The sequence below is a fragment of the Mastigoproctus giganteus genome, chromosome 7, assembly GCF_048544385.1.
Source record: "Mastigoproctus giganteus isolate SK-2022 chromosome 7, ASM4854438v1, whole genome shotgun sequence".
In the NCBI taxonomy this organism is placed as follows: Eukaryota; Metazoa; Arthropoda; class Arachnida; order Uropygi; family Thelyphonidae; genus Mastigoproctus; species Mastigoproctus giganteus.
Window position 1 is genome coordinate 62,716,343 of NC_143581.1, and position 576,716 is coordinate 63,293,058.

A 576,716-nucleotide genomic window follows, 5' to 3' on the forward strand; every position below is an offset into this window, starting at 1 on the left:
TTAAGTTACTCTGGCAGGTCCTGCCACCTAATTTCCTGAGATTTCAGTGTCTAGGACCTAAAAAAAAAAATTATTGTATTTATATTGCATGCATATATGCGTGCATACAAGCAGATATATACACACATGCACATATGTACAGCATACATGTGCCAACGTCAATCGTGGGGTTGACGTCACTTGAGTTGGGTGCATATATGCGTGCATACAAGTACATACATACACACATGCACATATGTACACACAACGTGCATACACATACCAACGTCAATCGTGGGGTTGACGTCGCTTGAGTTGGGCCCGAACGTGGGTGAAGATATTTTGGATGTATTTAAATTTAGGTGTGTGGGGCTTCGCTAGCGTGAATATAGAGAGGGGGAGGCTGAAGACTGGGGGGAGAAAGACAGAAGTATGGAGCCAATAAGTTATTTTTAAAGTTTTAATAAATTAAATTAAGCTACGCTATTATATTGTGTCAGTTATTTTTAAAAGTTAATAACAGTCCAGAGTTGACTTCTGTCACCGTTATTTTCAAAGTTAATATCGCTTCCACACAATTTCCTCGCCTGAAAACACTGTTCCTCTCAAAGGTTCCTCAAAATTGCATAATTTATTTTTGGCAACAGACAGTAAGATTATTTCTATAGAATATTATAGAATATTTTTGACTTTTTATGTAGGCCAGTATTAATGACAGTACTCGCCTGCCATTCTGTAGGTATTTTGTGTGGTCTTATTATGGAAAGTTTCATTACATTTTCTTTTGGGATGGGGGAATCCTACATTTTATCACTTCCATATCAACATTATCAATTCTGAACTTTTGTTTTTTTTCCCCTTTAGAACTAAATCCAATTTTTACATTCATTCGTGAAGGGGCGTCGAGAGCTAGCACAGACTCGGATGACAAGCCCTCTTGTGTGTGTGTGTGTGTGTGTGTGTGTGTGTGTGTGTGTGTGTGTGTGTGTGTGTGTGTGTGCGTGCGTGCGTGCGTGCGTGTGCGGGCGCGCGCGCGCATATAGATATGAAGGTTAAAAAGAAAAAAGTCAACTTTAGCATACAGTAAATCCATTAAGATAAAAAATATATTTCTATTATTTACGTAATTTTTTTCGCATTATTAAAAAATAAATTTAATCACTCAATATACTACTAAGTTTCCGGCTGGGAACCACCAATAACTGCGAGCGCAGGTACTTTCCCCTCTCGTAGGGTCTGTATTTATATGTTTAAAATGATTACGTATTTCTGATTTTTAGCATTCTTAAATTTTTTAAGCACAGTTCCTACTCTTCGAGTGAATTCTTTCCGACTTAATTATTTCAACATTATAACAAAGGGATTTATTAAAAAAAAAAAACCCAGTAAAATCAAACTTTTTTTTTAAACTGAAAAGGGCACATATATAGTGATAACACATATAACTCTACATACCCATTATATGCAACTTTTTAAAAAAATGTAAAACCGAAAAAACTTAAGTGGACACTTTCATAGCACAAAAAGTCTAAGCACAGAAACTACAGATAGGACTACAGAAACTTCATAACTTTGTTTAGGCTGATGTGAACAAAAATAAGGAAAACGGAATATTCTGAAATGAAAGTTGATATACACGGATCTACACTTTCTGTACTTTCACACTCGGTGTGAAAGTACAGAAAGAAACAGTATTTGTATATAACTCATTGATTTTAACGGAGATAGCAGTGCAATTACAAATTTTATTTCAGAAATAGGCTACAAAACAAAAAGAGAATATCTTACCTGGAACAAACATGAAAGAAAGAAAAACGTAGAACGGTTTAGTAACCTGGAAAAAAATGCAATTGAAAAATGGTGATCTTGATGGCATATAAATGAGAGGGGGAAAAGATGAAACCGATTAAATGAGAGAGAGAGAAGCAACGATATATTGTAATGACAATAAACAAAATCCAAAATATACAAGTCAAAATATTTAATCAAACCTTCAAACTACATAGAAAATGGAAAAATGGAAGAAGACTGAAAAATATCAAGAACGGCGCATTTTTCGCAGCATAAATTAGAACATAAAAAGTAGAAATGAGAAATGTAAAAATTCAGCAAAAAGTTGATGAAGACGAGTAGAACAGGTCTTGCGCCGCGAGAAGATACACGAAAAGAAAGGACTGAAAGGAAAAACTAAAATTTGTGCAAATGATTGAAACAAACAAAAAAATAAATAAATAAACTAAGAAAAAAGTCTCCCTAGGCAATGGTGGAAAGAAGCTGGAAGATATATGAAAGAATGTGAAGAGGGAAAACACACAAGACAGAAAACCCTTGATTTTTAAATGGCAAAAAGGTATCTAACACGGCAATTGCATAATAAACTGTCAGATGCATTGTCGGAAAGGAGAAAACGAAATGTATTATCCCACATTACAATAACTAGAAAAATGATTAATAAAACCGTAATTCCTAAGAAAATGCAAATATTACATCTACATAGCTCGATAAACATGCAATCTTTAAAGGAAATTTCAAAACTGATGTGTAATTTTTGCATCAAAGAGATGGAAAAAATTGAAAGAATTTGGGTTTTAAGATAAAATTTGTGCAATCTTTTGTTACTCGCTGAAGAATTTATGGATAGTACTAATTCAACCAATTCGTCTGCGCCCCGTCTTAACTCTTTTTTTGTTAAACATGAGATTCCATTTTCTTCTGCTCACAACTGCATTTTGCATGTCTATTGTTTTCTCACTTCCATCCAGGAAAGGGAACAATTCAGTGTTCGATTGAGAGACCTTCGTAAATGCAACACTGATAAATTTGGTCTGATTTTTTTTTTTTTTTTTTTTTTTCAATAAGCCATCTGCCTGTTCGTTTCATTCTAGCGGTTTTCTGTCAGCACAATTTCGATATGAGACCATGTATAGTTTCGAGTGAAGATTTATTGGACTGCTATTGTCTCCACTCATGACTCCTGCTGGCTCTCTATCCAGCTTACTGTGTAACTTGTACTACCAACTTCTCTCTTCATCTTCTTGTGAGTTCTTTCGCCTTCTTAACGCCTCGCTATCGATTCTTAATATCACCCATAGATTTCTCATTACCATTTACAAACGGGTTGGATTTTTTTGTTGTTGTCTCATTTCCCTTCTCGCTTTCTTCCCTTAATCTGATTATTGAGTTCCGTTACTTTTCACATGTACACAGAGCTTTAAACACACGACGACAGATGTAGCAGTATATATAAAGGAATGAGATGGACTAAAATAAAGAGGTCATAGAGAGTTTTAGATGACATATTCCGAGGAAATTTAGCTGAAATCTATATGCCAATAATAGTAGGGAATCTAACAATAAGTTGTTAGCGTCTGGAACCATAATAACACTTCCGTTGATTGATCGAAGCATGGTGGAAACAAAATTGAATTCAGATTTATTTTCATCTGAAAGAGTACACACGTACTCGAGAAGATATTTACTCATACATGTACTGCAGGGGACAGAATAATACATTTCGTCCAGGTAACTGGTAAAAGAAATTTCTTTACCGACGAATCCCTTCGATGAAAAGCAACCGATCGTAGCTATTTCATAACTATTTAATCGCTTCTTTTTTTTCCCTTTATTTTAAAAGAAAAAAATATTTAAAAAATGATTGAAGGCCAAACTGTGACTTGGACTTCTTGTTTATTTAACTGCAAGGAATCCAACGTCACAATGGCATTCTTCCTATTACTGAGGAAGAGCCAAATATTGAAACGATTAAATTTTTCCGAATCATTTGTTAAATGTCGCATGAATCAGACTTTTATGACTAATTTTTTTTTTTTTTTCCTGTTTACAGGAAGGCAGTTTGAAAAGTAACGAATGTTTGGGGGAGGGGAAACCGTGCTTTCCCAATATCGAAACTTCGACTGAATAAATCAAGTATGTAATGTTTCTTTTCTTCTTGTTACGGGCGTTACACACCTTTCTCATATTCCTCCCTTCTTGACTCTAAACCCCACACTCTAATTCTACTTTTTTTACTTTGTCTCCGTTCAAAAACTCAGACGACCCTGGCAGAGACCAGCCAGAGTATGATGGGCAGCCTGGCTCATCTCTCAGTGGTGGTAGCGGGCAACGTAGAGTTACACTATGGGCCCTGCGCCCAAGCAGCCAGAGACACATAACAGAACAAAACACAATACTACATACACCTAATACGGCACTTTATCCTGGCTTTTGCAGTTGTTCTTCATTACATCACAGTGTACATACGGCGCAGATGTGGGAAACAACCGGTGGCGCCCGACCCTAAATACTATGCCACTATATACGCCTTTCTTGACAATTAAGCAACTACACCAAAATTTAGTGATGCCTTACTTGATATTTGGAAAAATAAAGTAGTGAGTGAACTGCTGATGTTTCAACAGCTATATCAAAGAAGTCTGTTTTTAAGTGCAATTAGTTCAAACAAAGCCGAATAAGAACCAAAGAGAGCTGTCCTCCTCAACACAAGCACCACAACGTCCATCAAATGCATTGACCAGATTGTCCTTAGGGACAGCCTAGTAAAGATCAGATCCGCCTAAGGGATCTTTTAGACGAGCGTGTTTCCCGCGGAGGATCTTCCGCTGCGTTTTATCCGGTAGCACGGATCCTCTGTGTTAACAAAGTAGTCGAATTAAGGTAAACTAAACGACGTGTTTCACGCCGCGGGCTGTCGAGCTGCCTGGGAAGTCCGCGGATACAACTCAACTGGGCGCGTTAGACCCGCGCACGCGCCTATTTGTTTACAAGATACACGAGGCGGACTACACGCAAGCGGTTGACTCACTTCAGTTTTCCTCCAGTATTCGTTTGAGTTATGTCTCTTTATTTGTATTTTTTTTAATTGACTAATATGTTCGATATTGAAAAATTTATTAGTGAAGTTGAAAAATGACCAGTTCTACGATACGAGATCGAAGGATATATTAATAGGGATGTGAAGGCAGATTTGGGGAGAGAAATTTCCCAAGCCATGTATGAAAACTGGGATGATCTATCCGCAAAAGAAAGAAAAACACTTGTCACCCTAGTCGAAAAGATAGCATGAACCCACCAACGGCGGTATTTTTTTGATTTATTAATTAAATAAATGCAAAGTGTAGATTGTGTCCATTTCTGATGTTCACAGATCAGAAAGACACCTGGAGCCGCTCCTGTGGAATATTGCCTTGGATGAGTTCCTGGCCATGGACCTTGGTTCCAAACCCAAGCTTTTGTCGACGACTTGATCTTGAAAATTGCTGCCGACAGTAGAGCACAGTTGGAGGTAAAAGCAAACCATGCCATCAAGATACTACAGGACTGGCCATCTTACACTGCCTAAAAATCGCACCGACTAAGGCATCTTCAATCTTACTGAAAGGCTCCCTTGACCTGCGCAGGCCGCCTCAAATAAAGGTGAACAACACCACAATTAAACTCCAAAGCCAGCTTAAGTACCTGGGGGTGTTTTAGATTGTAATCTTTCCTTCAAGCAGCATCTCACACATCTAAGGACAAAAATAAGGAAGTATTCTGCACTGTTTGCCCGTGTGGTCCGTCGTGACTGGGGACTTAAACGTCGCATACTCTCCTTATATTATAAAACGACATTCCTACCAGCTATAACATACGCTTCTGCGGTTTGGTATCACAAGGCATCACCCGCCGTAAATAGACGCATAATCGACTCAATCCATAGACCTATCCTGTTAACCATTACCAGAGCCAGCAGCACCACTAGCACTGTTGCACTACAGGCCTTGGCCGGAGCCCTTCCCCTTTACCTGGACATCATACGCACTGGAATAGCCTATTATATAACCAAAGGAATACCTTGCACCCACCTAGACTACACAGTGGATAACAGCGCAACCCACAAGGCTGAAAAGAACAGGCTGCAGAAATACCTAAAACATCGACTCCCACATCTTTGTGCGTTTTGAACACTTGGAACTGAGGAGCCATTCAGTTCAGGCTCCAGCATTGTTGGAAAATGATTTATGCCGATTTCATATGATTGATTTGGAGGTTGAATGCGTTGAGGTAGTCAGCTATGTCCTGTAGTTTCCTGCTGATTTTCTGAGTGGTTTTGGCTGCCGAGTCGGATAGCGATATTCTAGTAAGGACTTGACATCGTCAGCATATGTGAACCAATTGCATTTGTTGGCCACAAAGGGCATTATGATTGCCATAAAGAGAATGCCGGACAGATCCCGCCTTGAGGCACACCAGCAGTTATATGACGCATGAAAGTCTTCGTTTCGATCTTTAGCATAAAGGTCCTTTTGGATTCAAGACCAAAGTATCAAGGTGTATTTGATTAATTGCGGTCTCCAGGGTTTCTCCTATACACCGATGAGCCAAAACATTATGACCACCTACCTAATATGATGTTAGTCCTCCACGTGCAGCCAAAACAGCTCGTAGCCGGCGAAGCATGGACGCTACAAGATTTCTAAATGTGTCTTGTGGTATCTGGTACCAACACGTAACCAGCGGATCCTTTAACTGCTGTAAGGTCCGCGATTGAGAAGCCGCAGATCAGAGTTGCTGTTCCAACACAAACCACAGATGCTCGATGGGATTGATGTCTGTAGAATTTGGAGGCCAGGGCAATACCTGGAAGTTTTCCTCATATTCCGCGCACCAGTCTCGAACAATCCGGGCGGTACGGCATGGCGCATTATCCTGCTGAAAGACGGCACTGCCAGAGGGGGAGCCCATTGCCATGAAAGGGTGTACCCAGTCAGAAATGATGTTTAGGTAGGCGGTAAACGTCAGAGTGCCCAGCACATGGATGACTGGACCCAAGGTACCCCAGCAGAACATCGCCCAAAGCATCACATCGCCACCACCGGCTTGTATTCGTCCCACGGTGCATACAGGCGCCATCACTTCCCCAGGTAAACGACGCACACGTACCCGGTCGTCCACATAGTGCAACAGGAAACGTGATTCATCGGACTAGACAAATTTCTTCCAATCACTCAAGGTCCAGTTTCGATGCTCGCGTGCCCATTGTAGGCGGTGTCGCCGGTGAACCGTGGTTAACATGGGCACGGAGCGGCCTGCGACTATGCAGCCCCATTTTCAGCAAGTTTCGATGTACTGCGTGTTGTGACACCTTACTCCCGTCACCAGCATTCCAATTACCGGCGAGTTGCGCCACTGTCGCCTTTCTGTTGCCACGTACCATCCGGCAGAGCCTTCGCTCACCTCAAGTATCGATGAGCTGTGGTCATCCAACACCTCGCCACGGTTCGTGGGTTCCCCTCTTCGGACCACTTTCGGTAGGTAATAACCACGGCTGACCATCCTACCAGCCGTGCCGTTTCGGATATGCTCTGACCCAGTCGTCTGGTCATTACAATTTGGCCTTTGTCAAACTCGCTTAATTCCGCTGCCTTTCCCATCTGAAGAACAAGAGTAACACTGATTAACGGAGCTCAGTATCAGTGTTTCTTATACCGTGTCCCGACCAGCGTACGCGCCTAGTTCACCTGCAGTTGCTTCTATTTGCATTATGACTCGCTGGTCATAATGTTTTGGCTCATCGGTGTATACCGCTGTAGCTATTAGCAGCTCAGGATGAAACATGAATAACAGTTTGTCTCTAAGTGGACATAAGACGATTAACACATCGTCTTATGTCCACTTAGAGACAAAAACCATTAGTAAATTGAACGGAGATGGTAGATATGGAGAGAGCAAGAGGAGGGCTGAGGACAGGAATACAGTATATGGATAATGAGTTAAACTGTTATAAGCTGTGAGATTCGTACAATTTTCTATTAATACTATTTCTATCACTATTCGTAAAGGGGTACATCTAGCATATAGGGTACCTCAGATACAGAAGCCGAGACACAGGCCTACAAACTGTCTGTATTAAATGACATCCATTTCCTTCCTGTATCATGGTAAATTATCAATCGAAGCTGATTTAGAAAAAACAAGTTTTGTGATTTCTTGCTGCGAGTAGGTGATTCTAATGATAAATAAGTGAAAACAATGTTATTACTGTCAATATGGTGACAGTATGGTGACAGTAACAGGTATGGTGAAATCTATTTCTTTAACTTCCTTATTTCAATAATGATATTTTAACTCCTATTTTCAATGCATTGATGAAATTTGTGATTAATAAAAGAACATTACTCGTGTGTGAGAGGAGGAAGATATATATACGCAAAGATCATTATGCCCTGAAGAGGAGGAGAAGACCTGGCTATACCACAACAATATGGGGTCTTCTTTCTTTTCTTCTCAGATGTTCCTGAACGCAAAAGGAAAAGCGAGCAAGTTCGAACTGTTGTTCCAAGATAAAGTAGCTTACAATCAAATTGTGCAAAGGCCTTCCAAGTGCATAATAACAAATACTTTTTTCTCCAGTTTAATTGAAGTTATGATATTTTCATCCTGCATGTCAGTCTCTCATCGGTTTATTATTAGTACTATATTCAAAACTAGAGAATTCGTGTATGTTTATGACTATAAATTATAAAAATTTCAGTCTGCGAAAGATGTTTATGCATATTGGTTACATTATCATATAGGTATTGCAATATGGCAAATTTCATAAATGCACTGAAATTAAACAATTATTGTTCTTGAAAAACGGTTTTACTGTAATCAGTTATCGTATACTGTATAGTGGACAGCACGAATGAGGCCAGCCATGTGTAGACGAAGTTAACGGTGACAGTGTTTAAAATAACTGAAAGTTTGCAAGCTATTATACATGACAAAACTGTATTGATTTTTGCAAATGTGATACATCGACTATTTGAAGACATAAGTCGGTAATCTGATATAGGTTTTCATCATTAAAACTACTGGCACTGCTACAAGACACACAAAAATATACGCTGGTGACGTACTTTCAACTTATCTTAACCACCTCCTGATGACAGCCATAATTCCAACACTGTCGTTCGACCATCGGTTTTAACTTCAAAGATATAACGTGGCCTGCATTGAAAGCACGAACAGTCGTGACTCAGTTGCATTAAGAGTTTATAAAATATTAGTGTGAGCTTTGGTGAATGGTCTCTGTATTGATTATCAATAGGTATATCAATAACGGATATCGAACGGCTACAGCTGTAGAATATGCTGGCCAACGATAGAGTAGAGGCAAAAGAGAAACGACGAGAACCGGCCCTTTATTGCTTACTGTGTGGTCATTAGACAGTTTTCTGTTGTGTGCAGAGGCGGATGAATCCGATATTTTTCTGACGGCGAGAACATTAAATCTAACTGCAGAACCGTGGAGAGAAAGGACAGAGGAAGGGGTGGAGCGTGAAAATGGCAAGTGAAAAGTTATTTTGTATTCCACAACATTTATGGTACTGCTTCGTAAAATACTCTACTCAAAGTAAACGCAAATAAAAAGAGATCAACATTTTTAGAATATTATCATTACATTCGTGAAAAAATTCCATTTTATTGAGAAAGAATTACTAGGGATGCAAACTATAAATTGAATGGGTTACTTTATGTACACCTTACGAATTAGTCAAGATGGGAGGAATTTTTATGGGCTCTTTTTCACGTGCACGAGTTATCAGAATTGGGTGAGATTTGCATATTATATCCTCACCTCCTAGAAACTCGGGTTTCCTAGGAGGTGAGGATATAATATGCGAATCTCGCCCAAACTGACCTTCCTTTCAATACACGCAATTTACAGACACAACAGATAACTGATTAATTAATATAATATTGATAACTAATTGAAAACAGATACTTGATTTATTTTAATTAAAAGCTTGCGGAATGCAAGCTTTTCATTAAATATCGAATTAATACCATTCGCGACAGTTATTCCCTAATAATTTCAGTTCCGTCTGAGTTTCCGTTTACACCTGACTTTTTTCCCTCATTTTACCTTCTATATCAAAAAAGAAACAGAGCTTTTAAGGTGCAACTGATACTCTGAAAAGCATGTATTCTAGGTGGGTTGGATATGTGAGAAGAAAAAACCGAGTTTTTTACATCTATCCCTTACGCTTCAGCCTGGAATTTGCTAGCTACAGCTCTAAATGAAGAAAACCTTTATAGAGATTTCTTACGGTCTGCGATGAAATTGAACTTAGATGTTTTTCTCCTACTGGCGGCAAGGTCGGTGTCTCGCATTCAGTAGGTTGCCGTGGAAGCCAAGGTGAATTTTTAAGAACTTCGTTATAACTAAATGGAAAAACTACTTAAAGGTACTAGCTCCAGCAGTTGAATGGTTATATTTCTTATCTTTCTGAGAAATGTTATACTGCTTTAATGTTCTGTGAACATATCTGTATTGAAAAGAAAGTGATGCACAACGCTGCACATAAAACTGCTTCAGCTTGGCTTCTTTTCAGTATAAAATGAGGTAAACACTAAGTAGATTCTGTGGAAAGATTCACTGTTGTTGAGAGCGTCAGAAGGACCGCCAGGTGGCCGGTAGTACAAGTTGATGGTAAATTGTGCTCTCTAAAGTAACTTAAATTTAGTAAAAAATCTAGGTTATTACCCAATATGATAGTTATCATTTTATAGTGAACGCCAAATGCTTTCCAATCATACGGGTCATGGAGGCACTGGACTTACAGCAGATAAGTAACTTTTAATTTTAATTTGTGTTTGAACAATTTTGTTAAAGCTGAAGCAAACTACTGCCATTGTCTGACCGGCTGAAGGTCATTGCTGTGAAGATAGCTTTTTGATCGCTATATTGCCTTCGGCAGTAGTTAACTGCCGAAGGCAATAGTTAACTACTAATAGTTAACTATTAGTGGCAATAGTTAAATTGGCAGTAGTTAACTGCCAATAGACTTAAACGCTATTGTTCTTCCTCCAACTCTACTGCAGAATAGTAAACTGGCAACCCTTCCCCAATTAATGCTTGATTTGGCATCTGCTGCTTATAGCTCTGCATGATGGCTGGAAAAGGAAATGCACAGCGTAGAGCTTCACTGCGCTCCTGCAGACAACCGCACAAGTCCTCGGGGGAAGAAAACTCGGAGGGGTTCCCTCCTCGATCGCGATGACTAGAAACAAAATTCGGACCACGAAACAACAGGCTTCCGCGGCAAATGAACACGGCATACCTGCCGCGAACAACTCTCCCGGCGGCGACGATGCCGATCGCCGATGCCGACGATGCGAACAACTCTCCCGGCAGCGATTGTGCTCCCGCAGCATCCACAAAGAGACTTCCTCCCCTCAAGAAAAAGGTTCTCAAAAGACCCGAAGCATCTGGTTTACTTCCCCCCCCCCCTAAACAATGGGAGGATGAAGAGGAATTGGATGAAATGCCGAATTTATTCAGCAAAGATTTTCCCAACCTGAAAATTATACACAAACTGAGGCGCAAAATGGAATGCTGCCTCCGTAGCAAAAACAGCAACGTCACCAGGGCCGTATCATTACAAATTTCGCGCTGCTGGGGCTCTTTAGCGAAGTTATATGAGGTCATTATAGAAAATGAACAGCTGAAGGCCACCAATGCCCAACTCCAACAAACTAATAAAACCCTATCTAAAGTAACCAAAAATCCAACTATAGCAGCTCTGAATACCGGGATACCCTCCAATCAAGCTTTTGATGAAGATACTCGGCACCAGTTGTCTTATGCTGCCACGCTCAAACGACCTCAGATCCCCCACCACAGAGAACAAGCATATGCTGATTATAAAAGCTAGAGAAGGGTGCGACATCCCAGATAGCGATGGAGTGAAGGACACCGTCCTAAAGAAGATAAAACCAAAATTAGACAATCTCCAAAGCATTCGCAAAATTCGCGACAAAGGGATAATATTGGAAGCAGCCACTAAGTCAGATCTAGAACAGATCAAGTCTTGCGGCACAGCTGAAGATCTAACTCTTACCTTTGAAACCCCTAAACTCAGGGGGCCAAGTTTAATTGTGTTTGATGTAGATGGCTCAATCCAAAAAGATGGCCTACTGGAGGAAGTGTATAACAGAAATCTCTTTGAATCCATGAGCAAAAAAGAAGGCATTAAGGAGATGAAAATTCTATTTTCCACCCAGTACAAGAAACTTCTAATCATGAAATTGAAAATTGAGGCCAGCCCTGCCGACGCCGCTCCGTGATTCTCCATTGTGACGATCCTGGACTCTTTGATTTGAACTTTACCTGTTCTCTTCTTCCTACCCACAGTCCTTCTCCAGGACTTCCACAACTGCACCTAGCACTCTTCCTGCTCCTTTTCGCCTGGAAGGATACCTACACTCTGTCATCCCCCGCTATCTTGCCTGTCTTCCACTTTCCAGTCTTTTCTCTGCTCTTTCCTTGGCCCTCCCCACTCTCGCTCCTGCAAGAGTGTGTACGACCCGCCAGATGTCTTTTACTCCCTGGTCCGGCTCCTCGTGCCAGTGGACGGATGCTGGGATCGCGCCTCCCAGTAACGAATGAGGCCAGTCAAACAACACCAACAACACCACTACTCACACATAACCCACATTGACTCGCTGTGTGTTAACAGAGTACTTAACGCGGATTTGTGGGAAACCACAGGAATCGCATAACAATAACACTATGTCCACTATGTTGTTGAGAGCCTCACAAGGATGAATCATCCGAAAAATCTAACCTTCAAATTTAAAAGTTAAATTCACTCTGCCCATAGGTGAATTTAACGAGATCCTAAGAGATTCTAACCGTCTTCCGTAGCCGAGTGTTCAGGAGCCGGAGTGCAGCAGCACACGCTCTTTGAGTAGACAGAGATTCAAGCCCCTGACTGCTAAATACGGTCGATCTGCCAACCCGCACTGGACCAGCGTGGCAGATTATGGTTCATTTCCCTCAGCATGAATTGTTGAGGAGGCTTCCATCCTGCAGTGGGTTGATAATGGCTGCATTTACCTTTTTAACAGAAGACTGGATCTCATGAAGTTCACCTGTGAATAGTGGGTTGTCGAACATTGGAATAAGTTGCCCCTCCCAAAAACAGCGAGTCTAACCAAATTTAAAGAAGTGGATGATTACCTTGTGACAAAGGTAATACTATGAATATTCTGTTTTATCTGAATTTTTTATTTTATTATTAATTTATCCATCTATTTTTGGCTGATGCAGAAAAGTTCGCTCCCTTGCATCACTGCTTTGGCTTTACTAACACTAAATCTAATCTTCACATAATGGACTAAATAAGGAAATAAGATGTACCTATCATGGTTGTACAGCCTGATCAAAATTTGAATTTCGAGCTATGGTAATCAAATAGTGATTTATATTCGTAATTTGATTATAATTTTCTCCCAAACGATCAAATCCTATTTCGCAACAGACGCTATTAAATTAATATAATGTTCATTTGTTAAAAGTTGCTTACACATGCGTTCTCAAACTTTTTTATAATGCGATCGACCTAAAAATCTTTTTAAATAATTTTAGAAGTTATATTCAGACATAGAAATCACTGCTTTGGTTTCAATCAGTTTTTCATATTCCAAAGTATAAATATAATTAACACAAAAGCATTTTATCCATTAACAGACTTTATATTTTATTTATTCATTCAATTTCCCGTATACAATTATAAATTATAAATATAATTACTTAATTATAAAATATAAATATAATTACAAAATTTACAATATTATAAATATAATTTACAAAAAAGTATTGCCATTATTACATATTTTATTTGTATTTTATCTTATTTTTAATATGATTCTCAAGCTTTTTCAAAAATTTCACACGGCCTAGTTTTCTGCAGCCAATAGGTCGGTTGCAGTCCACAAACGGAGAAAAACTGACTTACACAACTTGGCATCTCTTTTCTTCCAATTTCAATGTCGATGGTGTCAAAAACGTTGAAGAAACTGGAACTTAAAGGAAATTAGCAAATGTCGTCTTACCACCAGCGAAAATCAACTGAATCTCTGTAAATATTTTCCAACAGTAGAAATTACCCTCTTTGATGCATATTTTTAAATGCCCTTACACCAACCGTATTCAGCAATAACAGAAGCTGCTCCAAGTATACACGGATACACAATTTACAATGACGGTCACACAAGTTCAAGAATACCCAACGTGTTCCAAATCGAATTACAATCTTCTTGAATGCAGAAATACACGAGTTTTGTACAGCGGGATCTTCAGGTGTATCTAAAAAAAGCAATTCAATGGTTTTAGGTCAGTGGTCGACACGTGCCATAGCATTATACCGCTATTCGAATGTAATTATCCTGATATCGTAGTGAGATAGACGTACCACCAGGTTTTAATGGTTCCAGTGAATAATTGGAGAAATATAGTTCAATACTTCAGACAGGGTTCGATTTAAAAAATTGCGATACACACATCTCCTATCACAACACAACCGGGAAAGAAGTTTGAACATGGTCAATGATAGCATCGACCAAGTTCAAACTGTCTTTCTACAAAATCGAATATCCCCTTCGTCTGTTTTGAACGATGCATATTTACCTCCAAAGGGCTGGAAACACCTGTTACTTGCAAAATCAGAATGATGCGGCTGTTGTCGCTTTGGGAACTGTTCTTGGTGCAATTTTGGCTGCTTACCCGCTACCTCGTGCAGAACGATACACGAGATACATATTACTCAACTCAGCAATGGGTATTGGTTCAGCAAACACTGACTAGAGTTGGCCTGGTACTTAAAGAAACTAGCACTGGAAGTGTTCACTGAAGAACACTTGTCGAAGGACTAAAGGAGATACGATGCAGACTAGTACGAATGACATACTGCTCTTGCTGCTGTTTTCATATAAAGAGTGTTCTGACACGCGTTTCATAATCTACGCATAACTCCCTACTATCCTTTTAGGTTTGTCAGTTAGAATTTATCATCAATTTGAGGATGTTTTCGCCGATCATTTAAAACTAAAAAAAAGACGCTATAACTTGAAAAGGAAGTTTTTCTGAATATATCTTTATATAAACTCTTTTTTGCTTATATTGGTATGCGTACAGCTATTCCTAAAATTTTGTCGGTAAAATGCTTCACTACATCAAGAGCAAAAAGTTGTTAAACTACTTCTATGATACTTTGGTATCTACTGTCACGACGTAGCAGTGAGCATCTGAATTGCACAACTTTCAAGCCGAGTGATTATTCAATTACATAATTTCGTAATGTCTAACAGATTCAAAACGCTTGGATTACTTGATAATGGGCGCACAGGTAACCTATCAACGGTTGAAGATAACCCCTGGCTTGTAGCCATGAAGAGTGTTCTATACGCCATGTGCTTTTGTATACAATAAAGAGTTCTTCTACAATAGGCGCGTACCCACTTCCAACCTGCCTATAAGCAGGATCGGTTGAATACTTTTAATATAAATTGATAAAAATATTCTTTGCTTTTTATATTATTTTCTAAATTTCTGCATTCATCTTTTCTAAGTAGGCAAAATTTCTTTTAGTTTCTCAGGCCTTTTACTTTACTTTCTTAATTTCTGGTCTTTATGTGATACACCAAATTGTTCTCGTATACCGAACTGTCGCATGCACCAAATTGTCATGTTACCGAACTGTGTTACACCCAATCGATATGATCCCCTGTTTACTGTCCGAACTATTGTCAGGAACCTGGTCCCTTGTGCAACGCAATTTATTTATTTTCATGGAATTTTCTGTTTTTTCTTTTGGTTTCCTTCCCCCTGAGTTTAGGCACCTGGTGCACTGCATCCCATGCACCACTGGATGATACGCCACTGATCAGAATAGCATGACCACTGGCTTAAAAGCAGGGGCTGAGTTTTAATAACATTATGCAAGACGAATACAACTCAGACAACTAGGATAAAGTCTTCAGACTAGCTTAAAGAGGTGTCATGGATTCCTGAACTGCCTATTTATCATGATGAGTGAGTTAAAATTACACAAAATAATGTGTTTTTATAAATATTATACAGAATTAAGTTTCGCAAAATTAATACCATTAAATACTTTACTTACACTTAAGGAGGCAGGTATTTTATAGAATTTCATAGAAAGAAGGGTGATGAATAAATATCAAATATTCTATAAATATTCTTTCTTTCTTGGAATGATCACCTTAATGACCCATTAATTTAAATTAATTAACTATTAATTAATTTTTCTAATTAAAAAGTTAAACGAAAAGATATATCCCTAGGATGAATAAATAGTATAAGAGGTCCGTTCGTTTAGACAACATTTAGATTTCAGAAAAGTAATCCTCCGCTAACATTAATTACTGCTCAGTCAACAAACTAATGGAAAGCCAATAACTCGATTAAACTTCGAAGAAAACTTTCTAGCATCCAGGCTTTTGTTTTCTTACCTGAGAAGGAGCTAACAGTTCGGATGAACTATCTTTTTTATCACTAAATGTCTGGATGCCTGTGTTTAATTTTAATTAAATTTGTCAGGATACCGAAGAGTGTCCCACAACTAAGACATATAGACAATTATTGTTAGGAATTCGAGGGTAAAGGTCTGTCGAGTGATGCTTGGAAACAAAAATTCTTGTGTACACTGAGTATTGATCCAGAGAAATGTGAAATGATCATGTTCTTAAACAACACGGCTGAAGGGTGCTGTATTTTTTGGCTGAATTCACTATTCATTCTTTCCATGTTACATCTCTCAGAAAATTAAAAATATACACCTTTCTCTGCCACAACTGTCAACACAATGATATGAACGAATTGAAATATGGATTTATAAATAAACAGTAAAAGAGAATTAATATCTTATTAAATTCGCAGTTCTATTTTGGACGTTTCGCCACTTGTGGCTCGTTTGGAGAAGTATGGGTTCGATTCCAGTCTATGATTAGAAGAATTCCTAAGGTCCTCTTTAATCGAGACTGTAGTCAGCCAATCTCAGGGGTAGGGAGTAATGTTCTCTAGTGAGTTATTCCAGGTTTTTCAGTCTGCACAGTGTGCAAATCGGTCCGTCAACACTTCTAGAGCGTTATTATACACAGTGACACAAATCTGCCCAAATCGCTGATGAACCTAAAATCCTACAACAAGAAGGTTCAGATTAATGGTCAGTGGTTAGCGTTTTTAATTTTTTTTATTTATACAGTCTTATTTATATCACTTCGTTTAATTTTCCTGGCAAAGCAATCAACTGAGGGAGGGGGGAACGAGAGAGAGAGAGAGAGAGAGAGAGAGAGAGAGAGAGAGAGACACATCTAAATTTGAATAATAAGCATGAAACTGTCTCATCCATTATACTACTACTATGTCAACTGATGCACTGTTATCGTGGTACTTATAATATCTTGATTTATAATGTTATTTAGTCATTTGCGCAAAGGTATTAATTATTTAATTTCCTATTTAAACATTGTCATTAAATTCAGGTTAATATCATAAACTCGATTCCTTGTTGGGAATTTTCGAATGATATATGAAATAAAGGTTTTGATAATGTATAACATAACATTAGACTACTGCACTAATATATTTTACTTTCGATGGTTTTATAGACAGACGAGTATTTTCTCTCTCTCCCTGCTTTTATCAGTTTTGTTAGCAAAGAATGAGGATGACCATCATTAACTGTTCTTTGAAGGGCTGTTGATAAGGGAAAGACGAAGAGTGTTAAATACGTCAAGACTACCTAGTGTTAATTAGTTAACATGCAACTTGTTAACTAATATATAAGTTAACAAGTTGTATGTAATAACAAAAGCCACAGCATCTCTACCAGCTAGGTCTATAAAACTGAGGATAAATTGAGTTCCGAACAATAAAATCACTAATAAAAGATATGTAATTGTTGAAAAAGTCCAGTTTCAAAGAAAGAAAGAAAATGAAAAAAAAAATTGATCCAAAGAAGGCCAAAACGGAGAGATTCTAGCGTAACAATCTTTGATAAGGAATATTAGAGCAAACATGCACAAGTACAGTACTTGTGCATGTGTCTGCTCTAAGGTGGGGATGTACCACCTTGAAGAGGGAAGAGTCATGGAGCAAACGAATTATTAAGATAAATGACTAGTGTGGTCGACGAAACCGATTAATGGGATTTTTTCAAAAAAGTAAATGGGGGTGGACAGATTGGAGACAGATATGGACATCACTCAGATTGCACCTGATACAACGTGTATTTGTGAAATGAATTAGGAAGGTTAGCAAAATTTCTTTGTTACATTGATCATTCTTGTTTTGATATAGAGTAAAACTTGGAGAGAAACATGTTGTGGACACTGTGTTTCTTAGGCGGTTCCTGTGGTACCCACAAATCCGCTTTAAGTACTCTGTGATGCTGCACAACTTTGCAAAACCAGTTAGTGTTGGTAATGTAAGTAGTGTGTTGTTTGACTGGTCACTTAGTTACTGGGGGGCACGATCACTAGGAAGGGACCTCCCAGCATCCGTCCACGGTACGGGAAGCCGGGCCACGGACAGTAGAAAACGCCTGTCGGGCTACCTGCACTCTTGCAATAGCGAGAGTGAAGGGAGCCAGATGAAAGAAGCATTTTAGAGAAAAGATGAAGCCAAGGAGGGCATAGGGAAGCAGCAGAGTGGAAGGCGACCCCAGAGCGAAAACAGAGTCAAAGAAAATGCTTAGTGCAAGATGGGGATGCCCCTAGAGAAGGGCGTGGGGTGGGAAGGAAAGAGCAAAAGCATGAGTAAAAGTTCTGCCTGCTGCGAGGAGTCATCTGGAAGATTGAAGTATCGGTTGAAATTGACTATATAAGAGTTGATTCACTGGTGCTGGAGACTTATCTGATGGAATAATCGGGATTGTGCAGCAGAGCACACAGAGGTAGACTGTCAGAAGGGCCGTTAACGTCATACTCACTTCCACCTGGAAGTGAGTATGACGGCGCTTTCAGATCAGTGCCGTCATTCCCACGAGGAGGATGTCCAATTGGGTGTTTATTCAGTGCTGGTTGTGTCTGGTAATGAGGGAAGAGTAGGTGGAGGAGAAGCATGTTGTCATTTTGTCATTTGAGTGAGCTTCCATCCTAAGTCGCCACCTGGGTTCTCACCGATATGCAACTTAGTTCTCATACGTATTTCTTCAACTACCAGTCTGGTAAGTTATGTGAACCACAAAGACCAACTGGTCAACTTTTTTTTTTTTTTTTTTTTTTTTTTGATTTGGTAGTTGTTGGCGTATCGGCTTCTGTGGCCATATTGCACCTCCCAAGGTTTTTGCAGTACTTTGATCCAAGCCCGAGGCGGGAATCGAACCCGCGACCTTTGGGTTGCCGGGCAGGTACTTTACCCACTCGGCTAGCCCGGTCGGCAACTGGTCAACTCAAAAATAAAAAAAAAAAACAAGTTAATTTATCGACCATTTGGCCTCGCAGCGGGAACGGGCCAATCACGCCCCCACCACAAGTTACCGTCTCCACTGCGAGGAGGTAGGTCTCTACTTCTAACTAGGCATCGCCTTACTTCTAAAATATGCAACTTTAACAAATTGCAAAAAGTACCCAAAACTATTTCTATCATTAAACAATTCCTTTAAATTATGTTCAGTATGTCCAATTGGTTGTTCATTCAGTGCTGGTTGTGGTTGGTAATGAGGAAAGAGTAAGTGCGAGGAGAAGCATGTTGTGTAAGTAAGTGTAAGTGTGTGTTGTTGTCTTACGGCACCAGGGGTTTCCCCCATCTCCGCGTTGCTTTCATTGTGGTGAACCAGTTCACTGGGAAATGCCAGAGATTTAAAAGTGTGTGGGAATTGTTCATGTGTTGTGTTCTGTACCGTTGTTCATCTGGTCATTTAGCCGTTGGACCCCTATTGAGGCCCAACGTTGTCCCACTTACGCCCCGTGGAGGCAGACCAGGAACCCAGTAGCTGTAGATTCACTCTGGCAGGTCCTGCCGCTTAATTTCCTGGGATTTCGGCGGCTAGGACCTTAAAAAAAAAAATAAATAAATAAAAAATTAAAAAAAATAATAATAAAAAAATAAATAAATAAAAGAAAAGAAAAAAAAAGAGAAAAAAAAATAATAAAATAAAATAAAATAAATAAATAAATAAAAAAATAATAATAATAAAAAATAATGTTGTATGAATTTATGAAATTTGTAGATATTTCGTAACTCAAACAGCCCGGCCACTTTATTAGGGCCATGGACTAATAATGTGTCGGACCGCCAAATCACTATACCGAAAAGACGCCCATGCGGATTCACAATGGCTATAATCAACGTCTCCCATGAAGATGAAGACATTGAAAAGTCTTGAGTTTTAATCCTGTCAATGAAGCAAGGAACTTTTATGGACTTTTTTCATACTGTGGCCAAGTCTCGGGCAGCATAGTTTTTTGTTTCCTCCCGGAAACTCGAGTTTTCCGTCCAGAAAAATTATAACTCGAACAAAAAGGACATGAAATTTAAAGACAAAAATATACAAGATTGTATGATTACAGCTGAGGAAATTCGTAAGTTGAAAATATTTCCATAAAACGTGGCATGGAGTCAACAGCGTTGCAAAGTGAAATGAGGAACAGTGGACCATTCATGAAACAAAATATGTCTTCAGCACCCCTTTCCAATTCATTCCACAGATGCTCAATTAGATTAGGATCCCAAGATTCTGATGGCCATAGCAGACGTTTGAAGTGTTTCTCAAACCACTCTGGTGCGTGGATAGCTGCATTGTCATCTAGAAAGTACCTGTTTCTATGCAGTAAACATACAAAATTACCGAGTATACTTGATTCGCAACGATTTTCAGAGAGGTACTGAATTCGGAGATTAAGGACATGGACATCCGTTTACTGTCGGCACGGAACAGGATCGTTCCAGTGTGTGTTTTCCTCCAGAAGTGAGCACTTCCATCGGTATTGAAAAGCACAAATCAGTACGGATCGGATCAAATGGTTTACTGCTAGTATTCCCAAGTCCATCCTTTGTGTAACTGTGTTTTCCAATAGATGTCCTGGATATGTGACTTCCGTGAAGGAGTCTTGCAGCTGAAGAACTCTACATCCTATGTAGAGTTCTTCACATGGTGCGAGTAATAACGCCTTGTGATGTTTTTCTCATTAAATGCATAGGTTCATTGCCCATCGTTTGGCGAGAGTCACACTTCATAATTCGCTCCATATTACACTTGATAATCGATCGAGCACTTCGTTCCCCGTCACCTTACATTTTCGGCCGTAGTTAAGTCTAGCATATGTTCACGGATGTTTTTTCGGACTTTTTTTTCCGTTACAGACTCGCGTGACACTAGCCTTTCAACTGAAGTGCATGTCTTCTCTTATATAATGTCTGCTAAACGCACACCAACAACCATATTTCTCTGCAAATTCGTGAGATATTTTCTGTTTCCCATTTCTGGGAACAGATTTGGACGCTAGTCGAGTCACGCGGGAGGCAGCAGAGTGGAAGGTACCATCAAAGCGAAAACAGAGTCGGAGAAAATGCTTAGTGAAAGATGGGGATGTCCCTAGAGAAGGGCGTGGGGAATGTGACGCACTATGTGATCTCTCCTTCATCTTTAATACCCCTATCCCCGGCGGGGGGGGAGTAAACGGTCTTAGTGTCTTCTCCCCTCCTCGCCGCTCCCACTTTCCCTTCTGGTGGGGCATGGACATGCCCCACTGTGACTTGGGGTCGCCTCCTCTCTCGACTCCATACATCTGTCTTTTTCTCCCCAGACTTCAGTCTCCCACCCACTCTACCTGCACTATACGCAAGCGAATGCCCTACACATCGGAATTGATTTAATCATCTCCAAATTAAGTTTTTCACCCATACACTCAGAAATTTAGCGTTATCCTCATCGAATTACCAAAAAAAAAATATATATATATATATTTTTTTCTTTCTCTCCTATTTTTTTTTTTTTTTTAGGTCCTAACCGCCGAAATCCCAGGAAATTAAGCGGCAGGACCTGCCAGAGTAAATATTAGTCTACTGGTGTTTCCTGATCTGCCTCTACGGGGCGAAAATGGGGCAACGTTGGGCCTCAGCAGCGTCCAGCGGCTAAACGACCAGATGAACAACGGTACAAGACATCACACAAATACAATATCCATATACTGTACTTTTAAATCTCTGGCATTTCCCAGCGAACTAGTTCACCAACAATGAAAACAACGCTGAGATGGGGGAAACCCCTGGTGCCGTTTTACCTTAAACGCACTTTACGATATGTGATCTCTACATATTTTTGCATATAGCCCAATCCTCCGTGGTCCTATTAAAGTGGCCCGGCAATGTATAAACAGCTCATAATGTAAGGTGGTCACTGTGCCTCACGCATGCCGTCGGATTTCATCCAGTCACAACTGGTAGAGGCATGCCATTGTTGATCGAATGCAAGCTATAAGTATTATCAGTTGGTTTGATACGGTGAACAATCCAGCGGACGGAAAAACTGCCTCATAGCTGTATCATCGAAATGTAAGTAATATTAGATGTTGCCGTGGAGTCTGTCATAACCTCGAAAGACAGAACTCATGTTGCATGATAGAACAGATGGAGAGATGCCAGAGCTTTGTTTTTCAACTTTGAAAAACATGGTTTTTCAACTTCAAGCCTTCATTAAGCAAAGTCGTGTATTGAAACTCGTGATGAGAGTCATCTATCACCTAGCAATGCCTAGTGTTACAGGGGGTTGGCCATTCCTCTGTGTGCTGCGCAAGGTACGCCTCGCCATCCGCTTATGTTGCTTCACTCCTCGGTGGTAAACATTCATATTTTAAGATCTTGCTGAGAGTTACTAAAGTGTCACTAGCATAAAGGGCAAGCAGATAACTTGGATGTTGCAAAACAGCCGAACCGAAATTTGACGCAAATGACTTACAAATGGGATCTCAATATCCAAAGGTGCTTTAGATACCACAGGATTTCCCTTAACTAGAGTTACTGGAAAAATGTTCACGACAAACAGTAAGGACCAATAAATATGCCTTCGTGGGTAGCACAGTTGGTAGAAACGCCGTCCTCCCCCACACCGGGTGGAAAAGACCTTAGTCTGAATCCCGTCGATGACGTGAGAAATGTTTATGGGCCTTTATCACAACATGGCTGAGTTAGTCAGTCTCAGGCGAGGACAGCATGGTTTTTCTCACGGAAACTGATGTTTTTCATCAGATAAAAGAACTAATCGACCACAGAACACACGCAATTTACAGACAATATATAAGGGGTAATATGGACTAAGTGGCTGATGCGCCTAAACCCTACGGCAGCAACCAGTAACTTTCTTAAAAACTTTTAAATTATGAAAATAAAAAAAGCAAAATACTGAAATGCTAAATCTAACGAAATAAATATATTAATGATAATTAGAAAAGCCGTTAGGATTTTCAAAGTTGCAGCATACCTTCAGGTTCTTACCTGAATTAGTCTACTGATTGTGTTCTGGATGTGGTCATACATCGGTATGCATATTGCGAAACAGTAGGCTATAGAGCAGTGCAGATAATGTAGATTCTATTTAAAATGACCAAAATACGCGATGAAAAAATTCTCCATCCGATAAGAAGTACAAGATGTGGTCTGACCATTGCCTTATACAATGGGATAATCGCAACCTTATCCCTACTAATAAAATTCCTCTATATTATATACAAAACGCCATGACCTGACAGCCTGTCTCCACTGCTCAGAAAACTTCATCATATCTGACTGCACAATTACCCCACCAAGGCCTTTTTCATTTTTCACTACCCTAAGTATAGTATAACAACAGTTGGTACGTTCATCTGGGGTTACTACTACCCATCCGCAGTACTTTGCATTTCTCAATATTACACTTTAACTGCTATTTCTCAGCTCATCTGCCTAACTTTCTAGATCTTGCTCAGTAGATGCCGTCATTAACCACCCTGACAACCTTTGTATCATCTGTAAACTTGGACATTAAGCCTGATATGACTTCACCAATATCACTGACAAATATTATCAATGATATAGCTGATATAAAGAAAAAAATATTTATATCAATGATATAAATAATATTGATTTTTGTTTTATTAATCCTTAATATTTTCATTTGTTATTTCTTGATTAAATCTATCTGGAACTTAAAAATTAAGAATAAATCTATCTGAAGTTGAAAATTGAATAAAATATTCTAAAATAATTTATGCAAGCAATGACTTTATTATCTCTTTTTTTTTGTATTTATATTATTTCGAACTTTTTAATCAGATAAGGTGAGATTTTATAGTTAGAGTAGACCGAATTTATATTGGCTTTTAATGTTTTAGAAAATGAAATTGTAACTGATTTTAGTCGTTTTATTAACTATTATTAAAAAGTACATCTTGTCACAGTACAACTTGTCATTCAGCTTTCTGTAATGGCTATGACAGAATGCACCGAAATTAATTTATTATTTATTTAATCAGGTAAAGAAAAGTTACAACCACCCCTTGACAGCAATCAAATGCTAATTATAAAAATGAATACAATATCAATATTGGGTAAAATAAAATATACAGAGATCAACTCAATAATTAATTACAGAACTTAAGACAGATTAGGTTCGACATAATACTTTAAATACATTCAGCGTCTGTCCAGAAGAGTGCGGGGATGCCAGGAAGATGCTGCAAACTGTCAGGAACAGGAGAAGGAGTGCATATCATCCTCCAACACAGTAGCCATGTAAAGCGATGGCGACATAAAAGATCTAAAATTGCAGGTCTCTGTAGGTATCAGCTAAAACTTTTGATCTGTAGGCTTTTTCGACGCAAATCATCTCTGGGTTGATATTCAGGTCGTTGAGGAGTCCAATCGTGTTTGCTGGGAACATATGGCTGAGCCAGCTGATTTGGTTGAGGGCAGGTCTGATCAAAGATGTTTGCCGGTTAGTTATTCTGGTGTTCTTCGTGGGCAGGATGATAAGGCTATCGATGTTGGGAGCATCCAATCTACCCGAAATGAGTTGAGAGGGTAATTATGTTGCGAGTGGTGATTATTTGTTTCCATGCAGCGAATGTAGTATACTCCTAGAGATAGTAAGGGGATGTCCGGAAGTCCTACTGAGGGATCGCAGAAGCCAATACTCAATCCCCAAGAACTGTCGCAGGTAGGTTGGAGGGTCAGAGGACCAGATTTCGGATGTGTAGAGTGCCACTGGTACCACACAAGTTCGGACAAACCTAGTCATTAGTTTCTTATTGCCGTAACCAACCAGTTCCTGTCGAGCAGACCAAAGGGCTGCGAAGAATTTGTTTCTTGCTTCCTTGAAATGCTCTAGAAAAGACAGGTTCGAATCCCAGACCAAACCTAGGTTCTTGTGAGAATTGACAAGTTTAATTTGTTGTCCATTTATAGAGATATGAATTGCATTTATTCTTCTCCTCTTTGTAAACGTCAACTGGGCAGAATTTTCGGCATTTAGCCCAAGACCAATGTATTGAAGAAATGTGCTTATCTGAGAGATTTGTTTTGTTGAAGCTCTTTGGACAGCGAGCGCTTGCTCCGGCTGATCTGAATGAATGAAGAGCTTCAGATCGTCAGCGTACGATATTATGTTTTGGAAATTTGCTAAGAGAGGTTCCAAAGCCGCTGCGAACAGCGCTGCTGACAAAACGCCACGCTGTGGAACCCCTCTGAAGACAGTAAAGGATCGTGAGAGACCATTGTGCTCAACAAGGAACCGTCTTTCCTGCAAAATTTTTTTTGAGTACAGTGAGGAGGTTATCGGAGATCCTGAAGTAGTTCTTCAAGATGTTAAGCAAAGATGTAATGGAAATCCTATCATATGCAGATTTAACGTCAAGAAAAATTATGTCGAGAATTCAAAGCTTCCTGTATGCGAAACAGCGTTTGAAGGAGATTGGTGGTATTAGATCTCCCATGGACAACGTTGTGAAGGTGACATGGTTTGTGCTGAAAACAGTGCTCAATAAGTTGCGCTATGATTGTCTTTTCAAAAACTTTTACTTGTATGTATATATAGAAAAAAAAATTGTTCCTACCTGGCAATAACAGAAAAAAGAGATAACAACACGCGGGTAGTTTTATCAAAGTAAACAGAAATTTGATACATTTCTACTGTTATTACAATAAAGACGTGCCAGATAGAGAGTGTAAAATGTAGTGTTTTCGGGTCAACGGCACCAGGGGGTTCCCCCATCTCCGCGTAGTATGCATTGTCATGTGTTACAGTACACTGTAAAGGCCAGAGATTTAAAAGTGTAAGGATATTGTGATGGATAATGTTTTGTACCGTTGTTCATCTGGCATTTTAGCCGTTGCACCCCTAATGGGACCCGCCGTTGCCCACACTTGGCCCCGTGGAAGCAAACCCAGTATAGTTATATTTACTCTGGCAGGTCCTGCAACCTAATTTCTGAGACTTCAGTGGCTAGGACTTAAAAAATTACTACAATTTACGCTGAAATGGGGTAGGCCGAATGGTAATAGGGTTGTTGCATGGTTGACTTAAGTTTTTGAGTGTGTGTTTGGAATAATTTTGGTTTCATTAGACGAGGTCGCAAAGTTAGAGAGAGGGTGGGGAGACTGAAGACAGAGGTGGGGTAAGACAGAGGTGGTGTCAATAGAGAAGGCGACCCGAGATGGTCAGTGAGGCATGCCCTACCAGAGGGGAAAAATGGGGTTGCGAGGAGACAATAGACTTCTCCTCCCCCACCCAGAAAGTAAGAAAAAAGTACCGTGCAAGAGTACACTGGTATGGGTAAGCCATGGCCTTGGCAGCAAGCTGCAGCAATAGTCATGTCCATTGAGTTTGTCTCAGAGGTCACAGCCGCTGGTGTCAGGTTCAGGATATGTGTAGAGCCAAGTCTGACCTGATTTGGTGATCACTGGTGTCTTCCGCCGCAGAGGTATCTTCAGACAGGTGAGCTTCTGCATCCATTCCGTGTCCGGTCCTGTTGCAGAAGGTGCTTAGTGTGGTTAGCTGAATATTTCCGTTTGAATGCTTCTGCTCAATTAGGTTGAGTTGTTTCATTCATTTACTGGCTGTAGTTGTGATGAATAGCAATAAGTGTTCTCCGCCTAGAAAACACCTCTTGCGCAAACTTCGTGAAGGCCAGGAACTCCTCCCTCGAGTCTAGAAGGTGATGCTCCCGTCCTGCTGGTAGACATGTCAGTTCCGTCATAAGTCGACAGCGGAGATCCTCATAATGGTCGCGGCTGTACATAATGTGAGACCATGTTTCTGTCTCTCCACATGCGCAGAGGGGGGTCTTCCGTTATTCGAAAATAGGATAACGTGGCGTTGAAGACACCATGGCCCGTCAGGAGAAACGTTTAAATAGACCTGGGTGGAACCAGGAGGGGGGGGGGGCTCTAGGATACATGCATTCAACTGTAGGCAGGAAATTCCTGGTAATTTCCCCTTTTGTTGAAGCAGACCACCTTTCCTGCCATGCCTGCTGCACATGATTCTCAAGTCTGGTTCTTTCATCTCTTCTATTCCCTGCTAGGTTGATGGTGCATTCCCCCAGAGCGTAGGGTAATCCTTTGGTCAGGTGGTACGTCTTTCCACAGCGTATAACTTCTAGGTCGAGGGGCAGAACCTCCGCCAGGACTTAGAGGGCATGCGTACTAACAGTACGGCAGGTACGGGTGATGACCAGAAGAATTGAGCGTTGTATGGTGTCCAAGATCTTTTTGTTAACCACCGTTGTGGCTCTATGGAACCACGAGGGTAGAAGCGAACGTAATCGTCGAGGTGAAGAAGGCTTTATAGTACAGTGTTAGCGTGCGTTTTTTGAGCCCCCAGTCCTTTCTTGTTATTCTGGCTATTAATACATATCTTCTTATTTTTTCTCTCAAGTATTTGAGATGAGGGTGGAAGGACAGGGTGGTGTCTAGAATGATAACCAGATGCTTCAGTTCGGCGGCTAGTTTGATTGTCTGCAATGGATTTTAATTTGTGCGTGTCTTCTTAAAGTTTAGGCTGCCTTTCAACAGTACAGATTTACTTTTTGTAGTTGATATTTTTAAGAAATTATTTTTAAGAAATGGACAGTGGATAGTAGAGAGAGAGAGAGAGAGAGAGAGAGAGAGAGATAAAAATCTATATTTCCCTAATCACATGAAGATTTATTGTGTATGAACACTGTAAAGCAGCGGCTCCCAAACTGTGCGCCGCGGCGCCCTAGCACACCGCAGAGAACTCACAGAGGAGCTGCGGGATATTTTATATTTTCGAGGGAAAACACAGTGATACTCGACATCTGTCGGACCGCGCGCGAACTACTAGCTCTAGGTAGTTCACAGTTTCAACATTACTTATTAAGTTGTTTGGACCTGACTACTTAATAAACGGAATTGTTAGGTATTTATTTTGGACTAGGGGCGCCGTGAAAAAAATTATTGAGACACTAAGGGAACCGTGAACCGAGAAAGTTTGGGAACCTCTACTGTAAAGTATTTCATGAAAAAAAGAATTTTTATTAAAAATAGGGGATTGTATGCGAGGAATAATTTTTAATACTGATGTCTGTTGATTATTTGAACTTGAACTAAAAAGTGAGTGGTTTATTTTAATAAAATGTACATTTTTAAGAAGTGGAGATTTTTTTCGGAGAGGTGATTTTTTCAAAATTCGTGTTTTTAATTATTTCAGCCAACATCTACATTGTCTACACTGCTCCGCAGGTTGTGAAAAAATGCACGGTACATTTTTAACTACTGTGCCAGTATACATGCTGCAATAAAGCAATTACTATGAAGATGTAAACTCTCCCTGGCCATTTAAAACATAAACGGAAATGTATTTTATTTATTTAGAATTTAACTATTGTGATGTATTATAATTTCTCATAATAAACATTACGCCAGTTTATTCATACAAAAAAGGCTATTATTGTTATAATCAAAACAGCCTTAACAAAATCCACAAAAGAACAAATCAAACAGTTATTAAAGACAACAACAAAAGTTTAATGAACAGAGAATTGCCATAAACCTGTCGTGCCTGTGCTATTACACCTCCCCCCCCTCTCCCCTCCTTTTGCTGATGATGCTTAGCAATATAGATTTTAACGAGAAAGGAGATCCACTGTTGCATCGAAAAAAAAAAAAAAAAATCAGCAGACTGATCTGCCACGCGGTCCATACGTTATTCAATCAATACAATTGCAGAGGTAGAATATAAAGTGGAAATTGCATATTTATGAGGTCACATTAGTTGCGGCAAGTCTGACCACTTTATCTTAATGGACTTAAGAACATGATCTTGCATCGCGAGATAGGCGCCCGCGCGAGCAAATTACCTGCAATATTACACATTATCACGGCGGTTCTCTATCAGGAATCTCCTTATCAATTCTTATGCCGTTGAGAAACGGATTACTCCGCATCCTCTTTCTCCCTGTAGGATAATAAAAAAGGTAAATCACGCGTTTAAAATGGTCGTCAAATACTATCCGATTCCGATGAGAAATCTGAATTTGCACGCAACGAAGTGAGTTTCAGTCTCCGGGGTACTGGGTCTACTATTCCCGATAAAGTAGAAAATGAGATATAAAACAGAAACCACGTCTCATTTCACTTGCTACTTAGAAGCTTTAAAGGAGGTTCTTATATGCAAGATGGCGAGGAGACTTCATTCCCAAGCTAGTCATGACATTGCTATAAAAACTGGACTGCATGGATACTAAGCGTGTGTATATATATATATATATATATATATTATTTTTTTTTTCTGCGATGGTAGTGGTCAGCATGCGAAACCAAAGAAATTAAAGTCATATTAGGTTCACATTTTTCCTTCACATTATCAAAAAAATGCGTGAACATAATAACTTGATAAAAAAAAACGTAATAACTTTGCAAAACTCTCCAACGCTCTTTATAGGAAGGAAAAAAGATCCAGACAATAAATGAGCTTCTGACAACGTACAGCAAAGATGTGGATAGAACTTCCTTACTCCACAAGTCAACACTCCAGGATCCGAAAATCTCGATCACTGGATTGTGATGATTGATTGTGCATCGTGAGCCAAGAAACAGAAACCTACAGGAAGTGGCAACAGGTGTATCAACTTGTGGGGGGTTGGAAATCAGACCGTTTCAGTGCTTCTTAAAGGTAAGGTAAGGTAAGCAGCAGGCCAATGTCAATCCACTGCAGGATGGAAGCCTCCTTAAACAATTCATGTTGAGGGAAATAAACCATAATCTACCACGCTGGTCCAGTGCGGGTTGGCAGATTGACCGTATTTAGCAATCATGGGCTTGAACCCGGTCTACTCAAAGAGCGTGTACTACTGCACTCCCGCTCCTTCTTAACTGATCATTAATCGAAACCAATCCCTAATAAATGCCTGATGGTAAACCCTCCCTACCCCTTACCCCTTTTATTTTTAACAAGCAGGCGTCCTCTCCCTCACTTTCTGAAAATGGGAAGATAACATCAACTAGTGAAATGAAGAGCAGATAATTTACTCAAGAGAAGGAAGGAAATTGAAGAGTGGAAGAAAATAATATACTCAAAATAGGTCCGAAGAATCCCTTGTACCTTCAAATAATCAACCGTTCCGAATAACAGTTTAAGGGATAAAATTACAAAAATAATAGAACAGAAAAAAAACGTTATGCGCAAGAGACACAAAATACATTTAGGACCGGATAGAAATTGAGAAAGGGGAAGAATAGGGCAAAACAGTTCGCTAAAAATAGACCCTCGATGGTTTGTTATTGCTGTTTTTTTTTCCCGCAATTACATCCTAAAATCTAATAATATACAATAAATATGTGATTTGATTGCAACTATAAAAAGTAAGAAGAGAGATTGTTCTGTTTTATAGAGAATCTCAAAGAATTTCTCAGCTTTTAATTTGCTTGAGAAATGAAGTTACAAAGAAAAAAAAAAACATTCAAAGTTGCAATTAAATGTCCAGTGGTTAATGTATTTAATCCGTAAACTATATTCATCATGATATCTAATAAGCTTTCATTTATGTCCATGCATTTATTTCACAAATCGCTTAATTATTTCCAAAAATAATTTTAAAAAATCGTCAACATTCACAACGAGATTTAGTGCTGTTTATCAATAACTAAATACATTCAACCATATAGTGCTTTTTTTTTTTGGTAATTGTTGGCGCATCGGCTTCTGTGGCCATAATGCACCTCCCAAGGTTTTTCAGTACTTTGATCCAAGCCCGAGTTCGGGATTCGAACTCGTGACCTTTGGGTTGCCAGGCAGGCACTTTAACCCACCCGGCTAGCCCGGTCGGCAACCATATAGTGCATTACATACCATAAACTGGTTAAAATACTCGTCTCCTCTAGTTAAAGTTGGCAGAAGCAATCATACGTTTATTCAATTACGTAAATTTTAATTAAAATTTAATTCTGGTTAATATTATAAACTCGATTCGTTATAGAGTTTATAATATTAACCATGCATCGAATTATGCATGATTTATCTTTTGTGCATGCAAAACTCGGGAGTAACATCGTAGGGTCTTGAGGTAATGTGAGAAAACACTGTTGCACATATTACGAGATTCAGCATATACACTGCCACAAAAAAAAAAATGCACGGATTACTGGTAGTTGCTATGCGTAAATCAACTTCAATGAGGATAAAACTCGTCTGACCGTACAAAGTATAAACGGAAAATTATTACAGAAAAATTTAATAACGTATAACACATTATCTCTCTATACAATAAAAAGTTTTCCTCCTAGCGATATTTATTCGAGCCAATGGAAGAAAAGGGCGGGGCAATTACGTCACTTATTCGAGCCATAACTGACTCCATAACGTTTACCAACTTCGTGCACGTGCTTCACTGTCTAATAAATGACCACACTCGGAATCATTTAATGTTCCATTGTAATGTTAGCTAATGAAGGGGACCCGATATAGTTTGTATATTCGTAAATAGTTTAGTATCTTTTTAAATATTTGTATAATTTGTAAATATTTTATTTAAATATTTTAGTCTTGCTCTTTCGGATGCAACAATATTCCTCATGCATTATGGAACCCGAAGAAAAAGGCCTTTTCCTATGTGAACTACGTAAAAGCAGGTAAATAATTACATAGTGATATTTATTCGACCTTGAGAATGCTGGTGGGGGTAGGGTCGCCAATTGGAGAAGAGGGATGCAGGTCACTTGATACAAGTGTGAAGGGCAATTACGTCACTACAAATGGACAGGTAAATAATTGCACAGGTCATTTCCTGATGAGATATCGATCAGCGCGTTTTGACAGGTGTGTCTTTTACGTAGAAAAGTTTAACCTACTCCGTAATACCTCTACATTTTACGTAGAAAAGCGTGGGAGAGGGTTGGCGAGATGGGGACGAAGCCCCTAGTACATTATTAAAGAAATTGCAATACTCTGTCAGAACCACTGGACTTCGTATTTTTAATGAAACATTTAGGAAATAATGTCGCATGTACGTTGCTACGTTGTAAAAGAACACATGTATTCCTTAACTATTACAAACCTAACCTTATTTAAGGGTAACTAAACGATATTAAATTAGGTTATCTAAAATAAGAAATTTACTGGTTAGTTTTTAATTAAGTATTTAAGAAACGCGATGTTATTAAACAGAGCTAAGTTATACTGAAACACGTTAAGGGCTTAAGCCTCAGGCTGCGAGAGAATTAGACAACATACAAGTTAGTGCAAACGCATCATATTAATACGTAGCAAACTCTGAATTAGCATAAACGGCATCATTTTAGTTAAATCTCATATTGTGAATACCTTCACAACGAGTTGCCATGATCCTGCACTACTTCGAATAAGTAACGCTTCATCAAAGGAGAAGACTATTGTACGTTTGTATTGTTGTTATGATACGTTTGTACAGAGACAAGCTATTTAAAATGGACTAAAAAACTTCGTCTGTGCCTAGTTAAAATTTTAAAAAGGAAATCTAACATATCAAAGTGAAATAAAAAAATTTATTGATGATTTGTTTATACTCAACTTGGTGCGAATTTTCTGGATTCGATGGTGCGTTTTTTAATATGTCCGGAAATTATTTTTAAGGTGGCGTTATAACAAAGAGAGGGATGTCGCAATGTAAATATGTTCAAGCGTCGTTAAATGAAATATTTTTAAGCGAAGTAAAACTGTATTAGTTAATCTTTGATTTTACGGATCTCGATTTATTGGACGAAAGAAGTAACTAGCACGAGAGTGCATCCTGATATACATTTGAAACAGAGGAAACCGGAACTCGGGAGTCAAAACCGTTCCAGTCTGTTTATGGATAGGCTCGCTATCATATCTTTAAGGGCTAGTCTGTGCCTTGTTTCTTCAATATAACCTCACTTAATGAGTGAGGTTATATTAAAGAAAGTGTGGAGATCTGTGTTGCAGAGAAATTGAAGCTGTTACAGAAGTTAGTTTCTGGTGTTTCTTTCCCGCATCTGTGAAATATTGAAAATTAAAGTTAAGCTTAAATATAACTGCAGACTGTCTATTTTGTTATTCTTTATGCTTACGCAGAACAAAATTTGCCTTCACAACTAGTTGCACTGATATCGCACTACTTTCAAATAAATGACAACATCCATTTATTAAATAACTTCAAGTCTAAAAGCAAGTAATTACGAATTACAGTACAAACAAACGCAATTCAGCGTTAATGCAATGGTCTTTATGCTAACAGCAGAAAAAAAAAATGCCTTCGCAACGAGTTGCAGAGGTATTGCACTATGCACTACTTTCAGATAACAGAACACGGTAGTATTCAGTTAATTATTATTATTTTTTTTTCTTTTCGAGAGAGAAACTTCACGGTTGCAATACTGACATCGTAGTATTAAGGAGTTTTCACTAATGTATAGTGAAAGCGTTTCAACAGTTGGAAATAGAAAGAACACAAAAGTAGCAACTAGTATTAACCTCGAAGATGCAGTTTATAAGCGGTCGTACAACAGCGCTTCTGAAGTGAGTGAGTGAGTTCAGCTGAAAAGAAGTTAACTGAATGCACTGATAATACCATTCCACACTGAAGTTTCACCAGTATCTCAAGTTCGACTTCTTAGTTCTCACTCTTAAATAGTTCTTTCAGGCACCACTATACGGTTACAATAAATTATCTACTGACTATGCACTATTTAACTTTATTTCGGTTTCTAATAGATACATACACAGAGCAACTGTTCAAGTTGTCAATTACGTGATATAAAACTGGTCTAGAAAACAGAAACTTGCGATTTAATGGATATTCAGCTATAACGGACACCCCACTATTAGTTCATAAAATAGAGGTTTTTATGAACTAATAGTGGGGTGTTCGTTATATTCAATCCATAATGTTTCCTTTGCCTTTCGCAGTTTTTTTTTCTTTCTTCAATGTATAGTGTCACTTTTTCGAGCATTTTTTCCTGTTCTGCCATTCTTGTAATGAAATCCTTCGTATCACGAGGGTTGATTGAGGACGCGAGGGATGTTTCGGCCACATTCTGAATATATTGCATTTACTCCGACATCCAATATCCTTTCCCCGCTTCAGTAAAATTTTAAAAATGGTTAAAAATGTGGTCCTGTCCACTTTTTGAAGTGGATAATGGACTACATTCAACAGAACAAAAACATGCTGGTTAAATGCACAACTGAGGATAACGAAGAAGAAAGTTAAAAATGATATCCAAATCTTTGTTAGTGGGGAACCGGTGCAAAAAGTGACCTCTCATTGATGCTTGGCCTCACCTGGGATGTTGGGCTCACATTTCAGCCTCACTTTGCCAGGATGAGGCAAAAGACGTACGCTGCTCTTTGGGCAGTGCGTCAAGAGCTCGTTGTTGTGCATCAGCCAGCGCTGCTTGTTCGGCACATCCTGAGGTGTATTACGCCGATTCCTCTCTATGCTTCAGAAATTTGGTCATCTGCCCCCTGCCTCATACCTTCAGAAGTATCTCAGTTTAGAGTACTGGTTGCTTAGATGGATGAACAGGGTGGTAGGCTACCCCCTAACTATCTCCAGATCTATCCTACAAGCATATCTGGGCACCACTCCCTGGAGACATATCATCATGACAAAAAATGTCCTCACGCTTGCACGGCTTATAACGAGGCGAATTGATGCTCCATCGGTATCCACATTAATCTCTGGCCCTAGGAGGGCAAGAGGGGAGCACCCCGACTCCTGTCTCCCTCTGCGTCTTACGCTGTCAAGCATTGATTCCCTGAGGAACATGTTTCCATCCAACTGTCTTCGGATCTTCAATAAATTTAGGATCCACCCTGATAGGTTCTGCGAAGACAAGCCCTACAGGAAGGAAATCCTCAAGAACTGCTACCAGATAATGAACTTATAATACTCACCTGCTCCTGGACATGACAGACTTTTTTTTTAACTTGCCTATTCGTATATGACAAAGACTTTTTGTCTTCATGCAATCATATATGTTGTATATTACTGTATATTTTTGTACATTATTGTATATTTAATCCTGTAAATGTCTCGGGTCGAGCACGCATGTAGTCTTGTTAATTGTACATTGTGTTCCTCGCACGTTAGTCTTGTAAATATTCACACCCTTCTGGCACAGAGCCGTCCCGGGGTGACCCAAGGTTTCTTGGGAAATAAACTGATTTTAATAATAATAAAAAAAATTCAGGATAATGCTCACCCCCCTCGCATTTCCTAACATAAATTCTCTTTGTCCAGATACGGTTAAAACTAATGTGTAAGACTTGCGATTACCACTTCTTAATTTTGAATTCTAATTCTTTTTCAACTGAAAATTTTTCTAAAAAGTATGCTGACCGCTTTCAATTTTGGAGTGGTCAGCATAGTTTCATTTATGTCAATGACTTCTTTGCAAAAAATTAAGATTTAATTTCTAACGTTTACAGTTTCGTAAATATGGCTGGCTTTTTTTTAATGGTTTGCTGTGAAGGAGGTTTACCAGGTCCAGTCATAGGCATTAATATTACAGGTTATTCTTTAGCAGGCTGATTCTAGTTAGTTCAATGTTTTAATAAGATTACGTTAAAAAAATATCTTATTAATGGGCGCCTCCGTAGCCAGGAGCAGAAGTGCGTAGCACACGCTTCTTGATTAGACCGGGGTTCGAACCCATGACCACCAAATACGGAGGATGCGGAAAGGGCAGGGAATGACCACCGCATATCCCCGGAGCAATATGGCCTTCGTTGCTAATGCTCCTAAAAACTAAATAACAACATCTTGTTAATGTCTCAGTTCACAACTAAAAATTAAATTACTCTGAATAACTGAAACACATTAAAGCGTTGCATTCATTAGGGATTGTCTCATTTCACTTTTAATCCAACGCTGAAATATTTTAAATAAATTCGCTGTTTTAGGGGTGGGAATTTATTTGTGGCTAGGATGCACGATGAAGGAAGTGCTAGGCTTCGCACCACAACCTTTGAAACTAAATTATGAGAAGTTTTCGGGAATCCGAAGTTTTCCATTTTAAGACACACTAATGAAGCCTAATCACCAAGGGCGTCGACAGCCAGCAGGGATTCTGGGGAGAACCTCGCCGGGCCTGTCTCTCTCTCTCTCTCTCTCTCTCTCTCTCTCTCTCTCTCTCTCTCCACCTCTAGATCCGCCCCCATACACGAGGTCTGCGCCCGGAACAGCTGACCGCATTCTCCTCCCTTTCGAAGCTCCTGCTTATCACACTTCTTTAATGAAGACAAAACAACTTTAATCCAGCATGTTTTACGAGAATTTCTTGGACCTGCCGTATGGTAAAGAAAATATGATGATAATTACCAGAAATATTTAGGAGGGGAAAAAAATGAGCAGAATGACACGTTGACGGTTTGGAGAACCCTGCTACAAATACTGATTATGGAATTTGATATTTTTATCATAAATTTTCGTAACTACTACCTGTGTAATGTTAATTGATTCTGTCAACGTTCGGTAAGTTTTTTCAACATATTGACGAACTCCGATTTTCTCAGTACAATGAACTCTGAAAGGTGGCATATAGAAAAGCGTTATAATTGCTGTCTTTCCTGCGTGATGCTTTTCGCCAAAGTAATTAAGACTATGAAAGTATGGTGTATATTGAGTGTATTTCATGTATGCTTGCCCTTTTTCTGAATGAAAACTCATGTTTCCTGAGGAGAGCCAAACAACCCTCGTCCAAGAACGACTGACTCAGCAGTGTTGTGAAAAAGCCCAAAAAGTGCCTGTGCTACCGTCAGGGATTCACGGCTTTTTCCTTTCTGAAATTCAGGTTTTTCATCCAGTTAAATAGGCAAAACAATCACAAAATAAGCTTATTTTAGGATATACACGATGATATCCTATAATAAGTACTACTGCTTCATGGCCTTCGTTTCCTTAACGGTACTTTAAAAAATTCAACTGCTGTAAATTCAAAATTAAAACTAGAATATACAGCAAACATTACGTTTCCACTTGATCGATGCTGTTCCATCGGTATGCTGGACAAAATGGAATTATAACGTATTCTACCAGTTTCACTTCCACACCCAGGCGTTGTGTTAGTTCTGAATTGAACATAAGCGTTTAAGGTAAATTATAGCAAATGTTTTGATATAGGTTCAATCCATTTCAACGGTAAAAGCAGTAATCAAACCGAATACGAGCAATCAAAAAAATAAATATACGTTTTTCATTGCATAGTACATTGATATAATTCACTGCTATAGTTCATCCGCGTACGCAGAGATGGGAATAAATACCCCCCACCACCAAAAAAAATTGTAAAAATGCGATATTGAAATTCTGATTCAATATTTGTCAGTATTGATATATCTTACATGAGTTTCTAAATCAGTGAATATGACAGTAGCGAAACTACAAATTCTGGGCCCCATCCACAAAATTCACGAACAGGCCCCTGTTTTCCTAACCTAACAATCCAAACCATCCTCGCCTACTATCCTGCGATGACAGACGAGGCGATATGATAGTTTCTCCACTAGAATACGATATTTATTCTGTATTAATTAAAACATATTACTATAAAATCCTGAAATCTGGTAAATGCTAGAATTTATCAATTTGTTTTGGTAAAGGTCTGAATCCTTTTCAAAATCTTGATTGAAGCACACTCTATATCAAGCCCAAAATAACAAGGCATTTCACTTGATTTCGGCCTTTTACCACTCGCTGATACAGAAGATTCTAGTATTTAACAGTTCGCGTTGGTAGACGCCTGTTTGATAATCGAAATTGCGAATTCTTTTCCATTACATTCGAAGCACAATGTATATTAGGCGCTCCGAATATAGTGAATATCTTACCCAGGAAATTTTTCGGGGCAACCCACTATGCTCTTGTTTAAAAATCAAACATTTGAAAGAACCTGTAAATTATTATTACTTGTCTTTATGCATTGTCAGATTAATCACTTTTCCATTTTTTAAACCAGAGCTCGGTAAGGATATAACCCCGAAAGACTGTTGGTGACATTACGAAAAGTAAAGCAATGATAATCCCGATTTTTAGAATAGGAAGACGCATTAGCATTACTTGAGGCATATGATGCAAATGCAAGAAAGCAAGCTTATAGGGCATCAACCAAAAAAAAAAAAAAAAAAAAAAGACCTTCCTATTTTACCCATCTGGTCACTCCAAATGTTTGTCTAGTTCAGCCTTAAATTTATTTAAGCTATCGACTTCCACAACAACAGATGGTAGTTTGTTCCAGCAATCAACTACCCACGCTAAAGGCAAACTTCCGTACATCTATTCTACAATAGACTTTCCTCAATTTTAACCTGTGCCCCCTCAGGTTCTTAATCTGAGCAAGCGGAAGTATCCCATAAATATTGAGCCTGCTCAAACCATTCAAGGCCTTATACACCTCAATCAGATCACCTCGCAAGTGCCTAATCTCCAGATGCTGCAACTTATAGAATTTAAGCCTCCTGGTAAGAGAAACCCCTCTGTTCCTCTAACCAATTCAGTCCAAATTTGATAAATGTCTTAATTTCGAGCTTTTACAAAGGCGTCGGATTAACCGGATTTTCTGCTATTCTAACAAGGTTTCACATATTCATTGTATTCTATTGCGAATATAGTAAATATGTTAACCAGACACCCTTGCGGGGATTGTAAGATATATCCCACATGCCCTTATTTAAAAATCTGAAAATTGAATGAACCCTGATGGGGACCATTTTTTTTTTTTTTTTTTTTGATATTTCGAAATTTTTCCAGTTCAATTTAATAAATGTCCTAATTTCGAGCTTTTACAAAGGCTTCGGATTCACCAGATTTTATAACACACACACGTACACGTACATATATTAAAATTAGATACATAAACAGATACCAGAAGGATTTCGCATAAATTCTTAAAGCTCAAGTATTGATTCTAAAATAAACCATAAACATATTTCACACAGTACTGTATTATATTTTAACATATCACTATATATACCTCACAGCAATCGTAACCCTATTGAAATAGAGAATTAAGAAACAGTCTGTCAAACACAAGTCTCTTTGAGTAATTAAAACGCAAAACTTGCACTTCTTACTGTGTTTTAAAAATTCATATTCAGTCTTCTCTCATATACTTATATTAAAATATTCATAGTCAATGAACCTGAAGTCAAGAGTGAATTCGGGTTCATTACCTCAAATTTACGATTTAATAAAGTACAAATTCTTATTTCAATGTTTGTCCAATTAATCAGCCAATAATTAAAACCCCGAAATTCCTAAAATAAAACCCTTAAATTTCAGAAGCATAGCAAAATGTGATAAAATTTAACGGTAGATAATTCAGAATTAATCATCCCAGTCACCAGGAATCAAGTTCTTGTATCCGCCTTTGATATGTACTTCACGGTGAGCGATCAGTAAGCTAACATATAATAAAAATAATGGGGCAGTTAATTAACGTTATCCTGGTGAAAAAATTTACTATAGAACAAAAATAAATTATTTTGTCTGAATAAAATATACATATTTATTATTTAAAAAGGTCGTTCAAACGAAAATGCCAAAACCAACATAAAATGCATATTATGTATTCTTCTGGTAGGCTTATGTCAGAATCGATTATTATTTTTTTTTTTAAATTTTTAATGGTGATCGCAAACAAATGTTCTAATATTAAGCACCTTAGTAATCTACTGTGTTATGGATTAAGAAGACAGAATAACTGTACAACGAATAGCTGAATTATATTTTATTATATTGGATAATGTTATATTATAATATAATATGTAAATCTTTTCCGAATAAGTTCATATCCACAAAGTTATAAAAATAATATAACGCATTGTATTATTTTACCCGTTATTCGGAAAACAAAGATCTCATACGTAAGCGTTATCAATAACTGGAACGTGAAATGCGAACTGAGAGGGGTGATAGGTGAGAGGGGCACGAAATACAAACGTGTACGGTCACAAAAATATAGTTATATAAAAAGAAACTACACTTATCAAATATATTACAAATGAAAAAAATTAACTATAAATATAACCGGAAAATTATTCGGAAATAATATTAAGATGTAATTAAGTGTATCACTTAGAGCCACACAGAAAACACACGCCAATGCTAAGTAATGGAAAATTTAGCGAGAAAAGAAGTGGATTAATTCTTAAAGATACTTAAAGCATAATTTATTTTGCATCTTAATTTTTCATAAACGTATATCAATATTGTAAAATTGAAACCATTCATTATGAAAGCTTACCTCTAATTTAAAAAATTAAAACAGATACATGACACCGCACAGCAAACGATTCCGACATTTTAATGCACAAATTCTGCGTTATGAAAACTTTCGCTAGAGGGCTTCCATGAGTTATGGCAGGGAATATTTTATTATTCATAATTATTTTCATGGAAAAGAAAACAAATATTACAATTAATTACAAAAAAACTCCTTAAAATAATGAGAGATTAACTTCCTGCAGTAATTAATGATAAATTTGAATAATAAATTTATAATACCTGGAAATAATTTATTTTTCAAATTTTGTAGGAAGGCCGTAAAAGTCACAAAATTTCAAGAACTGAAAAAAAAAAAAAAAAAAGAGAGATTTATCTTCATTCTACCAAATTTGTATTCTTGGGTGCATTATAAGAAGTGCCATCTAAAAGTTAAGAGAATGAATATAAAAAGCAAATATTTTGCATTATGTGGTATAAAGTACTCACCTTGATGATGCGAAACTAGAAATTCTGTACTCTCACGTAACTGCTAAATATGGTACTGTTTCTTGTATGGTTTACAACCATCCCCCTCGATACTTAATACAGAGAGTCCAACGATTCTGTAATCGTTGAAAGCATGTCGTATATTCTTTATCGCAATACTGTGCAGTCAGATATGAAGTTTTCTGAGCAATGCATACAGGCTGCCAGGGCAGGTCATGGGGTTTTGTCAATGATATACAGGAATTTTGCTATCAGAGAAAAGGAAGTGATTGTCCCTCTGCATAAGGCAATAGTCAGGCCACGCCTTGAGTACTGCATACATGTCTGGTGGCCTCATTTTAGGAAGGATGTAGATTTGCTTGAACGCGTACAGAGAAGGGCAACAAGATTGGTGAGGAGAATGAAGGAATCCTCTTACCAAGAGAGGCTTAAGTTCTGCAAATTGCAGCAGCTGGAGACTAGGCACCTGCGAGGTGATCTGATTAAGGTGTATAAGGCCTTGAATGGATTGAGCGCGCTGAATTCTGATGGGATTCTTCCACTTGTTTAGATTACGAACCTAAGGGGGCATAAATTCAAATTGAGGAAGGACGGATGTAGAATAGATGTGCGGAAATTTGACTTTAGCCAGCGGGTGGCTAATTGCTGGAACAAACTTCCATCTGTCGTTGTGGAAGTTGATAGGTTAAATAAATTTAAGGAGGAACTGTACAAATATTTAGAGGGAATTGTTTTGTAAATTTTTTTTTTTTTGTTTTTTGGCTGATGCTACATAAGCTCATACACTTGCTTTCTTGCATCACATGTCACTACTACTACTGCGACGTTAGTTGATTCTCCAAGTTCACAAATGAACATTGATCACTGCGAATTCATTTTTGGAAAAATGAATTCGCAGTGATCAATGTTCAAAGAGTAAAAGTGTAATGGAGCACAAATATTTGCCTCTTGGCCAGAAACTGTCGGAGAGGAAGGGCAATGTGAATACTCTAACCTTTAAAACTACTCAAAGGTTTGCGCGCTTTTCATAAAATATGTTTCGCAAAGGCTACAAAAACTGAAATAAGCTCTTTGCTACTAGAATCATTAATTCTAAAAAATTACAGGTTCATTAAATAGCTTTATATACACTATTCTACTAAAAATCACAAGACAGGCCCTCTGATTGCAGAAACTTGTTTTTGAACAGGAAATATGCAAATACACATAGTGATCACTGAACTATAACCATCTACCTAATCCTAATACCGTGTCCGGCCACTGTTCGCACGGATAACAGCCACTTTTCGCCTAGGCATTGACTCCACTAGATGTCTGAAGATGTCCATAGGGGTATGCAGCCATGCTGTCTGCAAGGCTTTCCACAGTGTCGGAATAGATGACTATTGAGTGTCATATGCCTCATCTCCCGTTCCAAAACATCTCACAGGTATCCAGCTGGATTGAGGTCAAGAGAATTTGGAGGCCAATCAAGATGGGTGATATCTTCACTGTGTTCCTCGAACCACTCGTGCACAGTGTAGGCCCGATGACACGGCTCATTATCGTCTTAGAAGATCCCGTTTCTGTCCGGGAAAAAATGTAACATGGCAGGGTGCACATGGTCTTCTAAAGGCTGCCGGTAGACCTCACCAGAGAAACATTTGTCCATACGCTTCAGGGCTTCTCGTTCTTGCCACGAAAACATGCTCTATATCAGGGGTGGCCAATGAGTCGATCGCGGATTTAATTTCTGTCGATCACGACGAATTTTAAATATACAATCATCCCTCGATTTGTGCAATGAAATTTTTGAGATAGTAGATCGCGGCACATTTTGAAGGAAAAAAGTAGATCGCATCACAAATTAAGTTGGCCACTCCTGCTCTAAATTAAGCAACCACCGCTACCTGCCCGGATAGTGCGCACGATGCAGGATAGGTCTATGGACTCGTGTTGTTTGTGCCACACACGAAGGCGTCCGTCGGTGTGTTGCACCAGGTATTTGGACTCTCCCGACCAGCACACTCGTTACCGGTCCTCCAGTGTCCAACCAGCGTGTTGTTGAGACCACAACAGTCACCGTCGATGATGATCAGCGGTGAGGAGAGGGTGGCTCTTGGGTCGTTGGCTGTGGAACCCCATACATCTGAGTGTGTGTGTACTGCTCATCATCACTTGGGATATTGTTCTTGAATTCTCCATATTTTATTGAGATGTCAACTGTCGCGCAGTGACCTGCCACTCAGACCGCACAACGCGCTGCACCCTTCGCTCTCTACGAACACCTTTATCCTTGTTATTACTTTGCAGGTCTGTCGGCAGGAGGCGGTTTGATCCGTTCCATCTCATTCTTTGTACACCTTAACCACAGTGGGTCGTGAGGAACCGACAAGACGTGCCGTTTCCAATATGGAAGCACCCAACGCACGAGCTCTCACAATCATGCCCTTTTGAAACTCGTAATATCTTTAGTATGTCCCATAACTGCTACTTTATGACTTTGACTTGCACGACCAGATGCAAATTACCACTGCTCTAGTGTACGAGCTGTTCGGCTTTTTATACTGCTAGCTATGCGGCATAGTCCATTAAAGATGAGCGGTCATAATTCCGTAATCACTGAGTGTATAATGAGCGATTATTTTCGAAATGAATATCACCCATCATCACACGTTTGAAATGAATTCCCGAGTTCGTTTCAAACGTGTGCCTCGAGCGATGAGCACTCGAAAATGAATACTGAAGTTTCAGAGGGGGACGACAGCTGTCTTGATTGTATCAGTAAGGAAAATAAGAAACTGAAGAGGATCCAATGTATTTTGAAGTCCACAACTGGCAGCATGCTGAAAAATAAATAACTAATTATAATAATTAGCTCTTGCGCCTTCAGACTGCTCTTCATCTCATCTTGCTATCAAATTCTAGAGCAGTTGTTTTCCAACTTATGAGTCGCATTAGATATGGTCGCAAAAACGTATTGCTGTTATATCTATATTTATATTTAATAAAATACTAATAAATAATATTTTATAAAATATTATCAATAAAATGTTAATTATCAATATTTTATCAATATCAATTGTCAATATTTTCAGGCTACTTTTCTTTGAATTCACGCACGGACAGTAAACTGCTTGAAATGTTATCTGAAAAACAACACTGAACCTTTCTTTTCTGCTACAACATTTATAATACTTTTTAAAATCAAATAAACGAAAAAAAAGTAGAGGAAAATCGATTCGGTATAAATAGAAATTAATAAACAAGAGCTAGTCCGATAATTTCTTTTGTCGCAGGATTTATAAAGGTTTTCGATAAAAGTCCTTAAGATAAAACATTTTTTTTGTCTGTCTCATTAAGAAAAAAGAATACATCACGATAACTCTCGGGTATCAAGTTATCCTATCATTAATTTTCCAGCTCGTGTTTCCTATGCCTTAGTAGTATCAGCTAACCCTATCCATGTACAAGAAGCGAAGAGAAAGATTTATTACTCGGATGGCTTATATATCAAGCTGAAGGACACAACTATCAGTCTTCATGCTATTCCATCAAGTCCTAGCCTAATAGCAGATTTTGGAGAATGCGGATATAACACAAAGCCTATCAATAACACCATCTGTCTAGATTATTACAAAACGAGCGTCTCTATAGGCCATAATAAAAGGGCTCCATTGGAAAGCCGGGGCTCTGTGTATTACACAGAACATGGGTTTTGCTGTTGAGACAAAAACTCAAGGAATTTATAGCTTTGTCAAACGATCCTGAAAATACGCACTGACATAACTTTAACACAATAACGTGGTTCCTGCATTATTGATAGCATCGTCCAAAGTCTCGAGAATCTCATGCTTTGTCACGCACTAACGTGAAAAGTCATACCAGATATGGTAATTACATGCCACTACGATAACAGGCAAGGTGAAATAGTTTAGCTTATTATCGGCTATTAGTTCATTAGATCATATTAAATTAAGGTATTTCCATTTGCTTCTAAGGAACGACAAGATTAATTATAATCGCGTGTAACCTTTGGCAGAATTTCGATTTTAATTTTGTTTATAGCTAAGAATGTCTTCTTAGCATATATGGAACATATATCACAAATAATTACATTGCGTGCAGTTACATCTAACTACTTATCTCCTCTGTTCTTGTATTGGTTCTGGAGTTTTGATCTCCCTCGCCATCGTAATAGATACGGTTTCCTGAGGTAATTAAAGGCACTGCTGAGAAGATGTGAAATCGAAACCACTTCTATTTTGCGCAACTGGAGGAACTAATCATCTATTTGAAAGCGAGTAGAAAGTATCTCGTAGAATTCATTAATTATTATTAACTTTAGGCCGTGACTAGTAGCAGCCAGAGACCTTTCCTCGTGCGTGCGAGATGGTGGCCAATTAACATTTTATTAACTCGATCTACTAGTCTTGCGGAATGGCTGATAAAAAGTTCATCAGTTCTCTTTCTCTCCTCGCACTGACTCTTAACTCTGCCGGCTTGAAGCCCTAGCTCAAATTAAACCATTTCTTACTTTCTCTTTTCATTAATTACCTCCTTGCCTCTAGCATTGATATACTGGAACAGGAGAATTGAGAGAGGGAGAGAAAGAAAGAAAAAAATAATTAAATTGCAGAAACTCTCCAAGAATTAAAACTATTGCAGTGCGCGTGTGATATTTGTTTTCTTTTAATATTAAACTTTCTTTACTTTACGTAATGCTACGTTAGGAATGCCCAGAAAAATTTAAAACAAACAATAAAAGCTTCTGCAATTTACGTCAACCTAATACAGAACAGTATGAGTATTAAACTCCTGAAAAAACCACTTCTTCAAAAATAAATAAAAACGGACTTATTAGGCCCTCGCACAACTTTAATATTAATACAATTATGCTAATTTATTTTGAATAAATATCAAAGAATACTTGAATTCTACCTTTCTTCGTTCGAATCATCGTAACCTTGTAGAACGGCGCTCGCGGGTATCAAAGTACCACTCCCACAGGCCTGGGTTCGAATTCCCTCAAAGATGAGGAATTTATAGCGTTTTTTTATTATTATTATTTTTTTCTTTTACTCTCCACAACGTGTTGGAATTATTTGGTTTCCAGTAAGGGTTGAATGATTTGATCTCCTTGAAATTCGGGATTTTGTCCAGAAAATAGATAGAAACTAACCGAAGAATACATGCAGTATACCGACGGCTTATGGCTTTAATTGCTTTGGTGCTTTACATCCCCTTCTCCACCATAGAATGATTTGAAAAAACTTGTTTGTTTAATCGCATCCAAAAGTTGAAATTACATCTGTTCAGTATTTCAATTCAATTAATCAGATTTGTTCATCTAGCTGAGTAGTACTTATCGGCATCAATTCTTCATTTCATTACCCACATTTTCTGTTTTGAAAGAGGCAGTTACCTGTGTTTTTGCCTTTTTCATCCAGTCTCTCATTCTCTTTCCCGGTTTAGCCTGAATTCTTCATCTGATTTCATGTTAAAGATCGGACAAAAGCAGAGAATTGTTAAATACCAGAGATGCTTTCCTGTGGTACACACTTTCCATGTTTCAAAACAGAAAGCAGAATTAAATCAAAAAACATCTCTCTCTCTCTCTCTCTCTCTCTCTCTCTCTCTCTCTCTCTCTCTCTCTCTCTCTCTCTCTCTCTCTCTCTCTCTCTCTGTGTGTGTGTGTGTGTGTGTGTGTGTGTGTGTGTGTGTGTGTGTGTGTGTGTAGCTTGAGGTAATATCCAGAATCTTACCTATGGAATTGTCCTCCACTGGAAGGCCTGAAATGTTACGATAACATTTGCTGACATAAGAAAAAATTACCTTTTCAAACCAACTGGTAAAACATGGCGCAGCGCATAAATTTCCCACGGACGAATGAGTGCATGCGGAACTGACAGGAGACAATATCTTTCAAGAAGCATTTTTGCAGCGAATGGAGAGTTCGGTCAACACGCGACGTCTCATATATTTAATACGACTAGCTAGCTGAAGGGAAGAAAGGGGGTGAATAGGGCTGTAAACTGACCTTTTAAAAGACGATGAAAAATAACATTCTATTTCAAAGATTTGTCGGATGATTTACAAATCGATTACTGTTACTATTACTAATTTATAGTTAAAGAAAAAAGGTTTTTCATTAAAAAAGATTTTGGACTCATATTTATTTGATTTTTTCACAATAACAAATAAACAGAGGAGTCGCGCTCAAGTATCAAAATACATTCACCTGCGAAGACGTTTGTAGGGTTGGGAATACCAGAAGTATACCGAGTTACAACTGGAAACTAAATGATTGGATAACAGATAGAAAATAAATGTGATGCACGGTAGCCGATAACTAGAATCCATGAAAGAACCCTTGAGATCGAATAAAAGGTCACTTCAGCATTCAATCAGAATCAAAGAGAATGAAACCAAGCTCAATTGAGCAATATGGTATATTAGCAACGCGGTATGCACTGTTTCCAAATGGTAGACGGAGTTTCTTCAATGGCAAACGGATACGGATAGCTTCATCGGACTTTGTACTTACATAAAACCAGTAAGAGAATATCCTATAGTGATCATACCAACTTTCAGGCTGACTTTGACCTCAAATGTTGGCCTGAGAATATTTTTAGATTTTTAGAAACCCTGAAGAATACGTTAAGACCACTCTGGCTAAATACAAGTACAGATTGCTACGTACTCTGGAGAGTAGTTTCCATTTCCAAAACGAACACCAGTTTCGCCAAAGGATTCCATCTCATTGGCTCTGCTCTCTTAAAAGAAAAGTACTACTTAAAATTCTGACGTTTCAAATTTTAGAGAACAAAGCTACAAACATCCATTATAGTCTACCCAGGACGTTCTGCCATTTCTTCACTTACGATACTATCGACTAGAGTAGGGGAGGCCAACGTTTATGAGTTTGGGAGCTGCATTTTATTTTTAATTTGCTCAGCGATCGATTATTCCCCAAAATATTTTATCCACATCCATTAAAAATTATATTTTTTGCTTAAAATCTTATATTTTAATAAAAATATGCTTTCAGATTAATAATCGAAGGAAAGGCGAAAATTTTTCTATTATATATTTATTACAATCAGCGAGAAAGCTGACAATGCAAATTGCCAACCACTTCATACAGTCATTGAGATTTAATAATCATATTCAGAATCTTTGTATTTATCCAATATTTATATGATAAAAAATTTGATCAATCTCTTAACTGGTCGAAATCAAAATATAGTGGCCTTTTCTCAAAAGATTCAGAAATGCCCTCTTTCTGCAGTTCTCGTCGCACTCACTATCTCCCTTAGAAAAAGTTCGATCTGCAGGATATTACTCAATACTAAAATGAATAAATAACTGATCTTTATTGTGGTACAGAGGCATATACAACTTTCTATCATGGCAAGTTGCTAGGGGTTCACAAATTAAAGGAAATTTTCGTACACACAAATATACATGTGGGAAAATAATATATAAAATAATAATATAAAGTGCATAGGTCTTCTGTAGCGACAGGAAAAGAAATGGAGGAGATAAAACAACTTTATAGAAACATTGCGAGCAGATGCAAGTGCTGGTAGTCATGACTGAGATCTTGGTGGGTTATCCCTCCTTAGCTGGAGGCGCTGAAGCCAATTGCAAAACTGATCGGGATTGAATGGCTCTGTTCACTTATTATGACAGCATATGAACGGACTTGCAGTATAAAGTATATGTCTATAGACTAACAGATAAACGAAGGTCAGAGTCCAATTATTGATTTTCAATGCCCGTAAACATTTTTGTAATAAACACAAGTCTTCTCTCGTCAATCATGTTCTGTAGTCTCCTTAGCCCTAGTTCTTGTGCCATTTCTATTACACATTATGGTGGTATGGGAAGATGTAATTTGTAGATCGCCCACTTCACCAATATTCCTTGGCATAAATATGCTTCACGTTAGTGTAAGCACTGGTGATTTCTGGTCAATACAGGATGCCAACATAGAGCAGCTGGTTGTGTAATTTCATGCTAATAGAAGCTTACGGAAGTGAAGAGTTGGCATTTTACCAATAAACACCTCTGGCGGAATTTTGAAAATGTTATTTGATGTGATTGCTGAATCGTTGGGTAGCGTCAGAGTGTGTCTAGGTACGTTGACACAAATTGCATCTTACCATGCACAGCGCTCCTCCAGCACTACACTCATATCCAGAAGTTTAAGAGCATTCTCACTCCTTAAAACTGACTTAGCATCTGTAAGAAAATATTGTCGTACGTACAGCTTATGCCCAAATTTATCCTTCTGCTAGTGAAAACAGTTACATGATCAACATCATCTTCAAATTTTGGATAACGAATTAGATACTCAAATGCTTGGAAGGTACACCGCATCGTGCATCATCGCTACTTACAACTACATCCAAAATCAGCGTAATTCAAATGGAAACTCTATTTCACACGCAACGGGACAGAATTAGAAAGATGAAACTCCGTTTGTAATTAACACTTTGCAGATTGTCAGTGTCCTTAATCTGGAAGTTAGATTAATACGATTGTCTCCATACCACTAACTTATTAGAAACTACTAGTGCTAGAAGTGTAACTATTCTTTGCTTGGGGGTTTGAAATTTTTGAACGTTTAAAAACTTTTCTCTTATTGTTTGTTTTGGTTTCGTGCAAGAAACCATAAAACATCTATGTATTATGTCTGTAAATGGGGTGTGTGTGTGTGTGTGTGTGTGTGTGTGTGTGTGTGTGTGTGTGTGTGTGTGTGTGTGAGCTATGATCGGTTTGCTTTTCTTGTTGAATAAGAAGCTTCAGGGTCTGAAGGAAAGTCTTCAGATGAACAAGACTTAAGTATTTTTCATCTGAAGGAGAAACTATGCATTCCTCACACAAGATCGGCTAAACTGGCAATGTGTTAAAAAGTCCATAAATATTCCTCTCGTGCTATGGTATTTGAACCCAACCTTTTTCACACTTTTCGGAAAAGACTCATCCGCAAGGGTCTGATTATTGCAAAGCTCGTTGTAAGTCCCACTGATAAGTGTTGTGCCAGGGTCGGACGAATCTGCTTTCTTTCTTTTTGATTCTTTCTTTCCAAACTACAAAAGGATTATAGATTACTTTTGTGTACACCACAATATCAAGTGGGAGGCTGTTCCTCCCGTTTAAAACTAAGAATGCTAGGACACCATCGACTTCTATCTCAAAGATTAATTGAATAAGAAATAACTAAAACACATGTCCAGCGGGTGCCATTTATCTGTATATCGGAGGCAATCAATAAAGTAACTTAACATACAATTATAAAATATTTTATATAAACATACCAGTTCTGATTTTATTTGATTTTAAGGGCGCATACGCTATTAGTCAGAACCAAGAAAACACAAGCAAGTTTTATTGTTAAGTCTTCCATTTATGTCGCTACAAATATTGTTCATGTAATTATTTTATTTTATAACATCAATAACAGAGTCGAGGGACGACTAGAACATTACGAAAACACTTATTACTGATGCAGAGGAATGACATTTTGAGCAGTATTTCTATCCATGAAAATTAAGGCACCATTATATAATAAAACTTGGTTATTATGTTTTCTTTTGTGTAGAATAATATTGATAATATTGTATGTCAAAGTATTTACAAATTTTAAGTTAAGTTACTTTATGACCACCCTATATATGGGAAGCAATGTCACCCTCAGACTGAAATTGAAAACACCAGTGCTCTGCTGTGTCAGTTGGGGTAAAGCAGTATGATCAAAAATTAATTAGCGTACGACGGATTGCTGAGCTTTTCATGATTTGAAGATTTTTGTCTCGATCATCGTACGAAAGTCCATATGCATTGGCCACGCAAAGCTGAACTAGGAAGAAGGAGAGCCAGTCATTTTGGCAAACAAGAGAAGCACTATTCTAGTCTAACGGTTTGGTCTGTCTTTTATGATATTATGTTTTTGTGTAGAAGGAGCGATGCTATGACATTCTCCATAACGCCATTCTTCAGATAAAGTCAGTTTAATAGAGTAGAGCTTGTGTTTTTTGTGATCCCTCTCACTAAGCTCGACTTGGAGAGAATACTAATACATTAGATCACGAAAATTCTCGACTTGAGCCCAACAGAACCTCTGTGGAACGAATAGGAAAGAAATTTATCACGATTTTATTCCATTATTACACACTACAGTATTAAATATTATTTGAAAACTGTTGGATTTTCTTCTTAGTGCTCCCCATGACTTTGGTAGAATAGTGTATATTGTTTTTAATTTGTCTTGATCAAATCCTGTTCTTTTCACTAGGAATAGTTAATAGATTCACAGTCTGCAAGCATTTTTTATTATTATTCTTATTGAGTAATTTTTATCCAAGCATCACGATGTCAAATTCATTCACATTTTGGATTTTTTTGATAAGTTAGAAAACAGATTTTTTAACTGAAAAGATTCGCCTAAAAGTTTTTTTCTCTGCTGCTAAGTTCTTTTCAAAGAAGAAAACCGTTCCCTATTTGCATTAGAAAAGAAAATTCTCTTCCACGATATATCCAGACTTCTGCAGAAAGAGTCCTATAACCACGTAGTCCACACACCAACACAAACACAACCCTACAAAATTACACGGTGATGTCTAATCTTCCAAGTTTTTCTCTTCTGTATTTTTTTTTTTTTTTTTTTTTTTGTGTGTTTGTTTGAATAAGTAAAGGTAGACTTAAAAACTCTGGCAATTGCATGATTTTCGTAACGTTTCTTCGCACTACCAAAAAATAACACTCTCAACGCTTCTTGCTTACAGCGAGTGTAACGTGCATGAACACCAGCTCAGTGTTATATAAATGCAAATTACTTCTTCGAGAAACTGTATTCTCTAGGCAGTTTCATGTTTGTCTAGACCCTGATAAGGTAAGATGGGGAGGGATAGTACGTATGCATGTATATGCAATTCAGTACAAGAAAGGAAAAGCGCAAAACTTTTCAAAATGTTAAAATCTGACGAGTCCAAGTCCTCTTTGTTTTAAGATACACATGAAAGAAGCTATCACCAAAATATTCACAGATAGTAGACGCCCGTGTAAGTCTTTACTAACGTCGAAGGAACACAAACCCTATGATAAAAAGTGTCCAACATGAAATTCTCCGCTGAACTTAACATTGGAACACAAGAGGTCTGATAATACAACTTTATATGATTCCTGGTTGCGACAAAAACAAAATAACACCCTAAACAAGAGTTCCATTGCCGATCTTGTCAATTATTCAGTATTAGAACTGTGAACGTAAATCTGTGTTCTTCCACAGCCCATTAAATGATGCCCAAATATTTCTAAATATAATTATGTCAGTATAATTTGAGACATCATTTATTAGTTAACAAGTTACAACGCTTTCAGTTGCTGTTCATCAGATCTAAGGTACCGTATTTCCAATCAGAAGGGTCACACGTCTTTAGATTTTCAGAAAATATTACATCAAGTTGTAATTGGCCACTTCGGAATTTCTTAAATTATGAGAAATTATTTAGTGAGCAAGCTGTTATAATAAAAGAAGTAAAAACTCATGTTTGTGAAATTTCATTTCCTTAAACTTTGTAAATTTTAAGGAAAAAAAATAATAAAATGACTTTATAAATTCCGTTCAATCAACACAGCAAACCAAAATTTGTAACCAACATCTCTAATAACAATGTCCGTGACAAGAGACAGCAGGATTGGACCACCGGTATACGGAGGGCCAATCCTCCTGGTGGTTCCCTCATTTATCCCCCTCCCCGCATATTGAATATATAATTGCATAATTTTTGAACTTCGCTTCTTATATAATTTATGAAAAACACATTTTAAAACTGTATTAAATTATAACGATTGTTCTTATTTCGGGGATTTCTGGGGCATCAACTGATTTGGTCATAGTGCTGTGGTTAATATGATTTATCGCATATTATGTCGGTACAAGTTCACAAGCTGATTTGCAAGTTGTGGTGAACAATTTGATTCCTAATTGTTCCTATTTTCTATTTTTTAAAAATTGCACTTTTGTATATTTCAACTCCTTCGGGATATAACACTCCATCCCACATTTTACAATATTTTAAATATATACCGTTTCTGTTTTCCCACTCCCAAGGGTTTGTGGGTTTCTAACCCGAGCAATCGGTGAGAGATTGAAATTTTACCTGTAATTAAAACAAATTCAGAGCCCCTCCAGTTAAGAAATTCCCCAGCTCCCCCACCTTGTAACTACCAATCCATCCCTGTCCTTGACATTATTTTACATTTAAATAGGATATCGTTAATTAAATTTATGGAATTATTTTCATGTTTCTCATAAAACCAAACACTTATAAACAAAAGAAGCGCATAGAAGACACCCCATTTAATTTAGGGAAGAGAACTGATCGCACAAGCTAAAACGATTGAACAAAAATAGAAGAATACACCAGAAAACACAATATAAGTCACTTCTTTACTTACCGATAAAAAGCTTGCCAACATCGTAATAAACAACCCAGATTACGTTTCCCACCAATTTCCAGGGATATTGTATTTCAAAGAATATTACTCAACTCGTTAATAAAATAGATGTAGGACTAATTGCAACCGTGAAGAATAACTGAAAACTGTAAGCGAACTTCAGCGCCACTGTGCGATGACCTGTTTTATTCCAGAACACCTTCACAAAAGATATCCAAAAGGTTAAGATTTTGTAGATACAGTTGGACAGTTTAACCGCACCATTGCGTTCCATCCAAAAAATTACGGGGGGGGGGGGGTTGAAATGTTAGTGTCCTGAGTATGAAAGAGTAGTGGTACAGTGTGTTGGAGATATTCTCCCAGAATATCCTCAAAAGATTCCTCATTAGAATTATCTTTATTATTGACACTCTGGAAAGTAAAACAGTAAATAAAGCATCAGATTTGAATTTTAACAGCACCTATCGTCAATTTGTCTATATATAAGTTAGTATTCACGAATAAATTTGTATAATGTGCGGGATGAAAAATTTGCAATAATTCGCCGGGAAAAGTCTACTTCCTCTACCTGAGATCGACTAAATGCGGTCTCGATTGAATCTCACTCTTCCAGGTCTTCGACTGGGATTGAATACAGACCCCTACAAACAAGAGTAGACTTCTACGTATCGTGCCGACTAAGCTGCCGCGCAGGACACCAATAAGAGAAGACAAAGCAGGCCAAAGACCATCGTGATTTCGTGGCAGGAAATTTCAGAAAAATTCAACAATTTTTGTAATTACATTCCCATTATTTTTTAATACGTTCAATACAACTATCATCTTCGATTTCCTTCGTGTAATTAATTTTAAATGCTGGTTGCCTTGGAGCAGTTGAAAAATCTCTTCCTAACAAAATAGTTCAATGCTTTAGTTCAATATTACGTATTAAATTAAACATTGGTCCAAACTCATAAAATTCCAAAATAGTTTAGCCATTGCGTTGTTCTGTTAACAATGATAGGTACAATGTATCTCGTCAAAGAATAATATCTAAACATAAGTAATTCCACTGCATATTGTCTTCTCCTGAAGCATATAACTGAAATGGAAATACGCCCACACCTACAATCACCTTTACCACAATGAATGAAATCTAGAGATCATTATTATTGGAATAAAGATAAAAAGTTATACTTAATTTATACGTATATAGCACGGAAAGTAACCACTCTCTGTTATATCATTTAATTTTTTTTGCATAACAGACAAAAAAGATTTAAAATAAAGATGAAAGGGATGGTAAACGCAGAGAAAATTATATAAACACAATTTGAACTGTGTAGAAAGGAACTGGAATACTCATTCATTTTTAACTTTTACCACATTTCCATCATACTTGAACCCAATACTGTATTGTAGCATTGGGTTTAGGTGTAATTGAAATGTTTCAGAGAGATGAAGCTATTTTGAAGGTTATAACCAAATAAAGCGACTGATATAATAAATACTTGTAAAGTTTGGAACGTGTGTCTATAAAGTTTGACCATTGTCCGTTCAGTACTGATAGGAGGAATTTTTATGGACTTCATCCACAACGTTCGCTAACTCCGCACGACCTTAGGCGCCTCTGCGTTTAATCTAAATCAAATCAACCCAAACTTTCAGAACAACCCTCGTATAATTCTATTTATGATGCGATGCCATCACCAGACGGCTTTGGGTGATTTATCATCTCATCCGTGGAAGGCCAAATAAACTGAGAACACCTGACAAACTCATCTTGTGAGTTAAATCGTCACTCACTCGAGTGATTAGTTCGTCACGCTACAAAATCCCCGTAATGACAGTCTGGGCGCTTTTGAAAGTTAATACGGTGTTTTCGAACAACGTTCGCTCTCTCTCTCTCTCAGAAATGAAAAAAAGGATAATTGACTGCCATTTATGTTAGAAATATATTAACAATTCTCTTTTTGTTTCAGAAGTACCATAACAATCAAAAATTTAGGAGAAACTTATTTATAAATATAAATATGCTGCGCAGAAGCGTAATAATCATCATCAAGACAGTTTAAACGCATCAGTGTTTAAACTCTGAGCTGCGGACTTGGTGTTTAAATCGTACTCCTTATGTCTTTGTCAGATAAAGGTTCGAGTCTGTTCATTTTCCGATAGCTTGGAAGAAGTTCTTAAGCGTACATTTTTCGTGTTTTCCCCAATAGACGTCCCTTAAAAGCAAACCTCCAGCAGACCGTTAAAGACAGAAACCGCCAGCCAGCGAACTTGGTGCGGTCACAAAAGTTCCTCGTCATGTGACAGCATATCAAGTAGTCTCGTCTTACGATTCAAACTCGTGCGATTAATCTTTTCCGTCAAAGAAGCATCCAACGCCTTTGTCCATCGCAACTAGCCACTTAGCTGAACGTATTAATTTATCCGGTTCCGCTGTGACCGTGGGTAAAGGAGCCAAATTTATCATTCCGTAATACGCACCTGTCACAGTCCCGAGCTGCCCAAAAGAGATGCTTTTTTCTTGTTTCCGACATGCAAGTCCTTTGCGAGGATGCTAAAAGATTAATGTAAGCGAGTCTGCGACCACTGACTTGTAAACTTGTGAAGTACTGCCTAACAAGGGCACCGAAGTAAACGCATATGAGCGAAAGGAATGAGGAAGTGCGTAGGGCGATAAATATTTCTCAATCTCTGTATTTCTTCCCTCTTCTCCTCCCCCTTCTCAACACCATTGCAACGCTGCACTTTCGATGGATTTCCGATTAGAAATTTCCGAGAGCACGTTCAGAAAATTCTTTGTTCCCTTGTAGCAAATTGAATTTAATGTATAACGGTTATGTAATTTGCACGTGTGTTTTGAGGTGGGCGGGTAATCTGTCTACCTTTTCCCTCCTTAACCGCCACTGCTTTCCCGTATTTTAAGCGTATGGATTGATTTTCCTATATTTGAAAGCTCCGTTCCCTTGTTTAGTTACGCAGCTACCTCAATTTCCCGAACAGGTCCTTCGGATTCTTTTACTTCAAAGAAGGTTCGACTATGACATTCAAATGAAAATTTCATGCAGAAATCATAGAGTTCAGATTTGTTTGTTGATACATCTGAATGGCACAACTTACTGTGAATAGCGGCTTTGAATCTAAGTGTAAATTATTTAGTTTTATTTTTTAAGGGATTCAAATACTTAGAGAAACCAATTTCTGGTTTTATGTTTGTTGGTCTGTTCTTACTGAGACTAATGTTAATAGCTGTACAAATTTAGCATTGCCTTATAAACAGGCAATATTGAAAGTGATCTTGGTTACAGTATAGTCTAATAGACAAGGCAACCTTTTAAATAAGAATTATTAGATAAAGTATGAATATACTTATATATCAGCCAAACAATGGCGGTTTTTCTACATTACTTACTTTAAATAAACAATAATAATACTTTTATTAGCCATCCTTTTCCAATTTAAATTTATATAACCTTGTGTGTGCGTGTCATCTGAGAAAGAGGAAGGATGCCATTAGAATTTATTTCATTCCATCTATTTAAAGCTTTAAACATTTCAATCAGGTCTCCAATCATTCTTTCTTGGTAAGAGTAACCTTAGTAACAGTTCCAGACAAAGTCGAACTTAAGCAGCAGCTGCAGAAATTGTGGAAGCAGTCTCAGGATACTGCGGACAGATTACCCTATTCAGAAGCTCAAGCTGAAATTAACCGTCTAAAGTTTAAGGCGATTAAATCTTATGTTGACTGACTATACAATGGGGAAAATCCCATATAAAGAGCAGATCCCCTTATGGTTTCCCGCTGCAGCTTTATCCGCAATGCTAGTCTGACTACGTCACCATGTTTTGCCGTCATTGCCGACAAGGTAGAACAATCCACTCAATCTATCAACCTTTGATGCCAATCTTAATCAGCTAAAACGATGCCAAGGAAAAACTGTTATTGTTTTTAGGAGCATTAGCAACTAAGGCCATATTGCTCCGGGAATATGCGGTAGTAATTCCCTGACCTTTCCGCATCCTCCGTATTTGGTGGTGACGGGCTCGAACCCCGGTCTGATCAAGAAGCGTGTGCTACGCACTGCTGCTCCTTCCCACCTGGCTACGGAGGTGCCGTAATAAACTGAATGCCAGCAATTGCAAACAATCGGGCCTGATGAGATTCCACAATTTATGATTAAGAACTTGAGTCCATACATCTTATGGGTTCTACTGCATATCCATACCCAGTGCTTTCAAGCAGTTGCTTCCCACACCAGTGGATGGGATATCTTGTTTAAGCCAATAGTGAAAGTTCGAACTTCATCACTTGTGAAACATTACAGGCCAACCTCAAAGTCATAACCTGTTGAAGTTGTTATAAAAATTATTGCTACCATTCATCCCCAGACAGATAGTATCAGACACGCCATCCATAATTTCACTACAAACAGATCAACAGTGACTAACCTAGAAACTATTAACAGAATTCTCACAGCATTTGAAAACAGAAGTGGCAGTCACTTAATTTGGACATTGAGTTAGCATTTGATAGGAGTGACAGCCTGGCTATCTTAATATTTCTACTGTATAACCGTACACTTGAATCGAGAATAAATAACTTTCTATAGTGCAAGTGATCTCGGTCAGAATTCCGCAAGGAATTGCGGAATTCTGACTGAATGAATATATTCATTGGTATCCAGACTGGATACCTTATCCTGACTATTTAAAGATTCTCACAGCTTTCAAGGCAAATCAAGATCACGTCAAGTCACAGGAGCAATAACTTCCGACCTCTTATCAACATCCACCTATTGATAATTAATCCGGAGAATTCTGCAACCATGCTCTTATCGTTAAAATAACACCCAACAATAATTCAGACAGCCCTGGAAGGGGCCCCCATTCTACTTGTTCGTAGTCACACTGACCCAGGGTTCATATTTGTACCAAAGCGTCATTTTAACCAGCACATATGTATGCTGCTCACAAAAGCTGACCGACTTAGAGACCAGCCCTTGCAATATATAGCTGAGAAATCCGCATGGTCAGGTAGATTGAAACATTATTCTATCTCCCCTTCGAGGACCTGGGCATCGGCTTCGACTCTATTTAGGTTTTATTTTTATTATACAGTTTATTTAATATACGTTTCTTTACTATTTAGTTATATAATGTCCTTATATTATAATGTTAGCCCTGGCCAATGTGCCATGAAGGCAATTGCAGCAGCAGTCTGATATATACCATTTATCTAAGCTTCAAGTTTTAATAAAGATATATTCTCTCTCTCTCTCTCTCTCTCTCTCTCTCTTTAGTGTCCCTCTGACTAATCATACTGCTCTTATCCGCATACAAATCTGTGAAGCATCTAAACCTGAACACAGTACTCAAGATGCAGCTAATCACTGCCTTATACAATGGGATGACCATCTCCTCGTTCATGCTAGAAAAATTCATTTATATCATAACAGAGGCCCATGAGCTGCCCTAGTAGCTTGACTGCGCTGCTCAGACAACTTCATATCAGACTGTACAATTACCCCTATAGCTTTGTCATTCTCCACTACCTTGAATTGGGTACAACCAAATGGTATGAAATTCTGGAATTGCTAAAAGAAACAATTTGCCTTTATTAATGTTAAATCTGAGTTTCTACTTTTAAGCCCATTTGGAGCCTAATCTATGCAGTTCTTCTTGGAGTAGTATACCCTGATTACTACCATTAATCGTCCTGCTTACCTTTGTATCATCAGCAAACTTAGACATTAAACTTGATATACCTTCATCAATATCGTTAATAAATGCTGAAAACAGTAGGGAGCCCAAAACGCAATCCTGTAGGATTCCACTCATAATGATACTATTAGTCGAAGCAGAGCAATACGGAGGAAATTCTTTATCTATGAAAGACTCCATTGCAGAAAAAAATAATAATTCCCCTTATTTTAATCCAAGAAGAGGCTAAGCATCATCATTGCGATGATGATTATTAAGATAATAAAGAGGAGTTCTCCCGTTTCTTAAACTATTTTTGCCATTATCGATCTTATGTAATAGTTTAATTTAAAAGTATTCAAAAATTTTTGGAATCGAAATAGGAAACAAAGTCGACAGCAAAGGAATTTTATAGAATGGTTATCCATTCATAATTGCCACGTATTTTTTTCATTGTTTTCAGGTCCTGAAACGATCCTGAAAGCAGGGCCACATACGAATGTCATGAAAACCTTGTTAAACGGAGAAAAAGAAACAAAAAATCGGCAAACCGTTAGACTTTTATGGAAGGGATAAAGCGGATAACAGCACATCTACAACTATGAATAACTAAAGGGTTACCAGGGTAAAAGACCAAACAAACAGTGACCTGTTACGCATCTAACGAGCTAAGCCGCTACTGTGAGTAACTTTACCACAACTTGCAGCTTCTCTGCATTCGTGTGACAACATAAATCACCTCTGAGATGATAGGGAGAGCCGTGATTTATCGAGCTCGTGGTAGTCGGCCACAATCAGTCTGTGTACATGATTAAGTGAGGATCCGGTTACGCAAGCATTCATCCAGTCTCCAGCCAGTTCATCATTTAAATCGTGATAAGTGTGGAAACGTCTGGCACGACAAGAATAATGATGGTTGCCATTTACATCTGAGTAGGGAAACCTCCTGCCATATCTACTCCATATGGATATTTACTCTACGCGCATATTAATAGCCTGCGCGCGCTCTCTGAAAACATTCGCGTTTGTGCAAGCTCCAGTGTACAGATAAAATTCACATCGGTACGGGATTACACCTCGAATTACATTTTTCTTTGCCTCCTAAGCGGTTTCTCGAAAAACAAAAGGTCTCGGGGGCAGACACAGGTAAGCGGGAGTTGCTGAAATGTTATCATTATATATTCATAGCTACATACATAATTTCTCTGCAACTGACAGATCTTTTACTGTATACTCCACCTAACGGCAAAGCCAAATTCTTCGGTGTGCATAAATCAGTTTTCGGAAAGCTTAACGTTTACAGATGACTGAATCCTTTTGTCATGTCATGTGAGTACTGTATTTGATTTGAACATCATAATTCTCTAAGGATGTGTATTATCGAGTGGCAGATTGCAGCATGAAGCGAATCAAGTGGCGATTCCAACGAGCAAGAGGGATTACAAACTGCCAGGAGAACTTGCAACTGTGGAGAGTGGATCATTACTCAGCACTGATGGAAAGGTCTGGGTTCGAATCCTGTCTTTAAGGAAGGATTGAACGAAATATTTTCAAGAGAGAGGCTGAGTTAACTGGCTTCAAGAACGAGTAGGATTTATTCTAACTTACAGATACATTGACGCCTCATTTCCTGAAATATCACTGCTAATCTAGACCAACTCAACACTTCAGGTGACTTCAGGCACGAGTACTACCAACCAATATTCTCTCTTTGCCTGCTGTTGGTGCGTTTTTCTAACCCACAGTAGAGCCGAATTCCCAGCTCGCAAGACATTATTAGATAAGATTACACTGATAATCTCCTTAATAGGTCTGCATTCACGACCAATTTACATGTTATGTAGGAAGAAAAATAGTGAATAACTCAGATGGAAAAGTCCAATTCCCTCCTCCTTCTCAGACGGAGGGAATTGGACTTTATGCTCAGTTTATAAATTGCAATTATCTCAGTTTATAAATTGCAATTATGTCAGTAAAAGGTTTTCGCACAAACAAGGAGTGAATGGAGAGAATGATTCACAAAGATACGGCCTTAAGCGCAGACGGTTATTTGTGGATTCTCTCTTTCTCGGATCTTTCACGACATAAAAATATAAAAGTTACAGAAATGTGAATTTGTGATAATTATTTGCCTTCTTAACTCTCAGATACTCAAGGTACTGCCATATGTATCGATTTTGAATTAAGTCGAACATTATGGTGCGTGCTTATGATTTTCATTTGTTTATTTTTTTTAAATTGTCAAAAAAGGCATCGAAAATGTTGTACTTTTACTGATTGCACGAATGTAACTAATATGTACCGTTTACGTTCAAGATTAAACATAAAGCGTACATATTAATTACATTCCTAGGAGAGTGCATGTTGCATACTCACCTAGTCCAATAGGCTGCCCAAAGGGTGGAATTTTATTTTATTTCAATAAATTGATTAATAATAATAGTAATAAAAACAATCATGCTAACCTATATGTTAATTCGCTTAAAGAATCTAACGTAAATAACAAGACAGTTAATCAGATAATTAAACATTTTAAACCACAAGATGTTAGTATTTCTGAAATATGATTTCTGTTATAAATCAAAAAAACATTATATTCGTTATTTTACTAATTATCCAATTTACATTTTGTTTATAAAATCATCAATGGTGTTCAATATGAGGGAGGGGTTTAAAGAGTGCGTGGACTGAATATGAAGGGTTCGTTTGAGGAGTAGTCTGGTAATATGCTACTTTTCAACATAGTCCCCCTGTGGAGTCAATACACTTTTGCCACCAATGCTGCAATGCGTTGATTCGAGCTACAAAAAAGTTTACTCTTGGTCCTCCAGGGGTGAGTTCCAGGCAGGTATTTATTCAAATTAGGAAATAGGTAAAATTCCGATCGTGCTAGATTTGGTGAATATGGGGGGGGGGGTAGTTCAAGAATTTGGTGAAACAAGACTTTTTTTTAAGTTTTCCTTGGCGTCTGTTTTTAATGTTTTCACGCAAACGCCTCACAAGGTCCGCATAATTTGTCCCTGTGACTGTCTGGACTTTTCTGGTCTCCATCATACTCCATCAGCATCACACAAAACCCATGCCATCACGTTTGTCAGCAGAAAGATTCGATTTGGCGGGTTCAAATATAAATCCAATATTGAATAAACCGAAATTTTGAAGTCGCATGCTGTTGAGTTTCTTTCTTGCTCTTATATTTCATGAGAACTTTTAGATCCTGTTTCAGTCACGGGCGCTCAATGCATGGTCACCAGTAAGTATTACAGATGCCGATTTTTTTGGTTTCTTTTCTATTTCTCATTGGTTATACGCAACTGACGCTAAATGCATTATTTACATTTTTAATTAGGGCAACATAAGGTTGCTTTCTGTTATCATTTTGCCGATACTAATACCTCGAAATTTTGAAGCCGCATGCTGGTAAGTCTCATTACATTACTGATACTATTGCTTTTACTTTGCGCATTACCGTCCTGTGATGTGAATTCGTTTAAGGTGTTCCCCATCTCCAGCAGTGTGATTTACAGACCCATTCTAAATCTCGCTTCCCCCAAAATGGCTGATACTGTGAGCTATGGAATAAGTGATTGTTGTTAGTTAAAGTTTCTGTTTGCGTTTTTGTGAGGTTTCTTCCTTTACCGTTTGGAGGAAGTTTTCAGTCATTTCTTAGTAAAAGTAGCCCGCTCACCTTAACCTAATTTCTTTTCGAAGTGGCCATCTTCTCGTCCACTTCGAGCTTCTTTTGAAAACTTTAACTTACATTCGTGTCTGAATGAATGTCTGAATGCCTTCTCCTACTGTTATTCAGTAATTATTTACCCCTTGAAAACGGTCTTCACCGAAATACCTTTCTGCTAGAGGGAATGCTTCTTCCATACTCCTCAGCTTATAATAACTTTTGCCTCTACACCAAGGCACACAGGTTCTTCAAATGTTTTTATTGCCCCCCCCCCTCTTTTTAACGGTTGACTGCTAAGTCTCTTGTTAGTGGTAATCTGAGATTATAGAATGACATAATAAATCATGTTAACAAACAACATTATGCTTAATTGTAAACAATATACCAGCTCAACAGCATCCTCACATAAAACCGTGCGATCCAGACAAAATCAAAGCATTCGAGTAGCAATGTAATAAAACTTTAAGGTAACATGCATATGTCGGTAGCACATGAATTGTATCTCATATACATGAACACTGGTCTCCAGATATAAAATCCAACCCATTCATATGTATAGAACTATGTTAATACAAACTTAACGCAATAGTGGCAGATTACTCATACACTAATCAAGAAATATCCGAACGCAGTGGGAGAAAAGTATTGCTATAACATTATAATAAAAATCGTTATACATACCTTATCTGCATGCAAGGCTTTACCATGCATGCGGAGAAGAATCATGCAAATGCAGTCAATGACAGACTTCTGATTATTAGTTGATAAACAAAAACTAATCGCAAAATTGAATATTAAACAAAATTAAATGAAAATTACAACGGGGAATTCGCAAATGACAAACCTTGACAATCAACTAACATTTCTATTAACTCCAATTATAAGTTCCTCGTGAAAAATCCGAGGGACAAATCTCGATTTATCTTGCGAGGAAAAATCATCAAAAAAACCCCTTCAGTACTGATACAAATATTAGAATTTCTAAAGCGATGAGGAGCCTTGTTTGGTTTCCAACTGAACTCTCTTTTTAGGTGTGTGTGTGTATGAGTGTGTGTGTGTCAGCGCTAACGCAACTTAGGCTATGAGGGGTTCAGTATATTGTATCTGTAAACTAAGGCGATTCATTTGCATGAGACTACGCTTAAGATTCACTATTGAACGGGAGAGTGCCTCTACACCACATTTTGTTCCTCGTGAACTTTCCAAGTCGATAATTGGCATCGTTTTAATTGAATCTTATACTGTGACACAACGAGTGGCCGAGGTAAGTCAACAAGCTCCGAAACGGTGCTGTCTGGGCGGTGGTATCCGCCGAAAATAAGTAACATTAGTCTTCTCCACTAGTAAAGCGTTACTTATTCAAAGCAGTGCAATACCTCGGCCACTCGTTGTGAAAGTATTCACAATATGAGATACAATTAAAACGATGCCAATTATCAACTGGTATTCTGTATAACTAAACTGAGTTAAAAAATAAATAATAAATTTCCTTTTTAATATCTAATAACATTAAGCAATAATTTTATTTAACATTATTATTAAATAAATAATAACATATTTACTGAAGTATAGAAGTATTTATAACATAACGAATTTAGGTTTTAAATACTTCTATACTTCAGTAATAGAGTCTGCGAAGTTATTGAATGTGAAAATAAATAAATACTTTCAATAAATAGCTTGTTCCTAAAAATATTGGATCTGTTTTAGATTGAACATTCTGCAGCATTGGCCTTATTGACTATTGTAACCTCAGAATATATTTGATTATATTTCCACTCGTATCTTCGAGCTCATATGACAACATGATGTCAGAAAAATATCAAAAAAAAAAATACTTCTTCTATCCAGTTACGATAGGAGCACTTTTAAAATGTTACTTTTTGGAGCTAGATACGAGCAACGTTACCCACAGAATAACACTTGTCCAATCTGCTCACCGCCTCCATATATTCGCCTCGTTCACATGATTTACCTCTAAAGAGGACATCTCAACGGATCTGCGCTGTCTCTTGTCATATTTCTGTAAAAGAGAAGGAAGCGCGTCAATATAACGATATGTATTTTGATGTTTGAAAATCTCCACAGACGTGCACGTAACGTGCGATGGAAGCGCTTCATTATAGAGGCTTTAGTCACACTGCCCGGATAAAAACATTCATACCCCTTCCTTTTTCAGAAGTACCTTTATTCCAAAGTACTTTTCCTCTATCAGTCAAAGGAATGGAACAGCCTCACAAAATAATTATTTCAGAGCAAGTATAATAACTTCAGAATCATTTTTACTTTTTAAAGGAAACACCAAGGTCTTCTCCTAGGGAAAAAAAACATCAATTACTGATAATAATCCCACCCACGATTGTACTTAGAAGACGAAAAAAGATCAACCAACTCGCTGCTTTTATGTTGTTCCTTTAAACAGAACACGTTGATCTGCAACGTTTTAAATTTGTCTTCACTTTTGTCATTCTAGGAAAAGGATGAACACCACCACAGCCATCAGCATTCCACCGTCATAATACATATTGCGCAAAACCTCATCATAAATAATAATCTTTTACTATGTTTTACTATATAACCACAAATTCAAATTCGACAACGGCATGCAACAGGCATCAACAAAAATAAAAAATACTCCCCAATAAGTTAAAAACGGTAGACCACAAACTACTATAGACAAAACTTCAGTAATTCCCAGTTCTCAGACTACCAATAATATTAACTAACAGTGATTCAACTCGAAACTCGGTCTGCATATTCGAGATGCCTAGCTCCATACAAAATAGAAACGGTTATGCTATAAACACTTCTTTACTTCAGTAATAGAGTGCGGTAGAGTAAAACAAACATGCCTATATAAGAAACTACAACTTATAAGAAAATAAAATTTATAAGAAACATGGCCATATAAGAACATACAACTTATACGAACCATGTCTGTATAAGAACATAAAATTTATAAGAAACATGGCCATATAAGAACATACAACTTATACGAACCATGTCTGTATAAGAACATACAACTTACAAGAAACATGCCTATAAGAACAAACAACTTATAACAAACATGTCTATATAAGAACGTTCAAATTATACCACATATACGTCCCACTTATACGTTTAACTTATGACTATATAAGAACATACAACTTTCAAGAAACATGCCTATATAAGAACATACATACATTTATATACATTGCCCCATCATTAATATCTGGACACCTGCCTTTAGACAAAAAAGAGCTTTTATAGTGTCATTTAATGTTTTGTGCTGAAACCTTCTACTTTTATGACGGCCTTCAATCTTCGCGGCATACTCTCAACCAGCTTTTTTATAAATGTCAGGTGATCTGTCCCTCCACTCGGCCTTTAACGCAGACACCAGTTCGGCCTTGTTCTTTGGGCGATCTCGATCGATGTGCACGTACTCCACGATACAATACATCTCAAAGATGCTCGATAGAATTCAGATGAGTACTCTGAGCTGGCCAATCCAACTTTTCCACACCCATGTTCCCCAGACCACTCTGTTACGACCAGAGCAGTATGGCATGTCGCAATGTCTTGCTGATACAAGTACGGGCCTTCCCCGACGTATTGCCATAATGTTGGAAGTGCATAATTGTCCAGGTTGTTGTGGTATTGCACAGAATTCATGGTTTTGTCGATAACGACTAATGGGCCCAAACTAAACCATGAAAGGAGCCCCATACCATGACACTGCCTCCACCAAACTTCATTGTTGGGAGGATACAATCAGGAAGGAAGGAATTGTTCCCCTGCCATTCGCCACACCCAAGGACGGCCATCAGACTGGTAGAGTGCGAACCTCGACTCGTCTGTCCATAGGACTGTTTCCACTGCTCTACAGTCCAGGATTCGCACTCCTTACACCATGTTAATCTGCGTCTAGCATTTGTTGAGGTGATCAACTCTGTTGAACGGGTCATCTTGCATGCTCACTTTTGCAATTGTCTGTTCGAAGCCCAGTGTGCATATTTATAGCAAGTTCTCTGACGTGTTGCATGCATAGGACCTGTTTCCCATCCATGGAGGGGTATCCAGATTTTAATGGTAGGGCAGTGAATATACATATATACAGTTAAAAACATAATTTTATAACTGCATAAGTTATAAACACGAAATTTTATTAATTATATTGTTATAAAACCTTAATTTTACAAGTTAGTCTTACAGTTTTCATCCTGTAATAAATTTTGAGTTATTCTTTAAGGTTTAATTCTCATTAGGCACTTATCATGCCTAATACTTCATGGTATTACTGTCTTACCAGAATTTTTATCCACATATCGTTTGTTTGTTTTTTCATCCAAAATTCTCCACTCCGGAGTAATAAATCAGAAAAAATTCATAAACAGGATTCTCTTAAGTTTTTATTGTACAAACTGAGCAGTTTATTTCTTTTTAATAAAAAAGTTTATATTACTACTCAGAAACTTGGCGAAATGAGCGAACGACTCAAATACACACAGCAGCACATCGACTATTGTGATCTCCATTATAAGTGTGCTTGTAATAAAAACATATAACACCACATACTGCTCCCAGCCGACATAATATGGATGTGAAATGTTCCGAAACACTGTGTTTATTGCTAATAAACTCTGAGTTTTGTATAGATTATGGTATTGCCCACGGAAATTTGCTGAACACGAAACTTTTTCTCTCGTTGAATCAGGAAATTGCAGGCTCCATATATTTTATTATGTACATGACGGAAGGAATTATAGGAAACTGCAGTGACCTCGATAAAACCAATCTGATAACTATTTCAGAGAGATATGCTATCTGTTCTGGTTTATGGACGTTATTTTGTCGCTAGATGGTTTCTGCAGCCAAGTGAAAGTGTGGCTTCATGATCATGGATTATGATCATTTAAAACGGCCGGGGCCCGTAATGAATAAGAAAGAGAAATAGTGAATTGAAAGTGAAGCAATTATTTTTCCAATTAGAAATCTTTCATAATAGAAATCTTTCCTAATCTTTCGTAAATTACAGCAATATTTTAAAGGAAAGGATTCGTAAAGAGAGACAGAGAGAATCCTGTTTTATAAGGCAAATATAATAGGCTTAACAAGTGAAGGCAATTTATGCAACGTTTTATACAAAAATTTACATAAACCTAATATACCAATTTTCATAAAAGCCTTAAAACTTAAATGATTTCATACACAAGTTAGATAATTCGTAGTACGTAAGATTTCAGGCGCGTTTTTTTTTTTTTAATGTTTTTCTTTTCATTTCTATGAATAAAAGAAGTGAAAAGTAATTAGCAATTAACTTGTTGCTAGTTAATTATTAATTAACAGTATGCAAAAGTAATTGTTTTTACTTCATTGCACATACCTCAACATAATATTCACTAAACTTTTGTAATGCATCTCGCTTATTGCCTTCTGTATTTTAATAAAAATTGAAATGCAACACATAGCTCACGCTCTATGATTTAATAAATTAAACAAATAGCAGTCTCGGATCATAGTATGCTGTCAACACTCTCGTAATATTCTTTACTTAATTATTTATGTATTTTAATAACAATTTTAAGTATAACACGTTTCCGCTGTGAGTAATATTATACGCAAACAATAATAATTCATGATTTATATATTAAGTAAACTGATAACAAAAACGAATATTTTTATTTCACAACTATTGAAATACAAATTTTTGATTAAATTGTTCATTTAGAGGAAAGTGAATAACACTGAAATCCAGTTAGATTAAAAGAACAATCTATAGTTCAATAATCTAAGACAGAATTAATAATGATAGAAATACCTGTGCAAAGCTTGTAGTATAAATGCGATACCGGTACATAAAATGCACACATCGTTGCTACCATTTATAACCAGTTTCTTAAATTGTGGTCAACGGACTACTGGTGGTTCACGAGCACTTAACATGTGGTCTAGGCATTCATCAAAGATATCAGTAAACTTATTCTATTTAAAAAAAAAAAAAAAACACAAAGTTGGTTTTATTTACTTTTATAGCAGACAAGTTTAATTGGTCAGTACCTGTCCGAATCTTTGTTAATAATACTGCCATAGTAAACCTAGTTGAGGGACTAATGTTTAGCTATCTTCATCCGTCGGGTGGAAGGATAATTGTCAGTTATAGAAGGAAGACAAGATTAGTTAGTCAGTACTTAGTGTTATATCTAAAAGTAAAATACCAAGTTTTGTTGCTAAGAGCACTGTTGTAAATTTTTTAAATAAAATAAATAAATTTTGTTTATACTTAATAGCTACAAGGAGTCAGAGGAGTTTACAGTAAAATAATATTACCGTATTTTATGGAAATACGTGAATTCGAACACAATTACATTAATAATAAAATTTATTAGATTATTTATTAATTATTATCTAATAAACGTAAGATTTTGTTTTATAAGATCCTATTTTCCATAATATTTTATGAAAAAAGTTCACATTGGTATTAGAACCAAGCTTATATTTCACCTCAACCAGGAATATCATCATATGCTAAAAGTAATCTTAATTTTTGTGAATCACCTCACGTGGGCTTTTCATTCCAATTACGTTAATTAACAGTACATTAAGAAGTTCTAGAGACTTAAATGAAATGTAAGAGTTAATCAAATCTCGTTAATTAAACCGTAAAGGGAATGTGAAATGAGAGAAAAATACCCTGATAATCACCTTTAACACCACTACCTAAAACTATAAAAATGTTAAATGTCAACACAAACCATAAAAGGAAACGCGACTAGTCATTTTAAGTAATGCAACCACAAGTCGCCAGTATGAAATAAATAGTAATTTTGTCGCGGAAACCTAATACACGCACATAAATTCAAATTAAGAGCAAAATAATGTACTACATAAATTTCCTAATAAAAAATAAATAACCAAACATCTTCTAATTTACAAACTCTTCATTACTACGCGATATCGGGAAAACGAAGCAAGGACAGACGAGAATCGTGTTTTCACTCAGCAGAATCATTATTTTTCATCAGCTGAAGTCAAAGCGACAAATGCAAGACCCCCAAATGTTTGAGAAACTCCAGTAACCTAATATAGTTACCGAGCGTTATAATGATAATGTTTATTTACACAAGTACACCGAATGCGTTTGAAATACGTAATTTTAATATGGCATTTTTTATAATTTAAGTCGGAAGAAATTGCCTAGGTGGTGCAGTGTTCAATAATTTATGATCGATCGCTGCTGACGGCGTTTCAGAAACGCGTGCATTTTTTTATTAGTAAAGAGAAAGTCATTTGTAAATATTCATTCATCTATTACCCATACAGTATTAGGGTATTTAACCGAAGTTTCCTAGACCTTTTATTAAGACTTTGATCTAATAACCAGTTGGCCCCAATCACTGCTCCGACGTAATGTGGCGTGGAGTCAGCACTATTCGACCATTGATGAAACAAAACTGTCCTCAATTTTCTGAAGTGACGTGGAAAGAGGATTGTGCTGGCGAATACATCTTTCCAGTTCACCCAAGAGATACTGCTTAATGGGATTGAAATTCGAGGATTGTGACGGCCAGAGCAGATGCTTAAAGTTTCCTTAAACCACTTTCACCCATATTTGGTGCGGTGATGGTTACATTGTCTTGAAAGCGCTCCTGAAAGTGTCTAATTTAAATTTAAGAAATTGTCGGATTTGCGTTATCCATAACGCTGTTATAATATGCTTTGGCGTACACGTGCCTTCTCGTGGGGTGAAGGGACCAAGGAAAACATGTCCAACGCCATTACACCTTTTCTAGAAGCCTATACTGTGGCACACAACGCTATTGTTTCGGTGAGTCGTGTAGTCAGTGCTGAAAAGCGTAAATAGGGACTTATTGGACCTGCATCCATTTTTGCGTTCCTAACACCAAAGTAGCCGTATTTGTCAGTTATTGTCCGAGATCAGTACCTTCCGTGGTGTTCTCCTACTTCTGTCGTGCCGTCTTTTTGAAGTTCTTCGTGATGGCCCAGTAATAAACTATTCCGTCGTTTGGCGAAGATTGCAATTGGAAATCTGCGTGTTCATCGATATTTTCTGAGCATTTTTTTCATTCGTTAAAGACTCGAATGATCCTAGTCTTTGAACACTCAACAAGTGTAGTCGTCTTCTCTTGTCAAACGCCCACCATACTCATTTTACTACATATATTTCGAGGTCTTTCGTTCGTCCCATTGCTAGTGAACCGAATTAGTCACTTTTTTTTTTTTTTTAAGGGATCTCACGGCTTTATAGCACATTCCTAGACTTTTATTAGGACTTGCACTAAGGTATGCCATGCAGTGTAAATCACTAGTAGGGTCGCACGTTACGCAACCTATGATTTAATACAACGATGCCGTATTAGGCAGTCTAGGAACCTCGGTGCACATATTTTGGAAGCCCTAAAAATAAGACCACGGGAGTCCTGGACCAACATCCGGAAATTTTTTAAGCACGAAAATTGGCACATTAATGAGAAGTGAAATTTTTCACGGTTTTGCTATGTACAGTGCTTATCGGTTAACGAACAAAAGACAGAATATAATACTTTAGTATCTAAAAATAAAATTATATTTTTCTAACTACTTATACATGAAGGCATCTAACTATAAAGTGCTCTCAAAGAAATTAAAATTAAATAATTCTCTGGTTAAAAACTCATAAGAAAAATGTATTTGTGCTAAAAAATTAACATATTTTTAAACGAAAAAAGTTCCTGAAATTTGCAATACCAAAATACTCTGCAGTAACAGTGTTATTTTCTATACGGATTTCGCAAAATTTATTGGTATACTTTACCTTCCTAGTGGCTATTATCACCAGATAGTTTTAAACCCACTTTGAAATGTTTGCCGAAATTTTGGTTCAGTGAGCGTATTTGCGTTTTGCAGACTCTCCTTTGGCTTCTGTTGGACAAAAAACCCAAGCTTGAGACCGACTAACTCAGCCACTTGCGGAAATACAAAAATGCCATAAAAATTTCTCCAGACATTGTAGGGGTTCGAACTCGGGCCATTTCCATTCGATGTGGACAGACACACCTAGTGGAAGAGGCTCGATTATAACCGTCTCATTACCCATGAGGGACACTAGGCCGATACCGTATTACGTAATCTGAGCCCCTGGTGCACGTATGTTTTTTTAAAAATAAGACCACGGAAGCCCTGGAATAACAGTAACTGCGTTTTTCCGAGGTCCTCCTCGGTCTTGGGGATTCTGGACCAACCGTACTATTGCACCTCAATAAATTTGCCTTGCCTTGTTAGTGCGTGAGGCAGATGGAATTTTAAATATTGGTATTAACAAATTTGTTAATAACAATAGCGTAACTGTAGATAAAAAGTCAAGGAAATATTATAACATATATTTTTTTTTTTATCAAAAAACACGATGAATGTAGCATTCAGTATAACATATGATTGATTTTTTAAATGTCACAGGTCAGATTAAGGGAACTTACAAAAATGAAAACTATCAAAAATTATATAAATATATATATTCACGTAGGCGATTTGTGAAAAAATCACTAGCGGTCTGCTGATGACCTCCTATACATACGCATTTTGGACTTGTTTTCGTAACACTGAAATTTTTTTAAATTTTATATGGTTATTGTTTTTCTCCTATCTTATATGTATAGGACCTTAAATTTGCCAATCGCGGTTTCCCAAACTCGGTACCTTTCAGGAACATATTCTCCGCAATTGGTGACGGATTACTGTACTACATATGGAGTCAATATGGAGCCAACGCAAGCTGCCTATGCCTGGAAATTGCAAATGAAAAACAGGTCTTGAGGAGAGTTACCACTATGGTAGAAGACGGTGTCCATGGGGGGATACTACAAAAACACTTAATATACGAACACAAACATTGAAAAACTTATCAAACTCAAATATACTTGTGAAAGGAGTATATGTTACTACTGGTTTCCTGGATCTTTGGCATAAAAGAAACTTTGTAGCCTAAGATCATCAACTGAGATTTCCTCTACTAGCGAAAGCTATCAGTCTACCTTACACGTACAAGCTAAATGACGCATTTACCGAGGATATTGACATTATGGATCGTTCCGAAAAAGAAATTTAATGCGGCGGGCTACGATTATGTAAAGTTGTTTTTGCAATTTAACATACTTATGCAGTTTAACATAAGCAAGGCTGAGAGAATGTCTACTGAACGTAGCATGAGAATGCGCCGAGAGAAATTTAATGATTATTTGAAAATTTTCGGTGTACAGTAATGCACTGAAAGGATCGCACCCTTGCTAGCGTGGGATCCTTGCCCATTCCCAAAATGTATACGAGTAAAACACACACTGGTGGTCAGAAGCTATGAAACAAACACGTAAATAAATCAGAAACATTTTATTAAATTAAAATCCAATCTTCGCCTGAAAAGTGCATTGAACAGCCTTCAAACCACTTTCATTCCTTAATGTTGGCGTTGTAATCGGACAGCGACGGGCTTTTCGAAGATGCCGATGATATATTCGAAGGTTCACTTGGAACCTGTACCATTATGGAACAGGAATCATATGCAGAGCAGCCCAACAACATGCATCATCCGACAGTTCTTGCTGTCACCAGGAATGATTCCATCAAGAATTCGTGGGATCTGGAACGATGCATCCCAGACAAGTGTCAGCGATCAATAGATCTCAGTCATTCTCAAAGAGGAATGTAATAACATAACTTGCACGCACCTACTTCAATCTATACCACACAGGAGGTACATTGCTATTAGGTACGTTGTATTATTTGGTAGGGCACTGTATAAACTAGTTGGCTGTTAATTTGATACTCTAACTGCATGAATTCAATTTAAATATTCCTATCTACATAACGTGCGTGAAGCCAGTTTTTATTTTCCGCTTTCAAAACAAGGTTCATTGAACTGAGTCCACAATTCAAATACATGCATTATATACCTATGCCCACCTAATCAATAGAGCCGAGTTTGAAATACATTACTGATATCAAAGAACCGCTCTTGATTTACGCCCAACATATGATTTGATACTAATGTACAATAGCATGAATTTATATTTTTTTTGTTATTGTTTGTTTATTTATCTGTCCTGCGCACTGTGTATTTGTCTCGCTATCCAGACTATTATTCTCTTTATGGTCTTATCTGATTATGCTAATGCACATTTCCGCATCTCTTTCCCGGCACACATCTCTAGAATATCCACTAGGTTATTACAGAACACTTTGCAGGTTAGGCGTGGGCGTGTGTTAAACACAAAAGCTAATAAGGCTACGAAGCGTCAGTATATGGTGTCTATTGGAGACCATATACTGATCCATTGGAAATTAATCAATCTCCAATGGGTCTGCGTAGAGTCAATTTTTAACTCTTCTGACATCTAATTCTGTCTTATTCCACAAATAAGTGCCTCTTTCACGCTCATCTTCCATAATACCCAAATATGTTCACAAGTAGTACAGGAACAGATGTTGCCATTTGAAAGATCAAATGTTTATCTTTGCTAAGTGTAGGGGGTGAGCCGTGCCGCCGAGGACAAGTCTTCTCCCAGTTATGTGATACCCTTCATATCCTCTTGCTGTTAAAGTTGTGAATCCTAAAGCTGTAACCCTTAACAATTCAGAAATCTGCTCTGCTACAGAAAAATGTTCTTGTAAATTATCCTCAAAACCTGTGAAAAAATATTCGATTCTACATAAAAATCAAGAGCAAGTTAATTAAGAGCTGGCACTAGGCATTATTTCTTCAACATGCCGTTTTTTCAAATATTTCCATTCCATGAGCACTGTTCTACTCAATTGGCATCTATAGATATTTCTTAAAAATCAGTCTACAACGTAATTTCAGATTCAACTTTAAAAAATTTCCAACTCAACCTCCAACGGCACTAAACCCCACTACAGGTCAAAACCCTTTATATTAGAAATTAAAATGAAAGTCACAGCTGTATGTAAACTATATAGATCCCTTGAGTTATTAGATAGTTTGTAGTGAAATATTAATTGCATTCATGAATATCTTAAATTTCTCGGTTGAATAGACAAGCGAACTTTCAGAGCGACGACTTTTGATTTTCTCAACGGTGAAAAATAAATATGAAAACAAAAACTTTATGGCTGTTCAACGTACAGCCAATTCCACGGGGAACTACATGTCATTGGCTAACGGGAAAGCAAGAAAGCATAACAGCTACGAAGAAGAAATTTATACATTTCCAATAATATTGTTAAAAGCGTGACTCGCATCCTCAGGAGAACTTGAGCGGAATATCTTAGTGAAAATGTCTAATTTCCTGTCATCAACGTTATTCCATAGAAAATGAAGATTGAAATGTCCGCCGGGAAGACACAGAAAAGCAAATATGTGTTTTCATGAAAATTTAATAAAAGGATCTTTTTTTTTTTTTTTTTTTTTGTTGTGTTGCATGCTATGGGTGACTTCGAATCATATAGGGAATAATAAAACGTCAGATGGGTTTTAATAGCATAGTTCAATGACACGTAGTGCATAATAACATCTCAAATGTTAGTTTTTCTTTGCATTAAAAAAATGTTACAACTTTTGTAAATTGTGACAGGGAATTTAGTGGATAAAGTACATATTTTTTGAATTTAAACATAAAAATTGCAAAAGAAATCAAACATTCAGGGATTATGCAATGGCACCGGTTTTTTTTCTGAATTGTTCTCTGTCAAGCTACTAGAAAAGTAGAGTTCAGCTGTGTGTGTTAACTTTTATTGAAGAGCGAAAGAATGAGATCGTTAGTAAATCTCAGTGAGTTTAGAAGTATGGGTTTGTGCTTCATGCTCTACGATTCACAAGGATATCAATATTGTCTGTGCAAATCACTAAGTTACAATAGAAAAAGGAACAATGAATAGCGTGATCATAATGCGAAAAACGCCTTTGAGTATACATGCGTACATCAATTTGATATTCAGGTTATTCAGTTTTCGTGAACGAATCGATGGATGTCTTTAAGCTGCTTCTCATTAATAACAATATCTATTTATGACGATAAATAAAACTTTCTTTATTAGCATAACAGTAGCATAATTTCGTACCAACACCGCGCAGCATAATAATAAGTACCCGCAGTGATGTGATGAGAAAGGTATCACCGTGCTTATCTAGCCGGAAAGTCTGATGAACGAGTAAGCAGGTAACTACGGATAACTGTGAAAACGTTCATTGTGTCATCATGAATATTTGAACATGTTATTAAGAACAGACCGATAAATCACACAACACAAGTGTCACACTTGGAGACTTAGTGGAAACAACCCCAGCTATAAAAATATATACACGAAATCTGGCTAATCATACGAGAACCAGTTTTGCATTAGACGACTTAATGGAAACAAACTCAGCTGCAAAAATGTAAAGAAAACTCAACCAATCACGCATGCATGAATTCATGTAATAGCCATAAACTGGCAAATAAATACCTACCGGCACGTAACAAGCCTTGCACTGTTACAAAGGGGAGTTCATTTGAGTACAATTCTTTATACTTTCCGAGGCATTTTAAAGGGTCAGATTGTTACTAAGTTTTTATACAAAGTTAACCTCTAATAATTAACCTATAGTAGGACAAGGGATGTTTGTAACATTAATTCTGCTCATTAGTTTCATTGTTCTTCCGGTCCTCATGTCTGCAGTTTCCTTCCAGTAGTTCTACACTATTTTTTTTTTATTAATGGCTGGAAACCATAAGTTCCAAATGTTTGTTTCTAACCGGTACAGTTACAAAGAAAAACCATAAATTGCAATTTTCTTCCTTAAATTCAGGTATGAATGATTTATGTTCGTAAATTATGGTACGAGAACATTCCATTAAGGAGGGTGCTTTGTATTATTTCCAATTAGATTTATTTTCTTCATAACAATAGGAGACACATTCATAATTGTAGTACTCATAACACAATGTAATATAATATACCTTTAGTGAAACTTCACTCGTATATTCGATTCACACAAAATTTTATCAATGATATAATTAGTGATATAAAAATATAAACATATAAGAAAAACTGTAACACGTAACTGTAAAAATAAAACGTACAGACTTAATATTATTTTTGAAGAGTCGGCTATAATCAATATAATAAACCCTAAATCCAGGGTTCTAGAAGAAAGGTCCAATCCAGTACACCCAAATTAACAAAAAAAAAAAAAAAAAAATTCCTTATTGATAAAAATATTGCAACTTTTCCTCATCTCTTTATTTCTGCTTTCCATCTGTTAAAGCAATTTTTCCCCTCTTAGTCTCAAGAAAATGTCCTTTTCCACGTGGTTTTACATTACATTTATTGGAAAATCAGTTCCATGTAAAACAGAATTCAAAAAGAAAATAGTCAATTTTATTGATTTAATTTGTAAAAATCCTGATTTGTGAATAAATTTAATCTAAACTTTCCATGTAGAAAAGTATATTTTCTTAAACTTAACTTACCAGTATTGCAAGTAGTGTTCTCAAATGAAATAATTTCTTCTCCCCCATGTCTATTTCCTTTCCTTGAGATTTTTATTTTCTTCTCCTTCACATGCTAAATACATACTTACTTAGCAATAAGGGTGGAGTCTAATAGAATATAAAATGAGGTTCTTAGTATCCGCTCTCTGATGAAGAATGGTTGAAATAGCCAATCAAAGTTTCAGCATCCAAAGTTAGATTGACGTATATTCGCTTAATTTTTTTTGTTCTTTAATTTTCAAATATAGGGAGTTCGAGGGTAATGATATACAGGATGTATAGTTTTTAAAACGATTCAATCAATTACGAACGAATTTTGTTTAATTATTAATTATTAGTTTACTGTAATAAACCAGAATTCTTTAGCCCCAAATTTAGTAATAAACTCTTAAAATGTAAGTTTGAATAAAATTATAATATACTGTAGTGCTTTAACGAATTGTAACAGTAAGTCTGAATAATTGAAGCTTATTCTCAGATTTTAGTAATTACTTCATACCCCAATCTTGTGAAAGTTTTACTGCATAGTTTAGGTCACTTCTGAACTAGCCGTAAAGTCAGTTTGTCATGGCTGACACACAACAGGTAGGAAATAGTTTCTTTAAAATGACAAGGGACCAAAACGTTCCTATTTTATTCACCCAGTTACATAATTGAAATATATATTTGGATATTTAACCATTGATTTAGAGCGTCATTTTAATATTTACACACACACCAGTAGGGTAGTGTAAATATTAATGATCAAACCTAAAATCCATTTGTGGATTTTATAGAAATGTGATTTCCTGCGTATAGGTTCTGTCCATTTGGCAATTTAATTTTAAGCCTCAATTTAAAGTAGCTTTTCAGTCTCTCACACACACAAAAAAAAAATTGGCAATCGATAATTTAACAATATGTCAAGTATCGTTTACCATGACTGCGAAAGAGAAGCATTATTTAGAATTCAAAAGGACTTTGTTTGAATTATATCATGTAAACGTAATTCAAAGTGATATGTAATTTGAACAATTTTCTTTGTAGTCTTTGAATTGGTTCTTTCAAGTTATATTTTGTTCCATATTTCACTTGTATTAAGCTATTATGAGGCCAATGCCAGTGATTTATCGGTGGTAAAGAGGAAATCATGACTCGAACACATATCGCTTTTATTTCTTTATTTGACAAAAAGTCTTGCGGTATAGAGCAAACCCAAGACTGGTAGCATTAGAATAGAAAACTGCAGTGCATTAAAAATATTTATAGAGAGAGGCACAGATGGAAACTGGTCGCGTCATTGTACAATTATAGGAATAGAGAATGACAAAAATAATCAACACAAAGATTTCATTTTGTAAGGTACAAAATTTTTAGTCTTTTTTCGTAGTTCATCGTAATAGAAATAGTTCATAACAATACAGCATACATATATACATCAACTGCAATGAACGGAAATCTTAAGTCATGTAACAACAAATACTTTATTCAAACGTTCAAATGATATGTTAATCGGTTATATTTCCCATCATGCAACACCTTTCTTGCTGTGTGGCGGTTCACGCAATTACTTTGAGGGAACATTCACGGTTATAAGCTTTTGTTCATCATCAGGCAAGGCTCTTGAAAAATAGGACAAGTAACAGTTCACAGGGAGAATATACTGTTCTTATCCACAATTTCCTCTGATGCCACGAAGTAAAATCAAGACGAATCCAATCAATGATATTGATAATCTCTTTGTTGCTATTTATGCATCCGACGGACTTGCATTTCGTCAAAGGATTAATGTTTGAGAGCTTTGTTTGGTAATATCTCATGAATTCTGATGAACGACTACTGTAATAAGACCGACAAACTGTTTCGGCTAAATCTATTAACTGTTTAATATCACCAGTTCAGTACTGTTTACATTCGAAATGTTTAGACGAACAAAGTTATCGAGAGCCATCGCAACAGATCATGCAACGGCTTCAAACTTGTGTTTCAGTCTCACAAGAGACATCACTCTTCAACAATAACAAACTGTTGTTTATGGACCCATTCAGAAACAATGTAAGCAGTACGGCACTTAGGGATGGCATCTCTTCTTCTATCTCAGAACCAATATTTTCTCTTCAGATAATTAACTGCTAACTATTCTGGGAGCTACTCCATCCGCTCAGATACGCTTCTTGCAACAGCCTGGAATACATCGCTCTTACGTAGATATACTAGTTATCATAATAGATTGCAATGCAGTTCAAGCCAAAGTCTTTAAGGTCCTCATTCACAAAGTATTATATTACATCGTGTATTAGGCATATGTTAGATTTTTGCTTCCCCATCTGTGGAGTCGTATGAGGTAAAGCATTCAGTATCCGCGTATTGCATGTTGGGAATTTGACAAAACAACGAAAGAAAATGAACTGACCATATTCTTTTTGGCACAATATATTATATGTACACGAAATGTATATACACAGTAGTAGAGTAAATATGGTAGTTTTCTGGCTGATGCAGATCAGCTGAATGCACGTCTGGTGATGTAGTAATATCCTATCAAGTGAACAGAAATTCCTGCTGAACCATGTGTAAAAAATACCTTACACTTTTTTCAACCTCTCCAAAGTCCAGTACTGAAAGAATTTCAAACTTGCCCTTTTTCCATTCTGCTAACTCCCATTCTTTTCATGACTCCAACTAATTAGGCTATTTTACAAGTTTCTTTACCTAATCACTAAATACATTCACTAAATAACATCGAAGTTATGAGAAACGATCTATTCGTTATGATGTATGAATTCCTTGTTATAATTCTTTCTAGTGAAGTGTCGTAGTCATTACTACTTTCAACCACTAGACAGATGGGTGCTGCCACTGTGCGAATCTTAAACTGGAGGGTTCGTTGGTTGAGTTCCAGCAGTTTCCATGAAAAACAATCTCTCTCATTAAATTTTACGGATATTTTTAGCAGCACATGCAAAAATCTGTTTCTGTTCCTATCTTATAATAAAAAGGGAAGATTGAAAATGCATTTCACATTTTCAGAGATGCAACTTGAATCAATTTTTCACGAACTTGTAAAGAACGTTTCGTTAATTACAGGATGTATGTTCCGCTGCGCATAGAAAATTAATAAAAAAAAAAGGATGTTGTAATTACAATCGCTGCCATTAACATACCGTGGCTCCATCTGGTGGATATGATTGGTCTAAGCAAATTGAAAACTAAAATGATAATTTAGTACAGTATCACAAGTGCGTGAGATATATTATATCGACCCCAATTAACATGTTTCTTTCTCTTTCGCGATTAGGAAAAGACAACTGATTATTAGCTAGCTTTCACCCTATTACAAAAGATATCTGGCGTTACCTGTATGGATTCTGTTACTTTCCATCGTCCTAAGTGATGAACTTTAATCAAAGTAGCTACAGCTCACTTCGCAATTGTAATGAGAAATTTTATCTTGAAAATATAATTAACAGTTGAATGCAACTTAACCTTTAGACAGTTATCATACCCGGTTCCAGCTTCAATAGCCAATATGAAAACACATATCAGTACACTACACAGAGAGTATGATTAACAGCTGATGACAATAAAACTGTCGCTTCGAAAGGTGAATTGAATTCAATTACACCAGCTTTAGCTGATGTAATTCAATTAAGGAGTTATACAGCAAAAGAACCACTTTTCAAGTATCAGTCGCATGCAGGACTGATGTCTTGTTGCACCTCTAATACCCGAGGGGCATCAACCAAAGCGTGTATCACGAATATTCAGTCAATTTAATGAAGAGACAGTTTTATTGTCTCATTCTTTTTTAAACAGACCTAAGTGCTTTTGTTACTAAATACCAAAAAGCTGTTGTAATATACAAATTCCTCTCATTGGAGAAATTTTTCATTCGATCAAGAATAGATATTAGCAAAATTAATACAATATATGTTCAAAAGGTCAAAGTATAGTATATAATAGCATTGAAGTCAGAACACGTAGTGTCAAATAGGTACTAAACAGCTTCTTCCAGATAGATTACATAGTAATGAATTAGAAATTAAGCAATTTTTTGTCTTTTCTTTTCCTTAAGAAAAATTACAAAACTATAAAACCGTGTACGTCTTAACTGCTTACGGGAAATTAAGGTGAACAGAACCATACTTTTCTGATCATTATGCTCTCTTTAAGAACTGCTCCAATAGAAAACACCCTAGTGTGGTACGTGAAGAAATACAACTTATTTGAAACTCACTTAAATGAATCTTTTCTTCATATAAAGCAGAAAAAAGTTTACACAAATGTAAATCAGATATTCATACTGACTTAGTTAATTTGGGGGAATTTCGACCTCAATAAATTACGCAGATTGTTTGAAGGGATACAGATTCTTACTATATTACCTCGCTGCTTCACGTGCCAGGGATTTTAACCAACTTGTGGTAGTATGTATTATATTATTGTATAAATATTACATAAATTATTTGTAGGGTATTTTGTATAGGTGGCGGGGTTTCCAGGAAAGCTGAAGGGAACCGCAAGTTTAACAAATTAAAAAATAATAATAATAAATAAATATATTGCCCCTCTCTCTCTCTCTCTCTCTCTCTCTCTCTCAAAAAGGTTACAAAGCTCTCCAAGGGTGACTGATGTTATGGTCTAAATAACTGTATTCTGTTGGGAAAAAGGAAGGCACGTTGCCATAGCGTTCGTCTATAACTGTATTCTGTGGGGAAAAAGGAAGGCACGTTGCCATAGCTTCGTCTATAAGCCTGTAAGTGAGCAATTGCTCTGTTTTAAGTTGAAAAATCGACTAGATCTGAACAACTTGAGAGTGGGAACTTGTTTTTGGTAAAGATGAGCACAAGTGTGAAAATAAAAGACAAAATAAACAGCAGTTGTAAATGTCAAACAGGAACCAAAGTTAAAAAAACAACTAGAAGAAAGAGAAGGGACGCTAGAAAGAATTTTTGAACTAGCAGTCGAGTCTTTGAACTGGACGTTGAGTCTGATTTTGGAAAATCAAGCCAGTTCTCCAGGTGCAATTTCAGTGGTCGACGCAAATGCACTCAAAGATTGTTATTAGTTATGATTGTTCTAAACACTCCTAATAAATATTCTAGCTATGTAGGCATTCCATCAGGAATTAAATAGATTTCTTTTTCAAGTCGGAGAAATTTATAGGTGAAGTTTATTAAAAGTAAAGTAAACTGCGGCCATTATCAACCCACTGCAGGATGGAAGCCTCCTCAACAATTCATGTTGAGGGAAATGGACCATAATCTGCAACGCTGGTCCAGTGAGGGTTGGCAGATCGATCATATATAGCAGTTAGGGGCGTGAACCCCGGTCTACTCAAAGAGCGTGTTCTACTGCACTCCCGCTCCAGACCACTCGGCTACGGTGGCCTCTTTTTAAGGTGAACAGACCATAATTTTTCTGATAATTATGCTCTCTTTAAAGAATTGCTCCAATATAAAACACCCTAGTGTGATACCCGTGAAGAAATACAACTTATTTTAAATTCACTTAAATATATCTTTTCTTCACATAAAGCCGAAAAGTTTTTACAAATGTAAATCAGATATTCACATTGACTTAGTTAATTTGGGGGAATTTCGACCTCAATAATTTACGCAGAGTGAGATACTTTCCAATAATTTAGTAGTTATTATTACTTGGTTATTCTTTATTCTCCTTACGAGTTGTTTTCATTCCGCGACAGTACTAGTACTACCAGTACTAGTGTGTGGAGTGGTTGTTATGTCTGGTATTACTGTTGGTCGAGGAACTCTAGCGATCCTACAGCTGTTCGGGATCGCGGCTTTCTGCAGGTGTTCTCTGGGAGGCTTATTTTCGCTAAGTTCATATGGTGGCTTTTGGACACCATGCCGGTGGCTGACCCTGCGATCGGGATGTTCGTTGCTTGTTCCACAGGCCACATTTCTTTGACTTCTTGTCTTAGGTCTGTGTACTTCCACATAAGTTCTATAGAGGTTGCTGATGTTGGGCACCGCTATGCCGATCAGGTGGTAGACTTTTCCTTATTGTCAGTGAGGGTTAGGTCTGGTTAGTTGTGCGGGATCATCTTGTCCGTTCTTATGGCGCGGTATCAGTACAGCTTGTGGATAGATTCTCTATTCTGCTGAAGTTCGTACTGATAATACGGTATACTTTCTCTGATCAACTGGTATTTCTTCGCTAACTTCTGAAGCATTATCCAGGAGACCTGGTCGTTGTTGTTGTTATTTGGTTTTTAGGAACATTAGCAACTAAGGCCATATTGCTCCGGGAATATGCGGTGGTCATTCCCTGACCTTTCTGCATCCCCGTATTTGGTGGTGACGGGCTGGAACCCCGGTCTAATCAAGAAGCGTGTGCTATGCACATGCTGCTCCTTCCCACCTGGCTACGGAGGCGCCTGACCTGGTCGTGTCTGTAAGTGTATTCCGTCTGGGTGTTCATCCTGCATTTCGCGGTGATGTGATGGACTGTTTCTGGGGCAAGGTGACATCGTCGACATGTGTCGTCTGTCACTCTGGGATCTTTCGCGATGTATTTTCAGTAGAACCAGCCTTGAATGGCGGGCATGAATGGTTCGGTCCCGGGGAAGAGCAACCTGCTAGTGAGCCATGCGTTGGAAGCCTTTTTATCTATGTATTCTTGATGATCATTGTACTGTCTGCCATGGGGTGCTTCTTTGCCCATGTCTTCGTTTCTTTTGTTTGGGTCGCCTCGTTGAGGTTGAGCGAGGTGTGCGGCTTGTCAGTCTTCCTTACGACCTTAGACTGCCGCTGTGTTTTTCTGGAAGTAATCCTTAAATAAAATAAATTTTCTCTTTATACTCCGGGACGACCACATGATCAGAAGAGCTTTCAGGTTCACAATTGCTTTATTCCGTTTTTATATAAGGTATGTCAAACCCCTTCCTCCTTTCCAGGCTACGGTCAATTATTATTATTATTCACTAGATAAGATACTATCAGTCCGTTACGTTTGCACAGATGACGACAATAATAATGACTGAATTAATACGCGAGGGCGTTCGAATTTTGATTATTGATGAATATTAGGTTTCAGTTTTATGTGAAGTGAGTAGACATTTTAGGGTTTTGTACAAACCCAACTTTTACAGTTTTTCCAGATGTCTTTATTTTATATGTGACTTCGTGTGGGGGTCGTCAGCAACGATCAACAGAATAAATGGAATTTTTCATAAGGTCTTTTCATTGCTGTTCGTAACCATGGATGATACAAGGATCAGCTACAAAGTAAACATAAGAAATCACAAAATGTCGTACATAAGGTCTATAATAACTGTTTATAAAATCTCATTCAGAAAGTCTATATTTTTCCTATTAAAGGATTTTACGATATTGACACGTTCACTCATTCTCTCAAAATTGATAAACATTTAAAACAATCGGAAAACTCGTGACATGGAACTATTCAGAGAGAAGAACAAAGCTAAGAATGCTAAGATTCGTCATAATACAACACTTGGGAGAATTCTTTCATATAAAACTGCTTTTACATAACCTAGTTTCCTGGTTTATTGAAACACAAGACGTGTCATTTTTATTAGTAATTATTATAATACCCCAAGTGTAGTTTTCTTTTCTTTTCAATTTATTCGCTTTCGTTTACTGTTCCATTTTCGTTTCAAATTATGCGCATGCCACCACCGAAATTGAAAAATGGCAATTGAGATCCTCGGAAGATAAATTCACAGATTTGTGAAATCATCAAGTACCTGAACGATCTCAATCTGAATATAAATGCAAGCAAATCTGTTCAAATTACTTATTCTCTTCAGAAACAACCCAACCACATAGAAATAAAAATTGCAGATGTCCCAATCCCAAATGTTTACGCTCACAAAGACCTTGGAGTTGTTTTTGATAAACATCTCTCTCCTTTAATGCCCACTATTTATATGTTGCTCAAAAAATTCAAAAAGCAAAATGGTTAATCAAACAAGAAACAGCAGCGATTCAAGACAGAAAAACAGTCATTAAGCATGTTCAAAGATGCAACTTTCCCATTCTGTCCTATGCTTCCGAAATCTGGTCTGGTGCTCCTCAAGTAACCGTCAAGAAATTCCTTGCCCTAGAATATTGGGCTCTTAGATGGCTCAATAGTAAGCTTCGTTTTCCCCATACAATATCCAGGCAACAGCTTTATAAAAACCTAAAAACAAAGCCTCTGCAACAGATGATCAACGAGTCTGGAGTCATGCTTCTTGCAAAGTTAATCACCTCTGCATGCGATTCACCAAACTTAGCCAATATAATAGCTATCCCCAACAGGGAAAATTCAAGAAACCAGCGATTCAAATCCAACCTCTCCAGGCTCAAACAAATGGACAGAACGTTCCCCAATGCATCTCTTCACCTCATAAATCATCACAACATTGATTGCAACAGGTTAATCAAAAACTGAAGCCTACAGGAGTCAGATCTCCGATGAAATGAAGAAAAATAATCCAACCCAGTAATTGCAACTGAAAGCCAAATGTCCTGTTCTGCAATTTTTTTTTAAATTCATAACTAAAATTCCTAGCCATTGTTAATATCTATATAAAATCTGCTATGTACATATACTCGATTATTTTATGTCATTCCCTTTGTATTTTTACCTGCCCCTAGCCATGTGCTGTGATGGGCTTGCTGTATTTGCAATAAATGAATATTTATTTATTTATTTATATAACTCGACATTGACAAATGCTTTGTCAGAGAGGAGATGAAGTGTTCACCCGTTATCTGGTGAGGTAGAAGTACCGGCTAAACAGTATCATAGAGATGACGCCATTTTTAAGCAAATAGGAATGTTTGTGGAACATTGATTATTTGTACATGAATTTATAAATTTTGTTTATATATTGTTATGAGTTTGATATGTTGTGATCTAAATCACAGAGTAATTAATTTCGCATGCACTTTCCTCGTGTAGTCGAACAGCGCGAATAAATCAGGAAAGATATCTTCATTATGAAGAATATATCTTCATAAATTCACAATAAGAAAGTGTTGTAATCCCTTCAAACAACAGTGCGTTTTTTTTTCTAGAAAACGGAAAAACAGTGTCAGGCATCTTAACAAGGCAAACTGCCTTTCATCAGTTAACATGAGCGAACCTAGAATAATTGGGTTTCATCACACTATTGATAGAAGACAAAAAGGTGAACAGATACAAAAAGTATCACAGTCAACGACTTTGCACCCACTTAACCGTATGCCACAACAGGAGAAGAAACAAACACAGTACAGAATGTCTCTCATCACATTATCCACGTCATATTTTGCTTACAAAAGAAAACTCGAAAAGTTTTATTGATAAAAAAAATCTGCGTGTTTGCGTGTGCTGCTTCGTTAACTATACCACAGATCTGACAGGAGACTTTGATTCTTGTGATATTTTGGTGACGTCATCAGTCGGCACGTGAGGATATCCCTTCCCCCCATTATCACAGCTGATGTAAGGCAAACAGTTCCCTGTTCCACGGGCTATCTGATCGCCGACGATGACCTGAACTCCTGGAGAAGTGGAGTGTCGTGTTGATACTGCGGACTGTGGTCGTGGCCGCGAGGAGACAGGGCTTGTTTTCTTAACAGACGTCGGGTCACTTCCAGGTGCTGTCGTATGAACTGGACACCGGGATACAAACTGGCTGCCTCGGAGAAACAGTGCTCGGCTAGTTCGATGTCACCTCGTTCAAGGTAAACAACGCACAGATTGTGTAGGCCCTTCATGTGGTGAGGATCTGTCTGTAGAATCTTGCGATAACACTGAAAGGGACAGAAAGAATGATTAATGCAGATGAATCGCAATTACTGGCTTTTCAATAAAGAAAGGATTCCAAACCTTTGCGTTCATTATTAGAAAGGTATTGGCTGTCGTAAGCATGATTAGACCGCGTATATATGCCTACCAGCGTACTGTTGTTTGAGTCTCTGAATGAAAGGAAAATTTAGTCCGAAGGGAGATAAGAAATGCAGTCCAACTTTAAGAAGCTATTAAGAATTCCCAGAGTTGTAAATAATCAGTGACGTCAATAAGACGTCAAGTAGTGTCAAGTAGGCTGATAAGCCTAAGTTCTTATGTTTACTGGTTAAGGAAGACCGAGTAAGAAATATTATACAGTAATGTGATTAATCAGTAAGACAAACAGAAAACACTTGCATGCTTCCCGCGATTTAGTATAATAATTCAAATATCTCAAAATATTCAATATTACCGTTTCATGTTCATTTGTTACTATGAAACTGAAATTCTGTAAAAAATAAACTATGGAAAAATTCATATGCATTATTTGAAGTCATGAATGCCCCCTCCCACACACAATAATATATTTATTCAACACTTTCCTTAGAGAAAAACGCAATAGATCTAGATTCACTTACATTGACTTAAGCTGAAACCTAGACGAGAAGTAGCTTAGACAGATTCCTGTCATCTTTACGTTTAAAAAAAGGTTTTCTAAATAAAATATTCTTTCTCTCCTGTTGCATGAAATCGTGTAGGTTTTGCATCAGACAGAGATGATTTAGTAAGTGACTCAAAGTTGTTAATTATAATCTACGACGGCTTAAAGTGAACGCACAGTCAGACATTCAGTACATGTTTTGAGAGGCCCATATATGCCCATATCTGCTTTCTGCAATGGATATATGGAATGGAAAGGTTGGACACACTTGTCAACATAAAGTAAAGGTAAAAGCGATTTTAAAAGTGAAAGCATTAACACCTGAGGCAAGTAGAAGAATCCCAAAACTATTTTATACGATGCAGAGAAGCACTGACGTGAACTTTTGTTTTCTTCTAATGTCAAGAATTGGTCTTTGACGCACAACGACAACAGGTCCTCTTCACATAATTCAAATATTACAGTAAGTAAGGAAAGAGAGCCTCGGGGATAGGAGAAGAACAGCCTTTTCTTTCATCAAAGCGATGAAATTTAGATGAAAGCGATGAATTTTAGAAAACGTTGCCAAGCTTCGCCGGTTCAGTTAAAAGCACTGGCGAATCCTTGACTTTTTGGTGGTAGATCGGAAAATGGATTGATAGTTACCGTTGTTCAGCATTGACGCGCGCGTGTGTGTGAGTGAGAGAGAGAGAGAATAAAGTCACACGGAAGGCAAAGAATTTCAATTGTAGAGGGTCACTTTTTTACATCAGAAGTTGAGAGGGATCAATTAGGTGTGTGAACGCTAACAAAGAATGTTTCCCAGTAGAGTGCGAGGCACGCTTTCTAAAATTCTTGAAGCCATTACTGACAGTGGAGCGTCACACGAACAAGTGCTATTAAAAGAACTGAGTGTAATAATGAATAACAGAAAGACAAAAATCAATAACACACCCACCCACACATTCCCTGAATTCATCAGGATTTCATTTTGTTGGCCGTAGCAGCATCTTATGAATTTTTACAACGATTGTGTAAATGACTGAAGATTTTCAGGTGGGTCGCACTTCATCGCAAAACAACGAAGCCCCGAAAAAAAGTTCTTGTAAAAATGTAGAGATAAGAGGATATCTGCAACACCTCGAACAAATCATACATGGAAACAACGGGGCTGTTTTGAAAGCCGGCAAGAAGTTCAGGAAGGCATCTTTTCAGGAGACAGCAACATAGAAGTGGTAATGTCTCCCCAATCCACAAAGGTGGTGTCAAAAAGGAGGCAGGTAACTACAGACCAGTGAGTTTGACTTCTGCTGTAAGGAAAATCATGGAATCCATGGTTAAAGATACCATTCAGAACCATCTTGATAAGAATGGAATCTTGAACAGATCAAAGCATGAGTTCGTTAAGGGTCATTAAGCTCATGCCTAACCAATCTGCTAAATTACTATGATGTAGTCATTCAGCAGCTGGAAGCAGGAAACAGTTTTTACATTATATATCTAGACTTTAGTAAAGTGTGTATCATATTAGGGACATTCAAAAACGAACTTATAAGCTGATGTACATTATGGCCATCAATTGCGTGTGTTCTCTGGTCGATTTGCCTGTTTTGCTGGATGAAACATTTGAGTTTCTGAGGAACGGGGATGGGAAACCTTGCTATCAACGCCCGAGCCCGACTGCCACGAAGTGAAAAAAGGTCATAAAATGTTCGGCGCATCATTAACGGGATTAACAGCTTCCTTTTCCACATAGTGTGGGGAGGACGGTGGTTATAATCTGTGTGCCACCCGCGCAGAAAGGCTTTAGTAAAGCTTTTTATACGGTCTCTCATGGAAGGCTGTTATAAAAACTAGAATAAGATAGAGTTACTGGTAAGATACTATGCTGGATTTCAAGCTGGCTAAAAGATAGGCGACAGAGGGTTGTCATAAATAGCAGTCTACGGGTTGGATCAGCGTAAAAAGCGAGGTCCCTTAGGGGTGGTTGTTGGCCCCTCTTATTTCTTATTTTCATAAATGATATTGACGAGGATATCCAACGTCAATTGCCAAACTGAGATTTCAAAAGTTGGGAAGATTGGTTAGCAATCCGAGCCAGGCTAAGTTGCTTCAAAAAGGATTTAGACCGGTTGGATATATGGTCTGAAAAATGGCACCTAAAGTTTAATGCTTCTAAATGTAAATTTATGCATTTGGGGAACAGAAATCCAAAGGGGATGAGGAGCTAAAATTGGTTCAAGGCGAAAGAAAGAAAGACTTGTGTGTTATGATTCAATTTGACATGAAATTTTCCATACAGTGTAAACAGGCTGCTAGGAAGGCACATGATGTCCTATCTATGATTTACAAACCTTTTTAAGTATGAAGAAAGGCGCCATTATAGCTACTTATAAAGCGAAGGTTGAGTCGTATTTGGGACATCGTGTTAAGGTCTGTAGACCTTGCCTAAAAAAAAACAAACTAGAACCTCTGGAGAGGGTTTTGAGAAGGGCGACCTGATTGGTGAAGAGTGCAAAAAGTGAATTGTTATGAGTACAGCTTAGGTGTTGAAAAAGTTTAAAGCAAAATTGGTTGGTTACCTTGTAAAAATGGGAATTGTATGAATTTTTTAGCTGATGCAATTTTTTTCTGCATAAGTAATACTGATAATACAAATTGTACTACCCTTATGCGTGCACTGAACATAGATAATTGTGAAAAAAGACTTTTGTTCTGCAGATTAGTTTAAGCAGAAGAGAATACGAAATGGTATTATGAATAATTTCTTTTGATTTAAAAGGCCACAACAACCACTACTAGGGGTCCTTTGTAGGCAGCACAGAAGTTACAATCCCTGTTTTTCCTCACCATGGGTAGAAGCTTGGCTTCATATACCTTCTAGAAAAGAGAAAATTTCATGTGTCTGTTTCATACCGATCTTGGGCGAGAGAGTTGCACGGTTCCTACTCTCCTCTCCGAAACCTCTGATTTTTCATCCAGTAAAACAGATAAACACATCACAGAATGCACGCAATTTACAGAACACGAACACCTTATTGCGTCTGCATAAAATCAAAACAGCAGCACGTCTAACCAGAGCTTCGAAGAATCTGATGATCACGTGCCCATTTGTTCGAATAAAAGGGCTTACGGACCCTCGAAAGCAGAAAAATAAATTTTAGCGACTCCCAAATAAACCAATAATTTAATTTGGGTTAGTGTCCAAAAAAATAAATATACCACTTACGTTTAATAATTAAATTTTAATCTATGTTCCATAAATAAAAGTGCGTTGGAAGTAAAACAAACAATCAAAGAAACAAAAAAACCCAAACACAATAAAAAAAGTAGAATAATACGATTTTCAGTGGCATGTTGTCAAGAATTTACATTTTTCTCGTATTAATTTTCTTAATTAATAAATCAAGCATTACAAGACACGGTTAAAATATCACATTGCCATCACATGATACTCAAGTGTGACATGTGAGATAACACGTGACATCACTTCCGTTAGTCAGGTTACTCAGAGTTCCGCTGTGTGTCCCAATTTCGTGATATCGAAATACAGCACCCGTGCAACCTTAGCCCAATTATTTGTATAACAGCAATATTTTTGAAAAATGGCATGTTTTATTTTAATACAACAGGATGATAAATTCTATCGAAAAAATAGATCTTAATCTTGTTTAAACATCTTTCAGTAGGTGTTAAATATAATTCACTTTTTTTTCTTTTTACGATGTTCCTATTATTGTTTGTGCAGAGAGCGAGAGTGTTACTGAGCAGGACCTATCGCAATAGTGATGTCACAAACAGCACTCGATTTTCCTTCCCTAAAAGCGTTATCTGCCAAATGTTTGGCTTCCTGTCGAAGGTCACAAAGGTGAAAACTTATAGGATATCTTCAATACGAACAAATTGCCACTGTAGAGTTTTCTAAATTTTCGACAGCACCATACTAAGTTACAGAAATCCTTCGAGGATTGCAAACTCTGAAAAATGCTCACTTACAGCGGAGATAAAACGATTTGGCGTAAAGATGAACGGCATAAATCGTCGTTGCTATGGCAATGGTTTTTATGGAGAACGCTTCTTCGTGATTCTCGGTGTCGAAGAGTGCTTTTTTTGTTACCCATTTTATTATAGACGACACCACGCCGACTTCTTGATGACGTGCTCGACTAATCTCGCAGTCTGCTTCATATCGAATTCCTCTTATGTACGAACAAAGCACACAAATGCCCCCCACTAAGTACTTACACTGGTTTTTCAAAGCTGCTTATGCTCACAGTTACCGTTGTTCGCTCAAGTACCGCATCAATTCGCGATGCATGAATGACAAGAGGCAGAAAAAAAGAGGTGACATCGAACACCACTGGCAATTGTCTCTTTAATCTTTCTTTCATATCCAATGTTTGTTATTTCATATAAATTGGAATAGACCTTTTCCATTGGAACAGAGGAAACGTAATACTCATACGCTGAGCATACACCGAGAGAACAAAAAAAAAAAAAAAAGAAAAAAAAAAAGTAACATATCTTAGCGTTTAAAGAACTTTAACCAAATAAACAACGAACATAAAATGTAAATGTATGATATATAGTAAGGTAAAATAATCTACCAAATAGCATGCAATGACTCGCTTTACCGTATTTGTATACATTTTACTCATGCGTTCATGCGGAAAGTTTAATTTCAAGAGAGTAGGAATACGAAAGCCGAGCACCCTCATGATGGTCGCTGCACGTACTCGCGACTGTTACCAGCTGCCTGCTCAGATCAATTTTTTATTACACAGACTGTTTTATACTTCAATTACAAAAGGAACACGGGCACAATATGGCCTTAGCAGCCCTTGTGCCATTAAACAACATATCAACCAACCAACCAGAGGAACAAGCGGTTGTAATAGGGTAGCATTTTTACAGACTGCACGAAGTAAAGTGAATGAATTAATATTATATAAAGAACTTATTGGTAATTCATCGAGGACTACTTTCTTATCAATACCGATCACAACCTCGAAGTAATATTTAAAAAATTCACCCAAGAACGGAATATAAAAATGAATATAAGAAGGGAAAAGGCTACCAATCTGATTGACATAGCGGTACCCAAAACTGGCAACCCTCCAGAAAATCCATGAGTTAAAAATCAGGAAGTGCACGAACCAAAGACAGGAGATCAAAGAGATGTGGCAGATGCAACAAGTTACAACCATCCCGATCATAGTGACAACCACCGGTATAGTGCCAAAGACCCCACATAACAGCCTAGCAGCAACAGGTCTCCCAGAGAACACCTAAGGAACTCCAGAAATTCCGCAATCCTGAACACCTGTAGGATAGTTACGAATTTTTCGACCAACGGTAATATCAGACATAATAACCACCCTGTGTACTTGATAGAACTTTAACCAAATACCCATCACGGGGTGGAACTCCCAGTCAGGGAGAAATAATATAAGAACAACAATATAATAATAATAATGAGAAAGAAACCATAAAGATTGAACGCATCGTTATACTAGCGTATAACAGGTGTTATGAAAACAACACATTTCTTCTTTTCATTACTAAAACAACCAACAAATACTTCAAGAGAGATTAATTTGACTATTTAACAGTACGCTTTAAAAACAAAGTAAAACAAGATAGAAATAAAAATAAAATAAAAATAAGCAAGCTGTAAATTTTTAGCAAGCATATTTTGGAGTGTCATATGATTGCTGATTTCCGCGCTTTGGATGCTTTCATTATTGAAATCAATTTAAATTTAGTTAGCTTTCGGTTTAATTATATTGAGTTTGTATTTAAAATTAAATACAAACTCAATTATATCAAATATTTGATATAATAAGGCAAATTTGATATTGAGCCGAATATTTGATATAATAGGCATCCTGGCATGCAAATTCTGAATATCCAATAGAAATTGATCTACCATCTTACAGAACCGCACATTATACAAATTATTTATGCCTATAAAAACACGGGTTGCGACCGCATCACTTCATTCCCTCAAGCGGTGGAGGAATATCTTGAAACTGAAGATATCCAACGACTGCCGTGGGCAGCACAATCACTAGACTTAAATCCGATCAAACATGTGTTGGACGCCCTTGGGCGTTGCATTGCATTGCACGCCGTCAGCCAACTCCTCGGTCACTTGGTGAGCTAACGTCTGCGCTGGTAGAAGAATGGGATCTGTTGCCACATAATCTATAAGATTATGTGGCAACAAATCCCATCTATAAGATTATGTGGCAACAAATTCACCGCTTCAGGTCCCTTTAGCCGTTGGAGGGATCAAGAGCCATGTTGATGTTATGTGACCATATTTCGAGCATCTTGTAATTCATTCGGTCTCAAAGAATGTAATGTGATCTCTTTGGTAATTCTTATACAACCCCTATATAAATGTCCCTTATACCTGACCGAAGCTTCTCGCTGTCTCCTCATTTTATTGTTATTCTACGGTACAACACCAAATTTTGTCCCGCTTCATTGCAAGCTGAACGAATTACATCACGTTTTCTACGTGTTCTGTTAATTTTGTCAAGCAGTGCACCAGAAAAGGTGCACTGCTTGTCAAAAAAGGACCAGAAAGGAGGAAAATCCTTTTTCAGTTTTACTTTTCTCATAAACAGACAATATTTCGATTATGGACGAGTTATTAATTAGGAAATACTTTAATACAGACATTAAAGATATCCGCAATACTTGCTTTTATTCTAGCCACTCTTCCAGAACAATTAAAATCATCCTAGAGAACGAGGTTAATATTGTAAATATTAGGTAAAGTGAATGTAATACACATCAATAACTGTGGTCTTGTAGGCGTACGTGATGTGAGGGATATGCTTATTGGGGTGATTGAATTGATCAGTACAAAAAAAAAAATGCATTATTAATTGAGCATCGTTGTATTGGCTGTTGTTGTAGTAGTACAGTTTTGCAGAAATGAAAAATGCAAATAATAAGAACCGTATAAATGGTCAGGTAAATGCGAAAGATGAAAGAAATGATCGTCCGAAAACTCATAGAACTGTGGGAATAGTGAAGGATTGTTGACTTTGGTTTGATCAGGGAAGCGTTTAAGTGTGAGAATGGCGGGGGGGATTAATTTTAAATAGAGCAGAAAGATTTTGACATGGGATTTGGCAGTGAAGATGACGAGAATTTTTACTGAGTAGATTAACGGCAAATTGGAACATATCCACACGTTGCCAACCCGATTCAGGCCTTGCTTCAGAATATACTCCGAGAGGAATGCAAACACTCTGCATATAGAACAGATTTGTTCCCATGTGAGTGCTGTCAAGTTTTTGGTTATATACAGATCCATGAAGCAAAGGGATGAGTCTGCTAAAGGTGACTTTTAAAAATTTTTTCTTTAAATTTTCAATAAAAATATTTTTAAGCTTTAATCGTAATTTAATTGAACAGCCCTCGTATAATACGGAAGTAAGCATAGTGTGAACAATGGGATTCCTTATGCTCTTTGTTCACCCAGTTGCTTTCACATACATCAGGATTTACAGATTTTATCTTTAGCTATGCAAAATGAAAAGAAACTCACTAACCTGTTCTGCTGCATCCAAGTCCCTGAAGTGATTAACGTAAATGTCTCCTAGGAGTAGTAAGCCCTTGATGTGATCAGGATGATGCTGCAACGACAAAAGATATGCGAGTACAGTAAAATATTCGACAGTATAAGAACAATCATTGCTGTATTTGTATTGTACTGTACTGCACTGTACTGAAAAGGGTAAATACGTACAGAAAACATATTAGTTTTATATTCTGATTTCTCTGCAGCCGTGAGCAACAGCAGCGTTCCTCACAGCTTCGCACTAATCGTATTAACCTCTCTGGTAACAAATTCCACAGATACGAATTAAAATTTATACAATTAAAACAAGTGGCCAAATTTTTATTTGGCCACTTGTTTTAATTATTATTATTATTTATTTATTTTTTTTTAGGATAAGCGCTGTGTAAGCGAAACTAAAGATTACAGTATCGCATCGCATCTATCAATTGTACGTTCTGTATAACTTACCACAATCTCAAAAAAATCCCATAAAACTTCGGTCAAAACAGGATCTCGAACTCAACCCTTTTCCATACTGGCTTCAGTAAAAAAACCTTTTCTAGGGTTGCTGTTCTTCAACACACTGTATGAAAGAACAGACAGCAATTTTGTCTAACTGTGAGGAAAGTGCATCGTATGAAAGAACAAAGAACATTTGTGTCTAAATGTGATTTTAAATGCTGGCTTCTCCTCGTATGGAATGAAATCCATTATTGTAAAAATGTACACTAAAATTTTAAATGTTAATGTACATTTAATACACTATAGAGAACTTGCTTTATTCTGAATATACAATAACAAACTGTTTCCCTAATCTCAAGGAAACATTTAACTTTTATTGTGCATTCTGCATTATCTAACATGTCCTCCTCCTCCTCTTTCCATTATCTTAAGATAAACAAGACTCTGATACCCGACTGTTTTCAACCTTTTTCAACATTCAACCGATATCTGAAATTTTTGTAGCCAACCCAACATCAAGCCAGAACTTCATAATGTTGTTTCTATTTCCTGCTATATTAATTATTTGTTTTTCAAAGAAGTAAATAATATAACTGAATATTATTATTCATGAATTTGGAACCAAATGGGATTTATTTGCAGCACTTCAACTAATGCAATTTTATGTACAAACTTTGTCAAATTAAAATCTTATTTTAAGGAAAGTTATACATAATTGATGGTTATATAATTAATGAAACTCAGCAATCTTTTCCGTAATCTGGGGCCTTTTTAGCCATAGATTTTGACTTTGTTTAAACTATCACACCATTTGGCATCTCTCATATTAGGGAGTAAATTTACAACTGGATTGTCAGTCGTTACACTATCGGGTACCTACCTACCTACCCACCCACCAATGAAGGGCCCAAAGAGCCCTGAACCGGCCGTATTGGGAAAGCATTACTTATTCAAAGTAGTGCAACGACAGGCAACTCGTTGCGAATATTCAAAATATGAGATTCAAAAAAACGATGCCTTGTAAATAACGTTGTTTATTTTTACTACGTGCAGAAATGATGCATAACACTAACTTGTACGTCAGCAATGTTCTCCGTAGTGAGAGGCTTTTTAAGTCCTAAATTTTGACTTAGTTTCAATCTCAGCAATTAACATATTTGTGCTTCCTAAGAAACAATTTGGCGACAATCTTTCACTAGCAAATACAGCTAATGGTCTTAATTAAATCGCCAAAAAGTCGAAAATGTTCGTGCTAGGTTAGGTTTTTTTTTTTCTTTTTTTTTTTTAGGAGCATTAGCAACTAAGGCCATATTGCTCCAGGATATGCGGTGGTCATTCCCTGACCTTTCCGCATACTCCGTATCTGGTGGTCACGGGCTAGAACCCCGGTCTAATGAAGAAGTGTGTGCTACGCACTGCTGCTCCTTCCCATAGGTTAGGTTGAGAAGCACTCAGGTACTTTGGACAAATAGCAGGCACCAATTTATTATAACATATTTTGTTCATAGGTATGAATATAGCACTGTGCATTATTTGCAAAGCTTCACGAAGTTAAATATGATGCTGGAAAACACCATCCAGCCGCTAGGTAGTCTAGTCTCTCTCTCTCTCTCTCTCTCTCTCTCTCTCTCTCTCTCTCTTTAAAATAAGAGAAAATATGTCCATGAATAATAATAATAATCACCGTCTGGTAGAAAGAATTTCTATAGGCAATTCAATGTCATTCATTAGGTATTCCGAGAGAGAGAAGAGGGCAGCTGACAAATGACCTTCAACCGCCTATAGAATTTCTTCACTATTGCCACTTGTCACTCGCTTGGAAAAGCTGGGTTTGATTAGGAATTTTTTCAGTCCTCTTCAATCCAGGCTGCAGTTTGTCATTCTTAACAGAGGGAGTCTGGTTCAACCATGAGTTATTGAAAATTTCAGCCCGCACAACATGCAAATCGGCCAGTGAACACACTTATATAGACATAATACACTTATACGGATATAAGCTGCGCTTGGGAGCCGTTAACAAAATTATTATTGTAGTAATATATCTGGCGGTAGCACAGTGAATAAGCATTGTCCTCTGCACACTATGTAGAAAAGATCTGAATTTGAATTCTATCAAAGAGATGAAATTATGGGGATTTTTCACACCTCCGCTGAATTATTCGGTCTCAAGCGAGGATAGGTAAGGTGTTTTCTCCCAAATACTCATTTTTTTCTTTCATCCAGAAAAACATGAAGCAGTGCAATTTAAAGGCAGAATACACATCGTTGAATGAGTTTGTTACCTCGAGGAACAACATATTATAGTAACATACCACCATTCTGATAATAAATATTATAGTACATACACTGGTAAAAAAAATACGCACTTCTGTAATAAGATAATCACAGACGGAAGAAATGCAAATAAAGACAAATAAAATGTGATGTGGGGTGATGACATGTTGCTGTTGTTATTTGGTTTTTAGGAGCATTAGCAACTAAGGCCATATTGCTCCGGGGATATGCGGTGGTCATTCCCTAACCTTTCCGCATCCTCCATATTTGGTGGCTCACGCGCTCGAACCCCGGTCTAATCAAGAAGCGTGTTCTACGCACTGCTGCTCCTGCCCACCTGGCTACGGAGGCGCCATGACATGTTGCCTCATTCAGTAGAAAGAATGCACAGGCTGTTCAACTGTAATAATCTGAAGCCAGAATGGGGAAAACGCGTGACCTATGAGACTTCGAAAAGGTTTTATAGTGGGTGCACGTTTAGCAGGAGCCACCATTCATGAAACGAAACAACTGATTTCCGAAAAGCATCCATCTCAAAGATTTTTAACGACTGGAATTCATGCGTTCTTCCACATCTCAAAGGCGGAAAAATGGGGCGTCCAGTGTGCTGCAAATGAAATCGGAATTAAAAAAAAAAAAAAAAAGTCCAGAACTGCCCTATTTTAAAGAGATCGCCTGCCTATTCAGATACCGCTTATTTCAGAGAAAAGAAAGAAAAAATCGCTTGAAGTAGTGCTGAAAATGTCGTGATTGGGCAGTGGAACAATGGAAGAAAGTCCTGTGGCCATGGGAATCACGATACTGTTTGTTTTTGCGCTGATGGTAGGCAGAGTGTGGCGAGAACCTATTAAACGTTTATCCCGAAGTTGATGGCCCCTTTATGGATGACAATGCAACAGCGAATCGTGCAAGAATGGTTTAGAGAACGTGACACGGATTTCCAACCACCTTCCCTGGCCAGCAAAATTCACCTGGGCTCAATCCTATTAAGAATGTGTGGAATATGCAACGAGGGCCTCTTCCTTCAACTTTGTCGCAGCTACGCGATATTCAGGAAGAATGGTTACAATTAAGCCAAAAAGCACTAAAACACCTTACAGAATCCACGCCGCGCCGCACCGCACCGCACATTTGTTGTTATTCGAAGTGGGCCCGATTCGATACTGAAAAAAAAAGGTTCGTATTTTTTTGGCCCGTGGATGTACTATGCCACACTGCAAAAGAATTTTGTAGTGTGGCACATTATCGTAAACAGCCGTAGCCAAGTGGTCATGTGAGAAGGTGCATAAGTATATGTGCTTTGAGTGACCAGTGTTCAAATCAGTGACTGCTAAATACGGTGTTGTTACTTGTATTCTCTCTATCTTGTAAACTCTTCTGACTATGTGGTCGTCTCAGAGTATAAACAAACTTTATTATATACATATATATATTTATTTATTTTTCCTCACACTAACGTTAATACAACAACTTAACTATCTTGTTTACATTATCTATCACTCCATTTATTTTGAACTCAAAGCATGCATTCCTTTTATGTGGAGCAGTTTCATTGCCCAGCAGTGTAGGTAATTATTCTAGCTTATAGCGTTTTAAAAAAATAGCATTACGTTGTCTCATTCACTATTTTAAACCTACAACATGACACTTTTCTCCTTAAAAAATTTTCCTATTTTTTTTCAACCATCACGTTTACAGTTCTTATTGGGACATATTTATTCTTTATCCAGCAAACTAGACTGCCCAGCCAACATTATTCAAAAAAAGAATGGTACTCAAGGTTCATGGAGTTGCCCCTTGAATTCTCCAAGATGCACGGAATTGCATTAATCAATGCACACTCCATGCGGTTAAAGTACACGACCTCCTGAGATGTGTGACGAGGAAGGAATGTGGCCTAAAACCATGACAATAGCCCAGCCCTCCCCACTGTATTAAAAAAGTCAACGACTTACCATAATAACTCGTTAATGTCATCATCTGTTTAATGAAATCAAATGAACATAAACTAAATGTTTTTACCCGAATACATGTCAACTGTAATTAAGGTAGGCTATAATTTAGTTTCAGAACCTTTACTCTTGCCGCTCGGCAGAAACTTGTGTTAACACAGGTCGCTATTCGGAGATCAAAGAACTGCGCGCTTTTATTATTTTAAGTGGATTAGCGATATTAAAAGTGTCACAAAGGAAAGAGCAATTAATTTCTGAGATGCATAAAGATTTAAAAACAGGCATCTGCCGAAATTGAGTGAGAGAGAGAGAGAGACTTTTAGCCGCTACCTCCGCGGTAGCACAGCCGGGTTCGAATTCTGTGAAGACGGGAGAAAATTTTTATAGACTTATTTTTTTTTTTTTTTTACACCGTGGCCTAGGTGGTGAGGGAACTGACCAACTAACGGCAAATTTGCAGACAACATTGAATCCTCAGAGCCTTAGTTTCCACACTAAAGAAAGCAGCCATTACTTTGCGATTTTGAAAACTGAACAAAACGAAATACCAAATTAAAATTAGGAAAAATGAGACACGATAAAATGAAACTGTTTTGTGAGTACTTTCAAAAGGCTATGGTATTAACATTATCAACAGGTGGATACTCTTCAACGGGTAGAGATTACTTGATAGGTTAGGAATCGCATAATTGCTATTGAGAATGAAAAAAATAATGATTGTTATAGGGGTTTTTGGCGCACCTGCGACTTAGACCATATTGCGCCGTATATATATATATATATATATATATATACAAAATGTCTTAAAAATATTGGTACAAACGTTTAGGGGAGGTAGGTAACATCTAAAGGAATGTGAATCGCATAAGAACCCATAACAGGAAAGTAGTAGCAGAGGCACAACACAGTAATTAGTGGCAAAGATTTATTTGACATAATATTAACAATGGAATACGAGATGGATACATTTCATGATGTTACAACAGACGCTCGAAGGTTCCACCATGAGACGCGATACATGCGTGACACCGACGCAGCATGGATTGGCGGACACGGTCGAACACACCTGGAGTTTCTTTGACAGTAGCAGCAGCGCAGACGAGTCTCGCCACGAGATCCATTTCCGTCTCCACAGGCGATTCATACACGATAGATTTGAGGGCCCCCATAGAAAGAAATCAAGGCTCGATAAATCAGGTGAGTGTGGGGGCCAGGCAACGGGTCACGGCCAATCCATCGACGCCCAAAACGCCTGTTCAAATGGTCACGAACACACCTTCCATAATGGGCAGGCGCACCGTCATGTAGAAACCAAATGTTGCGTCTCACATTTGCTGGGACATCGTCAAGTAACCCTGGTAGAACTTGTTCAAGAAAGATCCGATATTTAGCGGAGTTCATGCGGGATGGTAACAGGTATGGGCCGACTAAGCAGTCACCGACCATACCTGCCAACACATTTACAGTAAACCCCCGCTTTTCGCGGTCGCTGATTTAATATAAAATGAAACCTACAAAAATGTGAATTTTAAAGCGCCGTGAACATTTTCCGCCATAAAAAAACATGGGCGTGGCTAAAATTATCTTTCCCGCTCAAAACAGCGCTCAGTGGGTGGGGGGGGGAGAGGGGTGACAAAATCGCGAGCGTGGCTGTTTCTTGATAATCCTTATCCAGTATGTGTTATGCACTTGTCATGGAAGGTTTTGTCGTTTGTTTTTAATTTATATGCTTATAAATTGAATAAATTTATCCATTATAAATTGATTTACTTACAAAAATGATAAATCTACCGTTTTGCAGTGTAAAACAGACGTTTTCGAGTGTATTAATGGAAGAAAGTGACTTTATTGTGGACAAGTTCTTTCTAACCCGTACAAAAATATGGCTACGAATAACAAGGGAAATGTGAAAAGATCAAAGAAGGTGATGGCATTAGCGAATAAAATTGAGTTATTAGACAAAATTTCTAATGGTGAAAGTGTCTCCTCAGTGGCAAAACATTATAAAATCAATGAGTCAACGGTACGATCAATCAAAAAATCGGAAGAAAAAATCCGCCGTAGTGTCCGTGAAAACGCGCTAATTGTTTCAAAAGTTTGCTCTGTAACTCGTGATGTTAAATTAGAAAAAATGGAAAAAGCTTTAAATCTGTGGAAAGAAGACCGAACTCAAAATAAAATTCCGTTAAGTTCACTCATCATTCGTGAAAAGACAAAAGCCTTTATCAACACTAGCGAAACTGGTGATACCACTGGCGGGATAAGTTTTTTAGCTATAGCAAAGGCGCTGGTTTGAAAGATTTGTTTCAATTTTTTTAATAAATATTACATTTAATATTAAATTGTTTATTATTTTCATTTCGATGCCATATGCTTGCAATTCACTGTGTACTGTCTATGTACATAGTCATATTATGAAGGTTTTGTATAACACATACATAGACAAAATTTTAGACTAGTTTTTCTTATATATTTCATACTTTGGAACGGAACTCCTTTATTACTATAGGAGCCATAACTCACTATTCCCGTTTTCGGTATTCTTATCTTCTTTTGGATATCCTGTAGGTGTGGGAGGAAGGCCAGTTTTGAGTCCAGTATTACACCAAGGTGCTTAAAGCTGGGTGCGGTGCTTGCGGCATTGATCTTAATCTGTGGTGGTCTGGTTGAGCTTAGGTTCCCTTTCAGGAGGATGCTGGAGGTTTTCCCAGTGGGCTACCCAGCACAACCTGACAATCTCGGTACAACCGAGATTGTCAGGTTGTGCTGTGTAGCCCACTCCTGGAGGAGCCAGAGTGCTCGGTGAGCAGAAATTTCAAGCTGGGCTCTTGAGCTGGCAAGCACGGAAAGGATCAAATCGTCTGCAGACGGATCAGTGGCACTCACGAATGCTTTTAAGTGTACATTGATTATAACACCACGAGCTTTCAGTACATTCATTACAGTCAAAGGTTAGCCATGTAATAAACTTCTTTGAATAAATACATATTTTGTTCATCATTTTAAGTTTCCTATTAATTTTGGTAAGATCATGTATGTTTTCAGTAAGCAATTAAGTCATTCGGTTTCTCGTAACGAAAGCCGGTTTTATCAGTAATGAAGCGTTGTGATAATTTTTAAATGTTTTTGTACCTTTTATAAGTTTGCATACAATATTTTAACAAACAAAATTGATATTTAATGTGAAACAATTAAACTAAGTTATTGGTTTAATTTGGTCTTATGCTAAAACTATTTTTTTTTAGTAGACTATTATGAGCACAAGAAGAAGTATATACCTGAAGTAAACGATGGAGAAAGACCACAGCTTCGGAAGGATTCCCTTGCTCAGAGAGCAGAAGAGCCAAGTTGAAGAGCGTACTTGAGGAGTTTGGTTTAATCTAAAAAAAAAAACAGGAATGACGAATTTCTGTGAATTTTTGTCTTCTTTTTGAGAAGATGTAACAGTTAAGTATTAAATTTACCTCTCCTAAGTCATAAAATAAATAAATAATGAGCAGAGGTTATATAATTTTGCTTAAAATTTCAAACAACGTTTGCTTTTCTACAAACATTTTAAAATGTTTGATTTTTACTGTTAGCGTCATTAAGATGAGACCAAAACATATGCATCAGTTATTATTTGGATATTTCATCAGATTCTGGATATGATGATGTGTGTTAATGCCAAAGCATCTAAGGCTTGGCTCATCATGAGAGTGAGCTATAATTGCGTGAATTCTTCGGCTAGTTTGCTGGACGAAAAACCCGAATTTCTGGGAGATAAATCCATGCGATCCTCAACTCGGGACCGACTAACTCGACCACGTTTGAAACAAGCTAATAAAAATCTTTGAGTCAATGAAGGAATTCAAAACTAGGCCCTTTACACCCGGTGTGAGAGGAATTTTTATGATTCTGGGGTGCGTCGCGCAGGCCCGGTATTACAGTTCAGGAGACTCAGGTACAAGTATTGCAACGTGTTCCATCAGGAGCGGATGCCAGGGCTGAGGATGAAGCCCTCTGTATGGATTTTAGGACCTTTCCAATTGTGTCGCGGATCGCTGCACACCGAAAGGACTAGCCTTGCATTCGAGTATTAGTTTTACAGCGGTTCATTTTGGGCAGGAAAATCGTTTTATGATGCTTGCATACATTTCAAGTGGTTCCTGCGCACGAAAAATGATTGGTTTGTTTGTGACTACTGCTAGATCGAACGTTTTCTTCCAATAGGATTGTGAATTATTTAGAACTGGGGACGAGGCAACTATTCATGAGATTAAGTGCAATGAGTCTCTAAATGACAAATTCTATAGTCGGTTTGCGGGATGAAAAATCGATTTTCATATCGCAATAGGCAACATATCACAACTTCGTTGGCCAGGAATTTAAATCATGAGGGCAAAGATGTAATCAACTGATGTAATACAGGTAAAACTGAAGGATTTTAAAGCCTCCATAGCCAGGTGGACAGGAGCAACAGTGCGTAGCACACGCTTCTTGATTAGACCGGGGTTCGAGCCCATCACCACCAAATACGGAGAATGCGCAAAGGTCAGGGAATGACCACCGCATATCCCCGGAGCAATATGGCCTTAGTTGCTAATACTCCTAAAAACCAAATAACTAACTAACAAAAAAAAAAAAAACAGTTGTGTTATCTATGGAAAAGTTACTTTTAATTTTGGCTTGAAAAAGTTTGTATTTTTAATTGATTTTTATCTCAAGCTGTAATAAACAGGATGTTCTCTAGAAGTGGGTTATTTGAAAAACATCAAAAAAAAAAAAAAAAAAAAAAAAAAGGCGAGTTGATGCAAATCACTGGTTTTCAATTTGGTTTTTATCTACTATAGTTATGGCGCTACCCTCTCGTACTCTTGTATACTAAAAGACGTGTGTCAATGTAGCCAACAGTGGGAAAGTGTTGAGGGTACATTAATCGTACTTAAATGAGTATAAAATGGCACACAGGCTTGTATAGCACTGAACTATTCAACCAACATTTCTGTGTCTTTCAGGGGCAATGAGCATGTCCAGGTCAGGCAATTCCAATGTGCACATAAGGAATGGACGAGTACATTTTGCTCATTATGCACATAAAATTTGGTCTGTATTTTCCAGCTAGTATATACAGAAAATGAACTTCAAAAAACGAAAAGCATTTTACGATATTAAGATAATTCGGAATGAGAATAAGCCGATTCTCACCTACTATACAGTAGACCACCCTTAGTCTAAGGGTGGTACAGTTCAAAAAATGCCACCTTTCAGAGATAAGTTGATCAGATAACATACTACTGTTAGTCCACTAAAACATTATTTCTGTTCCTAAAAACAAAATGGTTTCGTTCGGCCTTCGTTTTCCAGTGGTACCACTTAACCCAATTCGAGCATTCCTCTTTCGCCGTCAGATCGAAGTGGCAACATCTTCGACCTTTTTCCCCTACTGATACACCTAGCGAATAACGACGTAACTGCTCGTCGTATAGTAGATAAAAAAATTAACGGTGTAGATTGGAAACCCATGCCACGCAACAACTTTTCCCTCTTTCAGTTTTCGTTATTTTTACAAATAACTGACTTCTCTTATGAGGTGGACTTTTGTACCACCAGTATACAGTGTATCCCTATTTTAAAAATTTATTGAATCGTATGTTCTGCTCAATTTTAATTTTGTACTGTATACAGTTTTCATGCATTGTTTCTTCAAACTAAAAAGGCATCCTAGGGATAAGCCAGCTGTTCCGTTAAGCTACTTTTCGATCCGCTCTCGCAGTAGCACGGAGATTACGCTGTCCTTCACACTGTATAGAAATGCAATAGACTGGGTTCAAATCCCGTCAAGATGGGAGGTACTTATGGGAATTTTTCTCATGTGGCCAAATTAACTGGTCTAGAGCGATGACTTTACGTTTCCATCTCATAGCGTCAGTTGCACAGGCGAAAAAATAGAGGATGCTAACTTTTATGATTTCCATTTACACCAGAATAAGCAAGGTCGTCCATATATTTATAAACAACACACACACACACACACACACACACAGTGCTGCCACTTTATTAGGTACACCCCTGTGTGCACACAAATGATTTGTCCCACAACGTTGCAAGTCACATGACCACAGTTGTGAATATAAATGCAGCAGAACACCTTCCCAGTATCAGTTAAGCGTACAAACCGTAGCAAAAATGGGAAAAAGGAGTGATCTAACGGACTTCGAAAGAAGCATGGTAATAGATGCAAGACGTGCTGGACAAAGCATCTCTGAAACGGCAGTTCTCCTGAACTTTTCGCGCACCACAGTTTCAAGGGTGTATCGAGAATGGTGCAACGAACAGAAAGCATCCTCTCAACGGCACTCCTCTGGAAGAAAATCGCTTGTTGATGAGAGAGGTCAGAGGAGGATGGCTAGAATTGTGAAAGCAAACAGACGGGGCACATTGTCGAACATTACGTCAGAATACAACCTTGGTGCGCAGAAAAAAATATCGCAACGGACCACTTGCCGCATTTTGTCGCGAATGGGCTATAACAGCCGACGGCCACATCGTGTACCTTTGTTATCAATGAAGATCAAGAGAGTACGACTCCTGTGGGCACAGCAACACCAGCACTGGACTATCGAGGATTGGAAAACAATTGCTTGGTCTGACGAGTCGAAGTTCCTGGTGCATCGTGTTGATGGAAGGCTCAGAATTTGGCGAAAACAACATGAATCCATGGACCCCGTCATGTTTGACGACTACTGTGCAAGGTGGTGGGGGCAGTGTTATGGTGTGGGGAATGTTTTCTTGGCACACGTTGGGTCCATTGATACCCATAGATTCACGTCTGAATGCCACATCGTACCTAAATATCGTTGCTGACCAAGTGCATCCGTTCATGTTGACAGTTTATTCTCAGTCAGATGGTTACTTCCAGCAGTAAAATGCGCCGGTGCACAAAGCCCGAATCACTATGGAATGGTTCCAGGAACATGACAATGACTTTTCTTTGCTGCAGTGGCCAGCTCAGTCCCTCGAATATCAATCCTATTGAACATCTTTTGGATGAGCTGGAAAGGGCTGTTCGCTGCACGTCTACACCTCCGTCGAATCTCAAGGAACTGCGTGACACACTCATGTCTGCATGGTACTCCATTCCTGCACAACGTTTTTGGCATCTTGTTCAATCCATGCCTAGACGAATTCAGGCTGTTTTAAAGGATAAAGGAGGCTCAACGCGCTACTAGGTAGGTGTACCTAATAAAGTGGCAGCACAGTGTATATACAAATTTGTATATATATTCTTTATTTTTTTTAATGCTGGATATTGAAAAATCAGGTGGTTGACATGATCTTCGCCTTCGTTTGGAATCCATTCAAATGGCATGGGAAATGGGAACGACAAGATTGTTGCTTAAAACGCCGATTTAATCTGTTTTTCTAGATACTACAAAATGGAAATAAACCACATTTTATTCCTACGTTACCTGAGCGGCTTTTTTGAACCACTTTTCCGCGCTTCGGACGTCCTCATTTTCCAATGCTAGCATCCCCAAATTAAAAAATACTCTTTCATTTTCTTGGCCTTTTTCTACTGCCTTCTTTAACCTGCAATGCATGAAAGGATTACACATATTTCATTAAATAAAGAAAAATCATTAAATTATTATACAAATGAAATAATTTTAAACAATTATAGAATATCCTAAGATAATGCCATATGGTCTGAGTTTATTTTTAGAATTTCCATACTATAATATAAAAGATTATAAATATTTCAGAGGATTCTTTCGCTAATAAAAAAAAAAAAAAAAAAAAAATTGATGCATTACCCAATTTCGTGATAAATTCCAATTCTACGCAAATCACCAATAGTTTTTTAATCGTAAATTTACCGCCTAAGTCGGATTTTTCATCCCGTAAAACACAACCCAAGAAGAGTAAACTATTTATTAGGGTCACCCGGAAAGTTATTTATCTACCCTTGTGTATTGTGTTTGTAAATTGCGTGTGTTCTCCGGTCAATTTGCCTGCTTTGTTGGACAAAAAAACCTGAGTTTAGGGGAAGAAACCTTGCTGTCCACGTCTGAGATCGACTAACATGGCCACGGGGTGAAAAAATCGCATAAAAGTTTCTCGCGTTATCGATGGGATTCAAACCCCGACTTTTCTACCCGGTGTGGTGAGGCCGGTGACGCAATTTACAGAAAACATAAGTGACGGCTCAGTTGCCGCGGTATAGATTTAAACAACCCAATCCCCAAGTATTAGTATCGCGAATTAGCAGTTTTAAGTGGAGATAAAAACAAACGAATACATTTTAAATCTTTTATTTAAATAAATATGTAATAATATGTAATTTAAAACTTTCTAAAACCGTCGTTATGCATTTTATGCGGAAATTCAGGTGACCAGCGATAAGAGTTCCAATTTTATACATTACGTGATGTAACGCGAATCCGGGCCCAATAACAAAACTTCTATTTGGTTATATGAACTCCACATACCCTATTTTTTCTGAAAAGGGGAGGGAAGTGAGTAATTTGAGGAGCATTTGGTATTAAAAATGAATATTTTATTAATTTTTATTCACGATCTTTAGGTACTGAGTATTACAAATAACGTTCTCTTTTCAATGGAGTGCGGGATCTTAGCAGGAAAGAGCGGATATAATTCTCTTTCCTTTCTTTTCTGAATCTTTTAATGAGTTTCTGGGCGAATCCATTTAAAATAATTTTGGCTGTTATGGAATAAATACTAATTTGATCTTAACTATTTCAAAAATCTCATCTAATCAACGGTAACGTTAAAAAAGCTGGGTGTGCTTTAGTTGAGTCAATAATTCTTGTTTATATGCCGTTGTTAATGGAGATGACACTAGTTAAGAGGGTTCATAAGAGAACGTACCGAACGATTACTCTTTATGGTTTAATAAAAGGCCTATTCAACACCCAAATCTATTCTTTGGAAGGCTTCATATGGCACTTAATTTTGAATAGGAAAAAAAAAAAAAAAAACGGCAAAATAGTGGCCTTAATAACTTGTTTGTGGACTTTGTGATGGGCTAACATGCACGCAGTTCAGTTGTATCTCTACACTTTCCGAAATTTAATTCTCCAAATATAAACATAACAGCAATGAATAGGGCGCTGGCGAACTAATGACCAATGATAATGAAGTTGAGACGGGGAAAAGGGTTGTTATTGACACGCCGAGTTCGCTAATATCCTTCTAATTTTTAGTAATGACTGTTTGCATGTGAACGTGAAGTGGGCTGTGAATGAGGCTGTTCCAGGAATCCATTAAGAAGACAAAATAAATGTTTAACGCTCTTTTCATAAGCTATGGAAAATGTATTACCTGTTAATGGCCACATTTCTCTGACTAGACAGTCCTGCTTCCTGTATCAAAACAGCAGAATTCACCAGCGCTTTCTGCAATAAAACACGGATTATATTAATTATGAGCATTTATTTGCGTAGCTTTTACGCAGTAAAGCGGTCTCATTATATTGCAGTATATATGCGATACAACAAATTATGCAATGAAACTGATAAGGAAACAAAAATAATTTAATTCAACCATTCATATTTCAAAGCACCTGCCAGAACTACGAGCAAAGAAGTTCATTTTTCAACAATAGTCTAAATGAACGAACTTCAGAGACGTTATTTCTTTCTCATAAAAAGTATTGATGTTGCGTCAATATCCTTATCAAGGACAAGATAGAAAGTTGACATCTAGAGATGTCAGTATTCTTCACTGACTGGGAGCCAAAAATGAAGTCCGGCCTAACCATTTTTTTTTTCAGTTTAATTAATTTTTAATTGAAGTTTTTTTTAAATTAAATATTTTTCGATTCGGACACTAACCATATATATATAAGGTGTTTCAAAAATGATGGTCAATAATTTAAAGGTGAAAAGTACAAACTAAAATCAGCAAAAAAGTCCCAGTGAACATCGGGCCGCAAATGAACCGTTTTCGAAATAATGCACATTTTCTGTTAAGATCCGCCACTGACTATGGGAGCACTAGTTTAGCAAAAAGCTGTGAATCCTTTGCTAAGGGTGGTTTCATTAAACATAAGATAAAAAAGGTTTAATTTTTGGTTTGAACACCACAGAATTTTTCAAATGTTACCTGCTACAGGATGTTCTTTCTAACACCCTTTCATCAACATCAGGTGTTATGCTTCTGGGCCTACCTGCTCGTACTCCATGTGCGAAGCGCCCATGTTCTCTAAGGCGTTCTCACCAAAATGCATGGAAAGAGGTTATTGCTATAACCTCTTTCCATGTTGAATATCCTTTGAAAAGTACTAGTATGCCTGCTACGTTTCAAAGCATTGAGAGAAGGAAAAGGGAGAGAATGAGCATTACCTAACCTAAACAAACAAGTCAGTGGTGGATCTAAACTCTTTCCAGTTCCCCTTGTCAGTGGTGGATCCCAACTAGAAATGTGCAATATCTCGAAAACGATTCACGACCAATGTTTCCTAGGCTTTTTTTTTGCATATTGTAGTCTGCATAGTTCTTTTAAATTATTGACCATCACTTTTGAAACACCCTGTGTGCGTGCGTGCGTGTGTGTATAAAAACAAGACATCGATGGAATTTATAATCGCTAAACAAAACATTCCGCAGTTGAAATTCATTCTTCCTCAAGTGCATTCTGAGAATTACTATTGGTGTTCCAGCCGCTGTATGTTACTTGTGCATATTGATAGTCAGGAGGGAGAAATTCATGGATTCGCCACTAGCAACACAAAGTGCAGGTTCCTTTGTGGATTGTTTTAAGCCACACAACAGACGACATGAATGCTTTTCATATCGCTGCGCGGAACTCTAAGCACCTTCATACAAACAGTTCCTGATATTCTGGATGATTATTTCTTATAAAGTCACCAAAATGCAAGGGTCAAGCAGTGAATTAAAACGTTGCCCAAAGCGATGATCTAATCTTGCCTGAGAATCGTGATCATTTTTCTAAAACACTGTCTCTACTGTATGTGATATTTAGAGACATCTCCCGTACGGGTCAACTACTGTCAAAGTTGACTGATTATCTGGGATGCTAACAAAGGATGTCTTGTATCATCCTCTAGCATCCCAGAGGATTCTTCGTCTTCGTTGAACGATGCTATGTATCTTTTACTTTGTGACCATGATCATGGCACGCCTGAAGTGCTTTCTTCATATATTAATAACCTTGATGCACTTTCATTGGGCAGTAAATATATTAATAACGAACTTCCGTTTATTTCCGAAAAGACCATGGCCAGGAGAGGCTATATATTGATTTATGGGGGAGCGAAAGTTTCGGTGCAATAGTTCATAATGAGCACATGCGTCTTTCGTGGCAGTGTACGGGCTCGAACCCTAATCTGACTTATCTGTTACGCTCATACTAACCATGGGACCACGTCCAGCCTATATACTATAAATAAATATCACTTTACATGTCAACTAGCTCAACGTATATATAATATACACATACAATAGCAGAGCAAGAGAGCCCATCCTGTTAGACATATATATATATATAACTGAGGAGTTAATCTTTGTAATATCTAATGTAGAACCTGTTTCTGCGATCTTCAAATATTTATTCAGTATCTACTACAGATGCAAAATGTTGGTTTTTTGTTGTTGTTTGAGGTTGTCTTGGCGTAGTGCCTACTTTTGTTATAGTCAGTCAGGTGAATATAATAGTAATGGTGGCATGTGATGCAAGAAAGCAAGCATATGAGCTTATGTAGCATCAGCCATACACCTCAATCAGATCACCTCGCAGGTGCCTAGTATCCAGCCGCTGCAGTTTGCAGAACTTAAGCTTCTCTTGGTAACAGGATCCTCCTTCATTCCCCTCACCAATCTTGTTGCTCTTCTCTGTACACGCTCAAGCAAATCTACATCCTTCCTAAAATGAGGCCTCCAGACCTGTACGCAGTACTCAAGGCGTGACCTGACCATTGCCTTATACAGAGGGACAATCACGTCCTTTTCCCTACTAGCAAAATTCCTGTATATCATCTAGTATCATTGTATATGATACTATATGAGATCTTTTATTGTCTATTAAGTCTATATGAATATACTTGTACGGAAATATTCCAATTTGCAAGTTCAGCTGGCTGAAAAACCTTGAATAACTGCCTACCACAACCTTTCTCCTTTGCCTGGGATCAGCTAACCAAACGACAGCACCGAATCAAGAGGCATTTAATAATATATCCTTCAGTTGTGGACGTTATTCGGAACCATATCTTTCCAAACGGATGACAAATTGAGAACATTCAGGAGGATATTGCCCGATGTTATTTCATAAGTAAATCCAAATAGAAAATAATGCACTTCCTCTATGAATTGAATCTTTTCTATAACTTTTGTTTCAAAAATCATCGATTTTCTGTGATGTGTGCATTAAAACTGCCGCCAGTGAAATATAACAGTCTTTATAAAGCATCTCTCTCTCTCTCTCTCTCTCTCTCTGCTTCAAAATATGCATTTTACTTTCTTGAGGTTATTTCTAGCTGCATTAGGGTATTATGAGATTGCTGTTTGTTTTTAAGAATATTAAGCAATCTTCCTTTCGAAATATTCTACTTACCTCGTGATCAGGGTCGATGTCAAGGGCTCTGTTGAACAGCTGAAGGGCTTCCTCTCTTCTACCTTGGTCCATGATGATCACACCCAACTAAACGAGAAAAAAAATTCTCCATAATATATCCGTGAAAGCGCATATATAACGTCTGCAATTCACTGAACAATTTAATATTCTAATTTTATATTCCAGTCTAACGATTTATCATCAGTGCACAAAGCTCGTTGCATCTAGCCAGTGATGAATTAAGATCTACCTTGCGGAGCAGAGATTTAAAAATCTTTGGGAGTTATGAACTGCTGCGATGGTGGGGAAGGGGGGGACTGAGTATCTTCTAAAATACATTTCATATACATTTTTAATGAAGAAAGGGGAATTTGTTTTGCAGAAAAGTCGTATTGGAATTAATGCCTTTCCCCAGGGTACTCCGGAATTCAACACTGCATCTTGTTATTGATAACGTTCAGACAACGTAGTAAAGGGTCTTATAAATCATAAATGAGCTAATGTGATTACAATAACACCAAATCGAGGAAAATCTAACCAAGGCTGAAAAAGAACTTCAGCACAGCCGAAGTTCTTTTCAGTTATGTTAGATTGCAAAAAAATTATCTAAGCATGGAAGTGCTACGCTACATAAATAATTTGAAGTAGTGCTGAATACATTTCCGTAGCGCATTTCTACGGTCCGCATATGCGCAAAGCACCTATCGTATATACCATGTACGCATTCTAACAACTCGACACTTAGTGGAAGGATTTTCATGAATTTTTATTATACCTGTCCTCAAATAATGATTTGTCGAGCCATCCCAAATTTCGTTAAAATCGGACAAATAGCAATTCGCCAATTATTTATTTATGTTTTTTCGCACGTATTAACATTGACTACCCATATGCTTAATGGCCACTTTATTAGATACATCTAACTAATAGCGTCAAGATACCCCTTGAGCCCTCAGAACTGCTTGAATTTGTAGTAACACGAACTAACGGGATGTCAAATGCATGCCACAGGGATGCTTGCTTATGTTGACTCAATTGCTTCCCTCAATAGTTGCAAATTGGATGATTATGGATTCATTCGAAGTATTCACGCAGGTGCTAAATTAGATTGAGATCTGGCGACGAGACAGGCCACTGCGGTAGTTTAAATTCACTTTGATGTTTCTGGAACCAGTTCTGTACAATTCTGGTCTTGTGACATGGTGCATTATACGATTTGAAGAACCCATTCGCAGATAGACACACAGCAGCCAAGAAGGGATGTACCTTAGAAATTGCTGCAACATCTAAATGTTGTTTGACAAAGTCTCCAGACTGCAATGTTTTCACCCAGCAAGATGGGTCTATGGTTCATGCTGTTTTCACCACCCATGATCCTCCCATCAGCGTGCAACAGCAGGAACCGGAATTCGTCAGGCCACAGGCAACGTTTTTCCAGTCTTTCTCTCCAGTGCTCGTGACTTGTATGTTCTAAAATGCCTATACGGTTACCACTCTAATACTGAATTGTTATTGTTGGACTGCAGCCTTTCTGTCATCTTTCCCAAGTTTCGGGAGTCTCCATCAGCCTATCGCATCAACGACTATTTCCAACCACAGGACCACCAATGACTGTTATTTGGCTAGAGCACGAATTTCAACACACCCGAGACCAGTAATACGTGGGAAAACCGAAGCAGTGTTGCAATTTCTGAAATAATAATTTCAACGCTTCTCGCGCAGACTACAACACCACATTCAAAGTCGCAAATCTTCTCGCACTGAATTGCACACATACAGCATCCGTATGTATCAACCCATCTGCTTTAATAAATAACGAACTGTACGAAACGCTGTTACCGAAGGAGCACTCCATTTCTTTTTATAAATATATCCAATAAAGTGACCACTCGGTGCATTTTTAATTTCAATTGCTTAAAACGTAGATAAAAAAATTCATCAACGGAATCAACATTTTACACTGCACAAAAAATACACTTTTCTCCAGATTGCCAATTTTAATTTTTGAAGCATCAAGGAAAAAAGAAAAATATTTTTCTGAGTATTCAACTCAATCGTTAATTGAAAAAGAATTCACACCAGTTAACTAAACACTGCATCTTATCCAGTTCAACATAAGAATTAGTTCCAGCGCCCGATGACGACGTCATGTTTCCACTTTAGTTTGTGCACACAAAGTCAGGTACGTTTATATTCTGGCCAGTCGCGTTGCACAACAAGTTCATACGAAACAAACTGCACTCAGAATACCAGTTTGGTTCTAACGACTGCTAGCTAGGATAATGCAAGTGCTTCCACACTACGCTGATGTCATATATTATTCACAATGCGAAATCTATAAAATTGGAGAAAACAGTTAAATCGTGCTTGGCTATGTACATTCTATAGCTGTCCTTGGATAATTTTACTCTATGAATAGTTACTTACATTGTGATATAGATCTGGGTTGCTATCATCAAACTGCAACGCTTGCTCATACATAGCTTCTGCTTCTTTAGTCCTGAAACAGAGGATATTATGTCATCATAATGTATTAATGTGCCATAAATTAGTAAAAAATAATTAATGATATTAACAAAATTAATTTTAATTTAATTTCATTCAATTTTGTAACTCTTATTTAATATCTGACAAACGATCAACTATTATCCATGGTCCATCTTACAATGAATAATCAACACGATGTGGAACGTAGCTTTCAACTATTAAAATATTATTATTGTTTAACTCCGAATAGATTCCACTGTTAAATAGTTCATTTACACTAATACTACACAGACACAGCGCCCTACCAAAATATTAGAGAATGCAGGTAATAACGTGCTGGCTCCCTCTTAACGGCGATAACAACAGCAATCCGCTTGACAATTAATCCTACAAGACCTACAGAGGAATCCTTGGAGTCGTTAAGCAATTCCTGTAAGAGTATGCACTTCCGTTTCCCATATTTGTCGTCAGCTGTTGTCGTCACTGTCTGATGCATCTTTCGAAATGACTCCAGTTTCTCGAATGGATTGAATGGTCTGGGTTAATGGTTTGAGACTAAGGAAGACACTGCATATAGTTCGAGTGCTTTTCACACCATTCATGCACAGTTCTTGCCCTATGAGCAGTGGTATGTCATCTTGGAACATTCCATTACCGACTAGGCATAACTTCAACAATGCACAAGGAATCTGGTTGCCAATAATATACGTATACACCCAACAGCTGGGCCGAGTTCTCAAGGATGATGTGGGATTCAGACCTATGCCACGAAACATGTTTTACATTCAGAGAATCGGTATCAGAAGCCCGGTCAGAACGCAAGATAATGATTCTTCGGACCAAGTCTCCAGTGCTTCAAAAACGAGTGTTGTCATTCACGAACCCGTCCAGTTTTGGTGTCCAGTTAGTGCATTGCTTAACCCGTCCAGTTAAGCAATGCACTACAGATGCGTAGACCTGGTACTGTTGATATGGCAGTCCTTATAAAACCTTTGTCTCCTATATTACATAGATCAGACAACAATCTTCCAGAGCCACACAAGTTAGGGTATTGCATATGTTTGAGACTAACAAATAGTAACATGAATACATGAAATACAAAATAATATATAAGTAAGGTATCACAATACTAAAATAAAAAAGGGTTCGCCATATAATACGCATCTTACAGTTAACACGTTAACTGCGTCAGAGGATTTTTAATCCACTGGGAGAAAAGCACGTAACTTAAGACTCATTTCCTTCTTATCTGATGGAAGAAAAAGCGGATATATTTTGTCAACCAAGCCTTAACCTGCAAGCAAAGCGCCAGACAGGGTTGGTATCTGTTCAGCAGTCCCGCCTGTATCTTGGGTTTGTTGCAAACTCGTACAAATCTATTAAGTGCCATTGGAAGATCTGGAGGATTATTGACAGTGCTCACGCTAGTAGGAATCCGTCACTGAGTTTTAATTCTGGAGCCTCAGAAGCGAAGTGGATGTAGATACGAAAGGGTGCAGCAGAACGTGTGCCTGACAATATCCCAGTTTAGAGAGTGATACCTACTGGACTTAGCAGTACAGTAGTTGTGAATCGTCTGCCGTCGCTCAGCTTGGGAGCCTTGTTATTTGTACTTCATGAGTCATCTCTGTCTTGTTCACTAGGATATGGCATTTATGTGATATCCATATCTTGGATTGATGGTGTTTGAATTTTGCTCCGTGCTGCCAGTCGATTTCTGATTACATCGCGGGCAAGACGTCTGTCCCGATTAGGGAGTATCTTCTCCTTCTGCGTCTTTTCCAATCTCGAGCGTCTCATTATAGATCCTTAACTTAATCTGCGCTAATAACCGTGCTGCTATCATCAGGAACATTCCTCTGCTGTTACCATGCCTTAAGTGAACTCTGATCGCATGCTTTTCTAATTGTGAATACTGAAGGTATTGCTGAGGCTACGCAACTATTACTTATGAGTACTTTAATTTCCATACATTATTACGTGATACGGTAGTTCATTTAGATCCGACAGATGGTGTTAGCACGCACATCAGGATGTCCTATTCTCTAATATTTTGATAATATAGTGCTGATAGTATAGTGCTCATTTACCTAGGGATTCGTATCCACTGATCTGAAATATAACCTGATCTGGAAATATCACGCTGTTATTGCGAACTACTCTGCGTTCGGAATCAGCAAAATAATATACATTGACACTGTGCTACCCAGAATGGACTGGATTTAGCATTATAATTTAGTACAAAGCTAAAACTTTTATGAAATATATGGACTGTGCATGGTTCTGCTTTTTATCTTTCCATTTATTCGACCCCCGTTAAGCATTCTAACTTAAATAACTCAGTCTTTAAGCGGTCTTTTGTTTGTATGCATCAAAAGAGAAATGGATGTTTATAGCAAAGTAACCTTTCTTCAAGAAAGTAGATTTAAAGATTGCACTGTAAATTAGCAGGTAGCGAGAGAGAGCTGAGTTTCACTCACACCTCCAGAAGTCAATGTACCTACTCTCGACCACAGTGCATTACGACTTTGTTCCAAATATAAGTGCTTTATTACTCTCGTAGGAGTACATAGTTTGAGAATTAATTAAACAAACAACGTTGTACGCACCTGTTCATTCTCAACAGCACGTCTCCTCGATTCAGGTAGGCACTGGCGAAGTCTGCCCTCAGGTCAATAGCCTGTCGGTATAACTGTGGTAAGAAAACAAAACGACTCTAAAATGGACATCAGTCGTGGCACATGACAACATTTTAAATCATTAAGCAGCATATTAAAATTTCAAGTGTTGTAAATGATTTAATAAGGTAGGGAGGCTCTTAAACATTAGTTTTGCTAACAAAACTAATTCAATGATATTTCAACTATATTCTGCTACCTACCATAGAAACCGCAAGCATGTAAATAAACGAAATAGTAACGAAACAGGCCTACGCGCTCTGGATTCATTGAGGAATTTTATTGTGGCTTAAACACAGAGCGTACAGATAAAGTAGAAATATATATGAGCTTTCGGCTATATGGTAGCCTTCGTCAGAATTAAAATACATGAATGGCAGTTGGAATGAAGATGTGCACTGCCAGGTGCGTGAGACGCGAGGTTTAATTGTTTGTTGACGTCTGTGGCTGTGACGCATGATGACGTGGCCAGCGCTTGTCCAATGACAGAACTACTGACTCTGTGATCGGGTTGACTTGGTAACCACTGTTCCTGTTTAAGGATTTATCCGAAGATTTTATATTTAATGATTCCAACCAGGTACGCTTTAGGTAATGGTGGGATCTGTCTACCACCACGACATCGCGGTGTGGGTCGATGTCGTGGTGGGTTGTCCAGACATGTTCGGCGATAGCTGAGTGTTCTATATCCGCTAAACGGATCGCTCTTTTGTGCTCCGAGAGACGTTTCTCGAGTCGACGTCCAGTCTCTCCGAAGTAGCAGCTAGTGCAGTCACGGCAAGAGATGCGGTAGACTAAACCGCTCTGCAGAAGGGTGGGGACAGGTGTTTTCACGTTGGAAATGAAAGAACGCAGTTTCCTGCCTGGGAGCTGGATGCACTTTATTCCGTGCGTTCTCAGGATTCTACCGATCTGTTGTGACAGGTTGGGGTAGTATGGGATGAATGCCCTTGTGGATGGCTCGTCACTGTTGGTGTTGTAGCTGGTCGTCACGATGTCACGTGTCTGTAGATCACACCTGTCGAGGACGTCAATGGGGTAGCCACACCTCGTAAGGTCTACTTTGACCCTAGTGACCTCTTTGCGTCTTTCATCAGCGGAGCTGGAGTGTGTCCAGGCGCGAGTAAGCAAGGTTCGGGCCGTGGAGAGGAGGTGGCCTCGCGCGTGTGCTGACCGGAAGTTGGTAAACTGGCCAGCACACATGGGCTTACGATAAACTGTAGTCCTCAGATATGTGCCTTCACGTCGGACAAGTGTGTCTAAGTATGGTAAAGAGTTGTTCGACTCCAGCTCAATCGTGAATTTTATGAAGGGCGATAGTGAGTTGAGGTATGATAGAAGTCGCTGACCTGAGTCTCTAGGGATGACCACGAACACATCGTCAACATAGCGACACCAAAAGGCGATGTGATCAGGTGCGTGTGCAAACGCACGTCCCTCTAACTCCTCCATCACGATGTTTGCTGTGACTGAGCTGACCGGGGAACCCATGGCCGTGCCATGTATCTGCTGGTAGACTGAGTCATTAAATATGATCGCACCCCCTGTTAAGCACAGTCTGAGGGCGGTGGAAATGTCATCGGGTGTGAGACCAGTTCTTTCGTTGAGGGTTCTATCATTGTCCAAGAGTTGTTTTGCACAAGAAATGGCAAGTTCCACAGGGATGGAGGTAAAGAGCGATATGACGTCGAACGATGCCATAACTTGATTCTGCGAGATGGATACAGTGCGAATCCTCTTTATGAATTCAACACTGTTGGAAACGGTGTGGGTGGTCTTGCCAACCAGAGGAGAAAGAAGTCTCGAGACAAATTTAGACAGCTCGTAAGTCGGTGATCCACAGCAGGATACAATTGGTCTCAGTGGTGTGTCTTCTTTGTGCACTTTCGGTAGGCCGTAAAACCGTGGGATCTGACATCCGGAAGCACGGAGGTGATTACGGGTTGACTGTGTGATCTTCCCTTGTTTCAGCCAACTGTTGACGAGGATATTCACCTCTGATTCCCATCGTTCTAAAACTCTGTTGGGGTTGATGGTCAGGGGTTTGTATACAGTAGTATCCCGTAAAAGTAGTAGCGCTTTCGCCATGTAATCAGTGTGATCCATTACAACCGTACGGCGGCCTTTGTCTGCCGGTAGAATGACGATGGACGAATCCTGTTTCAATGCCTTGAGGGCAGAGAACTGTGTACGGTTGAGGTTAGAAGAGACGGGGCGAGCACGGTGTAGAACTGCTGTAGAAGCTCATATATATTTCTACTTTATCTGTACGCTCTGTGTTTAAGCCACAATAAAATTCCTTAAACGAAATAGTACAGATTTTCGGCGTCTATTTTTTTCTATTGACCTATTTCCTCTTTGATCAAAGAAATAACTAAATTGGACACAAGCAAGACCGAATGACATCGATTCCTCATGAATTTTATACAAATGCAGGCGATCGGGGGATATATAAATATTAGATGTAGTCTGATAAAATTTTATATTACACAACTCTGTATTTCCTCCACAGACCTGATTCTGGTCAAGAAATTTATTAATCAACGCCTAGACTATCTATCTGAATTCAAAGAGTGTAAAGAGTATACGAAAGATAAACTGTTACTACTCTCTCTCACGTTGCATTCCTGATTAGAATGGTAATTATTTTCAGATGGCGAACAATTAAATTAACTGATTGTGAATTTGGAGTTAGTAATCTCTTGTTATATCTGTTTTCCATCTGGAGCATTGTGCTGGTGTGCAATTTATTTATTTTTTTAACTCCATTTAAGTAGCCACGTTTGGTTAAGGGCATTACGATATTAATGAAGAAAACTATTCAGAAAACTGAAGAAAATTATGAATAAATCTGATGGTATAAAAGTGTCTTTGTACCGCCTGGAAGTACTATCGCTATGGTCTAATGGACTGAATGGATTTCCTATATTAGAGTTGGGAAGCCAATTTTATTTCAGGGCTATAATAATAATAGGAATTGCTGATGGCGATGTCTGGTTATGTTTATTTTCACTTTTCTCTTGCATGACAAACCTCGATGAAATATGAATCTGAATCACGATGGAGGAGAAGAAAATTAACTGAGTTAATCTTCAAAAAGGTTCTGTACTTCAAAATGCAATTTGGGATCGCATGTTTAATTCAGAGTTTACGTATGAATTCATTTTCTGAATTATCTTTTCCTTTCTATTGTCAACATAATGACAGTTTTATGATAACTTCACTGGACGTGGCCATCAGTCGATTATTTTATTTCACAGATCTTTACATTTTTCAACCCTAAACAACAATAAGCAACAATCGGTTACTAAGCAACCTAATTTTGGAGACAACTATCGCATCGATCGAAAATTAAGGTACTTGAAGAAGCACTCACTCGCCAGTCCATGTCACCAATTTAGCTGAGCATCGTTTGATACTGTGGGAACTTTGTCACCTGTACACAGGCGTCGCAGATCTCTCAATTTATTAAAATCTACAAAACACCCCTTTAATTTACACATTTTTTGTAAAACTATTCTCTTTGAGATTGTATTCATCAGTATGACGTAATGTTGGTCATTCTATCAATTTTTGCACATACGAGATTAGAATGCATAGTAATGTAAGGAACTGAAGAAAACGATCAAGCATTAGACTGCCGAGCGAACTCTGAACGGATAAAGTTGAGAAAATTTTCTTCTAATACGTTTTCTGATGAGCTTTCCTCTTCATAGGAGATAAAACAAGATGTAAGAAACAATGGAATGTGTGTGCCGGGAGATTTCTTTGTAGAATATGACAGATGGTGCCTTTCACTAGAGTCGGAAACGGTTCCAATCAGTGTTGTTGTTTTTATAAGAAAAAAAAAAATAGAGACCACCAAAGGAGCACAAAAAAAGTTATACCACACGACACTGAAGTGCCCGTGATTAGCGATATAAGAAGTTATTTTTTTAAAAAAAAAGTCTTATTCTTTGTTGAATCATTAAGCTCAAATTACCGCAAAGTCTCTTTCTTTCGAACTGTCGAAAATGGCTTTGTTGCTGTCATCAAAAGAGAGTTTTGAGGGCAAGACAATACTACTTCTTCTGTCTAGTGTACTGAAATTTTGACACATTGTTAATATTAGCTTTAATCTTTTCTACTGTCAGCCAACAGAAAGAATTCGCTGGAAAAAGGGCAAAATCCTCTTGTATTAATTGGTAAATGCAAGAACTGTCACGGAAGAGAAGAAAGCAAACTTTTATCTTCTTTGACCTGATGAAGTATTTGAAAGAGATTAGAAACCACGCTCACAGAACAAATTTGTTGATGGATCGTAGATCTTAAATTCTGAACCGACGCGATAAATAATAGATATGCCTATATCGTTGAAGAATGACTTAAAAAGTGTTAGGAAAGTACGTACTTCAACCTTGACTGTTCAAAACTGTGAAAAACTTTGAATGTACTGTGTAAACCTGTTGCACAGTGCCCGGCAGCTTCAGTTTACAGAAACTAAAATTTGAGTGCTGATTTATTAACGGGAAAGCGCCAAGACAATTTAAGTGGGGAGTTAATATGTCGTGTCTGTAATCTGGTATACACTTGTGCTAAAAAGCTAAGGAACAAACATAAAACACGAATACATTCTTAAATACAAATACTAAAAACAATCCCTGGTCCAGTAACTAATTCGCGCACAACCTGTTACCATCAGTAGCCAGATAACCGGATAAAGTTTCAAAAAGCTCTGTATTTCGTGTTTATCATTTGTTTGTGCTATCGATTATGAAAATGTCACAAAAGTAACGTTGGGATAACTCTGAAATAGAGCGGAGAGAATGTAGACGAAACAAAATGAAGCCGAAGTGATCAAGTGGCTAAAAGCGGCTCGCGGTTGTAGGATAAGCAGATTGTGGAGCTAGTTCCAAAACAAACACGCAAATATCCTTTAAAGCTTTATCCTATAGCGTCCTCGTGTTACTTCTACGAAGGGTGGAGGTCATATGACTGGCCCTAACTGCTAAACGTTGTACAGTCACAGCACGGCAACTTCTTCAAAGCTTGCTGGACGTACAGGAGGGTTAGGCATATTACCTACAGAGGGCTTCGAGAGAGAGACTGCTTCATGCACCAGCAATCTATATTCTTTTAACCCCCACTCCCACACAATTTCCGCCTGAATCGGTGCTGACAGCACGTGAAATGAACACAGGAACTATTGGCCATGATTCTCGACTTGACGCACTCTTATTTATTGGGATCTAGACCAGTGGCAAAATTACCACACCACCAGGTCAAACACCACGGGGAACCCGAAACGTCTGGAGGAGACGAGGGTTTATAAGGTATGCGTGTGCTAGAATATGTGTATTCGTCCAATTCTTACTGGTGTGGAATACGTTGTGCAAATGTATCCCCAATTCACAAAGGGGGATCGAAGGGTGACACGAATAATTACATTCTAGTTAGTTTAACTTCTGTTCCAGGTAAAATAGAGTCAATGGTTAAAGATGCATTGCAGGATCATCTAGACAAGACTGGAGAAATAATTCAGACACAGCATGGATTTGGTAAGGGAAATTCTCGTCTGACAAATTTGATAGGATATTATGACGTGATTACAAAGGAACTGGATGCAAAAAATAATTGATATCATATATTTGGATTTCAGGAAAGCTTTTGACACTGTTGCGCATGGAAGACTACTGTACAAATTGGAGCAAAACGGTATTAAGGGTATAAGTTGCTACAATGGATAAAAGGATGGTTGAGTGGGAGAAGACAGAGGGTGGTAATCAATGGGTGTTGCTCTTCATGGACTAATATTATTAGTGGAGTCCCACAGGGTTCGGTGTTGGGTCCACTGTTGTTTTGTATATTTATCAATGATATTGATGAAGGTATATCAGGCTTAATGTCGAAGTTTGCAGATGATACAAAGGTTGGCAGGGTTGTTAATGACAGTAATGGCAGTGTGCTACTGCAACAGGATCTAGATAATTTGGGCAGATGGGCTATGAAGTGGCAACTGAAGTCTAACCTTGACAAATGCAAAGTACTGCATATGGGTAGAAGTAATCCCAGAGAAACGTACCAACTGTGTGGTACTACACTTAAGGTGGTAGAAAATGAAAAATACCTGGGAGTAGTTGTACAGTCAGATATGAAGTTTTCTGAGCAATGCAGACAGGCTACCAGGGCAGGTCATGGGGTTTTGTAAATGATATACAGGAATTTTGCTAGCAGGGAAAAGGAGGTGATTGTCCCTCTGTATAAGGCAATGGTCAGGCATGCCTTGAGTACTGCGTACAGATCTAGAGGCCTCATTTTAGGAAGGATGTAGATTTGCTTGAGCGTGTACAGAGAAGGACAACAATATTGGTGAGGGGATCCTCTTACCAAGAGAGGCTTAAGTTCTGCAAATTGCAGTGGCTGGAGACTAAGCACCTGCGCGGTGATCAGATTGAAATGTATAAGGCCTTGAATGGGTTGAGCACGCTGGAATTTTTATGGGATTCTTCCACTTGTTCAGATTACGAACCTAAGGGGGCATAAATTCAAATTAAGGAAAGACGGATATAGAATAGATGTGGTAAATTTGCCTTTTAGCCAGCGGGTGGTTAATTGCTGGAACAAACTTCCATCTGTCGTTGTGGAAGTTGATAGGTTAAAAAAATTTAAGGAGGAACTGGACAAACATTTAGAGGGAATGGTTGTGTAAATTTTTTTAAAATTTTTTTGGCTGATGCTGCATAAGCTCATACACTTTCTTTCTTGCATCACATGCATGCCACTATTACTACTACTACGTTGGCTGGAATCATTGTCGCTAGCTGTACTCATCTCTAGGTATCCTCGTGAGGGATTCTCATAGTTATAAAAGGTATCGAAATGTGATCCTTGATCCTTATATTTTCCCTTTTGCAGCAGCAATTTATCCAGACTTTCTTTTAATGGACGACGATACGCTGTTCAGGAAGAGCTCTGCTATGGAACGGGTAAATTCAGAGGGAAAGTGTAGTGTGTTTGAGGTTGAAAACCAACTCTCCACAGCTCATCCAATAAAGCAGGCTGGAATATTCGGCGCAGGGGAGTTGTTTGTCACACATCACTCTCAGAATTCTCACCGAGCTTGCTTCAGCTCTTACACAAAAAGGAGAACTGATATCTCCGGCGATAATTAATATATGAACTAATTAACAGCGCTGCTCTCAGCACAGGGAGTCTGTATTATGTCTGTATTGTTACCCACAGGGTTCACAAGCCTTATTAGTGTATGTTTGCATGGGTTACTGACGCGCATTTTTGATCACTCATGCATTCATTTACATATAGTTGTAATTTCAAATTGAAATTTATCCGGTCTTTGTGCATTATTAAAGCACATTAAAAGTATTCTTTCCCCTAAACTTTGCTATTGCATAATAAAAGACGTTGATTTATTTGTGGATTGTTGGTTTTTTCTATTAAATAAGAACTAACGCGGGTTTTCAACGTTGCATTGCAATTTGAGATATTTAATTTCTGATTCAGCATGCTGGATTAGAATTACACTGCGGTTAAGTCTAAATCGACAAATTTATTAATTAGCACACGAGCGGTCTTGTCAGAAAGTTGCTACACTCATTCAAGAACTTCCTTTATTCTTCTAATATATGATGACCGTTTTAAATTATTTGCAAGTTTAAAGGAATAATTAGTAAAATATTGGGGAGACTGCCGCCTAACAGTAAAGGTTATGTAATTTATATTTCCATAAAGGCATTTAAGTAACTTGAAAACTGTATGTATCTTTAAGTTTAATTTTCAAATTAGTTCAATCAATAGCTAACGGTTCTGATTCTGATGTTCAGCAGCATTCTGATAATTCGATTATGATGTTAGCATAAGCCGAAGTTCACTCTAATATGAGATATTTATATTTACGAGGAAGCAGACAGCCAGATTAAATTTTTATAGGAGTATCCCTTGCTATCTGGATCCCTGACTTTAAAAGGTTGAGATGTTAATCTCTTAACCTCTCAAAAAGAAGCTTGAAAATGTACACCTAAAGTTATTTATTACCCCCAAACTAACCAATACGATCATTCATTTTGAAATTCACCACATAGAACGCCTTACAGACCTGTTCGATGTGTGTGTTAACTAAGCAGCACACTGCACTGCTCTGACAGTACAATATATTGACAAATAAAAGTAATACTACCTAGAATTTCATTGCTCTAATTCTCCAAGACTTTAGGAATCTTGATGACCTGAGATTTTGAAACTATTGGTAATATACCGCGAGATTAAAGTTTTATGTTAACTATACCTCTTTCAATGTCGTACTTTGAGAATTGATCTGTCCAGTCAGGAACAATAAAGGAGAGGGCGATGATTTTACACAGTAATCAACTTTGGCTTAGATTATTATGACTGGCTGATGCATCCTTGATCATTCCAGACGGCCCTAATCGATGTTCATTATACAACCTTGATAGGTTCATCTTTCATCGAAAGAGATACAGTGGGCGTTAATAATACAATAAAAAAACATAATTAAATTAATTATCGTATTTAAAAATATGTACAGTACTAGTTATATTGTTTATCACATTCTTTTTAATACACTTCAGAATAAAGATACGTACAGCGTCTGCTTCTTCTAGCCTGCTGTGGTTTTGTGCCACTAATGAAGCAAGGTTCAGAAATACTTGAAGATGGCTAGTTGTAATATGGATATTATGAACTTCCTCTTCCCCCGGATGTGGGAGCAGACGCTTTGCCTGAAATTAATAAAGCATTTTAATAAAACAGTGTGTTGTTGTAATGCTATTTAAAACCAGCTGATTTTAATTGCTTAAGTATAGCTTGCAATTGAGCTAATTCAAAGCCATTACACAAGGATCGTTCAAATGAAACATGCAGGTGAAAACTTCGAAGTGCATGTGACGACGCTGGGTACTTTTTCAGGGGGTTTGAAACACGGTAGTTGCAGAGCGTTTGACCAGGGCAGTAGGGTGGACGTTGCAGTGCTTTCGAACTAAATCTCTGCAGCGTACCTACATGTAAAAGGTTATGCGAGTTTTCGCGATGTGATGGAGCCTTAAGGTAAGTATCCCCAGGGCCCTTGTAAACTTTTCTACATCACTGGAAGATTTTGTTACACTTCAAATAATCCCGCTGCACTCAAAAACTGTATCATGGCATGCTAGGGACATTTAGATGTATCCATATTTTTCATAGCGGGCAAATTATGGCCATCGTTTCCACCTCGTGTTCAAGTTCTAACCTATCCTTACATACGTTATATAGAGGACCGTTATCTGTTTTCTGGCATGATCATTCTTTGATTGCTTATTCTAGTCTACGTTTCATTTGAACGATACTTATAATTACAGATAAGGGAAATTCCATCATTAAATGAATGTATGGCAGTCCATTGACAGAGTATTGTCCCTATGAAATCGATAATTCATTCACTGTACTCAACTGATCATCCTTTGGCTGTATTTAAAACAGAAACCTTGCACATGAAATACAAATTTAGTGACGGCCTAAATTGACTTAAGTTGAGTCTGATCTACGTAATGCCATGCAAGGCTTTCATATTTTGCATTAACACGAAAATTACTGTACATCGTGTAAATACCTGTGACAAGCTACTTGCATTTTCAGGATGAACTCGTTTGTTCGAATAAAAAAGTGAAAATAATAAATATCTGCCGAAATGGAATGCCAAGATTTTAATACGTTCTGATTTTGTACATGTTCGAGACAAAGTTTTCCTGATGTATGAAAGCATTAAAAACAAAAATGATTCGAAAAGTTTCTTACAAAGTGTAATGTCAAGGGTGTACATAGAGAACAAAATAGTGCTTAGGAATATGCCACGTTCAACGATTTCGTACTAGCACCTACTACTATCGTAGGGCAGACATCGATACGGCAACTTATTTCTTCGTCCGCTGTTTTTAGTGAGAGGAAGTAATGAAAAACAGATGACGCATAACGAGCAACGAAGCGGAAGACGGGACAGAAGAAAAACACGCATCTGATTTTGTGGAAGGAGCGATTAAACCTGACAGCAGCCGCGAGTGTGAAAGATACGAAGAAAAGAAAGAAAAAAAACAGAAATTCTTCGATCAATAAAATCAAAGAGTAGGATAAAAGGAACAGAGCATTCCGTTTTTGGCAGAGGTCCTCTTGCTTGAACAGGATTTTAATTTCATCACCTTCTTTTCTTTAACATAATATAAAATCTCAAAATGTATTTGCTACCTCGGCTTAAGTGAGAAGCCTTCGAATTCCGAAAATATATATTTTTTTCTTTCTTAACTTTGGTTCCTCTGCTTCTAGACATCTAACAACAACATTTTTAACGGAGTTCCCGTCATAAGACATCTTTCAAAATCTTTTATTAAATAAGACTAGAATGGAATTCATGAAAGTAAGAAATTTATTAGTTCAGATGTTTCTCTGAAAAGTTTCCAAACTTTATAGTTTCATGCGATGATGTAATTATTCATTTTTTTTTATAATTTTTTTCCCAGTCGTTTCTTTAATGCTTAAGAAACTGCCAGTTATTCTTACGTAAAAATACTTAAGTAAATTCTTATGTAAAAAATACTTTTTACTTAAGTAAAAAATAATGTAAATATATAACGCGCAAAATATCATCGATAGCATTAACATAATGGATGAAAACATAATAGTAATGTTTTTTTTTTGGAGTGGGGGACTCCGTTGACTAAAAAAAAAGTTGTTTTATTTATATCTCTCTCCCCCCCCCACACACATGCACGCCGTTAAAATTAAATCATTAGAAGGGTATGCTACCGATACGTACTCACCTGTAGGTATGCCTCTTCGGCTTCGTTATACCTTTCCAGAGAAGTTAATACTCGCCCTAGATTTAAATATCCACGGATGTCATCCCATTGAATTCTACACAAAAAGAAACATTTACATTAAAAAAAAAAACTTTCGTATGTTACTATTAATCAATATGCAAATCTGATATATTTCCTAGTCAGAAAGAGGGTTCTGACTAGGTAAGAACGGGGGAAAGGGAATCAACGTTGAGATTTTAGAAAGTAATTTTCTACAGCTGCAATAAAATTATATCGCTAGGTCAAATGTACGATTAGTGGTTTAAATAAACCAAAAAAAAAAAACAATAAAAAACCCGAAAAACCGAGGAATCATTTGGAGATGAATCACATTAATCAGAACAAAAAGAGATATAGGCAAAATTTATTGTAACATTTATTATTCATGTCAAAAATTAATTTAGAGTAACGTTTGTCAGTAATAAATTTTGAAAGGTAATTTAAGTAGAAGACAGAGAGAGTGTTCCTCGCCCATATTCTCCATGTCTTCTACTTAAATTACCTTTCAAAATTTATGTCTAACCATGGCTTTAGGAGCATATTCTTTGAATTATACGTGAATGTCTTTAATTTCAGCACATGGTTCATATGAATCAGATTATTAAGCTTCTTATGCACAATTTAATAGGTTCAAAAAACAAATAGAACATATTTTACGTGAACTCTTGTCTATCCCTCGCTTTATCAGGCTTTTTCTTATACATTAACGCATTAATCAGCTTCACTCAAGTCACAAAATATAACCGATCCACTTCATCCCGAAATGAAGTTAATTAATGACAATATTAGATTTAAAATATAATAATTCTGTTAGTTTTAATGGTATAAATATGTACGGTGATCATTTATGATTACTACAATGGACTTTTTTGTACATTAGTTTTTTATTAGCATTTACATCTAATGATCCACTTCTCCAATTATTATCTTTATGCTAGTTACGGTTAGTACGCTGTAGCGTTTGCAACAAATACTAACACAAATGCCATCTTTCTGGTTTACATGCTTGGATAGGAAGTCTGATGTTACCTCAGAATTAAATTTAAAAAATGTAAACTATCCCAAAAACGTTCACATTCCGTACTCTTCTGATGATACAAGCAATACGACTAGATAACCGTTCAACTTTGTTCTTTTATTTTTTTTTATTATTCTTAACATAAAGTATAATTTATTTTTTTCTGAGAATAGTCGTTGAGTAAATAAGAAAAGAAAGACGCATTGGACGGCACTCTAAACTGAGTGTTGGCTGCGCGGATTCAACAACTGTCTCTCTATCCACCTCACTGCTCTTCATCCTGTTTATCTCCGGCAACCATTAAGCTGTGAGAGTGAAGACTTTAATGCCATCATGGAGGATTACAGCTCATCACAGCAACTATATCAACTATCGCTTTGACATCACAGATCACAGTGATGAGTTACCAAGCAGGTGAGTTACCCGGCATTCAATATTACATTAAATCCCTCACATATATTCAGGGATTTCCCGAGGTACCTTTTTGAGGATGAATCAATAATATTTATGGAAAGTGCCAGCAGTCGCTAAATATATCATATATCGACTGCACAATCCAGACTATGAGTTGTATATATATATCGTATGTAGAGAAATCATTCAATTTTTGACGAGCATAGCTATTATTTCGTGTTTTCTAATAACAGTTACCATAATGATATTCAAAATATAACTTGCCTGATGGCTTCCTGGTAGTACCGTAGTGCTTCCTCGTGCCGATGAACGGCCTCTAGTGCTTGGCCCATGTTGTTAAGAATTTTAGAATTCTCTCTGTTGAATTTAAGAGCGGAAGAAAACAAACTGATTTCAGATTTCCTGTAATGGTAAAATACAATTTAATTATTAAAATTTCAATGTTTATGAAGGACCATTATTATTGAGGCACATTTTATCCAACAACGCTTTAGAATCAACGTTTGGTATTCGTGAGATTTCGCAATGAAATTAAGATTTAGAGATGCCATTAGGAATGACTGCAATTTGTATAAGCCATTATTTCAAATTTTCCTACATATTTATATGAGAAAAGTATAAAGCGAAAATTTACAAAACTGCAACGAGAAAATATCATTCCAATAACAAGCCTTGATGCGGATGGTGGAATATGTATTGCAGACTCCAGACAAGTTACACAATGTAAGTAGTGCGTTACATTTCTATTGATTTTTATTTTATTTCATACATTCATTAAAAGTAAATTACTAATTATCTTGTTACTAATTGATTAATAAAAGTCATATTTAAAAATCATTGTTTTCGCTTCACTACCATATCTTACAACGTAATCTTCGCTCAACGTTTTGTAATACTTTATAATCAACAAATAGAAAGACGTACCTCAAATCGTACCATGCAGTCAACGTTTATGTAATGTACTTTATTTATTTCCTTTTAAATTTTAATAACAATTGAAAGATAACACGTATTTCCTTTTTCTGCTGTGATTAATATAATAAACAAATAGTAATAATTCATGAATTATATATTTAGTAAAGATATAACAAAAAACGAGCTCATCAAAAAGCAACTACTTCATATGCGCGAAAAGAGAACATCTCTTTTTTGCACATCTGCTATATTGCCCACTCATTCCCCTAAAAAGCACAGCAGCAAACAATATTCAGTGCTTCAGCTAACATATATGTTTATCACTACTCGATGTGACCTCGTATGTAAAAAATGTCGTAAGAAAGAGTAAAATTATAAATTTATTATAATTTTACTAAAATAAAAATGCATACTAAAATAAATAAATGATCTCTTTTTATTGGCTACAAAGGTACCATGACTTGCAAAAAAAAAAAAAAAAAAAAAAACCATAATAAACTTTACAATTTGCAAATCTAATACTACATATATTGTGCATTTTACATGTATAACATTTTGTTTAGTACATACTTTTGATTACATTATATTACATCTTTACATTTATACCATTGTATAAATATAAGGTAGAATAACAGAAGATCCCAATAAACATTTTTCATTGGCTATAATTTACGCTTTCTCGCAGATTGCTGCTTTTTATTTCAGGTCTCCATTACGCTTCACTGTACAAAAATAATAAGGATTTAGTTTAGCTTCCTCAGCCAATGTAATCTATGTAAAAGGCCTCAAGTACTGTACTTCAATTCAATAAATTCATCATCAATAAATTTTTAATGAAAGAACAGAAAGATCTCAAACGTCATCTTATAGTCCTAGAAAATTTAATTCCTCAGTTTACTGTTTGATTCGTTGATTTCTTTTGAAGGAGGAGGGGTTAATTTTAATGGTATGCTTTAAACATAGGTCTTTGTCATGTATTATGCCTGTACAAGGACATATTAATGAACCTTTATATTTTGGGTGAGCTGAAAAATCCGAAATAAATTACTGAGGAAAGCCTACCATGAAGATTAATTATTATATTTAATAACCACTCTTATACCACGTGAAATTAATAATGTAGTTTATTAAGCCCATCTCCTTGTAGATCCTCTTTTCATCTGTGTTATGTAGAACTGAATGGCTGTTATATTGATAGCGTCCTTATTAATTTCACGTGGTATAAGAGTGGTTATTAAACACAGCAATTAATCTTCATGGAAAACAACCGCGTAACGTCCTTCCCTAACTATATTAAAGCCTGCTCCTTCTCCGTCAGGTCGGATTACAGCGGTGACTGAAGATTCTTTTTAAGAATTCCTCCAATCTTCAAAGGAATTTGAACCCATAACCCATAACATTATCGCAGGCTAATTAAAATTTATTATTTTTTCGGTGGTGCAGCAAACACCTTGGGCTTCCTAATGCCATATGGCTAATACTAAAACTTTGGTCGACAGTCCCCATCTTTCCTCTGTATTGGTATTGCAATAGAGGTTCTGCGTTATTCTGAATGTTTCTTCTACAGATTATTTTTTTACAACGCTTTGCAACCGATCGCAATGCTCCATTTTCATTACGTCGCCATTCAGATTTTAAGCTATTAAAAGCTCTTCTATTTTAAGAACTTTATATCTATTACCATCATTGTTTCACTGTATTGAAATTTGTTAGCTTATTGTGTGGGTGTAATTAATCTCCCACTTTTAGAAATTAAAAACTAAAACTGTAAGTCAAATCGTAAAAGGTTTTTTTTTTCTATTGTAATAAATATATTGTAATAATATAATATAATAATAATATAATATAATATAATTTATTACAATATAATAAATATATATTGTAATAAATATATATACATATATGGGAGTTTTTAAAAACAAAAAAATGGCTCACCTTCTGACCACCAGGAAGACTAAGCGATTGATTCACTCTAATAAACAAATTAGTTTTTGGGTTCGTTATAAAAATAAATGGCTCTAAGACTGGAGAATTCAAGCATTTGCTCGTCATTGTCAAGATAAAAAAGGGCGAATTTGTCCTAGCTTAAGTAATCAAGTTCAGTTAAGTTCATTTTAAAAAAATATCCCCTAACTAAATATAAAGCACTTTTAATTAAAAACTTTATTATACAGTAAGAATGGTGATAGTGTTATTGCAAACCTTAGAGCAAGGCAGAAACATGTTTCAATGCTCCTAAATGTAAATTGTATCAAAGAAGACTCCACTCCTAAGTCTAGAAGTGGTCGTCCGTCAGCATCAAAAGTGATGCAAAGAAATGATGAGGTGCAACAACAACAACAACTCTGTCAGATTTGAAGGACGCAATCTGTCTGGTGGTAAAGAACATCCCATCAGAAATTTCAACCTTTAATTTCATATATATTATAAAAACCTTTCTCAACTTTAAACAATTCTCAGTTATCTATTATAATCTCTCCTTCCAGCAAGCATTAATATGAGGAGCTTCACTTCAAATTATAGGCTACGTCCGTCTTAAATACATTACACTTTTATTCATATATTCATTACTTAAACCCCCCTCCTTAACCATATATGTCTATTTATCTTAAAGTCCTCTCCTTAATAAATTAAGTACACCTATGTCGGTAAACTCTCTAGCACTTACGTGTTAGGCCTGGAACTTCCCTCTCTGCTCGGCTTCCTTTCATATCGGTCATTCAGGTACTGGAATGCGGGGGCGCTCATTTGGGGACCTCGGTGATTATGGTGCTTCCCTACCGGGTACTGCACGGCTGGAATCAATCAGTGTTGCATACTCTTTACAGGTCAGCATTTCTTCTTCCGTGGATAGAGGGGTTTTCGAGTAGGTCAATGGTTCGACCACTCATTCGACTGACTTTGCCTATATAATTCTCGGGGTGTGATTCTTCCTTCTTCCTCACTACGGCTTCCATGTTTACAGGTGAACATTCCTACGGGCTGTCGGGATACGCAGAATTTCTATCACTGCTTCCATCTACCTCAGGTCTGCAGCTATCACCCAAACTAGACTGCTGCTCTGCTTTGTATCGTTCTCCAACTCCTTCAAATCATCCTCCAGACCGCTCCGAAAACTTGTTCCGAATCTCACGAAAACTTTTCCAGAATGCCACGAAAACTTTTCCAGACTCTCCCTCTCAAAATTCCCTCTATTTTCTTCCTGGCCAATAGGAGATCTGCACATCCTTTTTCCTGTGTTCTCATTTGTCTCCTCTCCTCTTCCGTGGGCGGGTCTTCTTTATTCTTTGTGCCCCAACTTCCGTGGACCTCGAACATACCAGAACAATCCAGAAAGAGAAGCGGAAGTTCAGGTCAACTGAGAAGCGTCACAGCTCCTCCCGTGACCTCACGCGCGCACACCTGGTGACGTCGCCTACCTCTAATAGCGTTTCACCGTGAAATCTTTAAGAGGGCCAGCTTAAGCACTCTTGGCCCTTTCTATGGTGCATCTGCCTTTGTCTTAATGGGGGATTTGTCATGGTATATTACTTTCACTCACTCGTCAAAGAACTTCTATACAAACAAGCTACTACTAAACAGAGAGTGACTGGAAGGTATTTTTGAATTCCAGTGTTTCTTAATCCATGTTGTTTGTACCAGAAAACCACTATTCGTACTACAGTTAAATTCTCATAATATTTAACCATTTTTATTAATTAATGTAAGGACGGGTCCTTACAACTCATTCCTTTCTGTTTCAAGTACACCGAAAGCATGCTCTATTAATAGAGGAGTTTATCCAGGCAATAAACTTAGCTTCCACTTATGGTTACACTTTAATCAGCCTTGTCTACATTTAGTGAAACTTAAAATATAATACAAAATTGATTTGACTTGTGCATGCAAATCAGTGAAGCCATATCCTGGAAAATAAAAAGGGAAGGATGTTTATAATGGCATCTTATGAGCTCATGAGAGGTCACTGTATGATTTCCTTAAAATTCCAACTAAGGCGGGTCTATTTAAGGTATAAGAACAAAGATTCAAAATTATTGACATCTGTTTCGAAGATCCTCTCGTTATCGGGAGGGGGGGGGTATTCTAACCAGATATGTCAATAAGATTTCATTTGTTGTTCTGTTAAGAGATGAAATAATGTATGTCATAATTTTTTGCTGCTACTAGACTAATTGTAATAAAAAAGTTTCAGGAATTCAGTTTATTGTAAAGTTGGTTGTTTTTCTATATTTTAGTTCTATCCAGAATCTTTCCAAATTTTTTTAATGAAAATTCTTTCATTTCGCATAAATTTTAGTCAGAAAATCCAAGTGAATGTCGATCGTGACTACTGACTTACTAATTCTATTAAATGTTAGCTGATACCTCCCGGCGTAGGTTCAGTTAGAGTGATATTTTCTATAATTCATAAATTGCCAAGGATCTGTGCACAAATTTCTTTTTGTGAAGATATACATTTAATTGGATGCAGTGTATATTAACTAGCAAGCACTGCTTTTTCACATAGCCAGATTCAGAACATAGTTATTAAATATACTTGAGCATTATCATTTTTAACAGTAATATCGATTTCCTATTTTGTGCATGTGTGCTATATTTTATGTCTCTGTGTGCCTATTTTATGTCTTCGCTGTTCCGGAATTTTGCAAATAAGTCATTCCTCACAGTAAAGGGTTGTTTATTCCTTGCAAGCTGTACGCAACGAAAGAAGACGTCAATCTGTTTTAATTTTTTTTTCTTGAAGGGTACTTCTGAGAAGCAAGCGATCTTTTCAAAGTGATTCCAGCGTTAACAGCTCTTAGATTTATTACCATTGACATCGAGTAAACAGACAGACCACTTACAGACAAGTAGCCATTAATCACGTGCTAAGGAATGTTTGGAGATTGGATAGTGATTAGTGAAGATAGCAAGTGAAGAACATAAAACAGTGTCACGTCTTTTGTTTATTCAGAGCATTCTGAGAACCAATTATCGTCTCGGTACCGTCAGCTGTTTCCCGGCGATCTTAGGAACACAACAGAAAAGCATCCTTTACAGGGGCTGAAACGATTAAAGTCGAAAGATTATAAATACTGTACTGTATAGAAATAAATCTTCTGTTTATATTCCGGGACGACCACATGGTCAGAGGAATTCACAAGATATAGAATACAAGAAACACCGTATTTAGCAGTCGCGGGCTTGAACCACGGGCACTTAAGGCACGTGTACTAATTCACCATTGCGACTACTACTCGGCAACGGCCATTGGTAACCTATGGTTATTGTGGGGACCCATAGTCTGCATTTTGCGTTAGTTAATAGAATACATCCGTTATAATTTTTAGATAATGTGCTTGATATTTGACACTTCATTTGACATTTCTGTGATAGACGGATGTACGATAAACACTGATAGATGGTCAAGTAAATTTCAAAAACTTTTGTAAAGAAAAAAAAATAACATTGAGTTTCGATTGTTTATAATTTGCTCTCATGTAGCTATGATAATGGATAAACACTCCAAGTTTGGGGAGAAAACATTCGCCTGAGACCGATTAACTCGGTCATTACGATGTGAGGGAATCCTTTCAGTACTTTCGGGGACCAGTTCTCAATCTGGCCGACGATTGCATTTGAACCCAGTTGTTTACGGAGATTAGTAAGGACAAGTATGGTGTTTACTGCGCTACCCGTGAAGGTTTATGATCTATTAAGGATTTATATAACATGCGGCATGAAAAGCTCTTTCCACAGGTAGTATTACTTGAAGCTATTTGATTTACAAATGTTTCTTTTCACAAAGACCATTTAGTTTATCATTAACACAAATTTCAGTTTAGTAAATTGTTAAACATGTACAAATTTGTATGTACGTATCAAAAACAGTAGGGGGGGGGGGTTGCGTTACGAAACAAACTGAGGAATTCGCAAGCTAAGTTGGATGGAGAATCTCCAGTAAGGAGCCGCCGCTTACGCCATAGCGGGTCCACTGTGCAAATCCAAAATGTATTTATATGTACACTGTGTATTCTTTGCCCGCTGCCGGCCCTCGCGGGTAACACATTGGATATAATCACCATCCTCCAAACACCGGGTGGATAATGTCCGGGTTCGAATCCATAAATGATGCGAGGAATTTTTATGGGCTTTTTCACAACGTGGTTGAGTTAGTTAATCTCAGGCGAGGGTTGCATAGTTTTTTCTCTCAGAAACTCGGGATTTTCGTCCAGGAAACTGACAAAATCGACCACAGAATACACGCAATTTACAAATACAATATACTATCATCTCATGGCCTTAGTTACTTGCGCGCTTAATACACACACACGCACCTACTGCTGAACTAAAAAAAAACTGTAGTTTCTGAGAGAAATTGGGCGAGGGATTGCGTGGCCTTCCTTCTCTGTGAGAGAGAAAGCATTCAATCTCTCACCCAACACCGACTAACTCAGTAACATATAACTAAAAAAAAAAGTTTACGAGAAAATAATGTTCCAAATTATTTAAGGTGTGCCAAATTAATGTAATTTTTCTATGTAGAAATTTTCCATATAAGAAACGCGCTTCTTTAACAGTAACAGATCATACTTTTAACTTTCAAATTAAGCGAGCGAGAGAGAGATGCAGGTCGACAACCACTCTTACGTCATTCTACAAATGTTTTTATCAATCCCCATCAAACCCTTAAAAAGGAACAGTAGTAGGCCACTTCACGAGTGAAACAAAGCTGTACTTATTTTCATGAGAGGATGTTAGGGAAGAAAAGAGTTTCCTGCTCTTCGCAACTATGACGTGGCTTGGTGGGTAAAGTCCAACCAAATCGGAACACTGGCTATTTTGTTTCTCTAAAAGAGAGTGACAGCAGCACGTTCCTTTCATTAGTAGAGGGCTTATCTGAATGACGTCACACTCTGGATTAACTTGTGGCTGAGAGGGTTGACTCACCACTGTGCTCTCTAATGCATGTAAGAGAATGAGATAACAATCCCCCCTACTGCTACTCCATGTTATTTAAGCTGCTGCTGGTCTGAATAATAATGAAAACTATTCACCCAACGATTTAAGATATTAATTAGCTTTTATTTATTACGGTTCAATCAATCAGCCATTAATTTCGCGGACCGTTTATAAAGCTGATTTTTATCACTTTCCAGTCGAATGTAATAACATTACGCAGCGCCACATTCGGCCAGTTGTGATGGTAATTCAAGTATTGAAGAAGTACAGAGCTGCTACATATCCTACGTAATTGGTTGGCATTATCTCGATAATGACATCCGACTGCCACGTGCGGGATGCGGCGAAGTTCGTGCAGGCAAATGCTGAAGCTCTGATATCAGCCACGCATTGTTTTTGTTTTTGATTAATGTCGCTGTCAAAACGACGGTGTAAGTCTAATGTCTGCCAGTACAGACATATTACAGATAATTGGTATATAATCCTACAGGTTAACCTTAACGGCACACAACGGTAGCTATTTTGATAATGACGGCGAACAAACCACAATCTCTTGGATGGTAAAGATTTAATGGCTGGCATATTAAGTCTGCGCCGAAACTGATCGCTCTGTAATTTGTACTGCCATAATATGGGTTGTAATCTTAAAAATTTCCTTTCTATGTTAAGTTACCGGATGCCTTCACTGAGTTTAAAACTCAACTAGTATTTTTTCCCTTTTTAATATTCATGCTCATATTGCAATTTAAGAAAATTTGGTAGTGGTATTATATAACAATAATACCCCCTAATTATTTAAATACCTGGAATGAAGTGACAAAGCATTAATCCTAAAACTAGAGTTGTGTTACTTGCGATGGCTAAATGTAAACAGCGAAAAACACCTTCACAAATTTGCTCGAAGTTTAATTAATAAAAACACGAAAAAAGATAATAGATAAGAATTAGTTGTTCAATATTCTGCAAAAGTACTTTTTCAGTTTCTGGAGTTATAAAGCAGAGAATTTCATATTTGGCTCAGCAATGAAATGGCTGCCTCTGAACATTTAAGCTGCAGAAGAACCGAGTGAGCTGGGTCACGTTCCCTTCTCCCTGATAAAATAAAACATGAGCCCTCTCAATTTTTAATTAAAAAACTACTACAGTCCTATTACGTTAGACGTTTAGTAGCTTTGTTTTTCAAATATCGTATTTTAATTTTGTGAAATCGAATATCAAAAATGAGCCATATTTTGTTTTTTGGGTGATATTAAATCCTAAATTGCTCTCTTTCGATTTTCAAATGCAATACTGTTATCCAAAGATGTTATACAGTAGCACAAACAGAAAAACACAGTAGCCCTCGTGGGTAACCCAGTTGGTAGGAGCGCAGTCCTCCTCACACCGGGTGGAAAGACCAGAGTTCGAGTCCCGTCGATAACGAGAGGAATTTTTATGGGCCTTTTTCACAGCGTGCCTGAGTTAGTCGGTGTCACGCGCCGGTAGCATGGTGTTTCCTTCCGGAAATTTGGATTTTTCATCGGGCAAACAGAAAATCGACCTCAGAACACACGCAACTTACAGACAATTACACGAAGCAATATGGCTTTAGTTGCTGATACTCCTAAAACCCTAACAATAATCATTGTCCTTTCACACCCCTGGGAAAGGCCTGAGTTTCGAATCTCGTGTAGGTAAGAGTAAATTTTTCGGGCTTTCTTCACGCCTTTGTTTTAGACGGTCTCGGGGATTGTTATTTTTCTCCAGGAATCTCTGGTTTTACATCCAGAAAACAAGTATAGTGACAACAGAATACGCCAATTTCTCAAACCCTTTAATTGTCTTAGAGCAAAATTAAACAACAGCGTACAATACCTTTCAGCAGTGATGTGCTTAATAAGTTTATGTTTGCTATTTTTCATACGAAGTAGTTAATCGGAACTGCAAATGCTGTAAATAATGGAGCAAGCATATCCTTGTCTAACACGTGCGTGGCTTCAAATTTTGCTTCTACTGTAAAAAAAAAGTTTATAAAAAAAAACAGAAATTACGTATAAAAAATACTTTGGAGTAATTAACAACCGGCGAAACTCTGAAAGCTTACAAGGCACAGTCCAATGAATTATTTATGTTTATCGATCTAAAAGCAAATATTTATAAGTAAACGATTCTGAAGGGCCAAACTTAAATTTCTGACAGTGAAAACGTAATGACCGTAATAATCTTCGATAAAGAAGGCCGCAGAAGCAACTTCTAGGCCAGGAAGCAATCCACAGACTGGGTGGAATAGATGTTTTAAGAAATCAATCGTTAATGTAAATATATTAATCACTGTTGTATACTCTTATCAATATAATTCCAAATTTTAAAACATTTTTGTTTGTAATAAATAAATAGTTCGATTAAATTAATCATTTTTGGACCATGTGAAATTAATAATGCTAAAACTATAGTACGTTACATACTTAGAAAACTACTATTGTTACTATATTGGGGGAACTAGCCCATCAGTTATTACCTAAATACTGTACTTAATATGCAGTTAATTTCACATGGTTAAAAAGTGATTAATTTAATTGAAATATTTATTTATTGGTTTAATATACCATGTAAGTTTGCTGTTCATTTCTCTAATTTGAAATTATTCTTGTTTTCTTTCGTTAGTGGAAAAAAGTGGAAGAGAATTTATTATCTAAGAGGACCTACAAACAGCTTTCCTTCTAAACTTTTTTTTGAGGAATAAAATTCTGGTCCACGGGGATTCTGGTCACTGTTTGCTTAATTGCTTTCCAGAGGTACAGAAAATTGAATGGTTTAGCATCGCTACTCCGAAGAGCTCGTTCCACTTCACCTCACAGGCATTCAGTTGCATTGAGACCTTGATGACTGGGCAGGCCATCGCAGTAAGTAGTCTGAATTCATTCTCACAGTTCTGGAACTGCTCAAAATAAACAAGTAAAATAAATTTTTTGTTTATATTCCGGGCGTAAAAATGCACCCTCGCGTTTGACCACTCGGCCACGGCTGCGTCTACAATTCTACCCATTTCTCTCTCTCTCTCTCTCTCTCTCTCTCTCTCTCTCTCTCTCTCTCTCTCTCTCTCTCTCTCTCCTCTGCAGCTTTGTACTATTCTCTCCTTCTGACATGGCGCGCATTACTCTGTTGGAATAACCCAGCGAAGTTGAAAACTAACGTTCAGGCGCTTCCCTACATAAGCCACGCAACAACACGTACCCTGTTGGAATAACCTCTGGCATATATTGCCACTAAGAAGGGAATGCGCCAATTCAGGTCTGAAATAATTTCCAACTAACCTGCAACATCCAATTTTTGCACCACTTTAAAGCACTCCCTACACCATTACACTGCTACTGCCAAGCTGCAATGCTGACACTTTGTAGGACAGGTTCATAGGCTTATGCTCTTTTCGCGATATTCTGGTCCTCCCAACATACTTTTGACCTTACCAATCCTCCACTGTCTCGTGGCTTACCTCCTTGTGGTAGTGGCAGGCAACGTGGAGTCCCACTAGGGACCCTGCAGCCAAGTAGCCAGAAAAAAACACACACGCACCTGTCATTTACAGAGTTGTTACTTCACAAGGGTACTGATGGCACAGTTGTGGGAAATCACCGGTGGCACCTTACCCCAACACAATGCCACTATGTCTTGTTGTTAATTATACTGAAAAAAATATGGAAAGGCCGTGGGGCAGAGGGAAAGGCTGAATATTTGAGTAAAATCTTGAGCAAGGCTTCACAAGGCTCAATAAATCAAAGGATGTGATATAAGCATTCAGTACCGCAGTAGAATGGCGACTTGTCAAATAATGAGGTGAAGTGTCTTCCGGTTAAGGCACCGGCGCCACCAAATAAGTGGAAATAAAAAAGTGGTGAGGGAGGGATTATGTTAAAAATAAAAAAAAGTTTGATTCATGGAGAAATTATGTTGAAAATAAGGGTAATAGAGATGTATGGGGGTTTCCATACAAAATTATTACAGACAAATTAAAATTGGATGTAGTATATAGTACAGTGCAAGATGACGAAATGGAGCGGACGCTGGGCTGGAGTGATTACCGTAATCTTTGACACATTATCCCCACAAGATGACAAAAATTCTTATAATGAATTGTAGTAGGAGGTAAGGATACAGATTAGAAATTATAAAGGTGTGGAGGATTAGAGTCCATTTACATTGGAGGAGCTGAAAGAAGCCATTAAAAACAAAAGTTGGGAAGGCCCCTGGCTTGGATAAGACTGAAGTAGAAATAATAAAGCACTTTTCCGAAAAGTCGTTGTAACTACTTTGGAGGTTTATAGAAGTTGCATAGAAGGGATCTTTCCAGGAATATGGAAAATAGCTTTAGTTAAGATTTTAACAGTCCTGAAAAGAGTTGTGGCGTTGGCGGAGGGAGTAATATAAACCTCTTTCCCTTTTACCTGTGCTAGGTAAATTATATTGATTATAAAAAGAGTGCAAATGCACTCTTTTTATAATCAATGGAGGGCAGCAGTTTGGCTTCAGGAGGGGCAGATCTATAGAAGATGCCGAGAGTCCTAACTGATGAAATATTCCTTTGAGAAATATGTCATGTGTATCTTTTTAGATTTTAAAGGGCCTCGTAGGATCTTGTGGGAGGGTATTATGAGAAGGTTGCGAATAGCTGAGATGCCACAAAAGCTCAATAACATAATGAGGAGTTATTTGGCTGGGCAGAGTGTGATTGTTAGAACCAGATAGGAATATATAAAAAGGTTACCAGGGGAGATCCAGAAAGTCCCATCCATAGTTGTACTTGTATTATGGGACTATGCATGAATGAGTTGTTAAATTAAGTGGAGACTGCTAAGGTTCTGAGCCGTTTACCTATACCAACTTGGCGATAGTCATAATGGGTGGATCGAGGAAAGAGGCGGAGGAAACCGCACAAAAAGTGATGGGACAAGTATATGAATGGGCAAAGCAGAATAAGTTAGAAATTTCTGCTTGCAAGTTGTATTCGATTATGTTAATGGGTAAATTTAGTATAAATGGAGCGCTAGTTGTTCGCTTTTCTGGTGGGTACTTCAGAAATGTCATGTTATAAGGAGGAATGGAATTAGTAGTTATATTGGACGAGTTATATTTGGAGTAAAAGGTAAACGTCTTATATACAAAGGAGGGGGTGAGAGGGAGGTTTCTCGGCCTTTTATATAAATGTGTGTTTGAACCTATTTTGATATATTCAAGAAGTGCATAGGGATACAGAGCTAAAAACAGCATGATAAAGAGACAATTGGCCTCTGCTCAGAGGTTCCCCTTCTGTGGGTGACCCGAGCCTGGAGAACAGTGTCCAACGATGAATTACAAGTTTTGGCTGGAAAAGAGCCAGCAGACTTGGTCGCAATAAGGAAGTACCTGGAGCATAATACTGTGAAGAACATTCCAATATAAATAATGGTAATTCAGGCCTATCCGGATCCAGAGAGGATATATGAGAGGCCTGAACTAAAGAGTGAAAAGAAAAGAATCCAGATAGAGATTGACCAGATTTGGCAAGCTAGGTGGACCGATTCTGAGAAGGGGAGGGTTAGTTATGCCTTTCTGCCTGGCGTCACAATGATTAAGAATTGTAAGAATTGTAATCAGGCGCGTGGCCTGATTTGAAACTTTAAGGCTTTTTGAGTTTCATGTGTATGTGGTGAGGTGGAGGCGAATAGGAGAAACCCTGGAGCCCGCCAAAAAAAAAAAAAAACTTGTGGTGAGGTGGAGGATGTGCAACATCTAATGAGGTACTGTGTTAACATGAACAAGAAAGAAGGAGATTATTCCAAGGAATGGAATTAGAGGAATAGCAGCCATGTGAGGCCTACGCTTCTAGGGAGAAGTTCACTTCTCCCTAGAAGCGTAGAGCTTTTAAGAACTTTATAAATAAAATGTTCAGGAAAAGGCTTTGACTGTAAAGCCGCGCTAACGCTACGGCCAAACAGCCATGGCCTCACTCGAAGAGGAGCCTCATTTTCAGTGTAAATATTTTCTAAGGTAGTGATAGAAATCTTAATAATAACAGTTTTTCCGTATGACGGAAAAATGAGGTGTGCTGGACAGTAGAGGCACGGGATCCGGAAAAGTTGCCCCTCGCATTTCGCCTCCCACATTTCGCCCCCTGTAGATAATGAGTAGGCTACAGAAATGTAAATAATACACCTAATTTTTTAATAATTCTAATTTATTTTGTTTTAATAGAATAAATGCATATTATTATTGTTTAAACTCGAAGCTGTATGCAATGCCTCTAAGGTAATCAATCACATTACGATTTTGAAAATCTTGGACTATTCTTTTGATTTGATTCTAACAGAAATTGCAGCATACTTATCGGCAATTAGTTGTGTAATTTCGAAATTGTGCAGCCCTTGTTGTTTCTTTAAAGAATCAATGAATCGGTAAATATTTGGGAATAAAGTAGCACAAGTTTCCTGAAATCCCCTGTGCCATCCCTCCACGCCGTTGTTGGTACGTTGCTGATCACTCAGTGTTCGTGTGTAAACATTCCACAATTCGATGGGTAATTGCCGGCCTCTTCGTTGTCTTCTTCCAATATATGTATCTTCAAAGTAGTTTGCAGTCACCATAGCTTCAATGGGGAAGTCATCAGCTTCAACTAAATCTTCAAATGCTTGAATAACGTTAGCAGGAGGAATAAATGCCAATGCCGGAATCATTCGGATCCAACGAGCAAATTCATGGTCTTGCTCGTATCGGACTTTTAAACCTTCATTCTGTATCTTTCGCCAAACGCTTTGGGAAAGATTAATAAAACAACTGGTATTTACAATACCAGGAAATTCTTGTTGGAAGGCTTGCATGGCACTTTGTTGGAAGGCTTTCATGGCACTTTGTTCGAAATCTGTAATAAGTCGCTGGGGTTGGAGACCCGGTTGTAGCTTTTTAACTTCTTGAAGCAACTTGACGTATGTGGCACGAGTTTTGTTTGGCAGAAGCGCGTAGACCACTGGAATAACTGCATTGAATTGAACCACATGCATTGTATAAAGCTGCTGGAAATACGTGGGTACTGTGCTCCATCAGAAAACCACTCCTGGCTACGCGCCAATAACTGAAGATTGTTAATAGTGGAAAAAATAGGCATGCGACCCGGGAGCAGTTCGTCCTGAGAATCATACATCAAACACTGTTGTACATTGCCATCGATAATAATTTATTGATAATTTTGTGGAATTACTAGGTGCAGGAGATTTCTCGGTAAAGCAGGAGTACCATTGTTGCATCGAACATGACGAATGGTTCGTTTAAGTGAATCCTTTTTAGGAAGTAATGCCGTGACATTGGCATGAGCCTCTGCAATTACTGATGCAACAATTTGCTGTGGCCGTTCGTTCGTGGTTGTTGCATGTTGCCGTATTTGACCAATCGATTGCAATGCTTCCGACCTTGCAGCTTGAGCTGCATGGTTAAGTTTAGTTACGACTTTCACAACTGGGCCTTCCAAACCCTCTGTCCAAACTCGACCTTTGCAGTTGGAACGTTTTTCACAAACGCAGATTCCATGTTGTTCATCTAGAGTTCTCTTTGAAAACGCATAAATGTGGTTGTCATCATCTACCAATTTTCTTTTGCCTCTTAATGACGGAACACTTTTTGCCATTGTACACACAGGATTAATCAATCAAGATGCAAAAATAATATGCAGATATTGCACTGCCTGCGACGCTCAGCTTGTTCACGCGATGCACCGCCGATAATGAGGCGGCGAAAACAGCAAACGCGCGCTGTCCACTGCGCCAGGAAATGTGAGGAGAGCCAGATGCAGGAACTTTTATTGTTTGAATTTAGCCAAATCAGAACAAGATTCACTTGTTACTGAAAAGACTCCTATAAGATTAGTCACTGTTTCCTTCCCCCCCATGTCCGTCACTAACCATGTGACTGTCGCCCTCGTTGTCGAGTATCTATTCTTTCCATTGTGAAAGGATTAACAATTCCAGTTAATCCTTTCCAATGGAAAGAGAACCCTGAAGACATACAAAAGGGGAGAAATTAGTTTAAAAGCTACGTGACAATTTGTACACGAATGTAATTTTGAAAATTTGTTCGGAAAGTCAGAGTTATCGGAAGTTCAGTTCGAGTAATCAAGAGAGTTTAACATTGAATCTCCACTAAAGGGGCTGGGACTGCAATAAAAATTTCGAGTTATCGAGAGTTGACTGTATTTACATTTTTGTAACCTACTCATTATCTACTGGGGGCGAAATGTGGGGGCCGAAATGCGAGGGGCCACTTTTCCGTAAAGCTAGAGGCACACCTCCTAGCGGTTGGGGCGGTATCTCGATCGCAGTAATAGACTATTAGGCAGCGATTGGGGCTAAGTGACAAATGAGAAGTTTTAAATATAGTGTTAAATGTATTAATGTATAAGGTGTCCTTAACATGGTTGAGTCTTTGGTTCTTGTAGGAGGTGGTAGAGATGTGGAAAAAAAAAGAAAAATGAATATACCGGGATGTTAATTTACCTGTAGTACTTTTTTTTTTTATCCTGCACTTGTCTTGTCAGCCTTCGTTGGTCTCTCGCACGAAGGAGCTATTTCTGAAAACAGGATCACCATTGTCTGGATGCCATTGATCATCGGACCAATCTCGTTACGTTCGAAGCTGTCGTCCGTGTAACACATAGCAGGGTTCCAATTTTCGATATCCTTATTCCAAGAGTCTGGCGCTGGATAACATGCCAAGTTCAAAGTACACTTAAATCTTTCGTTTCAACTATTCTCATAAAATAACCCTACATATTGTCCACTGGCTTTATATCAATGTTACAAACAGGTGATGCTGTTACTGAAGAAGCGCTTATTTCCATTTTTTTTATGAAAGTCTTAAAACACGAAAAGTTTTAGGAACTACAGCACTTACAGTACCGTACACGGTATAAAGGTCAGAAGACAAAAGATACTTGTTGACACCGGATTTCAATTTCTGTAGATTGTAGTTTTCGGGAAATACATCCGAAGGAAGGTTGTTCCAGAAAGCAGAACTAAAAGGGATAAATGAAGAAGGGGAAATGACAGTTCAGCGTTGGACAATGAGATTTTGAATTGAGGCACGTGTTCCGATGAGCGTCAGGGAATTATAGATGCCAGTTCAGAAGAACAATGCCTATGGAAGTAACTAGAGAAAAGGCACGCAGTAGAAACTGAAAGTTTATTAGACAGAAGTGATAAGGTTGGGGTACCTTACAAAATAGCCACTCAGTGTATATATCTAAGCTCACTGCAGATAAAATTTAGTATTCTAGTTTCGCTTGTTGCTTATTAGTCAGATTTTCATCCCTTTCTGTGCTCATCTTGTAACATGCAGTGAAAAGTACAAAGGGCCATGCGAACACTTCATATACCACCTGAGAACTTGCTTAACCAGCGTGATGTTCGCATATAGTCCGCTTTATTTATAGGATACAAAAATATTCCTGCAAAATATTAAATTCGGACCTGAGAATTGTCTCCGCATCAAAAATGAAGTGAATGTCAAAAATTCAGTGTAATCCTTTAAATGGAAATACGTACGTATTCCTAAACTCTTGCAAGGTATTGTCCCACTATGGTGAGAAAAATTTAATAAGATTCGGAATTTCATTTTATGTAAAATTTCCAATTCGGTCAAATTACGATCCGGTCCATGTATCATCCACTTGAACTGCAATTTAACCCTTAGCATGCTGCTGCATCTTTTGCTTTATTTATTATTTTTTTTGTGATTTATGTCGGCCAGAGCTCTGTCATATCCCATCTCAGAAGCCCTTCAGTGAAGAAATAAAAAATACACTAGTTGCAAGATCGATTTTCCTCTGCCATCATATATTTTAATGCAGCCAGTGTTCCTCAAAACAAGGGAGTCATGCTACGGTTCCTACGATGGCTACTACATGTCAGAATGCACCTCTTGGGCCCTTCGTTATAGTACATCGGCGATATTGTTCTGGTTTTTGTTTTATCCTGACTTTTTCCTGACATTACCACTTATAAAATTCCGCTTAGATGGTGAATGTGTTAGCGATATTTAGGTTGACTGCGTTTACCCAGTTAATATAAGTGCTTCCACTTTCCTTGATACATTTCAAATAGCTCAGTAGTTTGTTTCGAATAACAATTTAAAAAAAAAATCAGAATTCTTAATCAGGATTAATAAACTTAACTTATAGGATTGGTAGTACGAACATAACTGGAAACAGCACTAGCGACCTCTACCGTAATGTTTCTTGAATTCAAGAATTCTCAAATGCGGTGAGTGAGTAAAACGTTTCCCGAAGATGCTTTAAAATACGCTTATGAAAATTTACTACAGGTCCATTTTCCATAGAAAATCGAACGTATTGCTACGTGCTAATGCAGTAAGTCTACGCCGGTGAATACACCGGGGCACATATCCATAAATTTGCAATGGCGTAATGGGCATGCGACGTGACATAAACAATTTTGAACTTGGACTCATAATACGGACCCAGAAGGTGGATAACGGTGGCGTGTTTATACACGATGGTATCAAAAAGTACTATGAATGGTCCAAATCCTTGGAAAACTGTCGGTGCAAAACGTGCAACTCGAAACAAATGGTTTGCTCCTGAATGCACAGAGAAATGATCAACACTGTGATAGTGCTCGGACCGCTCACGTATGTCCAAATAACATAAGACAATAATCGCATGCTGCACAGACCCCAATCTCAAGTATATTTGATGCATCAGACATTGTCAGCCTACGGTTAGAGCAGTAGTCTTCAGTTACATGTAAAGTATGTGATTAAAAAAAAAAAAAAAAAACTGCAATGCGCCAAGGTTAATCGAAATTTAAGGAGTGAGAAAGGGTTTGCTGATTCAACCAACTCAGATTCAGTTGCATTATACAAACGGTAGGATCAGCGATGGAGAAATAACGAAACAAAAACAAGTAAGTTTTCTGTTTATAACTTTAGGAAAACCACATGACGCCAGAGCAGTTAGCAAGAGAGAAAATACAAGAACATCGTCATATTCCTCATTCATTTCGCAAATATATATGTAGTCTCAGTTCCAACCTCAATGATGTTCATTTCCGCTTACATTCTGCCAAGCCCCTTAGTTCTTTTGACAGAATCCCAATCATCGGTTGATTCAACTGCTGCTAATCTTAGTTATCCGAATTATTCTCTGTACGATTACTTAGAAATTTGGAATCTCCTGTTTTAGATCTTCTCTGGCTTAAAATCTCTCTACCTCATTCATCTACTTCAATTTCATCTGTTGCTTCTATCGATCTCCCAGTTCCACTAATTTATAATTTTTGTTTTTGACTTCTCTTTGAAGCTTCACTTTCTCCAGTCCAACTTGACTTTCTCCAGTTTATAACGGTGAGATAATTTTATTTGCCGATTTTAATGGTCTCAACTCCAGCTAGCTTTAGTTTTCCATATACACGGATTCTGGTTGAGATGCCTGAGGCTTTCGAAATTACTAATTACCTCGCACAGATTGTTCATTTACTTCACAGAATATAAGACAATCCTAACCTCGCAGCCAACATTCTTGATCTTTTTTCTCACAAACAACCCTTCTAAGTACACGGTCAGGATGAGTGGTCCTCTAGGCACCTCAGATCAGATATTGGTGATGATCTTTCCTCCAATAGAACCTTTCTCTCGTGGCCTTTCCCAGCATCGTGTTGATTCGCATTACAAGAATGCAAAATGGGATGAGCTGCAAGATTTCTATTCTTTATGTGCTAAGGGTCTTCAAGATAAGAATCCAATTTTGCATTCTGACATGCATCTAAAGCTCCATGATCATTTTCTGCCTACACCATAGCTCGCAGTAAGTGTACAACAGTTATTAATCAGTCCAAACTAGATTTTGAACAGGCTAAGAATGGAAAACTTAGTTCTTTTCCAAACCGTAGCCGAGAATTCTAGTCCCTTTCCATAGTTATTGGCCGCAAATTTTGGTCATCTGTTAAATCTAAAAAACTGGGTTTTCTCTTTTGCTCTCGGCATTACTTTTCTTCTAACCAGACACTCACTTAGAAATCCCAAATCCGCCCTATCTGGAGCAGTTCCCCAATAACCTTTTTTCAGGCTTCTAGACTCCAATCAAACGAGGGCAATTAGGCTAATTAATGAACCATCTCTTACAAAGTTGCTTTACTCTCCGTTTCATAGCGTTTCTACTCCATGCATTTTCTATAGATTCTTCTATGGGCACCGTTCTTCTGAACTGGCTTTATAATTTCCTCCTCTCTCTTTCAAACTAGTCTGAACACATGCCGCAACCAATCAGCATATCCAACTTCAAACTCACAGAACCAACTTTTCTTCTTCCTCATTTATTCATTCAACTTTGGTTTTTTGGAACAGCCTTCCTTCATAAGTATTTCCTGAAAACGACAATCTACAGAAATTCAAATCTAATGTCCACAAGTATCTTCTTTCATCTTCTCAACCTAAACCCACGCACAGTAATCAGTACTATTGGTTCTAATACTTTTCGTGTTTCAGGTCTTCATAAAAAAATATATTCAGTATTCATGTGGGCTTAAAACTCGGCTACTAAAACGCGTGTACTTTTGTATCCTCGCCCTTCACTACTCGCCATATAAGGAGCGAAAATATGAACTGTGAAGCTTGTTTCCCTAGCGTGTAGCATAGCAGTTATAATAACCAGCCTCCCCACACTGGTGGAAAAGGCTCGGGCTCCAATACCGTCAATGATGCGAGGGACCTCAATGGGCTTTTTTTCACTCTGGTTAAGTTGGCCGGTCTGAGGAGAAGACAACCAGGTGTTCCCCATCCGGAAACTTGTTTTTCGTCCAGCAAAACAGGCAAACGACAAGAGAACAGATACAATTCATGGACATAATACACATGGGTGGATAAGGTTGTTCTTGGGTAACCCTAACACGACAGTTTTTTGTGCGGTTTCTTTTACTGGAAGACACTTGGACTTAGAAACTCTACATCCCCCAACCTTCCTTCATTAGCACAGTCGCATATCGCAAATGAGTATTTCTAAGGTCAGATCTAAAGAGCCTTAAAACACGTGTCCACTTCTGTACAATATCTAGGAATTAAGGGACGCTATTCTGTCTATCTGATGGAGATAAATATCATTCAAAACAATTTCATAGTTGAATGTACTAAAGAAGCTCTTCTGTTATCTCATGGACACTGTGCCAGAGTGTATTCTGTATACGAATGATTATACCTAACGCTAGGGTAGTGTTCCTAATAAACTCTCCACTCACTGTATATAGTTTTTAGCAATTATTTCATTCGATATAATATCGAAAAAAAAATTCATACAAACAACGCTTTCATATTTGTTTTTACACATTCGTTGAGCCAAACAGGGAGAAAATACAATTCATCCTTTTTACTTTTCATTATCCAATTCTTTCTTTATGATTAGCTAGAATCTATTTGCAACACTATCTTCATTTCCCCTTTCACTGTCTCTGTATTAAATGTACGTACCGATTCTACGTTTCTAAAAAAATTCTAGTGCTATCCGTTAATTTATTTGAATTATAGCTGCACTGCAATCGCGTTTTCAACGGATGGTTTCGATTCATTATTTTTAGCTATGTTTTTGTTATTTCATTAATAGTTGAATTTAGTTAAATCTGCCCATTCTAATAGTCTGAAATTTATCATGTTAACAAGAACTTTATGACTAATATTTAATTAATTCGTATATTGATATGGTCTCCTCTACTTTAAGACGAAATTTATTAAAATATCGAAACGTAACAAATATTATGTTACTTTTAGGGTATCGAGGTGCCCATTTGTCTGACTAGTATTTCAATAAACTAATTTATAACAGGCGGTATAAAAGTATAAAGTATGTGTCTGGTAAATGGCGGCGCAGCCGACCGGGCTAGCCGGGTGGGTAAAGTGCCTGCCTGGCAACCCAAAGGTCGCGGGTTCGATTCCCCCCTAGGGCTTGGATCAAAGTACTGCAAAAACTTTGGGAGGTGCATTATGGCCACAGAAGCCTATGCGCCAACAACTACCAAAAAAAAAAAAAAAAAATGGCACCTGGAACGTCATTTCAATTCCGCCGTGGTGACAGAGGAGAAGAGGAAAAAACAGATGCAAAATACACAAAATTATAGTTACAAGTACACAAAAATGTACAGAACTATACAATTATACAAATAATTATATAAAGAAATTATTACACATTTAGGGGGAACGGGGAAGATTAACCATTGTGATGTAGGAATTAACCATTAAAGTTAATAAATGTTCAGTCCAACAATACATGTTCAGTCAGTTCAAGACATGAACAGGTGTTCACACAATAAATTTTACAAGATAATGACATAAATTATGTTATTGTCCGCGAGATTTCATAACGTGCAAGTTGTTATTAGAATCAAATAAGCAATGACAAATGGCACGGTAAAAAAGATATGAAGCAAACAGTTGAGATGAATGATACAGCTAATACGATTTGTGCTACAGGCTGATTGCAAAAAGTAAGTTTTTTGGATACTTAAAATTAAGAATTTAACAAATTTAGGGAATTATGAATGAATTTAAGAAAGTTAAGTATAGGTATTGATCGATTAATGCAAAATGGGTTTATAATTCAGACAATAACTGTCGTCTTTTAACAAAGACACAGCGTGAGAAATTCTGAAAGGACTGAAAGAAAGTAGGAGAGGAAATGAAGACAGATTGCTGACCGGGAGTAACAGGACCAGTGTCAGACAGTAACTCTGACCGAAATTCATTGTAAATAGGGCAAAAGAAGAGAACGTGGGTAGAATCCTTGACAGAACCGCAAAGAACAAGTTCGGAATTGGAAAGATGGAAATCGGCGGGCTTAAAGTTTAAGGAACTGTGTCCTGTTAAAAGAAAGCTAGAAAACATGCTGGGAGAAAACCATTTACGAGTGTTTTTATTAACAAATGCAAATCAGGCCAGGGAAGTTGCCAACAGTCATGAAGAATTTTTAAAATTCGTTGTTTTCCTAGTTTAGGACTGGAGGACACATCAATTTGAATTCCACTGAATTCTGCAGGAATGCCTTTACGAATGAAGTAAGAAAGTCCACGGTAAGTCAGGCCGCCGTAGTCTAGTGGTTAGGCGCGCGGGTGCATAAGTACACGTGCCTTGAGTGACCGGAGTTCAAGCCCGTGACCACCGAATACGGTGCTGTTTCTTGTATTCTGTCTATCTTGTGAACTCCCCTGACCGTTTGGTCGTCCCGGAGTATAAACAGAAAATTTATTTTAGGTTAAATATGTCTAAAGGTAGCGAACCAGATAGAACTTGTAGGGCAGAGGCAGAGACAGTTCTGCATGCCCTAACTAGTACAAGGAGGAAACTGCGCTGGAGTGAACCAAGCTTGGACTGAGCTGTAATCAATTTGGTGTGTCTAAACCAGGCTGCAGCAGCATAAGTTGTAATTGGTAAAACAATAGCTTTGTATAGTGTATGCAAAATCTTATGGTTCAGACCCCAGTCCTGACGGCTAATGCGAACAATTTGAAAGACAAATTTTCTCAGTTTGTTAGACAGATGATTCAGATGGAGAAGAAAGGCAAGGCTTATCAAGCAGTAATCCAAGGAATTTTGCGGTAGTTACAAAAGGGAGGGATTTACCATTAATTTTTATGAGAGGAGGACGAGTTGGTGAGGTGGTATAAGAGGTTGGACGAGATGGAATAAGAGTTCGTTTTCGACATTTAACCTTTTACAAAAAAGCCAACGTACTGTTCCCCTTTCTAATTATTAAAATAAGAAATAAGAGGGGCATGCCGTTATTGAATTCAAGTTGAAAGCATAATTTTAAAGTTCATGCTAAAACACAACAGACTTCATGATATTCAACTGTCGTATAACTTTTTTAAATAGAACATTCATTGATTTGGTGAATTTAAGCGAGCCGGAGCTTCACACCTACCGGAATAATGGTTCGTCATCGTCCGTTTATAATAAATTCGTAATAAGTTTGGCAAACAAGTCAAAAACGGTTATCGGTTGAAAGATTTCATTCCTAAGTCTGTGAATGTTCGTTTGAAAGCACAAACTTAATATTAACCGACTGTTTTTGAAGATGAGAAAGTAGTTCTGTAATATGATACCACAAATATTGACGTAACAAAAACGGCACTCTGAAACAATTCCATCTAAAGCAAGAAGACTTTCAAGCCAGTTTATTAGCATTAGCATATGGTGCAAGAAAACAAGCTTACGTAGCATCAGCCAAAAAAAAAAAAAAAAAAAAAACTTTTTCCATTTCATTCATCCATTCACTCCGAATATTTGTCTAGTCCTGCCTTGAATTTATTTAAGTTGTCAACTTTCACAACGATAGATGGAAGTTTGTTCTAACAATCAACCACCACTGGTTAAAGGAAAATTTCCGCATATTTATTCTACAACTGTCTTTCCTCAATTCGAATTTAAGTCCCCTCAGGCGATTAATCTGGGCAAAAGGAAGAATCCCATCAGCATTGAAATTATGACCATGGAAGACAGAGATACAGTACTTCAGTCCTAAGACCAAACCGCAAAGCCTCAGTAGAAACAAGAAATTTCAACCTGCCTCCTTCTCGGTGGGCAAGTTATTGATCCAGCTTCTGAGAAGGTAGTCGTGCTCTTTGACCGCATGTATTGATGAAGGAGTGCATCACTTGTAAACATTACGCACAGATATTTGGAAATCTATTGAAGTAATGAAGAAAAAGAGAAGTAAGAAACCTCTATGAGGCGTGCTGTTTTATCAACGCACGTCTTCAGTTGCAGTCACTGTCATAAAGAACTTGCGAGTCGAACTATTTGGATACCCATCTGAATATTTCTAAGAAATACTGAAGTGATGAGGATGTAATGCTTGCCATGAATGCCTAGATGGAGGTGCAAAAAATAAAATAAAAATAAACCACAATAAACTGTTTTTTCCAAGCTGTGAAGCGATTGGCTGAACTAATTTCAGATGGAAAAAGACACGTCGATGGAAACATTCGAAGCCAATCGCAAAATGTTTCCTTTGGTCATTCACCTGTCGTGAAAATCCACATCTGTAACAAGTTTGCAAAGATCTAGAAGAACAGAATGATGATAAAAGCAGATTACCCAGTAGAGATGCAAACGGATAAGTAATATGCCACATAACCGGCTTAATAATCAGTGAATCAGCTGCTTCGATAACAGAAATATATGGGAGGATAAGATTAATAAACCAAAAATGGCTCAAGATCAGTCCAACTGATACGATTTCACGCCAATAAAAGAGGAAATGTATAATGCAACAATTTGAAACGAAACGTACGATTACTTTGTTAGAGATCCCGAGAATTCAATAAAATCACTATTGCTATCCGTCTAATTCTAAATGTATCTTTATTCAGTCGGGAGCCTGAGAAATAACGTGCCACAGCAAAGCACTCAGCTAATTAGGGAAAAAAGGCTCGACAACACCGAGGGATGTTAGAAAGAGAGTCTGCTATCAGAAACCATTAAAAGTAGTGTGTGTTTCATTATTCATTTAAGTGAGTGTTAAGAATGTGGTCACTCCGATGAGCTTCATAAAAAATTAATGATGATCGAAGGGAACAGAGTGTGACGTGGTGCTGAAAACAAGAGGCCTTTATTAGCGATAATAAGTGACATTAAACGGCTTTCTATAGTAGAAAAGCACGTTGGAACAGCGTTTCTTTCTTGTATAGAGCACTTGTCCTTTCTAATTATCCGAAATCGTATGTAAGGGTTGTGGTGACAAGATTAACGAGACCAGCAAATGAAAAAGTTAGAATGGCTAGGAAATTAACTGTTTTCTCCGTACAAACTGGTTTCGTTTAGAGAAAGAAAATATAGTTCGCGAATTTGTAAAAGGAAGTTTTTTAATGTATACCCAAATTAGCTTTCTACTGTGCCTCAAGTGAAAATACTTTTAACTTTTGTAATGCGTCTTCTGTACATTAACGAAGAAAAAATGTTCATAAAGCATAAATGATAAACATAAATAAGATAAATGATAATTTATGCTTATTCATATAATAAGCATAAATTTCATTTCAATGACGGAATCATACAGCACTGTAAGATCGGAATAGTATTCAGCAGAAGTAAATAAAACAAGTGTTCCACTTAAACGTCCTGTTAAAAAAGGATCCTGCCTTATTAGAAGCGGCATTTTAATTACTGCTTCAGTAGACAAATCCATTTTATTTTTAATTTTTCAAGGTATAACTTACCATTCCTGATTTCTCAAGGATGTTTTTAACACGTGGAATGTTACCAGGAAAAGAAGGCTCCCCAGAATAAGGCTCTTATGGGAACTGTAAAAACAAAGTTTTACATCACTAATTCATCATATATTTAAAAAAAATCACATTACAGAAATACCAATATACTTAAATTCAAAACAAAAAAAAATTTACTTGTACATAGCAAGGAATTCATTTAAAAAATGTGCTCTGTGCAAGCAATGCCATTTACTTAACTTAATCACTTGCTAGAAATTCTTAAAAAATGATATAAAGTTTATTTAACGCGCAGTGAATACCGTTGTTTACTCCCTCAAACCATGTTGGAAACTGGGTAGTTGAGTTATTCCTGCATTTCAGCCAGAGGTTTTTCATCCCAGAAACTCTGATTTCATTCATTATGTTCCAAAACGGGTGTTTCAAACGGACTACAAGAATAAACACGATTTATAGGCACGTTATAACTAACTCCTCCTCATGACCTTAGTGCAGAGCGTTGACTTTGCGTTTATTCTCAACAAACACATCCTATAAACACTAGCGGCCTAATCAACATATTTTACATTTATTAGCAATCCAATCGAACTCAACTCATGTGCGATGAGAATAAAGGTTACTTTCATACTAGTATATCTAGCGCAGGAGAGAGAGAGAGAGAGAGATTTGTTGAATGTAAGAACTAAGTATTAGACACTTTATCTTTATTCAAATATGCACCAAATGTGATCAATTAGATGGCACAAACTGACTAGATGAAAATCATCGACTCAGAAAACAGCCATCAGAGACAGATAAAGATAAAGTGAATTTGTAAGTTATTAGCGGCTTCCAGGGTTCCCCCTATATCCGCCGTTTGTTAGGCTTTTGCCAAGTTGTCCGCTTAGAAAAGAACTTAAAAGAGCATCAAAATTTCACGTATATATTTAACACAAAAAAAAAAAAAAAATTTCTTTAAATTTTTTAAGTTTTTTGAATTTTGAGAAGAAAAAAAAAAAAAATGCATCTGATAGATGAAATATGTAATTAGGTGTGCATTAGTGTTGTGTTTGCGTTGTGTGTTAGCCGGCACCTGGCATTTAGCAGTAGGGGGCTGTGGCAGGTTTGTGTCACAGCCCCTCACTCCCATCCCTAGCCACATGGAGGCAGCCAGGATCTACTGTATCTTAAGAGGACACGGACTGATCCGGTCCTGTGGTTAAGTTTTTGGACGTCTGATGTCCCATCAAGTTAATCCTGTGTGGCCGGGTAATGCATCAGGGAAGGTCCCCTCAGAATTACCAGGGCACACTTTTTTTGGTTTTATTTCCCCTTAGATATGAAATAAAATAAAATAAAATAAATAAAACAATTAAAATAAAGTAAAGTAAAATAAAATAAATAAAACAATTAAAATAAAGTAAAGTAAAATAAAATAAGATAATTAAAATAAAATAAATAAAACAATTAAAATAAAGTAAAGTAAAATAAAATAAGATAATTAAAATAAATAAAATAAAGTAAAATATATTAAAATAAAATAAATAAAATAAAATAAATTAAACTATAATAATATAAGGACTATCATTTACTTTTCGATATCCCTATACCCCATCTCTCACAGGGCTCAGTCCTGGCCAAGAGTGGGAGGGATGTACTATTCCATCCCTTGCAGGGCTCAATCCTGACCAAGAGTGGGAATGATGTGATCAGTTCATATTGGTACGCAATCTGGCATGGTAGTGTCCATTTCTTCTTGCCTTTCTTTTTCCCCTCTCTTCCATTTTCCTTCTTCTTCTTTCTTCCCTTCTTCCCTCTTTTCTCCTTCTTTCCTCTCTTTTCTTTCCTCCTGGATATGTCCTTGTGTGTACCATTTCCTATACACTCTAGATATTCCTTTGGCTCAGGCACTGGCAGATTCATCTGGTCTTGTTAAGCCTGGCACTTGTGATTTATGGTACATACAAAGTTTATGACCATTGTTATGGTTCTCTGAGATGTTAGGATTGTAGGTAACATCCTAGGATGTTAGGATTGTAGGCCATCAGAGACAGCGTCGTTATCACTGACAACGGAAGAAGGAACATCAATCAACTTATTCAAAAAAATCATTAAATAAGAAGAAAATTTTATCCTAGCCGTGTTGTGGTTAAATTCTGCAGAATTCTAACAGATGCTAGCTTTCAATTAACTAAGCACCCAATTAAATTATGTTGTATTTCAAAATAATCCGCATTAAAAGGAGGATTCATATTAATGATTCACATTACTCACATAATACGACGCCATTATACTTATAACGTTATCTTTTCACTCAAGATAACCAGGAAAAGACAACTTAGCTTCATAGGATCTGACGTTTCACTATTCCATGGCCCAATAAAGATGGGCCAGATGCTAAGGTAAACGGTGTCTGACATTCGTTCGTGTGATGTGGGGCTTGTGAGCAGAACCTGTGCTATAAAAACCGATGCAGAATAGCTCTCTAAACACCTTGGACGAGGTTACACGTGTATTGTAGGCAACTCGAGCCTACAGTACGACTGTGCATAAACGGACAGGTAGGCCTTTTGACCTCCCTGTCCGTTTATGCACACGTCATCATTCACGTTCGTCACTACAGTGGCTACGATTGATTTTGCGAGATCAAATGAGTATCGTGTTCAATCACAAACTGCTAATACGATGATTAAATCTTTGAAGCACCGTAACGCCTTGCCGCAACTCAATTTGCTTGTCTGTGATAACTCCGCCTATTGCTTGAACACGTTTAAACCTGTTCTTGCTTTACATACATTGGGGAGGGGAGTTTAAATACTTTTGGTAAGGTATGAAATTAGTATCGGGAAATCAGATTCATCCATCGCTCACATTTAAAAGTTTTCTCACTCTCCGAGAAACATGTGCTCACAACCCCTGAATTAAATCTGGATTGTCTTAGTAGCTCACAGTCTTAATCAAGTTTTCATTTTTAATTCGGAACTTCTCGAATCTCTTACTTCCGCTTCAACCGTCCACTTTCTAGCTACAAGGAGGAGCTGCATTAATTTCTCACCGAAAGTCAAAAAACAGTGGCTTATCACCTGAGGGCATGCATCACAGCATAGGCTTTTTTTTACAGACTCCAGATGAACTAATACGTAACGGATAACTTCATCATTATTGACTAGTATTTCCGTAACATATTTCTTTCTGTTTTTTTATTTATTTAGCTTTTATTATTTCAGTCATATTTAATTTAATTGCCTTACTATCCCATCCAGTAAGACCCACAGTAGTTTATTATTTCCCCTTTTCGGAAATGTAATGGAATAATAACAACATGACATCATAAGCAGGATCTATCATTCAAGTTTTTAAATCAATTCCAAATGAAAATTAAGCTACGGTAGGAATGGAACTTAGCCTCGATGTTAGTATAGTGGCTTAGTCACGTAGCACCCATTTGGATGGGCCTGGGTTCGAGTCCCGTCTTAGACAGGAGGAATTTCTGACAGCCTTCCCATTTGGGATTGGGTTAGCTGGTCTGAAGTGGAGGTGCAGGACAGTTTTTCTCCCTTGTAAACAAGTAAAGCGCATCTGAAAGCAAGTGGCTCTAGACACAGGCACAGAAGGCAATGGGAAACTACTATATATAACCTATATAAACCCCAGAATTAAGAATGTCCATCACCAATATGAATGGAAGTTCCGTAATGAGCCATTCCAGGCAAGATCATCCTCTCTAACTTCTGAAAGTGGTTTCGCAGGATTGCTAACGATGTAAATATGAGGACTGACAGGTTGAAGTAATCATAAAACTAGAAAGAATGTGCCAGATAGGATTTATCGTTTTCCTGTACGTATAGGAATAAGGAGTAGATCCACGATTTCATAATATTCCCGCAGCACGCTACATGAAATGTTAAGATAACCAACAAGCAACTGCTGATCGAACAGAAGCAGCTTTTATCGAAAGCTGAGGCTGCTAAGTTGGACATCAAGTTACTATTCTTACATACACTGAAAAAAGGGAACAGAGGGTGACTGCCAGTGCTTCAGTCGCAAGGACACTACTGGGGATTTTTTAACTTCACACTGTGAAGTCTCATGCACACAGTACTTGAGGGAACCACAGATGTCAATAATACTGAAATTGAGTACCCTGTAGTTTATGACTTTCCTGTAGTACTCAGGTTAACATGGTTATCCTGCGCACAAGATAGGTTTTTCTTGTTGCAGCCCTCTACAACAGGTAGCAGAGCATATTCTGTTTCGACTAAATTTATATTTCGTATTTTATATGTTATAAACGTTTAATCTATAGTAATTTCCTGAGATAAATCTATGTACAATGTTCCACTATATTCAAAAGTTGAATTTTTTTGCATATGTCGCACTTAGGAGAGGTTGATTCAAGGAGAATCTTAAATAAAATTTCCCCTTTCGTAGAGAGCCAAAACCTTTTTCATCCCAGCATGACGATTAGGAATACTAAACTTATAATAGTTTCATAAAACATAAATCATTATATTTCTTTCATGAATAATCTCTTTGAAGAGAAGGCACTCTTACAATCATTTCTTTAAAGAACAGATGTTTTGTGTAAGTAATATTTTCGATTTCTTACTCTTAGTACCATTTCTTGTATGCAGCAATTTTGTTAAACATGAAACTCGAATATAAATAATTTCTTAATTATCTCACACGTGATGTTTGTATCTCAACACTTCAAGGGATTCTTGCGGCTGGCATACAGTGGCTGAAATCACCGTTCTTAAACATCGCGTTGAAAACAGCAGTGAGACTGTTCTTCAAAAGGCTGTTTTATGTCTTGACTAATCGGCCTCCTCATTTAGTTCCGTTTTTTTGAATGAAACTTTTATAGGGACATAAAACCCCACAAAAACAAAAAATCAGCTTGAGTTGGTCGGTTTCAAACGAGAAATCAACGTTTTTTTCGAAAGTCTGCTTTTTCATCCTGCAAAAACAGGAAACCAAACCGTCGAAAACAATTTTCAGGCACGATTTTCTGGTCCCTAATAATATCTGGACTCAAAGGCCAGTGGTTGCCTTATCCCTTACTCTAAATAGCCCAAATCAGATTTAGGTTGGGTGCATATCGATTAGTCAATACAAGATAAAAGCTTTAGGCAGCCTTAAAGAACAGTCTCACTTCAGTCTCAACGAATATCGAATCAAAAACAAGGCACATTCTGTCTTTAACGGTCACTTTGCATTTTATGGTGTTGTGCCGTAAACTGCGCAACCATCCTTAACTAAGGCTTTCTAAAAACTGTTTTGTCTTATCCTGACAAACCCAATGAGCGCCCTGCTCTAAGGGCTGGGCACACATCCGTTATTCAGGATGAGACAAAGCAATTTTACTTTTCAGGTGGATGTGCTAGGTAAAAACCTCTTACTGAGGATTCACGTTTTGGAATTTTGGTATTGAACATTGGGTAAGTAATGTCATGGGCACTGTGTGTAGATGTGGTCCTCATAGAAGTTTTGTCCATTATCAATCTATTTATTTACTTCATTTAATCATCATCAAATCAACCGTACAGATTTCAATTCCGAATGAGATATATATATAATAATTAAATATGGCGAAAAACAAATATGATACAAAAAATATATATGAACTTATATTTTACAGTATCACAACATAAAATAATAAGTACGGAGAAAACATTTACAATTTAACTACAGCTGATATAACGGTTTTTGAACTGTAATATTACAGTTCAAAAACCGTTATATCAGCTGTATTTTCAGTACAGTATATGGGGAAAATTTTTAAATAAAATAATAATAAAAAAAAATTAGCTCGAAATTTGACTACTGGTGACTAAGCGATTTATTTGCTACAATAAACAAATTAACTTTTCCATTCGTTATAAAAAGGAATGGCTCTATGATTGAAGGATTCGAGTGTGTGCTCGTTGTGGACTTCTCTTCGTTGTTAAGATCATCGTCGGCTACAGCTTCAAGCTGTATCCATAATGTAAATGACCATGACCAGTCAAGTTTTGCTTTTAATTAAACTTCATTATAAAATAATTAGTGTTATTGCAGCCTGTAGAGTGTATCTAAGACAGAAAAATGTCTCAAGGCTTTCTTGTTCGAGGTTAAGTATGAGTTAAGCACCAGAGAAGCTAAGGCTATGCGGCATCATTATCTATAACAGCGTGTTTGCAGGATGAAAAACATCTGGATTTTTGAGGTGGGTACGATGTAACCTCCGCTTGAGACGGACTAACTCAGTTACGTTGTCAAAAAATTCCTCGCCTCATTGACGGGATTCTAAATTAGTCCTCTCTAATTAACACTAGAGATGAGGGTTTTGCTCGGTGGACTAAATTTATGGTGACTAGTGTACTCTTTCTAGTGCGAATCAGCAACATTCTAAAGAATCACTTAATTCTTTCGACTGGAAAATATAACTAGATTTTCAATATTTTGGAAAGATAGGGCTAGCGAGATAATCAAGACAAAATTAAATATATTTATACATCTTACCGGTTATATTTGTTCTGATTTATAAAGTACAGTATAAAGAAACCTAAGTTTTATATAAATGTTAAAGAGATAAATCCTGAAGAATTTTTCTGAATGATAACAGTTATCAATAAATACCGCATGTACAGGGTGGCGCAAAATAAGCTGAACAGTTTGTTTTCTCTGTAACTTTAGAACGAAATGTAATAAATGAATTATCTAAACAGTGAATGAAAGCTTTATTCTTGGAAAATTTTTACATCATATGCGAAAAATAATATCGGCCAAATTACCACCCCCTTCTTGATCGCAAACATGCGCTCTTCTCACGGCGTTTTCCATGGAATTTCTCAGCGTTTCAGGAGATACTGCGGCTATCTCATGCCGGATGTTCTCTTTTAAGACCTCTATGGTTTGAGGGTTATTGGCATATACTTTATCCTTGAGATAGCCCCAAAGAAAAAAATCTGGGGCAGCCAAATCCGGTGAGCCGCGGTGGCCATCTCACATCACCATTTTTCGAAATAATGCGATTGGGAAAATGCTGCCTTAGGAGCTCCACTGTGGCTCGAGCGGTGTGAGCCATGGCACCATCTTGTTGGAATCACATATTGTGGTCTTCTGGTAGCTGTGGCATCAAAAAATTTAACTATTGTCCTATAGCGCTCTCCATTGACCGTCTGAACAACACCATCATCATCCTCGAAGAAATAAGGTCCAATGATACGTTCGGCTGTTACGGCACATCAAACCATTACCTCAGATGGATGCAGGGGTCTCTGATGAGTTATTCTTGGGTTCGCACTGCCCCAAAATCGACACTTGTTTATTAACAAAGCCACTTAACTGAAAATGTGCTTCGTTGCTCATCATCAAATTTGAAATGAAATTCTCATCACACCTGTGCCTTCCAGACACAGGTGTATTATTATTATTATTATTATTATCTGTTTATTTCTCTTTCGAGACACCCATAGACAGCACGTGGCTAGAGGGTGTGGTTACATTATATCAGTATTTACAAACATATTTACATGAACTTATTTACAAAATTTGGAGATGAAAAAACACAAAGTATGTGGTTAATGGATTAATTGTTAAGTTGGTTTAATTAATTGCGAATGGTTGTTAAATGCTAAATATTATTATATAAATTATTAAATTAGTCTTCTTATTATATTTGTACCTGCCGGTACACATTACCAAAGATTTCTGTCCTATACATTTTGTCTTTACATAGTTTCTCTGGATCTATATTTAAATTATTAAAATAATTAACAGTATTTGCTGGGAAAAATCTCCCCAGAGAGTCCAATTGAGTCAATTGGCACTCGAGACTTGGTTCTTCTATGTTTATTCTCGGTCGTATCATCCGAGGGCGAGTGATCACGTTTCCCACTTTCGGCGCATCTGTTCTCTCCGTTAGTAGCTTTTCCAGAGTTAAGATGTTTCTGGTTATGATGATATACTTCCAGGGTGTGATGTCCAGATTGGCAGACAAGACCGTTCTTGAGATGGTAAACGGTTTCCCGGCCATCTTGTTTAGCCATCTCAGGAGCCAGTATTCTACTCCTAAGAAGGCCTTGACGTTGTTCTCTGGGGCCGATGACCAGATAGTCGATGCGTACAACGGAATCGGTGTAACGCATTTAAGGATGTATTGGATCATAAGATGGGGGCTTCGGAGACCGGTGAGTTCTTTTCTAGTGCTCCAGAGTGCTGCGTACGTCTTTTTCCTAATGCGTTCGAAGTGAGGTATGAAGTTTAAACCTTCATCCCACTTAAGGCCAAGGTCGACATGTGCGGGGGATTTTTGGACTCTGGTATTGTTCACAAAAATCGTAATTTCATTTTTCTTCTTTTTGTTGGTGAAGGTCATTTGGGCAGTTTTCTTTTCATTAAGTTTCAGGCCAATGTGGTGTAGATATTCTTCTAGCTTCCTGATTGCCTTGTTTGCTTCCTCTGATAGATGGGGTCCAGTTTCTTGTTTTTTAGAGGTTACAAAAAATTTCAAATCGTTAGCGTATGTAATAAATTGTTCACAGTTTTGAGCTAAAAATGGGGCTAGTGCTATTGCGAAGAAGGTGGTTGCTGTTTGTTTCCCGTTTATTGCGATAATTTGTCTTTCTTGAAGGGTGTTAGTCAGAATGTTTAAAGTGCTTCCTGAAATGAGAAAATACTCCTTGAGGATTACTGTTATAGCTGGGATTGAGACGTTGTCGAAGGCTGCTGCTACATCCAGGAAAACGATGTCCAACTGTTGTTTATTATTTAAAGCTAGCGGTATCCGGAGTAGAGTCTCCATTAAATTTGTAATAGTCGACTTTCGAGGAAGCACAGAATGTAAGTATTCTGGCCTGTCCCCAAAGCAATGCTGATTGACGGTGTTCAGGATTACTTTTTCAAATATTTTTTTGCAGAGAGCATCCGATTGCGATAGGCCTGAAGTATTCCAGAAGCGCTTGCTTGTCTTCGGGATGAAGGGCTTGGACTAATTGAATATTGTACGGAAAGTGATGCAAGTCCTTATGCAAAATTCGCTGCAGCGAGCGACGAGAGATCGTCAATTCAGCAGAGCATCTTCTGGTCGATGTTTGGTGTTGATCTCCAACACTCTCCCGTATTCGTGCAATGTTTTCCATTGATCGACCACTGCGAAGTCTTCCAGTGTGTCTGGCATCAGCAACAGTTCCCCTTTCTTCAAAATTTCGAACCGCAGTGTAATTGCGTTCCTACTCGGTGACTCGCGAAAGTTATAAAATTGTCTATATGCTCGTTGCGTTGGAACTACTGACCGATTGTTTTCCAAGAACATTGTGACTATTTTGGTCGGCTGAGAAATTGTGTATCTCTCCATAATTAAATTCTCCAAGGGTTACCTGTAAGATAAACACAAAAATTTACAAATTATTTTTTAAATGGTCAGCTTATTTTGCACCACCTGTATTTACGATATTGTATTGTAGAGCATTGTGATTTTGGTTTGTACTAAGTACCATACAGGGAATATCTACTTGTCGATACAGTCGTAGCGAAATTATATTTGGTAGGCGTTGGCTATGTTTTGTGGCATTCACATGAAGCGATTTTTCTCTGTCCGTTACATCCGGCCTATAGTTTAATGCACTTTGCGGTATTTTTAGAGAAACGGGCCAACAAACGCCCATTTTCATTAGCGAGATGCGCATGTTATCGGGGTCTTAAATATAGTATCATACAGTTAAAGCAGTATGGCATAAAATATTGTGACCTACCTCTTCTCCCATAATGCACTCCACCCCTGAGCTACTAACATACAAAATCCCATGCTGGGTAGGTACAGAACTCGCTCGGCAACTACAAAGCCAACAGGGAAGAGAAGATTACAGGCGGGCAGAAAAGGCAGTATAACCATAGCCAGACTCTGAAAAATTAAAAAGTACATCGTTAGTGCTAATGTAACATTAAGGAGGAAATGCAGACCTCGTTCATTGGGTTTCAGCAGGGAATTTATAATACAAAGCAAGTTTATTCAGCGGTAATTAGCAATAATTTGGCTCGTAGATATTTATTTATCTAACATATAATTATGAGCAAAAGCATTTAATATTAGGCAAAAACATAGCAAGCAAAACGTTTATGCAGATCACAGTACGATTGGTGGTAAATGCGAATAATAGCTACCAATCAAACTATAGTAAGTGATTAAAAAATTATAAATCTTAATTCAGATTCACAACAAATGTTACAAAACACTGCTCTCAGTATCACCAGGGGCTCAACTAATCGTACGTTTGCCTTAAACACTTTTATTTAAAAATTTAATCCTACTGAAGCATCCCGATTGACAATATAAGAAGTTATTCTAGTACCCTACTCCTGTTCGTATGAAAAGTTTTTTTTCACAAGTCGAAGTCGGTGTTCAATATTCAGTGCTTTACAAGATATATTAAAATTCAGACCAGCTTCACAATTGTATGCAATATAAATATATACAAATAAGTATCTAAAGAGTCTAAAACAGTCTGAAAAGCCTGTTCTCCAACAATCTGTGAGCAATAATCGTTCAGAGACATGGCATTCAGTGAATCTAACATTATATGGAATAGATGTCATTAGTTCTTCAGAATACGAATAGATTAAAGTGATAGTTCCGGCTGCTACGTTCTTCGGGTCGATTCTTTAGTTATTTGATCTCAGGAGGAAGAAATACTTTATTTTTTTAATCCCCGAGTTATTCCAAGTTTTTCAGCACACACAATATGCAAATCAGTCCGTGAATATAAAGTTTAACCATTTATTCCTATACTCCCTCTTAACATTATAGCCAAAACTGAATCACTCTTACCCACTAAAGAATTATCCGTATATTTTTTTTTCAATATAACAAGCAAATAGTATTAAATCATTATTTATTCTTAATTGATTCATACAAAAGCTAAGACTTTCATATGCATACTGCTTAAACCGAGATCTGGTTTTCTATGTGCATTCCCATTTGTTTCTTAATCAACGCCATGGGTTGCATTTCAAGCGCGTTAGCAAATATGAAAATTCACGATTTATAGCGACAAAAATAAAAATTATCCAGTGCTTCAGCTACAATATACGGGTATATGGATAGCCTATATTATACGTATGAAAGAAAAAATAATTGCTGGATTTCTATTAGTCTGATTTTGGTTCGACAATTCTTTAGAAATAGTTGTTGGACCATCTTTCTAAAAGATGCCAAATATAAAATTTTATGAAAATCCAACCTTAGGAGTAGATTTATGTGTGCGGGCGGACGGACGGACGGACGGACAGACTGACTGACTGAAGGCATGGTGAACAAAAACGTATATATACTAATAATAATTGTCCGATTTTGATGGATTTGGCGTGGCAGACCTTTCGAAGAAGAGCAAAGCATATAATTTCATGTCCACTAGGACATGAGTTGCTGATGAGTCAGGACGGAACAATAGACGGACATTGTGCAGACAACAGGCGATTTACGCACAAACTAACCTGTTTAAAAATATCTGTTATGTTCGTTACGAAATGACAAGACTTAACTTGTGATTGGGTAAATTATTAAAGCAATATAACCTAATTTGTTGATTTATTTAAGTAAATAAATTAAGATTAATTAGAAAAGAGGAATCTTTCAAATGAAGGGATTTTATGTCTGTTTTGGTAAATTTATGAAAAATTACACCAAACACATTAATGATTATTTAATGAAATATCTTTAAAACACACCGTTTCATTAAAAACAAGAGGGCCCAGTCAATTAGCATTTAGCATTAGTAGAGGCATATGATGCAAGAAAGCAAGCTTATTCAGCATCAGCCAAAAAAAAAAAAACACACACACCACTCCCACCATTTCACCCCTCCGTTCGTTCGAAATACCTGTCCAGTTGAGCTTGAAATTTGTTTAGGCTATCAACTTCAACAACAAGTGATGGAAGTCGGTTCCACCAACCAACCACCCGCTGGCCAAAGGCAAATTTCCGCACATCTATCCGACATCCGTTCTTCCTCAATTTGAATTTATGCCCTCTGAGGTGATTATTCTGAGCAAGATGAAGAATTCCATCGGCATTGAGCATGCTCAAACCATTCAAAGCCTTATACACCTCTATCAGATCACCTCGCCGGTGCCTAGTCTCCAGACTCTGTAATTTGCAAAACTTAAGCCTTTGTTCGTAAGAGCAACCCTTTGTTCCATTCACTAATCTTGTTGCCCTTCTCTGTACCCGTTCCAGCAGCTCTACATCCTTCTTGAAATGAGGCCTCCAGACCTGTATACAGTACTCAAGATGTGGCCTAACCATTGCCTTATACAAGGGGAATACAAGGGGAATTGATGAGCTATGTAATTTACGTTCTATTAAATTTAATCATGGCTAAATTTAATAGAACAGGAACCTAATTTCGAACTTAGAATAAGAGGGATTATCAAAGGATTCTCGATAGGATGACTATTTCTGGATTAGTAATCGAAACTTAATTTGTAATTCGTCAAAAGCCAAATACACTCAAAGTTCAGCTTCTAATATGACTCCTTTGGTTCATATACTCTTAGTAATCGAATTAAAAATAGGAGTTGCGGAGATATGGAGCAATGACAAAGGGAGAATTAATTTCATCTATCTCGAAAAACAATTTCATCTACTTAATCACAAAACAGCTAATTGAATTAATAATTTTGTGAACCTATGCTATTTAAGTCAGTTCATATTTTTGTGCAGATTTAAATACAATATATTCTTATTTGACACCAAGTACCAAACTGAAAGATACTTACAATTAACAATTCTAGACGAATTTTATCAGGTTGTAGAGCGGTTCGAAACATCACAAAAACCGATGCGTACAAGGCTACGGTCGCTAAATTACGGAGATCCCAAAGTGATTTTACGATTGGAATGGTAGACATTGTCCAGTCACAGCACAAGTCCGACGGGAATAACAACAGCCACGTGTTAATGGACAGCAGATAGTTATAGGTCAACTGGCGACTCGGAGTAGGAGACACGGAAGCAGGGTTGTCGAACCTAAAGAAAAGAAACTGCTATGAAGTATACCCAGACTTCAGAATGGAAGTTAAACTGGTTAAGTGAAGCATGCAGTACGCAACAAAAAGAATAAACAGCACATGGCCTTGTGTTGCATACAGTACACTGCACTAATCTGCGATACAAAGTTATCCACGTTACGGCAGTAGGAGAAAGTGCTGAAGGTTGGAGACAATTTAATTGTTGTTCGTCGACGATTTAAACTTGGCGAGAGCAGTGCCCAAACAGCATCGGTGCTGGAAAAAATATATACAAAAAGTCCGTTAATCTCGCTTGCTTATCTACAAAACACCTTGCCTTGTCCAAAGGCAATTCCTTTTCGCTCAGGCATTACTACACGTGATAAGCTTATTGCTGAATGATCACATCTGACAGGTCTTCAGCTTTTCTTAGCTCTAGGGAACAAGACACTTTGTTGCCATGGCAAAACACTGAACGAGCACCGACTCGTTATTTAACTTCCAATTGGGAGCTCTCCAGCACGACAATTTATCTTACTCAACTGGTCACATGGTGCAAATGAAACCTTGCTAAGAGCGGCGTTTGCATCTAATAAGAAACAATAGAAATAAGCGCTCACAACATGCAGTTCTTTTTCTTACCTGCTGAATACGGGGAAGTGAGGACCAACTATTCTGACCCGGAGGCACAGAATGATGAGGGTGATGATGACAAGGACAGTAATCCTTGTCACGTAGTCTCTTAGCCAGGGAGTTCCGAGGCCTCTCTCTTTTCGGAATACGCGGGATATATACACCTGCAAATTAAATAATTGAACGTGTCTTTAATGCAAACTATTTTATAATTAAAGAAATAAATCAATTCATTGCAACAAAATTTTTCAGTAGAATTAAACATGAAAAGTGCTGACAATGCAAAATTTTGAAAAAAAAAATTGCTAGGTTATTCAGCATTTTAGGTACTTGCCTTTGCTGATACTAAATCGTACATGCAGCAAAGGGCCAACACGGTTAGCCCTTGTTCCTTGCACAGCATTCCAAGGGTTGCTAAAAATGACGTCACTAGGCAACGTTGGAGATCTAATAGAAAATAAAACGTATTCAGAACAAAAATATGTTACTACGTTTAATAATATAAACTAGATTTGTTACAGACGTTACTAAAAATTCCTATATTAAGAATAAAAAACAGTTGTGCGCAGGATTTATTTTATCAGCTTTCCCAGTAAGAATAAAAAGTAAGATATTAGTTGATATGCAAATCGACAAGCCTATAGATTCTAAAGTCTAGAAACTGTTAATGGCATATTTTTCTGGAATATCTAATTATGCAAATTAACTGCATTCAATAATCCAATAAAGAAGCTGCAATTTCAAAAGTGCATATAAATGCGGATAGTTTCCGGGTACAAATAATTAAACAGTATTTAACAAGAGTATTAAAGGAATGATTTCAAAATTTGTGAAAAAATAAAATGGATTCGTGTCTTACACGAATATTCATTTACTCTGCAGCATAAGAATAGTACAATGCAAATCAAAAGTTTATCATTGAACAAGAAATAATTCGTGAGTTTGTTTCAGCTACATAACTTCCACAGCCGTTACACGCAAATTTCTTCTAAATGTAAAAAACAGTTGCCATGAAAAAAATCTCGACAGATTTTTGTTGCAGTATCGGCCGTATTTCCTATCTCAAACTCAAATCTCAGTATTAAGTCCTATTCACACTGATCATGCAATGCGATCACACGAGGCAAACGGAGAGCGCGGAGCTCATCTCGTGATGTCACGCGTAGTGAAAAGTCCTTATTCGAACACGCACTTCACTCTTGAAAGTCCACTCATCATGTCGGCAAGGCTGATTGGCTGATCCTCTAGACGAGGTGATCTCACCCAGTTTCGAATCATGGAGACTCTTAGGAGGATGGTGGGGGGGGGGGCGAGCAGAACTGCACGCAACACTAAGTGGAATTCTATGACTTCTCTTGAAAATCCTATCAGGACGGAAGCAACCGTACAACTGGCATTAAATGCGAACATCATCTATCTGCTTTCACAAGTGGGAGGGCAATTTCTCCACTTGAAGTCTGTCGTTTTATTTAAGCGTTCGTGATTCTGGATATGTGCAGAAAGATTTATGAGCGAGAAGAGAACGGCATACCAGAATGACAGGAAAATAGCGAGATGACGTAAAACTGAGTTTATCTTTCTCTGATTATGTTTGACGGTACATCGCGAATGGATGCTCAATTCAGGACAATTCGACTTTGATGAGTTGCATATCTCTTAGTTTACAAACAGAAGAGTTATCTGATTATAATATAGCGATGATACGAAACCTGATTTTTAACTGAACATCTCAAATTTCGATACAAATAAATATTTTTAGTCACTTATTAATTTAGCTAATATTGGCTGATTATCTCCTCACAACCGACTGGCTAGATATTATCATAAGTACATCATGAGTGCAGTCAAAAAAAAAACCTAATTATGCTATTGTTGCAGGTGGTTGTGAGAGTCATTACACATAATGGAAAACATAATACTTAATACAATGTTCAGAGAAAGTCAATAAATTTAGGTCTGTTAAGTCCGACTGGGATAAAATCAGGAATTAAATAATCTTTTAAAGCACACAACCAGATACAGAGGGGCAAGAAATATCCATCACAGCCTATAAGGCTAGGGGTTTGACAAGTCAGGAAGTTATGTTAACAATTTTATAAAAAAAAAAGTGGAAGGTAAGTTATACTACAAATTGTGCAATATTATTCCATGTCTCTTGGAGATAGGTACGGCGTCGTGCAAAAGGGTACTGTAATCACAGGTTCGTCATCCATTACTCATTAGATGACCAACACCAGCCTCGGCTGTAGCGCGTGTCAGCAAGGATTGAATCTCTATAGTCTTCTAGTATCCTTTATATATATATACGACATACTTTCACATAACAGTCATTAAGCATGTTCAAAGATTCATCTTTTCCATTCTGTCTTATACTTCCGAAATCTGGTCTGGTGCTCCTTAAGTAACCGTCAAGCAATTCCTTGCACTAGAATACTGGGGTTCTTAGATGGCTCAATAAGTTTTGTTTTCCCCCATACAATATCCAGGCAACAGCCTTATGAAAACTTAAAAACAAAGCCTCTGCAACAGGTCATCAAAGAGTCTGGAGTCATGTTTCTTGCAAAGTTAATTACTTCTTCATGCGATTCACCAAACTTAGCCAACATAATAGCTGCTCCCAACAGAGAAAATTCAAGAAACAATTCAAATCCAACATTTCCAGGCTCAAACAAATCGACAGAATGTTTCCCAATTCATTCCTTCACCTCATAAATCATCACAACATTGATTGTTGAAGGTTACTCAACTCTGAAGCCTACGAGAGTCAGATATCCGATAAAATGAAGAGAAATAAAAACAGCAGCCTGCTTCAACCCAGTAACTTCAACTGAAAGTCAGATGTGCTGTTCTGCAATTTTTTTTAATTCAAAAGTATAATTCCTATTCATTGTTAATGTTTATATGAAATCTGCTATGTATTCGATTATTTTATTTTATTTCCTTTGGTATCGTATTATCTGCCCCTTGCTGTATTTGCAATAAATGAATATTTATTTATTTATAACGGTAAGGCCTGAAATTAGTTTAGCAGATATCAGAATATTTCAGGTTATTATCTTTTGCTTCCATGACATCAGCTAAGGTTAGTGAGAAGAATGGATCTTCGGATGGCGAATGGTTGTCACCACCTTGTTAACCCTGTGTGTGTGTGTGTGTGTGTGTGTGTGTGTGTGTGTGTGTGTGTGTGTGTGTGTGTGTGTGTGTGTGTGTGTGTGTGTGTGTGTGTGTGTGTGTGTGTGTGTGTGTGTGCGTGCGCGCGCGCTACTGAATACCGCGAGTTTACATTCATCTAACCAATTAATCATTTGTTAACAATTCACCATTGGTTACATTCACGTAATCAATTCCATTTAACAATGCAAAAATATGCATGGGTTAAATGGGAAGGAAATCGATGAGTCCTTCAAAGCAAAATGAGTAGCTTGAAAAGCAACAATAACTGGGCAGAAAGCCGCGGATGCACAGGCGAGCCATGAAGGCCCAAAAAGCATCCCAGTAAGCTATGACTGACTGGCTGATTTTTTTCAAAGGCCATAATGAGTCAGTTTATTGTATTTGTGCATTTTATGGTCAGTTTGGATAAAAACTCCGAGTTTCTGAGTATAAATGGAACTGGAATCTAGGTCTTTTCCAGGCAGTCTGAAATGGTAGGAATCGGAACCACAGTGCACTGTGGTTATGATCCCTACCACTGGGGCAGTATTATGGTGCGAAGTATATTTTATTGGACAACGAGCATCGTGCACGGTTAATAAGAACATGATAACGAAGTGTGTCATCGACTTCCCATCGAAAGTGCTTTTAAGAGCTGACACCGGACTGTAATCTAACAGAATATTTGTGGTTGTAGGTTGAGGTCGGAAATACCATCAGCTGTATGGATCTGCATAACTGTAGGGAAGCATATCCGATCTACACACAGTTGATAATATCACTGGTATACCTTTAGCGACTAGTACAACCCTGTAGCTGAACCTGCTGGTAGGTAATTTGGAAGAATTCAGCTGAAACGTTGAATGACCTCCTTTCTGATGAAATATGACGCAATTTTAGAACTAAACAATGGTATACAGTCAGCTTATAGAATTGCTTGGCATGCAATTGATGGTGTTAATAATATTTCCAGCGGAAAACTTTATTGTACTGATGGGGACAGTTGAGGGCGTCTTTCCATGGATTATTCTCAGAATTGATGCTTTTATGAACCTGAGTATATGATCACTTCACTCTAGCAAGCACTAGGGACGATTCCCACGAAAGCCTACTCGATGACTGTGGGTTCTACTGGAATACCAACTATCTTGATAAAAGAACACAAGTAATTGTATAACGCATCTATACCTCCAGGAGCAATGGAGATCCTACAGTCATTCTAAACCTTGCAACAACATGAGTATCGACCAACACCAGATTGCCTATGAAATTCAAATAATTATGGAAAAAGAACTTTTACCTTATTTGCGACAGTGACCAGCTAAGTCACATTAATCATAAAAGGAAGCTGGCACAATAATTAGAAGTAGGAAGCATTCCAGGTAAACGCAGAATGTGACATTCTATATCTCGACTTAAACAGCAGACTATAATAATCTTAACCTGGATGAACTCATAAAGATACTAAAGGGACATTTTAATATCAATACAACGATAGAAAACTTTCTACAATACAGTCTCAGAGAAAGGTACTTAGTTTTCCTTTCAATATCCAAAGTAATTAATGCTGTAGTAACAATTGTTCCGCAATGGGGACTCCAACCAGTGGAATTCCCCTTAGTCGGAAGGTTTCATTGGTTCAGCCAATTATCCATTGAATGATGTAATATTCGCAGCAGCACTTTTACATATTAGCATAATTTTAACTGCTGTTTATACAGATTTACCAAGTACTTCAGAGGCAAATGAGTTCAAAATTACCTCTGCCATGAAACTTGAGGACGACATTCAGAAAAACCTCTGAAGATGCAAATAGACTAGTTGCAGACTCCGGAGGTTTTTCTGAATGTCGTCCTGAAGTTTCATAGCAGAGGTACTGACTCAATACACTGACGTATCATAGCCTTTTTTTTTTTTTTTTTTTTTTTTTTTTTTTTTTTTTAGTGATATCATAACCTTTATTAACAAAAACAACAAGCGGCCCCTAGCCAGAAACTGGCAAATCCCCTATATACATACATAGATATATATATATCATACATATAATGATACAATATATAATGATACATACAATGATACATACATATAATCGTGTTAATTATAATGTTATAAGTGTAATGAAACATGTAACATGTTCACACAGTAAATCACATCACGCAACTGATTAGAAGTTTAAATTGTGAAAGGAACCACAAGACAGCAGTCTTTTTCTGTCTTAGGAAGAACGAAAAAAAAAAAATAGTAGATGGCAGGCGATATCAGTTTTAAGAAATATCGATAGACATTGCAGGTGTTCGGTTGGTTCCTTGTTGTTGGTATGTTGATAAACTTGAGAAGAGTTGCTTTCTTTTAGTGAAAACAGCAGAGCAGAATTGTTGTAGAGCTGAGAACGATTGAGAATTTTCAGTCAGCGCCACTTCATTTCCTTCAGAGAAGTTGCTGACAGCAGCTTGTAGTGTAGATCTGTCATCGTGGTACAGGCTGCAGCGATACAGAATGTGCGTCCAGGTTTCCTCAGCACCACACAAGCAGAGATTGGTGCCAGACAAGCCAAATTGAAATAGTTTGGAGTTGATGGAGCCGTGCCCAGTAAGTATATACGATGTTGTTAGGCTGGGAGAAAACCATTGGCGGACGTTCTTGTTAAGAGGGAAGGTACCTGCAGGAACAAAAGAGCGGGTGACTTGACCAGTAGTACTGGAATCCCATCGTGATTGCCACACACTGATAAGTTCATTCCAGATTCTCCGTTTCTTGTCTTTGATGTTAGCAGTTAAGTTGCATGGGATGCCGAGAATCTAGCCGGGAACTCCGTGCTTTAGACGATAGCATAGTCCTTTGAAGATGACATGCAGAACTAGTGGTAAGACTCCAGCAAGGACTTGCAGAACAGCAGAGGACACTGTCCTGCAGGCCCGGAGCATGGTAAGCAGCATAATCCGTTGAATGGAAATGAGCTTGGAACGGAGTTTAACATTAACGGCTCTATGGAACCAGACTCCCGAAGCATACGTTGTTATTGGTACGAATACTGCTGTATAATATAGTAAGAGAGTCTTCCTATTTAGTCCACAGTCCAATTTGGAAATTCGGATAACTGCTGCAGTGAACTTCTTAATCTTCGAGGCGAGGTGATTAATATGAGAGGAGAAGGTTAACCTGTCATCTAAAATTACGCCAAGATGTTTTAATTTAGGAACAAAAGGGATTTGTTTCCCGTCTATCTTTATATTTGGAGGTCTTCTGTAATCTAACTTGCCCTTAAAAACCATCAGTTTTGTTTTTGTGGCAGATATTCGAAGTTTATGTATACTTGACCACTTGATTAGCTCAGAAAGAGTTATATTGGCTGATTGTTCTAGTTGAAGACGCGATCGACTTGGAATTAGAAGAACCAAATCATCGGCGTAGGCGAAGGCAGAGATATTGTCAGGTTTTTGCGTGAGCCCAGCTGTCCAAAACTATGTTCCAGAATGCCTTAGTGGCTTTAGCGCTTAATACACACATACACCTCGTATCAATAAACGTTGCAAATGGTTCATCTCACATTACCTCAGCAAAAGCGCCCAAAGAAAATTGATGTATTCATTCATGATAAGGTCATACCGAAAGCTACCTTACACATGGATTCTGGCATTATCTTTAATGGACAACTCAGCTTCCAACAGCACTATTAGTCACCAGAAAAATCCAGACAACATGTGATTATTAAAGAGGAAACTACCTCTTTAAATAACACGTCCTAAAATAAGTGTAATAAATTGAATGGCATGTTATTCTATGGACCAAAACAATGAAAACTGTTATATAAACATGGGACGGGAATGCTTGGTAACAAAGCGGAATATTTGAAAATTTCAATATGTGCTCTCCCACATAATTGTTCGTATACTTCTCGTCCGCAGTATATAGTAGAAGAGAGATGGTACCGGTCTCTGATACAACGATCAACGGCGTAAAACGCGCATGAATTCAGTACTCTCCGCTGAGGATAATACTTCTGCCTACAACCTAAACAGGCTACTACACCACGATCTTCACCAAGAATTAAATGCGTATTTAGTGAATATTCTAGAAATGTGTAGTCTATTTAAGCGCAAACTTTCAAATCAAAACTGAAATGAATACTTACAGTGATTGGTGTCACATAACGAACATGGTCCACTTACTATCAGCATAAATACAATGTCTGTTTTGTTGTTGAATAGGAAAGATGAGTGATTAAACGCAATTTATCATTCGCACCTTTACCAACTCAAATTTCCTTAAAATGTGTCCTAAGCATTATGTACTTTCGAAGCAAAATGAAATTTTCCTACTATTCCAAAGAAAACTGACTATCTGTTGTGTCTACCCTATCTTGTTCAATAATTTGGCCTCCTGCATCTAAAAAACAGTCAGAAATTCAGCAGTATTGAAATACTGGGCATACACAAATGACTAAACGTCCTTGTTTATACTCTGGCGCGATCAATTGGTTAGAGGAGTTTACAATAAATGTAATTTATTGTAAACTCCTCTGTAAAATTTATTGGTTAGAGTAGTTTACAATAAATGTAATTTATCATCCTTAACCGTATTTAGCAGTCGTGACTTGAATCACAGTCCACCCAGAAAGTGTGTGCTACTGCACTCTCGACTGACCACTCTGCTATGTCGAATTTCGATATCCTTTTACAATCTAAAAAAGAAAAAGTTAAGTAATATTTAAAAAAAAATACTCTTTTGCCAAAAATAATCACTGAAACAACCGATTTCCATAATATTGGTCCGATCGTCACCTGAAAATCAACGAGAGACATACTCCACTGCGCAAAACAACCGCCTCAATAGACTACAGCAATATTACTTCACAATTCAGCGTGAAAAGCAGAAATCGCTTTTAAAAAAACAAAGAACTCTAACAAGCTCCAAAATATTGAAATTAGTAACTAAAACTTACGGCTACAGCCAAATATGAACATTCGAAAGTCACCAGTAAAATCAGAAGGTGGGTTAAATACATATTTTGAGCTTTTCTCTACATTTTAATCTTGCTATAATGTATTTTAAATTACTAGTCTCACATGTATTGCAGAAATTAGCCCTAGGTTTGGCTCTGATAGGCTTGCCCGTACATTTATGGCAATAATGGTTTCTTTACTTTATATCGTATTTTTTATTCATCAACCACGATTTTTCACTACTAAGGTAGGCATTTATTAGCAAATACAATTATGAATGCTTACCATTTTCATACAGTCCCATAATAGAAAAGTAAAATAAACTGACGTGGGGGGGGGACGTTGGCCAATTTGTTTCCAACGTTCTTTGTTTATTTATGTATTATTTGTTCTTCTTTCAAAACCAAGCACATAATTGATATTAAATATTGCAATGCTAATGATAAGATCCGGTGCGGCAACACAATAATCACATTAAATCTTGACTAACAAGTTTTTTTTTTAATGAGACCTTCCGTTATGGAGCTCTGCATCGGATAATGAATGCGAAATAGGACTTCAAATTATGTCTAATGAAGACGACTTCATAAATAAATCTCATTATACTTAGTATCCATTCGAAGGTAAACACACACGACCACTACAGAGAGAGAGAGAGAGATTACCATTTTACTCAAAGACACCATCAATTATTAACACTTAGTTTAATACAAATTAGGTAAATTGTCATTTCGCTTTATAAGAGAAAGTTGCAATTAGCTTTCTGCGTCACTATTGCTCCTTTTAACGAATGCGGCTTAATGGAGGTGAGCGAATTTATACATGCCAGGAGTTGGTGAATGGTTGCACGCATTAAATTATTCCAAGAAGCATGTAGCATTAAGGGTTTCATCGTGATCGCATAGAAAGGATCTATTAACAATAGCCACAGCTATCATTCAACACAATTAGAGTTTATTGAAAAATGTAATCTTATACTACTTGAGTAAGGAAGAGTGGGAATCAAACGTGAATTATTGCTTCACTACAGAAACTGAGTTACTGGAAACCATGTTTAATGCAGAAAGTGATTTACGCATTAAATTTCCTTGATGAAAATTTGAAATACTAGTTGCATACAAAGTGTAAATCTGAAAAACTAGAAAGCTATTTAGTTGGCTTTATATCCATTTGATTCAGTACTACAGTAACATTTTCCTCATCTAGTAACGAATGGGCCTGGTGTACTGGGGTCCATGGTTGAGAAAAAATAGATACGTACAATGATACGTATCTACTTATTATTATATATTTTATTATATTACATTAAACTGAGTTATCATTGTACGTATCTATATTTTCCTCATCTACTTTACGTATTACCGTTTCAGGATTCAGCTTCAGTTCCTATTTCTATATTATAAAATTAGATCTTGTAATGAATTACGCTGTCTTAGTTTAATTTATTGAGAAGTTCGTCGAACAAACTCATTATTTGTTATTATCTAAGTATAGTATCTTATGTGGCACCTGAACGTGAGTTCAACTCAGCCTTTGTACACTGTGATGGTTACAGATCACTGTAACAGGCCAGAAAAGTGTGCAACGTTATGTTTGTGCAGTGTGTGTGTTGTGTTGTCTCTTGATTTTTTAAGGAGTCCTTATGTGCTGTAATGTAATAACTAGATCGTATGTATAGCTTAACTTAATTTTCAGCACTCACCTCATGAGGTGAGTGCTGAAAATTAAGCTAAGCTATACATACGATCTAGTTGTGTTGTTTAGTTGTTTCTGACCTCTTTGTCAGCAGGCAGGCGATCACCTGGAAAGCCTGCCCAATGTCCGTCTACACCACGGGAGGGGGCCACAACTACGCATGTAATGTGGCGGACCTCGAGTAGCTCGTACTGAATGCCCAAAACGAGTTTGGGATCATTCAAAGAGAAAAAAGAAATGTAAAAGAAAAAAAAAAACCCATCCAAAGTCCACTGGTTAAGTGCAAGACTGGTGGATGCTACGATCCCGTACGTAGGGAGACCAAACCCAGGCACCAGCAAATTCCCACCTCGAGAGAAGGGTTAAGAGGTCAGGAGAAAGAAGTCCCGCACCCATAGACAGTAATGAAAGTCCTTGGGTGCCAGCAAAAAAAAAAAAAAAATAAATAAATAAATAAATAAAATAATAATAATAAATAAAAAAATAACAATAAATGAATAATTAAGATTTAAAAAAAATCCAAAGTCCACTTGTTAAGTGCAAGACTAGTGGATGCTCCGATGTACCTAGGGAGCCCAACCCCAGGCACCAGCAAAATCCCGCGCCCACAGACAGTAATGAGTCCTTGGATGCCAGCAAAAAAAAAAAATAAATAATCTCGCATCCATATGGAGAAAGTAGTGAGTGCCAGCAATCCCGTACCACAGGAGACCCAAATCCTGGGTACCAGCAAAAGAGTTCGCCTCGTGAGGCCACAATTTCTGCCCCTTTAGGAGCTGTGGAGAAACAGAAAATAAAAACTCCGATCCATGGAAGGAGAAGGCAAGTTCGTATTGTCAGGTAAGTGCAGCCAGTAAAGTCCAATCAGGTAGTCCAGTCGGATGAGTCCTATTGAAAAGTCATTGTGGTTTGAAATTAGTTCTTCTGGGAAAAGAGAAATATAGCAAGTGTTCTATCTTAGGTATGTCCTGTCGGGTTAGTAGGTCCATTTTATAATATAACCGTGATAGGTGCGCTGAATACTACGAATTTGTTTCAATAGATTCCAAGAGCGTAATCAAGTATCAGCATAAGTATTTTTATTCCCTTCCTCTCCTCTTCTTTATTGTTTGAAGTTTAGGATACATTTCTAGATAAATGCAAAAAGCCTATTGTACAGTTAACATTCACGTAAGGTAGTGGTCGGAAGTTTAAGAGTTTGTTGTAGATGGCGCAGATGCATTTGCCAGCGGTCCGACAGTTGAAGTAGAAGCAGGAGCAGGAGATGGAGCAGCTAATATCTCTTTTCTTTTTGTGAATACTTCTAGTGCAAATCTTTGAAATAACTGAAAGGATTCTTCATTTTCCACGAATATAGCTTCATTTCCCTCAACAAAATTATTATGATAAGATTTTATTGTTGATCTTTGGTCATTGTAGTTGGAGCAATGATAAATCACATGAGCCCAAGTTTCCTCGGACCCGCAGGAGCAAAGCTGTGAGTTGACAAGGTCGAATTGAAATAATTTTGAATTTAGGGATCCGTGACCAGTGATTAAGTATGAAGAGTACAGACTAGGGCTGAACCATTTCTTAACATCTCTTCCTGTGGCAAAGGTAACATCTGATATAAAGTTTTGTGTCACATGCCCAGTTTGGCTAGTATCCCATCTGGTTTGCCAGATGTTTATCAAATTTTTCCATATTCTGAGTTTTTCTTGCTTCACATGTGCATCTATATTACAAGTTATGCCAAGAATTTCAGTGGGAATTCGGTAGCAGAGACCTTTGTACACGAGGTGAAGATCCACTGGAAGCACACCTCCTAAGACCTGCAGTGCAGCAGAGGATACTGTCCTGCAAGCGCGAAGCATGGAAAGGAGCATAGATCTTTGAAGTGTGATTAGTTTACCTTTAAATTTGATGTTTGTTGCCATGTGAAACCACGCTCGAGAGGAGTAAGTGGCCACTGGGACAAAAACAGCCTTGTAATATAGGGAAAGAGTTTTCCTATTTAATCCACATTCAGTCTTGGTAATGCTGATTAGAGCGTTAGTATACTTTTTGATCTTTGAAGTTAGATAGTTGACGTGGGCCACAATTTAATCGGTCATCCACAATAACTCCTAGATATTTGAGCTGTGGAACCATTGGGATGGAACGGCCATTAATTTTAATGAGCGGAGGTCTACCGTAATCAAATTTTCCCCTGAAAGTCATAATCTTGGTCTTTGAAGGAGATATACTCAGTTTATTAGTGGCTGCCCAAGCAAGGAGATCAGAGAGGACCATGTTGACGAGAGATTCGAGATCCGAGCAGATTTGCCTGCAAAGATGAGTCAAATCGTCGGCATATGCTATTGCGTGTGTCTTATCAAAACTGCGAAGTAACCAACTGTCTAGGACTATAATCCAGATGATGGGTCCCAGGACAGAACCTTGTGGACACCCTCTGGAAACTTTTCTTGTTAGAGACTGCTGTTTTGAAATGACTCTGATATATCTGTCTTGAAAGTAGCTTCTAATTACGTGGAACAGTTGTCGGGAGAAATTGGCCTTGACGAGTCTATCGAGGGCGCTTTCCCACCACAGGGAGTCGAAAGCGCCCTAGAAGTCAATAAAAATGGCTAATTCATATTTAGCCTGAGAGGTCCCAATGTGATGGACGAGATCCACCAGGGGATCTTCGCAAGATTTTCCCTTCTTAAACCCGAACTGTCGGGGAGAATTTAGGTTACTGTTTTCAAAGAGGTTTATAATTCTTAGAGCAAGTAGTCTTTCAAATAATTTTCCTAGATTTGCTAGCAACGAAATTGGCCTGTAGGCTTTCGGGTTTGAAGCTGCTTTCCTGGTTTTTGTATAATTTTGATGAGTGCACTTTTCCATACATCTGGAAAGATTCCTTCCATAAGGCATTTGTATATAAATTGATGAGTACTTCTGGCATTATTTCAAAAAGTTTTATTATGAACATGTTTTCAACTAAGTCGAGGCCCGGACATTTCTTGATTCTGATGTTGGAGATGGCTGATTTCAGTTCACTCATGGTAAAGAGTTCTGTGTCTTCAAGGGGTTGGTATGCACAGTTGTTATTTCTAATGGAACAGTGCTCAGGGGAATCAGTGGATTGCTCATCGTGTGGAAGAAGCCTGTCCAGTATGGCATTGACGGTGTCCTGCCAATTTAGAGTTTCTACATTGTTGCTAATGACGGTATTGTAAACCTCAGTAGAGTGGATTTTATTTTTGCTGAGTTTATGTAACAAGCCCCATTGGTCGGAGTTGCCAACAGTTTGGACAAAGTTTTGCCATGATGCAAGTTTCTGATTATCGATGGCGTTTACATATCTCTTTTATTTATTATCTATATGTAAATAGCGAACTCTTGAGAAACGATATCAGCATCAATAAAACAAACTAAGATTTAAACCAAGATTGCCAAATACGGTGTCCGCGGGCTACCGGTCACCCTTAAGCAAGGCAAAAGTCGCCTCCGGGGACTTTTTAAATTTCTGATTTGCTAAATCTACGAATAGTACGGAGAGGAAAGTTTTTTGTATTTTTTTTAACTTATAATTACTTTATCGAAAGGAAAAATTTAGTGGCCCACATAAGGAATACTAAATAAAAAGTAGCCCACAACGTGAAAATTTTTAGAATCCCTGATTTAAACAGTATATGAAAATGGCTGATGTAACCTTCAATCTGTATTTAATGATTAAATTCAGATCAATCTTCCTGAAATTTAGGTAATTACTTCTAGTTTTTTAGGATTTAGTGATCATATATACTTGGACTGCTGATGATGGGTGGACTTAATTTGGTTTATCTGGACTTGGCGCTAACAGTGTTTGCAGTCTGCCAAGACTGCAATCACTGTTAGCGCCAAGTCTCCATTGGTGCAAACACTGTTAGCACCAAGTGGAGAGCACATCTTTGGTGAACCCATCACTTCTTTTCGGCTTCATTGAATTAATTTAGCTAACGTAGTTCTTTCTGGTGGCATCTTCGTTAAGTATGAACTTCATCAATGCGACTTTTTACAATTGATGGACTGATGGCATTTTATTGAGCATCCTATCTAATGGGATTGTAGTTCCTGAGTATCTTTTACCGGACTAACTGGATCTGTGTTTTAAATATATGTAGTTCTGTATACAGTATAAGTGGATTCATGTATCTATGTCTCTAAGTACGGTATTGTATGATATGGCGGGGATCTCTTTTAGCATTGGCATCAAATGCCAAGATCAATGTGGACATATATCAGTGATCTCCATCACACACGCATAGGAAGTCAACTCAGCAGGGATAATCAAATAAAAGTACAGTTGCTTTCCCTTATGTTCTATTAGTGCACGATAAAATATAGCGCAGAAGACTTACCGCTCTTTTTCGGCACTAGCTAATTTACAAAACGGGGACCCTCTGAACACAACATAATTAATAAATTAAATGAGATTAAATTAATGAAGGGGTGTGAAATGGTAACACTACCTTTAAATAAACAGGGAAACTGAGAGGCACTCCACGTTAGAAATTAAACTACATTTATAAGTCGATACCACAAAAACATAACATATGTGATTTCGTACATAAATTTATTTTACATCTGGACGTTTATGAATACCGTTTTTATTTATTAAACATTTCGTTTCAGATAACTACCAGGCTAGTAACGTTAGCATGTATAGTTCAAGTTTTTAAAAACCAAATTCAGTAAAAACCATCTTGTTCTCCCTTGCAAGCAAAGGAACACTGAGAATAATATAATGGATGAATTTCGTAACAGGGCATCCACAGTAATGCAAATGTATGGCAACCATAATCAACATGTTTTTGTAGCAATAAGCCAGCTGGCCACTTTTTCTCTTTCTTTCCTTCTCATCTTCGGCCTAATGGAATAGTCTTAATGTTAAGAAAGAGCGAGGAGATTTAAGAAATTTAATGTTGCCATGACAATAGCACGTTCGTAATGAAAACAGTTTAATGAATACACTTGAAACTCTTGTTCCTGACACGGGAATTTCCCAAGTGGAATACTGGCAAAACAGTTGCAGCTCAGATTGCGCTCCTATCGAGATCAAAGGTCTGAAGAGCATTCTAACCTCAGTGTTCACAATAAAGAATTCGAAAAACTGCAACGCAATGAAAAACGAAGGCCGTATCCCTATTCAGCCTGACTGAATTTCGCAGTTTCAATGATGTACGCCCATGTATACACATTATACAAAAATAAGCGTATGTATGCATATTATAATATGCACACTTTGTATAATTATACAAAGTACTGCATGCCCACGTACACACCTTAATGACTGTGATATCTATAGTGAAGGAAGTCTATTTCTGCCCCGAATCCCAAGAGACACTTGAAATTTATGAGCCAAGTAATCTTGCTGTTTATTTTACTCTTATCACGCATTCTCTAAGAATAATGGGGTCTCCAAGAGTGTTGTTGACATTACAAACAAACAAACAGATGCATACATCACAGAATGACGAATTACTCGACTTAATTTCCGGCACAAGTTTTACAGCTAGCTGAAAGAGGAAGAAAGGCATAACTTTGCATGTACCGCTAGGCAGATAGTAATTGGTCAGCATTTCTCCAGGGTGTCTTCTGTCTGAACCAACGTTACGTAGAAAAGGAGGCGTGACAAGTTCCTGCAATGAATTATAAGAGAGCAGCAGAAACGAGCAAAACGATACGTTCGACACGATAGTTCTTGTCATTAGAGAAACTTTCGAACGTGTAGTTAAAATATATTGCGTTGCTTCAGTCGTCGTAACAGATGCGCCACCTTGTGGTAATTCTTGACAACAATAATAATGTTGCAATGTAGTAGCTCATTTTTCGCCTGGCTCCGAAATTATCTGGTTTGGGAGAATATACAAAAAAGGTAGTAAAAAAACATGGCAGATAATGGAAGAGCATGGAGAACAGAAGGGATACTAGGGATCCGCGGTGAAACAATTTCTTAACAAGACCTGGAAATGCATTCTTTCCTATTTGGGCGGTTAAGATCAGTATTCTTCAACCACATGTGTGGAAAAGCCCTGCATTCGGTTCAGTACAGACAAAATGAACTTTTATGGGCGTTATTCATTCGTGGCAGACTTTGCCGGTTTTGCTATATGGATGGTTTTTCATCCCAGAAATTTGGGTTTTTCATTTCACAAAGCAAGCAAAATCAATCAAAATACTGTATATGCAATTTTCTAACATGACATTCAAATAGATTACGCTTGGCCGTAGTTGCCTCGGTGCAAAATCTAAATCAACCAACCAGCTCTTTCGAGAAAGATTTCACTCCTCCAAATGAATACATAATTCGCAGCTGCAAAGGATTGCTAGTGAGTGCATAAGGGGCAGCGAATTCAACTTTCTTATGTAATATAAAACCTAAAGTAAATAAAATATGGAAATATGGACAACTCCGGGAAAAGTACACTTACCTGTTCCTGGAGTTTTGCTCTCCCCAGTCGTGAAGTGAATGAAGGCACATAGATAGAATATCGCAGACAGTAGCTCCGCTCGTCCAACCACACCACTCACCTAGAAAAGAAACAACCCTTAAGAAAAGCACGAGCGTGTTTATATAACAGAAAGCCTTAAAACACTCGTAACAGCAAACTGTACATTTACGTAGGCATTTTCAGAACCAGCAAGTTGTCATTCCATAAAATAATTCGTTGTACTACACGTCAAAGCTACGAGAATTCGTGGATATTGGGATGTCGATTTCCGAGAGTTCCTCTTATATTGGAAGTTGCATCACAGTAGTATGCAGAATTATATATAAGATCTGTTCAAAAAATATTGAGATTGATGACGAAAGGAAATAACAGCCCTAGTGGCTACGATTGCTGTTCTTGTACATCATATTAAAAGGTACCTGGTTTTGATTCCAGTCTAGATAGCAGCCACATTTTTGCTTGTTTTCTTTCGGAAGCTCCGGATTTTCACTTTTCAAATCAATTTTGCTGAATTTCAGGATGAAAATTTATTTACTGAAAATCACAGAATACGCGTAATTTACAAATAGATGTAATCTATTGCTGCTTAACCGCCTCGGCACTTATTTTGAACACAAGCATCCAACTATACGAGACACAATGTTTTTCTTTCATGCAGAATGATCCTCCATCATTCTGCAGCTATACGCATTCCTAACCTTTCTGCTATGGTTTGCAACACCTCTGTAAAACAAGTTTTTAGAAATGCTAAAAATTGTTTAATCGCCTTTTATGGTTTCCCTATTACATTGTTTTATCAAGTTGTTCTTTAAGTTGCGAAGATATATTAATCTCCATAATCATATCATATAGCTCTATGCGGAAAAAGTTTGCATGGAGTCATACCATATGGAGGATGCGTCACTTCTGTTATACGTGTCGTCAACTCAACAGAAGCTGTGCTGAGTAAGTAGGCCTGCTCTTCATTGAAATTATCTTATCAGTAAGGAATTCATATATTTGACTCAAATCATTAGGAGAAATAGATATTCATAAAGAGGAAGTGATTACATTTTTGAAACATTATAATATCCAATCCGATTCAAGTAAATCCAATCCATCTACAGTTTTCACTGTAACCAGTCAATTATAAAAATATGAGAGTGCTTTTTCTATGACGAAATGATCCAAGGACGGTCTTGGAATTGTTGCATAAATGCGCCATACTGGGAACTCCTGAGTTTACAGTAATGACATTAAGAACATTCCTCTTCTTTCAAATATCAGCTGACAATTGTGCATTCAACAACGGTGTTCTCTTAAGGGCTGTGTGGTAGCCTCAAGAGCCTTACCGCCACGGTATTATGAACTGCAAACCTTAATCTGTTTGCTGGTAAGTTGTAAACATACTGTAAAAAATAACTCCATTGTTACCAGATTGAGCCTTTCATTGCCATTCCCTCTGTAGTTGATCAAACCGCTGTATACGTTTCGAAACTCAAAAGGCATTTCCATGGCTGTAATGCAGGACTAGACGGAGTTCCCACTTCTCGTCATCAAAATGTTTAGTCTATTTATCATCTAAACATTGCTGTACATCTTCATGTGGTAACAAACAGATCCATATACCAAAAGAAAAAATGCCTGGTAGGCTAATGCCCAAAGTAAAAAAATGTAGTCAATCGTAAAGATATGAGGCGCATATCAGTTAGCTGAGCACTCAAAAATAGTTTCAGAAAACTTTTATCAATGCAAATTTCACAAAACATTGCTTTGGCCGCCACCTACAAAAGATCCACATAAACGGAAGGTTCACTCACATCAGAGAAATATTCTGATTAACAAAGCAGCTGGCCACCCTACTTTGTATATACGAACCTAAATGACAAAAAACAATTATATACCATATGATTGTTTCCATAAACAATTATGTTATATACAATTATAATCCCCACTACAAGCACATTTTTTAATCCAAGAAGAGCCTCTTTAAGCTGCTTATTAACAACATAAGAGATAAATTATTCAAAATTAGTCATCATGAACTCAAAATGACATTATCATTATCTCATGTGGAACACGTCCAGGGAGGTCAACTCTTTGGGTTATATTTCATGACAGCACATTAATTCTCACAATATATGCAGAAGATCCTAAGCTTTTTGATTTCCTGACGTCGCCATAGATTTTAGGAAGATAAAAGATTTTTCTAAAATGGCTGAGACAAACTGAAAATTACCGAGATAATTTACAGTAGCAAACCAATGGAAATATTAACTTTGTTTTCGCGAACAAAAATCATTCTGACAGTTTAAAACCTAAATGACTTCAGCCTAATATGCAAAACGTTTTCAAAACAGGGAAGGAATGAGATCAGAACTTCGTTAGAGTTTGGATGAAATCACGATACCACATAATAGTTCCATACTTTACAAGATGCCTATGAATAACTCTAACCGGTGTATATACCTCATTATCAACAGTCGGTGATCAGTAGCAATTGTCTCCTAATATGAAGTAATAGAATCAGTCCATTGACTCTTTATTCTCTCAAAAGCTAGATTCAAGGAATAATATCATGGCAGCTGCTCCTCCATATGAGGAACCTAATATTTCTCTGAAACCTCAGAGAGATTACCTAGAGAAGCAAAGGATTCATCAACAGCATTTCTTCATAACAAGCAAAGCTTTATCAAAATAAATGAATAAAAAAATGTTTCTAACGTCACTTAAATTGCAAAAAAAGCTTAAAACTGATCTAGTGAAGCACAGTATTATCAACAAAAAGTGAATAAAACTTAAAAATGCCAACAAATCGTTATTATTTGCTTTTAAGTGATGCACGCACACACACTGTGGGCAAAAAAAAACAAACTGGTTTCTATGGTCTTACATGCACCATTAAACTTTCGATATGATTATGACTAGCACTAACTGACTTTTTTCATTCATTCATACTTCATAAAATTTAAGCACAGATACCCAAACTCTACAAATGTGTTTTATTGATCGATGTGTACATAATAATCGTTAATTAACTCGTCTTAACGTCCTCATGAGACTGAAGTAACCCATTAATGTTTTACTAATAACTATATATTGTTGTGCTACTACTTTTTTAATTTTTTGAAATTAATGCCGAGGAAATTAAGGGCATGAGGTGCCGGTATATTATCTTTGTAAATTGCATATATTGGCCGGTTGCCTGTTTTGTTGGATGCGAAATCATGCAACTTTCGCCAAACACAGACTAACTATGCCACCGTCAAAAATTCCCATAAAAATCCTTTTTTAAAATTTACCGTTCCGATGGGATTCGAACTTCTTTTCTATATGGTATGGCAGAACAGTGATCGCACCCACTGCACTTCCGCGAAACTATATTTAACTGTACTAGCGTTAATAAAGTACTGAATTTGAACATTTAAATGAGAAGACATGCGTTTACAGAACATGAAATGACCATGCAACTATAATGGCCATTCGCCGTAAAGGGAATAGTAGTAGTGTTCAAAAAACTTAAGAATTGCTCTGAAAGGAAGACAGATGTCTTAATGATGAAGTAACTTGAGGAGTTTGTGTATCTCAAGTAAAATATCTGGTCTCGCAAAGAACATAGGAGGAAATACAGCTAGTTCTTATGGATAACATTAAAAATAACTGTACAATAACTACTCTGCTTCGGAGGTTCGGGGGGGGGGTGAGAGAGAGACAGTTCTTTTAATATTTAAGTTGTTGCTTTCAAATTTTGCTATATTATCTGCGATATTATATTTCTAGCACAAGGAAACTGTGACGTGTATCATCCGTCATGTGGTTGGCACAGAAGAGAGGCTTAACAACATGTGTTTGCGATGATCAATATCACTGTTTCATGGTGATGGACTAAAATCTCACCACCTCTCTCTGCCTGTCTCTAACCATATATCTCTGTGTGGATCTGTTTTTGTGACAATCACTGTCTTTTGAATTTAAACTCAACGAACAGTACGAGTACAACATTGCACCATCAGAGCGTAAATATTATATCCGTCAAAGTGATGTGATTGATGAAGTGTGGAGTTCTTTTTTTCTACAATCCTTTTGAAGTGCCTTATTGCCAATGAGAGTATGTAGTCACACTCGTACATAGCAAGCAGAATCCGGTTTTGACACTGGATAATTCAGGATTTAACAACATGTTACCAATTACTTAGAGAGAAGAAAGATATATATATATATATACACTCACAGCTTCGGTGTGGATAGGGTGGACGGCGAACAGCACAGCAGCCACGATGCTTGTGGTCATAGGAAGGAAGAGCAGGCACACTCTATAAAAGAGAAGATGAGAATGAAGTTAATGCTGTAACAATGCCGTAAAACAGCGTAAATAAAATCTTTACAAATAAAACAGAAAATAAGAATTTTAATATTCTAATATTATTATTCCCAAGAAAAATGTTCAGCAATGAATATCGAAATTATTGTGAATACTAATTAAAACATGGGCCAGATGAGATAATTTAAAGAAAACCAAACTAGCAGTTATACACTTCGAAAAATATTTCTCGACTAAATGTCTAAGAGTATGAAAGGGTTGGTTTATGCACAGTTACTGCACGTACATCATTTATACTACCCAGGTAGTATGAATGCATCATTTAATTATATCTCATATTGTGAATACCTTCACAACGAGTGACCGAGGTATTGTACTGCTTTGAATAAGCAACGCTTCACCAGTGAAGAAGACTAATAGTACTTATTCTCGGCGGATACCACCATCCAGATGGCACCGTTTCGAAGCTTGTTGGTTTACTCATCGGTGGGTGGGCAGGTACCCTGTTGTTACAATAGTGATAACCCAGTTATGAAGTATAAGTCCACAATATGAGAGATGCTTGATGGCGTGTGCAGTTTAATCTAAAAATATTTCTTGACTAAATGTCTAAGAGTCTGAAAGAGTTGGTTTATGCATCGTCCCTGCACGTACATTAAACAATGCATTTATACTATCTGGGTAGTAGAAATTGAGTGATGAAATAAAGCAGTTACAATGAAACTGTAAGTCCTCTGGCTGGGGGCGTGCTGTGTATAAACGGAAAGTTATGATTATTATTATTAAATCCAGTATTGGACGAACTCGCTCTCACAAGACTGTATACTAATTCTCTAGAAATGAAATGCATTCTTAACGTACGCAAAAAAAAAAAAAAGAGATCATCTCTGCTTGTATCATTTCAACCCCCCTCCTCATAAAACAAATTCATTGTTATAATTTTTACACAGGAGAACAACGTCAAACTTTTGCGTTTTACTCTTCCAAATGCTGAGAGATTATTTTGCCAAAAATTACTCGGAGCTCAGTCATAAATATTAACCCAATATTCTCATTAGTCAACTTACAGGTCTATATAAGAAGGATATTTTGAATCAGTTTCTGCTTATTGTGCCCTTATGGGACCGAAGTGGGGAACGTCGCAGCGCGCATACACACACACCCTCAACTGGAAACAGAATGATCTTCATTCCTCTTGTCAGCTGAAGTTTAGCCATACTGTACTTCCCGTTTTAACCGGAAGATCTTTTGACTTTTTTTTTTCAATATCGTGCCCAAGTCAGGCTTAGCCGAGGTTGTACGATTTTTTCTCGCAGGTTATTTCATCTCACAAAATATGGTAAATGATCATAGAATACAAACAATTTACAGATATAGATATAGTGACGTCTCGTGGCCTTACTTAACTTGGCGTAAATATTAAACAATCCAGCCTAACACTCCTAAAACATACACCAACTTAACTGCTGAAATTTTTCCAAAGTCAAACGCTTGAGACGTTGCTATTGCCACTTAAGGTTCAACTCAGTTTAAAGAAACTGCTGGAATGTCACCGTATTTTGTGGTATCACTTGGATTGTACTCTACTCTTCTAGCACTCTAACCACTCAGCTAAGGTTGAGTAATTTTTATTGATTGTACACTTTATGTACAATCAAAGTTTGCAAACTGGAGATGATACGTGTATTTTGTAAGACAATCTTTTTATTGATCTTCTGAACATTTATTTAAAGAAAGTAGTTTATGTTATCACTTTTTAATGGGCTTTATAGTGAGCACTGTGGAACAACAGGTTGGGAAGGTATTGAATTTTAACAAGTTACGGGGGCACTGAGTTATGAAACTGAACTTATAGAAAAGATGTATCAGCATAAAAAACGCTTTAAGCTAGAGTTCCGAGGGTAACTTTGTAAAAAAATTGGCGTAAATATCCTTCGTAGAGCAAACATATGAGGCAATGCAATTAGTTGAAAAGTTTAGATCTGAAAGTCTGCACGCCACATGCTATGCTAGCGTGTATTTTTACAAAGAAGTTATTTAATGTACACGATTCTGCGCGTTAGCAAGTAGTAATAATAATACATGATTTATTAGAGAAAAATAAAAACGAATCGAAAAGCAACGACTGAACAAAAAGGCGTGAACGGAGAGCAATATGTTTCTGCGTATTTGACATATTGCCTATTCATTCCAAGAACCAGCCTACGTCAACGAACATAATATCCATTGCTTCAGCTACAATATATGGTATACGGATAACCTATATGATATATATATAAAAAATAAAATAATAATAATTGCCGAATTTCTATTGATCCGATTTTAGTGAAATTTGGAAAGTTTTTACAAATCGTCCAAAACACAGCGAATATAAAATTTCACGAAAATCCATCCAGTGAGAATCGAGTTATTTAAGTGCTGAGGCCGGGAAAAAACATAAAATAATAATTGCCGGATTTCTATTAATTACATTTTAATGAAATTTGGAAGGCACGGTGCATTTTTCTGAAAGGCCCAAATATAATTATATCCACTGGGAGTCGAGTTGTTACATGCGGACGGACGGGCTGAAGTGGTGAAGACAATATGCTAATGCGCCTAAAAAAAGGAGCAATTTACGAATTACTGGCATTTCAAAACTTTCTTAAATTTTACTCGAACCTTAATGAAAGAATTCACAAGTTAACTTCCTATGTCAACTAAAGTCTGATAGCTGAAACCAAATCATCCAAGCAAATAAATGTCACGTTAATTTACTTCGGAATTCAGCACAAATTGTCGAGATGAACTGCAAGTGGCGTAATTTTTTCTTGTTTGGCTTACTTGCAAGAGTTTTAATGAGATATTAACTCTGGTATATCCCTGTCATAAAATTCGTCACAGTACTCGTACGAGTAACATATGAGTACTAGATTTTATTTTGCGACTGGTTCGTATTAATATTTATTATAAGGAATTTGGTTAAATAATTTCAAAATTCCGGTAAAGTAAATGTTTTAGTCACTTTAAATCCGAAACGTACTAATAATCCATTAGAGACCTGGCACTCAATCTGACAGAAAGTGAGTTTTCTTCTGAGAAGGGGAATAAAGATTTATGAATATTTTAAAAATTATATATACAAGTTCTTTATGGTTGTTTCGTATCATTTTTCACTGTATTTCAGAACGATATTATTCCCCAATATGTGATAAGTTGTGTTCACTCCCATTTTCAGTTTCTCTTCATCTGAAAAAAAAATGTAAAATTCACATTACAGTAGATAATACAGAGAATCCGTCATTTTAAGTTGCTGCACAGCTCCCGACAACAGTACTTCTGGCTTGTTGAAAACATAAAATATCGCTTTACACTCATTTACAAGCACCACGGTCTACTCTAAGCAGGAGATAATTTCTGTTTCTGTTCAAAGTGCGATGTATCGTATGGAAAAGAAACTTCGCTGTTTCTCCAATTTTAAAGCGGATAGACATCTCCCATTATTTCCATTACATAGATGATAAACAGGAATTCTTGAATCTCACTTCATTTTTGATTCTGCGGAAACAGTATTTGAGTCACGGCTGATCTGCGTGGGTGGTCACTGCAGATGTTTCCAAATATCATTCACCTAAAGTAGGAGTGATACAAAAACTCGAGTGGATCGGGGCAGCTCGTGGCTCTCCGCCTTCCTTCCGTCTGTTGGAGGCACGATTGCTTCTCAGGTGCATCGCTGAAATCAGTTGGCGCGCACTGTTCCTTGTTTTGATACATTTTGTATTCACCAAAGGATGTCAGTTTAATGGCTCTGTGAAATAGGATGAAAACAGATGATGCTTTGAAATCGGAAGGAATTTGATGTTAGAGCTTCTAGTGGTTGGTGACGAACGGCGGCAACAGATGCAGCTGTATGCATTCGGCTCACTGGCAGTATGTTGTATTCCTTTCGATGTTCCAAACCGAATTGTATCTTAGAAAAATTGCCTTTGACGGCAAAAGCGACTTTTTCTTTCTTTTTTTTTTAAATCAAGTTCACAGAAACAATCTGAGTATTGTTTTACGTGATATGACTACCTCTAAGATATATAAACGCGTTTTCAGTTAGGATCAGAGATAATTGCGAATGAATGCAAAAATTGGACAAAACATTCTATTATAAACACAATAAAGAACACTTCTTTTTTTTCTTTTTTTTTTGACAAATTAAAGGTTTAGATTATCTTGTCTTTTAGTGACAGTCGTACGCTTGCGTGGGAATATATAGTAACTGAAACTAAAACTTAAGTATTAATACAAACTTCACATTAATTACAGAACTCCACAACTTTTCGATGGGACAGTTCGCCTTTCAGCAGCCAGCTACGACGATGAGTGTTACAGATTCAAAAGTTTCAGTTATTCAGAATAAATATAAAAACATTAAAATCTAATATGGTATGAGGCTCTGAAGAGAAATTCGTGCCACATATAGATGTTTTTAAAATTGGGACAGCTGCAAGTCAAACTATAACCACGTGACATCTGTGAAGAGCTACTTTCTGATATCTGTCTTTCAATTTGCAATGAAAAGAAGTATCGCATCTATACTTAAATTTCAGAAGGAAATAAATTACTAATAATTATTGTACGTAATTTCCAATTTTATGGAGCACAATATAGTCAGTCAAATATGAAAATACCCAGCTTACAATGAAATACAGTCAAGTCCCGTTGTAGCGCTTTCGAAGCGACGGTCCCAAATAGCTGTAAGTGGGACAGCACTATAAATGGAGTGTTATAACGAGAGTTTAATGTATTATAAACTTCTATCTATCATACAACCTAAAATAATACATCTCAATAGTCGTACTGTGGTTACAGTGAGCAAAAAATAAATTCGGAACTCACCTGTAGTAGAGAAGGCACACAACAGCGTGTAGGATTACGTTCACTAAGTGATAGCCTAGCGGCTCCAGACCGTGGACGGCGTAATTCAGGCGAAACGAAAGAATGGTAAGCGGGCGATAGGATTTGTGGCTTTGTTCCTGTAAGAAGACAATTGATGCTTCAAAAAACCAGAGTTACTTTAAATATATATATAGAGAGAGGATAAAAATGGGATGAAAGAGAAGATGGAGGCGTAAATTAAACAAAACACCAAAACTAATAGGAAAAGGATAGCAGAAATTGTGAATATTGAAGGCGGAAAGAAAGAGAAAGAATGTGAATATCCTATATGATATAATGAATTAAATAAAATTATAGGCTGGATTGGATAGCCAATTAGAGAGAAGGGAACTGTAAAGCAAAAATGATTAGTTTAAAATATATGAAGTAATAGCAAGCATCAGATAAAGGTGCGATAATTTGTTAATGCTCTAAAAAAGGGGGGGATTACAAAATTTAAAATCTTATCCATGTTAAAAATAAATATTTATACATAATCAAGTGTTTCATCAGGAGACTACACTTGATCATGTATCAAACTGCGTTTCTATATTTATCCATATTTGTGGAAGAAAATGAAATTTAAAATTAAGTGGATAAATAGGAGGGTAAAGGAGTAAAAGTTCCACAGAAATATGGACAAGGTAGTCCCAACACAGTGTTAGTTTTAAAACATAAGTAATTAAAGTAAAATAGTAATAAAATTTAAAATAAGTGCTTACAGTATAACTTAGATACAATAATGAGTGGCTATAAGTGAGAATTAGCAAATGTCGCGATTCAGAAAAATTTGGGTAATTTGTATAAGAATGTAATATTAGAAGAATGCAAGCAAACGGTATGATGCAAGGGAATGAAGCTAGGTAAGGGAAGGGATGAAAGTGTAGACAAAAAGACGAAGATAGAGAGATGTAAAGGAAAGTATGAACGTTTGTATCGCCCTCGTATTGCACTAATAGCTTTACGAACGAGAAAAAAGGGGAAGTAGAAAGATAAAAAAACTCAGAAAAGATATTCGGACGAGCTGGGATCGTAAAGTCCCATCCTTTCAGAAAGGGCCATGGCTAAGAGAGAGCGAGTATGAGAGGCTAACACCAGATGCTTGCGATGTATGAATTTTGCAAAATGCCAAAAAAATTACGAAGCAGTAGATACTTGGAAATTCCAGGTATCTATTTTGTATTCTCTATTGGCAAGTAATGCTTAGCAAATCGCGACATTTGCTAAATCTCACTTATTATTGTATTGTATCTAAGTTACACTGTAAGCACTTATTTTAATTTTATTAGTATTTTACTTTAATTACTTATGTTTTAAAACTAACACTGGGTTGGGATTACCTTGTCCATACTTTTGTGGAAGTTTTGCTGCTTTACCCTCCTATTTACTATTACTTATTTTTAAATTTCCTTTTCTTCCACAAATATAGATAAATGTAGAAACGCAGTTTTTGATTCATGATCAGGTATAGTCCCCTGATGAAATACCTGATTATGTATCAATATGTTTTCTTGCTTGCATCAGATTTTGAATTTTGTAATTTTCACCCCTCCCTCTTTTTTAGACCTTTAATCAAATTATCCAACCCTTATCTGATGCTCGCTATTTCTTCATATATTAAACTAATCATTTTTGCTTTACAGCTTCCTTTTCTCTAATTTACTATCCAATTCAGCCTATACTTTTATTTAATTCATTATATCATATAGGATATTCACATTATTTCTCTCGCCTTCAATACTTCCAATTTCTGCTATCCTTTTTAGTTTTGGCATTTTGTGCAATTTACGTCTCCATCTTCTCGCTTTTCAATAGATTTATTACTTCTACCTCATATATATATATATAAAAAACCAATATACATTTATTACATTTATACCTATATAATAAATTATGTAATTTACAATTAACAGAATAGAAAATAACTTTAATTAACTGCTGCAGTTTATATGAATTCACGTGAAGTTGACTTAAAATCGAAAATAAAAGCACTGAAATTCCCTAAGAGGCCTGTTTTTTGCATGTTTGTTGAGCATTAAAACATGAGGACTGTTGATTAAACTTGAGGCGCACTGATCCTTTTCGAATACTAGCATTTTTAAAAGTCGTGCATGAGAAAATTCACCCAGAAGACAGTTTTTTTTTTTTTTTTTTAAATTACGTGACGCTACTGTTGATGAATTCTGCGTAGTCATGTGGAATATAATTTTGGCGAAGCACTATATGTCTGAAAGTTCGTTAGGTAGTACACAAATGAAGAATGTTAGAATTCCGAAGTTCAAAATAATTTTATGGACAATGTTCCATCATTCGAAGTTTGTAGCCATTGTGTAATTTGACTAGAATTTTCGCATTTGCAACCAGGCACCTCAGAGGAGACATGATTGAGGTTTATACGGCTCTGAGAGGGGCACGTAAAATGAACGAAAACGAAATTTTCACTGTTATAGAGAATTCCAGAACTCATGGGTATAAATAAATTGATATTACAGGGGTTGAGGTATAGATTAGATTGTAGTTTTCTTTTAGCCAGCAAGCCGTTGATCGCTGGAACAGTTTGCCTTCACAGGTAGTTGAGGCTGACTGAAAAAATTCAAAGGTCAACTGGATAGTTACCTATGCGAGGAGGGAAGCAAATAATTTGAATTTTCTCATCTACTCGTGTTTTTTCCCCGGCCAGTGCAGCAAAAGCCTCTGGCTTCCTTGCGTTGTATGTTACTATTAAGTTCCTTTTAAAAGGATGTCTTCGTCTGTGTGAATTTTCCAACACGTCACTTTTGTGAAAAACGGTAGTATTTCCCAATGGATTAGCGTTCATCAGTCTGATCAACAGTCCTTAGGTTTCAGTGTCATTAGACTAATGCATTTTTTAATGCTAGTAATACATTAATACTTACAGTTGAAAAGAAATCGGCAAGAAGCAAGTTTCTTAAGAAATTTCAGAACTTCTATTTTTAAATTTAAGTCAACTTCAAATTAATTAAAATAAACTGTAGCAGTCAGAGGTAAGTTAAATAAAAACAGGTATTGTTTTTGTGTTATTAATTTATAAAGTATTCATAATAAATTAAATTAAGTGAGCAAATGGCGACATGCGAATGCATCAAGAAATTCTGATTACTTTACAAAACAAGAAATGTCCACATATTTCGAACAAAATTCTAAAAAGAAAGAAAAGGACTGTTCTTGGTACAATGAAAGTAAGCCCTGCACTCTTCTGTACAATTCCTTTTATTGTAACTCCTCGCAGAAACAAGCGAGGCATGGAAACAGTGAAAGTTCCCTTTACTAGTCAAAAGGCCGTTTAAAATTTACGAAAATTAAAGCGAGTTGTCTTTTTTTTTTGTACGTCACACTGTGACAATACACTTTATTAGGTACACCAAAGTAATAGCCAGTAGGACTCTCTTTAGCTCTGAGAACAGCCTGGATTCTTGGTGGGACGAACTGAACGAGGTGCTGAAAGAGTGCCACAAGGACGTTGATACTTTTAACTCAACTGCTGTCCACACTTGTTGCAAATTAGATGCGTGCAGATCTCTACTCCGAAGAGCACGTTCCACCTCATCCAACAGGCTCAACTGGATTTAGATCTGAGTGACTAGGGAGGCCACGCAGTAGGCTGAATTCTCTCCCATGTTCGTAGAACCAGGTCTGCACAATTCTGGTCTTGTGATATGGTGCATGATCCTACTGGAAGAACCAATTCGCAAATGAATACACAGCAAGCATGAATGGATGCACCTGGTTGGAAACAATTGGAGGGGAGGGGCCCAAAGAACAGTACAAAAACATTCTCCCCATCATTCCACGGCCACCAGTCTGCATCTTTGACACTTGGCAGATTGGTACGCGGATTCACGTTATTTTCGTCATATTCTGATTCCCCAATTAGCGTGAAACAGCAGGAACCTAATCGTCAGACCAGGCAACGTTCTTCCAATCCTTCACTGCTGGATGTTGATGTTCTTGAGTCTACTTACATGAGTGTGCTACGGTGCCTCTATCCGTGATAAGGTACGATGAATTGTGCGTTCGGCCTCTTTGTTTATCACTGTTGTACGGAGTTGTTATATGACTGATTGTAGCCTATCAATTATGCTACATAAAGTCTTGTCAAACTCTGTTGGCCTCTCGCACCAATGAGAGTCGTTTTCAGAAAGTTTTTTTTAGATCTCAGTAGAAACCAACATTAATTGTACGGCCTTTATTGAGGAAAATCAACACATAGTTATCACTGTGTTTCCGACCAAAGGATCACTATTGGCTGGCTGTTATTTGCATACTGGACCATAAATATAATAAATATTAGTATTAAGCCTCCGAACGTGGGCCCTCATAACCACAAGTATACTATTGTCTGAAGGTGTGTGTGTTCAAGGGCCTATTTGCATGTTGTGCGAGATGCAAAACCCGGAATAATTCGCGGTAGGGAAAACCTTACACCCTCTGCCTGAAATCGGCTAACTACCGCCTCGAGTGAAGAAGACTTTAGAAATTTCCATAGCCATCGACGAATCGAAGCCAAACCTCTCCAAACAAGTGGCAGACAGCAATGTACCGTACCGACTAGGCAACCACGCAGGGCCTGGAACAATCTCGATACAACCGATGCGTAATTCTACATGAGAACCTCAGCGATGTTGAATTTTCTGAGATTCTCATTCCAGCGTATCTGGCGCGAATTACCAAGTCACGTTCAAAAGTCATTAAATCTTTCGTTTCGCCCCTTCTCGCACTGAACTGCATACAGGTAGCATCGCTACCTATCAGCCCACCTGCTTTATACTGATGGTACAAACACGTGACGCTGTTACTGCAGAAGCAAACCATTTAAAAAAAAAAACTGGCCACTTACTGTATATTGTTGCAGTCTGGCATATAAAACGAACATTGAAAAATAATAACAAATAATACAAATATTGGTTTAGTCACTTTTCAAGGTCTTCATTGCAAATTCTAGCGGTCTAGGAGTTTTTGTATTTAAGTTTCGACGAAATATTTTGAATGATCTCGGCTCCAATTTGGGACGGCATTTGTCACCTCATAAATGAAATTAGCCATATATGGATGAGCCTTGTCATGAACGAAAGCAAGAAAAAAAAAAAAAAAAAAAACACTAGGATAGAAGACTGGGTCGTTTCCTCCTTAGAGTTGATCTCAGAAAAAGTTTTTTAGGAGATCTCAGTAGAAACCAACAGATTGTTGGACGCCTATGGTGAATTTCAGCCATTTTGCAACTTCCTTGAAAAGGAACTTAATAATAATGCATTGTTCCACTCAATTAGAAATACAGTAGAATCTCATGAAGATAGTATTCTCGGGACCAGGCACACGCGTTTTGAAAACTAAGGATTTTTTAAAGGTTATGCACATAGCCTAAATATTCAGGGATACTTCGTTATCTTTCTTAGATAATACATTAGCTCTGATCCCTATAATCTCCGCAGAGTGATAGTAGCCAGCATTAAGCTAAAATGGATTGGTCCGGTGAACAACGTATCCGCCTAAGAAATAAAGGTTCAAATGCTACCTCCTATGGGCATTGAAATAATATTTATCGCAATATTGTTTAATATGAGATATAAATAGATTATTTCAGCAATCGAATCGCCTTAAAACCTAATGCATGTTACTGTACTTGCAGTCTAGGAAATATGCAAAAACAGAAGAAATTGGTGTTTAAAAATGACTGATGGAACACAGCAGAAACATGGTACCTGCAGTCTTTGTTGATTTTAGGCCAGCCTATTTTTCTTCTGTCTTTCAGCGATCAAACTAGCCTCGGAGAAAAGATTTTTGAAATTCCACTGTACATTGTATGCAATGTCATCTAATTTCATACTGATAGGGGTTGCTATGACAACCACAAGATTACTGTTTCATAGAGCTCGCATCTAATGAATGTACACGTAGTTTAATGAATTGCGTCACCGGTCCAATTACAAAAGTACAGAACAATTTATTTGTAGATTAAGAAAATTCAGTTTGCTAAACTGCCCATCCAAAATATATAAGAGAACACCAAACAGTTCCCCAGGTATTTTGAATCAGTTTTATGCGGGTTTTTTTTAAACTATTTTATCTGAAATCTTAAATATTTTAAATATTTAATTTAATATAACTTTTATATTCTTAATAGTAATTTAATTTAATACTTAACGAGGAAATAAAATACGCATGCATTTAATCTACAGCTTATAAATTGCCCAATACTATTATTATAATCAAAATCATTCAAGATCTCGACTAAATGCACTCGAAAAGTGATACTACAATTAGTACGCAGTACAAATTATACGCAATGTATATGTTATCAATACCAATGTAATAGTTTTATTTAAACCATTTTGAATCGCCCTTCACCTAGGCTCTGTAATTAATTGATTTTGATAAATCACCGATTAATGTTTTCATAAAATCGTAAACAAATTTAAATTGTCAGATTACAGCACAATCGGCACACAAGACACATCAGTTCTATATGTGTGCCTTAATATGCAAAGAATTCACGGGCAGCAAAATATGGTGCGTCAGTAATCCATGAAAAAATACTCTAATAAGGCGAGTGATCGCCATGTGTAGGCTAATACAGACGTAACAATCACATGAATGTCTCTTCATGTTGCTCATTGGGCAATAAGTTAGTGCTAGAGGTAGCAAGTCCTATTCCTGTATATGGCGACTCTCCTGTCCTGTCTCCTGTATTGTTTTACTGGCGACTCTCCTGTCCTGTCTCCTGTATTGTTTTACTGGCGACTCTCCTGTCTAGGCGTGCTCTGTTGGATTGAGATCTGGATATTTGATTGGCCATTCCATAAAAGTAGCGTAAAACTGAGATAATTTCTCCTGTTAAAAGGAATCAAGAATCTCATCCCGATGCCTTACTGCCATGAGTTCTTGGAAGCTTATGGAGATCTGAACGGCCATTTAATGTGATTTCAGCAAATATCCATTAAATCAAAACCTATGAATTTGTTTTCCTGTGATGTTAGCGGATGGAATTTGGTTCCCTGTTCTGTCCACGTAAAAGTACTTAGAAATCCGATAAAAAATTATTTCCCAGTTCATCAGCGAAAAGCACCATATACTTCTGGGCTCATTCAATGCTGCAGCACTAGTTCAAACGGACTATTTTGTCCTTTATAAAGACCCTTCTCCAAATGCTTTCATTAGATGGCATACCTATATTCTTGGGAAAGGAGAGGAGTTCAAGTTACTCTTGTAGATCCAGAAAGCTCTGAAGAAAGTTTCCATCGCATTTAGGGCCACATAACGGCCATCATACTGGGAGGTTATATGAGGATTGCCTCGGACAGGTCTTTCGGAGATAGCTTTCATGCTTTGGAACTGGGTACACCGTTTGCTAAGAAAGCAAGCTACGTTCAGCAGTCTAGCTGCTTTGGTTTAACTTCTTCCCATCATTATAATTATTATTCTTCAGCACAAAGTGTCGTCCAAATGGTTTCCTCATAACGTTATGATAATGATGAATATCTTGATATCGAAAGTGCAAGCGATAAACGAGAAATACAAAAGTTACGAGAAAGACTACCTACTTTCTCGACACCAAATATAAGTTTGTTCCAACAATCAACTAATTTAAATTTCAGCCGCCTTATTCTTGTTATCTCAGCTAGAGTAAGGATGTCATCAACACTTAGCTTATCGACTCAAAGCCTCAAACGCCTCAATAAAATCTCGCAGGTCCTTATTTCCATACGCTGCAATTTACAGAACGTCTTTCTTGGTAAGAGTATCATTTTACTCTCCCTCAATAATTCGTCACTCTTCTCCGCACTAGTTCCAGCAGATCCACATCCTTCCTAAAATTAGGCTTCCAGACCTGTATGAAGTGCTCACGGCGCAGTCTTACTATTGCCTTATACAGCGGAATAATCATCTTCTTATACCTGCTAGCAAAATTCCTGTATATCACTGGCAAAAAAAATCAGTGAGATGTCCAAGCAGCCCGACATATCTGGAACACTGTTCGGAGAACTTCATGACTGACTGCACAATTATTCCCAGGACTCTTTTTTTTTTTTTTTAGTGTGGTATCACACTGAAAAAAAAAATCCTGGTATGCTATCCTGGGATTACTGCTACCCATATGTAGTACCCTTCGTTTGTCAATGTTCAACTTCAGTTGCAACTTCTAAGCCGATCTGCTTAATTTTTCCAGATCATGTTGCAGCCCTGATTACTGTCGTTAATCACACTGATAACCTTTATATTATCTAAACTTTAAGTCTGATATGCCTTCATCAATACTGAAAGCAGCTTTCAGTTACAGTTTCAGCTACACACAAAGAGTAGCGAAAGTTGTTCTACATAAAGACTGAACTGGCGATGTACGAAAAGCCACGAATGCAATTCAATTCGGAGAGCACTGATGTAAAGATCAAGGCAGAACTAGACAAACATTTGGAGCGAATGGATGGCGAAATAGGAAGGGTTTTTTTTTTTTTTTTTTTGGCTGATGCTGCATAAGCTTGCTTTCTTGCATCATATGCCTCTACTAATGCTGCTTTGTCTGACCGAGAGTTATAGAGTAGGACTATTAAGCACATCAGTAACTTTAGCCATACTGCGCCATAAATAATGTCTGTAAAGTGCATGTGCTCTGTGGTCGATTATCTGCTTGCTGAACGAAAACCCGAGTTTCCCGGAAAGAAAAAAGAAACATCATGTACCCTCGCTTGAAACTGACTAACTCAGCCACGTTGTGAAAAAGGCCCACAAAAATTCCTCACGGCATTGACGGGCCTCGAACTCGGGTCTTTTCCACCTGGTGTGGGGAGGGTAGTGAATATACCAACTGAATTACCCACGAGGGCATTGTCCGACCGAGGCACACACAGCGGATCCACAGTCCAGTCGGAAACTAATTAATGAGCGGTATAGGCGTAGCAGCACGTAACGATCTACACTATGATATAGCAGAGATTACACTAAGTGGTTTTTAATTTCTTTAGCAGGTCGCACGGACTTGTTTAATACGTTCGAGAAAATTTTAATTTTTTCGAACGTATCTTTTGGAAATTTTTCTGGTACATATCTTGTATTATCATTGTAATAAATCACAAGAACCGCTAGGTCGTGAATACGCTTGGCACCCGGGACCACAACACTACAGCAACTACTGAAAAATGACTGTGAGAAGTAACTGAGCATTATCTGTACCGATCATATTTGCAGCCTTGCGATTTAAGTTTTTGGAAGAATGTAAAATTAACGGCAGGATCTCGATCCACCACGGAAGTGAATTGAAGGAAGCCGTGAAACAAATGATACTAACTTGTCTAACACTTTTATGAATATGTATAAAACCTCTATGATGTATAGACGGTGGATAAGCTCTAAACTGTGGTATACATTTTTTTTCCTGAAAAATGAAGTAAAAGCTACTGGAAAAAAACAAATTTATCGTTTTTATGATTCCCTACCGAAAAATCTATTTTCGTTTTTGTGCTTTTGCCTAGCTTTTGAACGTCTTTTACTGCAACCAATATTTTTTATTGGTTGAAGATAAAATAAAATCAGTTGAAATAACATAATTTTAGAAAGGTAAGCAAGTTCAAATGTGAAGAAACAATGAAGAATCAAATAAAGAAGCTGAAATATTAACTTCCAATGGACGGTACGAAAAATGGCACGAAGGAAAGGGTTTTTCTTTGAAAGACGAACTGTACAGCATCTTCATGGAAAGTAGCACCAATTACGTGAGAAAAAAAAATAAAAACTAATCTTTAAATTCTAATTTCTTGAAGATAGAAACAAGGGAGGATTTATTTTCCAAATAAAGACCTGTGTATTCAATAATCGGCAATACCAAAACACCCATGAGTTTTAAAAAAAAAAAAATGCAGCTTTCTCTACGAAAACATGAGTATGAAATTTAATGTGATATCATTTTGAAAATAAAAAGAAGTTGGAATAATGGAAAAGAACTTTATTGTGAACCTTGGAAACAAAATGAGCATCCAGCAAACAGACAGAGAAGATAATGATCCGAAAGTAAACAACCTTCATCCTTCGAGATTACACAATATTACCGAAGCTATTGATAATCTACTTTTGATTTTAATGTAATTTTTTAATGTAAAGTGCACATTATTAATTTTTAAGTAAGAAACTTTTACTCCATATGTAATAAGAAATACGAATTTCTAGGTGGCTTTTCGCAACTATATTAATATTCAGGTCATGAACTTTTGGTAGCAAAACACAGGCCCTTGGAAATTTTCCCAGGGCCTGTGGTGTTTGCTGAGAGGCCATGAAATACTCCATTAAATTTATCCGTTGAGACATGATCGTTAATCATGTGATTCGTTTTATATGATGATTTTCATTATTCCAAACAATTTTGACGTTCCGCGAAATATTCTTACTCAATAGTCCGAGTAAGAATGAAAGTTTTAATTATACAGTTCCAGTGAGGTCATGGATCTGGTTACCTCAATTACAGCGCACAATCACTAGAACGATACGAGAAGAACGGCTATTACTGCCCGTATTAAGTTTCTTCTAACGAACATTGACCATTTAGATTATCAAGCATAGTGTGTGTTACTCTCTCTGAAGACTACATAATAAATATGCACTTGCATGTGCTTTTCGAAAGGATGGAAAAAACACACAAACAATTCGTCAGTGAAGTGTTATTTGTTGTAATCGTTCGGAATCTGCACAAGACGACTAAGGCGTTACCATATGTTGTCTGTAAATTTCGTGTGTTCTACGGTTTGCTTAGACTTACTAAAGCTCGGCTGTGTGAAAAGCACAGATTTCTACAGTCGAGATCGGATACGAGTCCAGACCTTTTCAATGTGATGAGAAGGGATAATTAATTATTATAACAACTATGCTAGTCGCGAACGCAAGTACCTGTATTGCAGTACCGAAGAAATCATAAAACTCTACTATGTACACAGTCTCGAGAGATATATGTACACGTAATAATGTAATAAATAATATATCTGTAGACATCTCTCATACTTTCAGTTAAATCACAACAGGGCTTGTTTTCATCTGGCTTCCCACCAATGAGCTAAATCAAAATTGAAACAACTGGGTGAGGGGTTTCACATATTAAATATTTGAGTATAGTATCGAGAAAAATCGTTGGGACAGTCTTATGAGAGATCGATTCCCTATATTAGGACTTCGACTTAATCGGTCAGGCTTTCGTTTGATTTTGATTATCCATATGAAAGCGCAAGCCACAACAGCGTTTATTTCATGCTGTTCTCCTAGATTGACTTGTCAATCAACTTGGCCTGTAGAAACTATTGTACTCACATGCATAGTCTACATTTCTTAAGGGTACTTCTCCGTAGCTGACTTAAAGTGGAAGAAAAGAAAAGTGTACAAATCCTCATACCACCTAAGTGATAGTTAATACCCACTCAATGTCGAAAATCTGTCGGTTTACAAGGCTAATCCCAACTCGTGCATCTTCCGCATACTTTTATAAAGCAGGCACTGATTGATATTGCACTAAACGGTAAAATGATACGTAGGATGTCCCGGTTTCCATGCTGAGGATGCTCTTACTAATACTTTTAGCAACTACGGTGTAAATCTGCAACGGGAAGCTGCAACTTAAACAGCGACACGAATTTCAACTTTCTTCTGAAAGAAATAAGCACAAAAAAACTGTTTTATTCTTATTAGAACGCTTATTTCCACCTGAAGGGCACTTTATACTGCTACAGAGTTATAGTGGTTAATATAAAACCACTGACCAGATGCCGTTATCTGAACTGGAAAAATAATGGGCCCATACTCATGCCATTCTTTGCATCGCAAGTCGAGACAAATTTATCAGCAAAATCCGCCAACGACAAGTAAGGATAAAACGGAGGTTTCAATTCTTTCAAAGTAGAAGTTCAACAGATAAACCTTGACAAGCCACTGATACCCAGAGAGTATGGTATATTTGTCCTGTCCACAATGATGAAGCTACCTATTCCTCACGGTGAGAACCAATGGGATAACATACACGTAAGTTAATTATAATCCAGTTTATACAAATATATACTTGTATAAACTGGATTATAGCTAACTTACGTGTATATTACAAACTATGGACCCCAGTACTCCAGGCCCATTCGTTACAATGGGATAACGTTATTCCCTTTAACAGGTTCATTATGTAGGATTCAAAGTAACGGTCTAATCGAGGACCTGGTGATAGCGCAGAACATTATCCTCTTGATAAATAAACAGTGTCAACATTATTATGTAGTATTAGAGCGTTTAATATGTTAATCATTTTCGTACAAATCATGATGTAAATAGCATTAAAATAGTCAATTATACTGTATCAATTGCTTCTGCAAGTTTCTAAATACAGTTAGATGTATTTAGTGCCGTTTTGCCCTACAATAAGAGTCGACAGCATGGAATGCTGATGACTGCGTATTGCATCAGTATCTAAACAGCTATTAGGTGGTACTGGTACCTAAGCTTGAATATGAAGATGGCTTACTAACTTTTCAATATTACGATGAGTAAGGGAGAACTTACTACTTCTGTTCAGTGCAAAGAGCGTTACCTGTTTTGAATTGCAATATAAAATTGTTTCCACCTATACCTTCTTCGTATATTGTGGGTTATATAATCTGTAATTTGCGCTGTACTTCATTTAATGCTTCCACTTATGTATTTCCTTATGTTTGATTTATCATTCATCCTTTTCTCTCTTACATACTGTATTATCACTGTTAAACCCTGGTCTGGTGGCCGTGAAGGGCAATATTGCAATGCATCGATTCGTGTTATTATAATTGCCATAAAGATTTATTATCAGTGGTCCATGAAAAATCAACTGAGCTTTCACTCTGAGTGTCTTGTTTCCATATCACGTTTCATTATATAGAAAAAATAAATAAATAAAAAAATACAAATTGTTACGTGAAACGATTAATTGTTAATTAATATTAGAATATTAATTTAATGAATACAATTGTCAGTGCAAGGATGCAAGATAAAAGTGCCTAATGAAAAATATCAATATAAACATCAGGCGATCCGTTTAATTTAAAAATCATTTAACCTTCTCCTTACTTTTTTTCTAACTATTTCGTTCAATTTGCGATTTCTGACATTCTTACATCTTTATGTGGTGTATGAATAATAACAATCGTTACATTCTTTTGTTCAAAATCCAGATTTGATCCGACATTAGCGACATGCTATTATTTAATTTTTATAATAAAAAATCATTTCTCTTTCATGTTAATTTTTATTTCAAAGCGTTCTCTGATTTCACGTTAGTTGACGTGTATGGCTAACGCGTTAAAACAGTCATTGTGTTAAGAAATATTAACCACAGATCTTTTTCTCCCATCATTTTGGTTCTTAGTCTCTCGTTTTAATTAGGAAAATTCTTAATTACAATGGTACACAGTGATATTTAAAAAACAGTTCGGTTGATCTTTTTCAGTTCAGATAAAGATTATTCTCATGGACTGCTAAAGTCATGATTATATCGTGCCTGTAAATTATCTGTTTTCTGGTTGGTTTGCGCGTTTTCTTGATAAAAAATCGAGTTTTGGGAAGGTAAAACGTAATTCGATGTTCTTACTTGCATTCGTGTTTCTATATGTGTGTGCGTGTTAAGCAACTAATGCTATGAGGCGACAGTATACTGCACCTGTATTGTATTCTGCGATGTGTTTTCTGAATGAAAGACCCGGTTTTTTTTTGGCGAAAAAACCATGTAACCCTCAACATTAGGAAACCAACTGGATCTACTCGTGTTACATCTGCGATGACCTTAAGCTTCCATTGCTGCTGGCTTTGGGGAGTTTTGCTCCTGGGAACAAGGAAAATCTTGTGGAAACCAAGCAACTCCTCTGACCGTGTGGGCGTCCTGGAGTACAAACGGAAAATTTATTTTTATTTTATTTAAATGTTCCAATTTCTGAAAGATTTTGCCATCAAAGCCTCCTCTAGAAGAAAGACCATTGCTTTTAGAACGGCTACAGAAACCACAGCCAATTAACGAATCTTCAGAATTTGCTTGCAACCTCCAAACGTCTTTCGCTTTTCAATGTTGTGCAGTGGTCTTCCAAGTTTGGCTCTGGCGGTATGGAACTTTTTTAAAGATATGCTAGCCCTTTGTGTGGGACCATGTTGTTTCTCCATTGTGGGGATTTTGCTGGCACTGCTAGGTGGGGCCCTAGCAGTGCCAGCAAAAAAAAATATATTTTTTTTCTCACTTATACTACTATTATTCTTATTATTGGTAATTATTTTACTTTATTATTTTTTCTCTATTCTGATTTATTTTATTTATTGATTTGTTTCGTCCATCTATATTCGAAACGGTAAGTATGTGCTTGTTGTGGCCCGCATCTTCGTAGCAGAGACGGATACCGGAAAGCTGCATTCCATGTGAATACCATTTTCTAGTAGATAAGCGGCCAGATACAACAAACCAAGAGACCCACAAATTCTCACACACCCTTTAGCAGTAGTCTTAACCTCACAGAGAAACACGGCAGAGAGTAGAATTATTGCTTAGGAGACGGCCTAAATACGTCTCAGCTATGCTGAGAGAGAGGGAAAAAAAAAAAAAAAAAAAAAAAAACACTAAAAATTCCTTGCGTCTCTGACGGGATTCGCATCCAGTATAGGAAGAACGTTTATTATATTCATTGTGCTACCCAGCAGGACTGAAATCCGAGACTAACTTGATGAGAGAGAGAGAGAGAGAGAGAGAGAGAGAGAGAGAGAGAGAGAGAGAGAGAGAGAGAGAGAGAGAGAGAGAGAGAGCGCATAAAAATTAATCATATGCATACAACTCAACATATCAATAACAATTTCTTAGACAGAAGTGGTGATCACTGTTTAAGACGGTTTGTCGTATTAGTTATTTGTTTATCTCATCCAGCTTATGCAATATGTATAAGAAGTAACCCCTGTGTAAATAAAATATCCGGATTACCCAAATGCGATATAACTGAATCCATTTCATCATTCTGTTATGGAATTTATCTCTAAGTCAAATTTTCAAGCCCATACACTGAGAGGAAAACGTCGCTCCTATCCCAAATTCTTCGAAATTCAGTTATAATTAAAAATTAAAAGTGAGACAACAAGAGACATACATGTGCGAATATGTTGGAAGTTTAAAGAGAAATTCACGTGAATAAAACAAAAAAAGAAAAAAAAAAGGAAGTGAAGGCAGGCAGAGAAGTAAATGAAAAGGTAGTAAACAAGGGATAAAAGAGAAAGTTAAAAGAGAAAAAGAAGAGAATTAAAACATTCAAGCGTGTGATGATTTTGAAGTTAGACGATGACAAGTGACACGGCAGTTAAATCAAAAATTTAAAAGATAAAAATCAGAAAAAAATAAAATAAAAATATGCACATCATAGAGAAGGGGAACTGAATACAAACAAAAACATGAATGAGACAGATGTTGTCGGAGGAAGGTACAGAGAGAGAGAGAGAATCAAAACGAGCCACTTAATGGCTCTAGGCAATTGGTATTTGTGTATAAGAACTTTCGTTGAATGAAATTGAGTTTCCTTTTCCAAACTAAGTTCTCTACCTAGATATTTATGAGAAGCATCAGTTGCGCCTCCGTTTCCATGGCAACTCTGAGAAACTAAACAGAAATAGCTTACAAAGTAAATGATACTTTCAAGTGTGTAATGATTTTCGGGCTTTGCTTTCAACGGCCGAATACAGAGAACTTCGGCTCCTCATAACGAACAGAGGTCGGGGAGATGTTAGCATTATAATCCCTCGCGCCCTAACTAATTACTCGCTGTAGCAACCCCCCGATATCAAGCCTTATGAAGTTTACCTTCTTCAACGGAGTTCCCCAGAAGTCGTTAAGAAAGACGTTAGGGAGGGGTGCATGAGGTCTGACGTCCCTATTGTTTCTCACTGCCGCTATGTCGTCGAACACCAGTCCACAGTCGAGAGAAGTCCAGTAACACGTGAAGGCTAACCCCACCATTACCAAGGGAAACAGGCTCCTTCTTTGCTTCTTCATAGCTACAAGAAAAGAGAAAAAAGAAAGACTATTCACAGTTGTGTTAATGGGATTGCGTTGTCACGTAGCTAGCTAATATCGAAACAGCCAAAGTGTCACACGGTTCAACGAGACTGCGAAAATACTTCCACAACGATAATCAATCAATCAGAGAGCCACCTCGCATTAACGGCAGCAGCAGTCACAAGAACTTTTAACTATGCTCTCTGCTATAAACAAAGTTACTCAGTTATGAAAAGCCATTCCAAATATAAATAAAGCAGCAGACCAAAAGGGAAAAAAAACCATTACTTAAGTTAACGCTCTAATGCAAAAGTTATCCATGCATGGTCCAATTTCATCCGCAGATTAACTGTACATGCAACTTGACATAAGCATTTTCTAAAAGACTCTGGAAGAAGTTCAACAAAACAGTTCAGATTTAATAAAACTTTGTTATTTAAATGCTATTGGAAGGTGTTTGATCAAAAAGTTTGTAAATTAATGAAAAAATAATTCAAGCACGGTGAATTCGGTGAAATAATCACCACGCTATACTTGTGAATTCCTCTCACTCTACGTAGTTGTCGTGTGGCATATAAACAAAAAAATTATTTACACTAGTTTAAAATTTTGACTTCTGACTAAACCCCACTACGTATTTAAAGTATTATCACCCGAATAGAGTTGCCATTTATTATACATTCGTGAGAAGTGTCCAAACTGAAAATAAATAAAAATGAAGTGGATACAAAGATAAAGTACCGCCAGTCGAAGAGAACAGCGGAGTAACTGCATTTGGACAGAAATTCTATTGTAGTACGTTCGAATGTTGCGGAAGCGGGGTGTTGCCAACTTACTACATCTGCAGAGCAACTGGCACAGTTATTGTAATCACTTTCCACCTGGCAGGAGGACACAGCGATTACAATCACTGTCCTCCTCCCACCGGGTCGAAAAGGCCCGGGTTCGAAGCCTGTCAATGACGCGAGGAACTTTCATGGACTTTTTTCACTCCGTGGCCAAGTTAGTCGGTCTCGGGATAGCAAAGTTTTTGCCCCCAAAAAAATCCGAGTTTTTCGGTCAGAGAACACGCAATTTATGGATGTGTGTAATATACACATGGACGAGTGTTTAAACCAGTCTTGAGTGATCATCGCTTGACAATAATATATATTTGTTTCTGTTGCAAAACAGCATTAGCTGTTTTGCAACAGAAACAATATATATTATTGTCAAGTTGGTAGATGACTTTCATCAACCGGTGAAATACCACCACTTTGCTTATTGGAGGCTTGAAGTGGTGAAACCCATGTTTAGTCTCTAGAGCAAAGTTTCCGGCATCCCCCTCCCCCCATACTTCTCCTCCAACCCATCCACGGTACTAAGTGCTATAGGTTTTGATACCTTTCGTGTTTGGGGTTTTCATAAAAAAAAAAAAAAAAAAGTCTGCAACAAGGAGGGCAAGAATGCTGACGGATGAATCAAAAGTAACAACGTTGCTGCTGCTCAGATAAAACAATTCTAAACAGTTAAGTTAATCTAGAAATAATTTTATTAGGTAGAATCACCATGCGGGTAGCATAGTGATTATAATTACCGTCCTTCCACGCCACGTGGAAAAGGCCTGAGTTCGAATTACGTTAACGACGGTAGGAATTTTTACTACTTTTTCACAATGTGGCTGAGTTGGTCACTCTCAGACGAGGGTTTTGTAGCATCTTCGTTAAGTCTGAACTTCATCAATGTGCACTTTTTTTATAATTGATGGACTGGTGGCATTTTATTGAGCTTCCTATCTAATGGAGTCGTAGTTCCCGAGCGTTTCTTACTGGACTAGACTAACTGGATCTTGTTTTAAATATATGTATAAGAGGATTCATGTATCTATGTCTCATGTATCTAAGTAAGGTGTTGTATGATATGGCAGGAACTCATTTTTGGCAGGGAACGCTAGTAATAAATAAATTTTTAAAAAATCAAATATTTTATTCATACTTTTATTTTCAGAGGCTCTCTCTCGGAAATTCGGATTTTAGGTCCAACAAACAGAACCAATCAAAGAATGCACCCCATTACAGAGACAAAATACTGACGCCTCACAACCTTAGTTACTATGGCATTTAACACACATACACACACCTAGCTTGCACCATCTAGTTGGGTCAACAGGGCCGCGTTAACGCTACAGTCAAACTGGGGGCCTCACCCGAAGAGGAGCCTAATTTTCAGTGTAAATATTTTCTAAAGTAGTGATAAAAATTTCTAATAATAATGATAAACCAAGAAAACGTGTAATATAAAAGCATACTTAAACTTAATTTGTTAAGTGTTTAAATTTTTTTCTTACGAAAATTTTATTATTATTTCTCAGAGCAAACTAAACTAAAAGTTTCTATTAAAATTGTTTTTATTGTTACTTTATTTTTCAAGTCAAAAAACATAACATTTTTGACCTCTTATTTTGCATTTTTTATCAAGGAATTATTATTCAAAATATAAATATAAAAACCTATGTAGTATTTGTATGCAATCTGTATCGTATATCTATTAAAGGGGTCTCAAATTAAATATGGCCGGGGGCCTATTTTATCCTTAATCCGGTCCTGTGGGTCAACATGAGTTTACCATTTCGTTCTTGATAACTCTTTGGAACCGCTTGTCTGCCTTGTTTGGCAAAGTCATGCAGTTAAATTTTAGTGATGCTGAAGGAGCTGTTCTTAATTATCCGCAGCGTAGGGCTATCGTCACATCTAATCTTTAAGCATACATAACTAGAGACTGATCATAAATAAATTCAGAAATTACTTAACAATATAAAAATGTTCTTGTTTATACTCTGGCACGGCCACCAGGTCAGTGGAGTTTACAATAAATAATACAAATGCTAATGGTTGTTGTTGCTGCTGTTATTTGTTTTTTAGGAGCATTAGCAACTAAGGCCATATTGCTCCGGTGATATGCGGTGTTCATTCTCTGACCTTTCCGCATCCTCCGTATTTGGTGGTCACGGGCTCGAACCCCGGTCTAATCAAGAAGCGTGTGCTACGCACTGCTGTTCCTGCCCACCTGGCTACGGAGGCGCCCAATGCTAATGATACTTAGCAGTCACGGGCTTGAACCCCGGTCCACTTAAAGAGAGCGTGCTACTGCACTCACACTCCTGACCACTTGGCTACGTCAAGCCAAATGTAGCAGGTAAATGCTGATACCTGCTGTACAATGCAGTAGACACATGGAGGAGCATACTATCAACAATCACAATAGGTGTGATAAAACAAATGACAGATTATAAAGAAAAATAAACTGCAAATGCTCTAAAGAAGAACTGCAAAGAAATCTGTTGTAATATTTCATATCAATTGCCCTGGAAACAGCCTACAATAGCGGTTTAAAACTACCTGTATGCTCCGCAGAATGAGGTTTAGAAATGGGTGGGGGAGGGGTACATAGAGATCCCCCCATTTTTTTACTATAATTTTTGTACATGCATATTATGGTTTTCAAAGCTGCTGGCGTTTTGCGGAAAATTTTAGTTTGAAAAAGGATTCCGAAGTCGGAAAAGGGTGAAACGCACATCTCTAAAGCATCACGCTCTGAAGAATGATGCATATGCTATACTTTAGAGCAGATGATCACTACAGAAGTTTACTAGACTAATAACGTACATAAAATAGCAGAAATCCCAAAAAAATGAAAAGAAGAAACAGTCTTGGTTTTAGTCTATTTGCTTTATCTTATGATATGGTCATCGACACGTTTCCAATTGTGTAACAACTGGAAGCGAGTCGATGACCATTTCTTCCAGAGTTGCTCTGTCGTTGTTATTGGTTTTCAGGCGTATCAGCGACTTACACCATATTGAGTCACTCTCCGAAAATTACTCTGTCGATATATCTACAGATATGCTGAATGTTAAGTTCAAATTTGTTAACAGGTTTCTGGACGAAAACATGGACTTGACAGAAATTAAGAATTGTGAAAAAATCTTTGAGTTCTTGAGCTATTTAATTTCCTGAAAGAAATTAAAACTAATTGGAGTGTCTTTACTGATATGCATAAGCATGATTTGTTATTGCTCTAAGAACAGTCATATCATATCTCTGCAAACATATTTATTAAAAATATATGCATAATATGTTAATACAAATAATATGCTCCTAGGCTAATACATATAATTCGTAAATGAATAAATAATTAAGTTTCATCAAAGTTAATTTTTTAAAAATTAAATTTGATAACTAATCAAATCAAATAAACCGAATAAAATTTTGTCCTTATGAACAAAATTTTATTCGGTTTATTTGACTTGATTTCTGTTGGATGCTCTAAAGCATTCAACAGCACTGGAGACACCAAAAATAAAATAAAACCACGAAGTTATTACTGTTTAGAAGTGGAAAATTACGAGTGCTTAGTTTGAATTACTTTGGAAGCAGAATCACCCCCACCCCACAAAAGGCACTGGGATTTTCATGGGGAAAAAAATAAAAACGAAAGAAAAATTACTGCTTTATATATATATAACTCAGGATTCCAATTCAGAAAAGTCACAGTAGCTCTCCCAGTAGAAGAGAAAGAAGATCAGGAGTGCTTGGAACATAACTGTAAACGATTTTCAAGTACGGTGGAAGTTCTGAAAAGTGCAATTACTGCAAAGAGATGGAAATTTAAAAATGAAAAGTGATGAATTTTTAGTAAACGGATCCGATATTATCTTGTTGATGTGAACTGTTGTTTCCACTGAAATTCATTTATATTCTTAAGCAACTGTACACAACAACCATCACATCAAAATGGTTGATAGAAAAAAAAAGTTAACGAATACCGAACGACGATGCTTAAATATTACGCTGCAGAAGTGACTCCGTTGCACGTATATCACAGCACGTAGGACCATAACTGCTTCCCTCTACAGGCTTATTTGAGTATTATACGTCGTTTGCACGTAGTCGTATTGCAGCCATTGTGTTGATCAATATGTCAGGAAAAGGAAGAGTTTTTTTTTCATGGCTAGTCACCATGGACGAAACTTGGATCGGTCACTATGAAACAAAAAAAAAGAAAAAAAAAAAAGTCAAAACAATGAAAGCATACACAATCACCCGCCACCAAAGGGCAAAGGTGCAACCAAGTACTAGCAAGGTGATGCTGCCAGGTTTTTTTTTTTTTTTTTTTTGATACGCATGGTGTAATACTAATACTTTACGTTCAAAAGGGTTGTACTGTGACGGCGAAGTATTATTCCAACCTTCTCATAAAGCCACGTGCTGCCATAAAAGAAAAAAAAGAGACATGGAGAGCTCTAAAAAGGTGTGCGCCTGCTCCACAATAATGTCCCTGCGCATTCCTCGCATGCTGCTGCTGTTGTGAGGTGCGCCCACGAATGTGGGTTTGAAATACTGCCGCATCCTACTTATTCCCCCAACCATGCGCCCCTCTGATTTCTTCCTCTTTGTTACCCTGAAGTCCCTTCTTCGTGGAAAACACTTTGCTGCTGATGATGAGGTGATTTCTGCTGCCGAGTTGTGGTTTCAAGGACAGTCAGAGGATTCCTACAAAACTGTCTTGCTGAAGTGTATTCAGAGATAGAAAAAATGTGTCATTTTATCTGGTGACTATGTTGAAAAAGCATAATACATGATGTTTGTTTCAATATTCTATCAAAAATACTTTTGGGTTAATACAAACCTTATTTGAAACTCCCTCACACACACACACCATCATCATACCCTGAAGCCCTGCCCTCCTTTAAGCTCAGCAGCTTTTATTAAGAATTTCCTGTTTTAGTAAAAATATCCTCTCTGCACATATAAATCTGTCTCTATTTGAAATTGCGTGTTCTTTTAGCTTAAGTCTGCCATCCTTTTTCAACCGACCACTCTTACTCTCTCTGTGTGATACAGTTATAAACTGTCTGATAAATGTTTGAGAATGCACTCCATAACCGGATATTATATTTTCGTTCAGAGTAATGGATGCGTGTATAAATTAAACATGAGATCAAAGTAAATCTTCCGTTTATGCGTATTCTAAAAGGCCAGAATTCACTAAATCAGCAGTAGATACCTATCTAAACGTATTCTGAAGTGCAGACACGCACTCCATCACCTACGCTCTGGGCAGAACACGTTGTTTGTACCGTAGACACAGAATGCATACATAGAACGGAACCTACCAGGATCTCAGCACCCAAATGGCATATTGGTACGGAAATCGAAACTCATTTTGTCGATCTGAAAGAGCGAACATTCTCCGATCAGTAGTTCATAGCTTCGTAAAATAACAGCACGTATTCGCCAACCATTTTTCACGTGTTACTGTGAGCAATCAACTGTACAGTAATCCTGACACGAATTTTTTTCATCGGAAAACCGTCAGAAGGATGGAGAGAAAATATTAAGGTTCGGCAATTTTCACAAAGCAAAGCTGTAGTACCTGGGATATTGTACTTCCGAGAGGGCTAATGTATCTGTAGTAAGCGTGAAGGGAAGTAGTATAGATGGTGATAATAGGGCTATAACCGTCTGAATGCCAATAACATTCCTGAGGGAATTACTTTGGTAGATTAGACGGAGTTTTATAATAGCACAGATATCCCAAATGTTCCTTTTATTTGGACGAAGAAAGCACCGGCAGAAATATTCCCGTGCATTTCACTGCAAACAGGTCAACGAACGTCCGCCAACGCGTGAAAAAAAAAATTTTCTCCACACACCTGAGGAAAATGTATCAACTTTAGTGAAAATTATCGCATCATAAGAATGCTTTTTATTTCCAATAAAAACAAATAGAAAAAAAAACGATGTCTTTGCTATTCCTAACTCATATTACACACACTGTATGTAATCGTTTTCCGTATATATACTGCCTGGCCACGTTATTAGGACCTCTGTATGTCGGAGTGTATTTGCGTTTCTGTGTCTAGATGTGGTACATACACTCCGACAAAAAGAGTATGTCGGAGTGTACTTAACCACATCTAGACACAGAAACGCAATCTTATGGTCTATGAAGTATGCAAGGACCGCGATAAAGATGTACGATACTACTACCGTATTATGTTCAGCAGCAATAAGGAAAGAAAAAGATCTCACCAGCTTCAAATGAAGTATATACTACAGGCTTTTTCCATCCGTGTGAGGAGGACTGTGATTATATTCATTGTGCTGCAGCTAGGGCGAAACATATAGTATGGACATATGTTACTGTTAGGGCAGCTCCAAGAACGTCAGTTCAAATCCACCTCGTATTACTGTAGGTTTTAACAAACTCTGTATTATAAGCCAGAGGTGCAGTAGTTTAATATTTGTGTATTTTATGTATGTTGTGTTTTGCTGGCCTCTTGGCTACCCAGAAGCAGCGATCACCAGGAAGGCTGCTTCCAGATACTCGTCCACACCACGGAAAGGTGGGCCAGTTCCAGTAGACGGACACCTAAGGTCTCAGTTTATGAGACAAATAGAATAAAAATAATAATTAAAAAAAAAACGCTCTAGGGGCCCACTCCGCAGTTAAAAACAAAACAACAAAAAAAAAAAAAAAAAAAACTCGCCAACAATAAATACAAAGATCGACCTAATCAGAGTTAACCCGAGTTAAATCAGTTCTTCGTTGTGAAAGCATACTTCTCAGATCAAATGCGGTTTTAGCAAACGTTTGTAGTAGCTGAAGTTTATCTCGTTCCATCAAGAGATGAAACGGCTGCCCAAGAATCACATTCACCAGGAGATCACTAATTATTGATCGCACACTATCATAAATACAGTACTACTATGCTACATTCACAAAATGTGAAGCCAATTTTCTTGCCCCCACATAAACACAATTCCATATCTGTTAATTCTAGAGCAAATAGTTTGATTCAATGAGCCATGGCCTGTTATTATATATAGTAATTGCAACCCAGGCGTAAATAATTCAAAATAAGATTACTCTTTTATCTAGGAGAAACGTCATCCTAGGAAGAAATAGCTCACCCATTCTGCTGTTCCAGTATCCCATCTCGTTTGCCCTAGGTTAATTGTCTCATTCATACAGCGCCTCATTTCCCTTTTAATATCTACCTGAGTATCAATTATAACGTTATGAAACGTAGCAGGTATCTTATTTTTAATCCTATAACAGAGTCCTCGGTATATCAGGAACAAGTCCATAGGAATAGCTCCGGCTAACACCTGAATAGCTGCAGTAGATACGGTCCTACACACTCTAAACGTGCTGTGAAGCATTGATCGTTGTATGGAATTGAGTTTTGCTTGGAACATCACCAACATAGCATGATGAAACCAATATATAGTACAAAAGAAGATTACTCTTGGAATTCGAAGATGGACGTTATTCAGGTATTCTAAATAATACAGAAAAAAACATAAAGACAGATGCAGCCGCAGGTCTAGGGCGACAGAACGAGGTAGTACGTAATCTCTGGAACAAACTGTTAAGGCTGACTATCGTCAAACGACATAATAAAACAGTTTACTTGAGTAACACGCAAATCATCTTACGCATCACCGTGTAAAAAGTATAACTCTGACAGATGGGTACTTCCAGTACAATGCGACTGGTCACCGAGCAAATATGTATGCGACTGGTTGGAATAACACCAGGAGGAATTTAGATATCTGCTCTGGTCAACATATTTCTGAGCTTTCAGTACAACTAAGCAGCTCCAGGATGAAATGGAACGTCTTCGTGAACAATAAATTACAGGATAGTTTCCTGACTGTCTGCTAAACTATTCCTTCTGTCACCTGAACCTCAGATACTATGATAAAACGTGTCAGAGTGGAAATCTGGATGAAGGGTGTCCGAACACGCTGCTAGAGCATGGTCCTAATAAAGTGGCCAACAAGTGTAGATATGGAAAATAGTCCAGAATACAGTTTCATAGCTACAGAATACAGTTTCATTTTTGATGTTTTAAGTATCTGTTATCACTACAAATTTTAATTATAGTATAGTCAACCACTTAATACTAATTGACTATACCACAATTTAAACACCTACAACCAATTTTAAACAAACACCAGTATATCTTAATTTATTGAAATGGAAAAGGAAAAAAAATCCAAAACAAAAGTGCTGGAAACAGAAACAACGAAGACATGGGGAAAACAAACAGATAAAAAATAGATGATGGAACTACTTCATACCAACAAATAAGCCAACTTTCAGGAAAAACATGAAAGAAAGAGCAAACGCACACTTAATGGATAGATATGTTCACAAAAGGAAATAAAAAGAAATGGCGACTTTAAGTATATCCATTTTTGCTGCAAACTTCATAAATCTTGAAGACAATAATGGTTTGTAGAGTTGTTCGAAGCATCATAGGGTAAATCGTTCAGATGCAATATTGGACTACATTTTTTAAGACTGTCATTCTTTGTGACTGTTGGTAGTAAACAAACTTTCCTTGTACCTTGAAAACAGAAGTTCATTGGAGTCAGATCGGTTCCCATTACATTTATGACTGCCGAACAGTAATTCCACGACGCGTTGCCCTCTTCTATATAGCAGCACTTCAACTAAAAAAAAAGTTTTTCTCTCACATCACGATCTAGCAACCTAAACTTCCGAAAGGTGCATGTAAGAATATCGAAAGACACGTATATCTTTACAAGATGAAAATATGGCTAACTGGATCTGTGTATCTACTTTGTCCTGGAAATACTTTAGCACCTAATAGTTTAACACAGGGTTGCCAACCCGCGGGCTCCATGAAACCGTACTCTACTTCTGCGTGATCTCCAGTCTTGCTTTTAGAATAAAGTAGGCTACTGTGGGATAACTTACTTATACTCGGAGATGCGACTTTTACTAAATTTCCTGGAAAAATTATTGGCTACGATTTGTGGAGGAAACTAATCATCAAACAGATTTAATTTTACAAGACAGCTTCTCTTGTAAAATTAAACCTTTGGCGGAGATCCATTAAAATGGACCTGCGCCAAAGCCAAATTCAAAAAGAAAAAAATAACAAGTGTGTTGTTTGTTCAATGCTCCTATACACGGAAATGCTATCTCCCTGATTTGTCGTGTTTTCATCGTAATATAACTTAAGTGAAAAAGTAATGTTTCACTTTCATGTTCATCAAAAGAGAAAGCTTTCGATTATGATTTTTCAAATCAGTATTAAGGTTTAGCACTTTCAAATTTTTAGTGATTTATGTAAGAGGTGAACTGATTCAGATTTTTGCATTACAGCCTAATATTTCTTATAATTTTTTAATCTGGAGTTTAATAAAAACTACATTTTCTCATTCAATTATGAGAATTGATGTATTGTGTTAAAATAAAGGCTGGTGACAATTAGTTTAAGGGATTCTTATAAACGTCATTTATAAATTTGTAAAATTGTCGCAGGCCTACGTCGATGAAAATAACTTTGAAAGCCGAAGTCATCAAATATCGCTCACACCACAACTGTATAAAATGCATTTCCAATTGCTTCACTGAACTAGCGTCCAACAAGTGACTACTACTTAAAGCCGAAGAAACAGAGCTCTGCGTGAAACATCTGACAGAATGTGTCCTGCAAGAACATTACTAAGACCCATCCTTATCCATTCATAACGACAGCCACCTGCTTTCCTCTACTTCCGATCTCTTACAGTAATCGCTAAACTAAACTATTAAGAGAGAAGACGATCTGTTAAATAGAGGACTTCCAGGCGAAAAAGTAGATAAGCAACGAATTCCAAAAACATAAGTTATAATTATGGTGAACTGAGCGAGTGCATCCACACAACGCGCACGGGTGCCGGCTAGTGACGTCTCAATACGTCAAATGCAAATAGTCTCTCCAACTGTAATGAAGCAACAGCAGCTGTAATCAAGTGCGTTCATTCGAATAATCTTCGCCAAACGTCCCCGTCGACTATTAAGGAAAACATGTGTAATACAAAGTAAGACTCATATTTCTCCTTGACTTTTATTGCTACCATGGAGGGGTCTAATGGCAGCTTTAGTGGCTATCACCTGTCCTTTGTTGGAAATGGTGAACTTTCGCAGTGTGTGCGGAAGAAGCTGTTATTATCCTTTTCCGTTTTGCTGGAATGCTTCAAATAGTTTCCAGGAGTTCAACCAACGAGAGTATGGCGGATTACAGCAGCAGGATACAGCTACAATTAAAATGGTACGGAGATACAATACCGTTCGTTCAATGTACATCTTGTCGAGAATTAGGAAAGATGCGATCGTTACAAGATCCCTATTATGCACAAACAGTATTTATAATTTTAATTTAAAGACATAAATAAGTGCATAATAATGAGGAAGAAAAATATTATATGCAGTGATGTAGTGCAGTGGGTTCGCATTTGTTTTCGAATAACTAGCATTGCAAATCATTTCAATCAAATGAGCATCCCGTTTTATTGAAGAAGTTAATCCGACATTGATAGCTGCGAATTAAATGCTTTGCACATAATACAATTCGCGATATTCAGTGCAAAACGGCATTCCATATAAAGCAAAATCCAAAATAAATTACTCCAACTTCATTAGTATATACATCAGGCAAATAAAACTTCAAATACCAGTTGCTAAATTTAAAATCTAATAGCCAAAGGAAAATACGTTTACCTAGGGTTAATAATAATAATTATTATTATTTTATCATAATAAAGCTCATTTGTCGAAATCCATTCCTGACTACCCAAATTATTGCTAACACTACTGAAATTTTTTGACTTAAAACCATAGAGATGACATCACCCTTTAGTACGCAACAACATCGAAACTCCCAGTCTATAACAGCCAGCTATCCATCATTAATAAACTCGCAAAATAATATATAAAGCTCTGAGAAATTACTCCCCATCACAACACGAAGGTCATTAGGGTGCAGAGCATGTGGCGCGCGGGTCGATGTTTTTTTTTTTTTTTTTTTTTTGTTCTTCTCCATCACTGCAGGAAGCGTCAGACCTAGCGTGGGGAGTTCAAGGGGGAAGGAATGGTTTCGTTAATGACACTAGGCTTTTAACATACTGGAGAATGTTTCAATGGCCTGGATAAGCTGCTATCATTCGCAATGTCTACACCAACCCAGACGTATATTCCGCTGCGTCACGTGAGCAGGCGTTCCGCAATATATAACAGTTACAGTCATCTCACGTTAGACTGACTAATATTGACATTGTCGTTAGCATGCAAGGCACAGCAGGTCACGTGGCACTATGGAAGTCATTTGCGGGTTTGCCAGTGTAATAGACATTAAGGGAGAAATGGGATTCGATGCACTCCCACTTGCATCCTAACAATGAATGCTCCATTAAATTAGAGTTACGAAATAAGATGTTGTCAGATGGAAATGCACGACGCTTTTAGAGTTTTTAATTATCCCATTCCTCTACGAGGCCTCGTCGGTTCAAATTAGCAACGGGATTTCGAATTAAATCTGTCAAATAATTTTTTAAAATATAGCAAGGTGAAACGTGTAGTTGCTTTATCATTTATTTACCTACGCCCATTTGCTTCGCCCCATCTTTAATTCCAGCTAACGCTAATTAATTCCCTTTGTGCTTGCCGCGAAATGCGGAAATGTATAAATAAATGTCCGCAGAGATACTTTTAATGTATTACGAAATATTATTCTCATCACACGATGCCTAATGAGAATTACAAATTACATTCAAAGACTGTTAGTTAACTAAATTCACTAATATACTTGTATACAAGCGTATTACTGAAACTCATTACGATGAAAGTTGCATAATAAAATGATATATATATAAGTCGTCCCGCATTTCCTTTCCAGCTTCTCTTTGTACAATGCCACCTACAACTTTATTCTCCGCTTACCTAAAAGCGATAGGCCCCTTAGTTCGTTTTATCCTCAAATTCACTTCTAAAAATATCAAATTCAATACTTCGTATTAATTCGGTATGGGATCAAAGAATCATTTTTAAAATTCACAGGCCATACAGTCTCGTCACCAATCGTGGGCTATAGTACCCCTGCCTTCGTGCGAATACCTGGTCTCTGTAAAGTTTTGTCCTGAAAGCAAATTACCTTCTTGCTTAGAGGACCCTTCAATTCACCCGATGAATTGAATGGCAGCAGCAATTTTGTTTCGTGAAATGAGAGCACACAAAACTTTCTCTACTAGCACAGTCATATCAGGCGCCTGAATGGCACAAAGAACTAAAATTAATCTTTTAAAGAAAAATTAGTGCCGAGTTTTGTACTGAAATTTGCATGCGTCTGCGAAATACAGTATAAAGAATATATATATTTTTTATTATTTGTATATTTGAAGTAGAATGCGTAATTTCACTACAATACATTTTTAAAATGTTAACGGTGTTTCAGGATGCCGTCCAGTCAGGAACATGATTAAACTTTGAAATGCGAGCCAAGAAAATTGGGGTGGGTTGTGTACAGGGACACAACGGCAATTGTTTAAGGCGTGAATCCGTCTTTGTGTTATTAGAGGAAGGGTAAGATGTAAATGAATAAAGTCTTGGTGGTTATAAGTGAAGTATAATTTTATTTATCAAAGCCCGATGGTTTATCTGTTTTTCACCGAACTCTTTCAAGTATTTCACTGTCTATTTAAATCCCAAAATTTAAATAGACAGTGAAATAGTTGAAAGCGTTCGGTGAAAAACAAATAAACTGCAGCCATTATCAATCCACTTAAGGATGGAGACCTCTTCAACGATTCATGTTAAGGGAAATGAACCATAGATACATATGGCATAGTATTTACATCGATGTTTCTTACAAAGGTGAAAGCTATACAAGTGTTGCCCAGAGTAGTGGGCGATGTAGAAATGTACTTCAAGTTGAATTCACGTTGAACTTTTGAATTTTTATTTCCAATGATATACGTTTCTTACATTTCTGTTCATATTTCCTTTGCAATTTTCTTCAACATTATGAAAATTTTCTTCAACTCAGCACACTTATCGGCTATAACTTGACAAATTTTATTTTATCGGTTATTATTGCTAAATAATATTGTAGATCCTGTTATTCTCTACAAGTCGACACCAATTTCAACGTCCTGTCTCTTCGCAATCCCAAAGTTACATTGCCCAAATGCCGCGCGGCGTCGCCATTTTCAGTGTTCACGCGAAAGCGCTACCAATCACCGCCGCACACCCCCACTACCCACCATTTTAGATACGGACATAAACCCTCTATCCAACAAAATTTAAATCATTAGATTATCATTTATAGTTTACGAGATATAAGCGCGACAAATCTTGCCATTTTTTTGGTCGCTAGAGTTTTCGTAGACTCCCCCTATAGCGGACCGAATTTAAAAAGGCATTCACGTCAAAAAGAAAAAACATCTGAGCCATAATTTTTTTAGAAATAAATATCAGTGGGTTCGTAAACCATCAGGTAACACTAATCTCCCTATTCTAGTAATTCGTATTCATAATGAAAAGTGTCTGTAACGAGTGATGCCAGACATGCAACAGGTCACTTTATGGATTCTAATTATGCTAAACACAGGGGCTATCTATATTCACTAGGCAACAAGTTTCCGAGCGGTTGGCTCATCCCACGTTAAACTTTAGGACCAGTAATAAATCCTTATATGAAGCATAACCATTACTTCGCTATACATTATGAAATAAAATAGCTAGCCGCTAGCTAAAAATCAATAGTGCGCACAACTGTAGGTGCCGAAGTTACGCTATTGAACCGTTTGAACTCAATATGTGGAGGAAAACAAGCTCGAAGCCTTCACACACGCAAGTTTACACAAATGACAAAAAAAAAAAAAAAAGGAGATCATTTCATTGCAATCGATCTTCCTAAACAGCAACACAGATTTCTTTAAAATAGGTGTTAGCCGGCATGCCAGCGTACAAGAACTAAACAACATGCGTGAACAACGTGAACTCTATTACCTGTCGCTGATTTTTATAGTATCGGGTGTTGTTTGTCGGCTTCCGCGTAAACAGCTCGGTGGAAATAGCATTAGTACTGCATTAGTAGAGGCATATGATGCAAGAAAGCAAGCTTATGCAGCATCAGCCAAATAAAAAATAAATAAAAATTCCCATTTCACCATCCGTATGCTTGTCTAGTTCTGCCTTGAACTTATTTAAGTTGTTGACCTCTACTACGACAGATGGGAGCTTGTTCTAACTATCAACCACCCGCTTACTAAATGCAAACCTCCATACATCTATTCTACAATTGTCTTTCCTCAATTTGTATTTATGTCCTCTCAGGTGAGTAATCTGAGCAAGAGAAAGAATGCCATCAGCATTGAGCTTGCTAAAACCATTCAAGGCCTTATACACCTCAACGAGATCTAGAAGGTGCCAGTCTCCAGACGCTGCAATTTGCAGAACTTAAGCCTTTTTTGGTAACAGCAACCATTTGTTCCATTCACCAATCTCGTTGCCCTTCTCTGTACTTGTTCCAGCAGCTCTACATCGTTCCTAAAATGAGGCCTCCAGGCATATATGCAGTACTCAAGGTGTGGCCTACCATTGCCTTATAAAAGGGGACAATCATTCTTATCCCTGCTAGCAAAATTCTTGTATATCACTGACAAGACACCATGAGCTACCCTTGCAGCCTGTCTGCACTGTTCAGAAATATTCTACCATCCGAGTTTTTCAAATTAATGAAGAAGTTCTATTGACTAAAATAATCAAAATTCTTTTACATAAAAAAATCCCGGCATATTTAAAGAAAATAATAAAGTTTATCATTTTTAACATATCTTTCGAGCATAGAATTCGTAGGTTGAATTCAAAAAATATTATGCAAAACAGAATCGGAAGCAAATATTTATCGCTTTAAATAATTGAAAGGGGAATATTACAATTAGCAGTTGATGAAATTAATATAAAAAGACACTGTTTTCAACATATGAGAATTATTTGTTATTTGTTGAAACGTTACCATCCCAATCTAGACTTAACAGATTGGCTATGATTCAAGATTCAACTTAAAACCATCATGAGGCTTAAATCATTATGGGTCATTTGTTAAACTGCTCTTTTTTTTACGCTATTCAGCTTCGTGTTGTTTTTTTTCCCCCCAAGATTTCTGAAAGGCGGAAAAGCTGAAACTAGAGAATATTTATCTAAATTAGAAAAACAAAAATTTGGTAGTTGGTCACTAGCTTCACATTGGTGGGCTGGATAGACGACAGCATTACTGTAGCACATGAAACATATTATTTAATTTTATTATTTTTTTAAATCTAGCAGAAACTTTTATTTTCTGGCTGACATAAAGAACTAAAACAATACGTAATAATAAATTTCCTTTTATAGTCTTACGAGCACCGTGTCTGTCAAAGCACTGTGATTTTTCAGTGCTTATCAGGAAGTCTGTGGCTTTCTGATAAGTCTGGAGCTAACGGGACTAAACAACTGCATAGTTTGAACCAGACAATAAGGAATATTTAAACTATATTAAAATAAACAAAATATAAATAGGCAGTGAAATAGTTGAAAGACTTCGGTGAAAAACAGAAACTGCAGCCATTATCAATCCACTTAAGGATGGAGACCTCCTCAACGATTCATGTTAAGGGAAATGGACCATAATCTGCCACGCTGGTCCAGTGCGGGTTGGCAGATCGACCGTATTTGGCAGTCAGGGGCTTGAACCCCGATCTACTCAAAGTAGCGTGCGCTATTACACTCCCGCTCCAGACCACCCGGCTAAGGACGCCTAAACAGAATGCTTTCTCATAACTGTGAGAAACGTTGCCTGATAAAAACCAAATAAAGGTCGTTTTAAAAACACGTGTGTCGATTGTCTCTTGCATTACGTTCATTTGTTCGCATCAATGAGCTTGTCTCTGTAAAGGATCCTGAAAAGAGGACCTGCTTTGATTTAGACTAGTTTTTAAAGGATTTAAAATATCATAAATTGAATTAGTGTGTATATCATTAGCGACTTTTACTATTAAGGGATCGCCATTTGTGGGCTTTTACATAGAGTTTCGTACTGATTTCCCATGACTGTATACTGTTCTATAATTTGTTACACAAATTAGCTTATTCATGGAAAACCTCACTGATTAATCGATTTGAATAAACTTCAACTCAATTAAACACAAATAAATTCCACAAATCATTCCACAAACAGAATTCAAAATCTGCGATGTAGTGTTGCAGATTTTGAACTTCTGTTTTAAAAACAGTATCTAAACAGATTTTAAATAAAAATGTGCATTAGAATATTTTTACAAAGCGTAGTCAAAATGGCTGATTTATCATTCAGCCTTGCTATTATTTATTCCAGATGTAAAGATGCTGATGACATCTAAAACTGAATAAAGACATTCGTTTATTGTGTGCATAATTCAGCATTCAGACCGCAACAACATCTCTGATTTCCTTCTGTTATTATGTATATTACAAAATGATGATGGACTTCGCAATGATCAGATATCAGTTTATATTGAGCAGCAATGTCGGTTACCACCTAGGAATGCAATCCATTTTGAGTTTCTACTCTTCATACATCTTTAATATGTAGAGTTTAGATTTATTGAAATTGTCAACAAAGATGTGGAGGTGTACTACATCAATACAGTTTCATCGGCATCGGATTTCTCCGGAACGTAATGAATATTTAAGCACCATCGTTGCCAAGATTGAGCGCACTTGCTTACTAGGAAGTGATTGAAGTTCGATTTCACCTCCTTGAAGAGGAATTTTTCCAACCAAATTCTCGTTCAGTGCTGAGTTATGCGTTCCACTTTGGGGTTGCCCCGAAACCAAAGACTAAATGAACTGTTGAAATGAAAAAAGTAAGGGACTAATTGCTATTTTCCGCAAGCGAAAAGCTGAAATGTAGGTAAAATGAACTGCGACAGCTCTTAAATTATTCGTTCAAGTTAATAGTTTATCAAAGTGACACTAAACTAATATTAATCCTCATAAATTATATATTTTGAAATAAACTAAACAACTGAGAATATTCATAAAGGTACGTTGCTTTTTAGATGCACATTTAATTCCTCATTCCTCCACGTTTTATTCCTTTTTAGGTGCACCTCTCCACATTTTATTCCTAAAGGTATAAAATGTGGAGAGGCCTGAAATTAGAAATTAGCTGAAATTCTAATTGGTTATTAAAAGAAAACAAGTCTAAGGAGTATTATAAACTGCTTCATTTCAAAGCTCTTAATAGCTTAGCGTTAGACGTATCTGTCCCCCAAGCTGAATTGCCATCTATCCTCGGAATTACTGCAGATACTGCTATTCAAAACTTATTTAATTTCCTCAATTAAATTCATTAACTAATTCATAAACTTTATAAGAGTCTGATTTTTTTTTTAGATTTTACTGATTTCCTCGTTTAAAATCCTAAAACCACGTAATAACAGTATAGCTTGCTTTTCTCGCAGCTCTCATTTGGGGGTGGTGGGGAGGAGCTGCTGCGCGACCCTTGTGTGACAGTTTTATCATAAATACGCACATAGCAATGGTGTCTCTGATAATAACAAACGAGATGTAACCAAGCACTTATACATTTAACACCATTAGAATTAATTTTCTTAAACTATTTTACATTTTTATTTTCCAAAGAGGTTTTTAAATTTCAAATCAGACGAGTTTCCATTAATTTCGTGTGGGATATAATGCGGATTATAATAACAACTAAATGTACGCAGCGCGTTACATTTCAGGTGTGTTCTATCTTTAATTAATTCTAATGTTTATTTTTATTTTATGAAACAGAAGATTAATAGAAGTGAAAAGTAATTTAATTTTTTTTTATGAAAACCCCAAGCACGATAGGTATTAGAACGTATAGTACTTAGTACAGTGAATGGGTTGAATATTGAGAAGATGAAAGGAGATACTTGTTGACAATGGATTTCAATTTCAGTAGATTGTAATTTTCAGAAAATACCTATGAATGAAAGTTGTTCGAAAAAACGGAAAGTTGAAGGAATAAATGAGGAAAAAGAAAAGTTAGTTTTGTGAGTTTGAAGTTGGACAGTAAAAGGATGTTGACTGGTCGCAGCACGTGTTTGGAAAAAAGCGGGAATTATAGAAGCCAGTTTAGAAGAACAGTGCTCAGGGAAGTATCTATAGAAGATGTATGCAGCAGAAACAAGACGTCCATGAGCAGAAAAGATGAAGCTGTTTGTGCAGGGCAAAGTTTTTCAAACTAGAAGGTGGAATGCAATGTGCTATCATCAGAAAGACTACCGATATGATTTCTGATCAAGGGAAGGTCATCAATATACAAGAAGAAAAGAATGGAGGAAAGAACTAAACCTTGGGGGACACCAGCATTAGTGGAGAAGTTAGAAGACAGAGCCATCTACCATCACCCGCAGTCAGAGAGAAAACTGGATATCCAATTACGAAAAACAGTTGGCAAATCATAAGATGGAAACTTATTTAGAAGACCTTTATGACAAACATGATCAAAAGCCTTTCAAATGTCAAGAGAAACTGCTTGAGTTTCAAACTTTTCCATCAAATTTGTCCATACATGGGTAACATAAGCCAGTACATTAACGGTGAATCGCCACTAATGGTATTCATACTGGCGATCATTGATCAGATGGAAGATTTGTAGATTGTTTATAAGTTGGCGGTTAATGGATTTCTTCATTACTTTAGTAATGAGTAGAAAGGGAATGGGGGACAATAACTGGATGGGAGAGATTTGTAATCTTTTTTAAGAACTGATTGGATATGAGCAAATTTCCAATTAGAAGGGAAAACACCGATGGAATAAGGAAGTGTAAAAAGGCGACTCAAAAGAGAAATATCAGGAGTACAGGTTTTCAGAACAAGTAGAGAAATACCATCAGGAGCGCTTCCTTGGCATCAAGACTGTTTAAAATTCTTCTGATATCCTTATATCAGGCTGTAGACCACAAAATGCATTGATTGGAATGGCAGGAGGTGATTTACCAAGTTCACCAATACACGAGCTAGAAGAAAAAGTAGGATGCTAGCAAGCAAGCTTTATCTTTAGGTGAGGTGGCAAATGAACCATCCAATTTTGACAAAGGTGGAAACAGAGATGGGCAAAAGTTGCAGCCAATAGCTATGGCAAGAGTGGTCAGAAGCGAGAGTCAATAGCACGCGCTCTTTGAGTGGACCGGGATTCAGGCCCTTGACTGATAAATACGATTAATGTTTGTATTGATAATTCATTGTAAACTCCACTGACCTGGTGGTTGTGCCGGAGTATAAAAAAGAATGCGCGGTTACTGTTCGGAAAAGAAGCAAGTTGTCTACTCTTAGCCTGTTAAAAATCTAGTTTGGAGTGATTACTAACTGTTGTACAATTGCTGAAAGCTTTAGCGTAAGTAAAAAATAACCTGGAGATTTGACTGCAAGTCAATTACGATATACAACATTCTTATCTTGAACAGCCTTAGCACATTTATTGGAAAACCAAGGTTCAGATAAAGAACGAGATTTTAAGGTGGAGTTGGAAAAAAAACGGATTTCATCCCTACAAGAATAATTTCCCTAACACAATGTGAGAAGATTTAAAACAGTAATCCAACCAAGGAAAAAAAACGAAAAGAAATTTCGCAGTTCATATCATTTTGAATTCTTGTAAGACAAAACAACACAAGGTTGAGAATGACCACGAAAGAAAACATGGTGATGGTATATTCTCCATTGGAGAATAGACCATCACCAAGTTGCGATCTGAGGTGTCTAGAAGACCATTCACCTCGAACGTGGAAGGGTTGTTTGTGAGAAAAATATGGTGTTGGTTATGTGGTTGGGATTGTCTGGTATTCTGGTAAGTAAATGAATAATCTGTGCGAAGTCATTAGTAATTGCAAAAACCTCAGCATTTTGACCAGCTGGGTCTGTGTGACTAGAAAAAGGAAGCCAGCTGGAGTTGCGAACATAAAATCAGAAAGGAAAATTACCTCATTGTTAGGAAATTTAGTCTGCAGCAAGTTCAGTTTCAAAGAGAGGAAGTCAAAGAGTACCAAGTGATTAGTGGAGCTGGGAGAACGATAGAAGCAACGGATGATTTTGACAGAATGGAATAGAGAGATTTTAAGGCACAGAATAAAATATTCCAAATTACTAAGTCTCTGACATCAGAGCGGACGTTTGCACAAGTACCACCTTCGAAATGAAAGGAATCAGCGAATAATTTGGACAACAGATGAACAGTGGTTGAATCAACCGATATTTGGGATTCTGTCAGAAAAAGTGTCGGGCAGACTGTAAATGGACATCACTGAGATTGGAAGCGAGACCACGTATATTGGTGAAATCAACGAGGAAGTGTTTGGGAGGTTTAGATCTTTTCGCAGATAAGTTTTTAAGTATTTTATTATTATTAAAAAAGGTAGAGAGGACATGTTGTATGAAGTAATTAAATTTTTGGATATGGCGTACACCGTTTTAGGGCTGTACCCTCGAAATGTAAGGGAAATTGGATCTTCTCATGCTGCCCATCAAAACCTCAAAAGATATCAATCATACTGCATGATGGAAGATATGGGCGTTGCCGAAGCTTTGCTCTGAAGACTAAATATGGGTTTCACCACTTCAGGTCTCCAATAAGCAAAGTGGGTATTGCTTATTGGAGACCTGAAGAACCACCTAGAAATAGTTATCTGCTTATCAATCAATTAAGATTATAACATGATAGAACATATGTTCTATTATAACATATAGAATGGGATATCATATATTACAGGCGATTTGCATTAAGGCAAAGCTGGGATGACAGAGATTTGTGTATTTCTAACACCTTTGTTGTTATATTTTTTTGTTTGCTCATAATTAATAGTTACTTTGAGTGAATTGTATTATTATTATAGTTATCCATTTTTGTGTTATTTCTTATTATTATATTTATTTTCTTTGTTTAATGAAATATTTATAGTTAATATATACATAATTTTTATTTTATTTTTATTATTATTAAATTAATCATTTATTCTCATTTTCTAATTAGTTGATTGTAAAACCTTTGCAATTCTTTTTTGTAATTGATATCTTCAGCTAGAATATCAATGTTGGATTCGTTTAGCAATCGTGCAGTTCTATCGAAATAGTCGAATTTAAGATTATCAGTTCTGAATGGCTCTAGAGCCAACAGATTGTGTCTTCTCAAGGCTCTTGGAGGGCAGCTAAAATTGATGAGGTAGAGCAGTTCCGGGGCATTCAGCTTTCCAGCCACGAGATGCATCAGGAATTTGCAGTCCGCCACAGCCCTTCTTTGAGAGAGTGGCACCATCCCGAAGTGAGTGCACCATTCATAATAAGATTGTGTCCATTTCCAACCTAGACTTGTACACTAGGAATCTGACTATGGATTTCTGAATATGTTCCAGTTGTTTTATGAGAATTTTGGTGTGAGGATTCCAGACCTGTGAGGCATATTCTAGTATCGGGTTAATGATCATTATGCATGCTGTTTTTATGAGTTGTATGTCAGAAAAGTCAAAGCAGATTCTTTTAAGCAGTCCATGAGTCCTTTGCTGTAGTCTTATTTATATGTACGTCGAAGTTTCCCTTAGCAGAAAAACATACTTCCAAATCTGAAACCTCTTGTACTCTCTTTATCTCATGATTATTGGTTTTGTAGGAATAATTAATTATGTTTTTTTTTATGATAGTCTGCAATTGATATGGTGCAGCAATTGTCTAAGTTGAGTGTTAGGCGGCCATTATTTATAATCCACAGGATGATAGTATCTAATCCATTTTCCAGTATTTCACGATCTCCATATCCTTAAAACAGTACATCTCATTTAGGTGCCTTTTAAACCTCATATTAGTAAATTACATAACTGTTACTTCCAAATTAAAAATTTGGATCTTTTTATATTCAACCATCATATTTTATATATTTTTCAGTCATATAGTTGGCCTCCACTTCAGTGTTTGGTGCAGATAGTTCGTTTCAAGATGACTTTTTTTATACTTTTTCAAATTACAGCCTTTGTGAGTACATCTATTTTACTTAGTTTTTACCCATATCTTACTGATTTCGTACAAGTTATTTTTGGCTATTTGTTTTCTCTTTTAAATTTTCTTTTAAATCACAAAAGTAACTTTCAAAGAGAAAACAACACTGCTGCAAAGCTACCGCCGTTTATTGTTAACATTCAATCACGTAGATACTGAGGCAATTCGAAGCAAATTTTAAACTACATCTCATTTTTCACACAATGTTTTCTATATTATGCGTGTCATTCAATAAATAAAACTGAGTTTCCTAACTTTTAGATCATCCTGAATTTACTAATATGTAGTTCGATACGAAGAAAGCTGAATTCAGCCTACCTTAATTTGTCTTTTCATTATGATTTTGTCTATCATACTTAAAGTACAAAGCACAGCCTAACTCGGTAAACAGAGAAAGGCAATCATTACTTCTAAAAAGAATTTCCCCAGTAAATAAGAAAATTACGTGGAAAAAGTAGATTTACTTCATTTTCTTTTCGAACGAGTAGGAGAGAAAATTACCATATGTATATGCTGTAATAAAACAGTTCTTAACGCAAGTATATTTAGCACCTGTCGCTTCTCATTTACAGAGTTGAATAAAGTGCACGAAAATGATCACCTACCCACACTAAGTATTCGCTGCTACCTTGGGACTCACCGTACCATGAGCAATAAACATAATTATTGCAACCGCAACCGAACACATCAACTACACGCGATTCATTACTCCTACCAGATGGCAAAATGTGACAAAATTACAGCTTATAGTAATTTCCCTCCCTAGATGGAAGCTACTTGAATGTTGCTGCAAGTCTACAAGTACTAATATAGAACTTGGGCTGCATGAAATACAGCTAATATTTCTATTAAAGTAATTTATACAAAGATGAGTTATGTTGCAGCAGTTAATATTTTACACATCAACAGCGCTTAAGTATAGCCATTATTTATGATTTTAGAGATCATTTAAGAAGGTAAATAGAACTTTGGATTATACTACAGCAGTAACCCCACGTTCCTCATTAGGAGACCAATAGAGAGAAATGTGAAAATACGAGTTATTATAATGGATGACAGCCATGTAGTTTAGCTGTTTCCTATATTATTTTAAGCCGATTTACATTACAAGAATAACACTTAAAACAATGCATGTTTATAAACTACAGAATATACATAAAATGAAAGATGTAGAACCGAACTTATATTAAGTTCAACTTATAAAAAATTTAAACTTAATACACTTCAATATATAACTATAACATCTATATGCATTATAAAATTTCTTATTCTGTTTTCTAGATCTCGTTCGAGCCAGTCTCTTTGGTGACAGAAATGTAGGAAATATCTCATTTGTTTCCGATCAGGAAATACAAAATTTCTCCTAATTTTAAAACTTGAAAGCACTGACTACAGACAGTACTTTCAATTATCGGGAAAAATGCAGGTAATACTCAGATGTTTTTTCCCAAGTTTCTTTAGTAACATCCGTAATAAAAGCAATTGTCGTATTCTTAATGTTAGCGGCATAACAGCAACAAAAATTTTAAAATTCTTTGTATTAAATTTTTTATTTTGTATGTGAAATCTGTTAATAACTCGCAATTAAGTGAATGTTTCAGTCATCTATTCGCATGAAAGGGAAACATTTATTGGTTTTTAGGTTACAGTTATTTGCAAGAGGGGGTAGCAACATTAAATAAAATTACACGATAAGTAATTTAAAATATTTAATTAACTTCGTTTTGCTATTCAACGAGTAACACTTTAACAAAACCATGACAAGATTGTATGCTAAGAACAGAGTTGAATTTAATGCAAGATACTGGGGATCTAGGATCAATATATGGCCTTAAGTCAAAATTCATCTAAAACGGTGTTTCTCGACTTTCTACTCCTATTAACAAAACCAAAATCGGTAAAAAATTCTGTGTTATAATCGAAGGTTATAATCGAATTATAATAACCAAAACTCGAAGCATATCCGCCAGGATATGCTTAGGTTTTGTGGATTGCAACCCACTTGCTGAAAATTACGGGACAGTTTTCTTTTTGTTTTTTTTTTTTTTTCTCTCCTTACTCTGGCGAATGTAAATTCTACTCTCCTGTAATATATCAGAATTTTAAATTTTGCTAATTAGCATCTTAAAATAAAATTTTATACTAATTAAAAAAACTGACTGCGAAGTACAAACTTTTATAATAATGAAGTCCAAACTTTTATTCTCCATTTATTACAAATCCAAATTAAATTTAAAAAAAAAAACGTGTTTTAATCCACTTGTAATGGATTAAAGCAAGTTTTGGCTTTAAAAAAAAAAAACAGTAAAATAAAAATCGAATGCTTTTCCCGCTTCTCGTACTCATAATCATCATCCGTCGTTCCGATGTTCCAAGGGTCGACGCAGGAAGCCTCGCCACCATGCCCTATCCGTGTACTTCTCTCCACCGTTGATTTCATTCTACCTTCGTCCTCTCTTAATGACATCGGTCTTTATGTCCTGCCACCACATTCTTGGTCTCCCCCTTGGTCCTTTAATTGTAAATCCAACATTCTTCTTGGCAAACGCCTCTCGTTCATCCTCTAGACATGTCCGAACCATTTCAAACGGGACCTTTCAATCCTGTCCTGGAGTTTTTCAACCTGAATTCTCTCTAATCACATCAATCCTGATTTATTCGTCATAGTCCAAGTTTCGGGTGCATACGTCACAATTGGTATGTAATAGGTCTGGTATATAGCCTTTTTAAACTTCAGTGGTATGTTCCTGTTCCAGATCAGATCTCTTATCTGCCTGTATAAATTCCCGCCCGCTTGTATCCATCCTACTTATGTCTTCGTCTATCACGCCAATTTTTGTGATTGTGCTACCATTTTAAGCTATTTCCCTTACATTGTAATGTATCTGTCAGGCTCGTCACTCCACTTTAGAACCATTACTTCACTCTTCTCCTGACTGAAAACCAGTCCAAATTCATTGGCCATGCTAGCCCACATATCAACTTGTCCTCTCCCCATATACAGAGATCATCTGTGAAGAGAATGACTTTCATCTGGTCTTGTCCAAATTGTTTCGCCACTCTACATTGCACAGCATTCGTGACAGCTATGAATATTATTGGGACAAGACTCAAACCTGATATTACTTCGAATTACCTGACCTTGATTCAAACCTGATATTATTTCGAAGCTCTCTGTCAACCCTACCACTGTTCTTACTTTGCTCACTGTGTTGGTGAAGATATTCTCAATTCTCTTCACAAGGTGTTCCCCTATCCCCAAGTTTCTCAAAACCTCCCACACTTTTTGTCTGTTCATGGCATCAAACGCCTTCTTTATGTCCAAAAATGCTATCCATATTCCTTTGTTCATAACATTTTTCCATCAGTTGTCTGATGCAGAAAATTAGATCCACTGTCGATCTGCCAGGCCTAAAGCCAAACTGTTCCTCGGCCATCTAGTTTTCAATCGTTCCTCTTATCTTCCGCTCCAACACCTCTCTCGTACAACTTACTCACATGTGATATCAGTGTGATGCCTCTATAATTTAAAAACTTCCTGTTCCTCTTCTTGAACAACGAGATGATCAAACTTTCTTTCCCGTCCTCCTTTAGCACTTGTCTCTCATCCCAGATCTTTCGAAACAGTCTGTATGTCCACGCTATCCCTGCATCGCCTGTAGCCTTCGGCATCTCTCCGTTTATCTCATCCATACTAGCAGACTTCATTGCCTGCACTACATCATTATACGTCAAGTCTGTTTGGTCTCTCTCAGTATCTTTTTTCATCCCCTCGTTTATGATCAACCTGCCTTTGTCCCTTTTTCTGACTGTCCTGCACATTCAACAGATTTTCGAAATACTTCTTCCATATTTCTCTTATCTCTTCATCCTTGGTTATTAGGTTTTCATTCTCATCCATCAGGTATTTGCTCTGCTCACCATCTCTTCTCCTATTCCTCACCATACCATACAGCATCTTTTTATTACCGTCGATATCTTATCATAGAATTTCATTCCATTCTTCCAACCAGTCTTCTCTCCTCGTTGACGTCTTATCCTTTCTTCGCGGTTTCATATCTCTTTACTCTCCTCATTTCTGTTGTGGAAGTAGGTTCTGAATGCATTATTCTTGGTTTTTACAGCCTATCTCGTCCTCTCATTCCACCATGGGGTTTCTTTCCATCTCCTTCTGCTTATCCTTCCGCATACCTGCTACCTTCTACTATGCAGTCTTTAAATGCTTTCCATTCTGATTCTATGATGCTCACCACCGTCTTAGGTACAACCTTCCTGAACTCTTCTCTGAAGATCGTCCCCCTTTCTCTCTTCTTTCAACTTCCACACCCGTAGTTCTCTCTCTCTCTCTCTCTCTCTCTCTCTCTCTCTCTCTCTCTCTCTCTCTCTCTCTCTCTCTCTCTCGTTATTCTGGTCCTTTTCAATTTAGGGAATCTTAAAAAAAAAAAAAAAAAAACTCCAACAAGTAACCTGTGATCACTATCCAGGGACACATTCGGAGTGACCTTGATGTCCATTAGTCTTCTGTGTCGCTCTTTATCCACTAGTATATAGGCAATGAGAGATTTCTGTTGACCGTCCCAACCGTATCTTGTCCCTTTGTGACTCTTTCTCTTCTTGAACCAGGTGTTTCCTATGACCAAGCTGTTCTGTAAACAGAAATCCAACAGCCTCTCACCGTCATCATTCCTAGGTCCCCAACCATGCGGACCCATAATGTCGTCTAGTCCTTGTCTCTCCACCCCCCCCCCCGACTTTTGCGTTCAGATCACCTATGATGACTATCTCCACCTGTGATGTTCTCTTCGAGCCTGTCCCAAAACTCCAGCTTCTCCATTTCTTCGCAACTGGTTTGCGGAGCGTAGCATTGTACTATCTTCAATTTTCGCTGTCATTTGCAATTTAATTGGCATGAGTCTCTCGCTGATATTATTCACCTCCAGTAGACTTTCCTTAATCCTGTGATCTATAATGACGGCTACACCCATCCTCGCTACATCACCGCCAAACCAATAGAGGTAATAAGCCTCCTCTTAACTGTCTACACCCATTTCCTTTCCATTTTTATTCACTCAATCCAAGCACAGTGTGTTTATTTTCCTGTCCTTTAATATTAATGTCCACACACTCCTCAATTTTTTCCAGACAATGTCATAATATTGAGTGTGGCTAGTTTAATACAGGTCGCCATCAGGCTTGTGGCCGTCACAGACATCACCCACTAAGGTCAGGTGTGTCACGTCCGGGCTTATTGCTTTTGAGGCTTCTTTTTTTTTTTTTTTTTTGTTGAAGGCAATAAATTTAAGCTGCCGATCTGCCAAACCTGCGACAGGTTTAGCAGATCGGCTTGTCGTACTAATTTATTAGAATAATTGATAAATGTAAATTCAGGAAAGGTTGAAATACTAAACTTGAATCAATTTTCTCGGCATAACTAAGCGATTTTTGAAGTCCCTGTATTAAAATATTAAGGTAGATATGAATGCTCTGAAATATTTTACCGCAAGTCTCAACTTTCCAATGAATTAAACACCATTTTAAACATCAATCATGAAATGTTAAAAGTTTGAGAAATAAGGACTTCTTCGGGAGTTCCCGGCGTTCAGTTAGCAGAAAACTAATAAAAAAACGATAAATCATCCTAGCTAAAGCAGCAAAATTATAATACAGTACATAAAGGATCTTTTTATTTTCAAGTATTTGATTGTCGACTATAAATTCTGATCTACAGAGCAAACTTAATTCGTGAATGTCTCCCAAACCTGTTAATATGCCAGAAAACATCTTTCAAAAAAAGAGCATGTTTACATTCATTAAAAAAAAAAGTATGTACATTTTATCAGCCTCTTTGACAAGTGAAATTTTTTATCCAGTAAAAGTTGCGATTGATACTATGTGCGAGGAAATAATTTTAAGACCACCAATATCAAAACAAATATGTCCTTGCAATCGATAACAGATAAGAGACAGAGCTCTTCGCTCGATCTAATATATGGGTATCCGTAAACGATATTTCATTCTTTATAGCACATTTCAAGTGCACTTACGAAATGCAAATCATCTGAAAGAAAAACTGAATGAAATGCTTTGACGAATTAATAAAGTTCGATATGCGCACCACATCCAAGCTTATTAATTTTAATATCCGAAGCTGATTATCTGTTTGACATTGCTCAACTGACGGATGTTGGATATGAAAAATTATCCGACCTCCTGCCACATTTGGAGAACAGCGCAGTCAATTTTGTAAGAGATTCTGTGATCAATGTTTTGAGCTCTTCTAGTGTTGTCGGCAATGGAGGGACGTGGAAATCATCTGTAACAAGCCCCGTAGCAAAAAAGTATGAGATAAAATATTGTCACACGATCGTTTCATCTTCGACAAAAACGAGAAGAAACCAATGTGGCCTACGGTAGCCTTGATTACAGCCGCAATCCCACTGGAGCTCTCTCTCCGCCCCTTTGCGATAGACTCGTATTTTACGCTGTTCTTCGTGCAACGCTGCGGTTAGCCCATGGTCACGTTGAGAGTGCTTTCATTTGTAATTCAAAATCATCTAAATGCTTTTCCAGGATTCCGCTCAGATCCTGATAAACAAGCAATTCCCAAGGTACTGTCTTCAAACCAGAGATCTACGCATCGTCAAATAATGAGTGGAACAGAACACTATCCTGCTGGCACATGGATGGACTGACTCCGCAAAATATTGACAGAACAGGAGCACAGATCAATTCATATTATCAGCGGAGCAAGTCGCCGTTATGGATTGAGAAGCTACAATAGTGCAAGTCCAAACCACATGAAACAGTCTAGATTAGTCTAAAGCAGAGTTTCCCAAAATGAGGATTTCCCCTAAGATTGCACTTGTTTTTAGGGGGGGGGGGTGTTGTATAGGCGTGAAGCGTATTTTATTCCAATCTTTGAGATGGAACGTATCAAAGTATGTATTAATTTATAAAAAAATCGGCTTATTTGCACTTGATTTGGAAGGTGCTAAGGAGCACAAAGATTTAAAAGTTTAGAAACTGGTTTAAAGAATAAAAAATATCAATTGAATTTAAATTTAAATTTTCCGCACTCCCATCTCGGCAGAAATCCCTGAAAGTTTAAAAAAAAAAAAAAAAGGTATAGCTAAACTAAAAGCCAGGGGAGACATCGTTTGTCTATCTCGGGCACCCCAATGGATAGTCAAACTAAAGGAAAGCTGTGGTGACAAATGGGCCTGGAGTACTGGGGTCCATAGTTTCAAATACAGATATATACAGTTATACCCAGATATTTATTAACAAATAAAGTACAAATAAAGTACAATTTTTTTTGTACTTATATTTTATTTTATTTGTACTTTATTTGTTAATAAATATCTGGGTATAACTGTATATATCTGTATTTAAAGGAAAGCTGCATAGGTACATGTTCAGGTAAACGATATTGAGTGAATAACGCAGAATAGGTAAGCTTCCTAAATGAAGTTATAGAAATATATCCAATGGACCCACTGAAGTGATGATTATTTTTTCTGTGAAAATTTTAAAAAGTAAATCGATAATATATCAGTGGCATACAGGATTTTTCCCAGTAGGAGACAAATAAGTGCTAATTCTATCACATTAAACAACGGTTAAGCCACATATTGGGTAAGTGTAATTCCTAAATGAAGTTGTAAAGAAATTTGCAATGAGAATGTCGAAGGGATGTTTTTTTTGCTTCTTTTTCTCTGATTATGATAACTTTTTTTTATAATTCAGGTTTGGAAACCGCATTATAGAATGGAAGAATGTAAACCACAAACAAGAGACGCAAATGTTTTTTCTTCCACAGAGAAAATGTAGCTGAAGTTGTAAATTTTGGAAATCGGGCATTAATGTGGCAACCTCAAGTAGTGATCGAAGCCGTGTTAATTTGTTTGCCTTGGGCACCAAAGCAACTAAAGCCAGAGACGTTAGCATATCATGTCTGTAAAGTGAACGTATGCAAATATCTGGAAAGAAAAAATCTAAGTTTCTGGGAAGACAAAGAAACCCTACGTTTCCGTCTGGGCAACGGAAGGATGTGGTGCAAGTCCAAAGTAAGCAGATCCCAGAGTAGAAAGAAAAGAAAGAATTAGAGAAAAAAAGTTGAAAATTCTTCCGGTCTCCAACAGAAATAGAATCAGACTTTTTAAAGACGAGGAGGAGGAGCGAGACATATCCACCACGCTGACAAGAAGGCTGACCTCATTGAGGTATTTAAGACTTTAAAAGAGCTGGGTAAGCTAACGATTTTTTTCAATTTATCAATCACTCCAGGGATATCTTTTTCTTTCTCAGGCAACACCAAAGGAAAGCCACAGCTAGAAGACGTACGAAAATTAGTGCAACTAGATTAATCAATGCTCGTACTTAATTGATAAAAATTTATGACAATAGCGAACCTTGCTAGTAAAAATGATGTAATATTTCTATACATAAAAATAATTTTCCTCCTGATATTTATTCAGCCAATGGGAGAAGAGGGATGCAGGTCACGTGGTAAACGTAACAAATACTGAAATACGTCACAGAAGCTTGTTTACTGTGGTAAAACAAGCTTCTGTTTTAGCGTGATCTTACTAGATCACGCTTTGTTTATCTAGAATGACCACTCGGTACCATTCTTGATTTCCATATGTAACGTATTTATGTATTCATAGCTGAAAGAAGCGACAGTGTCGAAAGCTTCTGTAAGGATTTTATTATTTTATTAAAAGAAGCAAGCGCAGCGAGCAGGGGGCGAAGCTCCCTAGTAATACATTAAAAAGAAAAAACTGTACCATATAAAAGATCTTCCTAAATATTTTCAGTATGAATATATTCAGAGTCCATGATCGTCATTTCTGTTCTAGATGCACATTCCGACGAATCTAACTGAATTATGCCAGAAATTCCTAATGCCAGAAATTCCTAACAGCTTACTTACAAATCGCTGAGAACATCTATGCTTATTTTCTGATTAATAATACTCACCTCTCTCTCTCTCTCTTTTGCTTTTCACAGTTCAATCTCCCTCAAATGTAGATGGTGCAACGCAGTATTTTCCTCTGTCACCGACCGCCGTCAAACCGCCAAGTGCAGTCGTCCCTCAGCACCTAGAGGAAACGGCTTCATCTTCGAGAGTGTGTTCAAGAAATCTCGTCAATCCCCAGCGGTGACAAAACAGCTTCCGAATTCTGTCAGCTGCATCAGGGATGTAATCCCCTGGATGTAAGATACCCCAGCCTCTCCTGCCCACCATCTGCAACTACTCCACGGTCTGGCGCACCTGCAGATCCGCCGGAATATTACATTCCCGGACCACGTGCTGTCGTTACTAGCTACAGATACTGAACGCGCTCCTAAATGATATCATTTGTGTCCGGTGGTCGGATCTCATGCCTACGTTCGTTCGTTCGCTAGCTCGCTCTGCGAATACTGCTGAACAATAGATTGGCCGAGTGATGCCGCTTACGTAGGGTATTTACTTGACGTGTAGAGAACAGACATTTATGGCGGTCTGGAGGAGGGAGTTCGGATAGGAAAAACATCATATGTTTCGCTTGAATGATTGCCTTCATTCCATACTGGGATGGCTAGCAGTTAGAAAGAGATGGAGGCAGTCCGAATATGCTTGTCAATTTGTTGGCTATAATATCCGCCTGCGGTATTTACTTTCCTCTCTGCCTCTTTGCGAGGCTGTGTCGGAAATGGCGGGTATCACCTGAATGCTCAAGAGAGGAATAACCATGTCCTTGTATTCTGATGGTTCTTCCGAAGTACATTTCTAAGATGTATAAGAACTACTTTTCGCATACTTCCTGTGCTAGACGTGTAACAGCCAACCTGTGTGTCCCAATGGTACCTGTGAGGCCGATGTACCAAACTTATAAAACATGCATAAACAGACCCCAAGCATCCGCAGAGCTTAGACGAAATGGCTTCTGTGATGTTCGACAAGAAATGTTTATTGGCCCTTCATCAAGAGTTCCCTGAAGTCGTTCGAAATTCGAACGAAGAATTTATTTTGTGAATTTTTTTGTTACTTAAGTGGTGTCAGGACCTAAGCGTCGGTTCTCTCACAAGAATGTTAAGAAAAGGTCTTAACAGCAGAATATTTGCGTTCCATTTTAAGACGTTTCATGAGCGCAGAAAATAGCAATTTGAGAGGGAATAAAAAAAAAGAAAAGAAACGAAATTAAGCTGGAAAAACGCATGTAGTTCTATGTACATGTCAGTTCTATTAAAATACCTGAGAACAATGTGTATACAGATTTTTTTTTTAAATTTCATTATTACAATTATATATAATAAAATACTGCACAATCAAAACTGTATAAATAAAACAGAAGTTGCGTACAATTGTTTAATTATTAGTTTATTCCGTTTTATTTAGTTTTTTAGTTAATAATCAATTAAAAATTTAATTATATATAATTTATTTTATTTATACAGTTTTAATTATTATTTATCTTTTATATTCAGTTTATTGTATATAATCGTAATAGTGAAATTAAGAAATTCTCGATAATTTTTGGGGTTTTATTAGATGTATCGTGTAGTAGTAGAAGCATGTGATGCAAGAAAGCAAGCTTAGGTAGCATCAGCCAAAAAAAAAAAAAACACCATTACACACATTCATTCTCTCTGAAAGTTTGTCCAGTTCTTCCTCGAATTTATTTAAGCTATCAACGCTCACAACAACAACAGACGGAAGTTTCTTCCAGGAAAATTTCCGCACATCTATTCGATAACTAACTTTCCTCAATCTGAATTTATGCCCTCTCAGGTTCCTAATCTGAGCAAGAGGAAGAATCCCACCAGAATTGAGCCTGCTCAACCCATTCAAGGCCTTATACACCTCAATCAGATCAACCTCGCTGATGCCTAGTCTCCAGACGCTGCAATTTACAGACCTTAAGCCTTTCTTGGTAAGAGAACCCCATTCGTTCCCCTCACCGATTTTATTGCCCTTCTCTATACTCGCTCAAGCAACTCGACTTCCTTCCTAAATAGAGGCCTCCAGACCTGTACGCAGTGCTCATGGCATGGCATGGCTTGACCATTGCCTTATACAAAGCGATAATCACCTCCTTTTCCCTACTAGTAAAATTCCTGTATATCATTGACAACGCCCAATGATCTGCTCTGGCAGCCTGTCTGCACTGCTCAGAAAATTTCATATCTGATTGCACAATTACTCACAGATCTTTTTCATTTTCTACCAACCTAAGTGTAGTACCACACAGTTCGTACGTTTCTGTGGGGTTACTTCTACCCATATGCAGTACTTTGCATTTGTCAATGTTAAACTTCAGTTGCCACTTCTCGGCCCATCTTTTCTAGATTCTGTTGCAGTAGCACTATTCTGATGTATAAAAAATTCTCTTTCTCACTCTGCCATTACTGTCATTAACAACCCTGCCAACCTTTGTATCATCTATAAACTTGGATAATAAGCCTGATATACCTTCATCAATATCACTGATAAATATAGAAAACAACAGTGGGCCCAACACCGAACCCTGTGGGACTCCACTAATAACATTAGTCCACGAAGAGCAGCGTCTATTAATTACCACTGTCTTCTCCCATTCAACTACCGTTTTATCCATTGTAGCAATTTGCCCTTAATACTATACTGCTCCAATCTGTACACTAGTCTTTCATACGCAACCGTGTCAAAAGCTTTCCTGAAATCCAAGTATATGATATCAAAATTACTGTTTGCACCAGTTCCTTTGTGACTACATCATAGTATCCAATCAAATTGCTATTTTTATAACAAACTAGTTATAAAAATAGTAGCGAAGATAACCGACAAATTAGGAAGCTTCCTGGAATATTAAAAAAAGAAAAGTCTGATTAGATTATATCACTAATTGCACCAATGTCATTAAGGATATTTTGTGAATTATCAAAAAAAGTCTAAATTGAGATTATTTGCAATTGAGAAGAATCTATTCGGAGGACTGCATTTCATAATATAACCGCTGGATGGATAGTATGAAAAGACTATCTTTTCATATTCATCAATGTAGACATCAATGTTTCATATTCATCATTTCATATTCATCAATGTATTAAACTCTCACTACCGACAATAATACCCGTTTTGAAGTCCTTAAAATTCCCTTTTCTCCACTCTCGGTGAACTGATTTGCTGGGTCATATGGTTTCATAGCACTTTACTACACACGTCCCACGGATGTGACTCGATTTATATATTTTTGCATAGATCGTTGCATACAGCCAAATCCACAAATGTAAAATAAAGTAGCCATACAATATACATTTGCGATGAATTTTAAGCATACAGAGAATATCCCCACGATGTATATCTTCACTGAATTATGATATTTAAGAAAACCAAAATTTGTGGCAGAAAGGAAATTAGGTTGGTTTTTCGCTTTCAGAATATAGTTTGAAATATACTGTTGTCTCTTTGAATAAAAATATGCTGCAACTAATTAATTACTCAACGGATGGATATCATAGTCAAAACACTGTGCATTATGACCCAAAAAAGTAGATCGACAGAAAACTAGCTATAAACGTCCAAACTAGTGCACGTGGTGTTATCATTTGATGTTTCGTTAAAAAAAAAAAAAAAAACGCGCCGAAAAGAGAAGGGGAAAATGATACAGTAATAACATCCACACAGTTGAGCATTGATTATACATTTCGTGTAAACATTACAGCAGAATGCTCAAGTGCGGACACGCCCAAACCTGAATAGTTGGTTAGGTGCTAATGGCAGGAAAATACTCCTTTTCCCAAAATGTAGGTGGAGGATGGCACTGTGTACCCTTGCCATATCTGTAAACATTGTGCATGTCAGTTTAAGTTTCTGGGAGAAAACCTTTGCAACCCTCGAACACGGTCGACTAATTCGATCACGGCGTGAAAGTGGTCCATTACAGTTACTGGTCACCGTGATGATTTATGATTAATCACGGCAAGAAGTACTCTTAAATTTGAGCCCATAGCAAGAATTGAAACCATGAGGGGGGAAATAAAAGAGCATGCTCCTTAATAGTAAGTTGTTTAGACACTTGTGAGATCCGAATTCGAACACTTGTTTCGACACCTGTATGGACAGTGTCCGAGTTCGAATCCGGTCATCGACTGAAGGCATTTCTAAAGATCCTCCGACCCACCTTCAATCGGTTCTGAGTTATTCGACTCATATTGAAAACGTATGGTTTTATTCGTGAGGTATTCCGGGATTTTTCAGCCTGCATGCCATCAAATCCATGAACATATCCTTTCTTGCACATACAAAATACACACAATACCCAACCCGACTGGTCACTGATGATTTATGATTAATATCCCCTATTAATCGTAATGGTAGATATTAATCGTATCCCCATATTTATAATATCCTGTACTTCTTTTATGGAAGTATAGGATAGTACAGGATATTAGAATATTTCAGTCCCCTCAAGGCTAGGTAATCTAGCCTTTCAGAGGACTAAAAAGACTGATGAAGTTAACGACACTACGCACTCGCTTCCCGCAAGGGCAGCATCTAAATTTTATAAAAAGGTAAACTAAAGTAAATAAATAAATAAATATAAAAATAAATAAATAATGATAATCTTAATAAAATTACGACATGAAATAAAAAAACTGAAATGACAGTATATGATTGAAGATTACCAACTAGTACAGTTGCAGTGGTTAAGCATAAAAAGCAAAATCGATAAGAATGAAAGGTTTTAAAAAAGGTTCAAAAAGAAGATTAGGATTATTCGGCAAAAGTAACGCAGAAGCAGTAAGTTTAATGTCTTTTTAAAGCTAGAAGAGTATTGGATTCCAATTCCAAACTTAAATGTGAAGTAATCTACTTCAATAATTGAACATTTAGACGTGTTCTGTTTCTTATCTCAGTTGCTACTGAACTTTCTTTAAACGTCCTACATGTTTAATGTTACTACACTCACACATCTTCGAGCAGCTTTGATGTTTTCAAACTGTAAAAAGTAATATATAACTTCGCTGCTACTTCACTGGTAACAATAAGATGTTAAATTATTAAAAGGCAACCAATGCAATCTCCTAGCTAAATTGTGAGACCGAAAGTAAGGAAAAGATTTCCGTCAGTTCTATTCATGATTTATAGGGAAGTAGTCCCATCTGAAAGCTTTGAGCGGATTTCAAAGTCTGAAAGACGTAGCGGTTGTTTCTCAGAGAACACAGAAACAAATTCAAAATTTATCTAACAAGATTACAAGAAAAGGGGAGAGAGTTGGTAGCTCCTAACAAAGGGTTCTTGAGAAACTGAGTGAAATCTATCCAAACAAGATTACAAGAACAGAATCTGATAGCTATCTGAGGGTAGAATAACCTACAGGAATAAGATTAGAATTTAATCTGAGAAATGTTACAAGAACGTCAGCAAAGGGGGAAGGGAGAAGTTTCATTGCACGAAATAGGTGAGTGGCCGAAATTTCTCTGATAAGATTACGAAATGGGATCAGCCAAGAACGAAAGGGAGACGCTACTTTTACTACGCAGAAGAACAGAAAGATCGAGTTCAAAATTGATCATATATGATCACAAGAGGAATAAGAGGAGGTGGGGGAGGAGAAGAGTATGGCAGTTACATGAAAAGGAAAAGAAAAGGCCAAGTACAAAACAAGATTCAGGAAATATCTCGGGGCCACCATAACTGTTCTCTTGTATCTTAGCAAGATGCACAAGTGGATTTATTACGAAGTCAGAATGTCATTACTTCAAAAAAGAATCCTCAAGAAATAGCGCACAGAAGGCTCCAGCTTACTATTAGAACAGAATTGTATACACCATGGTAAGGATTACTGAAGCGAGGTTGTCCCTCGAAGTAGAAATAACAAAACAGTATAGAACTGAATCACTAAATGTTTTCCGACACTGATATCCTTGCTTGTATTTCTTTCCATTAGCAGCTGCAATTCCTTATCAGCATTAGACATCGAACCATGGTTCGACAAGAATATTTAGAAAAATTGGCGCTTGCCTGTTGCTAATCTATGCAGTACATTTCCGCGCTAAACGAAATGTTGATTCCAGTCTCCGAGTCGTTACTTTCCTCTCAGCAGGCATTCATTTGCACGTGTTACACTTAATTCAACAGGTAAATATGCCAACTCAAGACTAACCGTGTGGGACTCCATTAACATAAGAGGAACACGAAATTATAAGGAAACCCTATTGACACTAAGTGGTCGTAGAGCGACATTGTCAATTCCGATATGAAAATATTTCCCTGATGGGTCATTCTTCAGCAACATGTATTGAAAAGAATGCGGGAGATTGCCTTGTAAGAGAACACGAAATAAATATTTATCAGATAATCAGACATCGTGGAGAAAATGGATCTTCTTTGTACTTATCTCTCTCTCTCTCTCTCTCTCTCCCCTCCTTTTTAGAGAAGTAAAAGAAAGGGTGATTCGTGAGACAGCTCTTATAATATTTATCTAAAAAACAAATGTCTATCAATCGACAAAGCAAAAAGAGGGCTAACTACAAGTAACATTGCAATCATTCTTAATATACATTACTATGTAAACGGCACGGACAAACTGCGACATAAAATCAACTGAGTTTGAATAATTAAGAACCATTATCACCTTATGCTGTTCTTACATTTGTACTTGTATAATATAAAAATTACGCAAGAAAGACTTCAAGTTGTAATTATATACTAACTTTAATTAAATGAATATTACTCAGGCACAATTAAAGTATTCGTCTTTCTTCATCTATTCTATTTCGGCTGTAATTGGCGAAATAGCAAGGCTTCCATTTCATGGATACAATCGCGCTGGAAATAGAAAATCAATGATGGCTAGGATGATACCGTATCTAGAATCTAGTTCTCCATTATCAACTACAATCGGCCAACTACCCTTAAGCTACCAAAAAAAATGGTCCTTCGTTTAACATCTATGTCATGAAAATTTTACCAAAATAGGGATGAAATCTCGCAGATATCTGTGTGCTTATTATTGAAGAGATCTGCTCACCTGTTCTTATATAGGTTACAAAACTAATAAAGAACTCATGTGATCGGTTATTCTCATTTGATTTTAGGAGACTTGGTGTTTTGTATGAAAGAAATGATATGTGATGGTGCAAGTTGGAGATGCTTAACTCTTTTAATTCTTTAAATCTTTCCCCATGAAGTGATAATGGTGCTTAATTATTCAAACTCAGTTCATTTTATGTCGCAGTTTGTCCGTGCCGTTCAAATAGTAACGTATATTACGAATGATTGCAATGTTACTAAGGTTTCTACCATGCTTTTCTAGAATATTGTTGAACACGATGCTACGAAAATGTCGTGCATTTGAGGTAAGTACATTTTATGCAAATTTTTGGTAATGAAAATATCAGAGGTATAAATAAAACTACGAAGGTATAGATACCATTTGGAAATGAAGAAGCTAGACCTTCATTTCTAGCTAGATACTAGCTTAGCGATTTTAAACGTGACTGTTCTCGCCTATGGAATGCTACAAAATAAGAGGCAATGTACAACAAATCTCGGAGCTCCAACAACACAGGTGGTAGGCCGCTGGTAATGCAAAGTAGAAACCGAGCGGATAGACCGCGCTTAAAGTTGCCAAAGAATTATGCAAGCGGCTGGGATCATACAAATACAGTTATCAGTGTACACACTGTACGCAGAGCGTTGCATCAACATAGTTTCCACAGCCAATACTACCGTTCTTTCATCAAGGAAATTAATGTACGGCGATGGGTACAATGGTGTCACACTTAAAGAGAAACTAACCTCTGGAGGCGTGGAGAAGGATTCCTCAGAGCATCAAAGTCTCGATATACGCTGTTTTCATCATATGGAAAACTTGGGTCTGACAGCAACTCAGAGAATGTTTCTAAAGAACTGCACCGTCCGGCTGTAAAATAAAACAATAATGCAGCCTGATAGTTTGGTTCTCCTTTTCGTGGTTGAACCGCTGATTTGTGCATGGCGCCTTTCAGAAGGAAGGTACCAATAGTATTATGATATTATCGATAACACCGTTCAATAGCTCTATCTCCCAATCCATCTGGTCATATCACTTTTTCTGATTCCAGAAAACGTAATATGACCAGATGGATTGGCTAACTCAGACATAGCATCTGAGCTCAAAAATGAGATGCGAATTGGAAAGAGGTGTACAGGGTTACTCACGGAAATCAACTTCATTTGCCTAAATAAAAAACTGTTCTGCTGTAGAAAAATAATTCTGTCGAAATGTGTTGAAAATTGGAGGAAAATATAAGAATATCATGTCTTCTTTTATAGGCAAAATTGGATATTTGATATGATGGTACAAGGTCCTACATCGTAATAAAATCTGATAATCTACAAACCGTTGTCCTTTATTTTTATTTGATGTTGTTCCAATATACGTAATACAGCATAATGTATAGTCGCACACCTGCTTCATTTCTATCGTTTAGAAGTAAAACAAAGGTTGGAGAACAATGGATTTGGATTACGAAGTAGAAAGAAAATTAGAACCAGAATAGAAAAACAGTCCAGTGAAATAGTAACAGGAAATTTTAAAAATAAAGACAGGAGGGAAAAAAATTAGACATGTTATAGGGAACACATGGGAAAATATTTAGAGGGATAGGAACAAAGGGGAAATAAAAAATTCCACGAGAAAAAAAAAGGATGAAGATTATAAGACAACTAATTATGAAAAAAAAATTAACGAGTTGTGTATTTGATGCAGTCAAACTGGGGTGGGGACGCGTCACTGTAATGATTACTTAGGTGCTGAACTGCTGTGTGACAGTCACGAGCGTCTGCGCAACTGTGTAAAGTCGTTTTTCGAACAGCTTCCGCTGACAGAACAACGAGCTTAATTCTCTGTTGCCAATCTTTCTCCTTCAGAAAGTTGCTAAACCTGGCTCCGAAGCTATATTTACGACAGCACAAGGAATTCGCAATCAAGGACTGAGCTCGAATGTTAAATGTTGCGTTTGTTTTTACTTCCACTACGACAGTTTTCTTTAACCGAGACACCCTCTCAAGTCAGGTGCATTTTACGGAAGCAAAGCCCGGGAAAGAGGAATGAGGCGGAAAATGCTAGTCGTAGTATGGGATCAGTGGATCGGAGACGATGGGCATGGACGGCAGGCGGTGGGGCGTGACATGCACAATGGAACGGCCAACCTGTTTGCCACTTGAGCGGTATCGGCCTAACAGTGTCACTGCATTACGCGTATTCTTCGATTGCTCCGAACTTTATCAGCTGGCACCGTAAGGTTTCACCTGTCTGCAATCTCTTTCTTCCACCATGCGAGAGAACGGAAATTTTCTCTCCGATATGTCAGAGTTCAAAATCAACATGCAGGTGCTTCACCGATCTTTCGAATAACTTCTAAGGTCGCAGTAATTACAGAAAACACCGAAGCCTGGCTTTGTTACCTTATTCCGTTTCCGCAAAGAATAAAAAAAGAAGTTAAGAGGCCTGGAAAAGAAGTTCATTACTTTTCGAACCACCTTCAGTAGTTTAACTTTTCTCAAAAGCAGCTGCTGATCAATACTCATTTTCGATCTTTTTCTATATATTTGTAACAGTCTTGCTAATTGAATTCAGTTCTTAAAAATTAAGATATTTTCTCAGAAAATAATTACCATCTCTTAATCCGCTTACTGATCTATAAGTAATTCCTAAAAGGGAGATCACAATATGATTCTTTTATTGACACCATTTTCTGTGGTGGTGATGCCATATTCTACAAAGGCAACGCTGTATAACACATATTCCACACAGGCAACCCTGTATAACACATATTCCACACAGGCAATCCCGTCAATACTCATTTTCCATCTTTTTTTTCTATATAACAGTCTTGCTAATTGAATTCAGTTCTTAAAAATTAAGATCTCAGAAAATAATTACCATCTCTTAATCCGCTTACTGATCTATAAGTAATTCCTAAAAGGGAGATCACAATATGATTCTTTTATTGACACCATCTCCTGTGGTGGTGATGCCATATTCCACACAGGCAACCCCGTATAACAAAGTACTTCTACAGCACGGTTTCGCTCTAACACGGTTAGACATTTGTGGCAAACCTCGCTATTATGTAGGATGAATTTTTCACCATTTCCATTCTTTTTTGTGAATCCCCGCTGTTAACTTTCTAATCGTTATGCAAAAAAAAAAAAAAAAAATCATTGTGAAATCCCCATGTTAGGTTTTGTGCTATTCAACTTGTGCTTGTTTGAGACCATAAAAAATTGACTTCGAGCGTGCAGTTCGTAAATTTAAAGGTTTTTGTAAGGTTATTTTGGTTTTTATTTGATCATTTATAATTTTTTTTCCGGGTATGTATTACTAAACTTTGTTCTTAAGAACCGTATTGGGATAATTTCTTTTCTTGTGAATTAAATTCCGGCCCTAAATTATGGCTAACAAATTTAGGCATAATTTGTGTAACTTCCGAGTTATTTAAAGAATGGTTTCTACATTATTTTGTGCCAGCTGTGGAAAACTATTTAAAAGCGGGAGAAAAAAATCTACATTTCAAAGTTTTATTGCTATTGGATAACGCGCCAGGCTGTCCAAAAGATTTAAGTCATCCAAAATGTTGAAGTAATGTCCCTACCACCTAATACAACGTCTTTAATTCAGCCATTAGATCAAGGCATTATATCTACCTTTAAAACTCACTAAAATAAAAAATCATTAATGGATTTTGGAAAAAATTGATTCCGAATCTAGTGAAGTGATGGAGGCGTGGAAACATTTTTCAATTGTGGACTCTATCGGAATCATAGCTTTATTGCTCAAAGAAGTAAAACAGTCAACGTTAAATGAGCGTTGGAAAAATGTATGGCCAGAGTCAGTTCATTCAGGAAATATGGTCGAACCGGCAGAAAACGGAATCGGTGCGATACTAGAACTTGTTAAGTAGGTAGAAAGGGAAGGTTTTGATGGTATGACTATTGAAGACGTCCAAGAATTACTGGTAGAAAAAGAGGGTGATAAAGAGGATTTGATGGAAATGGCATCGGAGGTAAAGCATATCAATTCAGAGGATGATAGCGCAGATAAATTCTGATGTTCCAAATTTTACACAAAAAGCATACGGGAAGGCATAAAGTTAGCCGAGCAATTAGAATCTTATTTTTTTGAATGCAGATCCTTCGACTGAAAGGAACACAAAGTTCAAAAGGGAGCTTCAAAAATGCTTAGTTCTATACCATTCAATTTACAAAGTCTATCAAGCAAAAGCAAGCAATCTCAGATTACTGATTTTTTTTTAAAAAGAGCAAAAGATACACGAAATCTATATGCTCATGAAGATATTCTGCAACAGAGAAAACGTTCTCGTTTAATTGTGCTTAGCAGCGATGAAGAGGAAGAAAATTAAATGAACGTACATTATCTGACATATAAGTATCACAGTTTGTAAGACGTTTGTTCAGTTAGTACTATTTTTAATAAAAATTAAGTATCCGATAGTTATAAAAAAATGACGTATTTTTGTTAGCTTTTGGAACGTAACCCCCCCCCCCTTTTGTACTGGTTCTTAGTCTCGTATAACACGGTTTCGCACTACACGAGATTTTATAGGAACCTAACTACCGTGTTATACTAAGTTACCTGTATACTGTGAATGGAAATGAGCTCATAGCTTAAATTTAGTGTTTAACAGTTCCGTTGACTTAAACTCAGAATTCAATATTCTGTTTCCAAATGCTACAGGATAAACAGTTGCGGTACTTTTTGTTTCTTCAATCACAGTTTTGCCCTGGTTAAAAGAGTGTCTGTGATTACATGAACAATCATGCAAATTAAGCTATATTCCTCTTCTTTTTTAAGTCATTATTACGTGTCAATCATATTTCATCCAAAGCGAACTAGGGCCGTATTTGCTAATTAGGCTAAAAAAAGAAGTAGTCATTCACTAAAATAAATTCTTACGCAGTTCTTATTCAATCACACTTGAAAGCCTACATAGCCTAATGCCATGATTTCTAACTCCTGAAATTTCAGGATCCTGTTTCACAGAATCTTGAAATTTCGCTAAAGGATCCTCCCCCACCCCTATCTTAAATATTCTAAAAACGTCCAGAATTTTTTTTAATTGTCGGTTTTTATTTTGTATGCGTTTATTTTTTAAGACAATGGGATACTGAAAAAATTCCAGTTTTCCAGAAGAGTTTTCGGTCGCAAAAGACTGAAAGGCCCCAATGTAGTGCAAGATTTCTAAACGACAGAATTTTATTTAAAAATAAGAATTTTAAAACTTTCGGACATTAATACAATAGTAAGTTTCTGCATATGTTGTATTTAAGAAATCTGCATAAAATGCTAATCAGAGAGAGATCTTCAATCATTATATAACGATAAGAAGTCAACAAGAAAACGATTTATTTAACATTTCGAAATAAATTAAATTCACACAAGGGAAAATTAAGGTTTGTAGTTATTACAATTCTTATAAGAGACATTAAGGCAATATTAAAGCCATCGGACCAATGTCATTAAAAAAATTATACTGAAAGTATAAATTTATTGGATATCTTGTCAAGAAATTTCTTGCTGTTCCGGTAGTTTCTTACGGCTGCATGCATAAAACTTTTACCGACCGTTAAGTTTCTAATTTCGATACTGAGATCATTTACTGGCATTTTGGTATGCATAAAACAAGTTATGCAAAAGTTTTATGTACGACCTCTGTCGATTACATCCTTCCTGATGAGCAAAGTCAGAGTGAGTAGTCAAGCTATTGGGAGTTCTAATATTAATTTTCTTGGAGAACGAAGCAGAAAGAGAAAAAGAATCAAATTCGTCAGCTATTAAGACTTCGAGACGATTTTAAAATGTTCACTCACATGAAGGGGGAACAAAATCAGCATCAGTAAGGATACAGCTAAATTGTAGTGCGTTCAATACTCACATTGAGTTTGAGATACAGCAATCCCTCAGCAGAATGAGGGCACTACCATGGGCTACCACTCATGGCAGCGTACCCTCATTAGTACGCCATAATCGGTAAGAAATACAGGGTGTGGAAAATAATGGAAACACCTTATACGAAAGTAGTAGTTTTTGTAATGGCTGTACAACATATTTTATGAACATGCAGTGATGATTTTTTTTTTTTTGTTTATTGAAGGCAGTACTGCGAAGGAAAGACGATAAAAGCTGATGTTTATTTAGAGATAAAAAAACGTACATGACGAAAATGACCAACCTGTCTTAATTCCAAAGTGGTCAAATTGTTGGTGTAAGTTTATCAGGGGCACCGATGACTAAAATCTGACAGGACGAATTGTGGTAAAAAATTGAAGCTGACTGAAAGAGACCAATGGACACTGAAAAGGACTGTAGCCCGAAAACAAAACTGCTGCCTCAAAAATAACTGCAAAACTAACTGGAAACTGGATTATTGAAAGAAATCTTTCAATAATCCAGTTTCTATCAAAACAGTTCGTCGAGAGCTTCATAAAACTGAAATTTATAGTATAACGGCTATTGCCAAGCCACTCGTTACTGATGGTAATGCTAGAAAGAGTCTGCAATAGTGAAAGGAGCACGAAAACTAGACACTTGATGGCCTGAAACATTTAATATTTTCAGGCGAATTGCTTGCCATTCACACTTTTTCCCAACATCAGGGAAAATTTACGTTTGGTGAAGGCCAAAGGAAGCGCATCATCCCGACTGTCTTGTGCCAACCATCAAACATGGTGGAGGATCAACAATGGATTGGGCAGCAATATCTTGGTTTCTTTCTCGTCCTCTTTTATACCATTAGATTCAGTAAAATTTGGCCCACCTACACGTTAGGTTGTGACCCATCCATCTCCTTAGGGTCACATGGTGCGCCTCCCCGTGGTGTAGAGGGACACTGGCAGGTTCCAGCTGATCGCCTTTCTGGTGACTAAACGGCCAGAAACAACTAAACAATACAACACACGTACAAACATGACATTACGCACTTTTCTGGAATTTTACAGGGTTCTGTATTCATCACAGTATCTCGGAGGAGTTGAATTAACGTTCCGGTGCTGCCGTACATAAGATACTATACATGTCTTCAAGGTCCTATCATAACAATGAAGGAGCGAATTACTGCCACTAATTATCATGATATTCTGAGTGACCAGGTTTATTACTTGGTGCAAACATTGTTTTCGTAAACGATGCCTTGTTTCAGACGATAATGCTCCAATAAACGCAGTCAGATGTAATAGTGGCATGAGATGCAAGAAAGCAAGCGTATGGGCTTATGCAGCATCAGCCAAAAATATAAAAAAAAATTTTCACACAACCATTCCCTCTAAATGTTTGTTCAGTTCCTCCTTAAATTTATTTAACCTATCAACTCCTACAATGACAGATGGAAGTTTGTTCCAGCAATTAACCACCCGCTGGCTAAAGGCAAATTTCCGCACATCTATTCTACATCTGCCTTTCCTCAATTTGAATTTATACTCCCTTAGGTTCGTAATCTGAACAAGTGGAAGAATTCCATCAGAATTTGGCGTGTCTTCAACCCATTCAAGGCCTTATACACCTCAATCAGATCTCCTCGCCGGTGCCTAGTCTCCAGCCGCTGCAATTTGCAGAACTTAAGCCTCTCTTGGTAAGAGGATCCCTTCAATCCCCTCACCAATCTTGTCGCCCTTCTCTGTACACGCTCAAGCAAATCTACATCCTTCCTAAAATGAGGCCTCCAGACCTGTACGCAGTACTCAAGGCGTGGCCTGACCATTGCCTTATACAGAGGGACAATCTCCTTTTCCCTACTAGCAAAATTCCTGCATATCATTGACAAAACCCCATGACTTGCCTGGCAGACTCTGCATGCTGCCCACTCTTGGTTTGAGAAGACTGAAACTGAGGCTAAGCACCGATGGCCTGAACAATCAGCAGGTTTAAAAGTTATCGAGCCAGTGTGGGCATATTTGGAGGGGAGAGTGAGAAGCATATGTCCTCTACCTTCCTCACTCAAGGAGCTCGAAACGTTCCTCCAAGAAAAATGGTCCAATATTCCTCTTAACACTGTTCAAGATTTATTTGAATCTATTCCACGTAGAATACAAGCTATTTTAAAAAGAGTAGCCCAAAATCATATTAGTGTAACTTTTATAACAGGTGTTTCCATTATTTTGTCCATCCCTGTACATTCATATTTTTGCAATGAAAAGTTAGAATAATAAACTGAACGACTATTATATAAAACCAATAAAATCATGCATCCTTTGCCAAGTGTGACATCCGACACTTGTTTCCACTAGGAAACAACTACTGAGTATCTCCTTTTCTGTTATCACTTCCACAGAGGAAGTGATAACAGAAAAATTCCACGCCGCAAGGAAAAAAGCTATAATTCCATTCACGTTGTTTGTGAAGATGAGACATACTTCCTGAAGTGTGTCTCAGAAGCTTGTGAAGCTGAGACATTCCCCAAAAGCACCTGGAGTGGATGGAATCTATCCAGTTATATTAAAGGAGGCAGCAAAGGAAGTAAGCAAACTTTCAGCCATAATTATGAGAGCTTCCTTGACTCAGGGGAGGTATCCATGGACTAGAAATGTGCAAATGTGACTGCGATCCACAAAGGAGGATCAAAGGGAGGCACAGGTAATTACAGACCTGTTAGTTTAACTTCTGTTCCAGGAAAATTAATGGAGGCACTAGTTAAAGAAGCATTGCAGGATCATCTAGACAAGACTTCAGTTATAGCTCGGACACAGCATGGGTTTGTTAAGGGGAAGTCTTGGCTTACCAATTTGATTGGATACTATGATGTAGTCACAAAGGAACTGGATGCAAAGAATAATTTTGATATCATATATTTGGAACTTAGAAAGGCTTTTGATGTTGTTGCACATGGAAGACTGCTGCACAAATTGGAGCAGTGTGGCTTTGGAGGCAAATTGCTGCTATGGATAAAGGGATGGTTGAGTGGGAGAAGACAGAGTGGTAATCAATGGACACTGCTCTTCGTGGACTAATGTTATTAATGGAGTTTCGCAGGGTTCAGTGTTGGATCCATTGTTGTTTTCATTAATGATATTGATGATGGTATATCAGGCTTAATGTCCAAGTTTGCAGATGATACGAAGGTCGGCAGGGTTGTTAATGACAGTACGCTGCTGCAACAGGATTTTAAAAAGTTGAGCAGATGGGCTGAGAGGTGGCAACTGAAGTTTAACGTTGACAAATGTAAAGTACTGCATATGGGAAGCAGTAACCCCAGAGTAACGTATCAACTGTGTGGTACTACACTGACAGTGGTAGAGAGTGAAAAGGACCTTGGGGATAATTGTGCAGGCCTGGAGGTCTCGTTTTAAGAAGGATGTAGAGCTGATGGAACGAGTATAGAGAAGTGCAACACGATTAGTGAATGGAACAAAGGGTTGCTCTTACGAAGAAAGGCTTAAATTTCGCAAATTACAGTGTCTGGAGACTAGGCACCTGCGAGGTGATCTTATTGAGGTGTATCAGAGTCTGGGTACGAGGTTATCCTGTGCGGACGAGCTCCTCGAAGCTCTTGGAACAGAGAAGTTTTTCCTGATTTATTTTCTGATTTATTAGAAAATTAAATTGTCATATTAACTTATTTTCTAGAGTAGCTTTATATTCCTAGTTACGATACTTAGTTTAAAGTTTAACTTAGACAGAGATTTTGTAGGTATTACTTAGTATCGGTAACGGTATCAAATCCACGTGTTACAAATTGAACGAGAAGTCTTTTTTTAACCAAATTTAGTCGATTTATTAACCAATTGTTATATCAAATTATCTTCTATAAGTAGATTATAGACCTAGTGAGGATCCTTAGTTTATTCTAAATTGAGATAGCGAGATTTGGAAGCTAATCAATACTTACGAGTCCGTAGAAGTACCGTTCGAGAATTCCCGCCATTTTTACACGATAGCATAAGCTTAGTGTAGTATAGTGCCAATATAATACAATTAAATTGACAATATAATATAATATTGTCAATTAATCAGTAAATCTATTAATCTTGATAAACTTTATTGTCGATTAAATTGTATTTTTAACTCTATATATTTATAACGACTTAATCGTAACAAATAATTAATACATAACTATAGTGGTACACGTGATACGGAAGTTGTATAAAGGGAACTCGTAGAAAACACTAGATACCGAAAAAAAATAATAAAAAATAAAAAATAACATAACTGTTTTTGGATATAACTCAAGGATTTAATTTTTGTTTTGAAATTTTATTGAATTAAATCGGAATCATGACTCTGACCAGAGCAGCAAAGCAAAAGGCTCAAGCTAATGGGAGTGCTGTGGTTCAGGGGAGAACTGAGGGGGGCAGTTGCCCTCTGAATCACAGTCTTTTAAAATGCACTGTTTGCTTGATGTTTGCGGAGCAGTCGGGTACGGGACATGATGCTGCCAAGGGGGATGTCTTTGTGTGTGCACGATGTAAGGAGTGCAAGGAAATCAGGCGACAACTCAGCGTTGTTATGGGCCTTTATGAGAGCTTGAAGGACAGGGTGGATGCCCTCGAAGGAAATAAATTGAGGGGCCCATCAGGCTCTCAGCTGCCCACATCAACGCCAGAGCTTGCACTTGGTCATCAGGCAACACAGAGGCAGCCCCCTAGGCAGAATGCGCTGGTCCCACAGGAACTAGTAGTTGTTGGTGACTCTATTGTCAGGGAAACGGGGAACATGCTTTGTAAAAAGGATAGGTGGAATAGGACCAGGGTATGTCTGCCAGGGGCAAAGGTTGATGACGTTGTAGAGCGGATATCATCTTTTAAGGGCACAAAAGGTGATATAGTTGTACACGTTGGCACTAATGACATTAAGAGTAGGAGACCGGCGGAATTACTTAGCAAGTACAGGTCACTGTTGAAAAAAAGCCGTGAATTAGGGTTGAATTTGAAAGTGTCTGCAATTCTGCCCAGACACGATAGGAGGGAGTATATGATGAGAGCCTTGTCGAACAATTCGGCCCTGGAGGGATTGTGCAAGGCTCAAGGGGTAGAATTTTTTTCAGCCTGGACTGTACTTGTTAACAGGAGAGATTGCTTCTACAGGGATGGGATACACTTAAATAGAAAGGGTGCAAGAATTTTTGCTGATGCTGTCGAGGCAGTGTTAGGTGGGTCGGAAAACTGCTAGTTGGGGGGGATACAAGGACTAATAGATTAACAGTAGCCACTGGCAGAGATGGAAGTGATTCTTGCACTGCTTCTATTGAAATGAGCAGAAGCCTGAAAAACAAGATTCAGGATATTTCAGAGACTGCTGGGAGTCATTGCGGTACAAGTAAACACATGGGTTGTGTTAGGGTAGCTAAGAATAGAAACAGGTGCATGTATACCTGCGTGTACACCAATGCTAGGAGTTTGGTAAATAAATTTGATGAATTTGAGGTATTGCTCAAAACATCAAAGGCAGATATTGTTGGGATATCAGAGACGTGGTGTCACACAGATATAAGAAATGCGGAACTGGAATTTGGGGAATACAATGTGTATAGAAAGGATAGACAGGACAGAAGGGGAGGAGGGGTTATGCTATTAGTTAAGAAACACATAAAGTCCAAGGAAGTGAAGCCAGTCGACATCGATGGACAGGGCAGTGTCGAGTCAGTTTGGTGTGACATAAGCATAGGGGAATCAAAATTGCGAGTAGGAGTGTGCTATAGGCCTAATGACTCTGATGAGTATAATAAGATATTGTACAGGGAAATAGAGTGGGCCAGTAAATCAGAGAGTCTTATAAGGGGGGATTTTAATTTCCCAGATATTGACTGGAATTTGTGGGTTGGTCACTCGCACACTAGCAAGGCTTTTGTGGATTTATTGGATGATTGTTTTCTACATCAGCATGTTCGTGAGGCAACAAGAGGGAGCAATACTCTTGATCTGATTATCAGTAGTGATTCTTCATGCATTAAGAATCTGCAGATAAATGAACCACTAGGTGGCAGTGATCACAGTGTGTTGAAGTGGGATTTCTCAAGGAGGTAACTACCATCAGAGGTAAAGGGAAGGGTTTTTGTTTTCGTAAAGGCGACTATGATGGTCTGAGACAGTATTTAAATTCTATACAGTGGGACCAACTGATGATGTTACCAACAGCAAACTCAAAATGGGAAGCATTCAAGTAACTAATCTTGGAGGCTACCAGGCTTTACATACCAACTAAGAAATATTGATCTGACAACCATTTAGGCCTAAATGGTTGTCAGATGAACTAATGAGACAGGTGGCAGAGAAGAAAAATGCATGGGATACATACCAATTAATGGGTGACATGGAAGCCTATGATAGATATAAGTTGGTCTGTAACCAAGTCACAAAGGAGATTAGGCAGGCAAAGGCAGACTACGAAAAATCCTTGGCAAAGGATGCAAAGAAAAACAGAAAAGAGTTCTTTACATATTTAAACTCAAGAAGGAAAGGGATGAATCAGATTGGTCCACTGGATATTGATGGTTCAACAGTTGAGGATCCTGCTCAGGTGGCTAACAATCTAAACGAGTATTTTGCATCTACATTCACGCATGAGGAGTTATTCAGGAAGGAGAATGATGTAGGTAAAGTAAACATTGGCAGTGAGCTGGATGATTTTGTAATAACTGAGAAGAAAGTGGAGGAGAGATTGTTGAGCATAAACATAAAAAAGGCACCTGGGGGTGGATGGGATCTATCCAGTTATATTAAAGGAGGCAGCAAGGGAAGTAAGCAAACCCCTAGCCATAATTATGAGAGCTTCTTTGGACTCAGGGGAGGTACCCATAGACTGGAGATGTGCAAATTTAACCCCAATTCACAAAGGAGGATCAAAGGCTGACACAAGTAATTATAGACCTGTTAGTTTAACTTCTGTTCCAGGTAAATTAATGGAGGCACTGGTTAAAGAAGCATTGCAGGATCATCTAGACAAGAATTCAGTTATAGCTCAGACGCAGCATGGTTTTGTTAAGGGCAGGTCTTGCCTGACCAATTTGATTGGATACTATGATGTAGTCACAAAAGAACTGGATGCAGGGAATAACTTTGATATTATATATTTGGATCTTAGAAAGGCTTTTGATACTGTTGCACATGGAAGACTGCTGCACAAATTGGAGCAGTGTGGCATTGGAGGCAAATTGCTGCTATGGATAAGGGGATGGTTGAGTGGCAGAAGACAGAGAGTGGTAATCAATGGACACTGCTCAACGTGGACTAATGTTATTAGTGGAGTTCCTCAGGGTTCAGTGTTGGGTCCGTTGTTGTTTTCGGTGTTTATGAATGATATTGATGATGGGATATCAAGTTTAATGTCCAAGTTTGCAGATTATACAAAGGTTGGCAGGGTTGTTAAGGACACTACTGACGCTATGCTGCTGCAACAGGATCTGGAAAGGTTGAACAGATGGGCAGAGAGGTGGCAAATGAAGTTTAACATTGACAAATGTAAAGTACTACATATGGGAAACAGTAACCCCAGAGCAACGTATCAACTCTGCGGTACTACACTGACAGTGGTGGAGAGTGAAAAGGACCTGGGGGTAATTGTGCAGGCAGCTATGAAGTTCTCTGAGCAGTGCAGACGAGCTGCAAGAGTAGCTCATGGTGTCTTGTCAATGATATACAGGAATTTTTCTAGCAGGGATAAGGAGGTGATTATTCCCTTGTATAAGGCAATGGTTAGGCCACATCTTGAGTACTGTATACAGGTCTGGAGGCCTCATTTCAAGAAGGATGTAGAGCTGCTGGAACGGGTACAGAGAAGGGCAACAAGATTAGTGAATGGAACAAAGGGTTGCTCTTACGAAGAAAGGCTTAAGTTTTGCAAATTACAGAGTCTGGAGACTAGGCACCGGCGAGGTGATCTGATAGAGGTGTATAAGGCTTTGAATGGTTTGAGCATGCTCAATGCCAATGGGATTCTTCATCTTGCTCAGAATAATCACCTCAGAGGGCATAAATTCAAATTGAGGAAGGACGGATGTCGGATAGTTGTGCGAAGTTTGCCTTTAGCCAGCGGGCGGTTAATTTCTGGAACAAACTTCCATCTGTCATTGTAGAAGTTGATAGCTTAAACAGATTCAAGGCAGAACTAGACAAACATTTGGAGCGAGTGGATGGGTGAAATGAGAAGGGGGGTGTGCGGTTTTTTTTTTTTTGGCTGATGCTATATAAGCTTGCTAATGCATAGGGTTTTCATTTCACAAAATAAATGAGGCAAACTTAATATAGAATAATGACGACTAATAACCTTGGTTTTCCCAATTCAATTCTATGCAACCGAGCAAGTCCCCTAGATCGAGATCCCTGGAAAGTCCGTACTTCTAAACCTGTTTGTTTGTTTATGGACTTTAAAGCGTAAGGGCAACAAGGCCATAATGCGCCTAACTAGGATAAAGTTACATGCACAGTTTTGTCAAAATGAACTGCGGCTGAAGTTTAGACTGCGTTGTAGAGGTATATCCGTTTAAGAAGGCAAAAATTGTGGCCACGTATGACGCATCTGTCAGAATGTGAGCAATACTGAGAGAGGTGTTCGTCATGGAAGATGAAGCAAAAATAGTTTGCTGGTCACTATTGTATAAGGGGAAACCAATGCGTACATGCTAGACAGTACGCTGGGCATTGCAGTTTGTGCACTATGAGCGCAAGTACATAAAGATGTGTTAGGTGTGACTTATTACTCCTGTATTTTCAGTAATGTATTCTTAGATGATATGAAACCGTACGCGTCCCGGCAGCAACGGATACTACTAGGGCTGCTGGTAGTTTTCCTTACTTATAAAATAAATCACTTACTTCGTATGGCATGAAGCCCGCCCTAGAATCCTATCAGAAGTATTAGTATGCCATACTTAATCGAGATAGGACTCAACCCTGTGCCTGCCCAGATTCAGGAAGAATAAAATCTGTATTTTGTAAAGCGATTGTTATAAATTCTTTGCTATTCTCATCATGAAGATTATTAAAAGAAAATTTATAAGACAAATAGCAGGGCTCCATTTAATTTCACTTACATTCTTGTAAACTTTTCTGGATTTAGTGAATGAGGATAAGAGATTTCGAAAACTTTCCAAACAAGAAGATCAGTAAGAAAGAAAGGCTGCTAACTCTTTATATGCAAAATTATCTTAAAAATAAATAATTAGCGTCTTTCTTACAAGAAGGAATTTTGTGCAAAAATCCCCAAGATTCCTTTATACAGTGTGAACCAAATGGCCGGAGATACATCGTCACTAAAAAACAGTAATAAATAAAATGCAATTTATTTATATAATGTAATATTTACTATGGCCTTATGTTCTACACCACCAAAAATAAACAAGAAATGAACAATTTTATAAGCTTCACTGGAGTTCTGTTCCCTCTTCTCTGTCTATCGTGTCTTTGAGTTAGACAATATGCGTAATCTTTCATTTTTATTTTTTGCTACATGGGTGTTCAAAATGATAAACTGTAGTCAGCTTTAAATGACAGAAACCCTTTAATAGGTTACAGTTCGTCGAAAAGGAATTTTAATTCCAATAGCGTCATCACTGTATTGATAGTTGCAGAATATTTAATTAGTAGCATGAACATCTGCACCAATATATGCGCAGCTGGAGAAGAAGGTGTAGAAAATGGGTGGATTATAAGCAGCGGCTGAAACCCATAGTGTCATGTAACCTTTTCTGTTGTCTCTCCAATAGTGAAACTTTTCTTTAACCATCTTTCGAGCTGATGTTCACCAGCACTGGAACAAGAGTAACACTTTTCCAATATTTAAACATAAAAATAAAATTTCCTGTAATTATACATAAAACTAAATAGCTGATTGTAAACCATTTATATACACTGACCGAACGTTAATATCCAGACACCCCTCCGTAAAACCGGTCTTGGTCCGGTCCTATTCAATAGCTGGTCACGTCCTACCCAAGCACCAATTATCAGGTTTATAGGAAAGCAGTGAACATTTTATATTCTTTTCCTAGTCTTCGCCTGATACAATATGAATAATGATGGTACAGTTTTATTCTTTTCTATTGCAAAATTTACTTTTAAACCTTATCTATTTATTTAGAACCTAATGTAACAGCTTATGTAAATACTTGTTTTGTTTACTGCTTTGTTGTGCCCTTTAACCGGGCACATACCTGTAGCGTACGGAGGATGCGGAAAGGTCAGGGAATGACCACCGCATATCCCGGAGCAATATGGCCTTAGTTGGTAATGCTCCTAAAAACCAAACAACAACAACAACAGCCTGTAGCGTATATTAGATGTAATAATCAGACGCAAATATATAAATGCTGTTAGCCTAAGAGCAAATATATAAGTGCTCTTAGGCCTCCGAGGAGACAGTAGTAAGATTGTGAATGCAAGGTTCCGCGATCGAAGGCGCTAACAGACTTACGGTGCGGAATGATAATAGGGTGCCACACAAGCACATAAGCAATCTGTCTGTACGTGACATTTCAACGGTACCGAAGATCCCTGGATCGACGATTGGTGATGTGATCTGCAAATGGAAACAGGCTAGGGCTGAAGACGTCACGAAACGACTCGGAAAACCCCCGAAGCTGATGGAACGTGACAGGAGGGAGGTTAAAAAAAATCGTTCACTCGGAACGCAGGTTTCTGTTGTCCCAGCACGCACACACAGGCCCTCACAGTGAGACGATTGGGACACATGCCAGCAACAGTACAGTGCACAGGACTCATGATACAAGTTACCAAGGTCGTGCAGCCGTTCCCAAGCAACTAATCATTTCGGCTAATGCCAGACGCCGTATAACTTATATAAGACCCGCATTTCTTGGAGCGTAGACCAATGGAAAGCTGTACTTTGGAGTGACCAGTCACGGTAAATGATCTACCATGTCCCATGGTATGATAGACCAAGTCTGGATGTAGTGGATGCCTGCAGAAAGCTACCTGCCGGGCTGTATCGTTCGGACAATGAAGTTTGAGAGACGCAGGGTGATGGTCTCCGGTTGGTTTGGCCTGGGATACCATTTGTTGTTTTGGACAAAACCAAAAATGCTAAGTCTGTTTAGACGTCGTGGGCAATATTACGTTACGGCAGCACGGAAAGGGCCATATCTCTAGCAACAGTACAACGCTCCTGTCATGCTGCTCGTGTAGTGGCAGACTAAGTTTGAAGATAGGAGCGTCGAAAAGTTGTACTGGACAGCTCAGAGCGCTAACCTCTATCCTATAGAGACCGCTAGGATGAATTCGATTGTCGAGAGCGTACGAGGAGACTGCCCAAAAAGCACAGCTGAAGTGGTTGACGCTTTGAAGGCTGAATGGCTAAAAATATCGGAAGACATTTATAAAATAAACACTGGTTGTTTGTTATTTGGTTTTTAGGAGCATTAGCAACTAAGGCCATATTGCTCCGCGATATGCGGTGGTCATTCCCTGACCTTTCGCATCCTCCGTATTTGGTGGTCACGGGCTCGAACCCCGGTCTAATCAAGGAGCGTGTGTTATGCACTGCTGCTCCTGCCCACGCGGATACGGAGGCGCCGCTTAAACACTGGTGAATAGCGCTCTACAGAATTGAGCTGTCATAAAGGCTAAAGGTTTCAGAATACCTTATTAGTTTTTCTATAAAAGACAAATATCCTGATGGAATAATGGCTAAATCTGGAGCAAGACTTCCTGAGATACCTAGAGGAATTCATGTCATGAGGTGCTCGTGCTATAATTCGGAAAGAATGTGGCAGGGCCAAATTTTTTTCCGAATAAAGGTTTCTGATTTTTTGGCCAGTGGGTGTGTGTTGGACATTTATATATACATATACAGGGTGTCTCAAAAATACACGACACAACTTCAGGAATGAGTTCTTCATATGTAGACATTAAAAAAAATAGTTTATTAATATAGTTCCGGAAATGCTTGGTTCCCGAGTTATTAACCGGAATATCTTATCTCCCGCAAGTGATTTCCTTCATCACAAGGTACTGACAGAATCTGGTGGTTTTCCATTCCGATCATGTACTCAAATCAGGAGCAAGCGGATATGCACTTTATGTACGGTTTGGCGGACGCAATGCTCTGGAGGCTCGTCGTTTGTACCACAAAAGGTTCCCAGAACGAAGATGTCTAGACAGGAAAACGTTTGAAGGTATCCATCGCCGTCTTTGTGAACATGGGACCTTTACACCTCATGCTGCCGACAGAGGACGACCAAGATCTACGACTCCTGAAGTAGAGGAGATTTTGGATGTTGTGCATGCCACTCCTGGAATCAGCACACGCAGGATACCAATGCAACTGACTGTTCAACGTTCGACTATTCGGAGAGTGTTGGGAGAACACTAATACCATCTTCAAAATGTCCACCTTCAGGCAGAAGGTGGACATTTTGACCAATTACTATAAGGTGATGTGAACAGTTAAGTGTCATAGACAGACCTTCAAAACTCGGAAACCAAGCATTTCCGGAACTATGTTGATATAAAATATTTTTATTGTCTGCATATGCGGAACTCATTACTAAAGTTATGCCGTGTATTTTTGAGACACCCTGTATATTGTTGTAACTCTTACTAAAATATTCTCGTATATAGATTTCAACTCTACTGGATATATGTACTGGGATCATTCTGTGACACTGCATCTTCTAAATAAATAAATAAACGTATGTATATTTAGGACATACGTCGTTCCTTTTTGATATACCTGGATTTGAACAAGAGATGCAATTCCTTGTTTTTTTACATTAAGGGAGAAAAGAGGAATTTAACTCTTAAATTAACCTTTTCATTTCAATCTTATTTCAAATGCAGGTTTGTTTACCGCGAGTTGGACTAACCGTGCTACTTGCTGTGAAGCTGACAACCAGCAAACTGCCACACGTGTGCGTGATGTGAGCTTTATTAAAGTTCAATGTTGCCGTCTGTAAGTGACAGAGAAGGAAAAACATTTGCGATTGAAGTGGCCGATGTTAGTTATTTATACTTTTAAATTATATAATGGAGAAGAACTAGTTACTCTTTGGTGTTTAGGAGAAAAAAAAAGGAGAAAACAAGTGGGTAAAAGAAATTAGGTTGTCTGTGAATCAGAGCATGACCTAGCAGAAGCTGGAACGCTACACGAAAATAGACAAATCAAAATATCATTTAGCTACAAGAGATTTTGTTTTTAAACTTTCGCTAATTCTGTTTACTCCAACGGCTGAATTATTTTTAAATTTTTCGCTCTCCAAAAAAAAAAAAAAAAAAAAACCCTAAAAACGTAAGCTCCAAACCATCAATTTATTATTTGACTCCGTATCATTTATTTCGGAAGAATTTTGTTCCTTTTTTTCCCTAAACACAAATCATTCGTTAAATTTATCTGCGAGCTTCCAACTCGTCTCTCACGCAGAAAGAAAAATAGGAACTAATTTATTTCCAATTCTTTTGCAAAAATGAAAACGTAAACTCCCCACGATGTTCAGCAGAAGTGATCTCCGGTTGAATGAAAAGTACTGCTGGAAGTAATTTCAGGAGAATAAAAAAAAAAAAGAGAACTAAAAGAGAATCAAGAAGTTAGAAAATATTCTAGTTGCTCTTGAGTAGGATGAAATTTTTATCAATGAAAAAAAAAAAAAAAAAAAGTATTACATCCCACAAGATTAATAGCAGGTTTGTATTATTTCTTGTAGATCTGTTTCCTACGAATTCATAGTCTTATTAAATAGTAAATTATATTATGATATTATATCCCAAAATGAAACTGGAAGGAGAAGAAAATCCGGTGAAATAAAGAATTTAATTAAATGTTAACATTTTGTTTCCGAATTTTGTTGGTCGGGTTGATGCAGAGGGAAGAAGTGGAATAATTTATCTCTTCAAGCCCTCATTTCCTATCTCTAAATTATGAGTTTCATAAAGGAATTCAATAAAATACTGTAGAATAAGCGTGACAGTACGATGTGTTCATAAATTGGTAGTAATTCCATATTCTTACTACTTAATATTTGATGGCTTTTAAATAAAAAAAAAAAAGAAAAAAAAAGTGCTTATGGATTCGGGGTTGCGTGACATGCTTGAAACAATGGATGCGTTGCTGTCGTTTTGTTCACTCGAATGAATAAAGTACTAAATGTTAAAATTAAACCGAATCATGTTTAAGATAATACACTATATATTATCTCAATTAAACATAGCTAATTAGCCTCTTGTGTTTGCATTTATATTGAAAGGTAGTTTCTGTTAAATAATTTAAAATGAATTAAGAATGAACCTGATTTTACTTCGAATCGACTGGCAAAGTAATTTTATATTTATCTGAACATAGATTAATCAATAAATAGCAGTAGAAAAAGTAGTAAAAATTATGTGATAAGACGATTTTATGTACGAAATCACTCGTAACAGTATGGACAGCTGAAATTGTTTCGTTACTACTGAAGGTACTTTATATTGCAAAAGTTTGGATATTACTGTCCTTAATTTAAAGTCCTCCATCGCAGTTTGAAGAGGTCTGGGTTCGATTCCCCACTGAAAAATGGGAAATTTCTACAGCCATCTTCAATTGAGGTCGTAATTAGCCGATCTAAGGCAGACGGAGTAGGGTTTCGCCCTACGCCCTCCACCAGAGATCCGCTAACTACAGCATAACAGGTTTTCACCTCGCACAACATGCAAATCGACCCGAACATGAACTTGTTTGAGAATAATACACAATTTTGGCGATAAGCTGAGACGCCATTAAAATAATAATTTAAATTATCCCTAATTTAGTGTTCCTGACTAGAACGCAGACAGCAGTTTTCTTGTTTTCTGGATGAAACATCCAAGTCTCCAGGAGGTATAAAAAAAAAAAAAAAAAAAACAATACACATGCAAGCCTATCCTGAAACCAATTCGGTCACGCTGAGGAGGGAAAAAAAGTGTAAAAACTCCTCTCGTTATTGATGAGATTCACACTCAATCCTTTTCCACTCAGGATAATAGAACATTGATTATAACATTGAGCTACAGCGAGAGTTCACAAGAAGAAGAAGAGGCGCCTCAGTAGCCAGGTGGACAGGAGCAGCAATGCGTAACACACGCTTCTTGATTAGACAGGGGTTCGAGCCCATGACCACCGAATACGGATGATGCGGAAAGGCTAGGGAATGACCACCGCATATCCCCGGAGAAATATGGCCTTAGTTGCTAATGTTCCTAAAAACCAAATAACAAGTAGAGTAGATTACGTTTTACAGTTGCAGTGTTTTGCTTGCAAGTTTCTCTTCATTTCAGAAAATAAGTTAGTTTTTTATTTGCATTTTTTAAAGAATGAATGTAAACTGTCCGCAGGACGAATAAAATAGGGCTGGGGCAGCATTTAGCAACAGAAATGTTCCTCCACCTCTGAAACGGCGATCTTCAAAGATGAACAGGACTGATTAGACACTCCTACAATGCACCTACCAATACAGCCATAGATGCGTTGTAAGCGCATACTACATATTTCTGATATAATGAAGGTGCAAGATATCTAGTCTTACAAGTTTTATATTATATATAGGAGAGGAAAAAGAAATGGGAAAGATATTATTATCGTATATACATATAGCGGTATATTCGAGGATTAAGTGCAAAAGAAAGCAGAACCTTCTGTAACCGCTTTGGGAAGCTTTTAAGCCTAGGTGGATACAACCCTTTATGAATGGCTATATAGCAGCGGCCGTGTACTTAAAGCTAGGTCTCCCTAAAGGAGTTGTTTCAGGGCAAGCACTTAAAGCGGCATAGATCTAACGTAACGAGTAAATCAAACACTGGTTTAATAGGTAAACCCTAATATAGGTAACCATGCGAAGGACAATCAGCGATCAAAACATTTGGTAACCAAAGGAATTTGCACATTCATAAAATTTAAACGGTTCACAAATAACGATGAGAGACCGAGGGTGACAGATCGACTGGGCTAAATTGTAATGAGTAAGGCGGGGATGAGAACTTCAAGGGTGAAATTTAAGTAAACTTTTGCGCGGAAATCGAAGGAAGAGTAGTGGAATGTAGAGGGGAGCTGAAGAATTGAGAGTGATGTAGTTTGGAGAATGAAAAGATGTGATTGATAAGTGCAGTCTTGAAAAGAAAGGGGAAAAGACGTAGTTGTACACAAGTAGTATGGTTTTAAGATATCTAATCCTTTTTAGCCGCCCATGCTGTTGTAATGCCTGTTATGAATGAAAGAAACTTCAAGAAAAATGTGAAAGAAAATTCAAAATAGAAGTCTAAAGGCGCTGTCTTGTCTTTGAAGTTAGTTCAAACGATAGGAAGCAAGTGGGTTAGAAAATCACCGATATACTCCGGTTCAGCAAAGGCAATTCCACTCCGGAGAATCGTTCCTCTAATTACATGAGCCGCTAGGAATGTCCAATGTAAAGGTTTCTTTTTCTACAAGGGGAAAAAGAATCAATGGAAAGAAGATTCGGAAAATGTAAGTCCTCAGATCAAGCATTTTCAGAAGAATATTGCGCTAGAACTAACATTAAAATAATAATAAATAAAATGAAATACGAACAGAGCACTGGCTAATTTATGTTTAATTTAAAAGTACTGAGAGTGAATAATAGACGTGGAAGTTAAATGAAATAATAATGAGCATGATAATATATGATTAGTCAGTAATACAAAAATGAGTAATAAGAATTAGGTAGTATAGTAATACAAGTAATTAAAAGGGATAAAAATAATTGCACTTGGATAAAATGATTAGAGTTTTAGAGGAAGTTTTAATTCATAAAGTGAAACTGGAATTGAATTGTATGCGAGGGAAAAAAATTGTTTGATTGTAATAGTAAATATGCCATTAGAGAATTTTAGTTGTGTAATTGATGGAAGTAGTCCTGAGGATGGATTAAGATTAGTAATTGAGTTGCATTGCAGTATAATTAAGAGATTTTTTTATGTCAAAGAAAAGTAAAGATATCATTAAAAGTTTAAATGAAGAAGGAAACCGATAATTTAATTATATTGATTATCATTTATGTGTACCTTTAAATAGTTAGACTTGTATAATAAATGTTTTGTTTTCTATTTCTTGTGTTTGCTTAAAATAGCTTACGAGATATGCACATTCTACCCAATATACATATGTATATAAAGATATAACCCTTAGGTCTTTGGATCTTCCGATCACTTTAATCAGTCAGAATGCATTGTGGGCTTTAGTGCTTTGCAAGAAGCTGTGGTTAAGACTACAATTTTAGGTGAGAACAATACGGGAAGAGAGGTAAACGTAACATAAAAAAAGTATTAAAAATATGCAATAAACGAAGCAGCATCATCCTAATATATTCCTCCCCAAAAAGGCTCGAGCCTACTGATGCGGAATTCTCGCAGAATACTTAGTGACTAATGATAAAATTAAAAAGTTTATCAATTCCGAGAGTTATATAAATGGATCGCAACGGTATCCCATTATAGAAAGTATCCTGCTTATTTTCAGTCTGAGAAGGAGAAATATGTTGTTTTTCACTCTTCATTCTTCTGGATGGAAATTCACTGCTGTGCTATTCAGAAGAATGCAACATTCGAATTCAAAATTTAATTACAACAAAGTATGTATCTATTCCGCTAAGAGGGGAACATCAGATGTTTTTTTTTTCCCTTTAACGTTTCAAAAACTGTCAAATATCTGGTCCCCGATTTTGTATTTAAATTAGAATTTCAATAAAATCAAAGACAACGCCATCCAAAGCCTTCCGAGAAAAGGTCTTGGATAGTGATATGATGTCACTGTTCATTCTACATCGCCCACAAAGTTTAACAAATTGCTTAAGAATGTGTAGCTTTAAAGTTTAACATAATTTGTTTATAGATGCAATATACAATTTTTATGTATTCAACTTGTTTACAATAACTGTAATACAGAGATTTCCGAAATCACTTGAGCCCAGGATGACGATGATTCTCATGCAAGCTGTTCTCAAATTTTGGGTATATCATCTGTATTTTTTTATTTTATTTTTAAAAAACGAGTTATGGTACAGGTGCATTTTTCCTTTCTCCTTCAATTAACGCAGAATCGAAGAATACAACTACCTATCACGTTTATCTGACCCTTCCCTTAAATGGACTTTTTTTTTGGAATTTCGGAGAGTATTCTTATCGAAATTGCAAAGCACTACATGTTTAGTGATGGAAGATTCAATCTTTGAGGAAGGGATCGTGAGAAAATAAGCAGAATGCGGCCTGTCAGTCCTGTGGATATTGTTGAGAGATATCACCTGCGCTGGTTGCTATTACTTGTCAGACGTACTTCAAGTTTTGAAGCACTTAAGACGCTATGAACATATATTTCTCCTCCTTCCCAGGCTCTTTGAAAGTATCTCTGATACTTTCAAAAAGTCTGGGAGATGGAGACATCTGTATCACGATAGCGAGTGGGATAGATGCTTGGTAGAGGCCTCTCATTCAAAATGCATACACCACTCAAACAGCTGACAGCCTTTGCATCTTTTTTCATCCAACCAGTGCTGTGGTGTCGTGGAACTCGCATAAAATCCACATGATTGACGTATTATTACATCTCAAGTATTTGCAGAGGTTATTTTGCGATGTCAGATAGACACAATTAATTATTAAATTAATATGAAGTAATTTAGTTCTCACAGTAAATTTTAATCGATGTGGATTTTTGCTCATTTTAAAATTAGAGTAATTAAGAGTTCGAGCTGGCATTCTATCGGGAATACACTTTTTTTTTGGTAGTTGTTGGCCCATAGGCTTCTGTGGCCATAATGCACCTCCCAAGGTTTTTTCAGTACTTTGATCCAAGCCCGAGGCGGGAATCGAACCCGCGACCTTTGGGTTGCCAGGCAGGCACTTTACCCACCCGGCTAGCCCGGTCGGCTCCGGAATACACGATCCATGTTTTCATCCACCAGAACGGTTATAAGAGCGATTAGTCAATTCTAATATAATATTCGAACTAGAAAAAGTAGCCTATAATCGAGAAGAATGGAGACCTGAATGGTTGTTCGCCTTATTGTCAGTGATTCTAAATTAAGGATAGCAAAGCATGAACATCTGGAAGTCACTGACCTTTATTTTTCTGAAGGACCCGCTTAGTTCTTTCAGAAGGATAAAGTACCATGCAACTGTAATCAAACACCCCATGATATAGAATGGGCTAATTAAGAGCAAAATAGTTGACACAGGTACCCTCAAAGATTGTGAATAACAAACACGAGAATATTCTATAGTACGAGTAAACAGACCAAAGAGACAGCATGGTAAAATAAACTTAATTTACAATAAAATAATAATAAAAGTGTATTTTAAACTTACGAAGAGGAAATATAAAGATGGAACATAAAAAAGTGCAAATGCGAAATATATTCATAATATATAAGGAGGGTTGGAGGTGGGAAATAATGAAAATACATCATATGAAAGTAGTAGATTTTTAATGACTGTACAGCATATTTATGACCATTCAGTGTAATGATTGGGTTTTTTTTGTTTGTTTGTTTGTTTCTTGTACTGTAAAGGAAAGACTATAAAAGCTGATATTCACTTAGAGGTGATATAAAGATGTAATGAAGAAAATGACCAACCTGTCTGAATTCCAAAGGGCTCAGATTTAGTGCTCACGTGCCCATGCAAGGCGAACTTTTTTTGTTTCTCGCGGCGAGCATTGGTACCTGTGACTTGTTATTTGGTTTTTAGGAGCATTAGCAACTAAGGCCATATCGCTCCGGGAATATGCGGTGGTCATTCCCTGACCTTTCCACATCCTTCGTATTTGGTGGTGACAGGCTCGAACCCCGGTCTAATCAAGAAGCGTGTACTACGCACTGCTGCTCCTTCCCACCTGGCTACGGAGGCGCCGGGTACCTGTGACGGCCGTCGTACAGTACATTGCTATTACTACGTTGGAGTGGTTAGCTAAGCCATGTACTGCTTCGCTGCTCTGTTACGAGACAAAACACCCAAGTGCCTCGTCTTGTAACAGAGGCGTAGACCACACGTAGCTGTCCCATGTATGACCTATGGCAGGTTGTTCGACCGCTGTTCAGTCAATCACGGTAGACTCGTGATACCACAGAACGGAAGTACTTAGCCAGTATCTCGATAACAAAACAGTATGTTTTTCTTTTATCGAGATACTGACAACTGCACGTTTTTCCCCCGTAATCATTCCACGTTCCAAGTGGGAAAGATCCCTACCGAATTCTAGCTCGCAGACACTCAAAAATTGATCGCCACATAAAAGCTACAATCATATATTAGCCGTTCTCGACTTTGAGCCTTCACCAGCGCCACAAACCAGTCCATTTCTACACAAGTTGGTATTGTTAATGCAAAGCCAACTCAGTGTCTAAGCTGCCTGTTTGGAAGATTTGGTTGAGATCTCTGATCCACCACGTCTAGAGTGCGAGGAACTGTCCCCTTTTAGTTTCTGCAGTCTGTGATCGTTTTCACCCAGTTGGTGAGTAATTCCCCATTGAGGCTTACCTCACAACCGCTACGTCATGGTTTTTCTTTTGGTACAGTTAGAGAGTTCTAGAGTGAGGTACAGTACTTTGAGGCAGTGCAGTGATCTTCTTGACATGTTTGTTTTTTTTTCCCTTTGGCAGGTTGAAGTTTGCCCATGGTAATAGCATCTGAAAGATAACAGGTAGCTAAGCAGAGCAAGTTCGGAACTAAGTCGAACACAAGGTCTAATAGGTTTTCTCCCCTGCTTGTGGAACTATTTATTATCTTCCTGCTTATTTATTTATTTTTTTTTTAATGAAAACCCCAAACACGAGAGATATTAGAACCTACAGTACATGGTACCGAGGCGCCTCCGTAGCCAGGTGGGAAGGAGATGCAGTGCGTAGCACACGCTTCTTGATTAGACCGGGGTTCGAGCCCGTCACCACCATCAAATACGGAGGATGCGGAAAGGTCAGGGAATGACCACCGCATATTCCCGGAGAAATATGGCCTTAGTTGCTAATGCTCCTAAAAACCAAATAACAAACTTGGTACCGTGCTTGGGTTGGAGGTTGAGAAGGCGAAAGAAGATATCTGATAAGAAGAAGGTATTGGATATAGAAAAGGTATATGGAAGAAGATAATGCTAAAGAAAGCTGTCATTTGACACATAAAATCCTTAGTAACAGAGGTAAGTTTTAAATTATCCCATGCAGCTGGTTTAATAAAGAGGTTACTGGTTAGACCATTTGTCAAAAGTCAAAAATGTCAGTTTGTGACTATAAATTTAGGTGGCATTATTTAAGGTTGCACTGAGTTGGGAGACAAAGATCGCTCCACACATGTGAGCGCTTATGCATGAAATGTGAGCGAGGTGCATTTTTATATGTCGAATAATATGGCAGCTCGACTGCCTCTTCGTTAGCTTCCCAATGTGTAATACCCAATTCAAGCTAATATGGCAGATAGCTGGAGCTGTGCTTGTGAAACCTGCTGTTTCTGATTTAGATGTCTCCGTTAAGCAAAAATAGAGAACGATCTTCGAATAAGCAGTTTAATTGCACCTAGCTTATTACGTATTGACCTGATATTTTGGAATGCCATTTGGATATTGCAGGTCATTGTGATGGTGATGAATGCAGGTTTTTGTTGCCTCCAAGGATTTTACCGGCTTCTCCATGAAGTGATTATCACCGCTATGATACTGAGCTCATTCTCATTAAAGAAAGTCTTCTGCTTGGAAATAAAATTTATAAATTATAGATTCGATATACGAGATCAGTGAAAAAATAATACAACTACATTCGAAAGAAAGACCAACGTTGAATGTGAATATACAGAAACAAATATTACGAACTGAAAAAAATAAGTTAGCGAAACAATTTAAAAAAAGGTTCAGGAACACAAGAAGTTTTCCTTATAAAATTAATTTCTCAAGGGAATTCGGATCAAAATGTGAGCTAATATCTAGGAAGCTCGCTTTCCTTTATATTTTGTCCTAAGAGGATATAGTGTGCATAGTGATAGGGTCAGGCGCCACCTATGGTTTCCCATATCTGCTCTGTGAAGAAATGCAGTACTACTGTAAAGGCCACAAAAAGTGTCGTGTGTTTTATATATAGTAAAGTATTGTGTTGGGTTCTGTTGTTGTTGTTGGGTTCTGTTGTTGTTGTGTTCTGGAATTTGGCCGTAGGGGCCCTGATGGAACCCCACGTTGCCTGCACACACCACTAGGCGGTAGCCAGGCTGCCCATTATTTTCTGGCTAGTCTCGATCAGGGTGGCCTGAGCTTCCTGAATAGAGACCAAGTGAAAAAAAATGGTAACAGGAGGCTGCAGCTGTCCTAAGAGGACAGCTACAGCCACATGTTACCAATATACGGAATGCGTATATTGAGTTCAAGCCTGCGTCACAACAAAACCGTCATCCCAGAATTCGTCAGTGGTGGTTCTTAGCATTAGCATTTTAGCATTAGCAAAGGCACGTGAGGCAAGAAAGCAAGCTTATATAGCATCAGCCAAAAAAAAAAAAAAAAAAACGCACACCCCCCCTTCTCATTTCACCCATCCACTCGCTCCAATTGTTTGTCTAGTTCTGTCTTGAATCTATTTAAGCTATCAGCTTCTACAACGACAAACAGAAGTTTGTCGTTGTAGAAGCAGGTCTGTAACAGGTCTGTAATTACCTGTGTCTCCGTTTGATCCTCCTTTGTGGATTGGGGTCACATTTGCACATCTCCAGTCCATGGGTACCTCCCCGAGTCCAGGGAAGCTCTCGTAATTATGGCTAAGGGTTTGCTTACTTCCTTTGCCGCCTCCTTTAATATAACTGGATAGATTCGATCCATCCCAGGTGCCGTTCTTATGTTTATCTTCAACGATTTCTCCTCAACTGTACTCTGTTATTACAAGATTATCTAGCTTACTGCCAGAGTTTAATACACCTCTGGCATTCCCCTCCCTGAATAATTCATGTGTGAATGTAGATGCAAAATATTCATTTAGTTTGTTAGCTACCTGAGCAGGATCATCAACAGTTTAACCATCGATATCAAGTGGACTAATCTGATTCATCCCCTTCATTCTAGAATTTATATAAGTAAAGAACTCTTTGCTGTTTTTCTTTGCATCATTTGCCAAAGATTTCTCGTAATCTGCCTTCGCCTGCCTAACCTCCTTTGTGACTTGGTTACAGACCAGCTTATATCTCTCGTAGGCTTCTGTGTCAACTGTTATTTTATATGTATACTATACATTTTTCTTCTCTGTCACACGTCTAATTAGTTCATCTGACATCCATTTAGGCCTAAACCTTGAACAATATTTCTTAGTGGTATGAAAAGCCTAGTAGCTTCCCAGATTAATTCTTTGAATGCTTCCCATTTTGAATTTGCTGTTGGTAACATCATCAGTTGGTTCCACCGTATAGAATTTAAATACTGTCTCAGACCACCGTAGTCACCTTTACGAAAGCAAAAACCCTTCCCTTTACCCTTGATGGTAGTTACCTCTTTGAGTAAATCCCACTTCAGCACGCTGTGATCACTGCCACCTAGTGGTTCCTTTATCTGCAGATTCTTAATGCATGAAGAATCACTACTGATAATCAGATCAAGAGTATTATCCCCTCTAGTTGCCTCCGAACATGCTGCTGTAGAAAACAATCATCCAATAAATCCACAAAAGCCTTGCTAATGTGTGAGTGACCAACCCACAAATTCCAGTCAATCACTGGGAAATAAAAATCCTCCATTATAAGACACTGATTTACTGGCCCACTCTTATTTCTCTGCACAATTTCTCATTATACTCCTCAGATTCATTAGGCCTATAACACACACCTACTCTCATTTTTCCTTTCCCAGAGCTTATGTCACACCAAACAGACTCAACATTGCATTGTCCACAAACATCAATTGGATGCACTTCCTTAGATTTTGTGTTTCTTAACTAACAGCATAATCCCTCCTCCCGTCCTGTCCTGTCTATCCTTTCTGTACACATTGTACTCCCCAAATTCCAACTCTGCACTGCTTATGTCTGTGTGACGGCACGTTTCTGATATCCCAACAATATCTGCCTTTGATGTCTTGGCTAGCACTTCAAGCTCATCGAATTTATTAACTATACTCCTTATTCTTTATAAACATTAATCCAACTGTTCCGCTTGCAAAATAGGTAGCTAATAAGCTATAGGCGGCTGGTTCTAATGATCAACTTCCTTCTAGTCACTGTTTTTATATTAATGAATACAAAACTTAATTCAAAATGAGGAGGCCGATTAGCCTTTTGGGCAAGTTTGCGCGGATAGCACACTGGTTATAATCGCTATCCTCTTCACACTGCATGGAAAACGCCCGGGTTCGCATCCCGTCAATGACGTAAGGAAGTTTTATGGAATTTCTCCATTCAGTAATTGAGTTAGTCGGTCTCAGGCGTGGATAGCTAACGTTTTTTCGCCCGAAATTTGCCCAGAAAAACGACAAACCGACTAAACGCATGCAATTCATGGACATATTAACATGGGCAGATGAGTTAGTTTGGGGGTGACCCTAATATGATACTTTACTTACTTACTTAGCCGTTTGAGCAGTAATTGGAAGTACTCATTTCATATAACGCTTACCTGCGCCAATCACACCTTTCATTTCAATGATACATTTTCTTTCTCAAATCAAAGTGGTAGCCCACATGCGAATCTTCAATATTAGGAACTTGGCCGTTTAGTTCTACAAAACATCGAGCAGTGCTCATTAACAGGGGAAAACATTTCAGCTGCAAACAGCAAAACGGAAAGAATCTTCCGAAAATAAATATAATTCAAAATCAAGTAATTTATCCTTCATACAAGGGGGTATTAAAATGTTCGTACCCTGACCTAGATAAAACATCAGTAGGAAGATGCCGTTTTTAATATAAGTTGTCTACATATTCAATAACTAAACACGTGAAATTTCATTCCCGTAGGTGATCGTACACCAGAAATGAAGCCCGGAATCTGAGAGAGGATGCTATGGTTGACAAAGTGGAGTATCGAGCAGTGATCAAGTTCCTGAATTTGCAGGGCAAGAAAGCTCAAGAAATTGACGAATAAATGAAAGAAATGAAGAAATGAAAAATAAAGGGCAGAACTGTCCATCCTATGACACTGTAAAAAAGTGGAAACAGGAGTTCCAGTCCGGTCGTACAAGTGTCTTTGATGAGCCAAGAGAAGGAAGGCCATCAACATTCACAGATAGTTTGACGGCTGCAAAGGTTGGCAGCTGGTACTGAGTGACAGACGTGTGACAATTCATTTCATCGAAAATGCAGTGGAAATTAGTTATGGGTCTGCCCACAGCATTTTCCACGACCATCAGCACATGTCTAAGGTCTCCGCACGATGGGATGGGTTCCACGATTACTGACGCCTTTGCAGCAGCAATGTCGAATGCAATGTTCTCGATTTGTGTAATGCGGATGTCGAGAACTGTTTTGATCAGTTGGTGACAAATGACGAATGCTGGGTGTACCAGTATGATCCGGAGACTAAAGACATGTCAAAGCAGTGGAAACACATCTCCTCCCCACCTCCCAAAAAGGCAAATATCATTCCATCTGCGAAGAAAGTGATGTTGTCCGTGTTTTGGGACAGAAAAGGGGTTATCCTGACAGATTATCTACCTTCTGGTTCCACACTTACCGGAGAATACTACAGAAATATTTTGAAAAAGTTACGCGATGCTATGAAGGTGAAAAGGCGTGGAATGTTAACCAAAGTTGTCTATCTTCTGACAGAAAATGCACCGGCTCACACGGCCGTTGCCTCCACCAACTTTGTTGCCCCGTACAGCTTCGAACTACTGCAGCACCCACCATATTCTTCTGATCTAGCACCGTCAGACTTCTTGTTTAAAGGAATGAAGAAACCATTGCGTGGAAGCGGCTTTGATTCGTCTCAGTAAGTCCTCAATGAAGTGAAATCAGGCAAAAAGTGTGGACTTCTATGAGTAAGGCATTAAACAACTGATCCACAGATGGGAGAAATGTGTTACTATACATGGAGAGCACATAGAAAGGGATTAAAGTTCCTGTGAAGTTTCACCTCTCTAGGGCTATTATTTCTAGGTAAGGGTAGGAACTTTTTGATATCCCCTCATAAAAGTTTATTATTATTATGAAAATATAAAAAAATAAAGATTGCATTATATTGTATTATCATTATTATTTTGAACATGGTTATATTAAATGGTTCGGGTTATGACGGGTCTGTCTTAGCAGAAAGAATTTTTTTCTGCACCTGTCCATCCGCATGTAATACCTCTGACCATTTAATGGTCAGAGGTATTATATGCGGTCAGAGGTATTACATATTAAAATTTCAAGATTTTCTTGAAATTTTATATTTGTGTCTTTTAGGATTTGTCGGAACACCCTAAATTTCATTAAAATCGGACAACAGAAATCCAGCAAATTATTATTTTTTTAATACGTATAATTACTAATTGTAAATTAGTAATTAATTGATAACAATATAATTAGTTTACTTTTATTTATAACGAGAAAAGAAAAAAAAAATCTGCAAACATCACCTAACTTCATATTCTTGTAATCACTTTTACTACGAAAGTCCGAGGATCCTGGGAAATAAGTATTGTATTGTATGATTATTAAATAATAATAACAACATCAATTCCGTTATTTAAGCTTAATTTTAATCACAATAATATAGCATAATTGAACATACAGAATTGTGTATATAGAAGGAAACAGGATTATCCCAAAATATACGTCAGATGGCTTACTTAGTAAAGCTAGTTACAAGATTAAAAGAGCACAATGTTTATTATAGTGTGCTCTTTTATTTTGGTATAGTATTAGCAACTGTCATACGAGTATTTTAAACATTTAATGTAATCATGTTGGACCTGATTCTAATTATCATATTTTAGTTTTAAGGCGCAAAACAACTCGACAGAAAAGTTTAGCGGCGCATTGAGCACCAACTCTGTTTTCTAAGATGAGTACGTGTTCCCATTACAAAAAACCGAGATAAATGAATATCTGTTCTGTTAAATACATCTAAAATATTCGCCTACACTAAGATATTCTGGATGTATTCAACGTCTAGAATATTTTGAATCTATCTATTTGGTCGTCCCTTTAATTCCATCTGAAGCGTTTCTGCGCCTAATAAAATCACAAATTTGAATTGAGTAGACTCGGTTTGTTAGAATTTTACCTAGTTCTTACTGTGACTGCAGCAATTGTTTTCGTTAATAAATAACGTACGCCTTTATATCATCTAATCATCATCTTATATTCCCGTAATATATAATATTATGTGATTATGGAGAAACATAATAGTTATCAGCTCTTAGGGCTTGTCCAACGATAATTTAATTTTCTTCTTCTTCCATCTTGTATGGGCGAGGTCCAATTTCCTCTTTATTCCAGCCGCGCGCCTCCCCTTTCATTGTTATTCTTGTAAGTTTTGACTAAAACTGTCCCCTAGGGATTACTGCAGTAATGAAAGTTGGCTAGGAAGAGTACCAACACTTTGAACGAAAAGGGTGTACGAATTGAGTGAGATGTTCAGAAACTCGCTGAAGAGATGGTTAAAAAGCTGTTTACCTTTGCCGCTCGACACATAATCTGTGATAGCAAAGCTTAGATTACAGGGTTAGCAAAGTTCTGCATTCGGCAGTCTGCTTTATTTATGAGATTGAACCAACGTAGAAGAGGACACGCCATTCAATTATGAGATAAATACAAGAGAATGTGCCTACAGTACATCTGTGTCACGTTCAAGTGCACAGCATGAAATTTAAAATGGATTACAGTCCAAGACTCGTTGCTTTTATCTCGTTTAGCATGAATAGTTATACAGGAAAAGCATTATTGGTTTAGAAACATTTATTCACGAACTTTAATTCTTTATGTAAATACCCAAACTGAATGAGTTCGTAACTAAATATTTTCACGTTCGTAAAGGCATGATTTTAAGAGCTGATCGATAAAAGTTCCATTTTCGCATCGTAGCCATTTCTTATTTTTACAGTATTGCAGTAAACTCTACATTGGTGTTGGAAAAGGGTTCTTTTCTTTTATTTTTTTCCGAAGGTAAAAATGCTATTCGCCTCGAGGCTAATGAAAACTTCAACGAAGTAAATTAAACAATAAATGCTTCTGTTAAGTCACAAAATGAAAATTCAGTCCGACAAAGATGATAACGAGAGTTTCCAAGGAGAATTCTTTTCCTTGTAAGCACTGTTTTCTGTTGCACCTTCCCTCGTTGCTATGACATTACAAATATGAGCTGAACGAGGGAAATCGCTAGCATAATCATACACACCCTGACCTTCGAGCACAGACAAGGCGAGCTCATTAAGACAGTCGCTCACAATGCGAGAGACTAAAGTTCAAGGCCCGCAATAACGTCCTTTCTGGTGGTTATTGATCGATCGCTTTAGAAGCAATTCAGCCGTCTGTATAAAGTCGGTAAGGAGTTCAAGGTTAGCAATAAAACCTTTATACTCGTACAGTCCATTATAGAATTAAGGCATATTAGGTCCGTGAAAAAGAAGGGTAAACTTTTATCAGTTCATTTTTCACAAATATAGAGAAGGCGTAAAGATTTGCAATATGACAAATTCCGCGAACCTTGGGAAACTTGTCGAAAATCTACGAACGAGATCTGGCAATTAAAGACCAACAAGAAAGGAGTACAGAGAAACATCAGAACATAGAAGACAAACTGATCATAGCACATTTCACATGTGTGGGAAACGTTGGGCCCCAGGAGGAGTCTAGCGGCTAAATGGCCAGATGAACAACGATACACAACATTACACTTATACAAAATCCATACACTTTGTTTTAAATCTCTGGCCTTCCCAGCGAACTGGTACACCCAACAATGAAAGCAACGCGGAGATGGGGGAAACCCCTGGTGTCGTTAGCCACTAAATACACTTTACTAACCTTTAGTTTGTGTTACTAACCTTTAGTTTGTGTCACACTGGGAAACACTGTTGAAAATCATTTTTCAGAAGTATTTTCAGAAATGCAGCTACACTGTTCTGAATATTTTCAATTGATTCTAAGTAGGAATTTGTTTTGGGATTAGAAAAGTCGCATGAGATAAAATTAAGCGAGTACGGTGCTAAATTATCCGAACATATGAGAATATGCATGAATGTGCCTTCTCACGTGGCTCTCGTTGTAAAGAAAATTTTGGCCAAACAATAAATACCAGGATATATATTATCTCTCTCTCTCTCTCTCTCTCTCTCTCTCTCTCTCTCATGGTCTCGCAACTGAAAAAAAAAAAAAAAAAAAAAAAAACACTTGAAAGGAACTCATTTTGGGTTAGGATTTCTTTAAAAATTCAAAGAAAATCCAGTATATTGTGTCTAAATTGCATCTATTCATGCAGGATTCGCCCAATACTAATTTGTAAATGGAATAAAAAAAATCCGATAATTGTCCCTTCATCCCGACGGGAGTATGAATAGTTTTCAACTTCGGCAGGCGACAGGAACTGAACCCAAGTGTTCCCAGAACGGTTTGTGATAGCAAGAACAAGGTTAATTAAGAAGAATAGCGCTGTTTTTTTTGTTTTTTTTGAAGTGCCTCATATACCAAGAGTAGTGATAAAATATTTTTGTTAACAGAATTAGTCTCTGGTTATTTGAATTGTCATGCTGTTACGATATATTGGTTCCTCCCAAGGAAACCCTCATCCTTTTAATTAATAGTTCCTTGTGGTTACCTTTAATTATTGCATCTTTTGTATTGACCTGTACTCTTAAAGGGTTTATTTCCAATTTCTTTTACTTCACACGTGCAAATGGAATCAGCAAATAGAATCACTACAAAGAGTGAACAACCTGAAAGCTAGTTTGAAGCACTTCATTTCTTTTTTCTCCACAAGTGTGGAGCTAGCAAACATCGGAAAAATAGCGCCACGAGCGAACATATGAAAAGTTAGAAACGTACACAAGGATTATGTGATCTGCATTGCTTTCTCTATTGCTCATCCTCAGTTTGCTATTAAATCAGATCTCTACGAGCTCGTAACTTCAAGTCAGCTGCAAACAATAAATCAAGAGAACACTCTTCTTCTTAGGATACTAAGAAGATTATTCCTAAGAAGGGGAGTGATGAGCAGTTGAATAACTTTAGAAGTACTGAATTTAGAAAAGGAGAAATGACAATTCGCTTATAGCACTTTTAAAAAAAACAAGATAAGGCATGATGGTCTTCTCTCGGTCAAGAGGTAGATCCTAATTAAAAAAATTACAGTTCTCAGTCTATGCTTTCGCTCGCACCTTCAACATCAATCAACCTACTTTCTGAATTAAAGGTTAGTTACTATGCTAGTTGTTCATAACAATCAATTGCCATGGAAGTCTCATGCCGAAACCGCCCGAAAACAGGGACTGTCATTCGGTGAGCAAAATGGCTGGCAATTAGTGGATGTGAAATGAAGGAAATGCGATGATTGCAGTTTCATCTACTAATTACACCAATGTATGTATTGTCTGAAATTACAAATAGCAGTTTTCAGACTACTAATAGTTTTACTTTGGGCCTGAAATTCTGTCGCAGAGATTATTGCACCACGCAGGAATATCTTCCCCGTAGTGCAGACTACAGTACTGGAAAGCGAAGTCTGGCTAAGCAAAGCCTGGTGAGTAAGGGGGAACGTGACAATGTTTTACAGCTACAGTCCTTTGCATCTTCTGATTGAACCGTGCACTATAAAATTTACTGATTATGCCACCCGTATGTACGTACCTTTTTCTACCCGTATGCTGAAAACATTTAAGGTCACTGTAATACTGTCCAATGGTGTGGAGGTAATCAGTGAAGATGATCTCCTTGTCTCAGAAGACCAAACATCACGGATACTCACGGGGATATTTGAGCTGCTTCCATTAATGCTTAATTAATAATGTCATACAAATACAATGGATATTATTTAGCAGCATCACATTAAGAATTTTCTGCTTTCCATGAAGAAACCAAGAAAAGCATCAAAGAACGGCTAACCACTTTTACCCACTTTGTGATTATCAATTATTCTTAACAGAGAAAAAAAATGCATAAATCCACTCACTTATGTGATAGCAAATGCTTACAAACTTAATTTCCCTGATTTCAATTTCTTTATATATCTTCGTATATAAACACATATGTAAAACTAAATATGCTTGTACATGAATATATTAGTACACTTTAGTATTGCACTAATACAGTGAGTTGGCTTCGAATTAGCAAACACCTACCAAATACCTCGTGGGGTCACCTTCTGCCTATAATATTGCCAGTACATGTTTGGGACAATGCACAAAGTATCCAGTAATGCTCGTGCATTGTCAGGGGGGTGATCGTAGCATCGAATGCTCTTTTCCAGTAGGTTCCAGACATGCTCAATTGTATTATTGAATGTATTAAGTTAGGAGTAAATTGTGGGGGTAATGGGAGGACGGAGAATTCATTATCATGTTCCTAAAACCAGTTATACTGTCATCATGAAGGGGAGTACTTGCTTGGCGACTACAGAAAGGTAGTCATACCCACCAGAGCCGTTGATTAATGGTGATCAGAGAATCCACGGCACGCCATGGAAACAGTTCCCAAACCATAACAACCAAAGGCGCTATAACCCGGAAATTTATCCCGGATTTTACCCAAGTCTATCCCCAACAGCCAGCCTGGTTTTCACCAGGGCTCTACACCACCTTCATACTAACGGGCCACGGCTCCTTCAACGCAAAATTGTCGGAGTTCAGCATCAAGGAATCCCCATTATGCCACTACGGCAATAACCAAACATGGTCACACCTAATGCATGATTGTCCCCTCTTTCAGAATAAGATGCTATCTTATAACCAAAATAAGCTTCAACCCGAAAGATCGGAGCATCTTATTCTGCAGGAGGAGGAACGCTACAGAACACTTTCGCACTTTGCACGCGAGCTGTTCTCTCGACTAAGGGCAATACCGCAACTTCCCCAGACCTAATGCCGGAATGCCAGCAACTCGACTTGACTACCGGAAAGGATAGAAAACCATGACTATGACCTAACTGGACAGGATGTGTTCCCATGAGAGGCACCGCCCTACACTGACATCCTGACAACTAAACCTTTGGTGTATTTGATCTCACCCCAGAAACAACCTCTGGACATGACAACTGCAAGACAAACAACCACGACTCTACTGGACGGGACTCCGGTCCCATGTGCGACACCACTACACTGGTATCCAGATAATTGGACCAACAGTGAACGTGACCTCATCCCAGGAATGACCTTTGGGCGCGATAACCGAAACATGATAGATTCAACTGGACGGGACCAAGATCCCATGAGTGGCACCATTCGACACTGACATCCAAACAAGTAGTGGAAGTGATTTTGCCCCATGTGGGACCTCTTGGACTGGACAACTGGACAACATTATCGTGACGCCTATCTTTGACTTTTAAACTGAACATGCTGCTAAGTAGGTCACGCCGAATCCCTTGCGCGGCCCTTTCCTCTCCCTGCGGGAGATGGGCCTGCTGTCTCCTCCCCTCCTCGCCACCCCCATTCTTCCCTCGGGTGGGGCATGGGCATGCCCCACTGACAACTATCTGGGGTAGCCTTCCCTATCGACCTCATTCTTCTGAATCCCCCAATCTTCATTCTCCCTACCCCCATTCTCCCCACCCCCCACTTATTGTTGGTGTGGGGCAAGCGAATGCCCACACCAAAAATAACCGTATCGAAATTACACCATTTTGGCCTTTCCGATCCTAGCGTAATTTCCCCACGTCGCGTGTTGTTTCGGCGCCTCCGTAGCCAGGTGGGCAGGAGCAGCAGTGCGTAGCACACGCTTCTTGATTAGACTGGGGTTTGAGCCCGTAACCACCGAATACGGAGGATGAGAAAAGGTCAGGGAATGAGCACCGCATATCCCCAGAGCAATATGGCCTTAGTTGCTCATGCTCCTAAAAACCAAATAACAAACAAACAAGCGTGTTGTTTTTTTTGTTTTTTTTTATTAAGGTCCTAGCCACTGAAATCTCGGGAAACTAAGTGGCAGACCTGCCAGAATACAAAATTAAACTACTGGGTACCTGGTCTGCCTCCACGGGGCGTAAGTGGGGCAACGTTTGGCCTCAACAGGGGTCCAGCGGCTAAATGTCCACACTTTTAAATCTCTGGCCTTTCCAGTGAACTAGCACGCCCACAATGAAAGCAACGCGGAGATGGGGGAAACCCCCTGGTGCCGTTACACACTGAAAACACTTTACCATAACAACTGCCGACCACCAACGATGGATGCATCAGAGTGCCACGGCCTCAAGTTGCTTTCTCCAAATGAGAGACACGCTCATCAGCAGGATAGAGTTTGGAAACGGGATTCGTTACATCAGGCAACAGCTTTCCACATGTCGGGGGTGACATGCCCATGCATTGGGTTTCTCCTGACAGCCATCAACTGATATAGCCTATACGAAGTAATGTTCAGCGCATAATCCATATGGATTGTGGAAACCCTCCAGTGCTGCTTGTCAGAACACACACACACACATTTGGATATCGGTCTTGCTAATCCTAAGTCTTACTGGCCACTGGTTAGTTGGCCACTGTGCTGCGTCACGAGATGAGACACGATGTTCACTACAGCCGTTGACCATACGTGGCTGTCCCACGTGTGGTGGACCTTTGGCTGGTTGTTTAACACGATTGAGCCAGTCTGGAAGACTCGGGACGGCACAGAATGGAAGCACTTAAGCACGTTGGCTGTTGTCGAGATACCAGCAGCTGCACGCCTTGCCCCCCTCCACAATTTCGACATCGACCCATTCTTTCTCGCAGACACCCAAAAATTGATCGCCACGTGTGCGAACCACAATCTTATATAAGACGTCCCTGACTTTGAGCGTTCACCAGCGTCACAGACCAGTCCATTCCTACACAAGGTGGTGTTGTAAATGAAAAGCCAACTCCGTGCATATTTTATACCTATTAAAGGGTCTGTTAGGCGAACGCTGAATAGAGAGCGAGGTTAACTGACTATAGAGCAATTTAATTTAACGCACACGAAGATTCTATCAGCAAATAAAGTTAGATGCTCTATTCGAAATTCTGAAAAACGGCCGAAAGTGATATTGTACATATATGAATAAAAGTTACAGACAAAGAAATCTAAGCCTTATCATCATATGCCCCAAGATGTGCCCGTGGACTTGTCATAATTTGTGAACAGTGAAGCTGCCTTTTTCTATTTGGGGGCAGGAATGATTTTAGACAAGCTAACTACTCATATCATACAACAGAATTCTGGCGAGAGATAACATTTTGTTTCAGACTAATTTACACGATTACTACAGCATTACTTGAATCCTTTCAAGCTGGTAGCATCAAATCTAATGTTAGACAATGGCAATGGAAAATAAGATTATGAGCCGAACATACTGATTGACAGGTAGACTTCCCAGCCATAAAAGTTACCAAGGGAAGTGAATGATTGGCAAGTGCTTCAATGTCAACAAACACATTATCGATAATGAATGATCGAGTGCCTGACCCGTGATGGGCGAAAATAATCAAAGCGAGAGTAGTCAAAGCAGCTGTCGAATCTGGAAAATTTAACCGCGAATAAGAGTCGCGAAAGGGCAATGCCAGCAATGTTCTCAGGTAAATTCATATTTGTTCATTCAATAATATGTTTGTGACCCTGGCAAATTTCGGAACGATGTTGTTTTGATAATGTTTATACACTACACATTTAACCTAATAATACTTTAAGATGAGCTATTACAAATTATAGAAAAAAGAAAACAAATGTATATCAGATAATATTGAAAAACAGCGGAATTTTTTTTTTTTAATCTTGACTTATAGAGAATCGAAACAAAATATATATGCAGCTTGCAGTCTCTCTCTCTGTAAACAAGGCTACATAACGCTCACGCTTCATCCATGGAAAAGAAAGACAATGAAAGTATGTAGTCTCGGGAGCATGAATATTTAACCAATGTTTAAATCCGGATATTGTGTGCCACTTCCTCTTGTTTCTAAAAAGAAATGCAACTGAAGAAAGCATCAGTCACTCTTCTATCTCAGGTTCACTAAAATTTCATCCTTGCTGACTTTTGTTACCAGTCTTTTTCTAATGCGACTGTCCTCCAAATCAAGAGTGCTACGTCACCACTTATATATCCATATAAAAGTCGCCTTGTTGTTTCTGGGTTTGTAAGAAACTTATAAAAAGCTCGCCGGGACGATGCCATCTTCCGAATATTTTTAGTTATAAAATTGTTTATTTTTATGATGCCACACGTTGCATCTGGGGTAATTTATATAAATAATAATGTCGCTGATTAAAAAAGACTATATTTTTTCTGTCACTGACTGACAAACTCAGGCTGTATCTTAAAGTGGAATTGGTTAAAACCGAATAAATACCAACTTTAACTGATAAATAATTGGTTTGTTGATCCCAAACCAAAGTATAACGTTTCAATTGGTTTAAAAAGCATAAATCTAGACAAATTAACTTCAAACTGCAAATGCAAACAGGAGTGAATGCGCTTGCCTCAAAGTTATACCACGATAGGTGAATAACGCGTGTGTTAGAAAGAGCATATTCATCAACTTCAAAGCACACCGCATATCATACTGATATGGCTGAAATTGGGCGGAAGGTGACGGAATTCGGAAATGAAATTGAAGCGTGCATTTATACCATCTTTGTGGCATGCTAGTTCCAATTTACTACGAACGTGAGAAATGGGTGTTGGGAAACCTTCAGGATGTGAATGTCTGCACACAAACACAGAATACCAACGAGAACATAAATGCATAAATGCGGAGAAATGTAGTAGCCAATAATGAACACAGCACACTTGGGGAAGTGTAGCGGAGGAAGAGAAGAAAAGGTGCCAAGTCAACCGTAAGATTAAAGCTGACAAACAGGAAAAACTACGAAGAAAAAAAGTCAAAGAAATAACAAACTCGAATTACAAAATCCATCCTTTACTACATAGGGGAAAAGAAGAAAAAACACGGCAACAACTTTTGGTGAGTCTTCTTAATCCACATGAGTAAGTCTTGTCCGTCTCAGCACACCTTTTATCGTGGGGATTGTTAGATTGCGTGCCACACACACACACACACGAATTTGTAGCGTTTGCGGTTCTTATGAATTATTTACATCGGCAACTCAGTATAAAAGTTCGTTACTTCTGCAGCCTAAGGTAGTGTCTACTATTTTTGGAGAAGGAAAACTAAAGTAATTCAGTCCGAACTATGGATTGAAAATAGGAATAAATACTTCGTCCTGAGACTACGGAAATGACAGTTTTAAAAACTACTTTTAGGAAGTTTTCAAGATTAATGTGGAATTTCAAAAAACTCTGTACAAAGCATCGCTCACATGCTTCGCTTCTGATTTGCCACGATTAAGAAGTCCCTGGAATGACAGATCACAGGAATAAAGCAAAAATCAACGAGAACATAAATGCATAAATTAGAGCCAATAATGAACACAGCACACAGGGGAAGTGTAGCGAAGGAAGAGTTTGTGATGGTGAAGTTTCGATCCCACATAAGGATGGAAAGTCTAAGATGAGTCCAAAAATCGTGCTTATAATCACCACTGTTTATGGATGGGTAAAAACAAGGTGGTGTTGCTAATGCAAAGCCAAGGCAGTGTATATTTATTCATATAGAAGATTCTGTTAGATTTTGCAGGTTGTTGTGTATAGAGGCTCTGAAGGTTCTGTTGTGCTAACTCACTGTATATTTTATGCATATTGAAGGTTCTGTTGTGCCAACTCACTGTATATTTTATGCATATTGAAGGTTCAGTTCTACTGAAGGTTCTACAAACCCGCAGTCTAGCAAAGACAGCGAAATTGAGGTACTCAAAGAAAAGATAGAACGTCGAGAGAGAGAGAGAGAGAGAGAAGCATTTCAACTTGGGAATAGTTTGGGACGTCCACCTAAACATTGGAATGCACTGTGGAAAGCCAAACAGAAACTCAAAGGAGTTCTCCACCCTTCACTCGGTACAATTTTAGATGTATATAGAAGGTTCTCCAGTAATCCTAGAAAGTTCTGCAATACGACCAGGACCAACGACCAGCTTAAATGCCTCCTACGAATTGAGGATTCAGAATTCGACTCCTAGGAGTCGAATTCTGAATCCTCAATTGGCCAAACCGCTCCATAGGAAGCTGGTTCACCATTTCAAAAAGTACCTTCTATAGTTTCATAAGATGGATCATAGGAAAATTCTACTCAAAGACCAACATCTTCACTCTAGCAAAGCTGATCTTTCAGGGATGGAGGTGTCCTGAAAAGTGGAAATTTTCACTCGGCCATTAACCTATACAGATCATTACGAAGCAGCGACTCACCAACCTTCCTATCCAGACTGCAGTCTCTCGAAGCTGTTCCCATATAAATTGCTCGTACATTATATACATAAAAAAATTTGTACATTACGTCTACTGTATATAATTGATTTTGGTTTCTATGGCGCAAGGGCGACTAACTATTGTATATTCAACTATATTAATACTATACACATACATCATTTCAATTAACTTCTGGTATTAAGAAAATGAGAATATCTCGGGACATAAACATAATAAAAGGAAGTGTAAGAAATTTAGTGGTTAACATACATAAACGTTCATATGAACCATTTAATTCTAATTCCTCACAGTACTCTTTCTGATGTTCCTTTACTAGTTCTCCGTTATTATTCTTGAGTTTTTCGCCGAAACGTATTTGTATATGTTTTTTTTTTTCGACTTCTCTTCTGTATTTCCTGCATATATATTCCAGCAAATACATTGACGATGTATTTGCTGGAAATATTCCTCCAATAGTAAAGAGGCTTGGAGGGAGTGGTAAATAGCAGTTAATGGAGTTTCTCCTGTTTTCTTTCGGCGTCTTAATGATCGACATCGTAGCGAGGACATCCATCACACCAGTGATTATTCTCAAGAGCGTCATGGGTTTTCTTTTCTTTCAATTATTACTATATGACTCTTGGACTGTAGATCTAGATCTGCAAGACGTGAAGATTTTAAGATGGTTAATCCAAAACTACTCCAGTTCATCCTTCTCAAGATCCAGTATTTTATAGAGGAGATCTTTGCTTTGAAGTTCTTTGGCGCGAAAGACCAAAAGTCCGATACGTGAAGAACAGGAAGGAGGCATTTCAATATTGAGAGATCAGCTTACTATCCCTAAAGCCCACGAGCTCCTGGTGGATGCAATTTTTTTCATTACTATTAAATATTATCGTATAGTATTATAATTATTATGGAATTGCGTTATTATAATTATTGAGAAAATATTTTTTTACTATTATAGAGAGCTTGCCTTCTAACTGTGTTGATATTAAGACGTACTTATGTTTCTGACAAGCTCACCCACAGTGATCTATCCTTCCGTCTCGGGAGAGGTGTATACTGCTATTTGATGTAAATAATAATCAAACTCTTTACGGCAATCGAGAATCAATTCCAATAGCTATTGCGGATCATTGAAGAGTTCAGCACTAAAATCAGGATGCAATTTAGTCTAGACACATGCAAGATCCATGGACTACATCAAGGGAATACAGTCGGCCGAAACTACTAGCTGAAAATCGGTGAAGAGATCGAAGCCATGACAGAGGGAGAGACCTACATTACGTAGGTCACTCCCCCTGTTATGGCTTCTGACTTATAGTCTTGGATCATAATCCTGGTCCAAGACTACAAGACTACTGGGGTTGATGCAGGCTCAACAGTTAGAACAGAAGGAGATCAAGGCTCACCCGACTGAGAATTACCATCAGAGACTAAGGAGCCCGGCAAAAACAAAGCTGAATGGCGGAAACATAGTCAGAGCCATAAACACTCACGCAGTCCTAGGACTAAAACACTCCTTCTGATCATAGATTGGACCAAACATAAAGTTAGAAGAGATTGTGAAATCAACCAGGATAATGATAACCAAGAGCCGCCAACACCAGATAGACCTCATTGAACAACAGGAGGCTATTAAGAACCAGGAGAAACACAGCGCCAATCTATAAGGCCATAAGGAAGATAGATAAACGGCACACAACACTCAAGCTCAACAAGGAGACCCTACTCACACAGATAGAAAAACACAAAGACAGTAAGACTACATAGATATGATGGCTTCTAACATATGGTTCAAGAATGAAAAGCTCTTCCCCGAGACTGATGGATTCATGCTCGCCATCCAAGACCACGTACTACAGGAAATGTAGCTCCACGGACCCTGGAGTGACATGACACGTCGACAATGCCACCTGGTCCGAGAAATAATCGAGCACATCACCACAAAACGCAGGGCGACCGCCCAGGCGGAGGACACACGTAGACAAGACCAGGTCGTCAGGTTAATACAAATCAGAAGCTAACGAGAAAATAACAGTTGATCAAAGAAAGTGTATGTATTGCATGAACCTTAGGCCCCTACTAGAGGCCTCTACTCACAGACTATATTGGGCATGTGCCATCATAACGGACAAGACGAGCCCGCACAACAGACCATACATAATCCTCATCGACAAGAAGTGCCCAACATCAGCAACCTCCAGAAAACCTACGAGGAAAAGATCAGGAAGTACACAGACCTAAGACAGAAGTCATTATCGCAATAAATAGCTACTCTACATATTCCATCTAATGATGTCGAAGTGAGAGGACTTCGTAATTTGCAATAAAAGATTAATTAATACAGCTCGAATGTAAACTGTGTTTGCTTGCTCCTGCACTACTTATTGATGTCATGGTTTGCGAAGCAATCAAATCTATAATTATTGACATCCCATTATGAATATGCGCAAATGTCTTTACAAGGAAGAATATTTTAAGGAATGGTGGTGTGCTGATATACACTAAAAGCTCAGTTAAATAAATCATAAGCAAACCTGCACAGGTCAAACTGAATTCTTATTCCTTCTGTAAGATACTCGAACGAGCACTTACTCACATGCTCCTTATAACAACCAAACATAATGAACTAACTGTCATGCCTCCTTACCCTTCGGGCACGATATGATAGTTTCACCGTTGCAGATAGGACCGTGTCAAGCGCATCTCAGCACAGGGATACAAACAGATAAATGTCACTACTCACTTCATGAAAAGGGCACAGTTACCAGTACTACTATTTTACCGCTTCTAAGAGGTGTCGCCTGGATGCAGAGGCTATCAGGCTTCCATGTTTACACGGCCCTGACTGCAAGCAAGTTCCTAAAAATCAATTTCTTTTTTCTTTTTTACCAAACAGTTTTTATTCTGGTGAAGAATTAAAATAAGGCGCTGCTACGGATGTTTTATTTTCCATCTTCCTTAGCATTGTTAATGAAAATACGAAGAATATATTTTTTAACTAACCGTTATGAATAGGATAATAAGGAGTTTTTAATGTAAAGGATTTTGATTTTTGTTCCTATAATAAAACCAAACATAATAACTGTACTTGGATTAGGAATTATATATTCCTACAGTTAACTGATTGATAATTTTACTTGAATCAAAAAATAAAATTAGTTTTTCTGCGTACTGTTTTACGAAATAATTCTCGGAATTAACGTTGATGCATTAGAAAAGGCAAAGCGGTAAACATTAGAGATCACGCTGATTTTCATAGATAGGTATCGGTAATGTCCCTTTTTATTGCTATTATTATAATTCAGAGGGCGTTTTTCCCCGATATTTTTGGTCATCAGAATTCGATTTATCCATTCCTTTAATTCTTTAAAATCTGTCGCCTTATTCTGTACCGTATTAATTTATGTTTTAATCTATTTACATGGAATCACTTCTCTGTGACAGCATAGTGGATTCGCTACTTGACGGAATGCTTAAGCCTTCTTCAATCGGGGCTGTAGTTAGCCGATCTCAGGCGAACGGAGAATAATTTTTCCCTGAACCTATTCCTGGTGTTTCAGCCAACTTTCAAACAGCAGTGAACACTCACTTATACAGGCATAATACATGATGAAGACTACATGAACGAATATCAAAAGAGCTAGCGCACCATGACAAGAGTAGTGACGCCAACTCTCTTATACAAACAAACAGTAAAAATTGGTTTTTATTTATCAAAAACAATATTTTAGGATCTCGAAACCGAATCCTAACTGTATGACTTTATCTCTTTCACCATACACGCACATGCGGATGATTTTTACAACACGGCGTCGTTCTAGAAGTTTACTGTACTTGGCTGAATTCTATTCTGATTTTATCTTTCAGTGGATTTATATTTTCTTACTGGTTGTTGTTATTATAAGAATTAAATAATCGTGATTAAAGAAAGAAGGTACGAAAGGTGGGATTAGTTGGTTTAGGGCCAAGACAATCTATTCCCCGCTGCATCAGTATATCGTATCTACTATTTGAAAAAGATGAAAATTATTTAAGTGTTACGAGTGTCCACGAAGATGAAATGAGAGCTAAAAATCCCGAACATGCGGTTGTTGGAAGATGAAATGAGAGCTAAAAATCCCGAAGAAAGCCATTCGAAACAGGCTAACTCACCTCCTCTTGAAACAACCTCAATAAAGCTTCTCGCGGCATTCAGCGAGATTCCAACAGAGACTTGTTCAGGTTACAGGTGACAAAGCCACTACTACCCTTGCTATGGAGAATGGTGGTTGAAAGTTTCAGAGGAGATGACTGTGAGGGGAATAAATGTGAGTCTGTAAGGATTAGCTGAACAATTTACAGATTAAATGTTATGCAGGGAATAAACTTCGTCAAACTTTCTGCTACACTAACATTGCAGTGTATCTACACTGATGTTGGATTCAATGGCAGTTCTTTAGGCGAGGTTTTAACTGAAATTTATAGACTAAGTAACTGGAAAAATCTACACTACTTTTTTCCGTCACAATATTCAAAATATATTTAAAAATTTTTCCTTTTCACTGCAGAAAAAAAATTGTTTTAGTAATAATCTACTGTGCAATATAAGCTTCTAGTTAAAAGTGATTTAACTAACGTATTTTCAATATTTAAATAATAAAAAAATATTTCCAAATTATACTCCGGGACGACCACAAGGTCAGAGGAGTTCACAAGATAAAAAGATACAAGAACATTATCGTATTTAGTGGTGACACAATCTTGAACCACGATCACTCAAAGCGCCTGTAATTAAACAAACATCACACCATCATTAATATCAGTATTTGTGAATTCTTCATTTCCGCATTTTACTTCAGCTCCCACTTCGATGATAAATCCCACCTAAACTTTCCTTCCACTTTGGGTTTAATGTCATGAAAAGATAGCATTCCGAAGGAAGGTAATGTGATTTCCGTCTTTTACTGATAACTAGAATTCCTAGAGGTCTCACATGAAAGGGTAGCCATAGTAACCTGTAGATATCTATAGCACGGTCTGTAGAGGAAGCCTGATAGTACTGAATAAATTTCCATATTTTAAATTATTGCATTAGAGATTTGCATATTTATCTTCATGAAGGAACGATATACAAAGATAAGGTTAAACAGGGGTAAAGACTCTTCTACTAAACAAATTCGTGATTTGCTACAGCATGCAGATACTCTTAGAAAAGTTAGGAGGCAGCAATAAGCAGGCTGTTTGTTTTTAATTGGTTAGAAATATATTTTGAAATTTCTTTTTATTAATCCCGCATGGACTATCAAGATCGCGATTTTGATAGCTCACAAGTACTTATGTATTTAAAAAATATCAGCAGTGGCTCGGTGAAATGTATGGGAAAAACTGAATTACTTAAAACATATCGATCGGTATGTCATTATATACCAAATATGTGTAATGAAACCCATACCGGCATTATTATACAAGCATTCCTGTGGGATTGCATAGGGCAGGAAGTGGATGGAGCGTAAAATACAAAAGACGTTAGAGAGAAACGCGTACAATATAGCGAATGGAAAGCCAGAGACTAAACAAAACAAAAGAAAGAATGCACGCAGTCCTGGCAGTCACGGATCTTTATAAACGATGGATTTATGCTTAACGAACTGCAAATCCAGTTCCCAAAATTTGCTAGAACATGAAAAATTGCTTCATCGAAACGATGTTCGTAGACACTAGTCACCCTCCCCGTCTGAATTCCGAAATGAAACGGCAGCATTTTATAGAACATTTAAACTACAGAGCACTCACCACAACTTCCAGACACAGCAGCCTATTGCGGCATTTGTAACATCAGTCTCCGAGATCGTTAACAACGCTGACAGACCGCTGGTGACAATCTGCCGCTACTTCACTGCACGAGAGAGAGAGAGAGAGAGAGAGAGAGAGAGAGAGAGAGAGAGAGAGAGAGAACTGTTGCTATAGCACGCTGCGTTGGGTGCCGCTAACGTGAAATAATGTAGTCGACACACAGCGCGCGTGCCACATTCACGTGCTCCAGGAGCTCCAGTTTTGTGAGTGAACAGTTGTCAGTGATGCCTGAAGGCAGACTGTCGACGCAGAGGCAGCGAGATTTTCCAAGTTGCAATGAGCCAGAGAGAGAGAATTGGCCCACGCGGAGATTCCGGCGGTTTGCGGTAAAAGCATGTCGTTTACTTTCAGTCGCACGATTAGAAATCGAAATACCGTTAGGTACGGGGTAAGTATGCTCGCATGCCACCTCCGATGTCCTTCAGAAATAGAGAAGGTGTCACGTTCCAGACTACGGAATAGTTTTGCACGCGTTTAACAGGACGTTCAAGTAGAAGTGAAGCATGCTGCTCACCATTTTATTATATCGGATGCTCAAACATAGGTGAATGCTTTTATTCGGTATTTTAACCTGATCGTGGTCTTTCTCTGCTGCTTGCAGACGCAAAGAAAAAAAAAAAAAGTCATAGCGAGCGATTACATCCTTTGGTTGGACTGTTTGAAATCGTGGGCAAATGCGGAAGAAATATTCCTTATAGACCTTATCCGCTTTCCATTTATCCCTCCCAGTAATTCCCACTAGTTCGCAATCCATCAAGTTAAGGTCACGCAATCAAACACATCCCACTTTCTGACATTTCCAGATGATACCAGTTCCATACGCCATCACTGCTTTCTTATCACGTTTCACATGGAAGTTGGTTACGAACAATTTACTTTTAAAAAATTTGAACATAACACAAGCAATATCATTCGTGAATTTCACAAAAGTGGGCAAAAACAAGGCAAAACATAACAGTAAAAATTATGATTGACTGGGAGTTATACACATGCGAATAATCGAAACAGCTGACAAGCAACCAACCAACAGTACAAATATGTAGATTCACTGGATTTGATTGCCATTCTCGCTACTGCATTGCAAAGCTAAGAATCAGCGATGAGAATTGTACTGTAAATATCAGGAGGAAACAGTTTTGAGTAATCAGAGAGCGGTAGCTTCTCTAAGTTCTTTAGTTGAAATAAAGCGGATTCGCAAAGTTGCTAGTCACTGCATATCACATGCAGTGACTAGCTGACTCTCTTTAAAAATTACAGCTGTGAATTACAGGCTCCGAAAAAGCGATGTGTTTGCCTTTTTATTTACCTAATTGTTATTTTATATTGTACTTTATATGTAGTCATAGTTACGCTGGTTATTTTTATTTTTAATTTAGATAAAGAGTTTTTGTACATCACTACTTAATATGCAAATATTAAGATGTGCAAATGTATCCCCAATTCACAAAGGGGGATCGAAGGTTGACACGAGAAATTGCAGACCAGTTAGTTTAACTTCTGTTCCGGGTAAAATAATGGAGTCACTGGTTAAAGATGCATTGCAGGATCATCTAGATAAGACTGCAACAATAATTCAGACACAGCATGGGTTTGTTAAGGGAAAGTCTTGTCTGACAAATTTGATTGGTTATGATGTGGTTACAAAGGAACTGGATGCAAAAAAAATAATTTTGATATCATATACTTGGATTTCAGGAAAGCTTTTGACACTGTTGCACATGGAAGAACAGGATCTAGAAAATTTGGGCAGATGGGCTAAGAAGGGGCAACTGAAGTTTAACCTTGACAAATAAAAAGTACTGCATATGGGTAGAAGTAACCCCAGAGAAACGTACCAATTGTGCGGTACTACACTTAAGGTGGTAGAAAATGAAAAATACCTGGGAGTAATTGTGCAGTCAGATATGAAGTTTTCTGAGCAATGCAGACAGGCTACCAGAGCAGGTCACGGGGTTTTGTCAATGATATATATGAAGGAAGTGATTGTCCCTCTGTATAAGGAAATGGTCAGGCTACGCCTTGAGTACAGGTCTGGAAGCCTCATTTTAGAAAGGATGTAGATTTCCTTGAGCGTGTACAAAGAAGGGCAACAAGATTGGTGAGAAGAATGAAGGGATCCTCTTACCAAGAGAGGCTTAAGTTCTACAAATTGCAGTGGCTGGAGACTAGGCACCTGCGCGGTGTATAAGGCCTTGAATGGGTTGAGCACGCTGAATTCTGATGGGATCCTTCCACTTGTTCAGATTATGAACCTAAGGAGGCATAAATTCAAATTAAGAAAAGACAGATGTAGAATAGATGTGCGGAAATTTGCCTTTATCCAGCGGGTGGTTAATTTCTGGAACAAACTTCCATCTGTCGTTGTGGAAGTTGATATGTTAAATAAATTTAAGGAGGAACTGGACAGGCATTTGGAGGGAATGGTGTGATTTTTTTTTATTATTTTTTTTTTTTTTTTGGCTGATGCTGCATAAGCTCATACATTTGCTTTCTTGCATCCCATGCCACTATTACTACTACTACATTAGCTATCTAATTATAATCGTTAAGTGCCATTGACACTGACGAAGAAAACTTTTGTAATGTACGAACAAACATATCGCAATAATACCCTCCATTATTAAAAGCACCCGCAGAACTTCGATAGGATTTTCTACGATGCTCTGATGTAGGAAAGACGTGGTTTTAACTTGGTAATTAGACACTGATACTGTACGACTCAACAACAAATTCATCTCATAACCGAAAGGGAAATTTGGCCTAATGAAAGTATCAAAATGTCATATTTATTTCAAACAGGTTGCTCTTTTATGATGCTTCTTAAAAGAATTTAATAAGCAAAATGCATTACAAGAAGAGGAGGTTTCCATGCAGGATGGACCAAGTGAAGCCACATCGTTCGAAAAGAGCACTATCATCTCTACAAAAAAAAAAAAAAAAAAAAAAAATTTAACTATTCAACTCCAACATAAGGATAGAAATGTTTTGTCTTTACACCTCTCCCCGTTCTTTCTATCCTATCCTCTTGTTGTTCCCAACAAGGTCGTTGGCCATATACAACAGACCACCTATGCAGAAAGGTGGCAGTTTCATGCCGCGAGTTATCATCCACCACTTACTTTAATGGTACACTATATACAATAGGCTTTAAAATATCGTTACTGTGACAGACTACTGTCGTCTATATACGTGCAAATGGAAGAGCAGCATGCATTATGAAATCCAAGGCGTGCTATCTTATATCAATTGATAATATCTCTCTAATGTACGTATTGAAAGTAGAGTATTTAATGTATATAATACGAATATAATCTGAAGATAGTTCTCGGGATAATCGTATATATCAAAAGGCACCCTGTGATGCTAAAAGGGATGACATAAATTCCCAACAACATATTCACGTTTCACCAACCTTAATGTCCTTCGTGACAGTATAATGGTTCGCCAATTGCCACGGATTTGGATGAGTCTAGGAATTTGAGTTCCGTCGGAGACTGGAAGAATTTTTAAAGGCCTCTTCACTCGGAGCTATAGTTAGTCGATCTGAGGTGAGGGGTGTAAAGTTTTCTTCCGCGAGTCATTCCAGGTTTTTCCGCCCGTACAAACATGCAAATAAATCGACCCGTGAAAACATACACAGTTTAAAAAGCTCACATTAAAATCAACACGTCCACGTGTTTATGCATGTACTGTAAAAATTCAATATGTAACCAACCTCTCTCTCAAAAATGTTTCGTCTGGTTGTAAAAGGCAGTTTACCGAGCAAAAACTTAATTTCTGTGTTTATCCAAAGTGCGAGTTGCTTGATATTATATGCATTTTTTTTAACTTGATCAATCGACAGCAAGAATCAGTAGCGTAGCGAACGCCCAGGCAGCTTGTGTGTGTGGACGCACTTTAGGTTAGGGGAAACCCTCATTTCAGAAATTACGAAAAGTATTGAATATAAGCCAGCGCTGGTAATATACGTATTTTAAGCGAGGTGAAATAGTTTCTTTTTTTAATCCTTAAATACGACAGTGGTTGTGACCCAACTCGATTATCTTTTCTGTCTTCTTGAAAAGCGACACTGCTAAGTTTCACACTGTGAAGCAAGCCAGTATGCTTTGCATTGAGAATGCTTAACATTTAAAATAAATTGCTCACCAGTTTTCTCGACATCTGTATCATATAAATACCATTTCTATCGCTCTTTAGTTATTATAGCAAATTTCAGAGCGCGCCGTTTCAAAACTCAGAATTATTAACACTTATTTGAGAAGCACTAAGAAAGGAAAGACCTTGCGGATTGAATTAATTCTCGATCTAGTATGAGATTCTCTTCGGAACGGTATGGTCATATCATTAATGTTTATGGAGAAGGAAGAGCTAATTACTGCGTATTCAATAAATGTCTTAAATTTGTTTTCTTTTATACTGGATCTAAGATATTAATATTTAACATTAATAATAGATCAGTTTAAATATGGATATTTTTCTTAAAAAATAGATTTTTTCTAACGTCTAATCTGAAAGATCTGTTCACTAACAGTGAAGTTGGGGGGGAGGGGAAATCCACGCAATCCTAGCTAAGCCACTGGAAAGTATCTCCACCTTATGATGGTACAGAGAATATGCCGTCAAAATTCAAGTCCTAAATAGTCTCGCACTCCGTAGTTATTACAGTAGTTATTCAGGGAAGTTCTAGAGATGACATGTGCTTGACGATTTGCAATGGAGAGTGAAAGATGAAGATTGTCTGGTCACAGGAGATGTCTTCGACCGAAGAGTTGATGCGCAGAACAGAAACTCGAGAGGGTGGGCAGACCGGTCAGCTACTGTAAACTCGAACATTGTGTGGGGGCGTACCACCGCCGCAAAGTGTAAATCGCAGGGGAAACAGGCCTGATGAGACTTTCAATGCCTTGCTGACTCTCAATGCCTTTGTACAGCTACATAGTACCCACCATAGCGGTATGACTAGTATTCGGGCTGAAACTTCCTTATTAAGAGTTAAGCGTTATGGAGTGATAGTTTTTTTTTTTTTTTTTTTTTTTTTAATTCTGTTTCTTTCTCCTTACAACAGATTCATCATACCTCCTAAGTAAGATTTTATTTATTTTTGTTTTGTAAATACAGGCTTGCATTTGGCCTGTTCCAGCATAAAGAAACCGGCCTCGGGTCTATAAGATGGAAATGCATTAGTCACGAAAATATAATGCATCTTCAAGAAAATTCGTAACAGTTCAACTACTTAAAACTTACTGCTTACGGAAAACTGGACTGTTCCTAAATCCTTACGAAGTGTACAAATGCATGTCACCATTAAAGTCCTTATATCTAGAATCCTATGTGATTGCTTACCCCTCTTATGCTTAAATCTACTACTGTTCATTGATAAGGCCAGCTTTAAATGTTACTCTACACATATTTTAAACTGAAATGAAGCACAGGCCCGGTTTTGAAAACCCTGAAAATGTTACTTAAAGAACATAGAACAACACTGGTATACATGATTTTTGTTGACGAAAACTATGATCAGAGTTTATTCGCTTCCTAACAGGATTACCAAACACCACTGTCATTTTCCCTACACGTCATAGTTTTTAAAAAATAGCATTATAGCATTTTCCTTAGTGTACCCATTTGGTTTATACATGAAAATTATATTTGCTAGTAATTAAAGAAGTGTTGTATTTTAATCGTCAATTCATAATTGTGTTATTAATTTCTTGGGGGAAAAATGAACGTGAGAAATAACTAATTCTAATAACAGATTTAGAAATTGCTGTACTACATGTAAATTTTTATAGGCAAAAAATGATCGAGTATATCGAAACTAGATGGAAAGAAAACTTGGCAAAAATTAGTATCGTAACATACTTTAAGATCGATAATGACAAGTGGTCCGTGTCAACAAATCTAATTCCTTCTCCTAACCTTGTGGAAATTTTACGAAATCAGATAGAAACAATCAGACTTCTACAAGTGTATCGGATTTATTTTAGTCTTAGAATTGACGACCAAGACAAATCGAGATCAACTTATGTTCTCCAATCCGTGTATTGAAAATGTGGGACAATGGGTTAATGAAACATGAAAATTCCCTAAATTTAGTTTTTGATTTGAAACCAGCAGCCACATATCGGACTGAATTTTGCACATGCAATATTACAGAATGCAGAACCAAAAGCAAAGCTGCAATACAATATCCAAACCTGCTATTAGCTATTTGTGATGTTCTCAACAGTGAAGGTACATCAACTCAAGATAAACCTCAGAACTTTGAAACTTCCAGCCAGACTCAGTTCTTGAAGTAAACACGGCGATTTTGAAAGTACTGATGAAGTTAAAGCCACATTAATGAAGACAAAAATTTACACACAAGCTGAAATAAACAAATTGAGCGAAAAGAATCTATAAACCTGTATCTTTTCTTCTTTTTTTTTTTCAAAAATATATACTCGTGTAACTGTAATGTGGACACAATTTCTGAATGGGTACAGAGTTAAGATTTTCAGACTCTGTATGAGATTCTGTGACACAGATTTTATAATGGGGAGGGGCACATTCCTATTAGCCTTTGTTGCTTTCTATAAATCCATTTTCAAAGTACATACAGTAGATTAACAGTAAATAAATATATTTCTTTATTTTCTAGATGGACGGGCCAGATTAGAGCTGTTATGTTGCTATCAGTGGTTGCTGTTGTTATTTGGTTTTTAGGAGCATTGGCAACTAAGACCATATTGCTCCGGGGATATGCGGTGGTCATTCCGTAACCTTTCCGCATCCTCCGTATTTAGTGGTGACGGGCTCGAACCCCGGTCTAATCAAGAAGCGTGTGCTACGCACTGCCGCTCCTTCCCACCTGGCTACGGAGGCGCCACTGCTATCAGTCAATCCAACTTTGATTAACATTAGTGATGGTTACAATAATGATATACATGTACATAAATATCCATTCTTCATTCTTGGAGGTCATTACCAACATAATTTGCAGTATCAACTAATAAAATGTTCTATATCCCATAATAGTTTTTGAAGATGCTGCCATTTGAGTGCTTGTTTAGTTAATTTTGAAAACCCATCCATATGGTTTAAGTGTTTGCACGGAAACGTGTAAGTGCTGTTCAAGTGTTATTTTAGGTTGTGGCACTACTGTGTTTCAACTTCGACAACAGAACTTTCCAGCGATTAGACTTAGAAAGTTATGGATACAAAATGGCGAATATGGCCTACAGTAAGAAGGCCATGTAATGCACTCGCTATTTGATAATAAATCTTTGGTCCTCCCAATAACAGAGGTGTTTTACTTATGTTGGAAATTGCCAAACGGAAACCAAAAAACAGTTTAAAGATGCCCCATCCAATTTCGACACATTGCTGTTGCATTTAGAGCAGGGGATCAGTAGCTACATTACTCGCACGGTCGATAGCCCTGTTGCTTCTGTTGGCTGAAAATCTACGCCATTTCCGACTAATCGTTTGCAAGCGGAAAAGGCCACTTTGTCAGTGGGTGCTCCTAGTGTGAGAACCGTCGGTGGGTCTTCTTTAACTCGCCTTGCTTCATCTGTAACTCAGACTGCTTTCTCCCTTATCGATTTGTTATGCAAATTTCCATTCACGAGCAACGACACAAACCGTATTCCGGAGGAAATTGTCATCATGCAGAAAGAGGCAACTGCTTTCCTTCTTGAACCAAGTTAATCATCGGCTTACAGGACAGGACTCCTGAATCCTGTTTTACATTGTAAAATGCAAAGTAGTCTGCTCAACTGTAAGTAGATTGTATTCTGTAAAAAAAAAAAGAGGGGGGAAGCGATTCCGGTAAACACGTACATTAAAAAGGTGGATCGTTTTAATTATTCACCTATATAATTCATCTGGAAGAGATAAGTAATGAATGTGCACAAATCCTAAGACCTCTCTAACTGATGCTAACGAGTTATCTAAAAATAAAAGTGAAGGATTACTTTTTCCAATAACCAAAGACCAAATTAACCGAAAACTGTGGTTAAAAAACATAAAATAAGCCTGAGATGCCGTTCAAGGAAAGTTTTACTAGAATTGAGAATTATTAATTTTCATAATGCTTTGCTCGCTTGCACAATCTTCATCTCATGATGTAGTCTGAGTTGCATAGCATTATCATTATCATAGCATCATCACCAAGTCAAAATATAGCGTACTGGATTTCACTACAGCCCAAAGTACCTTCCAACATCACTTTCACGAGAGTCAACAGTCCAATGAGCAAGTTAATTGAAAACTGGAGGATATGTCACGGTTTTATCCATAACAAAAGACAACAGCGCTCACCAAGTCACAATGCCAACAATCTCACTATTTTAGCAGCACAAGCACGAACAGACCTTAATCGGCTCAATTGTTTCTGATAATATGCCAAAATCCAGCGCATTTAAATATCAAAGTATTAATGCCTACTGGGTGTCATGCGTTTACTCCATGAGTAAAAAAAAAAAAAAAAAAAAAAACTGGCTGTGTATGGAACTGCCATTGCAGCATTTTGATACAATAAAATTCAGACAGAATTGAAGGAATCCGGTAAGGGGTAGAAACATTCTCCTCGGAAAAAAAAAGTCGAAAGCTCACCTGTCTGACAGATGTCAGCCGATTGGGCTTTCAACTGGTTGAGCTTTGTCCTATCACCAAGAACCTTCCTATTTCTGGACTTTGATGTATAGGGAATCATAATACCTCTTCACAGCCATTAAGAGCAGACAGACTCATAACACCAGCAAGTTATTCTCTGTGAGAGAATTAGTGGGTTAGCACCTTGTCACTCATTTTCAGAGGTCTAGATTTAAATTCTTCAGCAGGATTTAAATCTAGGGCGGAGTTCTTAAGGGTGTATTGAACAGAGACTAAAGTTAGCCGCTCTCAGACGGAGGAAGCTGGGGTTTTCTCTGCGAGTTATTTCGGTTTTTCAGTCCGTACAAAGGGCAAATCAGCCCATCAACATCCACACAGTATTTAGGGTGATTTCCCACAATTGCGCGATCAGTTCTCTTGTGCTGAATACAGAACTCTGCAAAGGGCAGATAATTCGAGTGATACGTGGTTTATGTAGTGTAATGTAGGGTTATGTTGTTCATCTGGCCTCTTAGCCTAGGGGTCTGTGGCACACCACCGAACTATAGTTACCGTACCAGGCGCGGAGAGCCGGCCAGGTAGGGAATTAAGGATCGCTTGTCGTCAACGTACACACTTATACAGTCATAATATGAAACAGCGTGCCATACGAACTTGCGCACTATGACCAAAGAAGTCGATACACAAATAAAAAAAAAAAAAAATAAATAATAATAAATCAATCATATCGACACTCGTTCCTACATACAAATCGAATCAAGACTGTGATACATGCGATATAAGTTCATATCACCCCGCTTCTCCGCTTTCTCGTGCTCTATAAGGCAACGAATACCATTAGATCATTGCAATGCAGCAGCTATCTGCGACTGGTTCCGTCACCAGTCGAAGGCTGGTTTGTCGGGGATTTCTTTTATGTATGGACTGTCGGGTCATGGTGCCCGGTCGGCTATATGTGGACCGATAGGTTATTTGCCCCAGAGGCAATCACAGCGGACACAACTTCCATTCTTCCAAACCGTGTGGAAAAGGTTTGAACTCTAATACCTTGATGGGAATAACTTTTATCGGCTTTTTTCACAACACGCCCGAGTTAGTCGGTCTTGGGCGAAATTTTCGTGGTTTTATTTCCAGGTAACTCGGATATTTTGTCCAACAAACAGACCAAAGAATCAAGCAAATTACAGACATAATATACTGACGCCTCAGCCTTAGTTGCCTTCGTACTTAATACACACCAGTTGTGCTGCCCAACAACTGGAAACGTGTATGGGGAGAAACTATATTTGCTCAATCTGTCACTGACTAACCACACATCCCTAATTAAGAGGTCATCAAGAATTCAAGTCGCCGACGGGATTCGAACGCAGACCTCTCGAAACAAGTAAAAAGTGGAATTCAATATACTGTTGTTACGAAGGGCCATGAAGGACCAGCAGCAGAACAATTTTACGAAAGTATCTTGCTTTTCCTTGAGAAAATAGTGAAATGTATGTTTTGACATTATGAGTGACTCCTTGAAGATCACAGGAAACTTTTCCTAAATGGGAAACTGAAATTTACCTCATATATTTGAGATCATGAGCATTTATATCATTTTTGTTAGTAATTAAAAAGCTAAAAATGTAATTAACAGAACACAGCATGTGCAAAAAAATGTTTCCAATGGAAAACTGTCATCAGAAACAAAGTACTGTAAGCTTTTAGGGACAATTTTAGTCATCGTTGTGGGGGACAGCACGTGCACAGAATTTGTATATTAATGACCGTAAACTAACTATGTAGTTTACGGTCTCAGCAAATGCCAGGAATGTGTCACGCCTGCAATGCATTGATGAATCAAGGTATCGATGAGTTGTTGGGAATCAGTCGCTATTCTTTTGTCAGTTAGTGTTGTTTCCAGTTGACTGTTACGACGAACTGCAAAACGTCTTCTTGGGGAATCCCACACCTGAATTAAATGCTTCATTCTGAAGAATGGTTACTTTACCAGTACAATGAAGTTACTTTATTAATACAAATATGTAAGACGACATCAATATATTTCGAACCATAATACATATCCAAAAGCAATCCTACTTAATCAGGGTTGGCGTAATTCCGGTTTAACTATATTGAAATGTCAGTTATCCAGTTTTCTCTCTGATCACTCACTGAGGGTGATGGTAGATGGCTCTCTGTCTTCTAACTTCTCCACTAATGCCGGCGTCCCCCAGGGTTCAGTTCTTTCCTCCACTCTTTTCCTCTTGTACATTAATGACCTTCTTCCATTGACTGGAAATCCTATCCATAGTTTTGCCGATGATAGCACATTGCATTCCACTTTCCATTTTGAGAAACCTTGCCCTGCTCAATCAGCTTCAACTTTTCGAAAATCTGCTACCAATTCCTTAAATGCCAATCTTCAGGTAATTCTCCAGTGGGGCAAAGACGACTTAGTTGATTTCAATCCTTCTAAAACTCAGTCTTGTCTTATATCTCGCATAAAGGATTCTTTTGCTCCTATGCTTATCTTTGGTGACACTCCGATTTCTAGGCAAAATGATGTCTCTTTTGGGGATTACCCTGACTTCTAATATCTCTTGGCACAAGCACATTACAAATATTGCTTCCTCTGCATCTAAAAAACTTGGTTTTCTCTTTCGCTCTCAGCGTTACTTTCCTTCCAAACAGCTGCGCGCTCTGTATAAATAGAAAATCCGTCCTACCATGGAATATTGTTCCCACATCTGGAGTGGTGCCCCCAAAACCTCTCTCAGGCTTCTAGATTCCATTTAGAAGAGGGCAGTTAAGTTAATTAATGATTCATCTCTAACAGAGTCTCTCCACTCGCTTTCTCATAGACGCACTGTTTCTGCTGCATGTCTCTTCTACAGATCATGGGCACTGTTCTTCTGAATTGGCTTCTATAATTCCCGCTCTCTCTTTCAAAACAGTCCGAACACGTGCAGTCACCATCCATTTACTGTCCAAATTCAAACTCACAAAACCAACTTTTCACCTTCCTCGTTTATTCATTCAATTGCCGTTTTCTGGAACAACCTTCATTAATACGTATTTCCTGAAAATTACAGTCTACAGAAGTTCAAGTCTAATGTCAACAAATATCTTCTTTCGTCTTCTCAACGTCCAACCCAAGCACGGTGCTAAGTACTATAGGTTCTAATACCTCTCGTGTTTGGGGGTTTACATAAAAAAAAAAAAAAAAAAAGTTAAATCATGGTGAAGGAATACTCTTATAGTGACAATCATTTACATATCTTCAGTGTCTCTTCGAGGTGGAGACTTTCATTTATGACCGTTGACTAATTACACCACATATTTTAATTCAAGTAATTAACATAAAAATATCTTACTGGCAGCAGATGTTTACAGTGAACTTCTATCGAGAAAAGCTTAATTTCCAGACTTTATTGAAACAATTCAATTTTAAAAGTAGTCTTTGTTGTTTTCTAAGTTTCTGTATTCGATCAGGGACAGAGAAACGAACGTACTTTGTAGTATTTAATTGAAAGGCACTGAACGATGCAGTCCCTTTTCGCATAGTGCGAATCGTAAGGCTTGCGTAGAGGACAATTTGAAATGGCATAAGGTGGAAATGGTTGGGTAATCATACACCATGCAGAATGCTTGTGATGAAACGAGAGAGAAGAAGATGAAACCCGTCAACCATAATACAATAATGTCGTCAAATACCAGCCATGGGAGGAATTTAATGCCATGGAATGTCCCCTTAGTAACAGTTGAAACATCTGTTGCCAATACAGGAATAATATCGGAAATATTGGTCTTGTTAATGACAAAGCTGCGCAGATTAAACTGGCTGGAAATTCAACTATAATTTTAATTAATTTCCTTCGCAGTTGAGAAGCTTTAGACGAGATATAATGCACACTCTTCTGGACTTGGAAATGAAGACTAGGTGATGTGCACTGTAGGGAATTGATTCCTCGTATTGTCTTATAACCATAGCATAAGAATGTTTAATGCATGCGTTCATCTGTTAAGAATGACTGCTTTAACAAGACAACTGGTAACAAATCACAGAAAATCAGCGTTCGCAAATGGCGCAACCAAAACTGTCAAGTGAAATAATCTCATAATACCATCCATCTCTACTGCATGCAATTTGAAGGCTGATCTGTTACATTATCAGCAAATAATTCAGCTTTATTAATACGTTTCCTTTTAATAATAATAAATACATAAAAAAGCTCTCTTGTTTCCATTGTGGAAATATTCAAGGAATATTTATATTGTGAAACTTCGATTTTGTTTTAAAAGGGCCAAAAAATTGGAAACAAAATTCAACTCTAATCAAATGAGCACCACCCGTGATTATGAAGATCAGCATTTATTCTCTATATTGTGTTTCGCGAGGATAATTCTAAACTGCTCTTTCAGGTGTTCTTCTAACCGACTTCTACGAAGTTGAAACAATCATTTGATCTTGGGTAGAGTTTTTTATTTTTTTTAACAATACGAAAAAAAAATTTTTGTTCAAACATGAAATTGTTTAATTTAAATCAATACGATACGAAAATAACTACTTTTGCTTTGTAATAATGAAAAGCGGGGAATATACTTACATTTCAAAACTCCCGTTTATTAGCATGGCCAATTCTAGTCCTACGCGAAGAAATCACACTGACATAAGAAATACACCTTAATCATAGGCACAAGAGTTGTAGGTGAAACAAGTTTCCTTGGACAGTCGGAAATCAACAGAGAGAAAATTAATTACTTATGAAGTTTTAATTAGGACGATAAAAACACACAAGTTGCGAAAACCTTCAAGTAGAAAAGGTAAAATCTAATTTTTCTTGAAGTAATTTCCTCAAATAAAAAGAAATATTGATATTCATTTTATATTTATAAATCGAACAATAACTTATTTTCGATACTCAATGGCAACCTTCAGTTCGTCGTCAATGTTCTAGGTTGTGCATTCACTCGTTGTATCGTCTCGGAATGCTGTGCATAACTTGCAGCATAAAGGCTGCTTGCGTAGCATTTATGCCCAGTTTATACTCAAAGTATTCGAATAACTGTAATTGAAGAGCCATCATTTCGTCACTTTCCCTATTTTGCGAACCACTTCATGCTTGCTAGGCATGTTTGTTTGTTTGTTGTTTGGTTTTTAGGAGCATTAGCAACTAAGGCCATATTGCTCCGGGATATGCGGTGGTCATTCCCTGACCTTTCCGCATCCTCCATATTTGGTGGCGACGGGCTCGAACCCCGGTCTAATCAAGAAGCGTGTGCTATGCACTGCTGCTCCTTCCCACCTGGCTACGGAGGCGCCTTTGCTAGGCATCAACTGACACTGAGTCAGTTGATGCCTAGCAATTACAACTTTGAAAGTACAACTGACTCAGCGTCAGTTGTATTTTCAAAATGCATTGGCAAATAATTGTAATCTGCACTAGTTTCCACATAATTTTTGTCAAAATATTAACCTTGGAAAAACAGCACGAACTTTTGTGGTCCCCTGATAAATTGATGATGCGATTTTATCAGGTGACCAAATATTAGAGAATAGTCAGTTGAGAGGATAGGTCATAAATTGATTTATATTATCGCTGCTAAAATCACTGCTTGTAATCTGCATTTCCACTTCCATTAATATTCGTTTCCAATTAGACATCAGATGATACTGGTACTTGTAGACAGTAAATGACGGACTTTGATTTTTAAAGGAATAAATAGTCGAAGAAAGCTAAGGCCTAAGCTATAGCAGAAGCTTCAAAAACAATTTACTGGTTGAAGATGGAACAAACTTGCTTTCGATACTCACTTTGACAGAAGGTTCAATATTTTGAGTAAATACGTTCCTGGCTGTAGACAGAATTACACTCGATATATAAGGAAAAGCGATCCTTCAACCTGTCTATAATCCCCAGTAATTCCCAATTGTTGATGAGTGTTAAATAATCTTCGTAAATGGGTTTCTGTAAACTGAAAACTCGTTACTAATTTGTGTGCCGTGAAGAAACAGTAATAACCAGAATAAGAAAAAGATGGAAAATGCAATAGTTGATTACCAGTAAATAAAAATTTTGGATTGTACGGGCCACTTATCATAAAGTAACCGAATGACTCAGCTCTGATGCAAACAATAACGGAAAGAAGTTTGGGAATAGCAATGCAACTCATTAGCACTGGACTGCTGGACCATGATTACTTAAGCTTTGCTACTGAAGCAAGCAGCCATTACGCATTTCTGCCACACAGTTCTACCAACGAAATCGGAGTAGAGAAAAAATTGCATGTTTATAGCCTTTATCCTAATGGCACTCCGTTTCCCTGGGTGGAATTGCCTTTTAAGGCTAATTTAGTACACACCATATCTGTAACTCCTCGCTACTAAATAACTCTCATAATATTTAAACATTTTAAACAGCCGAAGGTAGCAATTCTCGTTAGTATTATTGCAGCCATTACACGTCAAGGAAGGGCTGTTTATTTATAAGCTACATTGCTGGGTGATTAATAAAAACATTAGTATTAATTTCAAAACAACTCTTGCACGAGCTCAAACAGCTACCTACTGTGCATGGTAATTATTGAACTGAATGGAGAACTTTAAGGCAGATTCAATGCAATAAATAAAAGAAACCGACGGCTACCATTAAGAGAACAAATTTTTGCAGATATGAGCAATTTTTAGTCGGTCATTAGATGTGACAAAAAGTAACTAAACCAGGCACTTAAAACTGCTCCTTAAACCTATTAATAGAATTACCAGATGAAAGTTTCGAAGCTTTCTCCATTTTTTTTTTTTTTTTTTTTAATGAAACAGGAATGAATGCAAATAAATGGAATGATAAATAAAATAGTACGAAATAGTACACTATCTCAAAAATAAACAGAAAATTGGACGTTTCCTAATTATCTCCCGGCAACCTATTCGTTAACGCTACAGTTTTTAAGATGATTATTACGGCTGGCGATTGAGATGGCAAAACACTTTCAGTTTTTGGAAACTGAGAACACAGAAGAAATATTAACAAAATGTTTAAGCTTCAACATTTAAATATAAAAGAAGTCGATAAACAAAGCAACGAAAAGCGATTACTGGCAAGGAAATGAAAGAAAATGGTATGGTTGGTTAGTTCTTATAGGGTTTTAGGCGCATCAGCCATATTGCGGCTGACATAATTATGTCTGCATATTGCATATGTTCTGTGGTCAATTTGCTGGACGAAAAACCCGTTTCCGGGAGCAAAACCATGCTATCCTCGCCTGAAACCAACTAACTCCGCCACGTTGTGAAGAGGGCCCATAAAAATTCCTCGCATCATTGAAGGGATTCGAATTCAGGTGTTTTCCACCACGTGCTGGGAGGGCGCTGATTATACAAGACGCGCTGTCTCAGAAATAGACATTTTTCCGCCATACACCAATAGTCATGCCTCGCTAAAAGCCAACCATACCGAGGCCACTTTCCATGCTAAACCTGCCAACTGCAAACATACTCACATATCAACTGCTGACTGCGTTCATCCGGCCGTAATTATATTCCCCTGGTGCAGTACATCTGTTCCCATTAGGGAAGGCACTCCTATTTCAATATTCTTTCAATGTATTGTATAGCAATCAAGAAAGTTAACTTGGAGAAATCAAGGAATAATGTGTTGAGGAACTCCAATCTCATTAACGAATACCTGCGACACATTTCAATAACAGATACTATTCTGAATCATTTCTCATCAATCGAAACATTAGTGTTTATTGAATTCGCGACTCCGATGCCAAAGCTTGAGAAATGCCACCAGTCTTTGAAGTTCCCACGACCAGGCACGATTGGCACTGCCTTCCCTCATTCTACATATAATCACTATTGACTCACAGAGTAGAAATCGGTTCCAACCAAATAATTCACAATCTGAACAGCGCGCGCGCTATATCATATTGAATATAGCGCAACATAGCATTTTTGAACTAATGTAGCGCCAGTTTTAGAGTGGTGCGACATCCATGTTGTCAATCGTACAGTGGCGATTCCTAATCACAGAGAACCGTGCTACATAATTACAGACGTGACACTTATTTTAAAGGAATTAATGGGCGGAAATATGTAAGTGGATAAGTGCAAGGTCCCATCACCAACAACCAACCAAAAGATTGTGATAATGAGAACAGCCTCATTTAGAAAGAAATGATAACCTTTGTCACTATTTCAGACTGAAACCTCTGGAAGCAAGGAGGAGAATTATGAATTTCAAGCTTCTGCATAACACTGCTACTGGCAGCATCTATGTTCCACACCATCAGTTCCCCTTCCCACCTGCTTCTACAAGACTTCAACTTATTTTAAAAAGAATAAAAAAATAATAATTGGACATTGCCAGAAATAACCATCAGCAGGCCATTAGCTAGTGTAAATGGATACGATCTTTCTCTGGATCCATATAAGTTCCAACAAAAAAAAAAAAAAAAAAAAAACGAATAGCATATTTAGTATCACTGAGAATGTCTGCGCATAGTAGTCTCGGATTAAAGTATCCTAAAGAAAGAAACAGAACACAGCCAGAATCGTTCATAGACTTGACAAAAGCACGACAAAAAAAAATCATTGAATGCGACTATTTGCGACCGTACCTATGTTAATGGATAGTCAATGAATGCGACTACTCATTAAAACAGCAACTGCAGAACTTATGAAAGAATAAGTCCAATAAGGAACGAATCTGTGCACAAGCAATTAATGAAGAAAGAGTACATACGGGATACACTATCTACGCAAAACTAAGAGTAGACCTTTTAATGGGAAAAGATTATACAACAGAGTAATAGTATCTCTTTACTTGGCTACACAGCTTTTCACATAATAGAGGTCTCATCATTAAATATAACGTTAAATTGCTCTTCATTAACTGCAATCGAGAAGTTGCTCACGAGTTTCGCATTGGCATCTTTGCTAGTTACCATATTAAGAGCATAATTAATGTTATTAAGGAGCCTGTAATCTGCTGACAAGGTTAAAAGTCTGATTGAAGAAGGGTAGGATTGAAGTGCGAACCAAGAAATTTGGGGGGGGGGGTTGTTGTTACTCCCAAGAGTTTTATGTGATACTGCCGTGACGTATAATAATGCAGTTCAGTATAATAATGCATATCTACAAATAACTATGGCATGTCCAGAGTCCTAACCTGAATCCAAGCAAGCTGCTTTGAGAAAACTTCGAATGCTGTCTGAGATCCGGAATCAAAGTCACCCAAACACATACAGACAAGCTAACTTTGTAATAAGTGCAGTTACACGCGTTACAAAGTAGCTATTACAACTAAGGGCGTTGTAATGCGCTTTTATTCTTTAATACAGAATGAAAATTGTTGAGAATATTATTATTATTTAAGTTATGTTATATTATATCCTAGATAATCCTAGGATCTACATGGTTTTGCTTCCCCGATGCGATTAACACGTTCACATAAAATATTTAGATAATGTGCATTACAGACTTTGACGAATTACTGAAGGACCACTGTTGGCCTGTGGGAACTATCATTCTGCCTTTCTACGGACGACCCCCTGTCCCTGGCCCTAGGTTACCAGCTAGTGACTTAGCTATCTAAACAAGTGAGCATGAATGACAATCCGTGCGTTTTTCAGATATCCAGAAATCTCTACAGGAAATAACGTCTACAAATGATTCATCTGTCTCTTCAGCCTACCAGAATTTCAATGACACTAACTCTTGTGAAAACATCTTTCTACCCTGTCACTTGCCAACAATTAAGCCAAACAACTTATGCCTTACTGCTGCATCAAAAGATGCAATTACTGTATTCTATATGAACGCACGCAGTCTTGTAAAACATAATGATGAAATCCTCGCTCAACTGACATCATTGAATCTGCATCCAGACCTGATGGTTTTTACTGAGACCTGGTTCTCTCCTGAGATTTCAATCCAAATTCCAGACTACTTTCTTTTTCAAAGTTGCAAAGTGATTCAAAAGGTGGTGGAGTTGCTATTTATGTTCATAGTCATCTGCGATGCTCTCTGCCTTTCCTATCTCAAATCTGCCTGATCAAGCTTGTGAACTCACTTTTATCCGCATTGCCTCTTTGGTGATCGGGTGTCTATACCGACCTCCCTCAGCTTCAGTTAACAGCTTCCTTGTAACTCTTGACAACACTATTTCATTTCATAAGCAAATCCCTAAGCCTTCTACTGATTGGTGACTTTAATATTAACATTCTTCAAAGCTCATCCTCTCAGGTGCAAGACCTCGTAGATGTCATTACTTCAAATGGTTTCTCTGTTCTTACTGATGGAGATATCCCGACTAGAATGGGAGTCCCACAATTCCCTTCTTGACTTCGCAATTGGGGAATGCTCTCTCACGTATGCAATACTTGATACAACTATTTCCGATCATCGTCCCATCTTAATGGTAATCGAAAATGAAATAAATGAAGCAGAGATCATGCACACTTTCAAATCTGTCACTCCGGACTCTCTCAATCAGCTTTGTCACGACCTGCAGCAGTCAACGTGGGATGGAGTGCTTGCTACAAGTGATCCTGAAATTACAACGAACTGCTTTTTTAAGCATATCCTAAATAGCTATGAAAAATATGTGTCATATATCAGGAGCCCAGGGAATAAAAAGGCCACCAGGACAAGAGGGAAAATATGCCCGTTCAACTCAAACAAGATTTGTAATATGTTAAAGAAAAGAGATAACTTTAACAAGGCAAGTTTAACAGCGATCGTAGACACGGGAGTTTCTCAGTTCCTACTGAACTCAGCTTCGATTTCAGGTGCAGTAAGTCGTCAATTGCGTTTATAGATCTGTGTTATGGTCCTTACCATTATTGTGTCTGGAAAATCTAGGAGTGCCATTGAACATAATGCCAATCTGGTCCTGTCTGATCTCTCCTCCTGGGCAGCATTGAACAAACTCCGCATTAACCCAAGTAAAACCAAAATGATGCTCTTTAAGCACAAGCTAGATCTCAGGCGTCCACCACAGGTTAAAATCTCTGGAATCCGGCTACCCATAGTTACTGAAGCTACCATTCTTGGAGTGGTAATTGATCACAAACCGCGCTTCCTGCCACACCTCACCCATCTCAGATCAAAAGTCAAGAAGCTCTCTGGCTCCATTATTGGTATCTCCAGGAATGACTGGGGCCTTTCCAAGAGGACACTTCGTCTGTACTATAAAACAGTCTTCCTTCCAATTGTCACATATGCAGCCGGTGCCTGGTTTCACTGAGTTGGCTTGGTCGAGATGAGAAACAGATTGAGTTCCATCCAACGTACAATGCTACTGGCTACTCTGAGAGTTTGCAGAACAGTTTCTACAGCAGCCATCCAAGTCATAGCTGGAACTCTTCCTCTGGATTTGTATGCTGCTTACAGAGGACTAGTATTTAGAATCAAAAACAGCATCCCCACTACGTTCCTTGACATCGAGCTTGATCTTGACACTGACCCAAAAGCTGAGAAAGCCAGATGCTACAACGAGTTAGTGAACATCTGGCAGACCCGATGGGATACATCCCAGGTTGGAGTGGTTACTAGAAGATTCCTTCCTGATGTAACCTTTACATCCTCTAATTTGATCCAATCCTGGCTTTCCCTCACCATGGAGACTTCCTTCCTGGTTACTGGACATGGCTCTCTTAATGAAAAACTGCACCAACTAGGCCTCTGCACGACTGACCTGTGCTACTGTGGAGCAAAAGAAAACTGGAGGCACCTCCTTTTTGACTGTATTCTGTACGAAGACTTGAGACAAGATTTAGTGACCACCATCCCAATATCAGAAAACCAATTAGACCAGTTACTCCAAACCCCTGAACGTTTATTTGCTCTTCACAACTTTGCTATGGAAGTCTTTTCTGGACGGAGGAGATCATATAGAGTGGTCAACACCCCAGTGGCCTGAAGTGGATTTAGACAATGGTGTTTTTTTTTTTTTTTTTTTTTTCCTCTCCTGCTCTCCTCCTCGCATTCTGTTTGGAGTCAGCCACTCCACACTTACTTTTATTATATATATATATATATATATTTTTTTTTTTATTTATTTATTTTTTTTTATTATTATTTTATTTATTTTTTTTTATTATTATTTTATTTATTTTTTATTTATTTATTTATTATTATTTTTAATATTTTTTTATATATATATTTCTTTTCTTTTCTTTTTTTTTTATTTTGTTTTATTTTTTTATTTTTATTTTTTTTCCCCATTACCAACACCACGGGTGGGTTTTTTTTTCTTCTTTTTCTTTCTTTTTGTCTGCCCCTCTGGAATGCCCCCCCCCAGAGGATCCTGACCTACCTGCTGGCAACATCATGTGGGTCAGTCTCTTTTGAGACAGTACGTGCATTACTGGGACTGGCCCACCTTCCCGTGGTGTGTGGACGAGTACCCAGAATCATCTGTCCAGGTGATTGATGCTTCTGGGTAGCCAAGTGGCCAGACACAACAACAGAACACACACATAATACACACAAACCGACGTCACACACATCTGGCCCAATTGTAGTGATACTGTTCTTCACAGAGATACGAGGCGGAGTTGAACAGATGTTCTAGGTGCCGCCCTTTACAAAAACACATGTCCACATGTGTTATGGTCTTATCTTTAGCTTCCTGTGTTACGCGAGGTAGTCCTAATCGTGATTTGCCCTTTAAACTCCCAGTCTCCTTAAATTGTAGAATGGTAGTTTACTCCTTTAAATAAAACACCTAGTTTTTATGAATACATTTCATGGAATGACTTTCTTTATACAGAATTATAACAGCGCTTCTCTTTTTTCAACACTCAGTTCCTTATTTCTTGCCATGTTTATCACGAAACTTACATCAAACACTCTTTCTGAATGACGGGTGTAAGATTTTAAGTTACAGCTCTTACTCTTCAACTTATATTTTTGCAAAGCACTAGAACCATTCATAATCTTCTAAAATATAGAAACAATATTTCCATTTTCTAGAATCATCTACAACGTTCTACCACACATTTAAGAATATTCTCGAAATTTCTTAAATATTATTTCAATTTTATTTGTTTTATTTTTATACATAATAGAAAATATTTTAATTAAAATTGGTAAATATTTCAGTCTTATTTTAATAAATAACTTTGAAAATTAAGGAAAATTAAATGCGATCCCAAACTTTTAGGTGGGAGTGTATGTATACGTTAAATATAAACAACTCTTGTTAGTTACGTTCTGAATTTAGGAGTTTTTGAAACCTTCAGTTCGCGTTTGGTAGAGTGTTACTGACAGGGAAGGTGAGAAAACAACATGCAAAGGTTATTGTGCCGGAAGGTAAAAGTGAATGTTCTTAAATTTTCGGAAGATCAACCATGGCCACCAAGAGTCAGTATATTGAGTCTGTAGGATGCGTAGATTCTATCCTGTTGTAGGTATAAAAAGCTGTTTTCTGGAGGGGAAATTATACAACGTAAACAAAGACCGATTAGCACGTTCAGAGTACAATATGAATTTCCTCTCGTCTAGACGGAATTAGAATTATTATCGCTAGCTGTTTCAAAAAGGCAATGAGGCGTCTCTTGTAGATATGAGCATGGGAATAAACCAAGTTTTTGTACATATTGTGAATGGAAGGGCTATTTCAGAAGTGTTATTTTAACCTCTCTCTCTCTCTCTCTCTCTCTCTCATTTCATAATTTCCACCTACTGGAAATTCTGGAAAGCCATTGTGCACGACGATGTGCATCAATGACTAGAGATTACAAGAATGAACAAACTCATTTGTGGGATGGAAAACCAATTTTGTTCTCGGTTAACTTTTGAAAGATAAGTGTAACAGCAATGAAACTTTAGATAAGAAAAACAAGAAGAGAATTAACTCTTACAAGAAAGCAAATGATGTAGTTTTCATAAGGATCCACCCATCTGATTGACTTCTAAAGCTTAATTGTATAGCAGCACAATAATCAGAGCACGGGAAGCGCTCTGCCTCCTATTGTCATGATTAAGATAGCCGAACGAGATACGCATAATTAACTCCTGGAATCCTTTATACCAGTACCAGAGTTGGTCTCGCATCATTATTTTCGCTGTCAAATAACAAATATAGTTAACAGGAAGTGAATGTCTGTAAAATGTTTTATTTTTCTACTCTTCCTTTGGCGGGGTGAAGCTCATTACCATCTCGTTTGGTATTTCCCTCCAAGTCATACAGTCTTAGAAGCGAAACCATAACTTATTAACTTAAATAAAGTTAGTAAATGTATGAAAATACTCAGATCAAGTATTTTGTTGGAATTATAGGGAGGTTAATTTGAAATATTTTAATATTTTTTATATTCTCTAACAATGAGCTTCGTACGCCTCTTTGCATATCGAATCCAAAGTTATATCTACGCTACCCTACCAAGTCACGACACTTGTGGTTATGAACAGAACGTCTTATTTATTAAATGAACTTACGGCGTATTCGCTAACATTTGAGCATAATGCCTGGATGACTCTACTGATTTCTAGCAGAAAGCTGATGATATTGCTCCTTTCAAGCATTAGTGAGCTTCACTAATAAAGATAGTTTTTCTTAACTCTACATTCCAATTCATCTCAAAGTTGTTCAATGGAAGTTCAATTCAGTTTAGGTTGGACGCTGCTCACTGCAATGTTGCCCTCGTGGGTAGCACAGTTAGTATACAACACCGTCCTCCCCCACATCGGGTGGGAAAGATCTCAGTTCGAATTCTGCCAATGATACGAAGAATCTTTATGGATCTTTTTCACAATGTGGCTGAGTTAGTCGGTGTCACGAGAGGGTAGAATGGAGGTTTTTCGTCCAGCAAACCAACCACAGCTACGAAGCAATATGGCCTAAGTTGCTGATTCGCCTAAAACCCAATAACAACCAACTGTCAACAACTGCAATATGCCGATGTTTTTCTGTTCAAGCGCTCACAATCCTTGCCTGGTGCCACGTAATTGTGGTGGCATAAGGGCCGTGGAATTTATGTCCAGAACATAAATTGCAAATTAACGTTGTGCCAAAGGACTACAACAGATAATACTAGAGAAAAATTAATATTTACAGCTGCAATGAAATGTTTCGAAAATCGATTTTACTTAGCAGACAGTTCCTTGATGTACTTATCTGATATAAAATAACACTAAGTTGTAAACTAGTGGAACGAGTAGTACTGTTTTGAATACGTACAATGAAATTGTAAGAAAATACATGACATATTGTTAGTACACGTAGTTTTTAGTTTAGGTAATTTCGACCGTGGGATACTTGAAGAGAACATGAAGAGATTTTAATGATACAGCTTTTAACGTAAGGGAACCAGACCCGTAATAAATATTCTGAAACAGTAGTACATAATTTGCAAAGGAGTAAAATCCTTTGCAAATTATATAGTACCTGTTTCAGAATATTTATTACGGGTCTGGTTCCCTTACGTTAAATATCAAACTTCTGGAACAGAAAACATTCAGAAATGTAAATTATATCTCTTGTAGTAGAGGTTTATAGCATGATAGCAAGAGTTAATTTGTAATGGTGCCAAACATTTATACATTTGTATTGCAGATACTGCACAAAATGTTTAATAAATAAATTGATGAATCTTAACAGCTCCAACTTAATATCTAATATAAATAATAACGAAGTTCAAGGACATCTTTCTCTTGAAAGAATAAACTATGGCTCTTATTATTATTTTCAATATTAATATTCAGATATTTTCATTGGTAGTCTACCACTTTCTTTTAAACCAGAGAAGAAGCGATGGCCCAAATTGACTAAACTACCTTCCCCTTCTTCATTTTTTGAAATAACCTTTCATAAGAATTTTCTGAACACTGCAATCTATCGTAATTCGGACTTCGATTACTCTTTTGTAATAATTCCAATATCACTGCAGATAAAGATCGAAAAATAGTTTCGAACAGCAGCGACCTGTCTATTTAAAAAATAACACAGTAATAATTGTAAACTTTTATTTATAGGACTAAGTTTTCGTGAGATATAAATGATAAATATAAATAGTATTGACACGTTAGAATAATCTGACAAGATCACATTACTTATCAATATATAAAACAGTGGTTTCCCTCTCTTGAGATTTTTTAAGTATAACATGCAGTTTAATTAAATATGTAGGCGGTCCGACAGCAACGAATAAACCTTGCCTATAATTTTTTTTTATTAATGTAGCTGTGATAAATCTGATAGCAGTCTTTATTATACCTACATTAGTAGCGAACTGCTTCCAGGAAAATTCTTTTCTTTTTTTTTTCACAAATGAAAACTTTCTGTTGCTGAGATGAGTTCTGACAAATATGCAAAGCAGCGTTAAGAGAAGCAAAACGCGTTGCATCACATTCATCCCAATTTCAACCTCTTCGGAATTTTCTCAGTCTATAATGCAGTTAAGACAAATTAAGAAATTGATTTCTTATTTCAGGAAAATCTTATCTTCCTTCACGGATTAGGCGATCCGCCTGTTCCGATCTCGAAGAGGTCTGCCCATCTTTTCTTCGGTCTTCCTCTGTCTCTTTTTCCTTTTGCTCTATATGTGTAAGCTAATTTAGGGAATCTATTATCTTCCATTCTTTCTAGACGTTCTTTCCATCTTTTTCTATATTCTATACATTTTTCCATTAATTGAGTAAATCTTTAATTCCTTTCTAATATTTACTAGAATTTGGTATTTTATCTAATTTTGTACATCCTTTAACATATCTTAATTTCATTTCTGCAGCTTGTATTCTATGAATCTCTTTGTTTCGGTATCCATGTTTCACAACCATAAAGAAGTGTTGGTATTGCCATTACTTTGTAAAATTTCAATTGTGTTTCTTTCCTTGTTTTCTTAGCCAGAGTCCTTTTTATTGTTCCACATATATTTTGAAATTTCGCCAATTTCTGGTGTATATCTTCTTCGACAATATATGTTATATCACATCCTAGATATTTAAAATGTTTTACTTGTTCTAATATTTTATTGTCTATAACTATTTTTGTTCTCACCCTATTTTTCCCCTTAAAAGCCATTGTTCTAGTTTTCATTGTTGATATTTTAACTTTATAGTCTTCTGTTCTTTGGTTTAATTCTGTTATTTGGTTTAATTCAGGAAAATACAAGAAAAAATAGAAAGTCACAAAAAATACCTGAAATACTAAATTAAGAAATTGATAAATGAAATAGCTTAGTCTTTTGGTGGTTTATGTGACGGTTCAGCAGCAAGATTGTGATCATTAGAGAGAAGAGGAGAAAAAATTCGCGAAACATTATTTGCAGACTGTTAACATTAAACAGATTCTAAAACCTTTACACAGGCGAAGTCCTTTCATTTCAAGTATTTAAATCATATTTATATTATGCACAATAGATACGAGATGCTTCCTTGTTCCTTTATCAATCATACATAAATTTCAAATAGGTAAAAGTTCATGCAGCTCACAATCTTCCGGTATACGAAAACACACGCATGCGTACTTAAATAAGACTGCCTAAAGGAAAACATTTCACACTATAACAAACTGTTCTGAAGGAACAAGAACAGTTTTAGTGAAGATCCAAAAATACATTACCAACCATCCCAGCAAAACATGAATAACAGCAGATGAGTTACATTCGTCAGTCCCCTGTATTTTCTGTAATTCCCCGATTCGGCTGGCAATGTTCTATTTAATGGGTACCTTTTCTCGACCATGTTGCTTGCGATCTGAATCGATAGAATGTAGTGCCGTTGCCGATGTAATAAGGTAATTGCATTTTCGTGCTCTTTAATTTCACCCTCAAAACAGCATGGAAGTGCAATTACGTTATTACACGGACCGCAGTAATGCAAGCTAATTCGATCTCCAAGGACATTATAAACCCTACAGAAATGAATGGGCAGAGGAAGACATATTGCGAATATTTCATGTCAGAAAAATTTAAAGGGATAGCTTCTTGTGTTATAGGAATCTGAGCAGAAGCCAAACATGATTATAAAAATAGTCAAATAATTATATAAGCTAAAGAGTTTTCAAATACAGTATTAAAAATATAAAATTGTTTTCTCATATGATTATTACTGCTATCATTAAATTATGAATGCCGATCAGTTGCACTGTTTCACATGGAGGATGTAAGACAATGCAATTATATATGAATATAATCCAGTCTGCATTTTCTAGTTCATCCTCGAAGTGTAAGTAATATTGAGTAACGTACTTGAATATCAATCCAATCATTTCAACTAATCTAATAGTTCTAGACAGTACGTTTTGTAAGCAGTTATTCTATATGTTGGCACTCTGTGCTAGTAGCGTGTACTGCATAATCCCCTCCCCCTAACAGCACATTACAATATGTAGAACTATATTATTATGTAGTTATCATGAAATATGTCAAGCTTCCACACACAATGGAATTTTATAGGAACGCCGACAGGTTTGAGTTAATATTTTCTTCTTTGTGCATTCCTCCTGTGACAGGACTACATCAACAAATGAGAAGAATCCCAATCTTTCTTTTCTTCCACAAAGTTCTTGATTAAGCTCTAACCTCATTTCGAATGCGCGCCACAAATTACTGCTGTTAATTGCCATTCCCATTTTATTTGACAAATCAGTCTTCGTAACTAATTCCTCATTAAAATTAATTGATACTTTCCCCTATGTCAAGAAATGCTATGCAATTAATACCGCATAACTTCTTATTCCTCCACTGCTGTTTGATTTCTTGTCTCCTTTTCATAAACAATTTAAGCAGGAATTAACAGGTATCACAAATATTTCCAACGTTTGATAACCGCAAATGGATGGAATCCAGTTTGTTGACTACGAAACGTGTGGGTGTATCGACATCACTGGCTATAAAATATAACAATCTTCTAAGCTAGGAAAATTCAGTGATGCAATTTCTTCTTTTATTTTTGGATTCTTTTAGCTATAAGGTTAACTGACGAAATATCCAGGCGACTTCCTCTCCCTAGATTGCGTAAGAACAAACTTCATTTTTCCAGTTTCCTAAATGGCCTTTGCCTCGTTTATTCAATGAAACGCCTGGGAAAAAAACTAAACGCAAAACCTTTGCATTTTCCTACGAAGATACTCTGCAACACAATTCGGAAGTTTCCTCAAACCTCCTGAGTGTGTCAAGTCATGTACGATCATGCCCTCTTGGGTACCAATATAGCTTCTTACTGAAGACTGCCATAGCAGACCGATTTGAATTATTCAAGCTGTACGGCAGCTGTGCCGTCCAGGACCATGAATGTCGTCAACGATAAGCCATTTAAATGTGATACAATTATGGCGTCGCTTGAAATCGTCATAACCGCAAACCGGAAATGCGGAAGTGTGAATATTTCAGCTTTTCCTTTCTACCTCTCCATCAGTACTCACTTCCGCTCCTCTTGGGTGGCATTTAATTCTCGCAGGTCTCGCTGATCCTTCCTGTGCTCAATCCAATTCGACGAACGTGCTCCTCCATCAGTTCGACATACACGTGAAGCGGCTCTTCCCCACAATAATTCCATTGTGCTATGTGCGCGAGCAATTTCTACTCCAATGGAGAGAGCTGCACTCTCTAGACGCACAGCGACACGCAGTAGAAATTCTCCGTGCCCTACTTTGTATGGAGATAGGGTCTGTAGAGAGTAGGAGATAGAGGAAAAAAGCCTCGACAACAGAAGCGATCTGCCCATGAGAAAGCACTACACAAGATACTCTAAGTGGTCTTTTTGTCCAGCGCAAGTTTTCCTTGGAGTACTTTTCTCAAGTCTGGTGACGTGTTACCTCGAGCAGCGAACTTCACGGCAAAACTACAATGGCACTTCGTGGCAACACGAAAATAGATCCGCCACTGGGAATTGTAGTTAATCATTGATCCGTACGTTGGACTGTGATGTAATTCATCCCACTGGAGGTTTCAAAATGTACCAGATAATCAGTTCCTTTATACACAGGTTTCTTATGTATACGCAGATTACAATACGGCATTATTCGTGAGGTCGTGAATAAGTGAATTAATAGCATTATTCATAGATGAAGCAGCTCTTGCTACAAATACAATTGGCGCCTCCGTAGCCAGGTGGGAAGGAGCAGCAGTGCGTAGCACACGCTTCTTGATTAGACCGGGGTTCGAGCCCGTCACCACCAAATACGGAGGATGCGGAAAGGTCAGGGAATGACCACCGCATATTCCCGGAGCAATATGGCCTTAGTTGCTAATGCTCCTAAAAAAAAAAAACAAATAACAAACAAATACAATTTAAGGTTAACGAAAATAACTACCTATTAGTACTGTAGTTGAAACTGTCTATTGACTGATTAGATGAATGATAGTAATAGGAAGTGAACAAATTGACAAGAAATCTTTCTTCTTATCTCCTCACCACTTATTGATCATTTCAAGGGATTAAACAGAAACAAAAATACCGAGTTCATAAAAGACGATTTTGTTAAGAATAAGTCGAAACGTGTCAATTTTCAAAAGCAGAATTTCCCCAAAAGCAGTGCAATTAATTTTATTTCTTGAAAAGTTATACGCTGCTATAAGTTCACCCTTTTTTATATTTTACTCTTCCTTACCAGTTATATGCATCTGTTATGCCAATAATCATTCGCAAGTTATACATAACGTTTAGTATTTATTAACTACCAAATAACAAAATGAGTGGACATTTTCTGCATGAACTACATTAAGTTAGTATTTCCCAATAAGGACTCTGCAGAAATGTAATTTCGAGGTTCAAAAAGTTTTGCGCATTTAAATTAGAAGTAATAATAATAATTATTATTATTATAACCCATGGGGAAAAAAATCAGAAGTACACGAACCTAAGACAGGAGATCGAATATGTGGCATATGCAACAAGTAACAACCATCCTGATCATCGTGTCAACCACGGGTATGGTGCCAAAGACCTTACATAACACCTTAGCAGCAATAAGGCTCCCAGCGACAAGGAACTTCAGAAAATCGCAATCCTGGACACCTGTTGGACAGTCAGAGTTCCTCGACCAACAGTAATGCCAGACATAACCACCCCGCGTACTTGGTAGCAATACCCATCACGAGGTGCACCCCCCCCCCAATCAGGGAGAAATAACATAAGAATAATAATAATAACAACAGAGGGAGGGACCTACAAGTATCTGGGAATGATGCAGGCTCACAAGTTAGAACACAAAAGAGATCAAGGCCTGTCTGACTGACCAAGTACTAACATATTTCTTCGGGATCAGACTGAACCAACACCGAGCTGGAGGAGACTGAGATCGACAAAGTTAATGATGACGAATAACCGACAACGCCATCTGAAGTCGGCCATCAAGAGACTGACTACAACCCGGAAAGAAGACTGGCCATAGTCTGGAAAGACTGACTGACCTCAATTCAATAAGAGAAATCGATTAAGAACCTGCAGGATTACTTCCAGGGAAATACAGCGCCAATATACCAAGCCATAAGAAAGAAAAAAAAAAGGCACATACCCTGCCTTAACATGAAGAACCCATTCACACAGAACAAAAAAACAAAGATAGAGATGAGCAAAGGCACTCCACGGTAGACAATGACTTCCAGCAAGACAACACAGAAAAGATGGCTTGCAACGCATGGCTCATAAACGGGAAGCTCTTCCCTGAAACAGAAGGATTCATGCTCGCCATACAAGAACAGGTAATCAACACAAGGAACTACAGAAAATACATCGCTGAGGAACCCGGAGTGATGGATGACATGTCGACGATGCCACCTGGCACTGGGAACAATCCAACACATCACCGCAGGATGGCCGACCGGGCTAGCCAGGTGGGTAAAGTGCCTACCTGGCAACCCAAAGGTCGCGGGTTCGAATCCCGCCTCGGGCTTGGATCAAAGTACTGCAAAAACCTTGGGAGGTGCATTATGGCCACAGAAGCCGATGCGCCAAAAAATACCAAAAAAAAAAAAAAAAAACCGCAAGATGTAGAGTGATCACCCAGATGATGCAAAATCATAGACTCTGCCAGGATATTATATCAGAAGCTAGCCAGGAAATACCATTTGAATAAAGAAAGTGTACTGCATTACAAGTACGAACCGCAAGCTGTAATAGAGACCTCGACCCACAAGTTGTACTGGGACCGCGCCATAATAACAGACAAGAATATTCTGCATAATAGACCCGACATAACCCTCGTCCACAAGAAGGAAAAGACAACCTATCTGATCGACATAGCGGTGTCCAACACTGGTAACCTTCAAAGACCTACGAGGAAAAGATCAGAAAGTACACAGGCTTAAGACAGGAGGAAAAAGATGTGACATATAGAACAAGTAACGACCATCCCAATCACCGTGTCAACCATAGGCATAATGCCAAAGACCCTACACAAGCAGCAACTGGCCTGCCAGAGAACGCCTACAAAAAACTCCAAAATGTAGCAATCCTGAACAATCGTCAAGGATAGTCTGACAGTTCTTCGAACAATAGTGATGATAGCTGGACATAACCTGCACTTGGTACCAATACCCGTCAAGTGGTCCGAACCCCGACCAGGGAGAAATAATCGCCGGACGTAACAACCGCCCCATGCACCTAGGTGAGTGAGTGAGTGAGTGATTTTAGTTTATGGTGAATGAGCTACTAAGACCATAATGTGCTAAGTCCTCGCACGCACCAATACCCATTGCGGGATGGAGAAAACCTATTAAAAGAAAGAGATGACAACAAACTTTGTTTATACTCCAGCATGGCCACATAGGGTCAGAGGAATTTACAAGATAGAGAATGCAAGTAACCACTAGTGAGTCAATTCAAACTCGTGTACTACTGTATCGCCGAATTGACCACTCAGTTTAAATAAGTTACATCAAAGGAAGTAAACAAAGCCACCCGCGTAGTGAACCACACTAATAAGTTGACTGTTTCACGAAAGAAATGATGATATTGTACCACACGAAAGACATGACCAAGCTACTGAACCGAGAATCGCTGACCAGAGATGTGTATCGAGAAGCAAGAGCCCCACCCCATTTTCTCCCCCACTAGAAGGCAACCAAAGAATTTCAACAACCTTAACAAACAAGCGATTATCAAAGACTCATCCTAGTAAACAGACGCTCGCAGAGAAATATGACATCTCTGTCGCTTTGCCCAGAACCAAGATTTTTGTCTCCCGGTTTGGACCCTCAACAAGCCCCGATTCCATAAAGAGAATGTTTCTTGTAGAACACAATGTCCATCGAAGTAAAACAGCTTACAACTAGGCAAACTGGCTACGCCTCATTTCTAGTAAGGTGTTCACCCTCTGCCTACGAAAAAGTTCTGGATTCCGACTTCTGGCCTCCGGGCATACTTATCAGACCTTTCTCTGACGAAAAAAGGCCATCCCCTCAGCAATCCCTGCTTACTCGTCCTCTACAATAGCAATCATCTATTCCAAAAAACCTCCATCCATGCCCCACAATCAGGGTATTCTCGCAAAATGTGCGCAGTATTGTTAACAAATTGGCCCCTCTGCAATCTCTCCTCCTGCTCGACGAATATGATTTCATCTGTATCCAGGAAACTTGGCTTAACCATGGAAGACAACTCACCCACTTGGCCACTCCCCACCATTACAGAAATGTTTGCAACGGCAGGAACCACAGACGTGAAGGTGGCGTCTCCATCATTTACAAAGACATCCATCATCTTGTGTGTACACAACTCAGCGACTCCCCTGAATTTGAAGCCATTTCTGCAATTTTTAAAGTTAAAGAAGTGAGAACTCAAGTTGCAGCGGTATATTTACCTCCTGACCATAATCCCGACACAAGGGATGAGCTAACTACCTGGATTATAACCCACCTCAAGCCTCACATGCCCACCTTTGTTTTAGGAGACTTCAACATGCCCTCCCCAAGACAAGAAGCTGCTATGAAGGACGTCGTACGCTCCTTCTCATCTCTAGGCCTTAGACTAACCCATACGCAACCTACAAGACGACATCAAAACCTCGACCTCTTATTCCCTAACCTTGACCATCTCACTCTCACAACGCCGATTTTTAAGTTTGCGTCAGATCACCTCCCAATTTCCTTTGATAGTGAAAGCCTGTGTTCTCCCCGACAACTTGAGCATGACCATAAAGAATCCCAACTCAAGATCTTCTCATGAAAATATATGCAACCTCAAATCATCCTACAAAGACTAAAAGCTACAGACTGGACAAAAATCGCTGCTAGCCACCCTGATAAAACGCTTACCAATTTAGCTAACTTGTTAAAAGACATCGCCTGTGAAGGGGCCTCCAAATCTGTACGCCTGTCTCCCAGAACCAAGAACTGGTTTACCAGCGACGCAAAACTCGCCTTCATCATGAAACAGAAATTATACAGGAAATGGCAAAGAACACGGGATCTAGCCGACTACCAACTCTATAAAAAACATCGGGCACGCTTCCTACGCATACGGAGGAAGGCGCAGAACGACTGGATTCACACAGAATGAAACTTGGGAAAAGGATCTTCACCAACAAGAACCAACAGTCCCTCATGACCACTGACATCTTCCTCGCATGGGCTAACTCGCTCGCAACTAAGCCCCCATCTGCTCCAAACCTCTTTATTCGGGTTAATCCACCAGCTAACAGACATCACTCGATAAAATAGCCATTACAAAGGAACGCCTTACTGAGGTCATCAACAGTCTTCCCAACAAGTCTACCACTGGCCCGGATGGATTCCCTATTTTCATGATTAAACTATGCAGTGTATATATCACTGACCTCTTGCTTGATGCATTCAATTCAGTCCTCGTAACAGGAGTTTACCCTGCTATCTGGAACACATATTATGTTCTCCCGTTCCAAAAAAGTCTAACTCAAAATCGCCTAATGACTACAGACCAATTTCCGTAGGATGCACTTTCCTCAAAATCTTGGAAAAAGCCATACTTCCTGCTCTCACCCATCACATGTTCAGCCACAAACCTCCATAGTGTTCTATCTGGACGTTCCACGATCACCAACCTCTTGGACACACTGTTCGTAATTGAAAGTACCTTAAGCAACAAAGAGCAACTGGATATTGTGTTCCTCGACATTAAGGCGGTCTTTGACAATCTGTCCACCCATGCATTATGTACCATACTGTGCAACTACTTCAAAATCTCTGGCAACATCCTAGTTCTCCTTAGGAAACTCCTTCAGTCCAGGACCCTATGGATCAGAAATCAAAACCATAATCACCACATTCTCTGCTCCAGAGGGCTCCCACAAGGGGGCGTTCTCTCTGCCGCCCTCTTCGCCGCATCTTTAGAACCCTTCCTATCAAACCATACTAATTTTACCACCTACGCAGATGATATTAAGTTCTTCATCATCACAAAATGCCCCCAGTCTCTCCAGTCTATTACTGTGAGCTCCAACCGACAGCTACATGAACTGGAAAACTACCTTCATGCGATTGGGCTCTCCATTAATAAAAAGAAAACTGCACAACTCTCTATCACCAAGAAGAAAAATACCAACGATGTGAACATCATTATAGCGAACTCTCCAGTTAAAAAAGTCACCCAACATAAAGATTTGGGTATCATCTGGGACAAAGACCTCACCTTCTTGCCTCACTTTAATGCCACTCGAACGAAAACATATTCGGCTTTATGGGCAGTAAAACAAGAGATCTCCAACTTCCATAACCCGGACCTTATCATCAAATACATTCTTCGTTGCATTTTCCCAATTCCATTATATGCCTCGACTATATGGTCCTCAGCACCCTCATCATACCAAGCCAGGTTCCTCTCCCTGAAATTCTGGATCTTGAAATGGCTAAATAGGGTTGCCGGGCTAACATCTACAATCTCAAAATCTGTTCTCGTCACCAATCTTAATACGCTTCCTTGGAGGTATCTCATCATCTCTAAGAACCTTCTTACCCTCTCTCAGCTTCTATCCGGAAAACTGAAGTCACCCGATATATGGGATATCATCGCCAGACCGTCCGACAGGAGAAGATGCCAGTCCAACATCTCCCCATACAGATCGAAGCTGCGTAGCATGTCCTCCCTGGACAACATGTTTCCACATAACTCCTTTCAGATATTTAATAGATTAGCCATAGACGCTGAGAAACTTTTCAAGGACAGAACATACAGAGCTTCCATTCTTGCAGACATGTATTCCTTAGTCATGCTCTAGGTGGACTCTATGTGATGCCGCACTATCCACGCTCCGATGTATCCGTATGCACTTTTATCTGTTATAACTTGATGTTTTTGTATTTGTTAAGGCCGTATATTGTATCTGACTCTGTATACAATGTATTTGTCTGTATTTTATGTTTTATCTCTGTATGTAACTCATGTCCTCTAGCTGCATAGCTGTAAAGGGACATTTCTTCGGAAATAAATTGATAATAATAATAATAATAATAATAATAATAACATACCTTTTTTCCAAAAATACAGCGGTTCTTCACAGGTTGCAATAATCAAAACTGTCTATAGGTTTACAGTAATTATCTTGTTTACTGCGTGATACAGTTTTAACATTTAAATGTATTAAAATCTTAATTGCGAAGAATAGCATTATTACATCACATTTCTGTTAAATAAAATATTGTTTATGTGAGGATTCCGTGCCGACAATAGGGCTTTTAACATGGAAATCTGGAAGTAGTATTCAAGCGCCAACTCTCAGGGAAGTAAAAATGAACACGGACGATTTAATGTTTGAGGTGAGAGTTAGGAAATCAACACTAGGCCTTTTTCGTGCTTGAGAGAGGGGCAGCATTTTTTTTTTGTTTGCATTTCGGAGCTCAAATGGCATAGCCCCGAGGAAATGTCGAGGCTTTTGCTATTACCAAAGCATGCAACACAGAAACAACAAAGCGCCTCCGTAGTCAGGTGGGCTTTTGTTTTTTTGTTTTTGTTTTGTTTTGGTTTTATTGGCGCATTAGCTACTAAGGCTATAATGCGCCAAGACCAGTCAGGTGGGCAGGAGCGGCAGTGCGTAGCACACGCTTCTTGATTAGACCGGGGTTCGAGCCCGTGACCACCAAATAGGGAGGATGCGGAAAGACCAGGGAATGACTACCGCATATCCTCAGAGCAATGTGGCCTTAGTTGCTAATGCTCCTGAAAAGCAAATAACAACAGAAACAACACGGGTTTTAAAGATGTATGACAGCAACTTTCAACGTTTTGTCCAGGTGCCTTTTTGATACTCATAGGAGCTGCTCCAGGAAATGGCGCCGGGTAAAATTAAATGTAATATCACAGAGATGAATATATATTGAGCTACTTTATGGGCCATCATGATGGTGTTTTGAAAGACATCCGCTTGCCCTCGCAGCAGCACAGTTGGTAGAATCGTCATCCTTTCCACACAGGTCGGAGAAGCCCTGCGTTCGAATCCCATCGATGAAGTCGGAAATTTTTGGGGCCTTTTTCACAACGGGGCTGAGTTAGTTGGTCTCAGACGAGAGTAGCATGGCCTTTCTCTCCAGGAAACTCGGGATTTTTGTCCAGCAAACAGGCAAATCGACCACAGAACACACGCAATTTACAGACATAATATGTACGGCGCAATATGGCCTAAGTTGCTGAATCGTCTAAAACCCTACAACAAACAAACAAACAGACAGACATACGCTTCTTGAAAGTGAATCATATTCAAGTGAGAATGTTAAAGATCCAGATTCCGGAAAAGATGTCACATATGAACTTAAAACCTAATAACTCAACATAGTTTAGTTTATAAATTTTGTTGAACAGAATGAGCAGTCAACTATCAACAAGATGTGTTTAGAAGATTGCCAAGCATTAAAAAAGAAGCTTACTGTTTTACAGTAATGACTACATCATTTTGGTAACATGCAACATTTAGAAATACTGCCTCTTTAAGTTGAACTTTTAGAAACATTGGGAAAATTATCTTGATACAACACTATACTATCAGACGCGATGGCTCCATTTTCTAGTTTCAGTAGGCTTTCAGCAAACTCTCTAAAAAATGCATACATCAGTTGGAGGCATTCACATATTGGTCATTAGACTGAGTCCTGATATATCAGAGCAACAGTTAACTAAGGGTCCGAGAATTTTTTTTTTGTTGCAATGTATATGAGCATGACTTCGCAATGTGCATTCTCCCTTCCATGTACAGGACCACAGCCATTGTGAACTGTAGGATGTTTACTTCTACAGTGTTCCTGAAAGACTCCTTTCTCTTCCTGCTAACAGTGTGACAATGCCACTACAAGAACAGTGATGCTTTGATGACCGATTTTCGCTAGAGAGATAATAAGAAAAGTTTCCCGGTGGCATCTGAAGCAGCAAAAAAAAAAAAAAAAAAAAAAATACATGCGTAAAGTGCCTATTGTTTTCACCAGGTCCGTCCGTTCACATGTAAACTCGCCTTCCTAATGGATGGGTGTCATAAAATTTTATATCTGGCTCTTTTAGAACGATTTGTCGCGCCTTACCAAATTTCATTATGATCGAAAAATATGGCAATTATTCCTTGTCCATCCGTCCAGATGTAATAACAACTCTCAGTGAAGGAATTTTCATGAAATTTTATGCTCGGCTCTTTCGGAAAGATTTGTCGGATTTTCCAAATTTCATCAAAATCGGACCAATACAAATGTAGAAATTTTATAAATATTCACATATCACAGACTATCCACATACCGTATATTTTAGCGGAAGCACTGGATATTATGTTTATTGTCATGCACTGACTGGAAGAATGAAGGAGCAATATAGCAGATGGGCAGAAACGAAATGCTTTCAGTTCGTGCATAAAAATCAAAATAAATTCTTTGTTTCTACATAGTACATAGCAGAAACAAACTGTTCAAAAGTGGTGGATAGGCAAGGTGCATTACAGTTTAGTGAGTAATGAAAAAGAAATTCAACCAATACACACGCAACAACTAACAGTGTGAACAACTGTGTAAGTGTGAATATACCCTGGTTGAGACTAAGAAGTATAACATCTTTATTTGCTGTCACTGACAAGTTTTACAAGGTCGATATGAATCTGAAGGACTGGATGATAAGCAGCTCTTCAGCTGGAATAAAATGGTCTGAGATTTTGAGCCTTAATTTTAAAAAATGGAGCCTGGGATTCTATCGACGGGCAAGCAGGGGGTTGAATCAATGATATGCATCTCATATATCTGGAAAGTTTATCTTTCTTGTGAGCAATTGTTGCTTTGCTTTTTTATATATAAAAATGGTGTATTATTACTATTTGCTAAAGCACCTGAAATGTAACGTACTGCGGACATTAACTAATTTGTTTATCCGCCGAGAAAACCGAGTCCATGAGGAATCATGTACTGAATCTGTAAATCGCGAGTATTCTATGGTTCGGTTTGTCTCTTTTGGGCGATGAAAAACCAGATTTTCCGATAGAAAAATTAAGCAATACTCGCCCGAGACTAACTCACCAAGGTGTGGAAAACCAAATAATTCCGGTCTGGACAGAATCCAAACTTGATAAACACAGGTAACAACCTCGATGGACTCCCGAAAGTTGTCAAGATACTTCATATTCATGCTGCGGATTTACATTGGGAGTGGGGAAAGTGGCAAAGAGTTCTCAGGTTCCCCATCGCTTTTAGTTATAATCCCATGTATGAATAGCCTGTTGATAATTCATCCTCCTTTGGAGTTTTTGAAAGCATTATTTTTTAAAAAATAAAAAATCTCCATTACAGTTTAGACACATCTCATCCGTATCTAAAATATTTTACACCCTACTCATGAAAGCTATTTGATTATTTTTCCACCATTAATTGAGTTATAAAAATTGACACCATCAATAAAAATAAAAACAAACAGTAAAATGTTCAGGTATCTTTCTGGCACCTCACAAATCAACTTCGACTATTGGTCATGCATAATTTGTAAAGAATTATGCGCGAGACTATTCCACCAAAATTGCTTCTTTGCCACTACACACGAAATCGTAGACGGCAGCAGCAGTCCCAGTGATTGGGCGAACAACAATCATAACCTTCTTAATGCTGTCAAAAGCGGGTTTTTCCCTCTTTTTTTTTTTTTTGGCCATGATGTTGGCTAATATTTCCATTGAAATCTGTCTTAATCCAATTCGCAAACGTCTCTGTTCATCGTCAGACACTTGGGAACTTGCTTTCCGAAGCTTCTGGTACTTCGACTGTCACGAATGACTGTGTAGGCAGACCAATAACTGATATCCTGTTCTCCGGTCACACCAACTATCATACGCCGATAACGTTGTCTGCCAAGACAACTTTTTCTTCTGTAATAAATATGTGAGTTTGTCTCTGTAATGGTATTCCTCCGGAATTTTCATTCATTTACAGTAACGATTTACCCATTTGTACACTCGTAGGCATGACATCCGGTTAGCTACATACCCCGGTGAATATCTGTTAATAACCGTAAACTGAATAATACTGCATTGCAGTTGCTTGGATGCACCCATCACTGTGAACACCATATTGTTATTGCGCATCATTCCTCGCGCTTACAGAACAGCCAAAGGGTGAGGGAAGTGTAAAATTTAAATTTTTTAAAAATAATTTTTTTCCCATTTGTCTTACTCTCGTCTACTGTATTATCCTCCCCTCTTAGTAAGTAAACAAGAAAATCGCATCACAGAACTGACAATGGAATAGCTCATTACTACATAATTAGTTCGTCCGTTTAGTGGAAATGTCAGCATAATGACTTAATCCGTCATAATTTGTAAAAATTATAATTAATGCTTTAAAAATGAAATGACAGACTAATATGACAGTCAGGCACAACCATCAGAATTTCAGTGGGAGTCCGACAGTTATTTAAGCAGCAACAATCTGAGCACAACACACAAGTAGCGGTAAAAACCAACTAAAACAACTGATGTGTGAACTAATCTCTCTCTCTCTCTCTCTCTCTCATAGTACAAATGCGACCCGAAACTGACCTCCATTAAAAGAGTTCTGAAAAGGCGGAGAAGTACACGCATCTTAGCAACGGATACTCAGATGGAGCAAAGAAACAAAGTGATGAACTACAGATAATAATGTATGGTAATGTATGGAAATGGAGCAGCAGTCCATTTCATGCCGTCAGATCTCCTAAGCGCTTGATAGGTAAATGTCGCCGAAAAGCTGCACGGAATGGAGAAGCTGTACGCGATGTAGTTATTAGCTCAAAGAGAAAACAACAAGGCCATCAAACTTCCAAGGGGACCAGGTTATTGTATAATGTCAAGTTGTCATAAAACGAGAAAGGTATCGACGTCTCTACGGCGTCTCTGCCATTATGGCAGCTCTTAAAACAAGTAAAGAAGCCCATCTAGCGTTTACCATCTTGATCTTATACATTTTAATCACACTTTCAGACTGGGTACTGAATCTTCTTTTCATTTCTATTTACTTTGAGTACTTGCTTGGAATACGGTTAGTAATCTCATGTTACTCGTCTTACAATACTAATACTTCTTCCAGCCTCTCATTCATTTATTTAGCCTTTCTCCACGCATTCATATACAAGGTGATTATAAAGTTTCTTCTAAAAGTAATTCTGCAACCACTTGTTGAAAACAGTTGGAAAATCTACATGGACGTTCTCTCAGCTGCAATCACTTTTTAGAGGTCACAATTTGCATAAAAGTTAAGTCACATTTTTGTCACTAGCTGGATGAAACCGAACTGCCTTTCCAAAATATCAGAGAATAAATAAATGATCCTTATTGTAAATTACAACTTAAAGACCGTGCCTAACAGCACGTCCACCGTTAGCGGTAATCCTACGATTATCACTAAAGGTGAACCCGCATGACTACATATAATGTATGGAGACTACTAGACACCCTGTGATGCTATTCCATTCCTATTCGAGAATGACTAAACCATTCAGATTTAAATCTATGTATTCCATATGATCTCACAGATTCTCTATGGGATTCGTGTCTGCCACCTGTGCAGCATTGTTAGAACTCACTTGTGCAAGGTCTGACAGATGCTTCATATCTCTGGAATGCACTGCGTAGCAATCAGCGCCGTGCATGCTATGGCATTGTCAACTTGTGTACGATATAATGTTACCAGGTGAACTGGTCTACAAGAAAGTTCAGATACACCGTCCAGGTGATGGGGTCTTCCTGAGTAACGAATGGACCTGTGCTGTACCACGAAAACAGTCTCCATAACTCCCAACCAGCAGCCCTCTCAGAGAGTAGAACGCATTCAGGATCCTTTGCTTGCTGCATACCGTCATGTATTTCTAAGTGCACAAAAAAAAAAAAAAAATAATTGTGATTCTTTTGATTGCATTACCATGTTTTAAATCTTCCAATGGCCACTTCCATCATTCCCAATATCACTGCAAACGGATTCATCTATTCATCTATCACATGAATAGTCTGTGGATTGCCATACAATTACTTAATCCTAATGCCCAGCATGCTTTGCTCCTCTGGACAGCGGATAAAAAGTTTTGGTGGTTGTCTCTAATGCGGCCTTCCGATTTTTACGCACACTATAGGATATAGCCGACCGGGCTAGCCGAGTGGGTAAAGTACCTGCCCGGCAACCCAAAGGTCGCGGGTTCGATTCCCGCCTCGGGCTTGGATCAAAGTACTGCAAAAACATTGGGAGGTGCAATATGGCCACAGAAGCCGATGCGCCAACAACTACCAAATCAAAAAAAAAAAAAAAAAAAAAAAATATAGGATATAGCAGTATCTTCTTTTTCTGGCAGAACTTGTTAAAACTGCCAGTTAGTTTTGCCCCACAGTAGACAATGATTGGGATCCTACGGCCCACAGGTAGTGGTAGAGGTCACCTACATAAAGAATTTCTTATAAGTCTGTCGTTACTACGACAGACCTATAAGAAGACTTGTCTACCCACATTTTAAGTGTTAAGAATATAAATAATGCTCTATGAAGTTTGAAAAATTACAAAGACGTTCTTTCTGATAACACTTGATCGCTAGAAACTATTTTATCAAGTTAGGATAAGTCGATGTGCTATCTTAACCGCAACCATTTCAACTAAATAAAAAATAAATAAAATCTTTACTTAGGCATAAACTATGTTCAACAAAGTTCAGAATACGTAGAACAGGATGAAAAAATTGGTCCATAAATTATTTACCCTACTCTATTTTCTAAATTAGAAGAATTTCTTAATCTGAAGGTTTCTAATATCATTAGAAACTTCAGATTGGCAAGTATCAAAAGTGCTTAATATATGCGTGAGAACTTTTGATATTTTAAAAGTGCTTCCCGCACGCATAGTACCACAAGTTTGGTATTAGCTCCAAGTTAGAAGCTGTACTACAGATAAACTGAAACAAAAATAAATAAATAAAAATAAATAAATAAATGCACTGCGGACGACATGCTGCCCACCCGCTATAAACTGAATACACTGTGAAAGCTTTTTACCCAAATAGCAGAAAAACAGAATTTGGTACAATATTTTCATATACAAGATGCTTCAATTAAAAACGCAGACTGTTTACTTATTTTAGTGTTGGGCTATTTTTCTTCTGAAAAATAGTCTTTATTTGAGCTTAAAACTTTAAATTATGTTAAAATTGAACTAAGAATTAGCGTTAAGATTTTATGATTTTAATTTAAAGTTTGCCTAATCAACTGCATTTTTACTCAATGGCAAAAGTTTTTCTCCTGCCATTGGTGTACTTATGAAACGAACGTAAACCGATATTATTTAAAGAAATGTTGTTGTTATTTGGTTTTTAGGAGCATTAGCAACTAAGGCCATATTACTCCGGGGATATGCGGTGGTCACTCCCTGACCTTTCCGCATCCTCCGTATTTGGTAGTCACAGGCTCGAACCCCGGTCTAATCAAGAAGCAGGTGCTACGCCCTGCTGCTCCTGCCCACCTGGCTGCGGAGGCGCCTGTTTGAAGATTTTGAGAATTATATGATCAGCCTATTTTGAGAATTTTGAGAATTATATGATCAGCCTATACAAAAACAAAGTGGCAAATTTGGGTAAAACCATTGATAATATGCAGTCGCGGTCACAAGCATGTTTAACCGGTTCTGTCGAACAGGGCCCCGCGCTCAAATGGTCTAAATAATAATATCATCAGCGTATTTTCCGCATTTCTATCAACGAGTCTACAGCCACCTTAATGTCTAGTTACCTACATTATCGTCACTCCAAGAGCTGTAAATTTTTTAAAATTTTACAATTTGAATACTATAAAATTTGAAAATATAAAATATTAAATCACTATTACAAAAAACCTCTTATTAATTTTTTGTCCAGGACTCATGGCCCCGCAAGTAATTCTTGGACAAGGATCAAGAATTTAGGGCCGGCCCTGATAATATGACACTGATACGTTAATGCGCATCATTTAAAAAAAAATCTACCTTAACGTCTCATTCATTTCATACATGTCTTAAATATTCCCAAAATGTATAATATTTTTAAATACTGAAATGTTTATTTTCAATTTCAGCTTTTCTTTATAAACTGCTGTAAGCAAAGTCCCCTTCACCCCTGCATTACAATGTGAAGAATCGGCGTTTAGTAAATATCGAGTGTGAAAGCAAACACTCGCATAACAATTAATTAAGCAGCTTTAAATTATTAAGTTAATTTGGCACTGAGGGGAAAGAGCCCAGCACTCTTCCCCTCAGCACTTGTTCGGCAGTAATTGGCAGTCAAACTGTAAACGCTAGAAACGTTAAATTGTTATCTAAGGTTAAAGGAGTAATATCTAATGTACAATTTTATTATACAGAGTATTACTTTTTAATTTTTGGGTTAATTAACAGAAATAAGTCTTAAACGAAATAAATAATGTACCACGTTTATTTTATAATTATCTACGAAAGAACTAAAAATATCTTTTTGGTGCATCCCGATTATCTTATACAAACTAGTACTGCACCTTGTTTTTTTTTTTTAATGTAATGAAAAAAGGCACGACACTCTTTTAGCATTCTTCATGAGAATGTTAAATTATATTCCATAATTAAATGAAACATATTCTGAGAAATTGAGGTTTATGCCATGTTTGTTGTTTAGGAGCACCGGCGACTAAGGCCATGTTGCTCCGTGTATATTGTCTGTAAATTGCGTGTATTCCGAGGTCGATTTTCTGTTTGTTGGACGAAAAACAAGTTTCCGGGAGAAAAAACCATGCTACCATGAGACCGACTAACTCAGCCACGTTGTGAAAGAGATCCATAAAAATTCCTCACGTCATCGACAGGATTCGAACTCGGGTCTTTTCAACCAGCTGTGGGGGACGACGGCGATCCTACCAAGCTACCCAGCCTGTGTTCCAACCCGACCGTTAGATTTGCTAAGGGCAGAAGAAATATTTCTTTTCCTTATATTTATGTTGTTTTTAATAAAAACAGTACTAATACATAAGTTTACAACTCAAATTTAGCTAGACTGGGGATTCAGTTTCTTCCTCCCCCCCCCCTCTCTGGATGGAGAAGAAACTGTACTCTTTCGCACGCCCTTCGCCAGTATTCTCCTTATGTTTGAAACCCGGAAAATTATCATTTAAACTCAGAAATTAGATTTCGCACCCGCTGAAGTGTTCGCACTACTGATAAATAATATCAGTAGAGTCAATACTTTAGTTCTATGATAATCCGTTGTCGTTGCACAATCCGTTGGTCCTGGTGCGACGCATTTAATGTACCCCCATTTGAACGGCCCTGTTCAGCACATCAACTAATCACATATACTTGATTGTACAGTGATTTCGCCGCTTGTCACTCGGTTGGAGAGGCCTGGGTTCCAGTACCATCAGACTGGAGGAATTTCTAGAATCCTCATCAATCGGAGCTGCAGCTGGTATATCAGACGGCGGGAGTATGACTGCACAACATACAAATCGACTCGTGAACACACACCTGTACGAACATAATACAGAAAGTTGTTACCAGTATGGTCTAAGTCGCTGATCTGCCTAAAACCTAACATCAACACGTTTATCGTTAGTAAAGCAACAATCTGACGTTTGCTTCGAGCGATCGTACTTATGCAAGTGTTTATGAACCACGGCTAACGCGTTACAGTTGGCTGTGGTTTGAGCTCACATGATCGCTAAATACAGTTAATGCCAATTTTCCTGTCGAAATATTATCATTATTCAGCTTATTAAGTTTGATTTCACCTCCTGTATAGCTGGTTGGCTAGAAGGTATACACAGAATTATAAAAACATATACATTAAAAGGACGACTGACAGTGTTTGACAATGCACTTGACTGGAATTGGTATTGTTTAAGTATATACTGGTGTTCAAAGAAAGTGCATCACCCCTTAAAATTGTAATTGTCTTCCGAATAACGTAAGTATATGGCAATATTTCTTACAGATTGCATCAGATAAGATTGCATCAGCTGTTACTTTCAGATATACAAGAACGCTCTGCAAGGGTTGCAGTCATTCCTTGACTGCGTCAGGATGGCGAGTTACGTGCAGTTGATGCCATGAAGAAAGAGTGCTATTGTTGCTTTACGTGAGGAAGGATGTTTTTCCTGTCATATTACTTATAAAGTGTCTTGTAATCAGTGAACGCCCGTGAGTAGATTTCTTTCCAAACTCAAGAATACTGGTTCTGCTGATAGGAAAAAAGAACCGGACGCAAACGAGTCTCTATGCCAAAACAGAACCGCGTTTTGAAGCGCTTATACCTTAAAAACCGTAAAGCTTCTTCGTCTGAGCTGAAAAGAGAATGGGAAGAACATACAGGAGTGGTAGCAAGTGCAGTAACATTCAAAAGACGCCTCTTCAAAAATGGACTTGTAGCCTGTCCTCCTAAGAAGAAGCTCCGCCTCACATAAAAAATTAAAAAGGCCTGACTAATGAGATCCATTTGACATGCTCCATGTAAGGAGCATGTCAAATGGATCCCCGAGTAGTGGAAGTGAGTTATTTTCTCGGATGAGAAGAAATTCAACCTGCATGGCTCTGATGGGAGACAAACGGTTCGTGGTGAAGAATACCATCCAGACTGTATGGTGTCTACAGTGAAATTCCCTACCAACCAAATGATATGGGGGTGCATTTCGTATCGCAGAGTAGGTCACCCGTAGTTTATAAAAGGTTCCGTAAATGCCAATGGATATCTGGCTATATTGGAAAGCAAATTGCTGCCAACCATTAGAGACCATTTCAACCTGCCAAGTAACTGCATCTTTCAGGACGTCTCTGCTCCTTGTCATGGGGCGAAAAGCGTAAGTAGGCACTTCTGTAGTTACTTTAGTGCTGATTTTGGAATATTTTGAGGACACCTGTCAAATATTACTTAGCTTTGCCTTAACTATTAATAAATATATTTTGTTTATATTTCTATTTGTGATACTAGTCATTAATGTAACATACCATCGCAAAAAAGGGTGAGAAATTTGAAATTCCTAGGTGATGCACTTTCTTTGAACACTGAGTGTAAATATTACATGAGGGAGATAACTTAGGTTTTAACATCAATACAAAGGGAAATTAAGTTTGCAATATGAATTCAGTTACACTCTATTAAAAAAGGGCAGCCAAAATCTTCAAGTACAGGAGTTCCTGAATGTATACGTCCACAGATGAAGTGACACGATCGTGTCAGGATTTACTGTAGGCAAAGGCTTCGATGCAAGTCTTCCAGGTTATTCTTCCTGTATTTCTTGTCATCCAATAGTCTGTTGGGTTCAATTTTGCAGCTGGTTGAAATGTTCAATAATTGACCAGTTCTAAACTCCTCTAACCCATGCCATTGTGCTGGAGTAGAAACAACATTTATTTATTTTCTGAACTGCCAGTGAAGAATTGGTAGCGGACTTCAGCATGTGGAAAGTCTATTTCACTAATTACCAACCTTGTGCAAACACATTGTGAGGTTTGAGAATTGGAAGCTTTATTCTAATCCCTTAACGGGTCACAACATTCAGCGCCAAGGCCGTGCAAAGGTACTTGGTGACCCGGATGCAAAATGGATTAAGAGGCCTCGTTCATTATGTTGAGACTTCGATGGCTCCCTCGGTTGGGACCCCTAGATCGGGGGCCCTGGTGCGACGCATTCAACGTATTCCCCATTTGCACGGCTCTGTTCAGCACATAGACTGGAATGTCTGAGCTGCAAATCTGATGAAATTTACATGCAGTATTAGTTCATGGGACAAGCTGCATATTGTTTTTTGGGTGAATCATAACTGATTTGTCTGCAAGATCTTATTTTTAACTATAGTATAAATAGTTCCACAGAACTCGGGACGAACTGATGCTTTCAAACTTGCCTTTGACTTGGATGGATTTTTTGTAATTTTTAATCAATCACCTTCCCTCGGATCTAGATCGTGTTTTTCACGTGGTCAAGCTCCTGAAAGCCTATTTTGAAGCGATCACCACATGTCGAAACTTCAAGTTTGGGCCATCCTGCAGAAATAACAGTAGGATATGAACATTCCAGTCCAGTGTATGGTGTCCACAGCATACATAACCTTATATTTTTATTTATTTGCGTTAGCTCAAAATCTTGTTAGGCAGTGTTGCCTAATGTTTGACTGTATCTCGCGTTACTAGTGTGCGTACGCACCACTAGATGTACATTTTCAGATATGGAGAAAATGAAAATAAACATCGCATAATGCTCGTTGACAGAAATGCAACTAACAATTGGTTCTGGGTTGCAAGGCAGTTTCATAGGAAGGCTTCGCTACCTCCTCATATCTACCTTCAGCGGAAGCATGAAATATAAAGCCCCTTGTGGCGTGATATAATAGGCTACACGCTAGAAGCCGTAAGTTTGCGGAAGTCATTATACAAATAGATAACTCGGAAACCCCCATAAATTCTGGACATTAAGAGAAAGTGCAATGACAACAGAGTTAGCTTTGAAATTACTTCTTTTTATTGCTTACGTCCAGAATAATGCTAGTCGTTTGTCATGTGCGCATGTCAGAAAACATGCCAAGAATTTTGCCATTATGAATGAATTAACGGGAGCACGTAGATGCCGCAGGAACAGTGTAATGCATAGGACATGGCGTTGGTGACCTTTAAAGAGGAGTTGCTAAGTATCGTATGCTACTTCCGTGGTGACCATCCTTAATGGGATCTTCAGGAGCGTTCAATTTCGTAGCCGATGCAATATTATTTGTAGATAGATAATGATGTAGGAAGAGCAGACCCTCCCCACCGCACAGTTTCATGTTAGGAGATGTGAGGTGACCAATATCTGGCACATGCATCCACAAGCCGGTGAGCCAGGTATGCTTACGTTACTTTGGAAAAGAAGTCGGTTTAAATATCAAAGAATGAGTGAACGATGAAATGTAGATATACAGTTCGTCCCTCTCTCCCGTTCCTTTCAGCAATGAGACTTTGCATTTCATTTGACTCTTCAATTAACCTGATTTGCGTCCACTCATTGACCATTTAATTAATTAATTCTCAAATACTATTTTTTATTTTTTCTGGAATGATTAAAATCTTCCCTGTTCTTTAAAATCTAAAAGTTAATTTACCATATCAAGTGTTTACCTATTAGTGAGATAAACCTAATTATTCCAAAACAGAATCACTTGAATACATTGCCACCATCTGCATGGTATGCAATGCCGTAAATTCGACTTTACAAGACGACATGCCAGAGTACCATCATGTTAAACAGATAAGTGCTACTGCTGTCTTAAGAGGCAAAATTCCCAGGAGTTTACCGTGGTTGCAGGCAGCTAAAGCAGAGACATGTATTTAACAGAATTACGTAGTGTTGGTGCTTGCTTTCATTTCAATTATTCCCTCTTTAGCTTTGCTTTCTAAATACTAGCGATATGGCATCGTTGAAATGAATAGAATCTTTTCAGTGGTGTTTAGCAAGTAAAGTTAGCGAAGAGAACCACGGTACCTTAACTGCAGTGGCGTCTGTAAAATAAACAATAGGTCTTAGGTTAGAGAACAATAGTGTCTTAAATGTGATGGCATTTAGAAAGTAAACAATTAGTTCGCGAGCACAAAACAAGGGAGTTGTGGTGACATACAAAACTTTCCTGCTACCTACAATGCGAACACGATTAATCTACTGCGTCTCACGGAACCGTTATTAACCCTCGCCCATTTTTATTATCCCTCACAATACGTTTTAATAATAGTCCTTGTAGCTCGTGCAGCACCATCAGAGGGTTTGTTACCGTGACGTTCGTGATTTATGATGGCTCATATCAGTCGGGATGGTCGATACAATGGCAAATCAACAGCTCCATTGATGTCGGAGTGCCTCCAACGTGCCGGATTACAACATTCACTTAGGACACTACCATCAACCCACTTGGCCGCTCCTCCAACACTGTCATTTACATACATTTACATTTTATTGAAACCGTTCATTTTCCTCGTAGTTGACTAAGTTTAGTGTGCGGAGCTCGTATTTGGTGGGAGCTTACGATCCTCTTTCTGTGAGAGAAACGGGCTAACCATTTGTCTTCGTCAAGGTAAGCTAGTTATGGAATGCCTAGAGTGTGCCATATTCACTCACTCTCTCTCTGACACACAATTGTTCACATAATTTGGCTAGTCCTAAGACAATATGCTCTACCTTAACTGGGCTTTCACGGCAATCCGCGCATAATTGAATCGAAACGCGTAAGCAGCCTGTTAAAAACAAGTGTCAAGTCGATACCTCTATATACCGGTTTGGTTATTAATAAGCTCCATTTAAGATTCAGGAATATTCAAGAGTTAGCTTTTCATAATAACACGTTTAGTTTATTATTATTTGGAATTTTCACCAAGTTGTTAAAATCCATGAGGCATCAAAATATCATCCCTCGGGATGCGTATTTTACAGGATTAAAAACTCTACTTTCCGGGAGAAAAACCATATACCACGTGAATAATTCAAAGTTGCTTTATAAATTTGATATAAAAGCGAACAAACTGACATTCCCTGCACTTTTACACTGACCACTCAACTAAGTTTATGTAGCAATAAATGGTTTGACGAACTGGGGGAGAATACTACTTTGGTAGACTGAAAACAGACTTAAACAAAGGAAAAAAATTCGATTTATTTTATTTTATTTATTATAATGATAAGAAGCAGCACATTTATTTGATGTGCTTTTCATTTTTATTATTAAAAATAAAATTAATATATTAATAAAATTTTAAATGGACTTTCAATAAAATAAATATTTTAATGTATCAACAGTATTATTCTCAAAATTTACAACGGTTTCATACCCCCAGCAGCAGACTTGTGGTTGATGCACGGGCATATGTGGTTTCCGCTTAAACAAAAATATTCAATCTTGACAACAGCAGTCGACAGTCATTTTTAAAAATTCTACTCACTCGTGGGGGGGACAATATGATATTTTGATTCGTCTTACTTCATATTATTAACTAGATCTTGATTATTATTTCTTTTTTTTTTGCCAGTTTGCATTAGATAAAAGCCTGGAGACCGCTTCATTAAAGTAATCATCACTTCAGATGATTACATTACTTCTATATTTGTAAAATAATAAGAGAAGTTTACCTCAATATAGTACGTAGAACGAGTAACATACGGATACTCTCCATCTGGAGAGTATCATACGGAAGTGTTCTACGTACTATTTTGAGGTAAACTTCTCTTATTATTTTACAAATATTGATATCAACGTAGAACGTATTGCGCATTACAGCTCTGGTTCATACTATCTAATTACTTCTATATATAAATATATTTTTTAAACCGATGTCGTTAAGGAATCAAAAAAAAAAAAAAAAAATTGGAGACTTGATTTCAATTTGGAGACCTTATCTTATAACTTGAATGCACCTGGTAAAATTCTTTTTGGCTGAGAAGCCGGCCATCTTTTCATGGCTTCTATAACTTCATCGGAGTAACATCTATTGCTTCGGATATGTTCCTTAAATTCTTGGAACAAAAAACAAAGTTGCATAGGACCAAATGTGAACTACAGGGAGGATGAGGAACAATTTCAAATCGCAGCAAAGAAATTCTTGTCAGTAGTACACGGATGCAGTGAGGTCGCACATCGTCGTATTGATGCAACCTTGCTGTATTTATTTCCAAACCTTCTCATCTAATTCTCTTTCTTTTTGAGCTTGCCCTATGTCACAGTGTAGCGAGCTGAGAAATAATTCCCCTGTTGCCGAAAAAAAAAAAAAAAAAACACATAAATGCGACTTTATCAGCTGATGCTTTGGACTTTGAATTTTTTTCATAGGGAAATGCCTTATGGCGAAATTCCTTGGACCATCTGTTGTTTTACGGATCTCAGCGAATCCAGAATTTTCAGTTATAAATAACGTTTAAAACAAAAACAGGCGCATATCTTTCTGTACCTTAATTCAGATGGCATAAGAAGAATTCTTTAGAAATCTTCAAGTCGCAGAAATATCTGATTCTTTGATCCGAATATCACTCCGAAAAAGTTCATCTGCTTTTAGTTTCTGCTCTCCGCTAGTCAACGTTACCGGTCTCTGCTTCGATTCTGATCATTGGCAATACATACGAATGAACTTCGATTCGTAAAAACCAAGGGCAAACAGCCTGACACCAACACGTACATCCTTATACACGGCTGGTGATCATCAATGAACTTTGCGAGGTGTAACATTTTCCGCAGTCAGAATCAATAACTGCACGTTGTTTGAACCGAGAGTTCAAAGATGCTTCCATTTAAAACAGTGACTTGTAAACGAAAAAACACACAGAAACGCTCCTACGCAATTCCATCTAAATGCAGAATCTAGTTGTAACTAACTTGCTACGCCACCTACAAGCAATTTAATACAATGATCCACAACACACTGTCTTAAGGTAAACTTCATGGAGATCCAGGCTTCTATTACTCCCTAAGATATGATATTTGCGACTCCAGTTCTTGTTTCTCCTACCACTGAAAATATACATTCCTGGTTTTCCAGAATTGAGTTCGCGTCCAAGTTGTCTACATATTGGCGGCAGACACTTTCGGCATCTTTTGGTTGGATCTATTTCAAATAGGCGCTCACTGTGTTTCCATTCATTTATTACGGAGATATTAATGATTTCCTAAATTAACGATTTCCTACATAGTGAACCATTATGTAGAGAACTCACGAAATAACAGTTGCATTTAACGTCATTAATACGCTTTACTTTGATCTTAACTCATTTATTAATGATTTTATAAATATTTAATGTGGCTTGTATACAAGTATATATCTATTTGACTTTTTTCCATCCCATTCAGATTTTATCATTAATACAGTACTAGATTATATTTTAGTTGAGAACTTACTTTTCATTTTAATAGAGATATAAATTGGTGCAAATGCATCATGTCTACACGCAATAAATTAATCGAAGTTATTATAGGGTCATCGTTTCATTACTTCTCATATTGCGAAAGCCTTCACAACAAGTTGCCTATTTAGTTATACTTCAAATAAGTAACGCTTTCCCAATAGAGAAGACTATTGTAACTCATTCTCAGTGCACACGACCAAAACGGCCGTTTCAAGGCTATATTGCCCTTCATCGGTGGATGTATAGATACAGTACTCTGACGGTATACCAGTTAACAACCCAGTTGTGAAATTAAGTCCACAATATGAGAGATACCAAATTGTGTTTAGTAGTTTAATACTTGATAAAAATTCAGGGCAAAAGCCAGACACTGCGGAAAATTTACAGACTAATGTATTTTGCTACTATCTAGATAGTATGAATTAGAGCTGTGCTACTCAATGTTCTACGTTGATAATAATATTAGTAAAATAATAAGAGGAGTTTACCTCAATATAGTGCGTAGAACACTTCCGTATGATACCCTCCAGAAATTCCGTTTGATTCCGTTTTAATTTCTGGAGGGTATCATACGGAAGTGTTTCTACGCACTATATTGAGGTAAACTCCTCTTATTATTTTACTAATTTGCTACTATCTATACGAATATTTTTCTTATATTCACCATATACTTTTTAAAATATTTTGTTTAGTGTATAGCACCAATTTCACTTCATTATGCGTTCAATGTATTTATATAACCATTATTACGTACTGAATTATCAAAAACAGCAACCGGAACATTTTCTCCTTTATTGAATAAACTTAATTAAAATAATAATGATCATTAAGGCAAAACCATAGACCAGAACATTTTCACAGAATGATTGCAGATGATTTATGCGAGTACTAAACAGGAGAAATACTAAGCTGTGAACGTTCGTCGGATTTCTCAAATATGTTAAATTGAATACACTGTGTACATTTGCACATGGTCTGCATTAATTCATAATGATAGTTATACCACATTTTAAATATTAAAAATGACTGATGATAATATGATATATCGAATACGTCTGGCGTACTTTAATTAGAGGCACAATTCTTTTCAAGGAAGCTTCCAACAAGGACTTCGAATATGATGCTTTGTAAGTAATTTATTCTTTTCTTCGCTATGAGTACATTTAATAATTTCCTACTCTCCGCTCTTCTTTTATCTCCTTCAATAGTACACCTTGCAGTCATCACTTCCTGCTTGCAGACAATCTTTCTCGAAATGTTCTTTTCATGAGTTTCTATGAGACTTTAAGACCATTCTTATAACCGCTGTAATCAGTGTGCCTAAAGCTGTGTAAGTAGAGTAATATCATAATTGTCATAAAGAGTTAATAGAAGACTTCACTTGCTTGGTCTCGTTCCTCTGATATCGCCGAAGTGTGTCATTCAGGATGTGCATATTCCATACAACTGGAGAATCCAAGTTGGTGGGAGGAAGTTATAAAGACTATAATAGAGGCTACGATCCGGTCTCGAATGGAAGTGCAGGCTGTTCATTCCTACATAGGAAAACCGACTTTAAGCAATCCCAACAATTCGTAGATTCCTCGTGGTCCGAGTTGCTTTAGTGCTAAACTAAACAAAACACAAATATGTTGTCATAATTAACAGAAATGAAAATTAGCCATCACGGAAAGTGATTTTTACAAAGAAATGCTACAGTACGACAACTTTCAATACCGCCAGTAACTAACATATTACCCATTCGTTAAATTCATGCGTGATCAGTGGTAAGGAATTTCGTTATAAGAATTTCGGTAATTTGAACGCCAAATTGTGGTCTTCGACAATTAAATTTGCATTAGCTCATATCTGTACTACGACAGCATAAATTAGTAGCTATCTTAAGCGCCATCTCTAGACGCAAACTTTAGTTCTATGCTCAGACGAAGAATCCCTATACTACAGTTTTCAGGACATCGAAGTACAGATAGTCAAGTGATCTTAGAAAGAGAACTTTTCATCCAAGCACCAGATAAGCCAATACTTTGGAAGCTGCTTCACATTATGAGAGTAAATTCATTACAGAGATTCAGCATTCACATTTCTGAAATTCGTATAATGAAATTCCATATCGGTGGCAATCAGAAATTCGTATAATGAAATTCCATATCACGCATGCATTTAACGAATGAGTAATATGTAGTTTACTAGTAGTGTTAAAAATATCGTAGTGTTTGTCTGTAAGGATCGCTTTTCTTAATGAAAATAATTTTTATTTCCATTAATCACAACTTACTTTAAGTTCCCCATTAAGGAAATCTTTTGATGAAGACAGTAATTTTAGCAAGTCTCTTTGGTATTTGAGTTTTCTAATCCTAATATTGAACATTCATGAATCATTTGCTATCTCAACTGTTAGAAATGGGTTTTCAAAAATGCATATGATACTAGCTAAGTTCTCAGGTGTAGATAGCAAGCTTATTCCTCCAGAAACTGGGGTTTTTCGTCCACCAAAACAGCCAAATGGACCATAGAACACATTCAATTAACAGACATAAGACACACAGCACGGCATATAAAATTTAAATATTCGGGTGGCCTAATATAATAGTTTGGTACTAGCTAAGTGAGCGGGTAGGTTCCGCCTTTCAGAAAACTTGGATTTTCGTAAAGTAAAACAGGCAAATCGAAGAAAACACGCAAATTTATGGATATAATATACATGGCTTTATACGTTCAGTCTTGGGTGGCCCTAATATGGAGGGCTTTTTTTTCTTTTAATGGTATTGGCTATCGGAGGTATCGCTTCATGGAAGCCTCATGTTTCAAAAAAAAAAAAAAAAAAAAAGACATGATTCAATAAATACTAGATTAGTTTTCTAGAAAATGTAGAACCCCTGAACCAAACTAGTAAGAAGCATTCTTGTCCATCAATTCTACAGGAACAACGCGCCATGGATAATGTGTTTCAGTGTGCCTCTATCAGTGTTTCGCCTCTGTTATTCATGGATCGAAGACCATATAGCCATCAGTTTACTTTTGCTAGTTGCAAACTTTTCCTCTTTTTTTGTGCATGGCCATCAACCATTTATGGCTATTCTTTGGATGTGAGTGAAAAATAACTTCAATCATTATTCAGCAACCTGCGGCACTCGTTACCATAGGTGACACAAATGATTTCATTTTTAATATGGTATTGATTCAAAACTCGTAAGGAAGACAAGTGCCTTTGTTATAAATTGGTGTCTCGGACATTAAATTACAGATATTCTTGTGTTTTGGTTTAATATTTAAGTGAAGCTTCTTTAATGAAGCTTAAAAGATGTTTACTTCGTTTGCATTTATTTTTTTTTTTTTAAATAATATAAAATAATAACAAAAATCCAAAACTGAAGAACTGGTCTCAGACGGCTTTTACATTTTGTGCAGTGGGACTGATCAACTAATTCTAAATGGGATAATAAAATAAGCTACTGGGCTTTTCATACCAACGAATAAATACTGTTCAAGGCTTAGACCTAAATGCATGTCAAATGAACTATCAAGCCAGGCGGCAGAGAAAAGTGCGTGAATACATATAAATTATCAGGTGAAACAGAAGCTATGGTAGATATAAATTAGTCTATAATCAAGTCAAAGGAGGTTAGGCAAGATAAGACAGATTATGAAAAGACTCGGGCAAAGAATGCAAAAAAAAAAAAAAAACAGCAAAGACTTCTTTGCTTATATTAAAGCAGAAAAAAAGGGGTTGAATCACAATGGCCACTTAATGACTATAGGTTAACTGTTGATGACCCCACTCAGTTTGCAGACAAATTGAATAGCTTTTTTGCATCTACATTCATACATGAGGAATTCCTTAGGGAAGGGGATGATAGAAGTTGATGAAACTAACGAGAAACTAAATGACTCTGTGATAACTGAAAGGAAAGTCAAGGAGAAATTGAAGTTGGGCATTAAAAAGACAACCGGGGTGGATGGAATCTAATCTATCCAATTATATTAAGGGAGGCAGCAAAGAAGGTAAGCAAGGCCTTAGCCATAATTATGAGAGCATCCTTGGATTCAGGGGAGGTTCCTATGGACTGATGATGTGCGAATGTATCCCCAATTCATAAAGGGGGATCGAAGGGTGACACGAGTAATTACAGACCAGTTAGTTTAACTTCTGTTCCGGGTAAAATAATGGAGTCGCTGGTTAAAGATGCATTGCAGGATCATCTAGACAAGACTGCAGCAATAATTCAGACACAGCATGGGTTTGTTATGGGAAAGTCTTGTCTGACAAATTTGATAGGATATTATGATGTGGTTACAAAGGAACTGGATGCGAAAAATAATTTTGATATCATATATTTGGATTTCAGGAAAGCTTTTGACACATGGAAGACTATTGTACAAATTGGATTTTGCGCATGGAAGACTATTGTACAAATTGGATTTTGCGCATGGAAGACTATTGTACAAATTGGAGCAGAATGGTATTAAGGGTAAGTTGCTACAATGGATAAAAGGATGGTTAAGTGGGAGAAGACAGAGGGTGGTAATGAATGGGTGCTGCTCTTCTTGGACTAATGTTATTAGTGGAGTCCCACAGGGTTCGGTGTTAGGTCCACTGTTGTTTTGTATATTTATCAATGATATTGATGAAGGTATATCAGGCTTAATGTCGAAGTTTGCAGATGATACAAAGGTTGGCAGGGTTGTTAATGACAGTAATGGCAGTGTGCTACTGCAACAGGATCTAGATAATTTGGGCAGATGGGCTAAGAAGTGGCAACTGAAGTTTAACCTTGACAAGTGCAAAGTACTACATATGGGTAGAAGTTACCCCAGAGAAACGTACCAACTGTGTGGTACTACACTTAAGGCGGTAGAAAATGAAAAAGACCTGGGAGTAATTGTGCAGGCAGATATGAAGTTTTCTGAGCAATGCAGACAGGCTGCCAGGGCAGGTCATGGGGTTTTGTCAATGATATATAGGAATTTTACTAGCAGGGAAAAGGAGGTGATTATCCCTCTGTATAAGGCAATGGTCAGGCCACGCCTTGAGTACTGCGTACAGGTCTGGAGGCCTCATTTTAGGAAGGATGTAGATTTCCTTGAGCGTGTACAGAGAAGGGCAACTAGATTGGTGAGGGGAATGAAGGGATCCTCTTACCAAGAGAGGCTTAAGTTCTGCAAATTGCAGTGGCTGGAGACTAGGCACCTGCGCGGTGATCTGATTGAGGTATATAAGGCCTTGAATGGGTTGAGCACGCTGAATTCTGATGGGATCCTTCCACTTGTTCAGATTACGAATCTAAGGGGGCATAAATTCAAATTAAGAAAAGACAGATGTAGAATAGATGTGCGGAAATTTTCCTTTAGCCAGCGGGTGGTTAATTGCTGGAACAAACTTCCATCTGTCGTTGTGGAAGTTGATAGGTTGAATAAATTTAAGGAGGAACTGGACAGGCATTTGGAGGGAGTGGTGTGATTTTTTTTTTTTTTTTTTTTGGCTGATGCTGCATAAGCTCATACATTTGCTTTCTTGCATCACATGCCACTACATGATCAAAAAAATTTCCTCTCCTAAAAAATTCAAAAAAATCTACCGATTATAGTAAATGGTTCGAATGTGTGGTTTTCAAGAATTGTTACAGTTAAATTTAAACAGAAACTCTTATCAATTTAGAGGCATATTATTTTAGCACAAGAATTTGTAGGACAGTGTCTAATAATGCAATGCAAGTCTTGTCTGGGTTCTTGCCTCTAGATTCATATGTGGCTTACTGTGCTTTTTGTTACTTTTTGCGTAAGGGAGTTACATTGGAATTTATGGGGATTACTTGTGTAGCAGTTCAGCGAAATAAGGGTAAAAAAAGGATTATGGATCGGATGCAGGAGCTCTGTCAAGAAAGATGGGATTCCAGTAATATTGGTGTAGTAACAAAGTTATTTATACCTAGTGTATCATTTTCCTCAGGCAAAAAGGTTAATGCTTGGTTCTTTCCTGCAATGGAGACTGTATTTGTTGACGGGACATGATTCTTTAAATTTTAAATTGTTTTATTTTGAGCTGGCGACAGATCCTTACTGTTTCTGCTCATGTGAAGGATCATGGAATCACATTTTGCACGACTGTTTTTTTAATTTACGAACAATTTAGATTGCAATTAAAAATAGTAATTCCGGAACTGTCCAGTGGCAATGAATATGTATGTCTGCTTAGCGGACATACATATTCTGTATGTCTGCTAAGCAGCATACAGAGATTTAATGCCCTGCAAAATTTTGCTAAAAATGTTTTTACTAAAAGAAGACAAATGTCAAGGTTGATATTAACCATTGTATGAGACTTGCTGCGTTTTTTTTTAATCTATTTATTTTTGTTTTGAGGTGCGTGTTGTTTTTTTTTTTTTTTTTTTTTTGTTTAGCGCTGAGAGAGTTGTCAGTGCAGGAATTGAATGCAGCAGTCTTGAGGATTTTTTTTTTTTTTTTTTTTTTTTTTTTTTTGTAATTCTCAGGTGTGGGCTGCCTGAGAATGGGATTTGCTGGCACCTACGAGTCTTGCACTTCACTGGTAGCTGCGGGATTTTTGGTGCCGTTAATGCACAGATATTGGAGCCGGGCTTGGCTCCTGTTGCCATGAGCACTGGGGGGAGCATTTGCCCATGGGGTGGCTGCTCCCTGGTGGCAGAATGGTCTGTTCATTAAACACGCAGGCCGTTTATAGGCGACAAGGATTTTTTTTTTTATCTTACAATCGGATACAGATGGAGATAGGCGTAGCCCTAGGTGCCAACGTCGACAGGATTATATACACTATAAGTTTACAGATGATATAAAGGTTGGCAGGGTGGTTAACGACAGTCATCAGGGTGAGCTACTGCAAAAAGATCTAAGAAAATTGGGTCGATGGACTGAGAAATGGCAGTTGATGTTTAACATTGATAAATGCAAGGTACTGCATATGGGTAGCAGTAACCTCAGAGTAACTTATCAACTGTGTGGTACTATACCCCGTGAGCTGCCAGGACAGCTTACGGGGTTTTGTCAATAATATACAGAAAAACTTTGCTAGCAGGGATAAGGAGGTGGTTATCCCTTTGTGTAAAGCCATGGTTAGGCCAACTTCAGTACTGTATACAAGACTGTAGGTCTCACTTTAGGAATGGTGTAGATCTGCTGGAACGGGTGCAGAGAATGGCAACCAGACTGGTGAAGGGAACAGAAGGGTGCTCTTACCTAGAAAGACTTCAGTTCTGCAAATTGCAACGTCTCGAGAGTAAGAACCGCGGGGAGATCTGATTGCGGTGTTTAAAGTTTTGAATGGATTGAGTAAGCTGATTGGTAATGGCATTCTTCCACTTGCTGAGACTACACAGATGAAGGATATAAATTCAAGTAGAAGGAAGGAAGGATAAATGTGCGGAAGTTTGCCTTAAGCCAGCGGGTGGTTGATTGTTGGAAGGGGCTTCCATCTGTTGTGGAAGTAGATGGGGGTTGAATAAATTCAAGGAAGAACTAGACAAATTCTTGGAGGATCCAGATGAGTAAACTGTAGGGTTCTTTTTTTTTTTTTTTTTTTTTTTTCTGATGCTATAAAAGCTTGCTTTCTTGCATCGTTTGCCGTTACTACTATCTTGACTCTTCTTGTGGCATGGACTTTAGAAAAGCAAAGAGACTTTCGTGGACTCCCAGAGAGGCTAGTTGCTTAGAAGGCTCTTCCCTGCTAACACCAAACGTACGATGTGCCCAAAGATCAATTCACATAAATCTTCTGATAATAAAGCCCAGGGAATTCAGAAGATAAAAACCATATACCACCTAATAAAACTACTCTACTACAGTTCCCAAACCGTTCCCCCTTCAGTGGGTTCCAGCAATATCTTTGGTCTGCTTTCATTTCGCCTCTCTGCTGAGGACGATATGCTTCGGTCATTTTTTTTTTTTTTTTTTTTGCACGAAAAACCAGCGATTTCAGAAGAAAACATCCTACAACCTTCGCCTCAAACACGTTGTGAAAAAGCCCATGATTTCTTGCGTCATTGACGGGATTTTAATTAAGACCATTTCCAGCCGGTGATTATACTCACTATGCTAACCACGTGGGAACGTGTGTTGATATGTACACTTTAAATTGATATCAACAACGTCGAAAGAGGGAGTACATTCATTTGTAATCCTGTCTATCAAAAATGACACTTTTAAACGTGGATTTGATAGAGCCATTAAATATAAAATCAATAGACAATAAATCTAGGTGAGAAAAAAAATTATAACAGTGTTGAAATCGTCACTCTTTTCTTAAATGAAGTATAAAAGCAGGAAACTCACCTAATGAACATCTTCGTAGCCAACTAAGGTTGAGATCAACTCTTTTGTGACGGTTCCTGTATTCTGGAAAGAAAGCAGTGCCACGTTTTTCAAAGTCTAGCTAAAAACCATCTGAGCTTTCTGTTGAGTCGAGGATCGCAAAGTGTGGGCGACCCCCCCCCCCCTCCGGGTAACTTGTTTTTTTTTTGGGAGAGGATGCTGTTTTATCTGAGAGTTTCGTTCATTGTTTTGAACATTAATTTTATTTAAAATCTTTTAGATTAAATGTTCTGAAGTACACATTAACATATAAAAATATATATACTCAGCTAAATTGTATGTCAAATCTGTTTATATATGCACCTGTTGTGCAAAGGGAACGCTTGCAATTATGAAATATTTAAAGGGGACACAACTCTGGTTTAGTTGATAATTCCTTACGATTGAAGAAGGGAAACTTCTAGAGATTTGCATTCCGTCGATAACTGGAGGAACTTCGATTTGAATTCGTGCTGATGGACTTCGACTTTCAACGGCACTAAATAGACAACCAGACCTTCGGAACATACCTAACTGATGGGATGAAGTGGCATAGGCAAGTTTATCTTTGCATTAATCTAAAACAAGCCGAATAACGTAACAAACCATCTAAATATGAACATACGTGATTCTAAATGCATATTTAATATCATTAAACTATGCTTAACGAACTATACATTTCTGTTGAAGACTCGTGGACGCGCAAAGCTTTTACAATATTCAGTTCGATCATAAATGTTGTATTGACCTGTAAGAAAATTGGTTCACTAGGTGTTCGTATCCAATTAAATGCTGCCATAAAAAACTGTCGAATGAGATACTACGTGACATTATTGTTACCTAACAAAGCATATAACGGTGCTGGCGAAGCGCGCTATAAATTATTCTCCAGAAGAAGCCCAGTGATGAATAAATTACCTAAACAGATAGACTAAATTTTTACCTGCAGGAAAGTGAGTAGCTGTGTGTGTGTACTCATGTCTGGTACAGCACACCTGTGGTAAGCAATCTCAGTCACAAAAGAATGAGAACAAAAGGCTTTCTCTAATAATAAAAAGGAAAGAAAAACCTGGGAGAAATCATTCGACACAAATCCAAGTGATATTTCATTATGCGGATTAGCTCGCTCTAATGATTAAATAAAAAGGAGGATAATGATACAGGTGTGGAACTGATTGCATACTTGTGGGAAATGCAAAACCAGACCGAACAAATGTAGTGCGTAGTCTCACTGCCACTCCAAAGCGTTTCTCTTCCCTTCAATTGATTTTAGAATTTCGTATATTGAATTTCTGAAGATTTTTTTTTCCCTTTTCCCGGATTGAACTTTGTTTTACTCATATTTCTACTACTGATAGTCAGAAACTCACTGATGACTATATTGTATTATACTGTAGTATTTGTACTACAGTATAATAACGTTTTAGAAGCATCTGCGACTAAGGCCATTTTGCATTTTTTTTTTATTATCTGTAAATTGCGTGTGTTCTGAGGTCGATTTTCTGTTTGCTGGACGAAAAACACGAGTTTACGGGGGGGGGGGGGAAACCATTCTACCCTCGCGTAAGCCACGTTGTGAAAAAGGCCCATAAAAGTTCCTCCTGTCATCGATGGGACTTAAACTCGTCTTTTCCACCCGGTGTGGGGGAGGGCAGTGATTCTACCAACTGTGGGGTAGAATCGATGTCCACGATGGCACTGATGACTGTAATTAAAAAAGATGGAGTAAGGTTCAAAGGATTCGTTTAAAAGAAATGACGTCACAGGATATAACAACCGCATTTCATTACCTTCAAGTAATTAATTCAACAGTTATCTTAGGAAGCAGAAATCTTTTTAATCTTATTAAAAATAATTTTGTTCTATAACTGGATTAACTCTCGCGTGTAGCACCGTTGATATTATCCTTCTCACAGTGGGTAGAAAAGTCATTACTTCGCATCCAGTTAATGTTGAGACGAATTTCTATGGGCTTTTTCACAACATGGCTAAATTAGTTGGTCACAGGCGTTGGTAGTGTTGTTTTTTTGTTCCAGAAAATCGGATTTTTCGTCCAACAAATAGGCAAATAAAACCAAGGAACATGCGCAATTTAGAGACAATATATAAGGCGCAATATGGTCTAAGCCGCTGATGCGCCTATATCACTAGATTATAGAACAAAATTATTTCTTTCAGAGTTCTAATTAAATTTCTCCGAAATGAACTGTACGTATATCCTGAAATAAATACGGAAAATAATTTTTAGTGGTAGAAATGCAATTTCAGGATTTTTCACTGTGAAAGCTCTTTACTATAAACCTCCTAACATATCTTAAAACCTGAACCTCTATGGGAGAATGAATTTACAGTAGCATCATAAAAGTATTAAAAAAAAAAAAAAGTGAATTTCAATTTAAAACCAAACCTCTATCGTCAAAAAAATTTCCATCTCGATGAAGTGCGCGTGCGCGAGCTGTTGCAGACAATGTTCGTTTAGACTCCTGATATTAATTTAGTTTTAGATAGTTATACTTAACTTGATATAATGATTAGCCCACCAGTGAATTCCTCTTCTGCTAAAGCATGATGTGGTATCATCTTCGTGATATGATAAACAGGTATAAACAGGACCAGCACCAAAAGGCAATTGTAAGCCTAGTCACTTAAAGCTCAAATAACTATTAAAAGGAAAAACCCTTCTCTTGGAGCCGTAGCTTGGTGGTGCCCAGAGCTCCAACAACTGCGACGGGAGGTTTACACCCGACGTAAAATTTAACGCGCAAGACGGACATGGCCGGAAGCGGAAGTAGACTATCTCAAGCAACAGTACCGAACGGCAAGAAATGAATACACAGCCCTGATTAAACAAAGGAAGAAGCGCTCCTGGGAGCACCTGGTGTCCACAGTTGGAAATTCTGCTCCATGGAGAGTGGTCTACAGAGTGATCACAAACAAACTCCCCAGGGGAGAAGTCATCCCAGCCACCAAGACGCCACAAGGCACGTATACAAAGACATGGTCCGAATCTATAAATAACATCCTTTACGCCATGTTCCATCGACACACGCCACCAAGCACCCCAGAGCAAATACTACTATGTGAGGAAAACAGCACATACACCACGGCCCAAGTGGAAGAGCGCTTCACCAAGGAAGAACTGGACACCGCTGCAGCAAAAATAAAAAAACAAGAAATCTCCAGAAGAAGATATGCTGGAGCCCGAGATCGTAAAGAAGGCTGTTGAAACCATCCCAAATTAGATCTTAAACCTCTTCAACCATTGCCTTGAAGCAGGCCATTTCCCAGCAGTATGGAGATCTGCAAAATTAAGGCTTATTCTCAAGAATCCGACAAAATCACATGACTTTCCAGAGTCATACCGGCCCATCGCTCTTCTATCCATACTAAGCAAACTCCTAGAACATCTTCTAAGCAATAGAATAGAAATTCATACTCCAAGGCTGGCCTTCACTCTGAAAACCAATACGGCTTTAGAAGGGGATGCTCCACGATGGACGCCTTAGAGAATATCGTCAAAGCAGCTACCACTACCATCCATAAATACTTCCTTGTCATTTCAGTCGATTTTGCCGGGGCGTTTGACTCCCTCTGGTGGCCAAGCGTCCTCGGCAGACTCCGGAAAGCAAAACTACCAGCTAATTTGTACAATTGTATAAAAACCTATCTCACAAACAGAACAGTAACCGTCATTGCTCCGTACTGCTCAGTCACACAACCAGTCTATAGAGGATGCTCACAAGGCTCAGTACTTAGCCCACTGCTCTGAACGTGCTGCTCGATAGCTTTCTAAACCTCGATCTTGGTGATGTGAGGTCACCGGCCTACGCGGATGACCTGATCCTGATGCTGGCGGCAGACTAAAGAGCACAACTAGAGATCTCTGCAAACCATGCAATAAATATCCTACAAGACTGGGCCATCCAAAACCACTTAAAGATATCCCTAACAAAAACCTGCTCTATCCTACTTAAAAGTTCTCTCAATATCAGAAGGCCTCCCCAGATAAAGATTCAGGAAACAACAATTAAACTTTCCACTGAACTTAAATATCTTGGATAAAAATCTATCATTCACACCCCATCTTACTTACCTCCGAAGTAAAATCAAAAAATACTCCGCACTAATAGCTAGAGTCGCTCGTCGCGACTAGGGGGCTTAAGAAGAGGACCTTAGCCCTCTTCTATAAGGCAGTCTTCTTACCAGCAATAACATACGCATCACGAGTCTGGTTCCACAAGGCAGTAACAGCAGTAAACAAAAGGAAGCTAGAGAGACCATTCAACGTTCAATCCTACTGACAATCTCGAGGGCCTGCACCCACGCCCTCCAGGTCCTCTTGGCCGCTCTTCCCCTGGACCTAGAGATCGTCCGCTGTGGGTTACTTTATCAACTATCCAAAGGCAGAGCAATCACCTGCCTAGACCACACAACTGATCCGGCGAACGATCGTAAACTCGAGAAAAAAAGCCCTCTCACCCACTTACAGCAGGCCTGGTAAACCCGCTGGACGACTTCGACAAAAGGGAAGTCACCCGAAGATTCATACCGGATAATCAACTAGTGTTTCCCAAAAGCCCAAACTGGTTTTCACCGGGACTGCTGACATCTTACCTACTCACGGGACATGGCGCAATAAGAGCAAAACTCTCCAGTTTCGGTTTGAGTGACACCCCTCTCTGCCACTATGGACAAAATTACTATATTAGGGTTACCCGTAAATGATTATATTAACCCGTATTCGTGTCTGTAAATTGCGTGTGTTCTCTGGTCGATTTGCCTGTTTTGCTGGACGAACAAACCTCAGTTTCTAAGGGAAAAAACCTTGCTATCTACGCCTGAGACCGACTAACTCAGCCACGGAGTGAAAAAAGCCCACTAAAGTTCCTCGCGTCATCGACGGGATTCGAACCCGGGCCTTTTCCACCCGGTGTGGGGAGGACGGTGACGATACCACTGTGCTACCCACGCAGACCTGCCACTATGGACAGCCAGAGACGTGGGAGCACCTCATGCACCACTGCCAACTATGCGAAGACCTCTGCTGCCTCTTAATAACCAGAATACGTTTCTCGCCAATAAACCAAGAACAATATCTCCTGGAGAGCGAGGACAATTATAAAGCCTTAACGCAGTTTGCGCAGGATCTTTTTACTACAAGAACATACCCACAACATGTCTAAAAATATAAATTCATACACCGACCATTGAATAAAATTTAAAATTTAATATGACTACAATCTTTACACAAAAATATTTACAATAAACTATTACGGAATGCTAAAAACTGTAATAAAAGATCATTTACAATAAAATTTGCTAAAATATAAAACATTAAAAACGCTAAAAAAACCGGAAGCTTTCGGGAGCGTCAGCTCCCTTCTTCAACAGTGACATGACTTCCTGCAACAGCTCCTTAAGTAGCAGGCTCACGGTACCTCCACACGTGGTATTTCTCCACGTGGTTCAATCGGCACATGGTCAGAACTGGAAGCGGAAATGTCTCGGGAACGTGGCAAAGAAAATCGTTCATCCGACCTTAATATAATTGTTTCAAAGATAGGATTAATACGTATACCTCTATCTCTATTCATGGTATTCCTACTGGATGACTAATCCGTAAACCCTCGAGCCATTTACGCTCCCAGTATCCATGTGCACGATCCAAAATAATAGCGTCCTCCGGGGAGATTTGATGCTGCTTCTCCCAAAAATGTTCGGCCACAGCAGACTTGTTGTATTCAGCGGTTCTTATGGCATTTAAATGTTCCCCCAGACGATCCCTGAGCCGTCGTTTTGTTTCCCCCACATAACACTCCCCACAAGACCGCATACCAAAATATCTTAGTAGTGGAGTGGTTTATAGAATAGAATGCCCGGATTGTGGGGAGTGTTATGTGGGGGAAACAAAACGACGGCTCAGGGATCGTCTGGGGGCACATTTAAATGCCATAAGAACCGCTGAATACAACAAGTCTGCTGTGGCCGAACATTTTTGGGAGAAGCAGCATCAAATCTCCCCGGAGGACGCTCTTATTTTGGATCGTGCACATGGATACTGGGAGCGTAAATGGCTCGAGGGTTTACGGATTAGTTCATCCAGTAGGAATATCATGAATAGAGATAGAGGTATACGTATTAATCCTATCTTTGAAACAATTATATTAAGGTCGGATGAACGATTTTCTTTGCCACGTTCCCGAGACATTTCCGCTTCCAGTTCTGACCATGTGCCGATTGAATCACGTGGAGAAATACCACGTGTGGAGGTACCGTGAGCCTGCTACTTAAGGAGATGTTGCAGGAAGTCATGTCACTGTTGAAGAAGGGAGCTGACGCTCCCGAAAGCTTCAGGTTTTTTTTAGCGCTTTTAATGTTTTATATTTTAGCAAATTTTATTGTAAATGATCTTTTATTACAGTTTTTAGCATTCCGTAATAGTTTATTGTAAATATTTTTGTGTAAAGATTGTAGTCATTTTAAATTTCATTCAATGGTCGGTGTATGAATTTATATTTTTAGACATGAGTTTTCCCGACCTCAGAGGCCTCTTTCAGGACACACCCACAACCTTAGCAGGAATTTTCCTAGAAACCAATCACTCGTCATCCAGAATAAAGATCCTTAGATGTGTCAACCAAACAAAAACCTAACAGCTACAAGGTTACAAGTTGTTATTTGGATTTTATGAGCATTAGCAACTAAGGCCATATTGCTCTGGAGATATGCGGTGGTCATTCTCTGACCTTTCCACATCCTTCGTATTTGGTGGTCACAGGCTTAAACCACGGTCTAATCAAGAAGCGTGTGCTACTGCTGCTCCTGCCCACGGAGGCGCCTAACAGCTACAATCTGAAGAACAACTAATCATTAACTTAACCTGGATCTGACCACTGGCTTAAACTGGAGTCATTATCTGGACTTGACCACTCAAATGGATGGGATGGGACAACATGTCCCAGGAATGGCATACGAAGACCCGACAAAGACATTGTGCAGTTTGCTGCGAAACGTCATTAGGCGATCTGAACTGGGTACCCTCACTCGGTTCACTTTCTATCCCTTCCCTTGGCAGGGGAATGGTTACTCTGTACCTTCCCCCCTGCCATCCCCTATCTTCACCGGCATGGGCCTGCCCCATCGACATTTGGGGTTAGCTTCACTATTGACCCCTTATTTCTGTCTTTCACCCCCCCCCCCCAGTCTTCAGTCTCCCTTCCCTCTCTAGCTATCTTGCGACTAGCGTTTGACCTTTGTCAAAACTACACAAGCCCCACACTAAAATACAAAATATATATATATATTAACTCTACCTCGCACAATTTATATCTCTTTCGGCCTAACCCACTTTCTAGTGTTTCTCCCCCCCCCCCGACACTTTTTTTTTTAGGTCCTAGCCACTGAAATCTCAGGAAATTAGGTGGCAGGACCTGCCAGAGTAAATCTCTAAAATACTGGTGTACCTGGTCTGCCTCCACGAGGTAGAGTGTGGGCAACTGTGGGTCTCATTTGAAACCCAACGGCTAAATCAATTTTAGAAACAAAGTATATTCATCACACCACGAAAGTAGGCCAAAACTGACCAGACTGCTCCACCTTGCTTCATAGCGGGCACATTGCAGTTTTTTCCCAATGTACTCCAGGTTGGCAACAATCATTTTCTTGTACACGATGGGGGGAGGGGGGAGAAAAGAAAGTATAACCAGATCCGTTTCTCCAGAGAATCCGTTACCACTTCTCCAGAGAAAAAAGTTCCTCACGATTGACATCGTTGTGCTTTAACTTTCGTGGTGAAAGTTTTATGGGTTACCTTATCCGCGAAAGTCCAGTTGATGCAACACTCTGCAAACAGCAGGTTCATTATCATGTATGTAAATATGTGTTTGTGATCGATTTGCCTATTTGCTTGATGAAAAACCAGAGTTTCTGGCAGGATAAACCGCGCTATTCTCGCCTGAGATAAATTAACTAAGCTACGTTGTGAAACAGCCCATAAAAATTCTTCACGTCATCGACGAGACTCTAACTAGTGTCTTTTCCAACCGGTGTAAGGAGAACAGCAATTCTTCCAACTGTACTACCCAAGAGGATTCATCGCCGATAAGATTCGAATCAAGACGTTTCAAATCGAATGGCGAGGAATATTGATACTACTGACACAGAGGTTAAATGGAAATGAGCTGTTTTTAGGAATCTAATGTGATAAGCGCCTCAGTGTGCAAATCATTGCTGAACAATACTGCGCGGTTAGATCTCTGCGAGAGGGTAAACGTAATAGTGGTGAGGATTCATTCGTGCTGCTATTAGTCTAACAGAACACTATCTTTTCAAATATAATTCTGAAGTAATTTAGGTTCCAGTTTAATTAATGTGATATGATGTTCCAAGGATTATTCAATAAGACGCTAATTCTCAATTAGCCATTTCCAACACTAACAGAAACCAATATAAGTGTGTGGGTGCTGTGTAACCATTGTACATAATTCGCTGTACTCGATAAAGAAAGAAATATGCATAGTACATTAATTATGCAATTCTCCACCCCTAAAAATAAATATACACAATAGAAATTTACAACTTATTCACCAAGAGTTATGAGTGTCTCGGTCGATATTTTTAATGCCGATAATAACTGTTAATAGTTTTATCATTAGGTTTCATGCTCCCATGCGTAGGCGAACACTGTCGACACCACAAGTCCCATCTGCAACTGCCGCAGCAATTACTGAACTGGCATTATGCCAAGTCCGAAGGCAAGCAAAACAACATTTCAGCTGTGTGGCAGCGAAGTCTGGAGGGAGCAGAACAGGCTCTCTGTCAGAGATGTGGTTCACACGGCCTGACAATGATTAGTGGCAGAAAGAGGCCGAAGACAGGGAAGGTATTAATTAGCAGAACGAATACGAGCAGAACAAGGGTCATCGAAGAAAGCTAGAGATGAAGAATCCGTCACGGGATGGTCAATGCATGTTTCTCTTGTTAGAAAAGACTCAAGTATAGGATAAAAAATAAAGAAAGAATTAGACAGAGGCTCTTGAAGTTTTTCAGGTTTCTCTCTTCCGTCCGAAATAAAATGATTGTGTGCCGAGTGTAGTACTGCATTACAGTACGAGGAAGCTGGTACACGTTAATGATTGAGTTTGATAAGTGGGAAGGGACTAATGATACTCCTGTCTCCGAAGGATTGCCGTGCTTCATTAGTTTGGGCAGATACGACCACAGCTGCCTTTTTCTCTCTACTTTTAAGAAAAAAGAAAGTTGCCAGCCTTCTGATATTATTCGTAATTCTCCGATGGCCTTTCACATTAATAAATGAAGAAAAGATAAGGAAACGTGTGCGCAGCTTTAATGCCATGAACAAAAGAAGTACAAAATAATGCAAAGCATACTTCCAAACTGGTTAGAGCAAAATGTGTGCAAATAAATTAATCAAAAACGAAGAAAAATTTCTCTGTAGATGATTTTTTAATAAACCTTACTCGATTGCACACTTAGTAAGGATCTTTCTCTTTTATTTAGTTGATTTTAATCATTTACTAAGCTTCCAGCCACTACGCTGGAGAAGGAAAATATCGCTATCCTTCCACGCCGTTAATAAACGCCTTGATTCGAATCCAGTCAAGACCACAGAAATTTGTTTTTTTCTTTCTTTTGAACACAGCACAGCGATGAGAAATCCACGCGGGATTTCTCATCGCGCAAAACAGTCAATCTGACCAAGCAATACAAGTAATTTATAAACACAACGGACTGAAAAAAAGCAAACAATAAGATCAGTAAAAAGCGAAGTCAGATTTGAATAATTATAACTAATTTCAAATTTAAGAGGACAATTATTCAAAATTGTAGCATCAAATTGCATTACGGAAGATTTAGAAAGAAAAAAAAAGACCATTTTAAAAAAAATAGAAACGATCCAGTATTGCTTCATTTACAACTAACATTTAATGAGTAAAACGTTCCTGCACGATGTGAAAGGAACGAAGTATAGCAAAAGTAGAGAAATCGAAAGAAATAGCATTAGTATTAATCAATGCCAAACGATGCAAGGAAACAAACTTATTCTTTATAAATCCCAAAACCCCCCGAGTTAATCATGATTTAAATAAATTATATTTACTTTTGCTGAGCAAGGTCAACGTAGTATAACGTATTTACTAGAAACAATATTACTCATTGCGGTAAGATATCCAGGAGTATTACAATCAAAGGAGTAGGATAATTTTATTAATTACGCATATTTTACTAAAAAAGCAAAGCACAAAAAAATTTGACAGTATTTATATTGTTATATATTATAACAGTAAAAAAAAAAAAAAAAAAATATATATATATATATATATATATATATATATATATATATATATATATATATATATGACAATGAAGTTGGGTGGGGTCCAGCATCAAAAGATGCTATTCCATAACAAGGATATTGATCCGAACGTAATCAGATAATAGATAACTCAGTTACTTAATTATAAAATATACTCTTTGATGAAATTTTAGAGGGCGATGTGGATGGCTCATTTCTTGATCAGGTAATCTGGCACTGTTCATTCCATGAAATAAACTTGATTTATTCCAGCTGTACTCACTAGATCAACTGAAGGAGCATTCGACAGTATTTCTTTTCAGTTGTTATCCTCTAAAGGTAAATTCCAAGTCGCAGAAGTGCCTGTATTATAGGAAGTGTTTCGGCAGGTGAGAAACGATCATAGTTCAGAAGACTGTGCTTCAGAATAAGTGTAGATCCGATCTCAAGGATGGCGCAGGATTGTGCCATTCACAGATGCCCCAGATGTATGGAACGTTTATCGTGCCTGTGAAGATTTTTGCAGTGTCCTGCGTCTGATGTCGATTAACTTTAGGAGCAGTAGTTCTGCGTTGAGGCTGGCGATGCTTATGAGTGGCCATTTGAAAGTTTCCAGTATTCGCTTACACTGGTCTCTGAAGTTAGGAAGAAACAGGGGCCCAGATTTCACCGACACGGAGAATCATGGAATAAACGCTGGTTTGCAGATATCGGGTAATGATTGTAGAATCGCTATTGTGGAGTAAGTGCTAGTTTGCTCTCCAGGTTAGGTACTGAATCCCTTACGATGTATTTTGTTTGAGTATCAAATAAATAAAATATTCTTTATTGCAAAGGTAATATATGCATCTGCAATATACCCTTCACGGTCAGCTTAGCCAGGGATTTCATAAAACAAAAACAGAACACCTGACAGGTTAGTGTCCACATCAAGATAACTGGCAATCAGTAAGATTTAAATTAACAAGTTAAACTGATACCGGTCACTGTTTAACCTTTTCGGCAGGTGAGAACCTTTTCATGACAGAGATCGGAGCGACAAGTAAATTTTATTTAAGAACTTTTACGGATTCATATACACACGCGCACATACACAAAAATTCAGTTTTCATTTCTACTATCCTGCTCCTTTCAGACAGCAGGAGAGTACAAATGAAAAGTGAAGTATTTTGCAGATAGAAGAGGTACTATCACCATCACCGCTCGAAGATTGTGTTAGGTAAAAGGAAGGCTATCCAATCTTACGACTATTTTTCTGTCCGAGAGAAACTTCCTGTAGCTGCAGTCAAGGGCCTGAAGAGTTGGTAACATTTCAGTTGTGAGGAACCTGTCGATTAGTACAAGCCTGTTACAGCCGACCGTTAATGATGGTGTCGCTTTAAGATTAGTCTATGGAAATCTCCATGAATAGATCCCGGAAGTTCGGAATGGCGATCATTCCGGAAACATCTTTACAGTGAAGGTGAGGCGGCGTTCCGCGAGCAGAGCTGGCAGTCTCTTATTCCATGAGAATCTGTGCCATTTGCTGGGGAGGGATGTGCAGCTTATTGGTGAGCTCACCGCAGCAGCCAATACTCACTCGTTAGCACATAGATCTTAATTGTGGTCGTGGTGGCGGAGGCCCAAATTTCGGCTCCATATAAGATGGCAGCGTATGTGGCTGAATAAATGAAGTTTCTAACAAGCACTGGATCGTTCACGTGCAGCAATTTTTATTTGGTGGTCCGTCTGGGTTGGCTTTACTTGTTGGTTAATCATTCTATTTGGGCACGAAACATGTGCTTAAGGTCAAAAGTTATCCCTCGTCAGTTTGGGTTGTGACAATGGTATTTCCACACTAAGACACAAACATCAGTGGGGAGATTCTTCAGTGAGTACACCACTGATCTAGATGGTGTTGATTCTAAGGTTAAAGTTATATAGATATGTCTACAGATTATTTCATTTTGAACCGATGACACGGTTGATATCAGTGCGTTGTCATTTTCCCTGATTCTCGTGAGGATTTTTAGATCATCTGAATGACAGATAACGTCACGGTTTTCTTGTAGAAAGGGAATAATAACCCGAGAGAAAGCCCCCTTGAGGTACTACTGTTGAAACGTTTCTTGTGATGGGGAAATGATTCTAGAGCTAATTGGTGAGAGCAGGGATACTCACAGCATCAAAAGCTGCTATAAGGTCGACGTACATGATTGCCATTTCCTATCTCGATTCCAGTACGTGAAGAATTTCGGTGTTAGTGACTGAGAAATTGGTGGTCATTGATTTTCCGTAGCTCGCATAATGGATGGTGCATCTCTGTTAGAGGACGATGTGGCAGGATCTCAACAGCACTGCCCGCACTCTATTCTCCAGAGCTTGGAGCCATTCCAGCACAGATGCAGCTAGGCGCAGCGAGATTCTCATGATTCAATACATCCTTAAATGCGTTACACCGATTCCGTTGTACGCATCGACTATCTGGTCATCAGCCCCTGAGAGCAACATCAAGGCCTTCTTAGGAGTAGAATACTGGCTCCTGAGATGGCTAAACAAGATTGCCGGGAAACCGTTTACCATCTCAAGAGCGGTCTTGTCTGCCAATCTGGACATCACACCCTGGAAGTATATCATCACAACCAGAAACATCTTAACTCTGGCAAAGCTACTAACGGAGAGAATAGATTCGCCGAAAGTGGGAAACGTGATCACTCGCCCCCGGATGATACGACCGAGAATAAACAGGGAAGAACCAAGTCTCAAGTGCCAACTGACTCAATTGGACTCTCTGGGGAGATTTTTCCCAGCAAATACTGTTAATTATTTTAATAATTTAAATATAGATCCAGAGAAACTATGTACAGACAAAATGTATAGGACAGAAATCTTTGGTAATGTGTATCGGCAAGTATAAATATAATAAGAAGACTAATTTATATAATAATATTTAGCATTTAACAACCATTTGCAATTAATTAAACCAACTTAACAATTAATTCATTAACCACATATTCTGTGTTTTTCATCTCCAAATTTTGTAAATAAGTTCATGTAAACATGCTTGTAAATACTATAATGTAACCACACCCTCTAGCCACGTGCTGTCTATGGGTGTCTCGAAAGAGAAATAAACAGATAATAATAATAATTTCTCGTGTGAGGACAGACTTAATCAATTGTGGCTACCCAAGACACATACTAGACAAGTGCCTATTGCAAGCACAAGAGCTCACAGTCCGCCCGAGACCACCAACCCAGGACAATATACCTACCGTCTACGTTCCCTACTATCCAGGCGTGTCAGGCCGGATCCCTAAAATCCTCAGGGAATACTGCATAAAATGCGTACAGTTACCTTGTAGAAGCCTACGTTCTCTAGTCTCCAGTGTAAAGACCCCTGTCATCCCTCTCTTACAACAGTGTAATATACCGCATAACCTGTAGAGACTGTGACAGCTGCTACGTAGGAGAGACTTCGAGACGTCTTCAAGACCGCCTTGCGGAACACGACAGAGCAATCCGCCTTGCTGAGACCGACCAGTCCGTAATCGCACAGCACTTCTGGGCTATCCACCACGACCTCAATCGAGACTACGAAATAATAGACCACTCCAGGCACTTCCGCCACCGCCTATGGTTGGAGTCACTCAATATATTGAGCAATTCGAGAGCCATGAACCGCTGCAAGGACATGAGACTGCATCCCATCTTGGAGACAACCGTTTTATACCTCGACAAGCGCTGGAGAAGAACTGCGCATGTCCCTGCAGCAACAATGAACGCCAGTTTAATGACTGAATAACGTGCCTTCACATGCCTCACTGCACGCATAACTGTATCCGTTAAGTTTAAATTCTGTTGAAGAAGAGACACGATTGTCTCGAAAGCTCCAAAGTATTCATAATTAAAGATATTTACTGTATTTACGCTTATCTTATTTCATTGTACCATGGATCCCAGTACAACAAGCCCATTTACACTTATAGGATCTACATAGTTATTGTTGCAAGGGTTGCCTTTTCCATGCTATAAGCAGACTAGATGCAATTGCGATGGGGCGGAATTGGATGCGAGGAAAGTAGTGTTCAGCCAGAAATCTACTGAATATAGAAAGTAGTGGTTTTATTATATAAACGATCAGTCACTTAACTCACACAAGTTATGGTATGTTATCAGGACTGTGAGTGAGCTGTTGCATGTAGAATGTTGATAGCTTGGATCGGTTGCTCTTTGGAAATATGAATCACTATTTGGAAGGAAAGTAGTGTTCAGCCAGGATTTTACTGAACACAGCAAGCAAGTGGCCGGAAAAAAAAATCTCCCATTAACGCAATACAGCAAGAACCAGAATTCGTCAGACTTGGCACCGCTTTTTCAGTTCTCCACGCTTCAGTGTGGAAGAACTGGTAGCAATGTTACTTAGTTCTCATGCGTGGCGGTATCATGCGATAATCTCTGACTATCCCATTTTTCCTTCTTTAAAACTATAAGATTTGTCATCTCTTGTATCCATTTTGGCAACCTTCTTTTGTGATATTTGACCATTGGAACAATTAATGCTCTTAGTTGCCGGGATATTTTTTTAAACATTGCCTACATAGCACTCTAATCCAGCTAACCTAAAATTACCATCTCAGTTGATAGGATCCAAGACGATCCTCAATCTACTGCAGTTCCTCCTCTTAAAATTGAAATCCTCTCCTTCTCTTTATATATATACACACACTATATATATATATATGTTTTTTTTTACTATTTACCATGAAAATTCTTGAACACTGCCCGTTTTATTACATGTGCAGTGGCACCTACGCTATGAAATCTTAAATAATACTTAGATCCTTAATAAGGACCAAGTCAAGGATATTTGAACATGTGTACATGTTGAAATAAGTAATAGTCGTCCAGATGGGGGGAGAAAAAAAACCTGATCTCGCTAGGTGCAACGCTTGACCACAAATTTCAATTGCTAGGCAAGTAAATTAAAGTCGTCCATGAAGCATTCGCCCTTTAAGACAAGAATTAGTGTTCTTTATTGCATTTAAATATCACCGAAAACAGAAAAATTAATATATAAGATTACAATAACAGAACAATTAATATATCCAACGAAAATTTTTGCTTCAGATATTGGTAGGAAAATAATTTTCGAACGTTGCTGATAATCATGTATATAATCAGATAATTATACAGATGGAAGAAGGTGGTTATAAAGAAATCCATTAAAACTGGACATAAATGGATGACACAAGGAAACATTAATAACATATACGCGGCCTTCTGGTCGAATGTCATCGTTATTAAAGTAAACGTGCATTACTAAAGGAACTCTTCTACTCTTTTTCAACTTGTGTTTAGCCTAAATCCATAGGATTTTTAGTACACATATAACCTGGATATATCAATAAGCCTTACGTATTTGTTACGTCAAACCTGTGAAGGAATCAATTAGATATGTAATGCTACTTCACGTCACCATTCACAAAGCCATTTCAATAATGACATAGCTAGACCATTATTATTGTCAACAAGTTACACTAGCAGAATTAAACTAGAGTTCATTATCATCATTAATTCCGTTAATTCGATTATTGCATAATGGCTTGTACACAAGCATATTCAGTGGAACTTAGATTATCCGTGTTCTGAACAATTGTGCATTTGATTATCCGTGAGGAGCCTTCTTTTTTACTTTGTACTGTTAATTTTTTTTGCCTTGGCATTATTTAGTTTATTAGAAACTAGTGGGTAGTTGAGTGTCGGCTTGCGTAAAGAACAAGATAGAGATTATAGTGTTTATTTCTATCTATAAAATAATTATAGAATAGGGCCACAAGTGCGTGAAAATCTCCTCCGTGCACCTGTGTGATTGTTATAGTCAGACCTTTCTGATCTTATGGATCTTTTCGTTATAAAATATCAAGTTTTGAGGAAAACTGAAACCCAATATGTGAAATCAGTAAAGAGTGAGAGTGGGGGGGGAGAGCTAATATCAGATTACTTCCTGTAAATTAATCACATCTTCTATTCTTAAAACTCATGTGGTAAGCACAGTATTATGCAAGCATTATACACACAAAATTTTGGAAGTAAAATTTTATTCTGTCCCTAAACCTTCCTACATTAAAATTTTCTACTCCAATATGGAACCTCAACTCCCCAGCTTTAAAACGAAAATTTGAAAAAATACGAACCAGAGTGATAAAATATATATTGCAACAAATCTTATCTTTACCTACAGAAATAACTTAACTTATACCGCCTAAAATCCCTGTCAATTAGAATGAAAACTCTGATTTAAATTGATCTATACAACAATTAATAGTACTGTTAATGTTGATTTTTTAACCTGTAACGACGGTGCATTAGTACACGTGCCTTGAATGACCGGGATTCAAGCTCGTGACTGCTAAATATGGTGCTGTTTCTTGTATTCTCTCTATTTTGTAAACTCCTCTGACTGTGTGGTCGTCCCAGAGAATAAACAGAAAATTTATTTAACATTCCACAACATCATACACAAATACATTTTATTTAAAATAAATTTCAGAACAGAATATAGACGACTTTTCCCGCTGAACTACTTGCGTGCGCTAATTAACCGTTTTGATCTCGATCCCTGTGTCAGTTCTACTTCATTCTAAAATCAAGTTGTTGTTGTTGTTGTGTTTTAGGAGCATCAGCAACTAAGGCCATATTGCTCCGTGTATATTGTCTGTAAAAACTGCGTGAGTGCCGAGGTCGATTTTGTTTGCTGGACGAAAAACCCGAGTTTTCGGAAGGAAAAAAAAGTGCTACCCTAGCCGCAGATAGACTAATTCAGCTACGTTGTAAAAAAAAGGCCCATAAAAATTCCTCTCGTCGTCGACGGGAGTCGAAATCGGACCTTTTCCACCAGGTGTAGGGAAGACAGCGGTTCTATCAACTGTGCTACACACGAGGGCCAAAATCAAGAAATGGCCACTGTATTCAATCTGTGAAACTAGAAACAACTCTAAAAATATATTTTTATACTTAATTTTATTGGGTTTTAGATCATTTCTTTCCATATTAATTTGAATAACATATTTTATTAAGTAGCACAATGTTTTTATTTATTTTATATTACTGTTTTATTCTTAATCTGAGTTGTAATTATTATATATCATTGAATATTGTAAATATGACTTGCCACATTGTAATTCGGTAAGTCCCGTTATGTGTAAATAAAACAAAACAAAAATGTACCTCCTGCGAATAAGTTGTATAAGGTGTCCACAAATTATTCACTTTATTATGAAGCTCAATTAAAATTTTATTGTAATAGGTATTATAAAAAAAACTGTCTGGTGCACTTAAATAAAGCAACTTAGAATTTATCACATAACCGCACTTCAGTAAAGTGTGAACCGCACTGTCCTTCAGCCAGGTGACTGGGCCATTTTTTTCCCCATGAAAACACTGTGAACTCCGCAAATTACCTAGATATGCTCGAACTGTATGCTGCAACTCAGCTGGAAGATATGCAGACATGTATTCCCTCAGCAAGGTTGGACACCACTACACTGGAGTTTGCATGTGTGCGACTTCCTCAAAAAAAAAAAAAAATTCCTAACCGACGGATCGGCCGGAATTGTTATTCCGTTTTAACCCGTATACATGTCTCATTCCATGGCCTCCTCTTTCCCTAGATATCAACCTTATGGATTTCTTTGTATGGGGCTACGAAAAGGACAAGTCGTATGCAAAAAAGTTCAGAGTTAAAAGACCAGAAACAGGCAGAGAATTCCATTTCTCAAGAGTGCATCAAAACACTTGGAATTAAATTGGCTACCGTCTACATTCTGCGTGCTACCAAAGGTATCCATGTGAGAGTTTACTGAAGTGCAGCAAACCATTTAACAACACTTATTATAATAAACTTTTAATAGAGCTTCATAATGAAGTGAATAATTTATATACACCTTGTATTTTTATGTAACTCGTGTTTGTTTGACTTTTCTCCCTCCGATAAATAGTGTCCGGCACCCCGTCATTAGCTCTGATAATCAAGGTTCCAATGCATATACATTTTCCGGTTCGTACAAAGTACGTAATATTATGGTACGAATCGGAAACCAGACAATATACAAACACTGATATAAGCGTTGCATTAAGGAACACCAACCTAATACCGGTTGTGCCACTTTTAACGAGCAGCACGGTCTGAATACGTCGCGTCATACATTCCACAGAGATGGGAGTATCCACAGGTATGGTAACCATTCTGACCCAACTGCATACCAGTTTCCGGGCATTCAATGATTCTAGATCCAGGCAACAACCCGTTCCATGACGTCCCAATTATGTTTATTTCGGCTGAGATCGGACGATTCGGCAACCATGGGAGGACGCAGAACTCTACAGAATGCTCGTTGAACCAGCTCAACACAGTTGCAGCTGAAGCACGTTTTGCTGAGATGCTTTTGTGGTGCCGAATGCGTTACCATAAACGGATGCACATGGTCAGAAATGATGCACTCTACGTGACTTCAGTGAGGCGTTGATTGAAAAGTACCAAAGAGGACATAGGGTCTTCCGTTCAAACATGTCCCAAACCAATATTCTTTCCCCTGCTGGCCTATACAAAACTCTTCGTACAGCGTGGTTCGGGAACCTCATGCTGAGTATGCGATGGAACCCGTCTGTTAGTATAATCCAAATGGAAGTGCGATTCATCGGATCAGACAAACAGTTTGTAGTCATCCACTGTAGACGTGTTTGCTTGTAATGAGTCTTCAGGAGAGGAACTCGGGCAATCGTGAGCTGCAACAGCCCAACCATGTTAGCGCCTACTGCATGTTCCACGCTGAAATTGGTTTTACCGCCCCTCGTGCTGTACTGCGAGGTAACCTGCTCCACTGTAGCACATCTGTTCTCTGGCTAGTAAGTTGGATCCTGCTCTCGCTCCTCCTTTGGTCAACAACACGTTGGTGGCTTACATAGGATCCCTAACCGATGGTTCTTCTGCGGTTGTTCCCCTCTAGATAAATACAAGACACGACTATGCGGAACAGTGGAAGGGAGAGACGTGTCCAAGATGGTCGCTCCGATAATCTGGCCCCAACGATCATCACCGCTGCACTTCGGTTAGATCACATTTCCAGCCCATTCTTCAAGCGGAACACCGTATACTGAATGTTGTTGTGCCAGGCTCTAACTTTATACAGACAGTGTAACGTGGGGGCGATAGCGTCAGATGGGGCGCATGAAGCCACAGTTGAGGGGGGGGGGGGAAAGAGTGGTTCCTAATGAAACCCTGTATCAGTGTATAATAATGATTACAGTTATTCTCGAAAAACTATGATAGTAGTTTCCGATTTTAACAAGAGCAAATGGGAAATGAGTACTAATTCATATACAGAGGCGCCCCATAAATAAAATAAATAGAATTTATTCTATTTATTTTATTCTAGACGGAGAGAAACCCACAAGGAACCCGACATTATTTATTATTATTATTTTTTTATTTATTGTAGATGTAGTACTTTTCCTTTGGTGGGTGTGAGTTTGTAGCTCCTTCGGCAGAGAGGTGTACATTTTGAAATCCAGATAAGTCCGCGTGCATGGTCTTCTCATTTAAGCCCAAACCAACAATCATTCAACCTACGCATGAAGAAAAAATCATCGAAAGCGTAGCAAAGCAGCGTAAACTAGGAGTGATCTTCGACGCTAAGTTACGGTTCAACCACCATCTTGAACATCTATGCCTGCAACTGAGTCGAAATCGCTGGATGGCGAAACAGCACCTTCTCTCTGTCACGAACCTAGGCACTACCAAGAGATACACCCAGACTACCATTTTTCAACGCGTCCGCTACGGAGTAGAAATTTGGGGTTCTGCGACCAAAACCACACTAGAGCCATTATATGCAACCGAGTTTTGGTTACTGAAATGGGCCACATGGAAGTCTAAGTTACCTCCACAGCAGCGAACCACAGCGATAGCCACGGCTCTCGGGCTGGAACGATTGACAGCGAAGATGGAAGAGAGACGCCTAACTTTCGCTGTAAAAATGCGCCAGGCTTCGCCCCTGCCATCTGGAATGTGATCCGATGGAGAATAGAATTCCCCCTCCTGCGCCGAGAGCAATACCTCAGCTGTGCACGACCTATGAGAGACTGCACGTGTCTGAGAGATTTCTGCCTCCAGAAATGTTAACAAGGATACAGTCACTTGACGTGGATCTGAACAAGTTCGCCTGTGACAAGCAGTACAGGAGAAGGATCCTAATGCAAGCACGTGATCTGCTTCCTGTTCAGGACTGTACAGCGAAAACTGTCGGTGCCACTACCAGTGAACCACATATCTTGTTGTCTAGATGTATGGCGAACTGGCTCACATGGTATCTGATCATGGATTTTTATTTTATTGATATTTTGTTATTAGCATTATATATTGTATTACTCAATATCACTATTTTTGTAAATTTATATCCATGTGAGACCCCCTGGCAGTATGCCGTAATGGGTTTATATGTATGGTATCTTCACATACAATAAAAATTAATTTTCACTGATAGCGGTGTCAAATTGAAAAAAAAAAAATTATAATTTCATTTTATTCCAACATTTAAACTATCATAGTACTCGGGTAGCAGAATCGCGCCTTGCCAAGTATAACTTTAATTGCTGCGCTTTTAATTACAATTTTCAGTACTTAATCAAGTAAGACTGCCCCCCCAACAAAAAATATAGTCATCAGCTAGACACAGAACTAGGTTGCCTTTGCGTAGATATTTTTATGTTAATTATATTTGATGTATGTAAATAATATTTATATTAATTTAATGTTTTCAAATTGAATTAATTCCGATAGGCGTATTCAAGTAGTGAAAACACGCCTCCAGGGCACCTGAACGTGATACCTTCGATTATTATGAGTTAAGTCGAAACGACTTTACCCGCCTGGCCATTGTTCATTTCCAAATGATTAGTGATGTGTGAGGGCAATGCATCATGCTCACATGCTTTCTGAAAATTACAGAAAATTCCTCTGCATTTCTTCAGGTCTGACTTCAGTCATATGCAAGAGCTCTGATCCTGCTTCGTAAACATAGCTCGGAACACCTGAAGCACGCACTAACTAACATATTTACAACAGCAGCAATAGCACTACTTAAGTGAGCTTCTGCTGTACAACTGCCCTATCTCCTTTTATAATAGCTTACGCAACCTAATTCCTGCTCACCAGGTTTAATACACAGCAGTTCTCCGCTGCTTTTTTAATAATCCTCCCATAATCTTAAAGTATCATCTCTTGGCTAAAAACTACGAATATTGACTGCACTATACATTTGAATATACTGAAGTACAGAAGTGGAGCAGATGTTTAGGAGTAGATTAAGCCACCCTATTGCAGTGGCTGTTTCTAAATCAAAAACTTGCTGATCCTGAGCTAATCAGTTCGAGACGTTCGGTGGGTTCCATAATTAAGTGCATTCTAATAGAAAAGGAACAGTTTTATTTTAATACGCCGAGTCTTGTGATGTTTTGTACACTGTGGTTTAAAGTTTAACATTAGCATAAATGTTAATGTATAGCCCCAGTACTGAACATAAGAACTGAAGAAGTCTGTCAAATTCATAGATAAGAAAACGCCATATTTCTTTCATATCCACCAGCAGTTCCGTCTACAGAATTGAATTTCCAGAAGTGTAAAATAAACCGGTACAAGAGTAAAGAATTGATCGTTAGGCAACGATGGAGTGTGAAGAAACCAGTTTAAACAAGATTTTAATTTTGAACCATGCATTCTAAGCTTCAAAAACTCATGTACAGGATTATGATTGAGATGCCAGCGAGTCTTTGTCTAGTCGCTCCCTTGTAGTAAACAGTGCGTGACTATATCCGTATATCATGTGACTCGCTAGCTCCCAGCACTGTACCATGACATCTTTCAAGCAGCTGTTTATGTATAAAGTTTTTATTGAATAAGAAAGCAGGAAGAAAGCCAAGGAAACGGAACTAGTTATTCACTCAGTGCGATTAAAACTTCACCACAGAGTAGTCCCCCATTTTAGTAATTTTTGGTGATCACTATCCATGAAGCACGGAACTGATTGCTCCAGTAATAATGGAGAAGTTGCAGGTAAAATCTTCTCTAATGAACACAAAAAAGAAATTAGATTATTTTTAAAATTTAACACGCAAATCTGCTCTATTGTCTCATTCAACAACAGTCGAAATTGTTTCTACTCATCAATACTGGTTTTTCTCCTTTTCGGAAAAAAAAATAATTCCTAATTAATCACATTAGACGAAGGATTAAGTTCTAAGGGGAAATGAATCTAATGAATTAAGTTCTAAGGGGAAATGAATCTACTCGAATTAAAATGTTTACTGCCTTGGCGTATTTAGACTTAATTAAGTTAAAGTAATTAAAGGTTTTAATTATTAGATTAGTTTATTAGTGATGCATGGCGCAAAGCAGAAACATGGTATCACTTTCCTGCATACTGCGATGTCGCTGAGTAAATATAATTAAAAATAGCCAACACAATATAAATTTAAAATTTAGCTTTTAACTTAGTTATATCAACTGTAATTTAAAAGATATAAACTACATTAAAAGCAATAAACTAAAATAAAAGTAATGAGAAAATTTATTTTTATTTCATCGCTTTAATGTAGTTTCATAGCTTTTAAATTACATAGTTATACTCATGTACCTCTCACGCTGCATAGGATATTTTAATTACTCATAACAGCATCGAAGTATGCAAGAAAGCGATATGATGGTTATTCATGATGCAAGAGGTTTTTTTTTTGATAAAACCAGAAGCGGCAGAAATTTCAAATCACAGTGTATTAATGTGTTCTGGAATAGAACATCTTCTAACGTGTGGAATACCTCACCTCCTAAGACGTAAAGGTTAATTCAAGGAGTCACATGGCGAAACCAGTTAAAAGCAACATAAAGCATGTTCAATTAATAACAGATGCAACTAAATGAGGGAAAAAAAAAACACTTCTAGGCAGAGAAAACCTTTTCCAATAGTCTTTTCTATATGTTACTAATGCACAGATTTTACAGTCGCAATGGTTGCCATTTTGAATCAGGGCGGTTTTGATGTCAATATTTTGATTGTCTCCCATTCCAAGAAGACTACACTGGTTGGTCTCAGGAGAAGGGAAAAGGTTTTTCCACGAGTTTTTCTCAAGTAAACAGGCAATCCAGCCTTAGAACACACTCAAGTTACAAATACAAACAACAAAGAACTCATGGCTTCAGTTGCCTTGACTCTAACTTAAACAGCCCAACAGTTATTACTACGAATTAGTTGTTTTGTGCAACCAACACAACTACCTAAAGAGGGCAATCATTTTTTTTTTTTTTTTTTTTTTTGCCAGAGGAAAGAGGCTTTCCACTTCCTACATCTCAAGCATATGAGCTCAAAGGCTAATGATGTAACAAAGTAACCACGTAATAAAGGCTATGTAACAAGCTCATGAGTTTCTATTCTTGTGAGGACTACAGGAAGATTACTTCAATTACACTGATCTGCATAGATTTTAATGTATCCAAAATTCGTTGTCTGGATGTACCGTTAGTGCTCATTCTAAAAATCCAAACCGTTTTACCTATCACGTGCAGGGTTTTTTTTTTTTTTTTTTTTGTTGTTTACAAACAGTGAGAACTATAGACATTCCTTATGTATCCATAAGGAATGTCTTTTCGTTGCAAGACAACAGTTCGGTGTATGACAATTGGTGCCTACGACAATTCGGTGTATTTCTACAGAGATACAAACATTGACAAAATTAATGAAGTAAAAAGCTTTAGGAAACAAGGAAAATTTTGGCGATTTATAAAGAAGAAATGCAGAAATTTAGAAAAAAGAAAAAAAAATTTTTATTAATTTATTTTGTGAAAAAGGATTCACACCGATCCTCCTCATTGGCTGGTTGGAAAGTGATTATGTGCCTATTTCAGCACTATTCCGTCCATTTTGGAGCACCTTTAATCCAGATAAGATTTATTATTATTTTTAACACAACTTAATAATACCAAACTTCTTTCAATAAAAATGGTTTACAGCGCGGGTTGTAAATCCAATGTCAGAATACACGCATTACCCAGCTGGCATCCATTAATGATTTATTTTTGATCTCTAGTACAACTCCCCAATCTGTATTTGAAACGCAATTTAAAGAAGTGAAAGTAAAGTGCGAACAAGGTTCTCTTGTATCTCAATCTTTAACCAGTCCGCGCTTTTAACAGATGTGATGTGGTAGTTGTTGGCGCATCGGCTTCTGTGGCCATATTGCACCTCCCAAGGTTTTTGCAGTACTTTGATCCAAGCCCGAGGCGCGAATCGAACCCGCGACCTTTGGGTTGCCGGGCAGGTACTTTACCCACTCGGCTAGCCCGGTCGGCGCTTTTAACAGGAACCCCCTCCTAAAAAAGGAGAATATGCATTAAAAAACGACGGCACTCCATCAAAAATATAAATAACGATATTGTGAAATTCATCACAGTAAAGAGATAGAAATTTTGCATTTTCTTTCTCTTTACTCTGGGTCAGCCACATACGTGCTGTCCCAGAGTAAAGATTTAGCACAAAATATCACAGTCGTAGGTGAAAGTGCCCTCCCCAGCAGGGATGCAGTTTTGAAGGTACTCATACCAGCGCATCTGGCAAAAATTCACTTAGATCTTTCGTTATCCTATTCAACTGCACAACACGGCGCCTCCGTATCCAGGTGGGCAGGAGCAGTAGTGCATAGCACACGCTTCTTGATTAGATCTGGGTTCGAGCCTGTGACCACCAAATACGGAAGGTCAGGGAATGACCATCGCATATCCTCAGCCCGAATAAAGGGTGAGAGTTGGCGTCAGGAAGGGCATCCGGCCGTTAAAATTGCATTCCAAAACAATAAAAACGCTGACCCCATATAACAATGGGAAAAGGCGAGGACAAAAAAAAAAAAAAAAAAAAAATTCAACTGCACAACACACAGCGTCTAAATATCTGCTCACCGGGTTTATATCGCATGGTATATCACGTAATGTGAGATTAACTTAGTTGTAACGCATATGAAGTCTTTTAAATATAGGATTTTTCAACTGCGCAATGACAACAAAAATAAAACTAATATAGTTTAGATTTTGTGTTAGAGTTTAACAATGCATTGCTAGTAGCTTATAAATTAAAAAAAAAAAAAAAGCAACATCTATAAAATACCAGTGTCCAAATTAAAATTCTTGACATTCTTACTTTGATATGATATAGGTAAAATTTAGCAGCAAGAAAATTGATATTTGTTGGAACGTTGGTGATATACTGATGCATATGGTCATCAGTCACTTTTAAATTTAATTACAAATTTCATTCTTAAAAGTGCTTCCAAAAACGGTCACTACTTTGCTGATAGTCCTTTGATATCAAAGGGTCATTTGAAAAATTGCACGCGAGTATTTGAATGGATGGCTTCTTTTTGATGTGGTCATCATTAGTTTACAGGTCAATGAGTTCAAGCTGATAAATTTTAAATGATTCTACTTCAAAGGTCAAAAGGTTCTGACAAGCAAATATCTTCAGAATATTCTTCAAAATCCTAAAGTCGTGTATACAGTTCTTTCTGCAACATTTCTAACCTCATATCTTGCATGCGGAACTGTACTACTTCATTATGACATTCTCTTTCAAAAGGCGCATTATGGCCTTAGTTGCCAATGCGCCACTAAACACTAAACCAACCAACTCTTTCAAAAAGGGGAAATCACTAGACTGTTAAGCAAAGAGTCTGCCGCAATGGACATGCATGATCCTAGCCATCGTGGGATCAGACGTATCCATTATAAGGAAGAGGGCAAAAGGGATGGTGCATCTAGTTGAGCTTCTTCCATTCAGTTATAGTAAAAAAGCAAGTCCTGTTTGGCGTGATTTTAGTAAATAAGTTGACATATTGAATATGAATATAATACGAGCGTGAAATGCTAATTCGCTGAGGAGGTCGAAAAAGAGGAAATGGTTTTAATGCTTATAAACAATTGCTTATCTGACTTTAAGGGATTTTTTTTTTTAATTGTTTATGTGGAGAAGGCTATCATGCCCCATTTCACTTGCAAGGCAGCAGTTAAGAACTAGGAAATCTTGTTCTTATTCTTGTTCCAAAAATCCCAAAGATTTTCAGTTGGATAAGAACCTGAGCTATGGGCTGTATATGCTTATGCTTATCACATATCCTCAAAATACTGTATTGACCGTACTTGGCAAGGAATGTTGTCAACTCAAATACGTCACTCCCCCTCCCTTCCAAATAAATGCCATAAGGCAGCAACGCAGAATTGTTGGGAATGTCAACTGCATTCATTTCATCCGTGATAACCAGAGCAATGTAAAACATGGCCCATACCACTACAATACAACCATCTCCAAACTTGATTGTAGATGCGCTGCAAATCTCCACCAATTCTTTCGACATATACACTGAGTGATCACTGAATTATGACCACCTACCAATACTTCGTAGGTCCTCCTTTTGCCCTCAGTACAGCAGCTATCCAAGGTGGCATTGATTCAACAAGATGTCGGAAGCGTTCCGGAGTTATGGCCAACCAAGCTGTGTGTAATGGAGGTCATTGGTGTATCCAGACGCCTGATATGCCTTTCCATAATGTCCCACAAGTGCTCTATGGGATTGATGTCGGGGGAGTTCCGAGGCCAACTGATATGCTGGAAGTCAGAACTGTGTTCCTCAAACCATTCCTGCACATCAAGTGACCGATGGCTCGGCGCATTGTCATCTTGGAAGACGGGAAAAAGTGTAACATAGCGGGTTGTACACAGTCAGCAAGCAGTTGACGATAGCGGAGACCGGTGATACGTTGCTTCACATGCCCCAGGGATCCAAGTTCCTGCCAGTGAAACACGCCCCACACCATACAAACGCGTCCACTGGCCTGCACTTTTGATACCATGCATGATGGATCTAGAGCCAACTTGCATGCTCTTTGCACCAGGAGAGTCTTTTACGCCGACGAACCTTGGTTAGGAGAGAATGCCGTAGGGATCGTCTGCTGGTACAGCCCATACGTGCGACGCATGGTCATGCCAGATATTGTCCCGGAATGGCCTATATGTTGTATTGGGTAGTCAACTCTTCAACAGTGCTGCGCCTGTTCGCTTGTACGAGTCGTCGGACCCGGCGTTCACCTCTAACATCAACCTTTCGCTGACCTTTGTAGTTCTGCCGTCGGGTCGTTGTTTGACCATTTGACGCCAGTCCTGGTACACTTTAACTACAGCGGCTCTCGAACATCCCACCAGTTCAGCCGTTTGGGAAATCGAAGCACCAGCTCGTCGAGCACCCACAATCTGTCCTTTATCAAAGTCCGATAAATCCTTCCTTTTACCCATCACGCTAAGAATTTTACTACCTACTCAACCACTGACACCTTATCTATGTTAAGTAGGTCGACGAACTCCGCACTCTTGTAGTTCACATTGTCAACGGGTCGCATTCAGTTTTCATAGGGGTGGTCATAATTCAGTGATCACTTAGTGTATATCACGTTCTGCCACTGTTGTAATGTCCAATGCTCCCGTTCTGCATACAAGAATAGGTAGCAATGCATTGCTGACAGACAACTTCGGTTTGATAGCTGTTGTGCGATCATGGTAACTCACTCTAAGAAGTGTTTTTCTAATGGCTATTCATTCGACACTTATTCCAGTTCTATCGAATGTCTCTTGAGTCAGATCATTAAGGGTACCTTCACGATTTTCCCTCACTACCCGATATGACTTGTACAAGGGAGATCACTGATAGTAATCTACCTGGCTTGGGATGAATGGTCGCATTTTCTGTTTTCCACTGACGTACGATGTTTCCAACGTTTAAATTTTAGGTTTCACCCATTCTGCTATCTGGTGAATGGACATGTTGCGCTAGTGTGGAGATAAAGAAAAAATGCCAAATAATATCAACATAATTTCACGGTAGGTAGTTTCTAGTCTGTGCATAAAGCTTCTCTTTCAACTGACAGAAAGACCAAAAATTATGACGACTCGAAAGCGAAAGAATCAATGAATTGCACTATAACGGCAGTTTTAATACATTAAAATCTATGCACTTTGGGATCAACAGATTGTTGGTTATTAGGAGTTTTATGGCGCATCAGCATCTAAGGCTATTGTGCGCCAAGGGGGCAACAGAATTTGAGTAACTGGCAACCTGTAACAGGAGCTCGATGTATGTGTCATCGCCCCCCCCCCCCCCCGTCTTTTTCATTTTTGTTATCAACCTTGGATTTTGGTATTCTGGAATAGCCATCCACTGAATGAGGATGGCTATTCTGTAATAAGTTGAAATCACTCAAGCTCAACTTTTCAATGTTAGTTGGGACTGTTTACTATCCGATGGGGCTTAGAGGGGAACAGGTATCCTGTGTATTATCAGACACTCAGCCTAAAACACTGATGGATCCAATATCTCTCTATTACAGAAGATTTAGGAGAAGTCCGGTTGGCCTGCCTCCCTAAAATCCACTCATGCACACCTTCTCCATGGTAAGCCCTGTTACGTCACTTAGGTGGCAACGAACGTGTAGAGTGGTTCTCTTCAAGACGCCTGGTCAGCGTGAAGAGGAAAAGACCAAACCCTCCAGCAATGAGAGCACAACAATACAAATGGCCCTCAGTCCCCAGCAGCTTTCACTCTCCCTCTTACGGCAGCGAGAGGATCAGAGTGGAAGCAGAGGGTGCTAAGAATCTCTGGGTACGACCAGGCTGCCATGCACGGAAATTGAACTTGGCCTGTTATAACGTACGATCACTCATCGGTGAAGACAGGATATTAGAGCTGGAAAAGGAATTAGAAAATGTGAATTGGAATATCATCGGTTTGGCTGAAACAAGAAGAAGAAATGAATCACTTATAAGTTTATCAAGTGGAAATCTGCTGTACACCAATGGAAACAGTGAAAGGAGTGAAGGTGGAGTTGGGTTTCTGGTCCATAAAGATTTTAAAAACAACATTTTGGAATTCAAAAGTACATCACCAAGGGTGTCAAGACTAATACTCAAGATTTCTAAGAGGTACAAGCTAAAGATTATAATGATTTATGCACCAACATCGAGCCATGATGATGAAGAGGTTGAAGAAATGTACACTGAAATTGAGAGTCTTCTAGATGAGCAGAAAACCCACTACACTATTATTATGGGGGACTTCAATGCTAAGGTTGGAAAAAGGCAAAACAGCGCAGAAAGAGGAACTATAGGAAATTTTGGAATTGGTGAAAGAAATAAAAGAGGTGAAAGACTTGTGGAATTTGCAGAATCTCAAGGAATGTCAGTAATGAACACTTTTTTCAAGAAAAGGGTGAACAGAAAGTGGACATGGAAGAGTCCAAATGGATTAACAACTAATGAAATCGACTTCATCCTCACTAACAGAAGATATATTGTGAATGATGTTACCGTCCTGAATAAGGTAAATGTTGGAAGTGATCACAGAATGGTAAGATGTACACTTGATATAGATGTAGGAAAGGAAAGGAAAAAACTGACTCGAGTAAATAATACAAAGGTCTTTGAAATAACAGAGGAGGAGAAAAAGCAGTATGTACTGGAACTTAAGAACAAGTTTGAGCTTCTGCAGACTGCTCAGGACCAAGATATGGACGAGGAATATTACAACTTTCTGAAAGTGATAAAGCCCAAGAAACCTATAGGGAAACAGAAATCCAAAGAAGAAAAAATTAGTCAAGAAACACTTGTCATGATGAACCAAAGACGACAAATGAAGAGCAAGAAAAACACTGACAGGGAGAAAAATGAGTATACTGAGTTATGCAAAGCCATTAGAAAGAGACTCAGAGAGGACATAAGAAGATTTAACACAAGAAAAGTAGAACAAGCATTAAGGGAAAACAAAGGATTTAAATCAGCAGCCATGAGCAGTAATACAGAAAGACAAATGATACTGAAACTGAAGAATAGCGATGGTGTAATTATAAACAGCAGAGAAGGCATAATTCAAATAGCAGAAGACTACTATAGGGAATTATACAAGCAGCGAGGGAATGATACCAGCAGTGGGGAAGATGGATTGCAAAGTAGCAACACATACGACATACCCGATATTCTTCCTGATGAGGTAGAACATGCATTGAAGAAAATGAAGAATCGGAAAGCCCCGGGGGAAGATGAAGTTACTGTAGAGTTGTTAAAATTGGGAGGAAGAGACATAACACAAAAATTGGCAAGGCTCTTCACAAAGTGCATTAGAAAAGGTGTGATGCCTAAGCAGTGGAATAATGCAATCATAGTTTTGCTGCATAAGAAAGGAGATAAATCAGAAATTGGAAATTATAGACCAATTAGCTTGTTATCCCATATCTACAAGTTGTTCACAAAGGTCATTACTAACAGATTAGAAAGAATACTTGATGAGAATCAACCGAAAGAGCAAGCTGGCTTTAGGACAGGATTCTCAACTATGGATCACCTTCACGTAATATCACAGCTAATGGAGAAAGCAAATGAATATAAAACACCATTATGCCTGGCATTTGTGGATTATGAAAAGGCATTTGACTCCATACAGCATAAGGCAATGTTTCGGGCACTGGAAAGACAAGGCATAGATACTCCATATATTATGATTTTGAAGAAAATATATGAGAGTGCTACATCCTTTATTAGACTAGACAAAGACAGTAGGAAATTTAAAATCGAGAAAGGAGTTCGACAAGGAGACACAATATCTCCGAAGCTGTTTACTGCTGCCCTTGAGGAAGCTTTCAGAAGATTAGACTGGTCGCAGAAAGGAGTCAATGTGAACGGAGAGTACCTAAACCATTTACGATTTGCAGATGACATTGTGGTCATAAGCCACGATCCCAAAGAATTAGAGGAAAATCTTAATCAGTTATGCACAGTTAGTAAGGATTTTGGACTAAAGATGAATATGGCTAAAACAAAAGTAATGATGAACAAGTATGCCACAGAAAGGGAAATAATGATTGAAGGAGCAGTAATTGAAAAGGTGGAGTCATATACTTATCTGGGACAAGTTATTAGCTGTAATAATGATAAATGGATGGAAGTCAAGAGAAGAATAAATTTTGGATGGATAGCATTCAGGAAATATAGTCACATACTGAAGAGCAATATCCCAGTTTGTCTGAAACGTAAAATAATGAATCAATGTATACTCCCCACCATGACTTATGAAAGTGAAACTTGGGCACTCACCAAAAGAATGGAAGAGAAGCTAAGAACTACACAGCGAAGAATGGAACGAATTATATTGGGAATCAGACTGTTAGATAAGAAGAGAAACACATGGATTAGGCAGCAAACTCAAGTAAAGGACATTCTTATCAAAACTAAAGAACTAAAATGGTCTTGGGCAGGACACATAGCTCGAAGACATGATGACAGATGGACTAAGAAAATAACAGAATGGTACCCAAGAGGAGCTAGAAGAAAACCTGGAAGACAAAGGCGGAGATGGATAGATGAAATTCATTAATTTTTGAGTAGTAAATGGATGGCCAGTGCTCAAAACAGAAGGAACTGGAAAGTTGCTGGAGAGGCCTTCATCCTGCAGTGGATTGAAAATGGCTGATGATGATGATGATGACTATCCGATCATTATTTGCCGATGATAGTACTTATGTATATATATCTAATTAAGCTTTCTAAGGGATTTTCTGTAGACAGCTGCTGAAGTTTTTAAAATCAGTAAAAAGAAAGTGAATGCTATATACGGTCTTTCAGAAGTTTCTGAAAGGCATAGCCAACGCTCCTTAATTTCCTCGGCGCTATTTCTAAACAAAATTGGTTTCGTGGAGAGGGAGGCTATGTCGCCCTCGCCCAAGACTGACTAACCTATCAGTGTTTGTAAGAGAGTAATGATGCTATCCACCGTGCCACCCATGAGAGCCAAATCTATAAGCAGTCAATAAATTCCACTACGTGAAACATCACATTCGACGCATTCTAAATAACTAATTACTTTTACCTTGCGTGATGAATAACACGGCTAAATAGCTGTTGGATGATATTCTCTACAATATTAGTTCCGTTCTATCATGAGATATCTATTGTATTGCAGTCCGCATTTTTGTTTTTTATTTTGTCTAGTTACCATGGTACTATTTCGAAAACTTACGTTTGGTCACGCATGCACTAATTTCTAGATTTCTGTCGCCATTGTGACTTATTCGTCTCTATTCACATATAGTATTTGCTATAATTCAATATTTGGTACCAGGCGAAAGAGGAAAATGAATAAATTAAATAGGTGACTAGATGAAGTAATGAAATTTATTTTTTATAGTGTAGAAAGCAAGTTTATTCAGTACAAAACATTCCACGAACTAATTGCTTTCGAAAGGAGTGAATGTTTAAAGAATCAACATTTCCCATCTTTAAAAAAATAAGTTAATATATAGACAAATAAAGAAGAGGGAAACTATGCAATCTTATTTCCTAGGAATCTGAATCTAAGTCGTACTTACATTGTCAATCTAGAAATTGTTTATTTTATTAAAATAAACTAGAGGATTACGGCCTGCATGATTTCCGTTATTCAAACAACAATTATAAATGAAATAAGAACTTCACTAAGATAACTCATCTCTTGATACCTCTTATTTAAAATTCCACGTGGGAAAGGAAACTAAAGAAAAAATAAAAGAAAGTGAGGAATGGAGAGCTCTTGTCTGAAGTGTACCTCACTGGAACGTGTACCTAACGCCGTAAAAAAGAGGGAGGGCAATGAGATGCACTTCATTGAGATGTTTTCTTCCCATGTGGAATTTTAAACAAGTGGAACAAGAGGCGAGTTATTTGTCAAGAAGTTTTGATTTATGTTTATTGAAATAAACAAATAAGTAATTTACTTAAAAAGATAAGTAATTTATAAAATAGGTTATCCTTCGTAGCCTAAAAGAATAATAGAAATTTAATTTTTATTTATTTATTGTATTAAGCAGTTCCTGCCAAAATTTGCAACACCGCTGTCCAATATACAGATAATTTAGATAATTACAATGCAGTTCCCTCTCCTGTTTTTGTCCAATTGCAGGGTGGAAAGATTCTAAAACGACACATTAAGGCAAAACAAAAAAAAAAAAAAAAAAAAGAGACAGACAGTTCAAAGTCCTGGTTATAAATAACTGTCAGCCAAATTCAAAGCCCACAGTATCATCAATTAAGACGACTACCACGAATCATACTAAATCAAATAACAATGAGTCAGGGAATTCTCACGGCATCAAGGAGTTCAGAAATCTACATCCTACAGTCTGTCGGAACTAGATACCGCTGAGGAAAGCCTGCACACCATAAGTATCTGCCTAAAACAGAACTGCGTGCACAAGTAGCTGGAGCTCCGTAATATTACGAACCAGCACAAAGAACTGCCAGGGGATATCAAGAGAAAACCGAAGGCGTCGATTATGTGGGAGTGGAAACTAACCCAGATTCAGGAACAGAATACTACTTCCTTGCCTGCCCAATCCCACCGAAACGAATTTATTCATTCGGTTCTGTCACACAGCACAATCCTTTATGATGGATTGTGCTGTGTGACAAAACTGTAACTATAATAAGCGCACATCTTCCATACCTGCATTCGCTGCTGAGTCCCAAAACATTTCAAGATGCTCACCTCCAAATCACAAGAACGTGATCTACTGCAGTATCACATTCCACCAGGTGGGTGCTCAATTTTCCCAATTACTGGACCTTACTCCTGCCAAAAAAGATAAGGATTTGAATGTGTCTCCACCACATGAACTCATGACTCCTCTAAGCCAAGTTCTCAGAATTCTAGCTAAGCCAGCTCATACACCACAATATACGCCTCATATCCACTACCAATTCCAGTCTTCCAGATGCAGAAGAGTCCTTCTCCTATCAAATACAGCAGTGGCGAAATCCTGGAAAGCCAAGAATTTATCTTGTGTTTCCACCAGAATTATTTCTCGGCCTTCTACCATAACATGGAGATCACTCACCCGAGATAACAATTCAACTTTTGGATCGTTATATGCGTGATAGTTAATCTTTATACAAAAGGTACTAGGAAAGTTTTGCAATACAGCTTTGTTTATTTAATTTTTTCAAAGTAATTTCCTCTACATTCAATACACCTCACCATCCTCCGAAACCAATCTTTAAACCAGTTCTGCCAAGTTTCACTAGGGAGTAAAGCACACTCGTTGTCCCAAGCCCGTAGAAGGTCCTCATCACTGGAAAACCGCCTCCCTTTTAGCTTCATTTTCACATGCGGGAACAATGCAAAGTCGCAGGGAGCAAGGTCTGGCTGTAGGGAGGGTGCTCGAGAAGTTTCAGTCCTGTTGGTCAAATATTCGGTGCAGGCTTTGGCGCGGTGACTGGAGCATTATCGTGATGGAGGTACCAGGTGTCCATTCTTGACTTTGGCCGCAGGTTCTTCATAGATCCAATGACTTTAGGCAGGCATTGTTCAGTATACCACTTAGCTGTGACTGTCTTCTGCGTGTCCAAAACGACACGTTCCACAATTCCACTCGATTTGAAAAATACAGCTATCATTTTCTTCTTTACAGATCGGGATTTTCTGACAATTACGGGTGTGTCGTCATCATCAAAGACCCAAACTTTGTTTTGAGCCTTGGTCGGCAGATCGTAATAGTACAGCCAAGTCTCGTCACCTGTCACGATGTTGTTCACATACCTAGATTGTCCCTTATCAAACTTTTTTAACATCTCCCGGCACCAAGTCACACGTCGTGACATCTGCTCTTCAGTCAGTTGATGCGGCACCCAGAGAGAACAAAGTTTCTTCACGTGCAAATGATCTTGCAGAATCGAACGAATTGCTGGTGCATTTAGGCCCAAAGTATCCTCTATCTGTTGGTAGGTCACTCGCCTGTTTTCGTCAAGCATTTTCCTCACAGCAGTAACGTTTTCCTCCGTAACTGACGTTCGTGGCCTTCCCGGCCTCTCAGAATCCTCCAGAGTGAAATTTCCCCTTTGGAATTCTCTATACTACCTGAATATCGTTGTACGATGTGGACAATCATCATCTAGTGCAAGAGTCATTTCTTCTAAGCACTGGTCTATGGTTAAACCACGCACGAAATTATACCGCAAAACTGTCCTTATCTCATTTCGTGACCACGATGCCATCGCAAGCACTTTACAGTCTCACTACTAATGAATAACTGAGCCCATCGACTTAGCGCGGCGGCTACTATGCACGTATGAACATGTCTCAACATGCAGCTTCCTGTGATTCATTGTTGCGTCATATTGCAAAAAACTTTCCTAGTACCCTTTGTACTTATAAGAAAAATTAATGATAGCTGCAGAGAAATCTTCTTTAAAGGTTGAAGAAATAAAATCGCCGGGTGGACTTAGTCCCTAGTTTAATTTTTTTTTTTTATCTCCCTCCTTTAAGCTATCAAAAAAAGTCCTGCAGTTCAATCGAAAATCCTTTAAAAGAACTTCAATTCTGTAATGGTGATTTGAACAGGAGGCGGGCGGGGGAACTTAAAAAGATCAGAAAATATAAGCACTGATTACTTGGCATGTTTTGTTAACATTGCGGATATAACAGTATTTATGGACGTAGTAGAATTGCTTTAAAGCATTATTGGAGATCAGATATGAATAACTGACAAAAAGAATCTGTCTATTCTCTCTGAAACTTTATATGAAAGAGTTGTCAATTAAAGTTCCAAAATGTTTACACACAAACATGTAATACCTAAGCATATCATATAATTTCAACCTATACGTAGATTAAAATTAAAACTAAAATTAGTAGGTTAAAGTTATAAACTTCGGAACAATAACAAAAGTGAGTCCTTTGATTGTTTAAATATGAGAGAGACTATGCGAAGAAAGAAAGTGTAAATTTCAATGGCGCTCAGGGAAGTAGCCAGCACAATAGACTAATCGGTATATTACACCGTTACTTCATGATGCGACACTTAAGGATTTTAGGGAAGGGCGTCGGTATGCAGCAGCTTCAAAAATTATGGTCAGCAGGTGATCTATAACTTACAGATCCAAGAGTTCCGTTGAGTGGGAAAAACAGAATGCGAATTACTGACGAATGGGAAGAGTGACTTTAGAAAATAATACAGTGATTGGGTCAGATTTAAACTAGATGGGCAGAGATAAGAAAACGAGAAGAAAATAAATAAGGTTTTCGCGCCGAAAGGGGATGGTACTTGTTGCTTTTGTAGTTCTGGGTTCAGTTCTGGGAGAGTCCCGCTATGTAGTGAACAGTTCTGTCATGCACTACGAAGGACGTTTTAGTAGCTTGTTGGGGAGAGAGAAGTCTCAATATTAGGATAGAAAAGTGTCGAAAAGAATAAACTAAAATGATACCTGTGTTGTCCAGTTACTCCTTCAGCAGTAACATTATTAGGGAAAAAGTTTAACTTATCCGTTGTCGGGCGTGTTCCTGTGATAGTTGTTGTTGTTATTTGGTTTTTAGGAACATTAGCAACTAAGGCCATATTGCTCCATGATATGCGGTGGTCATTCCCTGATCTTTCCGCATCCTCCGTATTTGGTGGTGACGGGCTCGAACCCCGGTCTAATCAAGAAGCGTGTGCTGCGCACTGCTGCTCCTTCCCACCTGGCTACAGAGGCGCCTCCTGTGATAGAAGTTGATCCGGAAGCTGAGTAACAGCCAGTCAGATGCCCCTGGCTTCTACTACTGCTGTGGTAATTTCTTTCAATATATCGGAAAACTGTTCCCGAAATAAGATAGTACTGGAAGAGCTATATGGCAGGCTTCAACTAAGAGAGAGACTTCACCGCATCCGTAGAAGAAATCCGCACAAAGAAACCTCACCGTGAAAGAGAAGGAACGCAAGTCCTCTGAACTGTGCTGTACTGGAAAGGGTGCTTAGATAAAATTGTATACTATTTTAGAGTAAGGATGAAGTTAAAGAAATTACGAGAAATATAAGGAAATGTTTAGAATTTAGTTGTTTTATTGATCAAATTTGTAAAGAGAATTGATATTGCTAAATTAAAAGAGATATATGGAATTATTAATCCATAGCTTATGGATTGCTGTTGTGAAAAGAATTGATTAATTCTCTTCACAACATTAAGATTGAGAGATTAAGAGAAATGAGGAAATGATTAACATTGAATTAGTTTAGTGTTTGTAGTTGTAGAGTTGATATTGTTAATTGAGAGGAATTTTACGGAAATGATAGCATCTATTAACAGATTAAATGAGAAAAATAAATACCAGTATGTACTTACTTGTAAGTAGTTTTGTATAATAAATGAATGTTTTATAATTTTGTAGCATTGCTCATGATAAACTGACAGCTCACATACAAAATATATATTATAGGGGAAAATCCCTCAGCTCCTGGAAATTCTCTGATATTTTAACGCAGTTATGTAGCTTGTGGATCATGGTGCTTGAAGAGGCTGTTGTACTAAAATAATAACAATTGCCATTAGCGGCAATACTAAAAGGTACAAGGAGAAATAAATTTTAAAAAAATTAACCCCTCACAATGGAATGTCAACATGATGGCTGACTACTGCTGGATGCTGAAAGAGGGCTAAGGTACAAGGACCTGCAATAAAATCAAAGAAACAAAAATCTGACACATCGTAGGTCAGTTTTTAAAATGAGAGGCCGAGTGTTTAGTGGACTTTTCACCATACTGCACTTTTTAATAGTATTTTCAACATGTATTTAAGTATAAAAAACCTGGTAAAAGTAGAATTTTTATGATTTCAGTGCACACATTCTGACAAAAATCAAAATTAGAAAACGATTCAGAAACACCCTTTTCTGAGAAAACATCGATTTTTTTTTTTTTTTTAAACTGTACAGTAGTGTAACATACGACTACGGCATTTCAATATTGTTATGAAAGGAACTGAGTTAAAAAAAAAAAAAAAAAAAAAGACACGAAAAACAAGGTTTTAATAAACTAAGTGAAAATATTAAAAATTGAAATACAATCTGAGCAGCAATGTCAGAATTTCAAAAAAATAAAAATAAAATAAACAGTCAACTGCTATTTCTATGAACTGTTAAGAAATATAGATCTGTTTTGTCTATTTAAACCTCATTATGCATTGCTCCTTATAAAAAAATAAGAAGAGTCAAAGACAAGAATAAGTTAGTGTTCTCATGACGTAAACAGTCCCGATACTTCGTAACGAATATTGAGCGGGATGCACAATCCACATTTGAAAGCAATTTTCCGATTTTACGGACACGTGGACTAGCGTAATTCCCCTAGAGAATAATTGCATCGTTTGCATTCCTTATTACCACAAACAAACTACATGTACATAAAACACTTTTTTGTCCTGGGGCAATTCGTGACTTTTAACCATCACTCCTACTAAGAAATAAAATTTTAAAACTTCAAGTTGCACAATGCATTTCGAGATGAAATTTATAAATAATTGTACTTTTACAAACAAATTGTTTAAACAAAGGGTAGTTCAAACAAATATTCTTTCCTGTTTAGACGTCTAGCTGGCAGTGCAATAAATTTCCCTGCAGTGTTTGCATGCATTCTCCGAACAAGCCAGGAGCGTGCTAGACAATTGCGATCAGCGAGCCAGAAACAATGGAAGCTGCTGTTTGAAAGAGATGATAGCAGGGAGGCGGTGTATGGTGTTAACAAACCGTTTCACATGTTAAGGCTATCGCATTAGTCCGGATTTTCAGTTTCCCGCATGTCTCGCGAGTGAGCGTGTGTGCGCGCGCGCACAGTCACAAAAAGCGAGCTTTGGTTTATCGCGAAAACAGTTATCAGCCTTGCAGACATTCTCAGCTTTCTGTGAGGAAAATAGCACATTATTTTCATCATAATGCTGCAAAGTCATGCTAAATATATGTATATATATATATTCGTACCTTTAACAGCACATAAACAGTTTATAAGGGCGATTATTTCATGGTTTCTTTCGCATTAATGCAGCGAGCAACCACGCAGAATGATGTAAATTGCATTTTAGTAGTGTGACGTACACGTGAGTGTTTACCACTGTGGTACTCCGGACAACACTAACTCACATTGTCAAATGATTATCAGGAACTTGTCTACATAAATGTAGACCGTGGTGCCACTTTATTAGGTAAAATAGTCCTCCGAACAGCCCGGATTCTCTTAGCATAGATTGAACGAAGTGTCGAAGGTGTGCCACAGAGATGCTGCTCCGTGTTGACTCAGTTACTTCCCATAGTTGTTGCGAATTGGATGGCTGTGGTTCTCTACACCGAAGAACTCAATTTCATCTCATACAAGAGGGGCACAATCAATTCCATTGAGAGCTCATGACTGGAGAGACCATGGAGTAGGCAGAATTCATTCAAGTTTCTGCAGTCAGTTCTGTACAATTCTGGCCTTATAATATGCTGCATTATCCTGTTGGAAGAGCTCATTTGCAAAAGGATACATTACATCAATTATGGGATCATCTGGTCGAAAATGATTTCCAGATAACCTGGAAATCGTTGCATCCGAATGCTGCTCAGCTTGTAACAAAAGGGGACCCCAATCTGCAGTAAAAAAAAAAAAAAAAAAAAAAAAAACTATTATTTTTAGGCCACCCGAATAATCAAATTCATCAGCCATGTTGTGTCTGTTAACTGCATGTGTTCTTTGGTCGATTTGTCTGTTTTGTTGGACGAAAAACCCCAGTTTCTGGGGAAAAACATTGCTATCTACGCCTGAGATCAACTAACTCAGCCACGGAGTGGAAAAAAGCCCATTAAAATTCCTCGTATCATCAATGGCATTGGAACACGGGCCTTTTCCACCCGGTGACGATACCACTGTGCTACCGCGCAGACCCACCCTAATGTACACTACGAAAACACTCCTCACACTACTGCACCGCTACCAGCCTGCATTAACATTTGGCAGGCTCGATCTACAAATACATACTGATTTCGCTACATTCTGGTCTTCCGTTATGTGAAACAGGAAGGACTAGGATTCATCAGTACAGGCAACGCTTTTGCAATCTTCCAATGACAAGCATTAGTGTTCCTGAGCCCACTAACTTTTTTTGTTGACGAGCCGAACCCAGTTCGGTCGTCGGCTGTGACACCTCTATCCCCACCCCCAAAATCCGTGACAAGGAACGATAGGTTGTGCATTCTGAAATGCTTCTTTGTTTACCACTGTTGCACTTGGCTGTTATACAGTGACTAACTGTAGTTTCTCTGTTCGCTACAGAAGGTTTGTCAGCCTTCATTGGCCTATGACATGAAGGAGCAGTTTCCGACAAGGGATCTCCGCTGGCTAAATGTTATTTGGATACTGGAGTACTCGAAACACCCAAGAACCCTTCTTGGGTTTTCGTACATGAAAACCCAAGGGTTGCAGCTTCAAGATATTCGTACCGGTACGTCTGGCGCCAATTCCCACGCTACGTTCACTATCTTTCGTCTCGCACTGAACTGCACACACACAGCATCTCAACGTATCTGCACACTTGCTTCATATTACATGGTGTAAACATGTGCTGCTGTTACTGAAGGAATACTCCATTTCATGAAAAGGGTAATATAACTAATAAACTTCAATCGGTTCACATAGCTCTATTCTTCTGAAATGCATCTTCTATTTATCCGCGTCACACTTATAACTGAAGAACAGCGTTGAGCCTAGCATCTCGTGTTTGTTTAAACAATTTGTTTTGCAAATAAATGTTTTAAACAGCTTTTAAATCTTATCCAAAACAAACTATACAGCGAGTGTAAAATGGCCACACAGAATTGGAAATGTGTCGATGTGTCTCAGCCTTGATATAAAACATTTCAGTAAATCGAAAATGAAAAACCCATAAAGGAGCTTAACAATGGCGCCATTTTGATAACTGCAGTAGTCAAAGAAAACTGACTATTTATTGCTAAGTACATTTATTTATAAACAGTAATAAATAATAACTTTGATGTTGGCAGCTTCCAAGCGTAACTTATATTCGTATAAATATATTATATATGTGGAAGTGCGTGTTCTCGGGCAGAAAACACCATAATAACAACTCAAGGGGACAACCTTTCTCCCTACCCATGAGATCGCTCAACTACAGCCTCGCTTGAAGACGACTTAATTTCTCATTGTCGTCGAAGGGAATAGAATCCAAAGGCTAGTGGCGAAACCACCATATTGTCACTTGTTTGGAGAGATCTATTTATACAAGAATACCAATACACAAAAACATACCTTAAATAATGGTATAATATAAACACACGAGAACAGTTCTTCCGAAATAACGTACACGCATCTACTTTAGGAATTCCTTTCAATGCTAATTGAGCCAATTTCCATTCATATAATTTGACTTTCATGACTAAATAATCTGCTTACTTAACCATGAAACATAAGCACACACATTATTGTGCCACCAATTAAATGTGAAATCATTTCACACTCCAAGCTGATAAAAAGCATCTTAATTCCAGTTGTTCCACTTAGAAATAAGACAAAATTCTCTTCATGAAAATTCTTAAAAGTAATTACATTAACTCCCGACTTACGTAATACTTGACTTACGGAAATTCGACTTCACGTAAGTTTTTGCCGGCCGGTGCAAACTTAAATTCATGGAAACGTATTTTGCATCCCGTAGGAATAAATGGAGCTATCGTGAAAATATCGTAATGTGAACCCAATAAAACTTTTTTTTTTCTTTTTTTTTTTTTGTAATTCGTTCCAAGTACTTGGAAGTTGAAAATTTCGCTAGCTATGCTACTAAGCTATTTATCTCTCTAAAAGGTCATATTTATAACGGAAATTTCACTACATATGAACATATAAAACTTTCATCGTTATCATAAGTTCCCATTATAAGAATCAATTTTGAACGCCTTTGTGATAATTTTGTAAAGCACGTTTCTGGAGGTCACGACGATAAAACAATAGAAACAATTTGCACTTTTCGGTTTATTGGGCTTTTCTGTTAGTGCATCTAATTATAAACGGGTAGCAAACTCGATCTTACTGCATTTGCGATAATACCGATAACTGCAATTGTGTGGGTTTTTACGCTATTATAGTGAAATGTGTTCCCCTTCACTGAAATCTTCAATCATATAAAAAACAAATTTTCAGAAACTTCTCTTCATTTCTATTTACGTATTACAATGATGAAGGGAAAGCAACCAAAGAAAAGTGCAAGTGGTGGTAGTGCCACGAAACGAAACAAAATTGATTTAGAAACGAAGATGATTAAGTAAGAAGCAGGACAAAGTTTGTCACCTATTGCACGGAATTAGATCTCTCACTGCTTCAACAGCGAATGCTACTTTAAAGAACAGTGCACGTGTAAAAGAACATACCAAAGGATCAACGCACTTAAGATCAACAGTGATCACAAAACAGCGTTCAGGTGCTATATCGAAGATGGAACAGTTGTTAATAATATGGATGGAAAATCAGATTTAGAAGCGAGTGCCCCTGAGTCTAATGACCATTCAAGCAAAAGCAACAAGTATTTATAAAGATATTAAGTACTGCGAACTCCAACCCAAGTTCGTGGCAAGCAACGGGAACTTAATAGGTTCAAGCATAGTACTGGTTTCCACAACGTTAAAGTATATGGTAAAGTCGCCAATGCCATTTCTGCGGAGAAATTGTGATGTGTTGGAAAAAAAATTGATTGATTAAGGCGGCTATTCAACGCAGCAAATATTTAACATTGACGAGACTGCTCTGTATTAGAAAAAAAAAAAAAAAATGCCGGATCGAACATACATTGCCAAAGAGGAAAATACAAAGCCAGGTTTCAAGGCGTCAAAAGACAGGGCTACGCTCTTGCTTGGGGCTAATGCAGCGGGAGATTACAGATTAAAACCACTGCTGGTGTACCATTCTGGAAATGCATTTAAGGGCATCAATAAAGACACCCTACCCGTGCATTTCTGATCGAACCAGAGAGCATGGATAACAATATCTCTTTGAGGATTGGTTTAAATGCTGCTTCATTCCCCAGGTTTAAAAATATTGTAGACAACGACGTTCCTTTCAAGATTTTGCTTCTATTAGATAATGCTCCTGGATATTCTACGAATCTAGATGTTTCAATCTGAACGTGAGAATCATATTTATACCGCGAAACACGACTTCACGCATCCATCCTATGGATCAGGGTGTTATTTCGAATTTAAAAGCATAATATTTACTCACAACGTTTGCTCAGGCATTGTCTGCAGTAGACGATGAGAAAAATTTTACGATAAGAGACTTGGAAGTCTTACAATATTTACCATGCCATCTTAAACATTAATAAGGCCTGGGCGGAAATTACTAAAAGTTGTTTAAATGGCTCATGGAAGAAAATATGCCCACGGCACGTAAAAGGCCTCGAAGGATTTGAAACAGACGAATCATATGAAGAGGTCACAGATAAGATTGTGAAGGTTGCAGAGCTACTTCAGTTGGAGGTTGATGCCAAAGCGTGGAGGAGCTAACAGAGGAAAAGAGAAGGAATTATCTAACTAAGAACTTAGTGACTTGCAGGCAGCGATAGTGAATGAAGAAAATGCTGACGAAGTTCAAGATGAACCAAATGAAGAGTCGAGACGCTTCATCACCAGAGAGATGGCAATGGCATTTTTTGAAATTGCATCGGCAATGGCGAGGCTTGAGTAGATGGATCCTGACAGCGAACGATTCTTAAAAGTTAACAGAGGGGTGAATACAAAGAAATCTACGACGAAAAGAAAAAGGCCACCTTCCAGTCATCAATTAATATGTTCTTTCGTAAGGTTGAGTGGCCGACCCCTTCTAAAGCTCCACAGCCCTCAACCCCCGCAGTGGCGTACTTATCAGCTGAAAACGTCGATTCTAGAAACAATGCTCGAGAGGTAAAACGTTCCTTTTTTGTAATTTTAAATTTTTTTAAATTGCACGCTTTTGTAATTTTTTCTACGCATGAGATAAAAAATTGAATAAATATAATAAATAATTATATTTACATGTTAGTCTAGCATTTATTTTTTGATTCAATCAATTCAGCGAGCACAGTTGCGAGTGCTGCACAAGCATGGCGGAAATTCCAACTTACGTAACGTTCAGCAGAACGCAACCCTTACGTAAGTCGCGGAGTTCCTGTACATCCACACGCACAACATACAGAATAATAAAGTGTCACAATAGTGATAAATATATAAAAATAAAGGTTAAAGCGGGTTTTTTTTATGTTTAAGTGTTTAAAAATCCTTTTTAAAATACTGATAAGAAAGTAGTCCTCAGAATAGAAGATAAGAAGTCTCGTACAGAAATATATCTGGAGGCGAGAGCACTCTTTAGGTTCTTTTTAGACTATTTGAGTTTCATTTCTTAGCAAGTGGCAAGAATCCTCTATGTTTTTCACTCGTTATTGCTTTTCAACAAGCGCTAATAATTCTTTGCTAAGAGATTGCCAAACATGGCTTTATTAATACAGACGCTGATTGTTTGTGGAGCTGTATTGCTAGCTTAATAAAAATATAATGAATTATAAGATAAATGGTAACTGTGTGTGAAGTGCCTTTAACTTGGAAGAGCATTCATTCAGTATGTGGAATTACGGCTATAATATGCATGCACTTTTTTTTTTTTTACTCTCCAACTGTTCCATTTATGGACAAATTAAATTACTATTTTTTATCATGCACTCCTTTAAAGACAACACACAAAAAACAAAAACACAAAGCAGAAATATCAGACAGCGCGCATGTGCAAAAAGGTGACTCACCACGAAGAAATAACTTTGTCAAGATATTTCTACTGAGTTACATTAAACTTAGTAACGAAAAACTCTGTTTGAATCCATGGACCATATGAGGAAAAATTTACTGAGATACGATAATATTCGGAAGGGTAATAATATTAACTATACAAAAGAAGAGAAAATGCAGCTTAATCATTTTTGGATGGATTCGGGATGAAGTTAGTTCACTCTGGACTAGAATTTCTAATTGCTTTTCAAGAAATAAATACATGGAACGAAAGATCGTTCTAAATAACAAAAATATAGGTAAAAAATTAATTTAAAAAATAGTTCGTACTGTGAGTTTAAAGGTAAATCATGAAGTATGTTGGTTGGCTGACACATACAAACACACGCGAGATTCAGAAGAACGAGTAATAACAAATGTATATTTATATGAACAGTGCTCACATAAAAATCCAAAACGGTTTAGAAGAGAGTAATAAGACGGGTCGATGTGGGCAGTGAAGTTATGCAAGACGTCATAGTAAGAAAGGCAAACAAATTCGCTCTAAACTACATATCTGGGTATTAATTGAATAAAACAGTTCTACAAGTCAATAGTTATTCCACGAGATTTACCCTCAGGGGAAGCACAGTGCTGCTGTCCTCACACTATGCAAAGGACCTGGGTTAAAATCCCGCATTGACAGGAAATCAAACAACAGACGAACATACTGTATGGGGCTTATTGTGATCATGGATAAGTTACAACCTGTACAATCGCATTTATGAAGTTCTGATCATACGTATATACAGAAAAAAAAGGAGTTTTTTTTAGTGTTATCAGTGCTTCGGTTTATGTTATTGCCAGTTTTGCCTTATTGCGGAAGTTATTAAGTAACATCAGATTTGTTCGTGAACTCCGACACATTGCATGTCTAGTTACTGCTGTTGCTTTGTACAGATATAGTACTTTCTCCGTGAGAGAAAGTAAGATGGTAAAGGGCTTCAAAATGTAGACTTATTTTTTTACCTGCATCAACATTACCTAAGGAACCTCGGGAATTCTGAGTACAGAGCGCCTACTATCGTATAAAGATTACCCTAATTAATATCGCCGTATATTGTGCAATTTTAAGAGAATACTATCTAACTCACGAAAGCAACCGTTCATTTAAAATAAAATATATATGTACATAACTTATTTATCCATTATTACTTTTTAAAATTATGGTACTACTTACTTGGGCGCATCAGGTTTGTAGTGACCCCAACCAACCCGCTAGTTATATATAACTCTAGCCCTGGTAATGATAGCCTTAAATATAAATAACGTAGGAACTAAAACCCTCATTTACGCTATTTAAAAATTTAATATTTAAATCTAATTGCCATTAGACATAATTCCAATATATATAAATATATCAGTGCACTAGAGTATTCGCAAGAATATTCCACTATTTTGGCTGTTCATGAATCATTGCGGTAAAAGTTAAGAACATGAAGTTTTAGACTTGTACAAAGTGTTCATTAGTATCTTAGCGTATACTATGTAAATGGTTTAACGTAAACATTAATATTCATACAAGAAAACACAATAACCAATTTTTGTTGTGGGGCCTCAGTTTACGTGTCTAAAAATATTGCTCAATGTCATACCTGAGAATCAATAGTATCTCTGATTCTAGTAATGAAATTACTAACAGAAGAGTTCATCTCGGGGCGCATTCACTGACTATTTGGATCAACCTCTTTTGCGACATCTAGTCATGCCTGTCGCATTTTAGATAATATCGCAATCAGCAAGATTCAAGTCTGTACTACGAAGTAGCCACTCTGTTTCAAGGGCTTTATTGATCTTTCTTCCGCTAAAATGCTAGGCCTGACGTAACCAGGTGAAAGTCCACGTGACCACAAATTATGGGTAATAATATTCTTTTCAAATGACTAATTTTAATTCATCTGACCTATGCAATCGTGCTGGTTTATAAACAATCTGTTCTAATAACTCTCCAGCAAACAGGTGGGGTGTCCCATCCTGCTGAAAGATCACCTTGTCCAACACTCCTCTCTGTCTCAAGGCTGGAATGATAACGTTTCCAAAATATTCACATACTGCTATCAATTCGATGCAGTAACGAAGTGTCCATTAACAGTTTCTTCACAAAAAAAGTACAGTACAATTATGAAGGGGAAGTGAAACCGCAATATACTGTCAGCTTTTTAACACGTAATGGTTTCTGAGTGTGGGTTTTCTTCAGCCCGCACAACAGTTACGCGTATTAACAACGCTATGAAAATAAAACTGGCTTTCATCCCAGGAAATCTAGCTATTGTTGATCATATTTGAGTTGGGAAATACACAGGTGTGCAAAATTCAGATGGACTTCTGGTTCGGAGGACAAGAACTATTAACTGTCTCACGATCTTGGATTTTTTTTTTTTCCTACAGATGTCTTGAGCATTTGTAAACGATTGAACACCTATTTTGCAATGCATTCTCCTAAGGGCAAAACTGAGCTTACAGTTCCTTTAATCTTGGCAACGGTTTTGACCAGCATAGCATCAAGGGACGACCTTTTCGGGATTTTTTTTTTTTTTTTTTTTTTTTTTTTGTAAAAAGTGAGGTTCCCCAAGGATCAGTATTGAGACCACTACTGTTTTTGATTTTCTTAAATGACATCAATGAAGGGATAGAGAACGTGATGTCTAAATTTGCAAATGTAAAGATCGGTAGAGCAGTTAATGATCACCGCCAAGCAGAGCTTCTTCAGAGTGACCTAGATAGACTTTAGGGATGGTTAGAAAAATGGCAGCTATGCTTTAATCCAGTAAAGTGTAAGGTATTACACCTGGGGAACAGTAATCCAAAAATAACTTATACACTTGGAGGTGAACCAAAGCCAGTAGTCGAGGAAAGGGACTTGAGTTACGATACGGTCAGACATGGAGTGAAAACGCTAAGTGTGCTCTCTTCAAATTGTTACATCGGAATTTGAACTCAAGAACCATAGGTAGACGTCTGATTATGTTTATCACAAGAAAAAACAGAGGCCAGAATCGATTACTAACATTAAGAGAATTAGCTTATATCTGTTAAAATAAATCAGTATGTCATACATTATTGGCTAGATTATGCGAAATTGGCATATTCTGGTAAAACGTAACTCCCTCTATATTTAATAACTGTTAAACTATCATGGCGATTTTCGAAATCTATACATAAAAATTGGTTAAAAACAGCATTTAAGTTCTTGGAGGTAAAAATCATGTTTGCTAGCTATCAGGTCGAATACGTAGCATCCAGTTCAAAACTACCTAACAGCAGTATTGTATTTCATTTCAAACTGTTTAGTGATGTGCGTGCCTTCCTCTCTTTGACAGTTTATATTTCTTGAAACGAATCTGATAACGAGATCACAGATCTCATAAGTACCGCTTACATGCAAAATTATCAAAATTTTTCTAAGCGAGGTTAACTGAAGACCTGGCAAATTAATCGCCAGTCACCTGACACTACACCGATCAAAGGAACAAGATTATTCCAACGATTAAAGAGTACTATACTTTGATCAAACATATATACGTATACATATCACATGAGCTCACATTTCTGACTAATGACAGCTATTGCACTGGAACACGCATGAGATGTAAGAATTACATGCATGAAACTGTACACCATGAAAATACAAGACACGTTCTGAGCAAAGCGATTGAGTTCTCAAAATTAAAAATTTCCACTGTTTTTAGAAAATGATCCAATGAGTTCACAACGTATTATTTTTTATCATGATTTAAAGGCTAAGTAATCACAAGCTGTTGAGAAGTTAGTCACACATCATCACTTTAATGTTGGATTTTTAAATTCAAACATTTTAGTGAAGAATAAAACCAATGAAAATGATTTCGCTAGCATACAAAAGAAACCCCTGGAAGCCTTTCAAGGGAAGACAAAACAAAAGGTTCAATAGTGACGACACAACGGCACGCAATATTCGAGCTAAGCCACACAATTATGGTGGAGGCAGTACCTATAATCTGGACCATTATTATCCCCAATAAATGGAGTCGTTGATAAAGTATTACGCTGAGATTAAATTATGATGTGAATAGCGAGACCCGTGTGTCTGCCACGATTTTTTTTTTTTTATTTGTTTACCTACTGAGAATTGCATCTGGGCCTAATATGGTAGAGCGAGTGTCGTTGATCCTAAGCCCACAACGTAGGATCAGCCACACGTAAACGAGTGTTTACTGAGAGGTTAACCAAAGCGTGACAAATGGAAACGAGCAGAAACGAGCACATCGAATAGCGTGAATGTTAAAACAAAGAACATTTGTAACCGTAACAAATATGACTAAGTATTGGTCCAACCTCCAAGTCCCTCAGATAATGCTTCTGCGTCAGGAGGCAATAGTAGATAGCAGCTCTTTCTCTGTACTAAACTCCATTTATTGACAACTTCGGGCTCTTTCTGTTACAGATTAATTTCATACGTTACAATTACAGATTAATGAAATTTTCATGCTAGGTACTATCTTTTATTCATCAGTCAGCTAATTAGATTAGAGTTAATGGTCATTTGAAGAAAGTGATTTAAATGCCTTCTAGATGGATGATTATTACTTGGAAAATATTTTAAACAACCTATTATTCCAAAAGAATAAATCGAAACTTTGAACCAGGAACACATTAGATTAGTTAAGAATGCAAATTTATTTTATAGCTGTAGAAGGACTCTTGTGGATAAATAATTAGGAATGCTAATCTCGCTCATTAATGGATAACTTATTGAAACGTGGAATAGAGCGCATTTAGTTTTTTTTTTTAATTCGCTGCAATTCTGAATAAAATTCCATCCAAAAAAATTTGATAAAAAAAAAGTTTGAAAAGAATTATTTACGACAATTAATAAACTTTACAAAGCCGATTTTTTTTTTTTTTTTACATACACTTTCTGCTGGAATCGTCATGGAAGTGAAAGAACGGTTAGGAACTGTTTCAGGAATGAGAAAACTTTCGCGATATCCTTATTTAAGCTGAGAGTCCGGGCGCCTCCGTAGCCAGGTGGGCAGGAGCAGCAGCAGTGCGTAGCGTACGCTTTTTGAATAGACCGGAGTTCGAGCCCGTGACCACCAAATACGGAAAGGTCAGAGAATGACCACCGCATATCGACGGAGCAATATGGCCTTAGTTGCTAGTGCTCCTAAAAAAAAAACAACCAAATAACAAATAACTGAGAGTTCAAGCGTACCCACGTTGGAAGTCCCAATTATTCGTTTAGTTAACTTTTCTAAAAACACAAACCAAATGAGAAAAGCTTGATTGGATCGATTTGAATCAATTAAGATCCAGATATTTTATTCTGTTAGGAATAAAGAAATCAGAAAACAGCAAAATAAAAAAAAAATGAAGAAAGCAAAGGAAGAATGAATGTGATCAAGGAAAACGCAAGAAAATGCAACCCCAAAGCACAAGAAGAATAAACTAAATTAAACCAATGATAGTTTAGTGTTGTGTTTGGAACAGTAGCAATGAGAATATACTGCTTAGACTTTCGGGAATGGTGAACCGGTTTTAAAGATGTGTAACTCGTTTAAAAACATTAAGCACATTTTTTATTATTATTGAAAGGGAAAAAAAAAAAAGGAAAAACATCTAGCACGTGGTAAGGCAAGAACAAGTCTAAAATGGTCTTTCGAAGGCAAAATTGTTACGCAATTGATATGAACTGTATTCACCAGCGTAAAACTGCACAATAAACATTACTATCACTGTACACGTTCCAGTATGAGAAAATGTTCTCTCCTCATGTTTCAAAATGTACACTGAATTTTGATTGAAAGTGTCACTGAACTTTGTTAATTGTGAATAAAATTCACAATTAACAATATATTACACATAAAAAACTGTTCCAAGGAACCAACACACACCTCAAAAAAATTAATATAGATATTAAGGCAGCAAGCTCTTTAAAAACCAACACCTTCGTTTTCCGGATTTTAGAGAGGTATACCTACTGGTTGAACTTATTTACATCTGTAACTTTCATAAAATTCGGGGAATTTTATTATTCCAAATAGATTCGGGAACGAGAGCATCTCCATGCGGGTGAAGTTTTTACAGCTCCAGCTAATAGTAAAGTGACCAGATTCTTAGTATTGCAATGCGGGACATCTGGGGGGATTACAACCTCCCCCCAGACACAATATACACTTTAATTTATTTATAAAAATAATATTCACATAAAAAATATAAATTAAATACATATATTCTTTGTACTAAACATATAAATAAAAAACCACACTTCTAAAAAAAAAACAATAAACAACGCAAATACAGCCTATATTTTATTTTATTTTTTTTATTTTTATTTTTTTACAGAAAGGCTGAAATTCAGTATACGGCGGTACCTCTCGTGTTACGCTACATGACGAACAGAAGGTTGCGTGAAGAACATGAACTCAGAAGAACAGTTGTAATTAGATGGGGGGGGGAAACCTTATTAAAGGGGTGATGTTTGTAATAAACTTTCATTTGTGTAGGGGGAAAAAATTGTTTTTCTGTGAAATAATACAAATATATACTTTCTTTAACAATAGAAAGAAGAGAAATTAAATATTTTTTTCCGCTGAGTGAATTTTTCTTAATAATTCTTCATTATTTGCTATTTCTTCGTAAATTTCTTAAACAAGAATTAGCAAAATTGCACTTAACTTGTACTATTGCTTTTAGCGTTTCCACTGTCAGTTGTGTTTTTTTTTTTTTTTGAGGCCACAACTTATTTACCACCGGAAAAAAACTTTCCGTTGCACCACTGGTTCCTGGCAAACATAATGCAAATCATTTCCATTATGTTTGCCATTAAGTATGGAGGCTACATGTCCAATCCGGGACAGTTTCCAATGCGGAGCAAACGACTGAAATCCGGGACTGTCTCGCATAATCCGGGAAGTCTGGTCACTTTACCTAACAGAGAAGTTTTAAAATTTTCGCCGTTTTATTGACTTAATTGGCATATTAATTTATTTCTAGAAGTAGCTTTATATTCCTAGTTACGATACTTAGAGATTTTGTAGGTTATTACTTAGTATTGGTAAAACTTGTACCGTTCGAAACTTGCCACCATTGTTGTAGCATCGATACGGAATAGCGTAACGTATATCTCTAACTTGATAGCGTTAGGTATAACGTAAAACTAGATAGTGTAATACGTAGCACTGCATTAGGAACCTGTTAGTTTAGTATAGTATTGGCAATTAATCAATTAAATTTAAAAATCTTATTAATTTTTATTGTTAATTAAATTGTATTTAAACGGAAACCATGCCACAGAAAAGTGCTGTGGTTCGGGGGAGAACCGCAGGGGGCGATTCTAAAACGCATCACAGTCTAAAAAATGTGCAAAATATGACATGTTTTGCGGATTTTCTAGAACATGATCTAGCTATTGAGGATGTCTTTGTGTGTGTAAGCTGCAGAGAATGTGAAGAAATTAGACGCCAACTCAGCGTTCTGATGGACGTCAATGAGAGTTTGAGGAGTCGGGTAGATGCCCTTGAAATAATTAAAATGGGGGCCCATCAAGCTCTCAGCTGCCCAACTCAATGCTAGATCTCACTCTTGTGCACCAGACAACACAACGACAATCTTCAGGGCAGAATGCGTTGGCCCCACAGGAGCTAGTTATTGTCGGTGACTCAATTGTCAGGGAAACGGGAAATATATTGTGCAAATAGGATAGATGGAATAGGACCAGGGTGTGTCTGCGAGGGGCAAAAGTTTGACGTTGTAGAGCAGATATCTTTTAAGGGCACAAAAGGTGATATCGTTGTACACGTTGGCAGTAATGATATTAAGTGTAAGAGATCTGCAGATTTACTTAACAAGTACAGGTCAACGTTGAAAAAAAGGTCGCAAGTTAGGATTAAATTTGGAAGTGTCTGCAATCCTGCCCAGACGCGATAAGAGGGAGTATATGATGAGAGCTTTGTCAATCAATTCGTCCCTGGAGAGATTGTGCAAGGCTCATGGGATAGAATTTTTTTCAGCGTGGTCCGTGCCTCTTAATATGAAAGATTGCTTCTACAGAGATGGGATACACTTAAATAGAAAGGGTGCAAGAATATTTGCTGATGCTATCGAGGCAATGTTAGGTGGGTCGGAAAACTGCTAGCTTGGGGAGGGGATTCACAGACTAATAAATTAACAGTAGCCGCAGGCAGAGGTGGAAATGATTCTTGCGCTGCTTCTATTGGAATGAGCAGCAGCCTAGAGAACAAGTTGTTTGGGACTTCAAGAGCTGCTGGGCGTCATCGTGGAACAAGTAAATACATGGGCTGTGCTAGGGTAACTAAGAGTAAGAATAAGTGCATTGATACTTGCATGTACACTAAGGTTAGAAGTATAGTAAATAAGTTTGATGAATCTAAAGTGCTGGTCAAGACAACAAAGGAATATATTGTTGGGATATCAGAGATGTCGTGTCACACAGATATAAAGAATGCAGAATTGTAATTTGGGGAGTACAATGTATACAGAAAGGATAGACAGTAATGAGGGGATATGCTGTGAGCTAAGAAACACAAAATCTAAGGAAGAAACACAAAATCTAAGGAATCTAAGGAAACATGAACAGTGCAATGTTGAGTCAGTTTGGTGTGACATAAGCACTGGGAGAGCAAATATGAGGATAGAAGTTTGTTATAAGCCTAATGACTGATGAGTAGAATGAAAAATTATAGAGAGAAATAGATTGGGCCAGTAAATAAGAATCTTATAATGGGGGATTTTAACTTCCCAGATATAGACTGGGACTTGAGTTGGTCACTCGCACACTAGCAAGGCTTTTGTGGATTTATTGGATGATTGCGTTCTAACAGCATGTTAGAGAGGCAACAAGAGGGAGTAACACTCTTGATCTGATTATCAGCAGTGATTATTCAAGTGTTAAGAATTTACAGATAAAGGAACCACTAGGTGGCAGTAATCACAGTGTACTGATGTGGGATTTACTTAAAGATGTAATTACCATCAGTAAAGGGGAGAGTTTTTTCTTTTGTAAAAGTGACTACAGTGGTCTCAGACTATTTTTAAATTCTGTACAGTGGAACCACCCGCCGACTGGAGAAGTACAAATGTATCTCCAATTCGTAAAAGGGGATCGAAAGGTGACACGAGTAATTACAGACCTGTTAGCTTGACTTCTATTGCAGGGAAAACAATGGAGTCACTTGTTAAAGAAGCACTGCAGAATCATCTAGACAAGACAGCAGTAATAATTTTGACACAGCATTGGTTTGTTAAGGGGAAGTCTTGTCTGACCAATTTTATTGGATACTATGACATGGTCACAAAGGAACTGAATGCAAAAAATAATTTTGATATCATATACCTGGATTTCAGGAAAGCTTTAGATATTGTTGCACATGGAAAACTACTGTACAAATTGGAGCAGTACGCATTAAGGGCAAGTTGATATAGTGGATAAAAGGTTGACAGAGTGGGAGAAGACAGAGTGGTAATCAATGGATACTGCTCTTCGTGCACTAATGTTATTAGTGGTATCCCTCAGGATTCGGTTTTGGGCCCATTGTTTTTTTTTTATATATTTATTAATGAAGGTATATAAAGCTTAATGTCAAAGGTTGCAGATGATACAAAGGTTGGCAAGGTTGTTAATAACAGTAATGACAATATGCTGCTGTAACAGGAAAAGTTGGGCAGATAGGCCGAGAAGTGGCAACTGGAGTCTAACATTGACAAATGCAAAGTACTGCATATGGGTATGCAGTAATCCCAGAGAAATGTACCAACTGGGTGGCGTTACGCTCAGGATAGTGGATAATGAAAGAGACCTGTGGTAAGTGTGCAGTCAAATAAGTTTTATCAGCAGTACAGACAGGCTGCCGGGGTAGGTCATGGGGTACTGTCAATGATATAAAGGAATTTTGAGAGCAGGGATAAGGAGGTGATTATCCCCTTGTATAAGGGAATGGTCAGGCCACACCTTGAGTACTGCGTACAGGTTTGGAAGCCTCATTTTAGGAAGGATGTAGAGTTGCTAGAACGAGTACAGAGAAAGGAAACATGGCTTGTGAGAGGAGAAAAGGAGTGCTCTTACGAAGAAAGGCTTAAGTTCTGCAAATTGCAGCGTCTGGAGACAAGGCACTTGCGAGGCGATCTGATTGAGGTGTATAAGGCATTAAATGGACTTAGCAGGTTCAACGCTGATGGGATTTTTCATCTTGCTCAAAAACCTGAGGAGGCGTAGATTCAAACTGAGAATTCTAGAATTGATGTGCGGAAATTTGCCTTTAGCCGGCGGATAGTTGATTGCTGGAACAAACTTCCATGTGTTGTTGTTGTGGAAGTTGATAGCTTAAATAAATTCAAGGCAAAACTAGACAAACATTTGAAACGAATGGATCAATGAAGTAGGAAGGTTTTTTTTTTTTTTTTTTTTTGGCTGATGCTGTATAAGTTTGCTTTCTTGCATCGTATGCCTCTACTAATGCTAAAATGACTATCTTGTCCTTTAATTTGTTTTTGCGGGCAACAGGATTTAAATCACGTAGATAACGCAATGATCGTAATTCCCACAGAGAACAAACCTGCCTTTGTAATGAATTTCCCTGGTAATAAACCACTACTTTCAACAGATAGGCTTAGCGATAATACAATTTTTAAAACTTATTTTGTATACACGCGAAACACAGTACAATTCCTTGAAATTCTGTGTGTTGTCACTAGAGACCACCTGCTATCTGATGAGGAACCAGTTAATTCTGAAACAGGCTATCATGGCAGTCTCATCTTTTAAAGAAAGCCGGTTAACCTTTACAGGGGCACCTGTTCGAAAGTAATGCAATACCAGGCTAACTCGTTGCAAAGGCAAGTCTGTTCTGCAGAATTTAGACCATTGCATTATCTGTGCAGCTTAAATCCTTCTGGCATCAAAAACAGATTAAAGACAAGACAGTCCTGCATCTTATAAAGATAACGACAAGCATCTTGTAAAGAAAGAAAATGTCACTTATTTTCATGGATTCTTTAAGACAATTGCGCACGTTGACACGAGTACCTGATTGCTCTCTTAATTTTTCCGGATTATAAAATGTTGATTATTTTGTAAATGTGCTGATGTTCTAGATTATAGAGTGCCAGATATAGAGTTTACTGTATATGATATATCGTATTGAACAGAGGTCGGAATATCCTCTTTTTAGAACCAAGAGTCAAATCAGCAAAAACACACAAAACGGGGAAAAATAGAATTAATGTTGTTTGCGATTAATTATATCAAAGATTTGAATTTACTAGTTTAGCAAGTCTCCAGAAATGCTCGTTCATACGTATACAAACAGCCAAGTTAAGTGATACAGTGGATGCAGCACAACACAATTTCAGTCACTTTGTTCAGCAGTAAAGTGGTGCGAATCGATTTCAGTCATATATCAGTATTCGTTTTTTACTCGTATACTGTTCAGCCTTATTGCTTGGCTTACCATATTTTGACTATCAAAACCAGGACATAAAAGAATTGTTTTTTAATATGTTACCGAAATTAATTATTTAAACAACTAGTTTTTTTTCTCAATTATCAACACTATACAGAAACAATTCTTTTATGTCTCGACTGCCGAGTAATTTTTAATTTCGACTAGAAACTTTGCCATAAGAATGTCGAGTTGGCGAAAAAGCAGAGGTTAACTAGTTTCTTCTGCGGCCTCGGTGCGACTACACCACTTTATTAATAAGAGGGAACACTTCGTCTATTGGATCGTATTTCGGAAGACAGAAAATAAATTCAGTAACTGCAGATTACCAGCAGAAATATTTTATTTACAAAACTTTAAACAAATTTGTTATCACACTAAATATAAAGATAAATGAGTTCAATGTGATAATAAATGAGCTCATTTAAAATATTCTGTTTATACTCCGGGACGACGAAACGGAATTCAGAAGGTAGACAGAATACAAGAAACAGCACCGTATTCAGTAGTCACGGGCTTGAACCCCGACCACTCAAGGCACGTGTACTTATGCACTCGCGCGCCTGAGCACTAGGCTACGGCGCACTGAGTCCCTTTTCTCCTCTCCTCTTTTTATTCCCCTATAATGCTAGCAATTCTTATTTGTATATTGCCTCAAAGCATATATAATGCTCTTCTAAATTTACTTCATCAAAAAGATTGTCAATATCTATATTTTACTGATATTTTCAGCTGTTAAAAAAACAAACAAAAATTTGTTTTTTTATTAGCAGAATGATTTGGTCCCTCTAAAACTTTTATTCCACCACAAGAAGCTGATCTCGGATAAAAAGCTATAGCTTTCTCCGTAAAACTTTAGGAATTAACACTTCCAATTTTAACCCAAAGTCCTTCCTAATTAAAAAAAAAAAACTGCATTTTTTCTCGACTGCCAAGTTAATTTTAAGATTTCGCAGTTTGTAAGCTGTGCCTGTTGCACTGACGTAGTTGCAATTTTTCCATGTTTGGCATAATTTAATAAAATAATTGCCCGCAAGTCAATCATAAATACGTTTCTCTACATAATTTTTGATAGAAAAAAAAAAAAAAAAAAGTTTTATATGGGGAATAAAGATGCACACAGCAGCACCAGTTTGTTTAGCGCTTTTTTGTTTGCTATTTTTCTTCGAGGCTATTTATGTATTGCCAACCCAGACTTAATTTCGCCGCTTTTACCGTATCAGTTTTAAATAAAGACAATTTCTTTGAATAAAATTGCAAGCCACCAAGCCATCGCAGGTCGCAGTGAATATAATTACAGTCCTCCCCAAACCGGATAGAAAATGCCGGGAGTTTGAATCCCGTCAATGATACGAATAGTTGTGCTTTTTTTATAACGCGGCTCAGTTAGTCGGGCCTAGGAACGAGAGAGCTGTGCACTCTTCTTCCGGAAATTCGGGTTTTTTCGTCCAGCAAACAGGAAAATCGACTACAAAATACGCATAATATACAGACATTGTATACTGTCGCTTAATAGCTTTAGCTGGTTAACCAAATACTCCCTCACGAAAAACCAGCAAAGACTATACTAAAGAATATCAAAGGCCACGGTAAAGGATGATAATTCATGTTTTACAACTGAGTAAACGACAGATACATGCATAAGAATATGCATGTACCTGTCTTACTCTTAGTTACTCTAACGAAGCCCATGTATACTTGTTCCATGATAGCCCACAGCAGGGCTTGAAATCCCCGACATCTTGCTTTACAGGTTACTGCGTGTTCCACTAGAACCACTTTCACCTCTGCCTGCAGCTTTGTTAATCTGTTAGTCTGTGTATCCCTCTCCCAAGGTATTACTTTTCCGACCCAACTAGCACTGCCTTCATAGCATTACTTGCACTCCCTTCTATTTAAGTGTATCCCTTCCCTGTAAAAACAGTCTTCTTTGGTAACAAGCACAGGCTGAGAAAAATTCTACCCCATGAGCCTTGCACAGTCTCTTCAGGGATGAACTGAGTGACAAGGCTTTCAACGTGTACTCCCTCCTATGGTGTCTGGGCAGAATTGCAAACCCTTTCCAATTTAATCCTAACTATCTACTTATTCCAACATTGTTCTGTACTTGTTAAGCAAGTCCTCGGATCTCCTATTCTTAATATCATTAATGCCAAAGTATGACAATGTAGCATTCATGCCCTTAAAAGATATCTGCGCTACAACTACAACATCAAATACTTATGTCCCTGGCAGACATACTCTGGTATGTTCCACCTATCTCTTTTGCACAATATTTCCCGTTTCCCTAACAGGGTCACCGACAATAACATCCTCCTGTGAACCCAGCGCATTCTGCTTGGGAATTGCTGTGTTGCCTGATGCACAAGTTTAAACTCCGGCGTTGAGTTTGGCAGCTAAGAGCTCGATAGCCTCCATTTTAATTCCTTCAGGGGTAGCTACCCTATTTTTCAAGTTCTCATAAACGCTCATCAGAACGCTAAGTTCTAGCCTAATTTCCTCTCGCACTCTTTGTATAGAACACCCAAAGACGTTCCCCTCGGCTGTATCAGGCCGCACAAACAGCACATTTTGTAAAGCCGTGATTCATAGATTCCTCCCCTCCCCCCACTCCTCCGAGCACTCATGCCACTTCGTGCTCATTCCTTTGCTCCTCTAATCGGAGGCATGATTTCCGTTAAAATTCAATTTAAGAATACTACACAATCTAACAGATATCTAAATGCAATTGAAGGCCGCCGTAGCTTAGTGGTCAGGCGCGCGGGTGCATAAGTACAAGTGCCTTCAGTGACCGGGGTTCAAGCCCGTGACTGCTGAATATGGTGCTGTTTCTTGTATTCTGTCTATCTTGTGAACTCCTCTGACCATTTAGTCGTCCCGGAGTATAAACAGAAAATTTTAATTTAATTCGTATTACGCTATCAAGTTCATGCTATATATGGGAAATTATCGAGTTCTTAAAATACCGTGATAGCAAATGCTCAATGTACGGTACTCACCTTATACAATCTGCAATAGTTTAGGGTGAAATGATGGCTAAATTTTGGGTTGAATAATTTAAATTAGTAAATTAAAAAACGAGATAAAAATAATTAATTTGACGGAATTTAAAATAAGCGCAAGGAGAGCAAAAGTGCACAACTCCTTCCCTTGTTGTCATGAAGGAAAGTTAAATAAAAAAACTGAGTAATATTACCCATCATTTCACCCTAAACTATTGCAAATTGTATAAGGCGAGTACTGTACATTAAGCATTTGCTATTTGGAATTTAGTTCATGTTATATGTATTATACTATACCGTTACAGTAATAGCGTTTCAAATTACTTGTAGTCTTCTTAAATTTCTTAGCTAAATAGAAAAAAGCATATGCCAACCTAAGAAAAAGATTATTAGAACCTTCGAGCTATTTACTAACCACAATTAAAACCCTACAATTCCATCACCCTACCCTACTGTCTGCGCGGTAGCACAGTGGTATCGTCACCGTCCTCCCCACGCCGAGTGGAAAAGCTTCGAATTCCGTAGATGACGCTAGGAACTTTGGTGGGATTTTTTCACTCCGTGGCTGAGTTAGTCGGTCTCAGGCGTAGATAGCAAGGTTTTTTTTTTTTTTTTCCCCAGAAACTGGGGGTTTTCGTCCAGCAAACCGGAAAATCGACCAGAGAACACACGCAATTTACAGACAGAAAATATCGGTTTATGTAATCAATTATGCGTAACCCTAACATAATAATGTGCTATTACCATACCCTACTAGTTACGTGCTATTACCACCAAATTACCGATACAAATGCCCTAAGAAAAAAAAAAAAAAAAAAAAAAAAAATATATATATATATATATATATATATATTATAGAGGTATTAGGTATGTTCGGGGTCTGACGGCACCTGGGATTTCTCCCATCTCCGCAAGAGATGGGAGAAATCCCATCCAGAGGTTAGAAATGCCAAGACAATGTGAAGTCAATTAAAAAAAAAAAAAAACAAAACCAACTCAGTCCAATTGATGTCATTGCTTGGAAAGCACCTTCTTTCTATATCTTTTATTACACGCGAATCGAATTTGTTAAGGTCAGCATCAAGATTGTAGACCTGGTAGAGCATCTCAAAAAAGGGAAGGATCGATCTGTCAGGAAAAGTCTCGAATACCTTTGTATAGAACACCCGGGCAGCAGGCAGTTTAGGGGTTGTCCTCAAAGCAAAGATAGGGATTCTCCAGCAGCATGCATCTCATATGGATGGCTCTGAGAAAAATCCCGCAACCATTTTCCCTGTGATGACCAACCGCCGGGAATCATTAAGCTGGGAGAGACGGGGACCCCCCCCCCCATTGCAGTTGCTAACGCTGTTGTTCTAGCTTGTGGCGGCAGATTGGATTTCCAATTGGCTCATTTCAGTAGACAATATTCAGATACGATGAGAGGCTTTTTAGTCGTTTTGGGTGGCTGAGGCCCAGACTTCCGACGCGTACATAGGTGAGTTGATAATTGAACACGATTTAATATGTTGTCAAGCCAAAATTTTTCAAAATAACTTACCGTTTCCAAGAATTCAAAATCCTTGGGCTTTCAGTTGGTTTTCAAATTCGGACTTTCATTTTTTTTATTAATTTCATTTTAAGTGGAATATCAAGTCGTAACTTAAATCCCTGGCTAAATTTAAAAATCAGCCAACGAATATGGCTAGGAATGTTAAACTATTTATTGAACACGATTTAGTATGTTGATTAAGCCAAAAAAGGCAAAATTTTTCAAAATAGCTTACCCGTTCCAAAGATTTCAAAATCTTTGGGCTTTCAGTTGGTAGCCTCGAGCTCAATCCCACAGGAGTGAGAATTTCCTACGTTTTCGAATTGCGGCTCCTTACGTTTGCATATTTCTAATTCTCTTAAAATCTATGTATGTTTGCTTTCTTCTTCCTTTCTCTCCCCCCTTTCTGTTTCGTGAGTTAACTTGTTTTAGAGAAAGTAATGGTCTTTCATGTTACCTTTGTATGAAGTCTTGATGTAGAAATATTTTATAACACAGGGAATATTTCAGTGAACTTTGTTCACGTGACGCGCAAGTCCCCGCGTTTCTTTTTTAGTGAATTCAATTTTTTCAAGGACACACACACACAGTAATTCTACATTACCATGCTGGTTTTCAAATTAAACTTCCGTTTTCTTATTCGTTTCATGTCATTTTCAGTGGAAAATATTCCTATTGGGAAATATTTTCCACTTAAGGCAGTATCCACCTGTTACTGCGTTGCTTTTGCATGGTGAATTAATGAAGCGGGATTCCTTCACATCTGTTTAGTTGAGCACTGGATGATATATACATATGGGTTATGAAAAATAGCATACTCTTATCAGTTCTTATCAAAGAATATTTGTGTGTGCATGAAAATCCTATCCACCTGCTCTTTAAGGTGATACTTTTCCACTGAAACTTCAGTACTGTTCTGTTCTGTCCTGTCCACAGATAGCCCACTGAAGTAAGAGGTCGCCATCTGCAGTAAGGTTATGAAACATTTCATAATTCACTCCATTTTGTAAGTAATTTGTGTAATATCTCAGAATGTCATACAAATTTTTATGACTGACCAGGTCTTACATCGCGAAAATTTTTATAAATATGGTTTTGAAAACTATTCTAGGATTGACACTGGATTCTAGAATTCATATTGGAGATCGTTGATCAGATGGATGTTTCGGGTTAGTGTAAGAGTTCACGTAGTACCACGGGTGTTGGATTTCGCCAACACTTTGGAAAGATGCCGATGTAAATTTACTAAAGGAATGAGAAAGCAAAAAAGGCAACACAAACAGGAAGCGTTAACTCAGAAAAACAGGTGGAGAAATGCCTACGGAACCAAGAAAATTCCTTGGCACCAAGACTGTTCAGGATTCGCCTATTGGCGTTCTGTCAGAAGACGACGGAAGGCACTAAATGGAATACATTTGGCATGGTATTATAGGAGGTGATTTACCAAGATCGTCGACAACAGTTGAAGGAAAGGTAGGATGCAAATACATCCGTTTTATATTTAGATGATAAAAAACCACACAACTATATGAGACTTAGAAGTAATAAGTTCCAGCGAGTAGATTTGGAAAGAGACTAGAATGTTCAACTATCATTTGGATAAGTCAGCTTTCTACTATTAGCCTGCTGAAAACTGAGTGTGGACTCATAACTGTTTTTACAATTATTGTTAGCTTTAGTGTACTCAGGAAATGAAGTTGCAGATTTGGATACAAGCCAACTGCAATATGCTACATTCTTACCTTGAACGGGCTTAGCACCTTTATTGGAAAAAGCAAGATTTAGATAAACGATGTCTGCGATGGAATGAGAAATAGGGGGCTTCATCGCTACAAGGGTAATTGTCTTGTAGAAAAAACCAAGGAAAAGCGGAACATAAATCACATAATTCATCATCCCATTTGGTATTCTTGAATATCAAACAAGTCGAGGAGAATGGTTATGGGGGAAAAGATAGGTTTCCTTGCAGAAGACACATACCAAGTTATGATCTGAGGTACCTAGAGATCCACTAGCATTAACTGTGTATTTAAGAAGCGTTATTGATGAGGGAAAAAAGAGGATCAAGTTTTAGGTATGTGGTTGGGATTCTAATATGTAAATGAACAAGTTGTAAATGGTAGTAACGGTAAAAGCCTCAGTAGTAACAAAAGCCAAACTACACCCGTACAACTAGAAAACTAAAGCCGACTGGAGTTAAGAACATTAAATATCACAAAAGAAATTTACATCCAGGTTAGGAAAAAATGAAGTTTCAAATAAAGTCAGAATTCTGAGCTATTTATATAGTTGGAAGTGCAAAAGAATCGACAGATGAACTTGACGTAATGGGTTAAAGATATTTTAAGCCAGAGAAAATCGAAAAGAGGACATTCGAGATTAGCAAGTTCAGTTTGAAAACGGATATTAGAGCAGACATATTTACAAGTACCGCCTGTAGAAGGAAGGAATCTGAGCAAATAATCAGCACAAATTAGATTAATGATGAGGCAATCGATAATTGTCAGAAAAATGTGGAGCTTGGTCGATGGCCAAACCAGACTGAACACGTGCCGGAAACAGTAAGCATCCTTTTACTGTCCAACTTCAAATTCACACTGCCAACTTTTCATTTTTTTCATTTATTCCTTCAACTTCCGTTTTCTGAAACAACCTCCCTTCGCGTGTATTTTCGAAAATTACAATCTACAGAAAGTCTAATGTCAATAAGTACCTTCTTTCATCAACTCATGCACGGTACAAAGTACTATAGATTCTAATACCTTTCGTATTTGAAGTTTTCATAGAACAAAAAAAAATTGCACATGAAATGAACATCATAAACGTATATTTGTGCAGCAAATGAAGTTTTTGAGGGGTTTATATCTTTTCGCAGATAAATTTATTCTTTTTGTTTGACTGTTTGTGATATACTGAGCTAACACGCGCAGACGTCGTAATCAGCTGTACAGTCAGTGGTGGATTACCCATGAAGGCAATGAGGCACGTGCCTAGGGGCCCCAGGCTTTGGTGGGCCCCCAAGCCAAGACATTTTCCTATAGTGTTCTAAAATAGATTAATGTTTTCAGTAAACATCATAAAAATCTTGATTAATTTAAGCGAAAATTTGCAACAAATTCAAAAGTACAAAATTTCATTTATTTGCCACCTAACTTTTATTTATTTATTATTATTTTTTTTGGGGGGGGGGCCCAAATATAATTTGCCTAGGGGCCCCAACTATCCTTAATCCGCCAATGTGTAGAGTGAACTATTCCCTAAACCAACCTACCTTCCGCATGTAGCACAATGATTATGATCATTGTCCTTCCCACACCGGGTGGAAAATGCCTGTATGGGAATCGCGTCAATGATGTGAGGAAAGTTTTTGGACTTTTTTAATCGGTTGTTGAGTTAGGTCTCATGCGAATAGTAAATTTATTCTCACGGAAAATCGGGTTTTCCGTCCAGTAAACCAAGAAAATCGACCAGAGAACACATGCAATTTATGAACACATTACTCATGGGCAGATGGATATTGTTTTTGTTATTGGGTTTTAGGAGCATTACAGACTATGGTCATATTGCTTCGCATATACTGTCTGTAAATTGCGTGTTCTGTGCTCGATTTTCTGTTTATCTGAACGAAAAACCCGGGATTCCGGGAGAAAAACCAAGCTATCCTCGCCTGAGACCGGCTAAGTCAGCCACGTTGTGAAAAAAAGGCCCATAAAATTTCCTCTCGTCATCGACAGGACTCGAACCCAGGTCTTTTCCACACGGTGTGGGGAGGACGGCATTATACCAACTGTGCTACCCACGAGAGCTTCTCGGATGGCCCTAATATATGACGGTTTTTAAGCCAATCTGTCTTGCCATTATCCGGACACCCTCCCGGTGAGACTTGGCCAGGTACACCCAAGCGTCAGACAACTATATAAATATGCTCATAAGCCTTCGACGAGACAGTAGTACGATTGTGAATACACGATGCGGCGATCGATGGAGTTAAAACTTCCAACGGAATGATAATAGGGTGCCACAATACGAAATCCGTTTCTAAGTTTGACTGCAACAGCACTGAAGATCCCTAGGTCGATGATTGTTGATATGGGTCTGCATATAGAAGCGGTGCTGAAACAATCACAAAATGACCGGAAAACCTCTGAAGCTGTCCGAACGTGACAGGACAACTCTGCCAAAAATCATTCGCTCGGAACGCATATAGATGTTGTCGCAGCAAACACAGGCCCTCAGTATGTATGTATTTATGGTCGCCGGTGGCCCCTAGACATATGTCCAAATCCACCTGTTGTCACTGTTCTTTGTTTCTTTCTACATAGAGAGCAGCCAACACTCTGGCAACCACTACCCGACCCCAGGCACGGGGCCACGAATTAATCTGTCTGTGCTAGCTGCACAAAAATCCCGCATCCTCCGGTAGAAGTGCTAGACCAGAGGGTGCCAGCAATCGCGCTCCCAAGTTGCCCAGCCCTAGGAGCCAGCAAAAAAAAAAAAATAAATAAATAAATAATTATTATTATAAAATAAATAAATAAAAAATAATAAAAAAAAGGCCCTCAGTCAGACCGTTGGGACACATGTCACCCCAGCCCAGCATAGTGCACAGAACGCCCATGATATGAGTGAATATTGCAGTGAAGTCGACGCCAAGACGCAAAATACCTTAGGACGCGTATAACGCCCGCATTTCTTGAACCGTAGGCCAATGGAAAACTGTGCTTTGGAATGATCAGTCACAGTACATTGTCTACCATGCTGACAGTCTGATTGACCATGTCTGGCTGTAGTGGATGCCCGAAGAGAGATACTTGCCGAGCTGTATCGTCCGGACAAGGAAATTTGCTTTGGCAGAGGCAGCAATCTGGGGTTGGTTTTATGGTTTCGCCTGGGACCATTGGTTGTTTTGGACAAAAGTCACGAACGATGTTCTAAAACGGTGTCGCAGGCCGGCAGCTAAATAATCCGCAGGACCGAGGAGGCTGCCTCTACTCTGCCTGATAGTGACTAGAGAGAGTCAGAGTAGCGTGTACGCGGGGGCGTTGTCGAGGTCACGTTATGTCAAGGAGCTGGGTACATTCTTGCTATGTGTATGCCATAAAAACTATTACTTCCTACATGTCTTCCCCACCTTTTCATTACTACTGAATACATCATGAATAGTCAAACTAATAAAACAAACTTCCCTGCAAAAAGTTCTAAACACTTCCTCGTTCATTTCACAAATATACGTGATCTCCGTTCAATCTCAATGTTATCCATTTCCACCTACAGTCTGTCAAGCTCCACTTAATTTTTCTGACAGAATCCATTATCGGTTGATTCAACCACTACTCATCTAACTTGTCCTAATTATCTCCTGTCAGATACTTAGTACTTTGGAATCTCCTTTTTTCTATCTTCTGACTTAAAATCGCTCTATCCCCTTCTGTCAAATTCATTTGTTGTCTCTACTGATCTCCCAATTCCACTAATCACTTGGAACTCGTTGGCTTCTTCTCTTTGAAGCTCGAATTGCTCTAATCCAACTTTCCTAACAGTGAGGTAATTTCCGTGGCAATTTTTAATATGTATAACTCCAGCTGGCTTCAATTTTCCAGTCACACGGACACAGATCGTATCATTGAAGTTTTTCTTGTAGGGACGGAATTCTTTATTCCACACTCCACCTTAAAATTTCATCCATCTAAACCTTGGTTTTCTGATAAGTGTCCTAAGGCTGTTGAAGACAAGAATGTTGCATATCGCAAATGGCTTGCATACAAATCTCCAAGTTCATTTTCTGCCTACAAAAGCTCGCAACAATTTTAAAGCAGTTATTAATCAGTCCAAACAAGATTTTGAATAGGTAAGGACAGAAAATTTGCTTCTTGTCGAAACGGCAATCGAGCATTCTGGTCTCTTGCCAAAGCTATTAGCCGCAACTTTTTCCCGACCTGATAGCATCCTACTTTTCTTCTCCTAACTCTTGTATTGATGAACTTGGCACCTGTAATCATACATAAAACGGATGTCAGAAGAATTTTGAACAATCGTGATGCCAAGAAAGCGCCAGTCCTGATATTTCTCCGCTTGTTCTCAAAATCTGAGTTCCTGAACCTACTGTTCTGTGCCGCCTTTTGACTTTCTTATTCCACTGGTGTTTTTGCCTTCTTTGAAGACTTGCTGATATCAAGCCAGTTCCTAAAAAGAGTGACAAGTCCCTCCCATCCAGTTATCGTCCTACTGCACTTCTCTTTCTAAAGGAATGGGAGAATCCATTAACCGCCAATTCCTAAACTACCTTTAAACGTTCCATCTGATCAATGATCGCCAGTATGGATTCCGTCAGTTCGATCTACTGGCGATATGCTGGCTTATGTTACCCATTTGTGAACAAATTCAATGGAAAGTTGTGAAACTCAAGCAGTTACTCTTGACATTTCAAAGAGTTTGATCGTGTTTGGCACATATGTCTTCTAAATAAGCTTCCATCTTATGTATTGCCGACTGAGTTTTGTAACTGGGTTTCCATTTTTCTCTCTGAATTTACTGCGGGTAATGGCAGACTGCTCTCAGTCCAACTTCTCAACTAATGTTGGTGTTCCCAAGGTTCAGTTCTTTTTCCCACTGTTTTCTTGTATACTAATGGCCTTCTTCCGTTGACTGGAAATCTTATCCATAGTTTACTGATAGCAAATGCATTCCACCGTCCAGTGTGAGAAACCGTGCCCTACACAAGAGCTTCAACTTCTCGAATATCCACTACCAATTCCTTAAATGATGACCTTAAATTCTCTAGTGGGACAAAAATAACTTAATTGACTTCAATCCTTCTAAAACTCGGTCTTGTCTTATATTTCGCAAAAAGGATTCTTCTGCTCCTATCTTCGAAGACACTGATTTATAAGCAAGATCATATATCTCTATTGGGGATTACCCTGACTTCTAATCTCTCTTGGCATCAGCACATTACAAATATTGCTTCCTCTGCATCTAAAAACTAATTCTCTCTTTGGCTCTAGGAGTTACCTTTCCCATAAACAGCTGTTCACTCTGTACAAATCTCAAACCCGCCTTACCATGAAATATCGTTCCCACATGTGGGGCCGTGCCCCCCACAACTTTTCTCAGGCTTCTAGACTCAATTCAAAAGAAGACAGTTACATTAATTAATGACCATCTGTTACAAATTCTCTCCACTCTTTCTCATTGACGTTCTGTTTCTGCTACATACTGTACCTTTTCTATAGATACTTTCTTCTGAATTGGCTTCTTTACCCTTTATAATTTACCCTCTCTCTTCCAAACCAATACGAACTCGTGCTGCAACCAATCTTCATCCTTTTATTGTCCAACTTCAAACTCACAGAACTAACTTTCTTGTTCCTCTTTTATCTCTTCACCTTCCGTTTTCTGGAAAAACCAAAAACCTCCCTCCACACGTATTTCCTGAAAATTACAATCTACAGAAATCCAAGTCTAATGCCATTAAGTACCCCCTTTCATCTTTTCTACCTTCAACCCATGCATGGTGCTAATTACTATAGGTTCTAATACCTTTTGTCTAAGGTTTTCATATAAAAAAAAATTCTATCGTTAAATATCAACACTTTGAAGAATCGTAACTAGCACCACAACATAACAGCGGATGGAAATCCATTTGTTACCATGAACCGGTGAGCGAAAAAAAAAAAAAAAAACTAGGATTCTTATGTAGATATATGCTGTATATAGATTTGGTTTCCCCCTTCCGATGGGTGGCGATCTCGGTGAGATTTTACTGGAATACCTTAGAGATACACAGACATCTTAAATATCCCTTTAAGGATACCAACCAAAGAAGTAACTGTTCTAGAAGGTGGGAAAGTGTTTTTTACAATTGCCGATATCAAATTTTAGCTTGTTTTAACCGAAACACACACACACACACACACACACACTTCGACCCCCCCCCTCTCTCCAACATTCAATGCTCAAGCGCCGTGTGATCGATAAACATGCCACGTGTCAGTCTACTGTTTGTGCTTCTCTTCTATTCACGGTTTACGCTCTCACTGAGCAATCCATTCTGTACATCTGCAGGTCGTTTCTCCATCCCAGTCAGCTGGGGCAATGGCATTGAACGACGGTGTGACCCTGTGTGCGTGCCGTTACAATAAATACGTAATTGCTTACGATTTTAATCGGTCCGACGTGCTGATGGGAAGAACAAGAAGAAAAAAAAACTCTCGTCCTATAATTTATTCATAATTTCACACGCAGCCTATGCTAATGGGTTTTGACGAAAAAAATCCCATCATGCAGTGGGCTTCATTACATTAATCGAAACATACATAGTGGAAGGTTGTTCGGCAAAAATTCTAACTAGAATAAAGGTATTCCACGTAGAATCTTTAATGCACAGGCGTCAATGATTAAGACTAATAAGCAAGCAAATGGATCTTCTCTGGGACGTAGAGCATTAAAATATAAACGCCGCGAGCAGTCTGCGATGCGAAATAAAGAGTGACTTGAAGGAAATCAAATATTAGCAACTCCATAAAAGCAGAGATCAATCAATCTTGTATTCTAAAAAATTAAATTTTCTTTGTGCATGAAGGAAATTGTATTGTACAGAAAAGGCAAGAATCATAAGTTTTATATCAAAATCTGGCATAACAGTTTGACTAACAGAGGTATAATAAAACCTCGTTTTGTCATATCTCAGTGTTAGTAGTGTTCGGGTCTATACATTCTCATAACACTACAATTTCAAGGAATAGTTTAATAAACTAGATTGAATTAATTAATTTACACAAGTGAAATATTGAGAAAATACACATGACACTTCTGCTCAGTTAGTAATTGATTTGGATTAGCGCCAAGGGAAAAAGATGACAACATATTTTACAATTCGAATTTTTTTTCGACGCAGTTAATGAAGCAGCCCTTTTTGAGTTATAAGTAATGCGCTGCTCTTGATGTATGAAATAATATTTCATACATCAAGCCGTAAAATTTATGGCAACCACACATTTAAATCATTATCGAAGACGGACGTAAATGTAGTTTAAAGACAACTATTTAAAAAAAAAAAAAAAAAAAGTAAAGGTATGGTACAACAAATGTAAGAAAGTTTCACTGAACTTTCTTATCTTCAAAAATCAATCAGCCCAGATTTCAGGATACGGCAACATTTTTGCTGACAAATCTAAGTGGAAATCCGGTGTTTCTGGTAAGCCAAAGTTTTTCACATATCTCAGACTAAAATTACTTATTGCAATCCAAGATTTATGAGTGTTGCCTCCAATATGACCTTAATATGTCATGTGCCAGGCCTTTGGTGTTTTTCAAAAGTAAGAAATTGCGCAAGACACAAGGTGGTGCACACTTACTATTTTTCACTGTCTGTACTGCTGATGCCGTAATGCGTTGATGAAGAGTTCCCCCCTCTACGGATCATGATCATCTAGCCCCGATGTCATATTGCTTCCACGCCATTCTCTAGCGTGTTTCCAGCCTCCCATCTGCATTAATCAATACGCCCGTTGGCCAGGACACTACTACATAACTATATTTTGCTTTCTCGAGGTCGACAGGGTGGGATATTATAGCCACTCCTTGGCCATCCTTTATCAGCTTTCTAAGGCGGCATTAATCCTCTCCTGGAATATTTCACAGCAGTGCTTTTGCTCCGTGTCGTAAAAGATAAACTCATACTTTCACGTACTTTATAACTACTAAATAAAAAAACAAAAGTAGTAACTATGTAAAATTCAAAATCTTCTTACAAGAATATACGCAAACGTTAACAATATCAAGATTTACTAATCAGAGTGATGTAACAACAGAAAATTATTTTAGGATAAAACTACTACTAGCCCCTACTAAATGCGTGATGCTATTCGGTGATGCCAGAGTAATAAACAAAATTATAATTCGCACTTTTAAGAGATTCTCAAGTCAACTGTACTATTTGGCACATGCCACTCATTTTTATTCAGATGGCTATTAAATAATTACTGTTCTTCACACCTCACAAATTTATCATTTAGGAAGAGAGCGTATAAAATGCAACATGGCCGCATTAGAGATCAAATATTTTACGTCTACAAGCATGTGCATGGAAGCTTACGTACAATATTTTCAGATTTAGTCTGAAAAAAAATATATTCCCCGTAAGAGGGCAAGTAATGAAGCTTGATTAACATTCTCATCCCATGTTTTCATAATTTTCAATCAAATTGTCAAGATGACTGAAATTTGCACTTTACAATGCTAACTAATAATTTCACTCTTAAATATTGCCAAGAAAGGTGTTTGTTCGAAACGACTGACAGGCATTTCGCTCAGCTCTGTCATTTTGTGTTTTAGTTCTCGTGAAACCAACCGTCTGCTTAACTTGGACAAATGAATATGCCACTTTTCACATCAGACGAATTTTGGAAACATGGATTATACATGCTTGAAAGTGTCCTCTTCAGAATTCAATGCATTTAAAAATATTTGATCAGTCAGATTGACGTTGAATTGGTGGAAACAAGGCTTTGTTCCTTAGAACAAAGTGTTTACTGCATTATGTGTGTCAAGCTGCAACTGTATTCTGGCAGATCATCTCTTCTAGTGTTGATTTACTAACCTGCTGTCCAAAATCAGAGAAAGGAACTTATTGATACCACCTTGAAAACCCTGGAATCTTGAAGTCCAGGCATCCCAATTATACTGGTCACACGTGTAATGTGCTTCGAAGTGCCTGCCTGGCAACCCAAAGGTCGCGGGTTCGATTCCCGCCTCGGGCTTGGATCAAAGTACTGCAAAAACCTTGGGAGGTGCATTATGGCCACAGAAGCCTATGCGCCAACAACTATCAAAAAAATGTGCTTCGCTTTTCCACAATCTTCTTTAATATAATGCACAAGAACTTGTGGGTGCATTCTGTTTATATTAAAGATCTTCACCACGTATGTTGTTGTTGTTGTTTGGTTTTTAGGAGCATTAGCAACTAAGGCCATATTGCTCCGGGATATGCGGTGGTCATTCCCTGACCTTTCCGCATCCTCCGTATTTGGTGGTGACGGGCTCGAACCCCCAGTCTAATCAAGAAGCGTGTGTTACGCACTGTTGCTCCTTCCCACCTGGCTACGGAGGCGCCTCTTTACCACGTAATCTATTTCCTGCTGGTTAGGGAAATGTGGCGCTTTACGGGCTTCTGAAGTGTAATCCCAATTACCCTGTTACCAGATTCCTCATCCAATTCTGAAGGGAAGTGGATTGACAAGGATTCATTGTGTGGCACCGGAGCAACAGAACAGAGAAAGTGGTATACACTAAACTCTTCGATCCACAGATTTTAAGTATTGATATTCACCATACAAAAGTAGCGGTCGTCATAACAGTTCATGAGCTTTCTCCATATTCGAGGCAGAGAAAAACAGGCATATACTTCTGACCGTATGGTAGTCTCGGAGTATAAACAGAACATTTATTTATTTACAGCAAACCGACACGAAACCATCCGTCTAATTTGCTACTTGCAAAAATGAGGTGTCTAAAATCCCTGCCCAGGCTACTCACAGGCATTCCAAAAGTGTCTTCATACGCACTGCGAACTGTGCCAACGATGTTACGCTAAACCTGCTTCGAAGCTATTATAATATCACAAAACATACCAGAACAAAAAACCTATTATACGAATATTACAGGCACTTAAATATAACAGTATTGGTATGCACTTATTAAATACATAAATGTTGCAAGAGGATAAACTTCAACTGCCGCAAAAATACTGACAATGGAGCAAAACTAACGACACCGTTGGATTCACCACACAAAATACATTCTAGAAACAGTAAAATATAAACAGCCATTTTGTTGGATAGTGATTATAATCGCGGACCTTCTATACAGGAAGAAAAATACAGAAGTTCGAATCTGTCATCGATGTCAGGAATTTTTAGTGGGCTTTTTTCAGACATGGCTCTGTATTAGGTAAGGGTTGCAAGGGTTCCTCCTCCCGCAACCCGGGTTTTTCATCCAGAAAAACAGCAAACCGACCGAAGAACAAATTACAGATAGCCTTAGTTTCTTTGGCATTCAATTTACCTTGCGCACAGTTACATATTATTGAAATTATTCCCAGAAATTAAGTATCTGAAAAAAATTTAAGATAAAAGATAGGAAGCATTAGAACATGAACCTAATTTATAGAGAGGAAAAAGTGTAATCTTATTCATGCGTTTCCTCCTACTGTATTTTGTTTGTTTGTTAAAACCCTTTCCAATGCATGTTTCCACATACCAAGTATTTAGCTTTTAGAAATGCTAATGTAATAATCCTTGCGCTCCAGAAAGCTAATTATGTTTACAGTCCCCAGATTTAGTTGTATCTCCCTCCCCATCATTCTGGAGGTGATGATGTCCTCTTTCATACAGCTCAACTCAGCGTTCAGTAATTAAGTGCTCACCCACACATAATCACTAGGCACAGACATATCTGCTACCTCTCTTCCCCTATTCCTGATTCTGCTTCGCTAGTATATAGATCATAACGCGCACACTAACCCCAACAACCGTTCAGCCCTCCCTACCCAAGTAGGGAACACTCCTAATTTACTACACGATTACGTAATCCTAATCGCTTAATATGCGCAATGATTAAGGAGCCATAACGTCTTACTTCCAGTACATACTTGCCCTTTTCTCTACATTTTCACAAAGTACCGAGCATAGCACAGAGATTAAAGGCAAATAACTTTACGGCAAAAGCGAAAGCAAAACAACTAAAATAGTTACGGAGGGAAGAATGAATATCGGTAATAACGGATTTCTGAGCCAATGGAATCCAATTTCAATTAAAAAACCGTAGTTTTTCAACATGCGCACTAAGAAATATTTATTTATTAATAAGTATCAATAACATATCCCAAAACATACTGGAATGTAGAGAGGAAAAAAAAAGAACCCGTGTACGCACGAAAGACATTTTATGTGAAAACATCTTTGACGAAAATGTGAGGCGGAAATGACATCACTTCCTAAATGACGTCAATGCTGTCAGTAACGTTCGTTCGGTGGAGTAAGTAGAGGGCGTGAGCCCGCTATTTACTGGTGGAAGATCAAAGATGCCGTTACCAATTCCGGCCCGTTTGAACTTGTTCCTTGTCATGCTTTTCTCGTACTTATCAAACCAATTCTCTTTTCGAATGTCGGTAGAATCGTCACCCATGTTTTCTCGTTCCATTTCTTAGTTCGATTTTCTATTACGCTGTCGCTCGATAGGTCACAAGGTAGATATATAACTTACAACAATTGAACTCTCAGACATAGGTTAACGAAGCAAATACCAAGCATCCTCTTGACTAGTAATTTCAACAGAGTTAAGCATGTCAATGCTTAATTTTCTTATAATTACAATGATGACAAACTCTGGATACTCGTTCATAATTTCACGTTGTAAATTGCTAATCCCGCGATTGGTCTTATTTACATATTCGACGACATAAGCAGCACAAGAATATTCTTACGTGATGAATTGAATGTCCATGTTAGACTTTAAAAAGCTAAACACAAAAAGGATTGAAGGGGTTATGCCATTTCTGATGAGGTTCTCGTTTAAGAAAGACTTCTGGCCGAGTAATACCAGCTCGAAGTAAGTCGATATGTTTCCGAATTAATGCGATTTTCTTTAAAGTGATCGACGCTAGTATATTCTTTGTCCTCTAGATTCTTCCACGATTTCTTGTATTCAGCATTATATTTGACTCGTCAAGGGTCTGCTTTTGGCATGGGAATAAAAATCATTGTAGATCGTGAAGGCATAAATGGAGCTTTAAAACTCCAAACTCAAACAGATAAAAGTATGTTTATGAGTTTCGATTTATGAAATTTTTTTATTACGTTTGATATGAACGTTAACGCAATAATTGTCATCTATTCTCCGAGGCGAATAATCCATCATCGCACTAACATTTACAGGAACATTTATAATTTGGCCCAAAATTCCGTATCGGCCGAAACCATGTCTTAGTCTAAGTTCATGAATAGTATACAAGGAGAAATGAGCCCCTCTGTCACTAACTCCAATCGAGGCAGATGAGGTGGAATAGCAGGATAAACGAAACCGTTGCTCTTCGAAAATGTTGGAATGAAATCATTTTGAGAGATGATCGACAAGTATTGCAAGCCTTCATAGTCATTACGTCTGCAGTTGGAAATTCTAGAAGTAACGGGCTCCAAATGCATTTTTCAGAGTTTAATAAAATCTGTTCTCAAAATCTTGAGAAGTAGATTTTATTAAAACCTTTTTTTTTTTTTTTTTTTTTTTTTTTGTTCTCTGTTTTCGCACTCTTTCTTTTGTCGGCATGGGAGGCTTCTTCGGTGGCTTTGAAGCTTTTATTCTCGCATACTTCTCTATATTTGGCTCACCTGGAGGAGTTTTAGCCATTTTCGCAATACTCTTATAGGTTGTTAACTGAGATTAAATTTAGTATTTTTACAATTCAATAGTTAGCGAAATCCATTTGTAAACTAGTATGACGTCATAACCAAAAACAGAGCAAGAAGTGATTGTTGTTTGTTCAAGTGATTGTTTTATTGTTGCGTTCTTGAATCAAAACCGTTCAAATTTTAAAAGGTTTGATCGAAAGTTACTTATGCTACTTAGAAATTTGAAGTTGATCAAAATCTTGAGAAGCAGATTTTATTAAAGTCTCCATTTTTTTTCATTCTCCATGTTTTTGAACTCTTTCCTTTTCGACACGAGAGGTTCGAAGCTTTTATTCTTGCATAATATTACTACCCGCTGCTTACTCTACCGAACCAATGTAGTGACTGAGTTAGCGTCATTTAGGAAGTAACGTCATTTCCATATCTTAGTATGAATTTACTCTACTAAATCAACTACTCGCCCTACCAAATCAACGTTAGTGACTGAGTTAGCATCATTACCATTTAGGAAGTGACGTCATTTGCATCATTTAAAATCTAATGCACCTAATAGGAAGTGACATCAATTGCGTAATTTCTGTAAAAAAAATTTCTTTATCAATCAATTTTACTCTCTAGTGCCGCCATAGATGTTTGCACATCAAAAAGCTATGTTTGCTGATGATGTCAAAAATATATGCCACCATTTCTGATCAACACCTACTACAGCATACGCTCAATAAACTAAGCCTCTGATGACAAACAGAATGTCCATCAATGCCGCACTTCTCTAACAATGGTCACTTTAACAAGCATATCCAGCTCATCAACAAATCTTTCAAACACAGGGTTCGTAAATAAAAGAATGTCTACAAATTCATCGATCACAAGTATGCAGGCCTTCTCTATAAAGCAACCGTACTCCCAATCTCGACTTTGTAATCTTTATACAAAAAGTGCCGAAGCTATTCAAAGAAACTATCCATTATCTTCAGCGCTAGAATGGACTGCAGCGCACTGGAACACCGTTCCGACTCATCACATGCATTGGTAATATCATGTACATCTTGATTATTAAAAATAAGATTTTATTAGCGAGAATTCAGATTAGTAAATTTTTTTAATTCCCCCCCCCCCTCTCCCGGTTATCTTGCCTCTAAAAACCAGTTTTTATCATATATGCCACAACTCACTTTTTCGACTGGTCACGGGGCCTTTAAAGCCAAGCTGGCAGCGCTGGGGATTGAGGTGGATCCGAGCTGTGCCTGTGGGGAGCTTGAGTGCTGGGAGCACATTATGTATGATTGCACCCATTATGAGGACCTCAGGTGCAGACTGATCACTGCAATACACTACCTCCCCAAGAACTTGGAATCACATCTATTGGACTCACTAGAGGAATATAGGAAGCTAAAGGAATATGCCCAAAAACTATTTGGTAGGCGTAAAACACTGATAGCCATCTACAGAAGATAAAAATAAAGCCGACCGGGCTAGCCGAGTGGGTAAAGTACCTGCCCGACAACCCAAAGGTCGCGGGTTCGATTCCCGCCTCGGGCTTGGATCAAAGTACTGCAAAAACCTTGGGAGGTGCAATATGGCCACAGAAGCCGATGCGCCAACAACTACCAAATCAAAAAAAATAAAATAAAATAAAAATAAAAAATAATAAAATAAAATAAATAAATAAAAAGAGACACAGAACACGCGTGGAGAGGACTCAAGGAGAACCTCCATCAGGAACCTGCTCACTACTAATCATCTAAAACCTGCGATCGCAAGAATAACCCCATGGAGATGCGGATCTTCCCATGATGAAGAGAACCACAGCCATTGCTAACAGACTAACAACGGACCTGACCAGTGTTCATAGCTGAGGACAAATCTGGATACCAAACGCTACCAATGACAGAGAAGACCGACGAAGATAGAGAAACTCCAAGTTGCTGCCTCAACGGAGCCATATTGGCTCAAGGCTCTGCACTCTCTTGTGCAGTGCAATTCTTTTACTCCCACACCCGGCAGGGGAGGGAGGTGACGGCTTGCTGTCTCCTCTCTTCCCTGCCACACCATTCCTTCCCTCTGGTGGGGCATGGGCATGCCTCACTGAATAACTGGGGGTCACCTACCCTATCGACCCTCTTCTTCCTATTTCACCCCCAGCCTTCACTCTCCCCTCCCAGCACCTTCTCTTGCACAGTGTATAGCCCTACACGTCCAAATTTAAAATACACCAAAAAAATTTCGCCCAACCTTTTAGGCACTTCAGAAACAGGCCTTCAGCGTCAAACCCCATATTAGCGCGTTAATGTAAGTGAACTAAAATCAACCGCGGTCGTTCCAATTTTATTTTAGGTCCTAGCCACTAAAATCCCAGGAAAGTAAGTGGCAGGACCTGCCAGAGTACAATTGACTCAATGGTAACACCCGGCTAGCCTCCACGTGGCGAGGTATGGGCAACGTCGGGTCCCATTAGGGGCCTGGCGGCCAATAAGCCGGATAAACAATGGGCACAACATATAACACTACTCATGACCCACACACTTCTAAATCTCTGGCTTTGACAGGGTACTGTCACCGATACATAGAACATTCGCGGAGATGGGAGAAATCCCAGGAGCCGCTAGACCCTCAATATACCTCATACCTCCTCACTTTTTTGGTGTTATAGTGTACACTATGCACACTATAACTCACTTTTTTGGCTATTTAGCTTGAAATCACTCAGCAGATATTAATCCCTGTAAAATCTTCTGTGCTTCTTGCTCATTTTCCAAAGCATCCACTTCTATGTCCCTTTCCAGAACATTTGTCATCATTCCACCTTCCACATACAGTCGTCCAAAAGTGAAATCAAGAAATACAATTTACTGAAAAGGTTATCAAGCAGGTCAATGTCGACCTCTTTGATAATCCCCAGAGTAAATCGAACCATCAAGCCCTAGCCTGTAAAATGAATAGCCTCTTGTACCATTTATCCCGCCATCGTGCTTCTATTTATGTTTATCTTTTGAAATATTTTTATTTCAAATTAATATTTATTTTTAATATCCCCTTCTTGGTGAATCCTGTTTTTGTATAGCTATTTTTTTTTCTCTGTATTCTCTGTCTCGTCTTGAAACTTCATACGTACTGTAATGGAGTGCATTGTGGAACAACTTTTGTTTCAATTTAAAAAAAAAAAGTCTCATCAACAGAAATATTCGGTCCTTTGGAAAAGCAGCTGGGAACAACTGAATCCAACTAATAATAACCAGAAGTCATTCGGTTGTTTTCATTATCGCCAAGGCTACAACAAGACATTAGGTGTCAGCGTATACAGCATCGCTTCTTTTTTAAATGAAGAATTAAGTAACCACATTAATATAAAAAAAAAATGTCTGTAACTTCTATGATTGTAAACACTCAAAGCAAAAAACCCAATTGAAGATTTAATGAATATTCAAAATTAGGTGACAAATCGTATTGAGGTGTGTGCGTTCGTTCACACACAGACTTCCAGTTGGGAGGATTGAAAACACAGGAATAACTCGCGGGGGAATAACTCTTCAGCCTGCGTTCGGCTAACTACAGCACTGATTGAAGAGGACTTCTTCTAGACTATGACAGGACAGAGCCATTTCCAAACGAGTGACAAACGAGGAAATCATTATATTGTGATGGAGGACCCAACCTTTAAGAATGTGCGACCCATTTTGACAGTTCAGTAAGCTTCGTGACACAAGTAAATTCAAACCCGAGAAATGGGGGAAGGGGAAAAAAGGATCCTCCGCTGTAAATTTTTTTCGAAAATAATCACGTCCCATGCGCCAAATGAAGATGGTTAATGATTGTGTTCTTGATAAAATGATCAGTTGTAAACTCCCGATTTATGGGGTCATACAGGGGGGAAAAAACTGATTAAATGCTTATACACGTAAACCGAAGTGTAATTAATAACTAGTGGCCAATGGCATCCTCAAAATACCGTGGTTACGAAATTCCTGGATTTGTTTTAGAGCTGCCAATGCACATTCAGCAATTTCCACAAACTTCGTTGAAAATTTCTTTAGGTGGTAATATATGATTTTTTTTTTTTTTTTGTAGGAACTCTAATTTCAAAAAAAAAAAAAAAAAAAGCTTGAGCCCACTTTCTGTAGGCAATTTCCTGCGTTTTTCTATCCAATAATTAAGTATTTTAGGTTGAAATAATTCAGGATCAGTGTTGCCAACTCTTAATAATATTTCCCGCTAGCCGCATACTCAAAATCCGCTATTTTTAGCACTTGACCCGCCAAATTTTTTTAAATTTTCATTTGTTTGTACTTTGTAGTGAATAAAAACAAACAAACAAATAGTATATACAAATAGTTATTTATTTTTCTGTTTTTAATATAAAATCAATATCTAAAAATCTAAATTAATTTCGAAATTCAATACCTCCTCATCATATGCTTCTTGTGTACTTATTTTGCGAAGCACTTCTTCAGGTAAAACATAATTTTTACAACACTTTTCAACTCTTTTGAGCCCGTATCGTACTGATAAGATTGCATTAACCATGCCAACGCTTGTGTGTTTTGTGTTTTACTAGATTTAAGTTGCTGAATATTCTTTCTACATCTGCATTGGATAATGGCAAAATTAAAATATCCAATGCAAATTGGCTAATTTCTTTAAATGGATTTTCACCGCTTGCATCTCGATATTTCGAAACTTCTTACCAAAAATTCATTGTATTGTAGATGTTTTCCATTTAACGAGAGTAATGTTTATATACTGTTGCTCAATTTTTTTCAATTTTTACTTCAGACAATTTTAAATTTTGTAATAAATTTATCAGTGGTTCTTTTTGTTGCTTTAATATATTGTTAACTGAGATTAATGATATTTTTTCTAATTCTTTTATGTTGTCCAGAAGGCGTTGGTTTAATTGTAGATACAAATCAATCAAGAAATTACGACCTCTCTCTCTTATTGCCATTTCATCTGATAAGTTTATTCATTATTAACTCATTTATTTTTCTTTCAAATTGGTAACCTAAATATGGCTTGGGTTCTAAATAATTATTAATGTCCTCTTCTATCCTTTCAATATGTGTATTTGGTAAAAACATTTTATTGGCAATCATCGACAATAGCGTGTTTAAATCGTGTAGTAATAATGTAGGATCAGCAGTATTTGTTTACTCTTTGTACTTCAGATAAGATAGGTTTTAAAAATAAAAGATAATTACTTTCATCTTTGAACATTGAATAAAGAAGTTCTGCACTATAACATTTGTCAGTCAAACGAGTTATTTCAAAATGGGCTTTTAATTCAATATACTGTTCTAAAATTCTTGTTATAGCAACTTCAATGGATAACCACCTTGTTTGACACGAATGAACTAGACTTCTAGGGAATGTTTCGCGTGTTGCATGAGATACTGCTAATTGCAAAGAATGACATACGCATTTAATTAATATCAAGTTCGGTACATCGGACTTCAAATGTGTATAAACGCTGTTATTAACTCCAATCATAACGCTAGCATTATCTGTCCCAATGCCCACAAGATTATTTAAAGAAAGTTTAAATTTTTCCAGCGTTATTTTAATTGAATTTGAAATATTTTCAGCGTTACATTGATCTAATTCTACAAGAGCTAAGAACGTAGAAAGTCTTTTATCGAATTGCTCATCGTAATACCCAATTGCAATACCTAATAGTTTTGTCACACTAATATCGTTTGATTCATCTAGTAACAAACTATAATTTGAAAAATCATCGAGCACTGACTTCAATAAATCTTTCTGAAAGTGGGGGTGTACGATATATTTGATAATGCCGCTGCATTTTGTTCGATGAGTTTTGGCTGTTTGATCTTGGAATGCATTCTTACATAATTCACCAAGGTGGTCTATTGCCAGTATTGAAGAGTGAGCACAAACAAACAAACTTAACTTTGCTTCAGCTTCCACTGTTTGTAAATTCTTGGTGGGAAAATTTAATTTAGATTGGTTGCCTGATCTATTAGGTGAAAATGGTTCTTCTACTGACTTAATATGTTTGAAAGTTTTTAAATGACTTTTAATGTCCGAAATTTTAGCAGTAAAATCAGACTTACATCTTGCTCCAGTTGGATGTTTTGGAATCTCTACTAACCAGTCTTTGAATTGCGGAAAAGCTAACCATTCCTTCCGAAAATTTTGGGTATATTTCGTTTTGTTTTTGTTCGCCATCCCGTAAGGTAAGGCTTATGGCCAGTCCGCCTCTATCGATAGAGAAAAAAATTTGAAATCGTGAAACGCTTTGAGCGAAATGAAAGACCGTGTGATATTGCACGTGCTACAGACCTAAATGAGGGAACGCCGAGAATTACAAAGAATGCAGAGAAAATAAAAACAACTTTCATAGCGGGAACAACTCAAAGTGTAATTAAAATCCATTAACACACAAAGAATTGGAAGAGATGGAATGGCTGTTATCTGTTTGGATAGAAAATCAAACAAAAAACAAGTTTGCTTACGATAAAAGCAAAAGCATTAGCAATATTTTATTACGACCTTTACGTAATAAAAAAAATACGTAATAATCGTAATAAAATACGTAAGTATTTTTTTACGATTATTTATTGTGTTTGGTAATGTTTTGGTTACAAATGTGTGTTCAGTCTTGGGTGGTCGGCACCTAACCCAATTTTTCCCATAGGGCCTGTTGTTTTTATTGCACGAGGGTTTCTAGGAACACAACTATCGTGCTATACGAGGACTGACTATACTAAGATATTATTACACTGTGGTTATTAGAAATAATTATTACTTATTACTCTGTAGTTATTAGAAACGTTGAAAGAGATGTCGGTAATTCGGATCGCATTTCTTGGAAGCCAAACAAATACGACGAAGAAAAATTATCCAATGCCATTCCTTCGCGGTTTCGAAAAAAGGCGTCATTAGAATTTTTCCCACATTTTTAGATTTGATCCAACAATTTAAAGCTATGACCCAATGATCAGGTCGTTTGACCGCGAGCGTAACTACGTAAAATTGTTGGGGTTCTCCTCAGGGAAATCCAGAATAATATAAAACCGATTCTTCGCTTTATAAAAAAAAAAATATGAAATATGTTATCCCTATTATTTCAATTATGAATTATTTTTATTGTTAATTAAATAATTAATTGAACAATTAATTTAATATTTCTTAAATGAATATTTCTTAATTTAAATGTTACATTGCCAAAATACATAAAATGCTAAACATTTATACTCTTCCCGCTAAAAAATCCGCTATCCGCTATTTCATATTTTTATCCGCTAAACCTGAAGCAATTCCGCTAAATCTAGCGGGAAAACCGCTAAAATGGCAACACTGTTCAGGATTAACAAAATAATTACACGAAGAAAAGTATTTATTATTACATGAACTCCGATACCCTTCTTTCCAAATACTCCTCACAATAGAAGTTAATTATAAATATAGAAATATGTTGACCAAAGGAAACGAGTCATCGGTTCTCGTTTACGTTGCGCCTGATACGGCCTCTCGACGCCAGGCTGACTGGCCTAAGGAAGCGCCAACACCCTGCGGTGAAGCGCCTGTTGCAGCCACAGGTACCAGCTGCACACATTGAAGTAACTGCACGAGAGCTTGGCGAGCGAGCGCGCACATGCAAGCACACTGGGTGAACGATATATCGGACACCAAACAATAGCCCCATGGTCTTGCCTAATGGTGCATTCACTGATGTCGCAGCTGCTTGTCGGGAGTGTAACGGAACCAAAGAAAAATGAAGGTGCGTCGATACGGCAACCGTATAAATCTTTCACGACTCGGAACCAGCCTCACCACTAAGATCGTTGGTTAGTCCTAAACACACAACGTTAGAAGACCACGTGATTCATTACACGGAAATAATAAATAATTAAGAAGCCTAAAATAAAGACTGGAATCGCAGGACCTCCTAATCTGTAGTAATGCACAACAGAGATTTTAGACCTCTGCAGGAAATGGCCGTCATCTTCTTTTCTAAGTCCGTTGAAGCACTGACTGAGGTATCTGAGGCTGAAGTTGATAAAAAAAAGCAGATAAATCAATCATTCAAACTTCCTCGATAAATTCTGGATAACCAGAGTAACAGTTAAATGTTGATGGTTACATCAGTGTCAATATTTAAACGATCTAGACATAAACAATCTGGTGGTACCTCACTCCAAAAATACACATTCATGACTATCAATGAAAGACATCGGCTACTCGTCGCAATAAATTTTTCTTTAGCTATGACACTGCAGTCTCAGACTGATTTTAGATAGAGATCTGCACAGTTACGGAGTTATTGAAATAGCATTACGTTCACTTTTATAATTACATGTACTTAGAGTACCCATCACTATCAAACTGTCTAAATTACAACCTTTTGCGATAAGACTCAACCATATTGAACAAGATTAATTCTAAAACAAATGTCCTACAGTCATGCGCTTAATGCTGTTCTTGGTTAAACTATTAAGGATTTTCCTAGGTTCTAATATCTAATCATAAAAGAGCAATTTTTTTCCGACATTTGTTTTATTTATAGTGCTTTTTTTTTAAAAAAAATCCATATCATTTCTAAAGAAATTGAGAAATAAATAAGGTTAAGACAAACCAGCATACTAAAATAGAGACAAAGAAGGAAGGGAATTTAGGGTGAATGAGAATACAATGCATATGAAGCAAAGAAAAAAAAAAGGAACAAAATAATTAAGTAATGATGGCGGGCGATAACAAAAATTGGAAAGAGATTGATTATGTGGCTCTTTATTTTAGCTTACTATACAATAAGTATAGAAAGCTAAAATAAAGCTCAACTTTCTAAAGTTAGTATTTTCTGTGGAAATTAACCGGGAGTGAGAACAACTAAGAAAAAAGACGGACAGAAAAAGAAAGAGTAGTGAAAATGGAGAGAGGAGATGAAATATAATAATTTTCGATGTGGGCTATATTTTGACTCTCGTTTGTAATGTGGATCGACAAGCTATGATGTTATGCAGGGTATTCGATTACTTTTCTTATTCATATTAATTCTAAAGTATTAATGATCCTAATGATCCTATTAATGATCACAACACGAGGTTTCACTCACTATTGATGCTTTATTCATAAGGAATTAAAAGTACGTCACTAGACTTGCATCCTTCTTCAGGGCCGACCGGGCTAGTCGAGTGGGTAAAGTACCTGCCCGGCAACCCAAAGGTCGCGGGTTCGATTCCCGCCTCGGGGTTGGATCAAAGTACTGCAAAAAACCTTCCGAGGTGCAATATGGCCACAGAAGCCGATGCGCCAACAACTACCAAATCAATCAATCAACCTTTTTCAGGTGAATTTGTGTACATGCATAAACATCCATTTATCTTCAGATGTCCGTCAGTCTTGTCTGTTCTGTCCGCACATATCTGTTCAGCTGATAGATTTTCATAAAATTTTATATTTAGCTCTTTTAGAAAGATTTGTCGAGTTATTCCAAATTTCATTAAAAAGGAAGCAATGGAAATCCGACAGTTATTTCTTTGTCCGTCCTCATGTAATAACTCTACTTCTGATTAACAGATTTTCATAAAATTTTAAATTTCTCTTTTAGACGGATTAACTGAACCTTCTTCCCAAAGTTCACCGATATTTTTATCAAAAGAAATCCAGAAATTCTTTCCCCCCCCCCATACATATCAAATAAGCTATCTATAAATCTTATATTGTGGTTTAGAGCAGTGGCCATTACGTTTGTTTCCGTGCTTTGTATTTCACGCGCTGTGATTAAAATGCATTACAAAATGTGCAGAAATATTTTGATGGTATGTAGCGAAGTGAAAACAATCTCCATATATTATTAGTTAATAAATTAATTGGTAAAAAGCTAATTATTTACTTTTCACTAATATCTAATCACAGAAAAATAAAAAAATTCGATTAATTTCAGAAATAAAAATTTAATGTGCCTGAAATGTAACTCACTGTGTACTTGCGGGATCTATTATTTTTTTGCTTCAATATCTTCTTTTTTCATAAGGCTAGTTAAGCTATTGATCAGCTGCAGACGCTTGTAACGTAACTATCATTGAAATCAATATTTGTAGTTCAAAAAACAAAAAATGAAAGCAATTATCTTTCATAACAAGCTCTGAAATATCAAGAGGAAAACTAGCATACAGTCTAGATCATATGTCAATCTTTTTCTTTTCCCATTAAGCATATTATTTGTGGGGTGTAGGATAGATCTTATTCGTCGTCTTCCTCTACTTCGCTTGCGTATGGGTCTCCAGTTATTTAATATTTTTGTCCACCTGTCTCATTACCCATGTCATCTAATATGTTTTTCTTATTCTATACATCCACTAGTTAATACGTTGTATTTTATGTCAGTCATATGGAAATAATTCATGTCACTTTTTGCACTAATGGTGCAAGTGCGTACTTTTTTATTCGCTAGATACTCACTGCACTATTACATTTTTTACAGAAAGTTTCCCAAACTTGTTATAAATGATATTGATGTGCAAAGCTGTTATAAATTTGGTCTACCAGAGTCGACATTTTCACAAAGGACTGTCTCTCAAGGAATAGCAGCAATGGACACTTTATAAGCCCCAGTGTTTTCCCCTAAAGTACATGCGATTGATGGTAGAGGAAATTTAATCTTCCTTGCGACTTCCCATACCAATGATTCTTTTTGGGGTGTTTCCTATCCTTGATGCGAGCTAGAGAAGAAATAATTGTATTACACTGAAAGTATAAAACGAAGACGATGAAATTACTGAATCATCCTTTTACAGCGCGGCCAGAGTGTTAATGAGGTGGATTCGCTCGCGTATTCTTCTTCTTCTCGCCCGTCCCTCTATTATGGAAACAGCTCTCTCTCTCTCTCTCTCTCATCCAATCGTAACGGTACAGTTACGCAGCGGAAAGGTCATCATTATCACGTTGCAAGCACCACTCTGATTTCGCGGATTGTAGTGTAATGCGAGTAGTTACAGAGCTTGGTGGTGCGAAGAACAACATATGCAATGTCATGGGTGGCAACAGAATTGTTATTTGTTTTCTTGCATTTGTTTCGTTAAATTATATATAAAAAAAGTGTGTGTAAATATATATATAAATAACACTTTTATATCATTGTGTGTGATGTATACTGTATGTACACACACACCTCTGAATTGTGACCGCCTTCCGTAAGAGACTATACCGCATAGCTCGCAATATAAAAACCTGAACAGCTTCGTACGCTAGAGCAGTGGTAATTTGCATCTGGTCGCGCAAGTCAAAGTGATAAAGTAGCAGTTATGGGACGTACTAAAGATATCACGGAGTTTCAAAAGGATATTATTGTGGGAGCTCGTGAGTGGGGTGCTTCCAAATCACAAAGGGCACACTTTGTCGGTTACTCACGGCCCACTGTGGTTAAGGCGTGCAAATAATTGTATCGAACGGATCAAACCAAGGACAGAACCACGAACATCGCAAGAGTAGATGTTTGTGGTCAGCGAAGGGTGCAGCGCGTTGTACGGGCTCAACGGCAGGTCACTTTGCGACAGTTGACATTGAAATACAATACGGGGAATGCAAGGACAATATCCCAAATTACGTATAGAGTTTCACAGCATTAGCTGATGATCAGCTAATGCTGTGGTGTCAATAACACGCTGGTTGGACGCAGTGTGCTGGTCGGATGAGTCCAAATACCTGGTGCAATGTGCCGATGGACGCCTTCGTGTGTTGGGAAAGCAAAACGAGTTTGTGGACCCATAGTACCCCGCTATCCAGGCAGGTGGCGGTGGTTGCTAAATATGGGGCATGTTTTTCCGGCAAGAAGTAGGACTTTTGGTGCGTATGGACCACCGTTTCACTGGTGAAGTCTGTTTTTTTTTATTTTTTTATTTGAAAGAACCTTTATCTCAAGACTGCCACCAGGGCTTCCGCCCTCATGCAGCATAGTTCTCAAAGTATAACGTTACAGAACTATGATTCAATGTTTAGTGATGTTAAACTCATAAAACAAATTTAGGGACTAACACAAGTTCTTTCTTCCAATAGAAACACTCCAATAGAAACGACCATTTGCCATCGCGGTGGGGACCGAATCTCCACTCCCACCCCGAGTTACCGTCCCCAGTACTAGGAGGTAGGTCGCCCTATCCAGCGATTGGACGTCGTCCAAATGCAGTGACTACAAATTTGACAAACCTGTCAAATACCTCATAAGTTTGAGTTAATCCCACCAGCGTTTCTCTAGCAAGGGCAAACGTCCCTCCCTGAAACCTCGCTCGAAGATCATCATAATTCGGACTGGAGGTATACCAGCATCTTTCAGCAGACCCTGAAAACCATGCAATGTTGCAATTTTTCCCAGACAAAGGATCTTCCAAGACGATAATGCGACGTGTCATCGGGCCCGTACTGTGCACAAGTGGTTCGAGGAACAGTGAGATATCACCCATCTTTACTGGCCTCCAAATTCGCCTAACCTCAACCGAATTTAACACATGTGGAATAGTCAAATTTGGAGGCCAATAAAGATGGGTGATATCCTCATTTATTCGTACATTGTGGAAAATCTTGCAAGCAGCATGGCTTGCAGATACTTATGGACGTCTACATACATCTAGTGGAGTCAACGCCTAGGAGAATAGTGGCTGTTATCCGTGCGAACGGTGGCGAAACGGTGGTATTAGCTAGGTGGTCATAATTTAGTGATCACTGTGGGTGGTGTGTACCTATTGATATTCTCGCGTTGTACATTCGTTCGCTGAAGAATTTCGCAACCACGCAAAGTCCCTACACTTTGAAGGTGTGCATATTTAGGTTAACAATAAGCAGCACGTCGGAATTCGGACAGAAGTTGCCCCATCTAATTTTCCAAAGAGGGAAGTTTGTGTCAATTCAGTTCATCACGACGACACCTCAACATTCTGCTCCGTTGGGAGCCGGTATCGGTGGAAGAAGGGATTTTTGGAGAGATAGCCCCTTGACACTGGATTCGGAATACACTGAATCAAAGGCATTCAATACAATTCCAGTAATCACATTTTACTAACAGCAGTATACGGAAGTTGTTATAGCTGTACAAAGCAATATAAAACAACCATTCTCTGTACAGTTATATCACCGCTATAAATACTGTCTTGGAATTGTGAAAAACTAAAATTTCTTTTAGCTATTTATTTAAAACTAATCGAGCCCCGGGGAATTCACTGGAATTGATGTCATGAACGAAGTTTGATTAGAATCTTATTGCTTGTTTAGATCCTCCAAGCTGAAGAGTCAAAACTAAGAGAGCAAGCTCATCGAGCATTATGTTAGGGCAGTTATGCTCTGATTTACGTAATTCTCATGCATAATTAGTAAATCCGTTCCAACAACTGTAATGAAATAAATACAGTACTGTTCTTGTATTCTCTCCATATTGTACGCTCCACTCACCCTGTGTGGCCGTAACAGAATATAAACAATTAAATTTTTTTAACCGTAAATAAATACTCCTTTAATCCGCGCTAATTTAACAGAATGTAAATGTAACAACATAATCTGCAACTTTAACTGAATGAGATTTGGCTAGGCAATAACCATTTGTTTTTATTACTTTTCTTGGGCTAAGAACTTGCAGTTTGTATGGAACCTTGGGATAAATTAAAACCAAGACGTTTGTAAAACAAATATTTGATACACTTCTAATGAACTCTTCTTACACAATAGTTACATTACTTAAATGGTTCGCCCATTTGGGTAAAAAAACATACACGTAATAGTTTTTCATTTTTAAGGGTGAAAATGGAGAGCAACCGATATAATAATAAACCATATTTTGCTACCGTCAGAAAAATTAATATATATTATAATTTTAACTGCACACTTCCAGTTTGTTTCTGTCAGTTTTGTATTAGCACTTTCGATGTTAATTGACAGAAACAAACTGCAAGTGTGCAGATAAAATTATAATCTTATACTGAATTGGCATATACTGAAAGGAAGCAGCAGATTTAATTATTTGGATTAGAGAACATGTTACTGGCAGCTCATATCTTCTAGAGGTTTGGCAAATTAGAAAAGATAGTCAGTAGCGAAACGACTGAAGTCTAAAAACACAATCCAAGGAGTAGCGATTCTTTATCACTAGATTACCGTAAAATGGAGAGACAGTTCAATTCTAAAGACACATTCCACTCAACAGCATCTAAACTAATATTAATTCATCTCTTCTGTGTTAAAAAAAAAAATACTAATTATTTACACCTCGTTTATCCTTACTTGTAAACCAGCGTTTCCCATAATTTATGAAGGTGGTGCACGGGACATGACATTAATGCAGAATTATTTTTTTTGCAATTGAGGTCGTCACAGACATTCTCTCGGATATGCCAGACAAGCTGTACTTGCCACCTGGGAGTCTAAAACGCTGATGGAACTGATATTCGGGTGACACTCAAGTCAAGTGAACCCAATTTCGGCGAAGTCCGGACGGTCTGTGACAGCCAAATCCTCTGCTTGCACCTTCACGATGGTGGGACTGTTAGTAATCCTGGGTATAACCTCCATGCACAAGTACATGGTAGGTGACCACCCAGGTGTGAACCAACGGGCCGAGGTGTGGCGCCCACACCACATGGAGGAACGCCGCCCCTCTATGTTACCAGGCAGTACTAGGTGGTAGATGACTCATATCAACCGGTGCAATGCCACCACTTTGCTTATTGGAGGCTTGAAGTGGTGGAACCCATGTTTAGTCTCTAGAGATAAGTTCCGGTCAACCCTTCCCTATCTCTTCCATCATGCAGTATGATTGATGACTTTTGAGGTTATGATGAACGTCGTGGCGAGATCCAATATTCCTTACATTTCGAGGGTACAGCTCTAAAATGGTGTTCGCAGGCCGGCCGCTAGTTAGTACACCGGACCGAACCTATTGGTAACTCTCTAGGAGGCTTCCCGATCAGCTAGTGTATAATCTTGCTACCTCTACTCTGCCAGATGGTGACTGGAGGGAGTCCAAGTTGTGTGTATGCGGGGAACATTGTCGAGGCCACGTTATGTCAAGGATCAGGGTATATTCTTACCACGTGTACGCTATATCCAAAAATTTCGTTACTTCATACAGCATGTCCCACCCACTCTTTCTTACTATCGAATACACCATGAATTGTCAAACTAATAGAGCAAACTTATCTGCGAAAAGATCTAAACCTCCCAAGCACTTCCTAATTCATTTCAAAAATATACGTGGTCTCAATTCTAATCTCAACGATGTCCAGTTCCACTGCAGTCTGCCAAACCCCATGTACTTTTTCTGACAGAATCTCAGTTATCGGTTGATTCAACTACTGCTCATCTCAGATGCCCAAATTATTCGCTGTATGATTATTTTCGCCTCAAAGGTGGTACTTGTGCATATGTCCGTTCTGATATTCCCTGTCAGAGACTTGGCAATTTGGAATCTCCTCTCTTTGATCTTCTCTGGCTTAAAATCTCTCTACCTCATTGTGTCAAATTCATCTGTTGTCTCTACCTTTCTCCCAACTCCACTAATCACTTGGAGCTCTTTGACTTCCTCTCTTTGCAACTTGACTTTCTCCAGTCAAACTTTCCTAACAGTGAGGTAATTTTCCTTGGTGATTTTAATGTTCACAACTCCAGCTGGCTTCCGTTTTCTAGTCACACCGATCCAGCAGGTCGGGCTGCTGGGGCTTTTGCAATTACTAATGACCTAGCACAGTTTGTTTATTTACCTACAAGAATACCGGATATTCCTAATCATACAGCCAATACGCTTGATCTTTTTCTCACAAACAACCCTTCAGATCACAATTTGGTGATTGTCTCTTCTCCAATGGAACCTTTATCTCATGGCTATTCCCAACCTCGTGTTGTTTGGCATTACAAGAATGCAAAATGGGATGACCTGCGAGACTTCTTTTCTTCTTTTCCTTGGTCGGATTACTGTTTCAAAACTTCTGATGTCAACGTTTGCTCAGATCGTGTCAGTGAAATTATTCTTGTAGGAATGGAATCCTTTATCCCACACTCCACTTTAAAATCTCGTCCTTTATCTAAACCTTGGTTTTCCAATAAATGTGCTAAGGCTGTTCAAGAGGAGAATGTTGCATATCGTAATTGGCTTGTTTCTAATTTTCAGTTTCATTTTCTGCCTACACTAAAGCTCGCAACAATTGTAAAGCAGTTATTAATCAGTCCACACTAGAGTTTGAACAGGCAAAGAATAGAAAACTTGTTTCTTGCCCTAATGGTAGCCGAGCATTCTGGTCTCTTGCCAAAGCTATTGGCCGCAACTTTTGCCCATCTCTGCTCCCACCTCTGTCCAAACCAGATGGTTCTGTTGTCACTTCGGAAAAAGGATAAAGCTAACCTACTAGCATCCCATTTTTTTCTTCCAGCTCATGTATTAATGATCTTGGTAAAACACCTCCCATCATTCCCAACACGCTCCATTCAATGCCTGCTGTGGTCTTCCGTCAAAAGGATATCAGAAGAATTTTGATGAATCTTGATGCTAAGAAAGCTCCAGGTCCTGATGGTATTTCTCTACTTGTTCTCTAAACCTGTGCTCCTGAACTTACTCCTATTCTTTGCCGCCTTTTTTTCACTTTCTTATTCCAAAGGTGTTTTTCCTTCTGCTTGGAAATTTGCTCATATCCAGCCAGTTCCTAAAAAGGGTGACAAATCCCTCCCATCCAATTATCGTCCCATTGCAATTACTTCTACTCTTTCTAAAGTAATGGAGAAATCAATTAACCGCCAACTCTTAAACTACCTAGAAACCTTCCGTCTGATCAACAATCGCCAGTATGGATTCCGTCAGTGTCGATCCACTGGTGATATTCTGGCTTATGTTACCCATTTATGGACTAATTCAATGGAAAGGTTCGGTGAAACACAAGTAGTGACAAATGGGCCTGGAGTACTGGGGTCCATAGTTTAACAGATATTTATTTAAAGTATACCCAGTAAAATAAAATAAAATAAAATATTTCCAGAAGCTTTCGGAACTCGTGTCCCTTTCTCAACTGACAGAATTTTTTTTTTTTTTTTTTTTTAATACATTACAAGCAAAGTGTGGCACGTTACTCATTCGTCATTGTTGTAGCACGGACGTGTGCTGCCTTGCGCCAGTGATCATCCATCAATAAAACGGTTGTCTCCAGGATTGGATGTATACGCATGCCTTTCTGGCGATTTAATGCCTTAGGGTTGTTCATTATGTTTAGTGACTCTAGCCATAGGCGGTGGCGAAAGTGTCGCGCGTGGTCCACTATCTCAAAGTCGCGCTTGGGGTCAAGATCGTGGTTGGTAGCCCAAATATGTTCTGCAAGCGCGGACTGGTCAGTTTCGGCAAGCCGGATTGCTCTGTCGTGTTCCGTGAGGCGATCCTGGAGACGTCTCGATGTCTCACCTACGTAGCAACTGTTACAGGCCCTACAGGTGATACGGTACACTACATTGCTGCGTAAGACAGGTGTGACAGGGGTCTTCACACTGGAGACAAGTGAACGTAGGTTCCTACCTGGTAATTGTACACATTTTATGTTGTAACTTCTCAGGATCTTCGAGATACGTCCTGACGTATCTCGAAGATTAACCAGATGCGGTTATCCATCCCATGTACTAAACAGATGCTTGTTACAGGCACAAGAACTTACTTCCAACCCAAGACCTCCGAAGCAAGTCGGCATATTATCCGCCTACATTCCGTACTATCCAGGAGTGTCAGGACGTATCTCGAAGATCCTGAGAAGTTACAACATAAAATGTGTACAATTACCAGGTAGGAACCTACGTTCACTTGTCTCCAGTGTGAAGACCCCTGTCACACCTGTCTTACGCAGCAATGTAGTGTACCGTATCACCTGTAGGGCCTGTAACAGTTGCTACGTAGGTGAGACATCGAGACGTCTCCAGGATCGCCTCACGGAACACGACAGAGCAATCCGGCTTGCCGAAACTGACCAGTCCGCGCTTGCAGAACATTTTTGGGCTACCAACCACGATCTTGACCCCAAGCGCGACTTTGAGATAGTGGACCACGCGCGACACTTTCGCCACCGCCTATGGCTAGAGTCACTAAACATAATGAACAACCCTAAGGCATTAAATCGCCAGAAAGGCATGCGTATACATCCAATCCTGGAGACAACCGTTTTATTGATGGATGATCACTGGCGCAAGGCAGCACACGTCCGTGCTACAACAATGACGAATGAGTAACGTGCCACACTTTGCTTGTAATGTATTAAAAAAAAAAAAAAAAAAATTCTGTCAGTTGAGAAAGGGACACGAGTTCCGAAAGCTTCTGGAAATATTTTATTTTATTTTATTTTACTGGGTATACTTTAAATAAATATCTGTTAAACTATGGACCCCAGTACTCCAGGCCCATTTGTCACTATTCGATCACTTTATGGCCATAATACCTACAACGATTGTGCACAGTTGCAAAAGTGCTTCCTCTCAATAGCTCGCTACAGGCAACATTTACGCTTCGCCCACAGATGCAAAAGCAATCGAATTATACCTAAAGGGTTCCGATACAAAGCCCCGTTCCACAACTCTCATATGGATCGTGCCTGCTTTAACTTCAGCCTGCGCACGTTAAATTTATGGATATCCCATCTCCACCGTGAAATCAGGAACGCTGACTACAACAAGTCCAGACTGTTACAACATATACAAGGTAAGGTCTCGCCTATTGTATTTACAAACCTTATACATACCATCTGCCATCGGGCTAGTCAGACCTCGGATACCTACCGTTTACGCCAACAGCGCAAGTTCATAAACTTGAGCATAGAAACTAACTCCTTAAAGACGAACACTCGTTCAGACGACCCGACTTCTTTCGTCTTGAATCTAAGTAACAAACAACTGTCCAACGAGCAGCTGAGTGTTTTATCAAACGGTATGAAATTCGCCGTTATACCATCGAAACCTCCCATCACACAGCTCGCTATGGGCATAGAAGCCAGTATTACCAACCTTCCCGAAGAAACTGCCAACGAGATCCGATTCAAGACTGCCGCAGTCCTCCGCAACACTCGAAAAACGTGCTCAAACCTCAACCACCGCCAACGTGCCGCCCTGTCATCTATAAGAAAAGACAACTCCATCGTTGTACTTCCTGCGGATAAAGGGCGCCGGACTGTTGTGCTGGACCGATCAGCCTACCGAGAGAAAGCCTTGGCCCTATTACTCGATCCTAACGTATATGAACCTCTACCTGATCCTCCCGTTAAAGTCTTGAAACGTCTGGAAGCAAATGTTAATAAACTTGTCCACGCATGGCTTAAAGATAAGAAGATCCCGACCGCGACTCACCATCTTCTGCGTGCTACTGGCTGCCAACTACCACAATTCTACGGATTACCAAAGATCCATAAACCGGGTATTCCTCTCAGACCTATAGTGTCTTGCTGCAGTGCCCCAACGTATGAACTGTCCAAACACATCGCGAGCCTCCTCTCGCCTCTTATAGGTAATACATCTCACACCGTTAAAAACAGCAGTGAATTCATTAACACCATTAAGGACATTTCAATCCCTGATAACTCTGTCATGGCATCATTTGACGTGGTTTCTTTATTCACCTCGATTCCCGTCCAACAGGCCGTGCACTGCGCCAGAAGGCTCCTTGAGAGCGACTTAAGCCTCCAATCCAGGACGTCACTATCCACTGATGACATCTGTACCGCCCTCAACCTATGCCTCTCTAGCAGCATCTTCACCTTTGAAGACTCACTCTACAAACAAGTACATGGCACTGCTATGGGTGCCCCTGTCAGTTCCGTAGTAGCTAACATCGCCATGGAAGATCTGGAGAAGCAGATACACCAGAACCCACCTACACCTATTACAACGTGGTGTAGATATGTCGACGATATTTTTACCATAATACCACGTGGTTCTGAAACGGTACTACTAGAATACCTCAACTCTCTATCCAATTTCATCAAGTTTACCGTAGAATCAGAGGTGGACGGTTCGCTCCCGTTTCTGGACGTGCTAGTGCATCGCGTAGGCCCACATCTAGAGACCTCAGTATACCGCAAACCCATGTGGTGCGGTCAATTCACCAACTACGGGTCCGGCCACGCTCCAAGCCATCTCAATAGCACTGCCCGCACCCTGTTCTCCAGGGCCTGGAGCCATTCCAGCACCGACACAATTAGACGTAACGAGATCTCCCGTGTGAAGGCGGACTTAACCAGATGCGGTTATCCATCCCATGTACTAAACAGATGCTTGTTACAGGCACAAGAACTTACTTCCAACCCAAGACCTCCGAAGCAAGTCGGCATATCATCCGCCTACATTCCGTACTATCCAGGAGTGTCAGGACGTATCTCGAAGATCCTGAGAAGTTACAACATAAAATGTGTACAATTACCAGGTAGGAACCTACGTTCACTTGTCTCCAGTGTGAAGACCCCTGTCACACCTGTCTTACGCAGCAATGTAGTGTACCGTATCACCTGTAGGGCCTGTAACAGTTGCTACGTAGGTGAGACATCGAGACGTCTCCAGGATCGCCTCACGGAACACGACAGAGCAATCCGGCTTGCCGAAACTGACCAGTCCGCGCTTGCAGAACATTTTTGGGCTACCAACCACGATCTTGACCCCAAGCGCGACTTTGAGATAGTGGACCACGCGCGACACTTTCGCCACCGCCTATGGCTAGAGTCACTAAACATAATGAACAACCCTAAGGCATTAAATCGCCAGAAAGGCATGCGTATACATCCAATCCTGGAGACAACCGTTTTATTGATGGATGATCACTGGCGCAAGGCAGCACACGTCCGTGCTACAACAATGACGAATGAGTAACGTGCCACACTTTGCTTGTAATGTATTAAAAAAAAAAAAAAAAAAATTCTGTCAGTTGAGAAAGGGACACGAGTTCCGAAAGCTTCTGGAAATATTTTATTTTATTTTATTTTACTGGGTATACTTTAAATAAATATCTGTGAAACACAAGTAGTTGCTCTTGACATCTCAAACGCTTTTGATCGTGTTTGGCATAAAGGTCTTCTAAACAAGCTTCCATCTTATGGTTTGCCAACTGTTTTTAGTAATTGGTTGTCTAGTTTTCTCTCTGATCGCTCACTGAGGGTGATGGTAGATGGCTCTCTGTCTTCTAACTTCTCCACTAATGCCGGTGTCCCCCAAGGTTCAGTTCTTTCCCTCACTCTTTTCCTCTTGTATATTAATAAATAAATCTTTATTGTGAAGTAGAGTTACAGCACAATATTCCATCACGGCGACGAGCGCCAGGGGTTCACATATAGATAAGATAAGTACGGCGTACAAATACAAAAGGCTACAAAATACCGATCATGAATGCAAAAGAAATACAAATACAGCATAAAAACACAGAGAGTTTTTATGCTGTATTTGGTGGAGACCAGCCAGAGAATATTGGGCAGCCTGGCTACCTCCTAGCGGTGTGTGCGGGCAACGTGAGGTCCCACCAGGGGCCCTGCGGCCAAATGCCAGGACACCCAACAGAACCTAACGCAATATGTCATATACAACAGACAACACTTTTCTGGCATTTACAGTAGTTCTGTATTTCTGCACAGCGTACATATGGCGCAGATGTGAGAAATCACAGGTGGCGCCTGACCCTAACACTATGCACACTATGTATTTGTATCAGGGTTCAAGGGCTTTGATAAAGTTGTGTCTATCCTTCTTCTTACTTATTATGCTGTCAATGTCGGCGTCCACACGGTTAAGGGCGGGGAGCATCTGCTTGGAAAGAAATCTCTCAGTAAGTACAAGCCTGTTGTGGTAAGCCACGAGTGCTGGTACCGACCTTAGGCTTGGCTGTGGAATCCTCCAAGAGCAAGCGTTCCAAATATTTGGAGATTATATCTGGTCTGTGATGAGTTTGGCTGTGAAGACCAGCCTCTTTTCCACGATCAGGAATTTCATCCTCGGGATGTCGAGTGCTTGTGCCATCATGGTGGTTGTGGTAGCGGGAAGTAGCCGAAGCTTGTTACTGGCCCATTTCAGTAACCAGTATTCAGCGGTGTACACCCGCTTGAGGTTTGTATGTGCAGCGGAGGCCCATATTTCTGCACCATAGAAGAATGGCGTGGTAGATGGTGGAGGTGATGAACCTTTTAACAGTGACAGGATGTCGGACGTGTAGCAGCTGCTGCTTTGAGATCCACCGTAGACGAGAAAATCTGGTACTGATGACCTTCTTCCATTGACTGGAAATCCTATCCATAGTTTTGCCGATGATAGCACATTGCATTCCACTTTCCATTTTGAGAAACCTTGTCCTGCTCAATCAGCTTCAACTTCTCGAAAATCTGCTACCAATTCCTTAAATGCCGATCTTCAGGTAATTCTCCAGTGGGGCAAAGACAACTTAGTTGATTTCAACCCTTCTAAAACTCAGTCTTGTATTATATCTCGCAAAAAGGATTCTTTTGCTCCTATGTTTATCTTTAGTGACACTCTGATTTCTAGGCAAAATGATATATCTCTTTTGGGGATTATCCTGATTTCTAATCTCTCTTGGCACAAGTACATTACAAATATTGCTTCCTCTGCATCTAAAAAACTTGGTTTTCCCTTTCGCTGTCGGCGTTACTTTTCTTCCAAACAGCTGCTCACGCTGTATAAATCGCAAATCCGCCCTGCCATGGAATATTGTTCCCACATCTGGGGTGGTGCCCCCAAAATCTCTCTCAGGCTTCTTGATCCCATTCAGAAGAGGGCAGTTAGGTTAATTAATGATTCATCTCTAACAGAGTCTCTCCACTCGCTTTCTCATAGACGTACTGTTTCTCTGCATGCCTCTTCTACAGATACTTCCATGGGCACTGTTCTTCTGATTTGGCTTCTATAATTCCCGCTCTCTCTTTCAAAACAGTCTTAACACGTGCCGCCAACATCCATTTACTGTCCAACTTCAAACTCACAGAACCAACTTTTCATCGTCCTCGTTTATTCATTCAACTGCCGTTTTCTGGAACAACCTTCCTTAATACGTATTTCCTGAAAATTACAATCTACAGAAGTTCAAGTCCAATGTCAACAAATAACTTCTTTCGTCTTCTCAACCTCCAACCCAAGCACAGTACTAAGTACTTTAGGTTCTAATACCTCTCGTGTTTGGGGTTCACATAAAAAAAAAAAAAAATGTTATTAACAGTGATGGGAATACATCTATGCTTATAACAACTCAACGTATACTACGATATGTTAAAGTATGAGTACATATCGTTTTATTCAAAAAAGTAATTACCGATATATTTGCATGCATCGTTTAATATTTTTTGTGGTCTGTTGTTTCCATCTCAAATATCATAAGTGATGTGCATCTGAAAAAAAAAAGTTGAGAGCCTACCCTAAACAACTAAAGCATAGTTTCATCAGTTCAGAAACCGAGCAGTATTTTAAATTATACTAATTAACTATGAATCAATTTTTAGTGGTTCATTAACTTACAGCTTTACAGTAAAATATTTCATTATGAAACAATTAACTGCAAATTTATTCAAAAGAGTTCTAATAAATTCACAAACAGTATCGTATATGTGCTATTATCTAGTGCTTCTGCTGCACATCGTTTCTTGGGGAACATATATTCGGGAGGCTGCACTTCAGATAACCAAAAGCATTTCGTTGTAATTAAAATTTGCTCCAACTTTTACTACCTAAAAGACTTTCTTATAAAGCAAGCATATCCTTGAACACATTACTGCTAGTATATTAAAGGGAATATTATACAGTGCGGTGAAGCCCGAAAGAGAGACCGCGCCCGTTAACCATAGCCACATGTGCTTCGGTAACGAAAATTTAAGACTGCTATGAAACCAAATGACTAGTTTCATAACAGTCTCCTACTCAGCGTGGTAAGAATCCCTAGCATTATGCAATATACAAGAAGTAATTTACACCAGACAATTATTAGCCGGAATCCAGGAGCAATTTTTGCTAAATATTAAAGGACAGGAGAGCAATATGACCATCAAGGGGTACTCAATTTTCCATTAACTGCAGGCCTAGATAGCTCCAAAGAATTCTTACGTGCTAAATAAATATGTAACAGTTCCGAAAATTTATTCAAGTCATCAGCGTTTCCAACAGTTGCTGAAAATATATTCTGGGCTATTTTTAGTTAGCCGTTAAGAAATACCCTTCGCTGCTTAATACAAGGTGTTGGTAAAACTTCAGTTCATGTTTCTTTTTATTCGGTGAATATCTCTGGATAACAAAGGGTAGGCCCTTCCATATGCAGAATCGAAATTCTGCAAAGTCACTAATTATCTTTGAGTATTGTTCTTCTAATGTCAAAAAGTTCAGTTTCTGCCAGGGAAAAAAAAAATCAGATTTCATTATCGGTAATCGTATTTTAAACCAGATTTCGTCATATAACTGCTTAATGATAGCAGTAATCCTATACGTAGACTCATGAAATAAAAATCTTATGAATTCAAGGAAAGCCATCTAACAACCTTCTTTCTCATGGGGTCATCTTTTCTGATCAAGGAGAAGTCAAAAATAAAGAAAAAACGACAAATGGTGGTATCGATTATATAGCACCGTTGTTAATTCATCACACTCGACTCTTGAGATGCTAGAAGTCTTCTTGTGAGATGAAAGAGAGGATGAAACGTGATCAAGGTAAGAAACACTCCGAGATCAAGACGAGAAAGAAAAACTAATTTATATCTGATATAAAAAAAAAAGGACAAAAGTGATCCTTATTTCTAAGGAATACAGTGAATTCAAGAAATACAATTCAATTCAATACAATACAATTCAAGAAACTGCTCTTTTTCTCTCCATTAAATATAATTTTCGTTAAAACAATTCAAGTTAGGTGTCTGCAATTATAAAAACTCTCGGAATTAGCACATCCATTTAATAAGCTGTAAGGGATATTATACAAACATGAAAGGATAATATTTCAATTAAAATACCTTAAGTTTAGGTAATCAAAGATAAAGAAACTTAAGAAAAAACTGAAATAGATTAAAAATAAACCAAAAACTACGCATTCAAATCTCTGCCAAAAAAAAAAAAAAACTAAGAATCTCTGTGCATTAATCAATGAATGTACGTTGCAATTTTGTATTATATTTTTGTCTCTTACAGTACGAACAGAGTTCAAGCCGCAAACATGATTCGAGATTAAGAACACAACATGCATTTTTAAAGCCGCCAACAACAAAAACTGCATCGTTCAATGATTTTTCTACCGCATTTCGAAACTCAGAGCCATGCATAATGCGCATTACTAGCTCGACTACTACACATCTAGGAAAAATACAACGGTATCATTCTTCACGGACAACATGAATAGCAGGCAGGATTTTCTACCGGAAACCGCACGCCGCACGTAAGGAGAGCACGCGATCTTTAGTCAATCGATAACCACGTGTCTAAATTTACGACCTACCTGAAATGATAAGTTCTCTAGCCATCGGAACTGGTCTGCCTGCGTCAAGGAGAAGGAGACGAAGGGAGAAAAGGGACACTCCGCACCTTGGGTGTCCAAATTATTCCGTATGTGTTTTCCGTCCGCTGTCATCGACTCTGTGCTACAGTCGCAGCCCCAGTCTCCCACGACAGCTGATCTGGAAGTTATCGGCAGCTGGAAGCACGCTTATATTTCAAGACAGAATTGGACAGTGACTCCCTCTAGCGGCGATAAGCAACTAATGAAGCAACAGTTCCTAGTCGTGTAGTAGTCGACTATACATGGGGTTAAAGAGTGCAACGGACGGTAAGACCTGTTGGAGTCGCAGGAGCCCATTTGAACGTTGCGTAGAGGGAGAGATGCGTGGACTACACATGCGCAATTCTTCGCAGAGTTTACGTGACTGTTTCTGACAGCATTAGTCACGGGATATACGTCAACGGGCGCGCGCATGAAACGCAATATCCGAAATTAAATTATTAAAACTGCGGAAGAAATGGAGAGGGAATGTTTGCGCCGGACAAACAAAAAAGCATTCACTAAGGAATGCCGTCAGTCAATCTTTTTTTTTTTTAAACAACTATCCATCCAAATGGGATCGAAAGAGTGGGCGTATCGAGCATGTTCTCACTCCTAATGCGAAAATACTTTCCATCGACAATTATGCTCTCCATTATACTCGTATTCACCATTTGAGATTGCAATAACTTATTCTCTCCACTATAAACAATTTTGTTCGAATCTATTTCTGATGTTTAATTATCGCTCAGAGGAAAGGCTTCGACTGCATCAGGCTTCCCGTTTTTTTTTTTTTACATTTTTTTTTTTTTTTTTTTGTTTTTTTTAGCTCCAAGACAGTTTGCTTGCTCCACAAGCAAACTGCCCAACTATTTTATCAAAATGGGTAGTATCGTGAAGGATTTAAACAATTTAAAGGCCAAGTAAGATCCTATCTAAAAATATCAAACTGAACAACTTCTTGCTCATAAAATTAAAGGGGTTGGAAAATCTCCCGTTAGAATTCTCATTAAGTAGAATGATTCAAATGAAAATCGCAAAATAACATAAAAGTAGTTTTAATCACACAAACATATTTTTGCACAATTCCTCCACCGAACAGCTCAAGAGTGTGTGTGTTTCAGCAAGAAAATAATTCGTTTGACTGATCTCGAAGCCAATCCTGTACTGTTGTCTCAATGTGTAGCAGATATTCATCGTTAGTCACTGCACTTTAAAGCGTTTATTGAGAAGCACAAATATGCATCAACTGGCAGTTGCTTTAATCCTGATGTTAAGCAAAGAACCCATCGAGTAAAGTAATAAGGGAATTCTGTTTATACTGGAGAACGACCACACTTGGATGAAAGGAGTTTACTAGACAGTAAGTACAAGAAGAACTAAATAATCCACTGCGTTCAGTCCTGAACAATCTTAGTAGCCTGCAAAGATTCTTCCCATCAAATGCAGCGAGAATATTTAACTCACTACAGATAGATGCCGAAAAACTGTGTGAGGATGCAGCATACCGGAAAGAGATCTTCCAGGATTCGTACAGACTTACTGAAATATGAATCGGCTGCAAAGTACTAAAGAATTGTGAATAAAAGTGAAGCTTTCTGCTTTAAGAACAATAATAATCTGTTGACTGTAAAAATATACCTTCTGTAACAGTTATGTTAATATGTAAGTTATATGTGGAATTATTAGTGAATTGTAAATATATGAGCTGTATAATGTATGTACAGAATCATTAATGTGTAAATACCGGATATATTAAACATAAAATGTGTATATAATATTTCGGGACGAGACTACGTGTTCAGTATATGTAACCCACTGCACGTAGTATCTCGTACCCTGATATGTACTTAGCACCCTCCTGGCACTTTGCCGTCCCGGGGTGGTTTCCTTATGGAAATAAACAGATAATAATAATAATAATAATAATAATAACATTATCATATACACTGAATGATCACTGAATTATGGCCACCGCAATAAAACCTGAATGCGAGCCGTTAACCACGTGAGGTACAAGAGTGCGCAGTTAGTCGACCTACTTAGCATAGATAAGGTGTCAGTGGTTCAGTAGGTAGTAAAATTACGAGCGTGATGGATAAAACGAAGAATTTATCGGACTTTGATAAAGGACAGATTGTGGGAACTCGACGAGCTGGTGAGGCACCAGCTCGATTTCCCAAACGGCTGAACTGGTAGGGGTGCTCGAGAGCCGCCGTTGTTAAAGTGTACCAGGACCAGCGTCAAAATGGTCAAACAACGACCCGACGGCAGAACTACAAAGGTCAGCGAATGGTTGATGTTATAGGTGAGCGCCGGGTCCGACGACTCGTACAGGCGAACAGGCGCAGCACTGTTGAAGAGTTGACTACCTAATACAACATGGGCCAACCGGGAACAATATCTGGCATGATCATGCGTCGCACGTTCGCACGTATGGGCTATACCAGCAGACGACCCCGACGGCATCCTCTCCTAACCAAAGTTCATCTACGTAAAAGACTGGCCTGGTGCAAAGAGCGTGCAAGTTGGACGTTAGAGGACTGGAAGAAAGTGTGCTGGTCGGATGAGTCACATTATTTACTCCACACCGTGAATGGTCGTGTACGGATTTGGCGTCAACAACATGAGGCTATTTATCCATCATGCATGGTATCAAAAGTGCAGACCAGTGGTTGTACAGTGTGGGGCATGTTTCACTGGCATGAACTTGGACCCGTGGTACATGTGGAACAACGTATCACTGGTCTCCGCTATCGCCAACTGCTTGCTGACTGTGTACACCCCGCTATGTTACACTTTTCCCGAATGGCGATGGTGTGTTCCAAGATGACAATGCGCCTACCCCTCGGGGACTTGATGTGCAGGAGTGGTTTGAGGAACACAGTTATGACTTCCAGCATATCCACTGGCCTCCGAACTCCCCCGATATCAATCCTTTAGAGCACTTGTGGGACACTATGGAAAGGCATATCAGGCGTCTGGATACACCAATCACCTCCATACCTGCATTGCTGGCCGCATTACACATAGCTTGATTGACCATGCCTCCCGAACGCTTCCGACATCTTGCTGAATCAATGCCACGTCGGATAGCTGCTGTACTGCGGGCAAAAGGAGGAACTACGAAGTATTAGGTAGGTGGTCATAATTCAGTGATCACTCAGTGTATTTTGTATGCATTCATCTGAAAGCGTTCGAATTCATGCATGTTTTTTGATACCCAAGGATTGGAACATGCAGTGGGAGTAAACAGGTAGTAGTATTAGTACATCAGCCACTCGGCTTTACAATTTTTTTAAAACAGGTAGTAGTATTAGTACATCAGCCACTCGGCTTTACAATTTTTTTAAAACAGGTAGCTATATTAGCTCAAATACAATATTCGTAACAGTAACATTGTAAATTAAATCACTTATTTCATGTTCACATCTTCACATAATGAGTGTCCAACGAAATAATTGCAAACTGCCCATCACAGTCCGAACAATTCATGGCGAGGAATTAAATAATTGTAACTGAAAATAGAACTCTAAATAAAATGTAAGATGCATACTATTATACATAATCAGATATGAAAATATCTGATTATGTAAAATATTGACTTTCATATCACATTTTAAATATGAAAGTAAATTTGAAAACTATGATATCCCATGCAAACTGGAATAACAACCATGTAAATATAAAATATCCTTCAGGTTAATCAGGTACTAATAATAGCAGATGATAATAACAATATTAATATAGGTCCACTGCTATCAAAGGTAGTCTTATGTGCACCGCGAACACACTCCCCACATCCAATGCACCGACACCACCACCACCACCACCGGCATGAACTGTTGGTGGTTGTGGAGACGGTTTAATTTTTAACCTTAAAATGATATTTACTGCCGAATTCTAACACAGTTAGCTATGCTTTAACTGCGCAGGCCTCGATCCTACATCGGAGAAAGAAGGCTGCTATTCACAATCGAGATGGCCACGGGTAAAATGACAGAGCCGAATTTCTGGGAGGATCGCTGCTCATGGCGCATTCCTCTCCCTTATTTCCGGTCTTTAGCACAGCTGCTAGCAAACCATAACTGGCTAGTACTTACCGACAGATTCCTGCCAAAACAAATGCTGTCCTCACTGCAAGCGATTGACGGTGACCTCCAAAAAGCAGTAAACAACAACCAATACAGAAAGGGAATCTTCGTTACAGTAAAAATTTAAAACCACGCTTTTACCTTCGAATAGTGACACCCGTGACCACCACAGATGTATCCTCGATATGCTAAATGCAGCCTGCACTTGTGACCCCGGTCGACCACGCTAGTCCAGCTCTCCACTCGGCCACTTAAATAATATCACATTGCTAATTTATGTGGTTACAGTTAATGTAATGATTTAACACTTAGAAGTTATAGTATGACTTAAAGTACTGTTTTATTGGACTAAATTCAAAAAATAGCAAGAGCTTAATTTTTCAGTACTCACCTTGATCGATCTGCAATTGTTATGGTTTGAATGGCAAGAGGTGAGTAGCTTTAAGGTGATTGGTTCTTAAATTAAGGGGTGGGTAAATAGTAATTATGATGGAAACGAGATTAAAATATCCGCAAGGAAGTAGAAGTGCACTAACTCCGTCCTTGGTTGTGGTTAAATTGGGAATCTCTAAATAGTGGATAAGCCGAAAGTCATAACGAAGGACTTTCATTAAAAAACGTCTTCAGTTGGCAAGTTAAATGAAAAGGGAACGCGTACTGTATTTAAGAAGAATTTTGTAATCCCGTGATGCACTTTGTTACTTGCGGGAATCTCAGATTGGTGAGATTCCAAACCGGAGAAAGATTGAAGGAGAGTTTCGCATTTATAATATTTATATCGGAGTGGTGACGAAACCATTCTATAATGAGGGCTTCGAATTGTAAAATTTTGTAACTGTTTTTTAATTTTAATATGGTAATAACTGAGTCGACTAAGGGAGTATGGTTGTTGGAGTGGACATGTAAAGTAAGTTCAGTGCTAGATTGTCCAGTTCTGAAGCTATTGTAGTGGTAGTATGCTCTGGTATTGGATGATTCGGTTGATCCGAATTTGGTTGTGGTACTACCAATGTAACAGGCGTTACACTTGTGTCGACATTTTATTAAATAAATAATATTATTCATTATTTATATTTTACATTTCTTTATATTTATTGAAAAATGATCCAAGTTTGTTATAAGTGGAAAAAATAAGAGTGATGTCTGTACCTGTAAATATGACAACCAAGGACGGAGTTAGTGCACTTCTACTTCCTTGCGCATATTTTAATCCTGTTTCCATCATAATTACTATTTACCCACCCCTTAATTTAAGAACCAATCACCTTAAAGCTAGTCACCTCTTGCCATTCAAACCATAACAATTGCAGATCGATCAAGGTGAGTACTGAAAAATTAAGCCCTTGCTATTTTTTGAATTTAGTCCAATAAAACAGTACTTTAAGTCATACTATAACTTCTAAGTGTCCAATTATTAGATTTCCTTAACGCATAAAATACACCTAATCTGCACCGTCTATCTAATTTTCATCCCAATGCCTTTGAACTTGCCAGATAGTAAGATACGATTTTCACAAATACTTATCAAGCATTTTATTAATAAATTACATATCACCTTTCTACAGAAATGCCTAAATCACAATGTGATTCCGAAATTCGCCCGTATATTTCCAAATAAAATCTACAAAAAATACCCACGCATCGCGCGTCAAACCTCTATCGCCATTATACGAGATGAACTACGGAAAAGATTTAATAAGAATTATCAGCTGCAACACCAGGTACATTATTTAAAATTTAAACTTAAGAGAAACATGCAACCTAATACCTGGATCGCATTCACAAACTTCAACAATATACATATTAATGCAGCCCTTAAAGAGGTTGAACTAAGACATTCTAAAAAATGGATCACACTTATCCAGGAAAAAAAATAACGGCTCCACAAATTTTCACAGTTAACATTTCTTCTAAAACTTTCACTCCCACCGAACTCGCAAGTTTAGAGCATGGATTCAACTTTGCGATAAAAAGCCATCAATATCCCATAAAAGAAAGTATTACTGAACTTCAAACAAAACTCGAACATCACCCTGACAAATGGCGCATTTTACATCAGACTAACACTATTATTAACTCCAAACTCCCCTCCCAATTTAATATATCCAAACAACAACAACTAAGTATTTCATAAACTAAGTAAAATCCCAGACATTATTATCCAAAGAACAGACAAAGGAGATACCATAGTAATTTTAGACAAAGCCACTTATATAGAAAAAATGGAACAAATTCTAGCAGACCAAGACACCTATATAATTAATAATTCCTATAATATATCCAAATTAAAAAAAAACAAGCTTGACATTATCCTTAGAAAACTCCGGTCTAATAAAGAAATCACCCTACATACCTTACATGTAGCAGATTGGCATACGAAGCAATGTTCTCCCCCATTTTTTGGAATTATCAAACTACATAAACCGGGCCACCCCCTTAAGACCAATTATTTCTTTTAGTAAATCCACCTTCGCAAACCGATCCTCATTTCTAGTAAAAATCATATCTCCACTCGCCAGGTTTTCCAAATTTAAAATCAGTAATACCAACCAAGCCTTTGAGAAAATTAAAACCACCATAATTGCTGACGCTGATATTCTGGCATCGTTTGATGTCGTTTCACTGTAGAGGAGGCATTGAATGCAGCATGCTAGGAATGGTGGGAGGTGTTTTAACAAGATCATTAATACATGAGTTGGAAGAAAAATGGGATGCTAGCAGGTTAGCTTTATCCTTGGCTGAAGTGACAAAAGCACCATCTGGTTTTGACAGAGGCGGGAGCAGAGATGGGCAAAAGTTGCGGCCAATGTACATATACCTTTCACCTTACAAGCCCTTCGTGGATATTTAACTTCCGACAATAGTCTCATTAATCGCACCTCCCTTTCTATAAACAATATTTTAGAACTCACCTCTCTACTATTAGACGCCAGGCATTTCAGATTTCACAATCAGATCTTCCAACGAATATTCGGGTTACCCATGAGCTTAGGCATCTCTGCTTTCCTTTCCGAAATTTACTTAGCCACAGTTGAAAATAAAATCCTACAACCTTACCCTTCCGAGATAAAGTTATACATGCGGTACGCCGATGATGTACTAGGAAACAAATAATAGGAAACAAAACTATAATTGATAATCTTTTTACAAAATTCAATTCAATTCACGACAGACTTAAATACACACTCCAAATAGAAACCAATAAACAAATTAATTTTCTCAATCTCACCATATATAAAACAAGTACTAAACTAGGAACTAAGATCTATAGAAAACATATACACACAGGGAAATTCCTACATTTCACATCACACCACCCTTTCAACATAAAAAAATCCGTTCTCTATAACCAAATCTACAACGCCATTAAATTCAGCACCTCACAAGACAACCTATCCAATGAGTTACAATATCTCACAAAAAAATTCATAGCCAGAAATTACCCTCCAAAATTAATCCAACACACCATTTCCATCGCAAAAATTAATATCAATAACCCCATAAAACACATCAAAAATAGTAAAACACATCTTGTCCTTAATTATCATAGTAATTTTGCAGGACAATTTCGGCGAATATTTGCAGGTATAGACATCACTCTTATTTTTTCCACTTATAACAAACTTGGATCACTTTTCAATAAATATAAAGAAATGTAAAATATAAATAATGAATAATATTATTTATTTAATAAAATGTCGACACAATTGTAACGCCTGTTACATTGGTAGTACCACAACCAAATTCGGATAAACCGAATCATCCAATACCAGAGCATACTACCACTACAATAGCTTCAGAACTGGACAATCTAGCACTGAACTTACTTTACATGTCCACTCCAACAACCATACTCCCTTAGTCGACTCAGCTATTACCATATTAAAATTAAAAAACAGTTACAAAATTTTACAATTCGAAGCCCTCATTATAGAATGGTTTCGTCACCACTCCGATATAAATATTATAAATGCGAAACTCTCCTTCAATCTTTCTCCGGTTTGGAATCTCACCAATCTGAGATTCCCGCAAGTAACAAAGTGCATCACAGGATTACAAAATTCTTCTTAAATACAGTACGCGTTCCCTTTTCATTTAACTTGCCAACTGAAGACGTCTTTTTTAACGAAAGTCCTTCGTTACGACTTTTGGCTTATCCGCTATTTAGAGATTCCTAATTTAACGACAACCAAGGACGGAGTTAGTGCACTTCTACTTCCTTGCGCATATTTTAATCCCGTTTCCATCATAATTACTATTTACCCACCCCTTAATTTAAGAACCAATCACCTTAACGCTAGTCACCCCTTGCCATTCAAACCATAACAATTGCAGATCGATCAAGGTGAGTACTGAAAAATTAAGCCCTTGCTATTTTTTGAATTTAGTGTAATGATTTAATTATTTATATATTTGTTCACATATGTATAGATGTATATTATGTAATATCTATGTATTTTTTATGTGTATCTCTTATATCTGATGGACGTGGATGTAAATACAGTATGTACTGTAAATCCCTGGCACCATCATGCAATACCATCAATAAGTCAAAATCGAAAAAAAGACCTTTGCCTCATCTGGGATGAGAATCTTACATTTCTCCTGCACCACAAAAATCAAAATATAAGCAGCACTGCGGAATATTAAACAAGAACTTACTGGTAAAAACAATGCCAAAATAACCATACAATGTACTCAACAATTCGTTATACTAATTTCCATGTGTGCATCCGTAATTTGGTCTTCTGCCTCACATAGTCATCTATAAAAATTCTTTAACATTGAATACTGGATCCGCCGATGGCTAAAGAAAGTTATTTGGAATCCATCAACCATCTCCAATTCAGTGATGCTTGCTAACCTACAAGTCATCCGTCGGAAACAATTTGTTCCTGCTAGGAACCTTACTAGTTTGTCTCAACTCATGGCGAGGGAGATTGACGCCCCTGATGTCTCCAGAGTTTTTACAGACCCTGAAGGAAAGAAACATTGCATTATGAACACCCATTTGCGTCCTAATTTTAATAACCTTGACTGCCTCGAACACTTCGTCCCAGCTAATACAGCTCCTCTGTGCAACATGCTCTTCATGGAAGTTGACAAGATGTGCAAGAATAAGAAATACAGAGTCGAAGTCTTGTCACAAACATTTCGACAAATCCAATTCAAATGAAGGCTTGACATAAAGATTTATTCTTCTAGTCTGTTGTTTATTTAAATCAGATGTGCCATAAATGAAAAAATTTCATTGATTAACTCTGAAAATAAACATTTATCCCTTCCGACTAAGTATGATTTTAAATTGCATCATTTATAAATATTATATATTATGCATTATTACACTGGTGTGGAAAATTTAAGGACCAGTCAGGTCCTTAAATAGCTTCTCATAGGAGTGGCTTGGATATGGGAAAAGCATACCAAAGGAACCTCGTGAGGTACAGAAATGAAGGAAACAACACCGACACAACAACAGAAACAAAACGGTACAGAGAGATTTTATTCAAAAATGGCAACATAGCAGTCTGCCATGATACAGATACATCACTGCCAAAGATAGAATAAAGGGAAGAGGTGGTCCTCGGTAGGAAATATGGCCACCCCTAATGTCGATGCAGGCTTTGCACACCGCCTGTCCATACTTCGAATAATGTTGTTGATAAGTTCTTGCGGTAACATCGTCCATTCCTCTGTCAGCGCCATCTTCAGCTGGTGAACATTTTCTGCTGGGTGTGGACGTGCCGCTAGGCGTCTCCCCAAAGCGTCCCATATGTGTTCGATGGGATTTAGATCGGTGGAACAGGCTGGCCAATCCATACGAACAATGTCCTCACTTTCCCAAAGCATATCAACAGCTGCAGTGCGATGGGGTGTGGCGTTATCATCCATAAACACGAACTCGAGACCAATGGCACCTCGGAAAAGAGACGCACATGGGGAAGGATTACCTCAGTACAATAGCGTGCTCCGGTTACAGTACCGCCTTCCAGTATCTGGAGTTGTGTACGTTCATCCAAGATAACGTCTCCCCAGACGAGAACACCTCGCCGCCATATCGATCCCTTTCAGTGATGTTTGCGGGGTGATACTGTGTGCCAACCTCTCGCCAGATTAGCTGACGTCCAGAATCGCTGCTGAGACTGAATCTACTCTCATCCGTAAAGAGTACCTTAAATAAAGATTTTGTGGTTGTTACCTTTAGAAATAGTGTGGTCCTTACAAAGTTTTGCACACCAGTGTATTGTTATGTATAATATGCATAACATGCAATTATATTACGCAATTGACAGACAATATACACGGAGCTCTATGGCCTTAGTCGCTGATGCTCCTAAAACCTTACAGAAACAACAAAAAATTTAAGGGAGATAAAGGGGCATTGTTATTCATGTGGGGACTAACAATATTCATACACAACCTGACCATCTGTTGGATAAATATAAGACTATGCTGAAAACATTGCGCGAGTTAGGTCACAATGAGTGTGTCTGCAATTCTGCCAGACACTATAGGAGGGATTATGTGATGAAAGCCTTGTGAATTAACTCCCGACTTGAGGGAATCTGCAGGGCTCTAGGGTGAAATTTTTATTAGCATGGCCCGCATTTGAGATAGTAATCATGTGAACAAAGGTAGTGCAAGGATTTTTGCCAGTATCACTGAGGATACCCGAAGGGTTCAGGGAAACTGCTAGTTAGAGAGAAGAGTAATTAGATCCGCGTTTATCTGATGATATGGATCAAAGTAATGTTGCAACTCACCTCATGAATTCTTGTTTGTTACCACTACAGCCGACGTTGGTAAGATGTTCTGAGGGTAGCAATGTTTCAAATGGGGGGAAGATAAAGCTTGGATACAAACCTAAATAACTTCAAGGAATTTGTCAGCGTAGCAAACTATAGAAGATTACTTAGTCTCAACTGTGTCTAGAGTAATGTCGGGAGTGTTCTCAATAAAATGGATGAATTTAAACTCCTGGTTAGGACAACTATTGCTGATTTAATAGAGCTAACAGAAACGTGGAGCCATCCGGAAATTGGGAATGAGCCGTTCCACTATGGTATTTATAATGTTTTTAGGAAAGATAGAAGGATTGGAGGAGTCATGCTTCTTATAAAAATCAGCCTGAGTGCGAAAAGAGCTTTTGTTGAGTCTAAAGTTACGTCTGCCAGCACAGAATCTGAGTGGTGTGAGCTAGTTGGAAACAAAGGAGTAATGAGAGTGGGAGTAATCTACAGACCAGAAGATTGTGACGAGTCTTTACATGCAGATGGAATGGCCAAGCAAGCTTGAATGTCTTATTTTGGTTACTTTAATATAACCAAAATAAGACATTCAAGTGGGAAGGCAACTCAGCATGGGGAATTTTTTTTTTAAATAAACTAGATGATTATCATTTGTACCATCAGATTAGGGAAGTACTACGGGTGAGAATATTCTTCAGCACATCATTACAAAAGAATCAGATGACATCACAGGAAGTGGTCATACAATCGTCAGTTGGATGATGAAGAAATATATTGCAGTAGTTAAAGGTAAAGGCATGGGTTTTAACTTCAGAAGAGGGTACTTTGACAGTTTAAGGCGCTCTATGGCATCTAAAAATTGAGCGGATTGTCGAGCGATGGCGAATACATTTGAATTATGGAATACTTTTCAAGCAAAAATTATAGAAGCCATGAACGCATACATACTTTTAAGAAAATTTTGCAGGAGGAAGATGCCAAAGTGGATGACTGCAGAGCTGGTCGGTCAAATAGATCAGAAAAAGATAGCATGGGACAGTTACAGAGTGATTAAAAATCAGTTACTGAAGCCTACAATAGGTATAAGTTGATCTGTAATAGTACCACAAATAAGGTTAGGAGACCAAGGGTGTATGAGAAAGCATTACCTAAGAGCAAAGAATGGGGACATGGAATATTTCACGTAGGTGAATACAAAGAAGAAGAAAGCTAATGAGATCGGACCCTTGTGCACTGGGTGTGGGAAAATCTTAGATAACACAGCTGAAGTTGCGAATGAATTGAATAAGTATTTTGCATCAGTGTCTTTACTGACTAAAGACCCTTTATGCTGAGCCATACGAAATTAGTGATGTCGTAATTATAGATGATTGTTTATTAAAAAAACTTTATAGCATAAAGGCAAGTAAGGCTCCCGGAGTTGATGGCATATTCACTGTAGTTTTTAGGGAGAACACGAGGGAGTGTACTGATCTACTGAGGTTAAATGATAACATCTTTGGACTCGGGGAAGATTCCTTTGGATTGGAGAAGTGCCAACGTATCGCCAATACATAATGGCAGTTTTAAGGGTGAAGTTGATAACTACAGACCATTTAGACTACCTTCAATGGTAGAAAAAATCTTTGAGGTAATGATTAAGAGTGCAATCCAGGGACATTTACATAGATATGGCATTCTGAAGGACACACAACATGGCTTTATTAAGGGTAAATCATGATTAACTAACATAGTAACTTATTTTGACAGTTACTCATCAGGTGGATTTAGGGAATAATTTCGATATAGTTTATTCCGATTTTAGAAAAGCATTTGACTCGTCCCTCGTGAGAGGTTACTGTATAAGCTTGAACAGGTTGGCATTACTGGTGAGATTCTAAGATGGATTGCTAGGTGGCAATCTGGGTGGCATCCCTCTGCCTTCTGCCCTGCAAGATGTGATTAATGGATATTCTTCAAAATGGTGTAGTGTCAGAAGGGGGTTCCCCAAGGATCGGTTCTTGGACCACTGTTGTTTCTGATTTTCGTAAGGGACATCGACGAAGGGATAGAAGGCGTGATGTCAAAATTTGCAGACGACGTAAAGATTGGTAGAGTCGTTAATGAGTGCCAACCAGGATGATTCCTTCAGGATGACTTCAATAGGCTTCATAAATGGTCAAAAATGTACCTGGTAAGTTTTAATACAGAAAAATGCAACGTCTTTCACTTAGGGAATGGCAACCCCAAAATAACTTATACACTTGATGGGGCTGAAAGGGATCTAGGAGTTATGATACGAGTAGATATGAAATTTTCTGAGCAGTGTACACTGAAAGGACAGAATTCATGGGATACCTGGTTCCTAGGCAACGAGACGCTGTCACTCCTCTCACTAGTGGACGAACCCACTGCGTGGCAAGTATACTGTATAGGTACACTGCGTCACTGAATTCAAGTAGACGGTAATTCGACTTCAGTATGGATATTCAAAGTATTCAAAGTATTCATGTATTGATTGCGACCTCCAGTGTTTCCCCTATATACCGCTGATTTCTCTGTAGTTTTAAAGCCGGAAAGTGTGTGTAAAAATATGTATGAAACTGTAAATGTGTGTTTTGTTGTATGTTGTTTGCCGGCACCTGGAGACTTTGCAGCCAGGAGGCAAGAACAAATATATCTTGCATCCTGACTCCCGTCCCTAGCCACGACCAGGCTCTCCAGGGAGTCTAGCATACTGCTAATTGAGGTTCGAGGAACCTCAATAAAATAAAAGGAAAATTAAGTTAGGGAAAGAGAAGAGAGATAGGACAACAAGATAGTTCAAACAGAACAGTAAACAAAGAATAAAATTGTCAGGAGGCGAGCCCAATTCACCACCTGAAAAGACAAGAGTAAACAAGAATTGAAGAAAAAAGGGGGGAAACTAAGAGGAAGATTAAGAAAGCCAAAGTATATGTAACATATACCAAAGAGAGTTAACAAAACGAAATTTTCAAAAGAAGAAAATTCCCAAAAGTTATATGTACAAAAGAAATTTTACAACTAGTTATCTAAAGCACAAAATATAATACAACCGAAAAAGAGACTTCCAACAGAAAGTACAGTGAAAACTCCTGAGACCAGAAAATACAAAAGTTATACAAGTGACACAAGAAAATAGAGGAATTAGGTGAGGAAGAGAGGAAAAGGAGAAAAAGTTAAGTATCTCAGTTAGATAGGAAAAATTAAGAGGCAAAATCTGAAGAGAACCATACAAATCCAGTAAGTGTGAAGATCACTATTAAAACTAAAAGAATAATAATTACATGACGTAAATATAATTTCACAAATCTAAAACAATTAATTCTAATAAAATTGGACTGGCCAGTAACAAAAGGGGACCACGCAAGGTCATAAACATATATGCATAAATACACAGACACACGATTTAAATGAAACACGTAAGGTATTAGGGAAATTAGGTTAGGAAAAAGAAAAGAAAGGAGAAAAGATGTAGATCTCAGAAAACTTAGTTAGGTAAGGAAAAATCAGTAGACAAAATCTGAACACAAATCCAGTATGTGTGAAGGTTAAAATAAAAACTTAAGAAATGTTATTACATGACATAAAGAAATCTAGGCTTAAAAACTCAAAATTAAATCATTAGCAATTTAAAAACAATTTAAATTAATTTAAAACCAAAACGGAAACTCTGCAGAAAAAACTAAAATAATACCAAAAGAACAAATATATATATACATATATACATACATACATAATTACAATATTAAACAAGCTGAACATGAAAAACAGTTTCCAGGGACCTTCCTAGAAACAATAAAAACAACTAATGGCTTTAACCCAGTCCTGTAAGGCTGCAACCAAGTCTCTAAATATTTACAAAGACCAAAGCAAAAAAGAAAAATTTAACTAACACTGCACAGTTTCACAATTTAAAAACGAAAACTCTGCAGAAAAACTAAAGTAAAACCAAAAGAACAGATATATATATACATATATACATAAATTACAACATTAATCAACTGAACATGAAAACTGTTTCCAGGAACTTCCTAGAAACAGAAGTAAAACAACTAATGGCTTTAACCTAGTCCTGTAAGGCTGCAACCAAAACTCTAAATATTTACAAAACAAAGCAAAGTAAGAAAAATTTTAACTAACACTGCAGAGTTTCACAATTTAGAAAACAATTAAATTCTAATATTATTCCACAAATCTAAAACAATTAAATTCTAATATTATTCCACAAATCTAAAACAATTAAATTCTAATATTATTCCACAAATCTAAAACAATTAAATTCTAATATTATTCCACAAATCTAAAACAATTAATTTCTGATAAAGTTATACAGACCACTAAGAAAAGGTCCAAGCATGGTCATCATCATATGTACATAAATACAGAAACACAATTTACAGTTAATCAACAACACTGCAGGGCGAGCACCAAAAGAAAACATTATTTGAGTACCAAGGCATTCAGACATAATTAACCTGAAAACAGTGAAATCAGGAAATCAATTTATAGCATAATTTGTCCTAAGCCTAACTGCTTCAACAGCAGACTAAAAGACAGGACAACTTTGATCTCTAAATGAGTGGTTATGGTCCTTTTTCCTCGCCCTACAATTTGGGCAAGAAGCAGGGATGTTAGGATTAGAGCAAACAGAGGCTTGATGGCCAGAAAGACCACAGAGGCCACAAGTATGAACTAGGGCTTGCAAACCGGTTTTATAAACCGGTTAAATCGGTTTTCATATTGTGTTGTTAAAACCGAAACCGAGCTTCTAAAACCGGATTCGAATATTTTTTTAGTTAGCCCTCGAATATAGTTTTTTGTTACGCACATTTTCTTTCGTTTGTTCGTTTGTCTGGATCGTTCAACTGCTTTGTTTTAAACATGTTTTTTATTTTAAATTTTATTTTATTTTATTTTATGTTTAGGTACGAATCTCATGGGCAAGTGGCCCAAATCTAGGAGGGGTACCTTTTATCTTCCCACCTGTATCATGGCTCGATGCAGGTGTACTCATTTATGACTGAGTGAGTTGTGGAACGCGCCTTATTGATGGTTACCCACTAGAAACAGATTCCCTGAATATTGCATCAAATTTCAATCGTAGAAAGTTTTTTGCTTCTTTATTCCTATTAAATTTGCGATCAAATGTTCTCCAAAAAGCAGCTTCACCAAATTTAGCGTTTATGTAATTTTGAAAATACAATAGATTTAATTGGGGGAAAAAATTGCGAGTAAATAAATAAAAAATTTCTTTCGTGAAAATTTTGAAACTTGCCTCGTTTAGATTCTTCATTCAGTGCTTGCGGGAGTGACGCATAGTATTTTGCCTCTGTTATCTTCAATATTTTTATTTAAAATTGTCGGTGATATAAATTCCTACTAATTAATATTTATTACTCTTAATATGTCTAAGATGAAATCAAATGTACGGAATTATTTTGCTCGAAAAAGCAAAGATGAAGCACAATGTTCGAAATGTCAGAAGATAATGAAGTCGTCTGGAGGATCTACATCATCTTTGATGTTGCATTTAAAGAAAATGCATCAGATTGACATTAAATAAGATAACAGTGAACCTCCCGTACAAATGGTAAGAACATTAGAAAACTTTATCGTTAAAAAATTTATGGAAGAAGAGATTTCAAAATTAGCTGCTTTAGATGGATTTTCTTTTAATTCAATTGCCAAGAGTGAGTTTATACAATCAAGCCTTCACCTTCACAGAAATAAATACGATAAATTACCACCAGCCTCAGTGAATGGAATTAAAAATATGATTCTGAATTATTATAAAACTAAAGAAGAACTCATTCAGCATTTCAAAAATTCATTGGTTTTGGGTGCACGGTATTCATTGACGAATATACGTCTATACAAAATAAAATGAATATGAATATAAATGTGCATTCAAAAGACAATCATTGGTCGTTAGGTCTTATTGAGATTAATGGTTCACTTGATAGCAGAGAACTGAGCAAATTGTGAATGGACACTTGAAGAAATTTGGTTTGAACTTGGATGAGGATATTGTTGCCTGCACCACCGATGGAGCAGCAATGATGATTAAGTTTAGCAAGCAAATTACGCCTAATTATCAACAATGTATAGCCCATTGTATACATCTGTCAGTTATAGATGTGGTAAATGACTTTCATCAACCGGTGAAATACCACCACTTTGCGTATTGGAGGCTTGAAGTGGTGAAACCCATGTTTAGTCTCTAGAGCAAAGTTTCCGGCATCCCCCCCCCCCCCATACTGCTCCTTCAACCCATGCACGGTACTAATTACTATAGGTTTTGATACCTTTCGTGTTTGGGGGTTTCATAAAAAAAAAAAAAAGATGTACAAATACTTTATGAAAAAGGTTTATCAATTATAATGCCACAGTCTCTGAGTATCCCAAAGACAATGAAGGAAATGAAAATAATGAAGAAAGTAGTGTTGATGAAGAAGTTGACGAAAGACAGCAAGGCATGCTTTATCAAACCGACTTTACCGATAAGCTCATTTATTTCTTCAATCCAATGGCCAATATTGCACAAACTATTAACAAAGTCAGAAAAATTTGCAAATATTTTTTCGAAAATCGCCTACCAAAAATGACATATTACAAAATTTTGTTAAAGCAAAATTTAATGGGAAAGAATATAAACTTATATTAGATTGCAAGACTAAATGGGATAGCACATTCTATATGATTGAGAGATTTTTGAAATTGAAAAATTGCATTCCAAATGCTCTATGTGCAGTACTGTCAACTGAAGCTGTGTCTGACGATGACTGGAAAACACTTGAATTGCTATGTGAAACTTAGCGACCAGTTGAAATGATTCTGAAGGCTACTACCTCAGAACATAGACTTACTTAAAGCCGAGTCTTCAACAGAATTTCTGCTTGCTAAGCTTGATACAGCAGAAAACCTATTTGCTTTAAAGTTTCACTAAAGCCTTTTGCAGCGTTACAATGCAAGACGAAATTGCCAAACTGTGGCTTTGCCGAGCTATCTACACAACCCCAAAAAGTTTAGGAAAGAAGATTCAGGTTCAAGAACTTTTGATTTTCCAAGTAAGCAAGTTTTGAAAAAGCATGCTGAAGAGATTTATCAGAGATTATTTGCAAAACATTCCGAAGGAGTCTTAGCGTTGAATGAAGAAACTGAAAATAAACGAACTGTTCTTTTGGAAGAAAACAAAGACTAGTCTAGTTCCGATGTTGGAGATACACTCATGCGAGAGTATGATAGTGTAATAAAGAGATTAACTGAAGAGCCTTCAAAATATCCGAGTGAATTGGAAATCAGCGAAGAATTCAAACTTTTGGAGGCAACTAGCCATAGAAGTGAAAAGCTGGAGAGAGTTTATAGAGCACTGCTATTAAACCAACGAGTGTCCAATCTGAGAGGGTGTTTTCGATCTCTGGTCTCTTTAACACAAAAATAAGGTCAAGTCTATCAGGAAAAATGCTTAATATACTGTGTTTTTTAAAGGATCATTTTCAGAAAAAAACTGAGCAATAAATAGTAAAGTAATTTCCCCAAACTGTTTTTTTTTCACATTAGTTTTATTTATTTATTTTTATTATTATTATAGGGCTTATCAATTTTTTTGTTTACTATACGAGAAGATAGTTTTTATTCAAAGGATTTGAATACAATTTGTAATTTTGTATAATCTCAAGCTGGTTACTTTTTTTGGAGCATTTTAATTTTTTTATTTTTTTTACTATAAGAGGTGATAGATTTTGTTTAAAATATTTTATTACGATTTGTACAATCTACCCAAGATAAAATAAACACCTGTGTTATAAGCTTTTAATTATTTTCCCTAAGCCTGAGAAAATCGGTTTTAAAACCGGTTTTAAGAGTAAACTTCGGTTAAACTCGGTTTTGAAATTTCTCGGTTTTATGCAAGCCCTAGTATGAACAGTCTGTCTGCAAGTACGAGAGGAGTGTCCATATTGCAGACGCTTAAAACAACGTAGGGTGATGAAGAAGTCTTTTAGTGTGTCCTGTCCAGTTAAGGAATACACGATTTTTCATACCTATAAAGTAAGATCTGATCCAGGGAGAAACCTGAAGAACCCAGTGCAAGTTTCCTTTATTTTTGGCAGTGATTTTAAGACGAATTTTAGTCTCTTTTAAGAAATCCGAGGAAGAGATGTCAAGACCAGAGAGGTTGCGTTCAAACAAATCTTCCAGCAAGTCCTTATCACTTGTGTAACGAGGAACATCGTATATTACCATAATAGGGTTTATTTTCTTAGGAAGTTCAGTTTTTAATTTCAGCTCTCCAAATTTAGGGCACGCTTTGATTTTATTAAGGTCGAGTAGTGAGTCCGTTTCAATAGATACGCATTTGTCTCTAATTTTCCTGATGGATTTAATTTTGACGTGTTTCAAGTCAGATTTCAAGTTCCTGGTGATAGTAGAATGAACCTCCTCACTGGTAACAAAAGAGGATCTGTCATCCGGTTTAACTAAAAGGACAAAGGTATTCTGAGGTTGAGATGAGGCAGGAGCTCCAGAGGCAGAAACAATATTAGCAAAGGTAGGGGGAGTAGAAGAGGATGGTCCAGAATCACGGGACTCAGGAAGCAAAATCACTTTGGAATTTAGATTCTCCAACTGCAGGGTCAGGGAATTCAATTTAGATTGCAAATCCAATATTTGATTGTCTTTAGTATTAAATACTTCAGTAAGCTTGTCTAATTTACAAAGCATTTCCTCCATGTAGTTGCTTTGAGGTTGTTGGGTAGGAGGAAGGTTTCGTCAGTATGGATACAGAGTACAGAGTATTTTTTGGGTCTAACGGCACCAGGGATTTACCCCATCTCCGCGTATGTTCTTTGTATCGAGGACAGTACGCTGTCAAGGCCAGAGGTTTAAAAGTGTGTGGATCATGTATTTTGTAATATGTTGTGCCTAGGGCTTGCGTAAAACCGAGAAATTTCAAAACCGAGTGTAACCGAAGTTTACTCATAAAACAGGTTTTAAAACCAATTTTCTCAGACTTAGGGAAAAATAATTAAAAGCTTATAACACAGGTATTTATTTTATCTTGGGTAGATTGTACAAATCGTAATAAAATCTTTTAAACAATATCTATCACCTCTTATAGTAAAAAAAATAAAAAAAAATTAAAATGCTCCAAAAAAGTAACCAGCTTGAGATTATACAAAATTACAAATTGTATTCAAATCCGTTGAATAAAAACTATCTTCTCGTATAGTAAACAAAAAAATAATAAGCCCTATAATAATAATAATAATAATAATAATAAATAAATAAAAATAATGTGAAAAAAAACAGCTTAAAGTATTTGTAAAATACTTTACAAATAGTAAAGTATTTTAAAAATAAATACTTTACTATTTATTGCTCAGCTTTTTTCTGAAAATGATCCTTAAAAAAAAAAACAGTATATTAAGCATTTTTCCTGATAGACTTGACCTTATTTTTGTGTTAAAGAGACCGGTGATCGAAAACACTCTCTCAGATTGAACACTTGTTGGTTTAATGGTCAGCAGTGCTCTATAAACTTTCTCCAGCTTTTCACTTCTACTGCTAGTTGCCTCCAAAATTAGGCGCCTCCGTAGCCAGGTAGGAAGGAGCAGCAATGCGTAGCACACGCTTCTTGATTATACTGGGGTTCGAGCCCGTCACCACCAAATATGGAGGATGCGGAAAGGTCAGGGAATGACCACCGCATATCCCGGAGCAATATGGCCTTAGTTGCTAATGCTCCTAAAAACCAAATAACAAGCCTCCAAAATTTTAAATTGTTTGCTGATTTCCGATTCACTCGGATATTTTGAAGGCTCTTCAGTTAATCTCTTTATTACACTATCATACTCTCGCATGAGTGTACCTCCAACATCGGAACTAGACGAGTCTTTGTTTTCTTCTAAAAGAACAGTTCGTTTATTTTCAGTTTCTTCATTCAACGCTAAGACTGCTTCGGAATGTTTTGCAAATAATCTCTGATAAATCTCTTCAGCATGCTTTTTCAAAACTTGCTTACTTGGAAAATCAAAAGTTCTTGAACCTGAATCTTCTTTCCTAAACTTTTTGGGGTTGTGTAGATAGCTCAGCAAAGCCACAGTTGGGCAATTTCGTCTTGCATTGTAACGCTGCAAAAGGGTTTTCTGCTGTATCAAGCTTATGTATGTATGTATGTATGTATTTAACTGTCGAAGGGTGGCACCCGGACATACATCCATCTCCACCAATTTATCATATAACATATTCTCATAATGGCCTGTTAGTGTAAGTGTGTGTGCACGTGTGTGTAATGTGTTATAAGTCAAACAGGCTACTCTGCCACCAGGTGATAGTCCATTGGGCAATTACCACCTGGTGCCCATCCCTGGCACAAGGAGCTATGCCTGGATCTATTAGTTCTGGCTGTGCATATTGCACCTAAATCCCGCACCCACCAGTAAGGGTGCAAGACTGGTGGGTGCCAGCAGTCCCGCTCCTGGGGTGCCCACACCCAAGAGCCAGCAAAAAAAAAAAAAAAAAAAAAATGCACCAACTAGGAGAATACATCTTACTAGTGAGTGCAACAATTCCGCCTCATGGTCATTCCACAAGGCCAGCCAAAAAAAAAAAAAAAAAAAAATTTCTCCCCGCCTCCAAGACAGAATGCCTATCCATCCAGAGGAGGGAAAAAAAAAAAAAAAAAAAAAACAGGTCTTTAGTCAGTATTAGTAACAACATGTATACTCCTCCTTTTATTAAATGTCAACCTGCAAAACCGTTGAAATTCTACAAAATTCCTTTCATTAGACAGCCAAATTAATTCAGAACCCCTAATAAAATTAGGTACCAAATTAAATAAGTCTAATCTAAATTCATCATACAAATTGCATTCATATAAGATATGATCCCATGTTTCCAACCTTCCACAAACACAGTAAGGATCTTCCACTAAACTAAACTGATGCAACTTACTTTTTAAGGAACCATGCCCCATAATCAAATATGAACATTCCATACTTGGATAAAACCAGCGATGCAATTTGTTATTAAAATTAAATTCAACACTAGGTATAAATAAATAAGTTACTCTACCAGTACTACTGGAATCCCAACGGACCTGCCATAATTTAATTAATTTCACCAAAATTTCTTTCTTCTGTTTGCTGACTGCAGAAGAAACTTCATTAGTAATCCCCAGAAATGTAATTTGTATTCCTTTTCTTTATAAAATAACAAAAAGCTCTATACACGACTGTTAAATCCAAAGGCAATACCCCCGCAATCACCTGTAGAGCATTAGTCGAAACAGTCTTACAAACACGCAAAATAGTTAACAACATTATTCTTTGTATTGATAATAGTTTTTGTTTAAATTTTACATTGACAGTACGAACATACCAAATTGATGCAGCATACGACACAATCGGAATAAAAATAGCTTTATAATATAGATACAAAATGCGTTTACCTAATCCCCAATCTTTTCTGGTAACCCTAACTATAGAAGCAGTGTAATTTTTTATTTTCCTACTTAAATAATTCAAATGTTGGGAAAATAATAACTTGTCATCCAAGATAACCCCTAAATATTTTACCTGGGAAACAAGAGGAATTTGTTTACTGTTTACTAATAATCGAGGTGGTCTGTTGTAGTCTAATTTTCCTTTTAATAACATCATGACAGTTTTAGAAGATGAAATGTTTAGTTTATTTAATGTAGCCCAATCAGTCAAATCCTGAACAATAACCTCCAATCTACTTTCTAATACTGCTCTAGATCTTCCTGTCACGCACAAAACCAAATCATCAGCATAAGCCACCTTATAACAATTAGGGACTGTTCTACTTAACCACTGGTTTAAGACCAGATTCCATAAAATAGGACCCAACACAGATCCTTGTGGACAACCGCGATCAATAATTCTATTAAAAGTTAAATGTTGGGATCTTATAATAATCTGTCTATCCATTAAATAACTTTTAATAATTTGGTATAACAAATTGGGACAATTTAATTCTCTTAATGAAAAAAGCACACTTTGATACCATACAGTATCAAATGCTCCTTCAAAATCTATGAATAATGCTAACACATATTTCTCACCAGAATTTACACTAAAATTAATCAAATCGTGTAGGGCATCCTCTGTTGAACTATTCAACAATGTATCAAGCTTAGCAAGCAGAAATTCTATTGAAGACTCTGCTTTAAGAAAGTCTGTATCTTCTGAGGTTATAGCATTCAGAATCATTTCAACTGGTCGCAAAGCTTCACATAGCAATTCAAGTGTTTTCCAGTGATCGTCAGACACAGCTTCAGTTGACAGTACTGCACACAGAGCATTTGGAATGCAATTTTTCAATTTCAAAAATCTCTCAATCATATAGAAGGTGCTGTCCCATCTAGTCTTGCAATCTAACATAAGTTTACATTCTTTTCTATTAAATTTTGCTTTAACAAAATTTTGTAATATGTCATTTTTGGTAGGCGATTTTCGAAAAAGCTTGCAAATTTTTCTGACTTTGTTAATAGTTTGTGCAATATTGGCCATTGAATTGAAGAAATAAATGAGCTCATCGGTAAAGTCAGTTTGATAAAGCATGCCTTGCTGTCTTTCTTCAACTTCTTCATCATCACTACTTTCTTCATTATTTTCATTTTCTTCATTGTCTTTAGGAGACTCAGAGACTGTGGCACCATAATTGATTGCTTTTTCATCAAGTACATCTATAACTGACAGATGTATACAATGGGCTATACATTGTTGATGATTAAGCGTAATTTACTTTCCAAACTTAACCATCATTGCTGCTCCATCGGTAGTGCAGGCAACAATATCCTCATCCAAGTTCAAACCAAATTCCTTCAAGTGTCCATTCACAATTTGCTCAGTTCTTCTGCTATCAAGTGAACCATTAATCTCAATAAGACCTAACGACCAATGATTGTCTTTTGAATGCACAGTTATATTCATATACCTTTTATTTTCTATACACGTATATTCGTCTAGAGTCAATGAATACCGTGCACCCAAAACCAATTAATTTTTGAAATTCTGAATGAGTTCTTTCTGTTTTATAATAATTCAGAACCATATTTTTAATTCCATTCACTGAGGCTGGTGGTAATTTATCGTATTTATTTCTGTGAAGGTGAAGGCTTGATTGTATAAACTCACTCTTGGCAATTGAATTAAAAGAAAATCCATCTAAAGCAGCTAATTTTGAAATCTCTTCTTCCATAGATTTTTTAACGATAAAGTTTTTTAATGTTCTTACCATTTTTACGGGAGGTTCACTGTTATCTTGTTTAATGTCAATCTGATGCATTTTCTTTAAATGCAACATCAAAGATGATGTAAATCCTCCAGACGACTTCATTATCTTCTAACATTTCGAACATTGTGCTTCATATTTGCTTTTTCGAGCAAAATAATTCCATACATTTGATTTCATCTTAGACATATTAAGAGTAATAAATATTAATTAGTAGGAATTTATATCACCGACAATTTTAAATAAAAATATTGAAGATAACACAGGCACAATACTATGAGTCACTCCCGCAAGCACTGAATGAAGAGTCTAAACGAGGCAAGTTTCAAAATTTTCACGAAAGAAATTTTTTATTTATTTACTTGCAATTTTTTTTCCCCAATTAAATCTATTGTATTTTCAAAATTACATAAAAGCTAAATTTGGTGAAGCTGCTTTTTGGAGAACGTTTGATCGCAAATTTAATAGGAATAAAGAAGAAAAAAAACTTGCTTTCTACGATTGAAATTTGATGCAATATTCAGCGAATCTGTTTCTAGTGGGTAACCATCAATAAGGCGCGTTCCACAACTTGCCTGGCTAACAAGATATATGGAACGGAGAAATGTTGAGCATTTTCCTTTACGCTATCGCTCCGACTCACTCAGTCGTGAATGAGTACACCTGCATCGTGCCATGATACAGGTGAGAAGATAAAAGGTACCGCTCCTAGATTTGGGCCACTTGCCCATGAGATTCGTACCTAAACATAAAATAAAATAAAAAACATGTTTAAAACATAAAGCAGTTGGACGATCCAGACAAACGAACAAACAAAAGAAAATGTGCGTAACAAAAAACTATATTCGAGGGCTAACTAAAAAAATATTCGAATCCGGTTTTAGAAGCTCGGTTTCGGTTTTAACAACTCAATATGAAAACCGGGTTTAACCGGTTTATAAAACCGGTTTGCAAGCCCTAGTTGTGCCCCTTGTTCTTCTGGCTTGTTAGCCGCCAGGCCCCAGATGGGACCTGTCGTTTACGTACTCCGCCACGTGGAGGCCAGCCAGGTGTTCCCTTACAGTTTGCTCTGGCAGGTCCTACCACCTATTTTCCTGAGATTTCAGTGGCTAGGACCTTCAAAAAAAAAAAATAAATAAATAAAATAATAAAAATTCTTCTTTTCTTTTGGGCACAGATGGTACATTACACGCAACTTAGAGGGGCTATAAGGGATAAGCGCTGGAGGTAATAATATTTACCATAGGTTAATAGGTCGGGCATGAATTTTGGTGTTTTAAATTTGGACGTGTGGGGCAGGCGCTGTTGTAAAGAGATGGGAAGGGAGGTGGAAGACTGGGAAGACTTTGTATCCCTTGTTCCTCTGGCTTGTTAGCCGCCAGGCCCCAGATGGGACCTGTCGTTTACGTACTCCGCCACGTGGAGGCCAGCCAGGTGTTCCCTTAAAGTTTGCTCTGGCAGGTCCTACCACCTATTTTCCTGAGATTTCAATGGCTAGGACCTTAAAAAAAAATAATAAATAAATAAAATAATAAAAATTCTTCTTTTCTTTTGGGCACAGATGGTACATTACACGCAACTTAGAGGGGCTATAAGGGATAAGCGCTGGAGGTAATAATATTTCCTAATAGGTCGGGCATGAATTTTGGTGTTTTAAATTTGGACGTGTGGGGCAGGCGCTGTTGTAAAGAGAAAGAGATGGGAGGGCAGGTGGAAGACTGGGGGTTGGAAATTGGAAGTAAGGGGTCTATAGGGAAGATCACCCCTGTTGAAATAGTGGGGCATGCCCATGCCCCACCAGAGGAGAAAGAGGGGTGGCAGGAGGGGGAGGAAACAGCAGGCCGTCCCCTTTCCCCCCTGCTAAGGAAAGAGGAGTAAAAAGCAGGCTAGACAGACCCGGGGCGCTATATGGCATCATAAGATGCAATCTTCAAGGTCCGAGTCCAAGTTTCAATCTTCGTCTTTGCATTGGTCCAGTGGAGGTCCAAGTCCAGAAGTCAGGTCCAGTTTGTTACGTTCATGTGTTTTATCTGCTTCAGGTGGTCACTATTTCAGAGTTTCGCAGTCATCTCAGGTAGTTACGTTTGTGTTTTCATAGGTTAGTGATGATGTGGCATGGATCTTTGTCTTTCAGAGTTTGCGGGCAAAGATGGTGAAAGCCCGGTAATTATCTTCCTCTTGCAATATTATTTCTTCTCGGTTTTTTAGCAACGAGTTGATGCGTGTATATAGCTGACATCTGAGGTCCTCGTAGTTGTCACAGTCATGGATAAGATGTTCCCATGTTTCCTCCTGACCGCAGTTACAGCTCGGGTTGTCAGAGATTCCCAGCTCATGGAGTTTTCCTCTGAAGGAGCCGTGTCCTGTAAGAAGGAAGGTGGTGTGCAAGCCAGGGGAAAACCAGGACGGGGAAATAGGATATACCCTGCTGATATCGGGTATAAATTTTTTGGTGACTTGACCTATTGTGGTAAGATTCCATCTATTTTGCCAGATAGATTGCAGGTGTTCCGTTAACCTCTTATTTTCTGAGGATTTGCTTTTCTGTGGATCTGTTGTGTAGCCTAAATAAGTTGTGGTTCTTCCTTTTGAATGTTGGTGTAGCAGCCCACAGCGCACAATCTCCAGGTCCAGGGGAAGGAAGCCTGCCAGGACCTGGAGCACATGGGTGCTCACCGTGCAGCAGGCTCTAGTTGTTGTCAATAGTATGGATCGGTGGATCGACTCCAGCTTTTTCTTGTTGACTGCTGTGTTTGCTTTCTGATACCAGGCGCCTGCACCATAGGAAAGGATAGGGATGAAGAGAGCTTTGTATAGAAGAGAAAGGGCCCTCTTCTTTAGTCCCCAGTCCCTCCTGGTGATTTTGGTTATCAGGGCCGAGAGCCTTCTTGTTTTCGTTCTGAGATAACAGAGATGAGATGTGAAGTTCAAGTTTCGGTCTAGTGTTATTCCTAAGTATTTTAGTTCCTGTTTGAGTTTGATGGTCGCTCCATTTATTTTGATTAGTGGAGGTCTACCAGGGTCAAAGTGACCCCTAAGGAGTATTGAGTTTGTTTTTTCGGTTGAGATCGTTAGAAGATTCCTCTTGGCCCAATCCTGTAGCATGTGTGTGGCATGATTGCCTATGGCCTCCAGTTGAGCCCTGCTGTCTGCTTGAAGCATCATAATCAGATCATCAGCGTATGCCTGTATAATCACATTTGGAACATCCAGGTTTAAAAACTCATCAAGCACCAGGTTCCACAGGAGCGGCCCCAGGACGGATCCCTGGGGGCAGCCCCTGTAAACCGGTCTGGATGCAGAGGTAAAGGGAGTGCTGACAGTGATTCTTCGGTTTTCCAGGTAAGATTTCATGCAGCGAAATAGATTTGATGGGATTTCAGCCCGTCGGAGCCTGGCTAGAACACTGGGCCACCAGAGGGAGTCAAAGGCTCCAGCGAAGTCAATTGAGAAGAGGAGGAAATATTTCTTGTTACAGTTTCTGACTGCATCGATGATCCTCTCGAAGGCATCAGTGGTGGAGCATCCCCTCCTGAAACCAAATTGGTTTCTTGACATCAATTGAGCATTCTGGTAACGGTTTTCAATTCTGTGGTAGATGAGTCGCTCAAAGAGCTTGCTCAGCATCGACAGCAGAGCGCCGACCGGGCTAGCCGAGTGGGTAAAGTACCTGCCCGGCAACCCGAAGGTCGCGGGTTCGATTCTCGCCTTGGGCTTGGATCAAAGTACTGCAAAAACCTTGGGAGGTGCAATATGGCCACAGAAGCCGATGCGCCAACAACTACCAAATCAAAGAAAAAGACAGCAGAGCGATAGGCCTGTATGAGCCTGGCATGTCCTGGGGTTTAGTGGGGTTTTTCAGGATAAGTCTGACTCGGGCTGTCTTCCACGAAGTTGGAAAGAAACCCTCTGTGAGGCATTGATTTGCTAGGTTTAATATAGTATCCGGTATAATTTCCACTGCCTTTTTTAGTATTTCCGGCTCTATTTGATCTTCGCCGGGAGTTTTCCTGTTTTGCATTTTGGCTGCAGCTATGTTGAATTCTGTTATCGTGAAAGGGGGCTCCACTGTCTGGGTGGAGTATTTATCATTCTCCTCGCAGAGAGTTCTCTGTTCATGCGTGTGTGGAATTGTTGAAGGTAGGAGGATATGGTCCAATATATTATTAATGGAGGAGTGCCAGGATCTAGTGTATGTCCCTTGAGGTGTTAAGGTGGCAGCAACGACTTCTCCCCTGGGGAATTTACTTGTGGTGATTTTATATGCCAATCCCCAGGGGTCTGCATTTCCCACTGTGGATACAAAGTCTTCCCAGGAGTGTCTCTTTCCTGTTTTAATTTGAGCCATATATTGGTTCCTGACCTCCCGGTATTGCTGTCTGAGTATGTCAACCTCTGCTTGGGGCCAAGATCTGCGTGCCCTTTGGAACCTTTTTCGGGCATTATTCACTCGCTGTCTTATTGCCTGGAGTTCTGGTGACCACCAGTGGACCACTTTGGGAACGGGCTTCTTCTTCCTGATGGCCATGTTTGCTGCTTCAGTTATAAGCTGCATTACTTTTTGTTGGTGTTGGTCTGGATTGAGATATTTTGGGTCGAAATTCCTGGCTTTTTCCCATCAATGTTTGTTGGAATAAGTTCCAGTCTGCTTTTGGATGGCGTATCTTGGCGAGAGGAATCTAGGTGGATACTGTGCTACGAGGGAGTGGTGGAGGTCAAAGGTTAGGACTCTGTGGTCCGAGGTAGTCCAGTGTTCTTGTACCACCCAGGGGGAGAGATGCCCAACAATCTACCGAGTGGCCAGAGTTACATCTATATTTGCCTCCCACAGTGTTTATGGTTGATTAGGTCTGTTCAGAACTGCTAGATTACTGTTGGAGATGTAATCCTCCAGGCGCTGACCATTTCTGGCACCCCCACGGTCTGGTCTTTCACTGTGCCAAGCAGGGGATCTGCAGTTGGCGTCCATTCCTACTATGAGTTTGGCATTCTGCATTTGTAGTTGGATATTTTGCAAATACTGTATCTTGTCACGGGCAATATATCTTCTCCCGGACGGGCATATATAGAGGTAACATAAAATTCCCCTAACGGTGAGGCTATATGGGCACATACGGCCCAGTTTGTACATAGGTCTGAGATCTTGGTTACCGTGAGGTCAGGATTCCGGACAGCGATGGCAGCCCACGGGTTATCTCCATCAACTTGTACGATCTTGTAATGTAGGGGGTAGCCTTTTACTTCTTGTTGTAGGTGTAAGGCTCCTGTAGCATTAGTATGTCATAATTTTCTTCCATGGCTTTTTTAGCCATTTGTGCGGCAACAGCCTTAGATCTCTGAGCATTGTGCTCTGCGAATTTAATCTTCGTTTGATTATAGTGATTCCTGTTATTCCCCATAGTCGGTTCTGTTTTGTTGTGCACTCTTAGCCTTTATGTAGATTGGACACTTATTATCCCGTAGTGAGTGATCAAATGGCAGCTTCGTTTCTTTACAATTCACACAGATTGCAGGTTCTGCTTTCCTGGGGCAAAATGCAAATTCATGTCCGATGTCTGCACAATGACCACAGGTAGGCTGTGTTTGCTTACAGGTGTGGGTCGTGTGACCAAAGTGGCAGCACCTGTAGCATTTGGGAACAGCCACATGCTCACGAAAACGATGGCTGCCCCAGTTTATATAGATTCTTGATTGTTGGCTCAAAGATTTCCAGGCCGCTGCTGAGAGCTCTATGATCCAATTTATGGCATTTCCGTTTCTGGATTTAGTTTTATATTTCGGCATAATGTGTTGCTCTGATTCTTCCTTCATGAGTGTCTGCTTCAAGTTTTTGCAGTATATTTCCTCTGTTAATTCTTCTGGTGTTGTCTCTTTGTCTACATCAAATACAATGATGCTTGGCCCTTTCCGTCTAGGAGGCTCTGCTAGAAGTCCCAGCGTTGAAATTTTGGGGTTGCTGATTATACCTTTTATGTCCTCCGTAGTTTCAATTTCAATTAACACCCCTACGTTTCTTGTTTTCCGAATAGATCTAATCTTAGTATGCTTGAAGTCACCCTTCAGTTTTTCTACTATTGTTTGTTTTACTTCTTCACTGGTCTTGCGTGTTTCTGTAGAGGCTGGTTTTAGTACAACTAGGTGCTGTTTTGGTATGAGGGTTTTTCTTTGGGCTGTTGTGGTTCGGTTTGTAATGGTGCTTTCATTTGGCTTGTTTAGGTTGGTCCTCAGCGCTTGGGAGTAGGTAGGGACGCGCTGTAGCATTTCCTTTGCCCTACTGTTTTGATAGACTTGAAGTTTGGCTAAGGCAACCTCTTTTTCCAAGTTGGTCTGGACTAGGATTGTCTCCATTTTCATCCATAATCCCACTATTTCCCTCCGGAGCGCAGTCGTAATCCTATTATGTTGATCTTTAAATAGGCTTTCTAGGGTAGTCCTTAGAATAAGAGACTGCTCCAGTGCAGTGCCTTCAGGCAGTCTGGGGTCCAGTGGGGTTTCTTGTTTTTCCTGCCCTTTTTCTGTCACATTTTCTTGTTGGGAGATAGCCTGCTCCGTTTGGTCTTTGTTCTCGCTTTTGGAGCGGGTTTTCATCTCCGATCTGGGAGCTGTGGATTGCTTGCCCTTTCTCTTCGCTGTGGATGCTGTTAGAGTACTGTCCAAATCTTCGTTATTCTCTATAAGTATTGGGTCACCGTTATTTATAGCCTTTTTCAGAGGCGTACTTGGATTTTTCGATTTTACGGCCAGGTCCGGATTATCGGGATTGTTTCGGTTTATCGGTTCCATATTTTCCCCGGATGAAGAGTTCTGAACGGCAGCTAACTGAATTGCTTAGCTGCAGGAGTGTAATGCTTAGTGCAGATTCTGTTTTATGCTTGTTGACCTAAGCTTGCCGGGTGGGGGGGGAAGAGATTCAACCCTAATCACCAAAATACCTGGATGTTGTGCTTAGTTTATTATTCGTTCTGGGAGGTCAGCACTGTGCACGTAATTATATATATTCTCAATATCATGATGTAGTGAAATTACCTGACTTTTATTAATTCTGTGTTAAATATATTTAGTACCCCTAAAATGTTTTGGATATAGATGTCTTGTAGTAGCAAGTAACTCACACTAACGGTCACTCAGACAAGGTCCGACCAATCAGGGCTCGACCGCGTGGGACACTGAGAACGTATTGTTATATATATTCAAAATATCATAAATGTAGTGACATTAAATAACTTTTATTAACCCTGTATTAGATCAAATATATTTAATACCCCTAAATGTTCAAGGTATAGATGTCTTAAAGTGCGTGGCAAATAACTCACACTAATAACGTCACTCAGACAATGTCCGACCAATCAGGTCTCGACCCGTGGTGTACAACTGTCTTTGTTTATCAGGCACCATATTAAAATTAGACAGAAAACCAGTAAAATATCTGATATTCATCATGCAAAAACATATGTGGCTATAAAGCTGTTCATTTGCAATTCCCGATAGTTGATATCATCATCATTTAAGCGATATTTGTGGTACCGATAGCTTTAACAAAGTTCAACTTAATATACAATGGGAAGTTGTCATGTTCTAGCCCAGCGAGATCAATGCTAATGAAAAGTGACCATAATTTTCGTTTACCTTGGCCGATCTTCACGAAGTTGATGTCTGTGGACACATCTTGAGAAGAGGAACTTGACGGACACAAAGTAGAGCAAAATGTGACACTTTAAACTACTAAAATCACGACAAATAGTGGAGCACCAAAACTGTGCGTCTGACCAGTCCGTCAGTATGGATAAACGACTTTGAAAGAGGCATGACAGTGGGTTAACCAACTGTCATGCTTGCTTCTTTGAAAGAGGCATGACAGTGAGTGCCTGAACATGTGTTACTCTATCGCGGAGGTGGTACAGAAATTGCACTATCATCGTTCGACACTATGAAGAGTGTATCGGGAATACGCCATCTCCTGACTCCAGGTCCGATGAGTCCCTTTTCCCGTTATTTTGAGCGGACGGGAGGGTGCGTATCTGGCGAAACCGCACGAAGCAATGCACCCGTCATGTCAACAAGGAACTGTTCAGGCAGGTAGACGGTCGTAATGATCTGCGGCGTGTTCAACTGGCACACGTTGGGACCTCTGGTACATCTAGACGCATATTTTAACGGTCTAGGTTACGTGTCCATCATTTCAGACCATCTGCATCCCTTCATGGTCATCGTGCACCCACAGGGAAATGGACTCTTCCAGCAGGATAATGTGCCTCCCACAGAGCCGTGGTGACTAGAACATGGTTCGAAGAGCATTCCGCAGATTTTACCACTATGGAATGACCTCCCCGTTCACCGGACATGCACCCCATTGGAGCATCTTTGGGATGCTGTGGAAAGTTCCACTTGAACTTTGAATCCTCCACCCAGGAATGCGACAGAATTATGAACAGCGGTGCAGCAAGCATGGATGGAAGAAAATGCCTGTTGAACGCTTTCGTGAACTAGTGGACTCAATGCCTCACCGTGTGACTGCCCTTATCAGGGTGAAAAGTGGGCCTACCCGTTACGAGGTAGGTATTCCATGATTCCTGTTCACTCAGTGAAAACAGGCAACAAGGAAAGCCCATGGTGTCCTATCGATGATTTATCAAAAGTTATCCTGTAAAGATAGAGAGGTCATAATCTGTAAGACCACATTTGGAATACTGTACTGTGTTCCAGTATGGAGACCTCATCTGTAAAAAGACATTGAGCTACTTGATACTGTCCAAAGACGGGCAACACGGATGATGAGATCGGCAAAAGCAAGATCCTACAAGGAAAGACTCCAAGTAATTCGGCTACAGTGCTTGGCAATCAGGAACCTCAGAGGTGACCTGTTGAGGTTTATAGGGCTCTGAGAGAGATTAGTAAAATGAATGAAGGTGGAATTCTTACTGTTATAGAGAATTCCAGAACTAGGGATCATAAATTCAAATTACTTGGCTTGAGGTTTAGATTAGACTGTAGGAAGTTTTCTTTTAGCCAGCGAGTCGTTGATTGCTGGAACAAGTTGGTAATTGTGGCTGACAGTTTTAATAAATTCATAGGTCAACTGGATAGTTACCTATGTGAAGAGGGAAGCATATAATTTATATTTTTTTATCTACTTGGCGTATTTTTTTTTTGCCAGTGTAACAAAAGCCTTGCATTATATGTGGAATACTATTACACTACCAATGGACCACTTATATGTGAAAATCTGTCGCGTGGTCTGCTGAACCCCGTTTTTAACTTTATCATGATGATGGGCATATCCGCATTTGGAGAATGCAACATGAGTTCGTGGAAACTGGGTGCATTGTTGGTGTTCGGCAGGTTGGAGGCAATGATGGTGGGGCCTGTTTTCGTGGTATGCCCTGGATCCTCTGATTACCGTTAATCAGAGGCTCGATAGGAATGTCTACTTTTCTATCGTCGCTGACCAAGTACACCTCTTCATGATAATAGTGTATTCAGACAACTCCTGTGTCTATCTACAAGACAACACACAATGCTACAGGACCTAGCAGATTGCTAACTGGTTTCAGAAACAAGGCAATGAATTTTCCGTCTTCCCATGGCTGCCCAGCTCAGACGATCTCAACCCAATTGAGCATATTTGGGGCCTAATGAAAAGGATATTCGATGCTACAACCAACCACCTGACATTACTGGACATATTGTGCAACACATGGGTGGCAATAACGCAGGACACCCTGCAGCACCTTGTGGAGTCCATGCCAAGACAAGTACGGGCTGTGTTATGGGCAAAAGGTCGCTCACGAGGTATTAGATAGGTGCTACTAATGCAAAGCCAAATCAGTGTGCATATACGATTGTATTTCCATATCCAGTACTGTAAACCCGCACTTTTTCCCAAATGGCAGTAAAATGTTGCCTTGATCGTTCAAAATTTAATCCCATAACAAATGACGAATCTAAAGTTCTGTTCATGCATACTAGATAAAGAAAACTTTTAAGAAATAAAAAGCACCTGTAGAGTTTTTTAGTCCATTTAACACGAAATGGCATCCCTGAAACTGAAATGTCTCTCCGACGTTAAAAAACTAAGCCATTGGATGTTTTGGAGAATGGTTGGAGAAACCATTGGAAATGCGCAAACAAGGATGAGAGAGAGAGAGAGAGAGAAGAAATAAATAGTGGGCTAGACTTCCCAAAACTATTTTGCAAACGTGTTCACTCAACTTGTCTTATCGGCAGATAGCAGGTTGCAGGATACGTGACATTTGTATGCAAGCAGTAGTGTGGCTGCCAGACCCACATTCAGCTGAGTATCAGTACTTGAATATTATCTAAAATTCTCAAGCTTTTTTGCAAAGTCAAGTCGATACAACTTATATTTCTGAAACGAAATAGTGTTAAGCTGGTGGTTAACAAAATTATTGTTATGATTGAATCACTTTCTTTAAAATAAAATTTCAGCTTGGAACCCTAGTAATTAACCCAATTTAAAAAAAAAAAGATTAATTATTATAATTTTGTGAACGTAAACTTAAAATTGTAAAATATAAAAGATCTTTGTCGAAAAACCATTATTTCAACATTCCAATATGTCAGTCATCACAAGCTAAGGAATTTTATTGTAGATTGTTGACATAATGACAGAAATAGAAGGAAAGAATAAAAAATAATAAATTTATTATTTAAATATAATAAATAAGAAAGTGGAGTCTTGAGAAGAAAAGATAAGATTCAACGAGGAAAATTATAGGTAAAGGCCAACGTCAAGATATCGAGCCATGGTAGAATACAATTGTAGTGTCAACAGTAGGCAAACAGGTTACAAAAAGCACTGAGCATATAAACAAACCAAGGATTAATTTACATAGGTAAGGGCAAGTTTCATGGTTCATTTTAAGTGACGTGGTTCCGGGGTGTGAGCAGTTCTAGCGCCTGTAGACTTTATCGCTTACAAATCTATCAAGTCCGCGTCTATAATTTGTGTTGCAGGTAGCATTTGTGCAGCGACAAATCTTCTCAGGAGTTCAAGGCGTTGCTTGCTGGCACGAGGAGTTTGATTGAATAGCTGGTTATGGTCCACCATTCAGTGCTTTCCACAAACAGAAGAATCCCGAAAACCAGTGAGCATTTAATGGTTGTTGCGAGCGGAGCATTATCAATTTTAGCATTTAAATTCTAATAGTCAGGTAATGTTGCAAACTGTAATACGTTGAAATACTGCAATACGTATGCATAATTCTGAATGCATTTAGTGTTTGTATGCGCCTATTTCAACAGCAAATATTCGTCGGCGAATGTTCTACCGATAGTTGTAGGGCAGCGGATGCCTAAATATTCACTGAATTCAATAGTACAAAATTTCTGCTGGCATATTTCACGGCGATCTTGAAATCAGAGACATGAAAGTGCCTTTTATCTGGCCATCTCACTATGGGCATCTTTGTATGTAAATTGAGGAAGGTGACCATGAAAGATTAACTTTAGTTCAAAGTTGACACCCTTTTTTTTTTTTTTTTTTTTTTTTGATTTGGTAGTTGTCGGCTTCTGTGGCCATATTGCACCTCCCAAGGTTTTTGCAGTACTTTGATCCAAGCCCGAGGCGGGAATCGAACCCGCGACCTTTGGGTTGCCGGGCAGGTACTTTACCCACTCGGCTAGCCCAGTCGGCGTTGACACCCATATCAGTGTGAGAAAGAGCATACGGAATGAGTGCGAAGAGAATGACAGACGGCTTTTCTTGATATGAAAAACGTCATCATGGCTTAATTTTTAGGATTCGAGCTAAGAAGACCAAAGAGAAGCACATCGAGAGAAATCATGGAGAATAGCATCCAAGTGGTTGAGGAGGCATTGTGAGTCATCTCCAGCATTAACAATGTGAAGAACTTTATACCTTCTGAACACCACACGAGAAACAGGGTAGACTGGACGGAGTACAGCGGTAAAAATAAAAATTTAAAAAAAAAATGAGGCCAAACAACAATACTTCTTAAAAAACAAGTCACGTAAGATTCTTAGAGCCTACTGTTAAATGATACAATTGGCACAGATGTAGGCTTTTAGTAAAACTTTTACAGAAAAAGAATAATGTGATTTTTATATTTAATTTAATTTTGAAGTTCCTATTAAATTATATGCTACTAGTAAGTTTTATTTTAATTATACTAAAAGTAGTGTATTCGCTACTAATAAAAACTAAATATAGATAACTTTATGTCGTTGTTTGACCTTGTTTAATCTAGTTATTTTTAAGCAACAAATATATGCTGAAAAAAAAAATCAAATTAAATTTTTGGCAACAGTGAAAATATATGCTAGAATCATCTAGGCTTCACATTTAGGAAAAACCACCATGGAGAATTCTCCCGCTCGGAAGACCTCTCTCGATCTGTCATGAATTTCAAAAGGTTCCATACTAAACATCTTACAAATAATAACGAAGAACAATCCTCCACCTCATCGCTAACACTGCAGAAACTCAATAAATCATTTCACTCCGGAAGCAATGATTAACAGCAGTGACCCAGAGGATGCACTTATAGTCTCCATGACTGGAATGGAATATTTTTTATGGTAAATGTGGGAATGCAATGCGTCTTTCAGTTCATTGCCACTGCTGTCCCTTTCAAACAATTATAAACACAATTTTGCGCAAATTATTTTGCCTTTTACATCACACTCTTTGCAAGTGAATCGAGGAATATCTGACTCATAAAATAATGATTTTAGCTTTTGGTCGGTGACAGCGGTTATAGTTCTTCAAGGGTTGACATACACTTCGCCATCCCGGGAGCACAGCTGTTCGCAGTTGCAGTGACTATAACAGCTAGTGCTATCGCCTATGCGTGGAGAAGGAGCACGCAAAATATAGCTGAACAAGTGTACATACTATAGAATGAAACTCGTTTATCGTTGCTGGGAACATATACAGAAACAGCCATTTCACCAGGCTGGATATTTGTACAGAGCTGCATATTTTACGAGTCTGTTCTTTGAGACTGACAGTAGATAAGGGCATTATTTCGTACCATCACCATATATGCCTAAGACAGAATGCCGCGCACACCCGTCAAGTTGACAGAGAGAGAGAGGAGGAAGGGAAATGGGTAGTTTCCGTTAAAGCTTTATTCCTCTGGTTATTCATCAAAAGTATGCAACCTAAATATACATAAGTGCATAAGTTTGGTGTGATATGTTATAAATAGCTCCTATACTTCCTTCAAAATTTTTACTTCCCTACAGAGTTTGCATAACGTGTTTCTGGCACTTGCATTTCGTTTCTGTAGGCTGTGACAATCTTCTGTCAGGTATTTTAGCAAGTTAAATGCAAGTAACTTTAGCTCAGAGAAAAATTGTATGATTGTAAAACGGGCGACACGTAAATATTTTCCCCGAATAATTTTATATGGAATTTTTAATTTTTTTCTTCTATTTTCATAGATCACAATTTATAAAGCGAGGGCCGCCCAGCAATCAACAATAAGAATAACAAAATGTTTTTCTTATCACAGTAGCAAGAAAATACGTTTTGATTGTTCAGCATGCACTCATCATTAGTTCAAAGTAAGTCGATCATGGTGATCTTTCTTTGTACCGTATAATCGTTAGTTGGAATTCTCCACAACCGTTCTGCATTGCCCAACCGTGATCATAATGTATTGTTCAAGCTTCTTCGGTACGGTATCAAAATAATATCCATTTCTCATTTGTAAAGATATTACTGTATTATTATTATTATTATTATTATTATTATTATTAGCAACAACTTACAGTTTACGCCACACAAGGGCTTATGTATTCCAACATCCTAAACCATTCAATAAATATGCAACAAGACATCCTTACTACATTATAAATAACTGTTCGTCAAAGTTGGATTTTAAGATTAAGCAATCACTGACATACACTCGGATGATATTTTATTTACAAAGGTTTTTAATATTCAATGAGTTACCATTAGAATTTTAATTGTAATTGTTACTTGATCACTTTCTTGGTTAGGTGGAATGAACTATTTTTTTTTTTTTTTTTTTTTTTTGGGACGTGGGATTGATAACTGTATAGTCAAATTTGTGTTTGAGCAATTGCATAAAAACAATAATTTGTTGATCAGGATTCTACAATCCTTAATGAGTTTTCGATGTAATTTACTTGATGAATAAACTAATAAATACAGTAAACCCCCGCTATTCGCGGGGGTTACGTTCCTGAGAAATGCCGCGAATACCGAAAACGCGAATACTGAGTTATGGCTCCCATAGTAATAAAGGGGTTCCGTTCCAAAGTATGAAATATATAAGAAAAACTAGTCTAAAATTTTGTCTATGTATTATATGTACCTTCATAATATGACTATATACATAGACAGTACATAGTGAAATGCAAGCATATGGCATCGAAATGAAAATAAGAAACAATTTAATATTAAATGTAATATTTATTAGAAATTTCAAACAAATCTTTCAAACCAGCGTCTTTGCTAGCTAAAAAACCTATCCCGCCAGTGCTATAACCAGTTTCGCTAAAGCGTTGATAAGGAGTTTTGCGTTTTCACGAATGATGAGCGAATTTAACGGAATTTTATTTTGAGTTCGGTCTTCTATCCACAGATTTAAAGCTTTTTCCATTTTTTCTAATTTAACATCACGAGTTACAGAGCAAATTTTTGAAGCAATTAGCGCGTTTTCACGGACACTACGGCGGATTTTTTCTTCCGATTTCTTGATTGATCGTACCGTTGACTCATTGATTTTATAATGTTTTGCCACTGAGGAGACACTTTCACCATTAGAAATTTTATCTAATAACTCAATTTTATTCGCTAATGTCATCACCTTATTTGATATTTTCACATTTCTCTTGTTATTCGTAGGCATATTTTTGTACGGGTTAGAAAGAACTTGTCCACAATAAAGTCACTTTCTTCCGTTAACACACTCGAAAAAGTCTGTTTTACACTGCAAAACGGTAGATTTATCATTTTTGTAAGCATATCAATTTATAAATTGATAAATTTATTCAATTTATAAGCATATAAATTAAAAGCAAACGACGAAACCTTCCATAACAAGCGCATAACACATATTGAACAAGGATTAGCGAGAAACATTTACGCTCGCGATTTTGTCACCCCTCTCCCCTCCCCCACTGAGCGCTGTTTTGACCGGGAAAGATAATTTTAGCCACGCCCATGTTTTTTTTATGACGGAAAATATTCACGGCGCTTTAAAATTCACATTTTTTAGGTTTCATTTTACAGTAAATCGGCGATCGCGAATACGCGAAACCGCGAATACAGATACCGCGAATAGCGGGGGTTTACTGTATTGTATTGTATCATCTATCTATCTATACATTAAAAAAGTTTTCCTCCCAGTGATATTTATTCGAGCCAATGGGAGAAGAGGGCGAGCAAATTACGTCACTACAAATGCAATTAATTCTTGACAACTGCCTCAACGTTCACCAACCACGTGCACCTGATTCACTGCCTAACATTTGATGTTCCATTGTAACTTTTTTTATATATTAATGAATATTGTATATTTGTAAATACCGTAGTTTAGTATTTTGTAAATATTTTAAACATTTGTATAGTTTGTAAATATTTCAGTTAAATATTTTAGTCCTGCTCTTTCGGATGCAATAATATTCCTCATGTATTATGGAACCCGAAGCAAAAGGCCTTTTCCTAAGTGACCTATGTAAACGCAGGTAAATAATTACGTAGTGATATTGGCTGAAATCCAATTGTAATCCAGTATAATATACACCGGCAGGTACTTCGAAGATGGCAATAATTTACAGGTGAAGGCAACCCTTTTCTGACAGTTTTGTGTCGTCGAAAAGGTGGGCTTAGCTTAGGTAGGGTGTTTATCCCGCTGTTTTAAAATGGCAAAACGAGTTCTCGATTTAAAAACAGCGGAAAATGTGGGGAAATCACCCTAGGCTTATCAACCTAGGAGGCCATTGGGTGGGGAAAGCAGTGGCATTTGCCAATCACTGCTTTGTTCCTGTCCATTTGTCGAAGTATGGGAGTCACAACTTGTCAATCGCTGCTTTCCCAATGGTTTCCTTGACGCCATGTTGGAGGGTTTACACTGTTCTGGAGTTTACCGTCATATTTATTCGACTTTGAGAATGTCGCGCACTACAAATGCACAGGTAAATAATTACGTAGCCTACTGCCTGATTAGATATCGACCAGTGCGTTTCGACAGGTGTGTCTTTTATGTAGAAAAGATTTGACTTACTTAGTATACCTCTACATTTTACATAGAAAAGCGTGCGCAGGGGTTGGCGAGCAAAGCGAGCAGGGGACGAAGCCCCCTAGTTATTATTATTATTATTATTGAGGAACTCTCTGACTATCCTACAGGGATTCAGGATTGCGACTTTCTGGAGTTCCTTGTAGGTCTTTCTGGAAGACTTATTGCTGCTAGGCCGTTATAAGGTCTTTGGCACCAAAGGTCTTTGTATTGTATTGTATTGTATTGTATTGTATTATTATTATTATTCCATTTTCAAGAATATTATTATTATTATTATTATTATTATTATTATTATTATTATTGCTGTTGTTGCTCTTATATTATTTCTCCCAGGTTGGGGTTCCACTCCGTGACGGGTACTGCTACCAAATACACAAGGTGGTTGTTGTCTGATGTTACTATTGGTTGAGGAACTCTCTGACTATATCATTGCACTATATCCGTTGTATTCAAATTAATCAGTTGACAAAGAGCCACAGAGGTCTCGAAAGCTACTGCTATTGTATATGTTATCTATATATATATTAAACTGGATTATCATTGTATTGTAATTTCCTTTCCTACAGGGGTTCAGGATTGCGACTTTCCAGAGTTCCTTGTAGGTCTTTTTGGAGTTCCTTGTAAGTCTTTCTGGGAGACTTATTGCTGCTAGGCCGTTATGTAAGGTCTTTGGCACCATACCGCTGATTGAAACGATGATCGAGATGGTCGTTACTTGTTGCATATGCACATCTCTTTGATCTCCTGTCTTAGGTTCATGTACTTCCTGAATTTTTCCCCATGGGTCTTCTGCAGGTTGCCAGTGTTGGGTACCGCTATAGGTAGCCTTTTCCTTCTTGTCCACAAGGGTTATGTCCGGTCTGTTGTGCGGGATTGTCTTATCTGGTATTATGGCGCGGTCCCAGTACAGCTTGTGGGTTGGGGTCTCTAGTACTGCCTGGGGTTCGTACTTGTAGTACGGTACACTTTCTTCGATCAACTGGTATTTCCTTGCTAGCTTCTAATGTATTATCCTGGCCTCCTTGTCGTGTCTATGAGTGTACTCAGTCTGGGTGATCACCTTCCATCCCGCGGTGATGTGTTGGATTGTTTCTAAGGCCAAGTGGCATCGTCTACATGTGTCATCGGACACTCCGGGCTCCTTGGCGATGTATTTTCTGTAGTGTCTGGTGTTGGTTACCTGGTCTTGGATGGAAATCATGAATCTTCAGTTAAAAAAAAAAAAGAGCGGGACGCTCTTTTTTTTTTTTTTTTTTTTTTTTTTTGTTCTCTACTAACTGAAGATAAAGAACCAAAAAAAAAAAGACATTCAACTTGGACGGGACACTGTCCCACGAGCTACTCAACTACCGGACATGATCTTATGACTACACTAAGACTGATGCAGCCTCACTGCCATGTAGCCAAATGGCGATCTCTACCAGCTCCCTTGCCTGGTACCTTTTTTTCCTATCCCTGGCAGGGGGGGGAGGAAGAGATGGTCTTCCTGTTTCCTCCCTCCCCTACCACCAATGAAGCTGTTACTAACCTAGGAGAACTTACTAATAATCCCTTGACAAGACAGAGAAACAGCAGCCCTTGTGCTACTCAACCGGACCAGTCCTTCACGGGTGAACCGGACTTTATCATGTCCACACCAGTGGCTGCTTCCATCCTGGAGTCCCTTGCTAATGCTCCACCTGCATCAACTCCAGTTTTTCAGCTCCCACCCGCAACACCAGCTCACTCGACTACTGCAGCTATCTCCTCTAGCTTAAAAACTGCCACTCCAGTTCTCCGTGTCCCGTCTGCTGCAAATGAATCCTTGGACGGATATGTGCAGGCCTCCCCTGCTACTCCAGCTCGCCCTCTCCCAGCTCCCACTACTGACAAAAATACTGTGTTGGATCAGGTCTCGATACTTCGAACCAAGCTGGAAAATATAATGAAAGACAACAACAATAGGATCACTACGGCCGTCAGAGGAGACATAGTAATCCTTTGGAACAAACTGGAAACCATCGCAATGAACGAACACCTCCAACAAGAAAAGGCGAAAGCTAAGCTTGAAGCTTTCATGGAAGGGAGAGAAAAGCAAATGCCACAGCGCTCTCTCTCTTACTCTGCTGCGCTGAGGACACCCGCCGCTCCCTCTCCCTCGGCAGATGTAGCGCAAACAAAAAAGAAACCACCTGTCCAGCGGCCAAATTTGATCATCCTAAGACCGAAGGAGAGTGAACCAGCAACCACCAGTGAGGAAATTAAAACTAAAGTAATGGAATCAATGAAAGACGACTTCAAGACAACACGAATCAAGTCAATAAGGAAGATTAGAAGTACGGGAATAGCGATAGAAACTGAGACGAGAGAAGAAATACAAGGTATAATAGGGAATCCTAAAATCGCGACTTTAGGCTTAACTGCAGAGCTGCCAAAGAGAAGGGGACCAACTGCCATTATTTTTGACGTTGGAAAAAATATTACCCCACAACAACTAACAGAGGAAATCTTTACAAGGAACCTTCGGGATCGGCTCCCCGACCAAAACCCGACCAAAGGTCAGTAATTCCAAAATATGCGACCAAGCCTAAAGACAGAAACGCCAATAACTGGATTGTGGAGTTCTCCCCGGAGGCCTGGCAAGCGATAAAAACCCAAACGAGAATATACATCGAGTGGAGCTGTCACCGCTTCAGGGAACATGTGATCGTTCCCAAATGCTTTAAATGCTGCAGGTTCGGCCACACTTCCCACACCTGTGTTCAAACAACAACAACATGCGGCCACTGCTCCGACAAAGGGCACAACTTTAATAGCTGCCCAAACAAGTCCAAAGAACCCGTCTGTGCGAACTGCAAGGCAGCGAAAATGAATAGCAATCATTCCATAAGAGATCCTAAGTGCCCGTCGTATACAAAAGCCAAGAGTATGTACCAGAGCAGGACCGATTATGGGAACTAGGCCAAAACAATTCAATACCACGGAAATCAAAATCTTTCAGCACAACGCACAGCGGGCCAGAGCAGTGGCTGACCAGCTCAGAGTGAAGGCCGACGAGGAAAATGCCGATATAATTATTGTTCAAGAGCCATATTCCAACGCAAAAAAGGTAAAGGGGTACCCTTTGACTTACAAGACCATTCAGTGTGATGAAGACACTCCCTGGGCGGCGGTGCTCATCAGGAATCCTAATATAACAGCCACCAAAGTGACACAGTTATGTACGACCTGGGCAGCTTGCGCCCACGTAATCACACCCATAGGTTCCTTCTATGTGGTCTCCTTATATTGTAGACCGGGGGTAGAAATCACTTTTGCCATAAACTACCTTCAACACCTCTTGGATGTCCTTCCAAACCAGAAAATCATCGTCGGAGCAGATGTCAATTGCCGCTCGCCTGCCTGGCATAGTGCAACCGAAGATAGAAGAGGAACAAATAATGGCCAGCTCTTGGAAAACTTCCTTGCGGGGTCACCCCTAGCCATACTCAACCAGCCGCACCAACTCCCCACCTTTTGCAATACACTGTGGGAAGCAACAATTGATATCTCACTTGCGTCCACCAACACGGCCGCCCACGTCTCTGACTGGAGGGTAGAAAACTCCTGGACAACCTCCGATCACCGTGTCATCACGCTGAAAATCTCTAGGACACTAACCAGAACTCAGATCCCAAGACAACTGGACAACCGATATGCAATAAACAAGGCAGACTGGAATCTGTTTGCTGAGAAGCTCCTCACAGCAGTAAATGCTGGAGAGCAGGACCTGATGCTGGAAGAGGATCCGGACCTCCTTCAACGAAAGATTACGGAACTCATCACCAAAGTCAGCAAGATAGCAATTAAGAAGAAAATTCCATCCCCAGGGGCAGTGCCTTGGTGGAATCAGGATCTGCAGTCACTGCGGAAGGAGGTCATCATGCGCAGGAAAGAATTTCAAAGAGCTCGGCGCTCTTGGCCAGAAGCTGAAGTAGAAGTCATGAGACAGCGCTACAAGGCTGCCAGAAACTTGTATACGGACTCGATCAGAAGAAGCAAACGAAACTCCTGGGAGCAACTCGTCTCCAACATGGGAAACACAGATCCCTGGGGGGTGGTATATAAAGTTACCACCAACAAACTCCCCAGGGGGGAAATCCTTACTACTACCAGAACACCGCAGGGACTGCTTACAACATCGTGGGAGCAGTCGATTGAAAACATCCTCAACTCGATCTTCAAGGAGCAGGTTTACCCGCAGTCCCAAGCACAATGCAGGCTTTGTAAAGAAAACGATGACTACGCCACTGACAACCAGGAACAGCCGTTCACACAGGAAGAGCTTCAGAGCGCTGCTGCGCAGATAAAAACTAGAAAATGCCCGGGCAAGGATATGCTTGAACCGGAAATCATTAAGCGTGTTGTGGATTTAACACCAGGACTCCTACTTCGACTCTATAACTGTTGTCAAACAGGGGTACTTCCCCAAGGACTGGAAAATTGCCAATACAAAATTAATCCTAAAAAATCCTAACAGAAACCCAACTCTTCCGACCTCCTATCGGCCCATTGCTTTGCTGTCGGTCTTGAGCAAGCTCTATGAAAGACTTTTATACAAGCGGATTCAACAGTATTACTCCATAGCAAACCTAGAGGCAGCAAACCAATATGGCTTCAGGCCGGGACTGTCAACAATCGAAGCCATCAGGAACCTTATAAATACTGCCAATTCATGCCAAAGTAAATATTTCCTGGTGATCGCTGTGGATTTTGCTAGGGCGTTTGACTCTCTCTGGTGGCCAAGCGTCCTTGGCAGACTCCGCAAAGCTCATACGCCCATAAACCTTTACAATACTATCAAAGCTTACCTGTCCCAAAGAAGAATTGAAGTCATAGTGCCCTTCCAAAGGATAACAAGAAATATCCATAGAGGATGCCCGCAGGGGTCCGTTCTTGGCCCCCTGCTTTGGAATATAGTCTTCGATGACTTCCTTGACACCAACTTGGGGGAAGTAAAGTGTCAAGCCTTCGCAGATGACCTTGCACTGATGGTGGCTGCAGACTCCAGGGCCCAACTGGAGATACAGGCAAACCATGCCCTAGAGATCCTACAACAATGGGCGGAAGAAAACTTCCTACAAATTGAACCGACAAAAACAACGTCGATCCTTCTCAAAGGATCATTAAATATCAGAAGACCCCCGCAAATTAAAATAAAAGGAAAAACGATAAAGTTTACCACCCAAATGAAATATCTAGGTGTCATCCTTGACAACAATCTCTCCTTCCAACCTCATCTCAAGCAACTAAGAATAAAAATTAGAAACTACTCTGCACTGGTAGCCCGTGTTACAAGGCGTGACTGGGGCCTGAAAAAGCGAACACTCTCTCTCTACTATAAGGCTACATTTATACCAGCAATCTCATATGCTGCTCCAATCTGGTTCCACAAGACAGCCATGGCCGTAAATAAAAGAATTCTTGATTCAATCCAGAGATCAATCCTTCTAACAATAACCCGCGCATGCAGGACAGTCAGTACGCATGCGCTCCAGGTGCTGGCGGGGGTTCTCCCGCTGGACCTGGAGATTGTCAGGTGTGGCCTGTCATACTACCTATCTAAAGGGATGCCCGTCACATTCATGGGGTACACCATCGAACTTACAAATGACAGAAAGACAGAAAAAACCCGATTATTAGGGCATCTAAAGCAAGAGTGGCAAACCCGCTGGACAAACAGTACCAAAGGAGAAGTGACAAGGAAATTTTTTCCGGAAATACACAAAGTGTACCCTAAATCACCGCCTTGGCTCCACCCAGGACTGCACTCCACTTACCTCCTGACGGGTCACGGCCCTTTCAATGAAAAACTTGCAGCCTTTCGGCTTGTGGAGGACCCACATTGTCCATGTGGGGAACGCGAGAGCTGGCAACATTTGATGCACCAATGTCCACTGTACGACGACCTACGCGGAATCTTAATCGCCAGACTAACTTACTTACCTCAGGACCAGGAACACCATCTCCTGGACAGCTTCGATGAATATAGTGCGCTCGCCAAATTTGCACAAGACTTATTTGCAAGAAGGAGAACACAAATTGCAATCAATAATGCACGCCATTAGCCCAGGGCTCCCTGCAGATGAGCATCCAAACTGAACCAGACTATGGCCGTTATGGTGGGACCTCACTCTCCCTGTCTCCTAGGATTGAACATCCATTGCAAATGATAGACGATCCGACACCATATATGCGGACTCCTACTAGACAATGATCTCTCTCTGGACGGGACTCTTTCTCCCATGTGCGACGCAATGACTGGACCACATGACCACAGCAGCTCTGCTTCAGCACGCCGCCTGGCGTTCTAAACTGGGCACCTTTGCCCAGTTCACTTTTAAAACCCCATCCCTAGGCAGGGAAGGGGAAGAGATAGGCCTCTGTCTCATCCCCTCCCCTGTCCCCCCCTTTCCTCCCTGGTGGGGCTTGCTCCACTGACACTCCTGGGATCGCCTTCTCTTTCGTTCCCATACTTCTATCTGTTCCCTCCAATCTTCAGTCTTCCCCCACTCTACCTTTACCGACCGTGAATGTCCCACTGCATGCTGCTAAATTTCAATGTAAAAAATTAACCTAACCTTCATTTAAAACCTATCTCGGCCTTACCTAAACCTCTAGCGTCTATCCCATTTTTTTTTTTTTTTTTTTTTTTTACATAGGTCCTAGCCACTGAAATCTCAGGAAATTAGGTGGCAGGGCCTGCCAGAGTAAATAATTGTAAAACTGGTGTACCTGGTCTGCCTCCACGGGGCCAAGTGTGGGCAACGTTGGGCCTCAGTAGGGGTCCAGCGGCTAAATGACCAGATGAACAACGGTACACGACAGTACACATGTACAATATCCACACACTTTTAAATCTCTGGCCTCAACAGTGTTCTGTTTCACATGACAATGTATACTACGCGGAGATGGGGGAAAACCCCTGGTGCCGTTTGACACGAATACACTTTACACTTTACTTTACACTTTACTCCCCTACCACCCCATATATTTCGCCTGGTGAGGCATGGGCATGCCTTACTGACCACCTGGGGTTGCCTTCCCTATCGACCCCATACTCCTGTCTTTCCCCCCAGTATTCAGTCTCTTCCCCCTACTCTGACTAATACGCCAGCGTAAACCCCACACAACTAATCAAAATTAAAGATTTCTAAACTGAAAACTGAACCATATTAACCTCTCCTGGCTTTTCTAAACTGAAGTGCCCCCGTTTTTTGCGCCTCCATAGCCAGGTAGGAAGGAGCAGCAGTGCGTAGCACACGCTTCTTGATTAGACCGGGGTTTGAGCCCGTCACCACCAAACACGGTGAATGCGGAAAGGTCAGGGAATGACCACCGCATATCCCGGAGGCCTTAGTTGCTAATAACAAACAAACAAACAAGCCCCGGTTTTTTTTTTTTTTTTTTTTAAGGGCCTAGCCACCGAAATCTCAGGAAATTAAGTGGCAAGACCTGCCAGAGTACATATAAGCTACTGGGTTCCTGGTCTGCCTCCACGGGGCGTAAGTGGGGCAACGTTGGGCCCTAGTTTGGGTTTAGCGGCTAAACGACCAGAAGAACAACGGTACACGACACTAAACGATCCAAGACCCACACACTTTTAAATCTCTGACATTTACAGCGTACTGTAACACACCACAATGTAAACTACGCGGAGATGGGGGGAAACTCCTGGTGCCGCTTGACCCTAAACACACTTACACTTACACTTACTCTTCAGCGATCAACCCAACATCAAAATTTAAGACACACCAAAATTTATGCCCGACCTTTTAGGCCTTACAGACTTTCAGTAAAAACCCCAAACGATGTTTAAAAGAACTTTAACTAACTAAACTACGCTCGCGACTTCTCCAATGTATTTTATTATATATATATATATATATATATATATATATATATATTTTTTTTTTTTTTTTTTAGGACCTAGCCACTGAAATCTCAGGAAAGTAAGTGGCAGGACCCGCCATAGTAAAATAGCCTCATTAGGTACACCCGGCCAGCCTCCGTGGCAGGGTGTGGAAACGTCAGGTCCCACTAGGGGCCTGGCGGCTAATAGGCCGGATGAACAAAGGGCACAACACACCACATAGCACATGAACCATATATATTTTTTACCAGGAGCCGTTAGACCCCCAACACACCTTACACCTTTTCAGCCATGCACTGCAAGCCATTTCATCTAGGCGATCTTGATGAAGATCATTGGAAATCATTTTTTCTATGCGATCTTGGTGGAGATCATTGTAATGTCTGCCATGGAGTGTCTTCTTTGCCCATCTTTCTAGCTTCGTTTGTGCCTCCTGGTTGGGAGGGGGACTCTTCGCTTAGGTTGAATGGGGTACACCGTTTGTCTATCTTCCTTATGGCCTGGTGGAGTGCTGCTGTGTGTTTCTGGAAGTAATCCTTCAGGTTAGCAATCGCTGTTTTCTGTTGCTCGATGAGGTCTATCAGGCCCCTTCCTCCTTCTTTCCGAGCAATTCTCAATCTCTCCACGGCTGACTCCAGGTGGTGTTGGCGGCTTTTAGTCATCATTGTCCTTGTCTTTCTAATGATATCCTCCAGATCGATGTTAGTCCAGTCTATGACCACCTAAGGAGTATGTTAGCACTGGGATCGCATAGGTCTTTATGGCTTTAACTGTATTCCCTCCGTTCAGCTTTGCTTTCAGCAGGCTTCTGAGTCTCTGATGGTATTTTTGAGTCACACAGGCCTTAATTTCCATGTGCAGTAACTGGTGAGCCTGCATCATCCCAAAGTATTTGTAGGCCTCTGCCATGGCTTCGATCTCTTTCTCAGTCTGCAGCTGGTAATTTCGGTTCACTAATTTTCCCTGGTGCAATCCGTGGGTCTTGCATTTGTTTAGACCAAATTCTATCCTAATATCATTGCTGAATTCTTCGGTGATCCGGAGTAGTTGCTGGAGGTGCTTCTCGGTTCCCGCGTAGAGCTTGATATCATCCATGTACATCAGGTGAGTGAGGGTGTACAGGATCTTCCTTCCTTCTTTGAGGTTATATATCCGTACTTACTGCTGTTGAGCATGGTGGATAGCAGGTTAAGTGCTAAACAGAACCACAGTGGGCTCAGGGCATCTCCCTGAAAGATTCCTCTCCTGATGGGGATTGGCCTCGTTGTGATGTTCTCGACCTTAATGGTGGTACTCCATTTCGCTATAATTTCTCCTAGGAAGTTTGTCACTATCGGATTGACTTTGTAGATGTTCAGCTCCTCTATTAGCCAGCTATGAGGCACCGAGTCGAAGGCCTTGCAGTAATCGATGTAGGCTGTGTACACGTTGCGGCGCTTCTTGTAGGCTTGCTCTATAACCGCAGCATCTATGGTCAATTGCTCCTTGCATCCTTTGATCAGCCGCTTGCATCCTTTCTGCTGTTCGGCCATTATGTTCTGGCTCTCCAAGTGGTCTGATATCTTCCTGGTTATGCAGCTGGTCAAGATCTTGTACATCGTTGGGAGGCAGGTGATTGTCCTGTATTTCGCTGGGTTTCTTGTATCTTCGTCTTTAGGCTTCAGATAAGTGATTCCTTCAGTGAGAAACTTCGGGATTGTCTCTGGGCGCCTTATCATTTGGGTGAACTGCTCTGTCAGGTGCTAGTGTGTGTGCAAGTGAGCTTCTTGTACCAGTTGTGGACATTATCTATTCCTGGAGTTCGCCAGTTGTGAGAGTTCTTGATCGTTTGTTTTACTTCTTCTTCCCGAATCTCCCACTCTCTCATTTCTTGTACGTCCTTGGTTTTCTTCCATTCTAGTTCTACCCAGGGAACTCGGCTGTTAAGTCTTACTTCCTTGCTCCATATGTTGCCCGAGAACTTCTCAATCGTCTTCTGCTCGGGTGGTCCCGAGATTCGGTTGTTTATTTTCCTCTGGGAGCTCTCTTTATATCGGCATAGTCTCTTGCTGAGTGCAAGGAGGTTCTGCTTCAGTGTGTGCAAGCACTCTCCTATTCTCTGATATTTTGTCTCATGTTTGCTGTGGACGCTGTCTCTCTTGAGGATGCTCTTCACTTTGTCAATCAATTTCTTACTCCTATAACCCCGTTGGTGCTGGGTCAATTGGCCTACCTTAACTCTTAATTCTTCTATCTTCTGCTGAAGTCTTCTTTTCCAAGCTGGCGGTTCCTTCTGTTTTCGGTTCTTCTGATGCTGATCTCTCGTTTCTCTTCTATTAATCATAGTGGTTGCTATGGCAGCACAATATACGGCTATGTGGATGACCTCCAGTTTTGCACCATTGTTATCGAGGTAATGTGGTATTATCAGACGGTTTAGATGGTCTGTGACTCTCCACAAGGTTCTATTGGGCTTCTGCTTCGGTATCACGTGGGTCTTTGTGGGGTACATTTCTTCGAATTCTATTAGGGCCTTCTTCCACTCGTTCTCTACTCTGGACATCATGACCTTGTCTATTTTCACTTCAGCTGCTGTGGGTATTATTTCTTCTTGCTCTTCCTCCACTGGTTCGGTAGTGGTATGTTCTTCCTCCTCTAGTTCTATATTAACCATATTCTTTATCCTTTGAAGTTGATCACTAAGGTCCTGCTTGATTTTTTCCAGATTGCAGAAGCTATCGGGTTTTTCGTGACGATGGTCCTTCTCTGGTCTGCTATTCGCTGTTCGGTTACCTGATTATCCGGGAATCGTTCCAGCAACTTAGTATGTAGTCGCGTCTTGTACGTTGTCATATCGGTTTCCAGTTTCGTTATTTCGTAGTATACTAGCATGATGTATCCATTTCGATGCTCCACTTCATGCGTTGGCGTTTTCTTCCTTCCTGGGTGGTCACTAGCGCAGTTGCGCAGGAAGTACTTCCAGTTGGTGGGGTTGGATGGTCTTGCCCTTCTCTTGTGGTAGCCATAAGGGAACAGCGCCACTTTCTCCACTGTCTTCCTCGGGAGACCGTCTGTGATTTTTCGAACCGACCCCTCTGGCTGTTGTGAGGGATTGTCTTGTCCGTTATTATAGTGCAGTCCCAGTACGGCTTGTGGGTTGGGGGTTTCTAGCACTGCCTAGAGACCCCAACATATATTCTTTCTCCCTGATTGAGGGTTCCACCTCGTGATGGGTATTTCTACTAAGTACATTGGGTGGTTGTTGTTATGTCTAGTGTTACTGTTGGTTCAGGAACTCTCTGACTATCTTACAGGTGTTCAGGATTGCGACTTTCTGGAGTTCCTTATAGGTGTTCGCTGGGAGATCTATTGCTGCTAGGCTGTTATGTAGGGTTTTTGGCACCATACCTGTGGTTGACACGATGACTGGGATGGTCGTAACTTGTTGTTGCATATGCCACATATCTTTGATCTCATGTCTTAGGTTCGTGTACTTCCTGATTTTTTCCTCATCGGTTTTCTGGAGGTTGCCAGTGTTGGGGATCGCAATGTCAAACAGATAGTCTTTTCCTTCTTATAGACAAGGGTTATGTCCGGGATTGTCTTGTCCGCTTTTATGGCGCAGTCCCAGTGCAGCTTGTGAGTTGGAGTCTCTAGTACTGCCTGGGTTCGTACTATTAATACAGTAAACTTTCTTTGATCAATTGCTATTTTCTCACTAGCTTCTGATGTATTATGTTGGCTACCTAGTCGTATCTACGCGTGTACTCAGTAATAAATACAATAAATAGGGCTGTCCTTTTATCGAAAGGAGAAGAAGAATTGCAATGCTTAAATGATTTTTAACAAACAGTGTCTAAATTAGATATGTCAATTAAGTCAAACTAATAGAAGTTATTTCACCTACCTCAGAAAATTTGCCTATTCAAGGTAATTTGGTATCAGTTTTGGCTAAAAAGATTTAATTATTGAATTTATTAAAAGAAATAATCCCTATGAAGAATGGGTTACAAGAGATTAAGCAATCAATTTCTTTTATGTCTGATAACTTTGATAGCATGCAGAAGAATATATCATTACTGCAGGACACAACTTCTATTAATAAAAAATTAACTACCGATGATTCTTCAGTGCAAGATCATGAAAAGAGAATTGTAGATAACAGTAAAATGTCGGAATGTATTGAGTAATTATTACTTATTAACAACATTGAATTTTCTGGGTTAAACACGAATATAAACTTCCTGTTAAGCAAGGAGTGAACCCTAAGGAGAGCCAATAACTGACTCCATCTCACTGAAACGTTTATACCTTTTGAACAACAGTCAGCAATGCAGAAAGTGAACTCAGAGTTTGTGAAATTTACTAAACAAAAAGTACCGGAGAACCGTTCTCAAGTTGTGTAGGGATGTCTCTCCAACCAGCATCACTACTTTATAGTCGTAACATGTAAGGGCTTGCTCAGAGTCTCTGTTAAATACACGAATTTGGGAACAAATTCGTGTATCAATGCAGCTGTATCAACCAGACTCTACTTTCTTGTTCGCTGGCCGTCTGTTCTGTTAACCAAGGAGACGATCTATATCAAGTTCGGTCAATACATAACGCTATGTATCTTCTTTATGTATTTTAAGTATGTATTTCTGCATGTGTGTGTGTATGTATATCATTTTATGTATGGATTTTGATTGCAATGTAGTTTTGCGTATTAGTCGTATGTAGTTTACGTTTATATTTATATATATATATTTGGTATATACTGTTTCTTCCAGTTATAATTAATATATTGTATCTGTTTCATATAGTTAACATATTTTGTCACTGCTTTATATTTTAAACTATTTTATGTCTTATTGCTTCTCTCTTATTATCAACGATCTTGTAACCAAAATATATATGAATCCCATGGGTTTGGTCTGCCGTGGAGGGAAATCGTATGCGTGCTGTCTTGTATACAATACAATAAAGATTCATATAAATATATAAATTAAAATCTAAATAAAAAGATTTAAAGATATAAAATTCTTAATTGAAGAAACCAGCAGACATTGTTGCGTAAGACAATACAGTTTGATGAACTTGAAGTGTTAAAATGAAATGAAAATTAAAAATTAAAACTGATAAACTCTCCTCTAGGAAAAGTGGGCACTTTTCGTATTGGTTTGTCAACATTAGCGAAATGAAAAAGAAAAGGACTTAAAACCAAGACTTGAAATGAATAACCTTCGAATATTTCCTCAGTTGATCTGAAAGTCTGCATGAGAAGCAGGTTAATATTTAAAGGGGTCGCTGGAAAACTATGGTGTGAATTAAGCACTAATACATCATGAGCCTCCGGAGAATCTTCTTAAACATCAACATATTTCTCATGCAGACTTTCAGAACACCTGAGGACGACATTCGAAAGCCACCCATTCAGGCACTTGGTTTTAACTCTTTTAATTTTTAATTTCGCCAACTTTGACAACGCAATACGAAAAGTGCGCACTTCTCTCAAAGGGGATTTTATCAATTTTTCATTTTTAGGTGCGTTAGCATATACGTATATGCATAATGCGCCTATTGTGTTCACCTTATTCGTCCATCCGTCCGCATGAAAAACTTAATTCCCAGTAACGGATTTTCATGAAATTTTATATTTGGGTCTTTTAAAAATATTTGTCGAGCCATTCCAAATTTAATTAAAATCGGACTAATAGAAATAAATCCGACAATTATTATTTTTTATTTATTTTTATTTTTTCCCATATCATGTAATAACTCCACTCTCATTGGATGGATTTTCATAACATTTTGTATTCGGGCATTTTAGAAAGATTTGTAGAACCATCCCAAATTTAAATTAAAATCGGACCAATAGAAATCCGACAATTATTATTTCTTTGTCTCTCTCTGTCCGTTCTCATTTAATACTTCGACACTCCCATTAAATGGATTTTCATGAAATTTTGTTTTGTCTGTTAGGCCAATTTGCAGAGCCTTTCCAAATTTCATTAAAATCGGACCAAAAGGAATCCAACAATTATAATTTATTATTTTTTTATTATATCTATATCACACAACGCCATCCATATGCCGTAATGGTATCTGAAGCACTGGATATTATGTTTGCTGTCATGCGCTGGTTTGAGTAATTAATGGAATTGTGGCGATTTCTAAAATCGCCACAATTCCATTTATTTCTAAAATTTTCTCGGTACACTCATAAAGTTGCTTTTTGCTCTTTTTTGTAAAAAAATCGTGAATTATTACTATTTGCTAACGCGTCTGAAATGTAACGCACTGAGTACAATTAAACTAATTTGTTCATCAAACCATAAGGAGTTCAGAGATGAGTCTCGAGATACAAAAGCATTTTCTATTCCGTTTAGTTAATTATTGTTTCCGAGCCTTGATGCAGTGGCTATAAATATATTTTCAATATAAAATAAACAACTTAATACAACAATTTAAACGTTGCCTTCAAAGATAATACTGTAAAAGATTGATTTAATTCCCAAACCTACACTTGTTAAAGTTTTACTACTTTTAGTTCGTATCATTACAGGTTATTGTGGATATGAATAGTTATTCGAATGTCGAAAAGCGGACTTGCTTTTAATATATGGTAACGGCAGGGAAGCCAGAAGTCTCTATCAAGAAGCATTCTCAAAATGACAGTCCCGAAAGGAAAACGGTTGAGGTCACTGATCGTGATTTAAAGAAAATAGATCATTCATGCCTGTAAACGACAACCGGGGTTTACAGGACCGAGTACTTCAGTTAGAGATATGTGTTCTGAACTAGACTGAGGAGAATCCTGGAGCCAGAACAAGAAGGTTAGTAGCAGAGGTCCATGCTTCACAAGCAACACTTTGGAGGATTCTTCACGTAGTACAATCTTATCAACTGCAACGAATGCAGATGATTTCACCAAACGATTTTTTAGAACGCCTTACACTGTGCTGACTCTCACTTCATTTTGTGGGTTATCTTTACTTTAAGGAACGAGGCCGAGAATCCAGTAGCATACGCTCTTTGAGTAGACTGTGGTTCAAGCCCGTGACTGCTAAATACGATTAATGATTGTATTCATGGTTCATTGCAAACTCCTCTGAACTGGCGGTCATGCCAGAGTATAAACAAGGAAACAAGAACAGTTTACAATGAATGGTATCGTTAAATATTCATAATCAAAACCTTAGGGCAGATGAAAGTTCTCATGGAATAGTTCAATCTTGCCATCAACAACCTTTGGGTTAATACTATTGATAACTAATTGATTAGGCGTTGTGTACTACAACGTTGAGTCGGCGGAAACATTTACCCAGTTTTTTTTTTTTTTTTTTGGAAAACAATCTGAAACAATAGCGAGCATATAGTAAATTTATGTGTAATGACAAAGAGAGAATCACCGGGGTATAACTGCTGCAGAGCCACAAATTCTCTGGAGATTCCTGACCAGCACATCATTATAAGGAGCAAAGTATTAATTTCATTTACCGCAATTATTGTTCCTTTTATTTATTGTGCCCATTCGTAAATATATTACAGCAATATATTTACAGCAATATTTAATTATGCTACTTTATTTTAGAACAATATAATAATTCCGGTATAATTTAAGTGCGCCAGGTTCCATACTGCCTAAATGCAGCACTGTATTACTGTTTAGAATGAATACAGCACAAAAATTCCATTCCATGACTTTTGGCGCGTTACAATCTCGGCTGCTGATGCGCCAATAAAACTTACGCAAACAAAAACAATTCCATGATTGGAACGGAATTTTTGTGGTACTTGTGCAATTGTGCATGCTGTGTATCGCCATGCACCCGCTGCTAGCACATGGAACTCCTCCGCATTTCAACATTCCCGCCCGCAATAATCAATGCCTTGGACCTATACAAAACTTTTCTTGCACAACTCTTATTACTGTTTAAAAATGCAAGTAGAAAAATAGAAAATTATCCAGGCATATTGCCCTGTGTTATAAATGAGGAAATCCAATAGACATAAAAATAGCGGCATACATGCTATATACCAGGATATATATATAGTCTCGAGGGCGCATTTGCGAATTTATATAAGTATTGAGGGCGCCAATTTGGGATACACAGAAAAATAAAACTAAAAGGAATGGATAGAATCTTTGTTATATTTTACTGCCCAAGGTTTTACGAAAAGAGCTTGTTGAACGGATAAAGTACGCTTCAATTCTTTTAATTTTTTTTCTTTCGAATTGATGAATTAACAGGTCATCGATGAAATTTGCATGAAGGCTCAAAAAATGTCTTTAAATATTACGTTTTATGGTACTGCCACACTCCCAGAGCACTATAAGCACACGGGCCTGCCGTCTATATCTGCGAAGTAAAATTGCTCATCCCAGTCGGAGTTGAAGAAATACATTTAAATTACCTTTCCTCTTTGCCATGATCTTAACCCCTAATTTAAAATAAAAAATTAAATGAAATTTTCTAAAAAAATTGTTAAATTAAAAAAAACGAAGCGGAAGGAAGTAAACTACAAAAAACTAAATCCATATAAAATGTTATCCGATCGTATCTTACTGCACCTTCCCAGCAAATGACTTGCCATAGCTTTAGTAGCCGGCTCCAAGGAATTCTATGAAGGGCGCCATGGCACCCGCGGGCTCCGGTTTGGTGAGCTCTACTATAGACTATGTTCATTTGGTTTGAAAATGTTCAAATTCGTGTTAGTCAAATCACAGTATAAAAAGAAAAGTTCGTGATTGTAAACAGTGTACTATAAAAAAAAAATTTACTGAGATAAATTCTAAATATGAGAATGGAGCTCATTAGGCCGTATTTCAGCTGTTACATACGAATATAACAAACACTATCTAAATGGAACCTAACAGACCTGCAAATGGAAATGATTCATCTTTCCCTGTTTTTTTCTGTCAATCAGAATGAAAAGACAAATTTTAGCTACATACTTAACTGCAACCGGTATATTGCAGTTTTGAATAAATGAATAAATTTTGCCCTACCACCTAGTCTCCTACTTCAACTCGTATATTTAAGAGCTTTAATCTTTTTATTATTATTTATTTATTTTTATTTTTTTGCGCCGCTCATTCGAACGATCCATTAATGCAGTCTGCAAGATTCCTGAACTTTTTCTGGTGTGGGTGTGTATGTGTTAAGCGGCAAAGCGGCAATGAGGGGACAGTATACTGTGTCTATAAACTGCGTGCATTCTGTGGTCGATTTGCCTGTGTTGGTCGAAATACCCGAGTTTCCGTGAAAAATAAATAAATAAATAAAATAAAACATGCAACCATCTAACTCAGCCACGATGTGAAAAAAAAACTAATAAAAATTCCTCCTGTTACTGACGTGATTCGAACCTGTGCATTTTCCACTTGGTGTGGAGAGCAGGGCGAAGGTCTTTTTCTGCTGAATTTTATTACAATATTCAGGATCCTCTGATAATTTCAGATATTCCATGCAACGTTTTTCTTTTCTATTACTAAATTCATCAGTTCTTTAATTCAATCCTATACATTCATTTGGGTATATGCACAATAAAATTTTAATTGCATGAAACAGTAAAAGGTTAATAAAAGAGCATCTACTTCTCTAATTATTTCAAAGTAGGAGTTGAAATAATTAGATAATGAATGCTAATCTGCCTTCTATTTTTCTCTCTTGATGTCATGGGGATGCTATGTTCCTGTCGCTTTCCTTCAGTTGAGGTCAGTAGTCCAGTCCTGTAAGACTCAAAATAGCTGTAATGGCAGTGCCTTAGAGTTTTAATAAATCACAAATTCGCTTCTTTTGGTGATGTAGGTTATGCAATTACTAATATCATTACTAATTTTGAATCGGCTCGTTTATAATGATGTCGTTTCTAAAATGTACACATGACAAGTGCTGTTGTCTGGCAAACTTTATATCAGACTAAATATACACTGGACAAGGCCTAGAGTTCAAGACCCGCTAACAGACACGTAGACTGGAAAATCAAATAACAAGGCAATGAAATGCTGACCATCGACCCAAACATGGAACATACTGCCACGCCACTTGCACCAGAAAACACCACAACGACAACTGCCACGCCTCATACGGTCGTTTCGAGCTTATTGGGTCCTCATCAGGTGAGAAGATAGACGAATAGAAACATCAAATGAACAGACATTCTCATACATCCTCTTTTGTAAATACTCTGATCGCAACCATTCTCAACTCCGCGTGAAATGTAAACCACAACGTAGATAAACAGATAAGGGGGGGCAACTAAATCAGATATTCAAACACCAAAAAAATCTGCACTTTAAACAAGAGGAATAAACAGATAACTGACTCCGTTAATTAAAGAAGAGAAAAAAATCCAATAAATACGGTGATTTCGGTTTATTGTTTTGGAATCAACTGCCACGCCCTTCCTACTGGCACTCCTCATACAATATGAGGAGTGGCAGGTTCCGCATTTGAGGTCAATACTAAACACTTCACAGCCTGGTTATTTGGTGTTTCGCCTTAAATACAGTAAACTGTTAGCGGATCTCAAACACTAAGCTAGTCCAATGTATATTTAGTTGTATATAAAGTTTTCGAGACAACAGCATTTTGTGCACTATAATGGCAGTTGTTGAAGAATTCATATTTTCGCGTAAATCTGTCGGCTGACGCAGCACAATATAGTACTAATGATCATTTGAGTTTCATGGAATTTATAATTTATTTAAATATTTTCAGGTTTATTATTTATGTTTTTTTTTTCCTTCTTTAATTATCGGAATCATTCGTTTGTTTATTTGTCTTGTTTAATACGAAGATTCTCTCTGATTGTTTGATTTATTTAATATGCAATTTCTTTCGGTTGTTATTTACCTATATTTGATTCAGTCTTATTCCCCACATCTCCTGTATCTATTTATATGTCTGTGTTGTGGTTTACAGTTCTCTAGGAGTTGTAAATAGTTACCCCAACAGTGTTTATAAGGAGGGTCCATGAGAATGTCTTTTCATTTCGTCTCTCTGTTTAACCTGACTCCTCACTGGTGAGGAACTTAATAAGGTCCAAAATTCTGTAAGACTAAGAGGAGTGCAGTAGGTTTCGTGTTTGTGTTTCGATAGGCGCCACTTCATAATCTGGTGATTTGGTGTTTCTGTCAACGTATCTGTTAGAAGTCTCGAACTCTAGGCTTGCCAAATGTATATTTAGTCGAAGGAAACAGTGACTCCATGACAACAAGAGAGAGAAAATAGAATTCAGAATAGCGCCCATTATCTAATTAAATGGTAACAGCTTCTATAGCTATCTTAGACCTTTTCTACTAACAATATATGAAGAGCAAGCAGACAAACAAAACCAACTAGTGATGATTAAGTGTATAGCTAAGTATAGACGTTCATAAAATGGTTTCTATAAAATTCTCATCCACCTGACATTAAATGTTTAATAAATATCTCGACATCTGAGACAGTCAAACGTGTGCCAAGTCGTTTCCTCTTGCTTTTCGTAAACTTTGTCCAGATATGCATCTCTTGCTTTCATACTGCATGGTCCTTCTGCATCCGGCATAGTTCTTACGAAATTCGGTGTCTCGTCATTCACACCGTAATATGGAGGGTAACTACTTTTTATGTAGTTCTCTGAAATATCTTTAGGAAACTCCGCAAGCAGCGTCAAGTTCGATGAACCATATTCCATATGTGAAGAGTCTATAAAATCTTGCAGACTTTAAACACCATCTGGGGTAATAGCCTGCATCTGTGTGCGTACTTTTAGGCGTATTAAATAACCATCGTAGGACGAATCGATGTCGACCGTGGAAGAAACACCTGCACTACTAGCGAGTAAGGCGTCGCATATGAATGCGCGAAATATTCTGACATTTTGAACATCCCGATCCAGAGACAGGAAGGAGACAGGAAGTTAACTAAAATCTTCTACGTTTTCAGATACAAAAATACAGTGTTTCCTAAAATATCACTTCAAATGAATATAGGTACTCTAAACCTGTGTACTGTTATATTATAAGTATAAAATTATAAGTTTTAAAATTATTCGATGGAAATGCAAAATTTGGTTATTTTCAAAATGTGAAAAAAAAAAAAAAATAGTGATTTTATTATTCTAAACACTACGATATTGTGAATTGTTCTCTGTATAATCTCTACGTCTCCTATTATTGCAGTTAATTAGTGTGGATTTAGCCTACGCTAAATTATATATAAATTCTTTAATTTTCTTTTAATTTTTAATCAGCTGCAATGAAAATCAGCGCAAAGTTTGAATATATTTTATTCGTTGATGAAAATGGTTATTTTTCTTTTTTTTCTTTTTTTTCTTTTATTCTTCTGAATCTATCCAAATAGTGTGTGTGTGTGTGTGTGTGTGTGTGTGTGTGTGTGTGTGTGTGTGTGTGTGTGTGTGTGTGTTTTAGCGTAGGGTAAGGAAATCTGGCAAAATAAATCAGTTTTCAAGTTGTTTTGGTGAAAGAGGTAGTTTTGAGGGGCGTTTCAAATACAGGGTGTTTCAAAAATGATGGTCAATAATTTAAAGGAAAAAAGTACAAACTAAAATATGCAAAAAAGTCCCAGTGAACATCGGGCCGCAAATGAACCGTTTTCGAAATAATGCACATTTTCTGTTAAGATCCGCCACTGTTTATGGGAGAACTAGTTTAGCAAAAAGCTGTGAATCCTTTGCTAAGGGTGGTTTTATTAAACGTAAGAAAATACATTTTTAATTTTTGGTTTCAACACCACAGGATTTTACAGTTGTTACATGTTACAGGATGTTACAAACTGTGTTCAAAATGCTGCCCTTGCATCCGTACGCAGCTTTGTAGCTTTCTCTTTATTGAGTTGCGAATCCTCTCAGGCATTCCTGGGTCATTTCTGGTTTGCTGAAAGGCTCCTTCAACCCGACGCTGCAATTCCTCAACTGTGTTAATGTCAGAAGTGTACACCAAGCTTTTTATATGACCCCAGATACAAAAATCCATAGGATTTAAGTCTGGTGATCTGAGAGGCCACATTACAGGCCCAACTCTACCTATCCATTGTTGGCCATACCTTCTAGTTAGATACCGAGTCACAACTCGAGCAAAATGTGCCGGTGCACCATCATGCATAAACCACTTTTTTCTTTTGGTATTGCTGAAGTGGAACATTATCATCAAGGAGGTCTGGAAGAACATTCTGCAGGAACTGAAGGTGCAGCTCTCCTATTAGCCTGTTTGGCAGAAAGTGTGGCCCAATAAGACGGTCTCCTAGTAGTCCTGCCCAGACATTCAACGAGAAAAGTTGCTGATGTCGTGACTCGTGAATTGCATTAGGATTTTCGTCGGACCAAACGGGACAGTTATGAAAATTAAAAATACCATCATGAGTAAACCCAGCTTCGTCAGTAAACAAAATGTTGTTTAAAAATTGGGGGTTCAGGACACACTGTTGTTGCATCCACTGGCAGAAGTTCACTCTGGGAGGGTAGTCTGTATTGCTGAGACCTTGTACACGCTGGATATGGTAGAGGTACAGTAATTGACGATGTAAAATTGGCCACACACTGATATGACTAAGTACAAGCTCTTGCAGAGCAACCCTCCTTGTCGAAATTCCTGGATTTTATTCTATTCTTTCTAACAGTCTGCGCGTGTAGCACAGTGGTATCATCGCCGTCCTCCCCACACCGGGTGTAAAAGGCCCGGGTTCGAATCCCCTCGATGACACGCGGAACTTTAATGGGCTTTTTTCACTCCGTGGCTGAGTTAGTCGGTCTCAGGCGTAAATAGCAAGGCCCCCCCACCCCGGTAACTCGGTTTTTTCGTCCAGAAAAACAGGCAAATCGACCAGAGAACACACGCAATTTACGGACATAATACAGAATACATGGAAGATGAATTTAATTATTCGGGTGGCTGGCCTTAAAATAATAGTTTGGTTTTACTCTTTCTAACACCCTTTCCTCAACATCAGGTGTTATGCTTCTGGGACTAGCTGCTCGTACTCTATGTACGAAGCGCCCATGTTCTCTGAGGCGTTGATGTACCCTGATGAATGTGCGCCTGTTGGGCTGCCTTCGGCAGGGAAATGCTTCTTGGTACAAACGTGAGCCTCGAGTGCACTGCCGTTGGCTTTACCATACATGAAGTGAATGTCCGCATACTCTTCGTTGCTGTAACTTCTTTCCATGCTGATTATCCTTTGACAAGTACTAGTATGCCTGCTACGTCTCAGAGCATTGAGAGAGAGGGAAAAGGGAAAGAATGAGCATAACCTAACCTAAACAAACAATCAGTGGTTCATCCCAACTCTGTACAGTTCACGTTTAAATTATTGACCATCACTTTTGAAACCCCCCTGTATATATGCATAAGCACCTATTATCTTCACCATGAGCGTCCGTTCGTTTGTGATACTTGAAATTTTATATTGTCTTGTAAAAAGATTTGTCGAGCCACCCCCAAATTTCATAAAAATCAAAAAAAAAAAAAAAAAACAAACCAGAAATCCAGCAATTTCTTTGGTTTTTTTTTTCTCTTTAATATCAGCTTATTAAATACATAAATCATGAATTATGACTATTTGCGTATTACATTAATCACTGCAGAAATGTGTGAAATACCTGTTATATTTCAATTGTTATTAAAAGGAAGAAATAAGTAAACTGTACTTCTGTATTATTAAGTGATGGCAGCACACCATGATCTGAGTTACTGTTCAGTTTATTAAATCACAGAGCCTGAAATATGTGTTGGATTTCGTGCTCCAGAACACAATTCACTCACTAGACGACAGAGCTCTGAAAAGCGTGCGCTCTGCGCGGCTGCTAAATGTCGAAAATGCTGGAATATAAAGACTGCACATTTTATCACATGTATAAACTTTTATTTATTAAAAGTAAATACTGCATTTTATAATTTCACTATAAATGAATAATTAGAAATTCAACTTGTATATTTTTAATAAAATTTGTCATTTTTTTAAAATGCCTATTTTGTTACTGTATTTGTATTCTTCTTAAAATGACAGCTGTTTTCAGAAATTTTATTTTGACGTTTATTTTCATGTGCATTACAGAATACTGAACTTTAGACATTTTATTTCTTCTAGAATCTGTATATTTTAATAGCGTAGCATTTGTGTTTACAACAAATCCCTGTTTTTTCCGATCACTCTTTATATTAATTTGTTTTAATTTGGAGTAGTTCACTGTATTCAATAGAGTAAACTTTAATAACCTTATATGAATTGCAAACTATGAATTCTCACTGCCAAATGCAGCACCACTGTGTTAGAGTTAATCCTTATGAGCAACTGATATTAGTCTAACTGGTTACATTCAGTTGCGGCTGTTCCGTTTCTTTTGCGTAAAATCATTAATGAAAGCACATGGGAGAGGGAAGAGAGAGGCAAAAAAGAAAACGGAACGCTCGCTTGGACTAAATCGTTCATCGTGCAGAATGCATTTTCACGAACATCTTTCTTCAGTAGCCATCACTCTGGACAATAATTCCTGGCTGCACACAGTTGAAAAGTCACCGAAAACTTGACTAATTACGTTACGAGTACACGCAGACCGACACTGTTTCGTGATACTAGCGAATGAGTATAGTGACGCAGAAAGTTAAGAGGAACAGGTTGTTCTCGAGGATTTAGCTTCGCCATCGATGAGAATTTCAGTCCACATAGCAGCTGGACAAAACACCGAAGCACGGAAATCCATTATGTGTGGAGAACTGTAAAATATATTTGGAAGTACGACACATGTCGAATGGAAACACGCACTTGAATATGTATGATCCAAGGAATGATTGCAGATAAGCCAAGAAATATAACTCTACTTAAGAGAAAGTGGAGTTCAGTGAAAGGCATGTCATTCTATTCGATTTAAAGATGAGAAAACAGGTGCACACATTACCTGCATGTTGAAAGAATACTTGTCACTGAACTGGAAAATAACACTGTATACAGTTCGATTCAGAATTTTTCGCAAAATATTTCAATATATATCTCTATTATACAAAATATCACTCAAAATATATACGTATTACTAAAACTATCGCTATTAATAAATTGTACAAACTATCAGTTATTATACAAACTCTCCCTAAACTATTACTGTATTTTAGCATTTTCTTCGGTCTTTCCATTCACAAGTAAAGCATCAGATGCACATCAAAATTTAATGCAGCTTGTAATTAATGCAATAATTTAATTTTCAATGTTAAGGATCTGGTAGCTTACATGATATAAAGCACTCTTTCCTCTTAATCAAAAAGAAACAAAAAAAACTGTACTGTTGAAGAGCAACGCACAGAAAACCATAGCTTTCCTATATTATTTTCCTTGGCAGAGGCAAATGCTAATACTGTACGAGGGAAATATTTAATTTTTTTCACAGTAATTGGCACAATGGGAGCAGAAACACCATTTAAATATATTTTGGGAGGTTATAGTATCGATTATTATGAGTAAAAAAGTTCATATAAACATGTGTCTAATTCTCGATGGATACGGAAATACAGCTGTTTGAAACTGGGAGGTATTAACGAACGACTAGCTGTACCTGTTGCGATTGGTAGCAGAGTTTTTCTCTAGCTGTCCTAAAGAAATGTAGTCCGTGTTTTGTCGTGAGTAGGTAAGCTAGTAGGTAAGCGTCGAATATTTTGTCATTTCTTATAAATTTTCTATGGTTTCACCATCTTTCCGATTATTCAAAATGTGCACGTTGCGTGCCTTTTATATTTTCCCATTTTTCTGCACACCTAGGAAGAAATATCTTCAATTACAGACCACTTTCAGCCCGATCGGTTAAACATATTTCTAATATTTCTGATAAACATAGGTGTTGCCTGTGCACTAGGACCATCTATAAAAAAGCATTATTAACTGACGTATCATTCCATTGTACTGCTGTCCTTATCTCCCTGATAATATTTAACTGGTCTTCGTTAGCAGTCTGTAACGTGGTTTCATAGAGTTGCAAATAGTTAGCTGAGATGGAGGTGCGAAGAGTCAGAAGCGGCCAGGTCTATCAGCGCCCTGTGCGAGATTTTTTGGTGCGCCCTCACCGACTTGAAATTTACAGCAAATTTAGGAGAATTTTGCGCCCCATAAATTTTTGCACCCTGTTCGGGGGAAGCGCTCGATCGTGCCTTAAGCCGGCCCTGCGATGAGTAAAGAAGATTTTCTAAAGATATCAGTACATTCCTTCGAATGACCAAATCATCATTCACCATAAGTCTTTATTTCCCTTCCGAAAGTAGGTTTTAAAAATATATTATAATTAATATACATTAAAATGATTAATTATGATTAATATAACTATATGCATTATTTATAAAATATATTATACAATAATTTCTCCTCTAACAATCACTGTGAGTTGTAGACGATGATTCTTCTAATTCTGATCCGTTTACATCTGCATCTGTAAATATATATTTTCGAAATTTTCTTTCTTATATGCTTTGCTTGTGCAGTTTTCCAGTATCAGTGTTAAGGTCATTGGACATCACTATTGCGTTCGAAGGATAAAAAATCTTTGCAGCATGTCTAATTGAGTGAAAGTACTTTAGAACTTTCTAATTGAGTGAAAGTTCTTCTTGAAAGTACTTTAGAACTTTCTAATTGAGTGAAAGTTCTTCTCCTATATTATATCTTCGCTTCGCTCTTGGCCTTGCTACCAGTATTCTGCTTATTCTAACTGGAAGGAAATAGCCTTTCCAGTTAGAAAATGGGAAAATGTCAGGATGTTTTTCATTTTTATTATTTGTCTCCAAGATGTAACTTCCAGATTGCTGTAGAGATGGTGAAAGGCTTAGCTGTATTTCTACTGAGCCATCTGAACAGCCAGTGTTCCATGAGGAGAAAAGCTCTAATGTTCATGACCAAATCTGTGATGCATATAACGGAACAAGTTCAGCCCTTTTTTTAATATACTGCTTTATGATCTTGTGGTTTCTGATGCCAGTTAAGTTCCTGTCTTGTGGTCCAGAACGCCGTATATGTTTTTTTACCATATATAATCGAAATGTGGAAGGAAACTTAGTCTTTCATTCCCATTTGAATCACAGATTCACATGGAATTTTGCTTTTTGGACTACGGTACCATTCGCCAATACTGATATATTATTTCGGTTTTTCTTGTGAGTAAGAGCCAACTGCACGGTCTTATTTTCATTCAGGTGTAAATCCAATGCAGTCTCCAGGTATATTTCTCAAGTTATTTTTCCTATTATTTGCTGCTTGCAGTAATCAGATGATAGCTGATTTTTTGATGTAATAAAAATTTCATATAATTTGCGTACCTGATGAACTGTTTGCAACGTTGTGCTAAGAAGGGTAGGCGCCTCCGTAGCCAGGTGGGAAGGAGCAGCAGTGCGTAGCACACGCTTCTTGATTAGACCGGGGTTCGAGCCCGTCACCACCAAATACGGAGGATGCGGAAAGGTCAGGGAATGACCACCGCATATCCTGGAGCAATATGGCCTTAGTTGCTAATGCTCCTAAAAACCAAACAACAAACAAACAAACAAACAGCTAAGAAGGGTCTAATGCAAAGAGAGTGACAGACAAACACTGCTTTGCAGAACCCTGGCTTTAATGGCTTGATATGTGGCGCTCTTGTTTCCGTTCATCACTATAATTTGTCTGTCACGAAGAATGCTTATTAAAATCGTGAAGATGTTTCCCCTTATGAGAAAGTATTCCTTCAGAATATAACCGTAATGATAGGGATAGAAATATTATCGTGGGCAGGAGCGATATCTAAAAAAATTATATCTAGTTGCTATTTAAAATTTTTTGGATTCTTGGCAAGATTTTCATTAAGTTTGTAACGGACTCTGTGTGATTATTCGTAGTGCAGATATTCTGACCTATGCCTAAAGCAATGTTGATTAATGGTATCCAGAACATCAAAGACTTTTGTAGCGAATATCTTATGGCAAGCGGTCTGAAATCTTTCACGCATTTTGGGTGTTTAATTTTGGGGTCGGTTTTATATAGTAGTTTTTCCATCATAAATGGTGGGAAGGTATTATCCCTTACATGCTTGAATACAAACTGACTCTGGCGTGCATTCGGTCGAAGAGGTGTTGGATGTCATCTCGAGGTATGTTATTCCAGGCCTATTTCACCTCAGCTCTTAATTAACGGATCGAAAGCACAGGTTTGAATTTGAGGTCAGAAGCCTTCCAATCATGTTCCAGACGTGTTCCACTGGGAACAGATCTCCTGAGGACATTCACGTCTTGAAGAGCCAATCTGGTAATGTTGGGAGTATATATAGATTGGCGTTATCTTGTTGGAACATCGCATTATCCATATTCGCAAAAAAAAACGGAATGACCACTGGTAATGTAAAACATAAAAACATAAAAACGTAATAATAGGCTGTCAGACTGCCCTCCACAAACACAAGAGCTGTTTTCATGTCATATCCGATGGCTCATCCATTACACTGGAGTTTGCGATGCGTGTCTCTTCCTTATGCAATCTGCTCTCTTCGTCTTTTGACCCCCATTTGTCCATCACTCACAGCGAGGCTGAAACGGCTCTCATCATTAAACACTGCTGAATGCCATTCCGGCCTCCGATGGATCAGCGCACGATACCACTGAAGATATTCACAACGATATGTGGGAGTGAGAGGTAAACTGTTCAAGGGGACTGGAAGCCATGCTTCCAGTAAACGACTGAGATCCGTGCGAGGGATTACGCGGGCCCAACAACCCTCCTAAGCTGGACAGAAGTAGCTGATCTATTTCCCAAAGACATCCATTGGATACGCTGGTCCTGCCTTCCTTCAGTGCCTGATCTTCGAACATGTGTGCCTTTCTCTTCCCATTATGTCCAAAACGAATGAACTGTGGACAGCTCTCGTCCACTTCGTTCAGCAATATCGATGAACGAATTGGAAGAGAGGTGTCTCGTTAGGTTCAACTGACAAATTTCGAAAGAGGGCGGAATTGGACATTCTGCCCTCTTTCGAAATGAGTCAGTAGAATATAACGAGCAATTTGTCTTCTTGGCATTGTTCTAGGAATACAATAAATTTTAATCAAAAACTTTCGAAAATTATATAATTTCTAAGTAAAAAAAAAAACTAACAGTAGTTTCAACTGCAAAATTTGTTCATAAACGACATTACATTTCTTTTAATACTGAATAAGGTTCCCTGAAAATTTATCCCTCTTAATATTATCATTAACTTTGGTGAAATTCAGATCATTCTTTCATGGTGTTCCGGTTTTCCCTTTCTTTAATATATTTGTTAAAAGTAGAACATGAAACCGTCATCTAAAAATTGATGAAGATATATCTGCAAGACTGGAGAACTTTTGCATTTCGTTTACGGAGGATAATCAGATATCGGAGAGCATTATATTGAAACTGTTTTTTTTTTTTTTTTTTTCAGAACAGAACTCTAGAATTAATATGTTACCTAATAAATAAGGGATTTAATCACTTATTTATAGATTGAAAACCACTGCATCTTTTTTGGGAAACCACTGCATGAAAATACTATGCTGCATCTAAGGTTTAGAAGGCGGATGCTTATATCAGTCTTGGCATGGATTATACGACCAAAACACAAATTACATGTTTTAAAGAAGAATTTATTTTTTCTAGAGTAAATCGTTTGTCATGCGGATGAGGTTTTCAGAATAACATATTCCATGACTGCTACTGTATGCTTAACTTTAAATTTAATTTCCAACATTTTAATGACAAAAGATTAGCGAAAACGATCTTACGAAGCAAGAAAGAAAAAAATAAGAAGAAAATAAATAGTCTAATATACTTATGCCCTCTATTTCTTATAAAAAAAATAAAAATATCAAAGTCGAGAGTTCAATTTATTAAACTGTCTTTGGTACAAAAAAAACCTGCATATTTGCGAACCCACAAAACAAACAAAAAAAAAAAAAAACTCTCCTTGAATAATGTTATTAATATCTTCCATGAGATACGGTTTTCTTACATGTGAATGAGCCGCGTGTTCATTTAAAGGACACCGATGCCATGGGAACAAGGTACGGATTTCAATCTCTGTGCACTACTGTTTCCAGGCGTGGCTACTGACAAAAAAAAAAAAAAAAAAACTGAAACAGTCTCACCTATGTAGATCATTTCTTAGTAAGCACTAGTTAGTCACTAAAACAAACTTTTAATTTTAAATCTCTATCTTCGTTATGAGAGCTCTCTGAAATGGATCCATATTCGACAGATATCGAGTCTTGTGTTCAAAGCAGAATGTTTATCAATTAGTTGATAAACATTCTGCTAGTAAGCAGGAGATTATTCAAACGGTGTGCTTTTATACGTTCTCCACAATTCTCAATTTCTAATATGTATATGAAAATGCCTATTCAAATAATATATTTCTTCTTCTTGCACAAAATTCTTCACTTCGGTGGGGGGGGGGGGAAGAGAGGAAAGGAGATCACGGAAAGTTTATGAATTTGATATATCTACCTAGCTTATTATTATTTTTTTTTTCTGAATACCAAAAACTATTCCCTGCATTCAACTGTGAATGCCAGACTTCCGCTCTTTCTTAAGTCTCCTGTACTTTCTTAATAACCTTCCATGCATTCAGATAGGAATACCATCATCGCCGTGCGTGTGTGCGTGTATGTGCATGTGCATGCATCAACCCATTCAACGTGCACGTTTCATATTGTCGAGAGCAAGCAGTGCGGAGATGCACAACCTTTGTACGCATCACAAGCAAACACATAAACGAATTCGAAGATTACTAACGACAGCGTAGAGAAGAAGGGAGCAGAACACAGAGCTAAGTAATGCGATTTTCCCCTTCTTCACGGCAAAAGCGGAATTATTGTGTGCCAGAAAAAGAAAACAAAAGAAAACCGACAACGACAGCTGTCAGAGGTAATTGAATTTTGTCAGCGAACAATTTGCATTTTGTACAAATACGTTAGCTGGTAAACTGATTTACAGCGCAAGTCCGATGCAATTCCTCACAAATTATTTTAAACCTATTTCACGGCCGTTGACAAGCGTCACTTCCAACTGTCAATCGGAAGCTGTCTGACTGTGTGTACACATGACAAACGCCACGCCTGTCTGCCCCTGACGAAGTATGGTGGCACAAGAATTGTGCCAATATATGGGTTGCTTGAGCCAGGAAGGCAGAACACCAAGTGGAATCACTTCCGCCAGAACACGGTGGATAAAATATCAATCAAAGGATGTTTAATCAGCTATAGTTGACAGGACTTTTCGAATGAAAAGGTGACAAACTGAATGACCACGACTCCTTGACAAGGAAATGATAAATAATACATTTCCCAGAGGCACACTGTGAATGAACTAAGGAACTAAACTGCTCTCGTATATAATAAGTGTTCACCTGTAGTAAAAAAAAAAAAGAAAGAAAAAACATTAATACAGTTGGGGTGGGTTTTTTAGAATGAATGCCGAACCAGCTAGGCCGCATTTTATTACTATATTGTGTCTGTAAATTGCGTAAATTTTTTTTCCCGCCGTTTGCCTCTTTTACAGGATTAAAAAAAAAAAAAAAATGTTTGGAACACGGCGTGTCCACATTATGGGGAAACAACTGGCAAAAAAAGTGCTACGCGTGAGGGCGCAGATGTCCACGAGCTTCAATGATGGTGGGTTACGCTCGCATGATGACTACTAATACGGTGATGTTCTTATATTCTCTCTACCTAGTGAACTCCTATAACCATATGTCCCAGAGTATAAACAGAAAATTGAATTCATATAGTGCACACAGAAAAGCCAACACACACCGTCACTGTCGTATGCCACAACATTATGCTAAAGAAGAATCGAATTTTCGGATGCATGCAGAACTTCTTGAGCGATGTCGGCGACGTGCCATGTAGTACTCGCTTCTGGGTTCAGCAGAGCAGGAAACGATGCGATAAGAGCTGAAGAAAACCACGAGTTTTCGTTGCCTCGATGTGGATAAAACCAATGGTTTCAGCAACCTATTTCTGGAATGACAGTAATGATCTGAGTAATAACGAGCACCTTTCATGGAACAAGTCTCAAACCGCTGCTGTTTCCCTCGCCTGGAAAAAAAATGGTTCAATGATTGATAATGAGCCGTTATTCCACACTATACTCACAGTCATGAATAATACAGCAATCTTTCGTAAGCAATATGAGGTGGGGTTTCTCTCTCACACTAGAACTAAGCCTGTTTAAAGCACAGTTCAGCTCAAAATGCGCATCTTCTGACCACAGAGCTACAAGGAAACCCCAAATTCATTATATTCTTACCAGGAACGGACAGAGCGAAACGGTTATACCACATGGATTTTCTAGGCACAAAACTGGATGTACACTGAAAGGACAGAATTCATGGGATACCTGGTTCCTGTGCAACACGACGCTGTCACCCCTCTCGATAGTTGATGAACCCACCGCTTGACAGGTATATAGGTACACTGCATCACTGTATTCACGTAGACGGTAATTCGATGTCAGTATGGATAAACGTCGTGAGTTAACCGACTTTGAAAGTGGGTGCCCGAAGCATGGGTCACTCTATCACAGAGATGGTAAAGAAATCGTTCTAATTTCATTTTTAAATATTAATAAGGAACTGTTTTGTTCTCTGTACAATAATACTTCAAATAACGAAATAATTAGTGAGTTATGATCAGGGGTATCACAACTCGCTATTAAATGACCTCTATCCAAAGAAAATACTCAGATCTAATGCGACCCACGACCTTCAGCATTTTTATCTGTTTTGGCCCCTAGTCAAAAAGATTGCACGCTCCTGCAATACTGAGAACTATTAGAGAAAATAACGTTGTCTAAACTCAGAACTGTCTGCACACAGAAGTTTTAAAATAGGTAGAATGTAATCCACAAATTAAGTTATCAAGAAAAAAATGTACCTGATAGAAGTCAAATAAAATCTTATAAGACTCAATTATACTAAATTTAAAATGAAATACGGGGCTCCCATCTCTCAACGTCTCTTTTATTGAATAATGAGATAATGAATATTTAATAGTAAATATAATCACCCCTAAGAGAATCTACTTTCACAATGGGCTCTCAAGATGTTTACAATAAGGTGTTGTGATAATAAATCCCACTCCCATACAACTGCACATCTGAGCGCATTGAGATTGCTGAGAGGAGGTCGATGTGTTCCAATTCATCTCCTTAAAGCATCCTAGGGATACTCAATTGGATTCGGGCCCGGAAATGTGGCTGACTATTCTATCAGAATATTCTTACTTTGAACAAATTCGCAGAGCAGGGAGCCCTACGTAATGTCCATGAAAATGAATTCAACACCTCTGAAAAGCGTTACATATAGCCCAAGGATTGTACCTATTTCTATGAGCAATCGCGGTGCCTTCCTCAAGGTTGTGAAGATCGAGATGCCCGATCATCGTGATTCCTCCAGAGACCACCAAACCACTGCCACAATAGAAGTCATTTCTCTGATGTTGGAGGAATTGAAGTGTGTTACACATTCTCTCCAGACAACAGCACGCTCAGAATGAAGACTGAAAATTCAAGTCTTGGTAAAGTTAACACTGGCCCAAGAGTCTGTGCAGTCTCCTCTAAGTCAGAGGGGTTTCCTGTGGAATGGGATGGGGAGATAAAAACCCTGCCGCCTGAGCATGTGGCTGTCTTATCATAAACTTGTCAACTGCCGTCGATCGCTTCTAATAAAGTAAAGGTCTGCCACATTTGCTGCGGCTTGACGCATATAAGGATTTGTTTTTCATCCAACTGAATGAAAAATCACTTGACTTTAAGAACCATTTCTTCCGAACTGCTGGAGGAAAAACCGGATATTTTTGTCAAGCAATCTTCACCAGAGACTGATTAGTTCGGCCACAGTGAGAAGAAAGCTCAAAAAAGTCGCTATCCTTCCCAGACTAGAACAGACGTTAGACCAGTGGTTCTCTATCTAAAGTTTTAGATATGACTCAAGTCACATCTAAAGTTAAAAGACGCATATTCACAGCACACCTAAATAGTAATTGCCACTGAACTCGATGGTGTTTTTCCTAATCTCGCGGTACACTTGCAAAAGGATCAGGCACATCAATGCATCGAGACACAAGTTGGGAACCACTGCGGTAGACCATGATTATTGAACTCAGTACGTGAAAAGTCTGCGCGGTAGCACAGTGATATTGTCACCGTCCTCCCCCCCCACCGGGTGGAAAAGGCTAGGGTTCGAATCCCGTCGATGACACGAGAAACTTTAATGGGCTTCTTTTTTTTTTTTTTTCACTTCGTGGTTGAGTTAGTCAGTCTCAGGTGTAGATAGCAAGGTTTTCCCCCAGAAACTGGGGTTTCTCGTCCAGCAAAACAGATAAATCGACCATATAACACACGCAATTAACAGACTTAAGACACACAGCACAGCAGATGAATTTAATTATTCGGGTGTCCTAATATAATAGTTTTTTAGTACGTGGAGGGCAGAGATCGTAGGCAGCAGTGAACGTGGTACGTTGCATTCTACATAAATCGGAATGCGCCATACGAGTATTGTCGTGTAAAACTACCAGTTATAACGCGACTTTTTATAATCTGATTCGCATATTCCAGAGCTCAAAATCATATTCGCATTTATTATGTTAAATTACGTGGATGTAAAATTTGCAAAAATTTATGCAGCTGTTCTTTTCGGGGTAATTTTCCTTAATTTATCTTATTTATGATCTTCTTGTGTTCGTATTTAAGCTGAATTGTATCCTTCAACGTCATATTCTACCCCAAAGCAAAGAGGTAACCATATAATTAGCAGGCAGCTGAAATGCTGTAATAGATTTCCTACCAAAACGAACCGTGGCGCAGTTTACTGCCCCAAAAAGAACAATTATGTATGCATGATATAAAAAAAAAAATTTAAATTAAACGCACATACACAAAATCTGCGAACAAAACCGTACCCCTAGCAACTGACGTGTAAAAACGGCCTCGGAACTTCCTAGAACGAACTAATTATAATGTAATTTGTTAAAGACATATGAAGGGAGAAAAAAAAAAAAAGAAGAAGAAGGACTTCGATTTTTGTCAAGGGAAAGACGCAAAACACACAGAAACAATTGCCGGTATTTAAATTTTATTAAACCTTGCCGTCTGAAGATGCAAATATACATTGTTAAGTAAAGAATTAAGTTATTCTTCAGAAGATAATTACTTGGAGAAGATAATTTCCCTCGCGAACACTATTACTTGATTTCTATTTGATATCTATTATTGAATTATAAGAATGAAGAGAAAAAAGTGGAGGATTCGTTTACAAAGGAAGAAAAGAGCATCACAAAAGCTTCACTTCTCATTATATAAAACAATTACTATTGAATTAAGCAGATGACTAATCGGTATCTCCATTGTTCGAAGTGTCGTTCAGTTCTGAATAGCCCTATATTCCGATAATAAGCTAATCAGCCTAAAACCTTTCTTGGAATATTAAATTACGTTCAGTAAATTCATCCCAAAATCAATAATGAAGTTCCATTTGTTTAGGAGCGGTTCTTTGATTTCTTTTGTCCCCCTTCGCTTCGCTTCCATACAAATGCATGTTTTTGTCCCCCCCAACTCTCTCTCTCAAGAAGACAATACCAAGATAGATTTATAGAAAACGCAAGGGATAAAGTAAGGTTAGTAAAAAAAAAATTTTTTTTATATATATACAGAAAAAGGGGAAAGAAGAGAATAAAAATTAAAATATATACACAAAACTTATCGCAATTTACCCACAATCTAAGTGACTTCGTCTGGGGCCAACCACCCAGACTGAAGGCAAAAAACGACAAGGAAGTTCTCTGTTTCTGTAACGATCAATATCTGCTAAGGTTATATGAAATAATAATAGTAATAAATTTAGAAATTAAGTAATTTGAATCTAAACAAATAAAAGGTAGTTAAAAATTTAGAATCAAAAGAAATATAACATAAAGTATTAATACAAGCACATATTGAACATCGCTGACCCGACAGAGAACGTAATTTAATAGTTAAAATAAGAATAAATGTAAAACATAAGGCATATCCACCGTATCCAGGACGCGATGTAGTAACATGAAATATACATGATGTAGTCGTCATGAAAGAAATGCAAATCTCTCTAGTGAGTTAATATGCATGAGGTGACCCCTATGTAATGGACATGGTAAATAGCCAATAAGTTAAAATTAGGTTAACGCAAACATGCGGATAGTAAGATGAATAAAAACTAATAGAGTAGTAATAATAGTACCTGAACTCCGTGAAGGCGAAAATATAGTAGTACAAATAAGTAGTTTCTCCTATAGCCTCGGATTACCCTAATAATTTCGGAGAAATAAGAACAAAGAGTGTAGGACAGCTTAAAGACGATGCAAGATATAAGTTGTAGCTCGGGTAAGCCCGGGTTCGCAAACCCGTTCCTATAGTAGGACCCTGAGCTGAATTTGCATATCACCGTAGCGTTAACTGAAGTACATAGAGTGTTATTATAAAATAAAATAAGATAAAATAACATAAAATAAAATAAAATAAAATAAAATAAATGATACGCTATAATTTGCAGGACGGTGGGTACAAGTTTTCTAAGCCGTAAGCCACCAAGAAAGCAAAGCGTATCCTATGTACATAATACACATGGCTACTAAATCAGTAAATAATGGTAATATGTTAGAGCAATGAGTTCAGAAAATAATTTTTTGAAATTAGTTATATTGATCGCCTTCCTGGAGTGGTATTTCAGGTAAGCGATAGGGAAATTATTATTTATTAACTTTTTGTACAATGCTGTTATGTTTGCTGCACAGGTTGTTTTTATTGCAAATAGAAGAAAACAACCTGCGCAGCAAACATAACAGCATTGTACAAAAAGTTAATAAATAATAATAAAGAACAGAAGTTATATATATATATATATAATTACTATTTGAAGGGTATAATTGGTACTATATAGGTATTCAAAGTGTATTAAAACATTGGCATAAAAGTACTCAGCGGGCCATAAGGCCAAAAGACCCTATAAAGACTAAAGTAACCCGTGTTTGCATGATTGAAAATAGAAAAAAAAAAAGGTATAGCGGTTATATATATATATAAACAAAACACAACCTACAAAGATATTTGATATGTCTATAATCAAACAGCAATTAAAGAAGATGCAAACTAAGTTCATAATAACAACAATAATAAATTAGGTAGTTTTTCTGATTTGTTAAAATCATGGGATAGACCTATTATATATCTTCTTCTTCTTCTTTAATGCTGCCGAATGGCGTTTGCGACTTCGTTTTGATATTGTTCTCTGTCTAGCGCTGCGTGTAGAATTTGTGCTGTTGTCATGTGAAGCCAGGTGTTGATGTTATCTAGCCATGCCATTTTCGGTCTGCCTGGGCGTTTCTTGCCTTCGATTTTTCCCTCCAGGATGAGTGGTAGTAGGTGATATTTTTGTTGGTTCCTAGCGATGTGACGTAGGTATTTGCATTTCCTGCTGATGATGGTTTTGAGCAGGTCCCGTTCCGTGTGCATGTCCTGCAGGACCTGTGCGTTGGTTATCTTGGCTGTCCACGGAATTTTCAGCATTCTTCGGTAGAGCCACATTTCGAAGGCCTGGAGCTTTTTTGTAGTGGCTGATGTTAGAGTCCAGGTTTCTACACCGTAGAGCAGTATCGGCCAGATGTAGCATTTCAATGTGCGTAATTTGAGCATGATGTTCAAGCTTCTGTCGGTGAGGAGGGTTCTCCATTTGGTGAATGCTTGCCTGGCTTGTTCAATTCTGCTTTTGATTTCGGCCTCATGGTTCAGCTGGTCATCAATGAGTACTCCGAGATACTTGAAGCGGTGTATTTGCTCTAATTTTTCGTTGTTTAGTTTGATCGTGATTTTGCTTGCAGTCCTGCTGACCTTCATCACCTTTGTTTTCTTTTTGTTGATTCGTAGCCCCCATGCTTGGCTTTCTATTTCTATTATATATGTTAAGTATATTCATGACATTATTTTCGGCCTGAAACACAATAAGCTTAGAGCTTTATTGAAAATAAGCATTACATATAACTACAATAACATACATTTAAACCATTTACTGAATGATATCTTTAAATTAGGTAATATGTCTAAGGTCACCAAGGAATGTCTCGTTTTTAAATTCCGAAACTTGGTATTGGATAATATACTAATGGATCAAATTATCAACAAATTTAAATATGCACTACCAATTACAAACTCTTATATTAGTACCCGCTAATTACAAACTCCTATATTAGTACTCGCTTTAGTTGCGATAAACTTATAGGAGTAACAGTATGCGATTACAAGCAGGTGGCTTGCAACTTAGTGAAAAATGATATTGAGGCAGAATGTTTTTGCCATCTGCCTCAATACCAAACATACGTGGATAAGTACCATAAACACATCATTACTGGGGATTTGAGTATCATTTCGTACACAGAATTGCGAAACCTCTTATCTTATGGATTCAAATTTAGGCCTAGTACAAAAAGTAGATTAAATATGATTAATAAACAAATACACATTGACTTAATACAATTTTGCTTAAAACTGGCATACAAACATAAAACACCATTGGAAGCTTTCCACATGTGGATTACTCTCGCCTATGAAGCTATAGAAAAACATATAGGCTTTATGCTAAAAAAAACACAACCTACAAAGATATTTGATATGTCTATAATCAAAGAGCAATTAAAGAGGATGCAAACTAAGTTCATAATAACATAGCAGTTCATAGCAGCCAACGATTATATCATTATATGTAACAAATATTATACTTCCACATTATTAAATGAGTTCAATAATAGCACAATTTACAAAATGGTAACATCTAACACTAGCACCATCATTAAGAAATTACTGGCCATGCACAAAAGGTTAAAATTAAGTAACCTAAACACCAAATTTCCTTATGTACTTGGTTACCTAAGTTCCACAAATCCCCGAAAGGATTCAGATTTATCACATCATGTAGGAACAGCTATGCCAAGTTCCCACATCAAAAACTGGAATCTCTACTAAACATCATATTAAGTAATATAGGTGTATCTAGAATAATTCTTAATAACACCCCTATATTAGAATGTTTAAACAACAACTCCAATACTATAGATCATATAAGTACATTCGATTTTAAAAACTTATTTACTAGTATTTCCCATAGCAACTTAAAATCTGTATTTAGTAATTATTATAAGGAGTACAAAAACATATTACCATGCCAACAAAATTATTGGGACAGCTTGATTAACTTATGTTTATTCAATAGCTATATATTTAATGGTGACACTATATATAAACAACATACAGGTATAGCAATGGGAGCCTGCAGCTCATGCTTAGTTGCTAACCTCTATTTGCATCATTTTGAAAGAAGCTTAAATAAAAACTTAATATTTTACCGCTACATAGATGATCTAATAGTAATAAACGAACCCAACTTTCTTAAAGATATAGTTAAGCACTGCCACCTGAATTAGAGCTAGAATGTACTAATAACCGTAGTACCAGTACAGCTACCTATCTAGATATAGAAATTTACAGAGAAGATAAAATATTATACACTCAAGTTATGACAAGTGCAAAGAATTTAGATTTAAAACAATTAGCCTAACACACTGGCATTCTGAGCTGGATATCATCATATTCTTCTCTTTCTTGGTGATTCCTCTCTCACGCTACCTACGCCTGACACCGACTAACTCAGCCACGGATTCAAAAAAGCCCCTTAAAGTTCCTCGCGATATCGACGGGATTCGAACCCGGGCCTTTTCCACTCGGTGCGGAGAGGAAGGTGACGATACCACTGTGCTACCGCGCAGTCTCTATTCCATGTAAATAAAAAAGAATTTAATTAAAATTAAAAATTTGGCATATATATTTCTTATCGGATCTGTGTTTAAAAAAAATGTGTGATTAAAAAATAAATGAGGGCCAAGTGGGAATTTGCGCATTTTCCAGTACTATAAAATAAAAGTTACGGCAAATAAATTCAGATATCGATATAATTATTACATTCAAAAAATCTGTCTAAGATATCTTGGCATCTTACACAATCTACATACAGTAACTTTAACGAGAGAAATTTTATCTAAAACGCATTTATTAAATCAATGGTATGAAGCACAACGAATACAAAAAAAAAAAAAAAAAAATACATTAAACAAGTAGACAAAATTCTTTTGAATAAAAGAACTGTATAAAACCTCCAATAAAAAAGAAAAAAAAAAAAAAACTTTTGCCAATTTGATTATATTTTAAACTCTAAAAATTTCTTAATTTTAGTGACGATATTGGATATATTTAACTCATTTGCACTACCTAAAACGCAAACAGTTTGAAATTGGCTCGAAGAAGCAGTTATCCGATAGAGGGTCCTTTATCATTCACACTGAAGGAGAAACATTTCACTAGTTAAAACAAGATGTTTTCTGTTCCTCTAGTCTTTTTAGGACTAAGGGCAGTCACCTTTTACAGTCCTGATTCACTTTCCAGTTATAAATTATTATATTTTTCCTGCTTCCATTCTTGGGACGTAAGAGATCTCTTACACAAGATGAAAACGGTCTTCTATCGGATCACACGAGACACCTCATTAATCATTTTCTCCTTCTGTGCGATGGGTGTCTGCAGACGAGGCCAAGTCCGACCATCAACAGTAGTCACAAGCGAACATAATTCTGAACATCCAGCCGACTAGCAATTCTCAAAAAGGCCTACTCCACTTGGATGTGACTCTTGGAAAGAGGGGAAAACAGCAAAATAAGCATTTTTCTATAACACGTCCTTTGAGGCAGTGAACATGTCAAATGATGCAGAAAGCAGTGATCGACTAACACGTACCCGTTGTTAGGAGGCATTACGACCAATGAACGTTCATAGGAAGGAGGTCGTAAAGCTCACAACCAGTAAAATTTCCATAAAGCAAATGGACGCTTATAAAGAAAAAGAGCATTACGCTGAGGATCTGAAATAAGAAAACGAATATCTGAGAATTCTTTTAACTTTTAGATAGTTAATTCTCTAACGATATTAATTATTATAAGAACACTGTTTGAGAGGAATGAATGGAGAGAGAAAGAGAGGGGAGTATGAAGGAAAATAGTCAAAAAGCACAAATTAGCTAGGAGGTCTAATAACTGAGAAAGCTACCTGACTCTGTGACAAGATGCAGATGGCCGAGTCCAGGAATCTAATCTAGAATGCAATGGCTATTTTGCGTTAACGAAGCGCAATAAGCGAAACTGGTGTGCACTGCAGAACCTACCCGGCTTGTTTAGAATATATGATTAAGAAGCTTCCAAATTCACAGTGATGGTCAACAGTAACCGTCAGGCGAGTGTTCATTATATGAAATTGTTGCTGGTGTACAGGAGCACGCCTTTCATCCGAAATATTAAATATTCGTTTCATATTTTATTCCGACATTTAACAGGTTACCATATTTTGCTTCTTCAGTTAAGCAGAATGATTTCACTAAGTACAACGGTAATAGTCTCAAAGAATATTAAAAAACATAAATACTTTAATATGGGCCCATCGCTCCCTTTATTCTTTAAAGAGCAAGTTCAGATACCATTATATTTTGAAGAACTGTTTAATTGGGGTAAAAAAAAAGTGGAGAAATTACATTCTGTAAGGTCGATAGAAGGAGCAAAATAATAAATTACAAAAAAGGAAATAAAAGATGCGATAAGAAATATGAAAAACTAGAGGCACTACTCTACCAGAGATGGTCGTTTCAGATTAACGCAAAGGCAACTTTGGCCATCTTTTCGGGTCTACAATGAACGATATGTTTCTTCTAAGACTGAATTCCGGCAATAAGGTCACATGAATAACCTCGGTATAATACATGGGAGTCCTATATGTAAAAGGAATTAACTCCCGAGGGGGGGGGGGGAACCTATACCAAGACTGGCTAACTCTTCAAACTTAGCCTATCGCTTTCTTGACCTCTCACCGTGGTCGCTGAGATTATCAGTCAATAGTGGGTTGTCTTTTGACACGCCACGAGCTTCAACACTAACCCAATAAACTGCCGTCTAGCGGGTTCAGATCATGATTTTAAAAGTAATCTTCTGATGAGTGATTCAGAAGATTACTTTTAAAGTGATGCCTGTGATGCCTTTGAAGAAGTGATGGTGAACTACACTGCTTCATATCACCAGATAATTATTCTTGGAGCCCTCGACCTCCCACAGCCTACCTTTATGAAACCCTACACAAAATTCCTCACAGGGAGCAATTTAATAAGGATAATCTATAATCCGAAATATGTAAGTTTTGAAATGGTTATCCCTCCTGTTTTGTATATTTCCATGGAAGTGCCTCAAATGTGAACCTATGATGCCGCATTCTGATTGTAAAGCTGGATGGCCTTCATAGCATGTGCCGATGTCAAAAATATTCCAAATCGTTGTGAAACGAAAAATTCTGGGTGTTTTAAAAACAAGCAAAACAGCACATGCAGAAATTAAGAATATCTCATCAATGAAGTCCTACTGCAGATTTGCGAAAGCACGCAGTTCCATGACTACAAAAATAATGTTTTGGACGAATTTATGAACGCTTTTAGAACGGCAAGCGAATTCCTCTAGATGGCAAAAGAATTTCCCAAGTAACTGAAATTTAAAAGAATGTAGGGAACATGTGCTTCAGTTTAAGAAAGTGATATAAATTTGAGTACCCAACCCTCATCCTGAATGTATGAGGTTCAAAACTTCTCAATAATATCTGAAAATGGAATACCTGTAAATATCTGAAGAATAACCGATTTTAAAAACTAACTCGCTAGCAAACAAAACTACAGTAAACAAGAATGGTATTCCAATCTTCGGATTAAAGATTGCTAATAAACTATGATAGCTTCATCAAACATTCTGAAATACCTTCCAGTTTGCTCATCTATCTCACCATATCAATAACTAAAAAGGCAGATCCGAAAACTATTCTTTACTGTATACTTTATGGCTAATCTCAACTTCGTCCCATTTCTTAAAATGCCTTGAAAATTGTATTTTTCAGGACGTTCCCAGAAAAAAAATTGGTCACAGACGCGATAATTCCCATTATGTTATGAAGATATCTATCACTATCTGAAGGTCAGCTTTTTGACTTGTTCCAAACTGAGTCTCTGCTCTGACTTTTGGAAAGGTTTATGGTTTATCACGTTTCTGCAGTCATTAATATAATAAGCAAATAGTAATAATGCATGATTTATATATTTAGTAAACGTATAAGAAAGAAAAAAAAACGAGCACCTCAAAAAAAGCAATGACTTTTATGCGTAAACCAGGTGACCAAATACACCGATGACCAAAACATTATGACCAGAGAGTCGTTATGCAAATCGAAGCAACTGCAGGTGAACTACGGCGCGTGCGCGGGTCGGGATACGGTATAAAAAACACCTGATACTGAGCTACGTTAATCAGTGTTATTCTTGTTCTTCAGATGGGAAAGGCAGTGGACTTCAGCGAGTTTGAGAAAGGCCAAATTGTAATGGCCAGACGACTGGGTCAGAGCATATCCGAAGCGGCACGGCTAGTGGGATACTCACGGTCAGCCGTGGTTAGTACCTACCGAAAGTGGTCCGAGGAGGGGAAACCCATGAACCGCAGGCAAGGTGTTGGACGACCACGGCTCATCGATGCTCGAGGTCAGCGAAGGCTCTCTCGGATGGTACGTGGCAACAGAAGGGCAACTGTGACGCAACTCGCCGGTAATTGGAATGTTGGTAACGGGAGTAATGTGTCACAACACACAGTACATCGAACCCTGCTAAAAATGGAACTGCGTATCCGCAGGCCTCTCCAAATGCCCATGCTAACCACGGTCCACGGGCGACACCGCCTACAATGGGCACGCGAGCATCGAAACTGGACCTTGAGTGATTGGAAGAAGGTCGTCTGGTCGATGAATCACGTTTCCTGTTGCACCATGTGGACTGCCGGGTACGTGTGCGTCGTTTACCTGGGGAAGTGATGGCATCTGGATGCACCGTGGAACGAAAACAAGCCGGTAGCAGCGGTATCATGCTTTGGGCGATGTTCTGCTGGGATATCCTGGGTCTTCATGTGCCGGGCACTCTGACGTCTACCACCTACCTAAACATCATTGCTAACCAGGTACACCCTTTCATGGCAACGGTCTTCCCCTCTGGCGGTGCCGTCTTTCAGCAGGATAATGCGCCATGCCACACCGCTCGGATTGTTCGAGACTGGTTCGCGGAACATGAGGAAGGCTTCCAGGTATTGCCCTGGCCTTCAAATTCCACAGACATCGATCTCATCGAGCATCTATAGTTTGTGTTGGAACAGCAACTCAGATCTGCGGCGTCTGAACCACGGGACACGATACCAACACGTAACCAGCAGATTCTTTAACTCCTTACAGGAGTTAAGGCATCTGCTGGTTACGTGTTGGTACTAGATACCACAAGACACATTTAGAAATCTTGTAGAGTCCATGCCTCGCCGGGTACGAGCTGTTTTGGCTGCACGTGGAGGATCAACATCGTATTAGGTAGGTGGTAATAATGTTTTGGCTCATCGGTGTATATTGCCTATTCATTCTTCCAATCAGCGGATGGAAACAAACATGGTGATATTATATTAAAAAAAATAAACAAATAATAATTGCCGGATGTCTATTTGTCCGATTTTAATGAAATATTGGGATGACTCGACAAATTTTTTCTAAAAGAGCTAAATATAAAATTCATCACAGAGCGGAATCCCTTATTAGCATAAAATGAGTAAAACATCAAATATATAATATATTTTATTTCCTTTTATTAGTTATTATACACTCACAGATAATAATTATAATTATATTTCAAAAGTATACATTAATGAGAAAAATCAAATAACTTTATTATACACCTAAAAAAAAAGAAGCATCACACATATGCGCAGAGAACTTGAGAATTACATCTGTCAGCAGACTGTTAGGCTGGTCGTGACTCGTTCAAAAACGCAGTACATCTAAATAACACATGCAGGAATATACCTTCCACTAATTAGATACTTTATTTGATACTAACATGTTCTCTAATATGTATATCTCTATTTATATTCACGACCATCGTCCATTTAATTATTAAATTATATTATCAAATTACATATATATCAGAAGTTTTATGGCCACAGTAAGGTAAAGCAGGCATTCAATATAACGTATGATCGATTTTTTAATTGTCATACGAGAATTCAACAAAATTAAAACTAAAAAAATAAATTTTTTTGTTTTTATATTTTTGACTTGGGTTTATTATACATTTATATTATATTATATTATATTATATTATATTATTAATTTAGATTCATTATATATTGTATAATCGACTTAGGTTCATTGGCTTATATTATTCAAATATGCACAGGTGACTTCAAGCTGTTGACGTACAGAGCCGTGGCAGTTCCGAAGAAGCCTCATGCGAAAACATCGGCGGACTTCAGGCCAATATCAGTTGCCTCTCCCTTCCTGAAATGCCTCGAGTAGTGCATCTATAATGATGTTGTACTCGCAATCTTTGCCATAGGCCCGAACATACCCATTATGTCAATAGATCTACTGTAACCTGCCTAAATCCTTATCACAGAAAATACTTCACGTCTGAAATGATAACGAAGATCTTCACACCATTTTTCTGGACTTTAAATCTGCTTTCGACTCAGTCCAAATCACACCCCTTCTTGCCTTACTTGAAAGATTCTACGGGATATCCGAAATATGCTCCATATCTTCAATAATCTGCTATTTAGGAGAATGCTTCACTTCAAGGTAATGGCATTACAGTCTGTAAAAGCGTTGAGGTAGGATCCCACAAGGTGATTCTCTCTCAGCCTTGCTATTTGCAGCAATATTCATTCCACTTATGGATCAAATTCCAGCATTCCTATCGTATGCTCATGATGTATGCTACTTGCCATTCAAACGCCGTGTTGGTGATTCACAAGCAAGACAAATCTCCTCTGAAACCGTAAACAGCTACCTAAATACATTCTGTAAGTATGCCAAATTTTTTGGTCTGTCAGTTAATCCAGAGAAGTCAAGTTATCTCATCTTTACTCCAAGTCGGATGACTTCTGCTGATACTGCATCTTCTCTACGTCCGGAATTGGCAGAAAATGTTCTGACTTCCACAGACAGTGTCAAATCCCTAGGAGTAATCCTTGATGCCAACTTCACATATAAACAACAAATCCAAGCTCAGTATTCCAAAGCCTTGCGAGCCTTCTGGGGAATGAAAATAGATCTGTGCAAAACTCACAATAAACAAATAATCAGGAAATTCCTCGCAACTTCTGTAGTGTACTCTCCTATTCCTTGGAAGTTTGATCTGGCGCACCGCCCACCAGCCTCAGGAAACTATGGGGGCCTCGAATTCTGGGTGCTGATGTGGGCCAACCTCTCGTCTCACCAGATCTCTGCTCCAACCTGCAATACACGCCCACCGTCCACAAAGCCCATGTGCTAAAAATGAAGGGATTCCTTCATCTGTGCTCATCTAAGCATGATCACATCAACCGCAAGGAAAACTATCTTTTGTTTCGCAATTTGTATTATTTTAGTTATTTATATTTTGTATTAGTTTTCCTTCCAAGTCAATATTATCTGCTATAAGATTTTTTTTTATATATATACATAATCTGGCTATAATTTAATCTTTATACTCTCGGCGAGGTTATCTCTGCCGCTTGTTAACCCCTGGCATGATGCCGTGAAGGGTATTGTAGAGGTCTTGGTACCTGCGTGTACCGTGAACTTACAATAAAGATCTTATTTATTTGGAATACGGTTAGTTGGCGTTTGCAGAAGACATCTCCCCAGGACCCCTTCCTTGTGCTCAAGGCTCCAGAGGTTACAGAATTTCAAGCGACATTTCCCAAATGTGATTCTGGACACTCTCAACTCGCTCAACATCAACATCGACCTGTGGTCTACTGACAAGGCATATCGCGATGGCATTTTGGCCTATCTTTCTGTTTGTAAGTACCGGTCCTAGTAAGCTGATGTCATTTCATATTCTGCTCAACTTGAAGTCCTTTTTCGTTTTAATTGCTATTACATTATTATTATTATTATTATTTAATCTTTATTCGTTATTTCATGTAAATTCTCAATGTAACTTAACTCTGTATCTCTGTGTTTGTTCACTTGTATAAACAACGTATTGTAAGGTTCCTCTGGCTTTCTGCGTAAGAAAGCACTAATGTATACAATTTATGTTAATAAAGAATCTTATCTCTTTATACATTAAAAAAGTTTTCCTCCTAGTGATATTTATTTGAGCCAATGGGAAAAGAGGGCGAGGCAATTACGTCACTACAAATGCAATTATTGACAACTGCCGCCATAATGTTTACCACCTCGTGCACGTGCATCATTTCATGTTCCATTGTAACGTTTTTGTACATTAATGAATATTGTACATTTGTAAAATAGTTTAGTATTTTATAAATATTTCTATAGTTTGTATATATATTTCAATTAAATATTTTAATCATTCTCTTTCGTATGCAACAATATTCCTCATTCATTATAGAACACGAATCAAAAAAGTCTTTTCCTAAGTGACCTATGTAAACGCAGGTAAATAATTCATCATCATCATCATCTATCATCGTTCCGCTATTCCACGGGTTAACGTATGAAGCCTCGCCACCATGCCCTGTCTGGGTACTTCTCTCCGTCACTGATTTCACTCCAATTTCCTCCTCTCTTAATGACATCGGTCTTTATCATGTCCTGCCATCTCATTCTTAGTCTCCCCCCCCCCCTTGGTCTTTTGTCCCTTAATTGTAAATCAAACATTCTTCTTCTTGGCAAACGCCTCTCGTTTATCCTGTTGACATTGTCCAAACCATTTTAAACGGGACCTTTCAATCCTATTGTGGAGTTTTTCAACATAAATTCTTTCCCTAATCACATCATTCCTGATTTTGTCGCGTCTTGCCTTTCCGGCTATGCTCCTTACAAATCTCATTTCTGTCCCCTGAATTCTGCTTTCATCCTTTTCCTCATAGTCCAAGTTTCAGATTCATATATGAGAATTGGTACGTATATATAGCCTTCTTACACTTCAGTGGTGTTTCTGTTCCAAATCAGATCTCTTGTGTGTCTGTAGAAATTCCCACCCGCCTGTATCCTTCTCCTTATTTCTTCGTCTATTACTCCAGTCTTTGCAATGGTGCTTCCTAGATACTTGAAGTTTTTAACCATTTTTAGCTGTTTCCCTTCCGTTGTAATGTATCCGTCAAGCTCGCCACACCTCTTTAGAACCATTACTTCCCTCTTCTCCTGACTGAAAACCAGTCCAAATTCATTGGCCATACTAGCCCATATATCAACTTGCCGTTGCACTTGTTCCCTGCTCTCTCCCCATATGCAGAGGTCATCTACCAAGAGCATGACTTTCATGTGGTCCTGTCCAAGTTGTTCCACCACTCTACATTGCACATCATTCATGGCAGCTATGAACAGTAGTGGTAACAGGACGCCTCCTTGCCTCAAACCTGATGTTATATCGAAGCTCTCCATCAACCCCACCACTGTTCTTACTTTGCTCACTGTATTGGTGCACATATTCTCAATTCTCTCCACAAGATGTTCCTCTATCCCCAAGTTTCTCAAAACCACCCACACTTTCTCTCTCTTTACGGCACCAAACGCTTTCTTTATATTCAAAAATGCCATCCATAATTCTTTATTGTGTTCATAACACTTTTCCATCAGTTGCCTGGTGCAGAAAATTAGATCCACCGTCGATCTGCCAGGCCTAAAGCCGTACTGTTTCTCGGCCATTCTATTTTCAATCGTTCCTCTTATCTTCCGCTCTAACACTCTCTCATACAGCTTACATGTGATGTCAGTGTGATGCCTCTATAACTGAACAACGGGATGATCAAACCTTCTTTCCAGCCCTTCGGCACCTGTATCTCATCCCAGATCTTACGGAACAGTCTGTATGTCCATGCTATCCCTACCTCGCCTGTAGCCTTCAGCATTTCTCCATTTATCTCACCCATCCCAGCAGACTTACCTGTCTTGATGTATTTCCATGCCTGCACTACATCATTCCAAGTCAAGTCTGTCTGCTCTGTCTCCGTACCTTCAATTTCATCCCCTCTTTTATGATCAACCTGCCTTTGTCCCTTTTGCTGGCTGTCCTGCACATTCAACAGATTTTCAAAATACTTCTTCCATGTTCCTCTTATCTCTTTGTTCTTGGTTATTAGGTTCTCATTTTCATCCATCAAGTATTTGCTCTGTTCACCATCTATTCTCCTTTTCCTCAAAATACCAAACAGCGTCTTTTCATTACCGTCGATATCTTGTAGTAGAGTGTCACTCCATTCTTCCAACACACAGTCTTCTTTCCTCGTTAACTATCCTCTTGGCCTCTCTCTTCACGGTTTCATATCTCTCTTTATTCTCGTCATTTCCGATCTGAAAGTAGGTCCTGAATGCATTATTCTTGATTTTCAAAGCCTCTCTCGTCCTATCATTCCACCATGGGGTTTCTTTCCATCTCCTTCTATTGCTTGTCCTTCCACAAACCTGTTCTGTCAGTCCGACTATACAGTCTTTGAATGCTTTCCATTCTGATTCTACGCTGTTCGTCACTGACTTAGGTACAACCTTCCTGAACTCTTCTCTGAACATCGTCCCCTTTTCCTCTTCTTTCAACTTTCACACCCGTAGTTTTTTCTCTCTTGTTATTTTGATCCTCTTCAATTTAGTGAATCTTAAAACTCCAACAACTAACCTGTGATCATTACCCAAGGAGACACTAGGAATGACTTGACGTCCACTAGTCTTCTGTGTCGCTCTTTATCCACGAGTATATAGTCAAGGAGGGATTCCTGTTGACCGTTCCAACCGTATCTTGCACTTTATGACTTTTTCTCTTCTTGAACCAGGTGTTTCCTATGACCAAGCTGTTCCGTAAACAGAAACCCAACAGACTGTTACCATCATTCCTAGGTCCCCAGCCATGCGGACCCATAACGTATTCTAGTCCTTATCTCTCCACTCCGACTTTTGCGTTCAGGTCACCCATGATAACTATATCTTCACCTGTGATGTTCTCTTCGAGCTTGTCCTCAAACTCCAGCTTCTCAATTTCTTCGCAACCGGTTTTCAATGTGTAACACTGTACTATCTTCATTGTTTCGCTGTCATTCATTTGCAGTTTAATTGACATGAGTCTGTCACTGATATTATTCACCTCCAATTAGCCTTTCCTTAATCCTGTGATCTATAATGACGGCTACACCCTTCCTCGCAACAGCATCCCCAGACCAATATAGGTAATAGCCTCCTCGTAACTCTCTATACCTATTTCCTTTCCATTTTGATTCACTCAATACAAGTATGCTTATTTTTCTGTCCTTTATGACAGCGATTTCCAAACTGAAAGGCGCGCCTCCCTGGGGAAGAGCGGGCTAGTGCAAAAGGAGGCGCGAAAAGTTTAACAGAAATGTAATTTTCATAACATAACATGTATAAATAAAAAAATATATACATATAAATAAACTTTCATAACATAACATTAAATTTCATAACCTATTTTTTAAAGCATTTACCGCCACCTATCTCACTAACTTTGATATAAACATTTATTTGGAAAAAAAATATTATATTTTGCTGAAATGGATTGATGAATTATGATTGATGTAATGTAATATATATAATTTAGTGCGTACTATGTATGACATATATAGGTAGATTGCATAACATTAGCTGCACAGTTGAAAATATGGTTTCAGCGGTGTGCGATTGTGTTTTTTATTGTTTTTGGCGTGATTTCTTACTGATAATAATCGTTAGTAATTTAGAAGTTGTAGTTCTAAATTACGTTAGTAATTTAGAACTACAGATGCTTATTATTTCATGTAGTATAAATAATTATTGTATTAACATATTAAAAATAAAAAATTGCACAATTATAGATGCTTTACTTCAAGGGAGGCACCGGGAAAATATTATAGGTCAAGGGAGGCGTGGGCTCAGAAAGTTTGAGAACCGCTGCTTTATGATGTCCATACACTCCTCAGTTTTTACTGACAATGTCATAATATTGAGTGTGGCTAGTTTAATATATGTCGTCATCAGCTGATCTTGTTGGTTGCAGATAAGGTATAAGGTATGTTCGTGTCAGACGGCACCTGGGATTTCTCCCATCTCCGCGTGTGTTTCGCTGTATCGAGGACAGTACACTGTCAAGCCAGAGACTTGAAAGTGTGTGGGTCGTGTCTGTGCAGTGTGATATGTTGTGCCCATTGTTTATCCGGCTTATTGGCCGCCAGGCCCCTAGTGGGGCCCGACGTTGCCCATACCCTGCCACGTGGAGGCTAGCCGGGTGTATCCAGTATCACAACAATTTGCTCTGGCAGGTCCTGCCACCTAGTTTCCTGGGATTTCAGTGGCTAGGGCCTATTTAAAAATAAATAAATAAATAAATAAATAAATACATAAATAAATAAAATAAAATAAAAGTTTATGCATTTGACATTAATGCTTAATGGGATTGCTGTTAGGAAATCGCTGGTTAGGGTTGAACACTAAAGAGATGTGTTAAAGGCCAAATAGGTCGGGCAAGATTTTGATGTTATTAAATTTAGACATGTAACGCTAGATAAAAGCTGATAGTGTTAGATATCTTAGAGATTTGCACAAAACCTGTAGAATTTAGACGTTGGTTATAATTTGGCGGCATTGTTAAGGGGTGTACTCGGTCGATTTAGTGAGAGAGAGGGGGGGAGATTAAAGACTGGGGAGGAAACAGATAGAAGAATAGGGACGGATAGAGTAGGCATCCCCAAAGAGGTCAGTGGAGACGAGCCCCACCAGGCGAAATATGGGGTAGGCAGGGAGGAGAGGAGACAGAGGTCCATCTCCTCCATTCCCTGCCTGGGGATGGGGTTTTAAAGGGAACCAGGTTAGAGTACCCAGTTCGGATCGCCAATGGCGTGTTGGCAGCAAAGCCGCAGAGTGTCTTCGTCGGTGTCTTGTCCAAGGAGTGTCGAATCCGGTATGAAGGTCCAGCTGCCCATCCCGCTCTGGGGGTGGGATATGTTAGCTGGCAGTGGGGAACCTACCAGGTGAAGGGGGGAGACGCACACATTTACTTCATTCGGAATGTGCATTCTCACTCTACTTGCATTCTTTTTTTTTTTTTAATTTATTTTATTTATTTTTTTTTTATACTTTTTTCTTATTTTATATATATATATATATATATATATTTTTTTTTTTTTTATATACTTTTTTCTTATTTTATAATTTTTTTTTTTTTTATTTATTTATTATTTTTATTTTTTTTTTTATACTTTTCTTATTTTATAATATTTTTTTTTTTTTTTTCACTCGACTCATTCATCTTTTTCTCACACACCAGGAGGGGATGCAATGATGGGTAGCGTAAATTTAAATACTAATTAAAACCAGGGTTAGTGTGTACTTAACTTAGCATTTGTGTTCTTTTCTCTCACGCTTGCACTTTTATTCATTCTTCTAGTTCTCATCTCATTTATTCGACTCTTTCTTTCTGCACTGCACTCTCTGGGCACCGCAACTTACTGTTATTCTTCAGTTGTGGTGCAGGCCTAGCTGCAAGGTTTTTTTTTTTTTTTTTTTTTTTTGCAGGCCAGGGGAGAATGCAATGATAGTGTTTATGTGGTTTGTAAATGTTTGTTGGTACAGTATATATAAAGTAATGTAAGTTATTTTTAACTTTGTATTCTTTCGGCCAATTACATTTGCTCGTCTGCTCACTCCCATTCACTTTCTCTGCATGCATTCCCATCCCCCTCCCCTACATTGGTTTGGGGCCCCAGGTTCCTACACATGGCATGGTAGTCATGGGGAGTTTGGTTATGTCAGGTTTCTGTCAGGGTGCAGAATACTGCTATCCTAACAGTTTTTAAGTCATCATCTGGGCGTGGTGGGAAACTTGGGCAATTTTACTATTAATTATTGTTTAATTGCTGGGGGGCTGAAATTGCTCTGCGCATTTCGAAAACTTTCTGTGTGAAAGATGTAAAAGCTTTATAATTTTGCTCTTCTATGATGAAGAGATGTTCTTCTCCCCTGGGAAGGGGACCAATCTGTGCTATTAGCTCTGTTCTGGGGATGTCATATATTATACATTCATAGAGAATGTGTGCCCAGTCTTCACTTTCGCCACAGGTGCAGTTTGGTCATCGGTCAGGCCTAAGGAGGTTAGTTTCGCCTTTAGGGAGCCGTGCCCTGTCAATATAAATGTTGTAAAAAGTCCAGGGGCATACCACTTAGGTGGCTTTGGGCTAACCATTGACACCAGTGGCAGAAACCGTTTGGTGACCAGACCTCTGGTTTCCTGCTCCCACTTTGTTTGCCATAGCTCGTGGAGCTTTGTGACTATTCTTTTTCTTTCATCATTGAAGGTATTGGTTGTATCAAGGGCTATCCCCAGAAGTATCAAGGGCTATCCCCAGTTGGTTGCAGATACCACTACGTCCGGCTAATTAGTTTTGAGGCTTCTTTTTCTATTAAAGGCAATAAATTTAATCTGAATATCTGCCAAACCTGTCCAGCCATATAGATGTGGTAGCTCTTATTCAATGGTGAAGCTTCCTCGTGATGTCGCAATTTAACAATTTTACGCAATTTATGCCGATTTGCTAGTCACCACTGAACAAGCAGGTGGCACTTCTGTAGTTCTTTTAAATCACAGATAAATCTAAATGTAAGTCTAACTGACTCGTTAGACTTACTGTGACCTTGAAATTTACAAAAATTAATAACTCAGCAATGGGCAGGTAAATAATTACATAGTGATATTTATTCGAATTTGAGAATGCCGCGCGTTACAAATGCACAGGTAAATGATTACATAGGTCATTTCCTGCTTAGGGATCGATCATAGTGACATAGTGATTTTTGCCTGGCGGCATCGAGGTCTCTCCCAACTCCACGTTTTTACTCTGTGTAGAATACAGTACTCTGCATAAGGCCAGGGTGTGTGTTTTGTGATGTATTAGTGTGTGTTGTGTTGTTCCTCTGGCCACTTAGGCTGGAGACATGTGGAGAGTCCTTAACACCCCCAGTTTCGGTCACCGCTCCAGGGAGGCGGACCGGGACACATTTGGAGAGAAGAGAGCTGGCGGGGCGAACCCTGGAGTAGCCTAGGCATCCAAGGAGATCCCAAAAAAAAAAAAAAGAAAAAAATTATTGGAAAGTAGATAATGGGGAGATAGGAAGATGGTGGGATAAAAGTGATAGAGAACAGAGGGGGCAGTAGTCGAGGCACCCGCCTGATTTGAAAGGGGAGACAGTAAGGGGACCCTCGTACAGGATGCCCATCCTGGTCCAGAGGGTGAGAGTTGAAAGTGAGTGGTGGGGTAAGCCAACAGGAGAAAGGGGGTAGGGGCCACACAGGACCACAGAAGTGTCAGCATCCCACACCATGCCAGCTAGAAAGAAAGCTACAGCATGGTGTCAGTTTGGATAACCATGAGGCCCCTGTAGGCCTGCATAGCCATCAGTCTGCCGGTCAAGAGGCTAAGATAGAACATGCAATTATTAATAACTCTCATTCACTCGACATTTATACAATTTTACTTTTTATAGTTTTTTCTTACATACTTTCTTATTTTCTTTTATTAGATTAGATATCGAGTAGTGCGTTTTGACAGGTGTGTCTTTTACGTACAAAAGATTTGACTTATTCCGTCATAACTCTACATATTAAGTAGAAAAGCGGGAAATGGTGAGCAAAGCGAGCAAAACTGAGCCTAAATAATAATAATTATTATTATTATTTAGGGTCAGTACACTCGCGGTCCATGAAAATTCGTTGGGGTTCGGATGCAGACTGCAGTCCGCCAATTAGTCTGCGCGGGTAGAACAGTGGTATCATCACCGTCCTCCACACACCGGGTGGAAAAGGCCCGGGTTCGAATCCCGTCGATGACGCGAGGAACTTTAATGGGCTTTTTTCACTCCGTGGCTGAGTTAATCGGTCTCAGATAGCAAGGTTTTTCCCCAGAAACTGGGGTTTTTTGTTCAGAAAACAGACAAATCGACCATAGAACACAAAGTATTCAAAATATTTTATTATTTTTTGGCAGGTTCCAGGGTTTCCCCCTATTTATCGCTGAAAGTAATCTATACATTGTGTACAATTTATAAGAACTATGTACAATGATTAATGATACATTAATAGACTATATATAATGATGGTACATAAATAAATACTGGGTTTCAGAGTCCAGCATACTGATCAATACATCAGGTAAGAGTAAGAGTAATCCAAAGAAACAGAAACAGTCTAGCATTTTACTGAACCTCAGGAGTAAGAATTCTTTTTCTCTGTTTAAACAATATTTCTGCATAGGTGGAGAAGGCAGTATGATATTCAGAACAGTTAACCAATCTTGGTAGTTCAGAGAAGTCAAATACATTTGTGAGAAGTTGAAAGTCTAGTCTTAAATCATCGTACAGGAGACAATGAAAGACGACGTGCTCAACAGTTTCTTGAGCACCACAACTACAGAGAGGAGTGTTACTTAATCCTAGTGAGGACAATTTAAAGTTAAGACTGCCATGACTAATATATAAAAAAGTAACGTATAAGCCAGGATTGAACCAGTCCATTTTCTTGTCATAATCAACAACCTGGGGAAAAAACTTAAAGATCTCCCTACCCAAGGTAGAGGTAGACCAGGTATTTTGGCACGCTCTACAACATTCATTTCTCATTCTTTTAATGTCTACGTTTTCTTGCAAGTCAGTATTATAAGTTATACCATTTACAACCGCAGGAACGTTTTTCTTCTACAATATAAAAGATAGTGTAACATTACTTCATATTGGATTGGCAGTCGATGACTGAGGACCTGGATAACAGCTGTAAAAACAGTTTGACAAGCTCTACTTACAGCGAGAAGAAAGAATCTTTGTGCTTGAGTAAGATATTTTTGAACAAGGGAGTTACCGATTCTGTATCCCCAAGCCCCAGCCGCATAACACACAATTGGTATAAATATACAAGAGTAGTATAATTTAATGGAAGATTTCTTTACACCAAAAGTACTCCTGGTAATCTTAATAATTTTATAGGTCATAGCTTTTATTTTCTGAAGTACATATTTTGCATGGTAATTAAAATTAAAACGGTCATAAAAATAAATTCTTAAGTATTTATTTTGAGAACTTAAGAACAGGTGGTCTATTCACATCAAGAGAGCCCTCTAGCAACATTTGTTTTGTTTTATTAGTCGAGATTTGAAGTTTATACGTTTGACACCAGATATTCAAGTCCTCTAGAACTTCATTTGCTCTGCACTCTAGCTCCCAGCAGGAATCACCAAAAATCAGAATAGAAAGGTCGTCTGCGTAAGCTACCTGAAGGATGTTGTCTCGATCAACCGAGAGCCACCCATCATGAACCATGTTCCAGCATACAGGGCCAAGAATGGAGCCCTGATGGCAGCCCCTAGAAACAGATCTGGAGACAGCAGAATCCTGAGGAAACTGTGATGCTGCGAGAATCAAAGTAATTCGAAAGGAGATGGTAAATAGGAGCAGAGACCCCGGCCTCTCTAGACCTCGCCAGGACACTCGTCCACAAAACAGTGTCGAACGCCCCTTTGAAACCAACAAAGAGACCGAGGACATATTTAAAACAGGAATTTCGAACAGAACTCAAAACCTGACAAATAGCATCAACAGAAGACCTTCCACGTGTAAAGACAAATTGAAGTGGGGAACTTAGGTTTCTGTATAAATAGTAATTTAGAAGACGAGAAACAACTAATTTTTCCAAGACTTTGCCAAAGATGGGCGGTAGTACAATGGGGCAGTAAGAGGCCGGATCATTGGAGGAGTTGTCAAAGGACTTAAGCAGAAGTTCAAGTCTAATTTTATTCCAAGCCAGCGGGAATAATCCCGAAGACAGACAAGCAGTCAAAAGATTTAATAACCATAGAACACGGGCAATTAACAGACATAAGACACAGCACGGCAGATGAATTTAATTATTCGAGTGACCTAAATATAATAGTTTGGTTTTTTCAGTCCGCCAATTGGTAACTCTCCCTGAGTATAGACTGACGCCACGGCTGACGACAATCAGCATGTATACTAGGGCAAACAGCCTGACCCACCACCACATTAAAAACAGGTGGTTCGCCTTTTTCCATGGGGAATATGGACTCCACTTCCACACCACTCACTCCATAATTCCCGGGCCGTATATCAGGTTAATGCTGCTGTGATATAATAATAATAATCTGTTTATACTCCGGGACGACCAAACGGTCAGAGGAGTTCACAAGATGGACAGAATACAAGAAATAGCACCGTATTCAGCAGTCACGGGCTTGAACCCCGGTCACTCAAGGCATGTGTACTTATGCACACGCGCGCCTGACCACTAGGCTACGGCGGCCTTCATTATCATCCTTGCATGAAGAATTGTTGGAAAGAGAAAGGTTTGTAGGTGCAACTTGTTAGGATAGTTGGGACTTTCGCAGTATCTACCGGTCAATTAATTATTTTCTGCGAATCAATCCCCACCTATATGCCCGGTTACCTTCGTTTTTATCCATATTTGGAATCAATCATCAAAATTTTTACCACGTAATTCGGTAAACAGTAAATATTGCATACAAAACGCACATGCCGTACACAATACCCTTCATGGCTAAAAGCCAGGGGTTATGTGAAATATGTGAAATATACAAAATGCACATTTTGTATATGTGATGTGAAATATACAAAAAGCATAGGGCTTTCACATATATGTGAAATCCCTGTGCATTTTGTATTATTAACCGGTTTCCACTGTAGTTAGTACACAAGTCTTATGATTCAATAAAATTTGAACAAATATTTTCTTCACATTTACACATAACATCATAAAAACGGCTGCGAGCCGCAACCAAAAAGCTTGGGCCGTACTTTGTGAACCCCTGGGACAGACGGATAATATTTGTAAAGCTGCTAATTAAAAGAACCAAAGATCTGGTACAATTATTAATATAAGACCAGACTGATTACAAAAAGTAAATCAAGAATTCTCTACAAAGACCTTTTTAACTCAGGTTATTGGTCAGCTGTTCTCAGATGGTTTTCCTCCCAAGTACAAGCCAACAGGTACAGAATACATATAATTTACAGGCACGATACACTGATGGTTACGAGACTGTCTAGCTATATTTACTTTAAATAACAGTAACTTGAAAAGTATCGGTAAGTGACTCGATATTCAAGCGGTTCAGGATCCTGCCCATCCTCTGCATGCAGTGCATGAGGATTGGATACAGCTGACAATTTCTGGTATGACGACAGTTCCCCTCTAAGGTAGATAACGATCCACAATAAGGTATGTGCACAAGCTTAGTGCCCGAATACCAACTAGAATGCTTCTGCACATCCGCCACGGTATTTCCATGATATCGATGAGTTACACGCATTTCGGCATACTTTCCTGCTCTTGTAACGTGTATATCTTACGATCTTCTATGATGTTTCTTTATCCCTTCCTCCCTCCAATGGATGGGGGGAAAAAAAGAACAGAAGTTGCAACTAATTAAGACCACATTAACAACAAATTATACGCTGTCATAACTCAAGAACAATGTCTCATGACTCATTTCGGAAATTTTCAATTTAGATTTTTGTGTTGTATTGTTAATCTATTTTTACTTATACCGATAAATGAGGTGCGGAAAAAAAGTTAAGGCTCCCACCTACTACGTATCATGCAAAATGCAAAAAAAAATAAACACCCCAGAATACTTTAAGCACTGCGTCTTAAGAAGGACACTGATACTTTTTAGCCACTAAATTAGAATATAAGGATCGCGGCTAACACGTACACCCCAACGATCCCTTCCGAGTCTCAAATCACAATTCTCTTGGCTAAGTCTATACTAATTTTTCGTTGAATTATACAAAATCAAATTAATGGTCAGAAAAGAAGAGGCTTTTGCCGTAGTGGGTAGTACAGTTGGTAAAATCGCTCCACACCCGGTGGAAAAGATCTGGGTTCGAGTCCCGTCGATGACGTAAGGAATTTTTATGGGCCTTTTTCACAATGTAGCTGAGTTAGTCCATCTCAGACGAGTGTAGCATAATTTTTTTTCCTCCCATAAACAGGTTTTTCGTCCAGCAAACAGAACATGGAGCACAGAACACATGCAATGTACACACAGTATATACGGAGCAATACGGCCTTAGTCGCTGATGCGATTAAGAAAAAGAGTAGGCTTATTATTTGTTCCTACGATAGGACCAGGGACTAATCTATATTCAAACATAGAAAATTAGACTGGCTAGAAACTGGTACTCCGAACCAAATAATTGCTACATACAAAGAGCACTTTACGTTGATTCCCCCAGCCAAGAATGCAAAAGAGATAGTTTTACAATATACAGTGCGATAATTACTTGAGTTTAGAGGAGTATACGGTAAAATCGCATTTGATTTCTTTTTTACTAATTGTCGTCAGAGAGTAAGAAGTTTCTAATGAAGTTCGATATTCCTGACTACTATAAAGGAGAGAACGTGAAATTCTATTTATGCGGTGCTGGTTACAGACTAATGAACTATAGGCAGCCACACTCTAATTAAGGTAGAACGAGTATGCTGAGCTTACACGACACCTACAATGCGCACTGACACTTACTAAGGGTGTTTATAGTGGTGAAATGAAGCATGATTACACAGAGTGGTCTGCCGTTTATTACATGTAAATGTCATAAGTGACTTCAAACTATAGTCATGTCTTTACACAACACGCAATCCTGGACAACCTCCATATTGCTCAAGTCACCCTTCAAACTGACTATAATCCCATTCGTCCAATATCACCAGTCGATTACGCCACGCGGGGACATTTCAGGCATATGTGTATTGCATAACACGTCATGCCGGTAACACATCCGCTTGAAATGTGCCCCGTTACATGTTTCAAGTGGTTCAAGTTAATAGCCCGCAGTTGCTGTACTGTTCCACTCTCCCGACAATTGTATGTATCTTTGCCGCAAATATCCCATATTCAAAAGATAAAGAAGAATGCGTCAAACGCGTTGGCATGATCAAAATCAATAACAATTGTCGCTAAAAGACACTCTCAATTATTAAGATTACTAAAAGCCTCGCTTTATACTTAATGTGATGCTAACTACATTACAAACTGGGTGCCACGTCAAAGTAAGCCAACCTGTTATAAAGTATTTCAACAGACTTATTCTATACGCTGTAATGCGCGAGAAGAATAAGAAAGGTAAGCTAAACCTGAATTTCAACACTTATCTATGGAAGGAGGATACCCAAACTACCTACATAATTCCTCCGCTAATATCGGAGCTGTTAAGCCCACTGAAACGGTAAATAACGAAGTACTTTTGTCAAGATACATTATTCGCCATTCTTAGTACTGATATCAGGCGCATATATGTATTAGTATTAGTATTAGCAATGGCCACATGATGCAAGGAAGCCTATGGCTTATACTGCACCAGCTAAAAAAGAAAAAAATAATAAGAAGAAAATTTAAAAAATAATTAATTAATTAAAGAAAAGGAAATAGATAATCTATGCGTTTCTCTCCTCCTATAGGTAACTATCCGGCTGACCTTTGAATTTTCCCAAACTGTCAGCTTCTACCACCCATGTAGGAACTTATTCCGGTAATTTATAACTCTCTGGCTAAACATTTCCCCCCGTAACTTGAATTTATGTCCCTAGTTCTACAATCATTTATTACCGTCCTCAATCGTTTTGCTTATGCCTCTCAGACCCTTAAACATCTCAATAAAGTCTCCTCTAAGGTGTCTAGTTTCCAAGCTCTGCAACCTACATATTCGAAGTCTTTCTTCATAGGGACACCCTTTTGCCGATCTCACCAGGCGAGTTACCCGTCTTTGGACCCTTTCAAGAAGCTCAATGTCTTTCTTTAGGTGCGGTCTTCATACTTGAACACAGTATTCGAAGTGTGGTCTAACGACAGCCTTATATAATGGGATTATGACGTCCTTATCTCTACTAGCATATGTTCGATAAATCGTCGATAGGACACCATGGCCTTCCTTGAAACCTGTCTACAATGCTCGGAAAACTTCATGTCCGACCGTATCGTATTGTCTACACAAGTCCCTTTCCTCCATTACCGGCTTTAGTTCAACTCCACCAAATGTATGTTTTTGGGGTTAGGGTTACTGCTCCCCACCTTACACTTTACTGAATTAAAGCATAGCTGCCATTTTTCTGACCATCTCTAAAGTCTATCTAGATTACTCTGAAGAAGTTCTGCTTGGCGGTGATCATTAACTACTCTACCAATCTTTACATCATCTGCAAATTTAGACATCACGTCCTCTATCCCTTCATCAATGTCATTTGTGAAAATCAAAAACAACAGTGGTTCTAATATTGATCCTTGGGGAATCCCACGTCTTACATCAAGCCAATCTGTGGAATAACTATTTATCACAACCCTGTGCCTCCTCCCTTGAAGCCATCCTACTATCCAGCTAAAGATTTTCCCTGTGATTCCAATCTGTTCCAGCTTATAAAGTAACCGCTCATGTGGGACTGAGTCAAATGCTTTGCTGAAATCCAAATAAAGAACGTTGAAATTATTCCCTAAGTCCAGCTCTTGAGTGACCCTGTCAAAATAAATAAATAAATTTTCTGTTTATACTCCGGCACGACAACCAAGTCAGTAGAGTTTACAATAAATCGTCAATACAAATATTTATCGTATTTAGTAGTCACGGGCTTGAACCCCGGTCCACTCAAGGAACGCGTGCTATGCACTCTCGCTCCTGACCACTGGGCTACGTCAGGCCTAACCAGATTAGTTAAACATGATTTTCCGTTTACAAAACCATTCCGAGATTCCTTCAGAATTCCATTTCTATCTAAATCATCCTGAATTCCACCCTTGATCATTGTCTCCATGATTTTCCCAACTACTGAAGTTAGGCTGAGCGGTCGAAAATTTCCTACGTCACTCTTAGAACCGCCGTTATGTATCGGAGATGCACTGGCACTTTTCCAACCAACGGAATCACTGCCGAGTCCAGTGATGCTCTCAAAATTAGCATCAATGGTTCAATGCAATCACTTTCCGCCTCCCTTAAGATTAAAGGGTATATGATATCCATCAATACCAGGAGCCTTAGTGGTCTGTAGGTTTGAAAATTTTTTCATGAAATACTCATGTGAAATTTCAATATCATTAATTACAAGTTCACTCCTATAATTTCTCATTCACATAACGGTTTTTTTCTTCTGTAAATTAATCGTTGAGTTCATCTGTAACATCAGCTAGGGTATCTAATACTGTCTCACGTCCATTACATAAGGGTCCGATCTGGTTTGTTCTCCTCTTCTTTCCATTTATATATGTGAATAATTCCTTATCCCCACTCTTTGCTCTTTTGCCAGCGTTTTCTCATAATCTGCCTTTGCCTAACCTTTTCTGTGACACTATTACAGACCAATTTGTAGCTGTTATAGGCTTCAGTACTTTTTATTGCTTTGTACCTTTTCCATGACGTCGTTTTCTGCTCAGTTAATCTGGCAACTTCATTACTCATCCAACTTGGAACCCTCCTCGTGGAGCATTTTTAATGGTATATACGCATTCAAGGCTTCTGTAGTTAATGTTTTAAAGGTATACCATAATTCGATTGTATTCGCTCTCTGTGCGATATCTGCCCAGTTAACAGAGGCCATGTAGCACCTTAAGGCATCGTAATTTCCTTTCCTGAAATTATAACCTATTCCTTGGCCTTTAACTCCTGCTACCTCTCTCTTCATCGTCCACCGTAGAACTCCGTGACCACTTCCTGCTACTGGTTCCTGTACTGTCGGCCCTATTATGTCATCTGGTTAATGGGTGATGATGAGGTCTAGAATATTCTTTTCCCCTAGTACTTTTACTGACATGTTGGTACAAATAAAAATCATGTAGATGATTTAAAAATTTTGTCCCTCATATAGTTTCCTTCCCATTTTCTGCAATCAATTAGAGGCAAATGAAAATCACCCATAATAAGACGTTCACGCTTACTTGCCCATGCCATTTGCATGTAGAGGCTCTCATCATAAACTTCACAAACACTTGGCCTGTATATTACTCCCACTCTCATTATACCTTTGCTTCCAACTATTTCACACCATACAGATTCTATACTAGCATGCAAAACGTCTGAACCAGGGAAAGCTTTCGTCGCGCTCAGGCTGCTTTTGATAAGAAGCATGACCCAATCAACCGTTCTATTTGCGCTGTCCTTATTAAATAGTCTGCGCGGGTTGCACAGCGATATCGTCACCCTCCTCCCCACACCGAATGGAAAAGATCTGCGTTCGAATATCCTCAACGACGCGAGGAACCTTTATGGGCTTTTTTCAACCTGTCGCTGAGTTAGTCGGTCTCAGTCGTAGACAGCAACGTTTGTTCCCCCTGAACTTTGGGTTTTAAAACTCGAACAGCCATAACTCCGTAACCGTTCAGAATTGAATACATGTTTATATAAACTTCTTTCATTGTTTTTAAGTCCTAAATAGATCCTGAAAGTGCGGCCTATATGTTATAAATCATCCTATATAATGAGGACCGATTTTGATTCTAAAAATAGGCAATTCCTGCGCAGAATTAAATTCTAAAATCAATAATATCAAAATATAAATAAATCTAAAGAAAATAAAGAAATAAAACAGGGACTAGAACAAACAAAAACGTATTATTCTGTTTTAAAATGAAATTCAGTGTTTAAGATCTCATGGTGATGTCACAACTTTTCTATATTTTTTGTAGAAACTTAGTAAAAATGTCAAGTTACAAAGGCTATATTTAAATTAAATGTCTTTCACGTGAAGACTCGAAACAGTAACAAAATAAATATGATAAATGAAACAAGGCCAAACCCAGAATTTGCGATCCATCTTGTCATGCTATTAATATATCACCGATATTTTGAAAATAGTTTATGGAAATAGAGTGATCGAGAACATATCTCTCATTCACACTTTAGTGATTAAAATGGGCAATTACACCTTTAAATGCTATCTTAACTTCACAAAGTTAAGATTAGCAGGAAAACCATCGATGTCCATTCTTTGACCGCTGAATTTCTGTCCAGATCCCTACAAATGGGATTGCTCTCGCGCTCTTATATCTGTTTTACTTATTTATTTGTTTCATTTTTTATGCTTCTCAACTCCCTCCACTTTGCCGCTTAATTCGATAGGATTTCGCAAAGTCTTCTCGCACCCCCAGTTTGTAATAAAAAAGGTCACCTATAGATTGGCAGAAGAAGGGTCTGTGTCACACAAGTATGATTGATTGCTGCTCTCGTAGACAGAGACTACACGTCTGAGCCAGTCAATTTTAAGAAAACGACAGTTTTATCTGCGTTGCAGAGAAGGAGAACAAAAGAGGCCGAGCTGAGTTGTCTTTAGGCGAGATCTCGAGATCGAAGAGAAGATAAAAGCTGTTGAAAGAGAATTTTAAAGATTCTCCTCTTGCTCGGCTATAATATAGAAGATACTCCAGCAGCTAAATTTACATCCCTCTGTTCATTCAAGAATGGAATGCCGTTAGTACAAACCTAGCAACGACAGGTGCGGCTGTTTGAAAGTAACATTTCGATAAACTGGGAATAAGAAGTTTGATAGAAATCGTTCCCGCCTGACTAAAGGTGATGGAGTGCTTCCTTAAAACTAGAGAATAAATGAACGTAGTGTTAATAAAACATTAAGAGTTGAAGAAAACTTTCATCTTTCATAAACTTTTGACTTAGAAAACTTTGCTCCAAAAAATCAGGTGAAAAGTAAACCTTCAAGAAACAAAGTAACCGTGACTGATCCATAACTATGTAATCGCTACATAAAAGACTTCATTCTATTCCAGTTGGATGGTCACTGACTCTTTGTAATTAAAACTAATTACCATCTATATTTGTTGTTTACATTGTGGACTCATAATGGTTAATACATCTTAAGAAATAAAACTATTAGAGAATACTGACACACTACAAAGAAAGTCTCCTTCGAACAATTCCCATCTATGAACATCAGAAAAAGATGTGTTCAGAGCTATTAGCAGATATCGAGGAAAATGACAAAACAGTACATAAGAGCGCTGCTAATCACCTAAATAAGTCCTGACTCAAATAGTCTGAAACTAGCTTCATTTCGGAGAATAACAAGGCGATCTCTTTACTCAGAAACTCTTGATAAACAAAGAAAAGAAAGCAGATAAAATATAATATTTTATATTATATTTTATCTGCCAGGATTTCAAAGTTGATGAAGAGAAAGTAATTGTGATATAACTAAATCTAATATCTAATATCATTAATCACTATCTGCTTTAATCCACATATTGCACATAATTCTGAAGAGATTAACCCCTGTTCGCCTTCCATTTCATATTTTCCAAACGATTAACAAGAGAGAAAAAAACTACAAAAATCATTATGTTTATCTTGGTCGAATTCATAAAAATTACATTCATTTTGCATTACCTTATTTTTTGTCTACTCGCGTTATTACGGTCTTCATCTTACAGGGAGAAATGGATGCAGTGATTCCAAAGGATACTCTCCCCTTGGCTAAACTGGAACTTCCTACTTTGCTGTTTTGGCCTCCTGAATTTTTGTCTCAGTTTGGACCTATCGGTTTAGTTTGTACGAGTAGTATACATGTATAAAGCCTTTTAGAAACCTATATTTACTGAATTAATGTTGTTTTACTGTTTCATATCTATGGGATAACGGCCTCCGTAGCCGAGTGGGCAGGAGCGGGAGTGCAGTAGCACACGCTCTTTGAGTAGACCGGGGTTCAAGCCCCTGACTGCTGAATACGGTCGATCTGCCAACCCGCACTGGACCAGCGTGGCAGATTATGGTCCATTTCCCTCAGCATGAATTGTTGAGGAGGCTTCCACCCTGCAGTGGGTTGATAATGGCTGCACTTTACTTTTTTTTTATCTATGGGACATCTCAAAAGCGAGGATGAATTTTTCGAAAGGACTAGGTCCGACTCCTACAACATCATCCATTCAAAAATATCTCGTAAGTGAATGTTGACTAGAGTGAGATACTGACCCCCCGTGCTTCTTAAAACGTTTACCGCAAAAGTTTAACGAACGCAACTGTCCTCGCTGACAGTATAGTGATTTCGCTACTTGTCACTCGTTTAGAGAAGTCTGGGATCCGAATCCCCTCGATGACTGGAGGAATATCTAAACGCCTCTTCAATTGAGGCGCCTCCGAAGCCAGGTGGGCAGGAGCAGCACACGCTTCTTGAATAGACCGGGGTTCGAACCTGTGAACCACCAAATACGGAGGATGTGCGGAAAGGTCAGGGAATGACAACCGCATATCCCCGGAACAATATTCCTTAGTTGCTAATGCTCCTAAAAAAAAAAAAAAAAAAACCAAGCCTCTTCAATCGGGGATGCAGTTAGCTACTCTCAGGCAGAAAGGCCTCAGTAGCCGAGTGGGCAGGAGCGGGAGTGCAGTAGCACACGCTCTTTGAGTAGACCGGGATTCAAGCCCCTGACTGCTGAATACGGTCGATCTGCCAACCCGCACTGGACCAGCGTGGCAGATTATGGTCCATTTCCCTCAACATGAATTGTTGAGGAGGCTTCCATCCTGCAGTGGGTTGATAATGGCTGCACTTTACTTACTCTCAGGCAAAGGGAGCAAAGTTTCCAGTGAGTTATTCCGGATTTTTCAGCCAGCAAATCGGCTCGTGAACACACTTGAACAGATATTAAATGCACAATGGAGCAATAAGGCCTAGGTCGCTGATACTCCTGAAAGTCATCGACAACAACCAAAAAAAATTTTTTCAAAGTTTTAATGAACAAAAGGTAAAATATTTAATGAACAATTATTCATAAGATCGAGTGGGAAATATCATTTACAAGTGCTCGAGAAGCCGATATTCGTGTTTGGAACAATGAAAAAGGAAAATGTTGCCTGAGTGCTCACCCATCTCGGTCTGAAACGGGTAACACCAAGTTAATTCATAGTACGACTGACTTGCTCCGAACAATGAAATTAAATAAAGGCAGTAGTATCATGGTCTGGAAATTTTTTTATTATACAGATTTGATCTTCATATTGTATTTAATTCCATGATAAACTTAAAAATTTATAGCGGGGATAAATCCAATATAAAACATCTGGATACTTTTTGTAGTCCTTTGAACACTTTCGGATAAACAAGTGACTCACTCAACTAAATAAGGAAGACGTGCACACAAGTTAGCTGCTCTCATCATGGCATGCTAAGCCGAGCTGACTGATTTCGAGAGGAGTGTTATTGTCAGTGATATTATCATGAAATGGAAGCATAACAGCACTACCCACCATACAACACTGCACAGAAGACCATGAAAGCTCACTCCACGTGAGGGGAGGAGATACCTGGAATGGAAATAAAATAATCTTGTCAAACATTCCTGCAAAACATCGACCAGACCCGCCGCTCTCCTATTTCAACTAGAAGAAATAAGAGAGTGGTGGCACATACGCTAAACATTACCAACTGCAATAAACCTTTTTGCATTACATGGTGCAAACAACACAGTAATTGGTCCATGGAGCAGTGTATATCGGTTCAGTCTGTGCACGTAACACAGTGGTATCGTCACCGTCCTCCCCACACCGGGTGGAAAAAGGCCCGGGTTCGAATCCCGTCGATGACGCGAGGAACTTTAATGGGCTTTTTTTACTCCGTGTCTGAATTAGTCGGTCTCGGGCGTAGATAGCAAGGTTTTTTCCCCAGAAACTGCGGTTTTTCGTCCAGAAAAACAGACAAATCGACCATAGCACACACGCAATTAACAGACATAAGACACAGCACGGCAGATGAATTTAATTATTCGGGTGGCCTAAAAAATAATAGTTCGCATATCGGTTCTGGAGCATTTTATATTCTCTGGTGACCGAGCATTCTGCGAAGGCTGCGGCAAGCACATACTTCACTCAAGTTGTACAAGTGTATTCAAACATACCTGGATAACCAGAAGATCACAATTTCCACTCCATACAGAAGCCTCACACGCTCTGTCCACAGGGGCTCTCCGCAGGGTGGTGGTGGTGGGGGGGTGTATTTAGTGTCAAACGGCACCAGGTGTTCCCCCCATCTCCGCGTAGTTTTCATTGTGGGTGTACCAGTTCGATGGAAATGCCACGGTGTCCCTGAGGCTGTTCGGAGCAAGCCAGAGGAATGGGCCCATCATCAGCATCATCATATTTACACTCATTGGAGCGTTCCCTGAGCAAAGGCTCAACAACGCAATTTAGCTATTTTCGACCTATTTAGCCTTCCGAACGGCAAGGACTCGCCCTGCCGCTGGGACGTTTACCATCCCTAGCCCCGTGGAGGCAGGTCTGTACTACCCTTATATTTACACTAGCTTTGTAGCTCTAAGTTTATAGAATTCAGATTGCTTTGATCAAACCACAATCTAGAAAATTACATCAATTTAGAAGTCAAAAAGTTACATATATATATACACATCAATTTAGAAGCCAAACAGTACCATATACATATTATACAAAACTAAATAAGCAACGACAAGCAGTTGCAACTCAATGCTAACATCCGCAAGCATGCGGGGATAAAATGAACCCACTTGGTTCAAGTAGAGCCCTGAGCACTACGGATAATATTTACATCTTTTAGATAGGTCAAGAAAAGTTTATATACACTTTCTTCATCAAAAAGCCTTTGCATTTCATGGGGAGAGGAAACCCCTAATCGGCCAAGAAGACTTCGCCTTGGTATGTCATATAATTGATATTGAAAAATTACATGCTGACTATCCTCAATCTGCCCGCAGCGACAGCGATCACTGTCCGCAAGGCCTAGTTGATGTAGCCGCAACCGTAATCCGTGTCCAGTAACAACCATGGCTTGAAAGACTCCAAGCTTAGGCCACTTCCGTATCTGTTCCAACTTCGAAACATTAGGCAGTATTTCGAACGTCACTCTTCCCTTGGAGGACGTCGCCCAGCGCTCTTGCGAAATACGCTTGCCTTCTTCCTTCAATTCGGGTCTGCCGTAAGTTCTTCCCGCATCGGGGCAACAACGGGCAACCATCAACTCCGTGGGTAAGTTATTCTTGGTCCGATATCTAAGGAGTCGCTCGAGAACTACCAAATCAACTGGCACTGTACCAGCGATCATCTCAAGGGCCTCTGTAGAGACAGTGCGGCAGGCTCTAGTCACGGAAAGCAGCGCAAATCGCTGAACCGCCATCAAATGTCGCTTCACGATGCATCTGTCAATTGCCTGGCCCGAGGCTCCACAGGCATAAGTAATAATGGGAACAAAGAGACACTTATACAGGACATCTAAGTTCCGTCCTTTGATTCGCCAGTCAGTTCGAGTTATTCTTCTCAGTTTCCCATAGAGCTTTTTAAAGCTGTCTCTGATCAAGATTGACTCCTAGATATTTGATCACTGGAGCAAAACTCAAAGAGAGCCCACCAAGGCTTACTGTGGGATGTCTGTTCGAACTGAACAGTCCTTTAAGCATCACGCACTGAGACTTCGTCGGCGATATCATTAGCTTGTGAACCGAGGCCCAAATCTGTATCTTGTCCAAAACCAACGGGCTTTCTGTTCCAGTTCTAAACGGGGGTTACCGCACACCAGTACGGCGACATCGTCTGCGTAAGCTACGATCTCTACACCATTCCAGACTTAACTCGTCCAAGACGAAGTTCCATATGAAAGGACCAATGATGGACCCCTGCGGAACCCCTCTGGAGACCGTGTGACAAACTTTCTCGAAGCGGTTAAAAACCACCACTCTCCGATTGTGAAAGTAGCTACGCAGGAGATGGCAGATATCGCTCCGACAGTCCACAAGCCTCAATCGGCATAGAATGCTTTCCCACCATAGGCGGGCAAAAGCTCCCTTGAAATCAATGAAAATGCCCAGGACGTACTTGCTCTCAGAGCAACGAACCAGTGACAGGAGTTTCATCACCGCGTCCTCAGCAGAACGGCCCTGTCTGAAGCCAAACTGCCGGTTGGACTCCTGGTGTTTGTCTCAGTACACTTTGTTTAAGCGATTCATAATAAGTCTTTCAAACGTCTTTCCAAGAACAGATAATAAGGCAATGGGTCTGTAAGAAGACGGGTCAGTCCTCTCAAGATCGTCTCCCTTCAGGAGAACGATGAGTCTAGCTTCTTTCCAACTCTGCAGAAAGGTGCCTTCTTCGAGGCATTGGTTGTAAAGTGACAGCAATAATTTAGGGCATTGCCTGAAAAATTCTTTCAAGACCTCCGCTGAAATGTTATCAGTGCCAGGAGCTCTACGATTTCTCATGCGTTTAACGGCCCACTCAAGTTCAGCTAGGGTGAACATCTCGCTGGATGTACCAGAACTACCGCCCTGGTTAGCTAAACGTATAGCAGTTTGCTCAGCCGTTTCGCCATCGACATCGTCAACGGGAAAAAGCGCACGGAGAACCGTAAGCATCGTGTCGTTCCAGGTCTGAGACTTGCTCAATTCCCCCGAAAACTGGACTTGGTCAAGTCTAACCTTATCCATTACTAACCGGTACAGCAGTCCCCAAGGGTTCGAGTTGCCTCTGTCTGAGACAAAGTCCTGCCAAGTCTTCCGCTTGCAGTCGTGAATCACCTTCACATAGTTTCTCTTAGCCGTAGCATAACGCTCCCGGTAGTCGTCTAGGTTTCGGTAAACTGACCGTCTGGCTCGCTGAAACTTTCTGCGAGTCTGGTTGACAAGGCGCCTAAGTCTGTTTAACTCCCCACACCACCAGGGAACGTCATTCTATTCCTTCCTCTCCTCATAGATGCCACACAAGCCTTCCGAAGAAGATCGGTAATTAAAGAAACTCTTTGGGTTGCCAGGCTTCAACTCCAACGTTGTCTCCAGGCTTCATTGGTAGCTACATCGGTTAAGACTGACTTAAACCTCCTCCAGTTAGCAGTAGCAGTACTCATCACAAACCTATCCACGTCACTATTAACAGTTCTGCGTTCAAATGGACGGATTTCGCATCGTAAGACCCCGTGATCACTAGTCGACAAATCCGTCTCCACGGACCACTCCGTGATGTCATTAACTAGATTACCAGTGCATAGCGTGACATCGATGTTAGACTCGCCTTGCAGTGTAGAAAAGGTACAAGGTTAATTAGGGACATTTAGGAATGGGTCCAGGTATGTATGTATTTAACTGTCGAAGGGTGGCACCCGGACATACATCCATCTCCACCAATTTATCATATAATACCATGTTCTCATAATGGCCTGTTAGTGTAAGTGTGTGTACACGTGTGTGTAATGTGTTATAAGTGAAACAGGCTACTCTGCCACCAGGAGGTAGTCCACTGGGCAATTACCACATTGTGCCCATCCCTGGCATGAGGAGTTAAGCCAGGGTCTACTAACTGTGGAGGTGCATATTGCACCTAAATCCCGCACCCACCAGTAAGGGTGCAAGACTGGTGGACGCCAGTAGTCCCGCTCCTGGGGTGCCCACATCCAAGAGCCAGCAAAAAAAAAAAAACATGCACCAATTAGGAGAATACTTCTTACTAGTGAGTGCAACAATCCCGCCTCATGGTCATTCCACAAAGCCTGCAAAAAAAAAAAAATTCTCCCCGCCTCCAAGACAGAATGCCTATCCATCCAGAGTAGCGGGGGGGGGAAGTACAGGTCTTTTGTCAGTAACCACAGGTATACTCCTCCTTTTATTAAATGCCAACCTGCAAAACCGTTGAAATTCTACAAAATTCCTTTCATTAGACAGCCAAATTAATTCAGAACCCCTAATAAAATTAGGTACCAAATTAAATAAGTCTAATCTAAATTCATCATACAAATTGCATTCATATAAGATATGATCCCATGTTTCCAACCTTCCACAAACACAGTAAGGATCTTCCACTAAACCAAACTGATGCAACTTACTTTTTAAGGCACCATGTCCCGTAATCAAATATGAGCATTCCATACTTAGATAAAACCAGCAATGCAATTTGTTATTAAAATTAAATTCGACACTAGGTATAAATAGATAAGTTACTCTACCAGTACTACTGGAATCCCAACGGTCCTGCCATAATTTAATTAATTTCACGAAAATTTCTTTCTTCTGTTTGCTGATTGCAGAAGAAACTTCATTAGTAATCCCCATAAATTAAATCTGTATTCCTTTACATATAAAATAACAAAAAGCTCTATACACGACTGCTAAATCCAAAGGCATTACCCCCGCAATCACCTGTAGAGCATTAGTTGAAACGGTCTTACAAACACGCAAAATAGTTAACAACATTATTCTTTGTACTGATAATAGTTTTTGTTTAAATTTTACATTGACAGTACGAACATACCAAATTGATGCTGCATACGACACAATCGGAATAAAAATAGCTTTATAATATAGATACAAAATGCGTTTACCTAATCCCCAATCTTTTCTGGTAACCCTAACTATAGAAGCAGTGTAATTTTTTATTTTCCTACTTAAATAATTCAAATGTTGTGAAAATAATAACTTATCATCCAAGATAACCCCTAAATATTTTACCTGGGAAACAAGAAGAATTTGTTTACTGTTTACTAATAAAGTGTTTTCTTCCACTGGGAAAGTGTGCCAGCTGAAAGAACTAAGTAAGCGGATTATGTGGGTGAGAAAATTTTGTCATCACCAGAGTTATCTTGTGAGAACCCTCTCGTTATCTACTTAATCTCATTAGGCTTAACATTCTGCTGACCGCATGCTAACGCGTTTTGCTGTAATCACATACGCATTGTTGAAAATTAGGCTTAGCGGTTTCACTATTTCAATTTAAAAATAAGAATCTGGGGCTTCAATGATATTGGCTCGGTCCCACTAAAATTTGCTTCTTAGTTTGGACAATAACTATCAACCGTTTTTGTGTCCGTGGAGTTTTCATAACGACGAAGCTCATCCTGCCGCCTGAATCAGGTAAATCGAATTTACTGTTTTTCCATATTCGTATCACTGCAAACGAATAAGAACGCTATAGCACGTTGTATTCTGCCAGCCTTTGTTCACCAGCCATAGCCCCGGGTGCTGAAAAGCTTACTTTCTGATCACAGCATTAGGCTGAAGTGCGCCCTTTCTTTTCACTCAGCTTCCCGCTTACTCTGCTTGCCGTACTATTTCGACTGTGCGGAAAGTTCGCAACCCCTAGCCCGAAGCCAACTCACAGCAAGACATCCACGTAGACTACGCAAACGCCCGTCCATTGAATATCCCCCACTGCTTTCCTCCCAAATATGAGCAGAAACGGAAAACCCCTAAACTCGACACAGAAATGTGCCCTTTGCTATCATTTGGCTGTTGACGTCATCCTCTGTACCAGCTGTGATAACCCCATCTGTCCCGGATGTTCGGGCCTGTCCCCATCCAGCTGGAAGAAACTTTCCATGGCTGCCAGGATGAAATTTAAGGGATCATGCTGCAAGAAGCTACGGTCATTAGGCCACAAGGACAACCCGAAAATTTCCAACAATAACTCACAGAACTCGCCATGCACAGCCCAAAGCGCAAAGCAAAAACAGCCCAGTGAGGTAGATTTCACGGAAGTCGCGTCGCCACTAGATAATACTCAGCACTATGCCAAGCTGCAAGAAAATATGGGCGATAATACCTACGAGACTGACACCATCGCTACAGATATAACGCCTCATACCGACGCCTCCTACAGACCAACACCAGGCCACCTGAACCTGCCCACATCGCATGCAAGCATCGATGCATCTTCAACAACCCCTCAGACACCTTATATCATGCCAATATCTGAAAATAGCCAAAGCGCACCTGCGCGGAGGGACGAAGGGTGCCAAACCGAACCAGAAATTAACATCCAATACTTAAAAGTCATCCCTAAAGCAAATCTTTGACAGCAAAATCAACGAAATAGTGGAAGTCCTCATAGAGAAAATATCTAGTTGCCTAACAAGTCACGAAATCAATGCCAGTCCGCAAGCCAACTCTCACATACTGGAAAGCATGACGTGCAAATGTGCTGATACATCAGCATCACCCCAACATGGCTGCACAGCCCTAAGAAACATCCATGATGCGCAACCTTCAGAGTCCCCCCGGGATAAGTCATACGCAGAAATCCTGGCCACCGAGGTGAGCGATAGTGGCAAAACCATCAAAGGTCAAGCTGTAACATGCACCGCGATAAAATTGCACAGTTCCCTCCAAACTTCAATCCCTCACAGTGACCTTAACCCATCGCTGACTTCCCAACGCAGTCAAGAAAATATACCGACAATCTCATCAAGCCACGTCAACGTCCAAGCGAGCTCAATCGACATAATTCAAAATCAGACGAATGACAACCACGATAACAACACTGCCCAATCTGTAGCAGCTTCACTAAACGGCGATACCAGACAAGAAACCCGCACTCAGAGAAACTCTATAAAGTACGGCATAGCAATAAACTGCAAGCTACGAGCTTTCAGGACTCAAGACACTATCAGAAACAGTACAACCAGCCTTTTCGTATCTCGACTGGATCCATGCACAACCCCTGAACTAGTCAAACAGGTTATATATGAAGAGCTGAATCTACGGCCAACTGTACATAAACTACAAACTAAGACTCAACAATATGCTGCATTCAAAATTGACTGTAGCCGACAGCAAGTAGACCTGATAGGAAGCGTCGCCATTTGGCCTCTCGGAACGAGGATCAGGCCATTTGTTCACTATCAATCAACCTCGAAACCTAAAGCGACTACTCAGATCCGACAAAAGTACTCCCACCGAAGTCCCAGCTGACTTGGCGAGTATAATTGCCTGCCAGAAAGGATGCCAGCACCAGAATCTTCCCACACCAACATACTGGAACAAACTCCGCCCAAGGTTGGTAATACCATCCTCCAACGCGAGAGAACCCGAGGTCGCCTCATCCCTGTCCTGATCTCTCATTATCGAGAGCCTCTACTTGTTCACAGCCGGGAAGCAAGGCTCCCTCCTGTGAGGATAAGCATTACAACCTCTTCTACCATCCGCCTAATGTTCCAGAATATCAGGTCCTTAAGAAATAAACTTAATACACTGGAAGAGATTCTACTCTCAAACTCATTAGACATATTGTGCCTCGCTGAAACGTGGTTAGAGGCGAACCAGACAGATATCAGCTGCTCCATTCCTGCAGGCTTTCATGTACTGGCTGCCTCTCGCGATAACCGCAGAGGGGGTGGAGTTGCTATAATTTTCAATACGACAAAGTTCTCCATCATACACTCTGTCTCAAATATCTCTCAAGACGTGGAAGCCTTAATGATAACTCTGGAACATAAAGGTACCACTATAGACGTCGCATCCCTGTACCTTCCTCCAACGCCAACTATGATGGCCATTGATGCAGCCACTAACTGGTTAATAAATAATCTCCACCCAGCAGCCACTCACATCGTATGTGGGGACTTCAATCTTCCGCCATCTACCCAACACCTCAAAAGTCGTCTCACAGAATCTCTCCAATCAATCCAAATATTCCGAGTTAACTACCAGCCAACGAGAGACCGAAACCTACTGGACATAGTCTATTCCTCGGCAACATGCCAAGTCGAAGAAACCACAGCCGACATGTTTCAATCAGACCACCAACCAATCATATTTACAGCTCTTCTACCCAAAACATATATTTCAATACCCCCAAAACCAAATCTGTGAAAAAGGTCACCGCCCCAAAATTTCTGAATCCAGCACTCTGCATTGAAGCCGCATCCACAGTCCCATGGAACATCTTAGATGGATGTGAACTGAGCCTCGCAATCGATTTAATGACCAAATGGATCAATACCATAGCCCTTCACACCGCTACCAAGACAGTCACCATTACTCCGTGCTCCAGAGCATGGTGGACTCCCCAGCTCAACCAAAGTTTCCACTACAAACAATTACTACACGCCAAGTGGAAAGCTTCCGGCGATGTCCAAGACCGCATTTCATTCTCCAAAGCCAGGGCCGAATTCAACAGAAACAAATCAGCTTCAATTAAAAAGCACCTCGAAAGAACCCTAAAAAGCGGGAAACCATTCTACAAAACAAAGGCTAGTTCTTCCAGCAACATCGACCCAATTGACTGGCTCAACTACGTCGCCAGATTTTCTAATCAACCTCCAGCTCTACCTAATCGGCCACTCCTCAACCGCTCTCATCTCACTGATAGTCTCGCTACGATCCGAATTTCCAAGCAACAACTGATGCAGGCCATTTATACTCTCCCTTTCACAACAACCACCGGTGACGATGGCATCCCCCAGTTCATAATCAAATGTTTAAGTGTCTTCATCATCGACTCACTCCTCAACCTATACAACAGATGCCTCGAAGTTCATTTCTTTCCACCCCAGTGGAACAGGTACTCTATCTGGCCCCTTCCTAAGCACCAACAATCGACGCTCCCAAGCCAACATAGGCCCATCGCTTGCGCCTCTGTATTGCTAAAAATTCTGGAGAAAGCATTGCTACCGTCTATCACCCATCAAATTCTCCGTGACAGTCCTCAGCAAATACACTATGGGATATCAGGAAGGTCAGCTATAACTAACCTTGTAACAACCACTCTGCACATCTTAGATGCCTTCGAACAAAGACAGGAATTGTCAGTTATATATCTTGACATCCATTCCGCTTTTGATGCCATCTATATACCTAATCTCCTACGTCTCTTAGAAAACTACTTCAATTTTCGCGGCGATGTTCTCTGGTTCCTAGAATCTCTCCTATCGAAGAGGACCCTTGTTCTAAAGATCGGAACAAAGACCTTCACGCGCCACATAACTGCCGGTGTACCGCAAGGGGGGGGTCCTGTCTGGCATTCTCTTCTCAGCAATCATGGTGCCATTTGTGACCAATAAGTGCAATTGGATCACATATGCTGACGATGTCAAGCTCCTTACTAAAATATCGCCATCCAACTCGGCAGCCGAAATCACTCAGCAAATCACTAGCAAACTGCAGGACATGGCTGACTACCTCAATACCTTCAACCTCCAAATCAACCCCCTAAAATCAGCACAAATAACTTACTCTCTAAAGGGCAGCCCAACAACGTTGGAGCCTGTGCTTAACGGCTCCCCAGTTCCAAGTGTTCAAACACACAAAGATCTGGGGGTCGTCTTCGACTCCAAACTATCTTTCAACGATCACATAAACCTCATACAGTCGAGGCTGAACTCACTACGCTGGGTCGCCAAACAACAGCTGCTCCACCACCGACCCACAACTGGTAAAAAGATACATCGTATCAATCCTTTACCCGACAATACTGTATGCTTCAGAGATATGGGCCTCGGCCGCCGAATCCAACGTCAAAAGAATATGCTCTACCGAATTCTGGCTTCTAAAATGGGCCAACAGCAAAC

At 38.2% G+C, this 576,716-nt stretch overlaps 1 protein-coding gene across 1 annotated transcript; it reads right to left on the minus strand.

Moving 5' to 3' along the window:
- Window positions 1–86,569: 86,569 nt before the first annotated feature.
- On the minus strand, window positions 86,570–460,176 carry LOC150082958 (protein O-mannosyl-transferase Tmtc3-like). Its single transcript, XM_090376938.1, has 21 exons — window positions 460,037–460,176; window positions 210,870–211,063; window positions 195,005–195,141; window positions 190,049–190,130; window positions 185,818–185,917; window positions 169,924–170,036; window positions 169,599–169,753; window positions 168,726–168,975; window positions 165,704–165,852; window positions 155,979–156,062; window positions 130,171–130,308; window positions 128,436–128,529; window positions 126,234–126,368; window positions 117,565–117,647; window positions 114,896–114,968; window positions 112,469–112,555; window positions 109,217–109,290; window positions 107,344–107,464; window positions 103,171–103,272; window positions 95,194–95,277; window positions 86,570–87,005 (listed from the first exon to the last, which is right to left on the minus strand). Exons 1-21 carry the CDS (start codon window positions 460,059–460,061, stop codon window positions 86,724–86,726), a joined length of 2,562 nt encoding a protein of 853 aa, XP_090233064.1. The 5' UTR covers window positions 460,062–460,176; the 3' UTR covers window positions 86,570–86,723.
- Window positions 460,177–576,716: the final 116,540 nt, after the last annotated feature.

What these genes read in the sequence shown, in the direction of transcription:
- LOC150082958 (XM_090376938.1), bottom strand. Translation starts at nt 460,061, where the DNA reads ATGGCTAGAGAACTTATCATTTCAG. An exon ending in GGGGAACTCCGTTGAAGAAG is followed by an intron (nt 195,142 to 210,869) that starts GTAAACTTCATA and finishes GTCTTCTTACAG; the next exon opens with GAACAAAGCCACAAATCCTA. An exon ending in ACGATTTAGTATCAGCAAAG is followed by an intron (nt 169,754 to 169,923) that starts GCAAGTACCTAA and finishes TTTAATTTGCAG; the next exon opens with GTGTATATATCCCGCGTATT.